Genomic DNA, 567,325 nt, shown 5'->3' on the forward strand with positions numbered 1-567,325 from the left:
CCATCTAAACAGAGCCTATCTCTATTCACCTACATGTTAAAAATGCCCACCTTCACAGCAAAGATATAAGATTTTACAGCTCAACACAAAAACTATTTGTCATTTGTCATCCCTGGATTTGTAATGTCAGATCCTGGGGCAAACTTTCGACTTGGTGTAGGAGTACTGGTACCTGGGCGTCCACATCGACAAAAGGCCGAAGTGGAAGGTGAACAGAGATGAACAGAGAGGCTGTATGAAAGAAGGAGATAAGTAGATAAGTGCACACTGTGCAGGAAAATGAGGGGAGGTTTTGTATCAGTCTGTTATGACAAGATCAGTGTACTTTGGTATGGTCTGCTGGGTGAGCAGTATCAGACTGAATAAACTGATCAGAACGGCTGACTCTGTGATTGGCTGCGATCTTATCTTATCTTATTTGAGTTACTGACCTGGACTTGTTGACTGTGAAATTGTTGGTTTTTATAGCTGTAATAAGCCATATAATCCATGCTTTCTGATAGAAACATATTAAGCTTTGAATGCTAACTGGCATAAACCTGATGACATCATTAGGACATCATCATCTTCATCAGTTTGTCACCCTTGAGAAAGCAACAACCCAAAAGATGACTTGTATTCAGACTGTATTCAGCAGCGTGCACGAGCTGAGGGAGATGACCAGTTTGATGGAGTGACCCCTGTTTCTCAGCATCGCACCACCTCTGCATCTTAATAGCAGCTTCATGATGCTTTCGGGGAATAATAATAAAAAAACGTTCATCCATCGTCGCCAAAACATCACAGATTGATTTAATTCAGATGTTGACTTTGTCGGGAGCTCAAATAATTACAATCAAATTGGAAAAAAGACACAATGCTGGCTGAAGTACGACAGTGGTGATGACTAATTGCATCGGTGTGGCATAAGTAATGCCCCAGAAATGAACTGGCTGATTTATAATAACCATCAGGACCTCAGAAATGTGCACATGTATCTCCTACAACTCTCATGTCACTAATCTGCCCCCTTAAAGAGACACAGCTGCTGATACTCTTTCAAGGTTTGGTGACATTTTCATTGATCCTCGTGTTGAGCTCTGGTTAAATTGCCCCCTGGTGTTTATTACAGTGGAGCAAAACATCTGTACAAATGAATGGTTTGGGCTGGCGCGATCTCAGCTCAGGCACAGCTGTCAGGAGGTCCTGCGTTCATGGCCAGTCCTTAAATAATGCATGGCCACCCTCTGGTGGCCACAGCAGATATCGCTGTGCCCTGTGTCGAGTTTGGTGCGCTCTCACACACGAGCCTTTTATTATTGCTGTGCATTACGTCGGGTAGAGTAATTTAATCGGAGCCCAATGTGAACCACAAACAATGTACAATGTGTTATTTTTCCAACAGCACGCGCAAGATTGATGATGAATAAACCACACTCTTATAAAGAGGTGACAAAAATGCATGTGTCTCCACAGTTTCACTTTTGTGGACCTGCTTTTGTTGCCATGAATATTACATTGAGAATCAAATTATGGGTACAGGCTTTGTGAATGATTGATATAATGCAACAGCATGCAGTAAAAATGACTAGTGGATGTTTTATTCATGAGGGGTTAGATAAACAATAAAATCCTGGCAGAAACATGAACACCCACACGGCAAATAGATTCATGAGACTAGCAAACACATTAGATTGTTGTATAATCGTTCTTTTCTTTCTTAGCCTTATCACTTGAAAATGTATAAATTTCCCTAGTTTGAATGTAATTTGAATTCTGGTGTCAGCAGCAGAGAGCAGAATATCCCTCTCCGCTTTGAAGATTTCGACTTCAGAGAGAAGCATTTTTTGAGCACATCTCATCAGGCTTTATGGAATTTAGATAAGTGAGTTTGCATTCATGTTGGACCTCTTTCCCTCTTTCCCCCGATCTCTGAATTGGACACTTTCATTTGCGCCAGTGTCTTTCACTGCCTCCAAACCATGACAAACAGATGCATTAGCTCCCTAATTGCTGAGTATTACCAATGAGATGCCTTATGAGTTACCAGGGTTGCCTCCTAGAAATGAAAGCCCTGGCCAATTTGCATGGGAGGTAATTGAATCGCCTGCAGCGAGAGAAAAGAGAGGACGTGCTACGCATTACAGCCCAATTGGCTTCTCTGAGTGTGTGGCGTGAAAAGCTATTTTCAAGCGCTGAATGCCAAGGGTTTGCTCTCTCATTCATGTAGAGTCCACTTCTCGCAGCCTTTCCCATCCACTCCAGCTCCAGTTTCTCCAGGCCCGGCTGATGGCTGTTGAAAAGGTAGTGGAGGGGGGGCTCAGGGGCCCTTGTATTTATGGGGAAATGACCAATCCCTACTTTGTGTGGAAACCCTGAGAGCCTTCACTGAGGAAGAGAGAATAAGGTGGATGTGGAATTTGGAATTAACTGTAGCTTTACAATTGTCTCTGAAAAATGCCCTGGGACAGCCGTGAGATGTACATGTCATACATTATCTACATGTGCAAATTGAATGAGGCGAGGATTCATCTTCAGACTCAGACACATTTGTATTTCCCCCGTTAATGTGACAATCACACACCGGCATCCCACCAAAGTCCTATCTTTTTTATTGAGATTTTGATTCTTCTTATTTCTTGCTGCAGCAGTTGATATTTTGCTGCTTATTTGCATGTTTGGCACCCCTTTGTCTCATCCTACCACTATGATCATTTGTATTTTCATACTAATGCCACGGTCTTGTCCCACAGCAGGCAACATATGAAAAACATATCATAACACTTTTTTTTTTTAAAGAAAAAAAGAAAGAAAAACGGCAAATTGGGTTACCAAAAAATGATTAACTTCCTCTTGCAGAGCAGGTGGCAGTGTGCACCTCGGACCAATTTTACACTCATCTGCACACCTACAGCCAAATTATGATCACCAATTACACCAACAGTTTCTTCCGCCGTTAATGTGGCAGCTACATTACTCTGCCGCACATATAAACAATCCAATGAATGTATTTCAAACCTGATTATAGACTTTTCCTGACCCGTTCACTTTCCTAACAATACGATCAAGCAGATACTTATAAAAGAGGACCTTTTGTTTTATGGGAGCTGGAGTCATGAAGTCCTGCTATCTGAATATTAATTTTAGCTGAGTGCCTGGACTTCCTGTTTTTTATACACACATAAGACTGTGAAACTAAATTCAACATCTTTGCCCGAATAAAACATACAAAAAAAAGACACGAAAAATAATTGCCGGCTATCATCATAAGGGATTATTCTCCCCATTAATCAGAGACTCGCCTTGTTGATGAGATGTCATTAAAGGGGACCTATCATCGGCTTCTTTATTTTGTCTCCTATATCCTTTAAGATGATTCAGTCTCATTTTAAACATGAGAAAGGTTTCAATTAAAATATTGTGTGTATGTTTAATGCCTTTAGATTAAAAAGTCAAGCTTTCCAATGACTTTTTTCTACTCTTGTGCTGCCTCATCAGCTTCACATTATGTTTTTCTGTCAATCTGGTCAATTTGGGAAATGTGTGCTTTTGGAAGGAGGGGGCTTCGAGACTCAAATTTGGAGCTAGACAGAGAACGATGTGGCTGCACTAAGCCCCAGTGTTATATAAATAAGGACTATTTTAAAGTCATGCAGAGCTGGCCTAATCGAGCCCAAGAAAGCCCTCCCTTAATATCCAGAAGTGTACTGCTTAATTCCCGTCAGCTCACTGTGACGTTTTCAAACTTCACCTTTTCTACAAGCAGCAGGTCAGAATTTCTATGCTATTCACTTCGCAGCAACAAGAAAGCATCCGCTATTGTTATTGCGTTATTTAAAAAGGAATAAAAAGGCAAATATAAAAATAATTTCAGGTAATTTAATTTTCTGTTGATCAACCAACAGTTTAATTAACTGATTATTTCAAGTCAAAAAGTATAACTTGAGCTTTTTAATGTTTTACATTTCTGATACTGAATGTCAGCGACAGAGAAACCCTCACTGGCAGGTTAGCAAAGAGTTAAAATGCAGGTGAAGGTCTGAGTACACACACATGTTCATATTTTTGACCGGGGCCACTTTTCAGCATATTGACTGGAAGACATCAAAATCGTCTTATTACAATACAGCATAAAATGAAACAGCATTACAGCCAATAGTGTTTTACAACATCCAGTCACCATTTGGGTAAAGTCCATGGTATATATTCTTATCTGAAAATATAGAACACTGTAAAAATATGGTTGCAAGCCTATAGCAGCCATATTCAATATACAGTTCAATTCACTTCAGCTGAGTTCAATTGTATTTATATAGCATCAAATCACAATAACAGTTGCTTCAGGGTGCTTTATATTATAAGGTAAAGACCCTACAATAATACAACGAAAATCCTTAACAATAAGACCACCAAGTACTTGGCGACAGTGGGAAGATGAAACTCCCTTTAAACAGGAAGACCCCTCCAGCAAAACCAGTCTCAGACATTGGCAGCCATTGCCGTGACCAATTAGGAGTCCAATACCATTTTTATACTATCGTGCATGTTATTGTGTATTGTGCTATTGCTACTGTGGTGGAAACCTTAATAACCCAAGTATCAGTCAACTTTGAAAATGACATGACTTTAAATATCTGTGTTATGGGTAACGTGGAATATGTACTCACCGAACACCTTTCAGTACAGTTGAGAATAGTGCTTCACCACCGTTCCATACAGCCTCGATAATAACTCCCAATAACTTACAATGTCTACAGAAAAAGACATTGTAAGTAACTGAACTCCTCTGGTAAAGTATGTGAATGATGGTATGGTGGAGATAAAAGGGATTTAGAACTACATAATTGCCAAGTTTATTAATACTCATCATGACTTTGTCCGCTGCCTTTGTATTGCTATCAAAATGTACCCATAATTATCACAAAATAAGTATTTCATAAAAATACAAGCCCGTACCGTAAGGCTTTGGGGGTGATCTGGAATGCCAGATTCCAAAGCATTGTGGGAAGCCTTCCCCGAACAGGACAGGCTTCAACAACGACAGATTCAAACACATACACACACGTCCAGTTACTTCTGACAACATGCTTCCCCGTTAGCTCTCAGCGTTGGCATATAGATGTGTCTATGATGATGAATAGACAACACCAAATCAAATAAATGAAGTCTATTATCAAGATGGCTTCAGAGTAGTGAAAGTGATGTGACACTTAGGATAATATTAATTTCCTGCCCTCTGTGCATCACCCTGACTCCTGTCAGCAGGACAGACAACAGCAGAGTATCCTTCTCCTCTCCATTTGCTCTCTCTGCATCTCTTTTGTGACTGGAGCACTGAAAAGGGAAACACACACCTCTCTTATTTATTTCTAGCTAGTCGTGGAAGTGCAATCGGCCTCGTTCAAGATTGACAATTTTATGCTGTCAAATTAAAAGAACCCTCTGAATTAGAGAGATAATTGCATGCAATCTCCCTTTAATGGGGCTGTCAGTGATTACTGGCTGCCTCAACCAGCCCTATCAGTGGCAGGGGAGGGGAGTGTGCTGAAATGAAATGTCAATCATATTAGCATAAATGAGTAAATTAGTGCAAGTGGCTCATTGTCAGAGCAAATCAGGCCTGATGTGCCACCCTTCGACCCACAGTGGGGACTGACACTGTGAGGAAGGGAGGATGAGGAGGACGAAAAAACAGAGCCGGCAGGGAGGGAGGGGTAAGACAGACAAAGAAATTACATGTGAGCACATGGTGCTGACAGCTTATGAGATGTACAATTATTATCTTCAACTGGTGAAGCACATTGTTGTGGCAAAGAGCAGTCGGCAATGATTCCTCTTCATCTGCTCTCATGTCCATCTATTTAGGGCCGCATGTGCAGCCACCTGCAGATGAAACTCCGGCCTTATAGGCTGGATAATCATGACACAAGAGGAAGAAATTTAAGGAAGTTCTGAGTCAGGCTTTTAAGTGCACTTCCTCAACATTTGCTTAAGAGCTCTTCCCTTGTTTTTTCTCAAAGAGGGTTTCTCAAACACTTACGTCTTACGTTTCAATCACATTGTAAACACGAATAAAAGAAGGGCTTTCCTCAGCCCATATGTAGCTTTTATTAAGGCCTGGAACAAGGACTTATTTAAAATGTGCTTAGATGAGTCACCTCAAGTACAGATTCTACGTCTTATTTTCTCACTTCTGTTTTTGAGACAAGGCGAAAGCGGAAGGTAAAAGTCAGAAGTGTTCACACTAACTTGGAAGGTGTTCGTGTATGTTTTAAATAGGCTTTAAAGATGCATTCAGCAGATAATGGGCAGGCTTAGACTAGTAGGTCGGTTGCATACTTTAGCATTGGGCATTATCCTTTTTTTTTTTTTTTTTTTTTTTTGCCTGTCCCTTTTGGCTCTTTTGCCATCAGAATTGTTGTCTAAAGGCAAAGAAAGATGCCCAACGGATTTACTTTACCAAATTGACCATCCCAGCCTTGCCATAATGGTCCATTTGATTCACCTTTTATTGTTTATTTTATTTTCACTTGCTGAATACGGGACAGACTTGACTGGGGGAAAGAAGGGGAGAAAGAAAGAGGGAAAGAGAAACAGCTGAGAAGAGGGACGGGGGAGAAGGGCAAAAGACAAAAACCAACAGAATGAGCAGGAAAAAAAAAGAAGAAGAAAAAAAATGCATCTATCGATCACCTGGATCACCTGCTGAGAAAGAAAAAAGAAAACAAGCAGAAGAGAACAAGAGTAATAGAATAAACAACATCACAATGATATATGGGAATATGACAGTAAATACTAAATATTAAACATTATTGTGCAGCACGTAAGATCAACATAACACAGTGTGCTTTGAGGTAGAAGCCAAAAAGGGTGTAGTTTGTGGGTGTGATCACCCGTGTGTACACCTGTGAGCATGGACGCGCTTGTTTTTTTTCAAAAGGTTCCTTCATGTAATGATCTGCTAGAGGGTGTGGGGGGGCCACAGCCCCGTCCTCCAGGGCATGAAGCAGGTATGGAGGAGATCAAAACTCCAGACATCCAGAGGCCCCCAGAACACAAGAGACCAAGGAAGACCAACAGAGGGGCAGCCGCGCCACTGTCCCAGAAAGAGCTGAGGAGAGTCCCAGATGAGGGCTCACTCAGCAGCCGCGGAGCAGAAGCCAGGGGGGGTTGCAGTGACGCGCCCGTGAGCTCCGCCGGCAGCCAGCCGTGCCTGAGTGACCGAGCCCCAGGCCGAGAGGCCGGGGGCACCCCACCTCCGAAGTGGCCCGAGCGAGCCCCAGGCTCCAGGCCCCGATAAGCGGCCGCCAAGGAGTGAGCCGGTGTGTACCTGGACGCCCATCCCCGGACACAAAGAACCACCAACGCACCGATGTCTGAGGGAGTCTGCCACTGGCAGGGGAAGTGGTGGGCATTGGGCATTATCCTGATGTAGCAGTATCCACACGCTACTTCACATGTTGCAGAACAGAGGGACCCTTCCTCGTTCCTCAAAACATCACTTATTAGAGTGATGGTTTAAATATAAAATCAAGCACACGTCCAGCATTTTGTAACTAGGAACAGTTCTTTAATTCAGTTCATTCCTTTGTCCCATCTTAATATTTCTCTCTTAACAGCCAGTCTCAGATATGCCTTCTTTTCAAATGTAATGCTACTTTGAAGATCAGCATCCTGGAGTTGCAGTTTTCAGCGCTGACAGTGAGTTGGTTGCTTTGTTGTTACCATTTAATAAAGCAGCCGTTCCTCAGACTGCAGACTCTGATGTACTCGCGCCTTCGCTCACTTTGGACTCCCACTTTTCTGTTTCCCACTGTTCTGGTTAGAGCCAGTTTGCACTCTTCAGTTAAGGGAATAGTTCACACTGCACCACACAGTGGAACATTTCTTACAACAACAATGCAATGGCTCCAAACACAACCAGTCAACTTTATCGCTTCAGCAGTGTAACATTAAACGCAGCCTTTAAACGAATACATTTGCATTAGCTGCAACAGGCCATAGGAACCCAGGAGTGATGGTTGCTGAAAATGGGTTTCTACTAAGAAGTCTGATTAAAATCCATTCCATTTATCATTATTTATAGCAACTTCATTTTAAATACATTTCCATCTCCTTTCCTTTCAAAAACAAGGATATTTGTAGTTGACCCCAAACATGCATTAGATTATCATGCGTGTTTCTGTGTGTATGTGTGTGAGAGTGACACCTTACACATTACAGGCAGTCAGCTAATCCACTGAAAGTGTATAATGCTGATGGGTGCCACTTAAGGAATCAGATTTGGGATTTACTGAAGAGCATTTCTGCAAAGGAAAAGACTTTTGTTTTAGCACTTTTATTAAATCGAAGCTCTCAGAAGAGGCAGATTAAATATCCGCTTCTTTCAAACTGTTGCCTAAGCTTTTTTGTTATGGCCCAGGTTCACATAACCACAAAGGCGGTTATGCTCTCGAGCCTCGGGACCCAACAGACATTAGAAAACTATTTGAAATGCTATGTGTTAGCATCATCTGCCTTAACTGTGAAGTCAGTGCAGTCCCCCTTTAGGAAGTGTTTTTTTCTCCTTTTGTTCAGAACAAAGTTTGACAAAACAAAAAAATTTAGTAAATCTAAGAAGCGTTTGGGCTTTGGGTTTGGTTAACAAAATATCTACACCCTCCAACTCTTTGTCTATGTGTGTGTGTCTCTCACACACACTCAGACGTTCAGACACGCTCAGCTCTTTCCTCTACGATTTCCCACAGGCAGCGGGGACCGAGTGTAAATCAAGGCAAAATTCCTCCAGTTCGACAATTCATTTGTCCACAGGCTTGTTAGGCAGGAAGAAGGAGGAGAGGGAACGCGTGTCAATAAATCATCTGACGCCTGGCTATATTTATGCCCACAGCAATGAGTTTAACAAGGAGAGCAGTCCTTGAAGCAATATCCTAAGTGGCACTTCATCCCTGTCTCCTTCTTCTACACCCTCCTCCCTCTATTACCCACCCCTCCACCACCGCCACCACTTCCTCCTCCTCATCCCTCAGGAGGCTTCTGATTGTGAAGTGGCAGAAGATGCTTCAGTTGGAAGCGCGCAGACGGAGAAGAAAAAGACGGGCCTAGACACCCGCCCGCTGTCTCTCAGCTAAAATTATCCCGCGAGCCGCAGAGATTTTGAGAACTTCATTTCCTTGTTCATAATTAAACTCCTCAACCTTAATCTGACCCAGTCATTCTCCTGCTGGAGCCGAGCTGGGGCTTCCTGCAGCGCTCACTGAGCCCTTCTTATTACAGGGATCAGAATTCATCCCCCACTTCAGCTGCCAAGTGTGGGTCACCCTATTCAATTATTTTTTGCCATTCATGGCATGTGAGATGATAGATACTGGACTTCCATGCTAGCATTTACATGCTGGTGAAGCGAGCACGAGGGTTCAGGAAAGGTAACTAAATCTCCACTGTGCACAATATCACTGCACAATGACGCTCACTACAGAAAGCCCTTTAAACGCAGCCCTTTCCATGTCATTGCCTGCACTGCACACAGACTACCAGCAGGTGGCAGTCCTGAACCAGCTCTCTCTCTTGCATGTCCTCCCTGCTTCTTTCCCACACTCTCCCACCCACTGCTGCTTTAATTACTGGCATAAAAGAGGGAGCTGTTTGTCCTGTTGGCTCCTCGTGGACTATCAGCATTGCTCAGACTAAGAGAGACGCTCTTCTTGTTTTGCTGTCAAAGCAGTTTCCAAAATTAAGAGTAGCCTGGCTGAATAATTAAAAAAAGAGGAACAATCAACACTAAAAATAGCAGCTGACCCTACCTTCTCTGACCCTCTGTGTCATTTAATCTCCTTCAAAGAGAGATGATTATGAAGAATGAAAGAGCACAAGGGAATCAAACACATCTCCTGTTGTTAATTTTACCATGAAACCAAAAGGTGCCACGATCAACATGCGGAGTCGGCCGCTGCCACAGCTACACCTTATGACCTACATGAGCATGAGACAACATCGAAGACTAGGAGAGAGCATGTAGGTTATCAGACACTTTGACCAGCTGTGACAGAGCGATAGCCTGGAAGTGCGTCTGACACCGTGGCAGTATTAGTAGATTTGTCAGTGTCAGACCCTGGTCTCTTAGCATCGGTTTAATATCATAGAGATCCATCTGAGTTAACCCCTCTGCTGTGTGGGAAGGAAAACAGCAGCAGCAGCAGCAGCCATGATGTTCAGCTTCTCCCACATTGTCTTCGCTCCCTTTTGATTTACCCAGACCCAGAAGTGTGGCCTTGTGCCGGGCAACATGATTTGAACCAGGGTGGAGAATGGGATACAAGCTCAACTCCATTCATGAAGCTCCCTCATCGAGGGGGTCGCAGCGGTGAGCCTCTGACCTCTCCTTTCTCAATGGGTATTGTGTGGGCCCGTGGATCGGAGGGTAAAACAATCCATATAGGTTTAACAGGCATGAAGCAGAAAGGATAAAGCCTTGTAGACACTGGAAAGAGAGGCCGTCGCAGAAGCCAAAGGGCCCTGCCCTCGGCATGCTGCGGGTCAAGGGCAGCAGGGGAGTCTTGCAGGGTTAAAGGTCACCGACATGCTCACCTGACTCGTGCTATTATCTCATCCCTTTGAATTTGTTGCCTTTCATATTTGATTCCATTTCACTTTTATGCAGTCAGTAGCAATGAACGGCTGCATTCAGTGTGCAGCAGCCCAGGCGAGGGGATTAGCATGCTATGACCTGCTTTGCAATCAACACAAAAAATAACCTTTCCTTTGTTTTATATTCATCTCTTTCTTTTTTGCACCTTTCACAGTTTCGTGTATGATCCCACATTATATGCCCAACAAGACAGCAGCAGTGCTCCCAGTCTGTATCCACCCCACAACCCGCTGTGGTCACCGTGCTCTTTAATTTAACCTACTTTTGTTTTTTTTTAGTTGCTCTGATCTAAAAAATAAATAAATAAATGCATTTTTAAAAATCAATCTGCAGTTGAATTCCAGGATTAGGACCTGTGCGTCAAATTAATTCAGTTTTACCAGGCTATGGAACAGATGGCTGTTTCATTCAGGACTCGGGGTAGTTTTGTTGCCTGGCAATCTCGAGCCAAACCAAATCAAAGACCATAAACTGTCACTTAGGGGCAAGTGGAGTCTGGTCCTGCACGCGGTCTGACTGCGAAAGCATCAGTCATCATTCGACCACATCGGGCTACTTGCAGAACCTGGTCAGAAATTAATTGATAGTTGAGATGCAAAGCCGATAAAGGGAGCTGCTCCTTTTGGCTAGCTGTGGAGAGGAGGGGTAAAAACTCAAATTCAGGGTCTCACCTCAGCAAAACTAGCTGTGAAACCTGGTGTTATGGGGAGTGTTAAGGGACAGCACAAAAGGCACCATATTTGAATGGCACAGATGTACTTTTATAGTCCCCACAGGAACATAGCAGCTAAAGTTTTGGGTTTTTTTTATTCTAGACAGCCTGCCTATGATATTCACGGCTGAGATAACAACAATGATCCAAAATGAAATGCTTTAAATACCAAATAGCTCCAGTTTAAGGTTTAATGTCAGCTGAAGGACATGTTGACTGTATGATAACTGGAATACTTTCTTACATTTAAAACTATAATACAACAAGTGCAGTAATTACAGGAGTTTGTCCACTTGCTCACACCGTTGATGAAGTTTTTCTTCAAACACACTTCTGGACGTTGAAGCTATTCTCGCTTGTGTGGTGGACAATGCGAGCTGAATAAGCTGTTACTCGGGCAGATATGGCGAATAAATTTATATTTCTCGACAGTTATGTGTGAGTCATTATTTTCTTATGTGATTACTGTGTTCATTGCACCCAGCAAACTTGATGTGTGCTCTATAATAGAATATGAACTCCAACGTGAGTGCTGCGGGCCTGCTTGTTTTATAGGGCTTTTCTACTCGCTCCCTCTCGCCGCTCTCTCTCTGTGTCTCTCTGCCTCTCTCGCTCATTGAGTCAAGGCGGGAGTTTACAGGAACAGCAGGCAAGCAGGCAGGGCCTTGTCACACGGCGGAACAACACAGGAATGTATTGTATGCGTTAGAAAGACAGGACAGTGGGGCGAAATAGTGCGCCAAGTTTCCTAAACCTGTTCTGCGGGCGTTGAAACGCATTATATTGTCTATCCCGTGAACGGACGATTCAGAGAAACTATTGCACTTTGTTTTATGTGACGTACCGGGTAAAAACGCTGTCGTTTTGTGTTGTAAAACAAGAGTCACATACACGCACACACAAGTGAGCCGCGGAGGAATCGTTAAGGTTGCCAGTGAGTGCTGCGGCGCTGAAAGCACACACAGTAAATTGAGGCTCCGGCTTCCGGGAAAACACGGGCTGGATTTTGATTTTAATCTGTTCCAAAAAACTGTTTTTAAAAGTGGGAAAATGAAGAAGGGAAGTGTAATAATTTTTTACGTTGTCCTCCAAATATATTCCGCCAAAGTGTGACAGTGAAACGTGTCGTTTTCAGTGCTATTTTTGTCATTTTCAGTCGGTGCTAATGAGCTGCCTGCCTGTTGGAGGGAACGGTTGCTGTACTATGACCTCTATCTCGACTTGACAAGCTTCAGCTCAGTGTTGAGAGCACCAGAAACCTGGCTGCACAGGATGTAGAACTGGTTATTCTGGTGGTCGGTAAACTGGAACATCCTCGTGTGGAGAACAGCCTGGGTCAGATAGTAAAAATGCTCCACAGACATACAATTGAAGCTTTGGAGGGGTGTGGGGCTGCTGAATTTTCTGTACTATTAAATATTCAGGGCAGACATGTTTAGATGTGGTGGGAAAGTTAGCAAAAACCTACCTTCCATGTAGCCTATAAACGTAAAGGCGAGTTTGTCATACTATAGTTTGTAAACAATTATAATGAATGGAAATGAATTTAAGAGAATATCTGTTTGACTAAAGTCAAAGTAGCAGTAACGTTATACTGTCATGCCAGACTGTTGTAGAAAAACACTAATATATATCCATACAGTGTATTTATTATTGTAGATAGATGAAAGTGATACAAACAGTATGGTTCTTAAAAATGATTTTCTTGTCACTCCAAGTTATTTGTTAAGAAGTTTATATGCATGCACTGTCCACGCCATCAAAACAGCCCGTTTTTTAAAGAGCATGTTGAAGGCCAGGTCTGTGTGACCACAGACATGTTTAGATCTCCACTATCTAGACGGCGGCCCTCATCCTGTGCAATCTCTTCAGTCTGTCTGCCCTGGAATGCCGCCACTGACAGCAATTCTTCCCTGGGACAACAGGGAATTATTTGGAAAGGGTGACAAAATCAACACACCGTCTGCCGATTATCCCCCTGCTATTCTGGGTCCTTTGGCTTGGCTGTGTGCTCAGAGCATCAAAGGGCCGTCGGTCTAAAGGGAGGCGAAGCGCGGTTTAATCAAACATTTGGGGGTGCCTCTGTTTTCAGTGTCATGTGCCACCATTTCAAAGAAATTAAATACTAAGAAAAACAATCGGGAGAAATCACCCCCTTTGGAGCAAAAAGACTTCAAGCCCATGCACATGTGAATCTCCATTTGGGTGCATTGGGTCTTCGTGCAACCGAGATCATCGTTGGGCCAACTTCAAACAGTTCCTTATCGTCTGTTTCTGTGACACGAACCGCAATCATTTTTTAAACCCACATCTTTGCATTAATATTTCAGGTCACTGATGGGCGGCCAATTATCGAGTGCCACAAAGACAGAGCGTGCTACATGATGTTTGATTAAGGAACTAGAGGAAACATTGTCGCGAGAGACGCTTCTCTTTGGATTTGGACTCCATCACCTGGTGCGTATGCCCCTGCTTGGCCTGATAATACCCTTTCTCTACCCAGGCCCTTTCTTGATTGTCACGTCTGGTTGACACAAAGTGCTGCCACACGGATGGGGGTTCACCCCTCCCTTGAAAGCCCAGCTGTCAGTGGTTACATAATAGCTGAGCCTTGTTGGGCTGGCCGGATGGCTTTGTGTGCTTGTCACTGAATGTGATTGTGGGTAAGATTAAGCGGCGGGTGAGAAGCCACAGTTAAGGGGTTCCTACCTGGTCTCCTGCAGAGATGACAAGAAGAAGCAGAATCAGAGGTTTTGGAGAGTGCTTTAATGTGGCTCTGCGAGAATTGCATCCTCTTTTCACACCACACATTGTGTTGATGAACAGCGCTTCTCGCTTACATCCTTGATGTTTTATGTATTGCCTAAGTAAAGACCTCAGAGGGGAAAGCTCAGCTGCATGGGGGGCCGATGAACTGAGCATCCAGGGGTGATATATTTAAACAAATGGCATTAACCAAATGCTTTTTTTTCCTTTTTTTAAACATGGGTCTAAAGCTGTAAAAAAAAAAAATCCTCCACACAGATTCAAAAACCAAACGCTCTGATGAATTTTTTTTAGCCCGCGGCCACAATCAATAAGTGCTTATGAAATATCATATAATGAATTCACCTAAAAGGGAAAAAAGGCACTTTAGAAATCACAGACCAAGACCAGGACATGCGTGTGATTCCAGTAAACATGATTTAATAATAACTCTGTTATTGAGCTTGAAACCATAAAATTCACGGGAAGTGGGTGGGGGTTGCTAATTTATTGTAGAGAAACCTGATTTCCCCTGGGCCTATTGCATTATAGCACTCTTTACCCAAGGAACGGGCAGGAACTGCTTCAGCTGGGGTACCCTCTTGCCCTGAGAGTGGATGGTCACAGTGATTCCTATCAGATCAAATCTCTCCTAAAACACCTCCAAGTCCTCAATCCAAAGGCTAATGACTTGGTCTGCTGGAAGATACTCTGCTCCCTTCTCCTCTTCCTCTCCGTCTCCCTCCTCCTGCCATTCCAGACCAGCTTTTTCCTCTCTCCCCTGCTTATAACAGAGAGCCAAGCCTTACATTAAATCTGTGTTTCTGCATAACCGGCCTTGTATGTGTTTTTTTTTTCTCCTCAGTCTGCTCGGCCCTCTGCTGTCTCCCTCTCTCCTCTTTCTCTTGCAGTGGAAATAGCGCAAACCAAGCCAGTGCCTCACTATCAGCGCTTTTCTGCACAACCTGAATTCTTCCAGCACAACAGCAAATAAACAGCCATGCAAAAAGGGGGTGGGGGCTCTGAGTACAGCACGACAGTGCCATTTAAAACTGTGGCTATGGAAACCCCTCTGTCTTTTCTCCTAATATATGTTTATGTTGCTGGGTTTGATTGACAGATAAAGGCACACTGGGGGAAGAGCCTCCTTTAAAATGCATTGTCTTCAGCACCTCCTCCCTCTCTTTCTTTTTTTTTAATTTTCTCTTAAAATAGGCCTCTCTGGCAGGTTAAAATGAGGCAGAATAAATTACTTTAGCTGTGTTTTGCCCTTCTCTTTCTACTGTCTTGATTTCTACAGTTGCAGGACAAAAATCGCTCTCCTCTGTGCCTGAAATTTAACATTGCTGTTGTCCCTGACTGTGTTCCTAGAGCTCCTTTTTTATTGTAACAGTCTCAGCTAGGATTGCGTATGTGGCGCCTGCTGCTATCAAACAAGGGATATCAAAATCTCTTGGAGAGGCATCAGGCCAAATCCTCGAGTAGGAAGGTTCAGGGTAAAGATGCTGTTACGCTGGGTTTATAATTGAAGAGATATTAGTTCTCCTTGTTGGTTTTTCATTTGCAGTAATGACTAAAGCGAATAAATGGCACTTGTTATTAAGAGGCACTTCTTTTTTCACGGCACAGTAACTCTGTAAAAGTTATTTATTAACTTGTTTAAATCCAAACCAAATACTGTGCTGTATGCTAAAGGAGCATACAGTCATACATTTGCACCTGTGCTGCTATTGATCCATATTCCTCCACCTCTTGTGTCATGCCAAGAGCTTTTTAATGAATCACTTTCCGTTTGTAATGCTTCTGTAACCTAATGCTAAGTTGTGTTTGGGCCAGTTGTCTGGAGGAGACAAACCATACTACAGAGACACATGCCAAACAAAACCCTTGGTTGGCACTATGATGTGGGCATCATGCCTTTGCCAGCCTTCACTCTGTAGGGCCTGTGCCAGCCTTTTATAAATGCCCTATTTGGCAAGAGCTGTGCCCAGCAGTGTCTCTTAAGGTTCTGGTTCAAATACCCTCTTCAAATGTGAACCCAATCCAAATCCTAAATGATCCAAATGATGCGTTCCAAATTGTAAGCTCTCATATCACATTCAGAGGAAATCGTGGATTATGTTTTATCAACTCCACTGGCAACAGATGGAGAAAATCTGGAAAGTCATATGCACAGCCTCATTTTACTTTATTGTCACACACTATAGTACATTTTGTTCGTTAATCTCAGCATCCTTGTCCCTTTGCCATGTGCGGAGAATAGGAATGGAGCTGCAACATATCAGCGTTCACGGTGGGTTTTCCAGGTATTCAGAGGTGAGGTGCGTCAAACCACAATTGCTGCAAAAGAGCAATTACAGTTGAATGTTCTCTTTCATCAGCATTTCAATGCAAAGATTTGAAATCTGACCCTCAAGCCAGTACCACCTCTATCTTCATCCACCTTCCTGCAGGCCAACAATCAGTACCAAAGAATAGTTTCTGCCCTCAGAAGCCTTGTTGTCCCCTATCTCAACACCTCCCCGCAGAGTCAAGATAAAGTTTTGTTTTCACAGTTGACTAGTGGGTGGGTGGTGCTGGATTCCCCTCACCCCCCCCCACATACACACTGGCTCCAAAAGGTCATTCTTGACGTGTGCCATGGGGGCATGCTCGCTGTTATCCCACATGCCGCCTTGCAAATGTAGTGTTTCATGTGACAAAGTTTGTCCCCAACTTTTCCTCCTGTTTCAGTGACTCTGACACTCACATTCGTTCCCTTCTTCCTTCCAGTTTTACTTCATCCTTGTCCTTTGTGAGTAAGAATGATCGCGCCTGAAACAGCACAAACATCAGCCCCCATAAGAGGGAAGAGTTCAGGCACAACGAAAGGCGCATCTGTAAACAATGGGTAAAAGACTGGGACAAGAAAATGATTCAGCTGGAAACAGCTGAAATATATCCAATTTCAGAATATGAGAAGATTGGTCTCTTGAGCATCTTCAAGAGCCCAGGGATTGAATAACATCAGCCATTTTTCAATATAATATCTTGTATCAACATACTAATATTATGTGCTGAAAATGGTTTCTCCATAAAAATAGACTCCATTTTCCGTGCTGGATAAGTACAGCAGCTCGCAATTCTTTATTTCATTTTTCACACCATCCATTCATTCATGTCCAATTCATCTTCTCAGCCTGCCACAGTTCATATTGATGCATGCTCAGGGCTGTTTTGTAACAGGTAGCTTAATCACACCAGTCTTCAACGTGTCAGTTTTGTCCATCTCTCTGCTAGCCCACTCTGCTTTTCATTAAGTCTGCATTACAGTCTGCTATTTCACCTCCAAACAAACACAGGTCCCCTGACTGCCACCGCTGATTGGAAACTTGTAGCTCCTGAATCCCTAATTCAAACAATCATATTTGGTTCAATTAAACTTTTAAATATTCATTCATTCTTTCATGAATATACTGCATGAGTGGAATCTAAAGTCCAGTCTGTCGTGTGCACGTGGAAAGGAGAGCAGCGACATCAACATCAAAGTATTTTTTGAAATGAATGAAATCTTTTACAAGCGTTATTTTATTAAAGTATTTTTAAGGCGATACAATGCTTTTTTCTATTGTTTTGGTGTTTTAGATTTATTTTCACACATTTAATTGTTTGCTGTTTTAAAATGAATCATTGCTTGAAAGGAAAATATTTCTTTAATTATTTTATAAATCGATGAACTCCTTTTTCAGTCTCACAATGCCAGATTTCTGGATGATCTTACTGTCTGAAAGTCTTTGTCGCTCCATTGAGACAAATATGAAGTGAGGGACTTTGTGTGATTATAAAGTCATTCAGGTCAAAGCAACAGCCAGCCTCTGACAGCGAAAAGTTTGAAATGACATACATTTGGAGAAAAGGAAGTGAACAAAAAACCTAGGAAAACGGTTAAAGTACAAGAAGCCCTCTGACAGCACAAACCTCCTCCAAGGCAGCTCAGTATTTACTTTTAAATACTTTGTTCTTTTTAAATGTACTTTAAGAAGTTTGTAGTGCAGGAAAAACAAGCACAAAGTGCATAATTTTGTTATTTGCCCTGCTGAAACCCATTACATAGCTAGTATAATTATTGGTTTTATTTATATGGATACAGTACACGTGTAGCATTCATGCAATTACTTAATACATTTGTTTAAATGTTTTTTACAAGTAATAAATATTTAAAAAATCATAAAAAAAATTGAAGTTTTTTTTTAATTCTAAAAAAACAGGATTCTTATTCAGGAAAAAATTGTATTTAAATGGTTATATCCTGTTACTGTAATGCACATAACAGTCATAATAAAATAATTATATATCATTCCCCATACATGGTGTCAATACAAACAATGGCAGTAAGGAAAATAAGGAAAATAGTTCTATTTTAGCTCTATATAGTATTATTATCACTTTGACCTTCAGATCAATCTATTGACCTTAAAGGAGAGGTCAAAGGTCAGATGTGACATGATATTTTAAATCCTACTTTCTATGTTGAAAATAAGCAATACACTTGTAAGAATCAGATTCTAATTTATAATGCTTCTATATTGATGTTAAAAGTGAGTTTTTCCTTCCCACTGTTGCCAAAGTGCTTGCTCACAAGGGGTCATATGATTGTTGGGTTTTTCTCTGCATGTATTATTGTAGGGTCTACATTTCAATATAAAGTGTCGTTGTGATTTGGCGCTGTATAAATAAAATTGAATTGAATTGAATTATTTAATTTTCTAAAAAATTAATAATTAAGTTAACTTTTAAGACCTTGGGAAATGTAAGCCAAATTTGAATGGATCCTTAAACAGCTATCATATGGTCAAAAAGAGTAATTCAATTCACTTTTATTTATGTAGCGCCGAATCACAACAAGAGTCGAATCAAGTCGCTTTATATTGTAAGGTAGACCCTACAATAATATATACAGAGAAAAACCCAACAATCATGTGACCCGCTGTGAGCAAGCACTTTGGCGACAGTGGGAAGGAAAAACTCCCTTTTAACAGGAAGAAACCTCCAGCAGAACCAGGCTCAGGGAGGGGCGGGGCTATCTGCTCCGACCGGTTGGGGTGAGAGAAGGAAGACAGGATAAAAGACATGCTGTGGAAGAGAGACAGAGATTAATAAGAAGTATGATTCAATGCACACATGCACGTAAATGCTATTTTATAATTTAGATTTTTCAAATTTTCCAATTTATTTAACACAGCTGTTGAGTGCTTGGCTTCTGTAAATTAGTGTAAAAACCAACCATCCGGTGTTGTCTTTTGATATACATATTGAAAAAATAGATTATGAATATGAATTTGTTGGCAGAGTCTTCAAAGATGACTATTAATATTAATGAATATTAGCCAAAAAATTCACAGTAGTTGGCAAGTACAAAATAATATGATGTATTAAATGCTATGACGTCTCAAACTTTGTATTTAAACATGTTTTTGTAAAGCTAAGTCAAGACTTAGGTATACATGAATCTGAAAAATTTAGCAGCCAAATCAGTTAACATATAAGTGTTGCACTTACCCTCATATAAATCTTTTGAGTTTATCTTAAATTGAGGAAATATAACATTATGCACCAATAAGCCATCTTGAGACTGGAGTCCAAGAGCACAGAGAACAGGAGGGTCCAGAATAAAGGACCCTCCTTTAAAAACATAACAGAATTTAACAACATAACAGACCTCATGATATTTGTGCAAGTTTACCTCTGGCAGAGTACAAACTGTTCCACGAAGAAGAAACTTTATTACGCAGTTACAGTGTGGTGTTGTTATGAGAGAGCTAATTGTCTCTTTATTGATTAGGAAACTAGCTTAATTGGTTAGCAAGCTAGATCAGATAGCATGTTCCTACACTTCAAAAACTTTGATAATAAGTTACTTGAAGGGAGAAAGAAACTGCATTGCAATGAAAAGAGAATTAAGTCTTTTGTACAGGAAACTTTTTTTTTTCAAATCAGGAATTCACTCAATGTTTAAGTTTGCTTTTAAAAGATTTTTTTAAAATTTACTTTAAAATGAATGTGGTGTTGCTTTTGTTGCAGTGCTTTTTGAAGGCTTCTTTATTTCATATTTAGTGGTAAATCTGATGGTAAATTCCACATACATTGAATGTTACACATTGAATTAGCAGGGGGATGATATATATATATATATATATTAGGGGTGCAACGATATTCGTATCGATATTGAACCGTTCGATACAGTGCTTTCGGTTCGGTACGCATATGTATCGAACAATACAAAATTTGTAATTTATTTTATCAACTTTCCTTCTGACGATGCTGTCTGTGTTGAGCGCTCAGTGAATCTGCGTTCGACTACGCCGCCTAGGCTCGACAGTGCAGCCTAGGCGGAGTAGTCGAACGCAGATTCACTGAGCGCTCAACACAGACAGCATCGTCAGAAGGAAGAGCGCAGGGCAAGCTAGCGAGACAGAAGTTAAGCTCTCCTTTTAACATGGACCTCCCCCACCCTCATTCAGATCTGGCGTTTGGAATTATTTTGGTTTTCATGTGACGTATGACCCTGAAGGTAAGCGAGTCATGGACTAAAGTAAAACAGTATGTTGGATGTGCCACGCAATGCTCAATTACATGGGTGGGAACTAGTGTGTTAGCGCAGTTAGCTCGTTAACGTGTTGGCCGTCTAGCCCCATGCACGGGGCGATTGGCAGTAGCTCGTTAATGGAGATTTGTCGTGTTGTGGCGTTAAGGTCATTTCAACGAGATTAACCTGAAAGCACTAGTGGGAACACAACGAATATGACTGTACATTTACGCTGACATCATCCTAGTGCAAAGACAAGTGGAAGCAGAAAAAAAACAAGCAAGCATGCTACTAACTTTAGCCGAGTCATTTAGACAGCTGTTAGCACATGATTCTTCTTATATGTTTAATATGCTGCTGAGAATATAGCCCAGAAGAAGCGGATAGTATAGCTTTTATTTTGGAAAGAGACATTTCTCTGTAATAAACTCTCTTTTACAAAGATGAGTGATTCCTCAATCAGATACAGGGCTTGCAATATCGCTAGCCCGACGTCCCGGGGCTAGCGATTTTTTCAGTCGGTTTACCAAAATCTATCTCTGCCCTGCCCGTCGGGCTATTGTAGGAAGGAAAAATATATGTCAATGCTTTTGCATTCTTTCAGAAATGTAGCTGGGTAATTATGTCATTGGCATCGGTGAGCCACTGTCAATATGTGACATATTGCAATCGCGTTTGAATTTGCGCTTGTTTTTTTGCTTTCACTTTGCAATCGCGCGAACTGTGTATAGAGAGCGACAGCACTGATCTGTGAGTGATGATAATTTGTGCACCAATTCCTCTGACATCGTCTTATTAATTGTTAGCTTACTATGCAAACATGACAAGTGAAATCTCACGCAGCAAGCTTAAACATGTGAGAGGTTGATCGCGCAGAGAATCGCTGAGCTTATGTGAGTGAGCGTGTAAAAGCAGCAGGATATATATTTGACTACGATGACCTGGATGACTGAGAACCTTCACAGACAGATATATATTTTAGTTCTGCTTAGCCAAATAAGACAGGTCAGGGTGAAGAAGTGACAGCCAAAGAAAAGCTTACCACAAAACGGAGAAGTTATGACAAATCAGACTATAAGGCAAAAAGAAAGTGCAGCTTTATGGTTTCATGGACAAAAGAATTTCTGTGGCTGCGATATGACGAGCTAAATAACCAGGGCTGCACATAAGTGGTCCGCAGGTGCGCATTCGCTGTCAAAATAAAAAAACACGCACAAGGGTTAGGGTTAAATTTAAAAACTGTACTTTTGAGTTAAAATATATATTTATAATTTTAATAAATGACAAATTAAAAAGGCATGAACATTTTTTTTGTATCGAAAAAATATCGAACCGTGACACCAAAGTATCGAACCGAACCGAACCGTGAATTTTGTGTATCGTTGCACCCCTAATATATATATATATATATATATATATATATATATATATATACACATACACACACACATATATATATATATATATATACATACACACACACACACACACACACACACACACACATACAGGGAGTGCAGAATTATTAGGCAAGTTGTATTTTTGAGGAAGAATTTTATTATTGAACAACAACCATGTTCTCAATGAACCCAAAAAACTCATTAATATCAAAGCTGAATGTTTTTGGAAGTAGTTTTTAGTTTGTTTTTAGTTTTAGCTATTTTAGGGGGATATCTGTGTGTGCAGGTGACTATTACTGTGCATAATTATTAGGCAACTTAACAAAAAACAAATATATACCCATTTCAATTATTTATTTTTACCAGTGAAACCAATATAACATCTCCACATTCACAAATATACATTTCTGACATTCAAAAACAAAACAAAAACAAATCAGCGACCAATATAGCCACCTTTCTTTGCAAGGACACTCAAAAGCCTGCCATCCATGGATTCTGTCAGTGTTTTGATCTGTTCACCATCAACATTGCGTGCAGCAGCAACCACAGCCTCCCAGACACTGTTCAGAGAGGTGTACTGTTTTCCCTCCTTGTAAATCTCACATTTGATGATGGACCACAGGTTCTCAATGGGGTTCAGATCAGGTGAACAAGGAGGCCATGTCATTAGTTTTTCTTCTTTTATACCCTTTCTTGCCAGCCACGCTGTGGAGTACTTGGACGTGTGTGATGGAGCATTGTCCTGCATGAAAATCATGTTTTTCTTGAAGGATGCAGACTTCTTCCTGTACCACTGCTTGAAGAAGGTGTCTTCCAGAAACTGGCAGTAGGACTGGGAGTTGAGCTTGACTCCATCCTCAACCCGAAAAGGCCCCACAAGCTCATCTTTGATGATACCAGCCCAAACCAGTACTCCACCTCCACCTTGCTGCCGTCTGAGTCGGACTGGAGCTCTCTGCCCTTTACCAATCCAGCCACGGGCCCATCCATCTGGCCCATCAAGACTCACTCTCATTTCATCAGTCCATAAAACCTTAGAAAAATCAGTCTTGAGATATTTCTTGGCCCAGTCTTGACGTTTCAGCTTGTGTGTCTTGTTCAGTGGTGGTCGTCTTTCAGCCTTTCTTACCTTGGCCATGTCTCTGAGTATTGCACACCTTGTGCTTTTGGGCACTCCAGTGATGTTGCAGCTCTGAAATATGGCCAAACTGGTGGCAAGTGGCATCTTGGCAGCTGCACGCTTGACTTTTCTCAGTTCATGGGCAGTTATTTTGCACCTTGGTTTTTCCACACGCTTCTTGCGACCCTGTTGACTATTTTGAATGAAACGCTTGATTGTTCGATGATCACGCTTCAGAAGCTTTGCAATTTTGAGACTGCTGCATCCCTCTGCAAGATATCTCACTATTTTTGACTTTTCTGAGCCCGTCAAGTCCTTCTTTTGACCCATTTTGCCAAAGGAAAGGACGTTGCCTAATAATTATGCACACCTGATATAGGGTGTTGATGTCATTAGACCACACCCCTTCTCATTACAGAGATGCACATCACCTAATATGCTTAATTGGTAGCAGGCTTTCGAGCCTATACAGCTTGGAGTAAGACAACATGCATGGAGAGGATGATGTGGACAAAATACTCATTTGCCTAATAATTCTGCACTCCCTGTATATATACATACATATATACCATTTTGCAAATTTAATCAAAGCAAAATAACTGGTTTGCAATACATCAATTAATACTAGTAACAAAACTTTGAATACCAAACTTCTGTCTGACTTTCCAAACTGTTTCTCTGACTCTAGAAGCTTCGAGGAAATTTTTCCACTAGAAAATTTCAAATTCATTCCAATAAAACTGACATTTTACAATAAGGCGCATGCAGCTTTTACAAGAAACTCAGCGGGGTGTGTTCAGATCTGACGCTGTAAAATTTAGATACGGTCGGACAAAAGTCGTGCATGTCTTAAAGTCGCTGTAGGTAAATTATAGACTGAATACTCAGAAATTCACTCTGTGAATTAAAAAAAACCAAACTGATAACATATCCACTGCATAATGGTTCTCAGAAAAAAGGTGGATATGAAAGCATAGAACAAAAATTGCTGTGAATGATTTCTGTAACTAGCTAAGACTAGCAAGTACAGAGACTTTGGCTGGCATGTCTGACCATAGAGACTTCTACAGGAGTCATAAACAGGTTAATACTTAGAAGCTAGAATATAAACTTATTAAAAATAACAAGAAGCTTTAATTTTTTTGGAGGAATCCAGGTTTTGTAATCCCCTATAGAAGCCTGTGGTGGTCTTATTCTTCCCATATATTTGGCTCCTGCTTCATAGCTGAGAGACTGAAAAGATGCTGTGTGTGATTTACGGGGACCTGTGAATCACACACAGCATTGTTTTTCAGTCAATGAGAAGCTCACACGCTGGGCTCTCTGACCCACAATGGAGCAGTTCCTACTATGCTCACAGTGATGAGTTTCCTTACTACAGAGATGATTCCCCTGACGGTTTCTTTTCATCCCTGCTGAAAAGAGAGCGAGTACTTCTCTGTCCTTGCAGGGTGGACACCGTAATTTTGAGTGCTCTTAACCTTGCCTGGCTTTGTTGAGATCGGGAGTCTTTCCTTTGCTTCTCTTGAACACACTGCGAGAAAATGGAGTGTTTAGAATTCAGCGCCGGTGCCTGTGTGGATTTTATGAATTTGGGGACTTGGGAAAAAAATGCCCCCTAGCAAATTATCACCCCACACACAAAAAAGGTGGATGAAAGTGCTCCGGTGTAACCTGAATATGTCCTATCGGCTTTGATTTGAAAGCCTGTCATGGGGCATAGAAGTCCCCTAGTCTATTTTCACCTAAGGAACAGAGAGAGGATTTCAGTGCTTAGGAGAAAATAATACAAGGACTGATTGAATGTGTGCTCTGCAGTTCAGGGTGAGCTGTGGCCACTAGCAAAAAGTTTGATTCCATTTGATCAAATCAGGTAAGAACAATGGCTGAAAGATTAACTTGAAACATGACCTCATAAGGTTGCAGAATAATTCCCAAAGTGCTTTTTTAATATCCGTTAATCTATCAAAGCAGTATGTTGGGATTAAATGTATACTGTGGCTCCTGACTGTGAAGGCCGGGCCAACATATGTGGTTTGCTTTGTCTTAAAGCCAATATAAAAACTGTTGTCCACATTTATTAAAGAATTGTGCAGGAAACTGTGCAGGTCACCTACTGGACATTTCTTACTCCAGCACTGTTTACGAAACAGTGGGTGTATGTTTGCCAGGTGTACATTTAAACAGCAGGTTCCACACACAAACTGTCTGGGAACAAGCCGGATGCCAATTGCACTTCGCAAAGTGGCACTTCCTTCCTCTACACACTCCAGACTATGCGTTGAACTGCTGCCTGGCAACCATCTGGAAGGGACCCAACTGTTTTGATTGTGTGTGGCCGGGACAGCGCGGGTGTGGGATTGACACTCGTGTTGGGTGCAAGTGTGCGTAAATGATGGACTCTTGACAGCCATAAATTCTCAGCGTGTACAGTATTGTCAGGTACGTGTTGTGTGTGGCTATTGTACACGTGGGTGTGCACCATGCATGTGCGCCTGAATTCAACTCCGGTCTTGTTAGGGAATTCCACACCACATTATTGGGTTGTCTTGGTGATTGTATGGCTTCATTCCCAGACTGGATCCCAAGGGATTAAAAGAAAAGCAAAACTCCTGAATGATCAGTCACCAGTTAACTCAGCTAGAGTGACACTTTTACAGTCCAGTGCTGAAATTATGTGAACAAAGTTGCTCTATTAAAAATGCATATTTAAGAATATCAAAGGCCTACATAACTGAACAGAAATGGAATATTTTTGGCTTTGTTGAGTTTGTAAAACATTTATGGCCCCAGCCAGTCCAGTGAAATGACTGTGTTGTATTGAAAAACCAGATATGACAATATGAATAACGAACACCCAGCAAATTTTTGCGGCTCTAAATGCAGCTGCTGTTTTCTTTCTTTTTCCCTTCTTATGATCAACCCCTGATAAGAAAACAAAAAAGGGGGGGCTGGATGAAGTCCAAGCTGCTGTCCTGGTGACGGCCAGGGAAGCCATGGCACCAGGGCGGAAGGTGATGCATCAAGCTCATCCTTGCAGGGAGGCGGTGGCGAAGCACAAGTAAACACTCTTAAATCATCGTCCTGGGACACATGAGGGGAGAGTGGGGGGTGGTGGGGATGTAGCGAGGAGAGCGGAATGCCACATGACCCCCCCTCCAATCCCTTCTGGCTCTCCCTGAGCAGGCATTATCAATGGTCAGAGCAAAGACACAAATCGCAGTCTAGGTGAAACAGCTTGCAGGCCTTCATTGCTTTTTCATCTTTGGTAAAATAATTGTAAATTTGACAAAAGACACAGGGATCAAAACTGTGTAGGTAGTATGAATCTTTTCCTGCGTGTGCCAAGCCAGATTATGACAGCGAATTAGCGAGTAGTAAGTTTTCATGGTAACACTTTTTCAACAAGTCATCTGTGGGAGGCAACAGTTATAGTACAGCGACTGTATACGAGCAGCAGTATCAATTACTGTAGGTGGCTGTTGTCAGATTCAGCTCCAGCACTTCATAGAAAGAAACTCTGCTTTCGAAGTTTCATCCTGTCCCTATTAATTCGGTGCTAAAGGAGGTCCTCGTGCCTGCTGCCGCTGAGCTTGTCCGAACAGGCAGCGTGGCATTTTAAAGAAAACCATATCCTTGTAAAACAAGAATCACATAAATAAATGCATGGCACTCTCTGCTGCACAGGAGGTCTTTAGCATCATGTTGTTGCTCTCCCACAGAGATTTAACATACCATATGATCTCAGGGCTTTTAAGTCACTTTGCAGCCACACAGGCGGCTGAAAAAACAGATAAATATTTTTCAAGGTGAACCCAGATAAATGGAGCACATTTTGAAACCTCTTCTAAAATAGAACTGAGAACATGCAGCATAGAAAGCAGATTGCAGTGCGCTTTAAAATATATATATGAAATATATATATATGATATATATATATGAAAGAGAGAAGAGAGACTTATAATAAACAGCAAGTTTATGCTAAAAAGAAAAAGAAGCTCCCTACCCCCCTCCTCCCTTACAGCCTTCTATCTGCGCTCTCTGCTAACACACACACACAGCACACACACTCCTCCCTTAGCCTATATAAGCAGACAGCAGCTGAGCTGACCCCCTCCACCCTGCATTCTCTCCTTTATTAAACATACAAAAGCTGTCTTTGCAGCTTTGAAATACATGTGGATATGTTTGTTGATTTCTTAGCAAAACTTCAGGAAGAAAACATGGTCTACTTCTGCACAGATAGTGTGAGCAATATGAGCAGAAAGCCCCGCATTGTAGAGAGAAAGGGCTGAGCAGAGCAGGGCGCTGCTGCTTCCCATCCCCCACATTCACATAGCAAAGTTCTGCTGCTTTTGCAAGCGGCAGTGCTGCCTTCACGTGCTCCACGTGAACGCTGCGAATGCACAGTGTCGCAGCGTTCAGGCGCTACAGCTCGGAAGTGAACGTTATTTTTTCACAGCCTTTTCACTTAAAGTCGTGAGCATCTCGTGTTATTCGATTATATGAAAACGAAAATACTGTGTTGTCAGGCTTGTCTGGTTTTTACATTCAAAGCAAAAAGCACGTGCAATGCGGTTAAGTACGTTATTTACGTTAATGTGCGCTATGTTACTTAAAGTATAGAAGGAAGGTGTAGTTTCGTGTGAAACAGTGAAAAACATAAAATGTTGAGTTTCCTCAATTTTGGTTATTACTTGTAGTTGTCTGTAGAGTAAACCAATATTTTTTTTTCTTTTAGCTTGTGACCTGTACGTACGCCTTTGCTTTAAAATCTTTGCTTTGCTGTTTTTTTTTTTTTTTTTTTTTTTAAATCTAATGAATTCGACACTTGTTTCCTGTAAAGTAGCTAATGTCACCTTAGGCCTATTAGAACAGAATCTAAAGTGCTCCTTTCACTCCCCTGACATTTTTGTTATATTTATAAAGGAGATTTGGCACTCTGACCGCACTCTAGACAACCTTAGCTTATGGCAATTAAGATGTTAAAACATTTTATACTCTCTTTCATATTTACTTAATTTTTCACTCCCTATAAGTCTTTAATATTAGACTAGGTGACGTTGATTAGGAAAATTCCGACAGCACTTGAAAGCAGCACGAGGGCTGATGCTGCTGCTAGGAGAGCGCGAGGCAGGCAGGCAGAGAACACGAAGAAAAAGGGGGTGGGGAGAGAGAGAGAGTGGTGGAGAGACTTAGGGTGTCTGTTCCTGTTAATTGTATAGGGCTACTTCATGCTTTCTCCAAATATGTCCTGTCCACTGTGTGCTGGAGTGAGCCTCGACTCCTACATGATATGTTCAAATATTCAGCGGCCCTGTCACTTTTCCCACCATCGCTGTTTCTCATTTTCTATCTCCACTTCCTGGTCTGAGACTGGCTCAGTCCATCCCCCATTCTTCTTCCTTTTCTGCTCCCTCTCTCTCTCTCGCGCGCGCTCTCAAACACACACATGCGCCACAAACATGCACAGGTTGTAATTTCATGCTTTCCTCCACTTTCCTCCGCTTGTGCTGTTGTAGACACATGGAAGCAGTCACTTCCACCCATTAGCACACTCTTATAGAAGATGACATTGTAGCCTATTTTGTTCCACCCCTTTCACCAGCTGATAGAAACCCACAAATGAATGTAACAGAAGCGCTCACAGCTTAAGCACGAACTGCACAGTTGTGGCTGAAATAAAAACAATAGTATGGCAAAAGAAGGGACGGCAGAAGTGTTTTGATAACACAAAACAGTCAGTATTTAGCAGTGAGATATATAAGGAAAGACCATGAGCACCAAGCACGTGGCTATTTGAAAGATATTTGAAGTAAAAATAAAATGTGGGAAATTCTGGTTATTTGTAACGACAAACAGAGCTATTCAACATCTACTTTGTAAAGTTACGTGTATCGTAGCAGGTAGTATCCCCAGTATAAAAGCATACAACTAAAATCGTGTTTTATTTACTAGGATTATATTATGTATTATATTATAACGCATATTGATTAATTCCTATTTAAAATGAAAGACAGCACAGAGAATTAGTGTAACTTATTTTCTAAATAAACATCTCTCCAGGAGACATTAGCTTTTTATTCATTTGCGTCATTTAATTACCCTCTGTACGGCTGGCACTTTATGCTAACAAACACCGCTTCTCGAATACGTCGACGGTTTTATGTATGCGCTCAGTTCAAAGCGTATTAGACCTTCAATAACGGCTCTCCTTGTGTATAAACAACAGGGAACAAGCAGTCCGAATCCAGTTGCTGTAGATTCCGCTCCGGGTTTTTATTTTCTCGCGACATGTCGGTAAGATGGCTGTATCTCGCGGAGCCTCGTGCTGGTTTGGTTGATTTCTAGCTCGCGCTCTCGTTCTGTAACAGAAGGCCCCCCTCCAACACACACACACTCACTTGTGTCGGTTAAATTCACTTCCCTGGCTCTGTATTTATACATTTTTTCTTTCACAAACTTTCCCCTCTCTGTTTTAACTTTAAACGGAGTCGCGGTGGATTACCGGATACCGGTCCGGGCGGAGGGAAAAGGGGGGAATGAACCGGGACAACGGGTACGTTGTTATAAATATACTTGTATTTATATTCAATGGTTATTCGAAGTTTGATTGTGTGTGAGTCGCCGTGCTGAGAGAGAGGCAGAGAAAGAGTGGGGGAGAGAGAGAGAGGGATATCATGGCCGCTCAGGTCGCTAGCGTCGCCACTCTCAACACTAGCCCGCCATCCGAACTAAAAAAGCCGGATCGGGACACACAGGAGGAGTCGGTACCGGGAGAGAAACAGCATGAAAATAAGGAACCGGGACCTGACGGCGGATCTCCTGGGCAGAAGGAGCTGCAGGACGGGACCGATGCTGGAAATGCTGGGGGAGGAGGGGATCCTGACATGAAGAACGGCAACGGGAATTTACCCAGGGTAAATAATAATAGCAGTAATCAGAATGATACAGGCGGGCCCGAAGGGAATAACCATCCCGGGATGGGACACCACCACCCGGGCCCCTTTCCTCCACCTCCTTACGGTTACAACCAGCACTACACCCGGGCCCCTTTTCATCAACATGGCGGACAACAAAGCCCTGGCATGGCAGCTGCATCGGGGCCGGGCATGATGGACTCTTACCCCCCTAATTCACACGAACACGGCTACCCCAACCATTACAACAACTACAGCCCGTTCCAGAACAGGACTTCTTACCAGGGCCCGGGATACGGGGCCATGAATTCCCCGCGTAACAACCAGCCTCCGGCTGGGGGGCAGCCAGGCAAGCAACAGCCAGCAGGAGGAACCACAGCTATGGCTGCCTCTTATAATAATCAGAGATATAACATGGGAAACCAACAACCTACGTCTACGCCAACTTTAAATCAGCTTTTGACATCCCCCAGCCCTACCAGGAGCTACCCGAATTATCCCCAAGGAGACTATAACAATCAGGAGGGGGGCAACAAGGGACCAGGGGATATGGGCAGCAGTCAGTATGGTGGGGTCCATCCGGCTTGGCAACAAAGGACCCACCATCCGCCTCCCATGAGCCCGGGAAACACTGGACAACCTCCAAACAGAAATCAGGTAAACTTCACTCACTGCACTGACACACTTTGGCTGACTTAAAGTCTCTCAGTCGCTGAGAAAAAGCACTGTAGAGTTGAATATTGCATTGGACCAGCCATTGTCTATGTAGCAAGAGCTCTAAAATGGCTGCCTCTCTCTCTCTCCCAATACCACCCCTGCAATAGTGTTTAGACAGAGAAAGAAGCCGCATATTCCGTCAGAAACAACTTTCCGAGACGTGGGTATCGGTGTGTGTCCCTGCTTGGTACAGGGCAAGAGTTAGACTAAGTAGAACAAGAGTTAGCGGGGAGAAAGTGTGTGCGTGTGTGCAGGGAGATGAGGTGATATTTGTTCGCGGTATTGCTCTAGCCTCGCTGTCAGTGCTGTAACCGCTGTCATTTCTGCGAGAATCCGCAGCGAGTCCGGTTATTTTCGGTGCCGAGCTCCCTCCGGTGCTATCAAAAGTTGTGTCAGTGGCTGTCGAGGCGATAAACAAGATGCAAATGACAGCGATAGCCGTTAAATAATATTTGCATAATCATTAAGAAAAAGAGCGCTGTGTCTGTTAAAAAGCCGCTGCAGGCCGGAGTAGAGATGTGTCTCAGAGTCGGGAGAATGGCAACAATTCCATCCCGATAAAGTGTTTACTCGGATCAAAGTGTGATTGTGACCGCGATTGATTGTCTCGACTTGAGGGTTTTCATTCATTGCGGGATCGGTTCGACTCGGTTCGCTGTCTTTTTTTCTCTGCCTCTTTCCTCCATGTGCCGCCTGTAAACACGGCCCCGGCGCTCGGAGTTGGCAAAGTGCAGATTGCCTTTGCTTTGGGATTTGAATTATGGAGGTAAAATCCTGCTGTCAGAGCCAGGAGACAGTTGGTCTTAGGTTGACATGCGAGCCGAGATCTGATTGGCTCCCCCATCCCTCTGCTCTCGGCCATTTATAATTGCATCTAATGGAAGGCTGCAGAAAAACAGCCCCCTCTGCCCAGTGTTCCTCCACTGCGTAAAGAAAACATAGTCCCTGCCTCTCTTTTTTGATTTTTTTTGTTGTATTTATTATCATTTTGAGCGATTTTGAATGCAGCTATATGGTCGTGTAATTAAAAAGAATTGTAAAAACATATTTATTATTCTAGTGATATCAACAGAAATCTAAAACCCAAAGACTACTTATTTATCTGTAAATGCTAACCTATGATTTGGTTGCATTTTATTTGTGAAATCATTTTGAGAATACAGTTTGCTCAGTTCCTCCCACTGCAGTAATTTGCATGATGATGTAGTGATGTGGAGTCACCGTTGTTTTTATTTGTGTGATTAACCTGGCACGTGCTCAGTCACTGCTTTGCTGTTATTGACCTGGCATGTAAAGTTTGGGGGGGTTTTTTCTTCATTTTTTTCCCATTTTTGCTTGTGGGGGGAGGGGGGTACACAGCGTGCACTGCTCCTTCAAGTCAACTGACTCCAGAACAGCAGAGAGAGTAGGTGTGGTCATATAGCCCCTCTCCTACAACTGTGTTCTGTGCTGTTTCCAGATCAGGAGTTGAGGAGACTGGTGTGGCCCTGAAAGTCTTGTGGCCACGTGATGGAGCCTGCCTGGCTGCAGTTGTGTTTACAAGCAAGCAAGGTGTCAGCCAAGTGTCACAGCTTTTTTTTTTTCTTCTTCTTCTTCCCGGCAGGTAGCCTAATTTACTTCCACAGGCAGAGTATGTCAACAGTGCTTACCTACATCTTTCTCTTAAGAGATAACGGCCCCTTGTGTAGTGTTTTATGCTACAGTTATGTGTCATAGGCAATGTAGGTAGGTAGAGTTGGATGCATTTGAGAATATTTTGTGGGTTTTGGCTTAATTAATTAAACATATATAGGCCACAGAAGGATGCTTTATCTGTGTACATACAGGATTGCGGGAGGCATAAAATTAAACTCTTTATTTGACATTTGCTTAAAAACAACATTTTTATATCTCTTCTGTATTCTCATTTACTTTCAGTGTCCGTTTTCTCAAAACATTTTGCACGTGGCTTTTGTAAATGAAACGTGATAGATGGGCTGTTTGTTTTTATTTCCCACCAAAAGATGTTTCATCAGACTTTTCATCCAGAGAGGTGAACCCACCACTTGTTGCTTTAAACTTTTAAGGCGACAGCTTTTCACACATTTTGATTGCCACTTTCGCTGCATCCACAACAAGTTAAATTGCCTGCACTTAGAGCCGGATGGTGCACAGTTGTAGAGTGGCTGCAGAAGTGCTCGGTTCAGTGTGTTTTAGAACAAACACCCAGATATTCCGCAGCAATTGGACACGGGCCGTGTTTGCTTATCGCCATCGCTTTATACAAAAAAACCCCCACATATTCCAGGACGGATGAGGGGTGTCGCGCTGAGTGCGCCCATCTTTCTCCTGAGGGCCCCTCGCTGCTGTTTCCAGGAAAGTTAGGATGCTCCTTTTTACTTTCAGTTTGTCACCTCCAGCATGTGGAATAGTGTCTGTGCCCAGGGACGGCATTAAATTTAGGCAAACTGGGAATTGCTGCTGTCAGGGTGGATGAGTTCAATTTGAGCAGGGTCCAGCCTTTATTGCTGTAGAGTTGCCATATTTACATCACTTGCTTAAATATTGGATGTCGGCAGTTAGATATATGCAGATTACGTTCCTGACATTGCATATATATTAAATAGCGCACATCTGAATCCTATCTCTTTTTATTTCTTTTCAGTTGAATATATTTTAGAAAACCTTGCACATTTTTCTAAGTGTCAGTGTGTCTAAATGGCATTTCTTTCATTTCTAAACTGAGCATTCATCAGGTTTGCGTAGTACTCAGGGTGTCAGATTGAGAGTTATGAACTTCAAATAACCCTTTTTTATATTTTCTATAATATCTGATTGTGTCAAAGAAATGCCCTGCCACCTTTCTTGGAATTTGTTGCTATGTTTGTGGTCGGTGATAGATTGTTAGCACAACATCTTTAACAGATTCAAATGATATTTGTGGGGGAGCTTTAATTAATTATTAAATACGCTATAGAAGGTGCTCAGCTGTAAATATTTTAATTGCCAAGTACCTTGTTATTGCAGTGTTTCCCACACATAGACTATACTTGGGCAAGCTGCCCAAATGTAGGGTGCCCTAGTGCATCTTTTTATTACTTTATCCATTCTTTTTAATGTTAGTGACTAGAGTCACCCTTGGGTAGGGTGGTTAGGTGCCTGCTGTGCTGGTCCTCGATGTCGGTCCGCTGTTTGCAGTGTCACATCCTGTAGTTTGACAGAACTCCACAGTCTTAAACCACACCAGCTGTAGTTCTTGTTTTGCTCTATAGAACCACCATAAGCTAGAGGGCAACTCTAACCAGACCCTGGAGTTCGTGGAGAACTGGTTCATGTTCCACCATGCTTAGCCCACTAAGCCAGCATCAGTAGATCTTCCTTTGCAATCTGCAGTTGAGGGAAACACTGCCTGATATGCTCAGCTGCCTCTCCAGTAAGTCTCAGTGGTCCTTGTTCTGCTCTGGAGGTGTGTTGAATGCTGGACAGTCACTTTAGTGTGAACCTGTGATGCAGGTGCCTCTACTGCACTAATTTGACAGGTAAATAGCAGTGACCTTAGCAAACTGTCCAGCCAGGAAATGGTACTGGTCAGTGCTTGTTGGTTAGCAGTAGGTGAACTTTCAAAATGAGATACTATGATGTGCCTCTACAGCTAAGTGTATGTGAAATGCTGCAATTAATTCCCAGTGGGTGTCAAACTCTAAGGCTACGTTCACACTGCAGGCGAAAGCGCATCAAATCCGACTTTTTTGACCCTATGCGACCCATATCCGATCATGGTATGACAGTGTGAACAGCACAAATCCGATATTTTCAAATCTGATCTGGGTTACTTTCGTATGTGTTACTGAATCAGATACATATCTGATGTTTTAGAAAGCGACTGCTGTTTGAACGGTCATGTCGCATTAAATCCATCTTTTACGTCACTGACACAAGACAGATGCCAATTATCAGCGCCGGAGAAGACATTGTGAACGCTTCCTGGCCATCCAGTGAAACTGTTGGGAAGACAACGTTGGAGAAACGTGAACATTTTATTTGTACTGTATAATCTGCAGACTCTGACAGAAATCTGCAACTATCCTTTGAAGCACCGCTCCTCTCAAAACAGCAATAAGGATAATTATTAGGCCATATGTAAATAACAAAATAACTTTATAACTTAAAGCAAAATTTGGAAACGTAAAGTCCGAAACAAGTCTTTATATTAAGGGCCATCAGTCAAACAATACTGTTTGGTCTGGATCTAAACGGAGCGCGTTGTGTGTGACGTCTTCTTTTGCGCATGCGGGCCGCTTTGAGGGTTCACACTAGAGCGCGTTTGCTGTCACATTTTATTTGTAGTGTCAACAAGCAGACAAAAAAATCATATTTGATCAAAAAATTGGAATTGAGCATTTAAGACCTGCAGTGTGAAAATGGGTTTAAAAAAATACTGCACATGGATTGCTAAGTGTTCTTTGGTAGCAGTCACCCCCAGTGAAAGCAGTGAATTATCATTAAAATGTGCAAACAGAAGTTATGATGAGCTAAAATTTGTTAATAGAATGATTTAGCTTGAGAATGCATTAGCTTTGTTTGTGTTTATGTCCTTTTAGCCTTGTATTTTCTCAATTTCTTCCACAGGAAGACTGATGTCTAATCCAATACTTTTCCTTCATTGGATTTAAATCCGTGGATGCTTTTCCAATGGGCTAATGAGCCTTCAGAGCAATTCCTTGCAAAAGAATTCAAGGTTTTGCTGGAAAGCTGGAGGATAATTGAACATTTTTTGGTTGTTAAGCAAATGTAAAGGTAGCAATGACTGTATTTTAGCAGAAGGCAAAAGGGCTTTGACAAACTATCATTAGTGTAACTGAATTGAGCAGACTCACAGTAACTTTAACTCTACAAGAGTTTGTCTTGATGTCAGTGGTCCAGGTGCAGAGAACACATTACCTTAATGGATATGATCTAAGACATGGTGTGTGGAGGACAGGACCTTTCACTAAGGGCAAATAAACACGTGTGGGACCCAGACTGTTTTCAAATCATAGCAAAGATATGTCACATGAGGCCACTGCTACATGCTTGTTATGTTTAGTCAGGGAGATTGTATGTTTGATGTCTGACTGCAGAGTTTGATGTGGCAGTCAGTAGACCAAAGTTCAGGTCAGTTTTTCACAGGCTACCCTCGGCTGAAGTGCTGCCGACTACATTTCAGCAGAGTTTATTAAAGGCTTCAGCTCTTCTGTCATTAGCAGTGGCACGATCAGCCTTTTAATTGGTGGCTCTGGTAATAATTCAGCAGCTGTTGTTTTTTTTTTTTTGTTGTTGTTGTTGTGTTTTTCAACAAGCCACTCACCTGCCTTGGGCCACCTGCTCAAGATGAGTTAATGCGTTAATTGAATGGTGGATAAGGGCTCATATTATGGGTTTCCATAACACCTTGCACACAAACAAATACTCTGAAGTGGATTGTAGTGGGGTTTTTTTTTTTTTTGCTTCTTTGTTTGGAATGGTGTAACGCCAGGTGTGTCCCCCACCTCCCACCACCACCATCACCAGAGATGTTCAAAAAGTTTCCCTTTTGCACGGATAAGGCCACAATTACACATTTATTAGTTTATTTAATTAACCAATAATGACAAAGCACAATAAACAAAGTTGTAGATTAACTTGGATTTATTGTTATTATTATTTTTGTAGGTACTGTTTGAGAGCGTGGGAATTTGTAATGACATTGTTTGCTGCTGAGAAAATTCTAATTTGCATTTGGTTTGAGTTATTTTTTTAGTTTATTTTTTCCACTTAAAAATCGAATTAGAAAATAAGTGAAGATAAGAGAATATTTCCATAGCGTCAGTGACTAGTTTAATTTCAGTCTTTGCCAGCTTTTTTGGGTCCAGCCTCTTGAATCTGTGCAAAATTATCTCTCCTAAAATTAAGCGTGCATAGTTGCCTCAGTTTAGTCATTGACAGGAGTACCACTACTGAGATACAGACTGTTTATACACATCACTGTATAGCACACTATCTACCGTTATTCAGTCACTTGAGAGCCTAATGCTGGTCTTTGACAGCTGGGCCAGCAGTTTCTGTTTTGTTCCTGTTCACTAAACACAACTCCCAGTTCTAAGAAAACACACAGCGCAACTTCCCACTACGGTTTGGACCCCTGTTTAATAGGGCTTGGTGCCGTGGAGAAGAGGAACACTGAGCATTCGAAAAGGAAGTTCACTCTCGGCTCTTTAGTCTGCTCTGCTGAGTAATGATTCTCCACAGGCCTCATGGACAGCATGCTGCCTCCTGGCAACTGTATTTGTGTGTATGTGTGTGTGAGAGAGACTGAATAGTGTGTGTGTGTGTGTGTGTGTGTGTGTGTGTATGAGGGAGAAACGGTGTCAGTGATACCCGGGGGAAGGGGTGGTGGTGGTGTTTTGTGAATGATCTTCGTCTGCCCCTGACAGCTGTGTGTATTTCTGTGTAAAGTGCAGCAGTTACGTGGTTGTTGTGTGTTTGTGTGTCTGCCACTGCCTCAGGATCCTCTGACCTGCTCTTACTCCACGTGTCACCAGCCATCCGTCTTTCTTTACTAACATCGCTCTTTTTTTTTTTTTTTTTTTTTCTTCTCTCAGCCACAGCACACAGCTGTGTGGTCCAGCTCAGTGTATTTTTGTTGTTCTTTTTTTTGTTTTTCCTCAGCTTCTTGCTGTTCCACCGGCATCTCCCAAACTTTATTGATTTCAAGTTGTCTCTAAAACAGTTTGTGTTGGGAGTCTTTGGTTTAATGACTCAAAAGGTTAATACAGACACTGTCATGGTGGAAATGACTCGATCTGAATAATTGTATCCTCTTTGTTGCAATTGAAAATACATTGGGAAAAACAAGCTCCTCGTGGACAAATGTCAGGCTTGGGCTATTGCATCAGGGCATGCTGGAATGTAAAGGTAATTCATTTCTTTTGACATTTACCTTCTAAAAATGCTTCGGATTAGCATAGTAATATCCTTCTGTGGGCCTGTGTGGGACTACAGACTTCATTTACATGACGTATGGTGTGTGTGTTTTTATGGAATAAAGTGGTTAACCTTTAAATGGGTGCAGTTGTTGATACTCTGTGGTAGAGAATGATGCTTCCTCCCAGCTTTCATGCAGCTTTCACCTTTGATCTCCGCAAAGGGGGGGAAAAGCCAATGGCTCATCTATAAAGCAGGGGGAAAAGGAATATAAGGGCACAAGATGCTGCTGATCTTTCTACCTTCATTTCCTTTGTGGAACTCGGCCGTGATGTGAGCTGGAGGTGTAATTGTGCCCGCTGGTCATTACCTCGCTTTCTGTTTTGCCTAATGTGATATTCACAGGGTGTTTTTCTTTTTTGTTGTTTGTTTGTTTTTTTCGTTGCTGTCAATAAAAGCAAAGCTGTGGAAATGACAATTCCTGTGAAAGCCCCATGTTTGAGGGGAAAAAATTCTGTTAGTAATTGATAGAAAATAAATGTGTAACAGTGAGGTAATAAAAAGCTACAACATCAGAAGCAAATGAGAAAAAAAGATTTTCTGCCTTTAACAGATTAGTTAGAAAGTAGTATTAACTGTTCTAATTAATGATCATTTATCTTTTTTTCAACGAATACAGTTGGTTGAACTTTTCAGATGTTAGTACAGTCATTTTCTTTTTTTATTGTGTGACCTGCACTTTCTAATTTTGTGTGAGTCTGACTTTCAGTCTTGCTACAAAGCATATTTTGTTATATGGAAAATTCAGTTTATAGTAAAATTAAAACAACAACAACAGTAATTTGTTAACTTTTATAGGTTAGTGAACCTTGATCGCTCTGACAAAGATCAATATACTGTAAAGTAGTGTTGGAAAAGAACTCGTTAGCAAACCTCCAGAATTCTAGGTAGCACTGGGTGTTTCTTTCTCACTCTGTCTTTGTGCACTTCAAAAAATGCATACTAAGATTAATCTATCTTTGACCACAATAAGATCTGAAATAACTCCCAATGAAGGAAAGGAGATCTGATCTGAGTCTTTGGTGAAAACAAGCAAACAAACAGAGGGCATATTGCTCATTCTCAAATCAATAACTGATCATAGGGAGTATATGTTGCAGACTGTGTAACTGCTTTGTAATTGTAATGTCTAGGTATGTTTTCAGAGAGTCACTGCTGGATACTTTGACATGCACACAATACTGCTAGATAAAGTATTTTTTTTTAAGCAACTGGTTCCACATTTCTGTTTTTTCACATTCTTAGTCTTTCATGTTAACAACTACAATTTTTGGGTTTTGGACTATGACAAAGCGGCTATGTTTGACAGTTTTTTAAGAGTTTATAGATGAAAAGATGAAGTGTCTGATAGAGGAAATAACTGATTAGTTGGCAGCCTTGAAGTGAATCCCCTCTGGACTGTCGGTGAGATAAAACTTAAATGTCACTTTTGTGTCTGGAAATGTAAGAGGCAAGCTTTACTGCTCTTTGACACAAGAGATTATAAAGTAATCTACTTAACAGTTTAATTGACAGTGCACATAATCAGTAGCAACAACCTTAGCAGTGACTGACATCAGAACAGTTCTTAGTGCTGGAGTCTGACTTAGACTCTGTTTAAAGTTCAAAATGATGCTATTAAAAGTAAGGTACTTGTTGTTGCTTGACATAAAATAAATATCATACACTTTTACAATAAAAACAGGCCACGTTCCAGTTCAGTATCACAGTTGGTTCCTGTACCAGGTATCAGCACCCTGTTTGGTTGATGGTTTGTTGAGCACATGGATGAGCAACCAGTGCTCAGTAGGTGCAAAGTTGCACAGGGACAAGCAGAAGAAGCAGTTTACTAGCGGTGTTGTTTCTGCCTTGTGTAGCGGGTGATTGGGGATTGTATGTTGACAGAGTGTCTGACGTCAGCATCAGAGTTGTGACTCTAACCATGAGGCAGCCAGTGACCCAGCCAGGTCCTTAAGTGGCTTCGCCTCATTCAGCAGCCAGGGTATTTTTGGCATACTAGTGAGTGACACACTTATCGTAATGGGTCGTCCAGGGTTCCAATGGTCAGCCTGAATAAGCATCCTTCTCGGCAGTGCCTGCTGAGCCTCGGCAACGTGATGTAACCGATCGCTGTCTTGCCTCCAATGCTGACAGAGCATTGGAGGAGTTGCTGTGCCTGCTAACCCATCGAGTGGCTTATCTCTGAGCAGGAGAGAAGAGCAGAGACCACTTTTTCTTCCATGAGCGTTCCTGTTAAAGTGTTGGTGTGACCAGAGTGCTAGTGCCACTCTTGAACTGTACTCAACAAGCCACACAGGTGTGCTTTACAGGATGAGTGTCCACTGTAACTACATTTTAACAATATTCTAAGGGCTGCTGTGTAATTGTTAATGTGTCATTAAGTTTCAAATTGTTTCACAGGTTATAATTGAAGAAATGTTTTGGCTATGTTTCACAGTCAAGGTGGGCTTAGTGTAGTTTAAATTAGTTCAGTATTCTGCTTTTTTGAAACCTGATTTGGAAGTAAAAATGCATTTTCAAAATGCCTTTTGTTCTGTTTAACAGTGTGTTGATAAGGTCTTCAACAAAGGTGCAATATACATGTATTACTTTCTATTACGCCACTGTTGCATGTTGAACATCTGGTTTGCTGCCTGCTGTTTCTCACCACATGCTGCACTCTTTCCACTGGCTTGCTCTCAGCCCTGCTGATCTCCCATCCAAACTCTCCTCACCTTGTCTCACTCCTGGGACACAGCCGCTGTCACCTGGAAATATATGTTTGGCCTGACAGTTTGACAGCTGGGAGTCACAGCCAGTGTTCACTCTCTTGTACCACCAAACCTTAACATTGCACTGACAGGTCAGGGAGTTTTCCTACGCTTTTTTTGTACTGGGTGGTAACAGAAAGATTTTCTGATCTACCTAATTGGAGAGCCACACACACTGAGTCTATCAGTACAGTGTGGGAACCAGTTAGCACCTCATAGCTATGTTGTTAATCATCAGTAAACAGTCGCTCACATGTGCCAGTCGCCACAGTGATGTTGGTACTGATGAGTTGAGTTTCTTATTTTTAAAGTTATGGTCAAGTAACATTTTGGTCAACTGTGCAGAATCATGGTTCTGTATAGTTCTAACTACCTTTGGTCATGCAATGGTTAGTGAAGTCCTACTATGGAAAGCTCAGCTTATTCACTGTCATGGTTTTAGTTCTTTGAAAGCAGTCGCAGCAGAATGGCAGACACACATTGGCTATTGTCTTTTAACGGACACGTCGTTAGCATGTTTTGTTTAGTCTTGAACTTAATGAATTGATGCTTTTTTTTTTTGCTTTTTTTTTTTTGTAACAGGATAAGTGCAGTCACAGGAAACCCAGTGCCAAGTTTGGGCTTTAACGTAACACCCCAGCTGTATTCATTTAACAGAAACCTGATTAAGCTCCTGTATTTAACACATATTAGCTTCAAATTTCATGGTGTATTAACATATATGTTCTAGCATAAAAATGTCTAATAATTGTTATAGCAACAGATCATATTTCTGCAATCTAACCACAAACCACTTTGAGACAGGAGAACTGGAAGTAATTATTCAAAACTTTTCAACATTAATAAAACTGCTGACAACCTTGCTGTAGTTTTCACCTGCCTTCTCTACACATACTGTCAGAAAGCCAGGTGTTTCAGATTCCCCTATCTTTAATAGCACATGACTAGGGTTTAAGTGGTGCCTACTGGTTCTTTAACTTTATGAACTCATCATTTGACAGTCACACCATATTCACAGGTTTTCTTGATAATTTCGCTTGGAAATATGTCAAATTATACCTGTTTTTAAACCATATCTCTTGAGCTTTTCTTTCCATCTCGAGTGTGGATGTTTAAATCGGATATGAACAAACTTCCCTTCAAAATGCGTGGATAGACACAAACCACTTGTACTGTTGTTATTATGTCTGGAATTTCTCCTTATTTCTCAAACTGTCACAGAAGATGGCTTCCTCTCCCTGAGCTTGGTTCTGCCAGTTGTCTCTTCCTGTTAAACAGGAGTTCTTCCTCCCCACCATTGCCATGCTTGCTCATAGGGGACATCTATCCATACCTCGCTTCATCTTGATCTCGGGAGAAGTAGTTTGAAAAAATAAATTTGAGGTTGAGTTGTTACCAGATCTCCCATTTTTTTGTTGGAAGATTGAGTTGTCTAAGCTCATGATCTGGTGGGATGATGAGCAATTTAGTTGTTATTATCTGAGTATTTGTTCCCCAAATGCAATTGAAAGTTCAAAAGCTACAAAGTAGAGCTCCAGCTAAGTTGTTTTTGTCAAACTACATTGCCATTAACTGAGCCAGCAGCATGTGCAGACACTGCTGTCTGTGCTGCCGCCACGGTTTATTTCTCCCTGTGTGATTGTTAAATGTCAGAGTAAAGTGGAAGCTAAAGAAAGAACTGACTAGTCTTTAAGGTTTTACAAATGTTCTGCTATCAAAACTTATTTTAACAGACCCAGGAATACCTGTAATATATGCGACATCTACCTATGGTTGCTTGTCATTGGAAATAAAAGTGCCCAGAAATGCAAAGGGTCCCTTTTAAGCAGCAGTGCTTTCCTTTATACCTTTTAACCCAACCCTAATTCATGCAAGAGCAGCGCCTTGTTTTTTCCTCTAGCTCCTACTTTTCTGTTGTCGCCTCTGTTGTTCTTCTAAGCTTTAAATAGCCCTGGAAAAGCTTCACTTCTTCCTTCATCTCGCAGAGATGTGAAAGCAGATTTTGTCATCCGAGTGCACGAGTTCCCTTCTTCCTCTCCTCCCAGAACAGCTTTTGAGTTCTTTGGAACAGCTGGGTGAACATCTGGGTGTGTAGGGTGCTGTTCCCTCTGCTCAGTACGGATGATAGCACCAGCAGGCGCCGGCTGCCGCCCCCTCTACCCAGCCCAATCCTCGTGCTTGCTTTTATTCAGAGTCATGCAGCGGTCAGCACCAAGTAGAGGTTGATGCATTTGGAAAGCTAAGACTTAATTGTTTAATTGAGAATGTGCCCCCCTTCTTAGCTTGCTTACTGTAGCTTACAGGTATAGATTTTTCCACAACTATTTGGACACATTGGTAGGCTTTGCTTAAGCTTTCCTTAAGCTCTTCTGAACAAGCACTCTCAATTGTTTACTACGCTGGAGTTGGGACTTTGCTGTGTTTGGCGCTCGGTTCAGTTACTATAATGATCGCACAGTTTTTAACACCCCTGGGAAAATTTTAAAACTTGTCTTTTAATTCGATTTAAATAATGTTATGAATTATTAAGGTAATAAGAATTTTAAATAAGGTTTCCCAAAATGTAATTAGCCCTTAGTCCCATTTGGATATCAGTATCTAACATTACAGCCTGGGGCAGGTCTTGGTCATCATTTATTTAAATGAATCAGTATGATTGGTCATTGCTGTAGTGCAACTTTTTTTTTTTTTTTTTTTTTTTTTTTTTTTTTTTTTTTTTTTTTGGCATAAAGCTTCTGATGCGTTTTTATATTACTTGAAAAAATGTCTGTACTGTGCTGATGTGAGACCTGAGTTCTGGTTTCAGGATGTTGCGTTTCCTGATATGTCACGTTGAAGAATATGAATGTTTTTTGTTGTTTTGGTTTTATAAGAAGGACTTTCTTTATACTAATCACTATAGCGTTAGTTTAATAAATGCTAATTGATGTCAAAACATGGACAACATCAAGATCAGTTCATATCACGGTCTAATGTAATTAGGACACATATAAAGAGTAGGAATGGAAATGGGTTAAAATTACAGCTAGCTAAATTATATTCCAAATAATCTTTAGGTGGAAAGTTTTTTTAAATCCAGCTCTCCAAGTTTGGTGCTATTTTGTCACTGTCTTGTATCATTTAACAAAAAAAATCTGTTTTAAGTCTAATCTTAAAAGTGCACAGTGTCTGTCTCCTAAATCTAAACTGGGAGCTGGTTCCACAGAGGAGGGGCCTGAAAGCTGAAGGCTCTGCCTCCCATTCTACTTTTAAGGAACCACAAATAAGCCAACAGTCTGAGAGTGAAGTGCTCTATTGGGATGATTTACAGTGACTTTAAATTTGCTTCCGAATGTAACAGGGAGCCAATGAATGCAGTCAAGGACAGCTACAAGCAGCTTAGCCAGCGACAGGATTGCTTACGTGTAACAGTTTTGTACTCTGGGAGCGATGAAGGCTAGAAATTTTAAAACAAGTCATCAAATTTATTTGGATGTGAGTTAATGAAATATACGGTTTAGGTATATTTTATGATGATTTTGGTTTTTCCCTTGCATAAAAGATAGGATGACTTCCACCAAAATCAAAAACCATACATGTTCCAGATGGGGGAATAGTTAATTTAAGTATTATTTCCACATTGAAGACACCCATAAACATATGAGTAGGTGAATTGAGAATAAAATAATCCCTACAGGTGTAAATGGATAAAAATCTAATAATACTGTATTTTTTGGACCGTAAGGCGCACCGGATTATAAGGCATTAAACAAAACAAAACAGTCAGATAAGTCAAACCTTTCTCAACTCATTCCTCTTGCTTCCTCCACTTCTATACCATTGATTCATTAATGTTGAATTCTCTGGTAGCGGCTCTATAAACACTGGAACAACAGTATATGTTGTTCCAGTGTTTTTCTAATTTTTGCTTTGTAACTTTGCACTGTCCACTTTCTGCTGTAGCAAAACAAATTTCTCACGTGTGGGACTAATAAAATGTTTTCTTATCTTACATTAATGACTAATCTCATATTGTGGCTGGATTACCTCAGTTGTTCTCCCCTACTGAAGTTTGGTCCATTTACAGCAATTTTCCATGCGATTGCATTTGTCAAAATAAAACATCGGGAACTTTTATCAAGTGGAAAAAAGTTAGCGTTCATTCTCCAGGTTCACTGTGTTACGCTTTGTTATGCTAACATAGCTGTGTCGCTAGCGATCACTAGCACAGCATTATATACCATCTAGTCCAACTTCAGTAACCCTACAAACGTCACTATTGTGTGTAGTTTTCTGTCTTCATTCATGTTGGAAGTGATAGCAGAGCTGTACATTTTATTTTTTTCCAGAAATCTCTCAGTCAGAACATGATATATCATGTTTAGATAACTAGCAAAACAAGCGAGCTAACTTCCTGCTTGCTTCTAACTCCGTTAAATTAAATAAATTCTGTTTTCATGGATGCCTGGATGTTAAACTTAATTGTTACACCTGGTAAAGCAGCAACACTGATCATTTTATTAAAGATGAAAGAATTTACACAGTGTTCGTTTGACTTTGGGACCTGACGCGGACGAAGTTTTGAACCCAGATTACTATGAGTCGCGAGGCTCCTGACTATGGTAGCCATAATGCTCAGACAATCGATCAAGTGGTGCGGCTTCGTAGCTTAGCAAAGTCCTACTAAAACATTTTTTGACAGATTTTTGAGCGCTGTGTACCACATAAAATCGAGGTCAGTAAACACAGCCAGAATTCATAGATAAGGCGCACCAGATTATAAGGTGCACTGCCGATTGTTGAAGATTTTAAGTGCGCCTTATAGTGCGGAAAATATGGTAGATGTAACGGCAATTTTTGCTGCTATACCATTTAAATAAATAAAGACAAGAGGTTTAATATTCAGCCTAGGTTCTTGATCCTCTGTCTGCTGTATGTGAGTTTAAAGGGAAGTGTTACCAGCATGACTCCTTGCACAGCTGTAAAAATGTCACTAGAGAAAGTGGATGAGGAACACCGTCACTTACTGTGGAGGAAAGTGCTTAACCCTTCACTTGTACAGCGACAGTGTTCGGAGCTTAAACAGTGAAGTCGGGTCACACTGGGCAGCTCCCACTGTGAACGTGAGTGCCGGCATTAACGTGGGGTCAGTTTTCGCTGCGCAGGTTCACCTGACGGACCCTTAGAAACAAATCTTAGCCTCTGACTTGACATTGGTGATAAAGAGCAGGATATCCTCTCTCTTTATGGATGTGACTTGTATGACGTAGCCACCGTCTGAGAGGGGCCGTAGCCAGCATGTGTTGTTGCTGTAGTGTGTTTGCATGTCCAAGGGCTTTAACACTGAACAGTAGTGTGTGTGTGTGTGTTTGTGTGTGCCGAGTCAAGGCCATGTGGCTGTGTGGCGGATTAAATTAGCAGCAGTCCCCCCCCTCGGTCCATCTGCTCTGCTTGGCCCCATAGACTCCAGCTTTGCACTCAAGCTTTGCCCCACCCACTTCACCCTCCCCAGTGCCTGACAAATCCCTTTCCCCAACCCCATGTGACACGCGCTTTTGACTAGTTGCTATATCCACCAGCAGCCCCTGTTATCATGACACAATATACTCCATGCAACCTCTTCTGCCAAGAGTGCTCTGGCTTCCCTCTATGCAGATTAGCCATGTGCTAATTGTAGTTATTTTTTTATTTTTTATTTTTTTATGGAACAGAGGGGAAAAAAAGGAGGGGAAGCGTTTCCTTCAGAATTGATTAGATGACTGAGCAGAAAAAGGAAAGAGTACCGTGTTGTGGCTTGAGACGTAATCCAGCACGCATAGTTAAGGCTTCTGTGTGAGGAAGGTTTGTTGTAAACCTTTAAGTCACGGCGAGTCAAGAACGATGTGCCAGGAGTTTAGTGAGATTCTGCCTGCAAACAAACACCTCAGAGACTTGAACTGATTCTGATGAGTCGGTTTGTAATACATTTTGATGAGTGCATTTATACTGATATCCTTGGTTTTAGTGTAAATTTTATTGATTTAAATCTGTTATATATTATTCATGAGGAAATGTAGTTCTAATCATTTTTGCAATGCCAAATTATTTCCATAGAATACTGGTTACTGGCATATTTTCATCTTTCGCATGATAAGATGCCAGTAACCTTTCTAAAGGTGTAAAAAAACAAAAAAAACAAAAGAAAAATCAACCTGACAGGAAAAAGTGGTTGCTGCAACACTTTGTCACATACCTTTTGATCTGTGTTTGTCAGGGAATTCCCCTACATAACAGAACTTCTTTTTTTTCCCCCCCAAGTCACATTACTTTTATAATGCCATACTAAAAATTTAATACCCACTGAAAATGAATGTTAACTTATTTTACACTCTGATTTATGGCTAAATGCCGAGGACAATGACGGGCACACCACCTCGCCGGTTATATAACAAGCAGTCTATTTCATGAGAATAGAATGTCATAGAATATTTTATTTGTAATTGGAATGAGTTATTTTCAGATACCATGTTTTTTCTTTGTTGTCTGATTTGCTCTTTTATGTTATTTATGTGTGGCTAAGGTAAACCACTGGCATTCACAGGGTCATGGTAAATGTTAAAAATTAACGGACATCTATTATGATCCTTTTCTAAACCTTATTTTTATATTTGGATTCTATCATAATAGCTTTGCATGATTCACAGATCAAAATAATTCTTCATTTATCTCGTGCTGAGCCTCGCTACTGCTCCTCTGTCTGAAATGAGTCTCTGTTTAACTTCTTATTTGCTGCCCCTCATAATCTTGCTACAGAAGATGTGTGACATGACCATATAAGGGATATGCTCTCTGATTCTCAGTGGCACCACACAGATCCTACAGGAGAAAATATATATATGTATGTATGTATGTATATGTATGTATGTGTTTATATATGTATGTGTGTGTGTGTGTGTGTGTGTGTGTGTGTGTGTGTATATGTATATGTATGTATGTGTGTTGTGTATGTAAATGACACTAAATGGGGAAAGCAGATTATAAAAGAGAGTTATAATGTGACCAAGCTAATTTAGTGCTATTGTTACCCAGGAGTATATATTTCTAAAGGTTGCTAGCATCTCGTAGGGTTAGCCATCAAGCAAGAGAGTGCTACCTGTTAATTTTGGGGGGGGTTTGTAAGTCGAACAATAAATATAACAGTTTCTCTGAGGTCTTTTTTTTTCTTTCTCCCAAATGCTGTGTTTTAATGTTCAGTGTAATTTGTTTGGTTGTGTCATGCTAACATGCTAGAAGCCCTTTCAAGGTAACACCAAAAAGCAAATGTTAAAATTGGTGAGAGCTCTGCATAGTCTGTTGAATTTAATATTGGATGCATCTTTGTTGTATATGAAAGTAAACTGGAACTTAATGTCATTTTTTTCAGTCAAAACATAACATTTGAATTCTCTGCTGTACACTGTGGGGATTTTAACGGACAAAGTCAATTGGTTAGTCAAGAAAGGGGAAATAGTTCAAAGTGTTAAATGCTGTTCTAAAATGGACTCAAATGTTTATCATTCACAGAGTGGCCTTTGTTGAAAAACTGGAATTGAGAATCTAGCTTTTAATACTGTATGCTGTAAGAAAGTAGTTTTATAAATTCCATGAGATGGACCATATTTTGCCAGTAAGTGGCAGGTTTCTCTGCGAGACCTTTATTGTGGCCATTTGTCTTTCAAAGCACTTGGATTCAAAGCACTTGCACTCAGCTCGGTAGTGTTGCGTGCCTTATCGTCTTTCCGCTGTGTCCATCTTGACCTCACCACTAAAACCACTGACATTCTCCTGTGATACATCAGAAACGATTCTCTTTCTGTCCTTCGCCTTGAAAATTCAACCACCAACCAAGCCCATACTGTTAAAGATATGGCTGTTTGACCTTGAAATCCATTGTCCTTTTAAATAGATCAGAAACTAACAAATGATATGTATAGATCTCCTCTATTGGAATTTTTCCCTCAACCTTGTACTGCTAATCTTTGCTAACATAATTCTACTTTTATTCTTTTTTTTTTTTTTTTTTTTTTTTTTTTTGGTTTTGATAAAATTCTCAACTTGAGGAGCAGCAGCAGTGCTAATTCTGTAAGCAAGAGAACGATAAACAGACTCTTGTATAGCATTCACAGGCCTCTGTCTACAAGATGCAGTAGACTCTTTAGTTGGGTTAAAGCAGACATTCGCGCACCTACAAAGGCCTCTACAAAAGCTCTCTGGGAATTTGAAGGATGTGTAATGGTATGTCCGATGTGAACAACTTAAGCAATGCAAGGAAAATACTGGTAAACAGATCAATGAAGTGCGGAGCAGTAGGCCGGCCACAGCTATCTCCCAGCCTGCAGAGTACAGATGTGTTAACATGATCGAATGAGGCAGAGAGGTAAAACAAACACCCTGCGTTCCTCATCTTTATGCTGAGCTGTAAACCATATGCATTTAAACCCATCGAGCCAAAACATGAATGTGATAAGATTATATTGAGCGCGGTTTTCGACACATCCTACCCATATTGTGTGGTCATGATGGCGATTCATTGGATTTTTGGAGTTTGGCTTCAGCTACTTTAATTATCCAAACAGGTTATTGAATGCTAATTGACTGACTACATTGCAGATCAAATTTGTCACATTGCCAGTTGTGTGATAGCAGATTTATAATTTATGGGTGGTTTTTTTTTGGGGGGGGGGGGTGATTTAACGCATATGAAGGCCAAAGCCCGCAAAATAGGGCTCAAGGTAGTAGTTATTTTTTATGCTTTACTGATTTCTAAAAAGGTCAGTGACTTTGATCCAGTGACTTTGCAGTTAATTATTACAATAGTTACGTTACGTAGAAACAAAGTTTATAAATCTGTTAATGCCGTGCTGCTCATTGTGGCAAGTCATAATCACAAATTATTGCGGTCAGGAATGTCATCGACGATTAAAAACAGTTGCTCAATTCAAGCTTTTGAAACATCATGCATTTATTGAACTTTTTTTTTAAGAGTGGATTTCCATGAACTCATGAAGCCGTGTAGAGACAACTGCTTGTCCCCACAATCTAGAGTCTACACCGTGGAAGGTCTGCGGGTGTATCAGAGAAAATAAATACATTTATACTGGCTGTATACTGGGATAACTGGTCCACGTAAAGTGGAAAAACGGCAAAACAAGAGCATTATTGATTCAACGAATACGACAAATTAATTTTTCTTCTAAATGATGTTTTCATAATCTTTAGAAGCACAAATTGTGCTAACACAATTCAATGGAGTGCAGTCTACCTGTTTCTTCTGCTTTTTCACCTCATTTTCCTACAGAAAAGATTTAGAATGTTTAATAGTTATGACTCAAAAAATAAGAAAATGAAGCCTAATTTTAAATACGTTAACACACTTGTGAACAGTGCACGCTCACCTTCACTATCTCCTGACCTGATCAAAGCACCCCTATCTGCATCTGTGGAGTGGGTGATAACTGAGACATGAGAGGGAGAAGAGTGGTTGTTTCGGGAGCCGTTACTATGCACGTTCCACTCCGGGCTGGAAACCCCGATTGTAGTCAAGTCGTACTTGCGAGCTCTCTCCCCACTGAGCTGGGTGCCGAGCTGTCATGGTTCTTAATGGAAAAGCCAGTTTGTTCGCTCGTTTAGAAATATTCTCACTGCTGGCAAAAGTATCGACCGAAATTGGTGAGGGGAAGAAAGGTTGATTGTTTTATGGCCCAGTCATCGCTGGGAGATTTTTGTCTAAATGAGAAATAGATTTTACCTTTAGTGTGCCGGCTTTTGTAGTTTGTTTGCATGCTAGTCATTTTTCATGTGGATTGGAGGACATTACCAGTGATTCAGGCCTCGGTGGCACACTTTACAGATGACTCAGGAGGCTCTGTCTAACTGCTTAAGCAGCTCATTAGAAAAGAGCTATAGGATATTTCTGTCCAGTGAAAGAAACCGCTCCAGTTTTTTTTTTTTTTTTTTTTTCTCCTCTTGGCTCCTCATTGCCATAATTGGACAAAAGAAACTTTTGGAAATGTGTAAAAAAACAGCATCAATGTGGTGTCTTCTTCACTGCTTTCTACCAGTCATATTTAAGCTGTGTAGAGTGATGTTTGGACTCCTATCTTGGCATGACCGGGGAGGGGGGGCAGCAGGCATGGTGTCCTTTCTTCGAGTCTGGGGTTAAAAGTGCATTAGAGGTCACAGTGGAGCCTGTTACCTCTACCCCTGGTGCGGTCGGTAATGACCCAAGGGAGTGCAAGATACCCCATCCCACCTCCCACTGTTCCCACCTACTCCTTCCCTGCACAGACATCCAACACAACACACAAACACACACTCTTGTGAACCTGGAGGAGCTCAGGAGAGTTTGGCCTGGGGGAGGCTAGAGGGAAAATCTGGAGTGGAATATGTTATCTTGGATAATGTCGGTTGACCACGCTGACAGCTTGTTGATCCACCCCTTCTCCACACACCCCCCACCACCACCTCCAACAGCTACAGTCTTCTGCAACACACACACATATTTTCACACACTCGCAAACACACAAGCCTCCTACTGAGTCACCCCCTACCCCGACCTCCCCCTCTTTCATTGCAGCACTGTCATTCATAGAGTGCCAAAGCCTGCTGCTTTATTAAAGCCCAGGAAGAGCAAGCCCTGGCCCGGGTTCAAACAGCAGTGCAGCTGGGACCTGTTACATTTTCGGCAGACTGCCCTCTCCGTCTCACTGGCTATAAATAGCCCCAGTGGTTGTCTCCCTTAACCGAGGAAAAGAGGTTTTTGGGGGAGGAAAAACACACCCGTACGCACACGCGCGCGCAGGCACACACACACACACTCACACTTGCACACAGATTAATAACCGTGGGAAGCAATGAAACCTTTGTGTCTGCTGCCCGAGGTCAGCAGGCCAGGAGGTGTTGCTACTTCAAAGACCCCGTTGTGGTTTGTACTTTCAGACGCCGCTGCGGTGGGTTTGATGGGAACATGCACAGGCTGTCAGAAGTGTGATGTGTTGATGGCATCAGACCATGGCAAACGAGCAGAAAACTTGTTGTGAATTGCTATTTGTTTATTTTTCCACTTGATGACCATATAATAATGCTGCAGTGGAATCCCATTTTATTAAATTTTTTAGAAATATTGGATATACTTTTTTTTTTCTTTCTCATGACGGGGGAGTGTTGTGTCGGAAGGGATCCCACCATGTGTTATGTACACACAAACACACTGTCACCGCCTTTATGGCATAGACATTTTATGACACTGGTTCCAGCTGTTGACAGATGAAGCTACCTCATTGTAAACCACCACCAACCCAGAATATGCCATCTGACTCCGTAACATTCCCTGTTTTTACCATGTGAATCTCTACGAGTCCAGGATGCCCTAGGTCATTCCCCACATCCACCACCCCACCCTTTATCCTTACACAGCTTCCAGCTGAGAGGTGGGCACAGCTCCAGCCACCGCAGACACTTCCACTTCCTTAAGCTTATTTTCATAGAAACCTTTACCAACGTCTCTGCCGTAACAGTATCCACCCACTGGCACAATGATCTCCTGGGCCGGGAAACGCTCCTGGCGGATGTAGTGGGCTTATTCATTCATTCATGGCCAATTTTTTTTCCCTTTCTATTTGGAAAGTAAATCCACTACAGTTTTTTTCCCTCCCTTCTGCTTTTTGTTCTATATTTGCTTGATTACACTGTGGCTGGTTTATGAGATGATGCTCATAGGACACACTGCAGTGGAGTCATGCTGAGTAATGCCTTCTCAAGACAACTCACTAAAAAAGGTTCTAAAATAACTCTAGCTAAATTTGACCTGGACCGCATTTTCTCATCCTTTTCTGTCACTTCACTGTGCTCAGAACAAGATCCCTTTATTTCTATCACTATAGAGCTTGTTAGGAGGTATGACTGAACCCTCTAATAGGGACTCTAGACATGCCATTACCATCAGCACTAAAATCACAATAATTGTGTGGATCACACAGTTATTTCTAAAGTCAGCTTCACCATACAGCTTTAATGTCAGAATTGTCATTCCAGCAATCTATTTCGTCAGTTCATGGATGTATCACATATTCTCTTTGTATCTTCTCCAGCCTCCAGGCCCAATGGACCAGGTAGGGAAGATGCGCAGCCAACCATATGGAGGACCCAACCCCTTCTCACAGCAGCAGCAAGGACCTCCCACAGGGCCTGGACCCCAACAGGCAGGCTCTTACCCAGGGCAGGGCTATGGCCCTCCGGGCCCTCAGAGGTACCCTATTGGGATGCAGAGCCGACCACCCGGAACCATGAGTGGCATGCAATACGGACAACAGGTCAGTAATGATTAACTTGGCTCTCTATTTGTACAGTTTTAATTGAAACCTTACACAACCAATATTTGCTGTTAAGACATTTCTGTGCAGATTATTTTTGAAATATCTGGTGACTTAGGCTAAATTCTTTTCATCAATTGTGCTAGTAAATTTAGCAGATTGTCCACTAAGTAGGTGATGAGATGTTTTTGTACATTTTGGTTTACTGCACCAATTTAAAAGTCCTTAAAAAGAAATGTAAAATAATTTGAATAAGAAATATGACAAGAAAAATATTTGTGAGGTGATATGTAGCAGTCGAGTTTAAAAAAAGCAGCACTGTGCAGTCAGAATTTATTCCACAAATTTGTACTATCTAGTGAGAAGAAGACATGAACTAGGATAAAAAACTACAGCATGGTTTGAGAGGAGAGCCTGTAGTATCGATAGGGTAACACTCTTCTGCCATACTGCCAGAGTAATAGAGCATTGGAACAACTATGTCATTACTAGAAAGTCTAATCCAGGTCAAAACAACTCTTCGTTAGCAGAAGATATTTAGGAAATGTCATGTATCCAGGTACAATGACTTAAAGGAATTGAAAGCCATTAAGGCATGACCCTGTTCTGGCTGTCATAGGGAAGATTGTGTGTGTGTGTGTGTGTGTGTGTGTGTGTGTGTGTGTGTGTGTGTGTGTGTGTGTGTGTGTGTGTGTGTGTGTGTCGATTACCGTCGATGTCATATCTGACAGTTAGCTTAGCATAACAATTGTAATTAAACAAAAAGCTAAAGATCTGAAAGACTTACAGTGTGGCCCTGTGTCTGTTTTTTTTAACTAGATATATCTTGTAAACTAGAGAGGATAAAGTGCATTAACATATAACCAAATAACGTTCACCTGCTCTGCTAGACATCAAAGAAATATCAGCATTGTCACCTTGAGTGTCTCTTACCTTGCATACTTAAACAGGACTTTAAATAATAAGTTATTAGGGTGGATGAAAGCCCCAACCAAAATTCTGCCTCTTCTGTCACACCAACCCTTTGCGCGCCTTCCTCAACTACATCCACGAACCTCCTCTGAAGAGTCCAACCAAACTGTGTTTCTGTATCTTTTTCACTTGAATCCCAAAAGGCTCTGAAGAAAGAGGAGGGGTGAAAAAAAACTCTTTACAGGGATAGACACAAAAGAGAGCAGCCCATCAGTTTCCCACTGTCTGATTTATTTTCATGCTTGAAAGCCAAAGATGGGGGGGAAATCCAAGCTGTGTCGACAGGCACAGTGGGCAGCACCTTCTGACAGCGTTGTCCAATTGAAAACGGCAAACATCCAGTTTGCTATAGCTACTTACTCATAGCTAGGAATAAGCCCCTTCTTGAACTCTCTCAGCCAGGCAGTTCATCTTAACAGAGAAATGCATGCAGGGAATCCCGTAGAGTGAAGCCTTTTTCTTGTGCGTCCGCTGCCTGTGGTCTTGTGCCCATTGTGTGGTGTGATTATCTCATACTGGCCTGCCTGGTGTTTGACCATGGACTCGATAAGTGCCCTGCAGAGAAGAAAACGGCTTCCCCGCCTTTGTCAGACAGATACAATACAGCCACTTCATGTTGTTTTAAATGTGAGGCCATTCTTTACTATCTTGTATTTTCTTATAGTTCTTGAGTAGCTGAGAACCCCCTCACCCCCCTTCAGTCCCCTTGCGAAGAAGAAAAACCCCCACACATGGCTCCCCCCCCTTCTTCTTTTCTTATTACAGTGTTTCCTCACAAGGTCAGCGCTTTCTCCTTCCATGTTCCTTGAGGGTAATGAAACAAAAACACTGGTATTGAAAGGCATTCCGCGAGCAGGTTCGGGCAGAATATGAAAAGGCTCATATTGAAGTTCAAGGAGATGAAGTCAAAACTCAATTTTTATTTTCATGCCAGTAATTTAAAGCAATACACGGCTGAATTCCGACACTTGGATGCTTTTTCTTATGTGCTTTGACTGATCAGTTTATAGTGAGGAACACACCACTCAAACTGAGGGGTGGGGGGGCAGTTTGTCTTTTCTGTTTAATCTGTGAGGAAGATGAAGAGATGCTCTGATTACTCTGTGGAGAATGAATGGTAAAAAAATGAAAAGGGGAAAAAAACTAAAGAGGTGACTTTGAATATTGAGTTATTTTTATATATTTCTGCAGATCCCATCAGTACACATGCTGTATTCAGGTAGTGACTGATATTCCACAGAGGGGCTCCGGATAGTAAAACTGTGCCTGGTTGTGTCTGCTCGCACTTTCAGATCAAGCATCGGTAGTCTTCCCCTTTGAAGATAAACTACTGTTGATAACTGATATCCTATTTTCTAGATGTCAGCATATGGACAACAGGGCCCAGGAGGCTATGGACAGCAAAGTCAGGGCTACTATGGTCAGCATGGCCCTGCGCCTCACCCTGGACAGCAGCAACCTCCATACTCTGGCCAACCCCAGGGAACCTCTGGACCTTCATACCCCCAACAGGGCCATCCTTCACAGACTCCAGGCCAACACGGGCAGCCAGGACCCCCATACCAACAATCTCAAGGTCCCCACGGCCCTCCTCAGAGTCAACCTCCGTATAGCCAGCCCCAGCAGTCTCAGCCAGGACAGCCACCCTATGTATCTCCCCAGCAACAGCAGAGTCAACAACAGCAGCAGCAGCAGCAGGGACCTGGTCCGCAAAGTCAGCAGGGCTCTCAGGGCCAGCCTGGGTACCCGCAACCCTCTGGTCCAGGGCAGCCACCACAGCAGCAAACCCCACAACAACAAGGGCCCCCACAACAACAACAACCACCACAACAACAACAGCAGCAGCAGCAGCAGCAGCAACAACAACAACAACCAGGAGGTCCACCTCCTCAAGCCCAACAGCCTCCAGGTCATGGCCAGCAGGGCCAGCCATCACCATATTCTCAGACTCCCCCGCTGCAACAGCAGCAGCAACAACAACAACAGCAGCAGCAGCAGCAACCACAACAACAACAGCAGCAGCAGCAGCAGTCACCTTATCAGAGGTTCCCACCTCCTCCACAGGTAATCCTTACACAAAACTCTATTAGAACACTTTAGCTGTAATTTGATGTGATGTGCTGTGTCAGGGGCAACTGTGTTTCCATTAGCAGGAGATTCCTGCGCTGACACATGCTCTTGACTTTACTGTACTTAATCAGTGCTGTAATGATGTCCGTGCCGATCTAACAGTGGCACTGCAAACTGCCTGCTTCCCAGGAAATGCCTTCACTTGATAACTTTCAATAGTCGGTTGAAAAGAACATTGCACGCTCAGCTTTCCATAGCAAAAACACATGGAAGAAGTGAGATGCTGCTCTACAAGGGTTAAACAGGGAAACAGCCATGAGAGCTTTTGAATAAACCTTTGGTGTGGCCCACTCAGAGCTGCTTTGTTGGTAATTAAGCTTTAATTACTTAGTTAATTAAACAGGCTCCTGTCTGTTAAATGGATAGTATGAACAACAGGAAATGGACCGCACACAAGACCGTTGACAGAACGGGGCAGTTTTTAGTAGTTTCTTGTAAAAAATAAATAAAAAAATATGATAAGTTGAAGCACAAGCTGTAGAATAAGCAGTGAGTTTTCCCCATGCCATGTGAGCCCTGTGGCAACACAAACATGACGTACAGTAAATATTCAAATCACAGTCGGTCACGGCTCTCTACATTTATCCAGCCCAGTGGAGATCTGTTATTTGTATCAGTGTGACAGTGGTTATATTAGCTGTGCACTGCAAAAAGGGAACAAGCAGTAATAAATGCTCGACTCTGAGATTTTATTTTTATTTTTTTTACATTGTGTCCGTTTTGTCTCTTGTCTTCGTTCTTCCAATCAGGAACTCTCCCAGGATTCCTTCAGCTCACAGTCCAGCGCTCCTCCATCTAACCAGCCAAACAAGAGCAGTCAAGAAGACAGCATGCAGGCGCGGCCATCCAGTCTGCCGGTGAGGCTTCTGTCTTCGCTTTTAACTTCTGAATTTTGTAGCAGGTTTCATCGCCAGAATTCCACAGACCACATTCACAGACGCCCTTGATGAATATCCCACAGAAGCAACATTTAAGCTAACATTTATAAACCATTTGTAATCGTAATCGCATAGTCAGCCCAACCTGTAGGACAGCACTGATATAATTAGTGATGTTAGTCAGACTTGATTGAATTCAGAATCTATAGCCATATGTGGTAGAGGAAAATCACCCAGCTCTAAATGTCATTATGGCTGCCTCTGTGAACATGTTATAATATTTTTCCTTTATTATTTCGATAGAGTGGAGTGGAGATTGACAGGAAATGTGGGGATAGAACAGGGGAATGACATGCAGCAAAGTTCTGGCTGGGTGTTGATCCGGGAACTAGGCTGCTTTAGCCGATTTGGTAAGCGCCTAAAACCCCTCGACCATGGGTTCACCCCTTAAATGAGATTTAAGCAAATCCCATCCTGGTGTTTCTTACTCTGTACCCATTTCTCCTGCTTGAAACTCAGACTAAAATTGAACTTATTTCTCAAAACAGTTGATGTTTACTAGGCTTTGCTCTGTGATTCAGTTTGAGTTACTTCATAGGTGAATTTGTATAGTGTCACTCAGAGTGAAGCAAACGTGCAAATGTGGAGTAAATGTTGGCTTTTGGATTCCACCGTGCAATCGATTGTGCTTGTGAATCCAATGGTTTGGTAGTCAATCTATTCAGAGCAATGTGATGGAAATGTTATACATGATCACAACTCTGTGGGTATCATGTGCTTTAGTAGAAAAAGGCCCAATATTTTGTTCTGCAGATGTTAGTGGAGTAATAGCTTTGTTGCTAAATTCACAGTATCTTGAGAAATTTCTCCCTCCTAGATGGAATATTTGAAACCAAGTATCTCCCACCCTCTACCTAACTTCCCCCAACATGTCGTGGCAGATCGTTGTCCCTCTCCTGGAGCCTGGTTCTGCTAGAGGTTTCTTCCTCTTAAAAGGAAGATTTTCCTTCCCACTGTCGCCAAGTGCTTGCTCATAGGCGGTTATCTGATTGTTGGGGGTTTCTCTCTGTTATTCTAGGTTTTACTCTACAATATAAAGTGTTTTGAGGCGATTGTTGTTGTGATTTGGCGCTGTAGAAATAAAGTTGAATTCAGTAGTATCTGGATATCAGTGACAACAGCACAAGAATTTTTGAAGGAGAGGTAAAGAGCGCTATAATGTTAATTTAGACCCCAACCCTTCCCACAAGAAGCTGATAGCACGAGCAAGCGAAGTCACGGTTTCCATTTGGTCTTAAAGAGCAAAGAAATCAGAAAGTGGGGAAAAATAGTTCTGCCTGGATAAGGATTGTTGAAAGTGAAGCAAATCTCGCATCTGATAGCCCTCTGGCTAAGATAAAGGTGAGAGAACCCCCCAACCCCACACACACACACTCACCCTCCACCAGCCCTCCACCCCATGCTCCGTGTTAAAGAGGTGTCTCGCTGTAACACGTTGCAGTTTCCATGGCAGTGTTTATAGGTCAGACTGCAGATCTAACCTCATTCTGGGCCTCAGGGAAGGAGAGTGAGAAATGAGATCATTAATAAGAAAGAATGAAAGTGAGGGAGCAGAGTTTGGAGGGGTGGGAGGGGGGGAGATGTGTGGGACTGAGGGAGTGCAAGCAAATAACTTCAAATAGTGTGAGTGATTGGTTGGAGTGGAAGATGCTGAAAGAGGGAGGGATGAGAGGCAGCGCTGTCTACGCCAGTAGGGGATGCCCTCAGGATGTGTTTCCCTCCTCTTTTATTTATTTCCCTTATTTATTTATACACCTCTCTGTGGACCTGGCCATTGGTCAGGAAGGCTAGGCCAGGGCTATTTTTATTTATTTCTTTATTATTATTATTTTTACTTTCTATCTTCTCAGGGATTCCCCATCAGTGTTGTCTGATTGGCCGACAGAGCCATTAATCTGGTTATGGCAGTGGTAAACAGATCTCCTCCTCCCGTTCTTTTTCCTCCTCATCCCTGCGGCACCAAAGTGTGTGCAGATGAGACCATGCTAACTCAGAGTATAACCCTGCCAGCCTGAGTCCGAGCAGCTGGGGTGACACCTGCAGGTGTTAGAAGTAGATGTGCATCGATGATACCTGTTGTACAAGGTGCTGAAGTTATTCTGTAACCTCTGCCAAACTATAAAAGCGGCAGAAAATATCACCAACAAGTCAGAAATGCTGAGAAAAGGATTTGTGACAATGAAACTCTACAATAAAGAGTGGTGTAAAAACTCCAATGCTTTGTGCGATAGAACTGAAATATGTGTAAAGACTGCTCTCAGTAAGAAAAAAAATAGTACTTAGCCCGGTCCTTTCCCCGAACTCAAAATAAATGGATGTGTTGTTAAAAAAAGAGCCACACATTCATTACAGCCTGCATCACAATTCTGCTGTCGTTAACAGGACACCTACTTATACAGACAGTGGTCCTTACTAGGGCTGGACGATATGGGCTAAAATTCATATCGCATATAATTTGAAGCATGTGCGGTAACGATATATATTGCGATATATTCTTTTCTTCTGTATAACGTATTTTCCACACTATAAGGCACACTTAGAATCCTTTAATTTTCTCAAAAATCGAGAGTGTGCCTTATGTATGAATTCTGGTTGTGCTTACTGACCTCGAACCGATTTTGGCGCGCAGAAATCTGTTAAAAAATGTTTTAGTACAACTTTGGTAAGCCGCACTGCTTGATGGATTGTCAGAGCATTACGGCTGCCGTAGTGAGGAGCTTCGCGGAGTAATCTGGGTCCAAAACTCCGTCCCTTCATGTCCCAAAGTCAAACGAACACTAAGAGTTAAAAACGGTCTAAATTCTTTCATCTGTAATTAAATCATCAGCGTTGCTGCTTTATCGGGTGTAACAATTAAGTTTTACATCCATGCATCCATGAAAACAGAAGTTATTTAATTTAACGGAGTTAGAAGTTAACAGGAAGTTAGCTCGCTAGTTTACACCTAAACATTTCATGCCAAGTTCTGACAGTGACGCTGGAGGATGAACGCCAACTTTTTTTCCCACTCGATAAAAGTTAACGTGAGGGATTCTGGTGGTTAGGGACAAATGCAATCGCATAGCAGGATGCTATACACGGGCCAAACTTCAGTCAGGAGAACAACTGAGATTATTCGTCCACAATACAAGGTTAGTTATTAATATACTGCAACAACATGGGAATAGAGCAGCTGCGAGAGAATTCAACATTAATGAATCAATGTTACGGAAGTGGAGGAAGCGCAGTTTTTGGCTTTCCCCATATTTCAAAAGTGCTTCATCTCTTTGCTATGACTGTCGCACGCCATAATTTGCAGATGATAATGGTTTTAGCCGCTGCGATGGTTTCAACCAAAACAGGCGCAGCTTGATGACATCATCAACATGCGCTATCGCGATAGAGCGATATAGTCAAAATCTCTATCGTTGGCCAAATTTATATAGTTTCTATCGTATATCGTTTATATCGCCCACCCCTAGTCCTTACTACTAGCTAGTTGAGGTAGGCAGCTCGAGCTATGCTGTGTCACACACATAACATGGCACTCTCTACTTATACCATATAACAAACACAGCACAAATTGGCGGTCTGTTTAATTTTTATGTCGCTGCCCTGCATCACTATCCATCCCTTCTAACACCTCAACGTCCACCGACAGGCTCTAAAAATTATCACTCCAGTTTTTGTGCATGATTTCTGGGGACCTGTGAGGTCAGAGCCCAAAAACCAAAGTCTAACTGCTCTGCCGTAATAAAATCATTTCAAACGTGAGGTCACTGCAGTAAAGAAAACAAGATGCATACTTGTATAAAAAAAATCAAATGATAATAACATTTGTGACCAAGGAATACAAATATCAAAAAGAATGAATGTAGTTATAGTAACTCGCTAACTTGAGCCGTTTTCGGGCTTGAATGTGAAGTTGCCCTTTGTCCCGTGTTGAACACACCAGGAGACAGTCAACCTCGGATTTGTTGTCACCACTGGAAACCTCTGTTTGGTTTAAGTGGGAATTGGCCTGGATGGGTACCTATTGCATGTGCTCACTTTGACATTGTTAGGAAGCAAGCCAGGTTTGGAAGTAATAGGTGTAATATCTGATCTGATTATTGTTGAATTTTTCTATTTTAACATGCAGTTCCCCCAAATAACCGAGAGAAAGATTTACAGCTGCAGTCATGCAGTCATAAAAAGAAAAGATCATTTAAGGGGTCTTGGTCAGACTTGTTGGGGTTCATATGTGTTGGTTTGACCACATATGAAACCAAGGTTGTATAAATCAAATGTATAGAAATGTTTTTTTGTGTGTGTGTTGTCCACACACAAATTCTTCCTTGTATTCTAGCCCAATAAATGTGGAGGTTTTATGTGGTATGATTATTTTTATTTTACACTTATTAGTGGATTGATGAGTGTAATAGATACAAATTTTCCTGTTCTTGTCTCAAAATAAGTAACTGGTACTAAATTGTGTTTGTACTTCTCTCGTTTAGGAAGCGTTTGCTAATCTAATCTTAAATAACTAATTAGCCTTACGCCAAGCAAAGGAGCGTATTTAAGTGCATCTGTCAGAAAGAAAGGTACAGGTTTATTTTGAAGGGGGAAAAAAAAAGTATGTTTATTTTGTAAGAACCTGCAGTAATTTGTATAGACTCATTTCTTTTAATCTGCCTGAGATCTTGTTTGAATCCCGATCCAACAGCGACTGAGGGGTAAATGCCATTTAGCTACTTTAGTAGCATTCGTGCAGAGCCAGCCAGACATCACCTCATCGAGAGCACAGATGGGTCTGTTTGAGGCAGGTGCTTAAAAACCCAGCGTCTGTTAGGCCGCTGCTGAGGTGGGAATAAAGGTGTACAGAAGGCTCAGTGCCTGCTGGAAGGCGCAGGTAGGAGAGCAACAGTCGGTTTGAGAACAGGGCTGCGGATAAGAAGTGGAAGAGAGAGAGATTAAAACATAGAGAGACACACACACACATGTGCGGTCAGAGTGGAACTAGCTGAGCAGGTTCAACTGGATCCTGGTTTGTTTTCACTCTGGCTCCAGGAGACACATGCACAGTTTAACTGTTGAGTATTTACCTCGCTGTTCATTTGATCAGTTCTGAGGAATCCTTTTTTATGTTTTTACCGTTTGGTTATCTAACTGAAGCTTGTCTTGGGGGGGGTGAAATACAGCAGCAAAGTAGTAGTCTTTGTGGTCTTCGAATATACATCTGGCCTTATAACACTTGTGGCATTTCAAGGAAAGGAAATGAATTAAGAGATAAGAAGTAGGGGAGAAAAAAAGGGTTTGTGTTCTTTTTTTCGATCAAATACTTCACATTATTGACTGTTTGTAATGAATAACCATAGTTCATGATTAAAGGGGGGACTCTGCCATTTTTTTTTTTTTTAAAACACATGAATGACTTAGCTCTTCTTGAGGAGCTATTTAATTTCCCCTCTGGCAGCTCCTCAACGAGTTTGATGTCTGTGCTAATGTCACACGTCTGGGACACACCTTTAATGTTGACGTGTGATGCTGGTCAGATTTTTGGGGTGTCTGTGTGTGTTGTAGTAGTAGCCCTGCAGACGTGAATACTCGGGAACTCGTTCATCGAGGGCCCAGCAGAAGTAAAGCAGGCGTCTTTCATACTCCTTAGATGTGACACTTCCTCTCTGTGTCAAACCGTGGAAAGGGGAATAACTAGCAGGTCACCACCAAGCCCCGTCACTCCCACCCACCTCTCTTCTAGTCTTTTTTTCCCTTCTTTTTCTTTAAAATCCCCTTCTTGTCCTTTCCCAAGTCTTTTGTACACCCTTTCTCCACTGTGGGGCTAATCCCACTCAGGACCGCCCACTGCTTGTGGTGCTCCTCTTTTCTGATGTGTCTGAATGTGCTCTAGACTTAAGAGGAAGGTCACATGTTGGTCATACACTTGCACTCGAGTTTGTTTTTTCTCTCCTCTGTCCTGGTCCTCTGGTTTCTCTTCTCACAATAAGAGTCTTTACCGTTAGGAGAATGTATTTCCCTAATTATGCAGATTCTTGAGCCTTATGTGTGAAATCATTGATGCATTTCTGCTATTTGTGTTCTCAAGTTCCTGTTTTTTGTTGTTTTGGTTGGACAGCCATCCACTGAAGATCCTAGTTTTCCCCACCTTTAAACGTATCACTGCTTATCTTGAGTCCCGCCTTTGCGTGAATCCACTCTTATCCAGAGCTCAGGGACCACCCACACCAACAGTCGTTCCCCCCCCCCTTAATGACCTTTAATGTTATGTGCCAAGCCTTCTGATCTGGAACCGAGGGATCTTCCAGCCTTGCTGATCAACTCCGAGTCCCCCCCTCCCCCTCCCTTCCCTTCCCCTCCCTTCCTTCTGCCTCCAATCCCCATTCCCTCCTCAGCCCAACCCAGCTCTGCTCTCATGCGGCAGCTAAGCTTGTTTTTGCGACATAGCTCTGGAGCAATCAGCCTGACAAGGCCGGCCCACTTTTTTTTTCTCTCTGTCTCTCTCTCTCTCTTTTTTCTCCTACCCAGCCCAACCCCCTCAGCGCCTTTTTCATTATTACACTCTGTTTTTGTGCAGCATTTCTTTATTTCTGTTTGAAATATATTTCTATATGAATATATTTCTCCCCCTCTCTCTCTGACTCGTTCCTCTTTCTGTCTAAATTCTCGTTTTCTCTTTCCCTCGCCTGCGCCCTCCTCCCCCTCTCTTTCCTTCCTCGTTCGCTCTCTTCTCTCAGTAAATCAGCTTTCATAACGCTGTGCAGCGCAGCCTTGTTTTGCGAGGTTCTGACAGTATTCAGAGTCCTGGGCCAGTTTCCTGTTGCTATTCTGGGGGCCTTGCTTCCTGTGTGGACATGTCTTATTCAGATTCCAGGGTGCCTCCCCCCATTCTCCCAGCTCGTCTGTTTCTTTCTCCTTCTTTTCTTTAGATGATTTTTAATGAATGTATTTGAGGAAATTCAGTCTGTTGACAAAGTGTCTTGTTTTGCATTTACTTCACTGAATTGTTTCTCCACCTGCAAAAAAAACAACCTAAAAACTTAACAAAAAAGCCCTGACACACACACACGCACACACAGAGTGCATCAAGCACTCTCCCTTCTGCGCTCTCTGCACACTCACTCACTCTCACACTCGCGTGCACACTCTCCCATGCCCCTCCCCTCTGCCTCCATTTTTGCTGGGCTGAGCTAGTTTTGCAGCACAAAGACTGTGGCTGACTGCAGCACTGTATGTCCCTGGCTTTCTCTGGCGCTCGCTGGAACAAGCTGCTGAGCACGGACTGATGAAAAGAGGCTGACAATGAATTTAACTCTCGCTCTGCGAAATATCCCTTTTCATATTACATATGATTTTTTTCCCTCCTATCCCCAGTTAATTCACTGCTGGTGTCCGTTGCTTTAGTAGCGCCCTCTAGACACACTGTGTGACAGTAAGAGGGAGGGGCGTTGCTGGTCTGGAAAGCAGGCAGACTGGCTGTAGAGGTCTGGAGCCTCCCCACCCTTCTAGCTCCCCCACCTCACCCCGAGGCCCCTCCAGCCCCCTCAGCCCTGCGCATCCCATCACCCCTCACCTCGGGCTGGGCAGCTGCCTGCCTCACTCGGGCATCTGTGCGCTGCCCTGGGACTCCCTGCTACTATTGTGATCTCCACAAAAGGCCCCCCACGCACACACCATCTCCCCATTATTCACAGCAATCAGACCCCTCCAACCACCCCCTCCCTCCTCCTCCTCCTTTCCACCGCCTCCCTTCATCTACTCTGTGGTAGCTCCACACAGGCTGCTGCAGTGTTTGTGTGCATTGCACACCTCCTTTTTTTCCTGTTACCCCCACAGTGAAGCTCAATTAGGCAAATGTGGAGCGTTTAAAAAAGACCTCCCTACTTATTGATTAAGATTCATAGTTGGCCTAGATTTTTTTTTTGACTGCAAGCCTGTATCACACAGCAAAGTAAAAGCTGAACAGCACTGATCAGTGTCAGAAGGATTAGATTTTCGTATATCGTGGCATCCTCCCTTTTTTTTGTTTTTGCTGGTTCACTCTTTCATCTTCTACTTTCTGTTCCATGTTATTATCCTACCCACGCTGCTGATAAAGTAGCAGTGTAATGTTGATCTCTCGGGAGTTTGAGCTTGCTCATCTGTGGAGGTAGTAGACATTGTGTCTGAGATATCTGTCCCCAGCAGGGTGCTGTGAGCGTTGTGACACCCTGCTGTTGTTGTCACTATCCACCTTTGTTATTTACCTTGGGGAGATGAAATTGCACAAATGCGATTTGTTAATTTCAAACACTAACTGGGGTTCGAGTCATCTGCTCGGTGGCATATATATTATGGTAAGGGTGCATGGCGCACCTATAGGGTGCTTTGGCTGTGCCTGGAGTTTCTCGTCTGTCTGTGCTGTGTGTGTGTGTGAAACCCTGTAATGGCTGCTGCTGCTGCTGTTTGAGGCAGGGGCCTGCCTTGCTTCTCCTCCTTTCTCCAGTTCTTCCCTCATAGTGGGATGGGAGTGCCCCCTTATGGTTGAGCTCAGCCCTGCAAATCTTGAGCTGGGGCTGGAGCAGCCTCTCCCCAGGTCTTTGGTTGACTTCCCATCAGCCCTTGGTATGTGGACACAGTCCCCAGATACAGGTGGAGGCTCTGGGGTGGCGGCTGACATGTCGGCAACGCCCACACATCTGTCTTCTTTTCAGCAACCCGCTGGCATTTCATGGTAATGTAGCATTGACTGGTGGTTTGACAGAACAAATATCTTAAATTGTACTTTGTCTAAGGACTGTGTGTCATTGGTGAATGATGAAGACAAGCGCTCTGATCATAGGCGAGAGATAATGTGCTTTTGGGCTCAGTAAGTCAAGTCAGCACATTCAGATTCTGAGCTGAGAGAAAGAGAAGAGAAACTGCGCTGAGGAAAAAAAAAATTCACTTGATCTTAAGCTTGAAAGGGAAGCGATGACTTTTCCCATGACCCCATTCTGATATCAAAAGCCTACTTTGTCCTGAACAAGTGGTAAATGCGCAGCGCTGGAGTGCTCTGCTGACGAGGTCGTTGGCATATAAACATAAACATCTCCAGAATGAGATGGCAAAAAAAAGACAAAGTTTGAGCGTGCCCTGTCCGCTTTGTGCTTCCGTGTTGTCTCCCAGGCCTCCCCAACAAATGTAATTAAAGGAGCTGGAGGGATATTGGGGGGTGTGGGTGTGGGGGGGTGAACAGGGCTTTGGTGCGTCTGCGTTTCCTGTAACAATGACGGGCTTCTTCTTTTGTAGTAGCTGACTGCACCGTGACCCTGCCAGGCACGCAGGGAGGCCGTCGACAGAGACATGCAGACCTAGGAATGGCAGCAACAGGGGGGAGGGACTGTGTCGGCTCTAACGTGTCAACCACGTGGATCACAGTAACCATGGCAGCCCTTGACATGCAGCCAGCTTCCCCCTCTTCCTCTTCCATCCCTTTCTTCTTACTCTCTTCACTTTGCCACAGCGGATGTGTCGACTCTGAGCGAGCTGGGTTTGTTTTGTTTTGTTCTTGCTGTATATATTGTGTTCAGCATCTGGAGGCCTGAGAACGAGGAAGCTTGCCAGCCCAGGCAGCGGGTGAGACTCTGAGGTCTGAGGATGACAGAATGAAGCGGGTCAGGGAAAGTGTGTGACTCAAAGATGAACTTTGGCACCCCCCTCCCTTCTCTTCTTCCTCCTCTTCCTCCTCACCACCACCACCAGATGTAGTTACACCACTGACCAGGGTTACATGTTCCAGATACGTGTCATTAACTCCGAGCCACTACGCTGCTTCTTCCACTTTCTGCTTCTCATAACCTACCAAAGAAAAAAAAGAGGGAGAAAAAAGGCTGGCTTGGCAGACTAATGGCTCTGGTCGAGCTTGATTGATTCAGTGAAGTAATCTGCAAATGGAATACATTAGGACGGCAGAGAGCAGAGCAGATGACTCAGAGACAGCACGGGCGAGAGAGATGTGGAGAATGTAAGAATTGTGGGAGCAGCGAAGATTTTCAGCATTTGTGAACAAGAAGTGCGTTAGAAGAAGGAGACGAAGAAGAATAAAATTCTGGAAAGTTTGTATCGTTTTTAAAATGAATTTAAAACGAATTCATCGTTCGAAACGCTGCTTTTTAGCCTTTGAAAGCTCCCGAAGTCTGTTCTGCACTTCTCAGCTCTGAAGTTCCATGTTAGGCAGTGCTGGGAAAAAGCACAAAATGGCTGCCACAGAGAGGCTTTCTACAGAAAGAGCTGCAGCTTCTCTGCTGCTCTCTCTGCAACACGGCTCACCGGTCCTCCCCTTTCTCCCCCTGCACATAGAGAAATGGCTCGTTTCTGTATTTTCATATTGTCAGTTGTCATATTTGCCATTGATAATGCTGCTGTGACCTTCCTTCAAGCTCCCCCCCCTCCACACACACAGAGTCACACACCCCACCTGTGCTCACACGCTACTCCAACTTAACCACGCCACCTCTCAACTCCTCCTCATGCCTGATCTATGTCCTCTCTCCTCCTCTTCATCATTTGCCTTAAATAATGAGCGCGTTGAATAGCAGAGCCTCAGCAGCATCAGTATCACCAGCATCCACCACCCCTCCCCCTCCGTCCTCTCCTCGCTGTCCGGCTTGTGCAGTCAGCAGAACAGGCTGGTGCTGTGCAGTATTGAGCTGGGAAAAATCAATGACTGCAGAGTGGGAGTAGGTAGGAGCTTGTGTGTGTGTGTGTGTGTACAATTCTTCTGCCTATCCAAGCTGAGGATTCAGAGCTGTCAGATATTTACAGAATGTTAAAGAGCTCAGTCTGTACGCTGCATACGTGCCACTGTAGCAGTGCACACAGGCTGCACAAACGGAGCTTTTGCCGGCGTCATCGGGCCATTAAGGGATATTTTAAATTTTGCGGTTTTCATGCCGTACCATGCAGCGTTGTCACAAAAACACATTTGTTTGTTTTTTTTGTTTACGTTCCTGTTTTTCTCAGATGTTATGTCACTTTAAAGTCCTGCTGATTTATTCTGGTCCCAGTCTGGACCTGTTAGCACCAACCAGCTTCTTTTTGTTTCTTACAGATATTCTGTAATCTGGAGGAAAATAAAAATGGAAGACTGCTCTCACAACCTTATTCCAGCTAACTCAATCCCAGCTTTTTGCTGGACACATGATGCACACTTCAGTGTACCAATTAGCCATGCACGCCACACGGTGGACTTTAAAGTGTGGCAGGAATGACGACCGCTAACAGTCCGTCTCAGAGTTAGGAGTTCAATTTTAGCACCAGAACAATGCAAACGTGGTTATTTAAAAAGATTCTCTTGAGCTTTAATCAATGCTGTTTGGAAATGGTTGTTGGAACCCAAACACAGCCAAAGATCGTTGAAATCCTGGTATTGCGTGATAATATGGTGGTCCATCCTAACCCATCTAATCTTGATTGGTGTAAAGTGATAGTTGCTTTAATGGCATGATTCTTGTCTCTGTGTGTAGCTGGTGGTCATCAACCTCTAGGCTCCAAGACGACAACATAAATGTGTGTTTCATGCGTAACTAGTTTGGAGTTACATCACTGCCAACCTTTGATTAAAAGTAAATCTGTCAACTGAAAATAGGCTTAATAAAAAAAGGCAGGAACTCCACTACACAAACTACACACAAACGAAACTACACAAACTATAATAATCAGACAGTTTACCTCAATCCCCAAATCTTAATATGGTTTAAAAGCCCCTGTGAGGCGGTACTACCAAGAATGACGACTGATATACTCGATTGATCTTGTTCTGCTTTTACACCCCCATGGATCTCTAGAAGTACCCCACATCCACGATCATATGTTAAATCCTTTTTTCTGTCTCATGATGACAGTTTGTTCTTGAGTGTGCATCCTCCTGCTGAGGTGTGTCTCCTCAGCTGAACCCACTAACTGAATCCTTTCCTCTTTGGTCTGTGTTGAGGAAGCCGTGGTTTAGAACTTGTTTTGTGGCTGAGATTTGACTCTGAGCAGCAGCTTCTGAGTCTCTGTGAGTACCAACTACAGAGGTGGTCATCGTGGCATCTGGCCAGTCGGAGCCCTTCAGATGGAGCCCTCTGTCAGATGACCAGTCTTGTGATCTCTTGGTTGGGAACAGGAGAAGGAGGGGGTGGGTGTAGGTCAGCTGACGATGCTGGCTGCTGGAAAAAGGGTTCCTGCTATGGTTGTTTGAGCAAAGAATGTCACGCTGTTCGGTTCCCTGTTCTTGATTCCAAAGCACGAAGACCTAATGATGTGCCTCTAACCCACTTTTGCATTTGAGAACATTAATTGGGCGTCAGCCAGGGAAACACTTTGGAGTGCGATACTCCCTTCCTGCTGCGTTTCACGTGGTTTTGTTGGTGCCGTATTTCCAGTGTGGGTCAGAGAGGCCTGGGTTTGTGCAGTCGCCGGAGCAGGAGAGGAAGAGCCGGAGGGAGGGAGGGCCGAAGGAACGGGGTGAGGGTGGATTGGAGGGGGAGGGAAGGGTGGATTCTGAATCAGCGTCGTCCTCCTGTCACTCCCTCTGGGGTTCCTCCATCAGGTCACATCCCAAAAATAGCAACGGGCGCCGTTTCAAGTGCAAAACCGCCGGCTTCGGGGCTGCAGCCAGCCTGCGAGTGTGAGATTTCTATGGGAATAGTTGGCCACAATCCAATGAGTGCTGCTTTATTTTTCTCTCCCACCCCCTCCTTCTCCTCCTCCTCCTCCTCCTCCTCACTCCCTCCCATTTTTTTCCCTTCCTCCGATGTGACTGGCAGATGAGCTTGCATTTCTGAGTGAGCACATGGTCTCCACGTGAGTGGCCAGTGTGTAAACATTCACCTTCCCACAAACATAATCATTGCCGGCTGCCTTCCTACCTTCCTGCCCGCCCGTCTTTGTGTCGCAGCCAGCGAGGCTCAATAACAACACCACATGGCACCAGAGCCCGTGCCCAGCACCAATTATTTCAACTGCCTCCCGAGATGACTCGCTTCAAATGTTTTTTTTTTTTTCCCCCCACTTTCTCTTTGCAAGTCAAACTCAGTTCTCCTTGCCAGCACGGATCATTATCAGCATTATGGGAGTGATGTGTGGAGTATTTTTAAAAAGGTGGGAAAAGAAGTCATTGTACCCAAATGTATTATTGAACTGTAATAGGGCTGGCAGCCTTCTATGAGAGAGTAACATACACACCCCGGTGAGGGCAAAGATTGCTGTAATGCATCAGTGCCCATTTGGATTTCCACTCACTTGATTTGACTTCTCTTGACTTTGACATGACACTGAAAATAAAACAGTCTCACCCTCCTCATGCAGGTCAGGAGGAGAAAAGCCTGAATATATTCATCGTTTCTTATTCATTTCTCCCAAATGTGATTCCCAGAATGCAGCCGCTTTCTTTTTCTAGGTTTTATACATTTTTAGAGCCTCATTTACATCCCAGTGCACACACACACCCTTACCTTTGATATCAAGTATCAGTTCTTCCACTTAATTTCTCTCTTCCCATCATAAGCTGAGCCTCCACAAAGAGTGGCAGAGATTTTTTTTGTTTTGTCTGATGAAACCTTGAACAGTTTGCTTGTTCTGTATCTGCAGCCCATATGCTCATCAGTTACTTTTAAAGGCAACTTGTTGGACAATGCGTCTTTTTGCCGCAGCCCCGATGCCATGATCATGGTTGTATCACAAAGAAGAGAATAACTCCATAACTCTGGTGGATTTCTGCTTCATTTGTTACCAGAACCATATCTGAACATTTCATCCTTGATTAGACTAGCATGCCTTACTACAGCAATTGTAATGATATGATATCTATCCCGGTGTACCTACTGACTGCACTTCACTGCATATCGAGTTGATATTGCTAATTGCTTGGTAATTTCCCTTCATAGCTACACGTTTAGCTAACGGCTAGCCATTACAGCTTGAGAACTGTAGCACTGGCCCTTTTCTCCTCGTCTGTGGGCCTCGCCACTGTTCTGGAGCTGCTTATCTGCTTGGTGGTTCTTCATGTTAAGGAGAACTCATCAGCAGCTGAGTCATCATCGCTTCACAAAATGATGCAAATGCTTCCACAAGCTGTAGGAACTGATACTTTATGGAAAAGCGAGAGCGAAATGTGTTGACTTGTTATCAGTAACAAGTTGGTGATGTGAATTGTAAAAATAAATTTGTTAAGCCACTTGTTACAGTGTAAACGAACGAATGCGGTGTCATCGCCGACTCATGTTCTGTTGCTCTTCTCCTTCAAGGATTTATCCGGCTCCATCGACGACCTTCCCACTGGTACAGAAGGCGCTTTGAGCCCAGGTGTCAGCACCTCGGGCGTGTCCAGCAGCCAGGGCGAGCAGAGCAACCCGGCCCAGTCACCCTTCTCCCCGCATACTTCGCCTCACCTTCCGGGCATACGTGGACCCTCGCCGTCACCTGTGGGTTCCCCAGCTAGCGTCACCCCTTCTCGCACCGGCCCCCTGTCCCCCGCTGCTGTGCCAGGTAAACGCACAATACCGTTAATACTGTTGTTTCAGACCTACAGCAGCACACAGCTAAAACATTATTCTGTTTCTACTCTGCTTTAATACAGTTGTTTTAGGTCTTCAGGTCTTTAAGTTCACACGTTTTGAAATGGTCTTTGAAATCTGAAATTCAGCTGCGAAAGACTACGTAGGGGGATTTTATGGCAAGGAAAAATGTGAAAATTAAAACCAAGTTTGTTCTAGAAGAATAATACATAGCATTATGTGGGTGTCAGTAGAGAACAGGATAAAGTACAAATGCAGAATATTTACAGGAAAATCACCATAAATATGATGTCCTGAAACAACTGAGCAGTTATTTATTTTCACTTGCCAAAGACTGCTAAATGTAAAAATGGACCTGCTCGATACGGCTAACCAACAACAATAATTTCAATGTCTTTGTAGTCAGCTATTCATCGTATCCAGCAGAAATCCTGTCTGACATATGTAATAAAAAACAGACAGATTTAGAGTTTTAATTCAAAACTCGATGCGGATCACATTTGTAATTTATGAAGCGATTTGCAAGATATGGAACTTTAGGTTTCTCCTAACATGATGCTAGTAAACCATTCGCTGACGGAGAGACGGAGGTTACAGTGCCACCCTCTGCTCATTGTGGAGAGACTTGCCACAGTTTATTAGCTTGAATGTGACTGGGTCACACTCATTTTATGGCCAGTATTTCAAAGTTTAAGAGCAAGAACTGATTGTAAATAAAGGAGACAAATTTCCGCGGTTCCCACGGTAATTTCAGACCCATGTCATCGCTGTCCCGCAGGTAATCAGATGCCTCCTCGGCCGCCCAGCGTCCAGTCAGACAGCATCATGCACTCATCCATGAGCCAGGACAGAGGTGAGTGTGTTGGAAATGTTTGCAAACAGAAACCTTTAAAGAGTATCTCCTCGTGTGCTCAGTGGCCAGCAGTGTGTGCGCCGCATTCTCAGCAGCTTTTAGGTGTGATTGTTTGCACTTGTATGCATTCCTCCCATCTGCAAGCACTCCCCCAGGCTGTGCTTCTAAATAAGAATGTGCTCTACTTGCCAGGTCAAATGAGAGCAGGCAGACACACTGTACTGTGTTGTGTTTGTGAGGAAGTGAAGAGCTTGAGCCATAATGTGTTGTGCAAATGTATGCTAAAGCAGATGTAGCGTGGAGTTTTGTTTTTGTCGTTTTTTGTTTATTTTCTTGGTTTTTTTAACATTAAGTGTTTAACATAAGATACAATCGGCATCTAATTATTACCACTTAATATTGGTTGCTGAATTAATCAAACTTTGATATGTGTGTGTGTAAAAAAAAAAAAAAAAAAAAAAAAAACAAAACTAACAGTGTTGCTTAATGTTCCCTGTCTTTTCTCCAGTGTACATGCGCAATCCTCAGATGCCTCCTTACGGGTCCCCTGGACAGCCTGGCTCGGCCTTATCTCCACGCCAGTCTTCAGGAGTCCAGATCCATGGTGGGATGGGTCCTTATCCTCAGAACAATACCATGGGAAACTACGTCCCTCAGGGGGGCCAGTACGGCCCGCCAGGTGAGACATGAGGCTGTGAGTGTTGGGTGGTGTTGCTTTGAGGGCCTTCTGTACAGCAGGAAAAATAAGAGTGCAGTGTCTCCGCTCTGTCATATCAAGCAGACTTTTTTTCTTTTTTTAATACTCAAAATATTATGAATGAGTTTACAGTGGTTGTCCTGTGACCATCACAGTTTCATAGATAGCCCAGATTTTTTTTTCTAAGAGGCTTTGAAGTTTCCTCTCACTTCTTACATTCATGAAATTATATCAGTGCACTTTGAAGTCTCAGATGGTTTCTGTGGGCTTTGAAGAAGTTCTGCTATGAGTCATAGCAGAGAAAGGCGGGAGCCAGATAAAGCCCGCTTCATCAGGCTGCTTGTTCTGACAAGCTGAGGTAAATTTAGAGCCGGACTGGTGAAACTCTTTATCCCGTCAGTGAGAAGTGACTAGATGAGATCTGTTTTAGGCTGAAACACAGCAGGAGGGCATGAAACTCTAAATGTTGATCTGTAACACTTTCAGGTTATCCCAGGCAGCCCGGCTACACAGGGATGCCCAACGCCAATTACCCCAGTGGCCCCGGCATGGGTGGCTCCATGAACCCCATTCCCGGTCAGGGCAGCGGGGCTCCGTATGGAAGCATGCCACCGGGCAGGATAGGTCCTGGGCAGATGGGCACTCGGCCTTACGGTCCTGCCATGGCCTCCAATATGGGCGGCATGCCTCCTCAGGTGGGGTCCGGCATGTGTCCCCCTCCGGTCATGACGAGGAAGGATGGTGGTCCTTCCATGCACCACGGACCAACAAACTCTATACACAACAGGTGGGTGCTCCTGGCTGCATCAGTGACATCTGTGTGAGCCTGTGACTGTTGAGGGTCATTGAATGTATAGCTTTAAGGAGATTTTCTCATCACTTTGCTGTGTGTGTGTGTGTGTGTGTGTGTGTGTGTGTGTGTGTGTGTGTGTGTGTGTGTGTGTGTGTGTGTGTGTGTGTGTGTGTCTCCTTGGTTTGCCTCACACACAAGCCAGTCTGTTACATGTTTTAGTGCTTGAGTGGTGGCAGTAGCCCAAACGCTTATCTATCACAGAAGAGGAGATGGTCCCTGCAATCACTGAATCACATCCTTCCTAAGCAGGGATGCCTGTTGAGCCTACAGAGCAGCTCTTGTGGGCTTGGCAAATGGTACCCTGTGACTTAAATTAATGTTTCCTACAAATGAAACTGAACTCTGTGAAGGAAAAGACATAATTCAGTCAGGCAAAGTCTGTATTTGCAGTGGATCCTTTCAGGGATTACTTCTGACTAATTATTAGTTGATTAAATAGGTGAAAATAATTAGATTAGTCAACTACTGTAGAATCGCTGAGAAAAAAGTTAAAATTAGCACAATAATCAGAAGAATACTTTCTGGACTCAACGTTTTGATGCTTATGTTTTGTTTTTTAAAAGGAAACACGACCATATTTGGACAAGGCCCTAAGGTTGCGTCTATGAAATGTTTTTTTCTTCTTATTTTTGTACTCTTTGCTCAAATTAAGGTAGAAAAATAGAATGCTAGAATTGCATTCACCAAAAACTGCTGCACAGACATATTGGATGGGCTGGGTAGTACGATTAAGTTGACAGCAAACCATATTATTTGTCAGAAAATTCCATTAAAATTTATCCAAAAGGGAGCAACAGCACAAACACCGTGAGGAAGTCCAGTTCAGAGACTCGAATTAGCAGCGCTGAGACGTAGCTCACCTCCAGCCGCCTGTGTCAGCGCATCTGTCAGTCATAGCGGCCATAAAAGTCTCTGAATGTTTAAGTTAGAAATAACAGTCAGTCACTGTGGACTTGTTCTACAGGAAAATATTTATAGAAGCCAAAGCCACATTTTTTTGTATCAGGCTGTGAACACGCTTTTTGAAACATCTGAGTCTGTGGAGACTGACTTTCTTTTGGAGCCAGGTTCAAGTGACCATTGTAGAAACAGCACTAATTTCACTCTGACACAGCCTCGAGATAGTACCATTCATTATCTGGAATAAAATTCTGCAGAACTGCACTGACTCACAGGGATTTCATCTACCTTACCTCCCCAGCTTGCTTGTTTACAACTTCCTGTCACAAAGAGTGGGACTGTGTGCCCTGGCAGTGGCAAGTTGCTGCTTGCCGTCTTAGAAACAACATGTTAACTCGGTTTGACATTAGAAAAATAGAAATAAGTAGTTTAACTGACCAGTATTTCTAGTTTCTGCTACAGGGGTGGCAACTTTTAATCATCCTGTTGTTTCTTTGTGGTTATTGTTTTTTAGCATTTCTTCTAATCAAGCATTCTTTTCTGTAGGCCACCCAGCTATCCTAACATGTCCCAGGGCATGATGGGAGCAGGCTCTCCGTATGGCCCAGGCATGAACAGCATGCACAGTATGATAAACCAAGGTGGGCCAGGGCCGTATCCAATGGCAGGAGCAAACATAGCCAACAATAGCCCTGGTGAGTACAAGTGAAACTATAGCCCTGATCAGGTGATTGGAGTACAGCTGCAGGCCTGAGGGTTGTGTCTATAAAACAGTTTTATAGACTGGTAATCGTTTTATTTTTATACCCTTCTGTCATTGCCCCCGTTCTCCCAGGAATGGCTCCAAGTTCAGAGTTTGGCATGGACAAAATGAATCCTGCTCCGAAGATGAACAACAAAGTGGACGGGACTCCCAAGCCAGAATCCAAGAAGGTACACATTCAAAGTCCAGCTTTTTCCCCCCGCCCTCCTTTTTTCTCGTTCTTACGATTTTCTTCCGTCACCCGTCCAACAGAAGTCGAGCTCTTCCACCATCACCAATGAGAAAATAACCCGTCTGTACGAGCTTGGCCCGGAGCCAGAGAGGAAAATTTGGGTGGACCGATACTTGGCCTTTGCTGAGGAGAAAGCCATGGGCATGAACAATCTTCCCGCTGTGGGCCGTAAGCCCCTCGATCTCTTCAGGCTCTACATATCCGTCAAAGAGATCGGCGGCCTCACCCAGGTACACCTGGACTTCCACCTGAATTTGATGTGAATCCTTCAGATCAGAAGGACGATCGTCGGTAATTTAAAAAAATAAATAAAAAATTTCGTATACAGCTTTCTGAACCACCTCCTTCCTCTCTCGCCCACCAGGTGAACAAGAACAAGAAGTGGAGGGAGCTGGCTACCAACCTGAACGTGGGCACGTCGAGCAGCGCAGCCAGCTCGCTCAAAAAACAGTACATCCAGTGTTTGTACGCCTTTGAGTGCAAAATGGAGCGCGGCGAGGACCCTCCCCCAGACTTCTTCAACACGGACACCAAAAAGAACCAGCCCAAAATCCAGCCTCCCAGCCCAGGTGAGCGCTGCTTCTCCGCTTCACTGTCACGCAGTTTACTGCCTCCTTAGATTTAAAATGCAATGAATGAAGCTTATTTCAGATTTCCCTTTCTCCCTTGGGCGCAGTTTGGATTAAGTACAATTCATAACATCATCTCTGCTCTATTTGCCTCACATCAGCTGTCTATAAACTAGTCTATTTTATTATATCCCATTAATTGCCGTTTTTAAAGCCATTCATAGAGCATTGTTTGTCATCTCATGTAGGAGCAGCCACCCTCCATAAATCGCTGCTCCCCTATATCGTAGGAGTTATAAATGACGGCGGCGTAGCTGTAAGTCCTTTGGACGGTTCCACAAACACATGCCTTGGGGGAATAGTCCTTGGCATTTGCACAGGACATGACGAAAGACTTGTCCTTTCCGACTTCCCCACTTTGATTTTTGTGGCAACGGTGATGACAGCAGAATGCTAAATGTTTCAATGAACTGGGTAAAAGTCAGCGGATGAACTGGCGCTCATTCATACCAGTTGTTAAGGGTGAGGAGGTTGCAGCCAGGAAGGGTCATTGCTTGTTGCATGAGATGCTGTTTATTTTGGAGGGGACTCCTTGTTTATAGCTGCCAGGAGCAACCACACCGGGAGCAACCACATGCTGCTTCAGTCTGGCTGAGACCCAGGCTGTCAGACACGGGGCACTGAGTCAGCGCCGGGGTGTTGTTACAGGAGACATCAGGGTGCTTGTCAGCTGGCATCAGCCCTCTAGTTAGTACGAAAGAAGGGCAGGGGAGGGTTTTGGGGGTGGTGGAGGAAGTAATGGCAGGAGAAAGGCAGGAGGTGATTTGGCGATAGCGATGCTCCGTCAGTGGCGTGTCCTCGCTGCCTGGTGCCTGGCCCTGGGCTACAGCAGCACGGCAACACTCCCTGGAGATTAGTGCTGAGCCAGAAATGATGAATGGGGGAAGAGGGTTTTGTGTGTGTGTGTGTGTGTGTGTACTGTGTGTGTGTGTGTGTGTGTGTGTGTGTGTGTGTGTGTGTGTGTAAAAGTCACACGATTCTCTCTCTGACTCTATTTCTATCATGCCCTCCCTCCCTTCATCTTTAGTAGAGGGAAATCCCTGCCCAGAGGGAGGAGGGGGTGAGGGAGGGTGAGCCAATGAATGTTGTGTGCATGCGTGAGAGCTCGAGAGGCAAGAGGGTGATGTGAGAAAATGTGAATAACTGTGACCTGCCAGTGACCCGGGTGTTGTGTGTGTTTGTGTGTGTGTGCCAGTTTAATGAATGGGAACCTGTGACTCATCAGACTGGCTTGCTAATAGTGAGAAGTCCTGAGCTGAAGTTAAGGATGATTGCTAGTATGTCACACACACAACACAAACAAAATATCAGTCACACACACACACACACACACACATTCACACATAGCTGGCTGTCTCCTGTCTCTACAGCCCAGGCAGTAATCTGTCACAGTGAGGGTTTACATCACTGTTTCCTGGTGGTTCCTGGAGCCCAGCGGTGTTTGAGGAGGGGGCAGGCATCCTGTGATGAGCAGGAAGATTCAAGATTTTTTGCTGGCTATGCACTCAAAAGCCAGTCAGCTCGACACAAACTGTGCAGCGCTCAGGAATTTCTTAATGGGATTTAGGATTGCCAAAAGCAGCATGTGCTCTAAAAGCCCCCAGCAGTGTTCTGCCTAACCCGCCTCACTATCAACTATCAGCTCTTGCCTTTATTCCTCGAGTGAAGAGGAGGAGGAGGAGAAAGGGATGTTCTTTGAATTCTCTGGAATCTCTGAGTGTTACAAACCAGAGCACTTGACTCTTTTTCTTTTGTTTGTTTTTTCTCCCACTTAGTCATTGTGTGTATCCTTGTGTTTTGCAGCTGGTTCTGGATCCCTGCAAGGACCCCAAACCCCTCAGTCCACCACTAGTTCAATGGCAGAGGGGGGAGACCTGAAGCCCCCCACACCAGCCTCCACCCCACACACGCAAATGCCCCCAATGCCTGGCGTAAGGTACGATTCAAAAACCAGCGTCGTGCTTCTGTGGCGTTCGTAATAAAATCTCCACCTGTGGTGAAATTGGATCAGAGAAGCAAGAACTGGAATACGAAAAACGGCAAAATATGCTTTAAAATTATCACTGATGGGGTTCTGTTCACATGTACACACAAACACCAGACTAGTCAACTGGAATATGAAAGGATTATAGTTATAAAGTATGAACTTTGGGCTTAGAAGACTACAGTATAAACTGTCTTCTGTGTCTTGTTAGAGGGACAGACAGAAAACATTCAAAAAAAGAAATTAACAAGAAAACTTAGAAAAGTCTTAATTACTATGAATTTTTCACATTCCACATTTTGCTAAAAAGCCATCTGTTTTCCTACAGGAGTAGTGTTAATCTACAGGATCCCTTTGCTGATGGCGGAGACCCGGCGTTTCCCAGGAGGAACGCCATGACTCCCAACTCTCAGGGCTATCAGCCTGGGATAGGCACCCCGGAGATGATGGGTCGGATGGGTCCCTACGAGTCCAACAAGGACCCTTTTGGAGGCATGAGGAAAGGTGAGCACCGTCCATGTAACCAAACCCCAGATTCTGTAAGGGTTCGTTCATAGCCATAACTAATATTATGTTTATTTATTTTTAGCAGGGGAACAGTTCATGCCACCCGGCCCCAACAGTGGAATGGGGGAACAGTATAACAGAGGTCCACCAGGCCCAATGGCCAACATGCCAATGAGCCAGAGGCAACAGTACCCGTATGGATATGAACGAAGGTAAATGTACTATAGTTGTAAATAAGATAAGATGATTGTGATCTGACCTGTGCCATTTCAGTGTCCTTTTCTCTTTCCAACTAAATCAAATCACTTCATGATTATTGCTCGTTGCTTTTATAGACAAGAGCCAGGCATGGGCCCTGATGTCAACATGGGACCGGGAGCTCCTCAGCCCAACATGATGCCTTCTGGAGCTGACACTGGGATGTACTCGCCTAGCCGTCCTCCACCACAGCAACGGTCTGTACCATTCAGGGCAGAGACTATTCTGTATAAAGATTAAACGGAGAGACATGGTTGCATGTCAGCATTTTGTCAGTAAGATCATTGATAGATTTAAAGATATTTACAGAGTTTCTTATTGTAACTGAATCATTTACTGAAATGAAGAAATATAGTAATCTGAGTGTGTATTTTTAGGCATGAGTCCTATACAAATCAGTTCCCTGGCCAAGGAGCTCCCCCTGGTGGGCCTTACCCAAATCAGCAGCCAGGAATGTATCCACAGCAGCAGCCAGTAAGAACAGTTTGTCCAGCATTTGCAGTACTCCTATTATTACTTGGGTTTCTCTTTTCAGTGTTCATGTAATGTACTGTGTTCTGTTCCAGCTGAACAGAAGTATGAGCTGTTGCTAAAATTATTGTGCTCAGTTGAGGATTGTAATGCTTAATTTTGTGTGCTGACAGAACTACAAACGTCCTGTGGATGGTGGGTATTGTCCTCCTGCCAAGCGCCATGAGGGAGAAATGTACAACGTTCCTTACAGTGGGCAGCAACAGCCAGGACCCCAGTCCTCGGGGCCCCAGGGCCAGCAGGACATGTATAATCAGTATAATGCATACCCTGGAGGGGAGCGCCGACCGCCAGGCCCACAGAACCAGTTCCCCTTCCCCTTCGGACGGGATCGAGGGCCGTCATCTGCAGGCCCCAATTCCCAGTCTCCGATGCCTCCCCAAATGATGGCAAGTCCCATGCCTTCAGGCCCCGATGGTTCCCAGGGCCCAATGTGGCAGGGCCGCAATGAGATGGGCTACCCCAACTATCCCAACCGACAGGGACCCCCTGTGTCGGGCCAGGGTCCCGGCTACCACGGCATGAACCGCTCAGAAGATATGATGCCATCAGATCAGCGCATGAACCACGAGGGACAGTGGCCTGGCCATGCCAACCAGCGACAGCCTCCGTTTGTCCCCGCAGGCTCCGGACCACCCATGACCAGATCCCTGCCCTCCACCTACTCGGCTTCCCAAAACCACATTCCTCAGGTGTCGAGCCCAGCATCCATGCCCCGATCCATGGAAAGCAGAACGTCGCCCAGCAAATCCCCCTATATGCATCCTGGAATTAAGGTGCAGAAAGCTGGACCTCCAGTTCCCGCGTCCCACATTGGCCAGGCTCCCGTGCAGCAACCCATGATCCGGCGAGATGTGGCCTTCCCTCCTGGCTCTGTGGAAGCTACCCAACCCCACCTGAAACCCCGCAGGCGGCTCACCATGAAAGACATTGGTATAAAATGTGATTTGCCTGATAACTTGTAACATTACACATGTAATAAACAATATGCTTATGTCTACCTGACCTGGATTGACCATTTGATATTTCTCAGTTTGCGTTAAGACAGCTTTCAGATACGAATTGCATATTCACACTAAGTGACACAAGTATGTAGTATGTATTGCATGTAGTATGGAGTTAAAGTCCCAAGATTAGTAAACCTTTACATGTTATTTAAAGCTGCAGTGACCGATCATGGTTACTTTTAGTTATTCATTCTGTTTCTATTTTCAAAGGCACTCCTGAGGCTTGGAGGGTAATGATGTCATTAAAGTCTGGCTTATTAGCTGAGAGCACCTGGGCCTTGGACACCATTAACATTCTGCTGTATGATGACAATAGCATTTCTACTTTTAACCTTTGCCAGGTAGGTTGCACACATCCACAACCTGTTAGCATTTGTTTCTGTCAACATTTCAGAATGACTTGTCAAATGTAGTGACCACCTTCTTTGCTTTCACAGCTACCTGGATTTCTGGAGCTGGTAGTGGAGTACTTCAGACGCTGTCTCATTGAGATCTTTGGCATCCTTAAGGAGTATGAAGTAGGAGACCCTGGCCAGCGCACCCTAATAGACCCCAATGCAGCTGAGGACTCTGATGATGAAATTCCCATGCCTGAGGGCGAGGACATGAACTCGGACGAGGAGGACGAAGAGGATGAGGAGGTAGAGGAAACAAAGACCAATCCTGACACTTCTTCACTGGTCCAGATAAAGGAGGAGGAGGAAGAAGAGGAGAACTCCCACAAAGATAAGTCTTCAGAGGATGAGGAAGATGAGAAGGAAAGGGAGTCTTCTATCAAGGAAGCCAATACCTCTACCTCAGGGTTCTCCCACGACCCCAGTATACACTCGGAAAAGCCCAAACAGGCTAGCAAGTTTGATAAACTCCCCATCAAGGTGGTGCGGAAGAAGAATCCCTTCCGGCTAAACCGCTTGTCCAAGCTTGGGCAGCGGCAGAGCTTTGACAGCGGCCTGATACACTGGAGCGTGGGTGGTGGTGACACTACTGAGCACATCCAGACCCACTTTGAGAGCCGGATGGAGCTTCTCAAGCAGCGAAAACAAACAACAGCAGCCGCTGACAACCGCAAGAAGGTCAAGGTGAATGGGACAGCGGCAGCAGCAGAAAACCCAGAGAAGCCTAAATCCAGTGGTGACGATAAGGTTCGGCAGCAGCAGCCCCAGTTTTCTGAACCTCACAAGTCTCCAACAAAGACTACTACGCCTCCTCTTCCCATTGGCGCACCAGTCACTGCCACCATTGACGATGTACTATCCGCTCGCCCGGGGTCGGTCACGGAGGAAGTAGTTCGTGGAGGTGCCGAGGAGCAGAAGGAGAACGGCAAGTATTTGTTCAGCATCAACCCCGATCTCCAGAGCCGCCGCAACATCAAGATCCTGGAGGATGAACCTCACAGCAAGGATGAAACGCCACTTAGCACTCTATCAGACTGGCAGGACTCGCTAGCTCGGCGCTGCATCTGCGTCTCCAACATTGTGAGGAGCCTCTCCTTCGTTCCTGGCAATGACCTGGAGATGTCCAAACACCCTGGCCTCCTGTTGCTGTTGGGCCGCCTGGTGCTGCTCCACCACAGGCACCCTGAACGCAAACAGGCGCCTGTTACCTACGAGAAGGACGAGGAAGACGAAGGCGTGAGCTGCGAGAGAGACGAGTGGTGGTGGGACTGCCTTGAGGTGTTAAGGGAGAACTGCCTGGTCACTCTGGCAAACATCTCCGGCCAGCTGGACCTTTCTATCTACCCAGAGAGCATATGCCTGCCTCTCCTTGATGGCCTGCTCCACTGGGCTGTGTGCCCTTCAGCAGAGGCCTTGGATCCCTTTCCCACGCTGGGGCCCCACGGCTCCCTTTCACCCCAGAGACTGGTCCTCGAGACCCTCAGCAAGCTCAGCATCCAGGACAACAACGTCGACCTCATTCTGGCCACTCCGCCATTCAGCCGCTTGGAGAAGCTCTACGGCTCGCTCGTGCGACTCGTCGGCGAGCGCAAGGTGGCCGTCTGCCGTGAAATGGCAGTGATCCTGCTAGCTAACCTAGCCCAGGGTGACAGCCTTGCAGCGCGAGCGATCGCTGTGCAGAAAGGCAGCGTGGGCAACCTACTGGGCTTCCTGGAGGACAGCCTAGCGGCTACGCAGTACCAGCAGAGCCAGAGCTCCCTGCTACAAATGCAGGGTGGACCCCAGTTTGAGCCTACTAGTGTGGACATGATGCGGCGGGCAGCGCGGGCTTTGCACGCCCTGGCTAAGGTGGAAGAAAACCACTCTGAATTCACTTTGTACGAGTCGCGGCTACTGGACATCTCAATGTCCCCACTTATGAACTCTCTGGTGTCCCAAGTAATCTGTGATGTACTGTTTCTGATCGGCCAGTCATGACAGCCGTGGAGAGGTTTCAGCTCTGCCTCTTTCTATTCCCCCTAAACCACCTTTTTGTGTGTGCGCGTGCGTGCGTGTCTGTTAGTTGCGCGTGAGTGACAAAAGCAAAACTTTTTTTTTTAGTTTTTGTTTTTTTTTTAATTTATGCAAAATCAACTCGGATTCCACTGTCTTTCTTACCCCTGCTTCTCTCTATAAGGAAGGAATATCATGAAGTAGCTGTTGATTTCAAACATCTGAAACTGAAAGAAACTGGCAAAGAAGAACAGACTGGGACCCAGGCATAGGACAGAGTGTGCTGCTGCCCTGTAGAAAGGACTTTTTTGTTTTTGTTTTTGTTTTTTTTTTATTGAAAAAAAAATCTCCAGAAAGAGAAAAAAAAAAAAAGAAAAAACTGTAACCAAAGTTGCTGTCTCGTTTACAGTGAGTTTGGGGGATACACGTGTTCGCTTTCTCCCTCGGGGGAGGTGGGTCGTCAGGGGAAAGAGGGCACAGACTAAACAATATTATGGTTCATGTTTGGAGGCTACATAGACTCATGGACTGTGGTGTGGTATAATTGCTGTAACTTTGGATGCTATATACTCAGCCCCACAGGAACCACATTATTGGCTGTGAACAGATGTCTGTCATGGGAGGCCTGTGCAGTAGATTGTAGGACTTTTTTCTGTACTGTACACCTTAAAAACTGTAAACATACTGTAATAATACTGTTTCACACTGAGATCCGCTGGCTTGGCAGCAAACTGTAGTTTTTAAAACCAGTTTTAGTTAAATGTCGAGAGAGAAAAACGGCTTTCCCCCCAAAGTACGGTGAACCTACAACACCCCGACCTCTTCTCTTTGTCCCTTGATTGTATGACTTGACCCTTATATTCAAAAGTCACCTCTTTAGGACTGGTCCTCAACTCTAGATGCAGTCCAAGCTGCAGTGTATATATGATGTTGTACATTACACTTTCTCTTTCTCGACTTCTGTTGCTCTTCACCGTTTTTAATCTTTGACGAGTTTCCCTGCATCGAGAACGCCATGTGATTACTTGACGCCCGCCCTCTCCGTTACTTCAGCGCCTCACCCCGCTCGTATCACGCTGTGTGAGCGTGGGGACGGGGGTCGTTAAGCTGCTGTCAGATCCAGCGCCACCCCCTCCTCTCAGTAAACACAACTTCAACTTTCTGTTCGTCTGGGTGTAGAGAATATTAACACAAATCGGTTCCATTCGAGCTCCTTCATAAACGACAAACTAGACCTTGATGAAGAAACTGTTTTTATTTTATTTTTTTTTTCAGTGATGCGGATTCTGCATATTTGTATTTCAGATGATGTAGCTAAAAACTTGATGTAAATTCCTCTTTTTTCCTTTTTTTTGGCTTAATGAATATCATTTATTCAGTATGAAATCTTTATACTATATGTTCCACGTGTTAAGAATAAATGTACATTAAATCTTCGTAAGACATTTGCTGTGGATTTATTTATTATTCTTCTTGACATGGTTGAGGCCGCAGTGAATAAAGCCCTGAATTTTTTATTTGGCTCGCATTTCACTCGCGCTGAGACAATCTGATACGACTAAAGCAGCTCAGAGCGCTTGTGTTTTGCTGACGCTTTTGATATTTACACACGGATGCGGAGACACGACACATCTCATCTCTGTGCAGTATGCTGCTTATTGAATGCACAGCCATGTTTTCCCATCCCTGTATTGATTGACATCTCACCCCCATGTTACAAGGCTGTCCTTGTCCCTGGGTCGCACATGCTGATATTTACATATATATTTACATTACTTGGGGAACAGCCAGAGCGCTTCGATACATACAGATAAGCTAGGAGCTGACATTTACTGCGAGAAAAGCTGACTTTTTTTTCCCCTCCAGAATATCATCTGATGTTTTGACAAAAGTTGAATTCAGTTTGGAGACGGCAGAGCACCTGGTTTAATGTGTGATGGGGGGGCACCCCTACTTATTTAGCTACAGCCGACAGGATAATGAAGTTTTAAAGTATTTCCATTCTTGTCCTCAACGGAGAGACAAAATAGCATCCATAAAAACAAAACAGTCGGCCTGAGCTAAATGTGGCACCAAGTACGTTTTCAAAGCCTGCTGCCGCTTCTTGATGTTGTTTTACTTTAGTCGTATTTATTCAGCAAGTCTCACTGAGATCAAGACGCAGGAAAAAAGTAAAGTCCTGGCTTGCTTTAGTGTGTGACTTTAGTGGAATGCTTCAAGGCAATGGATCTAAAATAACCCCAAGTGCTATAGATAAGTCCCAGAGATCACCCACAAACTCAGATCATAATAAAAGGAGAGATATACATAAAGTGCAGCTTAAACGGCTCTAAAGGCTCACCAACCAATTTAGTATTGTACGTCTCGCTCCCTACCACTTGAACATTTGAGTTGACAAACGTTAACATGTTTTTTTCTTATTTTAAAATAATGAAACTGTACTTTGAGCTCAGAGACTGTGACTGAAATTGCACAGAAATCATTTGTTTGCTGATATATGTTGAGCTGTTTCAAATGTTTGATTTCAAATAATGTTGTTTTACATAGTTGCTCCATTTTTGCTCACTTGCATCTTGTAGTGCTAGCTAGATGGCTACATGCTGAAGTTCTGCAAGAAGAGCACTGACTGTTGTGTACATGAATACATGGCAGACATAAGAATGGGGGCCGGCTTAATGGTAAGTGGAACTGTGGGACGATTTGCAGGACAAGTATCTCCTGGTATCACCTGAAAGCAACGCCAGGCTGTAGCACACACAAAATCAGCTCCCTTTATACTAATATGTTTTATTTGCCTAATTTGATTTAATTGATTATTGATCGAAGATGGCAGGTCACTGTTCTCGATGGTTACCATTAACCCCCGCATGGGATTATAGTGTTTCCCACAGAAGTAGACAGCATTTGTGGGAGTAGCAGGAGGAGGCAACATGCAAAGTTTGATGGTGTGCTTCATCCTTGGTGAGCTTGATCTACACATTTGGACCTACTTTTACTGCTCAAAGGGAATCACCTGATGGTTTTAGTCCTCTCTCTAATACTAGAGTCTTTACTTACAATATAAACAATCAAAATTCAATGAAAGAGGTGCTCATCATTTTTATATATTCAAGTGCATAGTGTGGAAGATGTCATAGGGCTTTGAGGAAATCGGATGTAAAGCACAATATTTATGAGCGTTTTAAGTTGTAAATCAGTCAGATTTGACACAAACACGACAGGAAGGTTAATTTTGTCCCACTGTAATCTCTTCAAGTCATTTGTCAGTAATGGCACAACAGCAGAGGTCTTTATAGAGTCCTTGTAGGGCGGTATCATGCTCATACTGCAACTCACCAGTGAATTATTTATGGCTGTAGAAGTCAGTTACATCTCTGTAACGGCTCGTTTTGACAGTGACCAGTTACTGTACACATTGATTGGGGTTATTTTAGGTAACTTTGAATAATCTTTGATCAACACCAAAGAGAAACTAAAGCCTAAGCAGTAATTTATAATAGAGAGATGATGTTTGTTTTAAGGCGAAGTGGTTGAGTCTGTGCCGAACAACAGACCTCGACTTATGGAGCCAGTTATGAACTCTTCTTCTCTGTCAGCATCTCAGTAGATCCCTACTAAGGAGAGCCATTAAAACAACCCCCAGTTCATCTACGAACCTACTCAGCGCCATTCATACCGCCACCTGAAGCCAGCTGAGGCCTAAAGACATCTGTCATGGATTTCTTTTTTTTCAAAGAGCCATGACAAACACTCTTGACAGCCAGTAGTAAACACATGCTGCCAGAAATTTTCCAGGTCTCTAAAGAGATTCTCGAGCCGTTATAATCACATCAACAAAGCGCTTAACAAATCTCCCAAAGCCCCGTCCCACTCATCCAGAGAGTCTTCCAATGTACAGTAGTGCTGGCAGCACTGATTCCAGAGCATGTTGTGCTGAGCTGCGTACACACTGGAAACGATTCACTCGTCGTGCATCGCTTTGAAGCTGCCAGCCGGTCGCTTGCAGACATTCCAGGCTCCCGTGACCTTGTAATGTATTTACTAGCAGGTTATACATGTCAATCACGGGTCGTCTTCACTCTCATTGACTTCAGTCACTAACCTGAAAGTTTATTGCCTCACCAGCAGTTATTTCACATGCAATTGCATGAAGTTGCCAAATATCTTTCACCTTCTATGGTCTCTGGTCACCACGTTACTTCCAGTGTGGACTCGTCCCCTTTCTTTCCCTTCCTTACAAAACAGATTTTAGATGAGTAAGTACTTTTTGATTGCCAACATCTGCAGTTGTTAAAGCAGTAGATGATCATATGCAGCATGTAGAAGGTTGGAGCAGGTTTATGATGCTTTATATGCATCAAATGAGGAATCGTGTCTTTCATTTTATTTAACATTTACACTCAGTATTTAATTTGTATGAACTTTTTCCTATAAGTCAGCCGGCTCCTCTCTCTGCTCTAAAGACATGGTGCCCTCATCTGGTCACAACGTCAAATTACAACGTGTATCTGCATAACTGCTGTAAAAGTATGTTTTACCCCCCTCACACCAGTTTGACAGCTGGTGGGAGCAACTCTAACACACTCACTTCTTGTATTGGGCCAACCTTTATTTCTTTATACTTCCAAGGAGCCAGACTTTGTTATCATTTTTTTTTTTTTTAAAGCTCTCAGGTTTTTCAGTGGATATTGGCTACTTTTGAACAAATTTCCACTCCTTGTACTTGTACATTTTCAGAAAATGCTTCTTCTGTTTTTTTTTTTGTTTTTTTTTGTGTGAAGTCACTTAACAAACACCAAAGAAACTCAAGGGATGTCTACTAAATCTTTAGTTATTGTGTTCCTAACAGCCTAACACAAAACAATCTGTTGAACAGCATCTGAAAAGTCATGCTCTTAAGATCTAAGAAAAGATATCCAGCAATGACCTGACACAGGATTTGGCATCTGGCTGTTCAGTTCTACTGTTGATCAAAGCCTCATCTGAGATGCTTTCAGTGGATCAGTGGCTGTCAAGAAGCCACTCTTTAGGAAGGGAAATGGGGAGAAAAGACTGAGGTATTCAAAACTACACAAAAACCGGACTGAAATGAAATGGCAACAGGTGGTATGGAGAGCTGAAAATATTATTTTTGTTTTATTTGTCATCATTATATATGCAGGATGTCAGGAGAGAGGTACAAGGCACAAGAGTATCTACAGTCATCTGTAAAACATGAATAAATCTGTCTTATGTCAATATACTCTACCGCTACTATTAGCCTGAATGTAAAAATCCTATTACACTTTTTTTAGGATAGAAGTATGACTTTGTAATAATGTAACAATTTAAAGAAAGAAGAAACTCTGGATTAAACTAAAAAAAAAAAAGGAGGGGAAAAAAACAAGGAAACGATAAGTAATAAATTATTAATAAACGTCACAACACTGACAAGGAATGGCGACAGCTGGATGCTAGCAAACATCTGTATTTAGCGAAACAACAGGTTACTCTGGCAAACCAAAAAAAGTACGACCAAGAATAACCTTCATACATTAGAACATAAATATATAATGTTCTTAAAAGCACAAACTACACAAATAAGAATAAAAAAGGCTGACTCCGTCACACCTGCTCCAGAAATGTCTGATAATTAGGTCAACAACGTCACTGCACGATTCAACCGCAAGGGGGCAAACTAGGCTTTTCTGATGAGGGCGCTCTCCCTCAAATAAACAATGATACATCATATGCACGTGTGTGTGTGTGTGTGTGTGTGTGTGTGTGTGTGTGTGTGTGTGTGTGTGTGTGTGTGTGTGTGTGTGTGTGTGTGTGTGTGTGTGTTCCGGTCATTTACTGTCCCTCAGGTTGGGGTATGTTGATACATAGTGAGCAGCCAGACATGAGCCACCTTCTTCTCCCAGGAGTTTTGTTTAGCTCACTGGAGTTTGGACTTAAAGAGTTTGGTTTGTGGCATCTTGCATAAAAGGAAAGCCAGAGGTTGGAGAGGACAACCTTAATGTAGACATTACATATGAACCTTATTTAGTTAAATGATTTTCATATTGTCATTGTCCCTTTAATCAGAGTGAATTCAGGAGGGAGAACGTAAAGCAGGCCATTATCCCCTTATGATAGTTTGCTTTGTAGCTCAGTGTACATGGGTGAATATGGATGCACAAAAAGTGCAGTTGTTTACTGTGGAGCACTAAGGAACATGGAAGGTTATCAACAGCTCATATGTATATTTTTTGTTATATTAAGTATAATTGATATGAATGATCCCACAGTTCTGTTGTAATAACTTCAAACTATATATGTGCCCTTGTCAAGACGATGGGTCAGATTGGGAATCAAAAGGGGAAGAGGAGGATAGAGAGGAGCCTCATCCTAAGTACTTTGGCTTATATCCTTTTTGTTCATCTAAAAGGACCTGAAAGTATCAGTGAGCTGAACATGCATTTGGTGATGCATAAATAGTAAAGTGACTGTTCTACTTCAGCACTAAAAGCACAACATGTTTCATTCATAAAAGCTTTTATTCTCCATCCAAGTGCTTTCTATGTGACATTCACAATAACAAATGCACCAGGAATTACTCAGGGTTATTTGTATATAAGGCACCAAATCTCAAACTAGAGGTTTATTTGCAAGGTTCAGTGTTGATGACAAGCAGTCGACCATGAACTGTAAGTATAGGAAAACAACGTCCTCAGAGGCTTGATTTTGGAAAAGTATCTTCACTTCTGCTCCTTTATGATGAAATGTTTCAGTCCACAAAAAAAAAAAATAAAAAAAAAAAAAAAAAAAATCCACCCACGATGTGTATAGATTCAATTTCATGTTGCCATTTTGCCAAAAAAACCCAAAAACAAGGTTTTGCGAAACAAAACATGATCACTTTGTGTACAATTATCAAGTGTTCAGGGAGTTACAAGTGTTTTTCCTTTGTTAGTGCAGGATTGTTGTTTCTGTGATAGCACTCAGGCTAGCTGCAGAGCTGATGCATTTGTCTGCAGGTCAGAGTGACCTGCTGGGGGTAACAAACAAGGACACACACAGAGGATTGTCACAATACATGCCAGGACAGACCAAGGAATAGAAATCTACTCCTTGTTAGAAGGGTGCTCTTGTGGACCCAATAGATCCACAGCGGGTCTTCTGGTGCACTTTTTGGGGTCCTTTTAACTCCGTGCCATCAGGAACTGTTTTACAGCGATTTTAATATTTTCCCTCTAGAAATCCAACTACTGACATAGTCTGAACAATACGTTCAAATTAAAACTCAGAGGAAAGTGAGTTTGCCGAGAAATTATTGGAGTGTCCCCTTACAACACGACCACAGCTGAACCATGACTCAGCAGCTTGAGCCATCTGTCTAAACAGATTTCAGCCAAGACTTAAAAAGAAAAGTCTCCAGAAAGTAAATAGCCCAGTCTCCCGTCCCCCACAGGAAGCAATTGAGATGTTTCAACTGATCTGACTCAGGACATCATTTTGTAGGCAGGGCGTTTACGCACAGCTCTTAACTGCGTCACGTTTTCTTTAATCTGGGCAGAGCAAGGTGCAAGTCATCCAGGCTAATACATACAATGACACAAGTGTTTACAATAACTGGACTCTGTCGCCACTGTATTGTGTCAGAAATGCCCTGTAAGCACTTCCTTCTACAATTTAAAATAAAAAATAAAACCCACACACTTTTGAGAGGTACATTATGCTGCTGCACAGTGCATTGCTGATACTTCTCAGCTGCTTTAGAGAACGCAACTTTTCATAACAGTCGTTTGGAAATAAGAGTAAGATTGTTCTCTGAAGTGGATCTTTGCATCAGGAGCAACCCCCCCCCAAAGAGTAGTTTAGCATCACATCATTTACTCACTAGAGGGCACCAAGTCTACATCCATAGACACACAAGCGTTGGCTTTTAATAGTACCTCACAACTGGGAGATGAAGTCAAGACAGAAGACAAGATTTCAGTTTAATAATTTATTTAAGAAAACGTTCAGCTATGTCTTCTTGCTGCACCTGTTGGTAGGAGAGACACTTTAGATACCAGCCAGATATAAACAGAACAAAGTAATGAGATACTCACCTTCTAGTATCTTGGACGTAGCTTGATTGTCATCCATTTGACATGCGGATGCTCAGATTTTCTTGGGTTGAGATATTCCATCTGCCGTGGGGGAGGTGTGGTAGTTTGTGGCACCTGCTCGACCTCTTTGTCACCAAGCCGTCTGATAGCATAGCCTCCAAAGTGTTCAGGGACCTCATAGATCCTGGTGTTACTTCCATAGGCAGGCAGACTATGAACTTCCTGGGCTGGATTCCTGATTCCCCATGGTGCTTGAAGAGGGTTGTTACTGGTGGGCCTCCGCTCTGCGAAGGTGTAGCTGGGTTTGTAGCTCACCATCATGTTTGAAGTGGAAGACGGCATGTAGCCTACTTGGGTGTTCCCAGTATTTGCAGGAAGCCATGAGTTTCCGTATGATTTCCTAAAGCCATGGACGGGGAAGTCTCTAGCAATACTTAAAGGTTCAGATTTATGTTGAGTGACCCGTTTTGCAGGAGCGCTTGCTGATGTTTGCCCCCGTACAGCTGCACTGGCAGGTTTCTGTGCTACAGAATGCTGAGAGGCTGGTTTAAACAAGGAGCTTCGTGTAAGAGTTTGAAGAGATGCGGCGCTGCTGGAGCCAGCCTTACTAGTTTGGGGTGCACCACGCTGAAATGGCCAAGTCATTTCCTTGTTGCTATCAGGAAGGCTGTTCTGGTTTTGACCGAGTCCATTCAGCGAGTTCCCACTTGCAACAGAAAGGCTAAAAGAGGAGCGGTTTGGCACCTCCTGAGCATTAACGCCCTTCACATTTGTGTACCAGTTAGGTTTTGTCACCAAGCTGCTCTGCACTAACCTTACCAAGCTTTGGGCTGGTTCTGAAACAGTCTGTTTATAGCTGCTAGCAGAAAGCCCTTCACTATAGCCTCTGTTAACTGTAGTCCCTGTGCTGAGGCTACTGCTGTGAGCTACTCGTGGAGAAATGAAGGCCTGTCTGATTTGGTCCTGGGAATAGCTGCCATCTAGTCTTCTTAGTCTACCATCTTGCTGTGAAAAGCCAACATATCCGTTACCGTTGTGCATCTGGGGGCTATATGCTGAGAAAGAAATAGAGTGTAAGCCCACTGTGGTAATCAATCACAGCACTAAAATAACTTAAACATATAAATTCCCCACTTACTTCGTGTAGCCCATGAACAGCACACATGCTCTGCTTGAACTAAGAAAATCAGCAATATCCTGCTCAGAAGCAAAACATCAAGGTCAGGAGAAATGGGACAACAACAAGGTTAAGAATAGCTGCAAAGTAGAGCCGTACCCCAAACCAGCTCCACAAGCCCTTCCAGATTTCCAAAGCATGCTGCCTTACTCAAAGCAACAGTACCACAAACACTCTGAAGCTGCTCACTCTGCATGTGTGTGCCGCAAAGAGGTGACATTTCTTGCAACCTGTATCCAATCACAGGCTAATGAGCAGATTGTTTACAGCTGCTGTTGTGCTGCTGTCAGGCTGAATGCTGGAGATTGTTCCAGAAAGCAGGTCTGACAAAGTCTCATCCTGAAGTCAGAGTCGATTAACTCATTTTTTGGTTACAGATGATCAGTTAGCTCAGTCGACTGTAACTTTGTTCACACAGAGTTACGTGTGTAGGGGTAGTGGAAAAAACCCCATCATCATCACCATGGCAACTGGGAAAATATAAAACCGAGCCTTGAGTTTATAAATCATTTTGGGGCTTTTTTTCACCTTTATTAGAGAATTTTTGTAAAGATGAGACAGGAAAGTGGAGAAGATGTGCAGCGAAGGGACTCAGAGGGGTCAGAACCAAACCTGGGCTGTTATATTGAGACTCATGCCTTCTGGTCATCTGCTCAACCACTAAGTTAAATCAGCATCCCACAGAGCCTTAGGTTTATTTGGAGGAATAAGGAACATGAGTGTCAGTGTGAATTATAACATTTTTCTCAAATAAATAAATAAATAAAAATGGAGGGGAGCACTTTCCTTTCGCATCATCTGCTCAGTCATCCTAGCTTGAATCTTTTATTAATAGACCAAACTGGAAATCCATCAAATCTTCACATTTATTTTTCTTGTAAATCTCAATATATTTTTTATTATGCTTTAACCTGAAATAGAGAAAATGCAAATGAAACCAACTGAATGTAGCACTATGGATCAAACAGATACATATAGAGCAGCTCAATTTATATAGCTCCTCATATCTAGAAGTTTACTTACATACAGCATCAAATCACAACATCAGTCAATGAAGGTGCTTTATAAAGTAAGATGAAGACCCTACAATATTACAACAGTGGAAAGGAAAAACTCTCTTTTAACAGGAAAGAACGTTTTACAGAACGAGGCTCAGGGAGGGGAAGCCACCTGCTCCTGATGGGAGAAAGAAGGATGAAAGGCATACTGTGGAAGAGAGCCATCCATCCCGTCAGGGTCATGGGGTGTTGGAGCCTATCCCAGCTGCCATAGGGCGAGCAGCAGGGTACAGCCTGGACTCATCACCAATCTGACACTGGGCTAACGCAGAGAGACAGATAACCATTGACATCTATGGGCGATTTAGAATCACCAGTTAACATGACCCCGCTAACTGCAGATCTTTGGACTGCAGGAGGCAGCCGGAGAGAACCTCAGAAAGGCCCGAGCCAGGACCTCCTTCCTATAAGGCAATAGTACTAAGCACCACATCACCATGATGCCCAAAAGAGTGTCAGAGATTAATCATCAGCAATAATGATTAAATGCAGCACAGTGAGTGAAGAAGAAATACTCATCATAGGATTTTCAATCAGCCTCTAGGCCCAGGCTCCTCCAGCAAGGCACCAACAAGTAAACTGACACTGACTTCAACGGGCCATCACAAGGTAACACCAATCTCAACATTTTCAAAAAGGCAAACCCAGGAGTTGAAGAGGAAATCGCTTAATTTCATGTCTGATGAACTGAGCAAAGTGGCTAAACAACAGGGTATGCTACATGACCTAATGGATGAGATAAAACAACTAAAAAACTTGATAAACGAGAAGGACAAGAAAATAGATAACTTGGAACGGCAAATCGAGGACCTTGAACAATACACAAGAATGGATGACTTAGTGATAAGTGGACTGGAGACACAACACCGAACCTAAGCCAGAGTAACAGCTGGCGGAGGTAAAGACGGTGAAGATGCCCCAGTAGAGGAGCTGCATCACATCATTTACTCACTTGAACAGCAAGTGATAAAATTCCTTCAAACGAAGAATGTAAGTATTCAGAACCATCATATCGCCGCATGCCACACGCTCCCCAGAAAAGACAGTAAAACAAAGCCATCAATTATTCTTCAGTTTGTGAGTCGCAAAACAAAGATTGAGTTACTGAAACAGGGAAAGAAGCTAAAAGGGACTGGTGTGTATTTAAATGAACATTTAACGAAAAAGACTGCTGAAATTGCAAAACGCAGCCTGAAACAAAATAAGATACAAGCGACATGGACGAGGAACTGCAAAGTAAGGATAAGACTAAATGGCACTCCCGAAGAAGCGAAAGTTGTGATGATAAGAGAACTCAAAGACTTAGAGCAATATAAATAATCAGGAATCTGCTATGGAATCTATTGGAAAAGTGACGATTGGATAATGAACAATGGGTATGGAAAGTGTTTCTGGCCTTATGGCTCAAAAAAACAACAACAAAAAAAAACACATAAATGACAAGTTTGGACACAGATTATAGGTTTCCATTCAGAGATATTGAAGAGGAAGACATTGATTATGAAAAGGACTGTCAATGTGGTTATTTTGCCACACGCTGAGAAAACGAACTTCAAAACATTTAACTATGCAGAGCACAACATGCATGACCCTGAAAGTAACATTGACCCAGATAACCACTTCTACAATAACAACAATAGTACTTGTGAGTACTATACAGATGACCAATTCAATGTGAATATTAAAATGGCAAATGCATTGTCGGTCATACATTTCAATAGTAGAAGCCTGTATAAAAATTTTCTAAAATTACAGAATGTTTAAGTAAAAAAAGTTTAATATAATTGCAATATCAGAAACATGGCTCGATAATGAGAAAGTTAGTGAAATGGGACTGGAAGGATACCAATTATTTACAATGAACAGGGTGAATAAAAAAGGAGGTGGTGTTGCTTTGTATATAGATAAAGTTTTGAAATGTAGTCTGATTGAATGTATGTCAAGCACCATAGATAACGTATTGGAATGTGTTACTATTGAAATCCATGTTGAAAAAGCTAGCAGTATAATTATAAGTTGCATCTATAGGACACCAGGATCATGCCTTTCAATGAAAAACTTGCTGCTATGTTTAGCAACCTAAATGACAAAAAAAAATGGTAAATGGCCTGCATTTGTATAGCGCTTTACTAGTACCTAAGGACCCCAAAGCGCTTTACACAACCAGTCATCCACACACTGGTGATGGCAAGCTACATTGTAGCCACAGCCGCCCTGGGGCGCACTGACAGAGGCGAGGCTGCCAGACACTGGCGCCACCGGGCCCTCTGAACACCACCAGTAGGCAACGGGTGAAGTGTCTTGCCCAAGGACACAACAACCAAGACTGTCCAAGCCGGGGCTCGAACCGGCAACCTTCCGATTACAAGGCGAACTCCCAACTCTTGAGCCACGATCGCCCCCAGTGCAAATAATTTGTGGTGATTTTTTGCTAAACCCAAATGGACATCAGAAAACAACAGATTTCATCAATACAATGTATAGTAACTCCCTTTTCCCTGTAATTATAAAACCAAATAACAATTGATACAGCTACATTGATAGATAATATATTCACAAATAAAATTGACCGTGAAATAGTAGGTGGACTTCTTATAACTGATATAAGCGATCATCGTCCTGTTTTTGCAATTTTTCAAAATTGTTTTGGGATTAAAACTAAACAAAAGAATCAAACATTTGACATGATACGACATAGAACAACAAGAGCCATTGCTGCCCTCCAGGTGGACTTAAAGGAACACAATTGGAATGAGGTTTTTGCAAATGAAGATTCAAATAGTGCGTATGATGCATTCCTATCAACTGTAATTTCACTATATGAAAAACATTGTCCTTTAATGAAAATCACTAGAAAGCATCACAGATCAAATAACCCATGGATCACAAAGGGGATAGAAGATGCATGTAAAAAGAAAAATAATCTATATAACAGATTCGTAAAACAGAGGACAAAAGATGCTGAAATAACGTACAAGTTATACAAAAATAGATTAGTAAATATTATAAGAACAAGTAAGAAAGAATATTACCACAAATTATTGGAGCAAAGTAGAAGTAACACACAAGAAACATGGAGGATATTAAACAGTATAATCAAGAAGGGCTCAAAAAATAAGAATTATCCAGATTATTTTAAAAAAGATAAAGATATTGTGATTGATAAAACTAAAGACATTGCAAATGAATTTAATGATTTCTTTGTAAATGTTGGCTTTAATTTAGCAAAAGAAATTCCAGAGTCAAGAAATAATAACGACCTAAATAAACGTATTACTCAGAATGTGTCCTCCATGTTTATTGGTGCTGCAACTCATAGAGAAATAATTAACATTGTGAAGGCATTTAAAAATAAAAAGTCCACTGACTGTTTTGGTATTGACATGATATTAACCAATCAAACTATATAGAACCAACTAACATTTTGTTTATTAATCTGAATACCCTGAAATTTTATGATTTAGTTGAATATAAAATGGCACAGATAATGTATAAAGCACGAAATAACTTGCTTTGCCCCAGTACTCAGAAGCTGTTCAAAGTCAGAGAGAGTCAATATGACTTAAGGGGAACAGATTTCTTTAAAAAAACAAGATGAGGACAAATATAAAGCAGAGATGTGTTTCTGTTAGAGGAGTTACCCTGTGGAATAGTTATGACAGTGATTTAAAAAGGTGTAGTTCATTTTCCTTGTTTAAAAACATGTTTAAAAATAGAGTATTAGAAAAATATATATATCAAGAATGAAAAGAGCAAAAATTATAATACTGAAACTCTTGGTTGTTTTGCTTTGATGTTGTTACTTATCTAAGGTGGAAAGTTTTTTTTGTTTGTTTTTGTTTTTGTTTGTTTTTTGTTTTGTTTTTTGCTTTGCTTTGTTTTATGCTTTGCTTCGAGCCCTGTGTACAGGAGCTGCATGCTAAATGATCTTTTGTTAAGAGGGTGGGGGTAATAAGCAAATGCTTCAGCCAATACTTTTTGATTAGCCTTGTCTCGTGCTTTCTTGCTTTGTGGTAGATCTTTATTCTGTATTCACTGAGATATTTGAATGCTAATCAATAAAATCAAATCAAAAAACAAACAAACAAACAAAAACAGCTGTCAGAGAGCGAAGTGCTAAATTGGGATGATAAGGTACTTTGAGGTCTTTAAAATAAGATATTTTATATATTGACATTTGATATAAAATAATAGATATATTAAATGTATATGAGACCTATTAAGTAAACTAATATTGGAAGGGCATCCAGAAAAATTTGCACCAAGCCAAACATAAACACCTTCACATGCTGGTTCAGGTTCCCGTGCAGCATGATGGGAGCAATCAGAGAGAAACTCCGAGTTTGTTTAAGAAACAGCTGCTAGTGAGCAGGTCCGGTTACCCTTTAACTGATAAGTGATGGATTTTCTTTCTAGAACAAAAGACCCAAAGTTTCCTTTGTGCTGGGGGTTAACAAACTAACTAACCGACTGACTAATTTTCTGCAAACAGTAACATTTAACTTACCTGCTCTACTAGGCAGAGAATTCACCTCTCCGTGTCGAGCTTGACCTTGACAACCATCATATAAGTCTTGTTGGCCTTGTTAACATTATTAACGATGCCTCCTCTACCCCCTGACGCTGAAAAGACCCAGGCGGCGGTAATGATGCGGTCGACTATAACCGTGACAAACGACACATGAAGATCAATGTGCTTCCACCTTCTGTTTGCAGGTTATAAATCAGGCGCTGCAATACCAGCACCACAATCTCCATATCAGAGATTTCAGCTTCATTTGAATTCTGCTTCTTTTTTATTTGTGACTGCACAGAGTGATAAGCAGAATGCATGTTAGATTTGCATGTGAGTGCGATATCATCAGCGTCCTCTGTTTTTCTGACTGATCTGTGACCATGTGGGAGGCTCCGCAGGAAAATGACCTTTTATACTGTGAGTGTAGGACACACACACGCTAAGGACACACTCCCTGGTAGTCTGACAGGTGTGAATCTTCATCCCTGACTGTGCTTAGTCAATAGTGATGACAATTCCCTGCAAAGACAAACGAATCAGTCACTTTGTCCTGCTGTCCATCACGTGCTTCATCAAACACTTCTTAAAGACTAGCTTTAGTCAAATTTAGAGTCCCTTTTTTCATCTTTTAGGGACTTGAGTGTCCAATATTCTCTATGAGTCACAGCAGTGATAGCAAATTTCCTTGTCTCCACTCTAGGAAAGAGTGACACCTCGCATGCGATGACCAGATGAGTGTGGTGGCTTAGATCAAAGACACAATTTCCTGTCAGAGGAAATAGCCCAGAAGAATTTTTTTCAGGAGCAGTTTCCTCTTTTCTGAATTCTTTCCATTTATGCCTATCAACATTCATATGAAAGTCCTCCGCTGGAATCCTTCCCCGATGACAAAGGTGTTATGATGACACAGAAGGAATGCTTTAAAAAGAAACCTACGCGTGACATTAATCAAACTGTAAATGAGAGCTATGCTTCAACGTAGGTGACTCTTCTCTCCTTGGGGATGGTCACTCTTGCTCAAAATTCTGCCGGCATCGGGTCTCACACTCTTATATTTCCTGCCTTAATGCCGATTTCTACAGAGCAGGGTGTTGTAGCAAATGAAAGGCATTGTTCGGTCTCCGCAGACCCCTGACCTGTAGATGATTGGCACACAGACTCATTTTAGAAGCCTCTCTCCTGTAAAGGTTACACTGTGTAAGGTTTCACTTTGCTCATGAGCTCCGTGCTGGCTAAGACAGATTAATATCTGCGTGTGCAGGACCACAAAAAGGGGGTGTGGTGGAGGAGAAGGCAAGCACAGCATCCGTATCTAATTTATGTGCAGAGCTATGCAGGATATGGGGACTTTTGTCAGAAGGGTCAAACCATGCAACGCCTGCTGAATCAGAAACTTTTGTTAAAAACAAAGATAAAGATACTCAAAAGTGAACTGTGTGTTTCTCTGAACTGTGCATTGCTCTTGTGTGGATGCTCCACTGAGCATTTGTAGTAGCAGGACAGTGTATGTGAGATTAAATCCAATTAAAATGTATTCATGTTATTTAGGAAAAAAGTAGATTTTTTGTATTATGTTCTTTATAAAACTAGAGCTTCATGGCGTTGAGGAATAATAAATTATGGACTGCTGCAGGGGGAGTCTATCCCAGCTGTCATGGGGTAAAAGGCAGGGTACACTAAAATGGACAGGTCACCAGTCTGTCGCACTGTCACAGACAGCCGTTAACACCTATGATCTATTTAAAATCATCACTTACCCCAAACTGCATATATTTAGACTGCCAGAAAAAAGTGGAGAAAGAAAGGGAGAGCATGCAGAGCCAGTGGATTGCTGTTGAGTGACGGTGCTAACCAGCGTTCTTCCAAAATCATGCTAATATTTTCCCTTTAAAAGACACTGCATGTTTGTATGGTGCCAGTTTTTCCATTTAGAACCTACCCACCCAGCAAAAACCCAGCATAAAGACGACTTTCCCTGACTTTAAACTACAGTATGATCTAGTGAAAAAGGAAACATAAAAGCCTCCTGCTTAGGTCATTTAAAAGACGCACCTTTATGTCTAAATCTGGCTAAAAGGTGAAAGGGCATATCTCCTCAACATCTCACCCACAGCCAACTATGGCACATAGATGCCTCTCCCTGATTCTGCTGGAGGTTTTTTCCTGTTAAAAGGGAGTTTTTTCTTCCCACTGTCACCAGGCGCTTAAGTGCTTAATCACAGGCGATCATCATCACCTTACAGTATCAAGTGCTTTCAGGCAACTGGGAACTAAATGTAATACCTCTGCAAACTCCTCAACTAGAGTCAACTTTAGAAACTGTGTTTTATATTTTTTTATATTGGAAAAAAAAAACCCACGTAAAAAATAAAAACAAAGCCACAATGAAATTATTGAAACAACAGCCAGTTATGATTGCCTAAATTTTACACTTAATTTAACACATTTGTAATCCTGATGTGCCACTCTGACACCTCTTAACTCTCTAAAGAACAGAAGGTTGCGCTGTACGTTATTGGTACATGGCTGAAGTCACCTTTCTCTTTTCAGCCAAATTAAACATAAAAAGGAAATCCTTTGAAAGTTTGGCCAGATTTAGCCTTGAAAACAATGTTCACAGACATCTACTGTATACATTAGGGGGTATGGAGCCGTGAGCATTAGATGAATATGTGTGGACATATTTTAAACTTTTAAATCCATCTTTAAATCTGGCTCTTGTCAAAGTTCGACTTCATTCTGCAGTTTTTTTGCTTTATAATATGTTCGTGTGATCTTTTTTTTATTGCTTCTAGTTGTATTTTGAAATAATCTGCATTTCTGCCTTTGGTTGGTTTTACTTTTTGTCTTCGTCAGGGTTCCCTCCAGTTTTCACACCAACTATCCAGTTACTCCTCTGTAGCTGCACCACCTGCTGCTTTCTTTAATTTTTCCTGATTGTCTCGTCTCTATTCGAGCATTTCAGCCGTCAACCTGTCCTCCATTTGTTTTGGTCTTTTTGTTGTTTTTTTTTAGTTTCCTTGTATGTTATTGGTTTTCGGTATATGACCTCTTGGACTGTTTTCTGGAGTTCTGCCTGACGTTACCCTAAGTTGTTTGCCAAAACCCACTGACTATCCGTTTTATTGGCATCTAGCTCATATCTAGTCTTGGAAGTTTGGGAGCAGTGAGTAAATTCTCTAAGTGGTAACTCTATCATCCTAACAGAGCTAACCAAGCTAACAGTATAGCTTTCTGAGACATAGCTTCTGGAGCCTCATAAAGCCCAGAACCTCTTGGGCTAAACATAAATAGCCCACTTTGAGACCAATCAAATGTCTTTCTTATTAATGTATGACTGTAGGAATTGCACAGCTTGGGCTAAAAGTGGTCTGACATTAAGAAGCAAATGAAAATGACTACATGTTAAAGTTGGGCCTAGTTTTCAGGGTTACAGTAGGGTACAAGGTAAGATTCATGGTCAATAAGTCATTTAATAAGTAAAACATCTATCGTGTGAGCTATCAACACATTAAATGGCATATCTTCACACTGTTTCATATAAGGCTGAAAGTAACCACCCGTTCTGTGTCAAGCAGCAAGGCTGTGGGACAGAAAGCCTCAATAATGAGCAGAAATATGTCAAAAAGCACCATACAGTAAGGAATCTGCAGAGGTTTCCATTTAAATCCATTGATAATGTAAAAATATTAATTCGAGCAGGTTCTAGTGTGTGTAACAGTCTGCACTTTTTAATTTACACTTGGTTTAATCAAACTTAAATCCTTTTTGGAGAGACTGACTGTACATCTAACACCTGAGACTGATACTACAGGCAGGATGTCACACGCAGTGCAGTAACAGGATGTTCTCATCCAAAGTGACCCGTATCAAACTCCTTCATGTAGCAAGATGATGTAAAGTCAGAGAGACAGACAGTCAGCAGATGGTGTCTTCACTCCGGAAGAATCTACCCTTTGGCCTCCGAACCGATTCTCTCCTCCTGACCAATCAGGTGCTTCAGATCCCTGTGGGGTGCATAGGGCCACCTCCAGCTCGGGCATCTGGTCAAGCATTTGAAATAATGAAGGCAATAATAATGAGCTTAAAACTCCTCCCTCTGGGAGGGCGAGAGGTCAAACTACCTATGGAGAGTTCACACCTAACACATTCCAGGAACTTAAGGATTCGTCATCATCGGAGCGGCTGCACTCCCTCCCCTCGCTGCTTCCATAACACTTCCAAGTTATCACAACTTTGCCCATATTTTTGTTTTGTTTTGGTCATCAGTTTTAACCAGAAGCATCAGTGAGATGTGGGAAGAGATCTCTAAAGCACTGCATCCAAACCCGCAGCATAAATCATGAAATCATACAAACGTGGAGGCTTGTTATTATGGCTGACTGGGATGGATGCTCAAAGACAAGAGAAAAAAAGGTGCCGTAAATCCACAACTGTCCCGCAAATCTGTTATTTCTAGTTCATGTATATTTGCATCCAGGCTGAAAAATGCAAAAAAAAACAAAAAAACAACACACGTTGGTTAAGACTGAGCCGATGCAGACATTAGAAACCTCAGACTTGGTTTGTAGCGGTGGTTTTGGCCAGCTGACACACGGAGTGTCCCAGATTCAGTCCTCTTTCTGTTTTGGTCTCCACCAACTCCTCAGCAGTTTAGGCGGCTCTTCAGCTGCTTTGTCGTGTAACTAAAAAGTCTCCTGTTATGAGGAACAACTTTCATATTGCACATGCACACTCTTGACACGTTGCTCCTGTGAAACTAATGATAACTGCAGCTTTACTTCTCAGTTTAAATGGCTTTTCCCATCACTTCCTGTAGCTGGAACCTGGAAGAAAAGTCATAGCCAGCAATAAATTAAGCCACTGCTCACAATACTGTGTTCAAATGACTCCACTCTCCAGCCAGACTATCGTATTTGCCCTGCCTGCTGCTCATTTCCAGCCCGGCTCATTGATGCATGAAGCAGATGATGAAGTAGCACAGGAGTTGTGAGTATCTTGTCCTTTTTTAAAAATGGGTCAAGGCCATTTATAATCACCAAGAAACGGCAGCCATACTCTATTTTTGCGAACTGGCCAGAGGAGAGAGTTCTTAATGAAGTATAGCTCGAGTCCTTCGTTTGGTGCGCTGAATCAGTCGCATGGCTCGATTATGTTTGGTGATCATCTTTACGCCGTGTTGAGCTCCCTTGAGAATCTTAAATCAGAGACATAAAAAGAGTTGAACTCTCTTCTCTTTAAACTCGAGTACCTGAAAAAAGCCTCGGCTTTGGGGTTTCATCAAGACTTTGAGTAGACACAGATGAGTGGGACACAGATGAAAACAGATCACTTTAACTGAGATCTGCCCAGCCTTATCCTCCTACAACGACCACATCAACGCTAAACAAAACTTGTGACGAGCCACAATCGAGGGACTGGTCCACGGCCAGCTGGAACACAGCAGAGCCCACAACAAGGCTTTAGGACACTCTGCTCTCAGGGTAGAGGCCCAGAAAAGGGGACGGGGAGGGGGATAAGTCACAGGGGATAGGGTGGGGGTATAAGGCCTGGCAGACCAGTGCTTTTTCTTCTTTTAAAATCGTAGTCAATTTGGAGATCAATAGAGATGCGATTATGATGACTTCAGAGGGCAGCTGCATTGTTGCTGTGGAATGTTTTACATAAGCGTTGCGTTCATACAAAACTCTGTTGAGAAGCATTTGTTTCTCATTTATCACGGGTCTGGGGACTCGTTGTGGTTATGCACCAAGAGGGTTTTGTTTGAATTTCAAGAGCATGAAGAATCCCATTGCGACATGCGGAAACACACATATACACACACACACACACACACACTCGGTTTTACACAAAGCGGGGACAGAGGGAGTGTGCAATCAAGCACAAATCGAATCCATTTGTGGAGTTTAATAAGTTCAAACTGAAATTTCAGTCCTCGTCGCTTGTTTTGTGTCAGAAAATTGAAGCTGCGGTGATACTGCCGCTTATTGCGGTCTCTCCTTCAACACCTGCTTGGATTGTTGATGGTATATATCTGATATATATCTTTGCAAAGCGAAATACAAACTATTAATTTGCACCATTAATTTGTTTGAGGAAAGACCAAACATACACATCTTTTGTTTTTTGCAGATACTATGATGGCAGTGTGTATGCCTACGCACCATTCTAAATGTGCAGTTAGCTCCAGGCCTTGTAAAATGATAAATGGGAGGCCAGTTGGTTTTAATGGGCACTTGGGCCACTTGTACCAACTCCTCCTTCCTTGCATCCTCTGGCAAACACAATTAGCCTCATTGATCAAGTGAGCAGCAGAACAATGGGTAAGTACCCCACTGGAGTTTTTAGTCTCCACCTTCACTGAGCAGACTTGTTAGAGATGATGGATAGGCAACATCTGAGAAGCTGGGCCAATGACTTCGCTGACCTCACGCCACAATCAAGATAGCTGTTATAGTAAAAGTCTAGCAAGACTAAGGTTTGGCGCACCACATTGGATCTGAAGCAGAGTGTTTGTACAGTTCAGTTATACCAAATGTAAATAATGACATGATCCCCATGATGGGAGAGACAGCTGTACTTGTCATACTATGCTAGTGGAGGAAAGTGGGAGTGGGGGGAGGTGGAAATGCCACTTTGTCTCTGTCATCACGCTGCTGACTGTTGTGGGTTTATTTTTTTATGTTTTTTTTTTTTTAACATGTTCAATTCCTCGCAGATGTGGCGATCGCTTTCAAGGCATATTCTCTATCACGGCCATTAAAGCCCAGTGTAATGGCGCCAAGATGTTCCCCGAGACAGCAGGCGTATAAAATCTAAAGCCTGCTGCGCTCCAGAGGAATAAGTGAGAAAGAAATCCTTTGAATATGTATTTTGCGCGAACCACACGCTGCACGGGAACATAAAGCTGTTACACTTTTTAAAACTGCTTCCTCAAAAGAAACCTAAAAAAACAGCCTGTGGGAACGCAAGCAATGGTGAGCAATACTGAAACAGAGACATGATCTTTTAATCAGATACGTGCGGCAGTCTGAGGGAGAGGAGTAATTGGAGTAGTTTTCTCCCCTGTTTTTAACAAGCCTCTGTTTAGCACAGGGAGTAATGGAGAGCGCCTGGATGGGTCTGTAAGTTCCTCTCTTTCCTTGGATTCCTGCTGAGGCAGTCTCCCACAGCCCAAGCACACCATACATTTCTCAGACAGGCAGACTCATAAAAAGACAAAAAGGCACTGCTTCAAATCCACACTTTAATGAGTGAAAACGGAAGTAATGACATGCAGGGAATCATTCTTCTTCTCTCTGTCTTGCAAATTGACACCAATGACCCGTGGCCGGCTTAATGCCCCGGTTGTGACACGTTGCGTAATGCCAAATGAAAACTTTTCCCGGGATTTTCCCCCCAGGAGGAGATTATTAGGAATGATGACACTTGAACAATAGCTGGATCAGAGCGCTCGACTTTGTCATCGTGAGTGAATCCTATTACGTGACAGCATAATGGCCGTCTGTGAAAACAGAAACAGAATGAGTGTCAACAAGGCGTCTTTTCAGCGCTGAGAAACAAAGCTCATTTGAGGCGTCTCGCCACCCGAGCCGTCCCTTTGTGCGCGGCGTACGAGCCTCAATTGTTTTCTCATCGCCGAGTAAATGCCCGGCTTAATGTGGTGCCGCAGCTCGGGAGAAATGATACCTCCGGACATTAACAGTACGTTCATTTCTGCTGTTTGCATAATGCACAAGGTTACATTTGGGCTAAATGACAGCACGGACATGTACAACTTTCTAATGCTTTGTCATTCCACATGCAGTGAACTGGTTCCAGGTTATAAACGCTTCTGGCTATCAGGAGAGTATGGAGAACATCTTGATGGGATGAAGATGCTACTTTGGCATCAAACAAAGGCAAGGCTGTTTCACTTAACTACAGGCCTCCTTTGCACCACAGACAGCTAGAAATGTGGGTAATAAACAAACTGATGAATGGCAGCTTGCCATCCGCTCTGTGTGTGTTTGTCTGAATTTGGAGCCTCAAAAGGCCTGAGAGAATCGCTTTTGTCTTCTATGAAGACGACAATGGCTGAAATAAATATGCTGTAAGGATACATTTTGATTTATTTAGCCATGCTGGATTGACATGCATGTACATTTATGTTTAATTTCTAACCCCCCACCGCATCATCAGCAGTCCACCTAAGTGTCAGGGGTAGGGTTTGAGCCCAGGGTTTGTGGGGGTTTTGGTAAAGTAACCGTAAACCTACCCCTGACCCTAGATGGTTACCGGTGACCTTCTGGATGTTAAAGAGGTGAACGAAGAATTATTGGAAAAACAACTTCCCCTAAAAGACACTTCTCTCGAAATGAAAAACTAAAAGCTAAGAACATATTCTTCTTCCTTTTCACAAGACTTAATGCCCTTAACTGGTCAGAGCAAACTGCTGAATGAAACAATGTAGCTGGTGTTTCAGAATCATCTGTATCTTATCATCGGAAAGAGAGAGAAAAAATCCCTTAAACAGAAAAATGTGGAGAGCCAGACCTCTCTTTCAAAGAGCCTCCAGAGCAGCCTGTTGTCTTTAAGGAAGGAGAGAGGGAGGGAGACTGCTTTCAGCGGCCCCGGGCCCGGGGACTGGTTCTCATCATTTTGACAATAAAACTCAAGGAACTGACACAAAGCGACATTTCATTGAAAAAAATAGCAGAAGGGGGGCCGGAAGAGTTCCGCTGGTCTGCGCTGGATTGTCCACCCCTCCCTCTTATCCGACTGCCAAAGAGGAGCGGAGCGGTGATATTTTTTTTATTATTATTATTTTTAAGGAGAGCGTTTGGAAAAGCTTTCTGGTGGTTTAATTCCCCTCCAGCACCCTGGGAGGGAGGAGGTGGGGGTAAAATGGTTTAAAGATGAATGAGTGATTGTGCTTTAAATTCCCAGAGGTTTGTTTTAATAGTGTCGAGTTTGTATGGCAGCGTTTTGTTGCTTCTTTTCAAACAGCTAAATACTGAATGACTGTGCCATGTGGAAAACAATACCTGACTTTAGGCACTTGCTGTTACTTTTGTGGAGTACATAAAGAGCAGGCGCAGATATAAGAAAAGTCAGCCGGCATAGTCTTTTTGGAACAATCGTGCCCACTCGGGACAGCAAAGGAATAGCGATAGCCGATAACAGTGCATGCTTCAGTCACCATGGCTCAAAGGCTCTGAACATGTTGCTTTGTATATATTTACACATCTGTACATTTTATACACTTTTCTACTTATATATATGTGTGGGGGTGAGAAAGTCTGTCTCATCAGAAAATACAGCAAAATGTCCTCTCACACATCAGCGCTGTTGGAGACCTGTGATAACCTGGGGTCAGAGTCCATTTCAAAGCGGTAATGGTAGCCTTCCCACACCTCCCTGCAGGCGTCTCGCATGTCATAGATGCGCTTCTTGATGCCTTTGCGGTTGAGGTAGAGTACAAAGAGGAAGATGAGGCCGATAAAGCCCAGGACTATACCCAAGAAGACATAAGAGGTCTGCAGAGCGAGATCTGCGGCAGCATCTCTCTCGTGGCATCCCAGAGTCATCGTCCCCACGGCAAGCAAGGACGTGTTTCTCATGCTGGCCGGGAAGACGCACGCGAGGCTCTCGACGTCTCTGATGCGATTCTGTGACCTGTTGAGCCACTGAGCAAAAGGTTCAATTCCACATGTGCACGTGAACGGGTTCTCTCCCAGCAGGAGAGCAGCTCTGGGCAGGGAGTCCAGCTCTTGGAGGCCCTCTTCTGACAGAGTCTTGAGGGCATTGAGCGTCAGGTCGAGCACCTCCAGCTGCTCTAAACCCGAAAGGGTGGAGTTGTGGATGGCCACCAGGGAGTTGTTGGAAAGCCGGAGCATCCGCAAGCTGCTCAGGTAGGAGAAAATGCGCGGGGGCAAAAAGATGAGACTGTTGTCCGACAGGTCCAGTGCTCTCAGGGTCTCCAGGGAGCTCCAGTGGAAAGCCGTGCTCAAGCTGGTCACTGCAGAGTGGTTGTAGAGGGCTCGGCTCAGGTTGAGCTCCCGCAGAGACTGGTTCAGGACGGCAAAGGCCTCGGGATGAATAACAGCCAGCTGGTTGTTGCTCAGATCCAGAGAGCGAAGCCTGTGCAGTCCTTTGAAGGTGAGGGATTCCACCTCAGAAATTCTGGATTTGAAGATGACACATCATTAGCAATCACCATCAAGACTGAGAGAATGAAAGCACATTTACCTCGAATCAAACCTGAAAGAAAACTGAACGTGGTCATTTGAACACAGTCTACTACTATGCACACGGGTAACAGAACTTAAACCAATGGATCGGTGCAGTTCAAGAATAATGGGGGCCATGTGAAGAATGAGAAAACAGAGGTTTGTCACAGTTTCAGTCCTTCGGAGCTTTGCATTAGCACAATAACAAAGAGCCCCAGAGCTCAGGGAGAGTTTCTTACCTGTTATTGCTCAGAGATAGGTTGGTAACATTCTCCAACCCTTTGAAAGACTCCGGACCGATCCGGCTGATCTGATTCCCCGTTATAAACAGATTCCTCGTGTATCCCGGGATCCCAGCCGGGATACTCTGCAGGTCTTTGGAGACACACTTCACGGTGTGAGCCGCCTCTGAGCACTCGCAGCGAGGAGGGCAAGAAGCGTATACGGAGGCGAGGAGCGCGCAGAAAACAATGCCCTGCGTCAAATCCAGCATGTTGGAAAGGAAAACAAAAAAGTGTCCGGTTAGAGAGCGGCGGCAAGAAACAGCGACAAAGAATACACGCACACGGGGAAAAACGATCAGCTCCACCGAAACATCATGATCACGAGCTGTCCCGGCCGGGAATGCGCCTTTAACTTTGGATCTCTGCAGAAAGTGTGGCCGGGAGGCTGGCTCTGATTTCCATGAGAACAAAAGTGAGGGTCGTGCAGATCAGAGGGGGTGTTTGATCCTTCGGGGCGTTGCTTCTGCTCCAGCAATGAAGTTAAAAGGACCATCGAGGAGTGTAGTGATCTGCGGGGAGGGGCTTCTCTCCGCCCGGATCTACGAGATCTTCCCCTCAGCCCTGAGCAGAGAGCGCAGGCATGAAGGATGGATGAGGAGAAGAAAGTGGCCGGGATTTCAGCGCTCGCTCTCTCTCTCTCCTTTTTTCTGCACTCAAATATAAATGTGAATGTAATGAATTCTGGACTTTAACAGTTTTATTTCAGAACAAAGAACAGGCAAACATACTCGTCATTCCCAGCTCCCCAGGTGGTGTGCGCTAAATGTGGGGGAGGAGTGTTTGGGGGCCAACCTTCAGCCTTTGATCCCCCCTTTTCTTTAACACCACGATGATCTACTAGATAATGAGACTTTTGGCCACTTGGCAGCTGAGTATGAGAGCTGCGAGGACTTCCTCTTCTTTATAAATTTATTCCGACAACTTCCAATGACTACTACCTGAATGACTTCCGAGAGTATTTAAAGACGAGCAAGGCTCTCGCATATCATGACTCAGTCTTAAAACATCATCCCTCCTGCTGACAGCCCTGATGAAACACAGCAGTCACGACTGAATGATGCGAATTCAAGCGAGAGAAAAGCAGAGCCAAAAATCTATAATAACTTTTATACGCATTAAGGCTGGAAGTCGGACACATTCAGAGTTCGCATCTGTATGGTCTGCAGCACAGAAGATATGTTGGGATTAGAGAAACAAAGGAGGGTTTTTGACATTGCAGACTGGTATAAGTATACGTGGATGGTGGCACTAATAATAGCATCCCAACTGTCTTTTGTGAGCGGTCTGAATCGCTGTGGCCACAGGTCTCCGCATTCCAGGACCCGGCTCCTGGATACAACAAGGCACCGCAGGAGGCAACATCTAAAACCATTCACATCATCCCCACTCAGTGTGGCATTCCCGCACATGGCCGCCCTTAAATAGGCCCAAAGTACTGCTGATCTTCACAATCTCTCTTTCAGAAATATACCTTCATATTTATGTGTTACAGGCGGCAATGTTGTGAGGCATGCCGGCTGCTCTCAAAAGGACCGTTCATGCCTCCACTGCCTTTTATGCCTCAAAGCGCTCTAAATGAGCTGCTACATTAAGGACAGGTTTCACATTCAAAGACACCGTTTGCCGTCCGTTTTCTGACATTTAGCGCAATTACAGAACACCAAAGGGATTTTCACTTTACTCTTTGTTTCTACTGGGATTTTCCACAGACAGGTCCACCAAGTCTGCACCTTAAATGTCACTGCAGTTTAGGCATAATGAGCACATTTCCACGTTTTCTTTAAAGCCATGCTCCTTCTTGGACACAGCAGTGTAGTCTGCTCAGCTCAGTCATTTAAAAGAAATAGTTGACATCTTAGGGCATACATATGCATTTTTAAAGGGCTACTGACCTATTCTACCACTGCAAATAAATGTCATTTTATGATGCAAAAAGCACCTTTCATTTAAATTTATCTCCACAAAAGGCCTCATGTAGGTTACAACTACACGTCTCATGTCCAAGTTTGCTGCGTTAATTGTCTTATTGATCATATTAGCCTTTTGCACTAGTTAAATGGTTCTGGTCTTTGCATGCTCACTCAGGTTATTCATCAGAATTATTTTTCTCTAAGAAATAAGAGCCAAACTAGCAGAGATATAATTCACTGCTGCTGCCTCTTCAGTGCCGGCGAGGCATCAGTTTCCCAGACTTGGTGGCACAAGTGTTCCCGTTGCTCAGTCCTGCGCTGGTGTCTCCTTCTCTTTTCACTCCAGTTACAGGCAGTTTGTTCTGTTCTGTCAAAGGGAGCAATACACACATTTGAAATCAACCATTTAAGACACATGAAACTCTCCCCTCAGAACAAAACAAATACTTTACCAGATTTGATTTTTTTTTAACTTTGAGCTCCCAGAGCTGACAATCCAGATCCCAGCTAGTTAAAGTACTCGCTCTTTGATCATCATAGCAGTTTTTCAGCTATGCAAATTAATAACCAAAAAATAATCTAATCATCTACAAAATATTAGAAAATAGTGTGTTATGCCTACACTGATACTTAAAGGAATCACTGATGATTTTTAATCAATTTTCATGTTACAATAGTCTTAAAAAGCAGCTTCCCTTTTCTCCCTGTGGGTGTTGTTACATCTCACCTGGTTGAGAAGGCAACTCATTTATACTAAAGGCTACTACAGATGGCTGGGTGCGATTCTACCCTAGAACTTTTTCCTTGTATCTTTAAAGTATTACTAAATAAAATGTTTTTATATTTTATAGAGAGCTGCCAATCTAGTTGGGATCCAGATTGGCCATTTCAAACACACAAACAGGCAGGTCTGGTACAATCTAATATTTTATTTATTTTCACTCAATTTTACCAGTGAATACAGACATTTTAAAGAGATTAAGGGAAAGACTGAGTAATAAATATAGAAATCAATTACTAGGCAGTTTGCTGCAATGATATGCAGCTGATTATTAATCGAGAAGCGATAGCTATGAGCCAACCACGAACATCCCTCTCCAACAGTTTCACTCTCGCATGCATGCAATACACACAAGTGCATGCTCTCTCTAATGTGCAGAACACGCACAAACACACACACTCATCCAGGCACAGGTCTGCCTCACTGCCAAGCAGACATTACAAGTACAGTAAAGAGGGCCATTCAAATCTGAAGAGTGATCAAGTTAGCAAAGTATATAAAGAGCACCTGATGTACAGTCTGATGTGTAAGTATTTACAGGCAACATGGGTGAAACACAGAACTAGAGGCCACAGAAATTCTGCTTCCAACAGGAGCCTGAAAATGGTGTTAGCCCTGGAGTTACTACAGAAAACCCCTTTAAGCTCACACTTAAATGACATCTACTTTGGATTATTGCAGGATGTTGGTCGGTATACATCAAAGCTTTGCGAAACAGTGCTGACATTTCACAATGACCTTCCAATCTGATCTGCAGAGGTGAAAAACAGCAGGAGCGAGCGACGCTGGTCAGGCGCCGAGGTGGAAACGGGGGATTTTCAACAGGGGTCGGTGAGCGTGAAAAAACCTGAGGATCCTGGCTACCTGCTGCTTCTGGCAGCACCGCAGACAAAGAGAGGGCTCAACACTTTTTTCCCTGTTTGATTGCAAACAATGAGGGGATTTGAAGCTGTTCACGACAGCCATGGCAACGGATTTTGAGTGCCAACCATCATGTGCATTTCTTTTTTAGAAGGAGGAGTCATAAATGACCATAAAGCTGAAAATGCAAAGAGAGGTCGTTTCGAGGCACTGACTCTGGCTTTTTCTCGTAAAAGTCGAACGCAGCAAAGGGACAACAAAACGAAATCGCAGCAGGTTTCATACCTCTGACATCAGCTGGCTTTTCATCAACACCTTTAGAGTCACAGACAAACTGTTCCACTACTGAGAGACTAAGATATGGAAGGACACAGTCTGTGCTGGTCACACAAAAAGGCTTCTCTAATTTTCTACCACAGCCATATTCATTGAGGTTGCTACAATTGTTGCACTGATAGATAACAGTATCATGAGGTGATATGTGTAATGCATGTCCAACAGATCTGAGAAAATATTTCCCTTTTGAAGATGCAAACTCTTTGATATCCTACAGAGTAAGAAAATGCACAAAAACACAAACTGCTTTTGTGTATTTAGGTAGACGTTGCAGTGCTGTGGAAGAGCTACGTTAGGTCAAGCATGAGATGCAATAGATTCCTGCAGAAAGGCAGCTAACTGAACTAACATGTTGGTGCGCCCCGCTATAAATTTGGCATCCTGGAAGCACTGAATCATGGGATTACAATCCCAATCCGAGTAAAATCTGAAAGCAAGGCATGGATGTGTTTCCCCTCAAAGAGTTCAACAATGTAGGTACTTCTTTTCAACTGTTTACTGTTACACTTTGCAGGCGGCAATGGCTTAAAACCGCCAGTCACACTTTTAATATTCAGAATCCAATAAATGCTTTTGTGTAGTCCTAGTCATTGCAGGTGATTATAAATGGACTTCCATCACTGGGACATTCTAGCATCCACACGGCAGTAAAGCCAGTGATCATGCTCGAGCCAGCAATCAGGCATGTCCTGGACAATCCTGTCCATCAATCTTCTCTCAGCGGTGAGGAGTCTTTGTTACTGGTTTCCCCTCTCCTGTGTTGTTCAAAAGGTCAGCGCCACCTCTGACCCACGAGGGGGTTTCCACCATGTCCCTAGACTTGCTCCCAGGTCACCGGAGGTTGAGGGCCAGGGACACTGTAAGGACGATGCCCATGAGCATCAGAAAAGGCAGCCAGGTCTTCAGAAAGCCTGCACAGCTGGAGAGAGATGACAGGAAAACCAAGGTGAGGAAACAAGCATGCGGTGATGTACACAAATACAAATCGCGGGAATGAGCTCTTATTTTTTTATGAGCCCCCTCCCATCCCAACCACAGCCCTTATAATGACCAGCAGAAGACAAGGGACATGGCATCTTCAACCTTGTTCTTCCTGTAGCTATGGCAACAATCAGTGTAGATGATATACACATCTCTTTTTTTTTTTGTTTAACCCTGCTGAGAGGCAAAACAAGCAGCTGGTGTGGAAAGCTAAAAAACTAAGAGAAAAATACGTTAATTAGAGCACAGACATCGCACACACTGGTGTCTGGACTTTTGGGATAAACAAGAAAAATGGAAAGTAACTGATGCCAGCCTCACAAGACATCTCTAAATGTTCTAGAAAGCAAGGGTTGCATGTATGCTGTGTCGGAGCAAAGTAGCAAATGTTCAGTTGATCACAGGGACGTTTAACGACATTGTATACACACTGTTATTAACCTCTGTCTCTCTTCCACAGCATGTCTTCTATCCTGTCTTCCTTCTCTCGCCCCAACCAGTCGCGGAAGACGGCCCCTCTCCCTGAGCCTGGTTCTGCAGGAGGTTTCTTCCTGTTAACAGGGAGTTTTTCCTTCCCACTGTTGTCAGAGTGCTTGCTCACAGGGGGTCATATGATTGTTGGGTTTTTCTCTGTATGTTTTATTGTAGGGTCTACCTTACATATACAGTCCCTTGAAGCGACTGTTGTTCTGATTTGGCGCTATATAAATAAAATTCAACTCTTAATCGACTTGAGAGGAAAGAAGGTCGATGATGTTAGCGATGCTTATGTTAAGCCACACTCAGCAAACTTAAAGTGTGTGTGTGTGTTTGTGCGCGCGCGCACACTAGTATATATAGCACAAAGGGCTACACGTTTCTGTGGCATCTGTGTTAAGACTAGCGGAATAGCATGATTTTTTTTTCTTGAATTTAATCGACTAGTAAAGCAGTCACAAGAAATATCCTTAGATTAAATAAGACTAAATATTGAGGCTGCTTTGCATAAGTAAGTAAGAGTGATTAAGTTATACTAAACAACCCTTTAAAATTTTAACGATCAAGCAGGTAGTCAGAGCACATTTTCAATTAAGAATAATTTAAAAAAAAAAAAAAAAAAAAAACTGAGTGACTGCAACAACTTCAGAGGTCTCACTTCCCGATACTTTCTGACAATTACTGCAGTTCTGCTGGGATGTGTAGTTTTTTTTATTGTCATGCTATAATTTAAAGACATTCCAGTAATGTCCTATATACACTCTTATTATTTCCCAAGAATCAGGTCTCTCTCTCTTGTCCTGAGACACAACAGGTTCAAGGCATACCTGTGAAATTATGTCCGAACCCCTGGGATTCCACAGAGAAACCTCATTCACGGGCTTCAGCCCTACTTCTTAGGCAGGCTTTGAAGAGAGCAGCTGTTGAGTACAGGGCTTGCACTGTATCACCTCCTTCTAAGGTAGACAGCCTTCAGATATCTCGAGAATAAGGATGGTAGTCACTAATACTATGTGCATTCCTCTGAAAGTAGTTCACTTCATTGCTCCCCGGAAGATGAATTTTTTTTTAAAGGATACCGTTAGTCTGTTCATGCTTATCTGGAGCAAATGAAACATCGAGTAAAACATCACTAGATCATCGTAACTGAGGTTAGATTTTGATAGAAAATTCATGTGATTAATAATTGTGTTTGTTTTTTTAGCAACAGTCTACAGCCTCTACATGGGTTTGTAAGCTTCCCCTGAAATCTTTATACTTCGCCAGGAAAACAGGAAACCGGTGAAGTGATTTATTGAACCATAGAAACATGCACGGAAATAGAGTCCATAAAGCAAAATAAAAAGTTTGTGTACAATTCTAACAAGCTTGGGAAAAAAAAAAAAAAAAAAAAAATCAATCTTTGGTATGACAAAGTGAAGCTTTTGATCAAAATCATTGATCGGGCATGAGCTGGGGACTGGCTGCTGTTAGTTAGGATTACTCCAATTTCTCTCCCTTCTCTGCTCTCTGTTTCACTGTATGTGCATCTCATCCCAAAGAAAATATAGAGCACATAAGAGAAAAACAGAGCTTGTTGGCATAGCAAACCGGAAATGCCTCCAGACTGATCTTAGTTTTTCTTCATGCACTGTTACGTTTGGTTCCAGTAAGCCAGGGAATTGCTGCTGACGTGTGGTGCAGTACACGCAGAACAATGCAGAATTGAAAGGAATGGATCCACTATCCAGCCTAGCTATTTGAATTCAGTACTGAAACAATATCAGATATACACCAGAGTACGTCATCAATAATTTCCTGTTGCAATGTTTGCCCACTAAAAACTCCACATCAACTGTTTTTCTATCTTTGTCAGTCTCTCAGACACGCTGAGCTTTTCTTACCTCACATGCTTTCCGTGGATGAGAGCGAGGAGGCAGAGGTTGATCATGTTCCACGAGGTGCTGTTTTCATATCGCATCAGATTCAGAGCCATTGCGACATGCGAGTGGCAGTTATCACAGCATAGGTTGTGCTTTGGAGAAGACAACATTATCAAGAATCATTCCCACTATTTCTTCACTTCACAGTTGAGGCAAAGTCATTCACACAACACCACATATTTACCATCCTGTGTTTATACTCCTCTGAAGCGTCATGCACGGCTGTGTCCCAGGCATTGGAGCCGCTGGCGTAAACCTTGCTTACATCAAGCATCCAGTATCTGGATTTAAGGAGGAAAACAAACTTTATTGTTGTATATGACAGATGTAAAGAGACAAAAATAAAAAATACGATATTTATTTACTTACTTTGTTGGTTGTCCAAAAGCCATGTTGTCCTCCTGCAAAAGATGAAATATTTCTTTAAGTTATCTGTGCTCACTGAAAGCTGTTTTATGTTGTTTGGGGTTTTTCTTTTGGGTGGGGGGTTACATCAAAGCACTAAACAAAGACACCACCATTAGGGCAAAACTTGTTCAGCTATGTAAGGTTGAATAAGAGACATTTTCAGCACCCTAATAGCCGGAATATGTAGTTTAGCATCAATTTAGGAAATGGGTCTAACATCCTGTTTGTTAGGATTCACTATTGTGTTTGCTTGTTTGTGTATACAAGTCAAAATGGATCCAAGCTGCAAGCTCTCTGTACTCTTTCTTCTATTACAAGGAATAGTGTGCCTTCAATTCCCATAAAAGAAAATGACATTTCAGAATAAACAAATCTGAATGTTCCCAAAAAAAAAAACAAAAAAAACAAACAAAAAAAAAAAAAACCCCACAAAGAATCTGTTAAACGATAGTCTGACAACACAAAAGTGCAGCAAAACAAAGCTCTCTTTAGGAATTTCTACAGCTGCAAAGACAGAATGTTTTCTGACACACAAGGCAAACATCGCTATTTTTGCCACAGCACAGCATAATCCAGCGGTGGCACTGCAAATGTATGAAATTGCTCATGAGATTACTGGGAGAGTACTTTGTAGCACTAAAACCACACTTAATTAATGACTGCCTACACTACTGTGAAACGGTCTTACTGGTCCTACTGGAAAACCTAGATGCCCCACATTAAAACACAATAGCGCTGTGCCTTCATTTGCTCATACTGCAGTGTATATAAGTAGATGTACAGCCATCTATTCATTTCTATTTTATATTGTGTGTCAGAAGTGAGAAATACTGGATTTAAAGGCAACAGGTCTCAAGGCACAGCATGTCCGATTTTTATTGGACCCTTTGTTAAAACTAATAGTGAGCTCTTTACGCTCATATCTATCAGGGCATTTTACCATAGTAAATCTAGCATAAAAGGCTAAAGGATTGCTTGGTGAATGCTGCAGAACTTCAGTCAGTACTCACTGAAACAAAGTAAGGCCCAGCAAAGTCCCGGATGACTCCAGTGGAAGTACAGATACCCATGTGACCAATGAAGGGAAACAGCCATCTGAGAGAAACAATAACAAACAAACAAACAAACAAACAAACATGCAAAGTTACCATCACTACATTGAAGTACTATTTAAGAGGGCCTGACTGCAAACGTTGAGATTAGACAAGCCAATACAAACACACACACTTTTGATTAGTGTATTATTTATTAGTAATATCACTGAAAATAAAGGCGATAGTATGAGTTTTAAAGCAACTGCGTTGTGATATTCAAAGTTTTAGTAAGATATACTTTCGCAGAACTATAACACTGATGACCCAAAATCCTCAACGGCTGACTTTAAGCATATCATTTAATAGCTGGCATGTTTACCATTTTGTTTGCTTCGTATCGGTGATCCAATTATCTGCATATTTATATTTATACGTACAAACATCTTCAGTTTAAACCGTGCTCATTAAATGTAACCGTTCTTCGTGCACAGCTGTAACTTAGACATTTGTTAGCAGCGAAGATAATCTAATATAAATCGTTTTGGAAGAAGGGCAGCAACAGGAAGGTACTGTGCGTCTGCTAGCTAGCTAAGCTACTGCTGTCACCTCGTGCGATTTCTGGAGCATTTAGCCAAAAAGCGATAACTCACGATAACACGGGGATAGGTGTCCACACTATACAGTAAGGATAGCGACTGGCCTCCGGGTTAATTTTCTCCGAAGCTATGTGGTAATTCTTCATGCTCTCTTTTTCAACATCCGCCATCACCAGCTGTGGACTATGAACTTCATTTGTCCCACCGCGTCAAGCTACCCGGATACTCAGCGGAAAACAAATCTTACTGTCAAAATAAAACACTACATCTACTTTTAGTTTGGCAAAAATCGTAAAGACGGCATCAGTATCAACAGATATGCTAAATTCACCGACATTATCGCCACATCTGAGAAAAATAGAGACAGAATAAAAGCGCAAAGCACTTTTGTAAAAGTTACATCGTTTACTTTGAAAGGTTCAACAAGAAGCGCCTTCTCTTATTTGATGAGACTTCACTATTCTGGCTTTACTATCCTGTTGGATTTGTGACAGCAGTTGTTTCCGGGATACTTGTATGCCTATGAGGAATCAGTCACCAGTGGGATACGTGTGTGTTTGCACACAAAGTAAGGAAAGTTGTGTTTGGTCGATTATTTATTCTAACAATGCTTCTTGGCAATCTTAATCTTATGCTGATGGAAAGTCGGTTTATTTCCCATTAAATGGTTCCACATTTGTAAGGAAAATGCATTTTTGTGAGTATGTGTATTATATCCATAAAAATAAAATAAAATTAAAACAAAATTTAAAAACAAAAAATCCCCCACACAAACTGGGATCACTAACTTTTCTGAAAAATGTACAACCGAAGAAACGGGTATCGAGGAAATGTTTCTGTTTTTATTCCATTATTATTTCCTTTATTGAAAAAAAACAAACATTTATTCCTTTTATTTTTTCACCATTTTCAAAGTGGATACAGCCCATAACTGCTTTACTCAAGAAAAGCTCCCTGAGTTGTACTTACAGTTTTTAACACTCATCTGAGAGCAGGGTGTGGGCAAGAGGTGCTGAAAGGAGGAAAAAGAGGTGGTCGTCAGGGAAACCAAGATAATAAGAGCCGAAGAAGATAAGAACGTGTGCGCGCATGTGAAAACCTATAATATTAAGGTTATAAAAACATGAAAAGGCTTAATTTTACACTTAACACAAGCTAATTATTTAAACCAACACAATGGGAAATGGTACAGCTAGCTCCCATGGTCCCTGTTTCTTATTCTTACGCCCCTCTGCAGCCCCTAATCTCCTCAGTGTGTTCAGCTGTTGCTAATTGGCCACACCTAGTCAGGTGTGGATAAAAGCATACCTGAGGCAAGGCAAGTTTATTTGTATAGCACAATTCAACAACAAGGTGATTCAAAGTGCTTTACAGAGACATTAGAAACAAAAACAAATAAAAAAGCATGATTTAAAATTGATTAAAACAAGCAAACAAACAAACTAATTAACAAACAAACAAAACAGTATATAAAATCAAAACAGATAAAATCAGAACAATAGATAAAATCAGCCTGAGGCAGGCTTTCAGGGTAGGCTCGCTAGCCCTTGCCTTGGTAGTACCAGCTATTTTAGCCAATTTGCAACGCATTTTAAGATAGAACCTCTTCTCACCTAAATTCTGGTGTCTGTCTCCTTATTTATGTTGCGGCTTTTGAGCCGGGTCGTAACACTCATGAAAATGCCATAAAATGTCAACACAAGAAACAGGTAGATGTGTGGACACGTTTTGCATTTGATGTCAAGAAAAGTAAGATGCTTTGAAAACTGTGTGGATGACTCTCACTAGTAAAAACACGCCAAACTGTTACACCTACACTGTTAGTCAACTGAAACACTATAATCTTATGCTATTTAACTGAGTAAAACTATAAGAACTTAGATGCCTAAATTATGACTGAAACTAAAAGCTGCTTTAGTCAAAACACTCAAATTAAATCTAAGTTTTCCATCTCAAATTAATTGATCCTGTGGAATGAGTTTGATCTATTATACAGTGTGTGGCTGTGGATAAATATTTAGAAACATCCTTCAAAAGCAGTAATAGCCAAACCTTCCGCTTAGAGGAGAGATATGATAGGGCAGAAACAAGACGATGATGATGACACCACTCCATTTGAAGGGGGCAGAGAAAACATTTTTGTGAGACTTACAGATTTTCACTCATCCTTCCATGACCTTTTGGGCATATTTGTACCTGCTCTGTGTATCTAAATTACTTTGTAACTTTGGGGAACAAATACATTCACTCAGACTCTTTAAGACTTTGCCAACAAAACTTCCCAGTTTTGAGTCAAATAGGTCCGTTGTTATCATCCAAATTCAATCTCGCCACAAAGGCTTTAATGGAACTTCTATCCTGTTTATTGCAAAGGCCTTTATTTGTTTCCATGCCAGCGCACAGAAACCCTCCAGCACTGTGGAGGTGGAGGGCTCCAGCTATTGAAGGAGTTATCTATGGCAGTGGTGGAAATGGAAACAAAGATGAACCCAAGGGATCCACCAGGGCTCTCTGTACTCTATACTGGGTCCCATTAGATGTGACAGGTGATAAATTGTGCGAAGGGCAAAAACAAACTACTCAGCAAAAGCAGGCAGACGTTGATAAAGGAAGGCACACTGGGCTCATCATTGGGGAGCTGAGGGAATTCTCCGGCAAAATGCCACCTCGATTTCTGGCTGAGCCATCCAACCCAATTAGGCCTGGAGACGGGCTGCTTTAGGGACTGTAACTCGGTGACACAGTATTCTTTTCAGTCATAGGTTTGGAAAGTAAAATGTCAAGCATCCGATAGTTTCCAGTTCAGCTCCCCGGACAGTGGTTACACATCCAAGAAATGACAAGAGGGTCTAATTACACACTTTTAGAAACATATTTAGTTATGAATTCTTCTGAAAGGATGTGTAAAAAAAAAAAAAAGGAAAGGAGGTTAAAATGTGTCCTTTTTATTGGCTAAAAAGGGCGTAACTAGAGAGAGGAAAACACTCCTTGCTTTCGCTTTGCAGCAACACAGGGCTTTCCCTCATTGTTACTTTACAGTCACAAAAGCGGAAGTGCTGGTCAGACACACACGCACACAAACCTACTTCTTACAATCAATCAGTCCATTCATTGAGTGTAATTTGCTGAAGTGGGGATATTGATATCTTTTTTGATATTATATGAAGGCTCACATTTTTAGGTCTGTTTGTTTTGGGGGCTAAAGTCCCAAATATCTTTGCTCGCTGCACACAGTATGTAGCACTTAGTTTGTTGTGATATGAATGACTGACTGAAGAATCGCTGGTACAACAGAGCTTAAAGTACAATGATGAGGGGGTTTACTTTTAAAAAGACTTTGATATGAGCTGAGTATGAGGTCAAATGCATTGTAGTTGTATGCAAATCTTTCCTAAATCACAATTTCAAATCAAATCAAATCAAATCAAATCAAATCATTTTTATTGTCACATCACATGTGCAGGCACACTGGCACAGCACATGCGAGTGAAATTCTTGTGTGCGAGCCCCACAAGCAACAGAGATGTGCAAACACAACAACACAAACGAGCAAAACGAGCAAAATACAAGAATGGCCGACCTGAAACTAATAAATATATGTACAATATATAATAGTGTATGCATTTCTGGATGTGTATACTAAATATTTTCTTGTGTGTGTGTGTGTGTGTGTGTGTGTGTATACACATTTTTACAAATTAAATAGTAAAAAAATAAATAAATAAAATAATAATAATAATAATAATAAAATATATAAAATATACAGAGTTGAATATGTGCAAAACAAGTGGCATTTATATACAGTGTGGAGTGCATAATGTTGAAGTTCCAGTAGTGAAGCTGAGGTGTCTATGACGTGTTCAGCAGTCTGATGGCCTGATGGAAAAAGCTGTCTCTCAGTCTGCTGGTTCGGGACCGGATGCTGCAGAACCTCCTTCCTGATGGAAGTAGTCTGAACAGTTTATGGCTGGGGTGACTGGAGTCCTTGATGATCCTCAATTTACACTGGATTAAATTAATCCACACTTCACTAAACACACTGCATCTTACTGCAGGCTTACTTAATAAGACCAGACTGGTAATGATGTTCAGGAGAAGGAGCAAATCCAAATGGCCTGGTGGAGGAGTACAAGTATCTGACGCTCCACAGCACTTTCTCACTTTCAGTACCGCTGCCATAAGGACACAAGCAGGAAATCTTCCATACCTCATGCAATCATGCTCTACAGTGCAACATATGTGAATAGCAGACTCCTCTGTTCTTCTGACAGTGACATCTGATTTTTTCAAAACTAAATCAAGTAACTCACTTAAAATTCAGCTTTTGTTTTTTGTTTTATTTTATCATTATTTTTATTATTATAATTATTAGTGCATACCCATAATATAGTACAGTTCAGCTGTAAAATAAAAATTATTGTAATGGTTTCATAAGGTGCTATTGTTGCATAAATGTAAATAAATACATAAAATTGTTGCCAAATGACATCATACTATCTGCTATAGGTAAGAGCCTGAGACCAACCTGTGTGCCTAGTTTTGTTGCTTAAATCCTGATTGTGCAGCAGGAATTGTTGGACAATGAAACAAACACACAGATTATTATAGGAAGATTATGGGGTGTCATATTAACAGTTATTAACAGCTACAAGACTACACAGCTACACACACACACACACACACACATATATATATATATATACATATATACATACACACACACACACACACATATATATATATATATATATATATATATATATATATATATATATATATATATATATATATATATATATATATATATATATATATATATATATATATATATATATATATATATATCAGCTGGTGCTTGCAAGGTTTGTATTAATTTGAGTTTACATTTTTGTCCACTAGATGTCACACTATTCTAGTTTTACAGGAGTCTACTTTTTCTTAGTACATTATTAGGAATGCACTTCTGCTTTTGACTCTTTTCAAATTTAGTTCATATTCTCCTTTATAGTCCAAATCTATGTCTTCACTATGTCCGATATGCCTTTGAAAATGTTAGAATCAGCTTTAGTGTAGCAATGCAACAACTTTTCTCCACCCTTACAAATGATTTTTAATAAAATAAAAGTAGCAAGTATCAATATAACAAAATAAACTCCAATGTAACAGCATCAAAAACAGACAATGTCAACGTTAACTGAGAGAATGTTAGAGCGTGGGGGGGGGAAAAGTAGAAACAGGGAGTATGTATTACTAAACGAGTGTGGTTAACAACAGGAAGTGTGCAAATACTTCTGTGAGAGATAAACAGTGAGAAGGAGGGAGTGGCAAACATTGTAGTCTTTACAATTTTTTTTTATCAGCACACTTAGGTCCATATTTAAAACTGTGAAGAGGAACAGGGTTACTGCTGATGTGTCTGTAACACTAAAAGACACTCTGCTTGCTCAAGTAAATGTAGATGAAGTTACACACACATGTTATGGATGTTATGTGAAAGATTAGAGCATGAGTACAAATTTACAGTTCAAATACTGCTCAAGAAAACACATTTTTAATGGAATTAGAGACAGATTCTTTCTCTCTAACTAGAAAAAGTTGCATTTCCTGCAAAAGTGCACTGTGAATGCTGTGCAGTGGAATCTGAAAACAGCAGAAGAAGGAGAACTATCTGCTGAAAACACTGTGTACAAGCTGAACTCTATGCAGAAATCTGCTTTATTTGAAAGACTAGACTGAAGAGTGTCAAGAAAGCAGGGAAGATGTGCAGCAAATGTTACATGTTGGGTTTGAACCTTTGCCACCGGATCTTACGGCAGCCATTCATCCCACTGAGCCAAACCAGCTCTGGTCTCAAATAACGATATGATGAGAGAAAAAATGTGCACTGTGCAGAAGAAGCTAAATTGTGCTGAAAAGAGGTGAAAAAGCTGAAAATTGTGCTGAAAAGAGCAGAAGTGACTGAAAATTTTGCTGAAAAGGGGTGAAAAAGCTAAAATTTGTGTTAAAAAGAGTAAAAACAGTTAAACTGTTAACTGAAATAAATGTTGCCATAAGGGGGATTCGAACCTTACTCTTCTGCTCTGAGAACTGCTGCTCATCTCACTGAGCTAAAGTATTGCTCACCCCGGAAAGCTAAACTGGTGATCACACTGATAATGTGGTCCCATTCAGCAAAATAGGCCCAAAAATGGCATAAAAAGCTTAATATCTGAAAAAGTATAAAGGTTATGAGCACCAAAAGTTATAGCATACATCGGGAGAAGGAGCAGAACAGTTTAAAGTTTGAATGGTGAAAATCGGCTGAAAACTGAGGGAGTAGTTAACCAGCAAAGGTCTGAGCAACTAGAATAACTAGAAAAAGTTCCATTTCCTGCGAAAATGCAGTGTGAATGCCGTGTAGTGGAATCTGAAAACAGCAGAAGAAGGAGAGCTTTCTGTTGAAAACAGGTGTAGAAGGTAAACTCTGCTTTATTTAAAAGACTACACTGAAGAGCGTCAAGAAAGCAGATTACATGCAGGCAGGGAAGATGTGCAGCATCGGTCCCATGTAGTACTCGAACCCTTGCCACCAGATCTCACAGCAGCTGCGCATCCCACTGCACCAAACCAGTTCTGATCCAAAAGAAAGATATGATGAGAGTAAAAAAAGGGGAACTGTGCAGAAGAAGCTGAATTGTGCTGAAAAGAGGTGAAAAGGCTGAAAATTGTGCTGATAAGAGCAGAAGAGGATTAAAATTGTGCTAAGAAGAGTTGAAAAAGCTAAAAATTGTACTGAAAAGGGGTGAATCAGCAGACTTTCTACTGTATAAGGGGGAAAGAAGCTGAAGTTTGTGCTAAAACAGCTTAAGAAGCTGGAATTTGTGCTGAAAAGTAGTGAAAAACTGAAAATTTTGCTAAAAAGAGGTGAAAAAGCTGAAATTTGTGTGGAAAAGAGTTTAAACAGTTGAAGTGTTAACTGAAGAAAATGTTACCATAAGCAGGATTTGAAACCAGGCCTCCTGGTCTGAGAACAGCTGCTGATCTCACTGAGCTAAAGCATGCCACAATTAACTGGTGGCTCTGTGAACGTGTGTGTGGCGCGGGCGTGGTTTGGTGGCCCGACCACCACCAGTAGGCAACGGGTCTTGCCCAAGGACACAACAACCGAGCCTGTCGGAGCCAGGGCTCGAACCAGCAACCTTCCGATTACAAGACGAACGCCCAACTCTTGAGCCACGATCACCCTGTTTAAGGCTCTGATATCTATTCTGTATGACTTAAAGCAGTTATGACATGGTAGGATTTTCTCACCCAATACAGGAACATTTAATGTATCAGTCTACTCTTTATTCTGTCAGAAATAGTTATCAGAGCTTGTACACTTTCTTTTTACACATATACGTAAGCATTGAGCCAAATTTAGTAATGCCAACATATTAAAAGAACAATATTTGTCTCTTATGTCTCAGCTATCTTTTACGGTGTGGTCTGCTGGGGCGGCAACATCTCTGCCGGGGACAGGAAGAGACTGAACAGGCTGATTCGAAGGGCCAGCTCTGTTGTAGGATGCCCTCTGGACCCAGTGGAGGTGGTGAGTGACAGGAGAATGTTTGAATGGTTAAGCTTTCATCCCTGTTGGACAACATCTCCCACTCCATGCAGGAGAATCTGACAGCACTGAGCAGCTCCTTCAGTGGCAGGCTGCGGCACCCACGGAGAGGTTTCGCAGGTCTTTCCTCCCCACTGCTGTCAGACTCTACAACAAAGACTTTTGCAGCTGATCAAACCCACACATGTGCAATAAGACTGCTATAAGTGCAATTCTTTTTCTGACAAAGTTGTACTTTTGTATTTTCTTACTCAGCTGTATATAGCATTTGTATTCTATTTTGTTCTATTGTATATATTATTCTATTTCATTATTTTGTTATAGTTTTATCTTATCTTATCTTATTGTATATAGTATTTTATTTTATTTTATTCCATTCCAGTGTTTTCTAATTTCTGCTACATAACTTTGCACTTTTGCTGTAACGAAACAAATTTCCCACCTGTGGGACTAATAAAGGTCATCTTATCTTATCTTATATATAATACATCTATATATACACTGTCAAAGATACTGGTCTTTGAGTGAAGATTTAAGTTGATAGGAAATATAAATAACTTCAACTTGAATCTTTACTGAAGCTCAGTATTTGTCACAGAGTTCATGTTCACTGCTGTAATAACTAATAATGATATAATTGATTAAATATAATAATAACTTTAATATTGGCCAATAAAAAATGTACTACTATATTGGAACATAGTGAAGACCAATTATTTAAGAGAATAAAGAGAGGTTAGTTTATTTTGGAGACAAGCTCCACTTATTAAGAAAATTTTAAAAAGGCAGGAACGCTCTTTAGAGGTTTGTGGGTGGCTCTTAAAAGAGCCGTTGTGGGGAAGTCACTGGGACTTCAAATAGGCTATTCTTTTGGCTGCCAAGACACTGCTCCCTCCGCTGAGAAGTGGGCCATGAACTTCTCCCTCACCGGGACAACCTCTCTGGAGAAGATGTTGGCTGCTACACGACCCAGGCTTTGCAACGGCCAGAATTAAACCAGGTCTAAATAAAACAAAAACAAAAAAGGTCTTTATAAGATAGACCTTTGAGTTAAGGCTGGGCGATATGGCCTAAAATCCATATCACTGTATAATTTGAAGCATGTGCGGTAACGATATATATCGCAATACATTCTTTTTTCTGTATAATGTATTTTGCACACTATAAGGCACACTTACAATCCTTTAATTTTCTCAAACATCGACAGTGTACTTTATGTATAAATTCTGGGTGTGCTTACTGACGTCGAACCGATTTTATGTGGTACACGGCGCGCAGAAATCTGTCAAAAATGTTTTAGTACGACTTTGGTAAACTATGAAGGCGCACCACTTGATGGATTATTGGAGCATTACGGCTGCCGTAGTCAGGAGCCTCGCGGAGTAATCTGGGTCCTAAACTCCTTAACATCAGGTCCCAAAGTCAAACGAACACTGCGGCATCACTGAGAATTAAAACTGTCTAAATTCTTTCATCTTTAATAAAATGATCGGCGTTGCTGCTTTACCAGGTGTAAAAATTAAAATTAACATCCAGACATCCACGAAATCAGAACTTATTAAATTCAACGGAGTTAGAAGTTAGCAGGAAGTTAGCTCGCTAGTTTCCACCTAAACAGATATACCATGTTCTGACAGATTTCTGTGTGAATGTGTGTGTGAATGGGTGGACGACTGGATGCGTAAAGCGCTATACAAATACAGGCCATTTACCATTTTTGAAAAAATTGAAAACGTACAGCTCTGCTAATGATGTGCTACGTGACCACTAGCAAAACAGCTACGTTAGCATAACATTAGCACAGTGAAGCTGAAGGATGAACGCTAACTTCTTACCACTCGATAAAAGTTAACGTGAGGAGTTCTGGTGGTTAGGGACAAATGCAGTTGCATGGCAGAATGCTATAAACAGACCAAACTTCAGTCAGGAGAGCAACTGAGATGATCCATCCGCAATATGAGGTTAGTGATTAATATACTGCAACAACATGGGAATAGAGCAGCTGCGAGAGAATTCAGCACTAATCAATCAATGGTAGGGAAGTGGAGGAAGCACATTTTTTGCTGCAATGCTTTCGACCAAAACAGGCGCAGCTTGATTACATCATCAACATGCGCTAGAGCGGTATAGTCTAAAATCTCCACCATTGGCCAAATTTATATCGTTTCTACCCTATTCCGTTTATACCGCCCACCCCTAATACAGAGTATACAAAAGGGATAAATAGAATAAATTGGAATAAGAATACGAATACAAAGGAACAGGGGTTATGCTAAAAATCCAGTATTATTCCAATATTAATCCTAAATCTAAACATGCAGATATGACCTTCATGTTTGGCTCACTCCCAAAAGCAGCACCTTTATAATAGATCTGAGAGTAAAGTATAATTGGTACAAAATGTCTTCTTTAAAAGGCACTTCAGAATTTGAGTTTATCTCCTCTGTCTTGTTTCAAAACCTTCCATTCTAAGAAATTCAGAGAAAACTTTTTTTTTTATTGCAATACAATGTACAGGTCCTGTGGTGATAATACAATATTATAAAGGCAACGCATGCAATGAAAATGCGTTCCTATATCGTGCTTTCGAGGTCTCAGTGGCATAATTCATCACTGTATGCTCCAAAGGTAAAACTGTGTGTTGTGAAATATTTATTCACACTTGTAGTCTGCAGAGGTTATGTCTGACCAATAATTCAGACAAAATAATTACAAAGATCTGTTAGTTTATACTTAAACCACAAAGGAGCTCATTTCAGTATTCAGGTCAAAGACTCTTGGTTATAGAAAACTTTAGCAATTTTCTTTAGTAGCTGAATTGAATTCAAAACAAATATCACACATAATGGCCTTCGCTCAGTGTTTTACAGTGTTTCAACCACTTTTTTTTAACAGTACACAACATCATTAAATCTCACAGTTTACAAAAAGACTTGTAAAACCTGCTCATTTTCTTGCCAAAGATTTTATAAGAAAATAGATATCTCGAAGCCATAAAACCAGGGCGTATATTAATATAGGGTGTGTCCTTTTATTTTTATTTTCCTCATAGTTTCCAGAGAAATTTGTTTTAGGATGAACTTTGTTTTTTCTGACAAAGTGTGTTAATCGAATTTTTTTAATGTGAGAACTTTTTTTGGTCAAAATGACTACAATAATAAAACACGTTTGTACAAGCCTCACTGTTCAAATCATACTTAAGTGGTGTGGTCATAGCTTGAATGCCAGGTTATGTAATCGTGTCTGTGTAAACGCTAAATCTCCGGAGCAAAGTCAATGATAACGAATGTTCCAGAAAAATCACCCCGAGGCAGTCTAACCACCTTCCTCTGCCCTTCCCTCAAACAAATGAACTGATTTAGCATTTGTCCGGGACTTTTGAGACTGAATTAAATGTCTGGAAAGGTCTCTTGTGATTCAAATTTATTTTCTAATGTCCTCCCAAATGTAGAGTAAGACATATTTCCTAATAAGCTCATGAGAAAACAGCTTCTAAAAATATTTATCTATAACATATTCTTGTGCACGTGGGTCAGGCTTAAGGCAACGCACTTCGGAGACTTTCTTTCGGTACTTCGTTTTAATGTTTTTAGAAAACCACCTTCTTCCTCAAAATCCATCCGGTGTCAGAAAAATAAGAGCACGACTCACCTTCCGGTATACATTTTCCAAAATAAAACTGTAACGACATTAAGTTTAACAACCATCCCAGACAATTAAGAATCTCGAATGCAACGAAAAGATAGGGGTAGAATAGCTTCCAATGAGTTTTTTAAATTTTATAATACAGAAAAAGCAAATCGTCGTATTTCTAGCAATTATTATTAGATTTGACTTGTATATATCAGTAGTTTTTTTTTTTACAGTACTTAATTTTTAGAGCACATGTTTTATACTTTGGGAAGTACCCCTGATATGCCTCTTTGTAACTAAAACAAAGTCATTCTCCTGCTCAAGAGACTAGCTTTAATGCGTGAAAACTGGAAAGGTGTTGAAGACAGTGTGTTGGTTTTACATTCATTAGGGGTATTTAGCACTTGGACTCTATAAGGTTCAGTTGTTAGTTCAGTGTTGGGGGTGTTTGGGGAGGGATGAAATTTTATTATGTATGTATTTATTTATTTGCAACGGAAACAAAACTATACTGCTAACAGGAATAACAACGACGTACGACTGAAAAATAACGCTTTTAATTGGGTGGGGTAAAAGACTAAACTTCCGGCCGCATTTCCAGCGCCTCGACGGTCTTCAGAAGAGCGATTCAATCTGTTGAACGTACTGTCGGCAGGCGGAGGAGGAAGGAGCGGTCGTTTTACCGACGGACATCGACAAAACTCAGGCTGGCAGGTGAGACATCATCCATTTATGACTTCATAGGTAGCTGAACACTAAACAGACCGCTAATGTTACGGACACATTAAGTCGAATAAGTCTCCTTTTTACCTTTAAAGAACTGTTTTGGGATGTTTTCTCCCCAAGACTCTGCAGGTAGCACACACACGATTATCTGGTAAATCGACACAACTTTAGCGAAGGAAGTTTGATATTCAACAGGCTGTAGCATGCTTTTAAAAATGGGAAGGGGGGGCTTATGTAGGCAGTAAACTGGTGTGAGGTGCTGCGTTTTTTCTCGATGTCGCGTTCTTATTCTACAATAGCCTGCCACTGCAAATTAATATACAAAACTTAAAAAAAAATCCTTCCTTTGCTGAAATACAGACCGGAAGAGGAGGCTGGAGAACCGAGCTCAGGACCGGTTCTAGCCTGCTACAGTTAAGTGAGGGCGGCCAGTTACAAAGAATAGACGCAACTTGGGCCAGACATTAACATAAACAGCTGATTAGTTACCCACGGGTTGCAGGTTTGAGTCTTTTCTCTGAGGTCTGGTCACATGATTTCTGTCAAAAGTCACCACAACAAAATTCACCTGCCAATCCAGCAGGACAGCAGAGTAGCACCTTGGTCACACACTGCACCCCAGCAGTGTACTGAGTGAGATAAGGGGATCTTTAACCTTTCATCATCTTTCCATTGGTTCCCCTCTTGAAGCCCATTGCAACTTTTGCTTCTTCTAGATAGGACTTGTGGACCAAATGTTTTATTTGTTGCATCATCTTGGCTCAAGCTGAAATAACCTGAAAGAGAGGATAAAGCACACAGCTGCAAACGAAAGGGGCGCACTTTGTTTGTAACACAAGGGGGGGAAAGCTGACGGGTTTATATGACAAATTTTGTTGATACTTCCGAGGTACAGCAGTCTCTGCAGGAATCAAGAGCTGTAAGAGCCGCACAGTTCATCCAAACATAGAGACACAAACTCTCTCTAAACCCATACAACAAAAGCTGCTATGGGCTCAAAATGTGGTCATAAATATTTTGTACTTGTAAAAAAGATTTGTGTGTGTGTGGTAAAAAAGATTTGTGTGTGTAAAAAAAAGATTTGTGTGTGTGTGTGTGTAAAAAAAAAAAAAAAAAAAAAAAAAAAAAAAAAAAAAGATTTGTGTGTGTGCGTAAAAAAGATTTGTGTGTGTGGACTTAGAAAAAAAAAAACCTGCAAGTTACAAGTACGACTTTTGACCCTATTTTTCTTCCTTTCATCTGATTGGTCAATGTCATGTCAATTACAAATGTAACAATCCAATCAGAGAACAGATGGGTTTGGCTGTCGGAGGGGCGCTTTTTTTTTTTTTTTAACTGCAGGTCTTTGAAGGGAATAAATGCCCTTTTACATGCCAACCCAGCGTTTTCCTTCATGACCACGAAGGAAAACAGTCTGTGGTCGTCCGAGTTTGGTGATTTTTGTGTCACAGGTCTACGTGTTTAGTACAGGGACTTCCACAGCCTTTTCAACAGCACTGCGGACCGCGGGGTGGGGGCGGGCAGTGTTTTGGAAATGACAGTCTTCATTACAAAGTTTTCTTCGTTATGAATTGGCATACATGTTTTTATTGAACATTTGAGGAACCAGCAAAAAAAACAGAAACTCTTGTAGAGGACATAAAGTCAGAGATAGAAAAGACAAGGAGCAGGTGCATCTAGTACAGGTAGAGCTGCTGCAAAAACCCACAGAGCTCAGCAGCCAGCAACAAATTCTGGATCCTTTGCTTTTAGTTAGCAGTTAGCATTAGCAGCACATCCTGCGTCTGATGTGAAAGGACCTTTATGCTGCGCACTGTGACTCACAGCAATGGTCCCGGGTCAGCCCTGATGTTGTGTTAAACTAATCCTAAAGTAATAATGGTATTTCTAACCACTGATATACCACAACTTTTTCCTTTCAACAGCTACTGAAAGTTAGGGGACCTAGCTGCTATCGGATATTTATATAGAGATCCTCCAGCTTCAAACTGTATCACCCTTCAAGGACCTGCAGTTCAAAAAAGCGCCCCTCCGACAGCCAAACCCATCTGTTCTCTGATTGGATTGGTCAATGTCATGTCAATCACAAATGTAACAATCAGATGAAAGGAAGAAAAATAAGGTCAAAATTCGCACTTGTAACTTGCAGGGGTTTTTTTTCTAAGTCCACACAAATCTTTTTTACGCACACACAAATCTTTTTTACGCACACACAAATCTTTTTTACGCACACACAAATCTTTTTTACGCACACACAAATCTTTTTTTACGCACACACAAATTCTTTTTACACACACACAAATCTTTTTTACACATACAAAATATTTATGACCACATTTTGAGCCCATAAGCTGCCTCATTCTTCTTGGTGTGTCAAAATGCTTTACTGTGAGTACTCTTTAAAACAGGTCCCTCGCAGTAACAGCAAGATAATCACTTGAGAGCAAAATAACTGCTCTAATTGAAAACTTAGTAATACACATGCACAAGCACACATGAAGTGGCGGCTTCTCTCAGAGCTCTGCAGCCAATCATTAAAGATGTAAATAAGGAAAAATGTTTTTGGAGGGGAGTGGGGTAATGACTAAAACACCTCAGCGTAGATATATTGTCTTGTTACGCGCATTAGCTTAAGGTGGGAAGAGAAAGAGCATTAGGACATAGCTTAACAACACAAAACTGCTCCTATAGGTAGAGTGGAACTACTCTACCTGTCAGTGACTCTATATGACATCTGCATGAGGTAAAGCAGGCTCTATGTTTGAGTGTTTCTACAAGCATCAGGACTGTCTATTACCTTAAAAGTGTAGTGGTTATAGATTTGCCTAACATGTGTAAACAAATCACTGGGAGCAATGTTCCCTCTAAGCTGCGCACGTGCGCAATTGCGCACTGCTGGCACAGTCTCTGTGCAAAGAAAATCTGCGTTGCGCACAAAAAAAATCTAACCTGAATTGAAATTAAAATTAATACTTCAACAATTCTGTTTTGCAGTGTTAGTCAGTCAGTGACTGGCTGCTCCCGTATGTGATTAGAACGATGCCACCTATCCCATAGTCCAGCCAATAATGCGATTCACATTCGTATATACGCAGCCAATCGACATTGTTGACAGGCTATGACAGCGTCCTTATGTGCCGACACCAGTGTTTTAGCTGCCAAAGCGGCGTGGCTGATGTGGAGTGAAGCCACGTTAATGACAACGTGTACAACCATTGGAGATGTGAGCAGGACAGACGGAACAATTGACGGGAAAAGTGTGGACTTTATACCAGTTTTTAAATTGTGTTGAAAGGCCACGAAAACCAGAGTTGTGATAAAAAAGATGAATGTTTGGTTTTCTTCCTGAATACTATCATTGTTTATATTTACTGCGGGAAGAAACGGTAAAAACGGCATTTTATAAGGAAAAAAAGCTCGAAAGCCTGTGAGCAAAAACAAACCCCACCCCCCTCTGCCTTTCTTATTGGTCCAAAAAAGTACCATGTCGACCAATCAAAAAATGATATGGCAATGTGGCATCTAGTTGTTAAGAAACGGGGGGAAGTTTTAGGAGTGACAGCGGTGTTTTGAGATGTGAGAGATTTGAGACGTTTAGCGCAAATCTTGTGTAGTTAGTGTGTAGTGTAGTCAATAGTTTTGCTGTGTGTGTCAGAACAATGAGGCAACAGTGATACATCTCCTGCTGTCAGGCCTGCAGGTATCAGGCTGTTCTCCTTTATCTCATAGTGGACAGAAATTATTTTTTGGAGTGGCACAAATAATTTGTGTGGCATCAAATTTGATGCAGAACAGCTGATTGTTCTGTAAATAGTTTGAAATGTTTATTTAAAAAAACGCCTTGGCTGCATTTTTAGGTAAACAGCTGCAAAAAACGTTGTTGTTTGCATAACTCGGTTACTTTTTTGAAGAAGTAACTATATAATTAATTGCCCAACATTGGTCATTAAATACTGTATTTTGCAGACAGAGTTACAGACTCTCTCCCAGACCACATACTCATAATACAAGTCAGAGATAAAAGGAAAAAAGAAAGTTGTGTTTTCGAAATTGGAGTTAAAGTTATTTTTACTTCCAATAGTCTTAACATGTCAACCCTATATATATATATATTAGGGGTGCAACGATATTCGTATCGATATTGAACCGTTCGATACAGTGCTTTCGGTTCGGTACGCATATGTATCGAACAATACAACATTTTTAATTTATTTTATCAATTTTCCTTCTGACCATGCTGTCTGTGTTGAGCGCTCAGTGAATCTGTGTTCGACTACTCCGCCTAGGCTGCACTGTCGAGCGCAGATCCACTGAGCGCTCAACACAGACAGCATAGTCAGAAGGAAGAGCGCAGGGCAAGCTAGCGAGACAGAAGTTAAGCTCTACTTGCAACATTCAGATCTGGCGTTTGGAATTATTTTGGTTTTCATGTGACGTATGACCCTGAAGGTAAGCGAGTCATGGACTAAAGTAAAACAGTATGTTGGATGTGCCATGCAATGCTCAATTACATGGGTGTGAACTAGTGTGTTAGCGCAGTTAGCTCGTTAACGTGTTTGCCGTCTAGCCCCATGCACGGAGCGATCGGCGGTAGCTCGTTAACGGAGATTTGCCGTGTTGTGGCGTTAAGGTCATTTCAACGAGATTAATCTGAAAGCACTAGTGGGAACACAACGAATATGACTGCACATTTACGCCGACATCATCCTAGTGCAAAGACAAGTGGAAGCAGACAAAAAAAAGCAAGCATGCTACTAACTTTAGCCGAGTCAGTTAGACAGCTGTTAGCACATGATTCTCCTTATGCTGCTGAGAATATAGCCCAGAAGAAGCGGATAGTATAGCTTTTATTTTGGAAAGAGCCATTTCTCTGTAATAAACTCTCTTTTCCAAAGATGAGTGATTCCTCAATCAGATACAGGGCTTGCAATATCGCTAGCCCGACGTCCCGGAGCTAGCGATTTTTTTCAGTCGGGCTACCAAAATCTATCTCTTCCCTGCCCGTCGGGCTATTGTAGGAAGGAAAAATATATGTCAATGCTTTTGCATTCTTTCAGAAATGTAGCTGGGTAATTATGTCATTGGCATCGGTGAGCCACTGTCAATATGTGACATATTGAAGTCGCGTTTGAATTTGCGCTTGTTTTTTTGCTTTCACTTTGCAATCGTGCGAACTGTGTATAGAGAGCGACAGCACTGATCTGTGAGTGATGATAATTTGTGCACCAATTCCTCTGACATAGTCTTATTAATCGTTAGCTTACTATGCAAACATGACAAGTGAAATCTCCCGCAGCAAGCTTAAACATGTGAGAGGTTGATCACGCAGAGAATCGCTGAGCTTATGTGAGTGAGCTGTAAAAGCATTTCAGTTCTGCTGAGCCAAATAAGACAGGTCAGGGTGAAGAAGTGACAGCCAAAGAAAAGCTTACCACAAAACGGAAAAGTTATGACAAATCAGACTATAAGGCAAAAAGAAAGTGCAGCTTTATGGTTTCATGGACAAAATAATTTCTGTGGCTGCAATATGATGAGCTAAATAACCAGGGCTGCACATAAGTGGTCCGCAGGTGCGCATTCGCTGTCAAAATAAAAAACACGCACAAGGGTTAGGGTTAAATTTAAAAACTGTACTTTTGAGTTAAAATATATATTTATAATTTTAATAAATGACAAATTAAAAATGCATGAACATTTTTTTGTATCGAAAAAATATCGAACCGTGACACCAAAGTATCGAACCGAACCGTGAATTTTGTGTATCGTTGCACCCCTAATAAATATATATATATATATATATATATATATATTAGGGGTGCAACGATACTCGTATCGATATTGAACCATTCGATCCAGCACTTTCTGTTCGGTACGCATATGTATCGAACAATACAAAGGTTTTCATTTATTTTATCAACTTTTCTTCTGACGATGCTGTCTGTGTTGAGCGCTCAGTGGATCTGCGCTCGACAGTGCAGCCTAGGCGGAGTAGTCGAGCGCAGATCCACTGAGCGCAGCGCAAGCTAGCAAGACAGAAGCTAAGCTCGTTGCAACATGGCAAATTGAACCTCCCCCACCCTCATTCAGATCTGGCCTTTGGAACTATTTTGGTCTTCATGTGAAGTATGACCCTGAAGGTAAGCGCGTCATGGACAAAAGTAAAACAGCATGTTGGATGTGCCACGCAGTGCTGAATTGCATGGGTGGGAACTACTGCGTTAGCGCAGTTTGCTCGTTAACGTGTTGACGCCGTCCAGCCCTACGCACGGGGATGGTAGCTCGTTAACGGCGTTAACGTGATTTCAGATTAACGCTGACAGCACTAGTGGGAACACAACGAATATGACTGCACATTTACTCCGACAGCATCCTAGTGCAAAGACAAGTGGAAGCAGACAAAAACAACAAGCACGCATGCTACAAACTTTACCCGAGTCATTTAGACAGCCGTTAGCACATGATTCTCCTTATGGGCACCTGATATGTTTAATATGCTGCTGAGAATATAGCCCAGAAGAAGCGTATAGTATAGCTTTTATTTTGGAAAGAGCCATTTCTCTGTAATAAACTCTCTTTTCCAAAGATGAGTGATTCCTCAATCAGATAGATTTATTATTTTATCCCTTTGTTGTTTCAGCAACATTAAATTTAAAAACTGTATGTTTGAGTTAAAATATATATTTATAATTTTAATAAATGACAAATTAAAAAAGCATGAACATTTTTTTGTATCGAAAAAAATATCGAACTGTGACACCAAAGTATCGAACCGAACCGAACCGTGAATTTTGTGTATCGTTGCACCCCTAACATACATACATACATACATACATACATACAGGGTTATTTTAAAATACTTTACATCAGAAGAACTGCCTAACTGTGCTTTCTGCTTTGAATCCAGAAAAGATCTATTCAAACAATCCCTGGAATCATCCCAACAGCCTGCTTTGCCAATGTGTATCACTGTTGTTGGAGCATAATGAAATGGTTGAGAATAAAACAAATTTGTGGGTTTTAACTCTTAAAAACCTATCTGCAGGAACTACCCAGTGTGCATCAGCCAGCTACTGACAATCATGGCAACCACTGTGATGGAGAGCATCGGCCGAGTGTTCATCAGCCTGCAGCAGATCCGGCAGTTTCCCCAGTTGCTGACTGACGCTGCACCCTCCATGCCCGGCACCGTCAGAGACACCGAGGTTCCCTCCTACTTCCGGGAACGCTACGTCTGCACCGGCTATCGTCCGCTCAACCAAAACTGGCGCTACTACTTCCTGTCCTTGTTTCAGCGCCACAATGAAACCTTAAACATTTGGACTCACCTGGTGGCATTTTTAGTGTTGCTGATTAAATTGTGCCAGCTTACTGAGACTGTGGACTTTATCAGTGACCGTCATTCGTGGCCCCTGCTCATCCTCGTCCTGTCCTCTTTGACCTACTCTGCATTCAGTGTTGTAGCTCACTTACTGGGAGGAAAGTCTGACCTTGCTCATTATTGCTTCTACTTTCTGGACTACGTAGGGGTAGCGCAGTATCAGTACGGCAGCGCTGTAGTCCACTTTTACTATGCTGTTGATGAAAGCGTCCATGGACTGGTGAGTGGTATCTTCATGCCCACCGCCGCAATCCTCAGCTGCCTTTCATGTTTGGGATGCTGCTACGGCAAATACTGCAACCACAGCCTACCAACGTGGGTGCGTAAGGTGTGCCAGGTGGTGCCTTCAGCACTCGCCTATTCCTGGGACATCAGTCCAGTGGCCAAGAGACTGTTCTTCTGGTCCAGCAGTGATCCAGCTATCATCTACCACTTTGGCCAGGTGGCGTTCTTCCTCAGCTGTGCCTTCTTCTTCACCTGCCCTCTGCTGGAGCGCTGTTTCCCCGGGCGGTGTGATTTTGTGGGACAGAGTCATCAAATCTTCCACGTTTTCTTATCTTGCTGCACCCTGTGTCAGATCCACGCCTCCTACCTGGACTTTGTGGGCCGCAGGAAGTTGTACTCAAGTCTGCACGGAAGTGGTGATGCTGTTCTATTTGTGGGGCTGTATGTGGTCACTTTGATTATGTGTGTTGGAATTGCTGCTTTAATGTTGAGGAAAGTGAAACAAGTGCTGGACTTCAAATTAAAGTCCAAATAATCATACAAGCCTTCCTTTAGTGTCACTCCTTTCATAGAAAGGGAACTGATTATTTTTGCAGCATAATAAATAAATAGGTAGCAAATTGCAAGAGGGATAAATAGTAATATTAGAATTTTTATATTCTTATGGATTATTTCTGAATAACACAGAATTTTCATGTATTAACAAAGCCTGGTGCTTTATTTAAAAGAGTACAATTCTGTAAGTTTAGGAAGATCATTAAAAGTAAAAAATGATTGCCTACATGTTATTCTGTCAATTTACAGTAGTGTTATTTAAACAGATGATATGTACTTTGTTAAATTGTCACGTGGTAAGGATATTTTTGTAGCAATGTCTGGAGAGGATCTTGTGCAATGTGCAAGTAATTATTTTGCAAATTGCAAATTCAGGTGCAAATAATGTGCAAAATAACCCCCCCCCCCCCCCCCCCACCCCCAAAACATCCTGAATTGGATAAACAAAAGAAACTGGATATATGGATAGAGGGATGGATTTACGTTGGTTTTTAACAATGTAACTATAGGTATTATTTAAAGGTGATTACTGATCACAGCTAAAATCTGCATTTCTTTAAGATAAAAAGTCTGCTACATAATTCCTGTTCAAACACTACAGTAAAACTAAGTCATATTATAATATAGTGTTGCCAGAGAGCTGCAGTATTTCAAACCTTCACTTTGTGCCTTGGTAGGCATTTTCTTCAGTTGCCTTGAAGGCTGAGTTTTCCTTAAAGGTTACTCCATCAAATAATAGCACAGTGTGCGGAGTCTTCGAAGGAGAGCGTTGGGTTTCTGCATGTAGGCTTTAAAGCTCTGAGGACACACTGGAATGTTGATGTCGACTGCCAGTCTAAGATTTAAACCTCATTTTTTGTTGCTGTGCCACCACAAGTTTCAGCATCGTAGCACTTTGGAATATGTACTTAATGTATTTAAGAGAGCTAGATCTTTTTTTGTATGAGGGATTTAATATATAATGAAAATCGTTTTCAGTTCAGTTTTGTTTTTTCCTTTTGTTTTTGTACCCTTGTATTCTTCAGGTATATACCTTTACTGTAACCACTACTGGCAGTGATTAAGCGTGCCTTTAGAATGTAAAAGAAATGATTATGAATGTCACATAAGTGCAAAGCAAGGGAGGTTTTTGCTGGTGTTTGTGGGAGATGACAATGCTACTGACCAAGAGGTAAACTAGTGGGATTAGTCAAACAAGCATCTCTGGAGGCAGAAATAATCTTGTTTTGTTATGTATGTAACAATGTGAAATGTCTTTCATGTATTAAACCCTTTCTCTATTCATTGTGTGAATTTGTAACAATACTTGCACAACCACAGAAGCCATAACGGTGCTTTTTTTTTTTTTTTAATGAGGGTGTTAGGTAATGTGCTGCTCAGCTCCAGGGTCGTAGTAATCTTGCCACAGCTTAAAGTATTAACAATGAGCAATACAAAATGAGGGTACCTGTTGGTATTGCTGCTAGAAACAAAGAGGATAAGTATAATGTCATATACTTGCATTTATATAATGCTTTTGTAATTTTATTGGTCACTCAGTCATATTTCTTGTTATATTGTAAATTAGCCTGGATCAAACATCATCGTAGCTCATATGTCAGACGCGGCAGACATTTTCAGTGCCCAGAGATGTGTAGTTGTTGCAAAGCGTTTTTCATGACATGAGCAACAAACCCAAAACTCACCAAGTGAACTCATAATAACCAAAAATTAAAATCACGTGAGTTAGGCAACACAGTTTACCTCTTTACCTTATGTAAACCAGCTTGTGACTGACTGACTATGTATAGGCCTGTCAGTTCACATTCAGTTAGTCTAGCCAGTACTAACAGCTTAAGGCAGCAACTCTAATAGTCAACATGAACACACAGGATCTGATAAAGCTCACCGTTCCCACCACTTGCTTGTTTACACAGCTAAATGGCTCCATATAAGACCAATACTCAATAAATGATTCCATAATCCTGAAAACAAACTAAAGAAAGTGTTCCTACAGAAAAACAAGAAAGGCTCCTCTTGGTTATCTCAGTGACATGACATTGCCAGTACTATAAAAGTCATAGAAAATATGCACAAAATAATATGCTTTGGTGTATGAAATTAATATTTCTGAGACAAATGATGAGTAAGAAAGCATGTAATAAACTCAATAGTCCACCATGTCCTTTTCACGTTTTGGAGAGACAAAGTTACAGTAAGCTGCAGTAACAGCAGTGGGAAACATTTTATTTCAAGCCCTTGATTTATGTCCCGTGTACACACTTTTCTGGATTTACGTGTAAATGACCTTTAAATTTGGTAAATATTTTTTACGTTTGTTTGAAAGGCACTTCGGTTTTATTTTGAAATCCATGCTTTTATTGTGAAACAGGAAACTGGCACAAAACCGTTAGAGGGCTGTTAGTAACGTTTCTTTTAGGATATGGTAAATAGTGTGCCTTAAAGTGAAAAATATGTACGTTTACTTTGCCAATTAGTACCTGGCTGACAGTGGCACAAGGTTTGTTAATGTTTCCTTTAACGGAATAAGTTACATGCAATCAAAATGTCGTTTAATAGAGTTTATGTTGTTAACCTTGACCTTGACCTTTATGTGTAGTTGTAAGTTAGTGAGGTGATATAATGAATTGAGTGATGTAAATTTGATGTATATGCTATATGTGAGCAGGAGAAATTTGTTTCCTTTGATGTTATGGTATTAATATTGCTGGTTTTGTTTTGCTCCTAGCTCTTACGGTGTCTTCACTGAATGTTTCAATAAAAACATTTCCAATAAAACCTCTGTGAAGCATCAGTATAAGAGACCATCATTCAGCCAGGGATGCTACAGTAAGAGCTTCAGCCTCACGAGTTTCACCTGACTGCCAAAGTCTATGATGAAAGAAGAGGGATTCATTGTGATGGTCTAAATGTGACACTCGCTCAAAATGGAAGCATCTCAGATATTAACTGCAGAAGCAGAAGGCTCAGATCAAATAAAAGACATCTGTCAAGCAAGCAAGGATGAGGAACTTCGCAGATCTGATCGCCCAAGAAATCCCACGGAGAAGATGCTTACATTTCAGAGAGAGGAGGCATACAAAAGGGAGAAGCAGCTCATGCACCTTTATGATCAATGGAAGATCCAGGCACGTAAGGCAAGAAATCAGCTAAAGCTAGACATTCCAGAAAGTGAAATCACAGCTCTCATTGATATCTTAGAGAAATGCATGAATGATATTACGGACATTTATGTACAAATCAGAGATCACCTCACACCATCCAGTGAAACGAGACGTCGTGTTGATGCATGTGAGGCCGTAACAAAGGACATTATTAAAATTGCATATGAAAGAATATCAGGCATAGACGAAGACTATGATAGTGAAGCAGTCAAAGAACGCCTTCGTGAGCTCCTTAACAGAGACTATGCTCACTCCATATATGGATCCACAGTTTCACCTCCAAGTCAACGCACTATAGACTCCATTGTCGCAGTAAAAAGAGCAGATGCTGCAGCAGAATTAGCAGCAAAGGAAGCAGAATATGAGTTGTTATTGGCGGAAGGAAAACAAAAATAAAGGATCCAGCTCTTAGTAGAGCAACAGAAAAGGGATCTTGAAGCTCAAAAACATGAACTAGAAAGACTAAGGGATGAAAAGGATATAAGAGCAGCACGAGCAAGATTGTCAATTTACAACCAAGACGTAATGCAGGAGGGCAGCTTGTGCTCTGCTAACAGCAAACTAAGGAACCAGGAACATATGCACCCACATCAAGCTGTGTCTCTGGCTCCAGTTCAGCATCTCATAAGATTTCCAGCTTCATCTCCACAGACAGATGTGTCCCACTTAGCTCAAGCAGTACAAGACAGCATAGCCATGAACAGACTTCCAATCCCAGAGCCACCTGTATTCACCGGCGACCCAATCCAGTTCATTGAATGGAAATCTTCGTTCATATCCCTCATAGATAAAAGGAACATATGTTCAGCTGACAAACTGCATTACTTGAGAAGATATGTGGGAGGTCCTGCACGAAAGACACTTGATGGTATCTTTTACAGGGAGGATGATGAAGCGTATAAGGATGCATGGGATCGCCTTAATAGCAGGTACGGTCAACCATTTGTCTTGCAGAGAGCTTTCAGAGAAAAACTAGCTAGCTGGCCAAAGATCCACTCAAAGGATGCAGAACAACTCAGAGCATTCGCCGACTTCCTACATGCATGTCAGCAAGCCATGCCTCATATTAAAGGGCTGGACATTCTGAATGACTGTGAAGAGAACCAAAAGCTGGTCCAAAAGTTACCTGAGTGGGCAGCTTCAAGGTGGAACCGCAAGGTGACCCAGTTTATGAAGGACAGACAGGAATTTCCAGCCTTTCAGGACTTTGTCAACTTCATGTCATTAGAAGCAGAGATTGCCTGTAACCCAGTAACTTCCCTCCATGCATTACGTTTATCAGACTTACCTGCAGAGAAACATCATCTGAAAGAAAGGAAAAATAAATCTACTGTTCTCCATACACAGACACTTACAGAGAATGAGAAGAATGTACCATCCAAGACAAGCTTAAAGCCCCCTTGTACATTCTGTCATGATAACAAACACCGCCTACATAGTTGTCCAGAGTTTAAAGGAACACCTCTGGAAGAGAAAAGAAAGTATGTAAGGGAAAACAAACTCTGCTATGGTTGTCTGAAACCAGGCCATAATGTTAAAGACTGCCGCCACAGACACTTATGTGATATCTGTAAGGGACGACACCCAACTTGCCTTCATGACGACAAATATTCCAACATGAATGCTGTGTTAGCCCCTAATCAGAATACAGACGAAGCAGTTACGACATTGTCTCTCAATACAGAGACTGAGCACACATCTACGACTACATCCATGATTTTGCCAGTCTGGGTTTCCTCTTCCAACAACCCAGGAATAGAAAGGCTTGTCTATGCTCTGCTTGACACCCAGAGTGACACTGTGTTTATTGATGAAGATGTTAGTCATAGCTTGACAACCAAGACCTATCCTGTAAGGCTAAAGCTAACCACCATGATCGGAAAGGACACAGTAACACACAGGGAAAGAGTCTCAGGTCTCAGAGTGCGTGGCTATACCTCCACAAATCTCATTGATCTCCCTCCTGACTATACCAAAGCCTGCATACCAGTGAATCGAAGGCACATTCCTACCAGTGAAATGGCGAGGCATTGGAATCATCTCAAAGCAATAGCAGATGACATTCCGCCACATTTAGACTGTGAAGTTGGTCTTCTAATAGGCTATAACTGCTCACAGGCACTTGCACCAAGACAGGTCATCCTAGGAAGAGATAATGAACCTTATGCAGTCCGTACAGACCTAGGATGGAGCATCATTGGCTGCTCACCACCTCACCTTGAATCTCCTCCTGTTGCCAACATATGCCATAGAGTAACTGTCAAAGAGCTTCCTCCAGTGATGCCATCCAATGCCATTAAAGTACTTGAGTCTGACTTTAAGGACATCAGCAAGGACAGCAGAACAGTGTCTCAAGATGACATCCTCTTCCTGAATATGCTAAAGGAAAGCATTTCCATGAACGCCCATGGTCACTATGAGATGCCTCTCCCTTTTAAAGAGAGACCCTACCTTCCCAACAACAAGCAGTTAGCTATCATCCGGCTCAACCATCTCAAACGAAAGCTGCTGAACAACAAGAACTACAAGACTCACTATGAAATGTTTTTGAATGAGGTAATTAAAAACAATGATGCTGAAGAAGTTCTCTGTGAAGAGAAGGAAGGTGAAACATGGTATATTCCACACCACGGAGTTTATCATTCCAAAAAACCAGAGAAGCTCTGAGTGGTTTTTGATTGCTCGGCTAAGTACAAGGGAACTTGCCTAAATGATCATCTCCTGTCGAGCCCAGATTTGACAAATACTCTAACTGGTGTTCTTATCAGATTTAGACAGAACCTTTTTACTTGGATGTGTGACATCGAAAGGATGTTTCATCAGTTTCATGTGCGTGAAGCGGATAGAGACTACCTACATTTCCTGTGGTGGAAGGATGGAAACTTCAGTGTGGAGTGGCAGGAATTCCGTATGAAAGTTCACCTTTTCGGTGCTGCATCTTCACCGGGATGTGCCAACTATGGGTTGAAACATCTCGCTAAGGAGAACAAGAGCCTGTTTCCTCTGGGCTCCCAGTTCATTATGAGGGACTTCTATGTGGGTGATGGTGTCACAAGCATAGCAGATGTAGATGAGGCTATTCAGCTTGCAAAAGAAGCCCAAAGGCTCTGTGCTATGGGTGGTCTGCGACTACACAAATTTGTGTGTAACAATGCGAAAGTGCTTGAGAGTATAGCACCATCTGAGCGTGCCACTGAAGTAAAGGCTCTTGATCTTGCCTTTAGTGATTCATCGCTGGAAAGAGCCTTAGGAATCCACTGGCACATTGTGTCAGACAGTTTCAGGTTTCATGCCCGTTTGAAGGACCAACCAGAAACCAGGCGTGGTATTCTATCCACTGTTGCCTCCTTTTATGACCCACTTGGGCTTATTGCTCCTTTCCTGCTATCTGGGAAAAAGGTGCTTCAAGAAATGTGTAGGCATGGTACAGGTTGGGATGACCCACTCATCAGTAAACTGCAACCAGTCTGGAGATCCTGGATGAGTGATCTGGCAAATTTGGATAAAATCACCATACCCCGATGCTATGTACCAGCTGACTTTGGAAAGGTCACAAAGAGAGAGCTACATCACTTCTCTGATGCAAGCACGTATGGTTATGGCCAGTGCTCATATTTGAGACATGTGAATGGAAATGGAACTGTTCATTGTGCTCTGATTATGGCAAAGTCCAGAGTTGCTCCAATCAAAGCTGTGACCATCCCCAGGTTAGAACTGACTGCTGCTGTTGTATCAGTTGTGGCAAGCAATACTCTAAAGGAAGAACTGGGAATTTCAGGGATTGATGAATACTTCTGGACAGACTCCAAGGTTGTACTGGGGTACATTAAAAATGAGGCACGTCACTTCCACACATTTGTATCAAACAGGATTCAGAAAATACATTTCAGTACAACTCCTCAGCAGTGGCAATATGTTTCTACTGACAAGAATCCTGCAGACCTTGCATCGAGAGGTTCTAGTGCAAGAAAGCTTCTGACATTAAACTGGTTTACTGGACCCAAGTTCTTATGGGAGAAAGAGGTATTACCAGAGGTAGAGGTAATCCCAGAAATCCCAGTTGGGGGCCCTGAAGTTAAAAGGGTTCAAGCACTAAATTTGGAGTCTGCAGAACAAGTGACTCTTTCAGACCGCTTGTCAAAGGTTTCTTCATGGTGTAAGGTCAAACAAGCTGTTGTGCGACTTGTGTGCCGAGCCAAGAGTGACAAGTCAACAAGTCACAGCACAGTTCAGGAGCGAGAGGATGTACAGCGCATCATTATAAGAGATTTACAGAGACGAGTGTATCCAGATGAGATCCAGCTACTTAGTAATGGCTTACAACTTTCACGCCAGAGTAAACTGTTTCGATTGGATGCCTTTCTTGACAAAGATGAAATCCTCAAAGCGGGAGAAAGACTGAAAAATGCATCTCTCCCTGCCTCTCAGAAACATCCAATGATCATTCCAAAAGACCACCACATAACGAGGATGATAATAGCTCATCATCATGAAAAGGTTAAACACCAAGGAAGGGGTATAACCATCAACGAGATCAGATCAAATGGATACTGGATCCCAGGAATGAACAGAGCTGTTGCATCTTATGTGCATCAGTGTGTCAAATGCAGGAAACTCAGGGGATCAGTGGAGGAGCAGCGAATGGCAGACCTGCCATCTGAGCGGGTGGATCCATCTCCACCTTTCACTTATTGCGGAATGGACTGTTTTGGGCCATTTTTTACAAAGCAAGGGCGTAAGGTGAATAAATGTTATGGTCCGCTTTTCACATGCCTTTGTTGTAGAACAATTCACATTGAAATGGTAAATGATATGTCAGCAGATGCCTTCATTAATGGCCTCCGATGTTTTGTTTCCATAAGAGGAGCAGTACGACAAATAAGATGTGACCAAGGAAGCAATTTTGTTGGAGCTAAGAATGAAATGTATAATGCGCTGAAACAGATGGATGTCAATCATCTGACTGCATTCTTGGCTGAGAGGCAGTGCGACTTCATTATGAATGCTCCCCATTCAAGCCATGTTGGAGGTGTCTGGGAGAGACAGATCAGAACAGTAAGAAATGTACTTCGGTCCACTCTTTCACTCTCACCTGGAAGATTAGATGATGCCTGTTTGAGGACATTGTTTTACGAAGCAATGTCTATTGTGAACAGCCGTAGTACACCCCTAAGTGAAAATGTCCAAATTGTGCCCAATTAGCCATTTCTCTTCCTGGTGTCATGTGACTCATTAGTGTTACAAGATCTCAGGTACAAATTGGGAGAAGGTGTGTTGAATTTGGTGTTATTTCTCTCATACTGGTCACTGGAAGTCTAACATGGCACATCATGGCAAAGATTTCTCTGAGGATCTGAAAAAAAAGAAGAATTTTTACTCTCTATAAAGATGGCCTAGGCTATAAGAAGACTGGCAACACCCTGAAACTGAGCTGTAGCATGGGGGCCAAGACCATACACCAGTTTAACAGGACAGGTACCACTCAGAACAAACCTCGCCACGGTCGACCAAAGACGTTGAGTGCACATGCTCAGCATCATATCCAGGGGGTGTCTTTTATAAATGGATGTATGAGTGCTGCCAGCATTGCTGCAGAGGTTGAAGGCGTAGAGGGTCAGTCTGTTAGTGCTCATACGCTGCATCAAATTGGGCTCATCTCGGACGGGGATGAGTCTGCCTACAGGAGGGAGGTTGAACGTCTGGTGTCTTGGTGCAGCCACAACAACCTGGTGCTGAATGCCCAGAAGACAGTGGAGATTATTGTGGACTTCAGGAAGCACACAGTTCCACTCCCCCCCATCATCCTGACTGACACCCCCATCACCTCTGTGGACTCATTCCGCTTCCTGGGTACCACCATCACTCAGGACCTGAAGTGGGAGCCCACCATCACCTCCGTCATCAAGAAAGCCCAGCAGAGGATGTACTTCCTGAGGCAGCTGAAGAAATTCAACCTGCCAACACGGACGACGATGCAATTCTACACTGCAATCATCGAGTCCATCCTCACCTCCTCCATCACCGTGTGGTACGCTGGAGCCACTATCAGGGACAAACAGAGACTGCAGCGTGTTGTGCGCTCTGCTGAGAAGGTGATTGGCTGTAGACTCCCATCTCTGCAGGACCTGTACACCTCCAGGACACTGCGGCGTGCAGCTCGGATCTCAGCTGACCCTTCTCACCCTGGATACAGTCTGTTTGACCTGCTCCCCTCAGGCAGGAGGCTCCGGTCCATTCACACCAGAACCTCTCGCCATAAGAACAGTTTCTTCCCCTCTGCTGTTGGACACATGAACAATAAACGTACGACTGTTCCCACCACTAACACATGACCCTACGCTGTGTTCACTGCATCATTCCATGTTCTGGCACTGATCACCACCTGCACTCATGTATATATCTTTCTACGTAGCACTTTTAATTCTTATTCTCATGTATATATCTCATGTATATCTCATGCATATATCTTTCTACGTAGCACTTTTAATTCTTATTCTTACTTTTATTTTTTCATGTCTATTTAAGCGCAATTTATGACAGTATGTTTGCACTGAAGCACCGCAGCAATTTCCTAATGTTGTAAACCTGCTCAACATTTGGCAATAAAACCCATTCTGATTCTGATTCTGATTCTGATTCTTTCATCCCAGAAGGAATCCTCTTCTAAAGATAATGCACAAGAAAGCCTACAAACAGTTTGCTGAAGACAAGCAGACTAAGGACATGGATTACCTGTGGTCTGATGAGACCAAGACAAACGTATTTGGTTCAGATGGTTCTCAAGGTTGTGTGGCGGCAACCAGGTGAGGAGTACAAACACAATTATGTCTTGCCTACAGTCAAGCCTGGTGGTGAGATGTCATTGTTTGGGACTGCATGACTGCTGATGGCACTGGGGAGTAGAGCTGGGCGATATGGCCTAAAATCCATATCACGGTATAATTTGAAGCATGTGCGGTAACGATATATATCGTGATATATTCTTTTCTTGTGTATAACGTATTTTACACACTATAAGGCAACTTACAATCCTTTAATTTTCTCAAAAATCGACAGTGTGCCTTATGTATGAATTCTAACCTCGAACCGATTTTATGTAGTACACGGCACATAGAAATCTGTCAAAAAATGTTTTAGTACGACTTTGGTAAGCTATGATGGCGCATGGCTTGATGGATTGCTGGAGCATTACGGCTGCCGTAGCCAGGAGCCTCACGCAATGTTGCCAACTCCTCAGTAAGGAAAATCACTATTGGCTGACCGTAAAGTCGCTTGAAGTCGCTAAATGACGCCATCGCCTAATTTGCATAATAGGTCATACTAATGTAATTGTAATCAGAATCAGAAAGGGTTTTATTGCCAAATGTTGAGCAGGTTTACAACATTAGGAAATTGCTGCGGTACTTGGTGCAAACATACTGTCATATAACGCTTAAATAGACATAAAAATAAGAATTAAAAGTGCTAAGTAGATAGATAGATATATACATGAGTGCAGGTGGTGATCAGTGCCAAACATGGAATGATGCAGTGAACACAGCGTAGGGTCATGTGTTAGTGGTGGGAACAGTCATATGGTTATTGTTCATGAGTCCAATGTGGTGAACACAAATGTGCTACCACATTTTGGTAAATTTTATTATTTTTAAGAAAAACATATGCCAGCAATTAAGACAATTATTATTTTACATTCATTACGTGTATTCGATAACAATTGAGGAGAGTAAAAGTGAGAAATAATAAGCGGAACTGTTGACACTGTAGTCGTTCGCCCGCGGTTGCCTAGAGCAACTTCCTGTCCTCTCAGACGCAATTCGGGAAAAGATACGAGTGCTCCTGTGATTCTTTCTCTGAGACTCTACCTTTATTTTTACAGGTCAGTATCGTCTTAAAAATACAGTGTATGAGGGTTTTGTGCCTCGTTCTACTTCGGTGTTTACTGAGAGTTATGTTGACACCGCCGATGTAACCTTAAGTGGGGTTTAGTTGAAAGTTACTGAAGCGCGGCACAGCAGCGGTGGTAGTGTAGTTAACAGTGTAAACTGGAGAAATGTAATGACCATAGATACATATATTTGCCAAATGCCTTTTATTTACCTTTTACAGTTATTGAGCATATCTGACAAGTGAAAGCACTGGATGTAAATTATATTTGTTGATCGGAAATAAGAGACGCAATTCGGGAAAAGATACAAGTGCTCCTGTGATTCTTTCTCTGAGACTCTACCTTTATTTTTACAGATTTGTATTCTTTTTGTTATTGTGGTCTTCACATCTGGGACCCGTAACACCAACAGCAGAGGGGAAGAAACTGTTCTTATGGCGAGAGGTTCTGGTGCGAATGGACCGGAGCCTCCTGCCTGAGGGGAGCAGCTCAAACAGACTGTGTCCAGGGTGAGAAGGGTCAGCTGAGATCCGAGCTGCACGCCGCAGTGTCCTGGAGGTGTACAGGTCCTGCAGAGATGGGAGTCTGCAGCCAATCACCTTCTCAGCAGAGCGCACAACACGCTGCAGTCTCTGTTTGTCCCTGATAGTGGCTCCAGCGTACCACACGGTGATGGAGGAGGTGAGGATGGACTCGATGATTGCAGTGTAGAATTGTATCATCATCCATGTTGGCAGGGTGAATTTCTTCAGCTGCCTCAGGAAGTACATCCTCTGCTGGGCTTTCTTAATGACGGAGGTGATGGTGGGCTCCCACTTCAGGTCCTGGGTGATGGTGGTACCCAGGAAGCGGAATGATGAGGGGTGATGTCAGGATGATGGGGGAGAGTGGGGCTGTGTGCTTCCTGAAGTACACAATAATCTCCACTGTCTTCTGCCCATTCAGCACCAGGTTGTTGTGGCTGCACCAGGACACCAGACGTTCAACCTCCCTCCTGTAGGCAGACTCATCCCCTTCCGAGATGAGCCCAATAACGGTGGTGTCATCTGCAAACTTGATTAGCTTGACAGACTGGTGGGTGGAGGTGCAGCAGTTGGTGCACAGGGAGAAGAGCAGAGGAGAAAGAACACAGCCCTGAGGGGAGCCGGTGCTGATGGTCCGGGAGTCCGAGACATTCTTTCCCAGCCTCACATGCTGCTTCCTGTCCGTCAGGAAGTCAGTGATCCACCGGCAGATGGGATCAGGCACATTCATCTGGGAAAGCTTGCCTCGGAGATGGTCTGGAAGGATGGTGTTGATGGCAGAGCTGAAGTCCACAAACAGGATCCTGGCGTAGGTTCCTGGGGAGTCCAGATGCTACAGGATGAAGTGTAGAGCCATGTTGATAGTGTCGTCTACAGACCTGTAACCTACGTTGTTGGAGAGAGAAATAACATCGTGGAAGAGAAAGTGAGTAAAATGTCCTAAATGCATTTCGAATTTATTTAGAACTACAAATTAAATTTCTTTTAGGAATTATTGTTTTTTTAATGTCACAATTCCAACCCTGCTTCTTTATCCGGGCTTGGACCAGCAAACGTGACCTGAAATTGGCACTCTGGTGAAATTAATTTGTGTGTGTGGGTGTGTGTTTATTAGTAGTTTTAAACCTTGTGATCCACAAAAATGCATAACAGTAATCTATTTATACTGCCCACCCCTAATTCAAACCTCTTGCCAAGTTTGGTGCCACTGGTTTACTGTGAGCAACTCCCAGCCTAAAACGCTAAAAACAATAAAACCCTAACCTTACTTACTCTAAAATCTCTACCGTTGGCCAAATTTATATCGTTTCTACCCTATTCCGTTTATACCGCCCACCCCTAATACAGAGTATACAAAAGGGATAAATAGAATAAATTGGAATAAGAATACGAATACAAAGGAACAGGGGTTATGCTAAAAATCCAGTATTATTCCAATATTAATCCTAAATCTAAACATGCAGATATGACCTTCATGTTTGACTCACTCCCAAAAGCAGCACCTTTATGATAGATCTGAGAGTAAAGTATAATTGGTACAAAATGTCTTCTTTAAAAGGCACTTCAGAATTTGAGTTTATCTCCTCTGTCTTGTTTCAAAACCTTCCATTCTAAGAAATTCAGAGAAAACTTTTTTTTTTTATTGCAATACAATGTACAGGTCCTGTGGTGATAATACAATATTATAAAGGCAACACATACAATGAAAATGCGTTCCTATATCGTGCTTTCGAGGTCTCAGTGGCATAATTCATCACTGTATGCTCCAAAGGTAAAACTATGTGTTGTGAAATATTTATTCACACTATACAGCTTGTAGTCTGCAGAGGTTATGTCTGACCAATAATTCAGACAAAATAATTACAAAGATCTGTTAGTTTATACTTAGACCACAAAGGAGCTCATTTCAGTATTCAGGTCAAAAGAGTAAAGAGTAAACTTTTTTTAAAGTAAGTACTGAATATTATATCACTTATTTATGCGCAAATGTTTAATAAAGAAGAACGTTAAAACATTACTGTTGGCCACATACCGGCAAAGTTAAGTGCCATTAGCAATTTTAGTACTAACTGGGTTTTAAAGCCTTACTTTAAAATATACGCCGTTCAATACTTGACATTAATCTTACAGAAAATGTGATACTTTTATGGATAATTAAAGTCAGTCATATATCCACAAACACAACAAGCTGAAAGTCAGTGAATGCTGCCAAATATCACGGCACAAGCAGGATCCACTGCACTGTTAATGTTAGCTATGTTATATTGCTGCCTCTGTTCGGTGGTGTCGAGCCAAACGGGCTTTAATGTGTGTTTGAACGAGCTGACGGTTCACTCGTTAAGCTAAAAGAAAGATGTTTTAATCACAGGAGTTACACATGTGTCCACTGGGAACTCTTCTTGTTGAGCACTCGTAATAACACAAACACTAAATCCTCCTTCTCTTGTGCTGTTTTGTAGCAGTGTCTACACCTGAGACACCTGTCTGTCTGTCCTGCACTCTCTCTCTCTCTTTTTCTTTCTCTCTGATTGTGTAATAAAAGTATGAACATGTATTTATAAGTTACACTTGTGCTTGAATCCTGCAGCTTATCACACATTTGATTTCCATGTGTGACAACTGCAAGTGTCCAGAGTGAGGACAGACTGAGGGACCCACTGCTGCACATCACCTGTGAGGCTTTGCACCCCTGATGATCCACCAGGACAAACTCAGCAGTGTGTGAGGAAGAGGAGGAGGAAGAGCCAGCAGCAGCTGACAGATGGAGAGGATAGACAGACTGTTCCCTGTTTGTGAAGGACTGCTAGGAAAGTTTAAAATAACTAATTGCCTGTCCTGAATCAGTCTCATTAGGTAATGTTCAAAATATTTTATCATTCCAGTGTTTTCAGTGTGGGAGAAAGTACTCAGGGCCTTCAAGTTACACACTATGAAAGGCAGAAACAAGTTTAATATTCAGAAACCTAAAGTACAAACCGGATTGCAACAAAGTTGGGACACTAAACAAATTGTGAATAAAAACTGAATGCAACGACGTGGAGATGGCAAATGTCAATATTTTATTCAGAATAGAACGTAAATCACAGAACAAAAGTTGAAACTGAGAAAATTTATCATTCTAAGGGGAAAATATGGTGATACAAAATGTCATGGTGTCAACAAATCCCAAAAAAGTTGGGACAAGGCCATTTTCACCACTGTGTGGCATCTCCTTCTTCTTACAACACTCAACAGATGTCTGGGGACCAAGGAGACCAGTTTCTCAAGTTTAGAAATAGGAATGCTCTCCCATTCTTGTCTAATACAGGCCTCTAACTGTTCAATCATCTTGGGCCTTCTTTGTCGCACCTTCCTCTTTATGATGCGCCAAATGTTCTCTATAGGTGAAAGATCTGGACTGCAGACTGGCCATTTCAGTACCCGGATCCTTCTCCTACGCAGCCATGATGTTGTGATTGATGCAGAATGTGGTCTGGCATTATCTTGTTGAAAAATACAGGGTCTTCCCTGAAAGAGATGACGTCTGGATGGGAGCATATGTTGTTCTAGAACCTGAATATATTTTTCTGCATTGATGGTGCCTTTCCAGACATGCAAGCTGCCCATGCCACACGCACTCATGCAACCCCATACCATCAGAGATGCAGGCTTCTGAACTGAGCGTTGATAACAACTTGGGTTGTCCTTGTCCTCTTTGGTCCGGATGACATGGCATCCCACATTTCCAAAAAGAACTTTGAATCGTGACTCGTCTGACCACAGAACAGTCTTCCATTTTGCCACACTCCATTTTAAATGATCCCTGGCCCAGTGAAAACGCCTGAGCTTGTGGATCTTGCTTAGAAATGGCTTCTTCTTAGGAAGAGGGATTCGGAAATATTCGACCGGAGAAAGCCGTGGCTGAATTGTTGAAGGAAGCGCTCGCCCTCGACTATACGCCGACGCTCGATCGGGCGCATAGGAGCCTGCAGCCGAGGCCAAAGGATGGAGATGCCCCGAGACCGATAATCGTCAAGTTCCACTATTTTCAGGAGAAAGTGGATGTTCTTCGAAAGGCCATGGGGGCAGGTCCCATTACCCGTAATGGGAAGCGTTTCTACATCTACCCAGATTACTCGGCCACCGTTAGAAAGAAGAGATCGGCCTTTACCGAGGTGAGAAGATTGCTTCGCCGGTGTACGGGAGTGAAATATGGTCTCCTGTATCCAGCTACATTGAAAATCACGACCCCGGCTGGCGAACAGATGTCTTTCGAAGACCCGATCAAGGCAAGGCACTACGTCGAGACCAATCTGCGCCCACGGGAGACGGAGGGAGAGTGACAGTTAATTCACGGACCACAACAGGTATCACACGCTGCGTGCTACCATTGAGGTAGTCTGCACAGGCTGTGCATTGACTGGTGAACGTCGCCACGCTACGGTTGGATGCCCTTTATGATTGGACAAGGTATAGCTATAAGATGTTGAGGATTTCTGTGGATGTCATGTGGCCTGGGGAATATTTTATTTCAGAATATCTTCGGTATCCTCATTGGTCCTAGTTCCAGCCCGACACCATAACCCCAACAGTGCTTTTATTTTGCTTTTTGATGTATTCTGATTAATTAATCCCCTTTTTCTTATCACCAGTGTCATTATTTTTATTGGGTTTTACCCCTTTCTTGTGGGATTGTTTTCCAACCGTGAGTGTTCAGAGCCGTACCGGCCTGTAAGTGGATGGGTGCCGACATGCATGCGGCAATAATGATGCTGAGTCAAGGGTCTTGTTATACTTTGTTCTGTCTTTGCTGAGTTCATGTAAGAGTTTAAGCTAGTGTAAACGTGTTATATGCCTAGGAGAGAGAGGAGTGTTTTCAGGGCAGTCTCAGGTTTGTGGAAGACCAGCCCAGGGGTCCAGGATGGTGAGAGGTTTGTCTATGTTTATCTGTTTGTTTTTGTTAGTTTTGCTTTGGGTTTATCTGTGGTTTATGTTGTGACTCATACAGGTACTGAAACACTGAGATATAACCAACGTGCAGGACCAGTCTATTATAGATTATGGCACTATGACTCTGGATAATGTGAATAATCAACAGAAATCGGTCTCATTCATTAGCTGGAACGTCAAAGGGCTGAATAATTTGGTTAAAAGAAGCAAGGTATTTAGTCATTTGAAATCGCTCAAACCTGACGTGATGTTTCTACAGGAGACACACTTAAATACTAACTCCCAAAAAAGATTAGGCTGTAAGTGGATTGGACAAATATATCATTCACGTTTTAACTACAAAGCCAGGGGAACAGCAATCTTAATTAGGAAGGGGGTTCCATTTGAACACTCTGCAGTGATATCAGATCCTAATGGCAGATATGTTGTTGTAGTGGGCAAGCTGTTTAACACACCACTAATACTGGCTAATATTTATGGACCCAACTGGGACAACGCACAGTTCTTTCTTAATTTTTTTTCGACTCTCCCAGACCTTGTCTCCTATAAACTAATTCTAGGTGGAGACTTTAATTGTGTCCTTTCTCCCCAGCTGGACCGATCAAGCGTAAGGTCGAGCAACACCCTCTCGTCAGCAGCAGTGGCTATCAATTCCCTACTTCGTTCTTACGGCTTATCAGACCCTTGGCGTGCAACAAACCCAACTACGAAGCAATTTTCCTTTTTTTCCCCTGTACATCATAGTTACTCCAGGATTGATTACTTCATTGTCGATAACCAGCTACTTCCCTTCATTTCCAGCACCAAATACCACAGTATAGTGTTGTCAGATCATAGCCCTGTGCAGATGGGTCTGGTTTTTCCAGGTAATGTAGCGCCCCAACGAACGTGGCGGCTAGACCCCCTATTACTTTTATGTGAACGCTTTAAAACGTTTCTCAGCAATCAGATTGACTTCTTTCTAGAAATTAATGACACTCAGGATGTGTCGAGGGGAGTCTTGTGGGAGTCTATGAAAGCCTATATTAGGGGCCAAGTTATTTCTTATGTGGCACACAGAGACAAGGAGCGCTCTAAACAACTTAAAGAACTGGCTGACAAGATTGCGGATATGGATAGGCGTTACGCTCTTTCACCTACGCCAGATCTTTTTAAGGAGAAGTTACTGTTGCAAACTGAATTTGACACGCTTATGACATGGAGAGCCGAAAGAAATATTTTTAAATCCAGGCAGGTATATTATGAGCATGGAGATAAAGCGGGGAGGCTTCTTGCACTTCAGCTCAAACAGCGGTCAGCTGAACGCGTGATTTCGGGTATTGAAATAGGTGCTGATTCGATATCTCACGACCCCCGAGTCATTAATGACCAGTTCAAATATTTCTACTCTACCCTATATCAATCAGAGGTGGGCAGTAATTCATCCGAGATCTACTCGTTTCTTGACTCGCTGGATCTTCCCAAGCTCTCTCTGGACGCTCAGTCGCCTTTGGAACAGCCGTTGTCGATTGAAGAGATAACGAACGCTATTAAATTATCTCAGACTGGAAGGGCGCCAGGTCCGGACGGTTTCCCCATGGAGTTTTACAAGGAATTCTCTTCGAAGCTCACACCTATTTTAGAATCAGTTTATGCTGAATCTTTTGCTACTGGCAATCTGCCGCAGACGCTTACCCAGGCCACGATCTCAGTCTTACTAAAGAAAGATAAAGATCCTGTACAGTGTAGCTCATACAGGCCAATAAGTCTTTTGTGCTGTGACTATAAGATTTTAACCAAAACTCTTGCACTACGGTTGGACCCTGTTATTTCCACCATTATTAATGAGGACCAAACGGGCTTCATTCCCGGACGGCAGTCATTTTTTAATGTGAGACGACTGTTTAATGTGGTATTCTCCCCCCATTCGACAATACAACCGGAAGTTATTCTGAGCCTTGACGCTGAAAAGGCGTTTGATAGAATCGAATGGTCCTACCTTTTCACAGTTCTGGAGAAATTCGGCATGGGACCTACTTTTTGTAGATGGATTAAAGTCCTATATTCAACGCCTATGGCTGCAGTCAGGACAAATGGTCTGATTTCGGAATATTTTTCGCTCTACAGGGGGACGAGGCAGGGCTGTTGCCTGTCACCCTTCCTGTTTGACATTGCGATCGAACCGCTGGCAATTGCTATCAGATCTGATGAGAGGATTAAAGGTATATCCAGGGGTGAGGTAACTCATAAAACTCTGCTTTATGCTGATGATCTCCTTTTGCAGATATCAGACCCAATTGGGAGTATGCCCCACCTTTTCCGCTGGCTGCGGGAGTTCAGCAACATATCGGGGTATAAGGTTAATTTATCAAAATCTTTACTGTTTCCATTGAACAATCTGGCAAAACAGACCACTTATGACGATTTGCCTTTTAAAATTGAAAATGACAAATTCACATATTTGGGACTGGAAATAGCTGGCTCGATTAAGACTATTTTCCAGTATAACTACAGGTCTATTCTGGACAGTACTAAATCTGATCTGGATAGGTGGTCAAAACTTCCACTTTCGCTGGCAGGACGGATAAATGTGGTGAAGATGACTGTAATGCCCAGGTTTCTTTATCTATTCCAAATGATCCCCATCTTTCTCCCCAAATCCTATTTTGCCCAGCTGGATCGCTTTGTCTCTTTGTTCATATGGAACAAAAAACCTGCACGCATAAGGAGAGCAAGCCTGGAGAGAGCTAAAGCTGATGGTGGTTTGGGCTTACCTAATTTCTTATTCTATTATTGGGCTGCTAACATTGTCAAGCTGACATATTGGGTAACCATGTTTGCGGATGGGGAGGGTCCAGTCTGGGCAGATATGGAACTGAGAGCTACACTCCCAATCTCCCCGATTTCGATCTTAACTGCCCCTCTCCCACTGAATGTCAAAGCATCTGGACTGAACTCCAATTTGGTGGTTCAAAATTCAATTAAGATCTGGGGTCAATTCAGGAAACATTTTAACTTGACAAATACTTGTGGCTTTTCTCCGATAATGTTTAACCATCTTTTTACACCATCTCAAATAGATCATTCATTTGCAATCTGGCACAGAAACGGTCTGGTTTTCTTTCAAGATCTCTTCACTGAGGATGGCTTTGTCTCATTTAAATATTTGTGTGAAGACCATAACTTACCAAAGTCTCACTACTTCAGATACCTTCAGGCTCGGAGTTTTGCCTCTAAATTTCTCCCAGGGTACCCGTCTCTGCCCTCTAAGGACCTACTGTATCTAGTTCTTAATGTGAGTCAGCCCACTAAAAGAGCAATATCGAAGATTTATGCATTGATTCTTGAAAGCTGCCCTCATACATGGGACAAACCTAAGGCGGCGTGGGAAGGGGAGGTTGGAGAACTCATGTCAGAAGACATCTGGAAGAAAGCCATACAGCGTATACATACGTCTTCTCTCTGTATTAGACATGGCCTGATTCAATTTAAGGTCGTCCACAGGCTCCATTACTCTAATGACAGACTGTCTAAACTGTACCCTGATGTTGCACCGAATTGTCCTAGATGTGATTACTCTCCTGTTTCTTTGGGGCACATGTTTTGGTCATGTCCCTCTCTGTATGGTTTCTGGGCATCAATTTTTCAATCACTGTCAGCTATATCGGGTGAAACACTGCGGCCCGACTCTTTGATAGCTATCTTCGGTGTACCGCGGGAAGAGCTGAGACTCTCTCCCCTCCACAAAAACGCAATAGCCTTTGCCTCGTTGCATGCCCGCCGTCTGATACTGCTGAGCTGGAAGGCGTCGAACCCTCCTTCCTACATCCATTGGATTAGAGAGGTGATGTTGGGATTAGCTCTGGAAAAAATTAGGTATACCATGCGCGGCTTGGAGAGTAAATATGACAAAACCTGGTCACGATTCATAACTCATGTCAAGAGTCTGTCTTTTGCCTGATTTATTGTTCTTTACTTGTTGGTAATTTATGCTCTTGCTCTCTTCTCGGCCTGCTGTCCACAGTCTCCTCAATGCCCGTACTTTGACTGTTGGGATTTCTTTATTCCCTTTTTCTTCTTTGTTTCTTCTCTCATGTGCCGGGGTCCGGCTGTTGGTGCTATAATGACTGTCACAGATTGGTTTGAGTGTTTCTCCCCCTTTTTTTTTTTTTTTTTTTGTGTTGTGTGTATTGTGCTTCCTGGTTGTGGGGATGCCACCTGGATGGGGGTGGGGGGTAGGGTTCGCAACTTTTGTAAGAAATTCTGGACTGTTTTGTTGGAAAACTATAAATAAAGTTGTAAAAAAAAAAAAAAAAAAAGAAATGGCTTCTTCTTTGCACTGTAGAGTTTCAGCTGGCAACGGCAGATGGCACGGTGGATTGTGTTCACTGACAATGGTTTCTGGAAGTATTCCTGAGCCCATTCTGTGATTTCCTTTACAGTAGCATTCCTGTTTGTGGTGCAGTGTCGTTTAAGGGCCCAGAGATCACGGGCATCCAGTAAGGGTCAAGGGTGTAAACCCATACTGGATGCCCGTGCATCCAGTATGGGTTTACGCCCTTGACCCTTACGCACAGAGATTGTTCCAGATTCTCTGAATCTTCGGATGATGTTATGCACAGTTGATGTTGATAACTGCAAAGTCTTTGCAATTTTTCGCCGGGTAACACCTTTCTGATATTGCTCCACTATCTTTCTGCGCAACATTGTGGGAATTGGTGATCCTCTACCCATCTTGGCTTCTGAGAGACACTGCCACTCTGAGAAGCTCTTTTTATACCCAATCATGTTGCCAATTAACCTAATCAGTGTTAATTGGTCTTCCAGCTCTTCGTTATGCTCAAATTTACTTTTTCCAGCCTGTTATTGCTACTTGTCCCAACTTTTTTGGGATTTGTTGACACCGTGTAATTTTGAATCAACATATTTTTCCTTTGAAATGATACATTTTCTCGGATTAAACTTTTGATCTGTCATCTACGTTCTATTCTGAATAAAATATTGACATTTGCCGTCTCCACACCATTGCATTCAGTTTTTATTCACAATTTGTTTAGTGTCCCAACTTTGTTGCAATCCGGTTTGTATGTATCAGCAGCAGAATGGACCTAAAAATAAATGTACTTCTGCCCAGTTTGACCCATTTAGCAGAAGCCAGCCTGTTTAAGGCTCTGATATCTATTCTGTATGACTTAAAGCAGTTATGACATGGTCTGATTTTCTCACCCAATAAAGGAATATTTAATATATCAGTCTACTCTTCATTTTATCAGAAACAGTTATCACAGCTTGTACATTTTCTTTTTATAAATGTATGTAAGCAATGAGCCAAATTTAGTAATGCCAACATACTGAAGGAACAACATTTGTCTCTTATATATGATGCACCTATATATGCACTGTCAAAGATACTTGTCTTTGAGTGAAGATTTAAGGTGATAAGACATATAAATAACTGCAACTTGAATCTGTACTGAGGCTCAGTATTTGACACAGAGTTCATGTTCACTGCTGTAATAGCTAATAATGATTAATATAATAACTATAATATTGGCCATATTATATTTACATTACCAAAGTGATATGACTTTAGTCTCATGAACAACATTAGCTAATTGTTATTTACTAACTAATCTTAAATGACTGTTCAGTACAGAAATGAAGCCCAAAAATCATGTTTTACTGTCCTGTGGTCTCAGCCTCAGATACTTATCAAATCACACAAAGCTCTTGTAGAAACAAACAAACAAATGAACAAAATATGTTCTCCTTCATTTCTGTCAAACAAAATTGTATGACACGTTTCCAGCGGTTAGTATCATGGTTGCTAGGCAACCTGGGAAGCGCGACGGAGACTAGACCGTCCCATTTCACAAGCCTCTCACTTCCGCACGCACCGTACGTAGTGCGCGTACTTCAAGCGTGCCGACCCTGCCACAGCCTGAGAACCATCACAGACAACAGAGTCGGGGGCGGGGCTTAAGCTCGGACAGATCAAAGGCCTTTGCAACGTCACAACAAAGGTGCTTCGAAGGAGCTTCCAAATAGCATAAATAGAGCCTTGGCGACACTCTACACCATAGTGATGGGATTTCCGGCTCTTTTTAGAGATCCGGCTCTTTCGGTTCGGCTCACTAAAAAGAGCCGGCTCTTTCGGCTCCGAACCGGCTCTTCAGGTTGTTTTGTTGCTTTAATTAATTTATTATTAACAATAATATAAAATTATGCACAAAAGGAATTACTAACGTAAAAACAAGTGGTTTTATTTATATATGTTTATATATAAATATATGCGGTGGCCCCTAGAGACAAAACACGTACAAACTCCAAAACACATTTCTAGCATGAACTGAACTTCCAAAGCAGAGCTACTAGATCACTTAAATTACACAATTGAAAGCATGTGTGTATTGTTTGTGTATTTATACACAGGCACTCATATATATTCAAATAATTTAAAAAAAAGTTCATTTGCCTGTTATTACCACACACCAAATCCGGTCGTTGGTACTTGCTGGCTTGTGTAGCCACAAGATAACAAAGGCTCAACACTGCGCCCAGCATCCTGTAGCACTTCTGTTGTCTTTTGTACGTGTTTTGAGTTTTTATGTGCTTCTGAGTTTTTATATGCTTCTGAGTTTTTACGTGCTTCGGAGTTTGTACGTGTTTTTACGTGTTTTGGAGTTTTTACGTGTTTTGGAGTTTGTACATGCTTCAGAGTTCGTACGTGATTTGAAGTTTGTATGTGCTTTGTCTCTAGGGGCCACCGTAAATATACTTTTATTTATTCACTCCACATAAAATGTAATAAATAAATCATCTAATACAAAAATCAACTATTCACATTTCAAGTTTTAACTATTTAAATTTTCAGCTTTTTCCTTTTACAAATTTAAAGTGAAAAGAACACAAAACACTGCAAACTACAACACAATTAAATATAAATTATAATATGAAAACAAACAGAAGATGCACATTCTCTGTCATATGGACCTGCATGAATAAACTTTCTGAATCCTTTATCATCTGCAACCGAAAATAGTTGTGGATGATTACTATACCTTTCTAATGTTGTTGTCCCTGCCTCTTTCTCTCTCTCTGGCTCTGTTCCTGTGCTACTGAGTGTAACTACCGCCCCTCCCCCCCTCTGCCCAGCGTAAAGCACAAGGCTCGCGTGCAGAGTGAAGCGGAAAAAAAGTGCGAGAGAGAGGCTGAGAGAAAAAAAAAAAAAAAAAAAAACCCACGTGACGGCTCGCGATAAGGAGCCGGCTCGCGTCGTTCACGTCAAAGACCCGGCTCTAAGAGCCATTTCGTTCGCGAACGACCCATCACTACTCTACACCAGTGAACTCCAAAGTCGGTCCGTCTAAAGTATCGCTGAGTCTAAAATACTGCTGAAAGTCAACCTTTATTAAATATGTCTCACGTTTATGCTAGAGCTAACGATCACGTTTCCCGTGCAAAGGTTCGCACAACTGAAGAGTTGCGGGCTGAAAAAGAAGCCACAAAAAAAGAGAAAAACCGCGTCAGGTTTGCAACGCTCCCGTCACTCCACGGGAGTGGCTGGGAGCACACAATCCGACCAAAGACGGAGAGAGTGCTGGACGAACGAAGGGTAAGTCGGGAGTGGGGTGAGGCTGGCAGTACTGATCGGGTTGGTTTGTTCCGTTATCAGCAACGGAGCAGCTCAGAACAAACAGCACCTAAAACGGAATGCCTGTTTGTTAATAAATCAAATAGGGTTGTGTCTGTAGCTAAAGACTCACCAGCTAAGAATTTACTGCCACCCCCCCCTCCTCTTCCCGTTAAACCACAAAAAACACAGCGTGCCCCCATTATTAAAAAGCAACACAAGGATGTTGCACCTTGGGCACCACGCTTAGAGCGGTGGGACATAAATACGAATAAAAATTTACTCCCACCCCCCCCTCCTCTTCCGGTTAAACCACAAAATCCACAGCGTGCTCCCATTATTAAAAAGCAACACAAGGATGTTGCACCTTGGGCACCACGCTTAGAGCGGTGGGACATAAATACGAATAAAAATTTACTTCCACCCCCCCCTCCTCTTCCGGTTAAACCACAAAAACCACAGTGTGCCCCCATTATTAAAAAGCAACACAAGGATGTTGCACCTTGGGCACCACGCTTAGAGCGGTGGGACATAAATACGAATAAAAATTTACTTCCACCCCCCCCTCCTCTTCCGGTTAAACCACAAAAACCACAGTGTGCCCCCATTATTAAAAAGCAACACAAGGATGTTGCACCTTGGGCACCACGCTTAGAGCGGTGGGACATAAATGCGAATAAAAATTTACTCCCACCCCCCCCTCCTCTTCCGGTTAAACCACAAAATCCACAGCGTGCCCCCATTATTAAAAAGCAACACAAGGATGTTGCACCTTGGGCACCACGCTTAGAGCGGTGGGACATAAATACAAATAAAAATTTACTTCCACCCCCCCCTCCTCTTCCGGTTAAACCACAAAAACCACAGCGTGCCCCCATTATTAAAAAGCAACACAAGGATGTTGCACCTTGGGCACCACGCTTAGAGCGGTGGGACATAAATGCGAATAAAAATTTACTTCCACCCCCCCCTCCTCTTCCGGTTAAACCACAGAAAACACTGCGTGCCCCCATTATTAAAAAACAACACAAGGATGTGGCACCTTGGGCACCACGCTTATTAGAGACATGGAAATAGAAATATTAACAGCAGTAAAATACAAATAACACCCCCCCCCCCAACCGGTAGCAGCAGATAGCCGCCCCTCCCTGAGCCTGGATCTGCTGGAGGTTTCTTCCTGTTCAAAGGGAGTTTTTCCTTCCCACTGTCGCCATGTGCTTGCTCATAGGGGATCATTTGATTGTTGGGGTTTTATATTCACAACTGTTGTTGTGAAAATATTCACAACAACAGTTATATTGCAAAGTCTTCACCATCCATCAGCCATTACAATACAAATAATAAAAATCTTGAAATACATAAAAATGTTGATGTTTGATTTTGTTTACTTTAGTTTTGTTTACTACTACGTGTCTGATAGTGATTGTCTGAGTAGATAAAACAGTGGTCCTGTACCACCAACATCATTATGGAGATGTGTGAGAATGACTGGGAGTCAGACTGGAGGACTACTGTGAAATCAGAAAAAGCAGAGTGGGGAGGTACTTCCTGTACATTGCTTCTCCAGCTGTGTAAATTACATTTTTCTCAGCAGCAACAGCTTTGGGGTTAGGAGAATACCAGGACCAGTCAGTGCACAATGACCAATTCATCAGCTGCATAACAGCAGCTGGAGCCTCACAGCTGGAGTGCACTGTACTGAGTGAAACATTTTCACACTTCACAAGAAATAAGGACAGAAAACTTTCACCTCATCATTCCCCAAACAAAAGGGTTTCATTTCCAGGTGCCAGGAGGACTAAGATGCCACTAAAGGCAGAATAAAAGCAGCATGCATATGGCCCTTTTCCATTAGTACCTTCTAGGGGTGGGTTTTAATAATCGATTTTTCGATTAAAATCAATTCTAGCTTGCATAACATGATATTGATTCATTAAAATCCTGAATTGACTTTTAAATATAAATTCATTTTGCTCAAAATGCCAGAATATCAGGTTAAACCTTACAAAATTTCGACAACCACCCAACAGCTAAAACAGTAAATGAGAGCTGGTGCACGGATTCTGCACAAAGACGTTTCCTTGCTATCTGGGTAAACACTAGTGATGGGATTTCCGGCTCTTTTTAGAGAACCGGCTCTTTCGGTTCGGCTCACTAAAAAGAGCCGGCTCTTTCGACTCCGAACTGGCTCTTCGGGTTGTTTTGTCGCTGTAATTAATTTATTATTAACATTAATATAAAATTATGCACAAAAGGAATTACTAATGTAAAAAAAAAAAAGTGGTTTTATTTATATATGTTTATATATAAATATATGCAGTGGCCCCTAGAGACAAAACACGTACAAACTCCAAAACACATTTCTAGCATGAACTGAACTTCCAAAACAGAGCTACCTAGATCACTTAAATTACACAATTGAAAGCAGGAAAGCATATGTGTATTGTTTGTGTATTTATACACAAGCTTTCATATATAGTCAAATAATGAAAAAATAAATAAATGTTCATTTACCTGTTATTACCACACACCAAATCCAGTCATTGGTACTTGCTGGCTTGTGTAGCCCCTAGCATCCTGGAGCATTTCTGTTGTGTTTTGTATGTGTTTTGAGTTTTTATGTGCTTCTCAGTTTGTATGTGCTTTGGAGTTTGTACGTGTTTTTACGTGCTTTGGCGTTTGTACGTGTTTTTGGGTTTTTACGTGCTTTGGAGTTTGTACGTGATTTTACGTGTTTTTGAGCTTTTTTGTGTTTTGGAGTTTGTACGTGCTTCAGGGTTTGTATGTGCTTCAGGGTTCGTACATGATTTGAAGTTTGTATGTGCTTTGTCTGTAGGGGCCACCATAAATATACTTTTATTTATTCACTCAACATAAAATGTAATAAATAAATCATATAATACTATATAACTATTTAAATTTTCAGCTTTTTCCTTTTACAAATTTAAAGTGAAACAACATAAAACATGGCAAACCACAACACAATTAAATCTAAATTATAATATGAAAACAAAAAGAACATGCATATTCTCTGTTATATGGACCTGCATGAATAAACTTTCTGAATCCTTTGTTATCCGCAACTGAAAATAGTTGTGGATGGTTACTATTTTTTTTTTTTATTGATTAGCATTCAAATATCTCAATGAATACAGAACAAATATGTACCACAAAGCAAGAAAGCATGAGACAAGGCTAATCAAAAGGTATTGGCTGAAGCATTTGCTTATTACGCCAACCCTTTTAACAAAACATCTTTTTGCATGCAGCTCCTGTACACAGGGCTCGAAGCAAAGAAAAAGCAAAGCAAAAACAAACAAACAAACAAACAAAAACAAAAAAAGTTTCCACCTTAGATAAGTAACTACATCAAAGCAAAACAACCAAGAGTTTCAGTATTATTATTTTTGCTCTTTTCATTCTTGATTTATATATTTTTCTAATACTCTATTTTTAAACACGTTTTTAAACAACTGAGTACTGGGGCAAAGCAAGTTATTTTGTGCTTTATACATTATCTGTGCCATTTTATATTCAACTAAATCATAGAAATTTCAGGGTATTCAAGTTAATAAACAAAATGTTAGTTGGTTCTATATAGTTTGATTGATTTATAATTATTATAGCTCTTTTTTGTAACTTGAAAATAGGAAGAGTATTTGTTTTATATGCATTACCCCATATCTCCAGACAGTAAGTCATATATGGAAGCAACAGAGTACAATAAAGTGTGTATAATGATTTTTTATTCAGGACATGCTTTGTTTTATAGAGAATAGCAATGGTTTTTGACATTTTTGTTTTCACATGGTTTATATGAGACTTCCAACTCAGCTTATCATCAATTATCACTCCAAGAAATTTATTTTCATTCACTCTTTCAATTTCAATTCCATAAACCCTGATTTTAGATACATTTTTCATTTGTCTAGTGCCAAAAATAATCTATTTTGTTTTCTTTATATTTAATGAAAACTTATTTACATCAAACCAGTTTTTTAATATATTTAACTCCTTTTCAGAAGCTGTTCTAGGTTTTTACCTGAGCAATACGGAGTGGTGTCATCAGCAAACAATACACATTTTAACAGTTTGGAAACACTACATATGTCATTTATATATAATATGAATAATTTAGGGCCCAGCACAGAGCCCTGAGGAACACCACAAGTTACCTTCAGCTGATTAGATTTTACATTATTGATTTCGACAAATCTATATTAAAATCACCACAAATTATTTGCACTTTTTTATCATTTAGGTTGCTAAACATAGCAGCAAGTTTTTCATTGAATGTCTCAAGGCATGAACCTGGTGTCCTATAGATGCAACTTATAATTATATTGCTAGCTTTTTCAACATGGATTTCAATAGTAACACATTCCAATACGTCATCTATGGTGCTTGACATACATTCAATCAGACTACATTTAAAAACTTTATCTATACACAAAGCAACACCACCTCCTTTTTTATTCACCCTGTTCATTGTAAATAATTGGTATCCTTCCAGTCCCATTTCACTAACTTTCTCATTATCGAGCCATGTTTCTGATATTGCAATTATATTAAACTTTTTTAACTTACTTAAACATTCTGTAATTTTAGAAATTTTTTATACAGGCTTCTACTATTGAAATGTATGACCGACAATGCATTTGCCATTTTAATATTCATATTGAATTGGTCATCTGTATAGTACTCACAAGTACTATTGTTGTTATTGCAGAAGTGGTTATCTGGGTCAATGTTACTTTCAGGGTCATGCATGTTGTGCTCCGCATAATTAAACGTTTTGAAATTCGTTTTCTCAGTGTGTGTGGCAAAATAACCACATTGACAGTCCTTTTCATAATCAAATTCTTCCTCTTCAATATCCCTGAATGGAAATACCTATACCTTTCTAATGTGACCTTGTTGGCCCTGGCTCTCTTTCTCTGTCTCTCCCTCCCGCTCTGTTCCTGTGCTACTGAGTGTAACTACCGCCCATCCCCCTCTTCCCAGCTTAAAGGACAAGGCTTGCATGCTGAGTGAAGCAAAAAAAAAGTGCGAGAGAGAGAGAGGGTGAGAGAAAGAAGAAGAAAAACAAAACACGGCTTGCAATAAGGAGCCGGCTCCCTGTCGTTCATGTCAAAGACCCGGCTCTTAGCGTCCGACCCATCACTAGTAAACACAACAAAGCGCGGACCCGGCGCATCAGAATCAGTGAGATGTCTGCTTTCTCACCCGACCTCACGTAAATGGACATGCTGTCGGGACTGAAAGCCGACAGCTCACTGATTCTGATGTGTCGGCGGCTCCGCTCTTTGTGTTTGTCTTTTTTCCGCTAGATTCTGAAGCTGCAGGTTTGATCTCTCTCCAAACAACATTGACTGAACCAGCAGCAAAAGAAGATCCAAACTAGCTTCACGTTTAGCTTCACATAAACATCGTCATGAATTCCCTCTTACTTTTGCTGTTTTGCTTCCACCACGATAAAAATCACACTTCATGCAGAGCTCTCCGTCTCTCTCTCTCTCAGGAATAGATTCCCATAAAAAAATATTTTAAAAAATCTGTTTTCTGCTTTATTCGCTTGCTTATTACCCACCAGGCTACCATTCATATTATAATTTATATTTAATTGTGTTGTGGTTTGCAGTGTTTTGTGTTGTTTCACTTTAAATTTGTAAAAGGAAAAAGCTGAAAATTTAAATAGTTAAAAGTTGAAATGTGAATAGTTGGTTTTTGTATTATATGATTTATTACATTTTATGTGGAGTGAATAAATAAAAGTATATTTACGGTGGCCCCTAGAGAAAAAGCACGTACAAACTTCCAATCACGTACAAACTCTGAAGCACGTACAAACTCCAAAACACGTAAAAACTCCAAAACATGTAAAAACACGTACAAACTCCAAAGCACGTACAAAAGACAACAGAAGTGCTCCAGGATGCTAGGGGCAGTGTTGAGCTTTCCTTACCTAGTGGCTACACAAGCCAGCAAGTACCAATGACCGGATTTGGTGTGTGGCAGTAACAAGTAAATGAACTTTTTTTTTTTTTTTAATTATTTGACTATATATGAATGCTTGTGTATAAATACACCAACAATACACATATGCTTTCATGCTTTCAATTGTGTAATTGAAGTGATCTAGGTAGCTCTGTTTTGGAAGTTCAGTTCATGCTAGAAATGTGTTTTGGAGTTTGTACGTGTTTTGTCTCTAGGGGCCACTGCATATATTTATATATAAACATATATAAATAAAACCACTTTTTTTATGTTAGTAATTCCTTTTGTGCATAATTTTATATTAATGTTAATAATAAATTAATTACAGCAACAAAACAACCTGAAGAGCCGGAAATCCCATCACTAGAAACAATGCAGATGGAGTGAAAGAGAATACTTTAAACACAATCAAAAAACTTGCTAGTTAAAAAAAAGCTAATTACAGTTAATTTGCACAACAACTGTTCATCATGTAGAAAAGTGATCTTTTCCCCTGCTGTCACCACTGCTGCTGCGTGCCATACAAACAGACTTTTACCTTGTTAGGAACAAAATAAAACTACTGCTGTCTGTACAACAAGTATCACATCAAATGTGTAATACAGCGGTCCCCAATCCCCGGGCCTCGGACCGGTACCGGTCCGTTAGTCGTTTGGTACCGGGCCGCGAGAGTTGAGGCTCAGGTGTGAAATGTATAGTTTTCAGGGTTTTTATCGGTTTTCTGCGTTATTTTGTTATCGTTTTTATCGTTTACTCGGCTTTCCTTGGTCTTTTCACGTGTGTTATGAATAAATTTTCTTTTTTTCGGTACCGGTACTAGTTTTATTTTGTTGTATTTATCCACGACACCTTAAAGGCCGGTCCATGAAAATATTGTCGGGCATAAACCGGTCCGTGGCGCAAAAAAGGTTGGAGACCGCTGGTGTAATAGACATGGCATTTCACCGCTTGTAGAGGCAAAGCATGAAAAGCACGCGGTGGACAAGCGTGTCTATTACACAATTTGTCGTGATATCAAGTTGGGCCTTTAGAAAGAAAGAAAGGAGATTTAATACACAGACCCAACGATGTCTAACTTTTTTTTCAAAAAACTATTTCTATTTTTTCTTTTTTTCCTATATGGTGCAAATTAGGGCTGGGCTATATCATACCGTTCATGGTAATACTGGTGTAATTTTGGGCAACCATAGAAAAATGAAATATCGCGATAGAATATGGGTAAAACGTACATGCGCAGTGCCTATGTTTACATACCCACATGGCAGCGACGCAGAATGAGAAGAGCGAAAGTGGATCGTTAAATGAAACCGATGAACCAGAATTGGTTTGTAAAAATGATGCAACTTCAGTGGTGTGGAACTGGTTTAGCTTTCGTCCGTCAGATACACAACAAAGCACTATTTTTGGTAGAGCATGCTAGCGGGCCATCATTATTACCGTGTTGTTTGGAAAATACGTCACACTTAAAATCAATCCTTTGATTTTTCTGAAAATCGTTAGCGCCCCTTATAATCCTGTGTGCCTTATGTATGAATTCTGGTTGTGTTTACTGACCTCGAAACGATTTTATGTCGTACACGGCGCTCGAAAATCTGTAAAATGTTTTAGTACGACTTTGCTAAGCTACGAAGCCGCACCGCTTGATGGATTGTCGGAGCATTACGGCTATCGTAGGCAGGCGCCTCGCGGAGTGATACGTACTGCGCTTCCACATAATATTACCGTGTTGTGTGTGTGTATAACCTCTTTTTAAGTTTTGTGGATATTATACATGGTTATGCTGAGGATATGTCAGCCAATTTCCACTGGAAATGCCTTTTGGTTAAACTGTCAGCAAGTAATTTGCACTACAAATTTTTATATAACTTTAATGCACATAAAAAACAGCTGCTTGTTGAAGTGAAAATACATTGATGGGGTTTTTTGCACTAATAAAGTTGTGGAGTTGTAAAGTATTTTGTCTAGTGTCAATTATATCGTCAGTTATATCGTTATCGCAAATTTTCAAATGCATATCGTGATAAATATTTTTGGTCATATCGCCCTGCTCTAGTGCAAATGAAATCAGCAATTAAGGAGTCCTAATTTATTTATGCATTTTCAGTGTTACACAGATAACCATTAATAAAGCTTTTGTCTGTCTTTCGTCAGCGGAAATACAAACAATTATTCAAGGGAAATATTCTGATTGCCAGCAACTAGGGAACTTCTGGATCTGGTTATTTTTGCTCTGACATTTTTCTTGAATGTTTGTGAATAAGATCTCTTTACTTTGGTCCACTTTCATTGTGTTGTTTATCTTGTGCAGAGGGACTGTAACAGTTTGCCGAGGCAAACTGCTTGGAGTGTGAAGAGTGGACCCAGGTGCAGACATTCTAAAACTCAAACTTAACTGATGATGAGCTGTTTATTAAGGCAGACAGAACGGTACAAAATAAAAGGGCAAAAACATTGCAAACTAAGCAATAACCTAAACTGGATAAACTAGAAAGGAAGCACAAACTATGAAAACCCTGGCAAACAGAAAAAGAAACAAAACTCTAAACATGGCAATGATGATGAGCATGTATATATATATATATATATATATATATATATATATATATATATATATATATATATGAAAACCTGAACGCAGGACTTGACATGGGAACAACACAGACGATCCGACAAAGACTGAATGAGAATGCACAGACTAAATACACAGGAGGCTAATGAGAGAAGTGGGAACACATGACAGCTGACACACATGAACATAACAACGTCACAGTGGAAAAGTAAAACTAAACACGATGAACACAGGAACACCAGACCTCTTCAAAATAAAACAGGAAACATAAGACGTAGACATGACAACCTGAACTAGACAACGTAAGACACAGACATGAAACCCATGAAGGGCAAGGGAGACTTAACATGGGTGGAAGACACAAGGGGAATCTAATAACAAAGAACTAAAACAATCTAGGCATGACAAAAAAATGAACTTAGAAAACCTGAAAGGCTTAAACATAAACTAAAACTCAAAACGCTGGGTCAAAAGACCCAGGATCATGACAGAGACAGACTATATGCAATATGTGATCATCTAACTGTCACTAGTTTCTGCTGCTATGAGATGATCCGGTTTGTGATAGTTAATAGTGTGGTACAGCAGCTGATCATAATGTGTAAAAGACTGTCTTCTCACTGTTTTTTGGAGCACCTATGTGTACATGCATATCCTCTAATCTAAAACAGATGCCAAACCTGACTGCTTGTTTTCCAAGGATGTCTCAGTGGTTAATTGGTCTCCTTAGCAACCCTTTACACAATGTTCCTCCTGGCAGGGCATCATCTGTTATTTACATACTGGTTGGAAATGCTTAGCAGTGAGATGCTGTACATATGTATTGATAATTAGCTCAGACAAGTAGCACAAATGAAATCTGTCTGCTAATTGTACCTTAGATAAACAACGCAGGCCTGTAACTGAGAGAGGACTGAGTACATGTAAGGGATTCAGTGCCAAACACTGAAGCATGTTGGTTCTTACTTCACCTAGAGGGGTGAAGAGACTTGGGTGTGAATGGGAATAATGAAGCTCCCAAACTAGCTGAATGGGAGGGTTTGGCATCGATATCTTGAGTCAGCTACAGCTGAAAGTGTCCTTCTCATAAGAGTCGTATCTGTCGTGATGAGCTTTCTTATTGGATCAGGAATGAGATGACTGACTGAGATTATCACTTTTCTGAGACGATGCTGTAATATCCCTTCAAAGCTGATTGAGCTGCTTTAAACCTAAAGGCTTCTTTTTACCCACATTGGTCTAAAGCCAGCTTTAGGGCATGACTGGGTAGCTAATGCAAACTGTTTCTCCAGTGTGGGAACTGCAATTCACTCTAGAGCTGCAGGCATTGAATGTGCCGGCTTTTGAGCCAATGACAGAGTTAAGATGAAAAAATAAAAACTTTCTGTCTGACAAATGCTTTGGAGCAGCCAAGTAGCTGGTTAAACCCCTTGCAGTTTCTTTCAGTACTTAGTGGAAGGCAGGGAATTCAGGGTTCAGTCTGTGAAATCGAACACACCGTTCTCTCCCATTTTAATCAGTAATGGGGTAACTTGTGTTCAGTTCATGCTCAGATTTGTTTCCTGTTTTCAGCATCCTCAAGTTTGAAGTCCAAACTTCTTTTTAGAATAAGAAGTCTGTTCCTGTATCCTATTGTTGGTTTGGCTGGTTGGTTTCTGAGTGTTATGTTATGACTAACAAAATACAATGTAACAGCTCTCTACTATTCACTTTACTTCTATTCAGTTTAAATTATATTGTCCCAGTTCACAACAAGGTAAAGGCTACAAAACCCCAACAATCACACAGTAGCCTTTGAGCACACACTTTGGGACTGCCTTTGTTCATGTTATGTTTGTTAAAATTAATGTAGTACTCAGGGGCATTACTCTTCTGACTTCTATGAATTCTTTTGCTAATAGACATATTTGTTTTACTTAAGGTGCAGTGTTTTAATGTGCCTATATTACCGTGATCAGCGAAAAGGAGAGGGTTTGTGTTGGGACTTTTAATTGGTTTGCAGCTGACAATGTTATACAAATTTTTCAAACTGTGAAAATGATAGATGTTGTTACAACCCGGCTCAAAAGCCGCAACATAAAAACAGAGATGAATAACAGAGTGTTAGTGTGAAGAGGCTTTATCTTAAAATGGCATAGCAGGTTGGCTCAAATGGCTGGTACCACCAAGGCAAAGACTAGTGAGCTCTCTGGATGCTTGCCTCAGGTATGCTTTTATCCACACCTGACTAGGTGTGGCCAATTAGCACCAGCTGAACACACTGAGCAGATTAGAGGCTGCAGAGGGACGTAACAGATGTACATTTGTTCTTTCCTACTATTCTAACTGTTTGAAAATAGATCTTCTCTTGAGCTTCATGTGCTCCTGGTACTTCAGTTAGGTTTATGATGTCATCTTCAGTGATAAAATAATAAAATGATGGCAGAACCTGCGATTTGTTACTGGTCAAACCTTTAAAGTAAGTGATAAAACTGATGAAAACAGTTTGCATCAGTCAGCTACTGACAATCACTGCAACCATGTTCATCAGCCTGTAGCAGATCTGGCAGGCTCCCTGTTTGCTGACTGAAACTGCATCCTCCATTCCTGACACTGAGGTTTCCTTCTACTTCTGTTAAAAAATTAAAAAAAAAAATCACTAAACTTAACTAAAAGTGAATAAAACTAATGGTCAGTGGCTTTGATTTCTGTATCTCAATGGTTGTGCTGCCCCCTCAAATGTCAGTACCGGGATGTGAGTGTGGTATACTTGAGCTGCTCAGGTATAATCTTTCTAAATATCCTTGAAGGAATCACTGGGTTTGATGCACTTTTTTTTCTTTATTTTAGAAGTCTTTGTTGTTGTTGTCAAATTAATGTAATTTCATGTATATGGTTTGGAGTAGAACCTATGATGATTTAGACCTCATGGGGTGAACCCAACACAGAGGAAAATTACATCAGGATACACGTCACGCTGAACATGAAATGCTGATTGTCATCTGTATGTTCAGAATTCAAAATGAAATTTGTGTCAGACCTCCCTACCTACATATTATATTGCCAAAATCAATCGCTCGTCTGCCTTCACACACATATGAACGTAAGTGACATCCTATTGTTAATCAATAGGTTTAAAATGATGTCGGCCCACCCTTTACAGCTATAGCAGCTTCAACTCTTTGGGGAAGAGTTGAAGCGGCAAACCACAAAGATTAGAAGTGTGTTTTTGGGGAATTTGTGATCATTATTCCAGAAGTCTTGGCATGTAGTCTCCGCTCTAATTCATCCCAAAGGTGCTGGGTTGAGGCCAGGACTCTGTGCAGGCCTGTCAAGTTTTTCTACACCAAGCCTGCTTATCGATATCTTTATGGACCTTGTTTTGTGCATTTGTGTATTTGAACAGGAAGGGGCCATCCCCAAAATGTTCCCACAAAGTGTGGAGCATGAAACTGTCTTGGCCCCTCAGTTCCCTTCAATGGAACTAATGGGCCAAGTCCAGAAAGACAACCCCACGCCATAATCCCCCCTCCACCAAACTTTAACCTTTATAACATTCTCCTGGCAAAACCAGACTCATCAATCAGATTGCCTGACAGAGTGGCGTGATTCATCAGTCCAGAGAACATGTCTCCACTGCTCTAGAGTCCAGTGGCAGCATGCTTTACACAACTGCATCGCTTTGCATTATGATTGGTGATGCAATGCATGGACACAACTGCATGGCCATTTAAACCCAGTCACTTCCACTTTGCTATAATACCACTAATACCACTGTGTAATATTTAGTGGTGAGGAAATTTCACAACTGCACCTGTTGCACTGGTGGCATCCTATGGCAGTACCATGCAGACCCATTCTTTCACAAATGTTTGTAGAAGCAGGCTGCATGTCTAAGTGCTTGATTTCATATACATGTGGTCATTGAAGTGATTGAAATTTGTACCCTTTCCTCCTTTGTTCTGTCTTCCAAACTGTGTTGACTTTTATTATATTTAATTCCTCCTCTAGTCCCATGTAGATCTTTGCTGGTAAGAGTTTGATGTTCAGTTTTATTGCAAAGGTTATGACATACTGCATATGTAGATCTTTGTGCAGCATTAAATACTTTTTATTGCTTGTGAATATTAAAAGTATTTAATCATCATTCATTAATATATCATCTCTGTCTTTTATCGCTCACAGACAGATCTCGCTGTAGACCAAAAATATCTTTCTGCTGCCCCCAAGTGTTCATGAAAGTACAATTCTCTGAATTAACAGATTTGCAGAAAGGCTTTTATTATTTCTCCAATGAGCATGTTTCCTTCCTCTGGTGTAAACCTGGGAGATAATATTGTTCCTCTGGTACAACTTTTTGTACAACAACATATACCAATAAACAAAATGTGCACACAATAATGAATAGTGGGGTTATTTTGCTTTGCACCAATTCCAGCAAATATTGACCCTCCTAGCTGTAGTTAGTGCAGAAGACATAAAAGTGCAGACAAATGTAATGTAACTACTTTTTTGCATTAATTCCAGCAGAAATGTTCTTGGCTCTTCTGCACAGCTCAGTTACTTGTCTAAAACCCTAAATCAGCTAAATAATGGGACTATTGGACCCTTTCCCACATTCCTGCTTTCTGTCTAACACTAGCCACCCTGATTCAGCTGTGCTAGTTACATTTTTTTTTACATATTACTTAATAAGGCTCAAAATACCCATTAAACCAAATCATGCAATAATATACAGAAGACTTGCCACTTTCTGAGTGTGGTGTTATTAAACAGAAATGTAAACAAAAGACTTCATAATTCAGGGAAAACAAACAACCTTTCAGTTAGCCCCTCACCAAGAGGTCATGTTAAACCTAGGCAACATTTGTTTGATATTCTTGTAACACTCACGTATTCCCCTTTCATATTCCAGCAAGTTTTACTGTTGTTAAATGTTATTTCAGCTGTTCTGTCCAGTAACCATCTTTATTTTCAGCAGGGCTGCATCCATTTATGGGTGCATTTTCAACCCACACGTTTCTTTTGAGACATGTGCTGTGTCACTTCATGTAATTTGTTTCCTCCATGTTGAAAGTTAATAAATATGAAGACAAATAGTAAATGGGCCTAAATATGAAAGAATATATGCTTTAAGTAAATATAATATTGTTTATGTGGTTTTCCAGTCTTTTTATTTGCTTTATTGTTGATATGTCCACAGACCTTCCAGGTTTTTTCACGCCAACTGGCTAAAAGTTCCCATCCTGTGGTGCCTTTTAAATATTAGAACCAGCCGGTGTGTTACAGCATCTCAAAGGATTAAAAATGCAACCCAGTCTCACATAAAGTGGGATACCTTTTTAAAAAAAAAAATCATTTACCTTATGTTTTTATTTTGTTGTACTAATGTAAGGTGACTTTGAGGGTCTTTAAAGGTGCCTATAAATAAAATTTATTATTACTATTATTACTACCTGGTCATCATACTCACCAAGGCTCTAAACTTAACTTAGGCTGTATAAAAAAGATGCATGTATCCACTGGAACATCACTAATTGGTTTGCTGACTACCATTTAGAAGTTTTAAAGCTAGCTAACTTATTAGTAAAGCAATTAACAATAATATTAACTATTAAGATAGCAAAATAGAGCCTTAAAAGAACACGGACTCCTTAATGACTTCTACTACAAACAAATACTGAACAAGACTGCAAATATTTATGCTGTAGAATCAAACATTTTATCATGGAAGTCCAATAGGATTTACTTGCTCTTAGAGGTGGCTGGTTTTTAGACATATCTGTTTTAAAAAATCACTCTCTGTCATGGTCTGGGTGGTTTTCCTTTTTTTTTTTTGCCTGTCCCGTTTGGCTCTTTTGCCATCAGAATTGTTGTCTAAAGGCAAAGAAAGATGCCCAACGGATTTACTTTACCAAATTGACCATCCCAGCCTTGCCATAATGGTCCATTTGATTCACCTTTTATTGTTTATTTTATTTTCACTTACTGAATATGGGACAGACTTGACTGGGGGAAAGAAGGGGAGAAAGAAAAAGGGAAAGAGAAACAGCTGAGAAGAGGGACGGGGGAGAAGGGCAAAAGACAAAAACCAACAGAATGAGCAGAAAAAGAAAAAAAATAAGAAAAAAAAAGAGAAAAAAAAATGCATATATCAATCACCTGGGTCACCTGCTGAGAAAGAAAAAAGAAAACAAGCAGAAGAGAACAAGAGTAATAGAATAAACAACATCACAATGATATATGGGAATATGACAGTAAATACTAAATATTAAACATTATTGTGCAGCACATAAGATCAACAGAACACAGTGTGCTTTGAGGTAGGAGCCAAAAAGGGTGTAGTTTGTGGGTGTGATCACCCGTGTGTACACCTGTGAGCATGGACGCGCTTGTTTTTTGTTTTTTAAAAGGTTCCTTCATGTAACGATCTGCTAGAGGGTGTGGAGGAGCCACAGCCCCGTCCTCCAGGGCATGAAGCAGGTATGGAGGAGATCAAAACTCCAGACATCCAGAGGCCCCCAGAACACAAGAGACCAAGGAAGACCAACAGAGGGGCAGCCGCGCCACTGTCCCAGAAAGAGCTGAGGAGAGTCCCAGATGAGGGCTCACTCAGCAGCCGCGGAGCAGAAGCCAGGGGGAGTTGCAGTGACGCACCCGTGAGCTCCGCCGGCAGCCAGCCGTGCCTGAGTGACCGAGCCCCAGGCCGAGAGGCCGGGGGCACCCCACCTTCGAAGTGGCCCGAGCAAGCCCCAGGCTCCAGGCCCCGATAAGCGGCCCCCAAGGAGTGAGCCGGTGTGTACCTGGACGCCCATCCCCGGACACAAAGAACCACCAACGCACCGATGTCTGAGGGAGTCCGCCACTGGCAGGGGAAGTGGTGGTAGGGGGAGATAGGCCTCCATACCTTGGAGGGCCTAAGATGTCCCCAGAGAGGTGGCGCCTGACACCCAACGTGACATATAGACATATAGTCTGGGTGGTTTTCCACAGCATCGGCTCCTCCCCACTGGGTGGAGTCTTTGTTGTTCCTCACCTGATGGCAGTCATACCAGCAGTATTTATGACCTGCACACTCAACTGGTCTTTGCCAGATTATCTGCCAACTTTAGTCAGTTCTCGGCCTCACGTCTGTTCCTTGGTGACTCATCGTGTATATTAACCTTATTTCCTCTGTTTTCTCGTCAGCATCTGAAACCCACCTACCAAGCTCTCCTGGATACAAGTTTGCAGCCGCCGGTAATCTCTCCCTTTTTTCGAACTGCCAGTCTCTCCTGCCTGCCTCCCTGCATTGCACGCAGCACCCACCTGGACCTCTCCTGCCTCCCTCCTCCACGCAACCCCCACCTGCAAGCTTGTAAGACAGCTCAGTGTATTATTCTCAGATTCACTGGCAGCTCTCTGTAGGATTCCCCTGACTGCTCTCTCCTCTGTTTCAGTGCCCTGCCCAGTCCTTGCACCCAGTTATCCCTGCCATCTAGGTATAGTCATAGTATTTTCTCTCGCCTCAGACGTCTAGTTTATGTTCCTTAATTCTAGTCTGAAATTTCTGTTAGCCTCTGAGCATTGTAAATAAAGACTCTTTTCGTTACACCGCACCTCTGGCCTCCGGGTTTGAAACTGCACTTGAGTCCATCCCATTTCCACGGGCCACTGTGCCATGACACTCTCTTGTTTTTCTGGCAGTTTCATTTCAATGAAGAGAGGCAGAATATGAACCAAAAATCCATAAAAGCACATTGCATTTCTTTTTTTATTTTTATTTTTTTTGCCTGTCCCGTTTGGCTCTTTTGCCATTAGAATTATTGTCTAAAGGTGAAGAATGATGCCCAAGAAGATCTCTTGATCTCCAAGGATCTTGGTGAGAAGGTGAAAACGGTTTGTGCAAGGTACTTTGCAACTCCACCCGCTGGATTTGTAAGAAGGAAATGTATGGCTAAAGAAGCACATTATGATCATGGAGTTGCCAGTCTCCAGACCTCAGTCCTCTAGAAAATCTATGGAGGGAGCTGAAGTTTTGAGTCGCCAAGCAGCAGCAGCAAAGAAACCTAAAGGATTTACAGAGTTTAAAGAGAATCCTCTTTTGCAGACCAAAATGTTCAAATAGAAATGAAAATAGAACAAAATACATAATCCCATAATTTGAGATTAAAAGTTATGAGTATTCTACAGGGTGAGTAGAATACTATGGGTACCAGGTCCGAGCATTCCTAGACGAACAGTTTCCTGGAAAGTGGATTGGTCGCCGTGGGCGAGTTGAATGGCCTCCAAGGTCTCCCGATCTGACCCCCTTAGACTTTTATCTTTGGGGTCATCTGAAGGCAATTGTCTATGGTGTGAAGATACGAGATGTGCAGCACCTGAAACTACGGATACTGGATGCCTGCGGTGTTGCTATCAGTGTGTGAAGAGCGGGAGAAGAGGGTTGCATTGACAATCCAACACAATGGGCAGCACATTGAACACATTTTATAAGTGGTCAGAAACTTGTAAATAATTCATGAAAGAATAAAGTTACGTTGAAACCAAGCACACCATTGTTTTTCTTGTGACATTACCAATAAGTTTGATGTGTCACATGGCCCTCTTCCTATAGGGCTTTAGAGCGTGATGTCACGGAATGTGATCTCCCAACATGACAGTAGGCCAAACGAAGCACACGGAAGCGTCAGCTATGGTTCGTATGTACTGTGTTGTTGGTTGCAACGTTAGATCACACAATAGGGCAGGCAAGAAGCTGGAAAATGGGCTCTCTTTTCATCGTTTACCCTCCTGGAGGCAACGGGAGGGATCTCATGTATCTGATATTACTAAACGAAGACGTCAGGCTTGGATTGCAGCGGTCAGACTCGGACCGGCACCCAAGGCGAGTGCAACGAAAGCGAAAAAGAGCACCCATCAGAGGTAACCCCCGCCCTGAACCAAACGAATCACAGACCGGTACCGGTCCGTGGCCCGGGGGTTGCAGACTGCTGGTTTACACCATGCTTGGAGCCCATAGCTTGTGAGCAGTGGTGCTACAACAATGCTAACATGTGCACAAGATATTTGGTATAACATGACTGGTACTTAAAAGAGTGGCTTCCAGTGCCTTTGCAAAACACTGGTTTGAACTTGCTTCAATATCCTTAATGCAGCTGCTCTTCTGCACTACTACAACAACAACTTGATGCATGCTCAATCTTCAGGCAAGGAAATCGCAGAAATTTGATTCTGTTTATCTGGACATAGCGATTTCAGTTCTCTCGTGTATCTCCTACTGAAATCTCTTCATCCTGATGAACAGAATCAACTTTCTGGGCCTACTTACAGAAGTGTGGACCAGCAAATCCAACAGCAGAAGAGCCAAACAATCTAGACGTACAAGATACTTTGGCATTGTGCCACTTTAAGACAATGACTGGCTATGAAAAGTCTGTTTGGGAATGCATCATCGTTCCCCCACATAAGCTGGAAGAGGTAGCTGGGGAAAGAGAGATCTGGGTTCCTCTGCTTAGGCTGCTGCCCTCATGACCCTGACCTGGATAAGCAGAAGGATGGATGGTCTTTGCAAAATAAGTTTGTCCTTTTCTTCGTTTCTTCGTGTCCAGCCTCACATACAATTCAGTATAAGCCTTTTCCGTTTTACTTTGTCACCACTCACTTGCCATGTCTCCCAGTACTCCTGCCTACTTTCTTCATCTCCCTGACTATTCCACTTTTTCTTTGCTGACCTCTTCCTTTGAACACTTTGCTATATTTCCTTATTCCACAACCAGGTCTACCTGTCTGCTTTCCTTTGTCCAGAAAACACACTTTCTTGGATACACCTTCCCTGGCAGCTTCCCTCACCCAGTCATTTGGTAACTTTTCCCTACCACGCAGAGCCTGTCTCAACTTCTTCCTGAACTCCACCCAACATTCTTCCTTCTTCTTCCTACCTTCACGTGCTGCTTCTTGATTTCTTGAGTCATGCAACAGCAGCAAGCAATACCTCCTGGCTACATTTTCCTCCTCCTTTCCTAATCCTTTCAGATTCTGTATAAGATATAGCCTACCTTTGTGCACCTTGCTACACTCTTTGTTCCCCCTCCTTCTCGAAATATGTGTTCACCACAACAATTTCCATCCCCCCCCCCCCCAAAAAAAAAAAAAAAAAAAAATCCAGTACCATTTGGCTCTCTTATTGCTTTGATCTGTATCTTCATGCTGGAAGCAAGTATCAAACTGCCTTTACTTTCTCTGGCAACTGATTGTTTGGAATTCTGCAAAAGGTGGATAAAATGTAAGAGAAAAATTAAGAAAGACAGGGTCTTAAGAGGAAAAAATTAATAAAGTGAGATGAAGAAGGGGAAAGGGTACAAGAAGGAGGTGTGTAAGACTGAGTGAAAGAAGGTAGCAGCTTAGAGTGAATTAAATATATAACCCTATATGTAGGGCTGACAGGAGTTGATGCCTCACGCCACACTGAAACATGAATAAAGTCATGTGCTGTCTCTTTAAACTATGCACAGCGGACCACAGGATAGAGGAAGAGTAGAATCAAGTCTGCCCAAGAATAAAAAACCATTTCCTGTCTATGTTCTCAACATTAAACATGTCAAAAGAGCTGCCAGTGATTGCCAGCGCAGATCTATGAAGCAAATAATAATGTAACTAATAACAGTGTTTAGAAATATAATTAATCACTGATTAACCTACCAAACCATTTTTTTTCTCAGTCAAACAAGGGCCGTTGATGCCTTCAGACTGCTTTTTCTCTGATCAAACATTCAAAACCTTCATAATAATTGCTACTAGTTCTGTTTCTGTTACTATTGTATTCATAGTCATGTCGCTGTATCAAGAATGTTGCAATTTGTGATTTCAGAGTCCACATATACAACCTGTCTTAAACGTGTTTCCCACTTTTTAAGTTACATATGACTTTATGTTTTACTTGAAGTCGAAATGTCTTTTATTTTGAAAAGCGGACCTCGCCGGACGTCCTTCCAGGTTTAACAGCTACCTTGATACCAGCGGGAGAAAGCTACTTGCAAGCAGATACACAAAGAGAGAGTGGAAGGATCTGCAGCTATGGGAATCAAACTGTACTACACCACTGTTACTGCCTCGAGGACGGTGAGTCAAGCAGCCATAATTGACAACATGTACTGTTATATTTATGCTTTTAGCTCCGGTGGCAGCAGCTAACAGTCCAACAGACACACCCAGCACCCTATCAGTAGTAAGCTTCCTCCTGACTAACAGTGCAGCGGGCCTATGCCTAACTCACTGCCCCTTTATTGCATTATTGAAACGTCAGAGTTATTAGTGTGAAAGCTCGATAATCATTAAAGTTATCATTGGGAATTCAATTTAAACTTAAACGACCCGTAAAGACAAAGCAGGTTGCCTTATTCCACCTAGCTTCCCTTGCCTTAGTTGGAGAAAGGTGTTTTTATGAAGCAGCTTAGCTAGCAGGTTTTTGCGTATAATTCTCCTTAAAGCGCTTACTTATTCTAATCAGTGAAATTCTCATAGTGTTATTGTGGTGCATGAGGAGTGGTTCATTGTAGCGAACACAAGTATCCGTTTCCTGTACAGAGAGAAGCGCACCAAACTACATTTAAAAATCTGGCAGCTGCTTGGTCTCGCTAATTTAAACCATAACGCTAAGGCCTGATATAAACAGAGTGTATCTAATACGTCAGCATGAATCTGATTTACTAAACGGCACATGTTTCGAAGGAATTTGGATTTTTATAAGCGGCACACCCAATCCTCTATCTTCTTGTTCCAGTTATTCTAGATCGACAGTTAGCCCGTAGGGAATCGGTAATAAAATACAAATGTTCTTTAAATGAGAGCTAGCTGGTATTTCACATGTATGCCGAAGTAACTAGTAGAAAGTCTAACGTTAATGCATCAAACCACTTTATGTTGTCATGTGTGTATTTGATGTATGGTCAGTGCAGCAAATTCTTGGATTTTGTAATAGAGTTTGGTTCATAATTTTCCACAGAATATATAAAGAAGGACTAAATGGAACAAGGTGATGTTCAGACTATCTGCAGAAGTGTACAAACTGACATTGTACAACCTTTTTTTTTTCTTCTTTTTTTTTAAACAATCATTTTGCAGGACTTTTTTTTTTCTTTTTGAAGTTAGCTTGTACAGTGGAGTGGGACAAACATCTGGTATCTATTAGCTGTGAGGAAATGCACAGTGAAAAGGTTGTAACAGGCGTTCATTTTTAACTCTTGCATGTGCAGCATTGCTTCTAGCTACCTTCGTGGTGGCTGCGGTGTGCTACACCCGTCACTGTAGCATTTTTTTTTTAACCTAACTTATTTAAAAAAAAAAATGATGATGCAACATCGTAGTTATTTAATACTTGTCTATGTTTCACTTTTGCTTTTTTATATTAAGACTAATGCAATTCCTCAAAACATCTTATTATAATTTAACTGCAATGGCATAAGTGTACAAAACATTTCTAGAATCACCTCAGTAGCTCAGACCTACATTATTATGTCAGTGTTTCCAGTCAGCTGCAGCACACATGAAACTTCTCATAATTCAGAGGTGCTTCCTAAAATTTTATGGAACAAATACGAGCAATTCCCCTTTTTTCTCAGTTTAAGGAAATGAGACTGGGCTGTCTGTGTGTTGCCAGTTAGTGCTGTTTTTAGGTGTGGTCACCCCCCCCCCCCCCCCCACACACACACACACACACACACACACACACACACACTTCCTGAGTCACCCACAAGATAGCAGACTGTCTACTACATCTATTAATCATCACATTTGTGTAACATATGCAACATAAAGCTGCAGCTTTTTACTGGCAGAGCATCAAAAATGCCTTAAATCATATTCTTTTCTATTATAGTGTTGTTTCTTTTTCTTTTTTTTTTCTTTAAAAAAAAGAAGAAAAAAGGGTCATGTTTTTTTCCCTTTTGGGAAAATAGCATTACCAGGTGTATCTGAACAGTCCTTTAGAGAATTTCAGCCTTCATCTGCCTCTTGTTTTATCACACACTGACTAAAACACTTATCAGCTTCACAGCTATCATGATTTTGCTCTGCTAAGCTCTTGGAAATGTAGTCGGTGAAGAGTAGATTGGAAACTGTGGTGTCACATGTCACTGTCTGCAAATTAAACACAGATAAATGAGTTGTCTGCTTCCTGTTAATTGTATTTGGGTTGATTAAGATCCTAAAACCCTTGTTTTGGCCTTTTTGGGGGGGGCTTTATTTAATGCTAGGTGAAGTCTCAACAGGCAGAAGTGATACGAATCCTTGAAAGCAAAAGCATCCAGTACGAGCTCATCGACATCTCTGTGGGCGGGGAGCTCCGTGATGAAATGAGGAGCAAAGTGGGGGACCCGACGGCAGTCCCTCCCCAGCTTTTCAACGAACACCAGTACTGTGGGGTAAGGAAAACACACACACACGCACACACACACACACAGACTCTTTGCTTATTCATACAGTGAAGTGCTGGTGCTGTCAACACAGTAATTGTTTGTCACAAGTTAAAAATATGAAACCACGTTTTTGAAACTGAAATCTCAAATCTACTCCAGCATCCTGACACTTCACTCTCAAAGCCCTGTAAGCTGCCTGTGACAACTGAACATGTGTGAACACTTTTCAAAGTAAACTCCACCTGCAGGATGATTTAATCACGTGGTTGTTAAATGCATGTGTCAGTTGTTAGTTAGCTGTCGCAGTCAAATAGCTAAATGCCTTCAAGGAGGTTTGTTGAAGAGCATTTTTGGGTTTTATTTTATTTTTCTCTCTTGAAAATTTGATATCAAAATTCCACAGTCACTGCTTCTCTGCTAAGTTGTGCCAGTATTAAACTGGTTAATCATTATACGCCAAGGATATGTGTGTGCAAAACTGAATTAGCATAAAAAGATGCCTACGTTGGTGCTGCAGCAGTGGTTTCAAAATCTCTGTATTTCTATTTGAGATTTTTCTTGGTTACATTCAGAATCTGATGTTGCTTCTGTGCTGACAGCAGCTCCCACTCTCTGCAAAAGGACCTGCAAACTCAGTCACCTTTAATGGCCACATTAGGGAGAAGTTTGATTTTCAAAACTTCAGCAGAAAGTCCTCTTTAATTCTCAACATAACGTAAATGGATCCAACAATAACTATAGAGGATAAAAAGGAACACGGTGGAGACGATACAAGAACTCTGTTACTTAATAACACGTAATAAACGATGCATTTAAAATATAAAAACTTTTGAATATATTTCAACAAAAAGTCTTGTGTTCTGACGTTCATTGTCATCCTCACAAATATCACATCAGGATGCAGGCGTACAGACACACACTCACATATTCTCACCGATAACGCAACGCTGAACTCATTGAAACAGTTGTTTTCCTTAACGGAGGTCAAGTTGTACAAAGTGAACAATACGTTTACACGAGGCTCATGTGCTCTGCTTTTGATTTATCAGAGTGCTGCGTTACTTCCAGCAGTTGTGGGATTGTGCTGCTGCTGGTTTGTTGTTTTGTGTACTTATTAACACTGTTGGCATTTTCTTCCTCTCGACAGAACTATGAAATGTTTTCCGAGGCAGTGGAAGCGGATACAGTGGAACAGTTTCTGAAACTGGCGTGAGGATGACGGAGTACCTTAACCCCATTTCCCCACCCGCCCCGTGTCCTATCAGAGTCCTGTTGTCCAGTCTCTCTGTCTCTCTCTCTCTCTCACTCTGCACCACTAGCAGTGACCACCCACTTTCAATGCCATAATGAAAAATGCCAAATATCATGAATACTACTAATCAGCAAAGACACATTCCCTGTAATGCACCATTACGCTTGAAATCAGTCTTACTCTCTTTTTATGTCCTTTTTTTCTCTCGATTTGATTCCTCTCAGATCTTATTTTATCCATCTGACAGGCTAGTGTTAGTGCTCCTGGTCCATTAGGAATCAATGGGCTGTCTGAATATGCGGTAATTAGGTCGACTAATCTTGGCTGTGGCCAACTGATCGCCGGAGATTAAACTAATCCACTGGATGACAACATTTAACCCAGAATCTTCCTGATGTGGCAGGCAGACCAAGCACACCATCATCCATCAGTCTTAACTACTTTTTGGCATCTTATTCTGTAGCCTTCAGGTTCCCATGTTGCACATTACACCACACTGTTTGCACTTCATGTGGATGCAAATGTACAGCTAAGTAGCAAGGACTGTGAAGTCCCTCAATCCAATTAATTCAGAATTAGAGCAGCTAAAAGACAGATTTTAGGTGAAGCTGGTTTTTGAGAATTTTGGTCCATTGGTCTCCTTATGTAGGATGGGAGCTGACCTACTTAAAGGAACGGTGCCACCAGAAATCAAGTGTGTGTTCTTCACAATATTACAAATAAAAGCTAAAAATAATTAGCTTGTGTGCAATGCGTTAAAGCTACCGTCAAGTTTTTCTGTACCCAAAAATACATCGTTCTGTAAGTCTAATGCAACGACTTATACAAAGACAACTATTGATAACATTTTAAATGGTCCATTGTTTACATACATGTTTGCTAGCTTGTAAGCTTGTTTTTTGTCTGTCTGCACATGGCACTCTACTGCCACTAATGTCTGTTGGCGGGATTGTGTATGACAGTGTCCATCAGCACAGTGTAAACCAAAGGCAGTAGAATTGGTGGACATAGCTGCTGTGGTTTGTGAAAGTCTTTTATGAAGCCTCGAGATGAGTGAGCTCATGGCTTTACTGCAGTATTATTCCACAGAATTACATTTTACTTCCCTAAACCAAGAAAAATAAAACACTGTGGGACGCCATCAAAGTAAACCTGCACGCTGCATTAAAAAAAGCAATGTCTTTGGATTCTGGTCAAAAAACTATTTAAAAAAAAAAAAAAAAAAAAAGGTTGATATCTTAACTGAACACCAAAGTATTACATATATATTTATGATTTATCTCCAATGGGCCAAACTTACTAAAAACTGGTTTACGCCTTAAAAAAAAAATTCAGTGGTCATACATTTCAATAAGCAGCTGCTTACGTTTTGCATCCAATAGAGTGGGATGAATGTGGGATGTCTTTATGTTGCATTTGATGCCAATCTGTAATACATTTTAGCTGGTGGATGCTCACTGCAGTGTTAGCACTTACCTGCCATCTTCTACATTTTTCCGTAGTGTTCCTGTTGAACTTGAAAGCTTCATTTCTGGCACTGAGGGCTGCTCTGTGTTCATCAACACGGGGCAGAAAGATGCAAAAGAAATTAGAAGAGAGTTAGAAAAAAACAAACAAGAGATCTGAGTGATCTGGCTTTCAACCGCGTATCTTCTCATTCCACCGTCTATTTCATCTTACGGTTTCATCTGAATAACCTGGCATGAAGATGCAGTAATGTGACTATGCACTGAAACCCTGCCTCATTCTGAACACAGATGTAAAGGTGCAAGCAAACATGTTTGTACCGACCTGAATTAGTCTTACCAGGCTTAGGGAACACTCACCACATGGGAAAAATGAAGGCTTCACTTATCTGTGCTTTTTATGCATTCATGTTATTACGCTAATTATCATTAGTTTACTTATATTGATCATTCCATTTCTTTTTTTTTTTTTCCCTGTTTAACTGAGAACAGCCCAGTTTCCCTGTCTCACTCATAGCACCCGTCAGTCCCCCTCGCTGTCATACTCGTATTGTTACGGTTTGGGATCACCAATGATGACGGCCTTCACACACAATGTTTGTGCACTGTTTTGTAAGTTGATGGTTGTGGATGTTTGCCTGTTATTGATGTATAATCACTATGAATCATGGTTCAGACATTCCACGTCTCTCTCTGAGCTCCTGCTTTGCTTTTGGACCAATTCCCCTTGGCCAAAAAAAAAGAAGAAAATAGGGAATAAAATGCTGTTGTCTTCCAAGAAGATTGTGAAAAGTGATTTATGGGTTAAAAAAAATAAATGAATAAAATGGAGTTGAATCTACCTGTCTGGACTATTCTTATACACATCCCTATACGTATTATCTGTTTGAGTGAAAGAAGGTCTAGACTAGAGAAGACTAGAGGCAACTCCTAAAGGGAGAAGAGGAAGAAGGAGAAATTGGTAACATTAAAATTCACATTGAAGTTGGTATGTAGTATGATGTCGCTTGAGTGCAATGGCTCATTTGCCAAAAGGCCAAAGAACTGATTGAAGACTTAGGAGGGCCAGGAAACCTATGACCCTTCTTTCAATCCAGGGGCTCGATGTGTACATTCTGGAGGACTATAAATACCCTGGAGTTCACGCTGATAATAAAATGGACTGGGTTAAAAACGCCACTGCCCTCTACAGGAAGTCGTTTCTCTTTTCTAAGGCGGCTGAGATCTTTCAGCATCTATCAGACAATGATCAGGATTTTTTATGAGTTTGTTGTGGCCAGTGCCATCCTCTATGCTGTTGCATGCTGGGGCAGCAGGTTGAGGGTCGCGGATGCCAACAGACTCAATAAACTGGCCCACAAGGTCACATGGTAAAGTGCTAGCATGACATGAACATTATCCATATTGGCATTGGGGGTGGTTTTTAATAATAAAAATTCAGAGTATAATTTCTTCATATCTTCATTGCGGCTCACATTTCTGTATTGTTCAACTTCTCAAAATCTGAAACGTGAAAACTAGTTAGTTCATTGTAAACTATCACGTTACAGTAAGCTAGCAAAAGTGGCAAAAGATCTACTGTATAAAAATAACTATTGAATGAACTGATGTTCGTATTTCCTTAAGATATTGTCTTAGAACAGCTAGAGAGTTTATTTTGAAAACCGACACCGGAAGTTTCGCTGTTAATTTGTTGTCGCTAAGTACTGAGCCAAAGAAGGAAGCTCAAACATTTGACAGGTAGCTGCTAAGGTAACGTGAATATTCGTTATTTGAAATGTATTAATGGCACTTCTGTAAAAGAAAATTAATTTGACTAAACTTATATGCGCATTACTCAGTGCTGTTTTTGTATGACCTTTGTAAGCAACACATTCATAGATTAGCTAGCTAAGCTAAGCTAGCTGAAAGCAGTGTGTTGACAGAATGTAGTTAAACGGGAGCCACAAACTTATAGAGACATATTAGCTTATGAAAAGCTCATTAAACCGGGACTTCTGTTTTATCTGATATCTTGTTTTCCTCTCTCTCTTTTCCTGCTAATTGTATCAGCTGACACATGTTAGCTCCAACTGCTTGGTGTTTGTTTCTATCACAGGTGTTAGCAGGTGTTAATATTGCTTTTGGGCAGAAGTGCATCCTTATTGTCATCGTTTCGTGCTATGGATGAGTCGCTTTACACAGCAGAGACACTAAGCAGGACTTTATCATTTAAACTCAGCAGATTTGTGTTGTTCTCCTAACCCTTGATAAAACGGCTTTCATGAGAAACTTATTTAAAACCTGTTTACGATCTGCATAGATTTGTGTTACAGTTTAATTAATAAAATACATCCTTTAGTTTGTCACTTTAACCTCCTAAGACCCGAACTCTTCCACAGCATGCATTTTTAATTTCTCTTTGATATTTGGGCTGATTGGGACCCGATGAATGTAAAAACAAAGAATTACCAGATTTATTTTTTTACCTGATTTTTGTTTCTAAGAAAATTGACAGCCACATATGAGGATATTCGTTTAAAATTTCGATGGAACAGTAGCAGTATAATGAGAGGACAATTGAGGATTTTGGTCTAAATAACCCAAAATGTGATGTCCACATATGTGGACGCCAGGTCCTAGGAGGTTAAGAGGCATGGCTTTCTATTTTTTTTTTTGTAACTAGATATTTTTACTGTCAGAAATCCAATTACAAAACCAAAACAAAACACCACACACTTTTCTTCAACTGCAGATATATACGTATAGGTTCATAGTGTGTTGGACAAGGACACATTTTTGGAAGTTGCTGTCAAACTATGGCCTTGCTAAGTCTAAGTGCTTGTTATAAACTCTCTCTGTTTCCATTCATGAAAACAGATACCCACTCCAGCTTGTTCTTGACTTGTTTAGATCATCTGAATTTGTTTTTCTTAACCATGGAAATATTTATGTCATCATCTGCAATATAGACAATTGGCTATTTTATTTATATAGCAAATTTCATTATACATAAACTCAATTTGCTTCACAAAGAAGGTAAAATAAACAAATGGTACTATACACAGACACACACATACACAGCTATTGAGTGCAAGTCTTTGTGAACAGAACAGTTTTGAGTATTTTAAAATGTTTGCACACATGTAATTGATCTCAGGTCAGCAGGCAGCTTGTCCCAAAGAAGAGGACCACAGTAACTGGAGGCTAAAACAACTGAGAGCTTTGTGGACTTTTGAACTTCACAAGTTTATGAAGGATTTTAAAGGTAATTCTATATTGCACTTAAAGCCAATGAATCCTTTAGTTGTCTTTTGGTGTCTTTTAGACTTTTAGTGTTGCTTTGCTGGCTTAGCAACACTGGTTTCTTTTTTTAAGAACTGCTGTGCCAGTTTGTGGTACAAAAAACCTTTTGCTGTATCTTGATAGTTTTATTTTATTTCAGCATGAAGGACAACTGTGAAACATATTCCATTTTACTTGTTCTTCCAAACTTTGTGTCACACCTTGAATAATACACACCTTGTTTCTTGTTGCTGTGTGTGGAGCAACCCTGTCCATGTCTCTCTCAATCTCTCTTTTTTTCTTCTTAACATAAAAAGACTTTCAGCAGCAGCTTCTCTCTTCATCACAAGCTGTTTTGTGGCATCTCGGCTCTCTTCTTTCCCTCATCTTCTTTAAAGATGATTAGCGACAAACCCCCTCCCCTCTTTTTTTGCTAGCATTTCCCAAATTGCTGTTCAGTATTGTAATATTGGAAATGTGCATTTATTAGTGATAGAACCAGTTAATGTTTCAGTTTGAAACATTAACTGGTTATTGTTGCCACTGTAAATTGAATTAAGATCATCTCTTTTAAATGCTTTTGTTTTTCGGTCTTATGCAGTCACATGTAAAGATGAGCGTCCCAGACTACATGCAGTGTGCTGAGGACCACCAGACAGTACTTGTGGTGGTCCAGCCGGTTGGCATCGTTCCCGAGGATCAGTTCTTCAAGATCTACAAGCGCATTGCCAGCGTGAGCCAGGTGAACATCAGGGACTCCCAGCGCATCCTCATTCGCTACCGCCACCACTACCTGCCTGAAAACAACGAGTGGGGTGACTTCCAGACACACCGCAAAGTGGTGGGCCTCATCTCCATCACGACATGTGCCACGTCCAAGGAGTGGCCCCAGACGGCCGAGCGCTTCCACGGCCAGAAGGAAGTGTACAGCTCCACGCTGTATGACTCGCGGTTACTGGTATTTGGGCTGAGTGGGGAAATTACCGAGCAGCAGCGCACGGACGTGGCCTTCTATCCCAGCTTTGAAGAGTGCTCTGATGTGGAGAAGAGAGTGGAGGACTTTGTGGAGTCCATATATATTGTCCTGGAGTCCAAGCGGCTTGACCGTGCCACAGATAAATCCGGTGACAAGATCCCCCTGCTCTGCGTGCCCTTTGAGAAGAAGGACTTTGTGGGTTTAGACACGGACAGCAGGTGAGTCGTTCTGTCATCGCAGTCACATTATTTTGCAGGTCGGTGGTGTTGTCTGTGTCAGGTTGCTTCTAACATGTCAGCCTCACCTGGTCAGAAATTGTCAAAAATCTGTCTTTTGATTTTTGCTGTGTTCATGTTTGTTTGTTTACCTTGCTTTATTTGTCTTTCTTCTTTTTTTTTCTTTCATACTGTCCTGTGAGTTTATTATTGGGTGCAAAAAGGTGAGACATTAGACTCATTAGTTAATCCACATCTATCCCATCAGCTTTAGCTTTGCCTAAAAGAGCACTGCTGCTGTTCATTTGATGATGACTCCAAACCAAACTCATCACTCCTGCGCATTGTTCAGTCTATGGACCAACTGGGTGGAAATGGCTTAGTTGACATTATTGGCTTTGAATAACTGAATAATCAGAATTAAAGTAAGAGCACTTTGAATAAATAGTCTTTAAATGCAAGATAGTTCCTTCTTCCACAGGGAAAAAAATGAATCCTGAATGTACAGAAGTACTAATTAGCAGCACAACATTTTTGTTAATTTCACCAGTTACACACAGATTAATTCTACTTTCACAGTTGATTCTAAGAGAAGTTAAATAACCATGTTTCTAAGTATTTTCCCATTTACAAGAAATCCTAATTACTCCCATTATACCTGTCCTCCTGGCTCTGTGTGTAAACAAAATGAAGGACATCCATTCTTTTCTTCTAATGAGTTACTGTTATTGATGACAGACTACCTAATTCAAAGTATGACTTTAGTGCCAAGCAGCAGCAGCAGCGTTGCAGTGCAAGAGTTGTGACACATGAGAAGTCAAATTTAAGCACAAAAGTAACCTAGGTGGTGTTTTTCCTAGGAAATGTTAAAAGTAGAACCATAGATGGTATAAAAAGTGTACATAGCTGTTGTGACATCTCCAGGTGGTTTGCGATCTGTTATTTTGAAGCCTCCAGGTGAGCATTTCCACCAATTCCATCTTGGTTTAAAAAAACTTGAATATTACTAGAAAAGCTGTTTACTTTTTTCCAAAAATCCTTTTTTTGTTTTTGGCTGGAATCGGGGTACTTCACTGATAATGAATTACACCAGTTATTGTACAGGCAGAACTCTATAGACATTACAAGTTACAGCTCTTTGTTTAATGTGTTTAAGCCCGAAGTCTGAAGAGTAGCTAGTTCAAGTTCATTGATAATGTTGAAACACAGGCATAGGTTGATTTAATACGTTTTACAATTATGTCTCAACCCCAAAATATAAATATATCTAATGCAGTCCAGTTGCTCATACAAACTTCTGATGGAGGACACTGATGTTATTAAAACAATTTATTTGTCAGTGAGATCATTTTTTGTTTTTAGGCTTTGCAAAAAACATTCTTATTTAACAATCAGCCATCTTCATACTTGCAAATGGGATGGGCAAGCATTAAAAACAAACAGGGTTCAAACTATTGAAGTCTGAATTCATGGGTCATGGATTGCACTAGACTGTACAAGTTTAACCAACAGGGTAGCCACAGTGTTTATGTATCCATGAAATTCATAGATATAAAATCAATAATGAATGAAAGTAAATGAGAAAAAAAAGTCCTTGTTGTGTCGGCGTAATGAAACATAGACGAGACTTTATTTGCAAGACCTGTGTAGTTTGATCCTAATTACAGTGAAAATGGCAAAACCTTTTTAACAAAAGATCCAATTAAAACCTATTAAATTTAAGAGTATTAAAATTCATAATGGGAAACTTTATTTCAATTGTACTTTGACACATCCTTCAATTATGTTGCTGATTTTGGCCTCATTAAAATACTCTCAAAATTACATTTACAATTATTTCAAAGTGTACTGATTAATGCCCTTTTCTTGTAATTATGATGAAGTACAGAATTCTTTCTGGTGAAACGCTTGAAAATCTTTCAGAAATGGTAGAATGATATCTGCTGATCAAAACCAAGCTTGTAGTGTGTGTTGTCTCAAAGTTTATACAATGTGCTTGTATTTATAGATGAATTGAATGATTGCTCACCTTAAGATTGTTTCATCATTTGCAGCTGTATCTCTTTACAGATACAGCTGCAAAATTGATTAAAGCACTGGCTGCTATCAGCATCTTACGAGAGTCACTTGATGGAAATTGCTCAGCACAGTCTTAAAAACAGTATTTTCTTGTGATGCAAAAACAAATGAACTAATCCAGGATCATCCATGTTTACTGCTATCAGCATAGCAGCAAACTGAAGGATATTTTACGTCAGAAGCTGGAGTGTCTCATCAGTTTCCTGATGTTTAAAAACAAGTGATAAAGAGGTGTGTAAGAACAATCTACCGTTACCATATCCTAAATGATTAAATATGTTGCTATTTTATATTATTTTAAAAAGTAATGGTAATATACAGTAGTATTAGTAAGTATAACTGATGATCAGATTTAGTTGATAAGCAAATACTGGAACATGTTTGGAACATACTGGAACATGGCAAGCGTGTCACACTGAACCGATACTAAACTCTAATCTGCTTGTGATCCACAAATAGATTTACCTCTGCCTGTTCTTTCTCCCAGGATGTCTGTGCCACAAACTCCCTTTTATTGCTTCTGGGAGGGTATGTCAGACACAGCAAGGAGCTGAGAAAATAAACTAGAAACATGGAGGATTTTTTTTTTCTTTTTCTTTTTTGTCAGTTTGGTAAAATTTGTCAACATAACCTGACTGATGGGATTTTGGTGCATTTGCTTACTGAGATTTGGAATGTCTACATGTGTGTGAGTGAACTGCCTTCACAAAAGTGCTGTTTTTATTGTAATACCTCTTGTAGACATCTGAAACCTATGCCGTGCAAAGATAAAAAAAAAAAAAAAACAAGAAAGAACTTCATATTATAATGATTACAAAGGCGAAAACTAACAAAAACTAAACTAATATGAAACATTATCAATCCAGAAATCTAAACTGAAACAGGCAAACCCACCTTGCAAACTAACTGAATAGAAGGCAAAAACTCAAATTTAATATATAAGTAAAAACAAATGCAAAACATTAAAAAGTCTATTTCTTTATTGGTATTTAATGCTTGTACTTTTGGGGTTTTATAAATGCATTTTTAGATGGTAAATACCAGGGTAGTAATTTTATGTTAATATTGTACATTTGCGTGTGAGTGTGTATGTGTGAAAACCATTAGCTGAATATTGGTTACGGCTGATATCAGCAGTATTGACCTGTGTCCTTGTATCTGCAAATACTATGATATTTATGACATTTTATCACTGATTTTTAACTATTGTTTACGTCATAAGTGATAATATATATTATAAACAAGATTTCTTTGTTTCCCAGGCTTAAAATCTGAAATAAATGGATACAAAATATAATGCAAAATATAAAAAAAATGTACCAAATAGTTATTTTAAAAAAAAGGTGCTTTTAATACTGAAACATGAAGACACTGATGAAGGAGGAGCTGATAGTTTGGTCTCCTAAGCATTACATGTCATTGCTGCTGAAGTTCATCCCAGCTTTAGAGAGCATTTGGGAATAAGAAGGTGCTGTTTTGTGATCTGTCTGGCTGAATGGCACAGATCAGATCTCATCTCTTTATTCATGAGATCATGTGCTACATTCCAGCCTGGCACAGCAGCTCCTAAGACACGAATCAGATGAAAGTTTCCATAACTGCAGATCTAGTTTGATATGTTGTGTTTTTTTTTTTTTTTTTTTTTTGTTTTTTTTTTTTATTACTAAGCAGTCTAGTTTCCTACCAGAAATAATTATCAGAGAGAAAACTGTTCACAAGCAGCCTGCTGAGCATTTGTATGAATATTTAAACTGCCCAAATGTGTGACACAGTTCTCCCAGAATAGCTGTTCCTGTAGATTTTTATATCCCTGCTTCTAGATGACACTCCTAAGAGAATTCTGCCCATGAATTCACTTCACCTGCTGATCCCTCATATTGTTTTCATACGACCTCCTGTTTTTCAGACGTCTCAAATGTCTTGCACAAGGCAGCTAAGTTCCCTGTGTGTCCTGGTAAAGTTGTTACCTCCTGTGTGTTCTTGTGCAAGGCTAAAGGCCAAGGGGTGGTAGGACAGCTCATACTCTGTCCTTGTCTTGTTGCTCTCTTTTGTTTTTGCTCTCCCTCCTAATATATCCTCATTGTAGAAGACTCCCCACCCTCTGCTGACATAGGAAATTACAACAGCATAAGTCAGAGTTGTTTTTTGTATTCAAACAAATCAATTGCCAAAAATCGAAACATTTATTCCAGATTGAATTGACACACTTGATCCACCCTGCTGTTGTCTGAAGAAGTTTTTTTTCCTTCCTCTTTCTACTCGTTTCCCCCCAGGCATTATAAGAAACGATGTCAGGGACGGATGAGGAAGCACGTTGGGGACTTGTGTCTCCAGGCAGGCATGCTGCAGGACGCGCTGGTCCACTACCACATGGCTGTGGAGCTGCTCAGGGGAGTTAATGACTTCCTCTGGCTAGGTGGTAAGTTTGGGAGGAAGCAGACTTAATACTACAGTTGTTGACGAGAGTAAATACTATAGCCTTTGCTCGCCTTACATGCAGATCTCAAAACTTTGAAGCAAATGATCATTAGTGCAAACTGATCTGAGTGGTGTGTTGTTTTTTTTTGTTTTTTTGTTTTTTTTTTTTTTTTTTTTGTTTGTTTTTTTGTCTGCAGCTGCACTGGAGGGTTTATGCTCAGCCTCTGTCATATTCCACTACCCTGGAGGCACAGCGGGGAAGATGATGGGGCGCAAACAGAGTATCTCCCAGCCACTAGATGCAGGGAAACGCCACAGAGCAGGTGAGCACATCGCTCTGTAACCGTGCTGTCAAGCGGTGGCCTTGATGACTGTTTTCTATGTGTGAGTTGTAACTGAGTGAGAATATCTCTACTGATCAGCAGCGCAAACACTGCTAAGCTTTGCTTGCTCAAGAAAGCTGCTTACTTTGTGTGCAGAGTACCTCCTCAAACCTCCAAAGCTTTTCTCACCTAACCTGATGACTGCTAATTTACAGTTAACATCATTTATTCTGCCTGCCCTGTTATTAACTTGCTTTTAACTTGCTCTAATTTTAACACAGCTTTGTGTATACCTTAAGTTAACTGAATCTGTAGAGCGTCTGCTAAACACAAAGACTATTAAAACGCATTTGTCTGAATGAATCTGAGGATGTGTGGATTTAGGATTGGAATATGATTTATTTTTTTTCCCCCTAACAATTAATTTTCAGATAGTTTTAAGTATTTATAAACAGCAATAGGCTGTACAACAACAACATTAAACGAATGATCAAATTAAAATAACTAAAAAAGGGAATTTCAGTGACAGTAAAAATGTAACAGCAAACAAATTAAAGCTAAATGTTCAGTAAAAAGGAATTCAGCTATGCACTAGGGCTGCACAGTTTTATTGAATTTGAATCTTGAACACGATTTTAGCTCTTAACAATTAAATAATTGTGATTGAGTACTACTAAAAATGTATGCTCCGCAAACAGAACGTAAAGCAAAATGGAATCGGAGAGCTCCCTAAATGAGCGTCTGAGTATATGCCTGCCTGTTCCCTGCACTGTGCAGCTAGAAGTTTCCTGATTGTTGACTGGATGAGTAACACTGAATTAAAGACAAATGCACAAGAAAGTTCAAATATCTGGCACAGCAGAAGGCAAAGAGCTTGTCCTGCGAAGCAGAATATCATCTATTTGGCAATACTTCGTATTATTTAGTTCAAGTGATGTTAATCAAGAAGTATCTTAGTGTTTGTGCCACAACTAACTTACTCAAACACCTGAAAACACTTTACAAACTGCATGAAACCATTTCCAGAAACGGAGAGGGGTCTCATGTCGCTATGAGTTTTAGTCCCGTCCGTCTGAAAATATCTTTTAAATAAAAGGAATGTAATGCAATGTAAATGGCCTGTATTTGTATAGTGCTTTACTTAGTCCCTAAGGACCCCACAAAGTGCTTTACACACCCAGTCATCCACCCATTCACACACACATTCACACACTGGTGATGGCAAGCTACATTGTAGCCACAGCCGCCCTGGGGTGCACTGACAGAGGCGAGGCTGCCGGGCACTGGCGCCACCGGGCCCTCTGACCACCACCAGTAAGTGAAGTGTCTTGCCCTAAGGACACAATGACCAAGACTGTCTGAGCCGGGGCTCGAACTGGCAACCTTCCGATTACAAGGCGAACTCCCAACTCTTGAGCCACGATCGGCCGTAAGAATGAAAGTCGTACCCCGCGCTGATTTAATTTTGTGTTAAGTTTGGTGATGATTTTTTTTCTATGTATGTGTTAGGTTGATAAGGTGGAATACATTTATTTTGACGCAAATAATTTCACACTACATTGGCGTTAATATGTTTTGTTTTTGGCAATAAAATGATTGATTAATCCTGAGAAATCATCAAAATGTCAATGTTGTAAGTAATCGTGATTATCATTTTGAGCATAAGCGTGCGGCCCTGATATGTACAGTATGGCCCAGAATTATTCTAGGTTTTGTACTACTTAAATATTTTGTTTTCCGAATTTGTCAAAAGTAGAGTTCTTCTTTTCAGTTTTATTCAGATATATTTCTTCATTTTTTGAAGATGATCAGTTTGGGTTTATTAGTTTCATTAATAATAAGTTGAAGTTTGTTTTATTTTTATAGCACATTTCATTACAGCAGCAGCGTTGACCAAAGTTCTGTACAGAACTACAAAATAACTAGTACCAAATAACTTATAATATTAGCATCAAATAACTCTCACACTGTATTAAAAGCCAGTGAATACAGTTTGTTTGTTTAACAAACAGTTTGTTTATTGTGATGAGGAGAATGAAATGAAATGAGATTTTGAGCAGGTGTTGCGCTTCAAATGCAGCACTTTATGAAGGCATTATACTGCCTCCCTCCCTCAGTTACTTTTGCACCAGTGCCTCCTCATGTTTGCAGATTTTACACATTTGGCCTAATTCACAAAGAGTAAAATATACTATTTGTTTATTACTTTGTTAAGTTGTGTAAGTACACGACTTTTTTTAGTACCGTTGCACATGCTCTGTTTCGCACATGGTTTTAATGAAGTTTAATCAACCTCCATATAGTTACAACCACTTTGTATTACATATTATAAGTACTACTATGCATAAAATGTAACATGTATGGCGCTCTTATGTAGTTTAATATAGAGTTAAAATATTACTATAGTGTGTATAGCGGTGTAGTATATCAATGAGCCAGAGTGGCAGCAGCTGCAGCAGTGTAAATGTTTGGAAGCTTAACACAAAGCTTTATTCACCACACCTTATTGAGCTCAAAATTGTTTGTCATCACTTAATAGCATGTTGATTGGCAGATGAATGAGCAGTGTCAATAATACAGCTACATGCTCAGAGTGTTTCATGGCAAACCAGCAGCAGCCATTTTTGCAAATTGTTGGGACTAACACTGCTAACATTGCTCCCTGCGTCATGGAGTGAATCTGCATTCTCTCTCTCTGTCTGTAGGGGCTCAGGAGGTTCTCATTGATCCAGGTATGGAATGTATAACCAACTTAGCTCTTCTGGACAACAATTTGCCTGCTTGCTTGTGATCACACGCGCCCTCGTTTGCATCTGTTTTTATATCACTCTTCATCCTTCACCGTCACCACCTTGATTTATATAGTTTGTTTCACAAATCACCCGATGTACTTCTCCCTCCTGTGACAGATGTTCTCCTCTGTTGGTTTGGTTTCACCATTTTTTTTTCTTTTTTTTTTCTTTCTCCTCACAGCCTCACTTTCATTCACCAGATCTTTAAATGACCTCTCTCAGTTGCTTCCATTCCTTATTTATTGACCCATTAATGATACCAGCTTACATCTTACTCTTGATTACGAAAGAAAAATAATTGAAACCTATCAAAATGATTTAAAGCAATTGCTTACTAGAATATTTCTCTTTGAAGACTGTTGTTGCTCCAGCGGGGGGCAGTCAAACACCAGTCGTGCAGACTTCCTGCTTATTAAACGCTCACTGTTGCTGAATCTGTCACTATATTAGCAAATATATTCTATCATATTTTGTGTATATTTGTATCTTCGCTAACTAAAAAATTACACAGTGTGTTGCACTGTACAATCATTGCCCCTTCATGATGCAAATGTCATTTGGTCAGCATCACATCGTATACATTGTGACAGCATCACAGTCACACACACACAGGTCAGTGTGTATTCTAATCAGATTTGGCTTAGAGAGGCCGTCTGCACTTTCATTTAAAGACTAACAGGTAAGTTTACCTGTGGCTGTGTTTATATCTTATTGTTAATTTTACCCCTTCATGTTTTAGTTCTTTTAAATCGGAAAAATGGGATAAACACATTTGGTTCATCACCCTGTGGGTTTTCAACAATATTTCAATCCATTACTGTAACGTGGTCTGTGTTATGTGATATATTTGAAAGTATTTGTGTTGACGGGGTGTCCAGTACTGTTCCTTCAAAGAGTTTTCTCTTCTTCCTTTGTTCACTCTGTTTCTCCTTCCTTTCCTTTAGTAGCAGACCAGAGTGATGCACTGTCTTCTCTGTTTCTTTCCTGTACCAATCTTATGCTGTCCTGTTTTGACTGTAGGAGCCCTCACAACCAACGGCATTAGTGCGGACACCAGCACTGAGATTGGACGAGCAAAGAACTGCCTGAGTCCTGAGGACATTATCGAGAAGTACAAAGAGGCCATCTCCTACTATGGAAAGGTACTGCCCGAAGTGTACACGGCTGTTAAACCAGGTCCCAACCAGTGTGGTTGTTGTTGGGTTGGCTTGAGGATAATAGATTATTTTGCTTGATTTTTAGTTGGATCTTAAACATGAACTATTTTAAAATTGCTGTACAGATGATTACAGTAAAGCTTAATTGTCATTCAAAATTTCCCAATGAATTCCTTAACAATATATTCAAACACTAACAGGCAGGCTGTACATTTTCAATAAGAGTCTTCAGGGGACTAAACAAGGACAAGATGAGCTTCTTTCTAGCTGCTCCTTTTTTTTTTTTTGTAAGCAGTTGCCACAGCTGATGGATCTGCAAATTTTTGTTTGGCACTGATCTTTATGCTGGACGCTCTTATTGATGCAACCCTCACAGGAATTTGTGTCTCCTTCTGCTCTCAGACCAGAGCACAGAAGCCCTGTGACAGTGATTAGTCCCATGCAAATCAGCATTTCTGTGATATCTGCCATTCTGTTGGATACTTCCGGAGGCTTCATGCAATTGATTCTGAAAGTCTGGAGAACATTTTGGGCCACATGTTGTTTCCCAGCATGGAGGACGATGAGATTGACAGCACACATGGCGGCTTTTAGTGAGGAACGTAGAGGAACAGTTAATATATGACAGCCTATATTTAGTAACATAAGGTCAGTGTCATGCAACCAGGCACTTTTCCATCAATAGCTCATATAATCCTGTGATTTTCCACTGTACTTTTACAGTACTGCTAAGAATGATGTAATATTAGATTGTTGATATGTGGTTTTAACATCTTAAACTCGATGAACCCTACAGAAATGCCTACAGAATAGAGGAAAATTAGATTCCTAGCAGAGAGCCACAGATGCAGTAGGGAGGTCCTAAAGAGAGATTTTTAGCTATTGAAACAGCAAGACAAAGTACTAATGGCAGCCTTGTTCTTTAGATCAAAACACCCTCTGCAGATTAAGAGCATTTATTCTCCTTTAATTATACATGATAAGCAGCAGGTCCTGCCTGGGGCTGCACTTGTTCTCCAAAGGTGCTTTAGTTTATCTTTATTGAGGCTGTTCTCTTGATATTAGACTCGGTAAAAATGAGATGAGTGACCATCTAGAGGTTTGTGCTAAGAAGCAGCGTTGGACACTTGGCAAGATAACCTCATGTTTTATCCTGTGGTTTCACTGTATCAAACTACTTTGTCATGGTGCATTGTCATATGAGGATGAGTAAGGGGTCAGTGCATGCAAAACCACCACCTACTGCCTGATCACTTCTCTAACTAAAACTTTTGTCTCCCCTCTGTTTTTTGTTTTTTTTTTTCTTGTTGACTGCAGACATTTCTAAAGTTATTTCTTTGTTCTAGAGTTATAAAGCAACGTAATCCTAAAACAGAGAGCACTAAAGCCTTGTGCATGTTGATTTTATATGAAATTTGCAAGTCAGCCTGCAACTGCTTTGAATTCTGTTGTTTATCTGTTGTGTACTCTCTCTCAGCCAGTTTTAATGCCATCAGGCCTGCAGTGGAAAGAATAGGGCAAAAACTCTCTTAGGTGCTGAAAGAATACATCTAACAGCTCGCTCATTTAATTAGTTATTATAGCAGGAGCTCCCAGTGCTGTAATGATTGGTTATTTACACTGATAAGTCCATTAGATTATGTGGTCAGCATATTTTTGCCAGATTTCCCTCCTGGTTTTATAGTTACTAGTATTTACATTATCTGATGCAGTTAATACTACAGCTACATACAGCGCTTTCCTGACAGTGCTGCTTGGCTGTAGTAGCTGTCATGTTGATGGTGTATATTACGAGTTTAACCTCATATTTTTCCTATCCTGTAGTTCTGTTATTGTTTGTGAAATGATCTGCTCTGTTGCCAGTAGACCAGTGCTTGTTTGTGATTGGTTACATGCTGCAAAACCTCAGTCTTAATTATGTGGTTAACCCTGGTTTAACTTACAGAGTTGATAAGCACCTTCTTGTGAATAGTGGTTAAGTGAAGGGTAATTGAAGCCAGATTAAAAAAGATATGCTGAGTATCCCGATCTTGCTTCGTAGTACAAGCCGCAGAGCTTCAGGTTAATGGGTTGTGTTTTTGACTTGAATAGGGAATCAGATTAGAGAAAATAAAGGGTATTTTTCAAATACAGCCATTCAGTCTTTAGACTAATGCTCACACAAAACCAAAAGCGCTGGTAAGCAGAAACGTAAGCGTCGTAAACTGTGTAGTAATATTTATTGATTTCAGCAGGGGGCAGTATTTTATTTTGTTTGAGTTGTTAAGGACTTGTGCATGCTGACAGCAGCTGTTTGTTATTATTGCTATACTGAAGCTGCATGGGGGCAAGCATGGGGGCATGTGTAGATAGTAGGACTAGAAGCTTATTAGTCAGCAATAATGCACTCCTGCACACAGAAAAGTTATTGTACAGGTTCCATTTATAGTACAATGTACTTGGACCCAGTACAAAGTCACCAAGAATACTATTAAAGTATCTTTAATGCTTAGGGGAAGCCGAATAGGCTCATTATGCTTCCAAACTATTCAGAAGCAATCCTGCTCTTTATCTTCATTATTATAATTGCCTCTTTGCACTGACCTTCTTTCAGCCCTTTTACCTGTAACTAGTTCATTCAGAATTAAATTACATCTCAACACAGAGCCATTCAGATATTAATTGAATTTTAATAAGGAGACAATGAGGGTGGAAGTGGAAGGAAGTTGAGGGACGGTGAGGTTTGAGAAGAGAAGAAAAGAGGGGGGAAAAGGGGGCAAACTAGCAGCAACTGCTCAGCTTTTTCAGCAGAAACTGAGTAATGGTTGGGAATTCCTGAACGTAGAACAATAGGAGATCCAAGTTATCACTCTGGTCCATCTTCCCACATCCGCGTTGACTGATGAATACGGTCATATGTTAATGAGAGAACATTCTCCCTGATTATGTGGTGGGTTGTAAAACTCAAGGCGACTCTGATCGACTGTTCATTATTCATTAACACCGAGCCTCCTCCTGCCCCTTACTCCTCCTCTTATCTTTCGCAGTACAAGAACGCAGGTGTCATCGAGCTGGAGGCCTGTGTGAAAGCAGTCAGGGTGCTGGCTATTCAGAAGAGGGCCAGAGAGGCTTCAGATTTCCTGCAGAATGCCGTTTACATCAACCTGGGACAGGTACGCCATCTGACCGGGAAATAAAAGCTTTCCCAGCTGCACGGGATGATTAATATGACCACTGGCTCTGTGGTGGACAGTTAAATCACAGGACCTTTAGCAAAAAGACACTCTAAAATGGGCCTTGCTTGCACCATATTGTGCCCTCGGAGTATGTATTGCTTTTTTGGTCTTAGCTCTTTATCATTAGATTAATACATTTATTTTTGTGTCTGAATTTTTTGCTCACACGACTTTGAGTCAGTGAAGTTCTTCCAGGACACCTACGAGTACACTGATTCAGTTTTTTGTTCTCCTGTTGTGTGAAAATGCTTCAGTTTTTCTGTTTTTTTTTGTTTTTTTTTTGTTGTTTTTTTTTTGGGTTGTCATTGAAATTTTCCTCCTGTGTCATTGTTATTATTGTTCAGTGTGATGAAAGTGTTCTTAACAATTTTTATTTAGCGTCAAACTTCCAAAACCATTTAATGGAACAACTTTTTAAATGACGTGATTTTCTTTTCATTTGGTTGATGTTGGAAAGACATGTTAAAGTCACAGTGTGTAAAATCTCACCACTAGATGTCAGTAGATTGCAGTCAACTTTATCTAGTGTTCATATCCCTCCCATTTCTAGAGCACAATCCTAGCTACGGTGGCCCCTGTAGGACAATCACATTTTGGTCAGTCAGGAGGGATTAAAAATGTCAAATTTAGATGGCTCACATCTGTTATGAATTACAGCTGGCGTATTTGTGTATAGAAACATTTTTATTCACAAAAATCTCCAAAAGTGGATTCTGTTCATCTGACGTAGCGTTTTGTGGGAGAAATCTTTTGGCACTTATCCAAGTGACTTCTTCAGTCTCAGATGACTGCAGGTTTCCCCAATCTTATAAACAGGTTGTTGATCAATGGTCATGAGAATTTGTATAATTAAGATTAAGGAACTGATCTCCCAGCCCATTGTTCCTTCAGTGGGCTGGTTTCAGTCATTATGCAAATGTACTGTTTCTAAGGTTGGGGAAACCTGCAGTCAGCAGAGACTGAAGAAGTCACTTGGATGAGTGACGAAACGTTTCTCCCACAAAACGCTACGTCCAGATGAACAGAATCAACTTTTGGAGATTTACTTTCCTGGATGATTGAGAATGCATCAGGATATTCACAAAAATGTTTTAACATGTTTAAAAAAAATCTCAACACTAAGTGGTAAATCTTGAATAAAAAACCTGATATCTGTCAATTAAATAATAAATTTTTACCCCAGACTCGCTTCAAAAACTGCAGCACAGTTCTTCCATAGTGAGTGTAGGCTGTCAGTCACCTGTCGGTATGCTGGGTGTTCACGTCTATTTAATCTAGAGGAGGGTGTAAAACTGAAAGGAGTGATAGGAGTCGAGGAGTCAGTGAAGCTTACTTCCGTCTGGAAGTGATACTGAGGTGAGTTGTTGAGGATAACCTGAACTCTTCTGTGGTTAAGCACTGCTGCCTTTGCAGCCATTAGCTGGTGTTAGTAAACCTTCTTTGAAGTGGATCTAAAATTGCTTGACTTGGATGCTTGGCAAATAAACAATGTGATGAGTATAGTCAATGTGTTGATCATTTTTAGGACGCTTGCACCGTAACGTTAGCTGTCAAAATGTTATCTTATAGCCAGCTGCTGTGGTTTAGCCGCTTGTTGTCAGCTTTCTAGAGACAGAACGATTTCATGAGTAGTTTCTTGACAATACGTAATTGTGACAATATCAGGAATAAATAGGGATCTTATATGCATGTTTTTGTCAGATAGATGACCTCAGATCAGGAGATGAGCTGACGAAAATATACGGGTAACAAATAGTGTAAAAGAGCTGATTATGAGCTTTAAATTAAGTAACTTATAAGACAACAGACACTTTGCCTGTTTATTAATAAATCAAACCATGACATTAATCTTAAAAAACATCTGTACAGCTGCAGGACTCTCTAGATCCAATACAAACATAGATCTAAGAGCAGTGTCATTGAGATAGTAAGTTCATGACTGTAAACAATTTGTAACCAAATTTAGTTGTCCAGGAATGTCTCCCCCCCCCCCCCCCCCCCTTTTTTTTTTTTTCTTCCAATGAGCTGGGCAGACAGCATTTCACTTTTAACTAAATCTCAGCGTTTTAATGTCAGGCAAAGTCGTCTTTTCATCATCTTTCATCAATGGGTTTGGAATATTAATGCTGCCCTCTTGGTACATTAGAAGACACTGATAAAAAGATGCCCCAACAGAAATCTGTGTTTGATAAATTATATATCTACCTGACCTGTGATTGGCTTACAAAGTGGCCGTGATGTCACAAGAACACTTTTAAACAAGGTGATCTCACCATAATTTACCTCCCTCGTGCCTCTGAATATCAAAGCATGCACATGTATTGATTGATAAGATGAGGTGATTTTAAAAAGTGAATTTTCCAGTGCAGGAAGACATAATGGTGTTTCTCCCTTCCACAGCTGTCGGAGGAAGAGAAGATCCAGCGCTACAGTATCCTGTCTGAGCTCTATGAATTGATTGGATTCCATCGAAAATCAGCTTTTTTCAAGCGTGTCGCTGCCATGCAGTGTGTAGCTCCCACCATCCCAGAGCCTGGCTGGAGGGCCTGCTACAAGCTGCTGTTGGAGACGTTACCTGGGTACAGCCTGTCACTCGATCCTAAAGACTTCAGCAAAGGTAGGCTTGGTCACATGGTGGCTGAATAATATGTGGGCATAACAATTCACATTGTTTGTTTCAAGAACAAACAAACAAAAACCTACGGGCCATTCTTGTCCAGTCTCCAAACACATCTCTAACTACTTACCTCATATTATGGATGCAGCTATTTTTAATTATTCATCTTGCTACTGAAAAAAAGAAAATGGTAAACAATAACAGTAATGAGAGTGAGACTTAAGGTGTTTTTATGCTTACTTGCTGGGTGTCCTGCACTGATTTTGACATTGCGTCATGTGGCATGTGACACAGTAATTCCACAGCACCCCTCGATTGTAACCCGAAAGCTCATTTATTCACTCCCTGCAATAACGCATTTACTGTGGTGCTAAATTCAGTCCAGTTCTATTCTGTTTCATAAAAATAGCAGTTTTACTGTGGAGGCTCTAAACATGCGGAGGGAGGACTCACTGAAGAGTTACATGATGGAGCCAGTGCTCTGACACTGTGCTCACAGCCATCCACCTTTGCCAATTATGCACTCATTCTGATAAACTCTTCCCCTCTCATTACAAATAAATTAACACTCCTAACAGCACTGTCATGACCACATCAGGTGCAAAATAAAACAGGCTTTTAACAGTGTTGATTTTAGCACAGTAGCAGTAAATTGATCGGATTTAAATCGTAAATCATGGTGGTGTGATTCATCTTCTTTCCAGTTTTGGACTCTTAATTCCTATAAATAACATATGAAATAAGGCAAGCTGCAAAAATACTTTTGTCCATGTCTTTCAATTGCAAGCTGACACTGCTTCTCTGTAGTAAATACAGATTTTTAACACCTAAAGAGGATTTTGAGTTGGTGTGCACTGTAAATCTTGCTCCTAGTGAGCGACGGGGTTCCACGTTTAATGCCTCCTGTACACTCTGTCCTGGCAGCACCCTCTCCTAAACCAGACAGAAGATCTCCAGGAGTGAGAAGTGTGTCTGAAGTGTTAGGTGCTCCATGGGAGGAAGGGTAACGGGGAGTTGATGTTTGTGAACGGCTATAGTTAGATTTAGTTTTTCTTTTTTAAGGGTTGCAAGGCTGAAGTGCTGATTTTATATCAGTGAAAAGGAGTAATTCTCTGTGAATCAGTCTTCTCAAACTCTGAATTCTGTGCCCTCTCACAGGATTCACAGTGTGTGATTAACAACAGTGTCAACATATTTAATGGATTAAGCTGATGAAGAGCCTTCATTTCATTACCAGCTTTGCTGTCTTTTCACAAGCACTCTTTCAGGGTGTTCTGCATTCGAACCAACACTTTGTTCAAAGAGAGTCATGGGTGACACCTGACCTGAGCTCTTGTAGACTACTCTGTACGGCCTCCCCTGATAAACCTTGTACTCTTGCAGACACTTGACCCTTGCATGCTACAGCCTCTCAGTAGCAAGCACCGTCCATTCAAAAGAAAACCGCGCACAGAAACGTTCAGGGACATCGGTATTCTTGTTGTGATTGGTATTCAAGAGTTGTGGCGAGAGCGGATTTTGCTCTGATAAGCCTTTAATCTTGGGCCTTTTTTCCTTTGTAAATGCACAAACAAGCTGCATCTTTTAGGTCAAATGCTTGTCCTTTGAGCTGCAGTAGACAGCATTGGACAGAAGTCCATGATAACATTTCAGCAAATTGTAATTAAAGTGGTCTGGAGGAGAGCTGGACTCGATCTGCACTTCATCTGTATTCTTCTGTGTCTAGCCCATGACAAGGGACTTTGACCAAAGCGGCTGTCTTCAGACCCAATCAGGCGAGCACTATAGAGTTGCATGAGGAGGGGAAAAAAGGATTCTATGTAGAGGCAAATTTCACAGTGAAATGGGTGGACCAAAGCACTCGCACCACAATAGAACAGTTACAATCCACATTTCACTAAGTGTCTGGTTTAATAAGCTTTCAGTTAAAGAATTAAAAAGGTGGTTTTGGCACACATTTCTCCTACAGAGCTGTCAGACATTTGTGACTTGGAAATGTTTTGCTGAGAACAGGTTTGCTTGCTATTTTTCATTCCTCCTTCTTTTAGACTCATAAACTTACTACATAATCTTGATTTTCAAATACCTCATTTTTATCTTCATATTTAAAAAAGTTCCAAGTAGTTTCAATACAGTATGTTATGTTTAAATACAGTATTTAACCCTTTAAGACCTACCATAGAACCAAGTCCGACAGAGCTTATATTATATTTGTACATGCTGTAGTGCCATTTTTGGGAGCATTTCAAGTTGATATACATCAATACAACCATTATAGCCCAGATTTTAATAATATGTATTCATTAAGTGCATAGTAATTACATAAATTGCAAAAAGAGCAATAAACTACAAAAAAATTTAAAATCGTTTTTGTTTTTTTGACATATATTTCTAGTTAGAGAAATTTAAGAGGCTTATCCTTCAAAACTGTAAATACAAAAAAGTTGCACAAAATAGTTTCCCACCACAGGAAATTTATTTTGAGTGTCTTCATAGTTTTATTTTTGAAATACACCAATTTTTATCTACTGCAGGAAAAACGAAAATAAATATTATAGTGCAAATTTGCAAAAAAACCCCAGCATATGCATCAAAATAAACTATTTCCAGCAGTGCAATACGAGTCCTAAGCATCCTAGAAACGACACAGAAAGGCATAAAGTCAAACATTATGCCTTTTAAAAACACCAGTATAGGCTCATAAGGTCCTGATGGTAAAAAAAACTACATTTCTGCAAAATGACGTCACTTCCGGTTTCGGGCAGGTCATGGCGGACATGCGATAGTTCGCGCTGATGGACTAGGAAGTGTTACGAACAGCTGATCGAATCAGCAAAGCGTGTTTCTGGAATATTATGTTTTTGTTGCTGCAAGTGCTTTTTATGCAGTTTTTGCAAAGCTATATGTGGAAGGAAACTGTGACCTAGGACAAGCTGATGGCACAAGATGTAAGTACAACTCCTCCGGTTTCATAAAATTATTGTGCTACCTTATGTGTTTGCAGTGCTACCGGGATTTAAAAATAGTTACGCAAAACGGAGCGTGCCCGCTCAGACCGGCTTTAAAGGGTTAATGCAACATAAAATAATACACATTGATGCCTAGAGCGCTTCCTGCAGGTGGTGGCCCTACAGGAGGGTGGTCCCATGTCCTTTTTTGGGGCTGTGCCCCACCGGGCTCCATGGACTAAGGGTACCCACCCTGGGCCTTGGTCCAGGGTGAACCCTGTCCCAGGGAGGTTGAACTGTTCCCTTGATCTTTTACTCATAGTGGTTTTCTGAATTACTCTTTGTCTGGTCCCTCACCCAGGACTAAAGCCCCCTGACAACATAGCTCCTGTGATTCCTGGGACACACAAACCTTTCCACCACGATAAGGTAGCGATTTGCGGGGAGCCTTCAAAAATGAGCTTTTTAAAAATAACTTGTGCCAGTCATTTTGGAGAACTTGCCCCAATTCTTTTGTGGATTTAGACTTTTTCAGTTCTGTCAATTCTGTCACTGCATGTAATCCCACACTGACTCCATGATGTTAAGATCCAAGCTCTGTGGGGGCCATACCATCTGTTGGTGCAGAATCAATCTGGGACAGATCAGACACCTCCTCGATGATGCTGCATGATGAATTTAAACATCTGAAGTGGTTAAAACCCTTGCCAGAGTCCTGTCTGTACAATCTAGCTATTCTCTCTCTCCTCCCTTTCTTTGATCACATATCAGATATAAAGTTTACTGTTTGGCTTTTGTTAGAGGTAAAAGTAGATGGTTTCTTTGGGGGTAGAGCAAATCATTGAAAAATAAAACACAAACAGAAAACATGAGAACAATCCCTATTTCATTATTCTAACTCACTAATACAGGTAGAACTGCAGCGCATATCTTGGGAGTCAATTAAAATGTATAAATAATAGCATTATTCTATAAGGGCACTTCACTTAAAATATAATCATTTTACACAGTTCAGCATATAAGCTTCCTAAACAAGTCTTGGAGAAGAACAGTAGATAAAATCCACTGTATTCAAAAACTACTATATAACAGTGTACATAGTGATACAGTGATATGATGATACTTCATCACTGGGAATTTTAAAAAAAAAAAAAAAAAAAAAAAAAGAGTAATACATTGATTTGCAAAACCTTGTCTTGCATCCTGGATCTGAGTGTTTTCACATCTTTGCTTTTTCAAACCACACATATAACAATCAAGGGGCAGTTGTCACTTTGAAATGGTCCCTTTGGACATTAATGGGTTCTATAATTAGGAAAATAAACACCATTTTTCATGACTGAGACCCAAAACTCATTTACTTAGTATTTAAACTGAGGCCACTGACAAGGAGGGCTGAAGGCTGGTTGCCAGTAGATGTTAATACCAATGGACTTACAATTGGATGAGTCGCCCCCTGCTGGCCAGTGTAAACAATCAAAATGTTTTTGTTTCAGAGCTAGATAATTTTTGTAGTTTTGCCTCGGTACACCATCACAGTATATTGTAAATCAAACAATCAATATGTGATTGACGTGCAGACTTGGAGCTTTAATTTAATTAGTGTTATAAAAAATATCAACTGTTAAAAGATAAACAGTTGATAAACAGTTTCATGGCCAGGTGATGCCTTCTGCCGTGTTATTTCATGACAAATGAAGCAGGCATAACAGCTGAAGTTGATTCAAAGGCTTGAATTTGTATTTTATAACTTTTCACTGTAATTTTAATACAATTTGAAAATATGAGGCCCAAAGGGATGTTGGTGCAAGTGAGGGAGCGATCATTAGGCTGAAAAAACCACCAGAGGGGGAAAGAATGAATGAGAGAGAAAAGATTTTATGTACTGCTCAGCTTGGCAACAACAAAAAGCAAGAAAGGCTAAAAAAGAAGTGCATGATGACATAAACATTTCTGTGGTAAACAAAAACAAATTCATAACAACTTGCCAACTCAAGAACATTCTACAACAAGCTGCAAACCAGTGGTTACACAGATTATTATTAATAACGTTGTCAGAAAACATCTAAAAGAGCTATCGTAGTTCAAATTATGGAGGGCACTTTATGTTTTATACAAAGTCTATGGTAGTGTGCAGCTGCCTACTGTAACATTTAAGATTAATTTATTGATCGTGATGCAGCATGGGCTTCTAATGATATTATTGACGTAATCCTTTTATACAATGAATAAATACATGCAACAAATGTAGTAGGACATGGATATCTATAATTTGTTTTAAGTATCGAACTAATACTAAAGTAGTAAGTACTAAAACTTTTGGGAGTAGTGAAGTGTATTAGAACTTTTTGGATTAGCCCTATCACGCTGCAGGCTATATTATTTATCAGATAATTTCATCAAAGACGGTTTCATCAAAATCCTCCTAAAACCACCGATAGCACAAACACGGTGGAAAGGGCAAGTTCAGCAATTCTGATCATTTTTGTGTCCCACTGGTTGCTGCCTGGTAACTAAAAGTGGCATTGCTTAAAATGTAACATGCAATAATTTGGCTATTCATAATATAACATAAGTGTCTTCGTTAGTATGTTTGATTACGCTCTGGCCTCGCATAACTTTGAGTAGATATCACCACCTCAAGACGATTTGCCACTGCTGCAATGGCTGACAGCTGAACACACAGATTGGATGCCGGATTTGTTGAAGTACCGTTACATATTCTAGCTCTACTCTCCCAGCTGACGTACCAATTCCCACAAGGCTGATGGGAAAGTAGGAAATTATGGAAGTAAGCCTTTTAGCAGAAGGGATCAGATGAGAGTTTATAAGGCAATACAGTAGAGTTGCAAGTTCAAAAAAGAAAGAAAATGGGGATCAATAGTGCATTGCAATAAGGCTGCTGTGCCCAGAGACACAGTGGAGCAAATGGTTTTGTAAGTGGTTCATATGCCCTTTCTCACCACGCCTTTCTGCTGGCAGTAATGGGGACACTGCATTTTTCTGTCATCTTTTGTCCTCTTGCTGCTCTGTTGTCATTCTGTTGAATGAATTTTTGGAGTTCTCTCTGTTTGTAATAATTTGGATGCTTATAATTGAGGAGAACAATGGCTCTATGTGCCATCTCATCGCCCTACACAGTAGATCTGAGGCAGCTTGAGGGTACAGTGCCTTTTGAGTCAGGTTTACTGCATGACAGTGTGACTGCTTGGCCGTGGCACCACACTCATTATCTTGGTGGTGTGTTAATTGGATTGCCAGACACCTCCAGTTCAGCACTGAAAATACCACAAATGAACACGTTTTTCGTGTTTGAGCGAGAGCGACATGCTCAGAAAATCCGAAGTGTCCTTTGGATTACTGTCCTCCAGATAAGCGCCGTTTTTTGGCAGACAGGTGGAAGTCAGCTATTTTTAGACTGCTTAGTGGGTGCAGTTTTCATGACAGAAAAAAATCCCTTATGAAGGAATGGCATTTGCAGTTTTTTCAGATGGCAGAAGAAGTCAGGATGAATAACAGCCGTGGTAGAAAAATGCTGATAAGTAAAAAGCGTCATGGGCACGATTTGATGTTACTGGAAGTGGTATTTAAGCCGAGGAAACATCAGAGTGTTTACCAAATATCCTCCTTCCTTCCCTCTGGCCCCCACAGCCTCTCCAGTGCATCTACCCTCTAGTTTTTCTTTCCCACTCAGTGAGTCAACAGTAGACAGCTGGGAGTGGAGCAGGGCATCTCGTGGGGGGCTGAGGGCCTTATGTAACTGTTGGTGTCAAGATAGAATGCTATTAAGATGTCTTGTGGTGCTCTGCAGAAACAAAACACCGGCAGCTAAGTTAGCAAGCCAAAGTTTACACATGAATACTTTGAATTGATGGCCTCAGCGAATTAGTTTAAGCTAATTTTGTGCTTGTACAAGACGTTTGTGATCAGATCAGAGTTGGAGGAATTTGGCTCAAAATGAGTGCTAATTACTAATTATTCCAGACATCTCAGTAGGTCAGCGTGACCATCTGTTCATCATGTATCTCGACAACTGACTAATCTGCTTGAAACTTGGCAGGTGTATTTCTGGGACGCGAGGAAGTGTAACGCTGAGTTAAAGTTTGTTTGGATGATTGGTTGTCAGATGTTGGTGTAGTTGTTCTTGTGCTTCCCCAGTTGCTGACTGACTGGTAGATGCTCCACTGTACATATACACACAGGCATGTTTTTCTCTGTCTTTCTGATTGTTACCCAAAACGAGCCTTTACAGGTTTATGAAAAAAGAACTTGAAAAAAAAAAGAACTTAAAGAACTTTAAAAAAATATTTCTAACAATATTCATTGAATATTTCTTGCTTTTTGGTCTTTTGTTTCCTGTGACTTTGAATTTTTCTTGAAGTGAATAACCCTGATTATCTCTTCATCATGGCACCTGTTAGCAGGTGGAAAAATATGAGGGGGAAAATTAAGATTTAATGCGTTAGAAACAAAAAACATGTGCATTGTCCAAAGACATGCATGTTAGGTTAATAGGTGATTCTAAAGTGGCCCCAAGTCTGAATGTGGTTTTTCTGTCTTTATGTGTTCACCCTTTGATAGACTGCCGACCAGTCCAGGGTGTACTGTCCTCCTGGTATACTCCTCCATCCAAACCACAATCCCGAGTTGGACAACGGGAGAAAATGAATTGATTGAGTTATAGCCAGTGAAATCCCTAATTTCAACAGGAATATGATAACAAGATATGTTTGATATTATTCCAACAAAATGATTCAGTGTTATGACCTAACTCTAGCTGACTTTATGACATTTACCTTTTGTGTTTTAAAGCTGATCATCCAAAGATTGAGAAACAGCTTTTATTGAGTAACGGGGAGAGATCTTATAGAATATGTTTACAAAGAGCTTATACAGACAGGGTGGGAAATGTGTTAAAAGATAAAGATTAACGAATTAGCATCAGCATAATAAAACTCAACACCGTGCTGGCAGATATCAGCATAAAGATCTCAATACAATTTGAAAACAATATGGGAGATGATAATGTGAATGTTTGACATGGGACAACAAAGATTTAGCTGATCTGCGTCAGGCAGAATATGTCTCTGATGCATGTGGACTAATCTGATTTGATATCTGCATAACATTAGATGTCAGCAATGAGCTTTGTCAGCTTTGTAAATCTGACTTTTATTTTGTCATCTCTCTCCCTCTCCCCCAGGTACCCACAGAGGCTGGGCTGCTGTACAGATGCGCCTCCTGCATGAGCTGGTTTACGCCTCCCGTCGCATGGGCAACCCGGCCCTGTCTGTGCGCCACCTGTCCTTCCTGCTGCAGACCATGCTGGATTTCCTGTCTGATCAAGGTCAGCTCACAAAACACAGTCAGGAGGAAACTTGAAATTGAGCAGAACAAACTAATGTTTCATTGCAGTATTGAAAACCTGTGTGGTGCTTTTCAGCTTCATGCCCTGCCTTTAAAAAATAAAATAAAAAAAAAAAAAAAAATCTAGATGCAGCCAACCTGTCCCCTGGTGATTGCAGCGTTATACCACGAGTTTTAATAGTATGTGATACACAAAGCCAGCTTTTTCTTGGCGGAAATGCAACATTGTGCTCTGACCAGAAATCATGCGGCAGCAGCCAGGAGATGAAGCTGTGCAAGCCAGACTCTTCACTGGCTACACAAAAGAGGCCAGCGTAATCCCTGGTTGGCTACTATGAGAATTGATGGTGGGAGGGAGAATAAGGGAGATGAGGTGGGAACAAGATGAAGCAGACTCACAGTATAAAATATTAAATGTTAGCAAAGGGACTTCTGCAGCTCTGCCTAGGGTGTTGCTGGGACAAGCCTTCTTAGAAACGGCTCTGCTGGAAAAAAAATGTCAGTCTACAGCTTTACACACATCAAAGGGCAGAAAAGCCGTGTGATGTAATTACTACTTTGTTGTTGTATCACAAGAAGTGAGCGGGTATTTTCTCCCTGAAGAAAGTGACCTTGTAAGCCGAGTTCTTCAGCAGTGCTTTCTGCTGCACTAAAATACCATTTCATATTTACTTTGTAACTTTTTGGGCTCAGAGCGCTGTCGGGTGGAGTTTTGGTGCCCTCCCTTTGATTGCCTTTACTCCCGTCAGCAGTGTGATATTAAAAGTACCAGGAAGAAGCGAGGTCTTGTGAAATAAGTCCCATTTGATGTGTGCACATATGTCATAATAGGACAGCAGTTTACAATGTTCTCACTCCAAGTTTGATTCCTGAGCACATGTTTGGTGCATCATCATCATTAAAGTCACTAAACTGTACTTTTAAATGTAGTGAAACTGGACAGAGTGATAAATTAAACCAATTAGGTTCATTCAAAGTTATAAAAGCATCTCTGTCTCCCCTGTCCAAACTTCTAAAACAGCCAGTAAAAAGCTTTACTTTATTTTTCAGTAGTGTGATGTCTTTCTTCTGTTGCCGTGTCTTCTCATGACAAACATGTTGGCATATGTATCAAGAAAGACATGGCACCCATTTCACACATCCTGCCTTTACAAGGGCAAGCAATACCAAGTGTGAAGCATCCAGCTGTATACTATGGAGCTGGCATTGCCCTCAGCTGCTATTGTGTACGCTGCCTGCTTTATGTATTTATTTATTGGATGGGAAGCTTTGACAGTTTAATAAGTGTTATACTGTCTCTCCCTTTTGAAATGAAGTGAAAACTTGTTCTCCTGTGTTTGACTGGTTCAGCTGTTTAGCTAGCAGAGCTGCTAATGCTTTAGCATCTTTTTTGCCATGGCATTTAAAAAAAAACTGAGGCAACGTGGAAAACAGTTTGCTGGTCAGCAAAAGCTTGTCATTTGTGTTCGCTTAAACCAAAAATTCATTAATGTACAGTACTGTGAAAGTTCCCAGTTCCCCAATGTTAATAGACTGGGGATGTTTGTTTTTCCATTTATATGTAACTCACATAGGTGTTCGTATAGGGCTGTTCGATATAACGATATATATCAGATGATGATATAAAAACACATGAAAGAGTATGCAGAGTGTTTACGGATGAGAAGCAAAAAAGAGCCGCCAGGTGCTAAAAAATAAACCTTAGACTCAAACGTTAGAACAGGCTTTTCCCTGCAGCACGCTGTGTAATAAATACTCACAAAGAAAACGGCGGCCGTTGCAACCTATGTCTAAAAATGTGTAGTTTCAGGCATCGGTTAAAACACTCGACTCCAGGTACACGACGCCCAGCTGGACACACTTCTGCTAGCCGAGATTCACAGAATTTACAGAAAATGTTAAATTTTTGTGATTTATATCGTTATCGGGACAATGGATGTTTTATATCGGGATATGTGATTTTGGTCATATCGCACAGCTCTAGGTTCATAACGTTAAAAAGATCTGAGAACCTTTAGATTATGGCTGCTGTTTCTTGGGACGGAGAGTTTGTAGTAAGAAATTCCCTCACTACTTAGTTGTCTCTTCGTAATTTGCAGTAAAGAGCCCTCTATTCTGAATCATGTCTTTAAATCGGTGTGTTGTTTTTAAGTGCAAACGTGTAGAGCAAAGGACACTATTGTTGTCACTGAGTTCACTTACTTGTTATTTCTTTTGATTGATTAAGAAGTTTAAATATGGGCATGCACTTGTACTTCCATTATGTGCCTAATTTGACATGTTATTTCATTTTACCCAACTGGCAGTCTGATGAACAACAATGTGATAATTGCGTTGAATGTTAGGCATTACTGGTGCTTGGTGGCACTGGTGTTTGTATAGCTTCCTAACTGTGTGGCATCCAGGACTTTGGAAAATCTGAAAGAGGGTTTTTGGGTAAGTCTTATTACTATTTCAAGAGATTGGGTGAATCACGATGAACAATGATGCAATGTTTTCCTTGTTAAATTTCAGTGACCAGTGAAATTGCCTTGGCAAAAATGCTTCATATCAGTTCCTGAACTGGTGCATTGATATTCTTTTCTTGAGTTTTCAGACTTGCATCATTAATTCAAAGGGCAGATTGACATTCAGATGTGATTGCCTGCATCAGATTCTCTGAACACGTGTTCTGTTACAGTCATCCTGAAGTTTGTTTTGAGAATTTAAATTGAATTAGCCAGCTGTATTCACATGCATAATTAACACCCAGAACACTGAAGTGGGTGCATGGGTACAGCAGTAACTGTTTATATTTAGGCATAAACTTTACTACTTGTATATCATTATCAAGTTTAGTAAGTCAATAATAGTTATGTTTCTAAGGTTGTTCAGTGCATGCAAGGATCTTTGACAAATGGAACTTGCTGTGAATTACAAATACACTAAACTACAAAAATAACTGAAGTGAGGCGACTGATGCAACACACCAACTGTCCTGTCTTCTTGAGTTTATAAACAGGAGTTGTCTGAAAGGAGCAGCAACAGTGATTTTTTTCATTTTATTCATACTGCTGCATAGTGACAAAAATGTGTATTTGTTTAGTACCGTTTGATTTGTTCTTTGGTGCTGTATTTGCTCCATATATCACCTTGGGTTTGGAGAATAGGACTGATATTATTTGTCAACTATCACGATTTGCTTTAATAGTTGTAGTGTAGTTAATCTTTAAATAGTGGACTTATGCATGTAGCATGGCTTATTATGGATGTGTAACAGCAAAGTGCTGTTACAGGAAGTGATAGTGAACTAGAATGAGAAAGTTACCGTGATTCCAACTGGGGACATGCAGCATTTTCAGGATGTTGGGTCAAACAAAAGCATACTTCTAGGTTACAGCATGCAAACTAGGTGTTTCCCGTGGATTTCATTTAGTACTTTTCTTTTGGCTGTTAGTGATCAACTGCAAGACGTTGTGACGACCATTTTTACGACAGAGATTTCCTGTTGGAAGGCTGATTCATGAAGGTTTGCAAATAATTGCTGTCTAATTTAGAAATACAGGCATATCACCAACACATTGCAATCAATCTGCAGTACGGTACTTAATTACTCCCAGGAAAAAGTAATTTGTTAATACTTAATTTTCATGTTACTCTGTAAAATAACCTGAAACGCATTGCCTCATAATTACCGGATAAGAATATAGACCTGAGGCTACAGTCTCACACACCAACAGAAATCCCTATCCTAATAATGATACACCTGCTTAAACGTAAGCAACACATTTATGCCATTTACATTTGTGTGTGGTTACTTCAAGCCATTGGCTTGACCAGTATCTTGATAATTACAGTGTCTGTGTTGCTAATGTATGCCATTCAGAATTCTCTTTATTGTTATTTTTACTTAGTCATATTGAAGTAGACGTATATACATTTTGTTGGGCACCACTTGTTTTTCTGGATAGCCATTGAGTCTATGGGTGCTGGCTTAGATCTGTGCTATCAGCGTTTCTTTTTTAACTTTGTTGGTATCTTGTAAATAAGCAGAGAGGAAGTGTTTCTTTGTCAGCTAAAATGGTTTACTATGCATACACAGTTTTGTAAACTAAAGCAGAAGTAAGTTTAATATGGCTTACCTTATATAGTATGTACTTATAAAGTTGTATAGTGAGTTATTCTAGAGAAATTGTCGCTTTAAAAAAATTGTAGTGTTATTTTTTAAGATTCTTGTTTAACTTATGCTATTTTTGTAACTGCTGGCATTTTGTTAGCAATACAGACACAAAAATCTAAATTATTCCTAAAACTGTTGACACATGTGTCTGTTGCTTCCCAACAGTTTTCATTGCACTATATAATTTAATAAGTCTCTCTCTGAATATAATTCTTTTGTCTGCGCGATCATTAAAGTTACTTGAAGCTCTAGTCTCACTGCTTCCTTGTAGTGCCTATAAATAATAATAATAATAAAAAAAAGAATGTCTTACAGCAAATACAGAAAACACCTGGGTGGCTTTAATTAAACGGATCTGTTTTTATTGCGTCATCTTTTTTAATTGGCTAACACTATTATTCAGTCTGGCATCAACTTATTGTTAGCATTGTTTCTCAAAACATAAACAAGACAAATGACTGATTTAACAGTGAGTCTGTTGCTCACTGTATGATAAGTGAGATTTCTGTCAGTGCCCATCTGACTGTTCAGATGGATTTTTCATCCATCCATCCAGGGTTGGGTCACGGGGGCAGGAGTCTAAGCAGAGAAGCCCAGACCTCCCTCTCCCCGGCCACCTCTTCTAGCTTGTCTAGCTTCTACCAAGGCAACAACAGGCTAGCTGAGATATAATCCTGCCAGTGAGACATGCCTGGAACACGTCACTCAGGAGGCTCCCATTTTTAAAAAAAAAAAAAAAAAAAAGCTGGAAAAGTAGGTGGTAGTAAAAGGAAACAGCGGGAGGAACATTTTGCAACTAAACGGGTTGGTTTTGGATTAAGAACATAATTGGATATAAGGAGACCATCCCAGAGTTTTTCATTATAGATAGAGATGGGTAGAGGTTCACCAGTTTACAAATTGTTGAACAGTCTCAAAATAATGTTTCTCAAAATAAAATTGCTAAAACTTTGATTATCCCATTATCTACTGTACACAACATCACCAGAAAATTCTGAAAATATGGTGAAGTCTCTCCAAGAAACAAGGCCATATTGAATATGTGTGATCTTTTACCCCCTAGGTGGCAGCGCATTCAAAACGGGTATTACTGTCATGGAAATCACTGCATGGGTTCAGAAACACTAAATCAGAAAGTGTCTGAGAAGACAGTTTGATGTGATATTCAAAAGTGCAGGTTAAAGCTCTGTCATGCAAAGAAGTCACATGTGAACATGATCCAGCTATCTACTTTGAGCCAATGTGGAAAACTGTTCTGTGATCAGGCGAACTGAAATCTGAAATTCCTTTTTTGAAAATGTGAATGCCATGTCATCTGGACTAAAGAGTTAAGGGACCATCCGTATTAATGATGACTCAACAGCCTGCATCTTCAATGAAATAGGGGTGCATTGGTGCCTATGGAATTGGTAGCTCTTATATCTGGGGATGTGTCGTCAGTGCTGAATGGAAAGTGCTGATTCCTGATTGCTTATTTATTTATTTTTGCATATTTCTCAAACATTTCAAATCATCAACAAATTTTAATATACAGGAAGATAAAATGCAAATTTTAAATGAAGATTTCAATTATTAATGACTGTAAGCTATCCAAGTCATTGACAGCTGCTATTCTGGAAAGCCAGTGAACCACAGTGATTATCTGCAAATTGAGAACATTTCGAACAGTGGTGAACTTTCCCAAAAGTGGCTGATCTACCAGAATTACTCCAAGAGCACATGAATGAGTCATCCAGGAGGTCACAAAAGAAGCCTGAACAACATCTCCAGAACTGCAGGCCTCACTTGCCTAATCCATGCTTTTCTAGGTTCTCCATTGGGTCATAGTAGTAGTCAGACTCCATGCCACTGATTGGCTGATAAGTAGCGTCAGTTGATGAGTCATTGAGTGTCGTTTACGAAAATTAAAACCGCAATTTTTGAAATCCGGCGATTATATTTGAATCGGGGAAATTTTTTATGGAATGCCAGGACTGACATAATGAATTAATTAAATACACCATTAAATATTATCTATTAGAGCACTTCACTCTCGCACTGCAGGCCTACTTGTTGTTCCTAGAGTATAAGTAGAATGGGAGACAGAGCCTTCAGTTTTCAGGCCCCTCTTCTGTGGAATCCAGTTTGGATTCAGGAGACAGACACTATCTCTACTTTTAAGATTAGGCTTAAAACTTTCCTTTTTGCTAAAGCATATAGTTAGGGCTGGACCAGGTGACCCTGAATCCTCCCTTAGTTATGCTGCAATAGACGTAGGCTGCCGGGGATTCCCATGATGCATTGAGTTTTTCCTTTCCAGTCACCTTTCTCACTCACTATGTGTTAATAGACCTCTCTGCATTGAATCATATCTGTTATTAACCTCTGTCTCTCTTCCACAGCATGTCTTTTATCCTGTCTTCCTTCTCTCACCCCAACTGGTCACAGCAGATGGCCCCGCCCCTCCCTGAGCCTGGTTCTGCCGGAGGTTTCTTCCTGTTAAAAGGGAGTTTTTCCTTCCCACCGTCGCCAAAGTGCTTGCTCATAGGGGGTCATATGATTGTTGGGTTTTTCTCTGTATCTATGAAGCGCCTTGAGGCGACTTTTGTTGTGATTTGGCGCTATATAAGTAAAACTGAACTGAATTGAATAATTAATTAAAATTGGAAATAGTTAATTGAATAAATATTTACGCTCATTAATTAATTAGTGACACATTTAATTAAATATTTAATGATGTATTTATTTAATTTATTTTGGCACTATTGCCCCCTTCATGTCTCGCTTTGAAATCATTTTATCTGTCAGCGTCACCATCAAACTAAGGGGGCGGAGGTTACGCTGCCACTGCAGCTTCTCTAACATTTGATTGGTTGCCGTGCAAAGTAAGTCAATACAGGTTGATCCTAGAATAATCTATTGCTTGTATGGACTTGGGGCAGCCAGGTATCCCAGAATGCATTTCAAATCACAGGCAGCAATGGTGGTGGTATAAAGTTTTAAAATACCCTGTTTTTCTGTCACTTTTAATAGTGTTTTAGCTGCAATTGTAGTGCCTAATCTTCACACGTCTGGTCAGGTTGTCAACATAGAACATGTTTGCAAAAGTACTCAGATTCTTTTCAGAGATGTCACTAGCGCTGCTAACAGTCAGCATGCAGAGCTCACAGCCCCAGTGTTCCATCTTAACAGTTTTTTTTCTCTTTTTTTTTTCAGTTGTTTGTTTGTTTGTTTTTATTCCACTCTCCGTGTTCCACATGTTGCATTCGCAGATTCTCATTTTCACTGAACGATCGTCTCTTTCCGCCTGGTCTTGTGTCTCTGTGCTATGGTAACATAAAGAATGAGCTGATATATTTCTCAGGACACCAGCGATCAGGTCAACAGGCCCTCAGTTTACCTGCATGCATCCTCCTCCTCACCCGTCAGCTGTTTAACACCTGCTGCTAATTCAGGAAACATGCCCATGTTACCTGGTGATAGTCACAGTCGCAGCTGGTGCTCAATATGACGCAATGTCTTCACATTTTTCTGCACAAGATAAGTAAATATAGTATTTTTCCCAAGTGCAGGGCTGCTGGAGCTTGTTTCCCAACAGAGCCCTTTATAGGCGAACCAGCTTTATCAGCGACTGATGTCCAATCACCGGCACACAGCTTTGAAACATCACCTGAGTTTTAGCTCTCAGTGGTTAAACACTGGACTTGATTCGCTTAGGTTTTGTCTGTCGGGTTATTTTTACTTCACTGTTTTATTTACAACTGAGAAAATTGGTTTGGCTGAGGTGAAAGTTACGTTTCATAACTGCATAGGTTTACTGAAGTTTAATGGCTCACTGGCACATGTGTTAGACTGAACCATTCACTTTTCCTTATCTGGTGTGTTTTGGATTTTTTTTTATCAGTGAATTTTGAGATTTTAGACAGGGGAGGGGGGGTTGGGAATGAGTTTTTTAGCATTAGCTGGTGAGTCTTTAGCTACAGAAAAAAGCCTGTTTGTTTTTGTTAATTGTTGGCAGCTGAACTTGTTACGTTTTAGGTGTTGTTTGTTCTGAGCTGCTGCGTTGCTGACAAAGGAACACACGAACCCGACCAGTGCAAGTTTGCAGGAGTGGTTCTTTTGGCTTTGGTCGAAAGTCATCTGAACCTTCCTTTTCTAAAACCACACTATGTTTTTTTTTTTTTTTTTTTTTTTGCCTCTGTTCTGTCTAAAACTGGGATCTTTTTACCAGCGGCTTTGAGAAGTTCCAGCTCCATATCGCGACGACGGCGTTCGTTCTCGGTGGCCTGACGTCGTTGCTTTAACAAATACTGCGTTTCAATTTCTTTCAAGTTTAGCCAAAGCGTGTTTTTCTTTGACTGTCTCGTTATTATATTGGCAAAGTGCAATGCATTTGTCACACCTTTTTTGCGCCTCTTCCATATGCTTTGCCAAAAATATCACGTCAGCCTTCTTGCCAGCCTTACCCCATTCCCTGACTTTCCCTTTGTTCATCCTGCATTATCTCTTTCTTTAGCCTGATTGCGTCCTCCCAGTTGTTGTGGAGTGACTTAAACCTGGCTTTTCTTCAGCCTCCTTTCTTTGTTCGTGTTCAAGGTGTTCCACTAACGTTTTTTTCTCCTTTTGCTCCTTTAACGTGATTTGTTTTTTAACTTCTTTAAGGTTATTTTTCCTTCTAATTTGCTCTCTTTGCTCATGAAGAACCACGTATGCTTCAAGGGTTCTTAGATTAGCGTTGTGCTGATTATTTTGAATTAATATGTCGGATATATTCATTCCCTCGCTAATTTTTAGTTCTTTTTCTTTTCGAGCTCTCAGTTTTTTAAGCTCTGTGAATACCTTGTTTGGCATTTGAACTGAGGACGTTTGGAGGGCCTTGTTGAAGTTTGGACCATCGTGATCATTAGCTCTAGCATAAATGTGAGACATATTTAATAAAGGTTGACTTTCACTGGTATTTTAGACTTTCAGCGGTATTTTAGACGGAACAACTTTGGAGCTCACTTGTGTAGAAAGTATAGCGTCGCTGAGGCTCTATTTAGGCCTTTGAGCTGAGCCTAAGCCCCGCCCCCTGTGCTGTTAATAGGTGGTGGGCGTGGAAAGGATTTTGGCCTGATGCGCCAAAAATTAGTTTGTTTCTTTATTCAACTTTTGAACAGTGATACTCTGTCAGTACACATTCAGTAAATGCAAATTATTTACATGGCAGTGCACTTCAGGCATAAATCTAGACCCCTAGATAAAACATTATGGGTCATTCCCACGACCCACAGCTTTACTGTGTTCCAGCAAAGTATCCAATAGCAGTGACAACTCCTCCAAAGTAGCAGGTGGGATTTTTCTTTTTTGAGGACTGCTCCTTTTACCTTTCAATACGGAGGGTCTGTTTATGTTTTGATCAAGAGCCTTTATTTGGGCAGCTGAAGAGGAGAGGTCTATCTTATGGGCAACCTCTGGCTGTATCTTGGTCATATTACACAGCAAAACCCAGTATGCAGGTTCATCTGTAACAGTCCTTGTGCCTCGGATCCGCACTGTTGCTTCTACATTAAACAGAAGAGCAGCGACATGGCTGCAGGTCTCCACGACTCCGGCCATACAGGTGCAGTGGGCGGCTTCAACCTTTCCCGTGATGCTCACAGTGACCCATGGCTGCAATGCTGGTTCATTCAGTCTTCAGAAAATGAACCTAAAGTATGTAATGCAAGGATGTAATCACTTTCAAGATGGAGAAAGCATAAAGTGACAATTATGAATCACTTAATATGATAAGGAGATTCTCCAGGTCATTACTCAATGTATAAAACTAAAATAAAATGTATTTTTAGTGACACCGGATAAAAACATGGAAGCAAGATGTATAATTAGAATTACTTAAAATAAATATGAATAAATTATTGCAATTTCTTTAACCATAAAGAATAACTAAATCCTTCAGGACAATGTCACATGAATGCACTGAACTCACTATGTTATCCACCTAACAGAGCCTCCACACGTTCTCACTGTAATTTCCCCCTCATGACTGAATTTATGTTTGCACTAATTTGAATGTTTGGGGGAAAATCAAACTCATTTCACTCGCAGTACTCGAGCTGACTTACCTTTGTTTGAATGACGACTTGTACGCGCTGACTCCACAGACAAGGTATGAAAATATCTCAGGCTACGTCAATAGCGGTTGGTCTTCAGGGTTTCTACTCCATGGCCATATTTCATACAGGTCCACATTTCCAATGCACGCTATTTCTGCAAGTACCGCCGCTTCGCCTCTGGACACAATTGGTCTCCATACAGGGTGGGACATTTATATGGATATACCGTAAGAAAATGGGAATAGTTGGTGATATTAAAGTCCTGTTTGTGACACATTAGTATATGTGAGGGGGCAAACTCCTCAAGATGGGTGGTGACCACGGTGGCCATTTAGAAGTCGGCCATCTTGGATACAACTTTTGTTTTTTCAATAGGAAGAGGGCCATGTGACACATCAAACTTATTGGTAATGTCACAAGAAAAACAATGGTGTGCTTGGTTTCAACGTAACTTTATTCTTTCATGAGTTATTTACAAGTTTCTGACCACTTATAAAATGTGTTCAATGTGCTGCCCACTGTGTTGGATTGTCAATGCAACCCTCTTCTCCCTCTCTTCACACACTGATAGCAACACCGCAGGAGAAATGCCAGCACAGGCGTCCAGTATCCGTAGTTTCAGGTGCTGCACATCTCGTATCTTCACTAGAGATGGCAAGATACCACTTTTTTTTATGTCCGATACCGATATCATAAATTTGGATATCGGATAATGGACTTCTATACATTTTACATCAGATTAAAACTTTGGGTGTAAGATTCAGATAATTATTTAATAAAAGCTAGACATTTTAAATGAGAATAAGAAAGAAAAGTATGTCTTTGTGCCCCTTGTTCCCTGTTAATGCCCTATCGGCCCCCCTGGCTATACTTTGCTAGATCCGCCCCTGCACAGTTACCAGCCGTCAGCTATGTAGAAAAGGATCCTGGTGTAGAAAGTAGGGGTGCAACAATACACAAAATTCATGGTTCGGTTCGATATTTTTTTTCGATACAAAAGAAAATGTTCATGCCTTTTTAATCTGTCATTTATTAAAATTATAAATATATATTTTAACTCAAAAGTACAGTTTTTAAATTTAATGTTGCTGAAACAAAGTAATAAAAAAAAAAAATCTGATCGAGAAATCACTCATCTTTGGAAAAGAGAGTTTATTACAGAGAAATGGCTCTTTCCAAAATAAAAGCTATACTATACGCTTCTTCTGGGCTATATTCTCAGCAGCATATTAAACATATCAGGTCCCCATGAGGAGAATCATGTGCTAACGGCTGTCTAAATGACTCGGGTAAAGTTTGTAGCATGCGTGCTTGTTGTGTTTGTCTGCTTCCACTTGTCTTTGCACTAGGATGATGTCGGAGTAAATGTGCAGTCACATTCGTTGTGTTCCCACTAGTGCTTACCTTCAGAGTCATGCTTCACATGAAGACCAAGAAAGTTCCAAAGGCCAGATCTGAATGAGGGTGGGGGAGGTTCAATTTGCCATGTTGCAAGGAGAGCTTAACTTCTGTCTTGCTAGCTTGCCCTGTGCACTCAGTGAATCTGCGTTCGACTACTCCGCCTAGGCTGCACTGTTGAGCGCAGATCCACTGAGCGCTCAACACAGACAGCATCGTCAGAAGAAAAGTTGATAAAATAAATTAAAAATTTTGTATTGTTCGATACATATGCGTACCGAACCGAAAGCACTGTATCGAACGGTTCAATATCGATACAAGTATCGTTGCACCCATAGTAGAAAGTAATATTAAATAAATTCTAACAACAGATTATCAAGGTTAAACGTGCTGCTGTTGTTCAGCCGCTGGTTTCCTTTCTGGTGCAAAGTGGGCCAAAAACAAAGAAGAGAGACGGACTCGCGACAGAAAAGCTGATCAGCTGATCATTAAGCAGTTTCATGATTGAAGTAGCAGCAGGAGAGGGAGAGGGAGAGAGAGAAAGAAGAGGCAGTCGCTCCATATATCTGTTGTTAAGCTTAACGCGGGAATGCTTTACAAACATTCAGAGATGAACTTACACACTTGCTTTATTTCTCTCTGGGATCACTTCCTCGGAGATGAAATGCCGGTTTGGTAGCGAGGCTGCAAATACACACAGCCGCTCTATCACGTGAGCACACTGCTCCGACGTACTATGGTTATGGGCTGAGTTACACCATGTCGCATGTTTTGTGAGGTGCTTTTTTGATATTTAATGGATCGGATTACGTTTTTTATTTCTCTCCGATATCCGATCCAGTAATTTACGTCAGTATTGGACCGATACGTAATATCGGATCGGTCCATCTCTAATCTTCACACCATAGAAAATTGCCTTCAGATGACCCCAAAGATAAAAGTCTAAGGGGTCAGATTGGGAGACCTTGGGGGCCATTCAACTGGCCCACGACGACCAATCCACTTTCCAGGAAACTGTTCATCTAGGAATACTCGGACCTGGCACCCATAATGTGGTGGTGCACCATCTTGCTGGAAAAACCCAGGGAACGTGCCAGCTTCAGTGCAGAAAGAGGGAAACACATCATCATGTAGCAATTTCAAATATCCAGTGGCCTTGAGGTTTCCATTGATGAAGAATGGACCCACTATCGTTGTACCCCATATACCACAGCAAACCATCACTTTTGTTGTTCCAACAGTCTTGGAGGGACCCATCCAATGTGGGTTAGTGTCAGACCTATAGCGGTGGTTTTGTTTGCTAACTTCACCATTCGCATAAAAGTTTGCCTCATCACTGAACAAAATCTTCTGCGTGAACTGAGGGTCCCGTTCCAATTTTTCGTAAGGTGTCTTGCGTTGAAATCTGCTGCAATGACCCGGTTACTGCGTTCGCCAGATATCAACACAATTTTGATCCGCTCCTCACGTGTTAACCTCTTCGACATGTCAATGGCTGTGAACAAAGAGAAACTTGTAAATAACTCATGAAAGAATAAAGTTACGTTGAAACCAAGCACACCATTGTTTTTCTTGTGACATTACCAATACGTTTGATGTGTCACATGGCCCTCTTCCTATTGAGAGGAAAAAAAAACAAAAAAAAGTTTTATCCAAGATGGCCGACTTCTAAATGGCCACCATGGTCACCACCCATCTTGAGGAGTTTGCCCCCTCACATATACTAATGTGCCACAAACAGGACTTTAATATCACCAACTATTCCCATTTTCTTACGGTGTATCCATATAAATGGCCCACCCTGTACAGTCCATTCTCTTTTGAGCTGCTTTTAAGCATCTTTCTTGTAGTCGTCGTTCCAACACGGGAACCTGTTTTGATTTGTGGACCTGGAAAATAGCGTCGCACTCCCACAATACATTGCGGCGTGACGTCAACTCCAAAGCCCTGTTAGCATTTCTATTCAGTCTACAGCTTGTATAAAATGTTTTTCTATCTATAAGTTATCTTTAATTTTTTAATTTATACACCTTTAATAAAGTCTGTAATATAGTCTGTTTGAAATGTGATGTTAACAAATTTATTGCAATCAGCATTGTTGTGATACTTAGGTTAAATTCTATTTAATGACATATTTAACACAAAGTTAGTTGCTAGTAAAAGGATAAACACTCAGAGCTGATACTAGTCTCTTCTGGTTGTTAAGTTCACCAATGTTAATTATTGATGTAAGCAAAAGACAATTTGTTGCTAGATGCGGTAACATTATTCATTAATGTATTATTATATATAATTATTGTCTGCTCCACTCTCCCTCTTTCTTCTTCCTTTTTTCACTCTGATCATAACTGGTCTTTTCATTAAGTGGCTCCTTTTGCTTTCATTTGGTTTGGTTAACCAGAATGATGCACACCACTTACAACAATCCTGCTGTCATTGCAAACTTTGAACTACCGCTGTGCCAACAAGCAAAGTTTGTCCCTACACTACCTGGGTACTTCAAGAAAGGTGTCTGTCTTGCTTGCTGGCTAGCAGAGTCTACGAACATGACCATCTGCCATTACAAAAAGCCTGTCAAAGAACCTCCCCTTACATACTCCTAATCCTCCTAAAGGCACACAGATGTGTATAAAATATTTCCAAGTCTTCCCTTAGTGGACACACTTGTAAGAAGTACATCCTGTGGCTGGGTGAGCAGGTGTTGATGGTACAAATTATAAACTATAATTTTTCTTTAAGACTGGGGTTGTTAGTGCTGAGAGGGAATAACTCAGAAGTCAGTAATGATGCCATTTAATTTATGTTGGACACAAAGATGAGTCCCCTACACTGGTGCTCACATCATGTTTGTAATTGTTACTTTCTTGTCCTTGACAGAGTTATGTTTAGTTTGCTTTAGGGGCATGGATTTTTTTTTCACTGTGATGCGCTCTTACATTTATAGAGAAGAAAGAAGTCACCCAGAGTCTGGAGAACTACACCTCCAAGTGTCCTGGTGGAATGGAGGTTATCACCCTTCCTGATGGCTTGAAGCTACCTCCAGTGCCCTTCACAAAGCTCCCTATTGTTCGGTAAGGTGGCAGTCTAGTTAATGTTACTCCAGCGTGGCTCGATTTCTTTCTTTAAAAAAAAAAAAAAAAAAAGTAAGATGTTGCCTCTCCAGTGCACATTTTGTCACAACAAAATAAGTGAAATGGATCCACATTGGTTTATGCTTTCTGTCTGGAGAGACTGCTGTCCCTTGAACTTTTTGTTATACTTTGATCAAGTGATCCCTTCACTTTATGGTTTGATGGTCAGACGCTTGAGAGATGAGTTACAATGTTTTAAATTAATGTTAATTATTGCCACACTGCATGCAATAAAATTAGATTAGTTTAGCCTTTGTCTCCCCTGACAGAAATTTGTCTTGGACAAATGAGTGGGACATCGCACATAAAATGGCATAACATTAAATTCACACACACATTTATAATTTTCACCTTTTGTCATTGAAAAGTTTAACTGATAATTGATGATTTACCACATACTCTTCAAATATGTGCTTCATGGGGAGACAAATGGCGCAGACCAATTGTCTTTCCAGTCATTTAATCAAATTTTGAGTTGTCCTATAAATTAGTAACATAATGCTTTTATCCACATCATAAGCCCTAAGCTTTCTTTAAAAAAAGTTATTCAAGCACTGACTGATTCGTTAACAAGCATACTTCATATGGTGTAACTGACAGTCATTGAAGTGAAGGAAACTTTGGCGAATGTCTAAATACTTAACTGTTGTCACTTCAATTTTTTCTCCACTAATTCAAAGCAGACGGTGAGTTCCTGTAGGTATCAGATTGAAGCTAATTTCATTGGTTTTAGTTTCTGCACCACCACTGCACTGTCCCTTTCCTTATTTTATTTTTTTATTGTTTTTATAAATAACTTAAGATTCAGATATTTCTGATTCCTGCAATTGTTTGTGTATAATGTAAGGAGTGGAGTACACACTTTCTTCAAGTTCCTGTACTTTTTTTGTTTTGCTGAACTTGTAACTTTTAACAAAGAATAGTACCATAATTCTCTCTAACAGTGGGCTCTAATAAATATGAATGTTCATCACAAACACTTTGAAATACCATATATGACATAAGCAGTTGTAAATAACTTTATTTAAAAGGTTGCCTAGATATTGGGCGACCGTGGTTCAGGAGGTTGGGAAGCTCATCTTGTAACCGGAAGGTTGCCGGTTCAATCCCCAGCTCGGTCTGTCTTGGTCGTTGTGTCCTTGGGTAAGACACTTCACCTACCGCCCACTGGTGATGGCCAGAGGGGCCTAGTTTCTGTCAGTCTGCCCCAGGGCAGCTGTGGCTACAACTGTAGCTTTGCTCCACCAGTGTGTGAATGTGAGAGTGAATGAATAGTGGAATTTTAAAGCACGTTGAGGGTGTTGAAAGCGTTATATAAATGCAATCTGTTATTATTATTATTGTTATTATTATTATTATTATTATATTGCTGCCATGTCAAATGATCATTAAGGAACTTTAAACCTTGAATACTTGCGGAAAAATACGGTAACCCATGCCACTGTGTCTTCGTCGATAGATCTGTGAAGCTCCTTAATCTGCCCGTCAGTCTGCGGCCCCATAAAGTGAAAGGCCTGCTGGGACAGAATATATCCAATGCTAGCCCTTTCATCTACTCACCAATCATCATGCACAACAGAGGAGAGGAGCGTTGTAAGAAAATAGGTAAGTCCAATTATGATTTTAGTGAAGATGCCACCGTGTTGGGTCATAGTTGAAGTGTCCAAACCTGGTTTCAATCCACATAGACTCCCATAGATGTTTCCAGTCTGGTACAAAAGCTGTGAAATGGTGGGGACTGGTAACCCTCAAAGTGAGGGGCAGGGCTGTTTTGATTGGCAGTTATGCTGACATAAGCTGCTGTCGCTGTTTGTGGTGCCTTTTGGAACATTTGAATGGAATTATCAGACAAATAATCTAGCTTTTAAGTCTTAGTCAGTTCCTGATCCAAAATCTTCTTCTGTTCCCAAAATCAAAACTGTGGCATCACTGAGAGTTAAAAATGGCCTTAATTCTTTCATCTGGAATAAAATGATCAGTGAGTCTGCTCTTTCAGATGTTGTAATAAAGTTTAACATCCGGGGATCCATGAACAACAGGAGTTATGAAGTTTAATGGAGTTAGAAGTCAGCCCTCCTTGCTTTCTTTGCAGCCATTGGATAAATATCGGACATTGCAGAAACTGAAAATGTCTGTAGTGTTGATGTTTAGAAATCAGAGCTATTAAAAAGGTGCCCGAGGAACAGAAATCTTGTCCTATAGTCCCCATATAAAGTGGGACACCTGGTCAGTCTAGTCACAAATGGCTCGTTTCAGTCCTGAATGCCACCTGCACTGTAAGATTTGATGACCTGCCTCCTAACTTTGCCACATGAAGCTTCCTGTTGTTTGGATTGTTTGAAGTTTCATTTACAAAAATGTTACCAAAGGGGGAAAACAGGAATTTTACACTGCGGAGCTTCAAGTGCTGCTGTTGAAATTAGCAAACAAAAGCTAATTTAGGGGAGACAGTAGGCGTATTAGAGGATTACTTATTGTTCAAAGCATTTTCAAAACAATTAGAAAGATTAATTTTACACCACCTTATGGCATGAGAAAAGAGAGCTGTTGGACAAAGTTAACCATTCTAAACCAGTGCAGTCAGTGTAAAAGGCAGTAAGTTGTGGGTCAGCAGGTTACTGAGATAATAAATTAGAAAAATATTGGTTTTTTAATGTGACAATGCAAATGATAATTGTGATGCTGTCTCTGGATGACAGTCTGTATTGTTTAAGCTGAGACTGAGATCTTTCAACATGCTGCAGTGCTGTGTTGGCTAACTTTACATCAGTCTCCAAACTTAGCAGTTGTCTATTTCATTTGAGTTCTCCACACTTCTCGAAGGACATTCAGGATGTTGTGTGTTTTGTGACTTGAGAACGCCACGATGCAGGATTTTCAAATTGATACCGTAAGTGTATGTAGTTAAAATGTCAGACGAGTTTAAATCTCCGTGGCCTTGACCTAAAGGTCAGAAGTCAGCTTGAGAAGAAGGTGATGTTGGATTTTGAAATTGACACTACAGGTGTTTGTACTAGGAGGCTGAGGGCTGCTGGCAATTGCAGGTATTTTTAGAAATTGTTCCTTCAAATTACAAACTTGGCAAAACAAGACATCAACCTGTCTGGATTTTTGACGTTTGATAATAGGAGGTTCATCTTAGAAGCTGAAAACACAAGTTGTCATATAAAACCACAGATCCTTTTCAAGGACAATGGCACATAGCAAAAGGATTAAATTCGATTAAATTCTCTCATTTACAGTGTCAAAAAAAACTGCTTTAAAAATGTTTCTCATCTGGGGGAATTAATGACTATTAACACTTTTAAACAGGCCCAGAAACTAAGCTTTGGTCCAGTCTTTGGTTCTAATTTCATATGCTGACCATATATAATTTAGTATAAAAGATGAATGCTGCTGATTGTTAAATACAGTATTTCACAGTGGGGTGCAGTAACAGCCCCTAACATCTTATCTCTAAAATGTTTATTAAAAAAATATTCTAACGGGACATGAGAGACAGTTTAACAAACACTGGAATGTTTGACTTTTGTTTACTCAAGTAAAAGTGAAAATGTACAGACTCTGAAATGCAGCTCTTTGAAGGACATTGCTACCATTTTTTTTCTTTCAAAGCTAACTGAATCTTGTTGCTATATTAATATAGTAATAAAATAAATGAGAAAACATGGGAATACATAGTGTTATTTTTTTTATTTTGCGTTAACACCTTAATAGAATCATGAGCAAAGTCGAGGGTTAAATTGAGATGGGGCAACAGGTGAGGCAACCCTAAAATCGGTTGTAGTGGCTATGTGTGGGGAAAAGAATCACAATCTGGTCTTTAAGTGATGACGTGATAAACCCTGCTTCCAGGCCCAAACTACTCTGCGTTTAATAAGGCTGTTGTTATTTTTAACATGTTTTTATGATTTGCATCTTCTGTTTAGTCAGTGATCACTGCTGGCCTCTCTGTTTTTATTACCGCTAATCATTTTAAAACTCAGTTTTTAAAACCTTAGGATGTAACTACAGCCCAGCCCATGCAGCAGTATATTAATGACTAACTTGACTGACCTTGTATTGTGGATGGATTATCTCAGTTGTTCTCCTGACTGAAGTTTGGTCCACTTACAGTATCCTGTCCCGCGATTCCATTTGTCCCTAACCATCGGGAACTGTCACGTTAACTTTTACAGAGTGGAAAAAAGTTAGCGTTCATCCTCCCTTCACTGTGTTTATGTTATGCTAACATAGCTGTGTCGCTAGCGGTCACGTAGCACATCATTATATACCAACTAGCCCAACTTCAGTAACCCTACAAACGTCACTGCTGTTTACTTTCCTGTCTTCATTTATGTTGGAAGTGATAGCAGAGCTGTGCGTTTAAAATTTTCAGAGTCTCTCAGTCAGTACATGGCATATCATGTTTAGGTGGAATCTAGCGAGCTAACTTCTTGCTAACTTGTAACTCTGTTAAATTGAATAAATTCTGTTTTCATGGATGCCTGGATGTTAAACTTAATTGCTACACCTGGTAAAGCAGCAACGCTGATCATTTTATTAAAGATGAAAGAATTTAGACAGTTTTTCAACTCCCAGTAATGCTGCAGTGATCGTTTGACTTATGGACCTGCAGCGTAGTTTGGGCCCAGACATAGTTAATGACATCAGACTTCAGGACTGGATATTTTCTGCTGTGAGCTCCAGCAGATTTTCTTTGTGGACAGGCTTTGATCAGCCAGCCTCTGTTGGTGATGCTGTTGCTTTGAATTAATTGTGTGAATAAACTGAAGTATCATTTCTGCTACACTTGACATAACCCAACTATGACCGTGAACACAAAGTCCTTTACTGTAAATTCCCCACAGTATGACAAGCTAACGTACTTATTCCACGCTAAAGTGGCTTGTATTTTCCTGCAACCTTTGTATAAGACAAAGTTGGTATACCTCAGTTTGTTTTGCAGGACAACATTAAAGCAACACAACTTCACGACATATACAGATCCAATATCTGATTTTAAAAAAACGAGGACATTTAGTGACAGCTTTAAATTTCCAGTTTGTCAAATGCCACTGAGCAGCATTTACCTTAAAATTTAACCTTTCTTGTCTTTCCTACATCTTCCTCCACCTCTGGCTGAAGTTAGCTCACACTCTTCTCTCCCTGGGAAATGCAGGACACAAACATTTTGTTTGCTAATATTTTTTTGAGCTGTTAAGAGATGTTGTATTTGACATTACCTGCCAATTTAAAACAAAACAAACAAAAAAACATTACCCCCTTTATCCTCACTCCTCTTCTGTAACGCTGGTTAGATGCTAAAGTACCGTGACCAGAATTTATGGACATCTGCACCAAAAAAATGCTTTTTAGAGTAATTCTGGCCCAGCTTTGCCCTGAGTATAGTAGTATTAATGATGCATAAATTATGTTTTTTCTCTTTCATCTCTTTGTGCATGATAAGCTGATGATAGACACATCAATAGGATTGTGTCTTATGCATACTTGCCAACCTTGAGACCTCAGAATTAGGGAGACATTCAAAGGGGGGGTATACATATACAAACAACTTGAATTTTACAGTAATTATTTATTTAAAGTAAGTTAAATGTCACCATTATAGCTGTCCCCCAATTATTTAATCTAATCTAATAACTTTAATCTCAGCCACAGTGATTTACTCAGGAACTAATAAACTGAAAAACGTCAAACAATAACATTTTTAGGTTATCTAAGTGACTTATCATGTTTAACCTGAGTAGCGAAAGACCGCGGGGGTTTGAAAAGGATGTGCCGGGAGTTCGCTGTTCTCGTCGGCTCAGCTACATTTGAAGTTTACACACCCACATTCTCGCCTGAAAATATGCTAAAAGTTTATTTTGCGACCCAGAAAGAGTAATAAGAGTAATATTAAAATGAAATAAAACTTTCCCTCAAGTAAATCTGTTTTGAAAATGTAATGAGTAAAAAGCACAAATGTGTTTAAAAATGTAGGGAGTAAAAGTAGAAAGTTGACAAAAATAAATACTTAAGAAAAGTACAGATGCCTAAAAACTCTACTTCAGTACAGTAATATGAAGTATTTGTACTTCATTATAAGCAGCTGAGGTGGGAAGTAAAAAGAGTTTTGAAAGAGATGAAGTCTTTGTAGATATGTGCTGAATATCAATGGTCACTTGAGGAGCTAAGACTGAAGCAACACAAATAAGATGGAAGCAATCCACTTTTTTTTCCCCCTGTTTTCTGAGGTGTATTTCACACTTAATTGGCTGGCTATGAGAGTATGCCTGTGAGCCAGACCTGAGGTTGTGTGGGACTTTCCAGACATTCATATTATAGATATCTTTCTTTTGACTAGCTTAATTTCCCAGGGTGCATGGCTGCAGTTTGCCTTCCATAAATCCCTTTTCCTGCCAGGGTCTGAGGTAGGATTTTAAGGCCCTCTTTTGCAAGTCTATTTACAGCAAAGGGCTCTCCAAATGGACTAGAATGTGTTACATTTCAAAATGGAGATGGGACTACTGCAGCAGTATTTCAATACGTTTAACCCCCCTCCCCCAATACTTCAAATATCTTATTCAGGAATCATGGATACTTTTCTCTCAAAGTTGAAGAAATGTTTTCTGTCAGGTTCTCAGTGCCTGATGAATTTCTCTGATCATTTCCTGACTGTTTGGTACTTTGAAAATCTTTTTCAGAAACCATAATGCGAGCACACCTTTTACCCTGCCCTTTAAAAACCCTTTTCTCTGGAATCTTTTTAATTAAGTTCTAGTATAATTTGATCTCAATATCACTGCTGGTAAAAAAACAGCAGTGATCACAAATTTATTAAGCTCATCACAACAGCTTAATAAATTTCTTTCTGTGAACTAACAATGACCCATTTAAAAAAAAAAAGAAAGAAAAAGAAATCCATCAAGCCTTAAAGAGCGCATGCATCAATTCAAATTACTGTGGATTTTGTGCCACACAATCTGTATTCATAACATGGCCCACAGTGTGTTTACTGTTGTGTGTTACACAGCTGTAGCGGTTTCTCAAAAGAGTCTTTAACAGGTCCACTCTGATAACATTAACACACAAGGATTTCTTTTCTTGTTTCTTTCAAATACTGTAGTCTAGTCAAAGCTGCTGTTATCTCAGAGACACTTGTGTATGTTGCAGCAACGGGAAGACGGCTCTCACTCATAAATCATCATAACTTGGCAAATTATTGTGGTCAATGCTAAACATATCCAGTTAATGTTGGACCTGACAGGTACCCATTCCAGCCGTGCCGCGTCCTGCGACCTGTTTGTCATTCGTATTTGTGCCATATGGATTCATGTCAAAATATACTAGCAAGTCAGATTTAATTTATTCATAATATTGATTTGAAAAAAATGACCTAAATTTCCTCTGACATTAGCCCATCTGCAACATCATTGTCCATTATTACCTCCACCAACGACTTAATGATTTATTGGTTGACTGATTGGTTGCTGACAAAAAGCCTTGTAACTTTAAAACTATGATTCCTAGTGTGGTGCATGTTGTCAGAATATAGAAAGTACTCTAAAAACACTTGGATTTGATGTTTACCTCTGACCTCTCCTTTAAAGTCTACTTTAAAGTCAATAGACTAATAAAAAGGTCAAAATTATAATAATGCTACATGCTGTTTCTTACTGCTATTGTTTATATAACATTGAGGTATATAGAGGAATGCTATATGGGGATTCTAAATATGACATTATAGTTTGCATTGAAATTTAATGTCATATTTGACCTCTCACCTGATTTTTACATTTCACAACTGCCTTTCTTTCAACTTGACCTCAGAATTAAAGTATCATCAAGAGAACGGGCTGCCTAGTTAATTAGAAATTCTGTAGTGTAATATTATATAATAAACTCAAGTTATTGAGTTTAGTGCTTCATGTTAAGTATTGTAAACATCATTTTCACAATGATGGCTTCATAATAGCCATTCAGTTGATGCTTATAGCTGTGCCACACAGTACAAGCATTACCAAAGCTTTTGAAACATTACCAGGGCTCGCAAAATCGCTAGCCCGACATCCCGGAGCTAGCGATATCTCCGGTCGGGCGACCAAAATCTATATCAGCCCCGCCCGTCAGGCTATATGATAACCCAACGGGCGGGGCTGAGATAGATTTTGGTCGCCCGACCGGAGATATCGCTAGCTCCGGGACGTTGGGCTAGCGATTTTGCGAGCCCTGATTACTTGCAGCTTAAGTAACCATCAGAATGATGTTGATAACTCACAAACCAGTAAGTAAACAGAATTCATTGCTTTTAGAAATGGAAACCTATGAATTAAAGTTTATACTGTCAATATTTGCAAAATTGTAGTTTATCAAACTCGCTATCATTATGTTTGAAAATATAGAAGTGTGGTTGGAGCATCACTGGTCACTCAGAAGGTCAAGGGAAGAACAGGAAATCTGTGCCGCTTTGACGACCCCAGGAATCAAATTTACAGCCTTTTTAGAGTCACTCTGGGTCCTTGTACACTTAAAGGTGTGTGTTACAAGCTCAACAAGAGGATCTGCTCTTCTGCTCTGTCCTGTTTCTTGTCTATTGGAATGTGTCAGTGCGTAGCTGTTGCCCATTTGTCATGGTTAGTGTGACCGATTGTCAGCCTCTTACAGGTTTTCTCCCCCTTTTACTGAGAGGTCATGGAAAGTAGTTGAACCATTAGATCCAAGCAAATGCGTACAAGCTAGTTTTAGGCACAGATTGCTTACTGTTGGGGAATCACAGGTTTTAACAGCATATGAAAAGAAAACAAGTTCCTTTTGTAATCTGTCATCTAATCAAAAAAGTGATATACGTTTTGTGTGGCATTGTATACGTCATCACTGCTTAGCTGAAAAATCCAGGAAGTTTTTCTTTAATTAACTTCCTGTTTGGTAATGAAGGAAAAAGATGCAACAAACTGATTGAACAGCTGAAAACGTATATCAAGCAGGAATGGAAAAGTCTTGGTTGTTTTTTTGTTTTTTTAAACAGTGATTGTTGCCTTTGATCATGAATGGCGTCATAGTGTTATGGTGGACTTTACCATTAATTGCACCTGGGTTTTAATACCACTAAAATCTAATGTTTTTATGTCCATCTTTCTCTAGATTTCCAGTGGGTTCAAGGGGATGTTTGTGAAGTGCAGCTCATGGTCTACAACCCAATGCCTTATGAACTGCGTGTAGAAAACATGGTAGGTCGATTTATGACTCTTAACCTTAACAAGTGCACCATAATCATGGTAAATATCAAAGCACAGAAAGTAGTTGCTATAGTAATAAGTTCTTAATAATACTGGTTTTCAGTTATTCTTGTTTGCTTAGTTATCCTACCTTAAAATCTTTATTTTTTCTGACAGTGAGTTTGGGAATGATTGCATTTGATTGTGAGAGCTCTTCTTCCTCCAGTGAGAGATCCATCTCGTGATGCTTGTATTGCTTTATTCACCATCCTTTCAGAGGTCGACCGTTCCCTTTCCTTTTCTGTACTGAGAGGAAAAAATATTTTAAAGTGGACATGAAACACATATCATATATAAAGGCTAATTTACACTATAGAGCCATACTCTCTAAAACGTACACATATTTAACGCTGCCTGTGAAGCTGCATTTAAGAACTCAGTGCTCAAGGTTTTAACCAACCAGCACAGTCAACCTGCCAATTATTGTGTTTATTGGCTGGTTGATGCTAATAGTGCTTAAACTGATGTAAGTCTAACTTTAGGCACTTATTTCTTAAATGCAGCTTCACAGGCAGCGTTAAATATGTGTCAGTTTTAGAGAGCAACACACCATGATGTCTTTATACAGACGTCTAGTGTTTCATTTCTACTTTAAAAGAGACCATTTTAACCATTTTAATATTTAATAGTCAATGTATCTCCAGCTCATGCATAGATCTCTACGGCTTCAACATCCATTTCTAACTTACAAACGTTGTCACTCTTGCTTTTTTTCATGCACACATGTTAAGCCACTTTATCAAGTCAAGGGGTGGAAAACATTTCCCAATAAATTGCTTTTCTTCCTGCTCATTGCTGTCTCTGTTTATGAATGCAGTGATGTGGGACCTCCTTGAAATGCAAAGCAATCCTAAGGCTCGAAAAAAGGCCAGCAGGGGAAAGCCTTGCTTTATGCTGTTAGATAGCAGTGGCATACAGGAGTGTACACAATGCATTACATGTCAAAAGTGATGTTGCTTTAATTATTTGGAAAGTCGAGAACAAATTACCGTGAAAGTTTTGTGACAGAGCGTAAGCAGTGACAGTGGACTCCTAATTGCGGAGGCCATCTCAGAGCTGGTGCCAAACAGACTTGGACAAGTCTTGCTGGTTGATTTAGCCATGCTGCATCAACACATAATGGCACATGCTGTTACAGGAGACGCAGACAACCTGCAGTTTGGAACATCTGGTAACTCAAGGAATAGTCACAGTCCACTTGTCCCTGAATTTGCATTTCTATGTGTAACAAGCCAGATATTTGTCTGAGAAATATCATTTCTCTACACCGACTTTTAAGATATACCATACTGTTGACTTTCTGAAAAAAACTAAACTAAATCAGCATCTTTAAGTCTGTGTAGGCTTTTAATAATGACAGAAGGTGACTGGACTCTTCAAGCTATTTGAAGGCATTTCACCTTTCATCCAAGAGGCTTCTTCAGTTCATTCTTTAAAAACTTTAAAGTTAGAGATCATTAACATTTGGTGGCTGAACTACAACATTTCTTGTTGCCCCCAGTTTTATATAATATTTCACAGTAAATGCAAAGTTGTGTGCATTTGTAAAAAAAAAAAAAAAAATGAAAAAAATGATTATTATCACAATAATAATCATTTTGTCTTTCTGCTGATTCCAGGAGGAATCCATATTCAAATATCTGGAAAGACAGCATCACTCTGGAATATGAGAAAACATTATACACATTTATGTTATCATCCAACAGATGATTCTTAAACCCTCAAACCTCCTCAGTGAAGTATAATGATGGTATATCAAAGATAAACTGGAAGAACAAAGGAGAAAAAAAAGTCACAGTTTCAGTCAGAATTTGTGGGTTAAATTGTGTGCTTAGAGTCAAACAAGCACAATAATTTTAATAGCACGAGTGTTTTTGTACACACTAAGTACTATGTATTGTGTTTGAACTGACCACTCAGTGTTCACTTTATGGTGTGCTATTGTGCGTTGGTTATTTTGTAGTGCTGTTTGAAATCTGAACTGTATATTTCATCCTAGTTGTTATTATAGATTTATGTCATGAACCAAGCAGCCAGGAACACACAGGCACAAATGTAATCTTTGAAAAAAATGGGTTTTATTATACCCCAAAAATGACAAGATGATTACAAAAATTCAAAATAACAAAAATAAACTTTTTAAGAACCAAGTGGTCCCATAAAAGAGGTTAACTTAACAGAACGCTACTCAAAAGTCACTTAACAAAAACATAACTCAACAAACTGACCTGCCCAAATGAGAAACAGCTCCAGTTATATAGCAAATGAACAAACCGCTATATACACCACAGGTGAAAACTAGAGAGATAACAGCTAACCATCATTCAAGAAGAACCCCATTCCCCCTACATGATCACAATAGATGGTTCAGTCCACCCTCAGCCTCCACTTTCAGCCAAACCAGGAAGGACTGGAATAGAGATCGGGTAACTCAGAAAGAGCAGAAATATAATTAATATAACATATACCTATATAAAATAACAAACAATGCAAAGCAAAGTCTATGCCACCATTTGGACTATAGCTTAGTGCTGTGATGCATTACAGGTAAACTCAAAATATCAAATTAGTTAACTTATGATCACAGAAGCTTTAGAGCATAATGTAAACATAAGACAAAAAGATCAAATGAATATTATCTAAGTATTTCAATTGTGTGGTTGCATGCAGCCATCACAATTTATATCGTGGTCCCTGTTAGTGGGTGGGATATATTCAAGTTAAACTAAAACTTTTGTCCTCAGAGGGTTGTGTTGAATGCAGAAAAATGGGCAGTGGTCAGTGTCTATCAAAAGTGGTCCAAGAAAGAAACAGAGATAAACCAGACACAGATCATGGGCAGCAAATGCAAATGGGCAGCGAAGGCAGGCCCATGTACTCCGAGCCAACAGACGAGCTGCTGTAGCTTTAGCTAAGCAACACACTATGAGACAAACTGCACATAAACAGTTTGTGTGTTTGCTGATATTTTTGAGCTCAGAAACTCTGCATTTGAAATTACCTGCCGCAAACTACTGTTGCATAATGATACCTGGCTAAATTCATTGTTTTAACACTGTTTAGTTTTCGGTTTATTTATAGAAGTGTCAAAAATGTCTTGTAAGTGCTTATTTTACTTTTTCAATAAATGGTTAAGCAGCTGTGTTGAGCCATTAGGTCTAATATGAAATATTAGGTAAACACAGTTGTTACTAATCATATTAATTAGGGTTCTGCATTAATGTGATTGGTAACACCTGTGTTTACCTACCCTATAATGTCAAAAAGCTGTGCAAAGCCCAAGGGAAGAGGTTTAAGATGCTACTATGCCAGTATGTTGCAAGGTGAATTTGTCACACAGACAAGGTCAGATATGCCACCATCTCCTCCCCACCTACAGGTAAACTGATCAGTTCACAGATGGAGACTGAAGCTTTCACATCTCCATGGCAGCTGGGAACCTTAGGTGGTGTTGTAGAGTCACGCTGGTAGACAGACAGAATGACGTAAGCTGCCAAGAGCGCCCCTGTAACCCAGACAAAGTGACTGCCGGTACACTAGAACAACCATTTATCCACTGTACGAAACCAGCTCTCTGAAACACACAAACACACAGGGTCACTTTTCCTTCTTCTCTCATCAAGGTGACCCTTTAGTTTGGCAAGGCAGCCTCTCCTTCTGAGTCACCACACGACTTCAGCGCTAACACACAGCTTTGCTTTGTGCTTTATCGATTTTCTGTTAAAGTGGTGCTTTTTACTACAACCGCCAGCTTTTCATTTTCAGAGGGGTCACCATCAGATGCTTCTTTCATACTTTCAACAAACAAGTTTGGGTATCTGTTTGCTTTCTGTTAAAATGACTCTTTGATTTTTATTTTCTCTTTCATTTACTCAGGTCAGCCCAGATAGTTATAATAAATATGGACTAATCATTTTCTTCAGTCATGGCGGGAAAAAAAAAAAAAGCAAATTTAATAGAAATGTCTGCTGTCTGGCTTTTGTTATAAAACGTTTGTTGTTGCCAAAGTAATCACAAATAATATTCAAGCTATAGTGACATGAGACAAATCAAAGGGATAAGTGCATTCTGTTAGTAAAACTCAAACAGTGCTGCTCACTTTGCTTCACCTGGTTTCTTATTGTTAATGAAACAAGCTAATGAACCTTTTAAAGGCAGAAAACAGATCAGCTGTTTTGAGTAGCTTATCACTGATGCTTCTGCTATTAAAAAAAAAAAGCTTATAATGTCATGAAGTGAAAGCAGTAAGCGCTTAAATCACAGCGGTGGCACCTCAGAGCCTCAGCTCTTAGGCAGCCTTCTCTCTAGTGAGGTAGTGTCTGCTTTTAGGGATTGATGCAGTCATTACGTCACCTCAGTCTGCCTTGTTAAACAAGGCTGAGTGTACTGGGAATGTAAATAGTTACTCAAGGGGACATGATTAAGCATTTATAAGAAAACTTGAAAGCCACAGATTTACTGACTAGAATTGAAACTTAGAGGATTTTTTTCTTCCACTACAGCCAAGTGGGCACAAGCTGGGATTTTTCCCTTCAGACTCCTACAGACAGTTAATTTCACATCCTGTTGTGATCACCACCAGGTAGTACAGGCTGCTGAGATTGCTAATAAGTGCCAAAAAGTTACGTGATTTGTTTGCCTTGTTTGCTAGCAAAATTATCCCAATAGAAATTTAATTTGATAAAAAAAATTAATAAAAGTGGGGAAACAAATTAAGGGTTCTTTACAATCACAAGATCTTTTAAAAACATGTAAAATTGAAAATGAAATGGGAATAATTTGAAAGGATTTTCTTTGTTTTCAAGAAAACATCATGAACTAATTCAGATCAGACATGTTTTCCAATGCATTAAGGATAAAGACAGAATAATCTTCTAATCCTGACAGCAGTATTGATGGGGTATGTCGCCATCGAGACATTTGATCAAAGAAATTTGAGTCACAGATCCATTACTTCATAGTGTTACCAAATGAGATAAGAACTTATCCTAAACGTTGGCATATTACTGTGTTACACCAGCCAAAACTTGGAAAACATCTTAATGCAGTAGAATAAATAAAATATCACAAAACAAAATACCTTGGAAGGTTTTACAAAATGTTATAAAAAGTCTTGAGGTGGTAAAACGTTTCTGTATCTGTCCTTGTGGAAGTGGAGCTCAAACAGAAGTGTTCAGCTGGATGCCCAGTATGCGGTGCAGACTGGTAAGGGGTCAGAATCCAACAATTATCCATAGCCATTCATCACAGTCATTTGGACGACCTTTGTATCAGCTGATGGTGTAATTCAAAAAGTGTGTTGCTCCAAATCAAAGAAGTCACTTGGTTGAGTGACGAAACGTTTCTCCCACTGAAAACGCTTCGTCCAGATCAACAGAATCAACTTTTGGAGACGTTGCCCCAAACTGCATTCACACAGCAACAGTGCTGATGAATTACCTCGGCTAATAACATTCAAGCAGCTAACGGGGCTAATGTTCAGGCCATTTGTTATTCAGTTGTGTGTTAAGGCTTAACCCCCCCCCCCCCCCCCAATTAGATTAGTCTAATTCCCCACATTCTTCTTATTGCTTAGATCAATGTCTGTCCCCCAGAACAGTCATGAAGTTACTCTCTTTACTGTGGCAGTAAGTGTGTAGTAGGTTTTTCACTGAATCTCTCAAATAAGGATTTTAGTATCTAGCCTGATTTAATTGATGTTCCATGATACATGTATTCTTTTTCTAGTGCAATTACATTTAGTACCTGGTGGTAGATGTCACTATGGACTACAATGTTGAGTGATGACTCGTTTTTAGTGTTTTTCAAGTCATTTCAGTTCACTTCAGGTCAACAATATAGCAAGAAATCACAATGACAGCTGCATAAAGGTGCTTTATATTTTAAGGTAAAGACCCTGCAGTATAGGGGAGAAAAACCAACAATCAGTGGAGCCCCTTTGTGCAAACACTTTGCGATGGTGGGCAGGAAAAACTCCCCTTCATAGGAATAATTCTCTAGCAGAACCAGGCTCAGAGAGATGCATTTGGTGTGAGAGGTTCGGGGTTTTGGGGAAAGAGAAAACAACCAACGAGAGCATAAGGAGACAGAACAAAACACTAATGATATGCTGCAGCATATACACTGATCAGGTATAATATTATGACAACCTGACTAATATTGTATCGGTCCCTTTTTTGCTGCCTAAACAGCCCTGACCTGTTGAGGACTCTGCTAGACTCCTGAAGCAGTGCTGAAGGTGTAATGTGGTATCTGACACCAAGATATTAACTTTAGATCCTTTAAGTCCTGCAAGTTATGAGATGGGGGCACCATGGAGCGGACTTGTTTGTCCAGCACATCCCACAGATTCTGGATTGGAATGAGACACAGAGAATTTGGAGATCAATGCCTAAAACCCATTGTTGTGCTCCTCAGATGATTTATGAACAGTTTTTGTTTTGTGGTAGGGCGCATTATCCTGCTAAAAACACACCACTGTCATCAGGAAACACTGTTTCCATGAAAGGGTGTGAATGGTCTGCAACGATACTTGGGTAGATGGTACGTGGCAGTTTGGGTGGTGGATAGAGATCAGCATGGGCACCCTGACCGGTCTGCAGCTGTGCAACAAACTCTGATGCTCTGTGTATTCTGACTCCTTTCTATCAGAGTCAACAAACTTTTTTTTAGCAGTTTCAGCTACAGCAGCTCATCAGTTAGATTGGACCACTGAGGTCAATCAGCCTTCGCTGTGCATCAGCGAGGCTTGCCTGCCCATGACCCTGTCACTGGTTCACCACTGTTTCTTTCTTGTCCTCTAGGACCCAGAAGTAAGCCTGCAGCCTGAAAGTGATATGCGTTTTTGGACAATATGAATACTATACTTAGAAAGTCTTTAAGATTTGATTGAGCCTGATGTTTTTGAAGACTTTGAATGTGAGGAGAAGGATTTTAAACTCAGTTTTGGATTTAATTGGGTCAGTGGAGAGAAGCTAATGTGGGAAAAATATGGTCTCTCTTCCTAGTCCTTGATGGTACTCCCACTGTAGTGAGTGGAGAGATTTAGAACAGCCTCATAATGAATTACAATGGACCAGTTTAGAAGTGATGAATTCATGAAGTGGTTTCTCAGCATCATTCTGAGACAGAATTGATCTAATTTTAAAAGTAGTGAGATGTTTTGTGAGAGAGATTTTCAATTTTTTTAATATGGGTTTTTTTTTTGGGACTTTTCAATTGCTTTCTTTCACATATAAGACCCAATTAATTTCTACAAGATTTTCACCTTTTATAAGGTCTTAATGTTAACGTTACCTTCAGCAATTTATCATAATTTATTTTTTGACCTGTCACACTTCAAAATAATCATTTTGACATCTATGGCTTAGCTGTAGGTGTAATAAACCAGAAATATTATCTGAGCTATTCTTCACATCACCAACATTTTACAGTTGATTTCAATTTAGTTCAGACACTTTGATTTAACGGTTCAAAGTTACCCTTTGGACGGCCAGTGCAAGATTTTGTAATGCATAAAAAACACTTGAACAGAATCTGCTGCTCTCTATAATATCTGGATTTGGCCAGCTGAATTTGAAACCTTTTTGATCCCCCTTCCTTCTGTGTTGTCATCAGTAGGACTTATTTTCATTCACCTCTCAGGCATACATGGCTCAAATGGTTATTTCCCGCAGAGAATGATTTTCTTCCATGGAAATGGCCATCTCATTCCGCCAGAAATTTAATCTTCAGGACATCGTGGATAGATTAAGATGATGGATCATTTGAAATGTTTTGAGAGATACTTCACACTGAATTGGTGTTGGAAAATTGATCTGCTGCACCTCACTCTGCTTTTTCAAAAGGAAAACAAATGAGGAACCGTGTTGGGCCAAAAGATGAGAGACTGGTTTTGCAGTCAGTTTTCCTTGGTTTTGGCACGGTGGCTTTTGCCGAGTGTGATTTCTGCATTACATCCTGGTCATTCCTACTCCTTTTGTGTGTTGCATTCAGGGTTTGCTGACCTCTGGAGTAGAATTTGAATCTCTGCCTGCAGCGCTGTCTCTGCCTGCCGAGTCTGGCCTGTACCCTGTTACTCTGGTTGGCGTCCCACGTACAGCCGGGAACATTACTGTCAACGGTCAGTGTGGCTGAAAAGATTTTTTCATTACTTGGATTGTTGCACATAATAATTAGCTGGAAAGATTAGCTTGTGTTTTTGCACACACTTTTGAGTCAGACTCCTTTTTAAAGGTCAGTGGTTCACCATTCCACTCCAGTAATTTCATCCACTAAAGATTCTATTTTCTATTTGAACCCAGGTTACCACACGTCAGTGTTTGGTGTAACCAGTGATTGCCTGCTGGATGGCCTGCCTGGTGTGAAGACTAGCGGCTGTTTAGTGGAGGTCATTCCCGCTCTTCCTCGCCTCCAGCTCCAGACGTCACTGCCACGGTCAGGAACTCTCTGCACGCTGTCTTTGCTATGACACTAATTGTTCACTAACAGTCAGTGTAGGAAAGATCTGACTGTGTTGCTATGCTGATAATGTCACAGGTCTCAGTAGGCCAGGGGTAAACACTGGGTAAGCCTTGCTTTGCCAAATTGGGTGACGAAAGGTTTATATGTGGTTCACAACACCTGTTTAACAAAGATAACACTTCAACACTAATTACATTAGCTGGCAGCCAAATTAGCTAGACTGGGTTACATATATTTAATACAACATTTTGATGCCCACAGCAAAAGGCTAAAGTATTTCATAACTACTTGGTAAATTATTTAACCACTGAAAATCATGTTATGCTTTGTGGTTTCTCTCTACTAGCGTTGGCCTTTTGGCCTCATTTTTATCTTTAGTAAAGTAAATTGAAGTGTTAGACTGCGTCAACAGGCAAGAACATTTTCCCATAAAAACATAGGAAGGGCAAAGAGTCTTGCTTTGTTCACCCGTGATTGATGTGAACACCCTCAAACACCTTTAAAGCTTAAAGTCAGCACTTTAGCTTCATGGTCATTGTTTCATTGCACATCCATTGTGCTGAGGTACAGAGCCAAAACAATGACAAATGTGCGACTGTTGTACCACTCACAGACTCCTCTCTACTCATAGTTTTTACGCCCAAAAGTAAGAAAAGTTAACATTTTGAGTAGTGTGTTTTTGGCCAACGTGATGCAGTTTGCCCTCGAGTGCATGTGCAGGTTTCAGGTTTACACCATTATGTAAAAGTTGCCTGTGTTAGTATTTGTGTTTATTTCATGAAATGTTTGTGTTCAAGTATAGCTATGAAAAAGGGATCTCTTTGTGGCTGAGTGGTCTTAAGGTCATACCAATTACAAACCAAAGTTATATCATAGCAAGCATATTGGGATCCTGTGGTGAGAACAGAAACACTTCAAAGAAATCAACAGTGTAAAGCTTATTTTAAACCCGGGGCCCTATTTCAGGAAACCGGTTTAGAAAACTCAGAGTGAAAAACGACACTCAGGGTTGAGTAACCCCGAACTGTCCAACTCGGAATATTCGGTTTCAGAAAGGCTGATAACAAGTAGTTCAGTCAACGCGGAGTTGCTTTAACCCCAAGTTAAGCGCGCGCACGAGGATACATAAAGCCCTGATTAGTGGAGCACAGATTAAGCGAGTCACCATGGAGACGGAGGGAAAGAAGGCGCGGTCAATGTATTTTACAGCGCTTGAGGCCGAAATTCTGATGGCAGCATATGCCGATAACATGCAAATTTTGCAGAAAAAAGTAACACAGCCTCGGCTGCAAAAGAAAGGGAGCATGCATGGCAAAACATAGCCGACAGAGTCAATGCGTGAGTGTTAATGTAAACATTGATCTAGGGATTTCCACCCATTTAACACGTTATTTATTATATTTTATTTTATTTTTTATTTCATACATTTTATTTTGTGATGTGATGTGAGCGCAGGTGCAACCCAACAGGCCCCAAATGTTCCTGGCAGCAAGTAAAAATGAAATATAAAAATATAGTCCAAACAGGTGAGGTGTAATTGTATTATGAGCCATAGTGCTTGGTCTGTTTGTCCGATGTAAATCAATTGCAGTTAGAGGCTACATTAATTTCCCCTCTGTAAGCACTTATTGAAATTATCTGAGCACATTACAAGTACATATTTGCTTACTCTGTATGCTCAAATGTGACCCGTCATAGCCAACAGAAAAAAAAGCGGAGGCCCGAAAAACAGGTGGGGGTCCTCCACCACCACCACTCACAGAGGCTGAGCAGTTGGCTTCCACATTTGTGATAATGTTGGCAGCATCACATATGATCTTCACAGTGCAGAGAACACAAAGCAGCATCCATTACTATAATGAAATAATTTGTTAGTTTGAAATGCTACAGGGAACTATGTACCTGTACATTAATGCTGTGGAAAGACTTCCTGTTCACATAGTCTCCTTCATTTACTGAAGGAGCAATGATTGGAATGTGAGTGCCATCTATACAGCCAATCACGCCTGGGAACCGTGAGAAGAAATGTAAAATTTAAGTAGTAGTTCAAGTATCACCACATTATGGATTAAGTTTTGTTCATCCTGCTACCTGCAATTTTGTGCCATCCCTCTTTGATAAATCTTGTGGGTCTATGACCGGGGAACACCACAAACGAGTACAGGAGACGTTTCAGTGCAACTGTAACATTCCTGACTGCCCGACAGACGGTAGCCTTGGAAACGTGCTCAGCGTCACCAATATTATACAGAAAGCTCCCGTTTGCAAAAAACCGAAGTGCAATACAAATAATATGTACAGAACTGAGAGGATGTCCGCGATGTGTCACATGAGCAATATTAGGCCTGAGGATGTTATTCAAATAAATTATAGATTGTGCTGAAAAACGGTAACGTTCACACAGGAACTCATCAGGAAATGATAAAATGTCCAAACACGCTCTGATCACTCTCTCCCGGCGAAGAGCTCTGCGGAGAATTTTCTTTTAAACCCAGGTCATGAACCACATTATAGCCCAAGATTGTGTGTTATTTGAGAAATGAAAGTAGAAGTCACGTGGTAAGATTTCTACCAGTAAATAGCAGGTAATGCACGCCGTCTGGACTTTTGTAAATCATTCTGACAGGAAAGCTGCTTTAAAATTCACTATTTAGGTCATGCCTGTGTAAGTACAGCACTCATCAGCTTTTGATGTGGAAAATCTTTTTATTCTCTAATGCTGGAATATAGTTCGTGTGTCTACTCGAACAGAAGTGTAATATTTGGCTCTAGTGTGTGGTGTTCTCACAGGATGCACAGGTAGACCTTGAGTTTTGACTTCAAAGCTCAGAGAGTCTCTACAGGGTGCCTCACAGACTTTTTTTGCCTACAGCACTAAACGGCAGTATCTAAGGCTCCACTTTTCACATTTATACCATTTGAATTCTAAACATTAACTCAAAATTTGTAGTTTTAATATTTTAGAACATTGAAATTCTAGTTTGGAGACTGAATCTTTTGCTGGCATGCCCCATGTCATTAAAAATAATATTTCTGAGTCCAAATGTGGCAGGAGTGGGTTAGTGTTGTTGCCTGCAAGAAGGTCCTGAGTTCAGTTCCCACCATCTGGCCTCAGGGTCTTTCTGTGTGGGGTTTGCATGTTCTCCCCAGGTGCTTTGGCCTCCTCCCACTACAGGCATGTATTTAGTGGGGTTAGGTGATAATTCTAAATTGCCCACAGGTATGAATGCGACTGCAAATAGTTGTCTGTCCCTGTGTTAGCCAGGGTGTACCCCTCCTGCCCTAAGGCAGCTGGAATAGGCTCCAGCCCCCCCCCGTGACCCTGAATTGGATAAGCAGAAGAGAATGGATGGATGCTCATTCAGTGCAAATGAATGCTGAAGCATCACTGAAAAGGCTCCAAGTTAATCTTACAGCTTCAATAAAATGATCGGTGTGGTTGTTCTCAGACATGCTACAATAAAGTTTAAAGTTCAGGCTTCCATGAAAATGAAGATTTATGAGGTTTAGAAAGGTCAGATGTTGGCTGTAAGTTAGCTAGTTAATTTGACATCTAAAGATCATATACCATTTCCAGCAAGATAGAGCACTGCTTTAACTTTGGTTGTAAATTAAGATGTAAAGCTAAATAGCAGCAGTGTTTGAAAGCTTAGTGAAATAGGACTAGTTGAAATAATTATCTATGTCGTGGCTAGCTGCTAGGCTAACATAATATATGAGGAGACACACACACCTTCACCTATCCTGAGAAGCAGCACCTTAAACTCTCTTTTGAATAAAATGGGGGGTGGCTCAAGACTTCTACATACCACATGATGCATATATGATTGTATTTCAAGGCTATTCACCTAATCTGTGATTAGTTATAATGGCCATGTGTTTCTCTGAACCTACCTACAGGTCAGCCTACACACCTCACCCCATGTCCAAAGAAGAGCTGTCTAGCTCCGTGTCTGTCCAGCTGTTCAACGGAGAGACGCAGCAGTTGACCATCACCTTAGAGAACATTGGATCTGAGGACATAGAGACTTTGGAGCTCACTTCTAAGATTGTCAGCACCAAAGGTAAGCACCCTCAGCAAGATGAGCCAAGTCTGTTTATTATACCTTTTTGTTCAATTTTCTAGCTCTCGATTTAGATTTACAACCGAAATTGTGAAAGTTCAAAACACAGTAGGATTGCAGAAGAAAATGTGGATTGGAAAAAAAAATGTGCTAAAACAATCAGAGTGCCTTGAGTGTCTTATCTGTGTTGTAGTTGCAATAGGCTTTGATGGACTTTACTGCCCACTTAATTTTTGCTCCAGCCTCTTGCAGCCCGCTTGTCCACAGTGCTGCAGGGGTCGCTACCTTGTTGTATGTGCATGGGGACCTTTCATGCTCTTGTGGCTTTCCAGTCTGTGTTCTGTCTCTTTGTTCAACACCTGCTCAGGCCGTCTGATCTCTGCAGTCCCCCTCACTCTGTTTCTCTGTCACTCGCTGGCTTTTGTTCTCCTTTAATTGTCTGTGTGGAAAAAGGAGGCAATTTATTTATTCTTTTGAAAAACAAAGTTATCTGGCACTTCAGTGTTGAAGTAACTTTTATTTTACTTAACTGTCGATGGTATATTTTAGTATCTGTGCAGCTGCAAATGTAAAGTCTCCTGCTGTTACTTTTTTGTTTAAATCAGAGTGGAACCAGCTGTCATTAACTCTACAATGGGTGTCCTTTAAACAGCTTTGCTTTAACATTGTCAAGCTTTTGCTTTAGTAAGTCACCTGTTAAGGTGCCTGGGTCGTCGACCCAGTGTTTCGTGTTTTTGGTTCTTTGATTTTGTTTGTTTCTTTATATTCTAGCTTTCTTTGTCTTACGGGTTATTGGATTATTTTAATTGTAGGTTCTCTGTGTGGGTTTTGTTTGTTTGTCTTCTGGTTTTCTGTCTGTGATCCATAGTTGCTGTCTCCCATGTCTGCTGTATCCCCATGTCAAGTCTGTCTCTGTGTTATGTTTCCTGTTTTACTTTGAAGCTCCATGTCTTATGTTAATGTGTCTGGTTTTGCTTCCTTTGTCTCGTTAGTAGGGCTGGGTATCGTCACTGATTTCTAGAATCGATTCGATTCCGATTCACAAGGTCCTGAATCGATTCGATCCACGATTCAATTCGATTTGAATCTGGGAAATTTTGCCTCAGACAGTCAGAAATATTATAATTCAGATCAATACATTTACATATTTTTGTATCTATAAAAAGGAAGCTGACACTTTCCAGACTTTATCAAAGGTGTGAGCATCACAGCAGATGCTTTTGTGTCAAAGTAGCTGAAGATAAAACACAGAAAAACATGAAGGTGATTTTCCTGGCCTAGAATTTATAAAAATATTCTGCAGTAGATCACAAACAAAAGAAAACCATTAATCAACTCAAGAACATTACCTCTGAAGTTACAGCGGTTTTATTAGAGACACGGCTAAGCGTTTTGCATTTTGCATAATTTTAAAAAGTTTAAATTTGTTCAGTATTGAACGGCAGAAATTAGGTTTTCTTTTCGGAAGTAAGTAAAAGGAAAAAAAAAACCATCGGCCGACAGCGCTGTAAATAACTGTAGTCTTGTGCGTAACAAGCAAGCGAATAATGCAGAAAACAGATTTCGGGGATAGACGGGAAACTGTTCTTGAAGTATACAGAGAGAGAGAGAGAGAGAGAGAGAGAGGGAGAGAGAGAGAGAGAGAGGGAATTCATGACGATGTTTATGTGAAGCGTAGTTTGGATCTTCTTTTGCTGCTGGTTCGGTCAATATTGTTTGGAGAGAGATAAAACTAACAGATTTAGAATCAGCGCAAAAAGGGCGTAAACACAAAGCGCGGACCCGCCGAAACATCAGAATCAGCGAGCTGTTGGTTTTCAGCCCCGACCGTGTCCGTGCCGTCGGGTGAGAAAGGCGACATCTCACTGATTCTGATCTGCTGGTCCGCGCTTTGTGTTTACGTCTTTGTGCAGAAGCCGTGTACCTGCTCTCATTTAAAAGCGAGTCATCAGTGATTTTTGTTATTCTTTCAGCAAGAAAGAATATATGCTAGCTGTTAAAGTTGGATAAACCCGTAGTAAACAAAATGTGAAAATAAATCAAAACATGTTTAGTATTTTAGATTCTTCAAAATAGCCACCCTTTGAGATTTCCTTTGTTGCACACTATTGGTATTCTCTTAATGAGCTTCATGAGGTAGTCACCTGAAATGGTTTTCCAACAGTCTTGGAGTTCCCACAGATGTTGAGCACTTGTTGATCACCTCCTCCATGCACGGCGGGGACCATGCACGCAGTCTCCTCTGAACAGTTGTAGAGATGTGTCTGAACTGGAACTCTGTGTGGCATCTATTTGGGCTCTGATCCGAGGTGCTGTTTATGTGAGATTTCCTTGACCTTCAGTGCTTAAAGTCGTTTCTCTTTACTTAGCTGATTGGTTTTTGCCATAATATGAATTCTAACAGATGTTAAATAGGGCTGCCAGCTGTGTATCAACCTGACTTCTGCACAACACACCTGATGGTCCCAAACCCATTTATAAAGCAATAAATTGCACAAAGCAAAGGGTGGCTACTTTGAGGAATCTAAAATGCAAGACATATTTAGAGTTATTCATCAAATTTTTTCTTTGCTACATAATTCCAGAGATTTTGCTTTATGTTATCCGATGTCTTCAGTATATAGCTACAATGTAGAAAGTAGCAAAAATAAAGAAAAAACATTAAATGAGAAGGTCCAAACTTTTGACTGGTAATGTGTATATACATATACTGTGTGTGTGTGCGTGTTTGTTTTAAGCTATACAAGTTCAAAATCTGACTCAAAATTCCATCTCCAGGTGACAGTGTTGGGAAGGTTTTCTCTGTAGTAAACAAAACATGAAAGCCAGTGTGTGTCCTGAGAATTTGGTGGTGCAGTGGCTACCACTGTTCAGGTCCGCTGGTTGGCTGGGTCCTTTCTGTGGCTTTTGGTGCGTCCTCCCACAATACAAAGGCAGGCTTTTTTTTTTTTGTTAACTGGTGATTCTAAATGTGGCACATTGGTTTAGAAAACACCTTGGTACGTAGTGAAATGCTTATCACATATTATTGTAAAGTAACTGCCATTAAGTCTAAATACTGGCAAATTTTTATTGGACAAAACGTAAAAATAATGATGCCGGTTATTGTGGGTTATTTCCAAGTGCTTCGTTTTCTGACACTGAACCACTGCATTAGCATTAATAGCTGGAAGCATTCCAGTTTATGAGAAACCAGTGTCACTTGACCATATTTAAAATCATTATTGATTTCTTTACTCGGAGCTGTCTCCATTGGTAAAATGCTACTCCAGTTATTCTTGCTGTAAACTATTTTAATTTATAACGAGTACCCTAAATTATTCAACACTACCAAGAGCAAAACTTATCATAGCTTTTAAAATATTGCTTCTATTACTTGCTCCTGTGTCGCTATGTAAATTCAATTTTACATTTTTCTTTTTTCAGATGCAGACAGAAGTCTGTTGACATTTTCACTTGTTAATTCTGACAAAAACACCTTTCTTCCCCACATACTAAAGTAGATCCTGCCAAGAAAATACCTTTGTATATCCTCAGTTTAGCCTCAGAAATACAGACATTTAAAATGAAGGAAAGATTTCTTGAAGCTTTTTTTTTTTTTTTATTTATTTATTTTTTTAAAACACTCTGACTCCCTGTGGTATCAGTGGGAGTTTAATCACGCAGCGATGAGTGAAGGAGGAGAAGCTGGGAGCAGTTTCCTTTTATCTGAAACTGATCTGACTTTTCTGAAATGGCTTCAAAATTCTGTGATGACAGGCTCCATGCCTCCTCTGCCCAAGGGTTAACACTCATGAGGTCAGTCTAGTCTGACTTTTCTTGGTCTTTCACATATGTTGAAGACTCTATTGTGTAGAGATGGCACAAGCCTTTGGTGTCCAGTCCTGATGTAGAATTTATAACTCAGCGACAGCAGGATGAGAGAGGTGCTGCGCTTTACTCTTGCCTTCTATACAAAAGCGCTGCCCAGTTTTTGATTTAAGATAGATAGTAATTTGCTGGTCAATGGTAAATGGTACAAGACTTACAAGATTTGCACACAGTAATCCACTGATGTCTACCTCTTAGAAGCTTGTTGCATCTCACACATCCAAGCTCCGTGCTGGCTGGACTCCAAGGAACAACGTAGTCTCTCTAGTTAACAAAGCATTCTCTTTGAAATAAAACTGTGGTACCGTTTTGTTTGTTTTATGCTGCAAATATAGCGTTGCCTCCCAGGGAATGTTATTTTCAGAGTTGGATGAAGAAGTGATAAATATTCTGGGTCCAAATTTGAAACATCCAGCGCCTCAATAATATCAAAGACACAGATGAAATATCATTACTCTACCCAAGGATTTGAGCAGTATCATTAAATCCGACAACCAGTCTTTTTTTTTTTTTTTTTGTTTTAATATGCTGAGTGTTATTATCTTATACAATTCTTCAGAGCTACAGTGTTTAAGACCTTATGTGAAAAAGGTCCAACTATAAAAAAGGTTTTTGTTTTAAGTATTTAAACTTCTTAATTGTCCAAAGAAGATACAGCAGAAAGCTCTTCTCTTCTCCTCCTTTGTTGTTCAAATTCCTTGTGAATGAAATCTTCTGTTCTTCTTTTGTTTTTAAGTCTTTGCTGTTTTATCTTTATCCAGCCCTTTCAAGTCCTTCCTCTTCTTTGAATGCTTATCTTCTCCAATTTCAGTTCTGCTTATTCCTCTGATTCAAACTGATTCTCTTTTTCGTTTCCTTTAAATTTTTGTCTGCTAAGGACCAGTATTCGTAGTCAGACCAACAACAGTAGCACTTATCCATTGAGCCCCCCTGAAAGTGTAGTTATGGTATAACTTATTTAGTGCTTTTAGGTCATCATTAGTCACAAGTGCCTTTTTCCTGTCTTATTTTTTTCTTTGCCTGTTTTATTCTCTGATTCTCAACAATAGGACTTATAAATCTTTCTGACATATCAGTATCCCCAATTTTTAGAGTCAATATCAGTGAACCATCAAATGCATGAAAATGCACATGAAAGCAGGGCTTTTTTTGTTACCATCTGGAAATAAAAGTTTCTTTCTAGGCGTCCTTTTTAAATGCATTAAAGATATGGTCACTTTAATTCACAGATATGGTCGCTTTGTTTAATACTGGCTGTGATCAACACATTACTCTTAACGCTGGAAATAGGGCTGTGCATCAAATCTCACACTCTGTACATTAAAAGGCAAGCTACCATCCAATTTCCGCTGCCTACCGTGGTCCAGGTCACAGGGGCAGCAGTCTAACCAGAGATGCCCAGACCTCCCTCTCTGCAGTTATCTCCACCTCTTCTCGGTGGACACTGAGGCATTCCTAAGCGACCTCACGGACATGTCTTCAGCATGTCCTGGGTCTGCTCTGGTCCCACGGGCTAAGACTGTTAGATACGCCTCACCTATGAGGCGCCCAGGAGGCATCATCGTCTGATTCCTGAACTGCCTCTACTTTAGTCTTGAACTGGGTCTCAAACTTGAAGATTTTTCACCACAGCTGCTTGTTATTCTGCTGCCAACCACTCCAGTGCAAGCCGTAGGTGATGGCTTGGTAGACTAACAGAACCACGTCATCTGCAAGAAGCAGAGACAAAATCCTGAGTCCACCGTACTTGACGATCTCCACGTGGCTCGAACACTTGAGCAACACTTGAACAGATGATAAAGAACTGGTGAAGTCCAACACTCTCCAGGAATGAGTTTAACTTGTTTTGAGAAATGTGAACCAAGTATTTTGGATGCATTCCAGCACATTCTCCAAGTCCACAAAATACCAACATACTGGTTGGGCAAACTTCCACACACCTCAAGCCATCATGCTCCGTGGAGTAGACAGCAGTGGACCCAAATGCAGACAAACGAAACATGGAAATGGAACTTGATTTTAACAAAAAGTGTGCCTTTTATTCGGGCCAAAAACACAACGTTAACCAAACATGAAATCCAACTAAATGAGAAACTAATCACAAAAACCTAAACTGGGAAAACTAATAATATGCCCCATCACACCTTCAGATCGCCAAAGGCATTGAAGTGACCCAGTAGAACAGTGGAGTTCCTAGGTGCACATAATATTACATTGTTGTTTGACTTCTCCTGGTTAGACATTTCTTTCATGCTAACTTTCCAGCTAACTTTTGTATGTTCTGCTTTGTAACATCTACTGTACGCAACAAGTTCCAGGTAATATACATCATAATTGCGTGATGCATGAGTAAGCACATGCCAAAGCCCTCTCATTCTTTGATCTAATTGTGACACAATGACCACAATCCAGATTGCATTCCTATTTCCATGGGTGCAGTGTTGCAGGCTTTGTTACAGTACAAAGAAAGAAACCCTGTAACCAATAAAGTATCACATCTGAGCTGTGAGACCTTTGAAGGCCATTTTAATGTCAGATCGGCTTCCGTCTGGAGTGTGTCACAGAACATCTTTAAAAAAAAAAATTCAATTTAGGTTTTGCTTTGCTCCTCAAGGCTGTCTGTGATGATACTGCCTGTTGAAACGGTTTAAATGGTCTTATTGAATAATGCACTCAGGATGCACTGTTACTAGGAACAATTTTTGAATAGAAGTTACAAACAGGAAACATTTTTACAGTAGTAGTAGTTTAATTTGGATATTTGTCCAGTGTTCTGCTTTAGGTCTGTGGTAGTTGGTGCATTTGAAGTGAGTACTACTGAGTCTAGAAGCACTATTGAGTTTTTATGGATTTTCTTTCTACCAATCTACACAGTATTATAGTATTGTATTGGTTGTTCTTAGAGCTGCAGTAGCTGAGAAGGGAGAGAGCTGGTACAAAAATGACTCAAATGCATGAATTCATTTGATCTGTTTTGGTCAAATTGTAATAAACTTCTGTTTGTTCAGATAAGTTTCATCTTTTGTTTTAACGAGTGTTTTCTGAAGCCTATCGTGGCTAAGAGTGAGTTGAGACTGTCTAAAGTCCAAGTGAAATTAAACATTTGCTATGCTCATTCATCTTTGGAGTAATAATAAAATACCGAATACTGTTTTTGTACAGCCGTGAACTCTTGTATAAACCAGATGCATCAGCATTGTGCCATAGGCAGGAGGTCACGCTGACAAGCAGCCTGTCAGCTGCGGTCAATCAACCACAGACACTGAAAGGAAAAGAAACTGTGCACTAAGCAACAAGAGGATTTGGGCAGAGCAACAAAGAGATGTCGTCTTTGTGTCTCAAGTTTGTCAGAGTCGCTGAATCTAATCTGTTTTGGAACATACAGTAGATGCCTTGATAAATAATGTATTCCTACATTCTTAGAAAATAAAGTACATTACGTTACAAATTTAGCCTTTAAAAAAGGTCCAAACTTGAGATCAAGGATTTTATATATTTTTATTACGAGTCATACATACACTTGTAAAATGGACTGGTGTTTCAATAGCACTGCTCTAGTGTTAAAAACGGCTCAAAGCTGTATCTGTTTTTACATCTGAACCTGCAAATGCAGCCAACTTAGGCAGTGCTGATTCCTGCATTACTTATGTGCTTCTCATTTAACCCAAACAAATAAGGAAACGGGAAGGCTTTAAAAACGAATTATCAAATTTAATTTTTTAAACATTTTGTGAAATTTAAATTCTCGCCTCATATTGCATCTTTAAATCTTGAATAAGTTGCGTAAAAATTAGTAGATATATACATTTATCTATCTATAGCCAAAAAAGGTACACTTGGTCATCTTAAGGTGTAATAATTAACTCAAGTGGCACATTTGTGTAGATTGTAGGGACAGAAGCTCTGAATTAAGATGTTGAGTTTATATTTGCGGGTAATGTTACATTTGGAATGCTGTACTTGTAGGTAGTTGTTCAAATTTTATTCTAGATGTAGATGATTTTCATGTATTGGAGTAGAGAGAATTCATATATTGAATAACAATCTCCCGCTGTTATTTGATGGAGCCTTTTTGTTAAAGCTTTCTAGTCAGAAAATGACTGTTAGGCCAAAACAAACATGCTGCCTCAGAGGAAGAACAGCCTGGTGGGCTGCATGATACAACCTTACCCCCTAATTGGATTGCAGTGCAGTTGATCATCCACTTCTTTTCTGTGTAACTTCATCTTCTTTGTTGCTGTCACTTGTGAAACCCCTGCAGCTTCAAGTAGTGTGGCTTAAATAAGGCAAGCCCTAGAAGAAATAACCACATTTTAGCGACTATGTATTTTTAGTCTGGTTGGGTAAGATTTCTACTAATGTCCCACTATTTAATAATGAGGAATTGTACACTTCAACTTGTATTATTTAACAGTTTAGCAGTCAACTCAGATGTTTTCACATGTAATTTATTTGCATCCTTGTTTTTAAATGTGCAGTGTGTAAAATCTCAGATGGTAGAATCCAGAGAAATCTCTGCATACAAATTTAATGTGACGATGGACTGTAAAGGACAGGGAACTGGTCTCCCTTATTCCCCAGTCACTGTAAGTGGTTTAACCCTTTAGTCTTCTAGTCAGGGATCCTTAAGCAACGTGCAGAACTCCAGATTGCCCCGATGCATATGTTGCAGAAAAAGTAAGAGTAATAAGCTGTGAGAATGTTTGCTGAGTAAAAGCTGGAAAAGAGGTATGAAGAATATGTTCCTTTAGCATCCTCTTCGGTATCACCGCAAAGTCCAAAATCTAGCTTCTGTGAAGGTCCTGTTGCTGTGAAAAATAGAATATACAGGTTCGGGGATAGCTTATCCTGACATCCAGGCAGGGGGAGGCCTTGCTTATATGTGCAAGACACTCAGAAACCACATAGAAGTAATATACTAGCATAGATGCTGCTGGTCTGGTCCCTGAACCTTTCAGGAGCTGAAATTCTTTCCTAAACTGGGAAAATTTTGGCTGTTAAAACTACAACTTTTGATCCTCTCAGTTCCCAAACACTTACTGTGTGGATTGTAAAAAGAAGAGATGATGCAACACATGCTGCTTTCTCAGAGAAAGACTTTACGTACAGATAGTTCAGCAAAAAACTTGCACATTTCATTTATTGTACATGTTATCATTGAGTAATTCTAAGAAACAAGGACGCTCAGGTGACAGACAATGTAGAAGAGAGGGGCAGAGTCCAAATTGGCTTTCTTCTTTTTTTTTTCTGCGATGCAGTGAAGAGATGATGCTTTTGCAGTGTGTATAACTGACACTGCAGCCTTATCCCATCTTCTTTTATACCAAAATACTGTTTTGTTTTATATATTTTGTTATCTAGGCTTTCAGAAAGCTTCAGCTATAGTTTCTGTAGAGTTACGCAACAGTTTTCAAAAAAATTGTTTTGTTTTTCCCCCCATCAGCCGATTAAAACAAATTGGTTTACCCCCAGATTTACAAACCTTAGGCTCTGGAACAGAAAATCTCCTCTGTGATTCCTAAACATGGTCTGGAGACTAAAGCAGGAACAATGGATATCATAATGCAGAGAATGTCTTCAAGAAAGTCAAGCGCTCACTTTAAACATAAACTTGTCATAAACAGAAAATACTCTTGAAGCATCAAAACATTTTTTGAGCATCTTTATTTTACCTTGTTCTCTTGGAGTGCCGGGACCCTTTTTGATAACTATTGTAAACAGATCATTTCTTCATACTGCTGCTGTCTATGTTAGAGGCGATCACCTTATAAAAAGGGTTTGGGTTACTTTAAAATGTGCATGTCAGGGTTGGGTAGAGGTGCCTTTCATATCAGATCATAGCAAAACATTTTGATTGTGACAAAACGTAACTCTAAATAACTGACCACTTTGATAATTGTACCCTCTCCGTGTGTCTGTGTAAGGAAAACAGGTGCAGATGGAAATATATGCAAGAAACAAGTGTATAGTTTTATACATGTCTGCAAAACAGCATGGTATCTGTACACCGATCAGGCATAAAACTACGAACACATGCCTAATATTGTGTTGTTCCTGCTTTTGCTGCCAAAACAGGAAAAGTGAGATCAACTTTTTCAGCACTTACAGTAGCTCATCTGTTAGATCGGACCATACAGACCAGCCTTCAATACCCACATGCATCAGTGAGCCTTTGCCACTTACGACTCTGTCACTGGTTCATTACTGGTCCTTTCTTATAACACCTAGTGACCACAGCAAACCAAAACCACCCTACGAGAGCTGCTGTGAACCAGTCTTCTAGCAACACAACTTGGGCTTTTTCAAACTTAGGTCAAATCCTTACGCTTCTAACACATAAACTTTGATGATAAAATACACTCGTATAAGGATTGTGATTTACCTCTTATTAGAAAAGAACATCTTTAGTTAGTATGTTCTTCAAATCCATTTGAAAAACAAAACAACCATCAAGTAAGCATCAGTACCGCCAACCGGTGCTGCTAATGATGTTAATGTTAACTGTTTTTTTTTTTCTTTACATTTCAAACACAGTTTTTGCAGTAATGGGTATAAAACCTCAAAGATGATCAATGATTTACAGCACTCATGTTAAAGCTGTGTGTTAGTTTTAGATGAGTTGAAGCAGACATCTTAAAAAGATTTGGCTGGTAAAAATTTCACAAAACATTCTTCCGCTTGACTTAAAGTTGGTGTAAATTCGGATTGAGCTGGAGTAAAAATGGAGCAATAAACACCAAAACATGTCGTTTTGGTGGCGGATGGAAGCATTCAATGTGTTGTTTTTTTTTTTTTTCCTGGATTGAACAGACAGCATCATTCATCACAATCATGAAAGTAAATGCCATGTTTTCACCATCTTTATCATTCATTTAAGGTTACGTTGTGTCTCTTAACATAATTTTCTTTGAGCTTTTTCTTCTTCAGCGACTTAACGAGGCCCACCTGGAAGAATTAATGGCACCAGCTGTTCAGCGGAAAATGTGTTGATTTGCATGTTTTCTTTGCTAATTTTTTTTGTGCTACATTTAGATGGAAAACTAATCACTACTTTAACATTGCACACTAAGATTGAGTGAGAATGTGTCAGGTGCACAAATTCTCATTGCATATTTTGTGTCTGGCCTCCTGTGGAGTTGAGTGTCGTCAGGTTTCATGCATTGATAAACTTGTGGTACTTCATATTTTTCTCCCTAGGCGTTGTTCAGTCATACATATACTCAGCATTATGATATCACGCCTGGGCTGCATGTCTGATTCAGTCTGGGGACAGAGGCTGTGGTAGTGTAGCACCATGTGGACAAAACTAGTCTTTCCTGATCATCGTGTTACTTGTTCCCACCTGTGCCTCCTTTGTCATAAACTGGTAGTGGCTTTAGACAGGTCACAGCTGAGAGAGCCTCTCTCTCCATTCTCTCTGGGAGCTGAATGAATAAAAGATGAGCACAGTCACAATAGGAAGACATCTGTGGCAAAACAAACAAAACATTACTCTTTCTGCCGCAGCGCGCACACAGCCATCTTGGAATATGAGACCGCGCCATTTTCCCAGAAATAAATATATATTCATACGACTGTATAGATAACAAAGGTAGCAATTTATTGTATTAGTTTTAAATAAGCATAGACATAAACTGAATCGTTTCTTAATAGCAGAAAATAAACTGGTGTCAGACCTTTCGTTCATCACTGTAACTTCATTGCTGCGCTTTAGATATAAACCTCGCTTCAGTCGTCTTTCAGAAACACTTCTGTACAAATTCATGTCTCAGGAGGATGAAATACTTTTGTCTGCACAGCCCGTAACATGAAAGGTAAACGGGATTATTAATGCTCCAGTGACTGTGTTACCAGGAGCAGACTGTCGGCTGCCTCTGCGTTTCTTTGTCATTTGACTCCATCAGGATGACTCCCTTCGGAGTACTAGGGGCACCTAACACATGTTCTGGTTTTGATGGGGCCAGTGCAGCTAATCACAGTCACTCAAGACAATGCTTGCAATTTCACAAGAATTATTATTATTATTATTATTATTTTTAAAACAGAAGCTGCGTCAAACTATACAGAGCATATAAGGAGGACAGGAAACAGCTGTCATTTTCCTACTTTCTGCTGTAGTCACATTAGCAAACACAGTGGTTGGAGACCAGTGCACGAACAAAATGTTTGTGGTGGTCTGTCAATGACTTGCACAATGGTTGCTTTTAAGCCAAGGATCTTTCACATTCAGTTGGTATTTTCAAATAAACATAATAAGATGGAGTTAATCTGCTCTTTGTGGTTGAATGAGGTCAAGTTAGCAATTTCATGCAAACTGTTTGTGATGATACGGTGATTAACTGTGATGAATTGGAGAAAGTTGAAAATCTGTTGCCGTCTACTTACATTCGGTGTCCAGTCAGAACCTCACAGATGTGAAATTCCTCGACTCACTTTCATATTTGAATACGACTAGAATACAGTCAGTTATCAACTGGTTGAGTTGTAAAGAGACACAGGCTCATCGGCGTAGACTGACTCAGACTGACCGCAATGTGTTGTGTAAATTGGAAAGCAATTACATGAAAACCTCTGGGCAACCTCTGGGCAGCCTGAGAGGGCTTGCAGGCAGAGTTGGGCCGCAATTGTTTGAAGACAGGTTGCCTCCCATCACCTTGTAATCAAAGTTAGTTACTGCAACAACTATAATTCTTGACACTTGTTGCTTTAGCTCTCAAAAATGTACATTTACACAGAGAAGGGTGAACGCAGGTGATCAAATCTGATTAAACAGGACTGCGTTTTGTCCTGTGAGGTTATTTAAGTGTATTGGTGATGGTTCATTAAAAAAAAGATCTGGTCATCAACAAAGGAGAGCTCCATAGCAGAATCAGCCAGAACAGTGGCTCAGAGAAACACAGCTCTTGAATCTACAGACAGACTTGATCATGAGAAATGTGTCTGACTACTGATTTTATTAAGCTAGAGATTTGTAATCTTAATTTGAAATGATTGGTTTTTCAGAAGAATTATGCAAATTGAGCATTAGCTTGATGTTTGTTTTAAAATTGAAAATGATATTCATAAATCTCTTTAAAATTCGAATGTAGAGCGCATCTTTAACCCAACACAGCTGAGCAATACAACTTTCACAGTGGTGTTATTGATTACATGGCTTTTAAAATTAGCTCTGCTTTGCACTGGTGGCCTGTACTCTCGCCCTATTGCAGCTCAGACAGGCCTCATTTCTGCTGCTATTCTTGTGACTTGTAATCAAAGAGTGTGATGACATCATCCACAATCATAGCTGTTTACCTGTAGAAATGTGAGGCCTGATGTTGCATATTTAAATAAATAGCTTCCCCCTTTCCCCTTTCATTTACTTCATCTCATTGCCCCCCTCTCCTTTAATTCACTGCAAAAAGCTCTGAGTTTATGAATATTTAAAGGGGAGTGTTATTCACAAAATCTTTATTTAATGCTGCCTCTGTTCACATCCTCTTAGAGGGTTTTTACATGCTTTGCTTATGAATCAAGCAGGGAATTGTAAACCGTTGTTCTTGCAGCGAGCTTGCATATCACTTTATTCTGTGAGTGCGTGTTAAACCCAGCCTGCTTGCTGTTCCTCCAATACCTCAGAGCAGGAGAGGCTCACCTGCACAGACAGAACACATGCTTTTATTCAGGTGATGTATCATTCATTTGGCACTTCTGTCTGAAGTGGATGCAGCTGAGCCATTTTTCGCAGGTAGCAGGGGTTTGTGGCATAAATTAGAGCATCAGGTATAGTGACGGGCACCGAGAGACTGGTGGGTAAAAGATCCATCGGCGGCTTTGTTGCTCTTGAAAGCTTACTGCAGAAGAAATGTGATAGTAACACCTTGTATGGTGCAGCCTGAGGCAGGTAAATCAGATGCCCCTCAGATGCTGTTTCTTTCCATTTTCTTGAACAAAACACACACACACACCAACAAGTGCTCTGGTAAGCACACATTTGCGCAAGCTGCATTCAAATGGCTCCATGCGCGTCTCTGTTTACTTTGACCAAATACTTTTGCATCCACGTCTTGCCACCTTGTATCCCAATGGGAAATTCCTTGGCATTTGTTTTCCGATATTTCTTTGTTTCACCGATCCTTTATGTTTGTTTTGTGTGTTTGCAGAAAAAGTGTTTGGGGAATTTCTGAGCTGGGAGTTAGATGAGGCATTGTCTCACCTGCCTCTAAAGCCGGGCCAGTCTGTGACACTGACTGTCAACATCAAAGTCAAGCTCGACTTCTCTGGCCAGGAAAACCTGCTGCAGGACCTCAACGATGGTGAGCCCTCTCATAATTCAGCACTAAAGATGAAAAATGCAGTTGACTGTTTCCTGTTTACTATAAGGTTACAATCTATAGGTGTAAATAATCATCAAGGTTTACAGGTTAGTACTTATTTATCAATATTTAGGTACTACAACATTAGAGATTTTAACATTTCAACCTTCTGATCAAACTTGAACGTGCTGCTGTTGTTGTTTAGCGCAACATCCGCTGGTTTTCTGTTTCTGGCGCAAAGTGGGAGATAAACAAGAGGGACGATCAGCTGATCATTGATCAGTTTCATGACTGAAGTAGCAACAGGAGAGGGAGAGAGAATGAGGAGAGAAGAGGCAGCAAAGACACAGAATAACTCCAGCTTTGTGTCTTTTTTATTCTCGCTGAATTCCGGGACGAATCGCGTTCCTTTTCCCCTCAATACGGATGTATTGTAATTGGTCCAGCCCAGAGTTGATTATTACCAGTTGGCTAATCCACCACCTTTCATTGTTTATACCATTACAAAAACAAACAAACAACCATAAAAATGAAAAATCACCACTGGCCCGCCGGGTAAATGCCCAATGGCCAGTCCAGGTATTCGGTCAGCTGGTGGGTAACAGGCATCTCCGAAAACGTTAGAGCACTTATGCAAATATGTGATGTCTTGATGAATCGAGCAGATATTAGAAGTTTACACAGCACCATTCTCGCATGAAAATATCTTAAAAGTTTATTTTGTGACCCAGAAAGAGTAATATTTCAAACTCCGCCACTCTTTGTTCCTCCGCCACTGCCTCGTTTGAGTTTTGGACGAAATGGATTCTGGGATATTGCATTTCGTCATTTCGAGCTGATTGGAGACGAAAACAGCCAATCAGATTTTTTTTGCATCCAAGTCTGTGATTGGCTGGTTTTGTGGCACAAATATAACGGTGTACAGAACGAGTTGAGCGCGCACGGGCTGAAATGTTGAGAGCACGAGCGACACATTGCGAGCGAGCGCAAGTGCAAAAACTGAGCGAGAGGGGCTGCTATTGTGTGTGTGGATAATAGCAAACACTGAAATACATTTTTTGCACGCAGCAATGAATTTTGTTCACTCAAATTCAGCTTTTCTTCGCTCAAAATAAATTTCTCCTCAAAATGCAACACTTGCACCTGCAAATTTTTTTTACGTGCGCTCAGAATAGTGGCACAAAAATAACGCCATATTCAGGCTGCTAACAACAGGCCAAACCATGGTCTCACACTCCCACCTACTGGTACAAAAATGGAGCGTCCGCTACAAATATCCCAGGGTAGTTACCAAGTTTCCTGTTAAAATTACTGTAGTTATTTAGGGCACTCCCAAATGGAAATATCACTTACATTGAAAGTAGAATTACTTAAATTAATTCACATAACAGTGATCACATATTAGTGGGTATCACACACTAGTGTGGCAGCACTAGTGTATCTTTAACTTTATCATTAAAAATGATCCAAAATGCTGCGGAGCTGTTGGGCTATTTAAAAAAAAAAAACAAAAACCAGAACCCCGGCCCAAAAACTGCACAGTTAGTGGTAATTAGTGGTTCTTATTTTGTGCTTTTCTACCACTCAAAGCACAGCATGCGTCATTCACCCATTCAAGTGCTTCTTTATATGTCCAAGTGCTTTCTGTTCACATTTGCACTGTGATGAATGCATCAGGAGACACTCTGGGTTCAGCCTCTTGCCAGAGATTGAACTCGCAACCCTCCGATTAGTAGATGACCTGCTCTGCCTTTTGAACCGCAGCCACCTATACAGTGGAGTCCAATAAAAATAAAAGAATCAGATCGTAATTGAGCTTTATAAACCCCAGTCTCAGTCTGGCTAAATTTTCAGGTCTGTATATCTCTGCTTGCGTACCGTAACATATTTATAAGCTCACCATGAATATTTTTAAAAAAAGGCTTCGTTAGTAATAAGACATGGATTAGTGCTCTCACCTCACAGGAAAAAAGGTTCCTGGCTCGAGCATGCAGGTCAGCTGAGGCCTTTCTGTGTGGGATTGTGTCTTTGTAAGTTTCCTCAGGTGCCCCGCTTTTCTCAGTGCAGAAACATACATATTGGTTCAGCTAATGATTGTAAAATGACTCTGAATTGCTTAATGACAGCTGGGAAAAGCTCTAGCCCCCTGTCACAGTAAGTTGCATAGTCATTTAAGAAAATGGATGGTTTCTGTAATAATGTCAAGTCTCTTGATTGAAACTTCTCTACCGATGGTTACTTTTGCATTTGTCTTTCAGTGGAGTGGTGTTGAAACAATAGACGGAACAGTAGCTGACAGAAATTTTGAATAATTGTTGGTGTTTTTAAAAAAAAATGATGGCTTTACCTTTTCAAATTCAGGAGCTTTCCTCTTTTCTGTCATTGCACAAGTACATTTAGCCTATTTCCTTCCATTTTTATAGACAAAGCAATCGCTGAACTAAACTGGTGATCAGTAAGATGATCATTTTGAGGGCTAGCCCTGCAATGGAAAATAGTAAAGTCATCTTTGAACTATCCGTCTCAAATTATGTACATATTGATTGCTGATGAGTGTTCATGTGCTGCTGTACAGAGGAGTGTTCTTGTTCCAGGCATTCTGCCTGCCTTATTTAAGATTCTGCGGTAATAGGATCGAGGTCTCAAGGTCTCCACACCTCCATTTCCCTCCTAGCTTTTAGTTTCCTCGCTTGGATTTCCTCTCTTCTAATTCTTATTTCTGCTTAAAAAAATAGTCCGACCTTCTCCCCTACCTCGAAGCTCATTCATTGTGTTCCTCCTCGTAGCCTCTCATAGTTCATGCCCAGCCTTCTTTCTTTCCTGTCTCATTCCCAAGCTCTCTTCACACTGTTGAACCTCTTTACTACAGCCTCTATGGGCTGATGAATATTAATGAGCGATCAATACGGACCTGCTCGTGCAGCACAGAGTATTTTTCTTGGTGTCTTTGCGTGTACTTGCACGTGAATTCAAATGACAGGGAAAGTAAACGCATACAATGCTGCATGTTTATCTCAGCTCCAGTGCCAACTCGCCTCATGAGGTCATTTAAGCGACACTGCTTTAATGTTTTAATTAGCTGAGCAATAATTGAGGCCCTGAAATAAGGAGATAAGACTTGTTTTCTGCTATAAAAAGCAGTTATTATAGTGACACTATGGGATGCCGTTTTTATTAAACACATTTGATGCTATGTAATGGAGTCACATTAATAACGCTGTGTTAACATGCTGATGAACTTGCTTTGCAGAAAGATTTAGTTTTTTCTGTCTGTGCTCTGTGGAGGATTGTGAAGGTTTACAGATTATGGAAGTTCTGCCATCTTTGCTAATTAAACTGTAAAACCTTGATTATCTTTAGCACAACTGCTACATTCAGCAGCAGTTTAATTGTATCGCTTAGCCAACGCATATGGTGACACATACATTTTAATTCTGCCATGTATGGACAAGTCCTTATTTTATCAGAGGCAACTTGGCCCAAGTATCTTGCCCAGAGGGAATAAGATACTTGGCTGTTCATGCAGTTGTTTTGTGGTGTATGAAACAGATGCATATTACCTCTCTAAAGGAAACGTTTGAGTGGAACATTATTGACGATGATATTGATCGGCACAGGCTTTCTTATTTCTTTTCAACGTTTTTCTGTCCCCAAGCAATGGTTTAAATACCATTTGTGGCAAATCATTGAGCAATAATCTACCCTTTTGTTATGATTTGGCATTTCAAGATGACATGAATTAGTGTCTAAGAAATACAATCCACAAAAAACGGCACTGCTCATATAAACAATGTGTTGATCTGCAAAGACCAAAAACAATGCTGAATTGCTGAAATATGCGATTTTCTACATGGCAGCACTCTTTTTAACAACATTGAAAAAATGTGCCAGAAAACCATTGAGCCATTTTCTGTTTTGGTGTTTTCCACGAGGTCTTCAAGATCAACTTATTGATTTATTGGTTGAAAACTGACAAAAATCATTGTTACTCTAACTTAAAAGCTACGATTCTTACAGATGTGGTGTGTATTGTAAATAAATGTAATGTTTAAAAATATAAAATATCATGTTACATTTGACCCCTGACCTCTGCTTGAAGGTCAACAGACTGATCTGAAGGTTATTAGTGTTAAGTGTTAATGATACTATACAGATCTGTTTAAAACCGTTTTTACTGCCATTGTTTGTATTATAGGGAATTATATATGTGCATTCCTAATATCACATTACTTCGGACTGACCTCTTCTTCATGTCACATTTAACCTCTACTCTTACTTTTACATTTCATATCTACCTTTCAAGATGACCCTAAATGTCATACTCTCTTTGTGAAACGAACGAACAGGGATGATTAGTATTCAGTATGTTGTGAAGGGCCCTGGTTCAGTATTTCAAAAGACACGTTTGTCCTCTTGTAAAAGTTAGATGATAGGGTCTTTTACACTTTGGGTAGACAGCCACTTTTCTAGCTAAGCTAATGTAAATGTGTTGTAGTTTTTATTAAAAAGGAGTACCCATATTTTGTAGCAGTTTCTTAAATGTTTAGCCAGCTAAACAAAATCTAATCTGAAGAAATGCATGTGACCAACTCTTCACGTATCCTGTGTCAAAAGCAATTATAACAACAAATAAAATTTTAATAAGATTTTTTAAAAAATGAAAGCAAAAAGATGCCCATTGTTACCGATCCATTTAATTGAAATTTCTCTGTGTTATAAATATTCATTGTCCTTGGTAGCACAAGTAGGTCAACACAATCAGTCCTGAATGAATATAGTTGTTAAAAACTGCAATAACAAAATCTGAAGATGGCTGTGAGCATGTGGATGAATACGAATGTGGACACATGGAAACTTTCCTTTACTTTGCCCACATGAAATATGAAAACAAACTCGGTGTGTGGTCAGAGATTTGGTGTGCACACTACTTGTGTGTTGTTACTTAATGCAACTGTACACAATTATGTGCAGTAATTCACCACGGTGCAGAGAAAGTCGGCCTGCTAGCTTAACTGTCCACGTGGCACTCAGTGTGTAGTGTTTGAGCTGAGACCAGTGGGTTAAATTATGCCACGGGAAACAGAGGCAACATTCAAAACAGGTTGACCCTCAATGATTTATCCTCAGACAGGCTTATCTCTCATTCTGTGTCCAGCTCAAAACCACGAAATCATAACACAGGATCAAATGGAAGTGATGTCATCACTCAGGAGTAATGGGCCTTGACTTACAGTGCTTTATTGTGTTAAATGGTGTGGGCGTCGTATCTAATGACAGTGTCAGTGTCTACATTAATGCTGCGGCTGTCTTTGAAGACAGCACCTTGTACCGTAGTCAGTGTCTGCAACTGTCAGAGAAAGAGACGCCAGAGACTCATCACTGCAGGCTGGAAGAATTTTTTTTTTTTTTTTAATCTTGCATGTCCTCAGTCGACATCTCTGAGCGTATGCACTGCTGTCCTACTGATGTAGCTAGTGTCAGATTACCTAACTTTTAACTTAGACCTCCAGGCTGAGCTCTTAAGAAGACCTTTTTTTAAAGTATTAACCTGTGACATTTTGATGTTAGATTTCAAATGTACTCTCGTTGTCAAATCATACAGCACAGCTGCTATTCAATCTACACTTTCCTTTCCATGGAAGCTGTTCATATTTTTGCTGTTGTGAACAGCTCGAGTATGTGGATTTTTTTTTTTTTTTTTTTTTGGAGAAAATCTTTGTTTCAAAAACTTTGTTTTTACTTCCAAGGTACAGACTAAATCAGTCTGTAGTGCTCACTATCAGAAAAGAATTAGTTAAAATACACTGATCGAAAAATGTAAAAGAAACGCTTTGAAATCACATCAGGGAAAAAAAAATAATAATGCTGGACATCTATACTCGTATGGACAAGGTAATACGTTAGGAATATAAGGATGCCATTTGGTGCAAATGGAAATGCTCAGCCTACAGAGAACTGAATTTAAAGACACCTTGAAACATAATGTCCCAGAGGTGTTGTATTTTTACTTATTTTTGGTGAGGTGAGCTTGGTATTGATTCAATCATCCTCCAGGAGCTGCCTGCAGACTCGCACCATATGAGGCCAGGCAGTGTCGTGCATCATGAAGTACCTAGGACCCACTGCACCAGTGTAGGCTCTTCTAATTCTAGTACAGTGGTTTGCAAAAGTATTTGGCCCCCTTGAACTTTTCCACATTTTGTCACATTACAGCCACAAACATGAATCAATTTTATTGGAGATACCAGTCCTGGTGATTGGTGAAGGTCCTCTATGATCCTGTCCAGCTCTCCTGAAGTAACCGGCTGTCTCTTAGAATCTTCTTTATGCTCTTGAGACTGTGCTGGCATATAGAGCCAACCTTCTGACAGTGGCATATATTGATGTGTCGTCCTGGAAGAGTTGAACTACCTGTGCAGCCTCTGTAGGGCACAGGTATTACCGCATGCTACCAGTAGTGACACTGATCCTAGCCAAAATCAAAGCTAGTGAGGGGGTAAAAGTTGTCAGAGAAGATGAGGGAAAACTCTCAGTGGCCTTCACCTGTAAATCCATTTCTGTTTTGGGGGGTTGTCTCATAGTTGCCCCTCTAGTGCACCTGCCCTTAATTTCATTAATACCAAAGCGGCTGAAAAGGATTAGCAATCCCCTCTGCTGCTTAGCTGACCAATATCCAAGAGGTTTTATTGAGTTGGTATTATGCTATGAATCAATTCCTGATATAAATCTTATGTAGGTTTCCATATAACTCTCATCTTGGGCAATACATATCATTGATGAATCAAAGCAGCATTTACAAACATTTGCAACCTGCTTTCTCTCATTGCTAGAGGTGGCTTTTAAAAAATATTGTAAAGCTGTAAAAGCATCTCCCTTCAAAAAGATGTGGAAATCCACCTTAATCCTTCAGTTTAGCTACAAGAGTAATCAATCTTTGGGAAAGGTGTCTCACAGCAGCTGAATTTACTCTGAAATAATACAAACAAACAAAGTTGGACATTGGTCTCTGTCTCATGAAATCATGAGGGAGGAGAAAGAAACAACTCCACTCTTTTCAGCTCATATACTATCAAATCCTAGTGACTGTGATCGCTAATCACTTCACGCATTCCCTGATCTTTGTCACTTTGACACTTAAATTTCTAACTAAAATTAGTTTTTTAGTTTAAATGTGGAGGCATTTATATGCTTTATAAAAATAAATCAACCCAAATGAGGTAATACATAGTTAAAAAATTCACAGGCATCATCGGCAAGTTAACTTAATGTACACAAAGAGCCAAGAAAAGGGGATGTTTTGCTCCCAGATCTGCTCCTGTGTTTGAAACGCTCCCCAGATGTCCTACTCGGATCAGCTGCAGATGCTTATTTACGATATAGATATGTATCAAAGTATCAAAGCGGAGACCCAAGTGGAATTTAATTTTGTGGAAGAGAGAGAAGTCGCAACAAGACAAATCTAGTGAGTGAAGATTGTGATGTTTTTAGCGTGCTGTACGCTTTTAACTGACTTTATACGTGTGTCTCACTGTCCTCCTTAGCCCGTAAGCCTGGTTTAGAAACTAGCAACTAGGCTGCTAACAAAAACTAGCTGTAGCCTGAATCCTTATACTTACTGCCCTTCACTGACTTCCGCTGAAATTTAGGATTCATTCTAAAGTTTTATTAATAACATGTAAAGCCTTACATGGCCCAGCTTCTGTTGCTGTAGCAGAGCTATGAGACTTGATCCCAGCAGTTGGCCTCTCTTGTCGTCTGATCGGGGTCTTCAGTTGTTCGACGCGCCTGTGTTAAAACCAGAGAACCATTCTTTAGAGGCTGTAGCTCCTAAACTTTGGAACAGTCTTCCTCAGTCTGTCAGGTTGGTCGAATCATTTTGTTTTAAATAACAGCTCAAAACTAATTTTATAGGTTAGGCTTTCTTTAATCTCTCTTTTCCATTTTAAATTTTGGTCTTTGTTCTTCTCATAGTGTACAGAGGTGTACATATGAAGGGATGAAAGTAAAACTGTATGTCAAACTATGCATGTTTGACTGTGTGTTTGTATGTTTGGACATGCACACTTATTTTTGATGTGCAGTTTTATGTCAGACTGCTATGTATGCTAATACTATGCTACTATGTCTAAATTTGATAAATATGGAAACAGCTCTGATCGCTAGCTGTTTTCCCTCACATGTTAACTGACATCATTAAAAAAATTCAAATCTTTTTTTTAACTCATAGAAACATACCAGATAAAATCTAAAAAATCCTCTTAACATTAATGAATAAAAAAAACTAAAAGATGCCACAAATACCCTGTTTGCTAATGTCACTGTTTAAAAAGTCCAATCACTGCCTTATCAACTACAATCCCCTAATCTTATGCACAAATTACCAACACAAAAAAATAATTTTTTTTCCACAACTTATCACTGATTGTATTTTCTTTTACTGATCCATCCATGCAATTGGAAAACTTTAAATGTTCAAAACTTTTAATGTTTTTATATCTTATGAACCCCCATTAAAAATAGAATTAGTTGCAGATATAATACTTGGCTCTGTTCACAAGTCTTCATTGCCATCAACAGCAGAGATAAAGCACAAGAACGATCCAAGGTCTCTCCCTGAAGATTTCTCTAGGCGACAAAGAAATGTCTGCACTAGCCTGATTACGAAAGCTAAATCAAATTATCATCTAGTGACAGTCATCTAGTCTTACTTCCACTAAATTCTACAAGACTGTGTCAACTTTTTAAATTAATCAAGGTCCCACCTTCCACCTCAGATCAAGGAGAGATCAGGTTGTGGGTTTGATGATCCTGAAAGACTCCATAGCTGAAGCTTTGAATGACCATTTCTTCCCTTGTGGTCTTTCTATTTAACAGGAATATGTGTTCATTCTACTATATATAATTACCATATTGGTTCTGCAGAGGGATGCCTCAATGCCTCACCCCTTTCTTGACTATTTTTTTTTGTTGTAAAGTCATAAGTCCTAAGCCTTAAACTATGTGCTCTAAACTAAGTGTTTTGCATATTTGCCACATTTACATGTCTCAGATCATTAAACAGATTTTAATATTAGACAAAGATAATCTTAGGGAATACAGAATACAGTTTTTAAACGATAACGTCATTTTGCGATAACTGCTAATCAGTCTTTTACATCACTGGAGGAATTTTTGCCCACTCTTCTTTTCAGAAGTGTTTTAATTCAGCCACATTGCAGACTTTTTGAACAGGCGTAGCTTGTTTAAGCGCATGTGCAAGGATCACAATCAGATTTTAGTTCAGACTTTGACTAGACTTCTCCAGACTTAAACAATCAGAGGTGGACTTGCTGTTGTGTATATCAAATAATTGTCCTGCTGTAAAACTTAAGTGCGCTTGAGCTTCAGGGCATCAACTGACAGCTCGACTTTCTTCTTTCATTGTCACATGTGTTTAGTCTGGACATCACTATGAAGAGAACTGGGCTCTGGACCTGTCGTTTCTGGTATTCTCTGGAAAATGTCAAACAAAATCCAGGATGTAGGGCTGTGAGTTTAGATGCATCTAAAAGATGTCAGGCCCTCATGCCACCCTCATCTGCATGTTTCTGATAGTTTGGTCAGGAACTAGCCTGCTGGAGATTATTGTAATCCTTATATGTCCTCTACACCTTTGAGATAGGGACTGGGCTGGGAGGCTTGGAACACCTTACTATTTCATGTTTAGATGTGCCATCCTGCATGACCTTTGCACCCTGAACAGCCTGCATGTATCATCACATGCTAACAGTAGTGACAAGAACATAATAAAAAGTAAAACTAGAGAAAAATCAGTCAGGAGAGATGAAGAGAGAACAATGGTCTGGGGCTGCTGTCAGCAAATCCACTTCCTTTTTTCTGGGGGTTGTCTTGCTCTTACTTCTGCTGTTCCCATGTGGTCACTTTCATTTTTTACTAAAGCAGGTCAAATGGATTCACAGTGGTTTTTACGTCTTGCACAGATTGATATCCCTACAGTTTAATTAACTTTGTTATGCTGTGATGTTTTTATTATCTTAGATTTTGAGCAGCATATAAAAACAAGTTTATCAGCTGCATTGAAAAATATGCCACAGTAGTTTGAATTTCATGAATTGTGATGTCCAGAAAAGACAACTATGCTGAAATACACAATATGTGACAGAACTCTTTTAAACACAGTGATCAACACTGCAGGTGTTCATCTTTAACAGTTAGTTTATATTGAATGAGGATCGGGTCCAGCAGTGCTTGACTTGCATTTTCCATTATCTTGATGGTTCTTCCTCTGAACGACCAATTGAAAAAGATTCTAATGTAACGGTCATATTTTCAAAATCTGTTAGATATACTTGTCTTGTAGGAAAAAGCCTCGTAAAGGTGAGTGCAGCTGACCTATCATCACTGCATTTCATGGACGTCTAGATCTCTGCTAATAATGTTCCATTTATTTCAGAAATGACACTCCCAATCTTTGCCCCTCTATTTAAACACTGGCAGCAAGGCCGCCTGTGATAAAAATGCTGAGTTCACCTGAATTTCCCTGAGGCCGTTAGGCAACGAGACAGATGCTGATTGGAAGGTGGGTGAAAAAGGAGGTGATGATTGTGAGGGGTGCCATCGTTAATCACAACACTCATTACTCACACGGTCCCACTTTACCACAGGACACGGCGAGTCATGTGTGTCTCCTGAAAGAGACTGTGTATCATAAAGCTGGATTCGACTAATAAAGTCCTACAAGCGTCACTTTTGGTTCATGTCCTTCCCCGGCACTCCGAGTTTATGCCTGCATGTACATCTAACCTATTAAAAAGCAGGATATAGCAAATGAGTAAATAGGAGGAGACTGTGTCAGCCAACCAGTCAGCTTTGAATCTTTAGCAAAACATTTAGTCAGCGTTTCTATGTCCAGATGAATCCACTGTTTGGGTTTTTTAGTAAGATGGCTTAACTGTTAATGCCAGTTGACAATGTGATGATTTTTTTTTTGGGGGACACATTTTGGTTAATTATATTCATATACATAACAATTGTTCTGCTTTATTTGTAGGATATTTTAACCACAAGGAACTTGTTTCGTTTCAGACTGGGATCGTCATGTATTCAGATATTTAAAGTTGAGCAGTAGAGCCAGAATGATTTTTGATTTTTTATTCTTTTCCTAAAATTAGGTATTTGCCAATCTGTCCAGCTGACACAGCTGATAAATACATTTAAAAACAAAAAAAAGTTGATTTAAAAAAACAAAACAAAACAAAAAAAAAAACAGGAGTAACACTTTTCAGCCATGTTAAGGTTGTTTTGTTTTTTTGTTTTTTTGCGCCTGTCCCGTTTGGCTCTTTTGCCATCAGAATTATTGTCTAAAGGCAAAGAAAGATGCCCAACGGATTTAATTTACCAAATGGACCATCCCAGCCTTGCCGTAATGGTCTATTTGATTCACCTTTTATTGTTAATTTTATTTTATTTTCACTTGCTAAATACGGGACAGACTTGACTGGGGAAAAGAAAGGGGAGAAAGAAAGAGGGAAAGAAAAACAGTGGAGAAGAGGGATGGTGATAAAGGGCAAAAAAACAACAAAATAAGCAGACAAAAAATACAAATATCAATCACCTGGATCACCTGTTGAGAAAGAAAAAAGAGAAAACAAGCAGAAGAAAAAAAAAAAAGAGCAACATAATAAACAACATCACCATTATCTATTTGAATATAACAGTAAATACTAAATATTAAACATTATTGTGCAGCACGTAAGATCGACAGCGCACAGTGTGCTTTGAGGTAGCAGCCAAAAAGGGTGTAGTTTGTGTGTGTGAGCACCCGTGTGTACACCTGTGAGCATGAACGCGCTTGTATTAAAAGGTTCCTTCATGTAATGATCTGCTAGAGGGTGTGGGGAGCCACAGCCCCGTCCTCCAGGGCATGAAGCAGCTGTGGAGGAGATCATGTTAAGGTTGTTGACATGGCTTAGTGTGTCCACCAGAGGACAGTCTGCAAATTCCCTGTTTGCAACACAGCTCCTACAACCAGTTGAGCCAAGCAAATTCGGGGAGAGCGTAAGTGAGTGCATAACTACAAATAACAAATATAACTGCATGTCTTTGGACTGTGGGAGGAAGCCGGAGTACCCATGCAAACTCCACACAGAAAGTCCCCGGCCTGATGGTGGAATTGAACTCAGGACCTTCTTGCTGCGCGGCAACAGTGCTAACCACCGTGCTAACCATTGTATTAACATTAAGAGGCAACTAGGTTTGTTGCTTTCATTTACAAAAGCACCATTTTTGGTGGGCGAGTATTGAGTTACTTATTTCTGGTGGTATTTTTTACCAGCTATTAAATTGCTGGTATTGTGAAATCTCTGCTTAGTAGTTCAGCTAATATCCATCTGATATCACTTATGGTTGTTAATTACAGCAAGATAAATCATTAATTTCTTTGTTAATGCAGTAGTAGCCTTGTATCTGAGTCCTGCAGAATATGCAGTATTGGCTCTAATAACTGCAGGAGACAGTTGGTTCTGCTTTTTTCTTCAGGATTATATGATAATTAGTTTTTCTTCAGTAATATAAAATACAATTACTCACACATAAGTTGCATTTCACCTGACATTTATTACATGAACATGATATTAGACCCACCTCAAACATATTATTGTGGTAATGTGGCAACGCAGTGAAAACAGCGCGACTGTATCTTTGCACGGTAATAAGGTGCAACTTTCTTGTTTGGCTGGAAAAAAGCTCCTCATTCAGCACAAAACTGCAGAAAGAAGCAATTACCTACCAGCTGTTAAACACAGTCGAGCAAAAAGAGATTTTTCTCCAGATTCAAGTTATTATTTGTCTTTCATTTGCCAGGTGGTCAGAAAAAAGAGACTCCAAATGAATAACAGTGAAACTGTTAGATGTGTAAATAAGCAGCTTGTTTGCAATAAAACTCGATGATAAAAGTTGATGATAAAGTAAATCAGTGTTGTGTTCTCAACTTGTTTCTGTTGCCCCCAGGTGGCCCCAGAAGTCTGTTATTGTAGGTGTACCTAAATGAAGCCTCTGGTTAGATCAAAGTCCCCTTTATCTGCAGCAGGTGGGCAGAGGATAATTAATTAGTTTGAGAATTTTCTCAAAAAGTGCCTGGGTCCTTACTAACACGTTCCGAATCGAGAATCAGGCCTTTATTTAAAATAGACTGCAGTTGGAGACGAAAGAGCCCGAAGCACTGTGTGTTTGAACAAACTGTTCTTATTTATTTCATCAAAAAAATATGCAAGAAGGAAATCTGTGTGTGTTCTTTCTACCGTTTATGAATTCTTGCTATTTTTACTAAGATTTTTTCTCATCTGCTCACAATTGTTACGGCTATATTCATTTGTTTTTCCTGCCAAGTTGTTAGTCGTAAATGCAACATATCCATGTTTATTGGTTGTTGTTGTATTTTTAGCATAATCCAAATTTTCACTTAAATGAATTCTAGCAGCACAGTAGTGTAATCCTTTAGTACAAGCAAGTCCCTTTGACAGAAGTCCTCTTCCATGTGGTTCTATTGAACTGTTTTCTATGTAGCTATTTTAGAGTTGGACAGTTTGTGAATATGTCCATCATGAACCCAATAGCCCAAGCTGCTGCAAAGGCCGGTAATTTCCCTTCTCTAGGGGGAAATTGCAGGGCTTTTTATCCTGCTGACGTCGGAGAGTGACATGATTCCTTTGACGTCAGAGCTTAAGCTGTGGGCGTCATTTTTGTGTATTGTTTCAGTGAGTTCAAAGCGCAGCAGCCCCTCTGGTGGTGCCTAACAGCTGCTGATTGTGCAGCTGCTTCTGTGTCCATGCTGCTTCTCTCAGGTCATGGACATAAAATCATTCATTCATATCCTCATGCACAAAATAGTACCATAAACCCAGTGATCTCAGATTTTCTGTTATTTAAAAGTTTGAAAATCAGATAGGCCATAGAGCAATTGTGATGCAATAGATGAACTATGTTTGCTATCTAATAAGAAAAATGATAACAGCAGGCTGAGATAAAGTCCACTGATATTTTGTATCATTGGGTAAACCTCTGCTGTGTATAGACATGATTTTATGTCAGTGACAGCAGAGAAATTGTTAGATCTCTCAGTGTAATGCAATATATGCTGACAGCACTACACACTAGAACTTACAGAATGAACATAAAGGTTAATCAAGACCTTTCGGAACAGCATAACTATAAAGGTTCATCACTGTGTGTTAGTTTCAGGGTACCCACTAATTTCGTCTGACCCCAAGTCGTGCTCATGCTAATTGTTGCTGTCCTGATTAAGTTGGTTATCTTTGAGCATGTGTGCAAGTTACAGTAACTGATGCAGAAATATGTATTACTAATATTTAGCTGTGTGCTGGCAGTTATTAGAGGTGTACCAACTTAGCCTATAAAATAACCCATGCAGAGTATTGATGGGGGCTCAGGTTTCGCCCATTGGCTTTTTGGAGGGACCACCAGGAGCCAATTAACAGCAAGACAGGGAAGTGAGAGTCCAGTAGTGAGGAAGCAGCACACATACATTAGGACCTTTCTCCCTTTTATAGAACATGTAAGTTGCCTAAATGAAATAATAAGAAAAAGAGAATGAAGAAATGTGAGAGATTTAGATAAAGATTTCGTCTGAATACGTCTGAAACAGAGTCCCCCTTTATAATTATGTTGTGTGTCATATAGTCGTAGTCATATAGTTGACAGATTGGAATTAGGCCTCACTTACAGGACCACATACAGAACATAATCATGCTAACAGATTAGACCAGGGCTGTTTTCACACCTGGTGTGTTTGGTCCGTTGGTGATCGCCAACCTCGATCCAGACCAACTATCAGGCTCACGTTGCAAGATTGAGCTAAAACGCTTCTGTGGTCGTGTATGTTTTGTATTGTATTCTGGGATGCGGCAAGGTACTATACAGTGGGGCAAAAAAGTATTTAGTCAGCCACCGATTGTGCAAGTTCCCCCACCTAAAATGATGACAGAGGTCAGTAATTTGCACCAGAGGTACACTTCAACTGTGAGAGACAGAATGTGAAAAAAAAATCCATGAATCCACATGGTAGGATTTGTAAAGAATTTATTCGTAAATCAGGGTGGAAAATAAGTATTTGGTCAATAACAAAAATACAACTCAATACTTTGTAACATAACCTTTGTTGGCAATAACAGAGGTCAAACGTTTACTATAGGTCTTTACCAGGTTTGCACACACAGTAGCTGGTATTTTGGCCCATTCCTCCATGCAGATCTTCTCGAGAGCAGTGATGTTTTGGGGCTGTTGCCGAGCAACACGGACTTTCAACTCCCGCCACAGATTTTCTATGGGGTTGAGGTCTGGAGACTGGCTAGGCCACTCCAGGACTTTCAAATGCTTCTTACGGAGCCACTCCTTTGTTGCCCGGGCGGTGTGTTTTGGATCATTGTCATGTTGGAAGACCCAGCCTCGTTTCATCTTCAAAGTTTTCACTGATGGAAGGAGGTTTTGGCTCAAAATCTCACGATACATGGCCCCATTCATTCTGTCCTTAACACGGATCAGTTGTCCTGTCCCCTTGGCAGAAAAACAGCCCCATAGCATGATGTTTCCACCCCCATGCTTCACAGTAGGTATGGTGTTCTTGGGATGCAACTCAGTATTCTTCTTCCTCCAAACACGACGAGTTGAGTTTATACCAAAAAGTTCTACTTTGGTTTCATCTGACCACATGACATTCTCCCAATCCTCTGCTGTATCATCCATGTGCTCTCTGGCAAACTTCAGACGGGCCTGGACATGCACTGGCTTCAGCAGCGGAACACGTCTGGCACTGCGGGATTTGATTCCCTGCCGTTGTAGTGTGTTACTGATGGTGACCTTTGTTACTTTGGTCCCAGCTCTCTGCAGGTCATTCACCAGGTCCCCCCGTGTGGTTCTGGGATCTTTGCTCACCGTTCTCATGATCATTTTGACCCCACGGGATGAGATCTTGCGTGGAGCCCCAGATCGAGGGAGATTATCAGTGGTCTTGTATGTCTTCCATTTTCTGATGATTGCTCCCACAGTTGATTTTTTTCACACCAAGCTGCTTGCCTATTGTAGATTCACTCTTCCCAGTCTGGTGCAGGTCTACAATACTTTTCCTGGTGTCCTTCAAAAGCTCTTTGGTCTTGGCCATGGCGGAGTTTGGAGTCTGACTGTTTGAGGCTGTGGACAGGTGTCTTTTATACAGATGATGAGTTCAAACAGGTGCCATTCATACAGGTAACGAGTGGGGGACAGAAAAGCTTCTTACAGAAGACGTTACAGGTCTGTGAGAGCCAGAGATTTTCCTTGTTTGAGGTGACCAAATACTTATTTTCCACCCTAATTTACGAATAAATTCTTTACAAATCCTACCATGTGAATTCATGGATTTTTTTTTTCACATTCTGTCTCTCACAGTTGAAGTGTACCTCTGGTGCAAATTACTGACCTCTGTCATCATTTTAAGTGGGGGAACTTGCACAATCGGTGGCTGACTAAATACTTTTTTGCCCCACTGTATATGTGCAAGAGTCTGTAAAATATAGTTACTACTACTAGTTAGCAATACATTTTATGATATCAGTTCACATTTGAGGAAATTCACACATAGTTTGGTACCAATTCTTTTAACATTTTAGCTGCACTTCTTTCTTTTGGGTCTTAATTAAAGACTAGCCTCTAAACTGTCTCTGTACTAAGTGTTGCTCCTCATGGTTTTAGCTTCTGCTGAAATTGTAGACCTGCCATGCTGAGTGAATTGTCTGTCAAAAGTTTAAAAACACTAAACAGTTGTTTTGGTTTGCATCAGATCTAATTTAGGTCTTTCTGAGCTTTCTAAGCACTACCCCATGAAGGAACCTCAGGAGTGACGACGATATTTTATAATGATACCCAACAGTTGTAGAAATACTCGAACCACAAATGATGCAAATGCTCTGCCAACCTCAATTTAATGATTTCTTGTTTTTTTTCTGACTGTGTTTTGCTGTGCTTTGTCAACAGATGGAATCAGTGTGACGGGCTTACCAATCTCCAGTCCCCTCCGCCAAGTCCTCAAACCCAGGGCTGAAACCAAGCCCGTCGGCAGCGAGTCCAGCAAGGCTGAGTACAGCCACATTAAGGTGACTAAATAAAAGCCTCTCTGAAGTGCGTGGGGAAGAAAGGAAACCTTTGCTCAGTTCAAAATGCAAACAGTCTGTTTCTTGTGCTTTCTGGCTTGTTGTATAGTTTAGTGAAAATCCATTTTCATCCTTGTCCAATCTCACTGCACCTTTTCTCAAATGATAAGTGTCTCTGGCTAGTTTCTTTACTTTCTTACTTTGCCTCTGTCTCTCTTCCTGTTCACACCAATAGCTCTGTATACTGTGTGTGCATGGTTTTGCACAATTTACTGTCAATTAGACTTTCTTGTAAATGTCTGTGGAAGCAGTGTGTTTATGTGGATGGTAATACATCTTGGCTCCTGATGCACTCTGCTCATTGAATCTGAGCTGTAGACACGAGGAGAACATCTTGGGTTTTTGTACAAAAATAGCAAGAGTGAACAGGAGAATAAATTAGACTAGGTAATAAAGAGTGGTGGAAAGGAAACCGGCAGAATGAGAATGCACAGGATCAGCAGGGGATGTAGTTTCACTGAGGACTTGTGGGTATCTGAAGGCTAGAAATGGGCGGTCTGACTGAGTCTAGTTGCTGAGGGTTCACCTGTAGCACAGCAGACACCTGCAAGTGTGGAGACTGCATTGTGTTGCCTTTGAAAGTCACAATGCCACAATACCTGTGAAAGCTTTGTCCTGTATGAATCATCCAGAGAGAAAACATATTTTGTTTGATGTTCAGATGTGCTACCAAACACATGTTTCCATTGAAAAGTTTGATAGGATGATGACTAATTGTTGGGAGGGGGGGAAAAAAAGAAAAACCTTTTTTCATAGTCTAAGCCTTGGTGAACTTAGAAGCTTCTGCAAGGACTTGTCTAGCACTTACATTATCTTATAAAGGGAAAAAATGACTGGGCCAAATGATCGTAGATGAACAAAAAGTGGATATTGTGCTTTATACTATATTTCTTTAACTTAATGTAAAGATTTGGTTATACTGCATAATGCAAAACTGCTTATTATATTTTTTTTGTGTGTTTTGTGTGATTAATGGCCATCTAAACAGAAAAAAACTTACAACAAAATGTAAAATTTCTTTTTTATTAAGTATATACAATTATTAATAGTTGAAGCTCATATCATACATGGCCAAGAATTTAAGAAAATGAGGTTGGTGTATGTATAAATAATTCCTGTTAACCAGCGTTCAGGCTTCAGCCTGCTCTAAACCCTTGGTTTCAATTTTTGGTGAGAGAAGAAATTCCTAATATATTCACCTCAGATGCAAAGCTTTAGCTATGAGCAAAGAGGCCCCACCCACCTGTTGTTCGAGCTGGCATGAAGGGAGGGGAAAGGAAAGTAAACAGCTTTTTTCAGACAGGGGATGAACTGAGGGACTGCACCAGTGCCCAGGATGAGATGCATGAGGATTATTTGGGATCATGCAGAGTAACTCCAGCAGAGACAAAGAACAAAAATATGGAGCTGGAATTTAAATGACAGGATATATTTGTGTTTTGAGCCTTTTTGTTTATGGTTTGGATAATCTGCAGTGCAAGGTCAAAAGCAGCTGCAATATTAGTTTGTTCAGTGAGAACATCATTTTATCAAAATTCTATTTTAATTTTCTGTACTTCCTAGACAGAGTTATATGTATTCTCAATGACGCTAGGCCAACTGCCATTGATTGTATCTTGTTGGATCGGATGCATGAAGATTTTTTTTATTCTTTTCTTCATTCTGTACTATCTCTTTCTCATTTTGCATAACACTTTTTCTGGTAAAACTCTTTTTGGATTTGCTGGATAAGTTGTTAAATATCCACTGCCCAGCCATTGTTTAAGATGGGCTGGACATTTTAATCAGTGGTTAGGCTTATTAGAGGCAGAGTTTGATTCTGGGTTTAAAAGCAGAATATGGCGCACGAACCTCCATAAAAAGACAATTACAAAGAGACTCTGGTCGTGCTAGAGTTCTGCCTTAGAGCAGGTTGTAAGGACGTGAGCTTTTTCTTTTCTTTCTTGTAGATGTATTGTTGGACATGCAGTAGACACCAGAGTGATTCATTTCACTGTGTGCACAATAGATGCCTATGCCTGCATGCTATAGCAAATTTATTCTGGGTTTGCAGCTGTATGACTCATTGTTGTTATAGGGTGTATTGTTTTCAGCACTTTGACTCAAACCTACAGGACCCAGCACACTTTTAATGCATTTTGACGTACAAGGGAGGAACAGGTATGGCATTGTTCAACATCCCAGCAAATAAGTTGGGTTGAGTGGATTCTATCATTCTTGGATGACTGTACACAGAATATTAATAACTGTGATTTTTCTAACAAGCTGTGTGTTCGTATGTCTTGAAAGCTTTCAGTCAAAATCGGGTGTGGACCATGTATGGACTGCTTAAGAGGCACCGTTGCTGTAAAAGTGGACAATCCAGAGTCTGTTTCACGCATTTCCACCAAAATAAAACAATAAGAGTGCCAGCATCAGTACAACACCACAACAATCCGTCACCCAAAGTTGGACCCACCGACTTCTTTGGCTTTGGAAGGGGTTAGCACAAATACTTTCCCTAGGAAGTTACCCCAGCTTCTGCTACAAACGTTATATAATAATGAGCTCTGAAACATGCAGAAATGTGGGTGGGTTCCTTATTGACAGAAACAGAATTTGCTCGTACCGACTCCACGTTGATCAAAACGAAGCAGCTGATTTGTTTTCAAGTGCACTCTGCTAAAGTTCATTGGCTTTAAAGCTTTAATGGCAAACCACAAGATTTTATGAGAGCAGCTTTGTTGTTTTAGTATTAGTACACAAGCTAACATAGTAATAAATCTGTTTGATTGTAAGGAGCAGTCAAGCCCAGTTGGTTTATTTTGAGTAAAAAGGAAAAAGATTGCTTAAGCCATTAGATCAGTAGTGGTGACCATCAGGTAAATGTATTCCTTTAATATACAGATCTATATTGACATGTACGCTGTTTGTGTTTTTATAGTCTTTCATATCACTGACCTCGTTATGACACCAGAGAGAGGGGACATAAAAGGTTCATGTGCTGCACGGCTTACTGTCAGTCAAAAGAATTTGATTTCACCCCTTGACACAGGATGATAGGGGACGCCATCCCTAAAACAGGCACTCTGTATGACGTCACCAATGTAAATGCTAAGTAGACTCAAATAAAAATCAAAGCAGAAACAGGAGGATATATGTGTAAAAGCACCCATAGAGGTCAAGTTTGGCGTGTAACATCTCAGACTTTCTTGACGGACATTGAAATTTAAACATGCTTTACCCAACTTTAATACCCCGTAGCATCAACACGGAACAGCAATTACATACATTACATAACATACATTACATAGGACAAAGGCTCACAGTACAAGACAGATTCCAGCATAAAGGTAGGCAACAAAGGATGATGTGGCTTCAGGAAGTAGAGTGAACAAGCAACCCAACTAGCTGCTGCTGCATTGGGTTGGCAAGAAATTTGTTTGCGTGAGTAGATATGCTCATGTTTGTGAGACAAAACCCAGTTTTATCCAGCGAAGCCTCTACCAACTGGAATTTGATCAGCGTCGAGGGGACAAGAACGGCCAACATCAGAAGGACATTGAATTCATTATTGATTTTGGGGGTCACATCTGACCCTGAGCTGCTCTGTTATTGGCTAACAGTTATTTAACATTAGCTCACCTGCTAACCTGGATAAACTATATAAGGTTGGTCTTTTTTTCAAATTCATTTAAAAACTTAAATTCCAATCTTGCCATAACCATATTCATAGTAAAGCCAAGCTATACTCTAGCTTGGTAACGACGACTCATTTGAACCTCATTAAATTTTGCCCTTTTTTAACATTTGCATTGACAGCAGGCATTTACTGATTTTAACCATTATGCAGTTGCACAGATATTGCAGAGAGCCGAATTTGGCGCTGAGCACAATAATTGCTGTTATTAAATCCAATCTGTGGTTTTATGGGATTGTCCAATATTGATATTTTTGCGACATGGTTGTTTCTGGGAAGCAATTTATGCGTGAATGCCAGCAGCGCTTTCTTCCATATGTCTTCTCTCGTCCATTCGTCTTCTCTTTCTATATTGGTAAGACATTGTAGCAACCCACATTAATTCACAAACCCAGTGAAGAAGAAGTGTTTACATCGTAGAAACTTTAAACATTGCTATTGTAACGAGATGGCTTTCTAACCATTTGATCATCCTTTATGAACTCTCTCCATGTTTTAGTGCCTTTTAGCATACAGCTACTGTTATATGAATACTGTTAATTTGTCATTGTGTGTGCGTGTGATTGGATGAGAGAGAATTTGTATTAGCTGATAATAACGGTTTTTGGCCGGGGGATGGATGGACAGATGCACCGGAAATTGAAACCCTTCTAGCCAAACTGGCTTGGCACTACAGTGCCCTGTTCTCTGTGTATCTCCGTCTTTGCTGGGCCAGTGAAGTGTGAATTTGTTTCTAACACCTATACCAAATTTGTCTACTATTAACTGACAGGCATATGCTTCTACACGCTTTCTTCAATAAATCATATTCCTTCATGTTTTGTAAATATGGTCAATGTGTTATCTGGCACTGTTGTGTTTCTTGGCATGAATATTTGCAGACTATGAGTAAGTGCAATCAATCATGACTGATCTGTATTCAGCACAGGAGGAGTCCACATGTTTATCTCACTGACCTTCCATCGCTCAATCTTAACACCTGTTTTTCAATGCTTCTACCAAACTGCAAATGCCTGTGGGCTTGAAAATGTGTGTGTGCTGTCAGGGTGGAATGGATCCACAGTAGGTGAAGGAGACGTGGCTGCTCGGATGTGCCGTTTTTCCCGATTATCTTCAAATCTTCAGGCACTCATCTCCTGCGAGAGCGAGGGCATGTCCTTAACTGGGTTTCCTTGACACTGTCAATTACTTTACTCACCTCGTCACCATAGCTTTATGCTTCAGTCTGTCCTCAGTGGGAGTCCATCACCTCGTGAAGCTCAGTTCTATTTGATTGTGGTGCCAGAACCTTGGTCGTGGACACAAACATCTGATGTGCTTGTCTCTGTTGAAAACATGAAACTTACTTGGAGTGGGAGCAGCTGCAGAGTTTTTTGTGTGGATTCTAGTGTAGGGTGACCTGAGTAACAGTAATCCCACTTTTGTGATTGTGCATGACTCACTATAACACCGGCTGGTGTGCAGTCCAGTTCATTCACTTAGCCCTCCTGTGAACCTTTCTTTGGCGCTCGCTCGATGTCATCAGGGGCATTTCGAGGGGAAGCTGTGCTACAGAAATAGGCCGGCCCCTCAGACACGTTCGACCATTATCTTCAAAACGCCAAATGTCCGGCATGCTGTGAGACTGCATCCAGTGCAATTTTGCTCTCCTGTTCATAATGCCACATTATTGGAGTATAGAGATTGAGGTTAGAGTGTAGATGTATGTGCTCCTCTGAGGGAAACGTTCTAGGACAGAGAAAGCTTTTACTGGGCTTCCTTGTGCCAGAATCAAGGGTCTTAGAGTGCACAATTTTCTATGCGACTTGCACCTCCTAACCCAGCCAAATATGAAATGAAATGGTCTCATTGCAGGTGGTTATTTTGAAGACATTTCTGCAGTAATGTCTCTGATAGGGGCTCCCAAAGTGGATTTGATGCTCAGAGCCTTTTCTATTCTCTGCTTATACTTTATGTATAATTGTGTCTGTTCAACAATTTCACTGTTGGTTTATAAAGTAAACCTCATCCCTGATCTGTAGCTTCCTGAGGTCTTCCTGAGTAGCTTCACAGCATTGCATGGCAGTAATAATGTGAAGGCATCATTCTGATTATCAGTTGAATCAACACCTCTAAAACACTTCAAACAAAATATTAAAACCTTAAAATACTAACATTTTGTTCCTTCTAAAGAATGACTTCGTTGTCCAGCTACAAGCAAGTCGTTTTCACCAGCTTTCAGTGGAATTGTCCACACATTCAGGACCCTCAGGTGGCTTCGGTGAATTAAGAGACTTCAGCAGAAATGATCCGAACCAAAGAAACTCGGTCTAGGCCTAAAACCTGCTCTATTTGTCAGATTTCTTTAGCTGTGCCTTAGTCTTCCACTGAGTGAAAATGATAACAGCCTGTAGCCTATAGATTTGCACTTGGATAATGTTTTTGTGAAAGAATAATAACATCTGTCAGGCTGGAATTGTTTGTGACTTCCTCAGCATGCTAATGCAATAGCCAGCAATCTGTCTGCACAGCTATCTGCTGTTTCTGTGTATTGAGTCTCTTTGGATCTGAAGTCTTTTCTTTCTGCTTTTTGATCATTTCAATTAAAAAAAACTATTCATTATTGGTTAGTTTTAACTTCATCATGGTGTTCTCAGCTCATATAGGACTTAAAGTCCACAAAGACACTCAACAGCAGTTGTGTAAAAACACTACGGTGTCAAAGATTGTGGCTACATAATCACAGACAGTGACAGAAGAGTGCAAATGACAGCTTAAGTTTAGAAAAATCAGTTTAGCAGTTCAGACTAAAAAAACAAACAAGGGAAAAGAAGTTAAATGGTCTGAAACATTGTTACAAACATTCACTCATGCATATATTCAAAACATTGGAAATTTTAGATTTTTGAATAGGATGTAAATGGAAACCAGACAACACATGACACACATTTCACACACGTGCCCGAGCCGATGGGTTCAAATGGGGTTCAGCTCATGTGAATATTTAGTTAAAATATCCTCAAACTAGTAATACTGTGTGAGGTTGTGGTTATAAACATAAATCTAGATGATTCTGTATCCGTTAATGTAGAAACACTCGTTAGTTCTTATGAGTTTAGGAGCTAAATTTTCAAAATCTCTTCAGGAAGCATCGACTCAGCAAACTTCAAAAACCTTTCCAGGATTTATTCTTTTTTTGTTACCTTTTGAACCTCATAACACACCATTACTATGTCATAACTTGAGCAAGGTTTTATTTATTTTCAGATTGTCGGTAAGTCCCAGACACACATATATTCCAAGACATTCATCTTAAACATCCTGGCAACAAGGAAAATTGAATCGTGCTTGAGAAAAGCTAATGTAAGCACTTTTGAAACAGTAGACGAGTGTGCCTATGGCTGTGTGCAGTGAGAAAGAACTATGCCTTTGGAAAAGAAATGCTGTCCAACACACACACACACACACAGTTGGGTGAGTGTTGGGGGTGGGCGGGCAGAGCTTCTTCAGGCCTAATCAAATCCAGTAGAGACAGTCAGAGTCGGCTTGCTGCCTGCCAACCAACCTGCCTGCTATTTTTAGAAGCCCAGCCCTGCCGATGGCAGTTCAGCTCTCTCCACATATACAGATCCCGGCTCGTGATAGAGATATTTATAACTGCCACAGTTGTCTGCCCAAGTGTGAAACTCCAGCTGAACAACTGAATGATTTTCTCCTCTGTGGCGCAGGATTAAAAATGTTCTTTCTTATCTCTCCCCTTTGGCTTATCCACAACCAACTTTATGTTCAGTTGTGTAGCGCTTTGGGTTGAGATTTTTGAAGACTGTGTGAATTTAGCTATAGGATGCTGTGCCTATGGAAGAAATTAAGCATTTAAAGCTGATTGCAGGTTTGTGTCAGGCCATTTTCCGCCAGATGTGGCATTTTCTCACTCTTTTTTTTTTTTTTTTTTTTTTTTTTTTTTTTGTGCTTTGTTTTAGCAATGGGTGTCTAAGAGTGACAGCTGATGCATTTATGCGTGTCACCCCAACCTGTGCTTACCTTAGAACTCCGTCCCCTCATGCTAAACTAAGCTCCTTGCATATAGCTTCTTTTTTTTCCTGCTGTTTTTAGTTATGTGACAACCCCAAGATTTTTAGACTCTGAAACTGGTCATGACGCTGGGAATCAAATCTGAAATGACTGTTAAATGTTTCCAAAGACTTCTGAAAAATATGTGTTTGTTGTTTCAACCCACTGTTAGTTGCATCAGCTATGTAGTTTGCCAGTGCAAATAGCATTTTGTCTTTCTAAAAGACTGAACTCTGTCGTGTCTGATTTGATCATTCCATATCACACCATAAAATTTTAGAAATCCACTGTGAGACAAAGTAGAAGCCTTCACTTTGTTAGAATTTAGGTTGTGTTTTTCAGTTAACATGACATTAACAGTTGGGCGCCTTCCATTTATTTAGTTAAAATGTTGGATAGTAGTTAAGTCAGATGAACTGATATGGCAACTGTTCAAGACTAGACACTGTCTGTGAGCAACTGCTAGCAATGCAGAGACTATAGCATTGTGACAGTGGAAATTAGTTATTAGATTATCATCATGTTTTTTTCCCCAATCTAACCACTTATTGTTAGTTATTATTGCTGCCATAGACGTCATACTACAATGACCCTGAAGTTATAGATGAATCCACGTCAGATAGCATGCAAATTTATCTAAATGGCACTCACCAGTGTATTGAAAATGAATGAACGGGATGTTTAGTGTTGGCCAAGCAATGGCATCTCACCAAGAAATCTAAAAGTGCAGCACAAAGTGAACATTATTATCTCATCTTTACCTGAAGGAGCTTTTTCAAGATGAGCACAATTCATACAATTCAGCACAGTTAATAACAAGTTTTCTTTCCGGGCTATCCATTACTACCGGTCTTTATCCAAAACGCTAGTTATTGACGTCTATAGAAAATTGCACGTCTTAGCAGAGAATGTGAGTTGACGCTGCAGTGTCACTCCCATGAGAAGAGTAATGTTAGTCGTTCCAAATATTGACTTTAAGCTCATTAGAATTGTACAGATTCTGCTTTTTTTGCTTCATATACTGTATGTTCGTGTGTGTTTGCACGATTCAATAAATCACTGCACCTATTTCCCCACCTTTTTTTTTGTTTTTTTCCAAGGTGGGGCTCGAGGCTTTTTGCCCAGTACAGTAACTAATGCTTATTACAAAAGCTGAAAAATGAAGTACTGTGTTTTTCACTTCCAGGGCTCCACACTGGTGTAATAACAGAAAGCTTTGATATCAAAGCTCACTTTGGTTGTAAACAAGTCAATAGCGTTGTACGAGTTTTATTCAGCCTAATCCACAGAGACACAGGATAAAAGCAATAATTCAGTCAACCTATGATTAGACTTCCTGTGTACCCAGACATCTTGGCTTTGGCCTCTGTATCATGGTGGATAGTATCAGTCTCTGAAGGCTGAACTGAACTTTACTGCGACAAAGAGAAAAGATTTTGTAGACTTTTGCGAGCATGCTGTTGATGTCCATGATCATCATCTGTGTTTATGCAAAATGTTCAAAGTGAACAGTTCTCAGGTGTTGGTTAGATTTCTAACTGTGGTGTTCTTGAGAGTTGAGGGAATGTAAAATAATGGAGACTAACCAAAAGGCATAATCATCATGAGCTGTAAGTAGACAGAAAACCCGCTCACTGCGCAGTGCCATTGGATTTGTTCCTACAAGCCATTTATTTCCCTGTGCTTTATTTACCTGTTGGCACTACACAATCGTCACTGATTGTGGTTTGAAATCCTGCCTGTGAACCACAGCTGTGCCCATAGCACCTTTACTTTCCCTACTTTATCAGCATATGGCTGCCTGTTGTCTCCGGGCTGCAGCAGGTACATCGCTCGTGCCTCAGTGCGAGTTGACGTGAGGAAACATGAGCGGGGAGAAATGGGAAAATAGATGGTGTTAAGGCTGGGGGATGTGTCACCAAGATGTAGTGTGGAAGCCTCCAGAGATTTCTAGATTTCTTATTATATTTTATTTTGCCTCTGTTTTGCTCTTTGCTACAAAAATGTAAGCAAGACATGCTATAGACTCTTTCATGCTCCAGGTAGCGGTTTGATGAGCTCAGGTGTATAATTTACTGCATTTCCTTCTATATAAAATACAAACAAAACAGAACTACAGTTGAGTGTGAGCCTTGTTTTTTACCCCCTTTTGGTTGTTTGCCTTACACGTAGCTTTTTCTTTTTCTTTAAAGGTTAGTGAATGCATCACTCATTAAGTTAAACCTCTGAGCTTTACCCAAGTGAGAATCGTTTATATTTGAGCAAACTGTGAAAGGGAGAACTTGATTTCCTCTGAGAGTCATCAAGCCTGTCGCTTCAGAGGAAATCTTTAGAGCCTAGTTGCAACATGCAAAGGGAGCACCCATTTCTAATAGCAGAAACATGAGTCGTCTTATTCAGTATTGGCTCTTTCATCCTGGCTGTGCTCGTATATTAATGCACAGGGAAGACTAGTCGGTGTCATTCATCTTTTCCCTGATGGCCTGTCACGGCTACGTTAGTGCTAACGCTGTGATTTGGGACCTCCTGTCTCTAACTGATGGCCAGATGATCTGGTCCATTAAGACATGTTCCCCAGGGACATCTGAGTTTTGTATTCTTCTTTCTAATTACTACTCATGTAAAATGCACAACTCTGTCTGAGCTCCCAGGCAGCTTTTTATTAGCTAAGCAACAGTTGGTCGACTGGCTTGTCCCCATAGGTCTTTGGATTTCAGAAAGATTTCTTTAGTGGTATTTTTGTCTTCTATCTTTTAATAAACCGAACCTAAACATAAATATATGTCATATTTAAAATGATGGTGAAGAAATAGAATGGTAAAAATATTTCTCAAATCTGAAGTCAAATTTGTGTAAAGAAGATTAACCTTTAGGCCAAATTGGTTCTACATAAAAACCAGGGAGGTTTAAATGGAACCTGTTACACTCCAACACTCCACTTTGGCAATTTGTTAGTTCCAGTCATACCAGAAGTATATAATGAATAGAATATTTAACAGACCAGAATGTGACGTGAAAGCTACAGTTGTAAGAGTTTTCTTTTACTGCACTTTATGGACTCCTGTGAAAATACACCCATGATTTAAAAGCTTATAGAATCACGTGTAGCCACAAACCTCTCTCTCACACGATCTTTGTTACAACGTTGCTTCAGTTCATTGAGGTTTGTGAACATTTGTTTATGCACAGTTCGTTTAACTTTCCACTACAGCATTTCAGTTGTGTTGACTTTGGCTGAATCCTCTTCTTGATCAACACTTCAATGTTTGTTTGTTTTTTTTTTTTTTCTGTGCTTGGCATCATCTTCCTGTTGCGTTTCCCAATTTTAGCCAAGCTTTAGCTTGACATTGACTCCAGAATAATTTGATATATGGAGTAGTTCAGGTCCTTTAAGGTCCTGTGGCTTAAAAAAACAACCCAGATCATTACCTACCTATTTTCTGCTGTGCTCATGATCAATCTTCTGCTGCATTTAGCTGTTGGTCAGATGGTCTCACATCTGACTCTAGAATATTTTGCTATACTGATGTGTTCATGGTCATCTCAATGATCGGTGCCCAAGTCCTCTAGTGGCAAAACAAGCCTGAATCAACACACGAAACACAGCAGCTGTTTACATTGTACAGACAAAAAAAAATAAAAAATCAAAGCACCTCATCTAGCACCTAGCACTACTGATGTGTGTTACACATCAGTGAAATGTATGAAAGTACCTTGACGTAAACTTTATGGATGTTAGAGTGGTGGATAAAAGCGGTGCATGAGCAGCATAGATCTGAGCAAGGTGTTTGCTGTCTAACCCATGTCATCCAACCCAACTTCTGAAAAAAAGTGACAGCCCAATTAAATATGGAAACATTTACTTTTAAGTTAATGTTTTAATTGGCAGGTTATGAATTAGAAATGACCTCCTACAGCAAGGAGGAGTAACAGGCCCAAAAATATCAAAGACAGCACAACCCGCTGTGATCAAGTAAATGAAGCTCAGTGAAAAACCGCCCCAAGAAGGTCACGGTAAAGTTTTGTTTATTAGCTTGGTGTTCATGTGTTCATTTGTGAGTGTGAAATTGTTGGTATATGCAAGCCTAGGGGGTGAAATTAGTAGAGAATCAAGCGTTTCATCATGCTTGCTGGACTTGAATCCATGTGTGAAATCCAGTGAGGCAGGCCAAGCGTGGCTCCATATGCTGCTCGTGGTCAATGACTGAACCGGTGTCAATCAGATCACCTTTGGATGCACCAAAGTCACCCTCAACAGGATGTTTGTGTAGCAACTGTGCTTCTGACAGGTCTTTGTTGGCGAGTTATTTGTTTATATTTAGTGTGTGTGTGCATCAGCATGCAGTTTATAATTTGCTCTCAGCTCTTCAAAGCAGGTTTCACATCTTTGTGGTCGACTGCTGCTGATAACTTATAAGAACAGCAGTGGGGGTCCAAGGTGTGATGAGAGGCTTCTTCTCGTAGTCTCTCCAGCTGGTAAATGGTGTGACACCTGTACTGGACCACAGGGTTACATAAAGGAGCAGGCGTTTGGTGTCTGAGGCACCCGTGGGTCGTCTGTTTACCTCTGATCACACATGAACAGAGGCAACACTGCGTGTGTGCAGTAGCCAGCCTGCATCTCATACAGATGCAACTCTGTCCCTGAGAAAATGCAGTGCTGCTGTTCATCCTCTTTCCTTTCCTTACATGACTCACAACCTATAATCAGATTGAACAGTATGTAAGCGAATTAGTCAACACTCCGACAACAAATCAAATTACTCTGGATGAAATGGTTCTTTTATCATCCACAGGAAGTACTTACACTCATGAAGCAGAAACACCTGGGTTTGCATTGTATGAGTAAGTGCCCAAATAATATTGACAATAGCTACGGATTAGTTTACTGTTTAAATTTAAGACCCTGTGTGTAGAATTCACAGGCAACAGTTGGCCACAATAATAATAGCGATTACAAGAATCATTATAAAGTTGTAACTACTTTTTATGAAACTTGGTAAATGATTATTATATATATATATATATGAAACATAGATGGTTCTGTTTGAGTAACTGAAGCATGTGAAAAATCTTAAACGTAATGACTTGATTAAAGATTATTCATCTAAGAGTGTATACAGAAGTGGCACAGCAGCATTGTTCCATTGTTACAGCTCCATTTTTGGAGGACCATGATGACCCTGGTGTTGTAGCCAGTCAGGGAGCTGTGATTTTAAATATTTGCACAAGCGGTACGCAGGCGTTTCCCTGGTAACCGGGTGTTGTTGGGTGAGGATGCAGAGAGAGAGAGAGAGAGAGAGCGGATTTGTGAGCAGGGACAGTCCTGAAGGGTTTCAGCGAGCTCAAGAGGAGAGAGAAGCTTTAATTGGCTTCTGATTTTCATGAGACTGTGTGGACTGCATGTCCCTCCTGAGGATGTCACTACCTCAGCACTCATGTAGATTTTGCACTGCAGAAACTGAAACGGTGTAGCATAATGTATCCCAACCAGGCCAGTGTGTCTGGTGCTGTTTTCATAGCAAATCTGCAATGTCTGTGTGTGGTTTAACATGCAAATCACTCAAATTAGAAACTGTCATGCATCACAAATCTGCTAAATATGGTGAATGTGGTTCTGAATGGCAAGATTGCACAATTTGAAAGAATTATTTTATTAATAATTCTACCTCTGATAGACATTTTATGTATTTATTTATTATTATTTTTGTGTTTATATGCTGGGAAATATTTAATGAAAGTTTAAAACAAAATTGGTGTGTCATCTGAATGTTGCTGGTAAAGTAATTAGATCACCCCCAAGAGTTTGGAATAATTACCCAACAGTATCCACAGAAGACTCTTTTGCTACATGAGAGAGTTTGCAGTTTGACACTGTTTGCAGGCACAACACTGTTAGAGGTAGCATTTGCCAGAATAAAGGCAGTTCAGGGTGGGATTTGATCCCAAAAATCCAATTATCCCTCCATGAATCATTTTTATGTCTTAAAAAAAAAAAAAGTGGGGTAGTGCAGAGCAGAGATGGGCAGTAACGTGTTATTTGTAACGCGTTACTGTAATCCGATTACTTTTTTCAAGTAACGAGTAAAGTAAGGGATTACTATTGCAAAAACGGTAATTAGATTACCGTTACTGTCCCGTAGGAACGCTGCATTACTAAAACCGTGATTATTATTATTATTATTATTATATTTTTTTTTTGCGAGAATGTCTCATGACAGTGACGTAGGCAAGTGCAACGTTCATGACAACAGCTGTGTGCAGATCAACAATGGATAATATATCGAGTGTGAGAGAGAGTATGAGCGTGCAGCGTTTAAAGCGTGGAAGTACTGACCTTACTTTAAGTTTGATTCCATAAAAAGTGACAAAAACATTAGTGTCCGTTGTGCGTGGGAAGAAAAATTCTTTTTACAGCGAAAAAAACCCCTAAACTTCCAAGCAAGCACCGAGTGTGCTACGACGTAATCGGAAACTCACAGAGAAACTCGCGGATTCTTCCACTGACCGCTGCAGCACACCTGCACCAGGGTAAACCTCCGCCTACCCTACTCCTGCTTTACAGGTGAAAATAGAGCGACAGGACCGCTGAGTCTTTGATTTTTATTTATTTTCTGCTGTGTTTTACTTGCATCTATTTGAAAGAGTGAGTGTAAACACAAAGAATATATATATTTTATGCGCTGGAATGTGCAGAAAATAGGTTTAAATATTAAACAAATTTCTTGCAGTCAGAGAATGTTGCATATAATTACATTTTTGCTTGATGCATAAAGTTAAAAGATTAAAACTGATAAAACAAGTTTTAAAAAGAGACTTTTCCATTTGATTACATTTTGTATGATGGATTATGCAGAAAAAGTAGAATTGGGCTGAAAGATCTATCACTTTATCACCTCTTCAGGTTGTAAATCGTGTTTTTAAAAAGTAACTAAGTAACTAAGTAATTAATTACTATTGAAAATAAGTAATCAGTAAAGTAATAGGATTACTTTTTTGGGGAAGTAATCAGTAATTAGTTACTGATTACTTTTTTCAAGTAACTTGACCAACACTGGTGCAGAGTGAAACTGCAACGCAGGCACTCATTGTATTTTCAGTCATGAGCAATGAGACATGCCTACAGACGGCCTCTTACGAGGTGGTTTCCACTGGACCTGACTGTTTTTCCAGTAGCTAATGCTTAATGGTGTTTTTCCTCATTCAGTCATCACTAAAAAAATTAATTAAGCTGTTTTTAAAAAAAAAAAAAAGGGTAATGTAATGTCTCTGTTAGCGGGGATTATATTCTGTTGGAGATGGACATCTGCAGACTCCATAAGTCTTTACTGTTATACTTTTCCCAAGTTTGCTTGAAATCCACCTCATCAAAGCATGTGTTTTTGGTCTGCAGGAGGATAGAGAGTCATTTCTAGTGTTATGCAATTAGGATGGCATGGCGGGAGTAAAAAAAACATTCGGAAAGGGTGTATGGGAATTATGTCAGATAAATACCAGACAGAAATAAAGATATTAATTGTGGATAGACCTCCTGCCACCCGTAACAATGTGTGGGCCACAATGAAGAATAAAATTCAGTGGTGAGGTAATAGAGCTAACAAACTGCTGTTCGGTTTTAGGCTGCTGAGTTGTGAAAATGGAGAATAAGTTCACATTTGTAAATGAAATGTGAAATTGTAGGCGACTGTAAGGGATGTAAGGTATCCTTCTTTTTTTTTTCCAGAACTTGTATTGTATGTATCTATTATTATCCCTTATTTATATTTATTGCATATTATATCAACATTTAATATGCAGAGTTATGTTTACGATGATGTATTATGGAGTAATGGGGAAGCCGGCCCCAATAATTTCAACAGATGGTTGCAACAAAGTTTTAGCATGGGCAGTGACACCTCAGACCCCCCTTTATTCAGACCCCTGGAAGAACACAGGCACGATCAGCATCACACCAGCAGTGTAAATCTGATTAGCGAAAATATAAACTAAACTATAGAAACTATAAATATAAAAGACATGAAAGCAGGATATTAAAAGCAATAGGAGTTAAATGAGCTCCTGATATAGAATTATTGTGGTACGTTTAATGTATAATAATTTGATTACAACTTAATATCCACTTGATGGCAGTTATGTCATTGTAAAGATGATTATTAACATCACTACGGGCTTATGTTGCTGCTTTTCCCCCCTCTCACTGCATGTCACAGTGACAATCATATTACCGGAATGATGCAGCTGCCGGAGGGAATTTATGTCATACGGTGCTCTTCACATTTTGTGGCACTGTTTCCGCTCTCCTCCACTTCCTATAATAACTTGAGCTTGACATCTCGTAACCCCCCTCATCGCAGATTCCTCATAGTTGGGAAGGCTGCTCACCCACTGTTTAAAATGTCTCCCATCCTAATTGCCACATCAGAAGCAAACCCCAACTGTGAGGGGGTGCAGAGCGTGACATTATAAACACCGCGGGCAGAAATGTCAGGACCATCATTAAATGGATCTGCTCTGGACTCTTCCGCATAGGCTGGCGAGGTTTTTCGGCAGGTTTCGGAGCCGGTGAGGTGATTATACCATGCTATGGCAACTTGTGTGCCCCCGGGTCATCTTTCTTACCAAAAAGTACAGGTGAATAAATAAAACCTTCCATATTTTCCCTGTCAGCAATGCTAGCTATTTATGTCTCCATGCAGCGTGTTTGTTACCGAGTAGTTTTAGATGCCCTGTCCCCCATCGGCTGTCAAATCAACAGACTGGTTCACAGCGCCCTCTCTCCTCATCGTCTAGCGATTATTACAAAGTCATTACACCACTAGGCCAATAAAAACATATTCACTCTTATCAGTCCTCCTGCCCTCCCCTGAATCTGTTGCCAACAAGCTCAGCAGAAACATCTTAATGTCAAACTGTGTCAAGGCCATAAATTGTTTGACAGTGCCTTTGCAAGCATAAAATTCAGACAGCACAGTAATCTCACATTCTCCTATTGTTGCCAACATGTTGCGTCAAGTTTGACGCCATCATACGCTGTCTTCAGTAATGAAGAAGAGCACTCAGCATCAGTTTCCAAGTGTCTGCAGGGCATTTGGCAACTTACTCCTGTCCGATATTTGATCTGGATTTCACTTCAGCTGTTTAACTCTTCACTATTTCTCTGTAAGTTGTTCGCCCTCGGGTGCCCAGCTGATTGGCTCAGTGATTGACACCCAGGAACACACATGAGACGCAGTCCTAGCATCTTTCCAAATGAACATACTGCATCTGAATGCCCTCAGGCGATTTCTCAGTGTCCCGCTGAAGTCGAGGCCAGCAGGCAACTTAAACTGCTCGCTTCCCTGCCACTAGGCAGATGCAACCGAAGCAGGGGTCAAGCCTCATTTTAAGGACAATTAGACACGGAGGCTACAATTTCATCTCATTGTTAAAGTACGCCGTGACCCTCTGTCAACCCTGTGTTCAGCCACCTGCCCCAGATATGATGGAAAATCTGAAAATAAAAGATGACTTGGATTCCAGATAATAAAAACAAGAACAAGATCAAGTAAAAAGTAAATGTTTTCAAACAATAATAATCTTTGATTTATGCCATTTCTAGGTTTGTAGGTCTAGGTCTGTGGACATAATGTGGTGAAAGTCTCTTTCTGTGTGCTTGTGTCTGCAGTTACTGCCATTAAATTAGTGTTAGGTTGTTTAATCTAACATTGTTTTAAAAAAAGGAAATAGACTGTGGAAGACAAACATTCATTCTTTTTGAAGCATTTGTTTTTATTAAACTTTACCCAGTATGCCTGAGATAAATGAACAAAGACCTCCATATAATATACAGTGGGATGCAAAAGTTTGGGCAACCTTGTTAATAGTCATTATTTTCCTGTATAAATCGTTGATTGTTACAATAAAAAATGTCAGTTAAATATATCATATAGGAGACACACACAGTGATATTTGAGAAGTGAAATTAAGTTTATTGGATTTACAGAAAGTGTGCAATAATTGACATCTGAAAATAACGATATAACTGACGATATAATTGACACTAGACAAAACACTTTACAACTCCACAACTTTATTAGTGCAAACTCCCCCAAAACCCATCAATGTATTTTCACCTAAACAAGCAGCTGTTTTTTATGTGCATTAAAGTTATATAAAAATTTAACAGTGCAAATGCAAATTCCTTGCTGACAGTTTAACCAAAAGGCATTTCCAGTGGAAATTGGCTGACATATCCTCAGCATAACCATGTATAATATCCACAAAACTTAAAAAGAGGTTATACACACACAACACGGTAATATTATGTTGAAGCACAGTACGTATCACTTCGCGAGGCTCCTGCCTACGGTAGCCGTAATGCTCCAACAATCCATCAAGCGGTGCGGGTTCGTAGCTTAGCAAAGTCGTACTAAAACATTTTACAGATTTTCGAGCGCCGTGTACGACATAAAATCGTTTCGAGGTCAGTAAACACAACCAGAATTCATACATAAGGCACACGGGATTATAAGAGGCACTGTCGATTTTCAGAAAAATCAAAGGATTGATTTTAAGTGTGCCGTATTTTCCAAACAACACGGTAATAACGACGGCCCACTAGCATGCGCTACCAAAAATAGTGCTTTGTGTATCTGACAGACGAAAGCTAAACCAGTTCCACACCACTGAAGTTGCAGCATTTTTACAAACCAATTCTGGTTCATTTGTTTCACTTTCGCCCTTCTTATTCTCCGTCGCTGCCATGCTTTTTCCGCCATGTACGTATGAAAACAAAGGGACTGCGCATGCGCGTTTTACCCATATTCTATCGCCATATTTCATTTTCTTATCATTGCTGAACATTATACCGGTATTACCGTGAACGGTATGATATGGCCCAGCCCTACCCTAACTTATACGGTGAGGTGTAGTATAGAAGCTTCACAAGGGACTGTGCTGTCTCCAGTCCTGTTCACCTTGTATGTCTCAAATTTTGAGTACAACTTAAACTTAGAGTACAAATTTATAGAAATAATCGGATGATTCTGTAGTAATTTTATGTATAATTGATGAGCAGGAGAGGAATGCAGAGCATAGGTGTATGACCTGGTCGTGTCGTCTTGAGAGAAATCATTTGGTTCTGATTTAGGGCTGGGCGATATGACCCAAAATTCATATCTCGATATTTTTTAGCTGGATGGCGATATAAGATAAATATCTCGATATTTTTTTAAAGCCATCAAGTAAGACCAAAAAGAGAGTTCTTAGTCAAAGCTGTGTCCCAGATGTCACACGGGCACTTTTATTAACATACAGCGTAGATGTACATGAAAAAAACTACTCAAAAATAAATTACGAGCATTTATTAAATAATAATGCTCCATAAATAAAAGAAAACTATGTTGTTTTTGTGCATAACAAAGAGCTCACAATTGTGCAGTCAAAATGTAAACTAACAGACGCTGAGCATAATAACAAAGACAGATTTCACAGCTGCTCTGTTCCCAACTTCTACTGTGTGACTGACAGCCTGGAGTTTGAAATCGTCTTTGTAACAGTGTCTCTTAACAGGTGTCATTTATGGTCCTTATACACACACAATACGGTAATATTACGTTGAAGCACAATACGTATCACTCCGCCAGCCTCCGGACTACGGTAGCCGTAATGCTCCAACAATCCATCAAGCAGTGCAGCTCCGTAGCTTACCAAAGTCGAACTAAAACATTTTTTGACAGATTGCTGAGCGCCGTGTTCCACATAAAATCGGTTTGCGGTCATCAAGCAGAACCAGAATTCATACATAAGGCGCGCTGTCAACTTTTGAGAAAATGAAAGGATTTTAGGCTGTGCATGGCGTTAGCGTGGTTAGCTCGTTAGCGTGGATTGCTCGTTAACGCGTTGACGCCGTCCAGCCCCACGCACGGGGCGATGCGCAGTAACTCGTTAACGGAGACTTGCCGTGTCCATCTTGTCGCTGCCTGCAGGTGAAGCTATGGGGGAGGAGGGGGAGTTGTGTTCAGTGAAGGAGAGGCGAGGTTGAGTAATGTTGCGTAGAGACAAAAGTGGACGAAAGAGAGGCAAACTTGCGGCTCCACAAGTATAATTATAGCATAACATAGACTATATCGATATAAAGGATATTGTCACATCTTATATCTCGTATAAAAATATATCGATATTTTTAAAAAACTCGATATATCGCCCAGCCCTATTCTGATTGTAAATCATTCAGAGACATGGTGATTGACCTTTGAGGGATGAGGGAGAGTTTCATGGCTCCCATACCTGGGCGTCTGCTTCCACAACACACTGAACTGGGAAACCATTGCAGAGGTTGTCTGTGAAGGTTCTCAGTCATCCAGGTCTTCGTAGTCTAAGGAGTTTGGAAAGAAAAGCGTCTGGACTTCATTAAGTTTCCTTGAAGACGTTTCACCTCTCATCCGAGAAGCTTCTTCAGTTCTAAGAACAATTGGTGGAGAGCCCCGGATTTTAAGCCCTATGCGAGTGTCCCCAAGAGGGTCATGGACGCCCTGTTGATTCTCTGCCTAATCACACAAGCCAAGGTGTGAAAACGGGTGTGGGTCACAATCAGCCAGAGTTTCGGGTGAACCCATTGCGAAACCTAGCCCCCACCCTGTCATGTGATTTACTGATGTCAAATGGCCGAGGATGTGAGTGGGCGTTAAGGCGTCTGGGAAGGGATCTGTAAACTGGATTATAGATGGCAGACAGTTTGTGAAGTAAACCACCGCCTCTGTTCAAAGTTGGTCGTTCACAGTGTCCATAGATGGCCTCTTTAACTCCTCTTTCAAACCATCTGTCCTCTCTGTCCAAAATGTGAACATTGGCATCCTCGAAAGAGTGACCTTTGTCCTTCAGATGCAGATGGACAGCTGAGTCATTGCAAAAGTTGTGTCAAGCAATGCATTTTCTGCTCAAACAGAAGAAAAAGTGAAAAAAAACAACACATTAGTTACAGAATTCTTTGCATTTTCGACTGTTGATTGTTCTTCAAAACATTAGAGACTTCAAAAATTGATGTTATTTTTATTTCATTGACTATACGTGTGCCTTCAGTGGTAATTACATAGTGTGCTTGACTATGCTGTCAAGGAACTGCGTTGGTATTGAATCCACACTGCTTAAATTGATATTGATTTCCTGAGTCAGACAGCCTATAAGTGAATTTTCCAAAATGTTGAAGTCCTCTAAGAAACACCAAAGCATTGCCTTTGTGCCAACAAACAGCAGTCAATAAACCTCGTAAGTTTGTGCATTTTTGAGAGTCCCCATTTCTGCCTACCTGTCACTGTGATGCTGCTTCTTAGTATTCCTGTCAGGAGACGTGTGGCCATGCCATAATCTTCTCAGCACGATGCGTCAGGGTCTTTATCTCCATTCCAGTGCATTCAAAAAGCCTTCAGTTATTTGTCTTGTCTTCTCCTTTTTTGTTAATCCATTATGTGTAGGAGTGCGTGTGCACATCCATTGTCGAACAGATGCTGCATTTTGTGTTGATGAACACAGAGGATGGTCTTATGGGGTTTTGTTGTGACACAACACAGCAATGTGGCGTGATGGCATTCAAGGTAAAAGCCAATCTGCCATCCGTGTCCCGTCTGCAGTGAGTAAGTGTTTTTAAAAAGATTTTAAAAAAGGCCAATGAAGACACAAGACAATGGTGGTTTTCTGTAGTACATTTATATTAGTTTAGACCAGCTTAATGGTGATATTATTATCAAGCATGTAGAAAAACATCAATACAGGCATAAAAATGTGTAGGAATGGTTGCAAATTGGTTTATAAAAATGTAAACGGTCTTTTTGTGTCATTGCTGGCATAAGGTTTGCAAAGATGTTGGTGCAAAGAAAACACCCTGTTTTCTTCTCTGTCTGGATATGGAAGTTTATTTTTTGGCAAGATTCACCATTTTTGGTCCCTTTTTATATTAAGCTGTTGAACAGTAGTTAGTAGGTTGTGCAGAGGTAAGCATTGTCCTGTGTCCACTGACCTGTGTGGATTATTTACCACCAAGTCACAGGTGCAGAGTGAGCAATTATAAATGGCTTAGCACAAGCTAGATAGCAATAATATTAACTGCCAGCTGTTATCCTGAATCATTTCTGTCATTTGGTTCCTTGCACTCTCACCAAGGTTTGAAGCGAATAATCAGCAAAAACCATCTTCAAGGTCTTTTATGTTCTTCAGCTCTTCTTAGAGTTAAGATCTTTGGGTTTAGTGTGGAGCCGTTTTTACACATTACTGTACTATTATTCCGATGGTAATCCGAGAGGCCTTTTTTATTTTTCACATATCTCATTGTGTGCTTGTCTTTGAGAATTACGTCCTTTGATAGTGTTTTATTTTGCAGAGACTGAGACTCTGAGACGCATCTTTCAGACATGATAACTAAAGTCTGGATAAAAGCAATCAAATATCAAATATTCAAGCCTTTACTCAAAATATAGTTTGCAAGTTCTCTATTTGTAGAGTTAATTCAATTATTTTAAAATATGTAAGAGAACTGATTCATTTTTATGAGATACGTTAACCAAATGTATTGTTTGTTTGTTTGTTTGTTTGTTTGTTTGTTTGTTTGTTTGTTTGTTTGTTTTAAACTATTCACACTAACCCAATTCTGAAAGACTTTGGGCACTATGTAAGATGTAAATAGAAATAAAATGCAATCATCAACCCACATTTTATTCACAACAGAAAACGTATCAAATGTTTAAAATAGAAAATATTACTGCTTTAATAAAATATGAGCTCATTTTGAATTAGGTGTGAGTAACAAAAGGTTGGAAAAGTAAGTGGTACTAAAAAAAAAACAGCTGGAGAAACATTTTGTAGCTCATTAGGTCAACTGGGAGCCGGTCAGTAACATGTCTAAGATCCTCTTTTTACACCTGAGAGTTTCTCAGAAGTACAGCTGGATGAAAATTCATTAATCTGTAAAAAACTGTTTGCAAATTGTGACCAATTTCAGTGTAATGTTCCTCTACATAAATGTAATGTCTGTAAATCTCTGTGGGCAATGAATAAGGCTGGAAACCAATGTTGGATATATGTGATCTTCAGGCCATTAGGCAGTGCTGCATTAAAAATGGCCACAATTCTGTCATGGGAAGCACATCGAATAAAACAAACAAAAGTCTGCATGTATGGGGATATGTATATATATTGCCTATGGATATATAGTTTACACATCTGGAAAGACACCATCGGTACACAGTTCTTCGAGCATTCCAGCCCTCTTATATTTCAGCAAGACAATACTGAACTGTATACTGCATCTAGCACAACAGCATGACTTTGTAGTAGTAGAAGAGTAGGTAGTAAGCTGGCCTGCCTACAGTCCAGACCTTTCACCAGTTGAACACATTTAAAGCGTCAAGAAACAAAAAGTATGTGAAAGATCAGCCAGAACTGTTGGAACAGTCAGAATGGGACGACTTTCCTCTCCACTCCAGCAAGCTGGTGTCCTCAGTTTCCAGGTGTTTATAGACTTTTTTGAGAGACACCAATTTGTTTTGAGACACGTTGCTGTTTTTGCACAGCTGAAAAGTTGAACTCAAGTGCAGTAAAACTGACTAGAACTAAACTGAATTTATTTGGTTGCTTATTGTGGCTAATCTTAGCAGTTACACATATGCTAGTGTGGTGATCATTGCAGATTCGGTTTAGTGTCACTTTTAATATTTGTCACTGTTATTTCAGTTCTGTCAGTATTCCTGCTTTATCCTATTTCACAAAAGGCTGATAACCATTCACTAGAATAAATTAACTGTAGCTCTTTTAATTTATTTCCTCTTGCTTTGCTTTTTTTATGTTTTTGCTGGTCACAAACTACGAGACTTTAACTTGGATGGATCTCCCCCCCCCCCCCCCCCCCCCCCCACACACACACACACACACCAAATACAACCTCTAGTTATAGGTGATGGTGAACACTTTGATAAAGTCATTGCTCAAATCTGGGCATTCTCACTGATCATGATGTTTCTATGCATCTGTGCAGCGAGGCATTGTGTTGTGCTATTAAAGCAGTGTGTTGTTACTGGCATGCTCCTAGCACAGCCAGCTCATTACAGAAGGACATATTTTTAGCATGGTGTGATTGGCGTTTAGTCCTAAGAGGGCCAAAGGCAGAGCGAGAATTGAATGAACGAGGAGCTCAGGGGCTGGCCCTGGACTGAAGAGAGAATCAGAGTACACAATCGCTGTTTGATAGTGTCGCTGAGACAATCGCCGATCCTCGAGAGGATCATGTTGAAGTTATTAGTACCACATAGGCAGCCACAAGATGACACTTACGTAACATAGCAACGGGTCGGCTTGGAGGAAAAATGAGTTGCATATCTTTTTATGTCTCACTGTTAGAAATACTCACTATAAACAAATATGTTGCAATACACTGTAGAGATATGAAGCATCGGTTGTTTGTTTGAATGAAGCATTTTGTGTCCCAGTGCAATGTTATGGCTGTTTGATGTGTTTAAAATAATTTTGACAACAGACGAGTTCTGCTGCAGAGCAAAGCTTTAGATAACGGTGTTAGGAGGATAAAGTTGTTCTTTGTTGGAGGAAAACAAGTGAGAGAAAATGTGGACTTATCCTGGAAACTGTCTACAACCGGTTTCTCTACTCAAGGAAGCAGAGGGAATTTAGTCAATCAATTTAAATGAGATTTATATCAACATGCTGTTCCTTTCATTCTGCTGCCAGCACAGCGTGAGTCTGTCTCTTCTTGGAACTGTAAGACAGCTGTTCTTCGTCCAGATCCAAAGCAGACTGGCTCCACCGCTTCACTTTCACAGTAGTAGTAGAGGACGAAAGTATTCAGAGGATATCAGAGTTTTCATTTGCAGCCTTTGTTTTATTTTGCTTGGGTCACAAGATTGGACTTAAAATTAAGCATTCTGATGCTGTTGATATGATACTAAGACCAGGGGTTTAACAGCACATTATTCTAGCTGTTTGGTATTTGAGTACACTGATCTGCCACTAACAGATGGATGACTTTCAGTGAAGTGTAAAGTTTTTTTTTTTGTCTTTTTTTCTCTTCTTGTTCTTCCAAATTAGTGCCAGAAACACAGTTTCAGGTCATGTGTCATTTAAGACAGTTTTGGCTTGCATGCATTATTTTAAATCTACATCAATGCATTTATGTACAGCCCAGTAATAAATCATAGGCTTCAGCTGTATTACTTACATACTGTTTCCGTACCTTGTCTAGTATAGTTATTTATTTGTAATTTAAAAGTTAGTGACTTTTGTTACATTTTGTCAAACCATCACTGTTTTTGAGACTCATTGGGTGATGTGATGTATGACCAACATTCCAGGATCCCGCCTCTGTCAGTGCGCCCCAGGGCAGCTGTGGCTACAATGTAGCTTGTGTGAATGTGTGTGTGAATGGGTGGATGACTGGTTTAAAGCGCTATACAAATACAGGCCATTTACCATTTACCACTGTACCATGTGTTTTTATAAGTCCAAAGACTTCACACTATACTTTTACTGTCCATGTCTTATTCTGTCAGTCCCCCCATAAACTAGTTATTTTTTATGTATAAAGATGTAATGTTCATTACTGTGAAGAGGATATTGTGACAGACAGTTTTGAAAATAGGAGTCAGGTAACTGCTGCTTAAAAATAACAAAGTTGTGCATTTGCTTTAAGATCAAACATCTCAAAGTTGATGCACATATCTTAATGCAGTAGCTGTGATTCCATTTGAATGAGTTCACTAATGAACAACGCATCACTGCAATTTGCCCCCTTATATTATCCACCACTCCATTTAACATTTTCTTACTTTTTCAGGTAATTTAACTCATTTTTAATTAGCCTGAACTACTTGACAGATTAAGCAAACACAACTTATTACTGTAATCATGTCAATTTTTACGTCTGCTTCAGCATGTGTGTATGTAAAGCATAAGACAGCGTCATTAGAGCTCTCTCTGGCTGATTGTGGCGTTACACATGCAGTCAGACTGTACTAAATATGATTTTTTTTAAATGCAAGAGGAAGGTGAATAAAAGACCAACCAGCACCTGTTTGTCAGTTTTAGTTAGTGTCGAGTCCTAAGTGAGCATGTCTGGAAAGCATTAGCATTAGCAAAGCTGAAACGTATGTTTGTTTGTTGAGTTGCTTAGGTCTTGTTTCATTGACCTTCATGTTGGTCAATGAAATCATCTGGTTGTAGTAATGTAATGTAGATTACACTGTTGCAGTGTGGGAAAGATTATGTTACAATTAAATAAGACAAAATAGATGAATTCGCTTAGAAATATCTACTCATTTTGAAATGTCTGGTTAAGCTGGATGAAAATCAACTCGTATCAGCTTCATGATATTTAGGTTTACTAACTTCTGTGAATCTGGATAATTTGGGGGTGTTTAACATTGTTAATGTTCTGTTGAACATGTAAGGTTACAAAGCTTAATACTAAGGCACACCTTAGTACACTCTTCCTTATTCCTTCCTAAAAACTGATGGAGTCCCATATGTTTAATGTTTAATCCACAGTGGGGTTCTCCCCTTGGTGGTGGTCCTGAGAGCAATTGATCTACCCAATAATAATAATAATAATAATAATAATAATAATAATAATAATGATGATGATGATGTCAGTCTTTAAGGGTCACATGAGCCAAGGTGTAAGTCCTTTGTGAAACACTGCCCCCCACCCTGCCATCATGTGAGTCATTAAGGTTACAAGGGTCAAGTTGTCATTTTGGGTTCAGTCGCAAGGGAAGGCATCTCAAGACGGCATCATCGGTGGCTGAGAGCTTCTGTCACAGGCAACATAACGGGACAAGACTGAGCTGCACATCTGCACCCAAAAGAGAAAGGATACTCTTTTAAGCATGCTAATGGTTTCATCCTAAGGGGAAGATGAATAGCTTTCATGGGAATCCATGGCACCATGGAGGGCATTATAATGTATAAGGAAGAGTGTAGGTTTGTAGAACATGAAAATATACCAGGACGTGAAATAAAGCCAGAACCGTACCAGATAAGTGTAAGTTTGGAATTAAGCTGTCAAATATATAATAATAATAATAATTCTCTATAATGTTGTTATCTCTCATTGCTCAGTGGGCTCTGCTTTGTTCATTAGGTTGTAATAGGTCAGCCGTCTAGCCAGCAGGCTCCAAATCATTCCATTTTGGCTCTCAGCCTCCACAAAAGTGGACAAAGAGCGAAAATAATCAAGGAATCAGTGATTTTTTTTTTTTTTTTTTTCTCTAGAAAGGCGCAGCCAGTTCCTCCATCAGCAATTTTCAGAGAGATGATATATGCTGCATAAGAAAAAAAAAGCAGGACCATGGATGATCCTTTTACCCTGTTTCAGCCCCATTGCCTGAGTCAGCTAGTGCTCGCTCACCATAAACTGCCACTTTTAATTTCCCCACGCTTCGCCCACTTGGCTGCTTATCCTGTGGCCCTTCCTCTCTCCCCAGCACAGAGTACCTTTGAGTAATTCTGTGTGTCCAATCTCCACCACCCTCCCCCCATTATAGTGGCACACAGCCAGAAAATCCACGCTTTTTCACCCACACTCAACACCTTCTCCTCTCAGTTTTAGGATGTGACATGTTGTTCATGAATCATCTGTTTTGGAGTAACTTTGCAACACCTGTGCCTGCTTGTTTTAGTTTGTTTTGATCTACATTTTTTCCCCTCGTCTGTTCTTTTGCAGACTTTGGAGGCGGTGCTGAACTTCAAGTACTCGGGGGGAGCAGGCAAAGTTGAAGGCTACTACAGGGAGCTGTCTTTGGGTGTCCATGTTGATGTGGAACCTTCAGTGTTTTTCACCCGAGTCAGCACCCTCCCTGCTACCAGGTAACTATTAAAAATTGTATAGCCTTTCTGTTTTTTATGTTTATTTTACTGTAAAAATCACAATTTTTACATAAAGAAGTTTATCTAAAGAGTGAATGTGGGGTCTGCAGAGACTGGTGGGCTAGTTTGGTGAACAACAGGATAATAATGAGAAGATAACTATTTATTTTTATTGTACTGACATACGTAGTACAAACTGTCCCACATTGCCTCAAAAGCGCAACAAAACACAACACAACACGGTAAACTTTAAAGTGGATATGAAGTGCACAAAAAGGTATGAATAATAAATTACAGAATGAATGAATGGTCATAAATAGTATCGTAAATAATCATAATTTCTAAATCTTTCGCTGGCCTATTAACAGAGATGGGCAGTAGCGTTACTGTAATCCGATTACTTTTTTCAAGTAACGAGTAAAGTAAGGGATTACTATTGCAAAAACGGTAATTCGATTACCGTTACTTTCCCGTAGGAACGCTGCGTTACTGCGTTACTAAAACCGTGATTTCTTTTTTTTTTTTTTTTTTTTTTTTTTTTTTTTTTTTTTTTTTTTGCGAGAATGTGTCATGACAGTGACGTAAGCGAGTGCGACGTTCGTGACAACAGCTGTCTGCAGATCAACAGTGGATCATATATCGAGTGCAGGAGAGAGTATGAGCGTGCAGCGTTTAAAACGTGGAAGTACTGACCTTACTTTGAGTTTGATTCCATAAAAAGTGACAAAAACAGTGTCCGTTGTGCGTGGGAAGAAGTTAAGTCTGAGTTCAATGGTTCTTCCTCAATTTTTGATCTTGTGACTTTCAACTTCCATGCAGCTTTTATATCTTACCGGGCTATTCGTGTAACCTCATCATTCAAACAGATAAAATAACAATACTAACTCAACGTTAGCGACTGCAGTAGCAGACAAGCAATGAATAATAACCTATCACAGAGCTTCCCTTGTCACAGCAACTGTTGATAAATCTCATTTTTAAAGCTTCATTTTGCGTCATACACAGTTTTCTCTCTTGATTTGGGGAGCAGATACTGACATTCTCTTTAACCACTGCAGCAGCAGCCCTGCTATGACACTATTGTTAACCAAACCCGAGGACATAGAGATGATATTTTCACAGATGGGTCAGATAGGAGCAGACGTGAAGGCACACTGGATGGATATTCATGGCCTCACATATCCTCACCCTTCCTCACCTACTTTTATTCCCTGGTCTGTCTCGCTTCACTTTACTATTTTAGTTCCCCCAACTGTCGTGAAAAAACTCCAAGCAAGGGAGACGGATCATAGCAGAGTAATGGCCACTTGAGGTGAATCATTAGCAGTAATAATATCTGCAGTTTAAGCCATCAATCTTGGCACTGTGCTGATAGATGTGCTGCACTGACTGTTATACCATCACCCTGTCATCACAGCCCCCTCTCCCTTATCTCTATAGCACCCTTAGCTCTCTCAGCCTCACAGCTCTATTATACAGTATCTATTGGTTATCAACTAGATCTGAAAATATTTGAAATGTGCTGAAATTGAAAGGTTTAGAAATGTTTCAGTAGACTGAGTCTTAAAAACTCCTCTAAAGTGAACTAACCTTTTTCTTTCTTCTTATGGAGAAAATTTATTATGGCTCAATTCCACATTTACTGACTCAGTGGGCTTTATATCTTCGGTCCCTGGCCCTCACCAACCCAAAAGCAAGGTGCTCAAAAACCGCAGTGCATATTAACGTGCAAGAAGTCTCCTCACCCACAGACAGACTGTACTGTTGACATAATGTGTGAATATTTGGCCTTTTTCCATGTTTGCATGGAGAGTCTCGTGCAGAGCGTGCTGTATTTTATATCTGAGTTGCTTAAGGTAAATTTAGGATTGGGATTTTTAAATATATAATAAAGATATTCATAAAACGTCTTTAGCACAATACCTTGAAAACTTGGCTAGTACCAAAAACTAGCATTAAACACTTTGTCAGATTTTTCTTACTCACTGAGTGATCAGAACATTGAAATTATTCGATGTGGTTAGGATAGTTGCTTTTAAAAGTGTTCATTTATTGGAATAAGAGGGGAGATGTTCAGAATGAGTGTGTCCCAAAACTGACTCTGTCTTTACCTTTAGCTCTTTCTCATTCTGAATGTTTAAAGCCGAGCTTTGGGTATTTCTGATTTTTATGGTGGAATTACTTGTAATAAGATCGTCTCTTCAGCCATCAGATTTTCTTTTTAGAGAATGATCATCCTCAACCTGCAGGACCTACACTGTCGTCAGCAAATTATATCAGAAACATAATGATTCTCCTTCAGCTGCCTGTCGTTGCTCTGAATTGCAGTGCTATTTTCAAAGAGAAATGTGCACAAACCCTGTGCTAATGCTCTATGACTTTTGTTACTACATCACTTCCTCATTGCCCTGCATGCCTGCTCAGCAGAATGATGCTCTTTCATTGAGTACTGCATATTGTTAACTTTACTCAAAGAAATATGGTTAATAGAATTAGACCAGCCGCACCTGCAGGCCTAATTACTGCCAGACCTGTTAAATCAAATCACTTAAATAGAACCTATCTGACCAAGTGAAGTCATCCAAAGATCATTAAAAGCAACACATCATGCAAAAGTTAAAGAAACTCAAGAACAAGTGAGAAAGTATTGACATATATCAGTTTGGAAAGGGTTAAAAAGCCATTTCCAAGGATTTGGATTTGAAACGGTGGTAAGCGTGGCATCCATTGGAAAGTTAAAAGTAAAATCTGTTACTGACCAGAAAGAATACAAAGAGTAGTAAGAGGAAATCCCAAAAAGTTGATTCCATTCATCTGGATGTGAACAGAAACGTTTCGTCACTCATCCCAGGGACTTCTTGAGACTCGAGAGGATGAGGAAGAAAATCAAGGTTACATCATGTGTAAAAACTAACACAGGATTTCATAAAGAGAACATCATGCAACAGTCAAACATGGGGGAGGTAGTGTTGCTTTGTTGCTTCAGGACCTGGACCACAATTGAAGGTACCATGAATTCTGCTACCAGAAAATCCTGCAGGAGAATATCCAGCTATTAGTTCATGTCCTGAAACTCGGGCTCGTGTTGGTATATGGATATAAGTTTAATTCCTACGTTTTTCTGTATTTTACTTATTCGCATACTATAGATGAAAATTAGTCTATGTGGCTAAATCTGACATATTTACATGATGTATTTAGGTGTGAATGTCGATTAACTTGAGTTGTCCTTATAAATAAACAAACTTGGATTATGCAGCAGACGACGATCGGAAACACACGACCAAGTCACCCTCTGAATGGCAAAAAAGCAGAATGAAGGTTTTGGAGTGGCCTAGTCAAAGTCCCGACTTAAATCTAATTGAGATGCTTCCTCCACAGCGATGTGAAAGAGTCATTGCCGGTAATTTCAAATGCTTGATTGCAGTTCTTGCCGCCAAGGGTGGCACAACCAGTTATTAGGTTTTAGGAGGCAATTACTTTTTCAGACAGGGCCAGATAGGTTTGGATAACTTTTTTCCTTTAATAAATGAAATGATCGTTTAAAAAGCGCATTTTGTATTTAGTCGGGTTAGCTTTGTCTTCTATTAAAATGTTTCGATGATGATCTGAAATATGTAATTAATATAAAAAGAAAAAAATCAAGATAAGTGCTCTTTTTCACAGCTCAGCAAACTAGTTGTTAGATAGAAGTCGGTGCCGCCAACTTTCCTTTCTTACTGTGTTAATAACATGCAGCACCAAACATAGGGGGCACCTGTGTTTGAAACGACCTTTGACCATCCACTGATGCATCACTGTTACCATTTAACACTCACAGAGTAAATAATAGCACGTCTGGACCTTCTAAGACTACCTCTACAAGGCTCACAGATGAGGGATTCAGACACATGGGGCTCACAGTGTAATAACATTTATTCAAAAACCCATTGTCTGCTTACCCATGCAGAGTCCACACACATTCATTTTGTTTGAATTTCCCCTGTTGAAGAGTCAGCGTTACTTGTTCTGATAAGCACTATTGAATTTTTAAAAAAAGAGAAGTTGAGAGAATTTGGAAGTGGTGGTACGAAACTGCTCAATAATACAGCAGCTTATCCTTACGATCTGTTTCTCCCTCTCCTCCCCTTCCTGTCTCTCTACTTATCTGTTCCTCTTTATGTCTCTTAAAAAAAGAAAGAAAACCAGGAGAAATCCTCCTTATTTGTGTAGTAGTAGAGCAGCTGCTTGCATCAGTGTTTAGTCTCCACCGTTCTCCTCATCCAGTCTATTCCTTTTCATCATCATCTTCTTTTTTACTTACTTTACTTTTTTTTTTTTAAAAAAGTAAAGGTTTTTCTTTTTTTCCTGTTTTTTTTCTTCTTTCTGCCCTCCAATGAATTCACTATTGGGGAAACACTGGTATTTAATGATTAGTGGATGTAAACAATATCAACAGATAAAACAGTACAGTGTTGCTTATTATTTCTCTTTTGAACTAATAAAACAGTTAACTCAGGCCATGTTCTGTATCAAGTTACATGTGAAGCAGACTTAAAAGGGAACCATCACATAGTTCACATGACCACAGTTTGTACCAATGCTGATATAGTAAATATGAAAATTGTATTTCAGAACCAGTATGGGGGGGAAAAGCTAAAACTAGTTAAATTTGTGTTATTAATGACCAAGTAGTCACCTTCATATGGCTGTGTAATTAATTAATTAAACTAAAGGTAGCGCTTCGTATTTGTCAGGTATAGTATATAGTTCCTTCCTGGCATCACTGTTAAATTCAGAATAAAACAAGACTTTTGTTTAGCTGGTAAATTGCTGTATGGTAAAGCTTTTGATTTTGTGGTTGTAGAATTCAACTAGTGCACCACTGCTGCATCTCTCTGCATGACTGTCTGTTATCTAAGTGTTGTTTTCTAATAAATGCATGACATTTTGTAAAAGAATCATCTCACCTGCTCCCAACAAGTGGGTGGCTTTGAGTATGGTTAATCCAGAATTGTGTGTTGCTGGATTGCTAGTGACATCAACTCATGAATGTGTCCTAGAGATGACTCGCAATGATCCACAGGTGCAGACAAAGAAGAATAAATACAGCTTTACAAAGATAAATCTGCTCATTACTCCATACAGTTGTGATTCTTTCTCCTGTCTCTGTCCTTCACTGTTACTGTCCAGTGAGGCATGTTTTGTCACCTAGCTAGCTAACTGGCTCCCTCATCAGTGTTGGGTAATGTTTCCATCACGGCTAATAAGATAGCTGCCACCGTCTGCTGTTCACCTTTTACTGTCCTCCTTTGACTCCCTGCTTGCCTTTTTCACTGCTCACACTTTCAACAGCATGTCACCACCTGATATGTACAGTAATATTAGTGTTATAACAGCAGACCAGCAGATTACGCTAACGAGTTACATTCTGCTGTGACCTCTGCATCTCATTTACCACTCTACTCTTGTTGAAGAACTTTAACTCGTCTGTCTCTGTGTCTCTTTTTCTGAGTTATGCTGTTCTCAATGCAAATGCTTAGCTTCCAGAACAAATGCACAGCATTTTAAATATGCTTATATCAAGTAAGGAACACAATGTGAATAAAGTGAAAAGTAAAATTAAATAAGTTTATGTCAAAATAAAATAGTGGCTTGCACATTAGGCAAATGTGCAAAAGGTCATATCTCCTTATGCATAGCCATACGCTTTAGTGACCTTTTATGAATTAGGGAGAAGCTTTTTTTTTGTCTCCTTCTTCTTCAAAATAAGATTAGGGGACAAAATCTGGCCGCCAACAAACTGATTTAACCTTTAGGCTTCTTATGAGCAAAGAGAATGTGAGAAATTTCACAATTTGTTTAAAACTGAGTGTTGCTGAGTGTAGTCTAGTCAGGCTTGTTTCTTGTCAGCTCTGGCTGAAAAATGGAATATTTTACTAAATCATATCAAGATCAAATACCTTGAAGTAAGCCAAATGAACGAGTACATGCTGTGCTTGACAACATCATCTGTCTACGATGTGAAAGCGTAAAACTTAATCACCCTAAATTAGTGGTTATCAAAACCTTCTCCTGGCAGGAGCTCCCTTAAGAAAATGAAAGCTGGACCCTCCCAAGACGATCACCCACCCGTCTTTTTTTTTTTTTTTTTCAAATCAGTCTTTAATGAAAAAATGACCAGGTTCAATAAGCGTTTGGGCATTTTCCAAACATAAATTGCATTCACTCAACTTTATACTTTGTCCTGATTCTCCTCTCCCCATACACCTCAACCCCCCATGGCCGGCCCCACTGCAGTGGTTCTGTGCCTAAAATAACACGACGTGATTTCCATCTCCTTTTGTTTCTCGTTCGGTAGCAGAGCGATTGTTAATCTGTTTTAGGTGCTTTGGCGTTAATGAAATTAACAGCAGGTGCACTAGTGGGGGAACAATGAGACAACCCACGTGGAGGCCCCTGATGTCCCCCTCCACCCCTCATCTTTTCTGACAGTTTCTTCGCTAGTTTTGTGTTTTTCTGCGGTCAGTGTCACTACTGGTACCATGAGGCAATACCTGGACCCCACAGACCGGTATCTGCTCCTTCGTGCAAGCAGGAACAGGATGAGCACTGCCAGGATCATATCAATAGAGGGATACACAGATCTCAACAGGCTGGGCAACAGCGCCCCGCGTGTTATTGGGTATCGGGATGAAGTCCTTGGACCCACTGTAAGATCCTGCGGTGGTGCAGTGGGTCCTTGGTTCCTCCCGGTGGAACCGAGGACCACCAGGCCTCATGTGGTAAGAGTATGCAGGTAGTTCCTGGAAGAACTGACTGGAACCACGGTTGCCTGACCTAAATCCAATAGAATAGATCTGGAAAGAATTCCAAAAGGACACTATCTGAGGATTATCCTGACATTGTCAGGCACGTGGGGGTCATACAAACTACTGAGTACCATTTAGAGTTGCTGGACTTCTCATGGACTAGCCTGCTGCCTCATTTTTTCACTTTGGGTGTCTGGGAATTCTGTAGGTCGATCATTTTAGTTTCTTTCCTGACACAGTCCATATCGGTGTTTCCAGCATGACTTTTCCCCCCCTCTGCTGAGATCTGATGTCTTTTCTGTGTGTGTGTTTTTGTTTTGTTTTTTTGTTTTTTAATTTCTGGGAGCAGTGTCTATATATAGTATTTACTTTTTACTGATATAAAATACGCTTTTATTGACATTGTAAACCCTTTTTCAATTGGTTATCTGACAACCAGATAACCAATCTCCCTATTCTCAGTAAGCCTCCCAACATACCCACCACCATGCCTGCAGTTTATATTTTTTATAGTCTAAGTTAAATGCCAGTTTGAGTTTTCTCTATTCTACCGATCACATCTTATTTGACATTTTACTCATAATGTTTATGACACAATTAAGTAGCGTTTTGTTCTTTTGGGCCTCTTCAGAGTGAGTTGACAGATCTCTTAAAGAATGTGATGAATAGGCAGGATGTGTGAAATGCTCAGTGATCCATACTTTACAGGAACCTGTTAAAATCCTATTCACTTAGCACTGTGTTGTCCTGGAAAAATGCTTTGCTGTTGAGGAGGAAAATTTTATGGATGTGCATTCTGTTAATCATGCATAGTTCAGGCTACGTCACATCAGGGAAAACGGTCGTTGGAAACCACTGCATGAGCAAAGTAATTGTGACAATGTGCCTTTGAAATCTTCAAACTTCAAACTGGCTTTGGTGCGTCAAGCTAGCTGTAAGACAGGGATAAAACTGCAGTAGGATGGAGTCAGTCTATCAATTTTAGTTTAACTGGATCAAGTTGGCCCTTACATGCAGTCTGTTTGTGATAATACCACAATTGCCTGTGATAAATCTCAATTCTGTTGTGGTATGAACCAGGGGCAGACTTGCCAGCGGTGGCGTGCACAGAAACCACACATCAGGCTGAGAATGGGTACCCATCTAAGTGGGGGAAATTCATCATTTAGAAATTATAAACAGATGCAGCTTGTTCACTTCATTAATGACCGGCATAAACAGCATAAATTTGTGGCTCAAAAATAAGGGATCAAGTAATGTACTAAACAAATAATAGAACAGTTCAGGTTTTACGCATGTGTTGCTCTCTTAAAACAATGTGATAGCAAATGAGACGATACTGAAGATGGATAAATATGTGTTAATAAGTCTTCTGTTAGAAATTGTTGGGGACTGAGTGTGTGTGGAGCGCAGGATTTTAGCAGATTTTACTACAAACTGTTCCTCTGCATAAATCTGAATTCTGAGTGTAACAGCTGCCACGTACGATGTGTAAAAGAACACGAAACATTATTTAGCGTCAGGTCACGAGGCACCCGAGTGAAAAACCTCTCACATTCTCTTGTATGACTGAGGCCTCACTGAGAATATGGAGATCAGCCTCCACTGCTGGCAGATATCACAACTTTCTGGTAAACAGTAGGGCTGTGAAAAAGTTTTGACATCAGCCTTCACTGGGTATCATGTCGAAATTTTAATGTGAAAATTATTTTGGAGTGAATGAAAAATGTCAAGGAGAGGTAAAGTAAAACTCGGAGAGATAAAATCTATTTCCATGTGGAGATACTGTTAAAAAATTAAAATACGAGTATATCTCTAAAACTGAGAACATCGTGAAAAAGTTAAGTTTCATATTTCTTTTCAGCCTTTTTGTTTCCATTTTGATGATTATGATTTGTATCTTATGAAAATCTAAAATCCATTGTCTCAAAATTTTAGAATATTTGCTAGGACCAATCAAAAAAGGGGTTAAACCCCCTTAGTTGGGCCTCTTTCACCACGAGTTACTGCAACAAGCAGCAGGACATGGAAGCAGTCGGTTTATGGCACAGCTGGGGTGTTATTGCAATCCCAGTTGCTTTAATAGTGGGCTTAATTTCAATACAGTTGTATTTATATAGTGCCACACGACAGAAGTTGCTTCAAGTGCTTTATATTGTAAGTCCCTACAATATTAGAGAGAAAACCCCAACAATCAGACGACCCGCTCTGAACAAGTAGTTGGCGACAGTGGGAAGGAAAAACTAACCTTTAAGAGGAAGAAGCCTCCGGCAGAGCCAGGTTCATGGTGGGGCAGCCATGACAGGACAGAAAACACGTGGAAAAGTTCATTGTGCACATAAGAAATAGTGTCTAAAATCTTTTCTCTATGCCAAATGCCAATCGCAACACTGAGTGCATGGACGAGTCAGAGGGTGATGGGAGGAAGACGGGACAAAAGACAAAGATTCAGTTTGTCCTACCAGATTGTTCCTTTGCCATCAACGCCTTTTTTTTAATGTGCTTCTATGCTGTACTCTGTGAACATCCAGCCTTTTCAGCGTCTTACCCTCCTTGAGGAGGAGGCAGGCTGTGATGACTGTCATCTGGACAGCTTTCAAATCAACAGCCTTTCTTTTGATTGTGGCTGCATGTGCTTAATTAGCACCAAGTACAAAAAAAAGACCTTTTTCATGATATTCTAATTCTTCTTTAGTGTTTTCTGTTGACTGTTTTTTTGGCAAAGGATTGTTTGGGCTTTGATTTTAATTCTTTATGGACATTGTCCAAATGCTGACAAGACATTTAGTGTATAACACATATTCATTGTGTGTTTAATAATCTCAGTGGTTAAATGTGGACATAAACATGGAGTCAGCTGTCCCTTATTGGTGGCTGCTGTAGCTAAAAATACCCCTTCAGTCGCCATTACATTTAGTGTGCAGGGAGTATGTCACGTTTTTGTGTCAGACTAGGCCTGCAAAATCAGCACGTATTGATTGCAATTTGCAGAACTGACTGAGGTGTGGGCCCAGCTCTCACGATCTTTGCGTTTTTGGTTCTCGCAGTGTTATTTTTACCACCCTGCTATCTTGCCTCAACAATGTCCCCAATCACATCAAAATGACAAACACTTTGATTGAATAGTTTTTTTAAAAAGTCGACCCATTATACTTTTTCTCATTTTTTGACACGTATAGTCATATTAAACATGGGTAAAACTTCAAATAACAAAGTCAGATACAAAGTAATCCCTGTGGGTTAAAAGGTCAGGCTTCAGACTGAGCTTTTTCTAACCACTCTGTCTCAGACTCTCCTTTTTTCCCCCCCATTTGTCTTTCTGTGTGATGTCAGTTGGGGGATTTTCTTTATGACTTTCACGGCTCTGGGAGGGAGATCACCTCGTGTGTTGTTCAAACCTTTTTGTGAGGGGAAACTAATCAGAGGAAAGTTGTCTTTAAGGGAAGTAGCAGCACCGAGGCCCATAAATAAAGATTATTTTGAACTGAGAGTCATGCAAAACTACTCTAGTGCAGTCCGAGGATAAAAATATGCAGTTGCAAAGTAGGATGTGTCCACAGAAAATGGTACACATTAACTATATATTATATACTGTCGTTTAACTATATTTGTTTGCTTTACAAAGCCAGCATGACCTAGCTTTGAACTGAGGTTCATGCAAAGTCAAATATTTTAAAGCATTTCCAGCAGAGTCCAAGAACACAAGAAAAACAGAGCATAAAACAACAGTTGTTGTCCTTTTTGTACCTACAGAGTTTGCATAGTCTTGCTTTTTGTGGTCGTGGTTTCAAAGAAATATGTGGCAGACTGGGAGAATTACTCTTCTGCAACAGGGTCCTCTTCAAATGAGCAGAATACTGACCTCGTGGTTCATTTGTTAGTGTTGTGGGGTTCTCGGGAATAGGCAGTGACAGTCATTAACTCACTGTACTCTGTTCTTTGGCACAGCACCAGGTGCACTGAAAATGATCTGCTGTTTTTGCAGGTGTCATCACATATGCATGGAAATCTGTTGGTAGTAGGATGAAACGAATCCCTGCCACCTTCAAAACTTTAGGGTGTTGCTCCACAACTAAAGCAAGCAATCTATAGTTGTGAGTTATATTAAATGTATGTAAGGCAGCAGTACTGCTGTTTCATTAGTGAATGATTTTCTTTGTACACCACGAACAAAGAAGCAGGTTGGATGTGCGTTCACTTTGAAACGCTGGGGATAATTTTGCTCCCTTTCCGCCTCTCTCTGCTTTCAAAGAGGAATGTAAAAATTCACTGACTGAAATGGAGACAAATAGTTTGAAACCCTATTGGCGGATTTGAATTATTTATTCAGCTTAGATCTCTGTGCCCAGCGTAGTAGCTCAGAATACTTATCAAAATGATTCAGTGTTATGACTCAGTTCCCACTAGTTCAAAAGCATGATCTTTAGCTTTCGTCTACAGACGTTCGGCAGTTGTTGCGGCGACAGATCTTGAATGAAGTCGTCCAACCGCTGCGCAGAATCATTTCATCCTTTAGTCTTTTAACGCCTACAAAAATGTGTGACTTCACATCATGTGCGCCTCCATTGCCGTCTGTTCTGTCACTCTACCTGGTGCTTAGCACATGAGCAATGAGGCTTGCGTTCTTAACTCGATGCCTGATTGATCTCCTTCGCTGAACAGGATGGCTGATAAATCAGCACCTCCCCCTTTCTGCCTGTTAATCACATCTGACAACGAAGACAACTAGACAATTAAAGGAACCGGGATAGGCCTTAAAAATATGCTCCTTTAATTGCCACGTCAGTTTATTAGGGACTAGGGAAAGCTCGACTAAAGCCTCCATTAACCGTGAGATTTAAGAGGCAAAGAGCTTGATGGGAGGAGGGTGAATGTGAGGGATGATGGAACAATGGACTTCACAAAATTTTACAACACTGGTGTCAGTTCTGTCGTTCCTAGTTATAGTTTCTGTGTTCACTGTTTGAACACAGTTTGTTTGTTTACAAAGTAAAATGTCGGCAATGAATTGTAGGTCCTAACTGTAATTTTTTTACAGGTTTGACTCATTTATCATGGTTTATCGTGATCAACCAATAATGTGGTAAATATTGATTTTAAAGCAAATATCTTAAGCTTCTACATATAATTTACCCAGAAAGTTTGGCCACTTTCTATAATACCGTAAAGCCGTGAAGTTCTGTCACATTGTTGCTGTACGTCTATAAACTGCTTGTTTATGTAACCATATACTCGCTGCACTGGTCAGTGTGCTTCTGTTTTGCGACAGTCCTTCCTTTTATCTGTCATTATGGAGGGAAAAAAAAATAACACCTACTTAGGGGTTAAAATTAACTCTTTGAAAATCCAGCATCATCTCTCCTGACTTGATCTAAATCACAAATTGGCCCTCTTATGATCTGCATGAGAAAAGCAGGCGCGGTATTATGTGGAGATGACCTGCTCCAGCTAGACCTGTGGGCCTGATGAAAGCACCGCCACCTTTGATGTTGTGACAAGGAGTGATGAGTACTTCACACCGTGTCTTCTCTTGATGTCGTGCTTTTGGTCAGCCCATGTATGTTGGCCTGTATTTTTAGAAGGTAATTTAATTTAGAAAATAATGAACTCCTATATGAATAAGCAAACCGTTGTATGCACAGGTTACAGACAGACTGCAGCACACAGATGATGAGCTTTAAGTTTAGCATTTGTGAGTGTGAATTATGTAAACCTGTGCAAAATGGAAAAAAGCAAGACTTTATTTATGCAGCATATCTCATTCTAGGTGCAGCTTAAACTACCACACACACACGAGCAACAGAACTATGTAGATAATGCAAAACTAAGTCAATTCATTTATAAGCACATTTAAAAACAAATCTACAAAAAATAAAACAACAGGAGTAATGAAAAATAATACAGATGACAGATGAGGAGAAAATGAGGAGAGCAATTGAACAACTGACATACTAAGAGTACCTCCTTCACTTTGAATATAGAATAAAGATACAAAAACCATCAGTAGACCACAAACAACACAGGAAGGAAATGGTATTGTATTAGATATACAAGCATTATGCAGAAGTAGATAATATATACCAAGTATTGATTTATAAATAGCTGGACATGTATAACTCGGGATTATTAGGTAATATTATACTACCGTATATTTCTAACTAACTGGGCAGCTCATGCTCTTTCTCGTGACAGTAGTTTCTTTTGATACTCTCGTTTTGGGTTCAGCTTGAAAGAAAGAAAAAAGGTAATAGAGAAATCAGATTTCAAACGTGTGCCATGATATTTAGATGCAAACTATAATATAAGTTGATTTTTCGATGTTTCTGTGAGGATGGCATTATAGTAGAGTTTTTCCAGCACCCTCCTGGGACCTCTTCCTAACATTTGCAGCGTTTCTTAAATGCTAAAACTGCTGACGGCAGCATGGTGCAGAATATACAGTCACTTCTTGTTTCTGTGTCCACAGCACTCGCCATTGTCATCTACTGCTCGACATCTTCAACCCAACAGAGCACGAACTCACTGTCAGGGCCAAGAACAATCAGGACCTGGTTCTCCACGCCAGCGAATGCCAGAGGTGAGTGGAAGGTTTGACTTTTACAAACATACAGATATTTTCAGTGAGTCAAAACAAAACAATTTCTCAAGTTTATTTGGCTCTTTTCTTTCACCTGAGGCATTCAGGCAATATTTTAGGTCTTTCAGAGCTGGTTCACTTCACTGTTAGTTACTGCCTAGAGCAAAAATCAAAGTTATGAATTGACGTCCTGCCTTCCAGCTACTTGACAAGTAGAACTCTGCAGGGCGAGTGTTTAAATGTTAATATAGGTGTTTGTTTTTCTTCTTTCTTATAGCTGCTGTATTTGCTTATGGCCATGATCTGTGGGTATGAACATGTCTTTAATGGATTTGTTCAGCTATTTGTGAGTTGTTATATATAAACACACTGACTTGTAGGTGTAATTACAAAATATTGTTGCGCTACGCCTGGACTTCTGATTCTGATATAAACCTGAGAAAGTCTTGGATGTACCATTAAGTCGTCTGTATATTATGATGTATGTGGCTCAGTTACAACCTGCCTCGGTTATGCCAGAAAGTATGAGACATGTGTAGGTAATAACGTCAATCGATGATTGCTTTGAGTGTTTATTTGTTATTGAACTGCATAGCTTATCCTTAAATATAGGAAAGGTAAAGCAGAACTTGACATGTGCATTTTCCCTCGGAAAGCTCTTTTATTTAATGTAGTGGTGCTGTGTTTTATTTATTTTACAATGGGGGCACACTTTGAGTTTAAGTGGGCCGAACTAGTAACAATTTCCTTTCTTTCAGTGTAAATAGCATTTAAATCCTTATTTTCTCAATATAAGAAAAAGAAATGTAATTTCAACAGCACGTCTTACTTTTACTACACGATGAAGAAATGTTTCTTTGTTTAATGAAAGAAATCTGGGACTCGATTGCACGAAACATATGTGTGAAACTACAGAAAAGGTGCTTGGGAGCTCATTGCCCAGACTGTCCTTTAATTTTACTCTGGACACACTTTTTTTAAAGACATTTCTATTGTAGAGAGTGAATAAGCAAACTAAACAGGAAGACTTTTTAGTGGAAGTTTCAGTAGAAGGACAAGCAGTAAAATTAAGAAAAAGTTAAAAGTTCAACATGTTTTAGCCCCCCCCCATCCCGGCCTTATGTTTGAAAACCCCATCCTGAAAGCTGAGATATTGTTCTGGGTTCTTTTGCGACCTCCTGGATGAGTCATTAGTACGATCTTGGATTAATTTTGTAATTGGTACTCCTGGGAAGGTTGACTACATTTTCAGTTGTGGATAAAGCCTCTCATCGTGACACACTGGAGTCCCAAAGCCTTAGAAATGGCGCTATAACCTTTTCCAGACTCATAGATGTCAACCACTTTGTTTCTCTTTCATATCTGTTCCTGAGTTTCTTTTGTGCCACAATGTTTCTTTTTGACATCTTTTAGGTTACTTTACTTTGTCTGACAGGTTCTGTTTAAGCGATTTCTTCATTCAACACATGTAGCAGTAATCAGGCCTATGTGTGCCAAATGAAATTTAACTTGGCTTTCCAAAAAAATTATACGTTTTGTATTTACTCAGGTTATTATCATCTAACATTAAAATGTTTTTGATCATCTAAAACATACAAGTGTGACAAATATGTAAAAAAAGGTTCATCAGAAAGGGGGAGGTGCTTTTTCACAGTAGTCTAATATGACTTTCTAGTTGAGGTGAAATTCTGTGTATTTGAAACAGACGGCTACAGAATTGCAATTTTCACCAGTTCAGAAAAATGTTATTTTACCCTGTTCAGTCACAAACTTATAGCAGACTGACTGTGTTATTGCCATTTTATCACCATCTTGACAGATCAAAGCCTCTTTAAGGATGGCAACCGACTACGGGTGGCCACAGACCCGCTCCCTGTCTTTGAAACAACCATTTCAAAGGCAACAAGCTTGAAGTTCTTGCAATGGTCACAGTAATTATGACCATCCAGTGGTCCCAGCCACTGTTCATATTAAAAGGTGTTTTTTTTGCTGCTGTTGTTTTGTTTCCTTGACAATGTTGAGACATACAGCGAAGAGCTCTGTGGCTCTCTTGGTGTAGAAGATCGCTTTGATTCCTTAAGCATAGATAAGTGTTTCTTCCCTCTGTAATATGGTTCGATTAATTTAAAGTGTAACAAAGTACAATATAAATGCACACAAATCTACTAAGTCAGAGAATAATTGTAATTTCCTACTTCCATCCCCACCCATACCACTCAGACATGCCAGCACATGTGCACATAAATCATCAGCGTCTCCTGCAGCTTACCTCGGCCTCACTCGCTTGTGTGTCTGTCTCTCTCAGCTTGTCATTTCACTGGAAAGTGGCAAATTATGATTCCTGTCGGCACTCTCTCTCCAGTGCAATCTTTGGTCATGAGCGGAGGTACACCGTTTGGTGACTCATAGGCCCTTCTCTACAGGGGTGGGATGTTATTTTCTGAGACGAATTAGGGGGTGGAAAGGGATCTTTTCAGACACAGCCAAACAGCTCAGCAATCGGCTCTTCAAATAATCTTTCCTGGTTAGAAATGACTAGTTAAGTTCAACAATTTTGGGCTATTATTGTCTAAAAGGAGATAACTTCAAATTTCTAAAAGGAAAAAGAAAATTACATTTTTATAATACCAGCAGTGTAGTGGGTTTTCATTGTAACACTGATGGGTACTGTTTTCATAGGGCTGTGTGCAGTCCAGCTAACGATCAAGTTTACCCAAAGATTCAGTTGTTTAAAGAACCACTTTTACCAGCAATAAGTTCAAGTAATTATTTTCTGTGTGATAATCCATCACATCATTGTGGAGGCATTTTAGCCCACACTTCTTTACAACATTGCTTCAGTTCATTGAGGTTTGAGGGTGTTTATCTGCAAGTCCACACAGCATTTTAATCAATTGAGGTTTGGACTTTGACCGGCGCGTTGCAGCAACTTGATCCTTTCCTTTTTCAATCATTCTGTTGTAGATTTGCTGCTGTGCTTAGATCCTTGTTCTGTTGCATGATACCGGAGTTCATGGTCAGCTCAGTCACAGTAAGGTGCCCGTGTCCTAAGGCTGCAAAACAAGCCCAAATCACCACCCCGCTACCACCATCCGTAGTTGGTATGAAGTGTCTGTGCTGATGTGCTGTTTGGTTTTATCCGAAGGGCATTGCAAAAAAAGGAAAAAAAAAAAAAGCTTTCCCCTGGTAAGACTTCCAAACAAGCCTTTGCTGTCATTTATGACCACAGGAGGATCTGTTTCGTTACATTTACGTCTCAATTTAAAGGCTTTCCCAATAGTTATTTTCATCATTCTTTCTTCTTTAAAGACCAATGTTTGAACTTTGTTGGCTCTCCAGGTGCTCCAATTACTATACAGACCCAAAACAATTATTTTACATTTGCCTATAGGTGTTGATGTCAGGGGTTTTCTGCAAGTAATTGTTAACTTGAATAATGCCATATTTTGAATACATGTATTTAATTGAAAATGCAATTTTACCCTTTTCAGTCTCTTGGAAGAGATTTCTGTTCCAAACTTCCATGCTGGTTTTCCATTTACCACCCTCTGTGGAACAAAAAATGTAGAACTTACATGTTAGACTGAAATTATTATACTTATAAAAGATGCATGCATCCATACACCAATGATTGATTTGACCCTGGTCCCCTCAGATAGTGTAGTTATCTTTGAAAATATGGTAAATGGTAAATGGCCTGTATTTATATAGCGCTTTACTAGTCCCTAAGGACCCCAAAGCGCTTTACATATCCAGTCATCCACCCATTCACGCACACATTCACACACTGGTGATGGCAAGCTACATTGTAGCCACAGCCACCCTGGGGCGCACTGACAGAGGCGAGGCTGCCGGACACTGGCGCCACCGGGCCCTCTGACCACCACCAGTAGGCAACGGGTGAAGTGTCTTGCCCAAGGACACAACAACCAAGACTGTCCAAGCCGGGGCTCGAACCGGCAACCTTCTGATTACAAGGCGAACTCCCAACTCTTGAGCCACGATCGCCCCAAATAAGCAACTAAAACCTCAGAGCGGTTGTGTGAAGCACCAAATGTGTGTGCTCGGTGGTTATTCATAACTACTTGTAACTGAGACAATGTAAAAGAGAAACATGGCACACAAAGAATCCACAACTGAACGCTGACAATTCTCTACAGTTGTTCCATCCTTGCTTTCAAAAAGCCAGTCAACAAGTTAAGGAGAATCCTGACAGGTCCGCTTTGAGTACAGCGAACTATACAACCCAAACTTGGTGGGTGGAAAAGTTTAAACCAGAAATATAACTATTATTGAATTAAGGTTTGTGATGCTGATTTTCTCGTATCAGTCTTTGTTTTACTGTATTTTCTTCTGCTGTTTAAAGTCAGGCTATCTGTTGCTGCTATGTAATTTCTTTAGTTGCTGAACTCACTTTCTTCCATCACAGATGCAATCATAAAACCAAAGATATGACCTTAAATGGAAGTCAAATGCTCTGTAACTGCTTTAAAACACTGCCTCTTTAGAATCTGACAGTGAATCACTGAGGCAAACAAGTATCAAGTAGCAGCAAATGTTGATGCTAAATAGACTGGTATGTAGTGCTTTTCTACTCTGCCGGAGCACTTAAAGCGCTTTATACACCAGCCCCATTTACCCAAGCACTTTTTCATGCTTTCCGTCGAACATTCACGTGTCGATGTATGTATAGACTTGCACGTCTTTTCCTCCTTTGAATGGCATTCCATTTAAAGACAGCTATCGCCTTAGGCCCCACCAATCAGCATATCCGTCCCATAGATATTTCTCTTGAGGCCTGATATTTGAATTCATCAGGGAATCAGTTCAGAAGCAGCCTACTGATTCTTTCACAGCATGCACTTATTTCCAGGCAGAGAATAGCCTCCCCAGCATCACTCACCCCCTATTCCTTGTTTGGAAAATGCCTTTCTCACATACCCAGAGCATGCTTAATGCAGAGTGGGGTAGAATTTTGCATGCGGTGAGAAACAGGGCCACTGTGCTGAACCATATTGTGACCGTCTTTCCAACTCCATCCTCTGTCAACATCAGATGGCCCTGTCATTTCATATTTCTGTCCCGTTCTATGATGAATGAGGTGTCAGGCACAAGATGTTTTCTGGAGTCTTCATCCAGGACTGCTGAAGCTAATGCTTCAATCCGACGTTTGCAGAAATGACTCTGTCAGTCATCCGTATTTTCCTGCTATGATTTTTAATTGTTTACAATGAGCCTTTTCAAAGCTACGCAAATAAAAAGTCATGAAAACCCCGCCTTGAGTGAAGAGGAGAAATGCAGTTTTTAGACTTTTCTAGACACTGAGCTTTTTCCATATTCATACACATTTCTGCATTTTCAGATACATGACATCCGATAACTTAGTTTCTGTCACAGGAAAACACAGAGCTTATCGGTGTTGGAGAAGTTCAGTTTGTGACATGTGTAATCTCTTCCTGTGAGGGTGAGAGACTGAGTGCTCCTTTCATCTTCTCACATCATTCACAGACGTGTCTTACAAGGTCTTCATCCTCTTCATGGTCTTCTTTAATGGCAAATGGGAGAAAAGTGAAGTACCTCACACTGCGAATGCTCACTTTGATGTTTGGGAGCCTGAAAAGGTTCCAAAACACTGACGCGATCTCACCACAGTGATATCCAAACCATTATTTCCTCCCATTTCGGCTTTTAACAGAGAAGAACAGAGGAACGATAGTGTGTCCTTTCTTCTTTTGTGCCTAGATTTTGCAGATTTTCCTGGCGTAATATGCTCTTTCTCAAAACTATTCAAAGTGTGAGATTTTACAGGATCGTGCTGAAAATGGAATGCTGCTCTGGAATACAGTGAAATGCAAATTTCAAGCTCCGTTACTGCTACTGAAATGCAGACCTATACGTTGGTATTTGAGACTGAATTTCTAACTTGTAAGAATTGAAGGATACTGAAAATTATCATTGACCTTTTCCAATTGATTTTATTTGTTTTTTCTTGTCTTTTTAGTCTGTAAAACTATGAGCAAATTCTCAGCTGTCAGCAGTTAAAGGTGCTAAACAATCAAGATCCAAACATAGGTCAGGTCTGTCACTTTCAAACTTCAGTGTCACTCTGCACCAGTAGTTGTCGTCCTCTTTTTCAAACGAACTTATTCTCCAGAGGGTAAACGGCGACTTTAAGAACCGATGCTGCTGTAGACACACTCGAACATATTTCAGTGTTTCAAGGCTCTTGCCTCACTCTCACTTTCACTGAGTTATGTTGCTAAGCTGAATTGTGGATATGTTGCTTTTGATATCATTGAAGATTTGAGAGGTTTGGAAGTACCTCTGGCAAATTATGAAAAGCTCCATAGAAAGTGAGATGCTTGTACAGCTTGTTGGTGAGTCCTACATAGTTAGGATAGCTAGTCCTGCAATTGGCACAAGCCTCTGTAAAGCTAGCTAAACTGCACAGTTCTAGTTGGTGACTGTGAAATTTTAATGGAAGGACATTTTAATTGACACATCTGTTTTCTTTTTCCTTTTTTTAAATGTAGGTGTCCTTTTGTAGTTTGCTAGCACATACTGTAAACTCACAAAGCAGCTATCTAATAACATAAGCAGGTATAACGCTAAAAATCTGTTCATTTTTGCACATTATTCATCTTCTGTGGTGTCAGTGTGGATAATTTTGATGGAATAAATTATTAAATGTGATTAATGGATTTGTCATTGCAAAATATAACGCAAAAGCAGTTTGTAAACTTTTAAATTCTCAGAAATTATGGCCATTTGAATAATGGCACTGTAAAATGTAGCTTTCATTCTTTAGTATTTTTCACCGTTTATTTTAATTATGGATTTGATGAACTAATGAATTCATCCTGTGATTACTGCATGGTAGCTAATCCCCCCAAAATGACGACACACTAACGGTCACTGCTCTGCATAAACGACATGTAAATTAGCACTATGCCCTTCACTTACTCTGTAGTCTTTGAGGAGGAAAATGAGAGATCCTCTGTGCTGTCAGGTGGATACAACATTTCTTAGATTCTATAGAGCAAATTATGAGATGAAGCAAATTGTTGTTAATATGAATAGAAAATAAGAAATACTGTCCAACATGTCACACTGAAAAGTCATTTTCATTTCCAAGATGAGTTCTTAAGCACTGTAATTACGTGGGTTTTATTGCAAGTCAGTCAGTTTGTTTGGTGACTGATTGTTTTGTGTAGGATGAGTTTGATGCACGTGTTGGAGCAGTATCTAATTATTGGAAATGGAGAACGGAAGCCCTGAGGCTTCTGTCTGTAGCTGTCATCTGGATGAATGGTAACCCATTGGAGAATGGAGGTCCATGACCATCTCTTTTTCGTGTGATTCTTCTTACCTCATCGTCAATATCTTCCAGATTTTCTTAATAGTTTTCATTCCACAGTTTAGGCCACTGTGCCCAAATCTTACACTAATTGGAAGGTGGGTTTGAGTTTACAAATCAAAGGTTCAAATATTAGGAAAAATGCTGGATATTAAAAGCTGCACTATGCGTGTCAAGTTTCCCTTCAAGCCTTTACCTTTGTGTACATCTTGATTGTTTCTCTTGGACATTGGCACCAAGATCCAAATTTCATGTTATGGATCATCAATGGTAATGAGTGGTGGGTCTGCATTTTTCAGCAGAAGACTCCAGAGTATCCACACTTGAGGCAGCATGAGCTCAACAGTAAATCCACAATCATTGTCTTTTTGTCCTTGTACATTTATGTGCAAGTGTGTACTGTAATCAGCCCCGACAGTGTGTCTGAAAGAGGACATTCAAGGAAACAATCAAGTGTACTCTTGAGTTTTCTCTTTACTCACTAGTCTTTCATGTTTCACGTTTAACACACTGACAAACTGTTGGGCATTAAAGTGCAAGTGGTTACAGCAGTGCAGAGGTGCAAAAGGAGATGGACTTAAAGGGAAATCAGCCAACTTTAAATCAGATACATTTAAGATTATTACGGTTCTTATTTATGTATTTATTTAAATATTTTAAGAGCAGCCTTGGGACTTCATGCCTTCCGTCCATGTCTTAGAGCGAGAGGCAGGGTACACCGTGGATAGGTTGCCAGTCTGTCGCAGGGCTAACACAGAGACAGAAAACCATTCACACCTATGGGCAAATTAGACTTTCCAATTAACCTATCCCCACTAAGCTGCATGTCTTTGGACGGTGGGAGGAAGCCGGAGTACCCGGAGAGAACCCACGCAAACACGGGGAGAACATGCAAACTCCACACAGAAAGACTCCGGCCTCATGGTGGAATGAAACTGAGGACCTTCTTGCTGTGAGGCACCATGCTGATTTCAGTAAACTCAAACACACACGCACACGTTTGCCTCAACGCGTTCCTCTAGTGCTATGTTAGTTTTTGTTTCTATTTAATTTTAAGAAATCAAAATTTCTTCTGGCTCCACAGTAATTTTTGTTAGAATGACTTATTTTTGGAATCACACAGAAAAATCATCTGCAGAAAAATGTTTAATATTTCCTCCTCATAAAACGCCTCAGTTTTTGTACTGCTCAGCTCTGATCATTATCTGCAATCAGTATACGGTCATGTTGTTGGGTTTTGTTATTGTTGTCTTATGGGAGAGTAGTATTCACATCAGTCAGTGGATATTTTTAAAATCAGCATCATTTCTGAGGGCTGAGTAGTTTGCGTGCTCCGAGCCTTGAAAGTCATCTGGTGTTTCTTTCCTTGCCAGCAGCAGGTTGCTCTCGGACCTTCCAACACCCACTCTGCATCAGCAGACAGCTGCGTCTCCTTGGAGATTTAAATAGGCCTTTGGGGGGTTTACATCTTATTACAGAATCAACCTCCTGGCGCTAACTAGTTCCCACTGCCGTCCACCATTATCAGTGCTGAGGCAGCTCCGTAATAGCTGTAGTCGATCGTGTGGCTAGCATTCACTGCAGCACTTTCTCATTTCTTGCCATCTCCTCCCCATTCGCTGTGCCTTTTGGCTCTGCTGGATCGGTGCGCACAAGGGCAGACACGCCTCATTGCATGAGCTTTTTAAACAAAGCTTGTTTCCATGGTGACCACCTTTCCCCCTTCTTGTGCTACTTTTATGGCAGTAGAGCACATAATACATCTGCAGTCAGTTATCCCATCCCCAGCAGTCCTAGCTCAGTTTTTATATCATAATTTTTTTCTTTTCTTTTTTAGAAAAGCATTTAGAAAATACGCATACTCATTATCTTTCACATCTATTAAAAGCACCTTATATCTGCTAAGGACAGAGCATAAGAACATGTGACCACTGACACGTATATTTGCTCCACAACCTGTTGTCTTTTTCTTTTTTTTTGTCATCGTCTACAGAGATTTTCTTTTTTCCTCCTCTCACGTTTTCCTGAAACGATACGTTCCCTAGGGGGCGTTTTAGCTCTGTTGCTGTCTGCGGATGCTTAAGCTGTTGGAACACAGAGATCTCTTTTTACATGTTGTTATATACAGCGCTGCTAGAACCACTCCATCTATCAGCCTCTCGTAGTTGTTTCACAGTCATTTTTCATCTTTTATTTGGTTATTAAAATGAGCTCTGCTATTCATACAGGCAGACATGGCGGTTATATGACTCGCATACGGTTTCTTCTCCAGTAACTTAATTAACCTTGATGTGACATTTAAGCCCTGCGCCCTCAAGGGATTATCCAGTTCTCTTACAGTAACACTTGTAATGTATTATTATTTGCAAACTGCAGCATCCTTGGTTCAACTCCAACTGAGGGATTAAATTGCACGTCATTCTCTTCTTTGCACTCACATGCCCTGTTGCCTCTCTTCACTGCGCTGTCTAATAATGGCAAAATGCCTTCACCCAGCCCCCAAAAAAGCTGCTGGCGTTTAACAGCTGAAACAGAAATAGAAAACACTGTCAAGCCCTGTAATAGCACACGAATCCTCACTTTTAATGACAGCCAGCGCATTAGGATATTGTCTGCACAGAGGCATTCTTCACTGCCTATCCACATCCAGTAATTGGCTGTAAGGATTCCTCTTTGCTGGAGCTCAGCATATATCGAACGAGACGCTAATGGATGGAGCATCACCGCCTCTGCAGCTGCTGCAAACAAAGGGTTACAAAGAGTCAGCCGCAGTCTAAAAATAGACTGTTGCTCTCGCCTGCCTCTGCACAGGCCTCTGTGGATTTCACTCTTAAGCTTTTGCACGTGAGCTAAAAATAACCCTCTTTGTGAAAACATACACACACTTGCTCTCGGTACGCTCGTCGCTCTCTGCTTCTCCCCAGTGACAGAACACAATCGCGCACTGTTAAAGAAATATGCAAAAAGGCTCGGGAGAAATTGTCGATTGCAAACGATTTGCTTTTCTCTAACACGCCGTGGAGGACGTGTTTGAAATTGTACACACTCCTCACAGCAGGATCACAGCCTGTCACTCGAGAGGACATGCATGCGTAGCGCTGCAACCACAAGAACTACACAAAATATCTCCAGCAAACACGCTAAATAGCTTTAATACCAACGCAATAGTTACTGACGGGAAGCAATTACAGAAAATTTTATGACGCTTCAGCATCGCCACTGCTGTCATTGGAATCATTTTTTAAAGTTTAATCTGTTGGTAGTGTTTGTTTTTGAAGACTTGAATCTCTTGCACCGCTGAGGTGTTTGAAGCAGAGAGGCGTGCGTTCGCAGAGCTTACAGCTGAAATGATTCGTTTCTTCACATTGGTCAGATGAAAGCAGTCCCATATGCTTTAATGTGATTATCGTCTACGTTTGGTCTGAGGCAACACAGCATTTAATTAGGAAGGGGTCATTTTTCTGTGACCGTCTCATCCTAAGCTGGTGTCATTACTGCCATTAAAAAGGGCTTCACTGACACAGCTTATTGCAGGATGCTGATAATTAGGAATAAAGTGTTAGAAGTCACACCCAGTGGACAAGATGGTATTTAGTAAAACAAGGCCTGTTTGCGTTTAGAGCTTTTTCATGTCTAACACAGCACACATGTACATTTATGGAACAGCTGTAGCTCTCTGCATGAAAAATGTAAACCAGTCGATGCTTTTGTGAGTGAATCTTGTTTTTGTTTCTTGGGGGGGGTGTTGAACAGCATCTTCCAAGGGTTGTGAAATTGCTTTTGCCGTTTGCTGTTCAAATAAGAATAAGTCTGAAACTACTGCTCATATTTATTTCTGAAAATAAAACAACAGTAGCACATCTGTTGGTCGGTTATCGTTTACACTGAAATGGACATTAACTACTTACATTCAGTCTCAGAGATCCAGAATCTCAGAGATGTAAGGCAGAAACTTCCACCACATATCGTGTCATAGTTGCTGCAGGACTGCAAACAAATGCAACCAGTTGGCAATCAGCTGAGTTTAGTTGCCTGTTGCAGAAAAGTTGTGCTTCTTTGCGTGGGTTGACTGAGACTGATTGCAGTGTGTTGGCAAAATGTCGGCATTTACTAATTATAAGGCAATTATTTACAAGCTGTCTGAGAGTGATTGCAGTCAGTCTGAGTGGGACAGTAATTGTTTGGAGGTTTGGAGACAAGTTGCCTCCCACCAGGCAGCCTATGCAATCAGCTCTGATTGAAGGTGGTTGCTTAGAGGTTGAGAGTGCACCGCTGCTGCACTTTGTTGCAGCAACTATGTGCAGTTGGTCAATGAATGTGGAAAAAAGACATCATGTACACATGGATGGGCAACCAACTTTTTTTTTTTTTTCATTTTTGTTAGCCGCAATGTTTGCATCCTTTTTTTTTTTTTTTTTTTTTTTTTGTAGTGTAACTGAGACATTATATGGATGGAGTGCTGGAGGCCTCATTTACCAGCTTGGTTAGAAGGCTGTACATAAACTTCATGGCTGCCAAGTATATATCATATATCAAATATCAGAATTTCACTCACCAAAATTAAAGCTTCACAGCTGCTTCTTTATCATAACACAAATTAATCATACAAGTAAACATAAAAGACCAATCATTAGCCAACAATTTAATTTGTTATTTAAAAATTTAGTTTAGCAGTGGTTAGCAATTAGCAATTTAGTTTAATTTAGCAGTGGGTGATCTGTTTTTAGTCTGGTTTTACGCCAGAAGGTCCCCTAACCCAGTTAATAAACTCTTTGAATCAGTACTGAGGTGTCCATAAATATCTGATATCGGTCAGCCCGGCAGAGACTGATCGATATCAGATTTATATCCAGCCAGTTTCCTCAAGAGCTCGTGTTTACAGACGGACAAGCTAGTTGTGAAGACAGAAGCTGCAATCTTTGACTAACCTTAAAACCAACACCACGTGGAGGACTGAACTCAAATCCCAGCTTCAGCTTTCTCAGCCCTGTCCTTTGTGTTCCCAACCTTTCATCCCTGCTCGAGCAAAGCGATGAAAAACGTTCTGGACTAAAATACACACTGCTCCTGCGTCAAAGCTAGGCACTATTTTTTTCCTTTTTACAAATACAGCGTATGACACAAGTACCTGCTTCTATGAATCTCTTTTATCAGATGCAGATTTCTTTGACAAAATTGGTTATTTGTTTTATTACAGTCGGTAAGCACAGCACCATGAAGATAAAGTGTAATCAGTAGGGTCTGTTTAAACCCTGACTGCTCAGCGAAGCCACAAAAAATAGCGCAGAACATGACTGTACCCTTATGTTCTGTGCTTTAAACATGCTGTGATACACCTCTGCCTTGCCTCTGCTGTCACTGGGAGTCAAGCTCATTGTTAGTCATCATAATACTGAATAGATGCAGGCTAGAAAACAAAAACAAAAAAAAATATTTGCACCTTATAAAAATACCAGTGCCAAAGGCCTGCTCCCAGACACATGATAGCAAAAGACCTCTGTATTTGCAGGTATTTGTCGTGGCCATGAATACAATTGCTTATTTCTGTGGCTCTGGCTTCCATAAGCACATGGCCTTTGAACATTTGTTTGAGTGGCCAATTCACAGCTCCCCCTTTGACACACAGGAATGTGGGTGAAATCAGTCCGTACATCCATCTAATCTCACATCTCCACGTTTTTCAGCCTTGGGAAATAAACACCAAGCTGTCTGTTATTGAAGGAGGGGAGCAGGGAGGTGAAATGGACTGGGAATTAGGAGTAGAGATGTTCCACGGTGGCCACAGCTCAGCACGCAGTTTGTTATTAAAAGCTTTGTAATAGGCTAGATTAATCTCTAGATATGGTGTAATCTTTGAAAGACTCCACAATCAAATCACTGGAAGAAGATGGTGGGAGTGGGAGTAGGAGAGCTTTCTTTGTTAATGCTCTCCTGCTTTAGGAAAACACCATTTTGGGTCTGGTTAGGTGGTGGATGTAGCCTTGGCTCCACATTTAATTGCTGTGCAGTGGCCCTGCTTACAATGGATTTCAGTTTTTCTCTTTTTTAAAGACAGGGTTATCCAGAATGCAGTTAACCCAGGTTTAAAATGTATTTGAGCAGGTTAGTCATTGTCTTCTATGCTTTATAATACTGTTTTGAAATCTAATTAATATCCCTCTGAGACCCAGCTTATTCAGTATTTTCTCTCTAGTGGACAAAAAGTTGAGAGATGCTGTTTTCCCCTCAGTTCTCAGGAGGACATTGTTTTGATAGATTTATTCGCCTGTATTTTGACTATTTACACCTAATGGGCAGTCTGTATTTTACATACAATAACATTTAAACCTGATCAATATTAAAAACCATGTGACTCTTTAAATGATAAAGCAATACCTGATTTGATATTTGTTAGTATCTTTTTTCCTGTAATCGGTCAGTAGTGAGATGCCAGCAGCTTTGACATAATGGCACTATTTGGTGTCCAAGCCGTGAGAATGATTAGCGGATATGATTATTTATAATATCATGGCATCGGTAGACGAACTTTGATTCACTTTTGTTTTACATGTTTAAAGTGTTGCTGAAAATGTTGGCATAACTGAAGCTGTGCTCTATAGAGTTTTGATTTATTTAATTCTTTATTAAAACCAAGTCAGAAGTAAGTGATTTGAGAATTTTTGTGACTTTTTGAGCTCAAACTGGAAGCTCCACAGAGCAGATCAGTTTGTTCTGGTGTTTCTACTTAGACAATGAATACAGTCTGATAATCTGAGATATGTAATGTTGGTAATGCAAACATGTAAATCCTACAGTTTTAATGGTTATAATACAAAGGTGTGCACTGAAAGCACTTAAGCAGTTGTTTCAGTTTGTTTAGCATGTGGAGCCAAAGACTGAAGAAAACCTGCTGCTTCTTCTTGGTTTGTGGTCATATAAACATGATTATATCTGCAGTGAACAAACACTATTGAATCTCAAGTGAAGTTTCAAATGTCAAAGTTTTGCTCTAAACAATCGCTCACTGACCAAATGTTACCCACCGCATGAGACAAGTGTTGTCATGACTGCCACTAGACAAAAATTACATATGTTGAAGGCCAACAAAGGATGTTTGAAAAATGCACTTTTTAACCCGAGTTTTGCAGAAGTGCAGCAGACGTCAGTGGACGTGATGAATATGAAAACCACACTTTCTTCACTGTTGTAATTGCTAAACGTTTATTTTGTATTTCCCTTAAAATGCATTTCTTTCCGTATTACCATTTGAAGTGTAGATTTGGATGTGACCATCTGTCTCTTGGTAATTACATGAAGAAAACCAGTCCCAGACTCTGCCAGTCTGCGCCCTCCAATTTATCAACCATTTTCATTGTGCTACACAGTATTTATAGACTTAGTGTGTCATGTGCGCTTTTGAAGATGACTAAATAAAACACAGTGCCCATTTGAAGGTGGGACTTCAGTCAGTGACATAAGCCTAGTGCCACTAATCTTCAAAGGCGGGTGTATTTGTGGTGCAGCAAAGAGCAGCTTTCCTTATTGTCTTGGTTTTGAAGTCGTAATTGTTATTTAATTTGTGTTGTGCTTTGTTGTAAAGGCTGTGGAATAATAATTGCATTGCTTTTTCTCCTCCACCTTAATTTGATGCATGTGTGTTTCTGGACACACCCAGAAACACACACGGTAGAGACCAATACCGGCTTGAGCTGATTTAATTTTGGTAAAAATCAGGTTGAGCTTAAGGTCACACCAAATGTGACAATCAGTAAAATTTAGTTTTAACTGTAATGTCTTCACAATAATATACTAGGTACTGAATTCCTTGGGAGACGTGAGTACCTAGGTTGGCTAAGCATTTGACCTTTACCCTCATTCTTAGCTCACAAGGTCAAAGTTGATCTTGAAAAAAAAATCATCATATGAAAGGGCATGGAAGGAGCTTTACAACACACTCTTTATTTTTTCAGTACAACGGCTTATGACTAAAGCGCCAATATTTATCTCCAAAGGTTCAGTAAAAATAAAATTCTACTAACTTACCCTTCCTGTCGTGATCAGGTCAGATCTCCCCGATTTACAACTTAAAACACTCATAAATATTGTGTTTTACATCTGATTGCCTCAGGGCCTTATGACATCCTCCACACTATGAACTTGAACATATAAAAGTGAAGATCACCTCTTTTATTAAATTTTGAGTGTTTTAATCAACCTCTGTGGCGTTCCCCTAACGACCCCCTTTGGTGATGAAAAATGTTTGTTATCGTAATTTAAGAGCTGTTAAAACAGACCAGTCAATTTTTAACGGGAACAATAAAGTAAGGGCGGTGGGGGTGCACAAAACTGGAGGCTTAATAAGTTATCATTTGAGTTGTCGGTGATGATGATATAGTGAAAGACAACACAAGAAACTAGTTCACAGGACACAGCCACTGTGCTCTATGAAGCAGAATCCAGAGGTGAACCAGTCAGTGGATAAAGAGCTCGACTGTGGATTTCTTATCAATAAAAAAGCAAAGCAAAGGTGGCCTCGTCGTTACTATACTTTTTATGTTCAATTCAATTCAATTTTATTTATATAGCGCCAAATCACAACAAAAGTCGCCTCAAGGCGCTTCATAGATACAGAGAAAAACCCAACAATCATATGACCCCCTATGAGCAAGCACTTTGGCGACGGTGGGAAGGAAAAACTCCCTTTTAACAGGAAGAAACCTCCAGCAGAACCAGGCTCAGGGAGGGGCGGGGCCATCTGCTGCGACCGGTTGGGGTGAGAGAAGGAAGACAGGATAAAGACATGCTGTGGAAGAGAGACAGAGATTAATAACAGATATGATTCAATGCAGAGAGGTCTATTAACACATACTGAGTGAGAAAGGTGACTGGAAAGGAAAAATTCAATGCATCATGGGAATCCCCCGGCAGCCTACGTCTATTGCAGCATAACTAAGGGAGGATTCAGGGTCACCTGGTCCAGCCCTAACTATATGCTTTAGCAAAAAGGAAAGTTTTAAGCCTAATCTTGAAAGTAGAGATAGTGTCTGTCTCCCGAATCCAAACTGGAAGCTGGTTCCACAGAAGAGGGGCCTGAAAGCTGAAGGCTCTCCCTCCCATTCTACTTTTAAATACTCTAGGAACAACAAGTAGGCCTGCAGAGCGAGAGCGAAGCGCTCTAATAGGGTGATATGGTACTACAAGGTCATTAAGATAAGATGGGGCCTGATTATTTAAGACCTTGTATGTGAGGAGCAGGATTTTGAATTCAATTCTGGATTTAACAGGAAGCCAATGAAGGGAAGCCAAAACAGGAGAAATCTGCTCTCTCTTTCTAGTCCCTGTCAGGACTCTTGCTGCAGCATTTTGGATTAGCTGAAGGCTTTTCAGTGAGTTTTTTGGACATCCTGATAATAATGAATTACAGTCGTCCAGCCTGGAAGTAATAAATGCATGAACTAGTTTTTCAGCGTCACTCTGAGACAGGATATTTCTAATTTTAGAGATGTTGCGCAAATGGAAGAACGCAGTCTTACATATTGATTCCTGTCAGAGCAGTGGTTCAACCTTAAGGCTTAGAAACAAACTGTGAGGGAGACACGACTTTTATCAAAACTGTTTTTGCAAGTTCATTCAAATCACAGCAACCGTTGTCTCAAGGCACTCAAGGCCAGGTCTCTCTTGAAAATGACATCTTTTACCTGGATAAATAAAGGACTAATATTTACTTTATATTAAAACCACAACAATCAAATGGCCCCATATGAACTAGCACTTGGCGACAGTGGAAAGGAAAACTGTCAGAACCAGGCTCAGGGAGGGACAGCTCTCTGCTATGATTGGTTGGGGGTAAGCAGGAAGTTTAAGTTAGCCTCCATGCTACCTGATGGATGTTTGGTTGATTTGCAGGTGACTAGAGAACTAAAAGTCATCGTTTCGTTTCTCAAAGTAGAGAGTGATAGACTAATAAAAGCAGGAAGAAAGACTGCTAATGATTTCATTTTTGTTCTGAACTTTCTATGTGAGGTAGAGTCTGTTGGCGTCTGCCTCACAGGTTTACAGCAAAACATCATCATGCCACCAGTAAGACAGGCCTAAGAAATGTCTTGTCTGCTGTTAAGTGCTGCTGTAGAATTTCTTTTTCTTGTTTCAGATTGCAAAAGGAATTTAATAGTTTTGTAATAAGCCGAAGGATTACCTAGTTTCACTGGCTGCATGCATAAAACCCTTTAAAATGCATTCAATTGTATTGTGGTAAAAGTTGCAATTAGTGGCTGCACGGTTTAGCAACACTCTAAAACAGGCAATTTTAACCAAACATCTGCATATTACAACATCTAGCAGATGAGGAACATCATCCACAAAAGTGCAGTCATGTCTCTATCAGCACTTGACAGAAACACATGTTTGTAGCTGCTAGCTGCTGATTGAACTTCTTTTAGCTGTGCTTGCTCAATGGATGATGGCAAGCAAGTGGGACTCCCTCTCACACGTCATTCCATTTGTTTGTAATTAATAGACCTTAGAGACAAGTAACAAGCTCCTCAAAAGATGCTTGTTATTCTTTTTCATATCTTCTGTCATATGCGGTTATAATTTTGGCTTCATTTTAAACAAGGACACATTTTTAGGCTGATGTGTGTAGAAGTAACTCCTCTAAGCCAGAATCTCTGGCGTTAAACTGCTCTAAACAACCAAAATGTCTCTGCATGATGTCATTGAGTATTCCATGACCTGTTGGCATGTGGTTGCTGGTTGTCACTGGATGAAATTGGTTGCAGAAATGTGCCTTCCATACAAACTACAGGTGACTGTGGCAAGCTGCTTGTGACCAAAACAACTGCGATGAGGTTTTTGGTGCAGCAGTGAATGGTTACCAGGGAGCCGCTGATTGGTGTCTTGGCTCACATGACTGTCAATAACCACTCATTATCAGTCAGGCAATGTTCATTTTTCCCTAGCGACCACTGGTTGCCTTGCAGTCACCAACCAGTCTCTAGGTTTGTGTGACTGAGGCAAACAGGGTCTGGCTGTGAGCACATAAGCCCCCACTCATGTGTGATTCAAACCATATGTCTTTGGGGGCTATCTAAGGTCCTTTATGCTAAGGTTAGCATAAAGGAAGGAAGTGAGCTGAAATAGTTTTCCTAAGACAGTGAATTTGACAAAGTATAATATACTTGTTGAATGAAGCATAATGTAAAGAAGAATTATTTTGAACTTAATCGTACAATGCTACTAAAAATGAACTGGAAAAGCATAAAAACTTCCTTTTAAAATTGTTATCTATCTACATGGTTTTCTGAGGACGAATCATAAGTGAGAGAAAATGCAACACATAGCTGGTGTAAGCCTTATGCTAGGTTTCAAAGCCCTTCATTGCGATTGTTCTTGCCTGCCTTATAAAAATCCCTGATGATTGTGTGTTAGTATCGGTGTGCTAGGATACATGTAATTCACTCTGAATTCTACAGAAATGTATGCAGGCAGGGAAAGAATGGATCCAATGGATCTAGTCCTCTTTGAATAGAAGTCCTGAATAATGTAGAGGTAATTACAAGTGGTCTTGTATGTCATTTTCTTCTTCTTCTTTTTCCCACACGTGCAGGAAAGGTCTGTCTAGTTTGTTCCAAGTACAGTCTGAATCCTGGATGTGACATTTGAGGTAACCTCGGGCAAAGATGAGCCTGACTTTTGTTAATAAATAACTTAGAAACACCCACAGTATAGACGAGGAAACTTGCACCTGAGGGTGTTTGCTCAGACTAGATAAATAATTCAGCACTGGCCAAACCACACAAAGGCAGGTTGCATTGGCTGCCATCATGCTGAGGTGTATGCAAGGTTTTCTGCTGAGATCTGTTGCGGGATAATGAGAAAATGTGTCCTGTAATTTGATGAAGTATATAGTTAATATTGGATAATCACAATTTTAAATGTTTGAATGTAGTTACAGCTAGTTACAGTATGAACTATATCTAAGAAAAAGTAACATTGACCCTGAACACATCAATTTTTTAGTTACTCCATGGACTTGAATTGAAGTCTCCTCTGCTCAGTTAGTCCTCCTCTTCTTCTTTCTCTTTCTGTCTTCTTCTTTCAGCTGTTCCCTCTAGGGGGCACAACACCGAATCATCTGCCGTCATCCTCCTTCACTACATCCATGTGTATGTGAATGTTGGATAAAATGCACCTATGCGTATGAATGGGTGAATGTTGCATAGAGCACTTCAGCTACAGTAGAAAAGAGCAACATAAGAACCAGTCCATTCCATCCATTTACCGTACCAGTCCTGCACCAGCCTTGCATATTTCTCTCCCACTCCTGACTTAAATCCTTTACACACCAGACACATAAAATACATGCATATATTTTGTGTGCTAAATATATTTTTCAACTCACCCATTCTTAATGGAGCTACTCACACTGGTATACTGCTGTGTTTGGCAAGAAGTGCTCTTGTAGTTCAAGTACTACTGTATACAGTAGTATACAATGACATACAAATGGTAAATGGTATTTGTATAGCGCTTTTTACTAGTCCCCCCTAGGGACCCCAAAGCGCTTTACACACCCAGTCATCCACCCATTCACACACACATTCACACACTGGTGGAGGCAGCTACAGTTGTAGCCACAGCTGCCCTGGGGCAGACTTACAGAAGCGAGGCTGCCATATCGCGCCATCGGCCCTTCTGGCCAACACCAGTAGGCGGTAGGTGAAGTGTCTTGCCCAAGGACACAACAGCCGAGACTGTCCGAGCCGGGGCTCGAACCGGCAACCTTCCGATTACAAGGCAAACTTCCAACTCTTGAGCCACGATCGCCCACGTGTAGTAAATAGTACAATTTTACCTCCGTACAGCTAGATGTTGCTACAAGTTGGCTCCCTGAAATGATTTCATGGCCTCCTCAGATCTGGTCCCACATCTGCTAACAGCTCAAACTGCCCCACTGACATCCTGAAATATCATACCATATATATTAAAGCAACCATGATACAGCTTCATCTCCTGGGTCAAACTATGAAATTCTCCCTGGTCCTGAATTCTTGTGAGAGTTGGATTAACGCAGAATCCCTGTTGCTTCCTTTTCTTGTTTAGAAACATCAGATCCAGCTCATCATTGCTTGATTCTGGCATTGTTATTTTCACAGTGCGTTTTTAGAATTTGCTACAAAAACACAACATGTTCAGTGTGCGTATGCATTTCATGACAAGTTTGGATCTGGAAATTCTGATTTGTGTCACTTTTCGTAAAACTTGTGTAATGGCCACCTGCTTTACCGCAGTTCTTCTCTTTCCACCTCTCATGGAAATATGGTCTCTGTTTTTAGTCCCGGTCAGTAATCTTGCTGAAGGCTTTCCAGGGAGCTTTTAGAACAACCTGATAATAACTGAGTACAATAGTCCATCTTAGAAGTAATAACTGTATGAATTAGCTTTTCAGCATCCTTCTGAGACAGGATATTTCTAATTTTAGTGATATTGTGCAAATGAATGAAGGTAGTCCTCCATATTTGTTTAACGCGGACACAGAAAAACGAATACTGGTCAGAATGACTCCAAGACTTCTCATACTGTTACTGTACTCTGCTAACACTGAGGTCTCTCAGTAGTTTTGTTGTATACAAATATATGTATATAAAAATCCAATAATAAATTCTCTCAAGAACCTGCTAAATATTGATGTTTTATATTTTTGTTGTTTTATTTTTTATTTTAACTTTTAATATTTGGTCATTTCCAAAGCTTAACAGTAGCTCAAATATCAGCTGTGAGCAATTTGAACTCAATAAAAATTCATGTCATTCATGCTTTTTTAACTTGGTTTCAAAGTTTTAAATGACAGTTATGTAAGGGTTATTTCCAGAGTCATAAACCTTTTCCTTTTGGTGGGTGAAAAATTACATAAGTACGAGTGTACATCTAAGTGCTTCTCCCATTTCCTGTTCCAGGATGGCCATCCAGGTGGACAAGTTTGACTTTGAGAGTCTGCCACAGCCGGACCAAGAAAGTATTCGCTTCAGTAACCCCAAACAGCTGGAGGAGGAGCGACAGCACGCCCAAGGCTGTCAGATCAACAGCAAGCTGGGCATCTGTTGGAGCATTATATCCTTTCAGTGGTTACATGTACTATAAAAGCATCTTTAGGGGAATTGGCCTAAAGTGAACTACAAAGACCATAGACGTAGTTGGTAAATACTTTGAAATACGCTCTACCAGTTGCAGCTAATAATCCCCTACAGTCGTGGCCATAATCACGGTCAAACAGATTTTGTCAGCATTCCTTTAACTGTTGTTGTTTGTTGATATCAGTTCGATCAGTGTTAGAGCACATCTGGACCCTTCATCTGGAGGCCTTCTGGCCAGTAGGCAACATTTTTTGCCCGCATTAGCAGATGGGGACGCTTATGGCAGAGCGCTTGCTACTCTGACACTGTGAAGTGATATATTAGTAAGTGGGAATATAAATGTGAAATTAAATTTGTGAATTGTGAAATGAGACACTTTGCCAGAGCTCTTAGTCTGCGGTCCATTAAAGATAGTGACATTTTATTAGCATACCTACTCTGCGAGATTTAATTAGAAAAGTTTCCATTTGTAGTTTTTCAAAATGTGTGAGTATAGCATGTGGATAAAACACAAGCGGGAATGGTTGGCAGTGATCTGATTGTGCCTAACATTGTTTCATGAAACCACCATCCAGAGTGCTTATCCAGCTGTTAAGTGATGACGGCCTGTTTACAGCGTCCTGCCATGCGATTGCGTTTGTCCCTAACCATCCTGAACCCTCAAGTTAACTTCATTGAGCAGAAAAAAGTTGGCGTTCATCAGCTTCACTGTGTTTATATTATGCTAAACACAGCTCTGTAGCTAGCACATCATTATATTCCTGCTAGTCAAACTTCAGTAACCCTACAAACATCACTGCTGTTTAGTTTTCTGTCTTTATTTATGTTGGAAGTGATAGCAGAACTGTATGTTTTAATTTTTCAATAATCCCTCAGTCAGAACCTGAACTGTCATAGATGGAAACTAGCGAGCTAACTCCCTGCTAACTTCTAACTCTGTTAAAAATCATAAATTCTGTTTTCATGGATGACTGGATGTTAAAGTTAAATGTTACACCTGGTAGAGCAGCAACACTGATCATTTTATTACCTATGAAAGAATTTGGACAGTTTGTAACTGTCAGTGATGCTGCAGTGTTCGTTTGACTTTGGGACCTGAAGCGGAGTTTGGACCTGGAAACGGTTAATGACGTCAGACTTAAAGACCAGATAGGAGTGTGTTAGGAGGGGTTAAAGTTTTGGCTCATGTGTTTTGTATCTGTTGTCGTTCTCCATGTTGAAGATGTTTTTGATTTAGCAGATATAGACTATCCCCAAGTCAGGGGTTCTATTCTATATTAAATTCTCTATGTGGAAAAATGGAGTTTTATCGAAAGGTAGAAAACCTTTTTGAGCTGTTTGCCAACAGACGGCTATTTGGACAACTGCTCATCTTTTGCTACCTTGGTACTTGATTTCCTGATTCTTAGATGTTCTGCTCAAAGACGATCCAAATGCAGATGTTCTTTGGGAAGACTGTTCTAATAAAAGAAAATTTTAGTCCAGAACTTAGTAGTGAGACTACACATATTAGAAACATGGAAAACTGGGGTGGTGAAAGAAGCATAAAAAAAATAACTAAAGCTGCTCAGGTAGCTTAACAGTGTTGAGGAGCGCACACAAACTAAATAAACAAGGAGGAATGGGTGAAATGAGCCAGGGCTGGTTAGAAAAGCACAAAAGTGGGAACCCAAAGCAAATAAACCAAAGGCAGTGAAGGAAAATCATATTTTCAAAATACAGCATAAAACAGTACAATGAATAAGGCTTAAGAACTTTGCAAACAAAAGCTGACGCGATTACGCCTTATACTATCTGTATTTTAATTAACCTGCATTAGTCCACATAACACTTTCCACATCCAGACTTGAGTGTCTGGTATGTTGTGCTACATTGACACAAGTGAAAACAATAGCTGGAGCCCCGAAATTACTTCTACTGTCTGCAAAGAACTTAAAATTTTTGCTTCAAAGACACAGGTCTGTGTAATTTAACTGTGATGAGGTTTCAGAAATTGCAAATCTACATGCACAGAAATTTCTGTAAACTATTTAAATTCAGAATCCAGCCAGGACTTCAATTCCGTTCAATGCAGTTTTATTAATATAGCACAAAATTATAACAATGGCCACTTTATATCTTAAAGCAAACCCCCTACAGTGTCCTTTGCTTACAGCTAAGACATCTTCAGTTCTTTTCTGCTGCCACGATAGGGAAGCAGAGCTTGAGAGAAGTATATAGTCAGTCAGTCTGGATTTATCTTTAGTGCCTTATATCAGCTCATCACTCAGTAGTTGGCAGTACTATGCACGTATCTAAGAGCTACTGATTGTTAGTGAGCATGGTAACCAGTTAATGGGGAATCCAGTCTGGGAGCTGAAAATGCTGTTTTCCATGTGTGTATGTATTTTGTTTTGTTTTTTCATGAGGGCGTAAACACTTCTGTCACCATATGCATTGGTTTATCTCCCAGCACTTTGGCGGCTTGTAGGCAGGAATGAAGAAAGAAAGCGACGTATGAATATATTCCCAACAGCATTCCCTTTACTGCAACAAAAAAAACCCTAAAGCAGACTGTTTGAACATATGTTACTGTTGTTGTTTCTTTTTTTGTTTTTAAGTGTGAATAGTATCATGTATGATATATTAGTCAGGATGGTGTCAACAGGAGATTGACCTATAAGAACAAGCCAAAGAAAAGGATTTAGAGGCTTTGCAGTATTGATCTAATTGGAAATGAGCTACACCCGGGCTGTCAAGTGAGAAATTGAACTAGAAATTAAAAATGTGACATTTTACCCTTTTAACCTTCATTATGGGTGGCTTGTGTTTGAAAATGGCTCATTAGGGTACAATAGAACTGGTATAGAGTCTGTTACTAATTCAGTGCAAGCGACTCAACTGGCTATGCGACAGATGCCACATTATATCATCAGGTCAAACCTTGATGCTATCATTTTCTGCACACTGAAACACATCCTTGTTGATAATGACTCAGCTGCTAAACTTGTCAGAATAGCACAATGTAAATTCTGCTTCAGGGTAGATTTTCCTTTTTACAATATGAAAAATAGAGAACTATAAAATCTGATTACACTGCATGTCACACTTAGATACAATTATTTGGCCTTGAGCAACTAACAGTCACTTTCATTTGTAATTTATGAGCTTGTTGATGGTGTTTGGTACTGATTCATAGAGGGTGATTCTGCCACACGCAGTACAGATGCCATGAGAAGTGGAAGAGATAAAAAGCAAATGCTATGTGTATGTCTTCCCCCTGAGGAGGTCATAGCCAAGTCCATGAGTCATCTCTCAATGCACAGTGTGGAAGTTCCCCTCTCAATAGCGAGCTTAAAAAGCTCTGGATATGTAGTCATTAGTTATGATTATATCAATAATTACTATCAATTAATATCAACATACAATCTGACTAAAATGCATGTAAAAAAATAAAAAGTACATATATATAAGGTATGCAAAAAAGTTCAGAGGTTCATAAAAGTCAAACATTTAATCTGATTGAAACTTAGTTGATTTTCCATTTAAGATAATCTTGAATGTCCGCATGGATTACAACACTGCTGCTTTTTTTTTTTTTTTGGATCACTCCCTGAAAGTCTCCCTCTGACATTTGCACTGTGCACTTTGATGTTTTGCTGTGGACCCCAACTTTTGTGACATCTGCTTAAAACTGACCTCAAATTGTGTGAAGGATCAAAAATGACTAAGCAGTTTTCAGTTGAAGGGCCCATAGTTTCCAATCAGGAATGCAGAGCAGGAGCATGCTCGTCATTTTATTCGGCATTCACCAGGTTCTGCTCCGTAAACGGAGTGAGAATGTCAATGTGGATTTTTGTCCCGAGTCACCTTAGTTATAACATTCAGTAGAAATCACATGAATTATGTTGCGTCCCAGCATTGTGCTGTATCAGAGGGTAGGAGCAAAGTGCAAGAGGGTTTTTTGCTTCTTCTGTAAAATGATTTATTAATAGCAGAATAGCTAAAAATGGCCCAGAGGTGCATGGAATGATGATTTTAAATGGGAAATTATCAGATAAGCCTTAAAAATTCATTATTGACCTGTTCTCTGAACTTTTGATTAAACTTGATGTACGCATACAGTTATTTGAAAAAGTATAATTTCACATGTTCTGTATTTTTGGTCGCTACTATATCTTAAATTCTTGAAATATTTATTAACTCAACATAGTTTGAAGTTCAAAACTTGGTTAAAAAGAATGCCAATATTCATGTTGACTTGAAATATACATCTTGTACCAGAGCAATTTAGGACTAGTTTTAAATTGTGATAAATCACCTTCACTGCACAGCTGAACTGCTTAGGCAGGCTGTTTGTATAATTCATCAGTCAAAGCTCAGCTCTGAAGGTCTCCCGGACTGTCTGGGCTTATCCAATAAGAAGCTACTTAAAAGCAGAACAATACAGATTCACAAATTAACAGCTGAAAAGTCACTCTTTCAGCTCAAAGTAGGATGAACCAATTTTCCAAGCAACACTCTGGAATCCTTTTTATTTCAACTGCATAATAGAAATGTTAAATTGTTTAGAACTATCCAAATTAATCTGGGTAATAAATAGAAAAGTACCAAACCGTGAATGGCTATTGACAATAAGTATAGACAGCTGACACGTATATTAATCATTCGCACAAGCGCCGGCTTTCTCTGAAATGGCCTGTTGAATGTGATGTTTAGTGCCCACAAATATACTGAATATAAAATATCAAAGGTGAATTTGGAAGTCACTCCGGATACGAGTTCTGAAATACGCTGCTCAGAAGAATTCAAGGAACACAGATCTCTACGGCGGGGGAAAAAAATTCTAAAAATCTGTGCTGATATGGACTGGGTAATGTTTTAGGAATGAAAGGATGCCACAGCATTAATGGAAATGAAAATTATCAATCTCCAGAGGGTTTGATTGAGAGATACCCTGAGTGCTCCAAATGAGATGACAGGTGTCCCTGGGGATATCCTCCCAGCTATAGACCAGGGCATCACTGAGCTCCTGGATAGTCTGAGACACAACCTGACAGCATTGGATGGACCAAAGAAAATGCCCGAGATGGCATGGTATTAATTCCTTCATCCACTTAGAAGTGCCTGCAGACTCTTGCACATGAGGCCAGCATTGATGATCACCAGGACCAACCCAGGACCCACTGCATTAGCATACGGTCTGACAGTTGGTTCAAGGATTTCATGGCAGTCGGGCTGCTGCCTGTGGTGGTGTCTGTGTCCCTCCATGGATATGCTTCCCCAGACCACCACTGACCCACCACCAAAGCAGTCTTGCTGAACGATGTTACAGGCTGTATAACGTTCTCCACAGCTTCTCCAGACCCTTTCAAATCCATCACATGTGCTCAGAGTGAAGCTGCTCTTAGCTGTGAAAAGCACAGCACAAATGCCAATCAGGCTCCACAGTGCTGGGCAGTGAGTTTGGTCTGAGACATTCACACCAGTGGTCTCCTGGAAGTCATTTTGTAGGGTTCTGGCAGTTACTCTTGGCACAAAGGAGCAGATGCCGGTCGTCCCAATGGGTTAAGAACCTTCCACAATCCTCTCCAGTTCTCCTAGACTAACTGCCTGTCTCCTTGATCTCCTTTAGTCTCTTCAAACTGTGCTGCGAGACACAGCAAACCTTCTGGTAATGGCGCATATTGGTGTTCCATCCCTGAGGAGTTGGACTGTGCACCTGTGCAACCTCTATAATGTCCAAGTATCACCTCATGCAACCAGTAGTGACACTGACCGTAGTCAAATAGAAAAGTTAGTGAACAAACAGTCAGAAAAGATGTCGGTGGCTTCCTACTCTAAAATCAGTCCTCTTTGGGGATCATCTCATTGTTGCCCCCCAGTGCACCTGTTTTTAATTTCATTAACACCAAAGAAGCTGAAACTGATTAACAACCCCCTCTGCGACTCAACTGACCAGATCAATATAATATAAGTTAATTTAATACCGGCTTATTTCACAGTTGGTCGTATGACTAGAATAGAATAGAATTAGAATAGAATTCAACTTTATTGTCATTGCACATGTCACAAGTACAAGGCAATGAAAGGCAGTTTGCATCCATCCAGAAAGTGCTTTAGCAATAATATAGATATGTTACAAAAATCATAGGTATGTTACAATGTACACGGTATGAAGGTATGTTACGAATATGCTGTAACTATAAGTATGTACAGGCTGTAGTGAGTGTACAAGCTATGTACAGGCTATGAACAGGATATAGATATGAAAACTTTACGGAAATATGAACTATACAAGTTATAAACAGTTGTAGAACTAGTTGTAGAACATACTGTGCATGTTCAGTCCATGAGTTTAATGTGGGTCAGATGTCAGGAGCCTGACAGCTGTGGGGAAGAAGTTGTTCCAGTACCTGGTGGTCTTAGTCCAGAGGCTCCTGTAGCGCCTCCCAGAGGGCAGGAGGGTGAAGAGTCCATCTGCTGGGTGACTGGGGTCTTTGATGATTTTCCCAGCCCTTTTCAGACACCGCTTCCTGTAGATGTCATTTATGGCAGGAAGTGGTGCTCCGACGATGCGCTGGGCAGTTTTCACGACCCTCTGCAACGCCTTCCGGTCCGAGGCAGAGCAGCTCCCGTACCAGACTGTTATACAGTTGGTCAGGATGCTCTCGATGGTGCAGCGATAGAAGTTCACCAGGATGTCTGAGGACAGGTGGTTCTTCCTCAGGAAGAAGAGGCACTGGTGAGCCTTCTTGACCAACTTGGAGCAGTTGGTTGTCCAGATGAGATCCTCGTGTATGTGGATTCCTACATACACATATACACTTATTCTGTTCACTTCACCCAGTATCCACTTAAAATCTGTATTCAGAACATGACATCCTTCCTGCAAGTTGGATGAGTGTAGCGAAAGTTTACGCTCTCTTTACAATAGAGTGCTGTTACAGAGACTACTCTTTGTGCATTAATCATGCCCATATTATATAATATATCTATTTCAAAGCTTATATGAGGGTCCACTGAGAATTTCCAAAAAAAGTCAAGCATGGCTCAGGATACTGATCATTATACTACTGTATCATCCCTGTTGTACACCTGAAAACAGACCATATCTGCTAGCAGCTCGTGTTACCCAACAATTCCAGCAAAGCCTTGAAATAGAAATTCTACATGGCTTTGAGTGATCAAAGCTGCAACACTGACACTTTACCGTTATTCTCTGGAATACAGATGATGTGACGTGATTCATCGTGACTCAGACAATTCAACAGAAAGGTAGCCGCACCTTTCCACACAGTATGCTTTGTCCATAGATGCCTTCACTCTCTCTTTCTCTTACCCTCTTCATGCATTCTGCACTTTCTCTCAAAGGTTAATAGACACAGGTTTGGTGCTCTAGGCGCTGCTCGTCTCACCCATTATTCCAAATGTCAGCTGTGTAAATGATCAGCGGCGTCCTTGTCATCACATATTATCTGGGTAATTGCCCTCTGATAACCGTATTTGTTTTGATGCAGTATTCATACATTGATAGCCTTCCCTGTGCTGTGATTGTTATAAAAACATGCTCCCCGTTCACCTTTGACTTCTAGATGAATGCAAAACATAAACATAACATGATGGATCTGTCTTCAGTGCTGTTACCAGCAAATAATGTCTGTTTTTTGACAGCTTTGGTAGTTATTCGAGGATGTTTGTGTAATATCAGCCGCGTGCATCCATCCACATATTTAGTGTATCTACAGAAGCAGCTGTGTTGGCTCTTTAATAATATAGTGGGGAAGTTTAAGCAGTTTTGGTCAATGAGCAAACCGCTGATCTACATAGGTTTGTACTGTAATCCAAATGACTAACAGATCCACTCAGCTGCTGCTTGGGTTTCTTCGGTATATACGATCTAAACTGAAGTAAGATCATTTTCCTGCATTTTAATCAGACTTTCCTCTCTACAGTAGTAAATCTGTTACACACTTGTGGGAACAAAAGGTACACAAAAGGACTACAGTATTGGCCTATAATTACCATTAAGAGCATTTTAAAAGGGGATTCGTCATTGTTGAAAGCCTCAGAGGGTTGTGGGTTTGTGTTAAAACGTCCACTAAATTGCTCATTTCCCCATGATTGACTTTGCAGTTTATTCGACATTAAAGATAACTAGAAGCTGGCAGAAAGAATCTGAATGGGAGAAAAATAAAAATTCATATAAGGAAAAATAAGAAAGGACGAGAGAAATGAAAGCGTGTGGCCTCGTGCTCTGAACTTAAAGTGTTAGTATAGGGAGCAGGCAAATGGCCTGTCAGAGTACTACTGTGGAAATATTGTATGTAGACAGAAAAACTGTCACAGAGAGGCACTCAGTGTTGAGTGTTGGCATAGAGAAAAGATTTCAAACACTGTATTTCTTACGTGCACAATGAACTTTTCTACATGTCTTATGTCCCCTCATGGCTGCCCCGCCATGAACCTGGTTCTGCTAGAGGTTTCTTCCTGTTAGAAGGGAGTTTTTCCTCCCCACTGTCGCCACGTATTTCCTCATAGGGGGGCCATCTGATTCTGAGGTTTTTCGTCCCGTTATTGTAGGATCTTTTGTGATTTCGCACTAGATAATTAAAACTGAATTTAATTTAATTAAAAAAGTGCTTTAGACCCCATCAACCTTTCTCGTGTTCATATCTAGGACTCAGTGTTTGTTTTCATTAATGTTTTTCCCCACTTACATGGATTCTTTGTGTCACCTAACACAAATAAATTAATCATTCATAATTTTCACGCAGATGTGTTATCGGTGCTTCAGACTTATTTCAGAAAACCAAATCTCCTTAGAAAACCCAAGACCCAAGCTGCAGACATTACAAATATCCTGCATTCAATTTCTCTAGAGCAGGGGTGTCAAACTCCAGGCCTCGAGGGCCGGTGTCCCCTTTAGGTTTTAGATCTCACCCTGGGTCAACACACCTGAATCAAATGACTAAATCATTACCAGGCCTCAGGAGAACTTCAAGACATGTTGAGGGGGTAATTTAGCCATTTAAATCAGCTGTGTTGGATCAAGGACACAACCTGCAGGACACCGACCCTCGAGGCCTGGACTTCGACACCTGACCTCTAGAGCAGGGCTGCCCAATCCCAGTCCAACACAGCTGAATCAAATGGTTTGATTACCTCTTCAGCATGCCATCATGTTTGGCAAAGGCCTGATAACAAGCCATTCATTTGATTCGGGTGTGTGGGAACAAGGATGCATCTAAAAGCTGCAGGACGGTAGCTCTCGAGGACCGGGATTGGGCACCCCTGCTCTAGAGCATCTCATTTTGTTACACCCACAATTTTGGAATGTTAGCAACAAGCAAGATATAAACAAATTAAAATCATGGTTCAGCCCAGGTTGGTATTTTCCAAAAGCTGACATGTTATTCCTTACATAAGTCAGCCATCATTGCTAATCAGACTACCAGCTTCACACTTTTTTCTATTGTTATCAATGAAAGTGGCTACAGAGAGACGTGAGAGCAGACACTCTGCAAACACTCCTCTTACGTGTAACCACAGGCTAATGTTTGTTTCCACTTTTGTGCGGAAGATATAAAGCTTAATTTAAATGGTTGTGACTTGCTGTAATCTATCAGAATTGTCTTGTGTTTATAGCTTTTTCGCCATCTAATCAAAACTCCAATGATAAAATTAAATTAATGATGTTATAGATTATTATTTTCCTAAGTGTCCATGCACTTGCCTCGTATGAAACCCTGCTTCTTTTAATGTTCTTTATACAAATGAATCATTCTTGAAAACTCATGAAACTTTACACGTGTCAGAAACTATTGAAAAAGTGCATATTTTATGGGTCATGGACATGGATGGTTTATATGGGTTCTAGTATTGTTGTTAAAGTATTCAGTATGCACATGTACCACCACAAGACTTAGTTGGAGCCATTCTCTAAACCTAACAGGAAGCCTGCTATTTTGATTTTATCAAGCACTTTTATTGCATTTTTTTCAATTTCCAGGTTTATACTTAAACTTTTATATAATTATTTACAGGCACATGATACTCAGTTTGTCTTATCTAAATAGCCTTTAACATTGAGTTAGACGTGCTGCCAAAAGGGAGTCAGTCTTATTACACAAGCATTAGCTGATTTTCACATGTGCTCTTTGACATATGGTATACAGCAGGCACTGAGTGGAAACGGGAAGTGATATCCATTTGTTTGTGCGAAATCCTGCAACATTCCACGTCTGAAGACATACAAGCATACACTGACAAGCACAGAAGTTCAAGGGCCTGTTCATTCCTTTAATTTAATTACATTAGAGTATCTTTGACGTTTCTTCGGCTTCGTTCCTGCCTCAGAATAGCTTTCTGTTAGTTATTGTTGTTATGTTTAGAGTGTGATGTATTTTTATTTAATACCAGGTTTTTCCATGTGTAAATATAGAGCAGTGACTCCCGTGCTGATTAATTCCTGAAACTCTCCAAAGCTTTTCCATGCTGCTGTCCTTAACCACGTCCACCCATCTCTGCGTCGCTGTGGAGAAGCCAGCGTTGAGGGAGTCCTCAATCAGCTGGTCCTGGAGCACCTGCAGCTTGCTCCTTTGCAGTGGGGTGAGTCTCTTTTGTGTGCATCCTTGCATTTGTCTTCCTGCGAGATTAATGGTTGTGCTCACACGCCACACCCACAGTTGAATGTTTGTGAACTCGAGCTACTGGAAATGTGCAACATTATGACTAAAGCTCTACGTGGATTTTATTTTACGTCTTTGAGCATGTTTGTCTTCCAGTTACGGTTATTTTGGTGGTTCCACGACCATCTCTCACTTGTCAGTTAGTGCTTAAACCTCCAGAACTGGTCTCAAGTCATGTTTTTTATTTGCATTTATAATGGGCCACAAGCTATTTTGGAGAAGTGTAGACAGCAGCTTGGGAAATGTGTGAATCACCGGGGACTCACAGAATTTGTAGGAGCACTTTTCAGTCTCACCATCTGTGATCATCCTCTAAAATCACTTTTGATTTACTGCCGGTGTTTGTTTTCTGAGATTCCTGGCCTCTCTTCGGGCCCTGCCAGCATTTTGATTAGTCAGCTGGGGCTGTCCTCCTTTTGCAAAGAGAAAGCAATCTGCGAAATGAAGCGACACAGCAGATCAAGCATGGAAATGTAAGAATCTGTTGAGACAGAAATGGAGGAATCAGGAGCAACATTCGCTGGATGTTTTGGCATTTGACATGCACTTTCTTCAAATACTTTCCAGAGAAAAGCTGATGTTCTGTTTCATGTGTGCATTCTTATTGCAGACATAACTGTTAATCCCTCATGTCTTCATTTCTGCAAAAGTAGTTATGCAGCTCAGACCCGGGCCTTTGCGAGGATTGCTTGTTGTGAGCCAGATAATTTGCCTCAGCCCATTAGGATGCCTTTATCAGGGTTGCCAAGGCTATCACAGGCTCAATTATGGGTATAGTTCAACGATTTCCCCAATGTCTAAAATCATTAGTCCAGTTGGATGCTTGAAATGTCTTTGCTCTCCAAGCCTCACACTAGTAAAATAGCTGTAGGTGAATGCATCTTTAATTTCAAACATTCTGATTACACTTGTGTTTAATTCCCACAGCGTCTGTGGAGAACGGTTTTGTTTGCCTTGCTGTATTGTCACTATACAAAGGTAACTCGTTCCTGACGTGATAGATGACCAAAGAGCCTAAATGAAGCTCAACGCTTAAGTAACGTATTATGTTAATGCTGTTAATATAGAATCATTCCAGAATTTCAGTCTAATAATTTTACTCTTTTTTTTCTTTCTCTCTTTTGGTTTGTGTGACACACTCTTATGTTTTCTAAGATTGATGCAGAAGCTGCTGCAGATATAATTTCACTGTCTGTTAGAAATGGCATGCATAGATTATTACAGCGCTGATGTGAAATGGCTGCATGAGATTTGTGCTGTTTGGAAATCAAATTATTTTCTGCTCCTTAATAGTCCTGATGAGTGCATAAAGAATACACGTTACATCCCAGCATATGTCTCTGAACCATCAGCATGTAATTTTAGCAAATTTAAAGGGTGTTAGCTGTCAATGATAAACATCTCAAAGTGCTTAAGTGTGCCAAAGGAGTCATTTACTTCCCAGTGCCACCCCAGGTCTGTTTTATGGCATTTTCCAGTCATGTGGAACAGTGTTTTTCCCCCCTCATTCGTATCACACTCTACAGTAAAACAGTTTGTGTCATTCATATCAGATTCTAGGATTTCCACTTGGCCTCGCTCAAGATGGCAGGCTTCATCTTTGCTTTAACCTTCATTTGTGGATGGCATAGCAAACTGTGTTCACAGGCATGAGTGGAAATGTTCCCGAGCCCATGCTGTAAATTCTGTGACAGAATCATTCCTGCTTTCAGCGCAGTGCTGTTTGAAATGTCGTAGAGATCCAGCACAGATTTTTTTAGGCCTTGGCCTTTGTGCACAGAGATTTCTCCAGACTCCTGGAGTCTTTTGATGATTTTATATGAAGAGAAGATTTAAAGTATTCACTTTTTTATATTCTGGAATGTTTAGACATTGGTGTTTTTGCAGATTGGTGAACCTCTGTCGATATTTACTTTTGAACTCAGGTTCTTTTTATATCCAGTCATCATTGATCTGTTACCAATTTATTCAAGTATTTGCAAAATGTCTGTCTCTGTCTTTGAGACGTCTTACTGCTATCAAATTGAAAATGAGCTGATATTAAACCTATGTTTTAAAAAAATAAAAATAGAAATAGTAACATGTCTCAGTTTAGATTCAGTGTGATTTCTATTGTGGAAAAATAAGGGTTTATGAGATTTGAAAATCATTCTGCCTTTTACATTTTATACAGCATCATAGTTTTGGGAAAATATCTTTTTCCCTTGGCCAAGATCTGCTTCGATAAAAGATGAATAATTACTGCAGGGCGATGCAGATGGGATGTTGAGCCGGGGCAGAGTGTGTGGCTGGACGCGTGGAGAGCCGGGTGGGTTGCTGGCTGCGCAAGAGTAGCAGAGGAAGTGTAGCTGAACCGAGCAGAGAGTCCAGAGTAAATAAATAAAGAGTGACATCCGGAGCAGAGCCTTAGGCCTGGGGAGAGCAATGTGAGCGCTGGATGACAGGGAGGCTGCAGGTCTGATGAACCGGAGGCAAATTAAATTCAGTCGTTTTACTTTTGCGATACTTAGTTCAATAAAACGTTTTTGTCGTAGCAAACTGTCTGTTTCACAGTGCATGCTTTATCTTAGTGTAACTAGTACCACGTTATCCAAAATTTTTCCATAATGATGTTCTTCTACAATAATTCATTTTATTTTCTGATGTGTAGTGACAAATGTTCAATCATTTGCAAAACTAAATTGTAATCTTAAAACCTTATATTGCACTGATAATAAAAAAATAGATGCTTATTCAATAAAGGACTTGTTTGTTGTTCCTGCTGCTGTTGCAGGACGGGGTCAGATGCCCCCAGTGCTCTCAGGCCTGTGGAAAGTCGTCACGTTCAAACTGGATATGAACTCTATTCACCTTACTGTAACCATCTGTTACAGCTGGTGTCCTATTAGTATATCATTAAAACCACTCATCCACAGTTTAGTTAGCATACCTACTCATTTAATGCTGTTGATTGTTCTACTTCTAACAGTGGAGTCCACAGTCTATCATTTTCATTTTCAATCAACACTTCAAACACATCCAACTTTTTTATTCATGATTCTAGCTGGCTGTTTGCACTGCTTATGCATTACCTAACAGCTGCTAGTCTTACTTTCTATTAATAATTTACAAATTTGTATTGATAATTTAATGTTTTCAACTACTTATTCATACTTTTTTTTCTCTTGAACTCTTCAGGTCGACTTAATTCTTAAAGTAAATTCTGTTTGTTTGTTTTTCATGTTATTTTTCAGGTACTCTGTCCACCCATCCTCCAGGCAGCGCAGGGCTGTAGTACTAAGTCGAGCTTAACATGTAACCACATTACATCCACTCAGCTGGTGTCAGAAATTTGTCATGTGTCACTAACTGTATGTCATCATAGCTGTTTATAGTGAAACACAATATATTAAAAACTTAAACTGTGTAAATGCTTTTTAGTTACACGTTCTTGGCCTTAAGCTGGAGAAACAGGCATCTCTGCCTGTGCTTAACCAATTATGTGGCATGAGAAACTTGATCGTCTATGATTTGCTTCTATAGAAACCCTATGAATATTTAATCACACAGGTTCAAGAGAACTTGGAAAGTGCCAGAATCAGTTTTATGGCTTTGTGTTTGTTAATAGTCTCATTACTATTATTGATTGGAGAGCAAACAGAGGCCATTAGTAAATGATTCTACCTCAGGGCAGAATCAGCCCCACAGTCCCATCGGCAGACTTGCAATAAAGTGAGATCATATATGATCAAATTCACTGCGTTATCACAAATATGAAAGTCTTTTTTTTAAATTAGTAAAACATCGTTTTGTTAGTGCTGAATTTCATTTTGCTGAGGTTCAGAAAAATGGTTTTAATTCACTGAGTGGGCGAGAAATTAAAGCGGATTACTTTTGTGTTTCTGTGGTAAACCTTTGCTGACAACAAAACATCAAGTGAAAAGACATTATGCAATGAACACTAGATTAGAGAGCTGCGCTCGTTTATACTGTTCTGTCTGCCCTAAAATATAGTACGTGGAAAGAGTCGACAACTTTTACATCATCTCCACAAGTTTGATTTCACAGAAGCTATAATTCCTAACCTGCTGCTGTTGGGTTTTTATTTGTTTAAGAGAAGTATGAATATAGTGCTGTGACTTCAGTATACCAGACGTATTTACAATATAATTTAAGGCCATGTTGTTACAGATGAGGAAAAACCTTTATGACAGATTATATCATAGCTTATTCCTAGAATAGCTGCACTTGGCGCTATATGAGTCTGGATTGATACGTTTCTCTTTGCCTGAGTTTGAGCCCTAATTAAAAAAAAAAAAGTCCTCTGACTTTCGCTGCTCTTCATAGTCCTGTAATTTTCAGCTCCAGCAGTCCGCCAGTCTGTTACAGATCCTGAAAAGCAAGTCTAAACTATATATGTTGACCGTGGATTTGGAAGCACTGTTGAAATTGTGATACGGCTTCACAAACAGTCTAAATGTCAGCAGGGCAGTCTTGGAGATTCTCAGCTATTGTTTTTCACAAGGCTGCTGGCTGACTGGTTTAATTATCTGTGACAAAATTTTATTGCACTCCCAAAACCCATAAAGGAGTACTTGTCATCCTTAGAACTGGAGGGAGGACGTTTGACGGGAGGCTGTTAGATCACATTTTTCAGAGGAAAGATTTTACTCAGCACAAATCACACACCACTTTTTAAAATCTCCTTTCTAATACTGTGTATAATAGACAGGACATAGCTGAGCTGAGAAAGCAGGGAATTGAATTTGGTGCTGCCAAAACGGACAAGAAGTTTACGTGAACGTGCCCAGATTTTCAACAAAAATGACTTCAGAGAATGATTTTGTCTCATTGCTGACCAAAAGCTTATCAAAATTCTTTCATAGTAGTTAAAAAAAATACTGTGGCGTTTTCTTTTAAATGAACAAAGTCACACTTGCATATAAAAACAGTATGTGAATTCGTGCTGTGCTGCATTTTAAACATGTAGGATTTTTCCCGAACATAAACGTGTTCAGAGAGGGTCCGGAGGACGTGTGACCCTAAACTGGAAAAGCAGAAGAAAATTCACGGATGGATGAATACAAATGTTCATATTTACTGAAAGTAGAAGCATTTGAACAGTTTAACACGCCCGTAGTGACTTTAACACGAAACCAACCCGCCACACAGGCCCTTCATAGTTACACAGCCGGCCATTCTGTAAAGCCTCATTGATTATAGCATCTCAGCTGTCAGTTTGATTAAAGGTAAAGTGGTGCAACTTGTGATGGGAGTCAGCTTAATGGAGTGTTGTTAAATAAACACTGACCTGGCCAATCAAGATAAGATACCTTTATTAGTCATGTGCAGACTGTTCTCAAACTGATCTCCCTGTTGGAGCTCAGTCTGGGGGGAGTTATGTTTTTTTCTCCTTATCTTTCCTCATGTTGTGCAGTTTCCATTGTTATACCTCTCTGACCTGTCTTCCCCATGTGATGTTTTGGTGTAATGCATGTATGGTCGGAGGGTAAGATGGCGCCGCCATTGCGTGCAATAGGTCAGCAGCCTTAACATGAAATTTCCCCTTGTGGGACTAATAAAGGTATCTTATCAAGACGGAGCTGTGTGAGGCTGTGACACCAGCTGGGTGGATGATGATACTGTACACAGAGGGGGCAGCAGGTTTATATCAGACAAGAAGGACCCTGACATGTGTAGGATGGGACTGATAGTTTAATTGATCTGTAAGCAATCATCTCTGTACTTTGTAAATGAGAGCACATGTTATACACACACGTGTCAAGTCAGTTGCAAAAGCTATTTACTGTTATCCTATTCCTGGATAAAAATCTGACTCCATAATTTTGAAGTTGAATTATGTAGTTATAGACAGTTGATGATTTTCAGCATTCGGTGTGTTGAGCGTTGTTACTGTGCAGCGACGTGGAAAACTCTGAGCCTGAGCGCGGACTTTGTACCCGTTCCTCCCCCCACCTCACTACGCCACCAGGAAACCATTTCAGTGGAATACAAATGCAGCCATGAATGGAAAGACAAATGTTTAGTCTAGCAGAGGGATGGAAAGCGAATGGTGGAGGCCACGCTGTAAAAAGCGAAGAAATAATTTAATAAGACAGCACTTCTGAAACGACTCACACTCCTTTTTTCTCCCCCCAGTACCCTCCGCATCCACAGAAAGACATTTGGAGCAGTCACAGGCGGTGGCTTTTCAACACACACAGGGGAGGGGGGGGGTGGGGTGGGGGGCATGCCTCATGGAATAATGTGGCTTTAAGCGATTGTCAGAAGCTCATCTGCCGTAAGTGCTGCAGGTTTGACAAATGATGCTGCCAAACAGCCCAGACTCACCTAACGCTGAAGTCCTGTTGCAGTGACGATGATTAGAGGAGCTGACCTGAGAGAGAGGAAAGAGGCGAATGCATGCATGACTAAAATGAAAGAGAAGTGCTCTGACTGCACCTGTAGCTGCTAATATGTCGCATCTGTGAGCACATCAATTTCAGGCTCCTCTGCGGTTTTCAGCACAGCAGTTATGGGGCCGGTGGGAGATGGCAGAAAGCCTTCTTCAGTCTGTGACAAGTTCCTAGAAATGCAAACACATCTACTGGGTGTTGGGCACATCTCTGTTTTTATTTCAGATATAACTGAACCTCGTGTGCAAACTTGTGCACCATGATTAGGTTTAGATCTAGTTAAACATCTGCCCTTCTTTTATGTTTATGTAATATATATTAATATGTAAATGCTTATAATAAACACGGCTAAAGTTTCAAAAAGCGAGCTAATCATAAGTCATCTGTATGAACCAGAAGCTCAAATTTCAGACTGCTCTAATTTTTTTCCCAGTCTGGCTGTGGATGATGCCATTGACAGCAGATCTCCCTATATGGTTATCTCAGGCACACAGCTCCAGCTGTGACCACAGACAACCACACTACCTGCTTTTTAAACTTTCAATTCCTGGGGGGCAGTGAATTAGGAGAAAGTTGGTTTGGAGGTAAAGTGAGGAGAGATAAAAGAGCCTGTTTCTGACAATGAATGAACTGAGGGGCTGCACTAAGATGAAGTATAAGAAAAATAAGGATTATTTTGAACTGTCACTCATTGGAAAGCTATTCTAGTTAAATCTTTTAAATGTGTTTGCTTGAAAGGCAAACGTTTTGCTTGTTTGTAACCTAATACGCAAGAAAACAGAAATTTCGTGTAAATGATAAATATTTTAATAATAATACGACTTTACATTATTTAACTGAAGACTTTCCCCAAAGTGGCCCACTATGCAGCATCTATCCATCCTCTTCCACTTATCCAATTCAGGGTCACAGGGGGGCTGGAGCTCCCAGTTACCATAGCTACGCAGGGCTAACACACAAAGACAGACAACCATTCAAACTCATATTCACACATATTACCTGGTAGAATCACCAGTTAAGCAATACACAAGCCCAAAACTAAATATATCAAAATGTTATATTTTTGTATCTCCTTGAATGGATTTTCGATCTACCAGTGCAGGTCAAATAAAGAAAGTGGTAACAGTAAAACGGCACAGACGCGATCACATTTGGTGGACAAAAAGTCCTACGACAGAGTACCTTGAGAAGTTGTCTCTTGACATAGGCACAAATTTTGAAATGTGGTGGCACGGTGCTGTAGTGGTTAGCACTGTTACCGCACTGGCTGCAACCACTCTGTGTGGATTTTCCACATTCTCCCCGAGCTTTCCCCTGGGCTTCCTCCAGCTATTTTGGCATCCTCCCACAGTCCACCTGTTAGATTAATGGGTAATTCAAAATAAGCCATTAATGTGAGGTAGTTTAAGTGTTTGAGGTGTGTGGAATAAAGTGCTGTATGATTGTGACATTGCTATATAAAAACAAGCACGTTACCTTTTCACCTACAAGCACAGACACCCACAACATAACTAAATAATCTAAAATAAATCCAGCCATCCATTCTCTTCCGCTTGTACTGATCAGGGTCACTATCTCAGCTTCCATACTGTGAAGGCATGGAATATCAACAGTATGTAAAGGTTAAATGACTCAGTCTTACATGAACATGCCCTGTTCTGCATCTAATACTCATACAGTTATTTGATTAACTGATTCAGGGATACTTCCACCTTTTTTTCCGCTATCACAGGCTGTTTAGTGTTTACAAGTTAGCAATATGCTTACTTGCTTTACTTACTGCTGTCAGAAATGTATAAAGCATTTTGTGCTCTATATTAAGCTACATCAAATCTTGACTGCATTAGTACTTACTAGCATGAAGTCATGTTTGTCTCTGGTTGTTTTTATTCTGTTACATTTTACTTAAAATTGCTAGAATCCAAAGTTGAATGAAGGGCAGCAGCGCTAGACGGCTTCACAAATCATAATCAGCCTGTTGCATTCTGGCTAACACACACACACACACACACACACACACACACACACACACACACACACACACACACACACACACACACACACACACACACACTGTTTTGAGCATGCAAAAAGAATACATGGAATAAAAGCTTAGTGCTTCGATTTTAATTCTAATAATTAATTTTAATTGACTCAGCAAATGGTTTATTACAGTCACACAACTGAAAAGACTAGAAAAAGTATTCAATGTGAAACAGAGGAATTAATCACATACTCACATGGGTGTTCCTCCCTTCAAAGTTTAGTATTTTTTACTTGATGAATAAGTTAATCAGTTAAACTGCCGTACAAATTAGCATCAATTACTGTTTTTGGACAAACAAGCGTGTAATGAATGTACCGTGTTGGTCTTTAGCCTGATGTGTTTTGCGTTTAGAAAATCATTAAAAGTTATAATTACATGAAATAATCGAGAATAAAGACTTGTTGGAGGAATTTGTATTTGTAGTTGTTTAGAGCTGTTCAGTTGTTGGATTGGTGGTTTGATACCTGGTTCCTTGGTCCATATGTTAAAGTGTCCTTTGGCAGGATGCAATACTGAACCCCAGCTGCCTCTGATGCATTCATCAGAGTGTGAGTTCTTAAAGGTACACAGTAAAGCTCTGTATTAATGTGCCTATGAATGAATGGGTATGGCTTACTGGAAAAACTTTTCAAAAATGAGATTTTAATCTGTAAACCTTCAGGAAAATCTACTCTTATTCTTCTATATCTGCTAGGACATAAACACAAACACACACCTTACCAGCCTCCATCTACTGGAGTGCAAGTAGCCTTAAATTTGCTGCAGGTGTGGCCCATTTAGCTGACTGATGGGTGCTGTGAGGAGGACTGAGTTGGCAGAGCCTGATTTATCTGCTTGTTTCTTTTTTAGCTCTGTCAGTCAGCCATCCTAAAGATCTCCAATTGAAGCCAGAGAGAGATATGGGACCATTCACACTTCTTTTGCAAGTCCCCTGGCTAGTCTGCGTGATTTACACAGGCAGCCCTGACTCAGATGGACTAAGATGGATGTGTGGATGGAAACAAAGAGAGTCATATTTGCAGTGGAGGGGAAATCACGGGGTAGCTTAACAGGAAAGGCTTCAACTGATTCTTCTTCCCGGTTAGCCTGAGCAAGGGGATCTGACAGGAAGAGTCAGTTGCTTTTCAGCTCATCATTTAACCCATTATGAACGTGAATAATGATTTCTGCGCATTGTGTCATGTGGGATTACCATAACACAACACTGAGTAACAAAGCATTGTTAATACATTTTTACCACATTAGGAGGAGGCATGAAAGGATCATTTGTTCTACTTTGGCTGAAATCACCAGTCTTATCCTATCACCCTGGTAGCTTTAATGTGGAAATGAGAGCAAAGCGTAAACCAGCCCACTCTGCGATTCCCTATCTAGCCTTTCCTTTTTCTCTCCGGCCCTGTATGGATCCACAGTTAGCACATTTAACGGGCTTGGAGCGTCTGTTTATGGGGTATTTATCATGGCTACAGAACAATCCGGGCTGTCAGTGCGTCAGTTTGGGTGAGCTGTGGAAATAAATCAAAACTCCCCCGGCTTGCCACAGATAGCACACGACACACTCGCCCATTCATTTAGACTGCTGGGATGGGAGGAAAGAGTAGGAGAAATAAAAGTTTAGTAAAATTATATAGATGCAGCTAAAGTAAAGGTTTGAATTGAAGTTGTGGAGATCAATTTGGGGAGGTGTCCAGAAAAAATGTGCTCCATTTGAGCTCATTATTTGTGTTGTATAATTGTAACTATCCAGTGTTTCTTCAGCATCAGCTTAGTTCTCACTGTTTTCCAAATGTATTTTCGGCCTAAACCTATTTCTCTTTCCCAGTCTGATATCAAATAAAACCACCTCCCTTATTGATTTCTTTAGAGGAAACAAGAGTATCCCCAACGGCTGTCTTTTCATTCCTCAAAGACAGATTACCTGACATTTCTAAATGCAACCAAGTCCAACCAATGTTCCTACACTTATTTCTGCTAAAAGGAGGAACGTTGTAGCACAGTTACTAAACTTTCCTCCATAAACCTTTAACTGTGGGAAATACTAACAAACATCTGATTGTGTGTCTTTAATGGAGACATACTTTTACTTGGGTCAATACAGAGTTAGTTAACTTTGATTTCGGGCAGTTTCTTTCACAAACTAGATAGCAGCTTATCTTGTAGCCAGTGCTTGACTGCAGACCTTTTTCTGCTCGCTTGTGATGCTGAACCAAGGTGCTCGGTGTATCGAAAATAATGTGTAGCTTGAAATAGACACACTGATAAGCCTGGAGAGTTGAAATCATTTTCATGAGAATAAGAGGATGGATGGATGGAAGTTAAGAACTACTTTAAAGTTAAAAGTACAATGTGTAAAAGCTCTACACTCGTACCCCTCCAAATTCACGTGCGTATTGTAATCCAAGCTACTGTGGCTACTGCGGGGCAAACAAACAGTAGCCTTTCATCTGTAATGAGTGTAGGCTGTCAGTCCACTGTTTACCTCAGCTGTCAATACGTGTCCTCGTCTATTTCCCCTGGTTGGCTGTAAAACCTGGAAAGGAGTCTTCTGTCTGATGACAGCAATACTGAGATGAGCTGCAGAGGATATCCTGGGCTTTTTTTTTTTTTTTTTTTTTTTGTCCCATTTGGATCTTTAGCCATCAGAATTGTTGTCTTAAGGCCAAGAAAGATGCCAAGTGGATCATCATGGCCTTGCCATATTGGTCCATTTGATTGACCTTTATTATAATTATGTATTTATTTTATTTTATTTTCGGTTGCTACAAACGGGACAGACATGACTGGGGGATAGGACAGGGAGAAAGACCTGTTGTGCAGCACGCAAGATAGACAGCGCACAATGTGCTTTGAGGCAGCAGCCAAGAAAGGTGTAGTCCGCGTCTGTGTACACCTGTGTGGATCAGCACGCTTGTATTCCAAAGGTTTCTCCATGTAACGATCTGCTAGGGAGTGTGGGGAGCCACAGCCCCGTCCCCCAGGGCATGAAGCAGGTATGGAGGAGATCCAGGCCCCAGACATCCAGAGGCCCCAGAGTACTGAGGACCCGAGGAGGACCACCAAAGGGGGGGAACCGTGCCACCCTCCTGGGAAGAGCTGAGTAGAGCCCCAAACGAGAGGTCACCCAGCAGCTACGGAGCAGAGGTCAGAGGGGGTTGCAGTGGCGTGCCCGCGGGCTCTGCCGGCAGCCAGCTGTGCCAGAGAGGACCGAGCTTCAGGCCCAGAGGCTTGAGGGCACCCCACCCCCCAGAAGGGGCCCAGCTGGGCCACAGGCGCCAGGCCCCGCCAATCAGCCACCAGGAGTGAGCCGGTACATACATGAGCGCCCAGCCCCAGTCGACAAGAACCACCAACACACCAACGTCTGAGGGCATCAGCCAGGGAGTGTGGTGAGGGGAGATAGGCCTCCGTACTTTGGAGGGCCTGAGATGTACCCAGAGAGGTTGAGTCTAAGACCCAACCTGACATATAGACACAGACGAACAGGCGCACGTGGACACAAACGTGCATTCCCACCCCCATATACACAACCAAATACTCGGCACTCACCCAACATGTAGACAGACACAAATAGACACTGCACAGACAGTCAGACTCCCCAAACATACTCTATATCCCAGGTCCAGGTACCCCCGCCCCCAGAGGGGCAAGCAGCACCTAAACCCAGGAGATGTAACCCTTCTCTCTGGGGTGGAGGCAAGCGGACCACCTCCTTATCTGCAGTAGCAGGGAGGCCCCGCATCCCAGACCATATCCTGGGCTTTTCTATTACTAAGCACTGGTGTTTTTGCTGCTGTTAGTCTTTAAAGCGAATCTGTCATTATTGGACTGGGATACTCAGCAAATACACTCTATGTACAGTCTCTATTTTTAGAGACTCTTACTCTGTTTTCTTTTCTTTTTAGGACATTTGAGCCTAACATTAGCTGGCAGAATGAATGCTTGTTTAGCTTGTTTGTTGTTAGGTGTCCAGAGATGGGAGGGTCGCAATACTGGGAATAAATACGCATGTGTATGGACATTTTCACTTGTTAGAGCCCTGACTTCAGTTCAGGAGTTGAGGCTTACGGTGAGGAGGAAGAAGATGATGAGGTGAAAATCAGGAGGAGAGAGAGCAGTGATGGAGGAAGCAAAAGACATTAGGTGAATATGATAATGAAAAAATAGACATGTACAGATATTAAATGGTAATATATAGTTTGAAAGAGCCATTTGTGATCTTTAAATTAAGAGTAGCTTATAAGGTGTATGTATGTGGCTCATAAAACATGATTAGGTGGAACCACGATGCCCATCTTGTATTCAAGAGGAACATGGCAGCTTCCACAAACCGGCACTTGCTCTTATGTATTTGAAATGGATTATTTTAAGTTTATGCAAACACATCAATCTATTTGAAAATTACACTCTAGTCAGTGTGTGTTTAAGAGTACAACACTTTTCAATTAAATAACCTTTAAAAAAGTCTTGATTGCACCTTGAAAGATCGTAAAATCAATTAGATTCATATTAAAAGGTAAATTTATCCAGTTTAAAATCAATCGTAACTATTCAGTTACTGTTTGATTTAAAGGTTGGATCATTTAATTATTATTGTTGGAGGTTCCATTGTCTTAGGGCAGAAATACCGGGGTAACTCGCATATCTCACGGAGGAATAAACCATACACACGTTGTTTAGAGTTTTACATCAGAGGGACACACCTTCCTCTGCGTCAGCATTTATTGCACACACACTTCCGTATTTATACCTTTCAGGTTAAGAGCACATACATATATGACAGGGCAACACCCCCACTTGCTCTTAACACTATACATTACACATTTACATGATATACATATTTACATGATATTCACATATCAACATTTTATGTTCCAAACAAAATATGCGTAAATTCATCTATTTTCACTTTACTTACAGCCTTAGTCATGATGTCTGCTACCATGTCTTCTGTTGCACAATATTTAACTTGTACTTCCTTCTCAGTTATAGCAGACCTAATAAAGTGATACTTGATATCGATGTGTTTACATCTTTGACGGTTTATAGGATTTTTGGACAATGCAATTGCACCTTGATTGTCTGCAAGAATGGTAACTGGTGAATATTGCCTTTTAATGTCCATGCCATTAAGTAGCTGTGAGAGGTATAAGCTTTCTTGTACTGTGGCGGCCATCGCCATGTACTCTGCCTCGCACGTTGACAAAGCTACTGTAGTTTGCTTCCTGGTTTTCCAGCAGATCACTGGCCCATTTTTGGATAGTACAAAACAATAACCCGTTGTACTTCTCCTGTCACTCAAGTCTGTGGCCCAATCTGCATCGCTGTATGCTATAAGATTTAGGTTTCCTTCTATCCTTTTATAGCACAGCTCTTTGTTTAGTGTCCCCTTAAGGTAACGTAATACATGTTTTGCTGCTGTCCAATGATGCTCTTTTGGCTCAGACAGGAATTGTGACAGTTTGCTCACTATCCAACTCAAATCTGGTCTTGTACATGTCATTAAGTAAATTAAACTGCCCACTAATTCTCTATATTTTCCTGAATCAACTGATTCACCATGTGCACCAAAATCATTTTTGAGTTCACAAGGAGTAGAACGTGGCTTACAGTCAGACATTTTGAACTTTTCCAGGATTTTTGTGATGTACCGTGTCTGATTTAGTCTTATCTCATGGTTCTCTTGTATACAGTCAATACCCAAGAAATGTTTGAGCTCACCAAGATCCTTCATTTTAAATTTCTCATCCAACATTTGTTTCACGTTTCTGATAGTGTCTTCATCGTTGGCAGCTATGATTACATCATCAACCCAGATGATAAGAATCACTGTCTCACTCGCTCTCTGTCTGGAATATACACAATGGTCTACAGGATTTTGTTTGTAACCTTTTTCACATAAATGGTCATGTAACATCTTATTCCAGTTCCTGCCAGATTGTTTCAAACCATATAGTGATTTATTTAGTTTACAGACCAGTTTTTCACCTGTGTCTGATTTTACTTCAAAACCTTCTGGTTGCTGCATATACACCTCACAATCAATTGGGGCGTGCAAATAAGCAGTCTTCACGTCCATTTGATGGAGTTTAAAGTTGTGCTGTACTGCTAATTGCATCAGCGTACGCACTGACGTCATATCTGCAGTCGGCGAAAAGGTTTCTTTGTAATCAATGCCTTGGACTTGGCTATAGCCTTTAGCAACATATCTTGCTTTAAATGTTTTAGTCTGATTTGGGTTCTCTTTTATCACATACACCCATCTCCCCCCCACTGCATTTTTACCTTCTGGCAGCGTGGTTAAAGTAAACGTATTATTGTCTTTCAAGGATCTCATTTCATCTTTCATAGCATCTGACCAACACTTAGAGTTCGATGACTGCATAGCTTCTTCAAAAGTCTTTGGTATGTCGTACATCACCCTGTAACAGTAATCTACAGTCAGTGATGTTTGGTCGTCTTCTGCAGTTTGGACATAGTCTTTCAGGTAATCTGGCCTTCTCCTGTTTCGTTTGGGATATCGTTCAGACTCTGTTCTATCACTCTGTTTGTCTGAGTTTTGTGCATCATTTATGCCATTGTCCTGAATATCACTTTCAGGTTCCAGGATCATACTTTCATCTGATCTCTGGTCATTCCCTGTTTTGTCCTTTCTAGTGGGGTACTTCAAGATGTCCCCTGGAGTCAAATCATCATCTCCATTGTCATCAACCTGAGTGGTCTGGGTTTGGTGCTCAACCACACTTTTAGTGAGGAACTTGACCAACCTATGTCTAAGAACTCGTCCTGTTTTAGGGTAGTAGATTAGATACGACGGACTGTTTTTATCGTAACCCACAAAAACTCCTTCGTCACATCTCGCGTCTAACTTTTTTTTGTTGTGCCCGTAACCGTAGCAAACTGATCCAAAAATCCCCATCCTCGACATGTCTGGCTTCTTTCCTGTCAGCATGTAATAAGGGGTTTGCTTTGTGCGTCTGTTGTAACACCTATTACGAATTACTGCGGCAGTCATAACAGCATAAGTCCATAATCTTTTTGGCAGGTTACTTTCGATCAACATACACCGTGCCATTTCAAAAAGTGTTTGCCATTGTCTCTCGCTGTCTTGTAGATAGACCTCCACATCTCCCCTCTTCAGTGCGACCCCACTCGTCCTGGTCCCGTCAGCTAATTCCATGAAGTGTCTTCCAGGTGTGAATGTCTCATCAAAACTCTTAAATCTCTGAATGTCCGTAATAATGTGAGAAGTGGCCCCTGTATCAACCATTAGGCCTCTCTGTTTCAGCCCTTGATTTCCACAGTCTTTAGCTTTGAACGCGAAACTATGATCTTCTGCATCGGTTACGTGTTTAGCAGTAATCTTCTTTCGTCGGCGACAGTCGCTGTCCTTATGCGTTGAGCTTTTACAGTAACCGCACCACTGCTTCACTTTTTGTTCTTTCCTTTCGGTCTTTGTGTAACACTCACGTGCTATATGACCCTCTTTTCCACAATTGTAACATATGATTTCTGCATTGTCTCTCTCTTTCTTCCAGTTATTTGCCTTCATCACATTGTCTTCAGAACATGTGATCTTTTCGGTGCTCTCGTAGCTTCTTAATTTAGCTTTGAATTCACTAAATGTCATTGCTTTGTCACTGTGGGTTACATGTATGGCAAACGGCTTGAAAGATTCAGGCAACCCTTTTAGCACCATTGCAATAAGCAGTCCATCACTTAATGTCTCTTCTGCATTCCTCAGAGCTGTAATGGCAGTCTCAGCCCTTATCATATAGTCTGTGACACTCTCACTGGGCGTTTTCTGTAGCGACGTTAGCTCCATGTACAGGCTAATCACGCGTGGTGTCCCCTTACCGGCGTAGTGCTCTCTCAGAATTTCCAACACTTTCCGTCCGTCATCCTTGGCATCTCTCATCACGAGTGAAAGACTTCTATCATCCAATACTTGGATTAACTCTGCATAAGCTACTTCATTCTTTTCATCCAAGTCCTTGTCTTCTTCCTCCGACTCGCCGGGCTCGTTCAGAATGGCAGCCTTTAGCCCAAGTAGCCGCAGGTATCCCAGGAACTTTGTTTCCCACAATTCGTAGTTTCTCTCGTCTCCGTCGAAGCATAGACGGTTCCACCGGCTTCCCACATCCCTTCTGGGCCCATAACCTGTTGGAGGTTCCATTGTCTTAGGGCAGAAATACCGGGGTAACTCGCATATCTCACGGAGGAATAAACCATACACACGTTGTTTAGAGTTTTACATCAGAGGGACACACCTTCCTCTGCGTCAGCATTCATTGCACACACACTTCCGTATTTATACCTTTCAGGTTAAGAGCACATACATATATGACAGGGCAACAATTATTATAGTTGATTTTGTTCTTATTATTATTTTTACTTTAGTTGTGTGTCTGTAAGGAAAAGCATACAAGTCATTTACACCTAAGTCTGTCCAGTTAGGAATCATCATTTTCACTTGTTTTGGTGCAAATCAAAGTGACAACAATCAGCAGAGAGAAACTACGGGTATCTATATAATTTATATCATAAATACCATCTGAAGTATTTTAATCACTGTGGCACCGAGTCATCTCTTCCGTGCATGAGCCATGTTTGCACATTGAGCACCCTGGATAATAAAGACTTTAGTTTGATGGTCGCTTTGAATGTTATGTATAGAGCACGTGTGTGTTTGTCAGTAAAATTAGAGAGGAATAAACTATGAGATGATTGCATATAATAAGCAGTTTATATATATATATATATATATATATAGGGTATTAATTGCATTGACTGATCTATACTAACAATCTCACAATATGTCTTTTTCTTATTTAAAGGCATTGAATATGTTAATAATCTGATATGCAATTCTGTCTCGATATATATCGAGAAACTGTTTCGCCTGCTTCTTGGTGATGTGGCCGCCTCGGACTCGGAGTTTGCTGGGTTCGAGCTGGGCCCAGTGCACAAGCATTTTTGTCTTTAAACATAATTCTTGGACATGTGCCCAGCCCGCCGTTCTTTTTGGCGACGGTGGTAGACGACATAGCCTGTCAGTGAGAGAGAAGTCGCTCTACTGCATCATCTGTCACTATCGATCCTCCTCATTGATGCTCTGATGCCACAGAGATGTAATCAGATCTTTTCTCACATGAATGGAGTAGCTTTGCTTTTTTTCCCTCCTGATTTCAGTCTGTGGATGCCTCAGATCTGTTTCAAAAATTAAATGAATAATGGAAAGTATAGAAATTTGTCTGATGTTTGTATCATTTGACCTTCATCATGTGAACTATATAAGGCTTAGCTAACTGGGATGTGGACAGGCAATTGTATTTTTCTGCTGCAGCTGCGCATCAAAATAAGTCAAGTTTTTAATGATTGTTTATGATTCAGAGGGCAGTGCAGTGGTTAGCACTGTCACTCAGCCATCAGTCAGCTGGGGTTTGCATGTTCTCCCTGTGATTGGATGGGATCTCTCTGGGTATCTTAGTCTTCTTCACACAGTTCTAAGACATTTATTTATTATATTTGTTTATTTTAAATTAGCTGGAGGCGTGAGCGTGAATAAGTGTTAATTTAATTTGATACCAGTACCTCATTCCTTCTGTGTTTGCTTTGTCTGCTATTGCTGAAAGGATCTCAAGTCCCACCGCTGCCAGTTTATACCTTCTGCTCTCACACAGTATGGATTTTCCTTTCCTTGGATAAGGCTGCTAGGAAGCAGTTCATCTATCATGTTTCATTGAGGCTCATCAGATGTTGGTCAGGGATCCACAGGAACAGCAGCGCTGTGGATCCGTGTAACTGAAACTTTTTAGAATATAATGGACTGATCCAGCTCACACCACTGACAGGTTTCTGGCCCTGACACGTACCGGCCGTGGCTGTAACCGAACACCTGTTGAGAACCGCTGAGCATAGTGTTATCCTGTCATTGCCCTCTGACCTGGAATGCAAACTGTATCTTCCAGAGCAAGCAGTGTGTGTGCACAGAGCTTGCAGCTTGCAAAAATGATGTGCCTGGGTGACAGCATATTATGAGGAGACTTGGAGGGCTGTACAACATCACTGCAGCACCCTACTTTGCTCGGAAAGCACAGGTAGTCCATTTTTGTAAACAATTGAAAAGATCGTAGCATCACATAATCTCACTTGCCCTTTCTTTTAATTTGCCCTTTAAAACTCTTTTCTTCGGTCTCATACACCCCTACATACAAATCCAAAACACTTTGACACTGAGTTGAAACGCTAATGTTGCTACCTCTGATAATGCCGCTGCTATGGCTGGTTAATGTTTGCTAAGATAAATGCTTTGTAGCACACGAGATCAATTAAAAAGGTATTGCAGACTACGTGATTAATCATTCTGAAAGACGGACAAGAGTGTTGCCTTTCCACATAACTGCTATCATTGGCTGTTGGCCTAATTGTCACTAATTAATAGCTTTCATAGCTGTCAGGAAGGACACATCAAGACAATTCACAATAGAATGTTAATAAAGTCTAAATGTCCCAGTAGGAAGCAGCTAATTGATACAAACATCTGAACAGCTTAGTGTTTGATTCAAATTGAACTGACCCCATTAAAAATGATTAACTAAGGCAGCTGAGTCACGTTAAGGCATCTGCTTCCAAAATCAGTTAGAATTTGGAGCTGACCAACACTTATTTAAAGCAAGTGTTTTGAATTCTGGTCAGCAGTTATTCCCCCCCCCCCCCCCCCCCGGGGATCTGTATCAATCCCTCACAGATGACAGAGTAAATATATGTTTATTAGATGGAAATATTTGACAATCTTGTAATGTTTCAGTACTAGCCCGCATACTTCAGATGTTTACCAAAGGATGCACTACCCTAGAGAGCAGTGATGTGGAAATTCACGAGTAAAGACTAGCTTTCTAAATTTTACCAGAATTTAAATTTCATGTCAGTGTGGTAGCAGCAAACCCATGATTTGGCTTTAAGAAGTGCCATCTCAGATCTCATCATATGTTCTGAATGGGATGTGACACCTTGGTCACAGATCCATTACATGGCCTTTCTCTGAATATCAGAGAGTGCTGACTGAAAGGGGTAATTACAGTGAAGTCTAGGAGAAATAACTGGGTTGTAGACATCGGTGAAATGACCAGCAAAGGCTCATGTCTAGCTCCTGTTACAGTGGGAGCATCTACCACCTCTCCACTCCGGTTGTGGAGTTGCAGTTGCTCTAAATGTGTTCACTGGGTCACTAAGACATACATGAGGGGGAAAGATAGATGGAACAGTTTAATGGGCATACAGAGGCAAAGATTCAGTTTAGGGCAGTTAAATGTCTCTTTTGTTAATGCAGTAGAATTTAGACTAGAATTGCGGCGAGTTGTCTTGGTCCACTGTTGTTTAATCAGATCGATCCATCCATTTTCTCGGCTGCTTATTGAATGAGGGTCTCGGTTGGGCCGGTGGCTGTATCGGCTCCACAGGCTAAGCTGCACCATGGACAGCCAGTCTATCACAGGGCTGCTCTAATGTGATTCTTTGTTTTACTATTCTGGCTGCTATATGGGCATTCTCTGAATATTGACTGTAGATGTGTAACAGCACTGTTTGCAAAGTCCCAAAACATCATTCCGAGCGATCAGCTTAGCTTTTGAACGCAGACGTCAGGAACATTACGTTGTATTCAAAAAGCTAACAGTCGAGACCATATATCCATCAGGAAAGCATTAATTAGACTAGATTTCTATTCAGGTGGACTTTAAATGAACTAATTGTCCCAGAAAGAGTTAAAGAAAGAGGGATTATTGGTGTAGTAATCAGAGGTTTGAGTACCACGCAGAATGTTATTACTTTGTAACTGACCTTTGAACACAGTCTGACCAACACACACATACACACTGTGTTTTTAAAGGCTGAATCTCTTTATGTCATCCTTTTATCCAGCTGGGGTGGCCTTTTGTTCTCCTCTGTCATCAGGACTTGGTATTGTTCTACCCACCTGGTATTTAAAGGCAGCCACAGCCTTGTAATTAGTTCCAGAGATCCCATTTACTAGTCTATTTCCAATAGTGACTTTGTCTGCAAACATAATGCCAAAGTCTTATTCATGGATCACAAAAAGAAGCAACAAATACATGTAACAGGTAACTGGTCTTTTTAGTGTTTTGCAGATTATGGAGCAGGATGGAGTTTCTTTGTTCTCCCCAAAGAAACATGAGCATTTAGACTGTTTCAGAATTTAAAGGTTATCTAGTCACACTGCCAGCATTGTTGTAGGGTATTTGTAGGATTTTTGGTTTGCTTTCGCAGCTCAAAAAATATCTAATACAGTAACTTACACCCCAGAGAGCTCTAAGGTTTCGCACATCTATGCCTGCTAGCTGAGTTACCTGAATCAGCTGCACTGGATTGGACTGGGTGATGGTGAGTTTTTAGATTGCCCGTGAGTCATACTAACACTCCTCCATTCGGTTTTGTTCTTTTCAACATAAACTGCACCATTTGTCTTTTTTTATTTTATAATGGAAAGCAAATTAAAGCCCATATTATATGTTAAGCATGCATTGTTCACTTGAGGCATCAGCAAGAGCTAATGTTTCTTTTTGTATAGAAGCCTGTCTGCATAATCTTGAGTGCTGTTTTCCAGTATGAGATTGTTACAGAGGAAGAAAGTAGTCTGTTTTTAACTATTCAAAATATAGACAATACTTCAAAATAAAAAAACTTGTTTATTTGCATAAGTATATTGCACATCAGAGCCCTTCTTCCATTCCCTGTTGCTGAAAACTAGGTGAGTGTATGTTTCGTGACCCCTTTGTGAGTGGTTGCTGGGTGACATAGAGCTCCTTGTATTTGCTTTGGTCACGAGCAGGTTACTGTGCTCATACATGGTTTGCATGAAAGATGACACATGTCTGCAAACATTTGCCAACTAACCACCGACTGTAACTAAAACTTGGAAAAAGTGTCAAACAAACCAGAAAAGTAACAGTTGTCCCTGCTGAAATCAGTACATGTCAAAAGTCGCAGCTTTTACTTTGAAGGCGAAAGGTCTCCTTCAGTAAGTCGGCGTCTTCCAAGTAACGTATGGTGAACGGAAAAATATGCTAGAGGAAAAAAGGAATCACAAAGATGTTGTTGGTATAGCTCCTCTTTAAGGAAGATTTCTACCTACTGCCAGCTGTGTCCAGCAACCACTCGACAGCCAGTTGGGGAACACATGATTTTCCCTAGAAACCTGATGTTGGCAAGGGGTCACTGACCAATCACTACGTCTGTGTGACTGGGGCTTTAGCAGTTATATTCACAGTGACTGCCAGCAGTCGTTTGCAACTGTCTGGGAATACTAATTTTTTCCTAGCAACAAGCGGTTGCCAGGGGGTTGCTGACCGGTCTCTTAGATTCTGTGACTGACGCCTTAACTAAATGTAACAATGGCAATGATTGGACTAATTACTCTTTCTGCCATTTTTGATTTAAGACTTCTTAATGTCCGTGAGACTAATGCATAATTTAGTATGGCTAACGATCCTCTCGCCTTTCCCTTCGCCCCAACCTGTCAGAGTAGGTGTCTGCACCTCCTTTAGCTTCGTTCTTCTCTAGAGCTCTTCGTGCTTTTGCCTGTTGCTGGTGGATCGCCTGATCTTTGGAGCTCTTTTTTTTGTAAGGTCTTTACCTTTCTTTTTAAACTTTCTTAAAAAGTCTGCCGTTTAACGTTGTGCTATATAAATAAAATTGAATTGCTATGCTAACAATGTAAACCAAATGTAATGTTGATGATTGTTACCGTCATAGACGCTCTGGGGGATTATCAAAACCCTCTATTTTCAGTCATTTGATTGAGACCATTCCAGCAGCGCATCAGGGGTGCAGAGATGATTGGCAAGGAAGTTTTAAACCCAGCTCAACCTCTGACATCATCTGGTAACGTGCAGTTTTTGCAGGACACGTCCATGCAAGAACACAGTCCAGAGGGATTACATTTTTCAAAGCACGCTGGCACTGTGATCCTCTCTTCTGAGTCGTAAAATACTGCGAGAGCTTGTTAGGACAGACTGTGCCGGTTTTTGGGGGGGTTTGGTGGGTGAGAAGCCTTAAAATTCAAGGATCTGTTGAATTTCCTGCCTTTTTTTCTTTTTTTTCTTTTTTTCTTTTTTTTTCTTTTTTTTTTTTTTTGAATGAATGCCTGCAGATGTTGGGATATTTCACAGATAAGTGAACTGTCTAAACTGAGCATTTGAGTGCACTAGATAAGCGTGTGTGCATGTACAATATGTGTCTGTGTGTCGATGGATGGGCGGGAGGGAGGGAGCCTGCCGCCTCATCCATTTATCCATTTCTCTCTCCCCACGGGGCCAGTGTTGTGCTAAATAACGGCGTATGCTCACAAAGGTTAAGCAGTGAGTCAGAACCAGTGATGACAGGTTGACCAGAGAGTCTCAGCCAGGCTGCCATGGAGCTTTGTGCAGCAGATGCGACAACCACACACACACACACACATACAATGTCATTCTCTCAGCTCACTGGGCTTTATTGAATTGTTGTGCTCTGCTTCAGTCCATGTTCTGTAACCATAAATCTTTTCTGTGTTACTTCTCCAGCATACAGACGTCGACTTTGAGATATTAAAGATGGGTTATTCTTTCTGTTTGAAATCACTTTGTTGGCATGTAATGCTGCTGACCAACATAATGCACCAAACATAAGAACTTTTAGTTTGTGAACTGAGAGGATTCGGTTAGTGGATGTAAACAGAACTGCAGGCACTCTATACTTTTTTACTTTTTTTCAATATTGGCCAGGAAAATGTCCCTTTTAAACACCCTAATAGCCTCCTGCAAGAGTATTTACTAATTGGTAATAAACTTCTATTTAGAGCGCTGCTTTTGGAGTTTTGCCCTCGCTTTTCTCACTATAAGCTAGTGAGAAAAGCACATCTGTGTCACATCTCTCTTCAAATGAGCCAGTCAGCCAAATGTGTTCCAACCACACCCACACAGTTCTAATTGAGCACATTAGCTACATTTCCAACTTCCTAATTCTTAATAATTAACAGGCGACCAAATTGCTTGAATAAAATATTTGTTCTGTTTTAAATTTGGACTCTGCTTTCTTATGTGCTACCCTAAGCTGCACATGGAACGTGCCTTTCTGTCGCTGAAATTGAGACACGTACAGTACTGCAGGGAATTCATGGGCATTCTTTGGAGTGAAACTGGTTCTTAAATGACTTAAATGGTCACAAAGGGGAAAGCTGAAAAGGGATTGCTGTAGAAGAAAAGTTTTCTTGGTCTGAACCGGAGCAGTGCTAATTATAGATTTGCAAATCCAGTTTAAAAGCAAAAAAAAAATTGAGATTTTAGGAGGCCGTGCTATGAAAAGAAGGAATATGAATGCTGGATTTAAGCTTGGCATTTAAGAGATTTTTCCCAAGCTTTCATGGATTTAAATTGCAAATCTTTCAGTCAGTATTGATTAGAAATCCTCATGAGAATCAGTAGCAAATCGCAGACGTAACACATCCTGGAGCTGTTTACATCTTTTGAACGCACATCTTTTGTTGTGGCTAATCTGTTTCCCAGACACTGCATAGTGTGTTTAAGCCCTTTATATTTTCATTGCATTAAGTTCAGTGTATGCACAACAGCATATACTTGTATCTAAAGAGATTTAGTGTTGTTATAGAGGCATCAGACCTGGGTTGCACAGAGAGAAAGAAGATGAGATGCAGCCAAAGTGGAGCAGATTAATTGATTTTGTCACTGATGAATGCATGCAACCCTTGGAAGCCTTTTGTGAGGAGGTACCTCTCGCTGCTTTCACAGATTTTTTTTTTTTCCCTGATAAATTTCCTAGCATGATACTCCTTTTATTCCCTAAGAGCTTTTCTAAAAGAACACCTGAAACCTTGAATACATGTCCACCCGCTTCTTTCTGTTTCGATAAGCAATTCCCCAGAAACGGGAGATATGAAATTGTAATTCTGAAGGAGACAAATGGTATGTGGCGCTGCTCTGAATTATAAATGAAAGCAGAAGGGCCTTAGTTCTGCCTTCTTGCCCGAGCGTGATTCAGACAGTCTGGCGTGAGCAGGACGCGGTCACATAACAGGTGGAGACGCACACATGTATAAAGTCAATCTGAGACCCACACGTTCCATATTTGACAATCGGCCAGTACCAGGCCCAAACTTTGCTAATACTGGATCTTATTTTGTGCTTAGCCTACATCACACACCATGGGTAAAAAAAATGCCAAATCACTGTTCAGTTGCATTGTGTGTGATGCAGGTTTTTCCAAGCAAGACGAATGTACAGGCTGAGTGAGTTAATGTAGATGCATTTTACATCAGTGTTGGTCTTGTTTCTGCCCTGTGGGAATTTAGTGCTAATCAGTGTTGTAGGAGGAATCGACTCTATCGATCCTGACCCTAACCTAAAGCTGTCAGGACACAACGATGTTAAGCAGGCCTTTAGGGAGCGATTCTGGATCTTCAGCGGAAGTTCTCGTCTTCTAGTTTTGGTCAGTCAGCAATAGTTTGATTCAATATTCCTACCATTGCTAATTTTGAAAAGGAAAAATACAAAAACTAGCAGGGCAGTTGTGGCTCAGGTTCTAGAGTAGGTTGTTTGGTAATTGCAGAGTGGGTGGTAGAGTCAGGGTGGTTCCTTTTATTCACCGTGACTCTAAAGTGTCCTTGGGCAGGATCCTCACCTGAGTGTGTGGTAAATTTTGGGTGCTGCTTTGAGAGGCAGCAGGATGTCCTGGTCTGCTGGTCTAAGTACAGTACAAATGTGCTGTTGCCACGTGTGGTTCATTCATATGCACTTTACTGTTACAGCTGACCTCATTAAACATGTTAAGTGATCATTTTAACCACTGTTGGCTTCAACTCTGAATAAAAGTTTAATATTTTGTACATCCCACAAGTACAACTTAGAAATAGTTCAGTTATGTTTGGCTATAGTTTAGAGGCTGGAGGCTGCTGCCTGGGCATGTGTTAGAGCTTCCCTTCTTTAGTGAACTGGCCAGTGAAAGACATTTTAATGTCATCCTGACCTGTGTGGCTGTTTACTGGATGTCCTCTGCCCATCTGCCAGTTTGAGTTAGTCTCTGCTCTAACTGCTCGTATGGCACTTTGAAGTGGAAGCCATGGAAACAAGTTGCGTCATGGTACTGAGAAAATAAATCAGATTTTGTCGGCAGTTCCAGGCGGTATTCAAATTAAAAGAGCGCAATCAAGGGGTCACATACTATGCATTCACTTATCTATATCTATATTTAACCGAATGATTACAACCCTCAGCATTGCCAGTACCCATTAATATAATTTCAAAAAAAAAAAAAAAACAGGTCTTAATATGTCACACATTTCCCAGAAATCTGCTATAGATCTTCAATTTGGAGATGGAGTCTTTAAGATTTGGTAATAAGTTAAATTTTGTCATTTGCTCTTGATGGTTTAATGTCACGTACTCAACATGTTGTCACATGCTACACGCCTTACTTTAACCTACAAAACCCACATCCACCTCTGTCGTAGTTTCAAGAATAACGTGGTTTAATAATCCACCTTCCTACGTTCAAAAGTGGTACATAACCTCACGACGCCGAGTCAAATACGATCCTAAAAGGTTATATCACAGTTGGAAAAACTCCTCCTCTGCTTGAATGGTCATATTAACTCATCAAACATCACTGTTTGATCTGCAGTGGCTGTATAGTGACTTGCAACAAATAAAGAAGATTTATAATATAGATACAGAGTAAACCTCAAACAAATATTTTATAGCAGCAATATGACTAAATATAAAATAAACAACAACTTTCAGCACCAAAAAAAAATCAAATCCTGTATTGGTGCTATAACCTACCTACTTCTAAGATTAAATCTATAAGAAATGCAATCTTCACCACTGTAAAGACTTACTGTAGGTACAGTAGCTGCACACTTTGTTATACACTAGCAGAACCCCTGAACTGTGAAACTCATAAATCAGTGTATGCGTGTTATAATGTAATAAATATACTGAAATGACCAGGTATGCATTTTTGTCTAAGTTCCTGTTCATTTTTAAGGAAACCTGAAATGTATTCATATGTTTTCCTCGTTCTCTGTCGTGACTTCACGGGGTCATTATTGCATTATACTCCTGTTTAATGTAACACTGAAATTTTAATGGTGCGTTATATTTAGTTGGAGCCATATTTTACCAATTTGCATATTTTAGCAGCAACAGCTGTGGAATCTCCCGTCCTCCTTGGGGCTCGCCTACAGCATCTGTCTCATAAGCAGGTAAAATGAAGTCATGAAATGATACAGAAGTCTAAACTGTGCAGAAGAAATATGTATAGGAAGTTAGTTTTTTTAAGTAAGATAGACTTCAGTCATGTCATAAATATAGCCCGCAGACATATGTCCACACTAGCAGACTAACTGTGAGTCAGTTAACCTCTGAGATCAATCTGGGATTTAATTCTGCACTTACACCCAGGCTACTGGCAGGCCTGAGCTGTACAACTGTTCTTGCCAGTGAAAATGTTGTTATTCATTAGACTTATAATGGTAATATTTTTTAAATAATTTTTTTATTGCCTGTAGCTGTTCACTAAATTGTTAGTTTAGTTTGTTAATTTTACAAACTAAATGAATCCTTTTCATCATCTTTGCCAAAACTTTTTTTGGAACTAATTAAACTGAGTCACTTGGTTTCACTTAGTCAATTTATCCTGATTTGTTTTTTCATCAGTAGCACATTATGTATCCGTATTCATTGCACAATCTGATGTTTTATCTGTTATGTTTAAGTGGCGGCCTTACGTGCAAGCCGGCAAGGCTCACTCAAGATACGATTGGTTTGGAAGGCAAGCCAATCATAACATGTTATGTGATAGTCCACGTAGTATATGCGTCCCTGTCAGTATAACACTACTCAGATAGGCACACGCTGATCCTTTCACTCCCAGACACTCCTGCCTCTCTGTGCTTGCACACACGGACCAATTCCCCGTGTCTCTGAAGTTTGACAGGCTGTCTAACATCTCCAACATCACCTAAAGAATTAATGCAGATATCTTTAGGCTGTGCAGGGATTGGTAAGAACACAGAAGATTAGCATGTCATGCATAAATAAAAAGCTAATGTTTTGGAGCTATGAAGTCCACTGAAATGTCTCGGTCCTCACGAGAACGTAATCTGAGACTGATGATCTTGATTTAATTATACAGATTTGTATCACCCAAATTGAATTATTTATTTTAATTTTGATATCCGTGTCACTTCACGAAGCTTTTGTTAAGTCTGGATTAAACCTCGTCTGTGTGTCGTCATGAATTACTGGGAGCTCAGCCAGGGGATTGTTAGTTTAAAACTATGCTTAGATGCAACCTAGCTGATTTCTTGCTGTGCATTTTAAACATCAGATGGAATTATTCACCCATTTTTCGAGAGTGCTTGGGAAAAACACATGAATAATGCAACAGCACTCAGTGGCTGTGGTGGGCCTTAATGAGATTTTTGGGAAGGTTGTGCTTACTGAGTCATCCTGGGCGAGAGGAGAGACGGGGAAGGGAAGAGTGAAGGTGAGCTAGAGAGAAGCGTTTCAGGTAGTAGCTTTAAATCTTAGTTTTAGTTCAACTCATGGCTGGAGCTAAATGTAATTATGGTCTCAATTACGGGTACTGGGGGCCGTAGCATGGGTCGTCTGTTATTATCCTTACTCACCCGCAGTGGCCTCTCAAAAAAAATGAAAGCTATAGCCCTATTAAAGCTACTGTAGGTCTACTCAAAAATACAGTAATAGGCAGATTTATGTGCTTGAAAAGGGTAAAAGCTTCATGATGGGTGACAGTCTGACCACTGAAGTGATGCGAACTGACAAAGTCTTGTTACAAACTTTTCTGTTGTGAAGTTCAAATGCATTATTCTTGTTGAATGCAGTATTTCTGGAAACTTTCTGAAAATAACAGCTGGTCGTGTGTGCTGTTGTAAAGTATTTAGTTAAAACAATCTTTAAACAAAATGTAAAAGAAATCATAATTTCTAAATCTTTGGTTGTAGTTCATTTTCATTTTTCTCTGTTTCTTATGCTTTAGATCAGGGGTGTCAAACTCAACACAGTGGGCCAAAATTCAAAACTGGAGCAAAGTCGCGGGCTAACGTTAATATTTATTGAAATATATTTATTCCTCCAGATATAAGAAAGAATCTTTTCTTATGGACTCAAACACGTTTTGCTGAAAAACTGAATATGGAACAAGCAAAGCTTAATACTAAACAATATATATATTAGCTGTATAATACCAGTAGGCCAGCTCTGATAGTAATTTGGTATGGCTTCGCGGGCCAAATGTAATTAGGCTGCGGGCCAAATTTGGCCCGCGGGCCAGAGTTTGACACCTATGCTTTAGATGCAAATTGCATAAAAAAAAAAAATAAATTTGGGGACAAAATTCCCAACTAGAAAAATGGGAATTGATTAGCGATACAGTACTGCACAAACGTTTTGACCACCTCATTTCTTGTGTGGGTACAGCTGTGTATTGAAGCTTAAATGGGAATAAAGTATAAAAGCCAATAACAGAGTTTGTGCACTTCTAATGAGATTTGGTAGGACCACACTTAAAAAAGCTGGAACTCTCGAAGCAAGCTTTCTTGTCATGTCTGTAAGTAATCTTCAGGAATAGTTCTCCAGGCTTCGTTCTCTGTCGAGATGATGCCCGACTGGTTGAATAATGCTGAGGTACGGCAGGTGGTGAGCTCCCACCTGGGTTCGTTCATGAGTCTTTCAATTTCTGACAAAATCCCCAACAGGCTGCAGTGTAGCCCCAAACCATCACATAGTCTCCACCGTGTTTTGCAGATGACTGTAGATACTCACTGTTGTACCTCTCTCCTGACTTTCTCTATACATACTGACAAGTGTTTGAACCAAAATTTTCTCATTTGGATCCATCACTCCATAAGACCTGAACAGTCTAGTCCAGATTTTACCCTTAAAATGTCTTGTTGACAGCCATCCTCCCACTGGGAGCCTTTCTGAGGAGGCCTTTAGTAAACAGTAGATGGATCACTTGAAGGGTCAGATTAATTTCCTCTCGGGTCCTTTGTGAGGTCTTTGCAGGATTGTTTTTGATTTTTTTTAAGGACATGACTTTGACATACTGTTCATCTGCTGTGGATACTTTTTTTATGCCTGCCACCTCATTTATCCTCCACTTGTCCAGTTTCGTCAAATAAGAACACACCGTACAGCATGTTGAAATGGTTGGGAATCACCTTGTTGGTGCAAAAAAAAAAAAAAGCCTATTAAACTTTGTTATTTTTGTGAGTTTAACCAAGGAAATGGGACAGAGTTACACAAAAGCCCGTCTACGTGGAAGTAAAATACAAAAGTGATAGCTGACTCAATCAGCTTTATGAAAAGCCTTACAGATTGTGCTCATCGTTTGGTGGTGCACATGTCTAAATTGTAAATTAAGTGATTAGAAATCATAGGTTAGTGCTCCAGACACTGCATGTTGTTGTGTTCACATCGTTTTTTGTTTTTTTTTGCTTTTGTTTTTTTGCAGACAGTTGAGCCTAAGGCCTATTCTGTACAAAACATTAAGGCATTTACTCGTGGTATTGTTTTTGCTATAAAGATTATGTTGCAATAATTATAATAATGCAGTAATGAATGATTATAATTATGCAGAGGCCCTATATTGTAGTAGTTTATAGATTCGCCTAACAAGTAAAAGCTAGTTCAGTCCCAGGAGGAAACACAAATTCCTTTGGGGTTGCGTCTCAAAAGACACCCGACATATAAATTTGCCAAATCAAACATGCAGAGCTACTCACTGTGGTGACCTCTTGGGAGTAGGGGAGCAGCCAAAAGTAGCTTTTCATTGCAATATAATTGTATGCAAATTAGTCTATTGTCCAAGACTGTGCATTTAGATTACACCAAATACTGTACAAATAAGAGTTCACAGGCTAAAACTGCACTACAGCCTGCTACTGCACTGTGATTGCCCTGAACCTTTCGCCCCTGCCTGTTCTGATGATTTGGAGGAAGAGACCTTTTCACCTGCAAACACAGCAGCGTTATTACGCATCGGCTTGCCAAAAAACGATGTTTTCGTCTTCTCTCCACATCCCATCAACAGGCAGCTGGCCAATACTAGGTGCAGGTTCTTATTATATGCTAATTGAGCTCATTTCTATTTATGCTGTAGCTCCAGCAAATAAGTAAACTGGGTGTAGCAAGGGAAGGTGTAGTTTTAATCCAAAGCAAATGGTTAGGAGGGCATGGATTTTTGATTTGGCCCAAGCTGGGACTGCACACATAACTGATCAACTACGCTGCTCCAGGGCTGCAGAGAGACTAACAAAAAAGTTTGTTTGTGAGGCCACCACCGCAGTACTATATATTGTAGCAGTAAATCCTAATAATGTCACAGGTGTCTTAACACTGCAGAAATATCACCCCTGGAGAAGGAGAAAGGGAATTAATGGCTACAAAAGCGCTAAATACTGTTGGTTTTTATCAAGCACTCATAACCCATTTCATTTTAGAGGGAAATATCTACTGCTATAATTATTAATGGATTTGGTTATTAAGATTTTATATGCAAGGGTCAATCTAAAGTCAACTTAAGCATGAGTAGTCAAAAGTAAGCAACTGTTTACTTACACATGCAAATCTTAAATCTTTTTTATAATAGTTAATGAGCCTGCAGATTAGCATTATTCCATTATTTGAAAGACACAATATCTCAAATGAACATTGCTCACAAGATATTTAATCCATTTTAAGGAAAATGGATGTTATTTGATCCATTGAGTTCTGTACAGTAGTTTTCCAACTTACCACTGGTCAGTAGACTGACGTAGCTGAGAACAGCCCTCTACATCTGCAGGTTCTACATGGAATATTTGTATTTTCACTGATATATAGTACTGATGTGGTAGTGTATTAGTGTCATAGTATCTTCTCTCAAAAATCTTTTGTCATCAGGTTTTTCTTCAGTCTCTTCGTGCTTGATGTCAGACTGTTGAGATGTAGAATGATAATGTGAGATAACATTGATTAACAGAAATCAAGATGCAGAGTACATGGCACACTTGAAAATGTGGTGTGCTGAAGTACTTTAACATGTAGTATGTTTTTTGGCTGGAGGCGCACAGCACACCTGGCGCTCAAATGGAAACATGGTGGAATTTGGCAAAAACACCTGCCAAACTTTCATTATCACTGGGTGTGCTAAGGGCTAGTGATAGTCAGTGTTTTCTCTCGTACTCATCCCACCATGACATATTGCTACTTTAATAATTAGGCAGAGAGGTCCAGAGGAGCTTCTTCCAAATGTAAGATAATGTTTGTTTTGACTTCACCCTCTATGAAATTCAACCAACGCAGGGTTCTGTTTCCATCATCCTCATAATTTTCTCTCCATGGTTGTGGGGTATCTTTGAAGTTTGGGCTGTACAGGATTTACCAATGCAGCCTGATTAATCTGGTGTACATACTGACATACTGACAATATGTGTCGCTCAGAGTAGAGACTGCAGAAGGCTCGCCTCCCCAGCTGTCTGGAAATTCAGTTGAAGTCTTGAAGCTTTAAGCTGCCGGATAGATGCTTTAAATAAAATAACAAACATATCTGTGCGCTTCCTTCTATGGAGTATTGTCACAGAATAAAATGAGGGTTTTTTTGTAAATATGTTGTTATCTCAGTGGCTCAAAAGGCCTAAAGCTTTAAAATGAGTCAGAACACAGTGTTGTCATCATTTTTGCTTAAATTTGGTAGACAGAAAGTACGAAAAATGCTCAGAGGTTTATCAGTGATGCTTAAATTCACTTTCCATTAAGAGTGAGTTTGCTATCAGGTTGCACTTGAATTGGTTTAAGATGGCAATTACATACAATCGGCTGGTGATATTATTGCAATTAACTGTAATAAATCATCAAAAATCATAACTCTGTTGCTGTCTGTATAAGGATGAATTCACATTGGCTGGACTCTTAAGTAGTTAGAGTGTCATAGATTAAAACATACACACAAATTGCTCTGGCAATAGTAACGTAGTTATTCCAAAATGACAAAGGGAATGTAACCAGAACACAACTAGTTGGCAACCAGCTGGATCGAGTCTCCTATTGTAAGGAGACGTGTCACAGATAAGTCGAGATCATCAGCACAGACTGACTCAGGTTAATTGCAACATATTGGCTGTCTGCATTTATAATTTAGACGGCATTTATTTGCAAACCTATGCCAATGTGTTTGAGAGTCAGAGTCTGTCAGCTGTTTGGAGACGAGGTGCCTCCCACAGCTTCAACACGGCCTGAACTCTGATAGGCAAGTTTTCTTGTCATTTAAGTAGTCTTTGGATGTTTAATGTCTTTTCTTCCATTCTCTGTCAAGAAGATGCCACAGTCCTTCAGTTGTTGAATCAATCTGCTAATAGTGTTGAGACCTGAGCTGTGATTGGGCCACTTAGTGTTCCATTGTAGGTTTTCCTATGCAGGTACTTTATTGCCATTTGGGATTACTGTCTTGCTGAAAAATTTCGTTATTAATCAGCTGCTTTCCAATGTGGTACTGCATTTGGGATCAAAATCTGATGGCACTATTCATCAATTTTTACAAGCTCACCAACATCACTGGCTGAAAAGCAGCCCCAAACTATGACTAACTATGGATAATTATAATAATACATTTTATTTGAGGGCGCCTTTCTAGAACCCAAGGTCACCTTACAAAGAGAAAAAGAAATCAATAAAATAGTAGATTAAAATAGATTCTAATAAAATGTTTCTCTCGGGTTCTGTGTCAGGTTTTTGCTTTTGTTAAAGATAGGACTTTGAGATTCTGTTAATCAAATCTTTGATAATTTTTGTATGACTTTTTGTGTCGCTCGTCACTTTGTTCATTCTGCAGTTTTTAACAGGTACTGCACACCCATGCAAACATATGCCAAGTTTCCCTACAATTCATCCCCACAATAAAAGTTTGTTAGTTGCCAACTTCTCTGTTACACACAGACACATCACTGGTTCATCCCTTGGATTCATCGGTCAGTGTTAGGGGCCTAACAAACAAAAACAATGTTCTTCAAGGACTGGACTGAAAATTAGTGAAAAAGCAGATTTTCCTTAAAAATATTCAAAGAAAAAATTTCAGAAAGATCTTCTGGAGAGTTATTGTTCAAGACCATTTTATGAAGTCTGGCTCCTTGGTAGCAAAATATAAACAAATAGGTGGTTGCTGAAGACTTTTGCGCACATGAAGGACTCAGGAGTCAGATCTACAGTAATGTGCCTGTAGCGCTGGTTGTCTGAGGTCTGAAGTCTTTGCCGTATTTAATGTTTAGGTTTTACCCAGTTTACTATTTTACCTCAGTCTCAACTAATAGCTCTGGGACAATGGGGCATCTCAAGCATCAAAACACAAATGTTGGGTGGCATGCTATCAATGCCCCAGCATTTCACTGACTTAACTGTGTGAAAGGGAAAAACAAGACTTGACTGGTATCCAACATCATTATCACCTCTCCTCAAATCCTTTTCTAGCTCATTCAGTGAAGTTCATCCATTGATTTATTCATTCATCCATTTATTTATCCATCTATTTATCCTTCCATTCTTTTTCAAAGATTTTATTTTTCTCCTTATAAACAAAAGAGCTCATCCTTCTCATACCTGTGTAGTTCCTGGGTACATTTTATTCCTTGATCTGGGTTTAGATGGGCTCAAAACACAGTTTTAAAAGAATAAACAAGGGGTGATGCCAGCAAGCATTATGGTGAAATAACTACAATTTGTTAGAATAGCATTGTTCCTCATTTCATTTTTTAAATCCAGACCTAAATAAATTATATATATTATTATATATATTTATAGATATGTGTAACCTGTGATTTTCATTTTAAGTATAAGCTGTATGCATTACAAATACTTATTGTGCACCAGAGTTTAATTCAAACAGATAATAGGCACACACATTATTCTATACACATTTAATTTCCCAGACATCTTATAATAGTTGCTAACTTTTGGAAAATCATCTAAAAAAAAAAAAAAAAAAAAAATTCAAACATTTGCTACGACAAAAATTCCTAGTAAATAAATACATGTCACAATAAACATGTAAATGAGTCAAATAAAATAAGACTGAGACTCATTATTACAGCCTGAAGCTGAGAAGATTCGGTCACTCTCCTATCCTAGCAGCACTCTTGCCATGTTGTGGAAATTCTGATGAGAATTATTCAAGAGTTGCATATATTGGAAAGTGTAAATACATGTATTGTTAGAAATTAGTTGATGTGAGTGAGAAGAAAGATGAACAAATGGACTTGAAGTTCTAATCTCTGAGACTTTTTTATACTTCCTCCTTTGCTTACTCTCCAGATAAAGGGAAACGGTATGACTCTATTGGAAGTAGAAGATGGGGCATTGTGCTCTGCCTAGAATTTTTTCATTCTTCGCCTAAAACGTGACCAAAACAAAATCCATTGCATCTCATGCTTTAATTAATATAAGACTGTGACAGCTGGAAGAAAATTAACTGATTCTTTCGCTGATAGTAGCATATTTGTTTACTTCCCACTGTGGCCCCATTGATGTATTGATCTTTTAATAAATAAAATAAATTTAGTCCTCCATCCGAAACAATGTATTTGAAAATATCAATAATTTGACATGGATCTGCACAGTATTTCTGTGGCTCAAGTGGGTGGCCTGTGAGGTCGTATCCACTTTGCACACTATTGATTTATCAGCGTTTGATAAAAGTCATGAGAAGAGGAAATTTTTTTTAAGTAGAAAAAGGATTCTTGTAAGTGTGAAGGTTCATGTGAAAGGTCGCCAGCATAAACCTTCATGAGCTAAGACCTATGACTAGTGCTTCTGTTGCCTCAACATCAGCTGGGATGTGTCACGTATATTATTATTATTTTTCTTTCTGCTGGTTCTGAGTGTTTTTTCTGGAGTGCCCTGCAGTATCTCATCTACTTTTTGATAGTACTTCTATATATTCAAGGTTTATGAGTCAGAATTAGTGCTGCCATTGGAAATGTGTAGTCTGTGCTGCATATATTTTCCGTGTTTGTCTGCAATCACTGCATACTATGATTGTATGGGAGGTAAAGAGGGAATAAGATGTGGCTACACGTACCCAGAGCTGTTGTACCTTCAGAGCACTCGGAGGTCTACAGGGAGGCCAGCGAAGGGAAAGCAATGAAAGTATGGCAGGATGATTAATTTTTTACCATGTATGGAGAACCAGTTTAACGAATGACTGTGGTCGGGCTTGCATAGTAATTCACATCACCATTTGAGGCAAAGGTGTTATGTCATCCATGATCCACTGAACCCTAATCTAATACTATAATAAGGAAATGATCCATTTAAATATGTTCCGCATCAGATGTGCGTGGTTGTGAATATAGGAAGGTGTGATTTAGATCATTTTATAGGGAAAGTAATTGCAGCGGATATGGATGCGGACTTAACCTGCAGTTACAAGGTAAAGGACCAATAACTGGTAGATAAAATACAGTAAATTTCACTGCGATACTTTAATACCCGTAGGTGCTGGATGCTGGAAGTCAGCTGTATTAACACATGTAGATAATGTGCCCCAGAAGTTTTGACATGACTCTGTTGTTTCCTTTGCTTCAGCACGGGTGAAGTTTTATTTGACTTCATTACACTAAAAGGTTTTTAGAACGTTTTTGTCCTTTGACGAAGACAATTAGAAACCCCGGTGGGAAAGTGTCCAAAGAAGAGGCTTCAAGTTGTACTTTTAATGCGTTTGTCATTGCAAGTTTTCATGTTTTGCTTATTTTTCAGTTTGTTGATTAAAAATCTAAGAGGGTGGTGGGATTAAAAACCTATCATTTAAACTTATTAATTAAAATGTTAAGATGCATTTGGATGTGCAAAACTGAACCCTGTTGGTGTTTCTCTTAATTGCAATGACATCTCTCATGTTTAAGCCTTCGAATGCAAACCAAAAAGTCATTGAGATGTTTACAAGGACAACTAGAAGCTGAATCGTCATTGTTCAATATCAGCCATCAGTACGTATGACCCCATACCATCTCCATGTGTCTGTTCTAGTGTCCCAGTGCCAGCAGCAGTGCTGAGATCCGTGTGTGGCTGAAGTGTTGCCACTCAGATTTACTGGCACATCTCCCTGCCTATTGTTAACAGTGGTATGCCACTTTTTTCAGTGATGTCTTCTTGACTGCTGTTGTGATGCTGATGTTCTGCTGGCACTTGGCTGCTATGTTTACATATTATGCAGTTGTCATGCTGCTTTCATGTGCCACTTGCCAGTTGTCGCAAGTGTTCGTGCCAGAAAGAACTGGCATATGTAACCAACAGAGGGGCGCTTTTGATGGACGACTCTAATTAGCTCATGAATCATTTTGCTATATGCTGTCCTCTTACCTAATGCCACCCTGAAGGGATCAACTGTTGTATTTACTCAGTGTTGCCTTTAACGTTGCACTTCAGAATCGTAGTATTTCTGGCAAGGGAGGTTTGAAATTCCATGAGCAGGAAGAATGGTCCCTGTTACAGTCTCATACAGGATTCAGGGTACCTGCTTTGTGAAACAGTGTAAGGATATAGAGGATATGGGGCAGCTTCACTACTGGAGGACTCAGAGGATTTTAAAATGAGTAGGGAAAATGTTAACTGGCACAGTGTGTGCTACTTGAATAAAGTGGCGTTCTGACATAAGCAGCCTTGCCTTAAGGGACCTTGCTGAGCAGTAAACATATTAGTCTTGTAAGACAACTAAAAGTGGCTTTTGTTAAGATACCAGCCACTGCAGTGATGAAGTCCATGACATTTAAGAGGCTCTGGAAAGGTGGATTACTTCTCAGAATACAAAAACTATATTTCATTACACCATGTTATTTTAGATTACAAACAGTGATTGTAATAGTGAAAACATGGTTATGAATAAATAGAATAAACTCTGACCCACATTATCAAATGCTAGTTTTGCCTCACTAGGACACATGAGCAGTGGACACAAGGGAATGAATCACTCATCACCATCAACAGAGGTTACTGCTACTGAGAGACTGTTTGACTGGCATTGATCATATCCACCATTTAACAGCCAGCATCTCCAAAGTATTTTAATCAATAACCTTAATCTGACATGTAGAAGAATCTGAGACGTATTTGAATTACAGTGAATGCGTTACGTCACGGGTATGAATCTGACAGTAAGCAGAACCACCAGTTTTTGCCAGTTTTCCGGCGTAGTTTGCAGAAATATGGCCTGCAATGAACTTCCACCTCCTCTGTTTTTGCCTTCAAACACTGATCCATGTCTTCTGTTTGAGCTAAATATTTCATGTTCTGACTCATCAGTCCAAAGCACCTGCTGGCATTATTCAGTGCTCCGGTTTTTTATGCGTAGGGGAGCCTGTTGGCTTTTTTCTCCACTTTGAAGGGGTGACTTTATTCTACTTAAAGTCTTCCAAAAACGCTGCTCATGACCAGACTGTATAGATGGGTTTACCAAGGTCCCACTGATTCCTGATGGTTCTTAGCTGATGGCACTACTGGACATCTTCCAACTTTAAAGCAAAGTTATTTTGAGAAGTCTTTCTCCCTGGCCAGCTGCTGAGTTTCCGGTCCTTAACCTTGCCTGTAGCTTTGTGCTTCTGCAGAAGAATTTGGACAGCACATCTAGAAATGTCTCCCCTGAAGAAAAATGATTGATGTAGGATGATCACCTTGTGTCTTGCTGCAGCGACTCGAGGCTGGCTCGAAACGCAAGTCAGTTCCCGTAAAGTGTTGAGAAAAAGTGCTTGCCCATTCCTGATGTGTTATTTTTTGCATGTTTGTCACACTTAACATGTTTTAGATTATCAAACAAACTTTAATGTCAGACAAATATAAGAAGAGGAAATACGAAATGCGGTTTTTAAATGGCGATTTCATTATTAAGGGGAAAAAAGCCATCCAAACCTACCTGGCCTTATGTGAAACTCAAATGGAGAAAGAACAAATATTTTTGCCTTTATATATCTGCACACTTTATAGATGCCGATTAGGTGCGTTAGCTATCAGCTCCACCCTCATATCCAAGTATTCATGACTTGTATAAACAACATGTCAGCGCCTAATACACTACTGTTGAGTATAATGGATCCATCATCATCAAATTGATCATTAACAATGGTTATGTGAATGGACTGGCAATTAATATACTGCTTTTCTACTCTGAGCACTCAAAACGCTTTCTACTACTAGCCCTATTTACCAATTCACCTACATATTCACCTCAAGCATTTTTTCTATTCTTAAGCACTTTGTCTAACATTCACCCACACACTCACACTCCATCAGATGCACCAGGGACAACTCGGGGTTTGGTGTCTTGCCCACTGACACACTGGCATACTAGAAGTATCCCCAGCAACACTGAGACCGGGGAATCGACCTACTGACTTTTCGATTGGTAGAAATCCTGCCAGTAACTAAAGTGTCTGCTGATAAGGAACTAAATGGTAATAGTTGTATTTTAATATAAAGTGCGACTCATTAATTTTATTCACTTGCACTGTTAACATCATCAGTTATATGTTACTAAGCTCCTGACGTAGCTCTTATAAATATCTCACTTGTGCAGAGATGTTCATGAAATTGTTTGCAAACCGCGGGTTCGTATCAGTAGTAGCTTTTTGTTTCATGTGCTGCATTGTGCCTACTAAATAAATATAAAAATAACTTGGTTTATTTCCAATCTGTGTATATCTTTGCGAGTGAGAGTTGCTGCTCATAGATATAAAATAGAATTAAGTTCTACTTATTTTTAGAAAGCAGAAAAGAAAATTAAGACATGGCAGGAAATCTTCATTCCACTCGAGAATCACTGTACGGTAATCGATACAGCTCTCAAATCTGAGTTACCCAGAGAGTTGGATCTATTGCCATGTAGCTCTCCTAAAGAAAACAAATAAACCGAATTTCCAGTACAAACTCCCCCCGCAGATCTTTATATCCTCAGTGCAAACTAATCAGAAGTGCAGCCACATATTTTTGCTCCAGGGTATGTAAAAATGAAGCAGCTCGACTTTTTTTTGTTTTTTAATTTTTGCCCAAGTTTGATGTTCATGCTGGAAACAAATGCTCTCAGACCACCCGTGATTCTTTTAAATGGCAGGTAGAAAACCGAACCGAACAAGTCAGCAGCTTGCCATCATCTCCTACTGTCACATTGCAGCTTGTGCTATGTTGAGAATCACACTACAAGGGTGCTAATGATGATGGCGATCGCAGCCAGAGGCAAGTGCAGCTATTCTTAGAAGCAGCACTTTTTATTTAGGAGGAGAGAAGCGTGTCGTCGTCTGCGGCATCTCGCCCGTTCTTTTTTCCTCACTTCATTAATCTGTTCATTTATTCAGTGGACTCCTCTTAATCTCATTCCTGTCTCACTCATTCATCATACCGGGATGGGTTGCCTTCTTCATTTTCTCTCTCTGTGCAGCTGAGCAGCAGTCCCAGATCTCAGTTGTCACAGTGATGAAAATAATAACTCATTGAAGTGGAAACCATGCATTGAAATACCAATTTATAGAATTGCTCACATGCCTGCAATAGTGGCAGATTTTGAAGAAGGCTGTAAGGATCCAGGATGTAAGAAATATACTGCACACCTTTTCCATCCATCAATCCTTCTTCTGCTACTTATCTATTCATAGCATTTTTTCGGTCACTACCCAGAGCTCATGGAAATAGGTGATCTAGCTTCCTATCTGTGACCTCACCTTGTCCCAAAATGTTTATTTTGGGACTCGTGTGTTATCTTTGCAGAATGATAAAGGTGTGTAGACTGGCCCAGAGAAGCTACAAGGGTCAGTCCACCTGTGGACCTGCCACTCACTGCTGGACATGACTCTGACCGGCCTGACACTGCAACCCCCAGCTTCCAAAACTGGCTTCTAAGCCTACTTTTTTTTTTTTTTTTTTAAACAAGATTTCTCCAGCAAGACGTGCAGATGCTTTGGTCGTGGGAAAGTTGGTCAATTATGTGTCTCAAAAGTAAAAAAAAAAAATTAACATTATTATTTATTTTAAGTTGGATTCAAGGCCGTGATGAATATGAAGTAAAATTTTCCTGCCAGGCCTGTTTTGGTTTGATCTCCACGTTTCTATGAAAAAGTTACATTTTGTGTCTTTATCCTTCAGTAACAGATTAAAATATTAGGGACTAGATTTAATAATGGTCTTGTGTTTCTTTTTTTAGAGTGACCTCCACATTTTGAAACAGCAGTTGGGCCAAAGTGAACAATAGCCTGCATCTTTTCTCTGCAGTGCACAATATCAGAGTGATACTGTATTGTTTTAGAGCTCTTACCTGCTATATGGAAATAGATGCCAAATTGCAACAATTAACGGGGCTCAGACAGATCTTAAGTGTGTTGCTAACATTTACAAACATGGCACGTCAGCAGTAACACACAAATGGGGATCTGTTGGTGTCGTTTTTAATGTTCTGTCTGCACATTACAGTCGGCTGTATGACACAAATTTCAGGTTTTTGTAATACCGCAGCTCTTGTCTGGAAGAATCTTGTGCTCCTTCTCAGCCATGACATTTTTGACAGTCCCCAGCAATTTCTAACACAAAAATCTTCTACTTGAGATAAAAACTGTTTCAGATGCCTCTCATTTATCTGAGCTGTCATGCTGTTTCCAGAAAACACACATATGCTTATAATAACCTGTTTTATTTTTGGTTTGGAGATTACAGACTCCCTCATCAGCTCTGCTAGTTTTGACCTGCTATTTTGCTTTGTTCTTGGTAGAGTGCTGCTACTGATTGAAATGAACTAGCCACATCTTGTTTACAAATTAGTATGTTGCTAGCATATCGCTCACAGAAGTCTCCATCGACATAGTAAATCTGGTCCTAGGAATCCTCTCACGTTTGTTCCAACTCTTTGGAGAGGACTTATGGACAAGTCATTAGGTTTGATACTTGTTGCTTCTTGAACCAAAGATAAGAAAAACACAGCTACAATGTCTTTGATGAAGTTGTTTGGAAACCTCTTCACGTTGTTTTCACCTAGAAAGCAATAGACGGTGATATTCTGATGGAGGTTTCTTCCTGTTAAAAGGCAGTTTTTCCTTTCCCACCGTCACTAGGTGCTTGCTCAAACAGGGTTTCTCTGTTTTATTGTTGGGTCTTTATCTTACAACGTGAAGCACTTTGAAACGACTGTTGTTGTGATTTGGCGCTATTCAAATAAAATCAAATACAATTGATCCAAGATAGAGAAGTATTACACGGCAACTACTTTCTAGCTTTTTTTATTTTTAGTATGGTAATTTTCCCTTTGATATTTCTTAATTGTTTTCATTGTATTGGTGCAGGGATATGAAAAGCCACCAGTCAGCTGTCTCCAGCAGATAAAAGTCTCAGAGTCAGTCTTTCATCTCTAATTGTATCTGACATTACTGGTAACAAAGAGAATATATTTAAAGAGAAAGCATTGTAGTGGTCTTTAACGGACCTCTGCTCTGGAAGCACCAATGCCATTTGTAGTGCAGACATGTAAGACTTTCAGGGACAGAGCAAGCGCATGAGCTACTACTGAGAGCTGCTGCTGTAGCTACTGGAGGGGCCGGCATCATGGTGCTTTCAACTGAATCCAAACTTCCAGATAATTTGCTTAGCTAAGCCAAGGGGCGCAAATGGATGCAGAATATCTGAGGCAACCCTCAGAGCCCCATTGACAAATGTGATCTTGGCTCTGATGTCAGCCCTCACTGGGATTCAGCTGACATGCTGTCAGAGAGTTGTCCTTTTGCCTTTTGTTCTCCTCTGTCATGCATGCTCATGGTGTAAAGCTGCACGGGCAAACCCCAGAAACAGTCATGTAGGTCTTTACAAGCGCTCTGTCACCAGTGCTCTCATTGTTTACTCCCACTCTCAGCTTATCTGATTGACACGCAGAAAGGGAGAAGAGCCGGACTGACTTGGGTTGTATATGATTATAGTGCTTAATGCTGCATCTTTGAATTGTTTTTGCTGCCAACTATGCTCTTGTTTTATCCTCCCACACAGTTACAGGGTACTTACCTTTGTCTTTCTAACAGTTGTTTCATATGTAATCACATTCACCAGCTTGTTCTCATTCAGTAGATTACAGTTGATCTACAAAAAGGTCTTTTGGCTTTCAAGTGGCTTTTTATTGCAATGAATATTAATATAGATATAAGCTATTTTCACTGTGGTTATGTCTGTGATGTCTATCTGCAAGTCAGACTAGCTCGTTTCGCCAGCTTTATGTAGCATGCAAGTCGGCTGGAGGTTTTAAGTAATTTTGCTTCATAATAATTACTACTGGTACTTGTGGAGTTCTTATTCCTTCATCCCTCAATCCTTAAAAAAATCCTGCATCACTTGGAAGATTTACGCTTACAGCCCAGAGAGTTCTGCACTGTAGTAATGGTTTGCATCAGGAACAGTGATTTTGTTAGCCTCATAAAGTTATATCCTCACCCCAAACATTGGATAACTACTAAAGCCATTGCAAATCTACTATTGAATATTAAGTTAGACGTAAATTTTAGTCTCCTTTGTAGTAATAGACCATCACCTGCTAACCAGTGCAGGCAAATATCTTTGTGTGAGAAGAGAAAACCACAGCAGGAATCTTCACTGAGAATTGGGATTCTTCTTATCTTCTTACCCAGCAGAACATGGGCTGTATGGTAGTTTTTTCTTTCTTTGTCTGCACTGACACCCCTCTGCTCTGCTTCAACATATCAGTGCCAAATACAGGAATGGTGTCGTTGGGCTACCACTGAAGAAGAGATACAGATGAAATATACATGCACAAGTATTTTCCTTACTTAATATGCTGTAAGGGAATTGATGTACAGTATTCACACAAGCACCAATAATATTCAGCCTAATGAAAGTTATTTTGATCATTTCTAACTCGCACTAGAGTCATTTGAGCATTGAATCCACAAATAATGTATCATATTTGAGATGAGTGCGGTTTTTGTTTTTCCTTAAAAAACCTAAAAATAAAGTTCATATGTGCAAACGTATATTTCTTCTTTGATTTAGAATGACTGACACAATGTTAGAGTTGTGTCAGTGCCAGTGAAGTTCAAAGGTTGTTCAGAGCTGCACCGACTCTATTAAGTTACAGTTTTTCTCAAAGACCTCAGCCTGGACCACTTAAAGTGTCAGCGTTTCTTTGTGTCTTTCCAGACTCGATTTATTATTACAAAAATCTATAAATCATTCATTTTGGTAACTTGGTGCCCTCCTTTTATTATTTTATTAATTTAGAAGTCTGAGCTTTCTGTGAAGCAGCACTTACAGTGTGTGTTGGGTTGAATCGAGGGGCGTGTGAGTAAAATGGGCTCAAAAAAAGACTTGTTTTCAATAATCATGAGTCTAACTTTAAGTGAATTTTCAGTTTCATAAAATGTTTATTTAAAGTTTGAATAACGACCACTGACCACTTTATTCCGGTTCCCAACCCTGTGTAACAGTGGACATTTACATGTTTTGATTAAGAATCCTGGACTCATTAAACAAGTGAGCATCTGCACACACACTTTAATTTTGCAATAACAATTCTCTGCTTCAAATTAGCCAAATAAAATACTGAAGTGTTTTTGATTAGTGTTCTTTATCAACAGGTTGTGCCTGGTGCTCTGATCTTGGTCCTCATCAGTGACACAGCCTCTCCTCTACCCCTTAATTATACCAAACACACACAAACCTGCTCTGCCTAATTAGACCTTGGATGAGAGCCACAGAGGTTTTGCTCATGCCTTCTTGTATAATTGCATCTGATATTCACTCCTTAACAAGATTTTGCTAACCTTCTATTGACATTTAGACAATAAAGTTCTGATGGGGGGACGGGAGCAGCCGAGCTCAGCTGGCCTGTTAAACCTCCTCGAGCTCAAGCATCTTGAGTTACCGTCCACTCGCTCTTCACTGGAGTACGAGTCAACCTTCTGCATTTACTCTTCAGATGCTTTATCACTGCCAGAAATTATCAGACAAAGTCCTTTGATTTTTCTGTGAGATCATGTAATAAATTGGAAGAATATTATTCATAAGTCTGTCACTTCTTTTGATCAGTTTGGTAATAAGAAAAAATGACAAGAGGGGATTGCAATAGTCAGCTAGCTCGAGCCACAAGTCTCCTTCTACACTGCAAACCTGGAACTGACCACATCCTGTTTGTGTACAAAGAGACAACAGGCAAAAGAGATTAACATTTTTAAAATTTATTTATTTAAAGCAAAGTAAACTGCTTTTTTAAATTAAATTAGTTTGGTTGCTGAGGTGGATTCATACTGTTGTGTGTTGCTCATGTATTTGTGACTTTACATCGACTGCCACTTTATGCTTTTTCACAATAATTATACAAGAAGCACTCAGAGGGCCCAGCTCACTCTGTGCAGTGTTTACTTTTAAGGGAATTTGTATTTAAACATTATATAAAAGTAGGTAATGGATAATAGGTACTGATGTGTAAATAACTGGACATGAATAACTTATCATATTATATTACAGTATGTTTCAAACTAAGTTGCTCTTTCTTTCTCCTGACAGTACTTTCTTTAAAGATGTAGCGTATTTTGGGTCAGCTTGAAAGAAAGGCAGATTTGAAGTGTAACAGTGAGGTCAGAGGTCAAATATCACACCATTTTTATGGTTAGATTTTTGTTGTTGTTGTTGTTGGCTGCTGTTTCTTTATTAGGAACAGACTTTTTCATATTTGACCAAAATCACATTCTTGACAGTAGAAAACAGCTAAATGTTGTACTTCAGTATAGTTGTAATGCACTTAGTGGATACACACTTTTGGCAGCTCCCTTATTTCCCATGAGGACACCATAGCGGGTTGATCTGCGTGCTTGATTTGGCAGACTTTGCAGCAGAAGTAAAATAAGAAACTAGAGAAAACATACGAATGAGCTTCTGTCACAAACCATAAAAATTGAGTATAATAAGCTTTATGAATGTCACTTTTATTCCAGAGCCATTGAATTGGATTGCATTCAATTGTACAGGTGTTCAGCAATAGCCATAACAAGCCCCCATTTGCTGCAACAGCCATTTGGTCCGTGAACAGATGGCAAATAAATAGCCAGATGTTGTATGGTACTTGACAGTAGAAGAAGATTTATAGCTTCTGTTTTGTGAGCTGTGAGACCTTGTGGCGGTGCAATTTTGAATTTATCCAAGACAACGATCTACAGAGGCCTCTGTCGAAGTGTTAACATCAAGGACGCGAGGGTGTGCTGCACCACTGTATAATGCATGTTCGTTTTAATCCTGGGATTTATTCATTTCTCATCAGTCTTTCATCATCCAGCCAAGGGCAGCACATGGAATTTTGACCGGACTCGGTGGCGATATGACTATTTTTCACTTAAATTAGCTTTGATAGACAGCTGTGCCAACACAGGCAGCTGTCTGCTTGGCCCTTTTGTTGCTGTTGGCTCTTTTTCCATTTTTAATGGAGTCATTTGACAAATGACATGGATTATGGTTGTGTGGTACAGACCATCCAATTAGTCAGTCACTTAGCACTAATTTGTGTGTATGTATATGCAACACCCCTTTAGTTTATGAATGTAGGTAGCATTAGCTGATAACATGGTTGGTCCTGGCATAAAACTATGGTGGCGGTCGGTTTGCTAAAGTTTGGATCCAAAGACCAGAAATCAATAGAAATCGATTTATGATGTCACAGTGGCTAAGAGCATTTTTCATACACAGTGAGCAGATGGTGTCACCAAGTAATACTTAGCTTTTGGTATCTTCTTTGTATCCTGGCCGACATCACCCACGACATGGAAAACTAGCACATAGAAAAGTATTAACAGAAATATAAATGCATAAATAAAGTATCGCTGGAATAATGCAGAGCAATATTGCTATCAAAGTCTAGGTTTATTTTTTCAAAGTCTTTATTTTCACAGTTAAAATTTTAAAGCTTTTCATTACTAATTACTGAAAGCTTAAAGACTCACTGCTTATCATTATGGTGCCTGCAGGGGTCCATTCAAGGTGCAGTAAGATTTTACAATTCCCTGTTTTATTTCTGACTCATTTTTAATGGTCTTTTTTGTTTTAAACAAACTGCTTTCAGATTACTGAAATCTCTTTTTTCTGTGATCTGCAAGTATCTAATCACAGCGCCGCGTGTCTTATTCTGAAACTCTCATGAATCGAAAGATGTCTAATACACCCCTGGCTCTCTCTCGATGGCCTTTGTGATGGCCTGTGAAGGTGGTTTACTTCACTCGTCTACTATAGAGATAATTGATAGCCCCCAGTACTCATTACTTTTTCCTATATTCAAATCTGAGTAAATGCATAAGATTTGCCAGCGTAACTAACCTGTCTTAATACCTTGGAATTGACTGCTTTATTACTTAACAGTGGCATTTAACATAAAGCAATAATAACTTGACTTCTTTATTTCTTTTTTGTTGGCCTTGGCAAAATCAGGTGTTGGGGAAGTAATGTGTGTTAATTTTTCAACAGGCATGGTGCATTGTTGGATGTGTGCAGTACAAACCTTTTATCTAAGTGAGCACTTTGCACCAGAGCTGTTTGAGAATAAAATCTAATTATATTTGCTCGGTCTAGTTGGTCACCTCAAGCTACTTTTCCTATCCTTAAATCTTTTTATAATGCATAAACACTCAGGTTTTACATAAAGAAAATAATCAGGAAATGTAACAACGCAGGGATCATATTTACAGAGAAGATACAGCTAATGGAAAGTAAAATGAATGATCACAATGAGCAAGCCACCAGTGCTAATGAAGGAAGACTGATAGGAAATGCTGAGAGGGAGGAAGGGGCTGCAAGGTGGAGGATACAAATTAATGTGAAAGAGTGGGAAGAAGGAATCAACTTTGACTTGTGGAGATGGATACGGCGAGCACGTCCCACATCACTTAATGAGGGGGAATGATGGAGTTGAGAAGTGACAGAGGGGGAGATGGAGATGGAGTGCAGTCAGTGGAAGAGTTTGGAGGATGAATAGTTTCGCATGCTGACAGTGATCTGGGAGAGGGGTAGTCTAGACTGATGGAGCAACTGCATTCAGGTACCTGCTTCAGGAAGTTGATTGGTGGAGGTTGGTTTAGTGATGTAATGCTGTCCAGTGAGGTTTAACTTAGTCTAGAAACTTAGTGTTGGCTAATTCTGCTCGACCGTCTTTAGATTGTTGGAAAAATTTCACGTTCTTTTTTTCATTTATCACGTTGAGTAAACTTCACTCAATCGGTTTATCATTACATGCCAAAGATGACGATAATAATGATCCTAGTACTTGTTTCGTTGGTTTGAACAAGAGGTACAAAAAATATATTCTCCATGGCTAGTTTCCAACTTTGTTGATGTGTGCATGCAGTGTGTAAACTAATTAGAAAGGCATATTGGTCACGATACCATCTTTTATTAACTAGCTGTGCATGTTGTTTTATTTTAGTTTAGTTTATTTTTTAAGAATTTTTCCTGTTGTAATTTTCCTCCTTAGTGCAATGTAAAAATTTAAGTTGATTACATTTTGACATTTTTTTCCTACCAGCTGGCAGAAAAAGAAAATGTGATCTCTATAACACATTTCTTTCATGAAAACTACCAAACTTTGTTTGTTTTAGGGGGGTTTGTCCAGGTAACTCATTTTTATTGTATTATGGCTTAAATTATATATGAGAGCTGCTTTAGTATGAATAACAGGTGGGAACCTGAGAAGTAAGCAGACCATTTTTTCCCATAAGATGTTTTCTTTTCTAATTTTTTTTCAGGAGTCAAAATTTGAGTTCAATTTAATATTACAGAGAATTTTAGATGCACCTTGCTAGCCATGCTAGTTAGCCTGGTATGCGTACTGTTCATATATAATCTATGAAAAATACCAGTTGTCATTATGTATGGCTGAAAAAGTGCTTCTATTGCTATTCGGGCCTTTTATAATGCCTTAAAATATACATGCAAGATAATTAACGCTAGATGAAGGACGCTTTACCGGTGACAGAAGAGGACTACTTTCTAGTCTTAATATTCCATGATTGTGATTTTATAATTTCTTCAACAGAATGGAAACCAAAACGAGTTTTTTTTAAAGTTTATTTTCTAGTCCTGTGGATGCATGCTGGCAATAACATCCTAGAAACTTACACTTGCAATCATTTTAAAATTCTTCAAAAAATTATGCACTTTCCATAGTCTGAAGTCATGCAGTGATAAAAGTAACAGTCCCCTATTATAAGATCTACATCCTCTTCAGCTTTAGTCACACATGATGTTGATAAGCATTGTTTGCATGCCGGCTCGCAGTCTCACATCTGAAATTAAGTGCATTCATCTCCACTGTGCTGAGAAGGGTGGTAATTAAAATGTGTTGGAATACAGTGCAGTCATTACAAGACCTGCAATGAAGCATCACTAACAGATCTCAACAGAGACGAGGGCTTTGGCCAAACTCAAACTTTAAACCCAGTACTTTTCCATGTTTGAGGCTGTTTTGATTAGAAAATAAGAATCTCTGCAGGTTGGAGTTTGTTTATAATGCGGATGGTAGTGCAAGTTTTGAATGAGAAGATTTGCAGTTTCATTTACTGTATCGGTCCTTGTTGAATCGTTGATGTCCCTGCAGGTGACTGAACTAACTTTTCTAAGACATTGATTGCCACACATTCTGTGGAGGAAATAATAACCTTGCAGGTAGCTCTGCTGTCTATAGTGATTTCCCCCCAGCGAGGTACTGACAGCTCATTACCTCAGAATTCCTTCTTCACACTGATAATTCACCCAGAAAGCCATGCATGTCACCCCTTGGTTTCTTTCCCTTTGATGAGTGTGCTTCATTTATGTGAATGAGAAGACTTAATTTTGCTTTTCAGTTATTTTTACTGAGACAGCTGAACGTCAGGTCATACCAGCATTTTTACAGCAGACAGTCCACAGGAAATACCAGACTTTATAGATCATCTCGATGAGATAAAGTTAATCAATCCAGTTTAAACATTTATGTAGATTCCTGCTTAGTCGATCTTAAACATCTTAAACATGGCAGCACTGACCAATCTTAAGTTAACAGTAATGACCATAAATGAAATGGAAAGTCAAAAATTGAGCGATGATGCAGATTATTTGCACTTGGTTCTTGCACACCTCTCGTCCCTGTGATAGTGGCAGAGATAACAGTGTAAGGCTGGAGTCGGGTTCAGCATCTCAGAAGAGACGTACAACAGGTTTCAGGTTAAGGTCGCGCCGTTGCTACTTGCACACAGGTTTGAGCAATAACACTGATTTTATTGGATGTGAGAGTTTAGTAGTGTATAGTCTCAAATTTTATATAACTGTTAAAATGTAACACAGTGAACTTAACAGGGGAATGATATAATGGAATGTGATGTACAGTAAACTGTGACAAGGTGAAGTAGTAAGCATAGTTTTGTGTGTGTGTTTCTGTACATCCACAGGAAAACACATCTCCTGTACAAACGTGATGTTTTCTTTCTTTGGTAGTTTCTTAAAGCTTACATGGATTGCATGTACCCTCGGGTTTAATTCGTCCATGACATAATTGCTACATTAAAGTACTGTACCCCACAGTGTTTCTGTTTGGAACATTATCTGCTCAAGAAACAAAAAAGCAGCAAGAGGGACATCATGCAGCAGCAGATTGTGTGTGGGTGAACAGGCAGGGATGTTTTTGTGCACCCCCCCTCCTTATTTTTTAAAATAAATACATAAGAAAACAACCTTCCCTTTACTGTCAGCCCTTTGGTTCTTGCCTGGGAAATCCTCTTCAGTCACTGCTGCATCTGCGTCATCAGGAGCAATTTTTACCACTTTCAACCTCCCACATGATGGCAAGCTTGAAAAACAAAGCGAGGCACTATGGGAAACAGAGGTGCTTCCCCTGCCTTCTTTTTAAACCTTGTCTGTCATCTTGAAGCAGCTTGAAGGATATTTTATTTTCATTGTGCCTTTCTAGTGTAATCTGTACTAAATGTCCAGAGAATTGCTTTTAAACCTTAGTTTTTAACTCAGATCCTTTTTATTCCTTACCACCATAACACGTTTTACAGTGCAAGTCCGTAAAATTAGAATCTTACATGCTTTCAAGGGATATCCTTATTTCCAAGGTCATTCTCATGAAAGCTCTCCGTGTCAGTGGGGTTTTCACCTTATTAAACGAAGATCGGCGTGGATGTCGACGAAACAGCGGTGCGGGTTTCTTTTCTGAGCTGGTTTTAATTGGCTGTAAGGTTGGGACAGGAATTCCACCACGGTGCCCGAAGGTATCTCCAAGAAGAAAAAGTGGATTCATTTGCATAATTAGGGTTGGAACATATTAAGAGGAGAGGCACAGTAGAGTAATGAGCCAAGAAAATGAGAGTAAGAGTGCAGAGCGGCATATGACACCAGCCATGTTTAGATCTGAACGCAGCGAATCTCTCAGGGGAGGCTCGCTAATGACTTTGATTTGTCTGGAGATGAATCAAAACAGTTGCTGCCTCCGCCTTCTCCCACTCCCCAACTCTGAATCTGTCCTCCTCAAACAAACACCTCCACCTCCTGTTGATATTGTTGTTCCAGTGTACAGGGTAGAATTGGCTCAGCGAGCGATTGTACAGCAGCCTTGTTTGGTTTTCCAGTTTTGGAGATTATGCTTGTGGAAGAATAGGCAGATACTTTATGGTGCTGAACGTCCCCTGCAATTACATATGCCACGCCATCCCAGTTAGCAAATATTTGATGGTGCAGAGACTATGAACCTTATTGTCATGCAATACAGTTCTCACATTTATCATGTTTCAGTTTGCAGTTGTGCTCGTCTGTGTTTGCAGACATCACTGAATTGTTAATTCATGGCCAAAGCACCCAGTGTACCTTTTTTTAATTTTTTTTTCCCCAAATCTGTGATGCTACTATGCTTGCATTGGTTGCAGTTATCAAATTATCATACCCTTTTTTTTAGGTTAGTTAAATATTCTATCACTATATCATCATCATGTGTTATAGCACTCCCTGAAGAGTGCTTGTCAGGCCAGTTGTGATATTTATTAACCCAAATGAGCCTCCACACATCCCAGGGATATCTGTTCTTACAACAGTGAGCAAGATGACATCCAGTTACAATAATACAGTCAAGAAGAAGCAAGAAACCAGAGTTGACAAAAGCTAAAAGCTGCAATATATTGCCAAAAGTATTCGCTCCTCTGCCTTCACACGCATATGAATTTGAGTGGCATCCTATTCTTAATCCTTCCAAAGCCGACTCTTTGCAGCTATAGCAGCTTCACCTCTCCTGGAAAAGCTTTCTACAAGCTTCAGGAGTGTGTTTATGTGAGGTTTTAACCACAGACACATTTGTGAGGTCTGACACTGATGTTGGGGAAGAAGGCCTGGTTGTTTCCTACTATTACGTGTGTTTATGCAAAGCTAAGCAGCTGCTGACTGTAGCCTCTGATTTAACACTTGTAAAACTACCCTGTGCATGAAGAGAATGTGGATGTTTTGTTTATAATCCACAGGGTTAGCTATCTACCCAACCCCCAAAACAACAAATCGGTCATCTAAGTCAGCAAATCGGCAACCAATCTCCATGGTCTCTTTATTGACAGTACACAGATGAGTCACTTTATGGATTGTGACAGTGGGCAGAATGAATAAGAGCAGGACTTTGTAATTGAATTTTTTGTTTGTTTCTCTGCATCTAAGCTGTTGGATCTTATAGATGTCAGAGTAATTTGTTTTAAAGCAGATAATGAGAATTTTCTTGTTTTTGGAAATCGCTTGAGAACAGGAAACATTAAGACTTTTATGAATAATAGTTGATGATTGAAAGTCATCTGGTAAATTTATAATCCGTCGTGCTGTATGGTCACTGATAGAGAGAAAAGCCGTTCTGGTTGTGTTAAAATCAGTGTTTTGGATTTTCAGATTTATTGCAGCAGCTGCTTTTTCCTGTTTCACACTCAAGCTATCGATGTCTGCTGGGGGAAGATGGCCCCAATTACTTCTTGTCTATATGTGATTAACAGAGATTTGCCTTTAAAGTCTAAGTGCAAGGATCTGTTCAACACTTATCTTCTGTCCAGCTCACCTCAGACATGGACCAGTAGCTTCAGGCGTGCTCCTGATTGTGCTCCAAACCACATTGGACACATGGAATATGAATTTACATTTACATTTCTAATAGTTTGAGTAACGCAGAATGGTCGAAGACGCCTCGAGATAATTTATCATGACCGGTGTTGTTTTGCATGTATTGCAGTCACATAAGTGTTGTCTCAATCAGGCGAGTGCATCTCTGAGCTGTTAACATGATTGGCCTTAATTAATTCAGAGTTTTCTGATATCAGTCCCAAATGTAGTCTGCAATCAAGTGGTTTTTTTTTGCCTAATTGAGGCCAAGTGCCACACTAAATTACTTTATGGAAAATTGAAAAATTGGATCATGGCAGTTTTATTGCTGTTTGGTTACAGGTGGATATGTGAGAGGGGAAGAAGACAGGAAAGAAAGCCAAAGCCCAAAGCTCATATCCTGCTAGTGTGTACTGATGCTTCCTGGGAAGATATTCAGAGGGGAGGAATAAGAGTTCAAAAAGTAATATCACGCTGTAGCACAATAAGTCCTCAAAGTTAAAGCTGCAGAAGGCTAGATAAAAATGTGTACAGCCAAATAGTTTCAGTGTAGGCCTACAGGGTGTTCTCCTTTGCTGCTCAGGTGCAGCGGCTGTGGTTCATACTAAAAATGTTGTTACAACTATTTAATAGGTTACTGCTAACTTTAGCAATCATAGTCCTTTGGGAATGACTTTTAATGACTCCAGTGCTTTCTGACACTTTTTCTAGTGTCACAGTGATGTTGAGTTGGGGTTTTTTTCAGTGTACCTGGCATATAGGGTTGTTCCAAGCTTCTTGGAAAACTTTTGTGGATTTCGGTTTTCTCCATATTGTCTCTCTCAGTTGGTCCTTGTTTTGAATCTGTGGGGAGATTGCATATTCTTCCAATGTCTGTGTAGGTTGTCTCTGGGTTTTCTGGCTTCCCCTCACAGTCCTGAGATGTGAGTGGGGTTGGGTGGTTTTAAAGTGGTGATTCTGCCCAGGGTGTACCTGCCTCTCGCCCTATGGCTGCTGGCAGTAGCGGTTTTTGATACGGGCGGTTGCCCGGGGCGGCATCGTGGTGGGGGCGGCATCACGAGCATCGGCAAAAAAAAAAAAAAAATTGCTCATACTCATGCTGCCCCGACATCAGCCAGCACATATTGGGAATGGCATAGGCACCGATCGGTTTTCTATCGCCCATTTGCTGGGAGTAAGGGCGCCCTCCGTTTGCGAGCTGCGGCTGCTGCTTGCGGCGCAGGGAGGAGAGGGCGGGGCGGCGGGGGATTCACTGGTGGCTGGAGCGTCATCAATAAACCAACTCGCAAAATAAAAACAAAACAACAAACACGAAAACACCAGACATTATGATACAGACTTATAATTTGCACCGATGTGTTTTCGACATTCTATACACGAAAAGTGAGCGCGAGAGCCCTCGGTGCGCCTGCTCGCTGCTGAAGTCAAAATAAACTTTATTGTCATCTCCGCTACATACAGTACAGAATATAGAGAATAAGAAAATAAATTTCATTCATAATGTTGTAAATTATGTATTCATGATTTGAACCCTGGGTTGTGTGAAATCTCAGAAAAGCCAGAGGGAGTGCTCGTCCAGGGCGCCAAACAGGCTAGGACCGCCACTGGCTGCTGGAATGGGCTCTAGCAGCTCCATGACCCTGAATTGGATACACAAACAAAGATGGATGGATACATATCAGTCACAGTTTTTCCTCAGTTTAAGAATAAACTATCGTTCATGATAGTGTTCTCTTTAGCACACTGCATGTGTTTTTGTGTTTTACTCCAGAAGCACAGGCGTGGTTTATTTCTATATAACTCAGAGCAGGAAAAATCATTTATCATAAAGTTGAACCTTAATTTCCTGTGGAAAAAAAATGGTAACATATGTATTTGACTAATAATTCTTCATAGTGTAAACAAAGTTATTTTTTTGCCAAGATTTTCTCTCTTAGGTGCTGAAAAGATGACGTTGTAGTAGGAGTGCTGCTTCCTTTCTACACACGTTAGACCAGTATTGCTGTTGGGGTAGCTAATAATTGCCCCCAGCCTGGTATGTCTACTATAAATATGAAGGATGATGTGATTCGGAGTCTTTGACAATGAGGTTGCTGAATGGGTAGTTGACAAAAAATGTACAAATAAGCAGTTTACTTTATCCTCAACTTATAGGCTGTATTGGGATTTGGACAGAGTGCGTTTATCTCTTAAAGCTCCAGACTACACAAGCATTTTCATAACCAATTCTCAGCATATGATAAAACCACAACTGGAAAAATTATATACAAGCATCTGCACTGGGAAAAAACCAGCAGTTAAAAAAAGAGTCCACCCCTGCAGAGCTAATGGGCTGCATCATTTCAACCAGGCATTTAAGAGAATTATAAGTTGTTTGGATCCCATCTAAATGCTGCTACATGGGTACATAAATTGACATAAAAACCTACACATTTAAAAATATTTTCCACAGTCTATCAAGGGGCTGACATCAACATGCGGAAGCTGAATTTCTCTCAAACCAATTGTGGACTTCTATTTTATTTTCCTCCTCAAAATTACAAATGCCGTTTGAGGCCTTCCAGAGTATTATAGTATGTATGGAATTCATATAAAGACATTTGTGGCTCCAGAGGAAACTGCATGAAGTGTGTATGATCAGCTGGAACTGAAGTCAGTTCGTGTGCAGTGAGAAAAATGTGAGCTTACTCAAATCTCTGTAGCTGATTGTGATCTGAGCCTCGGAGCTGTCGCCTACATTAAAGTATTTGCATAACACCCGATTCTGTATGTTGAGCAAATTATACCAAGTTTTCTAAACATCCATCGTGGGTCTGAGAATATTATTAAAGGTCAAGTGTAAAGGATCAATGATAATATAGTGTATATTTCCATTTTACAGTTACATTTTTTGGGGAAAAATAGATATTGTTTCTATACTTTAGTGGATGCTTGTCAATCAGCCTATTAACAGTGACAGTGATCTGTTTTGAACACACAAACACAAAGATGTTAGGCAACAGATCCTTTAAGTCCTGCAAGTCATGCGGTGAATCGGCCTTATTTGACCAGCACATCCCACAGCTGCTCGATTGGATTGAGTTCTGGGGAATTTGGAGGTCAAATCAATGCAAAGTCATTGTTTAGCTCCTCGAACCATTTCTGAACCGTTGTTGCTTTGTAGCAATAGGCCTGCTGAATAGGCCGCATCCATCAGGGAACACTGTTTCAATGAAAGGCTGTGCATGGTGTGACATAATGCTTAGGTAGATGGTACGTGTCAAAGTAACATCCACATGGATGGCAGGACCAGAGGTTTCCCAGCAGAACATTGCCCAAAGCATCACACTGCCACCGGCTTTCTTTCTTCTATTGCTCTGTGGGCCAGTTCTGATGTTCACGTGCCCATTGTTGGTGCTTTCAGCAGTGGACACACTGACTGTGTGTGTCTGTGCAGCCATGCACAACAAACTCTGATGCTCTGTGTGTTCTGCCACGTTTCTATCACTTGGACTTTTCTTGGACTCCTTTGATAGATACTGACCACTGCAGGGACAGTCTGTCCTTTGTCAAACTTACTCAAATCCTTAAACTTGGCCCATTTTTCCAGCTTATAAAACGTCAACTTTCACTTCCTCCCTAATTCATACAGGTGCCACGGTGAAGAAATAAACAGTGTTATTTACTTCACCTGTTGGTGGTATATGTACACTGTGCACTTGTTCAGAATAGTGTTAGCTAAACTTATACCCACACACTCTTGTTACAGTTTATGAACTCTCTCTATAAACTGCTAGAGAATCCTCTGAGGAATCCCACAGCTGTCCAGTTCTAATTTCAGTTTTTCCTCAGTGTCTGGATGTGCTGTGGAGGTCACAAAAGGGGGCTGTGGGTTGTTTCATCATTCTGCTTTATCCACAGTTAGGTCTGGCAGGAAGTCAAGACTTTTTTTGCAGGTCATCCCAGTATGGGGCCACTAAAGTGTAATGGCACACAGCCATCTCACTATTGCTCTCCCACACTATTGATCTGTTTTATTTCGAGACGCTGCTGTATAGCAAAGATACTAGAGCTAAAGCGTTATTTTCTCTTATCACACTCACAGTTTAGTGGAAACAAAATTGTTGAGGAAAAAATCCAAGTATTTGGTAAAGTGTGAACCATGTGCTTAAGGCGGGCTGCGTTATATCATGCCTCGGTTGTTTCAATGCAGGCAGGAAGGTAAATGAAATTAGAAAGCAATGGAAAACAAACAGAATGAAAATATTGAAGGTTACCACTTTATTTATATATTTTTTACATGTTAGGATCACTGGTGGGAGCATGTTAGTCGATGGTGCTGTTTGGATGGGGTCTTTACATTGTGAGGACTTTGGGTGACATCTGCCTTGTGTTGACACTGCAGGCTTTGGCACCTTAAAACCAGATTTTAGCTGAAATGAAACATTTGAAGAGCCATGAGCCAGTCTAGTCACATTGTTGGCCTAGTTTTGTTTTAATATTCATTCATGGCATTTCTGTATTCTCTCTTATACAAGAGAGCCTCTCACATCTAATGTGATACTTTTATGAAGCACTAAAGAGCACGCTCTTATTTCCACTCGTATTCTGACGTGTAGCAATAGGTGGAATTGTTAAATGTCTCAAAAGGTTTGAATGATCATCTTAACCTGTGCATCCCCCTTTTGAGTGCAGCTGAAAGTGAAGAATAAGGATGCAAAACAATGGCAACCTTGGGTGCTGCTCTGCACACAGTGAGCCAGCAGAGTACAGCAATATTGTTGAAGAGGAAAACACAGAGATTGAATCAAGGGCGAAAAGGGAGAGAAGTATTATTTTGGTAAACATAAGTCACGTAGCCACCAGTCGGGAATTAAAGCGAACGCTTTGGATGAGTAATGCTGCTGCTGCCGTGGTCGTGGTGCTCAGCGATGAGTGCGTACAGGCTGGAAGCAGCCCTCGGTAAGGTGTCCCGAGTGGAGACGAGCCAATATTTTTCTACCAAGCTCATAAACTGCAACATAACCCCCAATCTTTCTGCTACAGGCTGCTGCTGCGGAGTTGAGCAAGTCTGCTTGTTTAGGGTGAAGCTTCTTAAATATGCTTCTGTTAACTGTTAATAATTACATACAGTGTTGGGTTTTGAGGAGAGGGGACAGATGGACAGCGATTACTCAGACCTTTTAGAAACATGTTGCAATGAGAGCAAATTTATAGCCGAGTAAATTTGCCTTCGCAAACTTATTAGACTGCATATGTTGCCACAGGACGGCCCGAAATCAGCAGACTTGTAGATGTACTGGCCTCCTGCTCCAACATGATTAACATGGAAGTGTTTTATGTCACCTGAAGTAAGCGGGTTCCTATCATCTTTTCGTTGTAGCAGATGGAATATTTGATGGAAAGACGAGAGATATCAAACGAGCCGTTGTTATGGGGATAATTCTAAAAGGGGCAGATGGCTTTGGGGAATATCACAGGCTGGTGGGTTATTTTTAGACTTACTGCAGCACACCTCAACCTTTCAAAGCACATCCTCCGCCTCCGTTGGAGCATTCATCAATGACCCTGCCTTGCTAGCGGCCGCTGGCCGGGATGAGCTGTTAAACTCTGCTGACCTGGTCATCTGGGCCAGAGCACAACTCTTTGTTAATGTTAATCCTGCTGGATAAATCACTGTCGGTGTAGTAAGCCTCACCAGTAAGCCTGGTTTTACTTCACACGAGGTCTTTTGGTCGTGAGCAGGTCAGAGAAATCACTGTTGATTGTTCTTGATTTTAGCGATTTGTAGTGTACTATTTATTATTCCGATATGGAGTTAGCTTTAATAATTACTAGCATTACTGTAAGCCTCTTCTCTTGACGCCATTGCTTTTCTTGCACCACAAAGGCATGCACGCTCATTGTCGACATATCGCTGATGTAATCAGTTTTCTGCGGCGTTAACTCTCCGTGTTTAACGAGCATTTCCTACACGAAGTGTGATGAACGTGACATCTGTATTTGTTTGGCTCTAACTCATCCTCTTCTCGCTGTTGCTGCACAGTATTTGAGAGTGAATCTTAATGAGCTGTATTGACACCCGCGGTGACGCACGTTATAGTCTAGTAAACACTGGCAAATCACCCGGTGTCGGTCGTCATCCTTATCTTCACCTGCGCTCCTACTTCAAGGGTGACAGAGACACTGCGAGGGGCGGAGAGGCTTGTTTAATCCGAGTTGTGTTTTGATCGGTGGCTTTCATACTCGCAGGAGAAAGTGTCGTCTCTCTCTCTCTGTTTCCTTCCTGGTTGCTGTGGCGACGCCTGCTGCAGCGCTTCACTTCTGCCAACTCCAGCAGCATCTGGGCAGAAGTGTGTGTGAGTGCGTTACACATATTATGTAACAAGTTAGCACAGGCACCAAATTAATAAACGGATCAATTTCTCTCGTTCCTTGGAGTTTATTAATGAGCCTGTCACAACCCAACAAATCAATACATTAAAAATGAGCTGAGTTCTCTCCCAAGTCAGTTCTTAGAAAACACACACATCCCCTGTGCTGCACCTGTTGCTCCTGCAGCACTTGTTGGAGCAGCATTTGGATATTTAATCCTCCTTCATGCTGACTTTTACCTAATCTGTGTTTTGTGGCATCTTTTGCTTGCGTAATTCCCTCAGCTGGCCAAACTGCTCTATGGCTCATTTACCACCTCATTTTCTTTGCTGCTACCCAACCCTCGTCCTCCTGCCTGGTCTGACGTGAAGTTCAGATGAGGATATTTATTTCACATTTTTTCTAGGATCTGAGAGCTAAGCAATAGTTTGGTTTATCGCTTTCCAGCCACAGATCATTGTAATTGAAGTTTTATTAGAAACAAAAACAGGATTTGTGGAAGCACAAGCACGACCTTACTATTTAAAGAGACGATAATGAACATTTTTCTGCTTAACAGGGAACAGGCAGTTTTTTAAAGGGTTAAAAATAACAGTTACTGAAAGTTGTCCAAAACTTGTAAACTTTGGGTTTCATATTAAATCAGCGTTTTAAGTTTCTCACTTTGAAATATCAGAGATGAGACCTTAAGCTAACATTAGCTGAAGAAGCTGCAGTGTAGAGCTACGACTATACGCATCAACAAATCACATCTCCTCTTAAGCTTTGGTAAATAATTTCAGACACAATCATAAATCTTAGTGATAACAAAAGGTATCACTTAAAGTGTACTTGGCGTAGACTTTTCCTGGAAAATTTGAAGCTGTGCATATAGATTTGATTGAATGACTGTGTAGATACACAAAAAAACTCAACTTTAATCAGATTTTCATTACAAACGTGTTCTCCTTAACTTGTTCAGGATTATTTTTTTCCCGTTTAAAGCCTGTGAGATGAAACTCATGCTTATTCAGCCTTCATAAAACCTCGACGCAGAACTTAACAGAGGGCTTTGGAGATAAACTGCGCACCGTGGTTCTCTCAGTTCTGCACAACAACAAGAAGAACACGGCAGATGCTTTTCAAAAGCTGGAGGGACTCGTAGACGTTTACAGATGCGCCTAGTGAGCCATAGGCAGTCAGAGACCTTGATCTCTCCCGTCTTGGCTGGCTTTTACTTTGCTCGTATGTGCTAATTTACCAATTTGATGAAATCCTTTTTATATAATCATAGGTAATTGCATCTATTTCTAACTCTTGTGGAATTTTCCTCTTAGCAGTGGCCCTCTTTTTCTTCCCACTTGTTGTTTTTCTGCGTTGGTTATCTAAGTCAGAAGATTGCCTCTGTGCTGATATGCAATCGAGGATGGCGGAGTAGAGAAACTGCAGCAAGTGTTCAGGCTGTGGGTGTGTGTGTGACAGAGCTGCGCGTGTGTGGGAGTTCATCAGCTCATTACAGACTAACCATCCTCTTTTGTTCGCTTTTAATGTGAAAGAATTTGTTTCCAGTTTTAGAGTCAATGTAGGCTACCTATAATTTGCACATCTCCTAGCAACAAGACTTTGAACAAACTAAATATAACTACTTGCAAAGGTGTCACTATAGGCTGAGCGCTTCTGGCTATGAAAGAGTTATGTTTTGTGCGTGTGTTTATGGATGGGTGTGTGCACGCACATCACCAGAGGTCTTCCAGTAAGAGCAAAAGTCCGTAATTTTCCAAATGCTCTTCACAACAGCGTGAGGTGATTACAGTGTTGGAATAACAGCAAGCAAGTCAAGTAGATCTCTGCTGTACAGTGTAGGAAAACTTGATCATGTGCACGTCCACATGGCTAAACCTACTTAGTTTTGACACAATGTAATAAGTATTTGCAGGAAGAGGCCTGTATAGAGACAATGAGCGGATCACAGAGCTGCAGTTTCTGCTAAGTGAGTTCGTGTACTGGAAAAGGCAAAGTAGTTTGACTACCGGGAAATGCATTATTTATACATGCACATAGCTATCAAATTAATCTTGGTGGGACAGTGCATGTAATGGGGGTTAAATGCACGCAGAACACATTGCAGTTGGAGCTCAGTTGCTTGAGCGGCCACAAAATGATCCGGGTTTAGAGCAGGAATGGATCACTGTGCTGTTAAAGAAGTCAACACTTTCTTTTCTAAAGAAAGAAATCTCTGCATCGTCTGGCCCAGCCATCAGCTTCACATTTGAGTACTTTCTCAACTTGTTCCTTCATAAGTATTTACGTACTTATTCATGCCTGGTTTGTTTTTGTTTTTTTTTAAAAATCTGCTGCTGTGAATAAAAACAATAAGTACTCGAAACAAAACAAACTTATTTTTATTCTAGACTACAAAGGTACAAAAAGTGTGGAAGAAGCCTCGAGCTAAATTTAGTAAGAACTGGAAAATCTACAATATTGCAAAAAATAAACAAAGACAGTTGATGATATTATCTTCATAATCCAGCCTTACTCTCAGGGCTATATTAAAGTTAAATAATAATAATAATAATATAATCATAATGGGATTTTTAATTGATTGCATTGAGATCTTGGACGTCCACTTTAAGCTCTTAAGACCCGAAGTCTTTCATGGCATGCATTTTTAATTTCTCTTGGTTATTTGGGCTGATTGGGACCTTTATTAATGCAAAAACAAAGAATTATGTAATTTATTTTAACCTGATATGCATTTTAACTACAAAAATACTTTTCTTTGCAGGATATTGCACTGTTATGTGGCTTGTTTATTCCAATCCTGGTCCAATATCAGCAGAGTAGCGCAGCATTTTTCAGTATAATCATTACAACATATGACAATCTTGCCCACTTACAGCTTTCTTTCTTTTTATTTTGCCAAATTTTTGTACTTAAAATTATAAAATTTCAATTTTTCTTTTTTTTTTTTTTTCAATAACAAGAGTTTCACATTGTATGTTGAGTCCAAATGTTAAAGACGGGTGAAGCAAAACATGACGAGCAAGGGCTGGAACTAAACCAGAGAGGGAGAAGTGTATACTGAGGTCATAGATCCGAGGAGGACGATGTTGTTTCTACAAAATGACTTCTTGTTGCTACCAGAGGAGCTGCACCCTGCTGGCCACTCGAAAAAAATGCAAGCTTCAGCCAGTTAAAGTTAGCTTTACTTTTTAGATCCAGAAACTTCTCTATATGCATCCTATGAAGTCTAGACAGACGCTGAACACAAATAATAAAAAGAAGGAGAAGAAAAGCTCTCGTAGCCCCTCAGTGTGTGGTAGTCTGTGTTGAGTGAAGTGTGTTCTTTAATACAGACGTGAGTCTCAATGTCACCCTCCTGTAGCTCCAGCCTCCCTGGGGCTCTCTCTCACTGGCTGTGACAGCACAGCCTCAGCTGCCCACACCCGTCCTCGTTCCCCCGCCTTCCTGCTGGATCTTAATACTTCCCCACTTGCCACCACCCCTCACTGTACACAACAGATCGGGGCACCAGCGGCAGCGAGCTCAGCTCTTTCATCTGCCTGTCACACAGACTGAGCCGCTCTGACTCAGTGTTTATCACAGCCGCAGGTGTGACACTAGAAAGTATATGACAAGTGGTTTTCACGTGTGCGTGCGTGTGTGTGTGTGTGCGTGCACTGCTGTTACTCTCAGAGGAGTCATTACTCAGGTGATCTTTTCGGGAGCCCCTGAACTCCCACGTTTGAAGTCGATCTTCTTCTTAGCCTGCCTGGAGCGTGTAGGCGCTCAGTTCACTGAGCTCATTGTTCAAAACAAATCGTTGTGTCTCCCCCTGCACCTTAGCCAAATAGGGAACACATCAGGACTCAGTGGCCAACCTTTAGAGGAACTGCACTCAGTCAGTGTGGATTTATTTCTTTTGCGGTTGTGACAGTGTGTGTGTGTGTGTGTGTTGGGTGGTTGTTATATTACTACAATGAACCCTTGCTAGATTTGAATGTTGTTTTTTTTATTCTTTCTCTCTTGTCCTGCCCATACTGATCCTTTCTGTCCTCCTCGTTCTGTTTTGTTTCAAGATGTGTTGGTGAATAAGAAACCGTGTGACTGCGATGTCATCGCCGACTGTAAAGTGGGGGATGCTGTGAACCTGGAAGTAAAACTGACCAATCGCAGCAAGAATTCAGTGGGGCCCCTGGCTCTGAACGTGGTGCCATATCAGGACTATCAGAATGGAGTCCAGAACTACGATCTGGAGGACGGAGTCACCTTCATCGGCTCCAACACCTTCTACATTGATACGGTCGGTCAGAGCCACAGTTCTATATTCATGTTGTTTCCCAGCAAAGACCTGAGATATGCAAATACAAATCTATTCTTAATGGTGATAGGTCGTTGCAGCAGAGGTCACATATACTCAGTTGTAACACAGTCACATCACAGGAGTTTAAGCTGATATTGTAATGGGCTCAGTAATTCCTAACTAAGGTAATTGCATTTTTTTAAGCTCATAATTTCTGGAAAGAGGCATAGTTTAGTCTTCTTAGTTTAGTTTTCCATATATGCTGCACATCTGGGAACGGCAGAGACAGACGTGACTTTTGTTTTGATCGATTGCACAAGTCACTGTCAGTTACTTTAAATAGAATTGAGTGGCTAAGTAGACGCAGAGGAAAACACACTGGAAAGTCTAAAGGTTCTACTTTTCTTAGCAAAACAACCCTAACGCCTCAAAAGACGGCATGGTCCTTTTACTCTCATCGTAAAAAATTCTATTGGCTCTGAAGAGATCCTCAGAGTCAGTATTTGTATATAACCGCTTCTCATTTCTGATGTTAAACAAGCTGCAGGCTGTTGAACAGGATTCGTCTGGTGCCAGAACAAAGAGTTTTAAAAGCACATGAAAGAATACTTGAATTCTTCGCTTTCATGAATGTGCAGAACTGCTTAATTCTGGCAGTCGTTCTCAGCTGAACGAGAACTTGTCTGCTCTTCATCATCAAAGCCAGTCATGCAGCTGAACGTGCATTAGGAAATGACAGCGAGGTGACCACTAACAGTTTTTACTGCTGTGTCTCTTTTCTGTCGCCAGGTTAAACCCAACGAAAGTACTGTATGTGAGGGTGCCCTGCTTTTCCTTTACGCCGGAGATTTCTACCTTAGTATCAAATTCCAGGACGACAGCGCTGGACGAGAGCTTCCTTTGGCCTGGTTCACTCTGCCCAGCGTCCACATCAGAGCACTCGACACTCCACCACAGGCCGGGGCCTGAGGACTTCAAGGTCATAGACCTGACCAAGAGATCGGGCGTTTTGTTGCTGTTATATGTAAATACAGTAGCATTATAATGAATTGACATGTGAATATCATTTTGGTAAATGTTTCTGCATTTGTATAGTTAACACAACCTGTGTGCTTGGGGTGAATAAAAACAAAACATACAATCTGCAAATTTGCGCGGGGTAATGTCAGGTGAAATGAAATTCTCCATCCTTTCTGAGCGCAGCCATTTAGTGCAATCAAAGCAGGGAGACAAAGTAAATCGGCTCGTTTCCTGGTTAAGACAGCACAGCAATTCACACTGTTAACAATGTTGATCACTGAGGAAGCAAGCTAGCTAGCCTCAGATACAGGAAGTCATCTTATTAGCTGTGCAGCAGCATCTGATTTTGTGTAGCCCTGATTTGTCAGACTGTGGATTGCTCTGTATTACACATACTGTGTGGTTGGTTGTCAGTTGTAAGTCAAGTTGTAAGTGTGCTCATGTTTTCATATTGTCTGAAAAATCAAGCTGGTTTGTTAAGTGGGTGCATGCGAACCAAAGTTAGCCTGCTATATGAGAAGAAGGTGACCTTGAACAAAAGTTTAAGTTAAGAATGGTTTTGATTTTCTCACCTCATATACTGGCTGGTTAGAAGCAGCCTGCTGGATAAGCCACAGAAAGGTAGCGCAAGACTCAACAAGGACGTGCAAAACGATGCTAGTGCTTTTTTAGTTATTATTACTACAGTGCCAAATTCTGGGTTTAGCCAAGAGTGAACACTGAAACTGTTTCCACTGCTGTATGGACTTACCTCAGCCTGTATCAGTACACTGAATTATGGATTTGAGTCTCTTAGATTAGGCCTGTTGTGTGTGACTTATGATAGCTGTAAATATATGTTAAAAGAAGACGGCTATTGTTCATTTGGGCATCATTAAAGTTTTCATTTGTCTATCCAAGCCATTAAATATTCGTGCTTCATTTATCGTGCCCACTGAAGTGACCTTTACTATAACCGCTTTTTGCGGACGCTCGATTCTGACATTTACATTCTTCAAAATCCATAAACTGCAATTAGAGAGAAAAATATTACAGAGTAATAATCATTTTAAATGTTGAATTAATGCTGGAACAGCCAAACACCGTGTTGTTGACCGGTGATAGATTGCAGGCTGTTTGTGCACTTTGAGTTATACACAGTATATTTATAGCCTGTGATTGAGTAGCAGCTACACTGACACTCACCACAGTGTACACATCTGTTTTAATGCTCATTGATGCACTGGGAGTTACCCAGTGCACCCACAGCACTGCTAATAGAGTCCATTTGAAATCTGTTTTCCAGTAACAGTTGAATTTCTGCAACCTTTCAGGTTACTACAGGTCCCAGCGGAGTCTGAAAAGAAGGCTAATAACAAGCTCTCCCACCACCTGACACTGAAACTGTACCATGAAAGAGTTTGTATTCATATAAAGTTGTAGACGGTAAAAATGCAGGTTTTATAGATGTATTTCAATGGACTTCGTTTTGTTTTAGTGCTGTGATGTTTTCTCCTGCATACAATGCAAACAGTTCCAAACTCATGCCCCCTGTACTGATGAGTTTATCTATGCATTTATTTGTTAGACTATTAATAGATTCTGCACATGAGCGCCTATCAGCTCAATGTGGAACTCATTTAAAAATGAAGTGTAGCTCTGGGTGGGTCCTCCTGCATTCATATGGTAAAAACATATTTTCTCTTAAACACAGTTGTTGATATCAAAGTGTGCACTCTGAGCTTCTGGCCGACAGACGGTGCAGTACACTCTCACTGTCAAATGTGCTGGACCTGAAAATCAACCTAAATAACAAAGCAAAGGTAGCAATTAAACGTATCCTACTGACTTTAAGTAATTTGATTACATGTCAATCTTTTCCTTAATAATTATTTGAATAACTAATAATACTTATTTAGCTTAAAATAGCGTAATTCCCCATGTAATTAAATGGAATTTCAGTGTATTGTATTTGAAGTGACAATGTAAGTATATTTACTAATACTTGGACAGTAGAATAAGAAGGTAACAGCTCAGGTTTTTAAAACAATCATACTGTAAATAAATACAAGCAGTGCATAAGTAATTTTTCAGTACTTTTTGGGACAGAGGCTGTATTATGGAGTGTCTTAACCTTGGCTTTGTTGCATCTTTATTTTCCTACATTGTTATTTAATATTCATTATATTGATATGTGTGACGGGTTTTGTGTTATTCAGTTGTCCTTTGTGTACTTATGGTGTAAGATGGGGAAAAATAGTTTTTCTGTTAAATTATCAGGAAATCATGCGCTAGTTGCATTTACTTAGAGTATAATTTTTTGTTTCCTTTAAAAACTTGACTTTTTATGTCCTTATTCTAGCGTATCTACCTTTCGATATATTCAGATAAATATAATTACACTGTAATTTCAAATAAAGTGGGATGACATCCTTAGTCACAGACTGTATTATAAAGTGTTAATAAATTTGACACTGTTTCAGTTGCGTTTTACTCCAAATGATTGCGTCCTGTCTATGGAGGCAAAGAATCGTGTTTTGGTTTGTATGCCTAGTATTGGAGCACAGATTCCACTAATTCACCGTGGATGCCTTACAGGGCCCAGAAGAAGAGCTGAAAATGAAAAGCAGAAAACTGGAGCATTAAGAAGCAAGTGAACCTTCTGTGTGCTTCAGACTGGCTGAGAAACACGGCACGTGTTAGAAAGTATGAATTTTATCCTCATCGGTCAAACCAAACACTTGTCTTACAAACGCCACATGTTTGTTAGCAAAGTTCCCTCAGAGCTACTGAAGACGTTTGACAAGCATTTTCACAGACCTGCTGTGGCTTACAGCTTTCTAATTGGTTGTTGGCCAATTAGAAAGCTGTAAGGGAGGAGGATGAGAGCTAAAACCGTAATGACGGACACGCCTGGGTCTCATCTCGTTTTGGCCATTGTTGACTAAATATTTCATCAAAACCTTTACAGGACATTTCATGCGTCGTACTGTCCATCAACATCTTCAGAACTCCAAATGAGGGAATTTCTTTTTAAGGTGGCACACAGGCAGTCCTTATGGAAACAGTGTCTGGATTTAAAAACAAGCACTTCAAACACATTTTATTGAAGGTGTTTTATTAATATATATATTTTAATCTCATCTTTGTCCCAAACAGTATACTGACCAGCCCAGGAGTGAGACCACCCAGAACAGACTTCAGCATCATGCCTTTGAGTTTAAATGAGGTTTCTTATCAAACATCAGCACTGAATTATTAGCCCCCAAGCTTCATTAACTTGCAGCAAACCTGTAATTCTGATTGTAATCAGCCTAACAATCATCCATCAATCTGATGCACTTCCTCTCTGCCTGAAATTAGATTGTTTCAAACGTGAGGAAAGTCTTTAGTTTCAGAAAAAACGAGAGTCGTAGTGTCTGTATGAAAACGGTGATGAAAATGACTCTGCAAGAAGCCAGAGTTCAATTAAATCTCCTCTCTTTCAGTACTGACTGCTAAGTCATGTCCATTCACATATATCGGCAGCCTCGATATGCAAATGATCTCGGGAGTGAAATGGTGGTGGGGGGATTAAGGTGTGTGCTGAAGAAAGACAAGTGTGCAGGAAAAATGTTACTATATATATATATATATATATATATATATATATCAAAAATAGCTAACCTGAACTCGGTGTGGATGAGTGCTGCTGCGTATGTAGTTAAAGTCCCGACAGCATGAAAATGTTAAACTTTCCATGTATTCGCATTTATAACAGCAAATTGGGTTTGTGAGGTTTCTTCCTGTTAAAAGGGAGTTTTTCCTTCCCACTGTTGCCAAACTGCTTGCTCATGGAGGGTCATATGATTGTTGGGATTTTGTCTGTATGTATTATTGTTGGGTCTACCTTACAATATAAAGCACCTTGAGGTGACTGTCGTAATTTAGTGCTGTATAAATTAAAATTGAGTTGAATTGAAAAAGTGGACAAGCTGACTTACAAATAAGAAGACAACACTTTGTCTAATTAGATGAGTAAAAAACTCTTAAAATGCACGACAGACTAGATCAGAGGTCTTGAACTCCAGGCCTCGAGGGCCGGTGTCCTGCAGGTTTTAGATCTCACCCTGGGTCAAAACAACACCTGAATCAAATGATTAGTTCATTACCAGGCTTCTGGAGAACTTCAAGACATGTTGAGGAGGTCATTTAGCCAGTTAAATCAGCTGTGATGGATAAAGGACACATCTAAAACCTGCAGGACACCGGCCCTTGAGGACTGGAGTTGCCTGTCCCTGGACTAGATGTTTGTCTCTAACCCTTCCAGCTCAGCTTTTTTAAAATTCTCATATCTTATCTGCCACAGCCACTGTTGTCATAAACCACAGCTATAGACTCAAGACCGTAAAAGACGGACGGCGTTACTGCAACATCATCAGTGACATCAGTAGTACAATCCGTATGTGAAGACTTGAGTTGAGTTTTCCTCGTCAATACCTCGATCTTTTGAAATCCCAGACAACAAATAAAGTGTAAATCTAAGAAGCCGAGGCAGCCTGCGTGCTCGCGTGGTAGCGACTTGTCAGTCACAAAGTCAGTAATGGAAACCATAATTCACAACATAAAGGAGTGGGGACAAGCTTAAGACTGTAAGGCCATCAGGTTACAGAAGTCAAAGATCAACGGACCCAAGTGTGTCACACTAGAGTAAAAACAGCACGGCATCATTCTCCTCCCTGGTGGTTGCCAGTGATTGCAGGGACTTTGTTTTCTCCATAGAGCAGCGGTCTCGAACTCCAGGCCTCGAGGGCTGGTGTCCTGCAGGTTTTAGATGTGTCCTTGATCCATCACAACTGATTTAAATGGCTAAATGACTTCCTCAACATGTCTTGAAGTTCTCCAGGGGCCTGGTAATGAACTAATCATTTGATTCAGGTGTGTTGACCCAGGGTGACATCTAAAACCTGCAGGACACCGGCCCTCGAGGCCTGGAGTTCGAGACCCCTGCCATAGAGGCTGTTGTTGCAAAGCGGTTGTACAGGTCACCTGGTGGGAGGCAACCGGTCTCCAAAATTTGGTCTGACTCGAACAGACTGCATTCAATTTCAGATTGTTTTACAAATAATTGCAGCTCATCTGTAATGTGTCACTTTGCAGCAGTTATTTTATGCTTATATTCCAACATAAAGTTGGCCGTTTTGTACAACCAGGAGTCACTACATCTATGGTTCTCTGCCTAGCATCTGTCTTTTATATGGCATTGTTATAGATATGGGACTATTTTCCGTCGTCGTGCCTCTTCCAGATCAGGCTTCTCATGTTCATCATGTTGTCTGATAATAGCTTAAGAAGACTGCAACATAGTTTCCCAGAGTATTAAATCAAATCAATCCTTCTATTAGTTACATTCCTGTAATGTAACAAAATAGGTCTGATGAAGTACTTTAACTTGAATGCCACAGAAAATATGTAATTTAAGTTTCAAAACAAGGAGACAGCGTTACACTAGCACTCCTTTACTAGAACAAACCCACACAGAGACATTTGTGCATCAGCAGATCATTTTTCTCAGTTTCCATTGCACTGTTGGCTGGTCTTGGTTTCTCAGTAGGTGAAGAAAGTTGTTTATTTTCTTTTTTTTTTTAAATACACATGTAAACACACAAAAAAAGACCTAATAAAAATAATTCTGTTGCTCATCTGAAGAACTTGATGGCACCAGGACCCTAAAAAGAGAAATAAAAGGTTAATGTACTTTATTCAGTGCTCTTAGCTGTGCAGCATTACATAAACAGTAACATTTTGTCAACTAGCACAAACCAGTTAGTTGACATTAATGTATCTCCTGTTTGTGGCTGGTATTTCCAACTGGGTTGGGGTTAACCAATCAGAGTACTCGGCTGTCAGTCAGTTAATCCATCTGGGTTGAATTTCCAACTTCTCTCACTCATCACTGTGGACATTTTCTGTCATATGTCTTTTCTGTCAGCTCAGATCATATGCAGAGAAATTCTTCCCGCGTGCAGCCTTCAGAAATATGTTTCAGTGTCTGTGCAGCCATGATGAGAAGAGCAATCGCACAGTGAATTCTGTGTCATTACCATGGAGACTAATCTGAGAAGTTGCCATTATTAAACTTTCCTCTCGGAGCATCTCCAGAAATGCATTAACAGTTCTGTAGGTGGGCTGAGACTTGAGCTATGAGCTAAATATAGAGCAACTACAGATCCAGACGCTGCTGATTAGTGGAGCTGTTTAGACTCTTAAATGGCTGCATTTATGAACCGCTGGTCGATGGCTTGGTTTATGAACACATTCGGCTTCTTACCTGCGTCAAGATGAGTCTTAGGTCAAGTTTGCTGGTTTTCCTTCAGAATCTCAAATTAGGAGGAAAGAAAATCCCTTTAAATGCTTTATAGAAGAGGAAATGACATAAATAAATTTAAAAATGCATAAAAAAATAACTCAAGTTTATAAAAAGCTTTTGCATTTGACAAAGAGTTTGGTATCATCCACGTCAATTTCTTGCATTTCTGGTTTTAAAAAATGGGATGTTAAACATGAACAGTAACAGTTAAAGAGCATGAATCATACGTGTTTCAGGGCTATCGTGGATGTTCAGTTTTCATTCGCACTCCACCGTCACCCTATTCTCATGCTGTGGGTTGCTTTCTAATTAGGAGTATATGGTTTCCACTTCCATCCCTGTGTTTTTCTCATCTTACTGCAGATTTATCCCCATATGTTTCTAACCAGGGTCAGTTTTTGGCAGAGGCCGGCTAAGTTCGTCTCAGGCACCACCAGATGGTGGGTGCTGTGGAGAAGGAAGAAATATTTTGCCAGCGCTCCTGATATTCTCTTAAAGATTTACTCACAATGTAGTAAACAGCTCGTACTGAGAGGAGACTACACAGATGTTAGGACAGGGGTGGGCAGTTCACTTTTTTACAGGGCATGCCAACAAGCTGATCTCAGTTCCACTCAATATTAACTTGATTTTTTTTTTTTTAAATAAACTGTTACTGGTGAGAGTAGATGTAAGTGAAAATTGGAGGATGAAAATGTGAAATACAGGGAGTGCAGAATTATTAGGCAAATGAGTATTTTGTCCACATCATCCTCTTCATGCATGTTGTCTTACTCCAAGCTGTATAGGCTCGTAAGCCTACTACCAATTAAGCATATTAGGTGATGTGCATCTCTGTAATGAGAAGGGGTGTGGTCTAATGACATCAACACCCTATATCAGGTGTGCATAATTATTAGGCAACGTCCTTTCCTTTGGCAAAATGGGTCAAAAGAAGGACTTGACAGGCTCAGAAAAGTCAAAAATAGTGAGATATCTTGCAGAGGGATGCAGCAGTCTCAAAATTGCAAAGCTTCTGAAGCGTGATCATCGAACAATCAAGCGTTTCATCCAAAATAGTCAACAGGGTCGCAAGAAGCGTGTGGAAAAACCAAGGCGCAAAATAACTGCCCATGAACTGAGAAAAGTCAAGCGTGCAGCTGCCAAGATGCCACTTGCCACCAGTTTGGCCATATTTCAGAGCTGCAACATCACTGGAGTGCCCAAAAGCACAAGGTGTGCAATACTCAGAGACATGGCCAAGGTAAGAAAGGCTGAAAGACGACCACCACTGAACAAGACACACAAGCTGAAACGTCAAGACTGGGCCAAGAAATATCTCAAGACTGATTTTTCTAAGGTTTTATGGACTGATGAAATGAGAGTGAGTCTTGATGGGCCAGATGGATGGGCCCGTGGCTGGATTGGTAAAGGGCAGAGAGCTCCAGTCCGACTCAGACGCCAGCAAGGTGGAGGTGGAGTACTGGTTTGTGCTGGTATCATCAAAGATGAGCTTGTGGGGCCTTTTCGGGTTGAGGATGGAGTCAAGCTCAACTCCCAGTCCTACTGCCAGTTTCTGGAAGACACCTTCTTCAAGCAGTGGTACAGGAAGAAGTCTGCATCCTTCAAGAAAAACATGATTTTCATGCAGGACAATGCTCCATCACACGCGTCCAAGTACTCCACAGCGTGGCTGGCAAGAAAGGGTATAAAAGAAGAAAAACTAATGACATGGCCTCCTTGTTCACCTGATCTGAACCCCATTGAGAACCTGTGGTCCATCATCAAATGTGAGATTTACAAGGAGGGAAAACAGTACACCTCTCTGAACAGTGTCTGGGAGGCTGTGGTTGCTGCTGCACGCAATGTTGATGGTGAACAGATCAAAACACTGACCGAATCCATGGATGGCAGGCTTTTGAGTGTCCTTGCAAAGAAAGGTGGCTATATTGGTCACTGATTTGTTTTTGTTTTGTTTTTGAATGTCAGAAATGTATATTTGTGACTGTGGAGATGTTATATTGGTTTCACTGGTAAAAATAAATAATTGAAATGGGTATATATTTGTTTTTTGTTAAGTTGCCTAATAATTATGCACAGTAATAGTCACCTGCACACACAGATATCCCCCTAAAATAGCTAAAACTAAAAACAAACTAAAAACTACTTCCACAAACATTCAGCTTTGATATTAATGAGTTTTTTGGGTTCATTGAGAACATGGTTGTTGTTCAATAATAAAATTATTCCTCAAAAATACAACTTGCCTAATAATTCTGCACTCCCTGTACGCAGCAAAAATGCCAGGATTTGATCACTATTTCATAAACATTCCCAAAACCAGTTGTCAACAAAACATGTTTTTGCAAAATTCAAAGAACTTTTAACTTTATACAGTGTGCTATTGATACACTGCATATAGTTTAATTACTTTATCTTCAGTTTTTCAGTTATCTTATTTAAGTGAGAGAAAGCTTGAACAAGTCAATTAAATTCAGTGTCTACGGTGAAAATGCTTTGTGGTAGCCTATGTCACCATATTCACCATTATGCTTCTCCAAAAGTGCAACAAACTGTCTGCAATCTTGCCCTGAACCAGTTACAATATGGACAGTTGACTCACCTTGCAGCCCCTGGTATAAATTACAAATCACGAATAAAAGATGTATTAATTTATTTCATTTTTTATGTCCACCATTTTTACCTTTCAGATTTGGACAGCTGTTGGTTCCATAACCTTCCTTTTTGTCCCAATTGTAGGTCACGCCTCTTCAAACATGCACTTATCTCTGCAAACGAATCACTAGTTATTCCATATATGAGACATCATAACTGGGCTGTGTTGCTCTTCAGCTACTGGGGTGGCTGCAGGAGGAGCTAGAGCAGGTCATCTACTAATTGGAAGGTTGGTTGTTCAGTCTCTGCATGTGTTATGTGAACTGCAAACTCACATCTCTAATTAACGCTGGTTCGTACGTTAAAATAAATGTATAAACATGAAAGCAACAAAACTCTGCTGTAATTTACCACAAAATTCATCTCCGCCACCGGCCCCCCAACTGGGTCCATAAACTGCTCCACCACCTAGCTCTGTGGCTTGGTCGACCTTTTCCAATTTTTCCCCTTAATTTGCTCCCTGTATTCATTTTGCTTTTCAGTCCCTCCCTCTTGATGTTTCCACCCCACCGGGGCCTGAGTGGACCCAGGTGGGTGTCAGTCTGTTACATTCGTGAGCTTTTGGTTTATTTTACCTTCCTTGTGGTCCCTTGATCCGGTTGTCAGTTCTATTACCCTCCCTCAGTTTGGCCTTTCAGTGGACTTGATGATTGTGTCTTATTTTACCTACCTTCTGGTTTCTGTTCATTCAGCTGTCTTGAGCCTGCATTTGGATCCTAATCCTGTACCACTCCAGGACCTTCTTCACTAAACCACTCAGTAATGACCTGGCTAAGGAATGAGTAAAGGTCACAATTAATCTGTAGAATCTCATTTATTTTTCATTGTTTTAAGGTGGAATGTTTTAATATAAGAAAGGGGAACCATAATTTCTGATTCTGTTTGGTGCCATTTTTGTTGCTTTACCCGGGTTTATTTCATTTCTTAGGCACATGGACTCTGGCAGACGTGGTGTTCATATCTATTATAGCTACTGTATGTGTTGTGACAGCATAGAAATCGTTGTATTGGTGTGATGGCTGCACTTACAGCCACACAGTGGTAATATCCACCATGTTAGTGTAGAGACTTATACATAACATTGCATTCAGATTTGTCTGTCTTTAAATATAGGAATTAATTTACAGGACAATAAATAACTGGTTTTGGTTTAGAATTAATTCACATATCCACATAACACTGCATTCTAAAATAAGTGCACATTTTAGTTTACACTGTTATGTATGATTAATCTTTTGTTTTCTGAGTTACCTTAGTTGCAGCTGTTCCAGTCCCTTGATTAAGGAGCCAAGAGGTGGAAAAGGGGCGGAGCGAGCTTTAAAGGAAGACTGCAAATTGGTTCATGCCATAACTCGGGACCATGGGGGGGGAATTGGAGTTCATTATGTTTGGTTTAGTTAGGTTTTGTGTGTTTTACCCCTTCTCCTGTTTTTTGTGGGCTGATCAGCCACTATTTAAGTTTCCCCTTTGTCTGGTAAGTTAGGTCAGTTTATTTGAGTTATCAGTTGTGTTGTCAACTTTGAGTAGAGGTCTGTTATTTTGACTTCTTTTATGGGCCCAAGATTTTGATTCTTTTTGCATGATTTAACCAATTATGTTTTTGGGTTAAATAAAAAAAATCATTTTTTTTGGACTTTAACCTGTGCCTGAGTTTCCTTCGCTGCTCGGTCCATCACAAGTGGTGTCAGAAGTGGGATACCAGCTGAAGGCACAGGATTTTTTTTTTTTCTTTTTCCCCCTCTTCACTTATCAAGCCATGCACAGAATGGGAAGGAGTGGCAAAGGAGCAAAAGGAGATTGTCAAAACCAGCCAGTTGGAGTGGCAGAGCAAGTGAAAGAAGGAAAGGAACATGGAGCCTCTGGAGGGGTGGATAGCACTGAGAGCCAAGGTAAGGAGCTGACAATGTCAGAACTGATTTCCATCCTTTGTTCTCATATGGGTCAGCAGGAGGCCCAGGAAGCAAGAAGAAGGGAGGAGTTTACCCGCCAGGAACAGCGCTTTAGAGCACTGCTACATCAGTTTCAGCTGTTGCAGGTAGAAGTGCAAGCTCGTACCTCTCCGGTCCCTGAACCTCAAATGGAGGAACATGAACAACCAGAGGTAGGGCTTTTTGAAGAGGAGGAAAGAGTTATATGAGAAGTGGGTAAAGCCAAAAGAAAAGACTGTGCATGAGGTTGGTGAAATATTCATTTTAGAACAATACTTGAGAATGCTGTCTCCTGAGCCATGGAGCCACACAGCATGGAAAATGAGATGTTTCAAAATCTGTCCTTCACTACCAGAAAGCAGGGGTGAGTAAACCTCCAAAGAGCCAGTCTGTCAATATGCCGTCAAGACCCCCACCCAAGACTGTGATTTGTTATTTGTGTGGGATGGAGGGCCACACAAAACCGATGTGCCCAAAGAATTCTACAAAAATAACTCAGATGTGTTTTGTGCCCCGACAAAGTGTGGAGCCTAAAGTGGAGTTTGAGAATGGGTTCAAAATGACATTGGTTGAGGTTGATGGGAAACCATTAAAGGCCCTTGTTGACTCAGGAAGTACTCAGACTCTTGTGCACAGAGACTTCGTTCCCGCAAATAAAGTTAATAATGTGGAGAGAATCCCTGTTTGCTGCATTCATGGGGATGACAGGTCATATCCAACAGCAGATCTGTACATCAAAGTACAAGGACAAACGTATATTCTAAATATTGGTGTTGCAGACAATCTGCCATTTCCAGTAGTGCTGGGTCGAGATCTGCCTGTGTTTGACTTGCTGAATCCTAGTCATACATGCAATGTTGCAGTAACAAGAGCTCAAGCTAAGAAGAAAGGAGTCCCTACACCCACTCCGTGCCTTGCCCTTCTATGATGCAGACATAGAGACTGCACCCGGGAAGTTTCGTAAGTCACGTAGACAGAGAAGGCAAGAGAAGTTTCTACATACTGCTGTTCGATCAGCTCCTAGCACAGAGCCTGAGTTACCTTTGGGTTTTAAAATCCCTGTTAATATTATTGAAATGCAACATGACGATTCATCTCTAACATCTCTGTTCCAGAAAGCTGCAGAGAGGAACCAAGGAACCAAGCAAGATTTGAAGAGCAAGGGGGAGTTTCTGCTGAAAGATGGCATTCTGTATCGTCAGCAGGGTTCAGCATTACAGTTGGTGGTTCCTAGAGCAGTCCAGAAGGTGGTGCTCTCCTTGGGGCACTCCATTCCATGGGCTGGCCACTTGGGAAAGCACAAAACCATGGCCCGTATTAGAAAATATTTTCATTGGCCTGCAGTGCGCTCGGATGTGACACTGTTCTGTAAAAGCTGCCCTCAGTGCCAGAAGTCTTCTCTTAATCCCTCTCCAGAGCTCCTCTCCAGTCTCTACCAATTATCAGCCCTCCATTTGAACGGCTAGGAATGGACGTTGTTGGTCCTCTAGAAAGAAGCAAAGCAGGCAACCGTTACATGCTGGTTGTGACAGATTACGCTACAAAATATCCAGAGGTCTTTCCTTTGAGATCAATAAAAGCCAAAGCAGTCGCCTTCTGTCTGATACAGTTCTTCTCAAGGGTTGGTTTTCCTCGTGAGATTCTTACTGACCGTGGCACTAACTTTATGTCCACTTTGCTGAAGCAGATAGAATAATCCTTTAATTGTCCCACAAGGGGAAATTTGGTTGTAACACATATACATACAAACAGGACACAGAAAAGAAACATACACAACTTTTCTTACATATTTACATTAAGGACAATGGTTACGATATACAGAGAGTACTGTACAGTTATTAAATAAAATAAAAATAACTACAGATAAGAGGCAAACCAGGTTGTAGTGCGAATCGGTTAATTAAGTTATTGCAGTTATAGCGCAGATGTAAACATCTGTCTGTTGGGAGCAGTTCTGATTGTACAGTCTGACAGCTGCAGGGAGGAAGGACCTGCGGAAACGCTCCTTCGTGCATCGAGGATGCAGCAGTCTGTCACTGAAGGAGCTCTGCAGTTCAGCAACATTTACATGCATGGGGTGGGAGACTGTCCATCAGAGATGTTATTTTGGCCAGAGTCCTTCTGTCTCCCACCACCTGCACTGGGTCCAGGGTGCATCCCAGAACAGAGCCTTCCTGATGAGTTTATCCAACCTCTTCCTCTCAGCTGCCGATAAACCGCTGCTCCAACATACAACACTGTAAAAAAATGACAGATGCCACCACAGAGTCATAGGTCTTTAGAAGCGCTCCCTGTACTCCAAATGGCCTCAGCAGGTAGAGTCTGCTCTGACCCTTCCTGTAAAGAGCATCAGTGTTGTGGCTGCAGTCCAGTTTATTATTCAGGTGAACACCCAGGTACCTGTAAGAGTCGACTATCTCAATGTCCACTCCCTGGATGTTCACCGGTGTCAGTGTGGTGGGTCTGCGTCTCCGGAAGTCCACCACCAACTCCTTGGTTTTCCCGGCGTTGATCAGCAGGTGGTTCTGCTGTCACCAGTCAAAGTCCAGAGTCCACTGTCTGTGCTCTGAGTCGTCCTCACCTGTGACCTCACCAGGTGTACCAGCTCCTTGGGATTAAGAGCCTGAGGACAACGCCATACCACCCTCAGACAGATGACCTAACAGAGCGCTTCAATCAGACCCTGAAACACATGTTATGCAAATGTGTCAATGAAACTGGTACAGACTGGGATCAGTGGCTGCCCTACCTCCTCTTTGCATATAGAGAAGTACCCCAGGCTTCTACAGGTTTTTCACCTTTCGAACTATTGTATGGCCATGAGGTACGAGGCCCCTTGTCTCTTCTGAGGGAGACTTGGAAGGGTGACCAAGAAAGATCACAGGCTGTCAATGTTGTCTCTTATGTTGTCCAGACGGGAACGGTTGGAGATGACGGAGCTGGCCCAAGCCCAGCAGAAGCACAGCAGCACCAGAAGGCCTGGTACGACCAGTCAGTGGTCCTGGTGCCAAAGAAGGATGGCAGTATCTGTTTCTGCATAGACTTCAGGTACCTGAATGCAATATCAGTTTGATGTCCAACTCCCCGCATTGATGACATGGTTGAGCGCCTTGGGAAGGTCAGATCCCTGACAACAATAGACCTCTGCAAGGGTTATTGGCAGGTACCACTGACCGAGCGCTCAAAAGAGCTGACTGCTTTCCGGATCCCGTGGGGCTTGTTCCGGTTTAGAGTCATGCCCTTTGGACTACATGGTGCCCCAGCAACATTCCAGAGACTGATGGACCAGGTACTGTCTGACATGTCTGATTTTGCTGCAGCCTACCTTGATGACATCGTGATTTTCAGTTTTACCTGGGAAGAACACCTGCAACATCTGGGGAAGGTATTGGGACGTCTTCAGTCTGCAGGGTTGACTGTTAATCCAGCTAAGTGTGCCATTGCCAAGGCTGAAACTGAGTACCTTGGGTTTGTGATTGGAAATGGAGTAATAAAACCTCAAGGCGATAAGGTCACCGCCATAGAAAGCTGTCCCTTGCCAGAGACCAGAAAACAGCTGAGATCGTTTTTGGGTATGGCAGGATTCTATCATCGGTTTATCCCTCATTTCCCTGCCAGGGCAGCTCTTCTGACGGATCTGACTGGTGCCCGAAGTCCCAATAAGATCACCTGGACAGAGGAGGCTAAGATGGCTTTTCAGGACCTACGACAATCTGAGTAAGAGCCCAGTCTTGCACAGCCCTGATTTTGAGAGACATTTCATTCTTCAGACTGATGCCTCAGAGAGAGGATTGGGAGCTGTTCTGTTACAGGGACCGCCTGGAGACCGTCATCCAGTGGCCTTCATCAGCCGCAAGCTGTTTCCGAGGGAAGTGCGATACTCAACCATCGAGGAGGAGGGACTTGCCATCAAATGGGCCCTGCACTCCTTTAAGTGTTATCTTCTCGGACGGGAGTTCATACTGGAAACGGACCACAAGGCTTTTCAATGGATAGAGAGAATGAAGGACACAAATGGAAGGATCACGCGATGGTACCTTGCAATCCAGCCATTCCGGTTCACCATCAACCACATCCCCGACAAGGATAACTGCACTGCAGACTCTCTCTGGCTGTCCCAGGGAGAGATCTGAAGAGGAGGCGTGTGTGATGGCTGCCCTTACAGCCACACAGTGATTATTTTCTGTTATTTTGACCTCTTTTATGGGCCCAAGATTTTGATTCTTTTTGCATGATTTAACAATTATGTTTTTGGGTTAAATGGGGGAAAAAATAAATAAAATAAAATAAATAAATCTTTTTTTTGGACTTTAACCTGTGCCTAAGTTTCCTTCGCTGCTCGGTCCATCACAAGTGGCATGTAATGAAACAGCAGTGACTCAAATGAACCCTTGCTGGTCAGCTTTCTCTTTAGTCCTACTCTCCAGTAATTGTGTGCAAAATGCTTCTGCTGTTTTATTTAATGACTCTGTGTCCTTCAACATGACTGACACAAGGTCAGGATCATAGATTGTGGAAAAGAAAAATACCGTCTCTGGACAGCTCTACTTTTTCTTCCTTTCAAGTCAGACTGAAGGCAGATTGCAGTGACTCACACCACATCTTTTTAGAAACTTAGCAGCCTACTGCCAGGAGACATGGCTGCAACACAAAGGTCTGATATGCCAAAATGTATACGTTTTCACATCCAGGTCATAATTGTTATTCATGTCGTATTCGTGTTTTTTATGATATCACATTTGGACCTTTAATCTGTACAGGACTGCTCTCGTAACCTTTAGGCTCAGCACAAAGAAGCGTGCCTCTAAATGTCTGAACTGAAATGTTTTGTTGTCTGATGCATGGAGACAAATGCAGCTGTCAGAATCACAAGTCTGTTCCTACTGCTGCACGGGATTAACTGCCTTGCTCAAGATCACCTTTTAAATCTGTAGTGGAATGATACTGTATTTCACAAAAGTGCTTTCTTATTTGTGTATTTTAGGTCTCAGGTCCAATAAAGCTGTGGGCTCCGACTAACCTTTGACCCCCATTTCTCCTACTTTATTTTATTTTTTTGTCTGTGTGCTATGATAATTAAATAAGTGAACTGTTAAGGAAGAAACACACATTAAATAACTAATGAACTAACAAACTAGATAAATAGAAATATTCGTTTTTATATTGTTTTCATTTGAGCAATTATTTCAATAATAACATAATTGTGTTTTTCATTGAAACGGTTGTTAAAATTCTATTTTTGTAGAGTTGGGATGAGCAAGGAAATTTCCCTTTAAAGTAAGACAACATGGATTATGTTATGTCCTTGTTTGCAGAAGAACACTGTTACTGGCAAAGTGGAAAAACAAAGAAAACAAAACTGAAGATTTCAGGGGAGAAAACATTACACTTTTCATTTTACATTTTCACAAATCTGCATGTGTGTTTTTTTTTTTTTCTTAATTTATATTTCAGTAGCTCATTTATAGTTTCCACAGATTATTATTGTAGAGACTTTACAGGACAATTTAAAGCACCTTGAGGTGACTGTGATTTAGTGCTATACAGATAAAACTGAACACAGCTCTGTGTTGGTGAAATTCTTGGCTTGACTCAAACTTTACTGCTCTGCTGGTACTCACGATAAACCAAGAAACACTGTTCTGTGGTATGACTCCGGGGTTCTACATAAGCAAGGAACATCATGTAGATGGCGTCTTCTAATTCGACTTATGTGCCAGACTTTGTAGAAATCCCGTAGTTTTTCTTTTTAAGAGAAGTTCTGGGTACTTCATGAGAGAGGTGAGGTCAATATGAGGTGTGAGTGCAATCCGATCTTTTAGGCACATAAGTCTGATTCCGAGTCCGTCTGAGTCCGCATGCACGCACAGGATTCAGCACGCATGGTCTGTCTGCGTTTACCCTCCACTGTTGTGTGGAATGTGTAAAACGTGGACACTGTGGATCAAACTCAGACAAACTGCAGTGTGAATGTTTCGGATTGAAGTTCAGAAAAAACTAGAACCTCTTACTTGCTGCCTGTGCTGAATATCATCACTGCTGTTAATCAGATTACTGTAATTGCTGCGGGACAGTCTCCCGCTGCTGCCATGTGGGAACCCAGTCTCGATTTTCTGTTTAAAATGCACTCGAATGCCTCCTTGTTGCATGTCACGTGTTTCTGTGCCTGTTTAAAGTATGTGTACAAAAACCCGTGTCTGTATGGTGCAGAGCAGTGCGCTTTCCGTCCGTCTGTCCTCAGCACCATGGAGAGCGCGTTAACATGCGCAGCTGAGTCCGGTCCGGAGAGCTGATTCCCGCTGCTGCCAGAATGTGGAGGGAAAGAAAAAGCTTTATTGTGAACATTAAAGTGAACTCTCTCGGTCCATATAATGAGTAGGAGTGGTCACTGTGGAAGGGGTCGTTGGTAATGGAGAGCACAGGAGGGTGGGAGGGGGCTCTATCTGTTGCACACCGGGCTGATTTTCCTGCGGAGAGAAAGCGTCCAAGAGTGGGCAGACTGAGAGCTGAATCGTGACACTTGGAAAAAGAGAAAAACGCTGAGAAAAGGAGGAGCGACGCCCACCGAGCAGCGTCTGGAGTGAGTGGTGACATCAAACGTGGAGCCTTCAAAATACAAGCAGCTCGTGACACGCACGGTGAACTGAGAAACCCCGACACGAGGAGTAAAAACACACATGTGGGTTTTTCTTTCTTTTTTTTCGTCCCAAATCAAAGTGATGAGCATACAGATCGGGAGAGGAGCTTTGGAGCGCGGTGTGCGCAACAGAGCATGAGTGCCACTGCGGACACGGAGTGCGCTGTGAGCAGCTGTGTTTATTCCACGGGTAAAGTGTCTTTTTCCTGCAGCTCCAGCTGCTAAACACATTTACCTTTGAAGGAAACTTTTCGTTCCGATGGAAACTGTTTTGATAGTTATTAGGATTTTTTTTTTCATTCCTAAAACAACAACAAGTGTTGAGCTGAGGCGCGGATGAAGCAACAGATACGGAGCCGTGAATCTTTCATGTGCATTGTGTGAGTAACAACTCCAAACTCTCCGCCACTCTCCTTATCCGTGACCCTCCCATCTTAGGGACGACTCAGCACATTTGTGATGAGGATGTCCGCCGCTTGCGAGGAAGATCTGAGGGTTCCGCGGACAGTAAATTGATTTTTTCTCTGTCTTCCTCTCTCTCCCGTGTGTGGAGAATGGCAGCTAAAAATATCCCGGAGATGTTAGGATGAACAGGTTGTTGTTGTTTAGCTGAAACTTAAAGACCCGCGGGAAGATGCTCGGCTGTAGGACATTTTAATTCTCCTCACAGACAAAGTTCGACTGGAGCAGGAAAGAAAAAGAAAGGATCCGTCAGTGCTGATTTCTGTGGTTCATTCCGACCTACGTAGAGAACAGAGAGCAACAGACGAGCTTGGAAGCAGCTTGTTGATGGCACTGCGCACCGGGAGGACTTGGTTTGGGCAGGTCTTGCGCAGGGTCTCTCGGCTGCAAGGCTCCTGGTCCAGGCGCTCGAGCAGTCTCTTGTGTCTCTCCACTAACCAGGAGCAGGATTTGGGCTTCTGCCACCGGGATCACAACAAGGCGGGGGGCTCCAACTCCGGCGTTCACCGGAGCGCACCTTTCCGCGCCTCCGCCTCCGCCTCCAGGCGCTGTCTACACGGCTATCCCCACGCTTGCTGCGTCTTCCCGGAGAATCCGAGGGGACATGAGCCCCTCGGTCGCCGGTTCCTGTTGGCCATGAAGCGGCAAAACGTGCGGACCCTGTCCCTGATCATTTGCACGTTTACATACCTGCTCGTCGGGGCCGCTGTCTTTGACGCCCTGGAGTCCGACTTCGAGATGCGTGAAAAAGAGCAGCTGGAAGCCGAGGAGAAGCGTCTCCAGGGGAAATATAACATCAGCGAGGATGATTACCGCAAACTGGAGAGCATCATCATGGAGGCTGAGCCCCACAGAGCCGGGGTGCAGTGGAAATTCGCAGGGTCATTTTACTTTGCCATCACGGTGATAACCACCATAGGTAAGCCTAAACTCTAACATGTGTATAAATCTTTACAGGCTCACTGTGATCTTTGACGAGGACAGTTACATTTTTAGGGCGATAGAGCGGGCTGTCAGCAACAATTAGGGGAGAGCAGGAACATATTTACAGCACACGTCTGTAGGTAAAGTTTTAAGCAACATGTTGCAGCACTCGCTCCCTGCTCCAAAGGGAACTGCGCGGTGAGAATGGAGCTTTGTGTGTCATCAGCCTCGTGAGATTTAAGCTCCTGAACATCACCTGTAGGTTAAATTACGCGGAAGAATGACGTAGCGTGATGTGCTCGAGTGCACTGTGGAAACACATAATTTCTTTTCGTGCAGCTGCACAATTTGAACTTTTAACGATGCGTCACCAGGAAAGTCTGACAGAGCAGATCGAGCTCAGGCTGTGAGACACCCCGAGACTGATCCTGAGAGGCCGGAGAGACAAAGCTGTGGCTGGAAGAAGAGCAGCGGGCGGTGTGCTGGTGCTGAAAGAGACAGTTCCTCTGAGTGCAGCCGCAGGCAGGACGAGAGTTCAGCAACTGAAACCTGACGTCACTCCAAGAGATCCTGCTCAGATCCTGCTTTTAAAAAGAAACTGTGTGTTTTGTCCCTGTGGTTATATTTACATTAGGTTTAATGGTTTTCCACAAGAACAAAAAAAGGACAGTGAACACTTTGCTCCAACTTGGTTACAAATAAAGACAGCTGCAGGGCCCGCCTGTGGGCACAAACCATCCCACTTTCCTTCCATTCCTTGCATTTATTTTTATGAGTCTCCTAAAATGCAACATACATCACATCAGTCTGACGCCCCTGGCTCTGACGCATGTGCGTCATAAAGGTTTATTTCAAGCTGGGAAGGAGGGGTAAACCGAGTTTGTCTTTGTTTACGCTCCACCGTCGGAGTGCATTTTAGTAATGCATTTCAGTAATCATACTAACCATAATGTCAGATTGAAGCGACTTGTAATTAATTGCATTAATTGAAATGAACTCAGCAAAATAATAAAATAGAACAAATCCGACCTTTTAATCAGCCCAGATTGGGATTGTAAAAAGTCCGAAACTCGAAAACGAACTTCTTTTTACGCAGAGGTCACAGAGACTCGACATGGTGTTATTCAAGATGATTTTCTTATGGGGAGGAGGACTAATGCACTAGGCTCATAGCTGGCCAGGCAACACGGCGCAGTGAAGGTGGATCTACTTTTGTTTCCAGGCTACAACGAGAGCCATTGTAATATTCACGTCGGGTGAAGTGGCCACATTTACTGCAGCTCTGTGGGAGACAGCGCTCTTTATGCGTTATCATACTCTTAAGTTCCAACAGTTTAGAGGACAGCCCAACTTTTCTTTCTCTTTTTCCCCCTTTGCAACATGTGAAGGTCTGACCTTTAGTTGACTTCCTGGTGTGACGCGTTAAACTGAGGAAGAGGATGGGATTAGACACACAATTGTTTTGAGTCCACTTGTGCAGGATGGGAATTATATTATTGTATCAGCCTGCAGAAAAGAAAGAGACGAGAAAAGAACACTGTCCAAAAAGTTATTGATTACAAGAGCTTCATTTCATTTTAGAAATGCACCACAAAGATAAAGCTGACACAGTCAGGCCGTTCTGCAAAATGTCGTTAAAATCAGCATTGACTTATAATTGCGGTGCTCTAATGTAAAACACCAGGCGAACAGAGCATTCAGCGGGACTTCAGTTTGATTATTCATTTAAAGGTACATTTAAAAAAAGAAGGATACAGGTAAATGTTCCTCTTTTAGACCCCCCCCCCCTCCCACCACCTTTTTTATTTTAAAGGATTAGTTTAGCGTTAGTCTTGTGATGGTTTTGTTGTTTTCACCACGATAAACCACAAAACAACAATAAACTGACCCCACTAACAAGTACTGTATGTGTACTTCACACCTGCCATATATTACTCATTTTTGAATTGGAACGCTTCTTTAAATCAGATTGGATTTATTTGCACTTCAGATGACATATGTAAATATTCTATTCTATTCTATTCTATTCTAAATTCATGCAGTACTGTGCAAAAGCTTTTTCATATTTTACAGTTCTACTTTCAAGGGGTCAGACTTTCTTGAATCTTTCTGAAAGTGCTCTTGAGATTAAGTCCTCCAGCCTTTCTGAAGGTCTTTCAAAGTGTTTCTTTTGATTATAAGATGAACACAAGAGACAACTTAGCAAAGTACATAACGTGCTCCTGTTTCTTTTGTTGAATCTATAGAAAATGCCAAAGATCACTCAGTTTAAATGGAATACAAAAGTACTTTTGCACCAGAAACTGGAGAAGTGAAGGGCAAAAGAAGAAGCATCAGACCTAAAAATTATCTACAGCAGATGAACAGTGTTTGAAAGTCACGCCCTTAAGAAGCAGAAAAACTAAATGAAAGAGCTGACACAGAACCTGACACATACATCTGGTCCTCCAGTTCATCTACTGTGAACTGGTGGCTGTCAAAAACCCAGGAAGGGCAACAGGGAGAAAAGGGTGATGTCTGCCAAATTACATAAGAACCAAACAGAAAATCAGCTGCAACAGGTCACATGGACTGATGAATCCTAATTTGACGTTCATGATTCAAACCCTCATCAGTATGTAAGCAGGAGTTCACGTACAACAGTGACTTTAAGCATGACAATCATCCCAAACTGCACTACCGGTGTAAAAGAACACCTGGACAGTAAAACACAGGGGAACAGTGTGGATTGGATTGACCTCCACAGAGGATCCACCTCAACATTATTCAAGCACTGTGGGTTTTCTTGAAAGAAAAACAAAAGACAGTCGACATCCAAAGAAGAGCTTTGAAAGTCATTCAAGAGGCCTGGAGAATTATTCTTGAAGGCTACTTAAAGAAATTACAGGAAAACTTGGCTGAGAGAGTCGAGGCAGCGTTGAAGAATAAAGATGACCGACTTTCAAGTGCAAGTGAGAATTGCACATTTGCTGTTTTTGTTTTATCTACTGTATCTACATTTATGTTTGCTATAACTCACTGCACCAATTTCCCATTTTTATAGTAAAATATTTTTAAAAATGTAGGTGGAACCAAGACTTTTTTCACAGTACTGCATAATATATATAAATGATTAACATAACTAATATGATATAGTGTATTTACTGGCATGGTACCCTGATATTTACCTTTTTTTTTTAAAAAATTTGTGTTAAATTAATGAAGGTAATTAAAATTTGTTTCCAGGATTTCTAAGGGTCATATATCTGATCTCTCTGTGCCACAGAGCTCCTTTCTGGGGTTGCCATGTTAGTGCTTGTTTTTGTGTCAAATATGTCTCAATGCAGAGTTAAAAACGGTCCAAAAACAAATGCACAAACCCATCTGATTTACTGAAAACCACCAAACAGCTGTCTCAAGACATCATTTTTTATGTTAGAAATTAGTCATCCACCCAATGATTGAATGCTCCTAAAATGTACATCTGACCTGAAAGCAAACGACTCTGTGCTTTAGAGCACAAGCCTGCAAGATCACCAAACTTTGCTTTTTCATCAAGCAAGAGAGTTCTTCTTCTTCTCTGAGAAAAAACAAAACAAAAAACAATGATGAAGCACAGACTGGACAAAATGGACAAAGACAGTTTTCATTAGATGAAACCGTCACCTGGTCATAGCGAAGTTCAGTGAGTTTGATATGTTCAATACTCTCAATGATATTACAGTAGGTTTTAGTCAGATGGCATTTATTTTCTTGGTGCCTTGGGGACACTGTACAACTGGAAAGTCAAGGCAATCACAGAAAAGTGTCTTGATGTGAGTTTGATATCTTTTTTGGTGATTTTCCAGCCACTTCAGACTTCATAAGGTTTCATCTGACACTCCAAGTAGGTTAAATCTTACTTGTGGGTTGTATTTGACCCAGCCGTTTGTGCCTTTAGGCAGTGGAGCTTTGATTTTTCTTTTCTCTCTCTGATTTGATGAGTTCGCTCAATGATTGGATGGCACGCTCAAAAATAACATTCATCTGACAGTGGGAACTTTAATTCTTACACTCCTACCTGTTCTCAGAAATAATGAAACCCGTTTTGTTTTTCCAGTCATTATTTCAGCCGCTAAAAGTGGAAGTAGTTTTGTGTGAAATGAAACTGCTGCAAAGATAAGGGACCAATTTGGGCTGTGTCAACTATGAGCTGTTTGTGGAAGCTAATTAAATTCAGTGTGAACACGAGGGACTATACAAGTGAGGTACAAAGATCTCTATTAAGATATGTGGTACTACACGTTGTTTTTCTTGGTTATGTACATATACAGGGGTATAAAACACACACTATACACCGAATATCACATGACCGTATCGACAAGACAGGTTACCATCTTACTGTAAAACCTGCCAGCATTCAGCCAAGTACATTCATCATTGGCTCACTATAAATCTTTAAAGATCTTTCTATTAATATCGATGCATACCCCATGAGTCCAACTGCATCACATACTCATTGGTGATAAAGTAAAAGAATCACCCATAAAGTGAAGTGAATAAATATTATATAAAATTATATACTGTATTTACTACATAAATCCCAAAATAATGTAGTAATTTAATTTAGTTTTTTTTTTTAAAGAAAAATCTTGTTTTAAAGGAAAATAATTACTTCAGTATTGATCATCATTTAGAAAAAGTGTTTTGGTTAACATGAGCGAACAAACAAGCTGTGGGAGGGCCACTGCAAAGAAACCAAAGCAATTAACCTTCTCACTTTGTTTGGATTTTATATTAAAAATAAATTCCTGAGATAAATTGAGATAAATTGCCAATTCCCAGGTTACTGAACCTTTCATAAAATGAAAAAGAGGGAAATTGATTGTATAAGTTTTAATTTGTATCATTTTTTCATTTTTTTTGTCTCAAACAACAAAAACATATAAGCCTGTTAGGATAGATGCTGTAGAGGTCTAAAAACTCAGGTATCAAATATGATATACTTGGAGTTATAGGGTCAAAACTGAATAGATACAGTTTTTAATAGAGTTAACACTGGAAATGATTCTTTTCTATGTATGACCAGTGTGAATACAGTTCAGTTCAAATGCTACTGAAAATTCTTTACTGTAACAGCAGCAGTGGTAACAGGAGTTGGAGATAGTAGTTGTGGTAATAACAGGGAGAGCTGCAGGATGAAAAACCCCGAATGTCAGGGCTGCACTTTAAATTAAGGATGTATACTTAATATACTTACAGATGATTTTTTTTAAAAATCTGGTCTATCATCTACATCTGGAAGCCTCACCTGGGCGTGCCTTAGGCCCAGGAAAAGTTATAGTGCAAGTCGTGATCAGAAGCTAATTTTTATTACCATCATACTCCTGATCATGAGAGAAAAGGCCAGAGGCCTGAAACTGGAGCCCAGCTGAGATGATGTTAGCGCAGGTCTCAGCCTTAGTATGTATAAAGGCCCTGAGATGACTTTTGTCGTGATTTGCAGGTTTATAAATAAAACTGAATTGACTTGACTGTCAGAGCAGCTGTCTTGAGGGGCCCATCTCGGCTGCCAGGATGAAGCTGTAAGCACTCTGCACAGCACCCCTCGATTCAGACCGGCCTGCAAGTTCACTCTATTTATTTCTCATGATTAATTGCTCCAAATGTGATGACAGCATGTGGCGAGCGCGAAGTGTTCTCGCCGAAACTCTGCTCAGAGGGAGAAGAGCAACAACAGCGTGCTATGGTGAGCTTATACACCTGCCTCATGTTGCCAGGAGACTAAAGACAGCTTAAAAGGTGAAAGTCATCTCTGCCAAATGTCTGGAAATATCAACATTTGTCTATACAGTGGATATGAACAGTTCAGGGTATGACTGAAAACTGTCACCAGTTATATTTTTGGACAGTGACTCAAACTGTAACAAAATTCTTGTCAATATTAATGTGCCACATATGGTGTAATTATTCACTGTGTCCTGTTATGATGTGCCAAAACATTATCAAAGTGTTCCATGACACCCAGTCTAATAAAGGTTTATCAGTGTGAGCACCACTTTAAACCCTAATTACATTTCAAACAAAAACATAATGCTTTATAATCGAATATAAAATAAGGTCCTATACCTCAAATTAAAGATTTTTCAATCTCCTCTTTTACAGTTTGAACCATCAAAACTACAATTCATATTACATAAACAATATCAGCCAAATGTAAGAGAAAATAATGACGAAATCAGAGTAACATATTAGCAATTAGCATGACAGCAGATGATTAGCATGAGTTAATCAAATTTGATTAGCACGAGCTAATCAAAGACGAGCATCTAGAGCAATGAGTCTTTTAGCTTTATCCTACATTATAGTCAGAGATCAGCATGATAAACAAATAAAGCTATTCCTCCTTTAAGTTGATTTTAAAAAAATAAATTGAGCTAGTAGAACGAGCATGCTAGCAGAAATTTCCACATCCAACGATGCTTTAGCTTAAATCTATAATTAGCAAACCTAAATGCATGTATAAAAACTAAACAGATGAAACAGTAATAATTAATGTGGTGGCTCATCTGGGATAGATTTTTATTCCTTCTTTAGATTATTTAACTGCTTTTATTTGTATAAAATGGCTAACAGGAAGAGTAGACTCATAACCTTTATTAGTTAGCATAACACACAGCTTCTGTAAAAGCTCTATGTTGTGCTCTAGGTGTTTAGGCCTGCCAGGGCTACACAGTATAGTAGTACCCTGCGCTACAGACAAGTTTAGCTATGAAAAAACCTCCAGCGGCTTCATGGACTAGCTGCGCTCAAACACTGCTGTCTAGTGTCGAGCAGGAAGTCAGTGTTTACAGGTTTGTGGGTTTTTCCCCAGTGCTAACCCTTTTCACCTTAAATACAGTTTTGTGTAGCACCAGTAACTTACAAATGTTGACCGTTGCAGCTGAGAAGTACTCTGTAGTAACACGTTATTATCGTTATTGTCCACAGAGATACAAGGCTAGAGGAAACCTAAGGTGAATAACTTAACATGATTCAATAGTGAAACTGTGAAAGCCTATTTTCAGAAAAGTAAAGTGAAATGCTTTTATTTTGTAGTGCTCCATAAGTGAGTGGTGTCCTCGTAGATAAATTCATCACCCGTCCTTTCTAATGAAAGCTCTTTGTGAAGATGAGTCAGATGCTGTGTCTCTGTTGGAGCTATTGTGCCAGTCACAGTTTCCATTACACTGCAAAGCAACTGGCACTTCCAGCACACGTCTTCTTGCAGGCTTTGTGAACCTGTGCTCACTTACTGAGGCCGGTTTATGTAGCAGTCCACTCAGAGAGAGTACTTTATGAGGCCACCTGTTTAAAACAAGTCTTTATGGACTGTAAGGTTTTTATAATATCTATAAATGATCTAATGGTAGAAAAGTAGTGTGTAAATATTAACTGATTGTCAATATAAGTCATACTGTTTTTACTGAATAAGCTGAGGTGTTATTGGTCATGGTGTGTATGACTTATATAGATGGTATATGCTTGGGCGAGAAAGGCATATTACATGTGATTGACATGCAATATGCAGATGTGTTAGGATCCATTTACATAGAATGCACGTCCTCTGATTGGTGTGATACTGCAGTCGGGCTACAAGCTGCTAAAAACAGCTTTTTGCTCGTCATCCTCTGGTTTGATAATAAACACTGTAATCTTTACAGGAATTGTTAGGTAGAGTCCTGGCAAAGTGAAGCATGCAGACAGTGATTGTTGTGTGTTTGTGTGTGTGTGAGATGGGCTGGAGGGTCAGTCCAGTAAGAGCTAAATACAGATTCAGTTGTCCAACATGGACAATCTGTATGCACCTCAAGGACTGATAGGAGAGCTGGACATACAATGTATATTTTACATCACTGTTCAACTTTGCTTTTCTTGGCTGGCAGTGGTGCAGCAGTTACTGCACCTCATGCTGTGCAGGTAAAATAAACACAGAGTCTTATATGAATTTTCTTGATGCCGTTATGAGCTGGAAAACCACGACTTTCACATTACTCTGCATAGACACATAAATCAAGGACACCGGATTAGATGATTTCCTCTCTCAAGCAGTGCATGATGGAGTATACAGTGTATTTTAAATCCAGGTGATTTGCTCATTAATAATACAAGACACTGAGCAGCACATTTATAATGATTAATAGCACATTATGGTACAATTAAGGATATGAATAAAGGCTTAAATTAAAAATGCCATAGTGTTGGTTTTTTTTTACTGATTTGGCAAGACTTTAGTTGTCATCAATCCAAACAACTGACTAATTCATTTTTTAACCTAAAGCTCACTTCTCAGATCATTTAAGAAGCAATGGAATAAAAATAACCACATTTCTATTCTGTAAAAATGTACTAAATCTTCCCAGTCCTATAAGTAACCATTGTGACGTGTGTTAGTGGATATTTTTTAGACCTTTTTCCTGAACCACGAGGTTCAGCTCGGAGTTGGTTTCATCTTAAGAATTTTAACTAAAATGTGTCAACGACTGGCACAAAATATTGCACAGACAAATGATTACTGCCTGGGATCGGGTCTACTTTTTCCCCTGTAATTTTGTTTGAGAACACACACCTCAGACTCTGATATACAGGGTGGGCCATTTATATGGATACACCGTAATAACATGGGAATGGTTGGTGATATTAAAGTCCTGTTTGTGGCACATTAGTATATGTGAGGGGGCAAACTCCTCAAGATGGGTGGTGACCATGGTGGCCATTTAGAAGTCGGCCATCTTGGATACAACTTTTGTTTTTTCAATAGGAAGAGGGCCATGTGACACATCAAACTTATTGGTAATGTCACAAGAAAAACAATGGTGTGCTTGGTTTCAACCTAACTTTAATATACTGCTGCATGGGCTGGGCCGTAGTTACATTGTCAGGTCCTAAAAATGAGCTTTAAAATAAACAATGGTAATAAAAACCGAGAGAGGCCGACAGTGATCACTGCGTTTTTTAGGGGCTTGTTAAGATTAAACAGAACAAGATACAAAGCATTAAAACATGTTAGAAACACAACAGCCTTGATAAACGCAGAGTAGTTTGGACCCGGAAGCAGGATTCATACGTCATCGCTTAAAGACCGGATTAAACTGAGGTGATAAACTTGATAAACATTGGACTTGCTGCAACAAAAAAGTTGCAAAGAATAAAAAAACTAGATAATGGAGATGTTCAGAAACTCACATCATGTTTATTAGGTACACCTTGCTGGTTCCAGGTTGGACTCCTTTATGTCTTTATACCTGGCTTAAGTCTTTGGGCTCAGGTGCATGTGTGGATCTGATGGGTTGTTACAGACATCTGGTGAGAATTTCATGTCAATAGCACCTTTATAAATATATTTACTTAGAAAATTGGTGACATGTTCAATACTTATTTACACCCCCTCCAACCACACACACACAAACAAATGCTATGTGTTACTTCATCACCTGTAAAATGTTTAAAATGACTATCAGCGTTTCCCATGTCACCAATGTCACAACACGGGCACAGAATATTTAAATGTACGATGCTGAGTTCAATGAGACGATCCTCTCATATTTGTAAGAAATAATGTAGCATTTGCATTTGGAATGTGAAGTAACAATGTACAGATTTTTTTCTTTGATGTTTTTTTTTTTATAGTATTTTAATTGAAAAACACTGATCTAAAGAACGAGCAAGGCTTTTGCTACATGATTCTTCTGTTGTTATCCCCTTGGCTACAGCGTTACAGTACCTGGGTACATCCAGCAAGTTCTATCAATGATTAATGTCCTCTGAGGTTTTCTCACTTGATGCTTTTTTTCATCCCCAGTATGCATGATCAAAACAATGCTGTGAATTACAGCCAGTCTGTTTGGCAGCTGATAGCTGTAATTCCTCATTATGTTGGCAGAATTTATACTTGCTGCTCCTCTGAAAACAAGAAAGTTGTTAATATAGTGTCTGACTTCTCACTGAAAAATAACTTGAGCCGCTTACCCTAGCTGCACTTTGTAGCAAGTAGATTATTTTCACTTTGCTAGAGTGTCCTACTGGGAGCTTGATGGAGGTCTCCACGCAGATCGATGGGAATGTGTTTCTGTGGTGCTGATGCTCACTGTGGGAGTCACTCACTCCGGAGCCGGTTGGTCTGTTTTCAACGCTCAGAGGGTAAACTGTTTGCATGAGGTCCCTCTGTGCAGCCCAGTTTGGTCCTGTGACTTCATCCTAAAAATAAATAAATAGATAAATAAAAAAATATAAAGGAGTGTAACATGCCCAGTCTGCTTATTTGTAAGAAGTGCTTCTCAGCCTGTGATAACAGCAGAATTTTCTCAGTCGCTGAAGAGAGATTTTCTAATGTCTATCAAAATAACCTCAATGATGCACTAAAGATAAAAGTGAAGCTATCTGTGCTTTTGTCAAGCATGACTTGGTGCATGTCTGTGTAGGGGTCTTTCTGGTCCAATTGGATTCATTTCCACAATTGTATGATGAAATTTCATGGACGGTAAGGCTGTTTTGCTAAGGTGAGCAGAGCTAATAAGAAGGTGGTGTGTTTCCAGGTTAACAAACGTAACAAAAAGCTACATTTAGAGTCTGGATAGAGGTGGTTTAATCTACGTGTCTCCCAATTGTGAGTCAAGAATTTGAGATTCATATTTTGGACTTACCTAACACATTGTTTCCAGCAGTGACAAAGACTCAGAGATCTAAGGAGAGAAACTAAAGATCTGTGGTCACACCTGCAAAACCATTCCCTTTTGGAGGGGGGGGGGGTATATTGCAGTGTATCTGTAATATAGCAGTGCATCTGTTGTCCCTTTCCCTCATATCCAGAGCAGGTGAAATTGATTAAAAACCGGATGTTCCTGAAGTTTACTAATGCATGGTACCAGTGCAAACTGGTATCCTGATTGTGGATGGATGAAAAAAAAAAAAAAACCTAAGATAAATCACATAATTTACTCCTGATGCTACAGTATTGTAGTCTTATTTAAAAAACTATGCAAGATGCTGTTGTAATTGCTGACTTTGTGCTTTTAGTTCTTCCAAAGAGATATCTACCTCACAAGAGCAATAAGCTTGCGGCTGAGGTAAGCAACATCTAGCTACAGCAGCAGCAGAAGAAGCTATGAAACGTAGGTAGTCTGAGAAAAACAAGCAGAACAGATTCTATTTCAAGCTTCAGTGCCCTGTGCTGTTCTCTCTCCCCATTAAACCACTGATTTCATCCATCACAACACTGTCAGTGCATGTGGACAGCATTTTATAAGCATGTTCTCATTGTGTGAAGAGAGAAACCTAGATATATATATGTGTGTGTGTGTGTGTGTGTTCACATCCCCCAGGGAGGGAGCCCTGCTCTCACAGCCAGAGTCTCTCGGTGTTGCGATGACTGGTTGTTCCACTCCAGCACTGACGAAACAGAGCGCAGAGCGCCTCACTCAGACTCGAGTGTGGTTCGGTGAGCTGTTGCTTGATGAACCGTAGTGCCTCTTTGTTGCAGAGGGGCACTGAGTCCAGGTGGCGTCCTTCTTAGGCAGCTTACAAGAGGAGCCATGCTGAATGAAAATGGGAAAATGTAGCTGGTATATAAAGTTGAACAAACACGGCTTTTACTTTCTTCTCATATGTGTGGGGTTAATATGAAATTCCAGTTGTTTGTCAAAAATGACCAAAAACAATCAAACAAACCAAAAAATCCCACGTGTTTGCTCTTGTTACACCGGGATTAATAAATATGCGCAGGACCTTTTACCATCCTCACATAAGACTCCAGGATCGAATGCCAACTTCAATACATATATTACTTAACTTTTTATATAACATAACTAAACTGCAGTGGGGTTTGCTTATAAATTATACAAAATAATATCAATGCGGTATATTATGACTTTGAGGAGATGCATAACCACAGGTCAGTATTTCTTCAAGCATTAATTCTGGGTTATGTCACATACAGCAAGTTACAAAGACAAATCAAAGTTAAAGGTTTCAAGAGAGACCACACTGTATCATCTGTTGGCACAAGAACAAACTGTGGGACATTTAAATTGATGCTTCGTGCTGTTTAATATATGAGGAATGCCTCTCAATAGATAATCAGTACAACTTCAAAACTTGAAATACTTCTGCCTTCTGACTCATGAGCATCGTGGCTGTAAGCAGAAGTGAACATCAAAAATCTGATAGTTGTCTGGCAACAATTCAATTTAATCTATTTATACAGCGCCAATCACAACAACAGTCACCTCAAGGCACTTTATATTGTAAGGTAAATCCCACAATAATATTGTGGGATTTTCTCCCACAATTTTCTCTTTTTCAGACCATTCTCTGTAAACCCTAGAGATGCTTCTGTGGGGAAATCCCAGTAGATTGTTTCTGAAGTACCCAGTCCAGCCCATCTATTCAATTCAATTCAATTCAATTTTATTTATATAGCGCCAAATCACAACAAAAGTTGCCTCAAGGCGCTTCATAGATACAGAGAAAAACTCAACAATCATATGACCCCCTATGAGCAAGCACTTTGGTGAGAGTGGGAAGGAAAAACTCCCTTTTAACAGGAAGAAACCTCCGGCAGAACCAGGCTCAGGGAGGGACGGCCATCTGCCGTGAATGGCTGGGGAGAGAGAAGGACGACAGGATAACAGATTTGCTGTAGAAGAGAGCCAACACTCAGTGAGGTGACAGTGAGGCCTGAAGGAGCCCAGCATGTCTGGCCAGAAAACAGAGATTTGACACAATACAGGAAATATCTGCAACTGATAAACATTTTAGTAACTCAAAGCAACCACTTGTTTAAAAATTAATCTAAGAGTAAGCTGGTACTCACTGAAGAGCTTCTGTGTTTGCAGTCGTTGACCTGTCAGCATGCTGTAACATTACAATTAATTTTGTCTGTGCATTAATGTGCTCCCTGTCAATAAAATCTGGAGCTGACACATGGAGACAATCCCAAAAACTGAAAACTGGCACAAAAATGGCTACTTTTAGCTCTTTCCAAAAGCACGTGAATCCCCAAAGAACCCCAACTCAACAGCATCAAAAAGCAAATAACCGGTACATGCTTGGGCCTCTGTGGATACATCAGAACAAAGACGATGTGTTCTGGGGTTTTTTATGCTGCTATAGGTTTAATAAAACAAGGTGTTATTGTCTGTTTAAGCTGCAGGTTAACAGTTGTCTCCACCCAAATGATCACATTACCTGGCTTGTTGACTTGCTATCAATAACTAATCTAGGTTGCACTACACACTGTAACCAACACTTATAGTTTAATACAATGTTACAAGTTCTGTTCGACCTTCCAAGGTGTTTTTTTTTCCAACTTGAGCTGGTGTTCAAGTGAATTTGCAAGTCACATATGTTTATCTGATTTGTGATTCTACAACACAACAGGTCGCACGTTACTGCTGTCGCATTCTTCCTTCATGCTGAATGACCAGAGTGTTGTCGAACCCTTTGAAAATGATGAGCATTTCAGTAGCAACAAATGAGCGTGCACAGGAAATCTGTGGGATGGTCAGTAGGAGTTATCCAAAACGTTTTCTGTCCTAAAGTGTGTTACACTGAGAGGTTCCTGTGAACGTCATCACCTGAATCCAAGTCGTATTTCCCAGCAGTCTGGGATTAAAGTGGACTGTGCAACAAAGATCTGACATTTAGCTCACGTCATCCTTTGGCTGCTGGTTGCATTTTGATCCACTATGGCCGCCCCAGGCTGTGAGTCAGCATGGCATACTATACAGCTGCCAAACTGCTGGGTGTTCCTGCTTGCAGCTCAGACACAAAGAACGTTTACTTTTCATCTTATTGTTATGTCCCTGAAGTCTCTGACATGTAATTCCTATAAAGGGCCTGCGTATAACACTGCACAGGTATTTTATGTAATTTCTCAGCACATACATTGAGAGCGCCGATGACCAATGCTACTCCACCTGCTGTTAATTCTCTCCCGCTGGACCTTTACAGTCATCTTCACTATGCTGCTCTGCACTGTAATACACTCCCACACGGTCTTATCACAACCACTTTATTCCATCTGTAGAAAGAGTGGGAGTGTGTGGTCTCCCGTATGAGTTATTGCCACGGAACAGCAGCATGAAATCGGCGTTGGTGGCTTGCGCACAGTGTGTGGTCCGCTAGTGTTTTTGATACACGAGTAGTGCCTCTGATACTAAATGTGGGACCCCCAGAGGGTGAAATACAAATACAGTGTAAAAGCACAGTGACAGTAGAGTTACATAGGTTGGAAAAAACAAATAAAGCAGCGTGGCGTGGGCTCTAATTCTCACAGTATCGCCTGCATTATAAACCACAAACAGTGTGGGTGCATGTGAACTTATTTTGCTCTGAATTGTAGGACTAATAAGGTCATACTACTTTAATTTAACAATGAAAAGGAATTAACACGGTGCTGCACTGATTATGCAATGCACACTTTTAGAGAGCGCTGAAAAATTATGCATGCAGGTGGCCGGCTTTACAATCCAGTCAGCCGCATAAAGAAACGTGAGTGCGTCCCATAGAAACAGCTGGCATTTCAGGCAAATTTTCCATGAACACCTCATTGATAGAGCGCCTCTACGTAAATGTGGTACATTTGAGCAACATTATAAGGAAAATGGTGTCTTCTATCATTCCAAAAACATGTCAAACATGGCAAAACATGTAATGTTGTTTTGTGGAAAAATGGAGTTCACGCTTCTTGTGAGTGTTTGTCTCATACGCTGAAATATTCTCTCCTTATAAAACAGAACTGAATGAACTCTGTTTAAAATTCACATCACTTCAATATGCAATCTGGGCTCATGTTCATCCCTGCTCCAATTTTTCATACTTTGTATGAGTCACAGTTTTTTTGTTGTTTACCTTTTACCGGGCCTTGGTGCAGCCCCCTCAGGTCATCCTCCGTCTGAAACAAGCCATCTTAGCTCCTTTCTCTCTCGCTTTAAGCCTGCTTTTCCTAGATCAGAAAAAATGTGTGCATATTCTGACCTACATACAAATATAAACTCATGTAACTCATTGTCTTGTTCAAGAAACCAGTTTGAGGTGATTCAAGATTTGCGATACGCTGTGTTATCCAGCTGGAATCAGCCGTCAGACGATGTCTACACTGTCGGTATAAATGGATGAACATGAACAATGCTCAGTTTCTACTAAGGGGTCAAAGCGTGCCAGGAAAAGGTCTGCCATGGCATTACACCAGCACCATGCTTCCATATTATTTAAGCCAAATTCTGACCTTACCGACTGAATGTCACAGTAAGAATCGAGACTCATCAGAACGAGCAAAGATTTTCCAATCTTCTATTGTCCAATTTTTGATGGGGCCATGTGAACTGTGGTGTAAATTTCCTGTAGCTGAGAGGAGTGGCACCGGATGTGGTCTTCTGCTGCTGTAGGCCAAATGCTTTCAGGTTTGACACGTGCATTTAGAAATACTCTGTCTTTGATGTAATGAGTGGTAATTTCAGTTCCTGTTGCTTTCTTATCAGCTCAGAGCAGTCTGGCATCAGCAAGACATTTTCACCCGGAGAACTGCTCAGTGGATATTTTCTCTTTTTCAGACCATTCTCTGTAAACCCTAGAGATGCTTCTGTGGAGAAATCCCAGTAGATTGTTTCTGAAGTACCCAGTCCAGCCCATCTATTCAATTCAATTCAATTCAGTTTTATTTATATAGCGCCGAATCACAACAAAAGTTGCCTCAAGGCGCTTCATAGATACAGAGAAAAACCCAACAATCATATGACCCCCTATGAGCAAGCACTTTGGCGACAGTGGGAAGGAAAATCTCCCTTTTAACAGGAAGAAACCTCCGGCAGAACCAGGCTCAGGGAGGGGCGGGGCCATCTGCTGCGACCGGTTGGGGTGAGAGAAGAAAGACAGGATAAAGACATGCTGTGGAAGAGAGACAGAGATTAATAACAGATATGATTCAATGCAGAGAGGTCAGTTAACACATAGTGAATGAGAAAGGTGACTGGAAAGGAAAAACACAATGCATCATGGGAATCCCCCGGCAGCCTACGTCTATTGCAGCATAACTAAGGGAGGATTCAGGGTCACCTGGTCCAGCCCTAACTATATGCTTTAGCAAAAAGGAAAGTTTTAAGCCTAATCTTAAAAGTAAAGATAGTGTCTGTCTCCCGAATCCAAACTGGAAGCTGGTTCCACAGAAGAGGGGCCTGAAAACTGAAGGCTCTCCCTCCCATTCTACTTTTAAATACTCTAGGAACAACAAGTAGGCCTGCAGTGCGAGAGCGAAGTGCTCTAATAGGGTGATATGGTACTACAAGGTCATTACGATCTAGTCCAGCCTGGAAGTAATAAATGTGGCATCTGGTGCCAGGCAGGTCATTTTGACCATGTCTTACACACCTCGGTGCATTGAGTTGCCATGTGATTGACTGCTGTAGCAAAATAGGGACGAACATTCAAAAGCAAACATACGTTTTGATGAATACAATTTCAAATAGATAAAAGAAAATGAGACTTTATGTTGATGTATTAGAGGGGAAACGCCCCTTTTAATTAGACCAGTGCTCAAGCCTGAGATTCTACTTTTGGAGCTGTTCCTTGGTGAATTTGTTAGTGTGCGTAGGATGATTATCCTGTTGATTTTGTGACACGTGTCCCCACCTTATCGCCAAGAACCCTTTGATATAACACGGAACTGTTAGTAGAGTCAATGAATGCAAGCTGTCCTGTTCCTGAGGGAGAAAAGCAACGGCAACAGTAGCACCACAGCTCAAAATTGGTTTGACGTTTTTTCCTGGGAATTTGCATCACACCTGCAGACTTGTTACTCTGTCTCTTGTTTGTCTGTCTAGACTAGAGCATGCCATTCCTAGTTTCTTGATCTTGGCCCATATGTTCATTGTTCAACAGCTGTAATAATTACTTGCAGATATTCTAAGAAATTGTAAGATTACCGGAGACTTCTTTATTTTTATCTTTTTAAACAATCTTGAACAGTTTGCAGTTTGGCTTAATACATCATTGGGAATAAACACAACATAAAGATGATTTTTCTTCTTTTTAAAATCCATTTCCTGCTCACAGGCATCCATAAGTTCTTTTCTTTTGAAGGCCTTCTTTAAAGTCTTAACACGATGGTACCACACTTCAGTAGCAAAGGAAACACGAAGTCCTTGATGTCAGGGGTTTAAATAAGATAGAATCCATTTGGGGGTTCTACTCTCTGGGACCTGATCTGGAAATCTTGAATCTTTCTGTTGAATTTCAATTTCTGATGAATGTTTCAAATATGTAAGTACCTACAAAAGGCCTGATTAGCTTTAAGTTAAGTGCGCTGAAGTTAGATGCCATAAAAATCCTGGCAAATCGTGTGGTGTACCAGACAGAAGTGAAGGTGGAAAACAGCTAAGCCAGTTTTCAGTTTTCAGAGCCAAGAGTCGACAGGCTGACCATTAGTAAAGGCTGCCTGGGTGCTGCGGATCAACACTATCACAGACCTGCCGAGATGTGCGTCCTATGTCTCTGAATTGCAAAAACTAACTGAGATCTCAGTTTGAGATAACTTTCTAACTAGAGGAAGTCATGTTGATGAGACTTGAGAGAGGCAACAGCGGCCTACCCAGCCAAGTGGTGTCCATTTAGCTGGGGAGGTGATTTTATTCAGAAGAGTGTGAATGTCTGTTGCTTAGCAGTGCTCAATGACCATATTTCCCGATGCTGGGCAATGAGTGTCATTAGGTGCAGCCTAACAGGGGGATATACAGTGACACCTGGGACAGCTCAGAGTCCTGCCAGGAGCAGGCTGCAGGATGTGAATGCTACATGACGAATTTGTACTAATTCTGCACCGGGAGGATTGTGATGACCACGCTGCGCTGTGGCTGCTGCAGAATGCATTCAGCAAAATGTTCTCTACAGAGGTTTAATTGGCATTTTATAGGACGCACGGGGAGATTATGCTTTGAAGTTAATGGCAGTTTTCAACAGTGAGTAGAGCAGAGCTGATGCTGGTACTGTGCTCCAGGTTTCTTGTGATTCGTTTGTTCGCCTCATAGAACATAACATTACAATTAATCTCGCCTAAAGCACATTTCGAGTTTGTATCTGTATGAAATAGTGTGAGAGAAAGTCCCCTTTGTACATTTTAATTTGTTGGGGTCATTAACTCTAAAACATGTAATGAGAAAGTAAAGAGTGAGCTGAAGAAGCAGAGAAACAGAATAACCTTTTAATAATGAACTGAAAAAAATCTAAAAACGAATAAACGCAATAAAGGAAATGAAAAAGATGAGTGGGCAGTATACAGTAACCACTAATCAGCCCCGACTTGTCTGCATGTATAGCACACGTATTGTGTACTACAGGCACCCTTCTCTCTAAAACAAGCAGCAGATCCTTTGGGACCTGCAGACTGTGCCGTACATGGACTGTGTTATGTTTCCTGAGCCATTCTTGAGGAGTTTGTGATGTGGCAGGATGCACAGTCAAGCAAGGGGAGCCTGCTTCTCGTGTTACTATGGGAAAAACACAAGAAATAAATTACCACCAAAGCCTGTATATAAAAGATGGAAGTAGTCACCATGATGACAGGACTCTGCATTTTGAAGCATGAAAATTAAACATCATTTTGACATAAAACCACGTTTTAGTTGTCATCTAAAATCTTCAAGCTTGGTTAGCAAACTGCATTCAAAGATCCACGAGGGTGAAAACCTTTTTCGTTTGTCTTTATTTCTTTCGGTAACACTCTGAAAAGATCAAAAGCTTCATTTTCTTACCCCAGAGATTTCACCTTGATTACCACAGAAGAAATTATCCAATGAAAAGTTTTGTTTTACATTTTGCAGTAATGACTACCTCCTGATTTATTTGGGAGTATTATAGTTAGATTATTCGTTAATTGCTTATCAACATTCATTTTATAAATAAGTGAACAGATTGTATTGATGTGAAATTGTTGTTTCATAGCAACCAGTTACTCTTGTCTCATTAGTTTTCTTTCCAGCACGGTTAATTAACTAACTGGAAAAGTGATGTGAAAGCGATTGACTATTGGATTCACCATGAAGCTACGAACACAACTGGATACTTGTTGACAAACTAACTGTAGCAACATGTCTGCAGGAGGCGAAACATCCAAACAGTAAAAAACAAAAAAACAGCCAACAAACTAATAAACAAATAAAAAACATTTTGACGTCAATTCTGGATATCATCAAAGCATTTTTTTTAAATTCCAGAAAGTTGATTGGGTCCAGTTGGACACTGCACATGAACAGAATCAACAGTCTGGCATTTCTTTCCTGAATAAACGGTGAATGGACAGATTCTTATTTAGTACATTTCTATAAAGCACGCCTCATTCACACAAGCACTTTCTTCTATGCTTAAGTCCTTTCTATCTACCATTCACACGCACTCACACTCTCATGGATGCATCAGAGAGCAACTTGGGGTTCGTATCTTGCCCAAGGATATTTGGCAGTGGAGCAGCCAGGGAACAAACTACCAACCTTCTGATAAGTAGGTGACCTGCACTATCTTCTGAGCTACAGCTACCCCAGTATGCATCATAACATCTTTTTTAAATTTACCAACTAACACTATATTATATATAGATTTATATATCTATATATATAATCAATAACAATATTTCTATTTCCAGATATTACTAGATATTTTTGGTGATATCGAGAAAAAACATTACACAAAATTTTATGAGACTTTTTTTTTCTCTGATATTTTTATTAAATTGAAGCAACAGAGAAAAACAGATACACACAGAAATGTTAAACAACAAACACGTAGGTTTCACAATGATTGTTTGAGCTGAAATAATAGAATACAGATTAATGACACGCTCACATATCTTGTAGTTGCTTTTATCAGTGTACCCCCTACCCATACCACATTTATGAGACTTTTTTATTAATTTTCTTTTTTACATATGATCTACAGACTTTTTGAATATTTTCAGTATTAATTAATTCAGTATTAAATATAAAATTGGGTATTGGGCAAATGCGCTATCCAAATGCTTTGTTAATTTCTAAATATTCTTCCTTTAAGCATCTTCTAAATACTTAATAGTTCTTTCTAATTATTCCAGTATTACAGCCTTTACTAAAAAGCAGTGTTTTGTGACATAGGAATAACAACAAACTGTGCTGCAGGGGAGTGTAGAACCACAGTCTTCAGTGATGAAGCATTAAATCCATATGGCTCTTGCTGGTAATTGTCAGCTAAGAGCAAGAAAATCTCTCTTCACGGCACTAATTACTGGCTTTTACTTTACTGACAGTCCATCGACATTTTCCTTCACTGTTTATTGGTGAAATATTGGTGATGTTTCAGTATCTGTTACTGGAAATAGTTAATGCTTTTCATTGTCCCGTCACACTAATCTATAATGTAATTTAATAAGTTAATAGGATTTTCTGTAAGAAAATCATATTACTTATTAATCATTGATAGTGAGATGAAGTCACATAATATGTACAATATGATATGATCATAATAAAATGATCATCAATCTAGGTGAATTGTGGTTTATTCAAATCTATGTATTATTTTCGTAGGTTAAATATTATATTTTAATAACAAAATCTATTGTTCTTGTAAAGACCTAAAAACAGACAGCCTATGTCAGTGTTTTTTCTCAGTCAGCAAGCAGCTTCTACACCAAACACATAAAGGCTCCACACTCACTGCAGTACAGTGAACAAATAAACAGAGTTTCCTTAACACAGGGTTGTCCAGACATAACAGTATCAGCTTCACTGTTGTGTTATTATTGTGTTCTTGTGGCCACAGTCTGAAAAAGCATTTCAGCTGAAGAATTTCTTCACCCTCACCATCACCTATGCAATCTCAGGTAACCCTTAAAATGTTTCAAGTCAGCCTGTCTATGATTTGGTTGATTTTAGAGAGAGGTTAAAAGACACCTCAGTTAAATGCTTACATGTAAAAATTGTTCTGCAGTCAACAAAACAAGTTTTCTTTTTATTGAAGTGTTTTCAGAGTATGGTTTAAAAATAGCAGTCCAAGCTACTTTGCCTGAAAGCAGAACAGGTTTGGTTGCATGCAGGGAGCCATCCTAGGCGTCCAGTTTCTTAAGATTTTTCAATGCTAATCTTAATTGGCTCATACTTTTCTTTTTTTTACTCAGAACACCTGCTGTCTACCTGCTGTCTACCTGCGTCTATCCTCTCCCATATCTGTTTGTGTATTTTCTTTCTCTTCATCTGGTTTAACCCTCTGAGGTCATCATAAGTAACACACCTGACCCTACCCCACCTTACGTGTTTGTATATGTGTAAGAATATTTATTTTATGTCCCCTGATTACCAAATCGTTAGAGAACAATTTCATAAAGACAAAAATTATGTATTCGGATTAAGAGTTAGGTTTATCTCTTTGTGACCTATTTGTGCCATACATGTGCACTAGACTTGGTGTTTTCACTGCTGCAATTCTAGCCATACACATGTCTTTAGTGCATTTGTGATGGTCAATTTCCATTGAATCATTCCAGAGATGCTGGCAAAACAGTCAAGACCAATCAATTTTGAGAAAACATCTGCATTAATTATAAATTACCATGCTAGCTTAACTAGCATTTAAAAAAAATCACTGAAATTTGCAAAATTGTGCCTGAAAAAATGTAGCTACTGGAAGTCACTGAACAGAACTGCTCTGTTATGTTCATACTGTTTGTACGGTGCCTTTAGATCTAAATGTAACAAAAAACAGTATGCAATGACTGCAAATTCCACAAACCCATATTTCAATCACAAATGAACAGAGACAACATCAAATGTTTAAACTGAGACATTTCATGTAAAAATTTAAGCTCATTTAAAATTTTATAGCAGACATTTCAAAAGTTGGGAAGAAAAGATGGAAGTGGTGATACTAAAAAGAACATTTCAAAAAAAAAAGATTTCAGAGGAACATTTTGCAACTAATTAGGTTGACTGGCATCGGGTCAGTAACACTGGGTCTACAAACAGCATCTTAGAGAGGCAGACGTTCATCAATGTGCAAAAAACTGCACCTACAAATTGTGAAACAATTTCAGAATCATTTCCTTAATTTTAATGGATTTTTTGCCTTTTGTTGTTAGCTTAGTTATATATCACTTGAGGTTTATTAGTTCCCTTTCGTGTTCCCATTCTGTTCCTTCAGTCTTGTCTCTTTGTGTCTTTCACCTGTTTTCCTGTTCATCTGTGCATCTTTCCTTTTTTTCTTTTGGCAATCATTAGTCTCTGTGTGTTGAGTTTTACTTCCATGTCACTTGTCTGCAGCTGTGTTCCCCATTGGTTTCCACTTCCCTCGTTATCTTTTGTATATATTGTTGCAGTCTCCTCCATTGTTGAATGTCCCTTTAAGCAGTCTGTTTCCAAATATTGTATTCTTACATTTAATGATTTCTGGAAACCTTGGATTCCCAGGCATGTGTTTGTTTATTCTCTGGTTTTCTGGACTTTGTAATCACCTTGTGTTTAAAATTTTAAAGCCAGCTCCAGATTCACACGTCCTGCATCTGGGTCCACAAATTTACTAACACAGTGTAACACAGTAGCTACATCCATCATGTTGTATTGGCTCTAAAATTTATAACAATTGCATCTTAGTTGCTAAAATTTGTGTAAAATGTATCCAATCAATTCTTTTTAGTTTATGCATATCAATATATATAGTAAAAATATCCTGTGATATAGATATAATCACACGTTGTTATAGATAATACAGTCTTATATAACCTCTCTGTACTATAGACAGTAGTAGTTTGTGCACAGACAGACACAGACATGGGAGACTTGAAAGAGTGCATTTAAAAAAGAAGAAAATTTATGAAATACTGTTTCAGATGAGTTATGGAATCATGATTTGCCCCAAAGGTTTCAGAAGCATGAGTCACCTTTGTTAGTACTCATCTCTCTTGAGATGTTTTATCACTGAAATCACTCAGCACTGTGCTTAAAGCTGAAGATGGAAAAAAAAAAGCCCAAAGAAAGAGTGATGCAGCAATAACTATTTGATAAGATGTTGGGTGACTCATTGTTGATTAGTAGTTTTCAGGAGATAGGTTTTCCTCTGAGTCTACTTTCTGGAAGTATGTGTGTGTCTGGATGTCAAGAAGGTAAACAGAGAACTGTAGATGTGAATCTGAGTATAGGCAGCACCTCTTATTTATCTTAGATGCTTTGCTGTTAAAACCTATCACTGCGGTAATCAAGAAAATGACTTCTTACATGTAAGTGTATCAATATCAGAGGTCCACAATAAACACAGTAAGAATCATCTCCCTGATGAAGAAAGAAAGATTATATTAGAATTACTTATATCCAGAGATGCCGAGCTAATGTACTCTGTTTAAAGCAGGATTTACCGTGGACCGCAAACCTGTGACAGTTGGCATATTTTGCCTCAGCAGCAGTTCAGCTGGGACATTGCAAACAACACACAGAGAACAACAAATCACAACAAAGGAAACAGCAATAAATAATTCAGCCAGAACTTGAAATTGCACACCATAACTGATATTTTGTTTTGGTTTTTTTTTATCTGATTTTTTGACTTTTGTTAGTGTTAGCTCTGTGGTTGCTGGTTACATCCTGCAGGCTGCAGATCAATCTGAGCAACCTGCAACAGTATCAATGTGGCCAGATGGACAGATTGTGGCTGACCTGGAATAGATGGTACGGGCAAAATACTGTTGCAGGAAACGTCTGCATAGATATCAAGAAGAGGGCATATTAAAGGAAATTAATCAGACCCCATCAAACAGCATCCACTTAAAACAAGACCAGTGTTGGTAAACATTGTGCTTTTGCAGCAACGATTAAAAAGCAGTTCATGAACTAATGCATTTGTCTTATCTCGGCATGGAATGTTGTGTGGCCTTAAAGAATTGAGAAAACTGCCATTGAATTTGAAAGTTGTGAAATTGGAGAAATAGGAGAGTTGAGATATGGGGGAAAAAATTCAGCAAACACCTGGCACAGGACTTGATAGATAGTTCTGGCCCTTGAGTTCATCCATTTTACTGCAGGGGTGTTGAACTCCAGGCCTCGAGGGCCGGTGTCCTGCAGGTTTTAGATATCACCCTGGGTCACCCAGGCCTCTGGAGAACTACAAGACATGTTAAGGAGGTTATTTAAATCAGCTGTGTTGGATCAAGGACACATCTAAAACCTGTAGGACACCAGCCCTCGAGGCCTGGAGTTCGACACCTGTGATCTACTGCCGGTGGAGGGGTGGATATTAAGGAAGGGAAACAGGGGTAAAACAGTGCATTTTAAGTTTTTTACTTAAAATGCACTGTTCCAAATTATTACGCACAGAATTTCAAAAGATTTTATAGGTTGTAGAGAATTGAAAATTGTCATTTGTTGAAGTTGCAGCATTAGTAGATCAATTTCACTTTCAATCAAAAACATCTTAGCAGGTCAAGTTACATGTGAACATAGGACCCCTTATTTGATAGCAGTTTTACAATTCTTGCATCCATGGAACTTGTAAGTTTTTGGAAAGTTTCTGCTTGAATGTCTTTGCAGGATGTCAGAATAGCCTCCCAGAGCTGCTGTTTCGATGTGAACAGCCCCCCACCCTCATATTTCTTTCCTTGAGGATGCTCCAAAGGTTCTCAACAGGACAGAAGTCAGGGAAGAACGGGGACCACACCATGAGTTCCTCTCCTTTTATGCCGATAGCAGCCAATGATGCAGAGGTATTCCTTGTAGCATGAGATGGTGCATTGTCTTGCATGAAGATGGTTGTGTTGCAGAAGGCACGGTTCTTCTCTTTTTACCATAGAAGAAAGTGGTCAGTCAGAAACTCCACATACTTTGCAGAGGTCATTTTCACACCTTCAGGGACCCTAAAGGGGCCGACCAGCTCTCTCCCCGTGATTTCAGCCCAAAACATGACTCCACCACCTCCTTGCTGACGACGCAGCCTTGTTGGGACATGGTGGCCGTCCACCAACCATCCACCACTTCGTCCATCTGTACCATCCACGGTTGCACTGCACACATCAGTGAAGAAGACTGTTTGAAAATTAGTCTTCATGTAGTTTTGGGCCCACTGCAGCCGTTTCTGCTTGTGAGCATTTGTTAGGGGTGGCCAAATAGAAGGTTTATGCACAACTGCAAGTCTCTGGAGGATCCTACACCTTGATGTTCGCAGGGCTCCAGAGGCACCAGCAGCTTCAAATACGTGTTTGCTGCTTTGTAATGGCCTTTTAGCAGCTGCTCTCTTAATCTGATGTATTTGTCTGGCAGAAACCTTCCTCATTGTGCCTTTATCTGCACGAACTCATGTGAGCTCTGACTCAGCCACAAATCTCCTAACATTATGGTGATCACGCTTAAATTTTCGTGAAATATCTAAGGTTTTCATTACGTGTCCAAGGCATTCAACTATTGCACGCTTTTCCTTCCTATATTGCTTGAAAATGGTGGTCTGCTTAATAATGTGGAACATCCTTCTTTAGTAGTTTTTCCTTTAATTGGGCTCACCTGGCAAACTAGTGATCATAGGTGTCCGAGATTGATTTCAGTGATACATAGAGTCCTGAGACACAATTCCATCGATGGGTTTAATTGAAAAACAACTTATTAATCTTTATGACACTTAAACACAATTTGCATAATAATTTGGAACGCGGTGTAGTGAACATCTGCCGACATCTGTAAAACACTCTCTCATGATTTGTCACTGCATTTCAATCAGTAGTGTTTGCGATCTTGTAAAAATTGATGGAATTAGGAACAAACTATCTGGAAAATATCTTATACAATACAGAGTTTCAATCTTATGTTTGAACATTTCAGTAAATCACTGCATCAATTTCCCATTTTCCAAGCAAAATATAAAGAAATGAATGGTGCTCAATACTTTTGCACAGTACTTCCACTTTTCCTGTGTCTACTTTCTCATTACCATACTTGATGATCTCTAACCTTGTTCTTTTGGTATACACGTGTCTGTTGGCTTCTGTTCTTTCTCACCTCAGGGGGTTGTTTGTTGTGCTTATTGCTGAATCCTGCGCGGCTGCTCGGTTCCATCAGGCGACATGCTCATGAGGAGACTGTTTCACAAAAAAAAGTGTTTAACCATTCATGCAATGAATGGAGCTGCATCCTTTGTTGCTAGTGTCACGTAGAGAATTACAGTCTTCGCAGACATACAAAGACTTACTTATATGATGGATTACATACCCAGTTTGCATCTACCTTTAGCATTCAGGCTGCTATGCTTAAAGCTCACGCTCTCTCTTTTATATAGTATCTACCCCACCCCTAAGAAAATACTGAACTCAGAGCTAACAGAAGATTCAGGGACTACAAATGTGACTTAGTGTAAGTTGTGCAATAGACTGCTTACTGCTCTTAATTCAGCTAATTTCAGATTTTCATTTTGGCAAACACAAGGGGAATAACAATTCACATACAGAATTAATTTCTTTTTATTTATCAGTAAATACTGGTGCAGGCAGTGGAACAGTTTCTCTGACCTTGAGAACTTTTCCTGACAAGAAATGCTTCAGTGAGAATGCAGGCAATGTGAGGTTTTGATATGATGAAGTAACTGAAGTAATATCGCAGTCGACTGGTGCTCGAAATCCCTTATTGCAATCTATTTTTAATGAGGCGATTTCTAATGTTGCTTTTCCAAAAAGTCACATTTGTTTGGGGTGTTGTATTCATGTGTGTTACACATTATTCTCTCAGCAAACTGAGACACATTTACATGAGGGAATAATGGATTGTATTAGAAGCAGGGTGACAGAAAAATTCAAGGAATAATTACAGTACCGGTCAAGGTGGCTGGGCCATCAAAATATGACCAAGACAGAGTTCACTGTCACATTTATAGCAACAGCCCAAATGGATTCTTTAAACCAGGGGTGTCGAACTCCAGGCCTCGAGGGCCGGTGTCCTGCAGGTTTTAGATTTCACCCTGGGTCAGCACACCTAAATCAAATGATTAGTACATTACCAGGCCTCTGGAGAACTTCAAGACATGTTGAGGAGGTCATTTGGCCATTTAAATCAGCTGTGTTGGATCAAGGACACATCTAAAATCTGCAGGACAATCTGCCTGGAGTTCGACACCTGTGCTTTAAACAATGGCAACAATTGTCCCAAATTCATTTTTGTTCAAATTTGAGAACAAACTGGACAGAGATGGGATGGAAAGGAGTGGTTTTATTTGTGAATGTTAGCATGGATTTTCATTGGCGCTGAGAGTTTTAGGCAAACTGCAGACTGTCAGTCTCAAATAGTCCAATAATTTCTTTCTTTCTGCAATTCAGAGGGATATCTTTGGAAGACGGCCAAACTCTTTGACCTGGCTTATATTGGGGGGCTGGGGTCGTCCTCCTGTCAGCCAGATGACAGTTGTGCTCCATGGTTCTGAGAAGAGCTGCTTTGGTGTTTCCAGATATGGCAGCAACAGCAAAGATGGTTGCCTGTGACATTATTTATTTTTCTTGGATGGGAATAGTGTAGGCTAATAACCTACTGAGGTTTCAAAAGGTGATGTGATGGGACAAGGAAGTTAATGTTCTGTGAGGGTATTGAACCCAGGCTAAAGGGGAGCTCCAAGAGAGACGCAGTGCCGCCTTGAGCTCTTGATTAGCTCTTTCGGTCTACCATTGTGGGTGGTATGTGTGTTTGTGTATGGAGGACTGCGGCAAAGTGAGGGGGCATTTGAGGGGTCTTAGCATTTATGTATTGAACTGTGTTAAACATTTGGTGTAGGCTTTGGTGAGTGGGACATATTTTTTCAACCAGGGAAGCCAAAATCTGGTCATGTAGACCTAATAGAAGGAATGCGTCTGCAGGGTCCGGAGGCTGGCCAGATTATTCTGTCATATTTAAGTGTTATCTGGACCCAATAACATAGTCAGACTGCTGACTAGCGCTTTAAACCATTTATTGAACAGAAGAGAAGCTGGATCAAAAAACAGGTTAATGACTCAGGAGGGTGAGTTCATTATGGCAGTGGGGCAGGAGACGAGAGATAGACTCAATAGAGGCCAAGGTGGGTTTGAAAGTAATCCAAAGGGTAGCTCAAAAAAAGAGTGGCTCACTTGACATTTCTTGGAACTGCTGATTTGGAGGGGCTGTTGTCAGTGAGGTGGGTGTTGGAGGCAGAGTTGATGACTTGGTGGAGCGCGCAGGCAGGTCTGTAGCAGTTTTCTTGATTGGCAGTCAGTTTTAGAAAAAACAATTCAACTGCACAGATGACTCCGTGAAGAAAATATGAGTCAAAGTACAGCGGAGCTGAAATAGGAGATGATGCTAGAGCAGAAAAGGATTTAAATGAACAAAAAGCACGAACACTAAGAACACGGAAGGCCTAATTAATACTGTGCGATACTCTTATTGATATGATACCAAGTAAATACAGGGTCAGTATGGCTGATACTGATACTTTTAACTTATAAAGGCAGCTTATGTAGGGGAGAGCAGTGTGTACATACGAGATGACTCATCAGTTTGCTAATTCTGAATGCATTTTATGACCACTAAATCATTGTGATTTTTACTTTCCACAGTAATTAGTTAACACAACAAAGCACATTTTCAGCTTTTCATTTTGTTTTGGGGTTTCTTTAGACCTGGAGCGTGAATGTGTCTGTCTCTAAAACACTTTGGGTCAACTTCTGTTGATTAAATGTGCTATAGACTATAAATAAAATAGACGTGACAGTCAAGGCAAAGACATTTCATAGTGCATGTTTGAGGTACATTTTTTCATTCCTCTCATCCAAAAAAAAATTAACACAATTCCTTGAGCTACATCCTGAACTTATAAAAAAGTTAAAAAGTATCAAACCTATCTCACTAGTATCGACCTGATACCAACACCAGCGTTTGTATCGATGCTATCGATATTTAGCTCGATCCACCCGCCTCTATAAATTACCACTATATTGGTGACAACAATTTCGCAGAGGGCAGTAACGCACGGTCACTTCTTACATATCTGGAGGTGAAGACAGTGCAACACAGATGTGGAAGGAACTCCCAATAGAAAGCAGCTTCGCCTGCAGAGAGCCTGAAGGAACACCAGCCCACATCTCCACCTGTGAACAAGAGAGAGGGAGCAAAAGCGGGGAAACCCCCCAAAAAGAAAACACATGCCTGTCTGGACCATAACAAATAGATCTAAATGACTAAGTGAAATTTGGAAGGTGTCATTCACAAACAGGAACTTGTCTACTAGAGGTTGCTGTAATGTTCAAATAATGAAAAGGAATGGATTGAAATCTGGTAAATGGACTAGTTATTATATAGCGCTTTTTTACTCTACCTGAACACTCAAAGCGCTTTGAAATCTGGTCATTGGACAGATCATTTGAGTTTTGAGTATAGTGAAGTTAGTGTCATGTTCAAGTGTCTAAAGTGTACCAACAAAATATCCCCCACGCCATTACAGCACCACCACCAGCCTCACTGTTCATTCAGATTAGATTTAAGCATTTTTGTTTTTTTATGCCAAACTTGGTCCCTATGATCTGAATGTTGCAGCAGAAATTAAGACTCAGCAGACCATGCAATGTTTTTCTTCTTCTATGGTCCAATAATGGTTAGTTAATTAAATGGTAAATGGCCTGTATTTGTATAGCGCTTTCAGGACCCCAAAGCGCTTTACACATCCAGTCATCCACCCATTCACACATGGTGATGGCAAGCTATATTGTAGCCACAGCCTGGGGCGCACTGACAGAGGCGAGGCTGCCAAACACTGGCGCCACCGGGCCCTCTGACCACCACCAGTAGGCAACGGGTGAAGTGTCTTGCCCAAGGACACAATGAACGAGACTGTCCGAGCCAGGGCTCAAACCGGCAACCTTCCAATTACGAGGCGAACTTCCAAGTCTTGAGCCACAATCTTTGCCTAAGTTTCCCACTCTTAGTCATCAGCAGTGGCACCCAGTGGGCCTTTTGCAGCCGTAGCCTTGCCTGGTTCTAGGTTGGACATGTCGTGGTTGTAACAAGTGGTTATTTGAGTTTCTGTTGCTTTCCTCTCTCTATTCTTTTACCTCTGACACCAGCGGAGGATTTTCACCCAGAGAACTGCTGGTCACTGCTCACATTATTTTGGACCATTCTGTATGAATCCTAGATGGTTGTGTGGGAAGATCCCAGTAGATCAGCAGTTTCTGAAATATTCAGACCAACCCCTCTGGCATGAGAACCACTCACCATAGTCAGAGTCACTTAAATCACCTTTCTTCCTCATTGTGATTACTACAGCCATCAGAAGGTTCTGTGTAGAACTCTCAAATAAAAAAGAGGTCCAGCATAAACACCACCAGGAGGTTTCCATGTGACACGTCTTCTGCTACATAGCCTAAGACCCTGCTTCATATGATTTGAAGACGGTGGTCAAATGCTTTTAGGAAAGTTTTCTTTAGAGCTGATAGTAAATCTCCACCTTTGTAACTTCCAATTTCTTGAAATCCTTATCAGGACTTGAGAACAGGATGTTCTAAATGTTCCCTGCCTCGAAGTTTAACTTTCTGTAAGCCATGTAGCACCCTTGCTTGTCGTGATAGTTGATGTTAGCTGCTTTTTCTTTTCTTTTACATATAACATGATGCTTCATAAATTTGTTATGTACACTGGTCATTGCAAGAGGCAAAACAAGCACTGTTTTACAAAAAATATTGGTTCCTGACTTTAATGTGAATGTAATTTCAGTCTATATGTTTTCTGCTCTGTCATACTGCACTCACGGAAAGTTTCTGAATAAGAGCATTGGACAAAACACTTAAAATGTAAATGCGATCTTTCTACATGGCTGGCAGGCATCTCTGATATCAGTGGAATTGCCTCTTTGTCAGTGTACAATTCTACATTTGACATTTTTTTTCCTTAACAACAGAGTTAAGCTGACTCGCAGCTGAAAGACCATAACCATTATGGTACCATAACAAAGTGGAATTGTAGGGAGACTTGTGTTTCAAAAAGCACTGATAATGAAAGGTTCCCTGCCTGTAGCAGGTAACCATGGTGTTTCCACTTCCCAGACACATTAAGCTCTTGTTGGTGACGTGGTGGAGACTCAGGCAGAGAGCTGAACAAGGTGTTCTCACCTCTGCGCTCTCTGCTCTTCTTGACCTTCATTAAAATGCCATGGCCTGTAGCAATTAATGCCACCAGGGCACCTGAAATAATGTGAGGCAGATTAACCTCGGGATCAAATGACCAAAAGGCAGTTGGTTTAAGCAACTGCTTGACACTTGTAGAGTTACTATCCATCTTGTATGTGAATACTAACGAGGGACTACCTTGATAGTGTTATGAATTATGGATGATACATGTTATATAACCAGCTTTGTGTGAAAATGAAAGACAACCTATAGAGAAATAGCTGCTCATTCACAGCAGTCTCTTTGCATAGACAATCATATGATTAGAAAATAACTTTCTAGCTCTAATTATTGTTGTTTTTTGCCATTATAATTTATTCTCTCGTTCCAGTCAAAAATACATGCCCTCATTTCCAATGTGATGCAAAATCAGATTTCAAACTGTAACATATAAAATGTAGGTAGAGAATACAATAGAATAAAAATGAAACTGCTTTGTTGCACTGTTATGGTTTTGATTCATCAGCCTTGTTTACCGACGCAGCAGGTGGTCGTTTAACTTCCTAATATCCATCACGTAGCACATCTAGGGTGAAGTTTAGGTTTTGTTTTATGTTTTAAATGCTCACGTTTTCAGAAAGTTCATGTTATGAATAAAGTCTCTTACATTTTGGCATGCAGTTTTTCTGTTGAAAAATGTTCCTATTGGATGTTCCAAACAGGGAATATCTCCATTGAAAATGGCGGACATTACCAAACCCTGGCCCTAGCCGTACCTTTGATGAGTCAGCAGTGATCTGGTTTACGTGGAAGAGGATAAAGTAAAAAATGTCTGATAAACCAGAACAGCACTAACAAAGTTTGTAACTACTTTAGTTGTTGTACTATATGTACAATATGACATAATACATGGTTACATTGTAACCTTGGTTCTCTTGGAGAACTCCCTTATATTTTCTATACATAAATGATCAGAGATGGGCAGTAACGCGTTACAGTAACGCATACTTTTTTCAAGTAACGAGTAATGTAAGGGATTACTATGCAAAAAAGTAATTAGATTACTGTTACTTTCCTGTAAGTATGCTGCATTACTGCGTTACTAAACCGGCGTGATTTTGTGAGAGTGTCTCATGACAATGACGTAAGCACGTGCAACGCCCGTGGCAGCAACAGAAGTGTGCAGATCAACAATGGATAATATGGAGTGCAGGAGAGAGTATGACTGTGCAGCACTTAAAGCATGGATGTACTGACATTACTTTGAGTTTAAAAAAGTGACAAAAACATTAGTGTCCGCTGTAGACTCTGCGTGGGAAGAAAACTTCTTTCTACAGCGAAAAATTAAACCTAGCACGCTGCCACGGGAATGTGAAATTCACAGAGAAACCCCCGGATCCTCCCACTGACATGACCGCTGCTGTTCCGGGCAAAGCTCCACCCGCCCCACTCCTGCTAAACAGGTGACAAGAGATTTAAGAGCGACTTAGTGCCGCTGAATCTTTTATTTTATTTATTTTCTGCTGTGTTTTACTTGCATCTATTTGAAAGCGTGTAAACACAAAACATTATTTTATATGCTGGAATATGCAGAAAATAGGTTTAAATGTTAAACAAATTTCTTCAAGTCAAAGACAGTTATTAGAATTTAATGTTTGCTTAATGCAATGTGCATAAAGCTAAAAGATTAAAACTAATAAAACAATTTTTAAAAAGAGGCTTTCCATTTGATTCAATTTTAAATGATGGATTATGCAGAAAAAGTAGAGTTGGGATGACGGGTCTATTACTTTATGACAGGTTGTGTGTCATGTTTTTAAAAAGTAACTAAGTAACCGATTACTTTTGAAAAGAAGTAATCAGTAAAGTAACAGGATTACTTTTTTGGAGAAGTAATCAGTAATTAGTAACTAATTACTTTTTCAAGTAACTTGGCCAACACTGTAAATGATATGCCCTTTTACATATTGGAATATGTAAGAGATGTATAATGAGTATAATGAGTATAGAAAGAGCCTTAATGTGGTGCACACTGCTGTTAAACACTTGAATCTAAACTTTCCTATAGGTCTTCATGTGACTGTGAAGGCCATAATACATTTTAAAACTCCTCAAACGTTTCAGTGACCTCTTGGGATCTTTTAACTGATCAATTTCCAAGCAGCTGCCAGGGTTTAAGCATCACAGTTAAAATACAGTTTTGGGACTGTTGTCCTCTGTCAAAATGTTATTCTTTTTAAGTTATCCTAAGAATATTTTCTATAAACTTTAACTCTGATATTTTATTTTTTACCCATGAATATTTAATGCTCCTGACAAACACTTTCCAGATTTGTGTTATTTGAGGGATTATGTTTGACTCACGAGCAGATCAGAGACTGACAATTCTTTCAGGGTGTAGGTTGGTGGTTAATTCATTAAGCCAGTCTACGACTGTGGGATGGTCCCTTTTCTTCCCATACAGGAAGAATTGTAATAATAGAATGATATAATAATTGGATTTAGGCAGCCAGCTGTGTCAGTTTCGAGTTTAAGCAACAATGACTCACACTCACAGAGACCTATGGATTCACATTGTGGGTGTGGGCAGACATTCAAAAGAAGTCATAGTAAAGTGGATTGGATCCAAACAAAGGTTGAGTCATCCAAATTTATCACGAAAGCTGCTTTGGTATATTCAGAAGTGTGTAAAACATAAGAAGCAGTTTGGAGGTGAGTGTGCTGAGCAATAGGGGGTGTGATACATTTGTTCGCTTATAGATTGAATTTTGAGATTGTTTCAAAATACATTTACATTTTTTTAAAGGGTTATACGCAACTCTTTTGTGTATATATTTAATGCAGTGATATACATCTTTGTATCTGTCTCATATTTGTTGTGAAACTGAATGAAAATGAAAAACACTGTTTTGGTAGATGATTGAGTCATACTAACATACTCCCAATAATATGTTTTATTGTCATCTAGATCACTGCATATATTGGGATGATTTGTACCTTATGAAGATCAGACTACTTCTGTACCCTAATGCAGGGGTGCAAATATGCACCTTTGTAAGTTATGTACTGATGTCATTACTGATTTCTATTCATTCACACTAGGAAATGAGCTGGTATTTGTGTAGTGCTTTTCTAGACTCCTTGACCTTTTATATTAGTGCTAAACCTTAGTACTGCTATGCTGCTGATTTACATGACATTTACAGAATGCAACCTGTCAGAAAGCATTATATGCTTTTATTTAGCTTGAATAAACAGTAAAATTTGAAAAACATTTTTTTTGTTTTGGCTCCTGATATTGAACCTTAAAATCTAGAGGAAAGTGTGCAAATATGATTTAGTTATTAATGTTTTTTTCCTTATATAGCACTAACTTACTTCAACAGTCTCAGACGAAGATTTTATAGAGAGAAAACCAAACATCCTTATGAAGCAAGAGTAAAACAGTTGGCATTTTGTTAGCACATCCAATTCCAGGGGCAGAGAGAGGCAGACTTACATTACAGAGACACACAACGCTAACAGCATGCAGTTTTTAGAGTGTAAATATGCAGAGAGCATAGAAGAGAGATGCTGTGTGCATTGTGATGCCTATAGTGGCATAATTGAAGTGCTCTTCAGGGTCACCGGTCCTAACTTTAGGTTGTATCAAAAAGATAACTTAGAAAACCTTTTTTTTTAAAGACAGGCTGTGTGATTTCTAAACTCAAACTGAAGTTTTGAAGGTTACAGTGAGGAGATTAGGGCCAAATAGAACCTTTGAGTAGAAGGTTGTATTTTCAAGATCATGTATATTTTATATATTATTTGTCACCGATAATAGTCACTCATTTCAAATGTTTTAAACTGGTAAAAGGTTTGGGCTGGAGGCAGATTTGCTCTTGTAAAAGATGCAAAATGCAGTAATATGCAATGCCTTCTCTGAAAAACAATGTATACAATGAAATGTCAAGCGTAAGCAAAGATGTGGTTTCTGACACTTCATGTTATTTAGCACCAGGTTTGCTGTTTGACAAGCCAGTGTGATTTGATCAGCACTCTCAACAACTCCTTTAATTTCAGATAAAAAGCCACTTGAAATGTACACTAACACGCTGCCTCGATGCATACTGTGAAACATGGATGGAAATGCACCGTAGTGCCACGGCACTTGGTACACACATTAAAGTTCTGTATTATTTCTTTATTGTGGGAATTTTTAATTTGCTTGTTGCTTTATGGACCAGTATCTGCAAATCTAATTACATTTCCCCCCCATGAGAAAAGCGCTGTGGCGTTAATTAGCAAAACTGAACTAAGATGTCGAACAGTACACCTGCTGAACATCAGCACCCTGACAGCAAAGGCTCACAGAGACGATAGCATGGCTGGTGATTCGCAGACTAATTTCATCGTGGCTTGGTTGTAGAAAAAGGATGTAACATGAAAGCGCACTGATCTGCAGCTTTTACCTCCTCCCACTCCAGACGACACTGACGCGACTTTCAGGAGGCACTTTTGTGTCGTCGTGTTATCAAACTTCCCACTGAGGTTTGTTCAAACATTTCAAGACTGAGTCAACAGATGTGCAGTGATACAGAAAACGTGTTCATACTGAAATATTCTAGGAGAGACGCTAAGATCACACACAGAATACTGAGCTTCTTTGTTCTTCTTTTTACATGTTAGCAGATGTTCCTCGTGTACCCTGTTTATGGAAATGCTTTAAAATAGAAAGTGTGCTCCTGTTACTAAAGCGATGCAATCAGCTGCTACATAGGTTATTGCAACCCTGAAATTTTAAAACGTTTTAACGGATTCCTGTCTAGGAGATAATTTCTCAAAGATATTTTAATGAGTCATATCAAATCAACATTTTGCAAATATGCAGCATCTCACTGAATGGATTGTGAGTTCGTCTACGTTTCAGAGTCACTTTGTGCTCCAGGCTGATAAGGCCGGTGTGTTTTACAAACAAATCCCGCCTGCTGCAGCTCCAGTCTCGTCTTCCTCCCCTTGAGAAGTCCTGCAGAAACACAACCCTCCTTTTTCATAACACGTCTTAATGTTTAATATTAGCGTGACCGGGCTCCTGTCCTATGCTTTTATCATTCATTAAAGTACGATTCACTTTCTGCTGTGCTGCGCACAAACACATGCATTCACCTGTGCACACATGAGCACAAAGCACCTGTGCATGGCACAGGCTCAGCGTGGCAGAGCAAATATGTCTGTTCCCAAGACAACGAGAGATAATAGAGTCATTATAACAGGACAAACAGATTACACAGTGCAATGCTGTCACGGACTCCACACAGCCCATCAGCAACATCAAAGAAATACTTTAAGACAGTTGGATAGTTTATCCGACATTTCACAACTTTTTTTTTTCGAGCTTGGAAATGGTTTTCGTGTGTGTCAGGAGTTACGCAGCAGGGACAAACTGGAAAAATGATAAGCTTTCCTGGATGTATCGTCTTATCAGTCCAAGATAGACGGCACCCAAGTGGATATTATTTGATACAATAAATGTCAGAGATGATTACTTTTACAAGTTAATATCCACTCTGTAGGTCTGTAGGTCATCTCTCTGAATCCCTGTAAAGCCCTGTTAATCTTCTGTTTATTGCCTTGGAAATACAAGGACACTAATGAATGCTGGAGCAACGAGAGCTCCGACTGACAGGACATCACTGTGGATATGATTTTATTGCTTTTTGCTTTTTTTCCCTTTTAATATCATTAGTCTTATCACTAACAGGTCCACGTTTTTAATAGTACATTGCTTTCACCATCAGACTGACATTTAGGTGCTTATCTGTCCAGATTTAAATAATAAAAAAAGGAGAATCCACACGAGCCTTGTTGGCAGAAGTTGAACCAATACCTATCACACTTCAACAAGTCTGTGACAGGAAGCTCAAATGACTGAACAGAAGTAGTTTTTAGTTGGCATAATGTCTTCGAGTGCAGCCCATAATGCTGAAAGATCATCTGTGGACGACGTTTGTGGTAATATACATACTCTGTCGAGTTGTAATCAAATGAAAGCTGTCACTTCTTCACAGCTGCTGCTGTAATTCATTACGTCCTAATTACTCGCTGAGAACAAATTTAAGCAATAAGAATCAATATCAATTAATTTGCTAATTTTGAGCAAGATTGGAAAAAGACAGATGGCTGGGTATACAAATCTGTCCTGAGATGTAATTAGAGTTGCCTAAGACTTTTGAGATGCCACAGGCATGTTTTTGCTATATTTTCCACATGACATTAACCCTGAAAAATATTTTTTCTCCTGCAATAATTAGTAAATAATATATGTATATGTATATGTATATAATCACATGATTAAGCAGTTGCAGATCTGCATGATATATATTTGCATTAATACTATACCTGTGTCGAAATAAGTCTGCAGTAAAATTTATTTTCCTTTTTTTAAACGTATCTTTTTGTAGTCCATATTTAAAGTAATCACTGCTCATTGTTCAACAGATTCAGTCGGCTCATTTGCAGCAACACTTTATGCACACACTTCCAACTTCACGGAAAGAATTTTCAAATAAGCTGTGCTGCAATGCAAAACAAACACCTACGCTCAGTGTTTTTACCCAAGTTTCCTGCTTCTAGATTTTACTCAGGAAGCTCAAATCCTTTTAAAGACGGAAATTCGAAATACTGGACTTTTATTTAACTAACAATACTGCCCCCACTTCCGTTTCATTATTAATCCCATTTAAGTTGGGAGGGGGATTAAATCGATTTGACCTGTTAAAACAATTTAAGCTGTCATAAAGTGAGAGGCTGTTGTCTGTTTCCTGTGAGTTTCACAATAGTCAGTAACACACATTCTTAAAGTGAAATTTATTGTAAGCAGTACTTTATTTTGAAAGAAGAAGCATGGCTGGTCTGGGCTCTCTGCAGTAAGGTTATGTTTAGGTGTGGTCTGTTGTTGTGCTGCAACATTATAGTACATCCTGCTGCATATCGTGTGGGGAGCCAACACTTTTGCACTGTATGAGTTTGATTATCGGAGTTGAATCAGGCTCGGGGCGAATTGAAAAATCAAGATTAATGTATATATTATTTTGTTTAGTTATGGGAAAAGGGTTTGATTTTCCCCCGACTTTAGTTTACTCTCTCATTAATGAACAAGCAGCAGATCTCAGACGTCTCTGTGAAAAATTAGACAGCCACTTTAATGCCAGTGCTTGGCACCAGATATGATCTGTAATTGCTCTTTTGTCGCAGATACCGACAAAGCTGATGTGGATACTAATCCTCGCGTCGATTGCTATTACTTTTATTGTATCATCAAGAAGATCTATCACTGCTTCAAGCTGCTTAAGTCAAATGACACATACTGTAAGTGTGTCATGTAAGTGTAATCAGACAAGACGAATATGCAGGATTTCTGGTTTTAATCTCAAGCGGGGAAATTTGATGTGTATAACATATTAGTGGGTTGAGTGGTTATATATTATTTTAGATTATTTAAAGCAAACTTAAACCTGTGTAATCAAGTTTGTGTTTTGTTTTTTGTTGTAAGGCAGGAGCACTTGTGGCTGTGGAACAGATTGGCAAATATCTGCTTGTTTGCATGTTTGGATTTATTTACCGTTGCATTGTTTTGCTAGTATCCACATCGCTTTTTCTCACATTTTGGTCTTCATCTTCTTATTAATTATTTAATTTATTTATTTATTAATTTGTATGGCTCAGTGCTCCACTTTGCCAACCCACTTGCTGTGAAATTTTTTAGATTGTACCCAAAAAAGCCACATAAAAGAGCGGTTGAAGCTAGAGTATGCTAACAATAAAACCAAAATAATAAACTAAAAAAAAAACCCCAAAAGATACATAAATCCAATGAGAGCTATTGATTGGTTGAGAACCATAAATCAAACTAATCAGCTAGGTTAGCAAGGTGTTTTCATAAACTCACTGTATTAATAAATGCAATGCTAATTTTAGCTAGCAAAGATAGGCTAGGCTTAGAATAGGCTTAAAACATGCTAACGCTTGATAAAGCATAACTGAATAAATAATTAAAGAATGACATATTAAAAAATTTACCACCAGCAGTGGTCTTATCAATTGGCATTTGAAACCAAGAATATTTGCTGTGAACCTGTTTATTTCTGGTGTAAAAGTGATCATTTTGCCAGAGGGATCGGTTGTCATTAGCTCCCTTTTGGAGTTAGCCTCAGTTTGAAGAACTTCAACTTTCAGCACCATACTGGCTGTTTTGTATAGCATGGGAGGTTGCTGTTTAGTGATAATTTAATTCTAATTTCTTAAGTGCACTCGGCTCCTTTCATATTACGCGCAAAAATAATGACAGTGCAGTTTGGAAAAAAAAAAAAATTCAACCACTTAAACTCTGCCATAGGATAAGGCAACATTTGAAATCTTGCTTAATGCATTTCTTTAAAGTCCACTAATGAAACCTCAGGTCAGGAACACACATTGCATATGGAAATATAAATGCTTCGATTGCAAATCAGATTGATCCAGCCAAGTTTGCTTTCAGCCTTAGCTAAACACATGCCTGTGTGGGTGGACGGGCATATGGGAAAAGACAGAATCACAATTCAAATTCAAAACACAGAACATTAAATGTTTTTTTATGTATACGGTACACCAAAAATATTATGTCTCTGTTTGAAGGTCAGTTGTTGAAGCGATACACATGCCAACTGATGGTGGGTGTATCTTGGCTAGGACTTTGGTGTTTAATACTTGCAGCTAAAGGCTTTGCTAGAGGAGAGATAATCAATATGACGCTCTACAAGTTTCATTCATATTGCAATCTATGAAGTAACATTCAATTACAATTCATGCACTTAAAATCAATTACACTTCATTTAGAAACCCAGTTGAATATGGTGTATCAATCCTATTGTTTGCCCCACAGGTTGATTTCCAATAGTCTGTTTGTGTGTGAGTCAGCAGCTTGTGGTCTAAAGATAAAGTCTAATTAAGCTAAAAGCTTCACTGGCTCCCCCATGACTCTTTTCCAATCCTTCCTCCAAACTGTTTTACCTCGCCGGAAACTTCAGACTAATTGGACGTCCCTCCTGCCATAATCTTTGAGCCCAAATAAGATTAATGAGCAGACGCATTTCTGTGGCATGTGCCTATTCAATACCTCTTTTGGCACGGCTTGCAGACTCTTTAGAAGATTTCTTGCTTGGTCATGTTTGTCAACAAAAGCTGATCTGGGGCTTTTTGAGTATACAGTTACAGTAGCACTGGTGGCATCAAAACCAGCCCGGACTTGACGTCTTTCCGCATCACTAATTTCTGCTGTCTTTCTGCTCTCTTCTCAGGCTACGGGCACGCGGCGCCAGGGACCGATGCAGGAAAGGCCTTTTGCATGTTTTACGCCGTCCTGGGAATCCCTTTGACTCTCGTCATGTTTCAAAGCCTGGGCGAGAGGATGAACACTTTTGTCAAGTACCTTCTGAAACGCATCAAGAAGTGCTGCGGCATGCGCATCACTGATGTGTCCATGGAGAACATGGTGACGGTGGGATTTTTCTCCTGCATTGGCACGTTGTGCATCGGGGCCGCTGCATTCTCCCATTATGAGGACTGGAGCTTCTTCCAGTCTTACTATTATTGCTTCATCACATTAACAACTATTGGCTTTGGGGACTTTGTGGCCCTTCAAAAGAATCGGGCCCTCCAGAAGAAACCCCTTTATGTGGCCTTTAGCTTCATGTACATCCTGGTGGGCCTTACGGTCATCGGGGCCTTCCTCAATCTAGTGGTGCTCCGTTTCCTGACTATGAATAGTGAGGATGAGCGGCGGGATGCCGAGGAACGGGCCTCACTCGCCGGCAATCGGAACAGCATGATCATCCACATCCAAGATGAATCGCTGCACCGGGCACGGCGGCGACGGGAGCCATACCACGCAGAAGTGACTGATCTGCAGTCAGTGTGCTCCTGTATGCACTATCACTCGCATGACAGCCCTAGTCCGGGGATGGGAGGCCTGGGCTGTGCCTTTTCCCACAAGAACTCATTCAGCTCACAGCTGAACCCCAACCAGTACTTTCACTCGGTTTCCTATAGGATCGAGGAGATCTCGCCCAGCACCTTGAAAAACAGCTTCTTCCCTTCGCCCATCAGCTCGGTGTCTCCAGGCCTTCACAGCTTCACAGACAATCACCAGCTCATGAGGAGAAGGAAATCTATCTAGACCCCAACAACCACAGGACCATAAGTTTTATACACAAGGTCAAACATTTCCAATGCTGCTCCTTTACCAAATCTTATTTCAGCACTTTTTCCCTCCAGTTTGGTTGTATGTAATCGAAGTATTCTTGGGAAACTATTCAAGAACAGCAGGCGCGGACACAAGGGGATGCAAAGCATGAAGCATGGATGTCTATTTTTTCAAGAGATTGCTCCATTTAAGAACCAAACAACACAAACTGCAAGACTTTTCCTTATTACAGATTTACACTACAGAAATTGATATATTAACCTTTGGTTACATACCAAATGATGCACACTGGGGGAAATGCTATTTTTCAAAGGGAGTTGTTTCACCATAACTTGAAGCAGCATTTACCGTTATGTATGTTTCCATTGCCTCACTGCAGACAGAGAATTTAAAGTGACTTAAAGCATCAGGTATTGTTTTCTATAAGCAATCATGTATTTAAACGGATTCACAACACATCAAGCCAAAATACTGTTGCCAATATTAGCATGTGCATTAGCTGTCATTTAATAGTATGCCATGGTTTTTGTGACATTGTTTGCGTCTCTTTTCCAGAACATTTGTGTGAAAGGCATCTGTTTGTCTTTGATCAGAAAGGATCATGCTGCTGTTATTGATATTTCCTCCTGTTCTAGAAACATCAGATCTGGCCATAAAAGCTTTATTTTCACACACACACACAAAAATCAACCCTCAGTTCTTTTCCATTTAGACAGATTTTCCACTTTTGGGGTCTAACGTACCCAGAGTCTGATAATGATTTTTCCCTCCCGCTGACATTCATGCTAAATATGAGTTCAGTTAAAGTGCAGAGGCTTCTCTCTGCATTCATGATTTTGCGCAGATAATTAGCATTCAAATATGGTTAAAAATGTTTTTAAAGGCAGGTTTTTGTAGTAGGAGTTGCCTTAATGGATAACAATCCAGTGCAGCCACAAACTGTATAACAAATTGATGATTCAGTGCTTTGGCTTCCAGCCATTTGGAGGGCACACATAAAACTGATTCTAAAAAAATATTGCTCAATTTACTAAAGATGCAGCACAATTTCAGACTCTTAGTCCCTCGTATGGCTCAATACCCGGAAACAACTGACTCTTATGTTTTCCATAATGAAACCTATCTTTCATTTGACCTCGAATGGTGACTTTTTTTTTTTTACAAATTCTAACGCTAAAACATAAAAATAAAAGTTACCCCTAATAACATCACTCTGACATCAGCAGGGTTGTTTTTCTATACCTCGAAAAGCTTCATGAGCACCATAAGATCATAGACTCTAAATAGAAGATGGGAAAATTCACGATGACATCACCCTTTTTTTTTAATCAGACATCAGCAATGTGCAAAGTATACCTTGCTTTATCATTTGTTTTTCTCTAAATGAAACCACATTTGATAAAATAATGATCATGTTAAACTATTGAGATCCTAAGCTCAAGACAACCTTTACTGAGATCATAAATCAGCAGTAAGTTCATTTTTACGTGAACTTCACAGAGTCCTTTTTGCAACCAGAGGAGTCAGCACCCCCTGTCGATATTTGGAAGTAATGGCCAGCTTTTATTTTCAGTCTCTTAATGGCAAGTAAACTGGAGCATTATGGGAAATGTCGGTCACAACTATCAAGATGGGGGTCTATGAGTTAAGCTGAGAAAAGATCATTTATAGGATGTTTGAAAATCACAAATTAAGTCAGATTAATGAAGCTGGCATTACCGTGCCGTGATGTTGATGAGTGTAAGCGGACCCAGAGGGTGGAATTTTTGATAAGTGCAATTAAATTACTCCATCTGAATTTAGAAGCAGTGTATGTTTAATTACAGACACATATGAGCATGCTCCAAAGGCCTGCATAGTACATGATGCATGCCTGTAGCAGCTAACCCTGAGCGTGCTTCTGAAACCTGCACAAATGTAACCACGTAGGACTGAGAGCCCGAGTGCAAACAGTGACGGGGAGGCATGCAGATCTGAACTGACAACTCTTGAGATTTGGATACACTTTGGAGCCATTAGGGAAACACGGGGTGATAAACACACCAACAAGGGGGGAAAAGCTGAATAGTGAGAATGAATTAATAGGAGGGGACAGCTCAAGATTGTGAATAAGGCAAGCTTGATAACACCAGGATGATCCTTTCACTCTCAGCAAAATAACAGTAGAAGAAAATGGAGAGGGAGGATTCTTTTGTTGTCGAAAGGCTGATCTGAGGAAGTGCATGAACTTCAATGTAATGAATGGGCAGATCGATTTTTTCCATTATAACTATGTTAATTACAAACAATTAAGAATGATTTACCAAATAATGAACATTTCTTTTGATAAATCCCAGCAGTTATTTACCTCGCTTTATGACTTTTAATTCAAAAAAAGATTTAAATTTTCAATGAAACCCCCTTTTTCTTGATTTCCTGTAGGTGATGAATGCAATCCAAGAAGTCCAAGCGCACAGGCCAAACAAACCGATGTACATATCAAATTCTCATTTTGAAATTTTCAGAGAAATGCAACTTAGAAACATCATCTCCCTGACGCCTGTGTCTTGCCATGAGGCTAAGAAATACTTGATTAACTCTGGATGTTCATGTTGATTACCAGCCTGTTTTTAAGGTCCAATTCACATGTGTTTAAATTTCCATCATGTAAATTAGTCAGGATTGAAAATGCATTTTAACATGCAAATGTAAATTTAAGTGTATATTCTTTGTAAAGTATGGAGCAGGATGGCGAGAATTTTTTTTTAAGTTGCACAGGCCTGGGAGCCTTTTTATTCCCATAGCAGGTTATGTCATGTAAAAATCAATGAATACTTCTAGAAACCTGGTAAAACTTCTGCACTTTAACTTTCAAGTTAAAGCGTGACCTTCAGTATTCTCTGCAGCCTTGTGTTTAACAGGCTTTTATTAATTTCCTGGGTAGCTGAGCATGCCTCACAAGGTGAATGCCATTCTGTTTGGGCAAACGGTAAAAAGCTATGGATCCTATTCAGTCGTGACAAACATAGGCATGGAGTCTAAGAGAAGCCCTAAAAGCATTGTTTCATTATTGGAACTTTACTGGCTTTTAAACATTTTGTACAGCATATTTAGATAACAATCTTTGGAATAAAAAAAAAAGCCTTTTCATGGCTGAGATGCATATGTATTTTTACACATCAGCATATGTGCCTTGAAGAAACAGCAGTCAGTGTTTCTGTTAAAGTGGGCACATTTCAACAGCAGATCTGTTTGTACGTTACCAAATCTATTGTTAGACTATAGCAGTCTGGCTTCGGGCTAACAATAGAGCAGATGCGGTTACATAGAGACAGATTTCAGTCCTGATAAGTCGTATGATGATAAGGAAATCAACATCTGAACCCCACCACGCAGAGTCAGGCACTCACTCATTGACAAAGCAGACTGAATCACTTCCTAACTTTTAAAAGACACAATCATCTCATAATGGTTCAAAAGATTATTCTGGTGTATAGCAGCTTGGGTATCCTTCTCATAATGCTGGGTCGCTACTCCTCAGTAATAGTAACACTGTGCTTTCAGAGATAATTGCTGAGCTTTGCCACAACCTCCCACAATGAAGTCAGATGGTGCAAGAAACACAAGGAGTGTGATTATTTGACAGGTTTAAAGGATATAACATGGAAAGTTCAACATAACCCACAACAGGCCACAACAACAGAAAACTTATAGTATTAATTAAAAACACTACCCATAGCCAATGCTTCCCCTCAGCCTCCTAGAAGACACAACTGTGCTAGCAGTTTTCAGAATCCTACATCAGCTTACTATCAAGTTGTTGCATTCACAAGATTTTCAGAAAACTTGACGTCTGACTTTTGGGGTTAAGGTCACTGAGATTCAGATTCGGCTGAGATTTTTTTTTAGTAAATACACCTATGGCATCAATTTTTACCTCATTCACAAACTTAGGCGTTCACGCCATCTGCTCGCCCACACAGCAGGGTAATGACAATACCCCAAAAGCCTTTTACGGCTAAGGGGTAAATACTGACGCAAAGCTGACACAGCCTATTTTCGAAGCTGCATCAGCAATTTTTTGTGAACTTGAAAGAATCAGCTGACATTATCAACTTAAAACCATATTTAGCTATGTTTGGTAGCATGTGGGTACTTCAATTAGCTAATGCTGCAGCCACTCAGTGGTTAGAGATGGTGACATGACAAATTTATTGTGACTGCGTGCAACCAAGTCCGCGACCACTTGAAGTGAGATGCCATCTTTAAAGCGACCCTGATTTATCAGCAATAACATGGAGCTCTTGTTCTTGTTGCTATCAGTCTGCAATTGAATGGGGTCAAGCTGGTAACTACATACCAACATCTGTTTGTGATAATATGGAAATAAACTGATAAAATGATAAATTGTCATTTTACTGCAAAATACAAAATAGCCTTGTAACTGAAAGTGGCCCCCAGGCTAACACAGGTTAGGTAACCAGCTGGTTGCTGCAACTACTTTCAATTGATTGACAAACACAATCACAGAGTAACCACCTATTTTTCCTAGTCTCAATTAGGGTGGCCTCAATGAGGCGTCACTGAGCTATAAGAGGCAAGCTAAAACACACAAACCCCGTAGTCAATGTTGAGAGTCAGGAGCGTCAGTTTTAAGCTAACAGCTACTTAGTATCTTTGTACATTACCAATGAAAAAGGATATGTTGTGAGAAAGATTCTCCAGTAAACATGTTTAACATTACAGTTGGAGTCATGTATAGATCAATAGATCTACTGATCTATACAAAAGAACAATATTTACTCTTTCCCAAGATAAATATGCAGCTCCCAAGGTTTCTTGGATGTTATCACCTGCTAGTTAAGAACTTTGCTTGCTGTTTGATGCTTGGCAGATAGATTTCTAGCTAAAGAGCATTGAGACAAGAGCAGGGCCAGAAAATCAGCCATCCAAAATGCACAAACAAACTTAGCTTAGGGTGATGATGATTCATGATTCTTACTCCAAGTCCCCCGTTTTCTTTTTGTGGTTGTTGTTGTTTTCCCCCATTTTACTTAGTCATATAATCCCAATCAACCAAGGAAGCGGATGATGGAATTCCAGCTTAATGTCACAAAAATATATAAGGTCAGATAGTGAGACAGCTGTATGCGTCATTGATTTTGATCTCTTTGGGGGATTTGTTGATAATATGAAACCTTAATAAAGCTCAAGGTTATCTGAATGTACTTGAAGAGTACACTGAAGAGAAAACAACTGTTCTTTTTGGACTTTGTTGTTGAGACGTTTCAGTGCTTCCTCCTCTCACCTGTTACTCTGAGAATGCAGTACACCAGAATGATCGTTACCATTATCGAGATCTATCATTACCAGAACACTGATAGGGTTAACCAAATATCTACGCTCACTAAGTGATCAGTGGCATCTGCTTTGCTTCCACTTTCACAGTAAAACCTTTCCAAGCAGCATTTCTGGGGAATGTATCAGCCATAATGGATCATTTTATTTTTTTTTATTTTTGAATGGAAGAAGCAAACAAATTAACTCATTTAATCTTCATGAGCTGCAAGTCAGATCGTTTTTCATCCCCCTCCCACATGCGTTCATATTACTCTGATTTTTCAACCACCACGTCACATGTCACGCTGATGGTCCTCGACTGAATGTTACTCTGTAACAGATGCAGACGGCACGGAGAAACAGCCGCACACGCCATTGCTCTCACCAGACAAACACGGCTGCATATTGTCTTCTGCCACGTGGGGTCATACGATACGGAGGTGATTTGATTCCCGTTGGTCATTGGCTGCTGCTTCTTTTTACGGCATCCCGTATGTGGCCATGCTTGGCTTCCAGGTGTTCCTTACTGCATGTGGCAGTATGTGCAGGCCATTTCTCTGTCAACAGTGCCATGTTTATCTACGACAGGGACAAAGAGACACAAATTGCACTACTATCTGTGTAATAATAGAAAGTGTGTTCCATAACTTCTATTTGTGAAATATCCTTTGCAATAGGTTCTTCTGTAGGTCTGATGAACAAAAAAATACCATGTACCATATTCCTTACAGGAGATTATAGCCCATCTTGCTGGTAATCATGTGGTTTGAGGCCACTGACGTCCTCTGTTGCAATTTTGAAACTGATGTCTGTACAGTGCTCTCTGGTGTGGCTCTCTTTTCAACATTTAGAGAAGAGATCGTTGAGATTTGTTCAGAGTGCAATGAACATTTTACATAACATTTTACATTTGTATGTTTTCTTTTTTCTTTCTTTCCTTTTTTTTTGGTGAGTGTGTGTGCATGATTTGGTGTGGGTGACTCACTGGGTTTGAACAGCCTGGGTGAAGCCATAACACACTTGAATAAAAATGATGAGCCTCCTTCTGAAAGCCTCTGTCTTCTTGTAAGTGCTTAACATCTCCAACTTTGAAGTCATTTTACCAAAATCCAAGAAGAGTTTTTCATTTCGAGAACAAAATCCAGTCCGGGGAGTTTCATTGTTACATATTCATTAAACAGCTGCAGGCAAGTTTATCAAACTCATTTGTGATCAAATTTTCTCAAAATTTACAACATGTTGTTGATTTATCTTTTAAGAGAAAGTTTAGAGAAGGTTCTAAGCCGGAAGCAACTAAAACCCCCAAAGTATTTGGTTAAAAAAATTAAAAATTAAAACTATGAAGAGAGAGGTCTTAAGTACTTGGGTGGTCAGACAAGGATCAGAGCAAATCTCAGCTGCAGGAGAAAATAAATGATAATTGTATGCAAACCAAATCACCATGCCTGTGCTTAAAATATTTAAGTTTTACTTTATTTCCGTAAGTGTCCATGTTAAAGGGATTATATTAACCTATTGAGAAATATGCTCATTCAGTTTCTTCCTGATGAGATTATTGATATCACTTCCAGGACTGCTTAAAGCAGAATAATAGCTTAATTTATTATAAAAACTAAAACCATGGGGAAAAACTAGCCTTCCAAATTTGTGCATTTTAGAAAACAAATGAGTAGAAACAAAGATACTTAGCAAGAATATTTAAGGTTATGTGCTTTTTTATTGAGATTTAGAGGTGTTCCGGGGTCAGCTTTGCATAGAGCCTAACTGGCTATTTGACATTGTTTCCGGTTCCTATGACAAGAAAGCAAAAAAGGACACTGCAATGAAAAGATGATGGTGATTTCCATTCTTCAGTCATTCATGTTTGGTGGTATGGTTTTGCTTTAGGTTAGACACATGTGAGGGACCAAGCAGCAAAAGCATAGAGGACACAGGAAACATGTCTTCAGAAATGGGCTTTTAAAAAATTTTTTAACCCCCACAATAAGTTCAGAAAGACAAAGTTCAAAATATAATTAGTAGGCCCATAAAAGAGGTCAACTAAATACAACTCTAATAAAAAAATAACTTCCAGAAGCTTAAACAAACAAAGTAGACACAACTTAACTGGCAACCTAACCTAAACACAAAGACACAGGAGGGTCACCTTTGTAGTGGTTTGGCCAAACCATTTACACACAATAGGGGGAAACAAAAACAAACACCAATCCTAACTAAGCACAAAATAACATAACTAAATCTAAAACACCCCTGTTTCTAACAAGCACTTGGTTGGTCCGAAACAAACCAGGATAATATAACAGAAACATTTGTGATTACTGGCTAGTTTCTGTTGGCAGCCTAGATGCTGCATCCTGGACCAGTTAACAACCAAGAGAGGACTGAGAAATACAAAAGACAAGTATGTGTCTTGTCAAGACGAGAGAAAATTGAAGTGCGCACTCAAATTTCCAGTTTCAAAACTCAGACAGCAGTCAAAAATAACACCAAGATTCTTTATAGAGAACAAAAGCCTCAGTTTTATCAGAGTTGAGTTCGAGGAAATTTAAACACTTCCAATTAGTGATAGCATAAAAACATGAGCTGAGGTAGGAGAAGCTGTTGAGATGGTAGGAAATGGTAGGAAATTCCTTTAAAACTGTAAAGTATATCACCCAAAGACAACATATATATAGGAAACAGAATGGTGTCCAAGGACTGAGCCTTGAGGGACTCCACAAAGGAGAAGTCACATTTGTTTAAATATAAATTCTGAAATGTCTGTCAGATAAGTACGATGAAAACTATTTAAGAGCCAGAGACGCCTGGGACTTAACTTTTTAGTAAGTTTAGTCCTCTGCACATGACACAGTAATATGGTACAGCTTGTAAGCATTCAATTTTATGTTATGAAGGATTTCTGGTAGTCGCCACCTTCTTCTCTGTGAGTGGCTCATGTGGTGCAGCTGGATGTTTAGTAGGTGGGAGAATGAACAAACATCCCTTTTTATCCTCTTCCCACACCGTAGTAATTATACTGTCAGCCCTGAACGTCAGGCAACACAGAGGGCGACACAATAAGAACAGTGGCAGAGGGGCGTTGAGGCCTTCTCTTGGCGGTAAGCCTGTAATTTTGCATCTCAAATAATCATGTAAGCAGAGCCAAGTTGTTCTGCAGTGGTACCAACTCCACCACACCAATAATATGATGCAATAAGCAGGTGCTGACATTTCGTTTTTAGGGGAGGGATGCAAGAGAACAAGACAATGGAGAACAGGAGATTTTTAAAAAAGAATGATGATTGAGTCTGTCTGTACATTTGATGGTTCAACTAATCTCACACAAGTCTCATCCATTTAGGAAAAGTCTGCTTCTAAATACAGTGAATGAGGCTGATGTCGGAGCAATAGAGCTAAAATTTAAACCAAGCTGCAAAAGGAGGGTGATTACGATCTGCAAATATTCCTGCAGGCAGCACACAGCACATCATTGTCTTGTCTTGATTGTCTCAAGATATTTAGACTGAAAAAGAGAAGAATTACGTGTGAAGTGAAGAGAAATGGGATTAAAGTGTAATTCCAGTGAAGATTGATAATATAGCAGACATGTCTACACAGCACCTTCAGCGCCCCTTTCTTAAGGTAATGCAAAGGTTACAAATCATGCAGTAAATTTCATTTTCTTTTACATTTCCTTTTGTTTTTTGTAATCAGTGAAGTTAAATTGATATTTTTTTTGTGGGCGGGCTTTATTTAAATTATTACACTGGGTTTTAAACCACATACATTTACGCGATAGAATTAAACACATGACAACACCCATTCATTTTAATTCTGAATTTTGAAGCCTCAACGTTAGCATTTTGACCTCCCCACATGTTGCTTTATTGGAGTAAATGGGACAAATAATGGGACAAGGGGCTGGATTAGTATGTTAAATTGGGAGACAGCTAGCAGGCTTGATTAGCTAGCTATATCCATAAACTGTAGAGTGTTTGTTACACAGACACAAACTGCTTATTAGAGATGAGTTACAGATTAACACAATACCAGACTTTCACTCAGCAAAACTGAAACTAAAACTTGTTGGACAGTCTACAAGGGATTGCCACAGTGGGTCGCTCCACATGTTGGATTTAGGAGAATTTTACAAAGGATGCTTTTCTTGATAATTTCATTAAGAAGGGCTACAAAAATAAAGGTTGCTCGGTCCATTTCAGTGACTCTATGGAGTGAAGTGGAGGCAGCCTGAAGTGAACATCAGAGGAATTTCAGCTTTGGCCACATATCCACACCACAGCCAGCTGAATTCAGTTAACAAAAACATCTGTTCTTTGCCCACCTTATTTTTAATCCCACAATGTGTTGTGTGAACTGCAGATGATGTAATAGTATCACCAAAAGGAACCATCTTACATTAGTAAGTAAATGTGTGACTCTTCAAACCAGATGATCTGTCATACGTTCAGTCTGATATATATATCACCAAATAGCTTTATATGAATATAAAGCTGTTTGCTCCGCAGCATTATTAGTTTCTTATAACGACATAGGGGTAAGGTCAAAAGTCTGGAGAATTTTTTTTATGAAAATCTATTAATTGGGTGAGTTGCAAAGTGAATTGGAGCTATGATCACATCAGATAAATGTCCTAAGAAACTGACGAGGTTAGAAATAAGCATTTAAAAGTTTGCCTTCTTCAGAGGGTCTCCTTGCAGACTTTTAGCACTCTAGTTGTCAATGCAATGCGTCCCTTTTCACTGTTGACAATGAGACTGTGGCTTCATGGATACGTTGCCATATGTTAATGATGTTGCCAGTTGAGAACCTGTAAGGGATTCTTGCTTAGTTCTGTCTCCTACTTCTCTTTCTGCATTGGTTAAAGGCATTTAGCTTCTAAGAAGGGACTAGTATAAAGTAGTATCATAAAATTTTTATGTTTTAGGTCATGTCTGCTGAGTTATATCCTTTGTTTATTTTAAACAAATGAAGATGACTCTGTTTTTGTAATTGCTCACGCTCCGGACATTCAGCTAGCCTGACGACTTCTTTAATCAGCAGAACAGTTCTCAGCTGTGCTAACATAATTGTAAAAGGGTTTTTCTAATGATCGATCAGCCTTTTACCCTGATAAACTTGCATTAGGTAACACAATGTTCCACCGGATTTTCAGCAACCAAAAACTCCATGGCTGCTGTACATTTGTGCCAATATTCCATTAAAAATGATCAATGATTAAAGGAGACTGAATGCATCTGTATTTAACCGTTGAAGGCATTTCATTATGTTTTCATGTAAAAACATGAAAACATTAAAAGCAAGATCATTTCTTAGTGACCCCAAACAGTTTGTGACAGTGCATATGAGATGAAAACAAAATGAAATTAATAATTCAAGCAGAATCACCATTCAGGTGCTCAGTTTTTAGGAAACTTGGACAGACATTTTTACATTCCAGAGAGGTTCTGTGAATTTAGCCTGCGTCAGTGTCACCTTTATCTTCATGTAACGCGAGGCTGTGTGATGTTTAGCTCAATCGGTTACGAATTGTCACAGAACTCCCTGTTTGCTCCAGCTGTATGTATGCGGCATAATATTGTGAGTATTCAGAGATTTTCCAGATAGTAATGTGTTAAGGTTGGAATCTTAAAATGCAAAGCAGCTCTTTTATAATGTGTGCAAATGGAAACTTACTGTTATTTAGGAGGAAAACATGGTTTGTTTTATGATTATATTAATATTTGATAAGTTAGAATCAAATTTCTGCAGGTCTCTTGCAGCTCACAGCTGGCCCTCTTATGTATGCAACAGTGAGGTCACAGTACTCTTCAAAGGTTGTCTCTGGCACCATCTGGTGGTCAGTGAAAAATGAAAATAACTACTACTTTTCAGTCATAATTTGAGCAGAAAGGTGCTACTCATTTTTTATTAGCGTAAAATCCCGCTGGGGGGAATGAAAACAAACAAGAAGAACTCAGAGTGAGTGTGGACACTGGCTGCTAAGCTGGAGATCAGCAGAGATCACTTGTGCCTTATTGTGACCCTAATCTGTGTAATGACATTAAGGCTGCTAAAATCCATTGCAACTATAGTGGCACTGCCTTCACCCGAGTGGCACGGTCCAACGAAGCAGGGACAACAAGAACGCTCCTCTCTGCGAGATATGATTCAACAAAAGTTCAAGCAAGAGATGTTTGCTAAACCTGTGAGTATCCTTACACTGATTCTCATCAGTGACTTGTTATCTATGAGAAAGTCAACGTGCATGTGCAGATGTAGTCATGTTTTACAGTTATGTCTTAGATCACCTTCTAATAATGCATAAATAATAAGCAATGGCTTTACAGTAACTGTCCAGATGAAACAACGAAAAAAAACTTCCAAAAAACCAAAAATTTATTTATTCAAATTATGTGATCGGCAAAAAGTAGACCAATCAACTAAGTTTCATTTGATCAGATTTCATTAAATTGAACATTTTACATGGAAAAATTATATGTCATTGAATTAGTTAAAGTAAGCCTTTTTGTTTCTTTTGAGTGTAGTTGGTCGAGCAGGCACTATTTCCAGTATAATCTGTTGCTTCTCATTCTATGTTTCTTTAATTCATTAATAATTAAAAAAAAATCCCAAGCTAAGACGTGTGAACTGTACTAGCTTTTTTATTTCTGGTGTGCAGTAATAACCCAGCAGCATAAGCGTGTGATGTGAGTGTAATAAACTTTTAAACAGCCTTAGCTTAGGAATGAGGAACTTTTGAAGTTAAGAGTGAAAACAGAAAATATTTATCTTACTGGATGTGTTGAGAGACAGATTTGTCTGTTGCATTTATTTAATTTAGTTATATGTGCAGATATGATCAAAGTAAAGTCATCAACAGTTCTTCTGTCATATAAAGAGCAATTTTCCCTTCATGTGCTAAAAAAATATTTTAATAAGATTCACTGTACACAGTAAAACTGGATATAAAAAACTGGATAGATCTAAAGACGGAATCATTCCGTGTATCACAAACTTCCTGATTTTCCATCTGAATATTCATCTCACGGCCTTTTGTTGTTCTCCCAGCCTTCAGGCTTGTGGCCACTGTTCTAAAGGACACTGTGCAGCATTTGAAAAACAAATGTGTTAACATTTCATTACATTTCCATGCTGATCACAGTGACAGCACCATTAAGTGTATTTATGACCACAGCCAACGCTCACTGCAAAGTAGGGATCTGTATTGATGACTTTCTAAATTTAAAACAGCCAATGCTGTAAGTAAGCAAATAGTTCCTCAGTTTATTATAGATGTTCAAGTTGGCAGTTGTAAATATTAATCAGTCGTTAATAAATGGATCCAAATCCAGGTGTTCAGTTATTTTCCAGAATGGCTTGAGCCTAACAGTTCCTCGAAACAGCCATCCTAATGAGCTTTTAAGAGCTACAGAGATACCTGGCTCTCCCAGTTACTGCCCATATTAACATTAATGAGCATCCTAACATCCACCGAGACATCAGAGACCCGGTTGGAGTTAGAATGTGTTCCAGCCACATACCAAACAAACATATTTTGTGATTTTCTTCTTACAAAACAGCTGAAAATTCAGTTAAAAGAAGGGTATGGGTTAGCCTAACTCTAACAGGTCACTGCGGAAATGATTTATCATCCTTAGAGTAACGCAACTGCCATCAAACGTCTTCTTAAAAAGTTGTTTTTCAAAATTCTAACTGGTAGAAGTCACATTATTTTTTATTGTATGATTCATCTGAGTCAATAACGTGTCTTTTGTTCATGGTGTTTTGCAGCAAGAAGAAATGTTGACTATTCAAGCTAAAAATACCATGTTGCATCAGAATGGTCAAAATTTGAGACCAGCTGCTAAAAAGGGCCGCAACTCCAAGACACCGGGCCATGAAAGGGAGGCAGCCGGTCACCTTGTGACCTCCTTGCCTACCGAGGAAGGCTTGCCACAGCTGGACTTGTTAGCTCTCAAGTCTCCGAAGCCTGACGTAGAAAACCAGACTGAGATTCAATCCCTCAGACAACCCCTGAAACTTGCCCCGCTGGAGCTGCCAGAGAAGGTGAAGGAGGCTCAGAAGAAAAAGCTTAAGTTTATCCACCAAGAACCCAACCCAGCCTCTTGTAAGCTGGATGGGACCCATACGAGGAAGGCAAAATCATGTATGAGGCAAAGACTGGTAAAAGCAGAGGCATTTCCTTCTGCTTCCATTGCACCAGTCAAAGCCCAGCAGCAAAATCAATCAGCAAGGCCACAGCTGACGCGTGCCAACCCCATAGAGCAGAATGGACACAAGCATCTGGAGGATGTGGTGTGTCGAGGTACCCCAGCTCCTCTGTGCAGCAAACCTAACCCTCCCTCATTTTTCCCTCAAATTAAAGCTCAGGCTGCATGTGGCAGAGAGGCGGCGTGCCACATCCCTGGCAACTTCCAGGAGGAGACAGGTTGGAGGCGGCTAAGGCTGCCTAGAGCACAATGCCTAGAAGAGGATCAGTGCAATTCAAACACGTCAACACTAGGATTATCAGCAGATGAGCGCAAGCTGGTCCAAGGTGTCCAAGGCAAAGGGCAGCGGGGAGAGAGGCTTCTTCGAGGACAGCCACATGTTGGGAAAGGCATCAAACAGCTGCCTGCACCTGCAGCCTCCTGGGAGAATGGAAGTGCCAGGAAGAGCCACGAGGAGGATGGCAGTAAGCAAGCTGCACTCTGAACCGACAGTCAGCTGAAGGTGGAAGCAGAGAACAGGAACTTGATAGTCTGAAGCCAAGTGCTGCTAACTGCAGATTAATGAGGAAAAAAAGCCTTGATCGCAAAGCATAACAATGCAGTCCCTCTGGAATGTCTCTAATAAAATAGGATGATGTCATCATAAAGCACACACATGCAGAGGACTGGTATAGACCGGAATGTACTCCAACTGGAAACCTGATTTCTAGTATTTTAAGCAGGAATGTACAACATAATGATTACTCTTCGGCAGTGCTTATTTATTTATTTTTTATTAACTCAAATGTCTCCAGTGTGAAAATAGCTCCTTATGAAATCTCGGGGGTGTATTGTACATGCTGTTGGCACAAAGACCCGGATCAAGATTTTTTTGTGGCCCAAAAACAGAAAATGCAATGAAAAAAACCTGGTTTATGATCAGATGTGTAGATAGGTGCAGCGCATTTGTTTTGTTAAATTATCATTCTTTCTGATTTGTTAAAGCAATTCTGCTTTTCTAAGCAGAATTAATTCGACCTATAGGCAGCTACAGGAGTTTCTGAATGCCAGCTGAGTTTTTTGTTGTTGTTCGATCACACTCCTCCACCCTGGAAGTGCTTTAATGTGGCTTTTGGAAATGAGCCAGGCAGGTAACATTAGAGATGTAACTCACCCCAAAGTATGAACCCGTGATCTCACTGTCATTACTGCCATTATATACTGTCTGCTTTATTCATTAAATTATCTTTGGTAACTAAGTGCTATGTTTACTCTAGAAATAAAAAGGAGACTCTGGATCCAAAACTTCTTTCCACTGCCCCCAAGTGGTCAGAAACAGCAGTTACTGAAAGATTTACTGCAGTGAAAATCTGCTGCTTGGAGTCAGCGTCTTATAAACACCAAAGGAAAAGCTTCAAAAGCTTTTTCAGGGTTATAGTCTATGCCAACTGTGACCTCTGGCCAGGAATAAACAATAAAAGCCACTAAACAAGAAAAGTAAAACTTTTCAAGCCAAACCTGCAACAAAATCAATGATATAACTGTTTGCAGTGTTTTTGCACTCATTAAAAATCTGCATATGCAGTGCTGTCTCTTGTGGACCCCACTAATAAGAAAAAACAAAGCACAAACAACAACATGTTAGTATATTAAGAAGTTAACCTTTCTAATAAAGAACCTTCTACACATCACATCAGACTTTCTAGTAAAAGTCCTTGTTTCAGTGCGATCTTCAGCATGTTTTGGTTTCTTTCACTTCCGCAGCTATTACGTTTTATTGCTATTTCTCTTGTTTTATTGAACATCCATTGTGTTCTGTTTGTCTTTGCACCATTTTTCTATTTGCCAGTTTTTCTTAAGCTGCAGTGTGTTTGACCTCTGAGGGCAGTCTAAGTACAACACTACACAAGTCAACAATGACAAGAACTAATTTCACAGACTCTACTGAAGGGCGGCCCTCAAGAGTGATACCCTGGAACAGTAAGAAGTTTTATGGTACAGAAAGTAGCTGTCTTTGTCACTCAGGTTCAGTGGCAGATGCCATTGAGGTGTTTTGAAACCAGTGTGGCTCACAGACGGACTGAAAACGACTCTCAGCTCTCTGAAACTGTGACCCCTGTAAACACTGCTAGTGATTTTATAGCCCTAGTTGTGGGTTTCAGGTCATACTGATTAAATAATTAATTTCTGAAAGGGAGATTTGTCTCCAAAGCGCTTGCTGATGGGGCATCATGGAGATTATTCTGGTTTTCTCTGTTTTCTTTGTAATATTGTAGGATCTTTATCTTACTTAATGTAAAGCACACTGAGGTAACTGTTGTTGTTGGTGCTAAATAAATAAAATTTAATTGAACTGAATCGAATTATCCCCAGTATGCTAATCACAAGTTGTTAGCTGGAGAGCGTTCAGGTTCACAATCTGATTCAACATTTGTTTGGATTGTAAAACATGATCCATCTTTTATACCAGACCAGAAAACTGGAATAAACATAAGGACAAAACACATGATTTGTTCCTTCATACTTTTGAGTTCTTTTCCACCAATCATCTGACTAAAAACTCAGTTATTCAAGGACTGAGATGCTCTCTGTTCTGTCATCAAAAAATGTCTCTGAACAAGTCTCGACATCATGGAGGAGATTGCCATCTTTGAGAATGGACAGAGACGAGTCTGCACCAGGAAAAGCTCGGGCAAAAAGATGGGCTTTTCAAGGGAGTCATGAGAAATATACAGAGAGCTCATGTGAACCTCCTAGCTTCAAAAGATGAGGAGCTGAAGTCGAAGAGAGCTTGGGATATTCTATAAGTGAATCTAAACTGGAATGTGGGTAATTCAACAGAAAACATGCATAAAGTGCCAGAGAACTCCAATACTTTCATGATGACAGTAGGACAGCTGTGAGCTCTCACAGACGGGAAGATGTTACAAATCTGTGAATCATTGGAATTGGCCTGACATGTAACAGTGGTTACTGATGTCCACCTGATCTGGTCGACATAATTTCAGCACAACAGGTCTCTTCTCAAATGTACGGAAGATGATTAGGGCCACCAGAAGAAAAAGTGGGCACGTCTTTTTTTTCTTTTCCAGAATTCTGAGAAAAAAAAATCTGAATTCTGAGATTAAAGTCATAATAATAAATCCTGCCAGTTATTTTGAATCTTTTACCTAAATAAATAAGGAAAGAGCCATAACTTTATTTTCACTTCTCACTGGAAAACATGAGTGTGAATGGTTGTATATTTCTGTGTCTTAGCACTGCAATAGGATGGCAGCTTGTTCAGGGTGTGGCCTTTTTCGGACTTGCAAAGGATGGCACACTGTCTGGTCATCAGTTTTGTGCGATATTTTTCGATGGATGAAATTTGTCCAATGTGGCATAAACCAAGCTATGTTGTTCAGGTCAGCTGGTTTCTCACAGAAAAGACTCAAAACTTTTCTTTTTCCAAATAATTACACACATTTACAATAATTTGATTACACAGCAGTGGAGAGTAGACTTTATCAAAATGGTAAATGGCCTGTATTTGTATAGCGCTTTTCTAGTCCGTAAGGACCCCAAAGCGCTTTACACAACCTGTCATAATGCATTGAGTTTTTCCTTTCCAGTCACCTTTCTCACTCACTATATATTAACAGACCTCTCTGCATTGAATCATATCTGCTATTAACCTCTGTCTCTCTTCCACAGCATGTCTTTTATCCTGTCTTCCTTCTCTCACCCCAACCAGTCGCAGCAGATGGCCCCGCCCCTCCCTGAGCCTGGTTCTGCCGGAGGTTTCTTCCTGTTAAAAGGGAGTTTTTCCTTCCCACTGTCGCCAAAGTGCTTGCTCATAGGGGATCATATGATTGTTGGGTTTTTCTCTGTATCTATGAAGCGCCTTGAGGCGACTTTTGTTGTGATTTGGCGCTATATAAATAAAATTGAATTGAATAGGCCAAATGAACATGATACTTTCACTAAGATAAAATGGTAAAATATGTGAGAAATTCATTCTTAAAGATTGTCTGCTCGACCACTAACTCTCAGACAAAAACTGGATGCACATTGTGAGAGTAAGCCTGTATCAGTAAGCCTGGCTGTCGGTTGCATGACAGATGGCTTTCTCCAACACTACATGGTGCCTTCAGCCTCTCACTCACCAAACATGCTGGTCAACTCTTTAGCCCTCTCACACAAGGCGACAGACGGTTTCTCAGACTGACACCATCACTCATCGTGTGCATCTGCCCTGAATCGTCAGCCTACTTCATCCACTTCACACTGAGCCTATACATAGCCCGGCCTGTGCTCACTTGCCTCAGCTACAAAGACACTGTAAATAGGGCTCAGTGGAATGGCTAATGTTGTTGTCCATGACATTCAAATACTGACTTTGGAGCATTAAGGTGCCTTGACTGCGCCGCACAAGATTTGGCTGTATTCTAAGGTGGCGTAAAAGCATGTGGAGACAACTGCACGAAACATGACGTGTGGCATGACCACAGTGTTGTGTGGTCACTGTCGAGGAGCATGACCACGCATGATAAAGACATCACTGTACAGAGAAATGTGAATCACAGCAGTCTTCTACTACTGTAAATCAAAGCCTTTCTAAAACTTCAGAATAGTTGATGTGATTTCATATTTAATAAAAAAAAAAAACGAGAAGGAAACTTTTTATGTATTTAAAGGCTCATGGCCCAGCAGCAATAACTCTACAAGTGCCTGGAGCCCACACTGAATCACCGGTCTGTCAAATCAGAGCACAGGCACAGTTATCTATCAAATGGGATTGGATGGTTGGTAAAAAAAAATGTGTTTGGTCCAAGTGGCAGCCTCTAGGGCTGAAAAAATGAAACCAATGATAAATGAAAAAAAAAAACCAACAAAAAAACAAAACTGTAGTTCTTTCGTAGTCCTCTCGAGGCAGGCTCCAAAAGCGAGTCAATCCCTTCAAATGGCCATGTCAGCATGTCCAACTTAAGGAGTTTTCTGCTTCATAACAAGTGTACTGAGTGATTTTGTTGTTGTAACTCTTCCATTCTGATACTGGTGAGACTTAAAGTCATGATAGTGGTGGTGGACATTTTGATTGACAGGTATGCCAACAGAGAGAGGTAAGTGGACTGGTTCTTATATAGTACTCTATTTGAGCAGTGAAATCACTTTATTCAACATGCCTCTTTCACAGATGCACTTTTCCTAATGAATGCATCAGGAGCAATTCAGTATCTTGTCCGATGATACATTATCATGCAAACTAGAGCAGTCAGAGATCGAACCATCAACCTTCTCATTTGTACATGATCTGGTGACTTTTGGGAGCTTTGGGTGGTTGGAGACAAGTTCTGGATGCTGTACTGCCCGGGCCACTTCCGGCTGTTTGATTGTCGCTAAGTGGCTCGTATAAGACTGATAAGAAATGACGAGGTAAATAGTTATTGAGCGCTTAACACATTCATTAGACTGACCTAAATGAACAAAACTGGTAACTACCAAAAACATTTTTTATGTTTCTGTAAAGGTTAATCCAACACTACATGTAAAAACTCTTTAATCAAAAGGAATTTAATAAAGCTAAAATAGAAATATTGCTGATATCTACATTTTCAAATGTATCGTTTGAACAGAAAGAAACAGATTTTTTAAAATTATATACTAGTTCCATATGTTACAAAGTTACTTTTAGTGGTTGTATGCTGTGCTCAATTAATTTGAGGCTTCTCAGAGAAGTGTACTAGTGCTGGCTCAAATTTGGGTGTACAAACTTCAACTTATGTGATTGGCCTGATAAATAACAGTATAATGTTCAGTTTTAAAGAAGTCTCGACAGATTTCTGAAAATCTTTGTGTTTTCTTGTTTTTATGTCAAGTGGTTTAATACATTTGTTAATGTATTGTAATGTACAACTTTGACTGAGGTGAAATTTTAAAAGACAGTATAGCAAATGCTGGATCTGCCTTCCATTCTGTATCTGAAAGCTCTTTGCCTTTCTTCACACACAACTCACAGATTTCTGTTGTCAGGTCCATAACCTTTCTAAAACTTTGCAATGTGCTCTCCACAAATTAAGCACATGGCTTTACCTCTGACTTCAGTGAAGAAATACTTAAATGTTTTGTGAGAAGAAAGGCAAAGAGCTTTCAGATACAGAATGGAAGGCAGACCTTGCTGTTGCTGTACTGTCTTTTGAATTTTCACCTCAATCATTGACGTTAATCCATTTGTTCAAGCACAGATTAACCTTTTCTCACTAAAGAAGGAAAAAGAACTAAAGATGAAGTAACTTCAAGTGAAATTGCAATACCAAGTTGAATAAAGTTGAAAGTCTTTGAAAGTTTGTGAAAGCATACACATTTTATTCAGAACTGCTTTTGCGAATGTTGCTGTAATATGATAGAATGTTGGCATTTTTACCACAAATATTTTGTCTTCTCATTCCTTAATTGCAACATCTACTCTTACCAGTAACAGTTTATAAAGAGATAAAATTAATGTTGAGTAGAATTGATTTCAGCTTAGCGGTCCTGATTTCTGATGTGGCCCCTTGGGGAAATGAATTGCCCACACCTGCACTGTACTTTTATACACAGCCCATCCATCCAATTATCCATCCATTTTCTTCTGCTGATTCAAACATGAATAAATCTTTCATCCTATCTGAGGAAACTTGGGATGTCACAAAAAGGAAGCACTAAAACATCCCAAGGAAAGAAAAAAAAACCCATTAAAAACATTAAATTGGGAGAAAAAAACATGAGAAACCATAAAGTCAAGGAGACATATCAATTTGGATACAAGTATATATTTCATATGATAAAAATGTATATTAAATGAAATGTGTGCGGTCTGACATGAGTGTAAACCAAGAAAAACAGCATAACATATAGATCACAGAGCTTTACTATAAGCCAGTGCAAGGACAGCCATTCAACACAAAGCTGAAAGCACAAGTGTTCTGTAATCATTTCCCCAACTTAAATACAGCCTTTTTCTAAAAGTGTGTTGCTGGTAGAAGCCAATAAGGCCCAGCCCACCGCCAGCCCCAGGGCGGCTCCGTTGTGGCTATAACAGTGGCAACGGCTGGACAGTTGAGGTGGTTGCCAAGAAGCCATGCCTCTACTTTAAGGGCAACACCTCAGATGGGTGCAGCTACAGAGGACACAGAGAGAGAGAGAGGCAGAGAGGAAAAAAAGGACAAAAATATCCATAAAGTTGGCTCTATAATTGGCTGTGCCTCTTTGCCTTTTTTATGTGAGAGCACAGCCCAGTCAAGAACAGTAGAAGCTGCCTCGTCCCCAAGTGAAACCCTACACTTTCCCCCTTTGCAGTTCCCTCCCACCTTGTCCACTCATCCACAAGGTTGCTGAAGCTCACCTCACTTTTTAACAACACTCTGCACTGGATTGTCTCCCTGGATTATATTATAATCCCTTCGTGAGTTCTGATGCCTGCAGGGGTGACAGTTTGGATTATTATCAAGTGATAATGATGCTTTCCCAGTGCTGATTCAGGGTGTGAGCGCTGGAGGCAAAGACAGAAAGAGAGACACCTCCAGCGACACTGACTGAGTGACAGGCCAGGTAAGGGGGAAAAAAGTCATGAAGTCTTCCATGTATTACTGTGTATTCTGCTTCCTTAAAACGCCTCTGAAATGCTTTTTTATTCTTTAGCAGTTCTGAATTATTGGTTTTTTTTGTGTTTATGTGTTGCTCAGATCTGCTATCAGAAAACATACTTTTTTCCCCTCCTCTCCTTTGGTTGCACATAAAAAAAAAGGCCTTTCTCTGTTTTTTGCATTGCGGGAATGATAAACGTGGTGCTTCTGTTATAGACATCTACACTGCAGTCCCAGGTCAACCATCAAGAGACGAAGTGGAAACAGGCCTGGTGATACAGACGTGCTGTTTGTAAGGAAACTGGTCCCAGGTTGGGATGTTGATATCCTGTTTTTAGCTTCACGTCAGATACTGTAGCTACGTAAAACTGCAGATTAATTCAGCTCCACGTTTTATATAATAAGTGATGAAAGAAAGATAAATTATAATCTGTTTGACATACAGAGTAATGAAGATTAGGAGCTTGAAACTAAATGTCATTCAGCTGAGCAGCTGAGATTTTTTGTAGTTTTTTTTCATTGCTCTTTGGGCTGAATTTCTTAGATGTTAAATGCACACTAATTGGACCAATTACAGTAATTTAGCTAAAGTGCCTGTTTTATTCATTAATAGCAACATTGAAACCAAGTAGCAGAAATAGCCCAGTGGAGAATCAGATAAGGGCAATACCATACGCTAAAGAAGTTTGTACAACCCACAGTGAACTTTCTATGTCACAGACTACATAGAAGCTAAAGCACAGTCAACAGGCTGTCGAGTCCCACCACAATATTTCCTGGCTTTCTGTTTAGATCATTTTGTAATTTAAAATAATATATTCTTACATTTGCTGTAGTTACGTTTACTTAATGCTCTTTCATTATACTTCATTCTCCACTATAGTCCTAAAAAGTCTAGCTAATCCGAGTAAATGATTAGCTTGACATTTTGGACAACACCGGTTGTCAGGTTTTCATGCCAAGAACTGGATCAACAGATTGACAGCTTGGAGGTGACTAGCTCTGCCTAGCATAACAACTGGAAACAGATAGCCTAGCTTTATTTAGATGATACAAAATTTACCTACCTGCTCGAAGGATGTTACGGTTAACTTTCCTCCCATTCATTCCTTCATGAAAGTTGCCAAGGCCAGATCAGTTGGTGATCGCCTGGTCACTAGGAAAAAAGTGTATTCCCTAGCAGTTGATGAGTGGCTGCAGGAAGGTGCTTGGCATCACTAAGTGAAACTGGTTCAAAAGATTTATACAAGGTTGAACCGAAAACCTCATTGCAAGTTCGTTGGCTGCTGGCAGATTGCTAGGATCACTGTAGTTTGTATAGAAAATGCTGACCTGTCTGCAAATACTTGTGAAACTGTGACAAGTCTTACACAACCTGGCTACAGAGAATGTTTGCCTTCAAAGTAAAATTTCATTTGTAAGAAACAACTTTTATTTAGCAGCTGAATAGTCTTTGTTTACAGTTTGCATCACACTTTTTTGAAACTATCACTGAGTGGCAGTATGTGACTAAGGTCTACCTTATAACATAAGCAATCCTAATGTTTTAATGTGCTCAGTGAAGTCCAGCACCCACCACAGAGTGGGCATAGCCACTGTTTGCGTGCATCTTGAAGCCTCAACATTACCATTTTAACTGAGTTTTTTTTTTTTGCGTAACAAATTATTTTATTCAGAGATGTGACTGGACTGATAAGTTGCATGCATTTTAGGGCATTTACAGATGCAACACATAGATGCAGATGCCTGTTAATCAGTGCTACGTACAGTAACAAACTGATATTTACCCACATAAACTGAAGTTATTTCTTGGATTTGTGATGCAAAATCATCACAAGCAGCCAGAGGTTTGGTTCAGTTCAACAACCCCTGTAGTTTTTATGAAGGGACAAACTATCCAAAATGCCCAAAAGATGATGTTTTTTTTTGTTTGTTTTTTGTTTGAACCAAACATGTTAATTTCTTCACTGAAGTTGGGCATTTCAACATGGGACTCTATGTTGACTCACTGATGGCTACCTGATGGATCAACTAAAGTGTTTGACATTTTGGCTGAACTTTTCAACCCCAGAGATGTTTATTTGTTGCCAACACTTCTCCAGATTGTTGAGACACAAAACCTTCTAAAATAATGTGTTTTAAGCTTCTTTAAAAAAAAAAAAAAAATCAATATCAAGTTTTCTAATGACTGTTAGGAATGTAAAAGGTGAATTACCTGCTCCTTCCGTTATAGGAAAACTACACAGCACTGCTTTATTTCTGGAAGTTAAAAGTTACTATCCACCACCAAAAATGTATCTTTTTCTTTCTGGAAAACATACATTAAAAGCACAATTGAGTGAAAATATCCCAACAGTAAAAGATGGTTTATATTATTGCTTTCCAAGCTGTGCATTACTCAGACTTTCCTCAACTTCCCCCACAAACCCCCTGCAATGAGATCAGGATGAGCCTGTGTTATGGCTACAGTCAGCCACACATCAATCTTAATAGCAGGCAACACAACCACTTGTGTACAATAAGATCAAGAATAGTATTTTGTTTAAAAGACAGGCTCCTCTCAGTGCCACCCAGAGACAACAGCATAAAAATGATTCAAACAGAGGCAGACTGATGTCTTCTACAACATGATCAAACCTGTAAAAATGGCACTCTAGCAGTTAGATGTGTGTTTAAATGCATGTTTTAAAGAGTAAGAAATTACTTTGGTTAACTTTTGCAGTTTATCATCAGAAAACATCACAGACCTGACATTGTCCTTATGTGGTTGGAGTTGATATATATGCAGCAAATTCCAACACTCTTTACCAAGTCCAGTTTTTCTCTGGATGAAGTATTCACTGCTGCTATAAAACAAAAAAGTGTGTATTTTAGTCTTAGGTTTCAATTATCATGTCCTAAGAATGAAAGACATTTCCTTCCAGCTTTCATACCAAAGCGGAGACAGTAAAATACTGGACCATAGTGGAGATGAGATTTTTCTTTTTCTTTGACACATATAAGGTGTCTAATGCAGTTTAAAATGTAGCTATTGGAACGCTAACAATTGCCTTCTTTGTCCAATGATTGCCAAGACTTGTTTGTAAAGAAAATACCGTATTTTCTACACTTTAAGGCGCACTTAAAATCCTTTAATTTTCTCAAAAATCAATAGTGCGCCTTATAATCCGGTGCGCCTTGAATTCTGGTCGTGCTTACTGACCTCAAACCGATGAAGTACGTGGCACTCAAAAATCTGTTAAAAAATGTTTTAATATGACTTTGTGAAGATAAAAAGCCACACCGCTTGATGGATTGTCACAGCATTACGGCTACTGTAGTCAGGAGCCTCGCAGACTATTCCAAAACTCCGTCTGCTTCAAGTCACAAAGTCAAATCATCTTTAATAAAATGGTCAATATTGCTGCTTTACCAGGTGTAACAAAAAGTTTAACATCCAGGCATCCATTAAAACATAATATATCAAATTCTGACGGAGTTAGAAGTTAGCCGGAAGTTAGCTTGCTAGTTTCCACCTAAACAGGATATAGCATGTTCTGACTGAGAGATTTGTGAAAAAATTAAAACATACAGCTCTGCTATCACTTCCAACATAAATGAAGACAGAAAACTAAACAGCAGTGATGTCTGTAGGGTTACTGAAGTTAGGCTAGCTGGTATATAATAATGTGGTACGTGATCGCTAGCGACACAGCTATGTTAGCATAACAAACACAGTGAAGCTGGAGCATGAACGCTAACTTTTCTCCACTCGATAAAAGTTAACGTGAGAGTTCCCGATTGTTAGGGACAAATGCAATTGCATGGCCAAGATTCAGTCAGGAGAACAATTGAGATAATCCATCCACAATATGAGGTTAATTGTTAATATACTGCAACAACATGGGGATAGAGCAGCTGTGATAGAATTCAACATCAATGAATCAATGGTACGGAAGTGGAGGAAGCAAGTTGACTTATCTGACTGCTTTGTTTCACTTAATGCGCTTTATAATCTGGTGCGCCTTACGGCCCGAAAAATACGGTAAATCCCATTTTTTGATTGCATAGGTCTAGCGTTCAGAGGGATTTCTACCTGACCCATCTGGAGTTAGGGTAGATTTTGTTTTTTTGAGCTAGTGTCAATTGGCCACTTTTCAGAAACTATACATTTCACAGATCAATTCAAACACTTCTCAAATAGGCAAGATGCAATATAAATATAAATGCAATAAATAGAAATATATAAATATTTTTAATTAAATTGAATAGAATTGAACTGAATTATGATTTTATTTATCTCTCCACAGACTGAACAACTTGATGATTATAATAAGCTAAACAAAACAGACTGAAGCCAAGGCTGAGATGGAATTAAGACTGGGATTTAGGATCACCCTGGTCTTGGTCATCCTGGCCTTGACTCTTTCCAGTGAGAAGGTGGAAGCACAAAGAGCAGGTAAGACCATTAGGATTAGAATTTCTGTTGTAATAGCAGCCTTAGAACATTTACTGTATGTGTTAAAATCCTTGCTGCATCTGCCTTCTCTAGGTTGTAAAAACGTCCACTATGACTTGGCTTTTATCCTGGATACCTCATCCAGTGTTGGAAAGGAGAACTTTGAGAAGATTAGGCAATGGGTGTCTAACCTGGTGGAGTCTTTTGATGTAGCACCTGACAAGACAAGAGTAGCCGTGGTTCGCTACAGTGACAGACCAACCACTGAGTTCAACCTAGGGCAACACAAGACCCTGGAAGATGTGAAGCGAGCTGCAAGCAACATACGCTACCTGGGGGGAAATACAATGACTGGGGATGCTATCAACTACACAACCAGCAACATCTTCACAGTGCAGAATGGAGCGAGGCCGGTCGCCAGAGGCATTCAGAAGGTAGCCATTCTTCTCACAGATGGCCGAAGCCAGGATTATGTTTTGGAGCCGTCCAAGAAAGCTGCCAAAGCGGACATCAGGATGTTTGCTGTGGGCATAGGGGAGGCTCTGAAGGAGGAGCTGGAAGAGATTGCAGCGGAGCCAAAGAATGCCCATGTTTTCCATGTAACAGACTTCAATGCCATTGACAAGATCAGGGACAGGCTGAGGAGGAGGCTGTGTGAGAGTAAGTCAGCCATCGGGACCACTGCCAACAAAACACTCACACTGCATGCCGCATGGCTTCTTTTTAAAGTTAAACTTTGAACAGCCTGCCTCAGTTGCAATATACAGTTCATCAAACTGACTCTTATTTTAACCTTTTAACCACTGTGAAAAGAGGAAAGACCCTAACCACAAAACCCCACCCCGACCACACAGAGATGCACATGCACACTGAGCTATCCCGACTTCTTGTGACTGAATATGAAGCCGTTGCAAAAATTAGCTCATAAATGACAGTTTCCCGACCAAGACATATCTGTGGTACAGCTGCCTTTTCGACTGCTGCTATACTGCAGAGGCATTTAGCAGTAAAAAAAGCTTGTCTTAGTGTTAACCTCAATGCTTTCTCCACTGGTGTGTTGAGAAAATGTTTCAACATGGACACAAAACAGTTTACACTGCTAACTTAATCAGTTAAAATAGACTTAAAATATTCTATCTTAACAACTTTTTTAGCTTTGTAGCGAAGCAGGGACCCATCCGTTTGCTAGCATTTTTATGGGGATGATGGATGCTTCCCGCGCCAACGCTTAAAATTCCTGCCTAAAATTAGCCAGACTGGAAAGAAAGGGATGCCATGAGTCTTAACCACGAACAAGAAATACTAAAATGGAAATGACATGATTACATGGTTTGCTTAAGGATGAGCAATGACAAACCCTCAACTTTTATTTTAACCTGGTGCTAACCTGTCAGGCAAAAGCAGTGATTCCTGTCAAGAATGTGATGAGTAAGACTAAAATGCCTTCATTCTTTTTTGAGGGGGTATCATGTTACAAAGTTACATACCCCTTGTGCTTTAAAGGCAGCTTGTAGTTTTGTCTTAAAGCCAGTAACCTCTGACTCTTGACTCATAGGTTTTGAACGAGGCACCCGATAAGATTGTATTTTTAAATCATACTTTATCAACTTCAGCAAGCCAAAGGCTAAATTCAGTCAGGTAAAAAAAGTTTCAGTGTTTTCTTTCTATAATCTCTAAAATCACCACGGGTGAGCCTCCAAGTACATCAGTGGTCAGCAAAACTGGCTGCCTGAGCGATGTGAGTTATTTTCACCAAGAAAATTATAGCTCGAATGTTTCAAGTGGGTCAGCTACAGTGGCTCAAATGTCCATGTTAGATGTTTTCACCTTTTAATCTATAGTTTTAAAAATGGACACTATTTATTCTGTGCTACACTGATTCGACAGAGCATGTGTGGCCTCACCTAAGAACACAAAAACCCTAAGATTGCATATTTGACCTTACATGCCCGTTCTCCACATAACAGACAAGGGGCACCCAGATGGTGTTTAAAAATTCACAAGCTATAATAGTGACAGGAAACACAGCTAATAGCAAAAATGAATAATTTACCAGTTTATGGCTGAAAACAGATGCCACATGCAATGCATACATTTTTGATGATACTTCTGTATCAGAGATTCATTCCCAAAGGCAAGTTTTACACTGCTTCCACTTTAACTCACAGCCAGACCCGGAAATTATAGCCTTAGGGCCACAAATCTGAGGGTAGCTCAAGTATTTAGCATGCTCAAGTGTCATCACTGTCTTTAAAAAAAATGAGTGATGTGCTTATATATATTTTATAGAATGGTCATTTTTGGCTGAATTTGGCTTTATGAACAGTATAAGCCAAAGGTCCTATCTAACGTCTAAAAATTTTGTTTTTTAAATTAAGGCACAAGCAGACACAAGCAAAAAACAGTCTCCTCCAGCTTTGCTCCCAATGAAAAATGTCAAGCCCAAATTAAAAACAATGCACAAGAAACTGAAATAATTCCACTACTTGGGGCATGATAAAGTATTCAAGAGCTGACAGGCGCTCATAATCAGTGCTACAGGTTAAAAGCCTTGAAGATTTTTACAGCTGTGAATTGGAAAACAAATTGGATTTTTAGCAAATAATAGGGAATTTGGAGTGTCTCACTTGTCAGATAATATATGCAGGATAGCATTCAGGGTTAGACAAATCAATGACATAATAACAGGTTTCATGATATAGTGATTCCAAAGGGTAACACGATTTGGATTTGCTGCTGTTGACTGAAAGTTAACACAAGGGAGCCGATCAGGGTGAGTTTCAAAGAGTGGAGGATACAGATTTGTCTTGATAAAAATGCGGTTTAATTTCAGCAATCAACAGAGTGGAAAGTTTATCGTGGCACTTAGAGCAAAAGAACCACCATAAAAAGGCAAGTCTGCATGTCTAAGTTTACAACTATGCTAGCAGCTCTGAGGCGGTACAATGCATAGCATTGCATTATTTTGAGCCAAATGCTAATGTCAGTTTAAAATGAGCGTGATATTTCTGTTAACAGATTCTATGTACCCACTTGTGTGGTATATAATGTTTACAATGTTTTGCAATGATGGTCACACTAACAACTGCATTTTGTGAACATTTGCCTGTAAACAATCGTTTAATGCATAAAGCCTAAGAGCTACCACAACACATATGCAATATATGGTTAGTCTTCAATTATAAGTGCACTGCTAGCATGCTAGCAAGCATATGCACTATCACTGGTGCTGTTGACACATCCTCTGTCTACTTTTAAAATGTTTCATGGTTCCCCCTTATCATACTTAGCCTTGATCCTAGTCAGTGATGTTAAGAAATGCTCGTACAATCCACATAAAGAGGCCTCCATCACTGGTATTGTTAAATTCTTTTAGCATTACACTATCAGTGTAATGCTAAAATAAATTGAATGCAAAAAAATGAAGTTGATGTCAGTCAAGCTCTTTCTAGCTGGTATTGCATGGTAGCTCAAAATTTGTACTGTTCTGTGTTCAGAATTTAATCAGCTTTGGCAAGCTCTTCAACACCGAGAGCTGAAATGCAGCCTAAAATCATTACAGAGCCTCCTCCGTGTTTTACAGATAGCTGTAGATGCCCACTGTTGTAGGTGTCCTGACCTCCTTTCCTGACACCTGTACCTTACAACAATTTGAACTGAAGTGTAAAATTAGTTGTTATTAATATCAGCCCAACTCTTGTGTAATTTGACATACCTCATCCTTTTCTTCCTGTTTCCCTTACCTTAAGAATGGGTTCTTGGCAGCCACCCTTTCACTGAGACCACTTTGATGGGGCTTCAGTGAACAGTAGATGGAAGAACTAAAGGACCACACACATCTCCTGACGCTGTGTCATGTCTTTGCTGGATTTTTAATTTTGTGTTAAGGATTTCACTATAAGATGCTTTTAAGCTGTGTCGTTAGCCTTTTAGACTTCAAAATTTCCATCAAATAGTTCTTTGGGAATCACATTAATGGTGTGAAAGTAGTATTTTATGCTTGTTATACTGTGTCACATTTGGCTTTTTTTGTCTAGACACAGCACTACTTTAATGTTTGAATGATTCATAGGTGAGGGTTAGTTGGCTTAATTAACAAAAAGCAAACAAACAAACTCCTTTGAAAACAATAAAAAAAAGACTCAAAGACTGGACTAAAAATGAAAATTAGTAATAAAGCAACCGATGTATGATGGAAAACTTTCAAAGTCCTCCAGAAACTATGGCTCAAGACAGCTTTAAAAGTTCTTGGAATAAAAATATAAAGAATAAATGATGGTGGAGTGAGACTTTTGCACAGGACTGTATTTGAATATTTGCACTGATTCTTTTTGTTTTTTGAGTATTCGTATGTTCTGTGAATAGCCAGACATCCAGCTGCATACACTATAGTACAATGAGAAATAAAAAATCAACAATTAAAATGATAAAACAAATCAACATTAAGTTAACAGACGTTATTCCAGCACAATAAGAAATAGCCACCAGCTCTTCATGAACTTAAGTGAGCCCTGAATTCTGTACCTGAGTTGTTCTATTTTGAGGTGTGTCATTATGTCCTCCACCCAGCGTTTATGGGAAGGCAGTGAAGCCTTGTTGACATATTAACATTTGGCTGGGATAAAGTTTGCCGTGTTCACATTTCTTTAGTGTGTCAGCACGCTCACATGTGATTATTAGTGCGTGTGCTTTATGACACAGTTTAGTAAAAAACTAACAAATGAAAAACAAACGTAAACTCACGCGAACCAGCAAAATCAATATGAATGAGGGTTATCTGTATCCATGGATTAACCAGGAGTGAAGAGATCCTCAGAAACTGCCGGTCAAATTAAGCAAACGTTTACATATATGGAACTACACAGCACCCTTCACAGAAGCTGGCATCCTGACACAGAAAATGGCTCTCCTGCCAACCTGAAGGGTTTGCCTTTCTTGCTGTCATCACTGAGCTGCGCGTGTGTGGAAACACTGTCACCCCACCTACCATAAAAGCCATCTCAGTCTTCACTCGGCCATCCACACGCTTCCCATCCCCAGATATCAAACGGCAGAATGGGGGCTAGACTGTCTGCGCTGGTGCTCCCCTCATCGCAGATGTGTTTCAATGATCCGACTGCTTCCTTTAACAATATGCCACTTCACATCTCTTACGTCTGACCCCTCAGAACGTTTCCCGCTGATTGCTTCTTCTAATAAAACAGTAACATGTGATTCGATTTTGAACAGGAAGATACAGGGTTACCATATCTTTCTCCCCATGGTCCAATAAGAGCACGAGCGTGTCTAACTGAATTATTTTTGCTTTCTCCTCAGATGTCCTGTGTCCAAATATGAAGGTTCAACCTGATCGGTTTAAGCCCGGCAGCACCAGTTATGGTCTTGAAGAGGTTCCAGGTATGTGCAAACTGCTGCTTTCCTAACAGCAACATGCAGCACTTGCAATACGTGTCAACCACAAGGTCAGGTCTTTATTTCTGAAAGCATTTCCTACATTTTCCAAAAACATTTATTGCATGCTAAGAGTTTGTTCTCACACACAGTTTCTCTCTCTTTCCATGAGAATATAAAGTGAAGTGGTTTAATTCATGACCAGGAAGCTGCTGGCAGCTCTCTAAGTATACTTGTGAAAACAAAACACTTGTCTTTTTCAAAATCAGGTTTGAAAGTGGGCCAATTCAGAGCTTCACCTCATGGTTCGGCTCTCTTTACCAGTATGGTTGAGCTGCTGGTGTGTTGATCTCTTGCTCCAAGATACTTGAACTTACTTTTCTATCTAGGATAGACTCCTCAGCTTTATCTGAAGCGAGGTCACCATCCTTTTCTGGGAGATAACAGTTCTGAAGAGTTTATCCATTTCATCTGCATCAAACTCAAACCTTTCAGATGACCACTTGAGGCGCCACCACTTTATCTGTAGAAAGACGTGACCTCTCAGTACACTCAGTGTTTGTTATTGCAGCTTCACTATTGAAATCCAGGCTATGGAAGTCACAAACAAGAGTCAAGACAAGGCGCTGCTCTTTTTAAGATTAGCAGTGAAGCTGCTGTTTCACTAGCATGTAGCGCTCCATCATTAGATGTTTTTATTCCACACATTCCACGCTGCTGTGTTAAAGGTTCTTCTCTGAGGTCTTGAAAACCATTTACCCACCAGTTATAACAGTGTGTTCTGGGAAATCTCAGTTCCTGTCTGTGTCTCCCACCCACATCCATCACAGTAAGAGAAAAAACAGATGCACAGGCATGAGTGTTTGGACTCGTGCTAAGTCCAGGTTCAAGGAAAAAGAGATGTAAGAGCACCGAAAAGCTATGTTTTTAGAAATGTTCCCTCTTAACATACTTGGCTGGCACAGGGTCCTCTGTTGATTTATTCAGGAAAGACAGACTTTGATTTCTTAAAAAAAAAATTACTTAAAACCCGGACATCCTTCCATCTTTTTTGTATATCTTCTGGTCAGCATCACAACTCTACTGGACCTCACTGCGTACACCCCGAAGAGGCTGCTGAATGACAGCCAAAAACACGTTACTTCTTAAGGACAGTTTATCAAAACTGCATGTCCTTAGACATGTGGGAGGAAAACCACACAGACATAACATGGAAACTTGAAACAGAAAGACACCAGCTGGCAATGAATTCAAATATAACAACATTAATGAAATGAAATAAAAAAACAAAACCAAATATATCTGTTTTGGACAAAAAATAACTGGCTAAGTTTAGGACTTGTGTTTGTTGATGCAACATCTGCAAATCAAAGATGGATGACAATGATTACTATTTAACATAACAGCCCATTTTTTAAAATTCCCCTCTCGCTCATGTTGGGCCGTCTTTATCCTTCAAACTCGGGTCTTCTACAAGAGGCCTGTGAGCTCGAGGGTCATGTGCAGTATCTATATTTCCTTTTGCTTCCAAAACAGCTTTAAACCACTGATGGAATGCCTAAGTCAATTACTGAGAGACAGGGTCATTAGTGCTCCTTGATTTAATGTGATGAATAGGACTTTAAATAGTAGTAAAGTTGTAGATAATTGTCAACAACAGACTTTTAAAAGTTCCCAGATGTATTTTTTAGTTTAATAAAAAAGCAACAAACTAACAAAATTCAGATGAGATGAGGAACGTCTCATTAGCTAATAACTTGTGATTGACAATTAACATACACAGGATAATCCTAAATTTGAAACCGTCCAAAATATTAAATCTTTTAAAATTCAATTTGATTTCAAATTTCAATGAAATGAGTTACTGAACCTGTAAATTCATCAGGCAAGTGTTTGCAGATGTCCCAGCATGGAGCTGTTTTTCTGTAGCATCCATATAGATTGTCAGTCTGCTGGCATCCACAGCTCTCACATTCAGTGATTAAGTGCAACATCAATATGGAGTTGCACACTGAGCTATGATGTGAAGTCTACTTTTTAGACTACATTTATTTCCTGGTGAGAAAAACTATGGTTTAGCTGTTAACTATCCACTACTGGATGCACCAGCGAATGGCAGTGGCATGTAATTCCTGCCTGATTACTCTGTACTTTAACCACATAATCTTATAATCATCGGTTAATTTCTCACAATTATTTGAGAGATCTTCGGTGAAATATTACGAGCTAGTAAAACTGAACTTAAATACTTCAGTGCATATTTGTTTATTGTATTTCAGTTTTGCTAAATGAACAGTATTTCCCCTCATACTGTAGTCAGGTTTTAAGAGTATATATTGGACTAAAGTACAGAACCCTTTGAGAAAGCTTTATCCCTGATGTATCCTCTTAGAGTTGCTAAATAGTTACGCTGACTTTTTGACTGAAAGAGTGTTTTCATGATTAGACACAGCGTCACTTTCTGCTGTCAGGACACATTATCACATCCTCGTCACTGGGCGAGTGCTAATTATGTGGTTTGGCTTTTTCTCTCAGCCGCAAAAGAAATTAGAATAAACTTTTGATAAATCACTGAAAGCCACTGATGCTTTCTTAAGCAGATGTATCACTTTGTCAGATGCGCTAAGCACTCGTACTGGAATAAATCCTCTGACCAAAGATTTGTTTGTCAGATCTTGTTCCAGTGGAAAACTCTATGGGAAATACTTCTCTTGTACCCAGACTATAGAATACTGTGGAACAGGCCATGAATACACTCCACACTGCACTGATTTATATTTGCTTTACATTTAGTTACAGCTAAACACTATCATAATTTTAAATTCCATCATAATTACTCATGTTCTATACTTTAACTGTTCCCATAGTGTTGTCTGGAAGCAAAGGCAGCTCAATGAAAATGTTCAGTTTTTATTTCACTTTAGCACCAGTAGATACAGCACAGGGGTGCTTATTGATTTATTTTCTCTACCTTGAATGTAACACAGACAGTTGCGTCACAATCAGGTCTTTTCTACGAGCAAAAACCTGCTGTGGGCCCCACTTGGGGCGAAATGTTATCACACAGCGGTCTGAGGTCTGACGCTCCCTGACATGATAAAGCGGTCTGGGGATTTCCAAGCTGCAGTCGCTCTGTAAATGCAGCTAACTTTAAGATGTACAATGTCAAACTTGCTTGAGCAAAGTACTTTTTTTCAGTTTGCGGGTAAGCACACCGAGATTTTCTCTTCATACAGACACACGGTGTTTATCATTGCTACTCCTGCAGGTCCTTCTTATAATTACACAACAAATGCCTCTGTGCTGGTGCACAGGGAGTGCAGTTCTCTTTGCTAAATGTCAGGACTATTTGCCACTTATTATGATTTGACAGCCAAGAGACCTGCGGTTTGAATGAGACTTGTATTTATCATGGGCTGTCTAGTCAGACCCCCTCGGGGTACCGAGCACACACAAGAGGCTGCGGAGCATCTCCGTGGCTCCGCGCTCACTATCTACTGTACAAATGTTGCCATCTGCTCCCATCAAAAGAATGCTGTGTGTATGCGCTCGCCTTTCCCAGTCAGTGAACTCATCTGGCTTTTGCCGCAGATCACCCCAGTGGTCGTTTTTGGCTGTCCAAAATAACTTTTTGGGTTGATTATACGCTATCTGCTGCCAGTTCAAATTACAGCTTTGTGCTCAGATTTGGCCCCAAAGAGCCACAGAAACAGCATGGTGTGCACGATGCAAGCACAGTGACAGGGAGAATCGAGGCCAGTGTAACTCACAGCTGCGTGGCTTCCTCGAGCAACTGATAACCAGCAAACATCGCTCTTGTACAGCAAAGGTTTACGTTTTTACTTGTTAAGTTGTCAACTACTCAAAGTGTTTTCTTTCAGATAGCAAAGGAAGGTGAGCCCTTTTACATCACACGTATCTCAGGCAGCAGACTTTTTAAAAATAACCCAACTGAGACTGGGGGGGATTTTGCGAGTATCCCATCCCATGGTTTAAATAAGGCAAAAGTCTCAGGTATCAGAACACAGCAACAAATCCTTTTTGGATTTTTCTGCATGAACATGGTGAGAAAATTAAAGATGACTCACATTAAATGTCAGGCTTAAGAATGTGTGTGTGTTTGAAGCTGTGTTTTCCATTTACCTAATATACTGACGACTGAATCGCTCAATTCAATTTAATTAAATTTTATTTATATAGCGCCAAATCACAACAACAGTCGCCTCAAGGCGCTTTATATTGCACAGTAGATCGTACAATAACAAACAACAAGAAAGCTAAGGCAAAATTGATGACTCTTGTGTTTTAAGTGAGCAAAGAAACAGCACCATCTGGTGGCCAGTAAAGGTAACCTAACTAATAAAGGTGTTTCATAATCAAATGAATGAAAGACAATGAGAAATGTTTCCTTGTGTGTGCGTTTGAGCAAAGAGAAAGTCTCCACCCACTGCTGAGTGAATAAAATAATTGTTAACGGTGCATGTGAGGCACATTACTGACAGATAAAGCAGCTGTTGTGTGCGGCTGATGGCAGATCAGTTATATCTGTCATGAAGACTTTTGATTCTAACGTTATTTTTTGCTCTGTTGCTAATGACACAGGGGCAGGCTAAGTGTGCGCTTAACCACCTGCTTCCAAGCTATTTCCTATGACATCCACTGAGCTTTTCTGCCAGACTCTCGCATTACCACCTTAATGCTGTGGTTTCCTCTTTGAAAGATTAGTGCGCTGCTGTTATTATTCCCACTAGACGTCTCACACAGATTTTGCTGCATAACTAGGGCTGTGCAGGAAAATGTTGAGGCTGTTCTCATTCTGTTGACTCACTCGTGCCGCAGTCTGCTTTCTGGAGAGCTCAGACTACACAACGTAGGCTAACCACCAGCTTTCAGTGAGAGCTGCTGGACACACTGGCAGCATTAGTGCTGCACAAGCGCTTGTCTTACTGGCATCGCCATAGCTACAGCTACTTGTTTGTTGTACAAGGGAGTGTCCTCTCTAAACCACCTAACTATGGTCTGTGGTCACACCACTTCAAATCACACGCTGCAGAACAATGTACACACAGATGCGCTCTCTCAGACTCACACGAGGACCTTACCACCAGTGGAAACGAGCTTTTTTTCCCCACTCTGGCAACAAATCTAACAAATATTTAAATGGTCCAGAAAACATCTGTATTTTCCAGTTGTCTATTAATTCAGCAATTCTTCAAAAAGTCAAAAACACAGTCGATGCAGGGTGTGGTGGGACTGACCCAGTTAAACTTCAGTGTACCCCCTAGAAATCTGACAAAGCCATAACTCAACTTCATGACCGGGGAGCCTGGCATGATTTTTTTATGTGTGTGTGGAGTCCAAATAGGCTTTTTTACTGTGTTACTGCAGGATTTGACCTGATGGAGTATTTCAACGTGAGAGATATTCTGGGAACCAGAGATGAAGATGGACAAAGTTCATATGTTCGCCTTGGCACCATGCCTATAGTACAAAACACAGAGTAAGTGACCTGCCCATTATGCTTTAAACAGTTCAGCTTGTTTTTGAGCCCTGTCAATGCACATGAAAGTGGCAAAAATGAAGTCTCTGAAGTCTCCAAAAATTCATCCTTTTAAATCTCAGTTCTGGCTGAAAAGGAAATGTTTCCTGCACAACAATGAGGAGATTCAAAGCCAAACACAACTAAGACCAACTTGCAATACATTATGACACAATCTCATGTGAAACATCATTACCATGTAGCTATATTAATGACATCTTCTGTATATTAACCTTATGGAGTTAGAGTTTATATGTCGCTATCTGAACACAGCCAGATGAAATGTCAGGAAATGTGATAAACAACCACTAGCCATCTACTTAAGTACTAAAGACACCAATTTAGTCTTTTTTAGACTTATTCCTGACATCCTGAGATCCATAAAGCGATAAAGGGAAGTCATTTTGAAGGCTCAGAACTGGCCAACCAGGAGAACGTGGATGTCTTCTCCCCATTTGTCAAATGTTTTTGTCTCATTAAGTGTGTTTTCTGTCTGCACTGTTTTTTTTATATAGGACGCTACAGGAAAAATAAAATTAGCTAACTCTTAAAGCTAAAAATAAAGACACCTTAACTAGTATTCTGCTTTGATGGCGCAAATGTCTAAACTAAAGCACCAAAACACAGTTTATGGTGAAGTTTAAACCTTTTTTGTTACTTGTTACTTGGTGGCTAAGCTAGCCTTGTCAATTTTCAGTATTTATGCTAAGCTAACTGTCTGCTACTTGTAGCCATAGAGAGCCTAAAAAATAGGTTTGACTACAGTAACATCCCCCATTGACTTTTGAAGTTCCTTTTGAAGTGTCATGGTGCGCATTTTTACCACCGTGGTGTTTTGAAACAGAAGAACAAGCGCTGGATTTGTGAAAGAATGATTTTGGCTAAACAAGGTGTCAATCCCAAATTGTTAACCAGTGAGCATCCTGGCTAATCCTATTCTTTGAAAGGTTTTTCCAGTTTTCAAATTTTACAGAATTCTGAGCTTTTCCTTTATAAATATTAATTCAGATGTGAACAGTTTATTTTATTTTGCTGTTTCTATAAATACACAGGCAACAGTTTGAATATAAGAAGTCAGTGTAAAACTGCTAAGAAGAGCAGAAAGAGTAGCTACAAACACACTGGTTGCTAGGTAAAACACTGGGACTGTGTTTAACCTTATACATTAATATTTCAACTGCTGTACAGCCAATGCAACTGTTGGTTTACCACATCCACTAAAAAGAGAAAAATAAAGCAGTAATAATAATGTACTTTTATTCCACAGAGATGTGTTTCGTCAAGGGCTGCCAGACGAATATGCCTTTGTGACCACATTTAAATTCAGGAAAACCTCGAGGCGTGAAGACTGGTACCTCTGGCAGATTTTTGACAAATATGGAATTCCACAGGTGAGTGAGCCAAATGTAAATAGTGACAAATGTACCTGTCTCTGCATGTGGCCCAACTTGGAGAATTACATCATCGAATGGGCTCACCTCGCTGACTTCTCTTTTTCATTCCAATATTTTATTTATTTTTGTACATTCATTACTTCCCCCTATGGAAAACAAGCTCCTTTATGTTTCAGTTCACATCCCTGTGCTTCTGACCTGTCAGGTGTCCATCCGTCTGGACGGTGAGAACAAGGCAGTGGAGTACAACGCTGTGGGCCTTACAAAAGATGCTGTGAGGGCTGTGTTCAAAAACCCTGAAGTCGACAACCTGTTTGACCGCAACTGGCACAAGATTGCCCTCAGTGTGGAGTCCAAGTCTGTGTCTCTGTACTTGGATTGCAAGCACATCCAGACGCTGCTGATAGAAGACAGAGAGGACATTGATATCCAGGGGAAGACAGTGATTGGGAAAAGGCTGTATGACAGTGTGCCAATTGATGTGAGTCTTTACCTCCATTTTGGCAACAGTGTGATTCATGTCAGTCAAGGTTATTTTTCTGCAGTTGACCTGTTGTTAATCTGTGTACATACAGTTTGACCTCCAGAGAATGATGATTTACTGCGATTCCAAGCATGCCGAGCTGGAAACCTGCTGTGATCTACCTAATGGGCCTGTAAGTATTACAGGCCAACAGGCCCAGAGTCTGCGTCTTTGCAGCGAAAGCGAAACGCGTCTTTCAGATGCTGCTGCTAAGCCGTGGAGGTTCCTGGTTGCATAGAAATATACATCTACCACAAGATGGGATGCTTTGTGTTTAAAGGAAAGGTTACATCCAAATAATTAAGTTTGCATGAGTGAGTGCCCCCCCAGCTCAGTTGTAGCTTGAACAGCTAAGCTACTTTGAATAATCAGTGTAGCTTTGTTACTTTGTAACTCTGTACAATACAGCTTTTTCAAAGAGCTTTAGAGGAGCAGTTTGACACTCATACACATTTAAGATGAAGTGAAAAAAAATCCAGATATTTTCCACTTGCTCCTTTGAAATATGATGGAAACAGAAACAAGCAGTTACTTGCCAATGTGACTAATCAGACCTCCACACGGTGGTATTTATTAGCTGATTAATGGAGTTGACACATTACTTAAAATTGATTTTGTAATAATACACATTAGTGCCACAATCCTCAGAATAAAAACAGAAGTACAGTGGCTCTTTGCCTAACACAGATATATGCTATAACGCTAATGAACTGACCCAGGCACATCTACCACAGATTAAAATACTGATTGTCTTTGAATGGGTGGCTGTAGCTCAGGAGGTAGAGCAGGTCACCTACTGATCGGAAGGTCGGTGGTTCAATCCCTGGCTCCTCTAGTCTGCATGTCAAGTATCCTTGGGCAAGATACTAACCCTAACTTGCTCTCCGATGCATCCATCGGAGTATGAATGTCGTTAGAAAGCACTAAGTGTAGATAAAGTGCTTGTGAGAATGGGTGTGATTGGGTGAATGAGGTATGTTGTATAGAGTGCTTTGAGTACTCCGTGAGAGTAGAAAAGCGCTATATAAGAATCAGTCCATTTACCATTTGAAATCTCACCAGCTTACAACTAGTTAATTTTGCTAACTAGGTAATTAAGACACAACTAAACAGCCTATAGGATCTAGCTGAGTACACATAAGTGAATTGTCATGCTAATGTTTAATTCTTGGACTCCACTAGATTAGCTTTGCATGAATCACAATAGCTCAAAATAGTTCTTATTTATGTTGGTTGCTGGTGCAGCCCCTCAATTCATCCACTGCTTTTTCTCATTCATTTTTTTCCCACTTCCTTCTCATTGGTTAACCTTCGGAAACACAAGATTTAAACAGTGTGTGCTTGTGACTCTCTATGACATCATACAGAACCACTTTTGAAATGAAATGTTTCAGAGTTGAGCATCCTGAAGCGTCAGTTTTTAGATCACAGGGATGCCTGCAAACCTTCAAATAGCACTAATATAAACCCAGGAGTGGCACTGATCATCATCAGCTCGTCATAAAGGTATAGACCATATAGGTATCATTTCTTCTAAAGCAGGAGCTACTTTAAAAGTTAAAAGTGTGGGTCTGAATAGTTTTAGCCTTAATCAGAGATGCCTGTCTCTTCTATCACAGCATCATGATCCAGTTTTATCAAAATAAATTGCTTCATTTCAGTGCCCTAAGACGGTTGTGACAGAGGCTCCCCCTTACAAGATCCCCACGCCAACACCTACCAGTGCTGAGCAACAACGAGGCCCTCAAGTGAACTGCTCCTGCCCTGCTGGAGAAAAGGTAAAGCCCCGCTGATTTTACCACGCCTAATCCCTCTCTATTATTTCCACGGATGAGTGGGAATCCTTTCTTCAGTGGCTTTCAAAAGACGGCTGTGTTTTCATTTCTCACAGGGTCGCATGGGTGCACCCGGTGTTGCAGGTCCTAAGGGTGAAAAGGTCATCTACCACTGCCTTTCAGTTCTATAGTGTTTGTGATAAAGGATTACACTTTCATTATAGTTGTTCGGCTTTATTTTTATTGTGTGAACCTGCCTACTTTTTTCAGGGTGACACTGGCCCTAAGGGTGCTATCGGACCACCTGGACTCAAAGGAGAAAAAGGACAAAGTGTATGAAAACTTAAAAATGTCCACAGTCACATCTTTTTACTTTTAAGATAGCTTCAAACCTTTTGGAGTACAGTGAGGGAAATGATTACTATGCTGAATTTGTAAGAGAGCTCACTTTCAAAGAAGGAAAGAGTCATGATTTTTATGTAAACACATTACATAAATGTTATAAAATGATTTCACTGAGTAAAAATAAGCATTTGATCTCTAACCAAAACATAATTTAGTATTTGGTGGAGAAGTGTTGTTGGCAAGCAAGCATTAAGATGTTTCCTGTAGTTGGTCTCCAGGTTTGCACACATCTCAGGAGGGATTTGAACCCATTTCTCTTTACAGAAACTCTCAAAATCATTTAGGTTTCTTGGATACCACTTTGCAACTCAAATGTCCCTCCACAAATTTATAAAATTGAGGTCCGGAGAAGGTCTAAGCCACTCCGTGAGCTTAATGTGCTTCTTTCATGACCCATCTTCTGTATTCTGGCTGATGGAAGGAGGTTCTCATTCAAGATTTTACAGTACATTGTGCTGTGAAGTCTTCCTGTACAGTGCAGTGCAAAAGCATTATGTTGCCACTTGAGTGTTTGACATACTCAGCATTTCTCTTCCTTCAGTTGGGTCGAGTTGTTGCCAAAGAGTTTGAGTTTAGTTTTGTCTGACCACAGCGTTTTCTCCAGAACCTCCTTTTGAATCATTTAAATGTTACCAGTGACTGTTGTCCCAGCCACCGTCTGATCAATAACAAGCTCCTCATGTGTAGTTTTAGGCTGATCCACCACCTTTCTCATGATCATCCTCACCCCATCAGGTAAGATCTTACATAGAGCGTGACGGACAGCTCTGTGGTCTTGCCTGTGTTGGTGAAGAGGTTGGATTGGAAAAAACTGATTGCCACATGGGCACACAGACAAACTTTAGAGGATCAAATACTTATTTCAGCACAAAAATCCTTCATTTCTATGATCGGAGCAAATTTACAAATCCAATAATTATTTCCCCCACTGTAAATAAACTAGTCTTGGTCACGTCACATGCTATGCTTTCAAGCTTTCCTGCTTTTCTTTCAGCCTCGATAATAATTAATCCTTATTGGTTAATTATTTGCAGGGCAGTATAAACTCTGTCAAAGGTGGCAGAGGTGAGAAGGTAAGTAAACCTGTCCTTCACAACTCTGCATGAGCATCATCTTAACCCAGATACATGTTTGTCTGTGTATTGTGCATATTTTATATGCATGTAGACAAAATGTTCTAATCTGCTCCTTCAGATCTTTTTTATTCAAGTCTTTCTTGCTATCTCGCTTTTTGGCTTTGCCTTTTTTTCTATATGTTTTTTCCTGGGAGTGTCTAGGAACGTGCTCATACATCTCTTATTGTCAGAGTAACAGATGTATGAATTATAGGACAGGTTACCACAGAGGATATGTAGCAGGGAGCCAGTGCAGACGCCCACCCAGTCTGCACAAATCACAGCCTCTGTGCTGCCTTCCAGTGCCAGCCGGGAGTCCCACGGTGTAATTTATTCCCTGAAACAAACTTCTCGGTATTCACCTCTCACACTGCACTGAAAGGGACACTTAAAAATGCCCAAGAGATCTAAAAGACGAGAAGTGTTATCCTGATAGTTTTGAGAACACACCTGTAAATTCTTCTGGATAATACAGGTGCACTACAGGGGGGCAGTGCAGTCAGAGCGACAGCAAAAGTCATTTCATGATACATTTATTTGACTTTTCTACTTGTTATAGCTGAAAAAAGAAAAACTTGCAGGTTTGATAAAACGCGCATTAAATCGAACTTTAATGCGCCTTGCTGCTTTTTCTGTTTCTTACTGCGCAAGCATCTGTCTTGACTTTCTCCATGGGAAGGCTGCAATTTGCTGCTTTTCGAAACCTGATGCAAACACGTGACGTAAACTGACTTTAAGCTGCGGTTCAAAGTGGCTGAGCTGGTCATCGAGTCTCCCTGAGCACGTGGCGGGGGAGCGAAATCAAAACTGGTTTAATTGCTTCAAATCGCATCTTTAGAACAGGCAGCTCCCTGTGCAGCACTCTTCTTATGGATGTCTTTTTGCCATGGGGTGCAGCAGAACAGGAGTCCCTTTTGCTGATCTAAACGACGTGTGCTAATATGATATAAGCCTGAAATAATTAAAGGGCAACCTCCTGTGACTTGTAAAGTGGTTTATGAAGCAGAGGGAAGTCTTGCGGTGGGTGAGACCTCATGGTACCGTGTAATTTAACAGCCATTACTTTTTGCTCAGACGCGGGATTCCTTGGCACAGAAGATGACATCAGTGTACAAACCAAAAGTGTGATGCTCTGAGGACAATGGGAAGCCATTGTTCCTTGAGTCTTTGGTCGAATGTGCGACCAAACCATAGCGGGTCTTGGTGAAGCTGTAAGGATATTCTGGCTCCCGAACCTTTACTCAAAAGTGTTTTGTTTGTCTCGGTTTATGTGAGTCTTTGTGTTCTGTGTATAACTTTTAACTTTGTGTGTTACTGTGTGTGCAGTGATAATACATCTCCTGTTCTTTGTGTTTAATTGACTGTCCATCCATCGGGTACTAAACCATGTTCTGTGATACTGCTGGGTTGATTTTTTTGACAGCACGTCACCGCCGCCTGTCCCGGCCCCCCTGCATGCCTTACTGTGACTGAACTATAGACGTTAACGCTTGTTTTGTATTCACAGGGTGATAGAGGCAGCATAGGGTTGACAGGTCCTCCTGGACAAAAAGGAGAGCAGGTGTGAACCTGGAGACCTGGAGCTCTTTTGACTTTTATTTAGAGTTTTAAACGGCTCCAAACTGGTACTGATTGTGTGTTTTCAACCATCTCACAGGGAGTTGGTGGAATCCCAGGCATTGATGGTTTAACTGGAGACAAAGGCGACACAGTAAGAAGCAAACTTATACAGCTATAGCGTTACCTTTATTTTTATACCGTATATCAAAATTTACAGTATTAAATATATATGCATATTTAAAAAAAAAATAAAAAGATGTTTAGAAAAAGGCATTTACTGATTTTCTTTCATGAAATAACAGGTGTTCTTAATGGTGTATTTATATTTTATTCATCATTTCCAAGTGTCCAAACAAAACAGTTTTTGTTTGGACACTTGGAAATGATTTTTTTCACAGTATTTTTTCTCAATACTCATTATATCATCCCTTGTTTATTTTGCCAAACATATTTTCCAACTCTTCTTCCTGTTTTAACTTTATTGTATTTTATTTATCAGATTTTATGAGGATAAAATATAAAAACAAAAGCAGTTGTTTTTTTTATTTTATCCTCATAAAAGCTGATAGATAAATGTTTCACTATTTCTTTCCATTATATTTCAAAAGTAGATGAGGATTCTATGTGACAGTTTTCTGTTTTATTTTGAAATGTCTTATTGGCATGTATTTATAACACTATTTGGTAAAACTGTAACAATTATAAATTTTTCAAAGAAATCGTCTAACTTTCTGACCTTTGTTTTCTAATTCTTCTCAAAACGCAGACGTTGTGACTGTGCAAATGTTGTTGTTTTTTTCATAATCAGGGTGAAGCAGGACTGGCTGGTGATCCAGGGCTACCAGGTCCAGCTGGACTGAGGGTGGGTGAATGTGGTTTACCAGCTTTTAATCCATTCACGAGCGACTGCACGTGCACATGCAGTTTTGAAAAGGTCTTAAATAAATTTCAGGCCATATAAAAAAGGAAAAAAAACCTTAAGCTATTCTGGTTTTGGCATCAATCTCAGAGAGGCACTTGTTCTGTTAAGTGAGTGTACATAAGTTTTTTTGAACAATTTCCTCTCAAGCTGGCATTGATTTTTTGTGAAAAAGGGGGTAGCCAGTTTGGGTGACTTTCTCTTGGATGAAGCTGCAGCATCTGGTGAGGGAGTCAGGCAGATGGGAGTATGGGTGCGGGCTCAAGCTGGGCCACTGGCCTGTGACAGACTGCCCAAGACTGAAGCGAACGAGCATCACCACACAGCACAGGATATACGAGATTATTAAAAAAACAGTGAACACCTCCTAGGACTGGCTCAGTTCATAAATAAACATTTTTACTGCTGCTTCATAGCTTTACGAACTTTGAGGCTGGACTATATATTTTGTTATTATCAGGCTGCTCTACAGTGTTGGGAATACGTTACTCAATGAGAGCAAAGTATTGTGAATACTTTGGATTACTTAATATATTATCATGCTTTTTTACAACTACATGAATGTACTCTAATGTTGCTCACCATACCAATAGCAACTAGATTTTTAAATCTTAATATAAAATGAGTAACAGTAGGGTGGACATTAGGTAAGGCTGCACTTTTTGCAGCGATCTCATATAGAAAACTATTCAGCGTGTATATAAAACAGGTCCCTTCACTCTGAACCGTAGTAAAGGGACCTCTGGCTAATACGTTGGTTCCATGTCGGGCTCGTAGATGAAAACTAGCTTTACTTTGTTGTCTGGATCAACTTTGCTAGGGAGAGACAGAGAGAGGCTTTGAAAGGCTGCTCCAACAGAACTTATTCTGTCGGAGGAAAACACGAACACAGTGTACAGTCGAGTCTTAATAACTTACAACAGCTGCGTCCATGAGGCTACATTCTTTAGGGCTATGCCTGTAACACTCTGCCTATTGCCTTCATATTAAATTATTCTTTGAATAATAATTTTTAAAAATATTTCTTCACGTCATTATGCGGGCTGCAGGTAGAGGTGACATGGGCTGCGAAATTGAGACACGGGCATTAGAGCCTCATAATGTGTGTTTCGTTTGGGTTTCCACCGCTGTCGAATTACCAAAAATAGAGCGCGTAATCCATTTATTTCAAGAAAGAAGCTGTATTCTGAATACCACCTTTTTAAACAGTAATTGTAACAGAATACAGTTACTCGTATTTTGTATTTTACAGTACATGTATTCTGTTACTCCCCAACACTGCTGCTCTAAAAGTTCAGTGCACAACATCCAGTTTATCCAAGATGTCACAGTGAGAGAAATCATACTAGTTTCTGTTCATTGACTTCCTGTTAAGTCCAGTATTAGATTTAAAGGTCTTTACTTACATACAAAGTTCTGAATGAGGGTCCCTTAATAGCTCAAGGACCTCATAGTATCATATTATCCCAGCAGAGCACTTTGTCTGTGGGATTACGTGCAGTTCCCAGAGATCTCAAAAGTAAGCAGAGCTATCAGGCTCCTCTGTGGAACCAGCTTTCAGTTCAGGAGACAGACGCTCTGTCTTCTATTAAGATTTGGCTTCAAACCTTCCTTTCTGATAAAGCTTATCATTAGAGCTTTATCAAAAATGAAGGAAGAAGGTTTGACCCTGAACCATCTGTTCGTTATGGTAATATAGGCTCAGTTTGCCTGGGGACTCCAGTGTGCTGAGCACTTTATTATTTTTTATTGTTTGTTGTTTCTCAGGAAGAAACTTGTGCCTGAGGTTGCTTCCATTTAAATGGACTTCTTTCTTCCCACTGTCACTAATTGCTTCCTCATAGGAGATCATCTAATCATTGAGGTTCTCTCTCTAATTTTGCGAAGGTCTTTTAATGTTTGATCATGTCACAACATCAACAAAGTTGCTCATTGTAGATGGGTAGCTTGTGGACAGAAGGTCATAAGTCAACATTTAAGGGTTTCTTAGGATAATTTTTATCACTGACAGAAGCTATTTTTTATCTTTTGGAGTTTCAGCCGACCCCAGCGAACCTCGGTATGCTCGAGTCAGAAATAGCGATGCTTTGGTGGAAGTCAGTAACTTTTATTAATACAAGTATTTGTTTTGTTTATTTCACAGGGTCTTCAAGGGGATGCTGGAATTCCTGGTGCACCAGGGCCAAAAGGTGTCACTGTAAGTATAATCCGAATTAACTTCCACCAAATGATGGTCTGATTTGATGGCAGTTTATAGAAATATATTTCTATAAAAATAATTATGTTGCTTTGGTTTGTTATAGGGTGACTCGGGTACAAAAGGTGAAACGGGAACACCGGGAACCAGGGTAAGTCACGTATTAAAACCACTTCGGCTTAGGCTTATGGAGAGGTTGCATTGTAGCCACATGCTACAACAAACACAGTTTCAGAAACTAAAAGATTTTACCTTTCACATCTTTCAAAGTGTATTAAATGCACTTTAATGACAATTAAAGTTTTCCATTTGGGTAAACTAAAGTTGTGAAAATTCCATATAAAGAGGTAGACATGAACCTGACCAGGTTACCGGCAACCTGATAGAGTTTAAACAGTTGCTTCACTCTTCACTTATTCCTGCTTGGGGGCCTCCTGCTACAGCCACTAATCGTTTGGCCACACAGTTCCGCTGCAGCAGATACGAGCTACATCTTTAAAACAGTTGTTGCTGAAGGTCACGAGAGAGTTAGCTCATTTGCTTTCCCAGCATGTCCTGGGATTTGGGCCACGTTTCTAGGTTGAACCTGCGCAGAACACCAGCTCATACTGCAAATCCTGATAACGGGCTTAACTTTTCAGAAAGAGACTTTTCTTCTCAGAGGAACTGAGAACTGAGGGGCGTAATTGTGCAAACAGATGTGGTTTCCTTGATTTACTCTCCACACTTCCTGTCTGGAATTCTGTGGAGGCGTTACAGGATATAATGCACTTCATTCAGGCTCGCTGAAGCTTTGTTGATGTCTTAAGTTTCCTAGGAGCTGTTTGCCATCACACTGAATGTTATTTAGGCTTTTAATAATTCAGTGAAAGGTTATTTCCCTGAATCAACAGCTGTTTTCAACTATTTAATGCTGCTTTGTGTTGAGTTGTTTTTGTACTCAGTGTTTCTTGTTCAGAGGTCAGCTTCAACTTCAAGCTAAACGTCTTTAACGTGGTTCGAATAAAGAACTGTGCATCAAATCAGTCCACTGATCACTCTGCCGTATGTCATGGGGATGAGTAGCAGGTTCTAAGCACATATAGGCCCATTCAGACAAACTGATGCCCCTTTTAGAGCTGTCCATCAACTGTTCAGTCAGACAGTAAGCAATTTCCTGTTGCTGAAAAGTACTGGCAAAGTCCTTACCTCAGTGAAGCGATAAAGGGAATAGGTGGTTTGGAGGAGACACACAAGACTGATTTAAAGTTGTGCTTGCTGACTGAAAAAGCTGTTCTTTATTAAGCACGTCCGTACTAACCACGACTGTGGTTGGTCAGATTCAAACCAAAGCCACTATGTCGAGATATCTAGGAGGCCCAGAGGACATGTTAATAACAAGTCTTATACTTGGTGATGGTGGAGGAACCTGATGGTAGTGTAGACCTTTTATTGAAGGTCTTCCTTGATATTGTATATTGCAAGTGAAGAACTTTTTGTATAGGAAGTACTGGATGTAATTTATTATGCAAGTAAATTTGATATTATTAAGCAAAACACATTTTCATGTCTAAGTCAGCATTAACTTGTGTGAAACTGTCCCCAGTATTGTGGCATTTAGCTACAAGAGCTATTGTTCTTTTGTCCTATTATGATTTTATGCTATTATGTTTTTTGTTTCTTATTTCCTTCTTTATTCATTACTCGAAGGTTCTTTTATCTTGGGTTTTGAAGTTTGCCTACATTTTAAAAGAGAAAATGTAATTTTCCCATTTCAGGGTGAGCCAGGTCTTGATGGATTAACTGGAAAGCCTGGCTTTCCTGGGAAGGATGTAAGTGTTGATTTTTGATGGCGACATCAGTCGGTGACACATTTGGTCCGTCACCTTTGTATTAAAAGGTTTTTGTTGCTTATGTTTTTTTTTTCTTTTATTGATTAGGGTTTGAGAGGTCTGACTGGAGTACCTGGGCCCAACGGGGTTAAAGGTGACAAGGTACGCCCACCCACTTACCTTTATTGTATTTGGAACACTGTTCACCTGATTACAAGTTGATGATACTGTTGTGTAATGTTATTAAGTGCTGCTGATATGAGTTCTTTCAAAGACTTATCAAAAGCTTCCCAAGCTACTGTCTGCTCTCTCCAGACATTCCTCAGTCTCCTCTGTGCACCATCAAAGTCTGCCCCCTCATTTGTCTGAGAAACTAAAACGCAGTTCATTTGTCTGTCTGTAATTACCAACTTTGATGATTCCTCCAGTGGAACGCACATACCACACCCAGCTGCACACACACTAATGCACACACAAGCACAAAGAGCTGCCGTGGTTCTTTACCCACAAGTTTCACTTTCTTTTAGCCTGCAGTAAGCATCCGCACAGCTCATCTCATAAATTATGGTTGTCGCTGTGCCGTCATCATATCCTTTAAGGGACTTTGCCCTGAGAGCCTCTTGATTCTAATGATGGGTTTGTCCTTGTTGTGTGACCTATGTCACAGGGGGAGAGAGGTCTTCCCGGATTACCTGGGGATGCGGTAAGTGCCAAAAATACACCAAAGGTACATAAGAATTATACTCTTAAGGATTATAGGTTTGTGTCATGATGAAGATAGCAGGGTTACAGCAGCATGCGTTTAAACCTCACATGTTGCATTTTAACTATTTTTTAATGATTATTGCTAAAGACAGAGCAGATCATCAAAGAGTGATCGTCGTGTTTTTAACTGAAGTGTATAAAAAGACGGGAAGCGAGATCACTGTGTCTGTTAGTGAAGTGCAGGACTTTAGCTGAAACTTGACAACACTTGTTATTATATCTAAAAATATAGATTATTTCAGTTGATGGGTTAAAAACAGTTTTAACATCTCTTAATGGGATGAAGAAAATGAGCTTAATAATGACTAATGATGGATATATTGTTTTCTTTGAGAAAAGAAATTACATACACTGTGCAAACACTTTTTCATCACAGTAACTATCAATGAATTTCACAAATCCAAGTGAGGATGTCATTATTTATTCAGTGCTTTAATTTCAGGTACAAACAGAAGGTTTACGGGGTGAGAAGGTGAGCAGTTGTTTAACAGTTTCACTGAAAGCAGATTGTTACTGCAGCATGAAGATCCAGGCACCAATATAAAAATAACCCTCACAAAATATGCTGTTTATGAATAATTTGGTGTATTTGGTCTCTGGAAAATGTAGCTTTGTGCATGAAAAGTAAGTGAAATATGGCATTTTATGAAAATTGGAATTATAAAACTAACCAATATTGATATCAGTAAATGGAAATAATGGATTGAAGAGAATATATTAATTTGCTTAATCAAATGCATGATAAACTACCCAACCAAGGATCTCATGTCGGACTCGTGCCTTTATAAGTTTTAACGTTTAAGCTTGTATTGAAAAGTTTGATGATTAATTTCACTAATTTTTCACTATTACTGTAATAAAACTTGTTTGTTTGACCTGTTTCAGGGTGAGCCTGGACCACAAGGGCCTCCAGGTGCTGAAGGACATCCAGGGCCTCCTGTAAGGATCCTGATTTATTATTTCCTTTCTTCCGCTTTCCTCCTGTTTAACTTTTGATAGTTGCTGTTGTTTGAAAACCCACAATCAGATACAATGCTCAACAATTTATTAACATGCCAGTTTTGCGGTTTTAATTTTTGGTGATTTATTCCTCAGGGTCCTCCTGGTGAACAAGGTTTACCCGGTAACCCTGGAGAATTTGGCCAGAGGGTAAGAATCTCATTTTGTTGGGAGGGTGTCAGAATATCACCTTACTGTACCGGGGGAGGATCAGTTCACCTGATGATTGTTTTATCTTTGCATCATCTGACTTTCTGTTTCCAGCTCTAACCACAGGACACAGATAGAGCTGTGCCCCATGGTTAGATGTCATGTGAGGAGCAGCGTGTTTCTTTGTTCTTATTACATTGCCAAATTGTATTTTTGGTTTTATGTAACTCAGCAATTTTAAACTAAATTACAGTGGAACTCGGACACATTTTGTTTTTTCACCTTACTTTTGAATATGGCATTGACAGTTTTAGCAACTGAGTGAATACACGTACTTTAAACTCACAGGAAGTGTTTCAGCTTGAAAATGATATTCAGTTCAATTCATTTCAGTTCAAATCTAATTTTTTATGTAGCTCAAAATCACAACAAGTCGTGATGCATTGCTCAGGGGGGGCATCTGATTGTTGCTCTGTGTAGTTGTAGGGTCTTCACCGCGCCTTCAGGTGTCTGTTATGATTTGGTGCAAAATAAATCAAATTTAATTCAACTGAATCTGCTGCAACAGGTTGGGCGTGAGGGAGGGGAGACAACGACAAAAGGGGGGCAATGATGAGGCCTCAGAGGATTAACACCTTCAGGACACAGGCAGTCTATCTACGGTTTAGAGTAGGGGTTTGGATCTAGCTAATTCCTGTCAGGTCTAAATCGTCATCTGTGGTAACCTTAACTCTGTGCTGTCAGAACATGTAATTGTGTGGTTGTGTAAAATTCTTCCTCAGTGTCTTGGAAATCAGGGGACAAAAAATTCATCTTTAAGAAACTTGGCACAAATGCTGCTGTGACCTTGCACTTGCATGGCCTCATTCCAAATTCTTATCCCAAAGCTCCATTATGTGTATAAAAATACTGGTGGACCACTTTGCACTCCTAGTAGATGCATCTAATACATACAGAGAAAAACCCAACAATCATGTGACCTCCTATGAGCAAGCACTTTGACAACAGTAGGAAGGAAAAACTCCCTTTTAACAGGAAGAAACCTCCGGCAGAACCAGGCTCAGGGAGGGGCGGCCATCTGCCGCAACCAGTTGGGGTGAGAGAAGGAAAACAGGATAAAGACATGCTGTGGAAGAGAGACAGAGATTAATAACAAGTATGATTCAATGCAGAGAGGTCTATTAACACATAGTGAGTGAGAAAGGCGACTGAAGAAAAAACACTCAATGGGAATCCCCCGGCAGACTACACCTATTGCAGCATAACTAAGGGAGGATTCAAGGTCATCTGACTAAATGCTTTCAGAGGTCTAAGTCATCATCAGTCACGATCCCAATCCTAGCTTTAAACTCAAACCCCAGCCGGATATTTTGGAGAAAACCAAAAAACAAATTTTTTGCAAAACATACTGAGCAGAATAGCCTCCCTTTTCTTTGATTACTGCTTTGCACACTCTTGGCATTCTCTCGATGAGCTTCATGAGGTCATCACCTCAAATGGTTTTCCAACAGTCTTGAAGGAGTTCTCAGAGATGTTGAGCACTTGTTGGCCCTTTTGCCTTCATTCTGCCTCCATTTCATCCCAAACCATCTTGATTGGGTTTAGGTCAGGTGACTGTAGAGGCCAGGCCATCTGGCACAGCACTCCAGCACTCCCCTCCTTGCTCCAAATAGCCCTTACACAGCCTCAAGTGTGTATATGGCGTCATTGTCCTGTTGAAAAATAAATAATGGTCCGATTAAACGCAAACTGGATGGGATGCATGTCGCTGCAGGATGCTGTGGTAGCCATGCTGGGTCAGTGTGCCTTCAATTTTGTATAAATCCCAACAGTGTCACCAGCAAAGCATCCCCACACCATCACACCTCCTCCTCCATGCTTCACGGTGGGAACCATGCATGTAGAGACCATCCGTTCACCTTATCTGCTTCACACAAAGACACGACGGGTGGAACCAGAGATCTCAAACTGGGACTCATCACACCAAAGCGCAGATTTCCATTGATGCAAACAAATCTCTTCTGCTTGTTGCTTTTCCTTAATGGTTTCTTAGCAGCTATTTGAGCTTAAAGGCCTGATTCACACAGTCTCCTCTGTACAGTTCATGTAGAGATGTGACTGCTACTGGACCTTTGTGTGGCATTTATCTGGGCTCTAATCTAATCTGAGCCTAATTCTGAGGCTGGTGACTCAGATGAATTTATCCTAAACAGCAGAGGTGACTCTTGGGCTTCCTCTCCTGGATCAGTCCTCATGTGAGCCAGTTTCATCATAGCGCTCGATGGTTTTTGCGACTGCACTTGGGGACACATTCAGCGTTTTAGCAATTTTCCAGACAGACTGACCTTCAGTGCTTGAAGTAATGATGGACTGTCGTTTCTCTTTACTTAGCTGATTGGTTCTTGACATAATATGGATTTTAACAGTTGTCAAATAGGGCTGTCAGCTGTGTACCAACCTGACACAACACAACTGATGGTCCCAGCCCCATTAAGAAGACAAGATATTCCACAAATGAACCCTTACAAGCCACACCTGTGAGGTGAAAACCGTTTCAGGTGACTGCATCATGAAGCTCATTGAGAGAAGGTCATGGGTTTGCAGCGCTGTCAACAAAACAAAGGGTGGCTACTTTGAGGAATCTAAAATATAAGACATATTTAGAGTTACTTAATTATGTTTATATATTGCTTCAAATGTTTGATGTCTTCAATTTGTATATATAATGTAGGAAGTAGTAAAAATAAAGACAAATCATTAAACTAGAAGGTGCGTCCAAAGTTTGCACTTTACTATAAATCATATACAAATACACTGGTAGTGTACACATATATTCTGATAGAGTAAGGATAGGGTTAAGGTTATGAGCAATGATAAATCATGACCAATACTGCATCATTATGATATTCAGTAACATTCACAAATAAACAAACTAACAAACATAAAAAATCAGTAAAAAAAAATTTTATGTGATTAATATTACCCTTACCACATTTTGAGAATTTCTTAAAAAGAAATCATTTGCAAAGATTTCATGAGAAAAACTGTAACTTATATTTATTGGCTGTTTAGTCCCTAACCTATCGTGTTCCAGCTGGATTATTTTGATTTTCATATGGAATCAAGAAAGATGCTGTTTATTCTTCATGCTAGTCAGAGCCTATGCTGTAGCTTTTATCAGTGCTCTCTAACAACTCGTCCCATGTGTCTCGTATATTTCTTCCTCTCTCTTTCTCAACACTGGTTCTATTACACAGCAGTTTGTAATTAAAACAGACACAGTAGTTCTACATAATTTGTTCCTCCAAAACATTAACAAAGACATTGACCTCCTCTCCCCTCCCTTCTCTACTGGGAATAATGAACTTCTTATCAGTAGTATGTGACTTTGTCATTGCTCAGCTGGGTAACACAGTCAAGCCAAACCTTGTCAAAAGACAAACTCTCTACCTCCAAAATATTTATGCTTAAACAGCATTAATAAAACAGCCACACTGGGTTTATGTTTCAGAATATGTAGAAAACATCCCTCTATGTAGCCTTGTTTATTGTCATGATATCAGTGGAAGTCCTGCTGAAGTACTTTGCAGCTTCATGGGGTACTTTCCAAGAGAGTCATGCAGAAAAACAGACTGTGAGAAGTTTGACCTATTTTTTTTCTTCAGGTTTTGGATTGTTAAACCCACTCTGAAGATTCACAGGGAGACAGTCTGTGTGTGTGTGTGTGTGTGTGTGTGTGTGTGTGTGTGTGTGTGTGTGTGTGGAGGTGAGGGAGTTAAAGCTAGGCTCTGAGCTGTGATAATGGGTTGGCCTCCACTATTGCCAGTGCTAATAGAGTTGGCCATATGGTTGAGTAGGTATAGATTGAGCTGCTTTCACCTCCACTGCTGAAAAGCAGTCATCAGTTGTCTGGTTTCAGTGCTGCTGAGTCCTGTTTCTTCACCTTTATCCTTCTATGATCGCTGATTGAAGCCTGGAATGCTGACTGACTATCTTAAAGGACTGAAGAGGATTACGTCAACAAACTTATTAAGAAAAATCTGGCAGCATGTAGTTTTATGTGAAAGCAAGAGAAACAACAGCAATCATCACAAAAGGCTTTTTAAAAAAAAAAAAAAAAAAAGATTAAAACAGTAAAGTTTTGTGAAAAATTATTCTACATAGTGAGAATAATGATATTTCATTAATAAATCATGAAGTAAATGTGTGATTTAAGTATAATTTGACCATAGTTTTAATGGGAAAATGTGAGTTGCCCAAAAAACTAATGTTTCTCAGTTACACCATCGGTCTTCTTCCACTTATCATCATCAGGGTGTGTGGGGCCTGTTTTAGCTACGACAGGGCGATAGGCGTGGTACACCCTGGATGGTCACTAGTCTAACACATAAAGACAGAGAACCATTCACACTCACATTCACATCTATGATCAATTTGGAATCACCAATTAACAGAACCACACTAACTCCATGTCTTTGTGCTGTGGGAGGACGCCAGAGTATCCGGAAAGACTCTGACCAGATGGTGGAGTCAAACTCAGGCACTTCTTGCAGTGAGGCCACTGCGCCACCGTGCTGCCCTACACATAACAGCTAGAACCCATAACAATTTCACATCTTGGTTTTGTTAATACCTTCTAGACAGCGCTGGGGTCATTACCTATTAAAAGTAATGTATTACACATGTTACTTTTCTTAAAAGTAATGCTCTACGTTACTCATTTACTCCCAGAACAAGTAATTTGTTACAGTCCGTCTTGTTACTCCATAAAATAATCTTAAATAATTTTCTTTTATTGTTACATTCATTATTTCTTATTAAATGTAATGTCCATATCTCCTCTGTAGACCTATCCATCATTTTCTTACAAAGTGAAATCAGCTGACTGTATCCCAAAGTTTGTTTAAATTGTATTTTTTTCTTTCTGTATGCCTGGCATGCCGATAACTGAAAATCCTGTAGAATGCAGCTAATGACATAATTGTAACTGGAATGCAATTTCTGAATTTAGTACAGTAATGTGTTAAATTAATCAAATTGTTACATTGTTACATTTAACACGTTACTTTTTACACTTTTTTTACACCCAACATGACTATGAGATTTTACCTATCTACAGCGATATGGCCCAAAGTAAAGTCAGTTCAATTCAATTTTATTTATACAGCGCTAAATGACAACATCAAGGCGCTTTATATTGTAAGGTAGACACTACAATAATACATACAGAGGAAAAACCCAACAATCATACGACCCCCTATGAACAAGCACTTTGGCGACAGTGGGAAGGAAAAACTCCCTTTTAACAGGAAGAAACCTCCGGCAGAACCAGGCTCAGGGAGGGGCGGGGTCATCTGCCGCGACTGGTTGGGGAGAGAGAAGTGAAATGAAAGGCTGTCTACTGGATTAGTGTTGCTCAACCTTCCCACATAAAAGCAGATGGATACACTAATGTTTAAGGAACAGCTTCTCAACTTGTAAAATGAGACCATCAGAGGAGCATAGGCAGAGACGACATCATTGTCATCAGCAGCTTACTGAAGTTTAACCAAAATCTCTGATTTTTCCCTGTAATATTTACCAAGTTTATCATTTCTAGAAAGCGTCACAAATGAAAGAGGCTCAACTAAAATATTCCCAGTTTTATGGTCTGAAAGCTGTTTTCAAGATTGCTGTGTTTGAAGAATAGCTCAGAGTACTGCACTCTGAACTCCAAAGTTTCTAAACCCCTCAGTAGCAAATATAAGCTCACATTTCTCAGATGTTAGTAAGACAATTGTGTGCTAATTATTTTATTATTGTTACCATTTGTTCATGTCATTGTTCTATTTATACTGTTATCTTATAGGGAAGGAAAGGTGAAGGTGGACTCCCAGGGGTGGATGGCCTTCCTGGACCTGCTGTAAGAACAATTTGGATTTTGCAGCATGCATGAGAGATGTGCAGACCGAATGTATTTACCCATGTGTAAATTCTAGTAAAAATACAGCATTATTATAAAAACAAAGCTACAAAAAGTTGTAATAGTATAAAAGATGAACGTAGCTACGGTGATGGTGTGTGAAGCCCCATTCTGAAGCCCTGAGATGGGTCTGACAATACGTGTAAATTTCCCCCATTCTAAATAATCCTGCCAAAATGTTGCCTCATTTTGTACAATTTCAATTCCTACTCTATTTTCAACAATTGCAATAATGCAAATATGAAGTAGTGTCTATAAAAAAGTCTTGAGATTAGCATCATTTTGATTTGCTGGTGAGCCATCGCTCTCTGGTGGACAGGACTCGGTGCTGGATGAAATATGTCCATTGAGACTGCCGTACTAACCAAATCCTCTTTTTCAGCCACAGCTAGACATACAGTACATATTAACCCTACTTGTATTCATGGATGAGACCAGCCAGCATTACCTCGACCCTAACAGTTACATGTGAGCAGCATAGAGGCTCACAAAAAAGCAGCTTCCCACCAGGCTTTTCTTAAATGAGTCCCAAGTTTCTAGCTCATACAGTCTTTAAAAATAACATGGAAAACAAAAATCACAATATGTTGTCTGTATTTTAGGGATGGTGAAGCATCTTTTGTTTATGTTGCTTTGGAAAAACGTAATACTCATTTTAAGTTGCCATAGCATCATCCTCTATGTAGCTCTGTTTACATTGATGTGTTGTTTATGAACATCTTATGTCAGTGCTTCCTGTAATGCCCCGATGACCTCTCACGGAGAACTGAGGAGGAATAATTTGCTATTTAAATTATGTGGGCTGCTCAATATTTGTTGTGGTCCACAAAGCACAAAATTGCTGCAGTGCTCTCAAAGGTCTCTTCATTGTATGTTTTAATAGAGAGAAAATAAACAGGCTAAATTAAAACCAACAGGTTATACCAATTAATTTCTCAAATTGCTCCCTGTAGCCAAACAGACATGTCCCCTGTGTTCAAGCACTAGCCAAGGTTGAATTGGTGGTAAACTGTGCTGCAATACTCCCCTCTAGTGGCTGCTTGGCGCTAATGATTTGTACTTTGCCTTCTGGAAAACCATATGATTAAAATTTAAAATAAATTCAAATTTAGAGATTTAGAGAAAAGAAAACAAGGTCTTGGCACATTGCCCGATCTATTTCATTAAACACCTAAATAACTGTGTATATGATCAAGTCAACTTTTTCCAGACGTTTTAAAAATTATTTTTCAGGGTCCTCAGGGTCCACCTGGACCACCAGGAAACCAAGGAAACACTGGACCTCCTGTAAGTGACTGACATGTAGAAAGGAAAGTCTTTATTTTTGCTCATAAGATTTAGCAGTGAAGGAAGATTTGCTTCAAAACATGATGAGATGCCTTTGTGTTTTTTCTCTCACCGGAAGGGTCTGCCAGGTGAAATTGGATTTCCAGGCAAACAGGGAGAGGCTGGAAAACCTGTGAGTTAACCTTTTGAGGGCTTAAATAAAAACTTCATGCTGGTACTTATAATGCCAAGTGTTTGTTGGTAGTTCCTCTGTGTGTGTCGCCGAACGTCAGCATCTGGTGTCTGATTTTCAAAGGGTATTCCTGGTAAAGATGGCCTGGATGGTCTTCCTGGAAGTGACGGTGCCATGGTGAGTGAAACTTTTAGATTTGCCTACGATGAACAAACGTTAAAGGTGTGCTAATCAAAATGGTTACGGTTAGCTTATTGTTTGTTTCACAATTCCAAACGTTTCTATGTTTTGTTCCCTCTCACTCTGCAGATCAGCCTTGTTTCCAGCAGCAGATTAGACATTTACAGTTAGAAACTTTAGAAACTTGCTAACTGATAAAGCAAATAGCTAATGAGCAGTTTTTGGCATTCAAACTATTAAGTAAGGAAGTAAGTAAAACTTTATTTGTATATCACTTTGCCACAGTGGCAAAAGCTCTGTCTCCTTTGGTTCTCAGCCCTGTATGATGCATGACAAGTAGACCCTGATTACATGACCTAAGAGACCTGCTGGGGACATAGGGATGTAGAAGTTCAATGACGTAGGCAGGTGCTTGTCCATGAAGAGCTCTATAAGTCAGTACCAGAATCTTGAAATGGACTCTGAATTCAATGGGGAGCCAGTGCAGCTGTATGAGCAACAGTGTCACGTGTGATTACTTAGATGTTTCAGTCAGAAGTCTTGCTGCAGCGTTTTGAACAATCTGTAGACGCTCCAAAGAGTTTTTGTTTAAACATGTAAACAGAGAATTACAGCAGTCCAGTCGTGATGAAATGAAAGCATGAATGACAATCTCCAGTTCAGTGAGAGATACAATGGGGCTTAGTTTAGAAATGTTTCTTAAGTGATAAAAACAGGACCAAACCAGAGATTTGACGTGAACATCCAGAGTGAGAGCCAGGTCAAAAATGACCCCTAGGGTCCTGATAGACGATTTCACAAATGTTGCAAGGGGACCAAGAGCATTCATTATCTTAGGTACGTGTCTATCAGGGGCACATACAAGGACAGTCTTTCCTTCGTCAAGTTGGAGGAAGTTGTCAGCCATCCAAACGTTAATGGAATCTAAGCACTCATTCAAAATCTGTAGCTTAGAAACATCTTGGCTTAAAAGAAACTGGATATCGTCTGCGTAGACATGCTGAAGGGGAAGTAGATATGTTAAGAACAATAAAGAACAATAAACTCTGAGTCTATTTGTGAGGAATTTGTGAAAAAATAACAAATCTTGAGAGGTTTTATTTGGTAAATACTTGTGCCAACACAAAAAGCTTCCGAGAAATACCGATGTTGCTTTTTGTCCGCTAGAATTGAAAACTAGACAACTCTTTGCTAACATGTTAGTAATTTCATCTACGTAAGGCCAGACATGAATAATAGTCTTAATGTATGTTAGTCATATTTTTGTGGTGTTCTTCCACATAATCTCTGAAGAAAAAAAAACCTTTACATGTATTCACTGTGACCCCTTAATGTTGGTGAGTCTCTAAGCTACAAGCTAGCAACAAGGAAGGGTTTTGGTTCTCAGGCTTTTACCATTTTACCATTTCTTTCAGGTAATTATGAACCAAGTTTGAGTGTCAGCATAACTAAACCACAGAATATACTGGAAAAAAATCTTGGAGCATATATTCTTAACTGATATAAGTAAAGATAATTTGCCATTTAGCCTTCAGGATATATGCTATATTGACAAAAATATTAGCCCACACCTCAGGTGTTTCCAGTCCCATTGGCACAGGTGTATAAAGTCAAGCCATGCATGCAGTAATGGAGTCTGCCTTTGCAAACATTTGTGAAAGAATATATGGTTCTAAGGAGCTTGTTGAATTTGAGTACGATGCTGTAAGACGAGCCCACCATCGCTCAGCTGTAAGTGGTATTGCAAAGTGGAAGCATTTAGGGTCCACAGCTGGGTTCACCGAGTGCAGAGGTGTACAGTCGTCAACACTTTAAAAAGTCATTAACAGTTTGCTGACTGAAGTCCAAGCTCAAAACCACCGGCATTAACAACAGCACAAATATGTGCACTGAAAGCTTTGTGGCTGGGCTGCGATAGCTAAGCAGCTTTTGCAGGTGGTAACAGTCATACTGGCCTTTTGGACTTAAAAGTGACACAGCTAGTACCATGTGCACCATCTTTTGATGTCAGAATAGCTTTAATTCCTTGTGGCATATTTTGAAGAAGGCAGTGGATAGAAGGTAGATTTACACTTCCATGTTTTTATACCAAATTCTGACCCTACCATCCGAATGTCACGGCAGAAATTCAGACTCATTAGATCAGGTAACGTTTTCACAATCCTCTGTGATCTAGTTTGGTGAGCCTGTGTGAACTGTAGTTTCCTGTTCTTAGCTGACAGGACTGGTCTCCTGCTGCTTTAATCCTTCTGCACCAAAGGTTTGACATGTTGTGCGTTCAGAGATTCTCTTCTCTGATACCTTAGTTGTAATAATTGGTTATTTGAATTACATTTACAGCACTTTTTGTACATCTTTTTGTAAATGATCCTACTCAACATGTCTTTGAAACTGAATGTGTTATTTTTAATAACTGTACAGCACTCTAAATTTGCCCCATACACTCTTATTTATTGTTTTTTATGTTATATTCTTTACGTTTGTGTGAATCTGTATGCTCCACCTGGCTATCACTTTGCTCCTGGAACACATTTTCCCAGTGAAGGACCATAAAGGTTATTTCCATTCTATTCCATTAACTCAAAGCAATCTGACAACAAGAAGATATTTTAAACAAGACAACTGTTGCTCACTGGATATTTTTCTTTTTTAGACCATTCTTTGTAAACCATGCAGATGGTTGTGTGGGAAAATCCCAGTAGATCAGCAGTGTCTGAAATACTCCGACCAGCCCATCTGGCACCAATAACCAGGCCACGTTCACAGTTGCTTGAATCACCTTTCTTCCCCATTCTGATGCTCAGTTTAAACTTCAGCAGGTTGTCTTGACTACATGGCTTAATGCAGTGAGATGCTTCCAGGTTATTGGCTGGTTTGATATTTGCATTAACAAGCAGTTGAACGATGCTAACCAACCACACTCCATCCATAAATATATGGGTGTATTATTTAGCACATTCTGTTAATTAGCGCTAAGCTACAGGCTAATAAAATACTGTAATTTCTCTCACCACATCTGAAGCAAAAGCTTCTTGGATGGGCTGTATCATGTCATTTGCCAGATAATTACATTACATTGCAAACTCTCCAACAGCAGAAACACAGTGGAACTGAATTAGCAAAGATGAGGCCAGGCAGATAGCTACAAGCTACAGCTACGTGTGTTGGGACACTTATCAATTAAAGAAGCCATATTCATAAATTTAGTTAAATCTTACGTCTTTGCTGTGTCCGCATGGATGAGAAAAGATAAAATGACAAAGCAAAACAAATCCAAAATCACAAAATCTCAGAAAACAAGTCTATTCTTCTCTTTTTACCGTTGCTGCAAATCTCAGGGCTTTGGTACATTTGATTGGGAGATTCTTCACATCGAGTGAGACTCTATGCAGAGTTGTGTGTGTTGTGGCTGTTGGGCAACTTTGGAGGCGAGCTCCAGGCTGCTCATCCGAACTCTGCTTCCTCATAAAAGAAAAGTTGCACAGAAACCACAAGCAAACTTTAAAAAAAAATGTTTTGGTTGGTAAACAGTGGGCTCATTGGTGCCACGGGGCTGGTGATATGCCTGGAAAATGCTTTTGGCTGGGACGAGTTTTGCAAGTATGACATCTAAATTATAATCTTGTGTCTCTAAAGGGGCTCAGGGGCGAGCGTGGAGCAGATGGTTTTCCTGGCAAGCCTGGACCCAAGGTGACGTGATTAACCTTACCCAGAAATACACTGAGCTTGTGCTTGTTGTGTTATTTATTCAGAAAACCGCCATGTTAACAAGTGCGTTTTCTCTGCAGGGCGACGAAGGGCCTCCTGGACCAAGAGGACCTCCAGGGGAGAGAGTGAGCTCACAGTTGCCTTCGTTTTTGTTTATTTGGCATTTGGATTTTATGGGATACATTTTATTTTGGCATATTTTTTGAAATGTTTAATTTTTTTTCCAGGGGGAAGCTGGTGCTCCTGGACAGCTAGGTACTGCTGGAGCACGAGGTGACCGAGGCGTGCCGGTAAGCTTCTCAAAGCTTTCACAGTCATTCACAGCTATATCTCTGATTTATTTCTGCAAACAAGGGGCACTGTCCTTACCTCACTTTTGTACATTATGTAACCATTTCTATTAAAGTCAGCTCCAGTAAAATGAATGTCCCTAATTGGACTGGGTGACCTCCTGGGAACCCTTGGGGCCCGCTGGTTGTTCCCAGATGCCATTTTGAGACCGACTGACTTTCCAATTATAAAGTTCTTACTTCCCTGTATTAATATGCATTAATATGCCCTATGACAGCTGGGATAGGCTCCAGTGCCCTCCGCGACCCTGAAAAGGATAAGCGGAAGCGAATGGATGGATGGATGAATATCTGAGATCTGTTTTAAAAAATGAATATTTTGTTTTCCCATAGGGAGAGAGAGGACAGACAGGACCAGTTGGGCCAAAAGGTGAAAAAGGCGACAAGGTAAAAAACAAAAATCCGGAACCACTTTTATATTTTGGACACCTTAATAAAGTGAAGGAATAGGAGGAACGCTGCTGCATTTGTCTCACTAATGGTCGTCCTGCAGTATTAGCTGTAATAAGGTAATTAGCATCCAGACTCTGAACATATTGTCTCCTGCCTCAGGGTGAAGTGGGAGCTATGGGACCGCCGGGCATTCCGGGAAATGTGAGTAATATTTCTGCTGTTTGTGTGCGTGTTAACTGTAATAGAGTGCAGATGTGGTGAGATGTCACCTGCTTTCTTCTTCACAGGTTGCAAACGTCATTCCTGAGCCTGGTGAACCTGTGAGTACGCTTCTTCTATTTCACAAACTCCAGAATCAAATCCGTGAAGAATGGCTGTATTTTTGTTTCTTTCTTTCAATTTGCTTGATTTAAAAAAAATAAAAAAACATGTTTACATATATATATATATATACCACCGATCAGACAGAACATTCGACACCTGACAGGTGAGGCAGATAACACTGATTATCTCTTCATCGTGGCTGCTGTTAGTGGGTGGGATACATTAGGAACCAAGTGAACATTTTAGAAAAAGGAAAAATGGGCAAGTGTAAGGATTTGAGCGAGTGTGACGAGGGCCAGATTATGACGACTGTGTCAGAGCGTCTCCATAACTGCAGCTCTTGTGGGGTGTTCCTGGTCTGCAGTGGTCAGTGTCTATCAAATGTGGTTCAAGGAAGGAACAGTGGTGAACCATTGACAGGGCCATGGACTGTCCTGTTTGTTGCCACAAAGCAAAACTGGTTTAGGAATGGTTCCAGGAGCACAACAATGACTTTGAAGCATCGACTTGACCTTCAAATTCCCCAGAACTCAGTTCAGCCGAGCATCTGTTGGATGTCCTGGATAAATAAGGCTGATTCATGGAGACGCTACCTCACAACTTACACGACTTAAAGTATTTGTTGGTGACATCTTGGTAACAAATACCTCATCACACCTTCAGCACATGTTCAGGGGTCTAGTAGAGTCCATGCCTCAGCGAGGTCTGTTTTGGCAGAAAAAAGGGGGAAAGACACAACATTAGGCAGGTGGTCATAATGCCTGATCAGTATAAACACTGTTCTTACTCTTCTCATCTTCTGCATTTTTGCCATTTATTTCATTGTTTGTTTTTGCCTTAAGGGGAGACCTGGAGAGAAAGGAGAGAAAGGGGAACAAGGGAAACCAGGAGAGATGGTGAGTTTAGTTTTCACTTCCTCTTTTTACATAACCAAGCTTCAACCAGCAATACGCTCAGGATCCCACTAGGTGCCAGTAGAGATTTGATGTTGCTGCAGCGAGGATGTCCTGTTACAGTGAGAGAGCTCCCGAGACTTCCCTTAATTGGCTAAGTAAATTAAATATTTGACACTGTCATGCAGTGCCCTGAATCTCTGTTCTCTCTGCTTTGCTGATATATTGTATATTAGGTGCAGCAGAACAGAGTGCATTGGTATATTTAGCATTAAATAGGCAACATGAATTATGTGCTGGAATTAACAGACTCATATTCTTAAGGCAGCATATGACAGTAAGTCTTAAGTCTTCATCTAGGATCATCACTATTCTTCATTCGTTTTTAGAGTAGCCCTTTTAACGCTTTAAGAGAAATGTTTTAATATATTTTTAAATTAATGCATCTTCTCTGTAGGGTCCAAGAGGACTACCTGGTGAGCAAGGTTTTAAGGGACCACCTGGACTACCGGTACAAAGCTTGTTATCTCCTCACTCGTTTTAAGCTACAGTCATTCCGACCAGAATATCTCTGATTAGCTGCTTTGCTTCCAGGGGCCAAAGGGTGAGACTGGACTCACTGGAGAGACTGGGCGTGTTGGAGACCCAGTAAGTAGTTCCATCTAACAGGATTCACTTTTTAACACCAAGCGCTACGTTTTCTGTATGGTAGAGGATGACGATGACCTCTGTGTTTCTACCAGGGTCCACCTGGCATAGCTGGCCTTCAGGGTCCCCGTGGACTACCAGGAAGTGTGGTTAGTCTTTTCTTTCTGATCATTTATGTCTGTTGCAAGTGCTTCCAATGACTTTATACTACACATTATTAAATTAAGCTAAGAATTATCTTTATGTTTTAGGGCATACCGGGAATTATTGGGCCTCCAGGTCCAGCTGGACAAAGAGGAGACAAGGTCAGTCACTTATGTTTAAAATCCATGAGTGTGTTTGGTGGGTGTGATTTGACAGGATCAGGACTTTGCTGAGACTGGTATTGGCAGAGAAACAGACTGCTGAGAAAAAGAGTGACCTTGTATGTCCTCCATCATTGTTTCAGTTTGTGAATTCATTTGAATCCTGCTGCAGCAGCTACATGTAGGAGTAGCAATTCAGAGCTCTTTGTACTCTCTGCAGTTTTAATATGCAGGACAAGGTGTAGAATAATTATAAGACTGAGATTTAAAATAATAAATGATCATACATAGAATTGAATTTGACTTCTTTCAGAATCCAGAGCAACAGAAAAAAAAGTATCTGAGGCATCTGCTTTGCTGACTTGAGAGACAAAAGCAGAATCTTTTTATTCCATTATTTATTTTAGGGGGAACCTGGAAAACCAGGACAACAAGGTCTCGCAGGACCACATGGAGAGCCTGGTTTGACTGGACCTCCTGGACTACCAGGGAAGGGGAAAGATGGACAAAATGTAAGGCACAGCTATGTTATTTACTGAATGTTTACCATAGTTCATCCTACAAATATAATGATATTTAAAGTCATTTAATACAATATCATATTATAGGACAGTGCCACAATTATGATTAGAATAGATCAACTTGTCTGGATTTCAGCCCTTCTGCATCACATTAAGATTTTTTCATCTCCATCACCATGGCAGCTGTATCCATCTCTTATACTGTCAAAGGCTACACCATGGAGCCAGCTAACACAAGTTAGAAAGAGGACAAACAAAAACAAAAAACACCTAAAATTAGAGCACAGGCTCTTTGTAAGGGCTTTATTACATAGCATCCATAATATTTTTCCAATAATTCAAATGAAATGGTCAGAAGACACAAACACAGACAAGAGGTGTAGCCGACTGCTACTGGCTACACCCACCCGAGGACAAAATTAGCTCTAAAGACGTGCATGACCGGCTTGTAAACAAGTTTTCAAGGCTGAAGTTGGTATTTGAATGTTGGAGGCTGACTCACTTTTGCAGCCAACCTCAAGTGGCCTTTAGTAGAACTGCAGTTTTAAGGAATTTTGCATAGAATTTTTATTCATTTTTCCTATTTGTTATTCCTAAGCAGTTTACCTTCAGCTGCTTTAAAGTTTGGGAGAATTATCCTGGTAAACACTGCCAAACCATATTATTTTCTCTTTTTATTTGATTATTATTTGACACTTGGCAAATCTTATGAAGTCTATCTGCATTTTAACAACAGAAATGTATGTTTATCGAGGTTAGGATTACCTCTCCCGTGTGACTGTGCCTCAGAACAGTCTTTTGTATTTCCACATGTGTTCTGCTTGTAAACATCTCCTTGCCTGTTGAACCGCAGCGTAATATGAGCACTTGTATGAGGCAGAAAACAAGCCTGAGTAGGCACATTTTGTGCTGGAGCTCAACATGTGTCTTCATCATTTTTCACCGTGATCCAAACATGTGGCCGTCCTGCTGACGGGGCAGAGCAAACAGGAAGGACATTGTTAAGACATATAACATTAAAACAGCAGAGGGGCACAACGGATTTGCCTCACAGCAGTTTTCACTGCCCTTTTTTTTTCTTTTTACTTCTTTTACAGCTGCCAGGTGCGGCCCTGAGGCCTCGATACAGTCACGTGCATGAAGAATAGGAGCTCTTTGTGGACCATAAATGATTTATTCAAAGATGTTTAATTGCAGTATTTTGGTTAATAACCAATTTTATTTGTGGTATTACAGGGAGACCCGGGGCCACAGGGAATCCAAGGACCCCCAGGGCTGAAGGTAATGTCATTTCAGAAGTTTGTAAGAGTTTTCTAGGTCTCCTCAGCTGCTCCGGTTTATCGTGCACAGGTGCTCTTTTGTTGATGTGGAAAAACGTTCTTTTTTTTAGTTGTTGTTGCCCGAATGAGGAAAAAAACAATTCATCTTTGTAGAAAGCAACAAAAGCAATTCCCGTGTCCACTGCTCTGTGACCGTCGCTCTGATTATGACTGCCTCTTTGTTGTGAAGAGCTTGATGTGAAAGTTTCAGCACGCGTGAGGCTGGGAAGGGGCATTTGGTGGATTTATGGTGTCAAACTGCTCACCCTCATCACCGAGACGTTTTCTCTTCTGACTACAGAAATGTCAGCCTTAGATTGTATTTGTTTTATTCATTTTTTCCCCCAATCACTCAGAAAAAAACTGAGTTGTATTTCTGGGTTTGGCAATCATTGCTGAATGCAGTGCGCCAGAACCTTAGCTAAACATACTGGCAGCTGGAGGGTGAAATAAATTTAGCTTTTTCTTTTCGTCCCAGGGTCAACCAGGGTCAAGAGGAGAACCTGGGTTACCAGGGGACAGGGGTCCTGCAGGAGAAGGCAAAGTAGGACAAACGGTACGTACACCACGCCACAGTGATCCTTTTGACCTTCAGATCACTGGTAACCCGTCTAAGTTAGCGACAGAGTGTTGTTAATGCCCATCGTATTTTTGTTTAATTTTTTTTCTCTGCTTGCAAGCACCAAAGATAAACTCTAATGCCAAAATATGTAACACTTTACTGGAAATGTAACATCTCATCGTCTAGATCCTGAAGATTTACAATGTTGCTTTAACGTTAGCCACAAATTTCACCATGACTCTTGTTTACAGGGACCTCCAGGACAAACTGGACCATCTGGACCTGTGGTGAATATTTACTGAAGCATTTTTTAAATAACTCCATGCTATTATTGTATCGTCTTTAACATGCATTTCTGGGTTTAAGGGTTTGAGGGGTCCACCAGGTGTCGCTGGTCCTCAAGGCCCAGCAGGTCACAATGTAAGTCCAACACTGAAATATTTACTCATAAATAAGTTCATTTATGCTTCACTTGTCTTGACTTGTATAACTCTCTGCAGTGAACCACAGTTTTGGTGGATGCTGATGCATGCCTGTGATCTTCAGCTGATAGAAAATGTAATGTGTGGCTTTTTCTCCAAATGTAGGGTCTGCCAGGAAGGCCAGGAGAAAAGGGCTCACCAGGAGAGCCTGTAAGTACACACAGCGAGAGAACACCAGGCTACATCAGAGCTTCTGTTTCTCCAGCTGTTTGCTTAGTTTTAGTGCATGCATTAAATATAAAGCGGGATATGAGAACACTTTGTCCTGTCACTATCACTAGGATCATGTGAGTTATCAGAGCAGTTTTTGTTGGTCGCAGCTTTTTTTCATGAAAAGGTTCTAAAAAGGCCCAAGCTTAGCAGCTAAATATGTTTCTCAGACTTTAACATGAAACAAAATAGACAAAATGAGAGCAATATTGGAGAGAGACTAAATTACTACTCAGATTGCTGTTTGAGCATGCTCGGGAGTTTGGAAAACTACATGCAGTGTCCTTTGGGCTTTTCTATGGGGGTTTCAAAGTAAGTACAAAGCATCAGGCCTGTTGCTCGTCGGTCTAAAACCTTGGTTTGCATCCAGCTCTTGTTTGATGGCCACACGCTGACTGCAGTGACTGATTGTGGGGGTGTCAGCGAGCTTCCTCTGAAAGTTTTTCAGGTGTAGCTGTACAGCAAGGATGAGGGAACTTAGTCATTGAGGAGGGGCTCAGAGTAGTTTGGGTGGTTTGGGCATCTTATGTGTCCTCTCTGCCTTGACGTCACCTCAGTATCTTACCAGAAGACCTGGAGGCCATGACCTGGGCTCCTCTGCTTAGACTGCCACCCCCATGACCTGGACCCAAATAACTGTCAGGAAACAGATGCACGGCTGAATGGATGCTGCTTTGTGTTTCCTGAATGATCAGTTGCTAACATGTTCATCCTACCAACTTTATAAGGCTATATTTTATTCTTGTTAAAGAATAAATGGTCAGCTTCTGGCTGCAGCTCGGGGAAATGGGAATAAAACTCTGGAATCTAGTTTTAAAGTTGAGGTTGGAAATCTTGAGAGTCCACTAGAACGCAGCATTCATTTTGGAGCAAGATGTTTATATTCTATATATATGTGATACTTTTTTTGGACACAATTTTGGCTTGTGCACAGATCCCTTGATGTTACTTTGTTTCCATTAACTCATTTATTTTCTGTCTCCCAGGGAAAAGCCCCAGACTTTGACCCAAAGGTAAGAAGCCATTATTTGATATGATTTGATATGTGGATCATTTGATGACAGCGTGTCTGTGCCATCTTTAGGAGTTTTGCTCAGACTGCCCTGCAGGACCACCGGGACCACCTGGACTCCCAGGAATCCCAGGAGATAAAGGACAACAGGGACCTCCTGGGAAAAATGGAGAAGATGGATACCAAGTGGGTCAAAGTTATTAACATGTCATAATTAAAGTGAATGACCTCACTTCACTTCTCTTGCCTAAAGTCTATTATAATGTAAAAGCATGTATTTAAGCACATTTTATAAAGTGTGTGTTTGCTGCCCTGTGTGAGTCATGAGGTCTGAGCCTCGCCATCCGTCACCTGCTGTGACGGATGGCGAGGCTCTGTCTGCATCATTAGCTCGGCCTCCTCTGGGGGGTAGCGGTGAGCGATTAGCAACCAGCGACGGTGCTCGCCACTGTTGGCTCGGACAGAGACTGATGGTCTGCTGTGTGACTGCAGGGCCCGCCAGGACTAGCCGGACCTCCAGGGGCCCCCGGAGCCGATGGAGGAAAGGCATGTGTGCTCAATTACTGCCAAAATTATTAGCTGCTTCAATCAGTTTTTTTTTTAATTTTTTTTACATCATTCAGATGTTAGGGAGATATTTTTAACTTTATTTTCTCAAGCCTAAAGTTTTTCCAACCAAATGCTTTTCTCTTTTTGTCACCACAGGGTGTAAAAGGTGATCGAGGACCTGCTGGAAACCCCGGAGACAAAGGGGACAAGGTGTGTTTTTCCACTGTGACATTTCCAACCTTCCTCTCGCTGTGTTTGAAGAAACATCCAATGCAAAGTCTTCAGCTCGATTTTAATGACCATTATCTGTTTAATAGGGTCACCCGGGGCCTCCTGGTCATCCAGGTCCTCCTGGATTAATGGGTACACCTGTAAGTCGATGTTTCAGCCTTGTTTACACATTGTCAGAATACGTGAAAAGTGAATATTGACCTCCACTGACATCGTCTCTTCCTCTTCAGGGTAACGATGGGTTGCCTGGGCCTGCGGGCCCCCCAGGACCCCCTGGAGAAAAGGTCGGTTAGCACCCTGTGTACTTTCTGCTCAGAGAGCCCATTACCCATGTGTCATTATTGTACAACCCGCTTCCCTCTAGCGTGTAGGTCACCGTCCTGTGCCGTAATAATGGCTATTAATCATTTCTTTTTTGTTGGTGACCCGTTTTTGTGTTTGTTTTCACCAGGGCAAAGAGGGTCTCAAAGGAATCCAGGGACCACCAGGGCTTCCTGGCTTGATAGTAAGAAAAATCATGAGAACGTAAAGCATCATGAATATGCAGTTCCTGCTGGATGCTGTGATTATTTTAGGCAGCAATATAAAACCATAAGTGGGCCTTTGGGTCTTTGACGCTGCAGACCCTAAATAATTGTTTTCCTTTATCACAGGGGCAGCCTGGCAAAATGGGAAAAGATGGCAGACCAGGTGAACCAGGAGAACCTGTAAGTTGATGGAAATGACCCACAGAGCATAAAAAGTTTGAACACTAACTGGAAGATATTGTCTGTATTTATTTATACACATTTGCTCACTCAAGGTGTTTCCTTTCAGGGCAAACAAGGTGAAACTGGACCCCCAGGAAACTCAGGGCTCAGGGGACTCCCTGTAAGTAGCCAGCAGTAGATCTGATAGAAGAACCTGGTGATATGCAAATTGCTGTGACTGATTCGCTGCACCTTCTCTTTCTAACCAGGGCTTCAAAGGCCACAGAGGAGAACCTGGCGCTCCAGGAACTAAGGTTGGTTTGCTTTTAATGTATTTGAGCAGAGAGGTGCGCTGTTAAACAAGAATAATATGTTAGAGATATTACAGGAGAAAGAGACGGAGTTATAGGTCAGTGTTAATGAATGGTCAGGTACAAAGACTGAAATCATAATGATTAAAACGCAGCCAATGACCAAAGGAAAACTTCAAAATACCAGTTTAAAGACATCTGGGTTTTGAGAGCAACATATAGAGACATGATGGATAATTCTGAAGACATTTTTCATTTTCTCTATACCTGTTTATTATCTTTTACACTTAACTGAATAACTGACACATGAAACGTAAGGAATTTGATAACCACCGTTGCAATACTGTCGCCTACTGAGGCTTTAACATTTCTTTCAGCCAGTTACCACAAAGAAACGCTGGCTATCTTGTGCTTGCCTGGTAGTCTAACCCTCAGTTTAACTAAAACATAGCTATTTTTCCTTTTTCATGCAGTATCAGACTCCTAAAGCAAAGTAAAATAACCCACCGCATTACAGACTATATCAACTATTGTAATGCCACGACTAAAGAATACAAATACTGAGAGATTCCAGCAACAAGACGGGACACAGTTTCTCCTTTTACTTCACAAGGCCGCGCATAAACAGCTGACCTTAAAAATGCGAGCTAAAACCATTTTGAGATTCTGGCAGTGCAAAAAAGCAGAAAATCTGCACCAGTGCAGTTTTATTTATGTTTTGTGACAGCATTTTTTTTCCTGAAGAGGTGTGCAGTTTCCCAGACAGCGTGATGGGTCCTGAAACAACTACCCAAAATAATCTTGGTGTCTGTGCAGACTTGCTGCATTCATGTTACCCTCAAGAAAAACCAAGTAAAACATGCAAATATAATCAGTGACGGTGCGACAAAGGACAACAAATGTAGCCGCAAGTGTCGTCGTTGGTGGCTTTGAAAAGTGCCGCACCGTCACTTTCTCAACTGCTCACAAATGCATGCAGTGTGAAACCTGCGAGGAGTGTTACTTAGTCTCCGGCTCAACAGCCTTACTCACAGCAGGGGTGCAGGATATAGCACACAGCCACGTTCGCTGTTTAGCTCGCCGCACTGCACCGTCACCTCATATCTGACACCAGCCCAGAGGCTCACCTTTTTTTTTTTTAAACACCTGTTTTAATAGAGACTCATTGCACCTGCTGCTTTCTTCTGGATTCTGTCAAAGCCCCGTGACCAATAGCATGGCTCATTACAGACAAGTCTGAGTGAGTCACAGCGAGGCAGGCAGCCTCCTCGCCCTGCAGCCACTCTGCAGACAGCTTATTAGAGGAATTGTTGCCGTAGACACGAGACTTACCCTTCATTATCACTTCCATGTAAATTAAACTCAATCTTAAAATTGAAAGTTGATTTCACAAGTGCAGAATGTCTCAGCGTAGTCTGGAAGCATCATATAGATTCTTACAGGAAGCTCTCTGGTCTGCAGTGTTGTGTTATTCTTATAAGCAGCAAAGGTTACATTATGAGTCATCGTAATGTAACCTTCATATTCTCTCTTTGTTTAGTTGATGTTTTTTGTTATGTGGCACAGGGAGAAGATGGAAAGCCGGGATCACCTGGACGTGACGGTAAAGCTGGGAAAGAGGTACGTGGTGGGTTTTATCAAATTTCGCTTCCTTCCTTTCTACTTTAAGTGCTTAATGCATTTTTTAGAGAAGTACTCAGGCTAAGGTTGATCACGCAGCTGCCCTAAACTAACAGTAGTGGGAATTAGCAACCAGTATGTGCAGGTTTTTAACGTTAACATTATCGTTTATGAGTTTTCTAGAAATTTTCAAATGTACTGTTTTACAAAAAACCCCCAAAATATTATTATTATTTGACGAAACTGCCAATAATTTGCCAATTAATTTACTTGCATTCCTAAACTGAACATTTTTTAGTGAATGAATGTTATGCTTGATTAATTTCTGAGTGCTGACTCAAACTCGGGTGTAAAGATGTAAATTCAGTTACTCTCCTAATAAATAACTGTCACACAGCTGTGTGGCAGGTCGCGTGGGACACAGTTGCAGAAATCAGAGACAAAGAATAAACTAAAAGACAGTTGTATTGCCGTCCTAAAGCTCAATAATTCACAAACTCAAACAAAGAAGAAGCTGCGAAAACGTGGAACTCGAGGAAGACGCTGCGAGAGGAGAGGACGTGACAAAGGGTAGTGGAGGACAGAGACAGTAAATACACAGGAAGGTAATTAAGAAAGTGGAGACAGCTGAACAAGAACAAATCAGGAATAACAAGACGGGGGAAGCAAAACTGAACACAACACACAAGCATGAAAAGGAAAACATAGTGATTCCAGAAAAATCAAAACCCAGAGATCATGACAATAACAATATAACTCTTAGTTTTAAACACGTTTGACAGATTTCTTCTTGTTTTTATGACGCTCTAATTCATTTATTAAGCACTGTACATATATACAGAAAGGGGCACCACAAGGAAAAATGCAGCTTTTATTATATTCAGTTTTCAGCCCTTATGGCGCACTGAGGAACAGACAATACATTTAAAGGAAATAAATGTACACATGAAAAAACCCCAAATAAACCCTGATAATGCCTCGACTGCAGCTCTCTGATATCCCCCCTGCTGTAAACATTTGTCACCCCCTTCAAACTCCTCCAGCACGTTCTGTCTCAGTCGCTGAGCTCTTGACTGTGATCATTAATGTTGTCTGGAAGCAGATGTATTGATTGAGGGCATCCAGATAATAAAAAAGTTTCTTCCTGGCACACATCTTTAATCATGTCTTTTATAACGACTGCGGCCAAGTCGTGGCAGTGCCGTTTTTATCTTTTGACACTGTGTGAGAGTTGTTTTGGTTTTTTTGGGGGGGTTTTTCTCTCTTCGTCAAAGTGAAAACTCGCACATACACTCAGAAACTGCAGGATTGTTATGCCCCCATTTTTCTTGTGGCACGCTGTGCAGTAGCACTTCACAAAAACCTCTTTCACCAAGCTGATCCTCTGGCTGTGAGGCAATGAGACAGAATGTTCTCACAGCTCACGTCTCCTGAAGTAAGAATATATTTTTCACCTACAACAACAACAATTCCCATTTAACAGCCTCCTACAGGAGAGGCTGCGGTCCAGTAAGGCAATGCTACGTAAGGAGATCAAATTAGCCCTTTGCATGTTTCTTTCACTATTGAGCAACACAGTCAACTGAGTGCAGCTCAAACTGCCAGGTCACAAATGAATGACCTGATGCTACACGTGATGCTACTTGAATCTGGAAAGCATGCTCCAGTGTAAGAACTGGTGTTTACACCTGCGGGCGGTTCTTTGGCTACAACGTGGCGATGCAGCGTGGTTTTTCCCATCAAACGCAGGCTCTGCAGGCGGATGCTAAAAGAGGCTGAGGAAGCTTTTCTCTAAATGAATTCTGAGCTTGCTTTATTATAAACCGCTCTGCATAAATCAGAGGCCTGTAACGGCCGACTTGTCCAACAGGCAAGAAAACGGCAACAATATTTCTGTGAGCAGTAGATACTGTGGTATCCACACTGTATTTCAGAATCGGATTAATCTCCACTCTCTGCTCAGATTCAGGCAAATGCTGCACAAAGTAATTTTACAAAGCTTCGTAATGTATTGACCCGTACTGCTAAAGCAACACAAGAGTTTCTCAAAGTCAGTCACCTGATCTCAACCCAACAAAGCACGTTTTTCAGTTACTGAAGACCAAACTGAAGGCAAAAGACCCAGAAATGGGCAACAACTGAATGTGGCTGTAGTAAAGTCCTGGCAGAGCATCTCAAAAAACGAAATCCAGCGTTTGTTGATGTCCGTGTGTTATAGAGGAGCCAGTGACACCTTATAGAATGGACCTAAATCTCTGGCACTGTTCACCTTTGATTACTCACTTGCGCTGATATCAACTGCTTTAGCGACGTTGGGGACCAATCAGAGCTTTAAAAAAAAAAAATTGGTATAAACAGCTGTAAATTGTAAATGTTAAACAGCTGAAGAAAATAAAATACATACAGTATATAATACGAGCAATAAAAGAAATAAGTATCTTCATCTTTCCGCCAGTACACGTTTACTGTAGTGATGAAAAGATGCCGCTCACTCCAGAACGGAGGGTTTTGCTCTGATGCTAATATTTAGCATCTGGCCCCCATTTTGGCCTAAAGATGCGATAAAATTCATTCAGCCAGTTTGAATGCAGGGTACTAATGTTGTCTTCTTACAGGGTCTTCGGGGACCTCCAGGGCCAGAAGGACTTTTAGGCCCAAGAGGAGAGCCGGTGAGTCATTTTCAGTCACTGGCATGGCTGTCTGATGCAGAGAAGAGACAGCACGGTGTCACGCTGACAGATAGGGACATAAAGTGGCACTCAAGCTGTTTCTCTCACTGCCCTTCCTCATCAGTTTTTTTTCCATTTTTTCTTTTTTTTCTTCTTCTTGTTTTTTTAACTTGTATCCCAGGGCAAGCCGGGTGAACCGGGACCGTCAGGAAAATCAGGTCTCCCCGGAACACCGGTGAGTTTCCTCTTCCTGTTCTGCAAAATCTTTGCATTCAGTTTTACTGTTTTTTCACCTTTGATGTAAGAAGCACGTATCCCTAATTTAACTCTGTGACAAGCACCCAGAGAATGAATGAGCTGAAGCAGTACTTTCAGTGATAGCAGAACAGGCGTACATGAAACTGAAGGCAAGAGGAGACTTTTTGAAGAAATGAGCCGTCAGATTTTGATGGAACATCAATGTTGCTCTGACTGGGGAGGGAACATCACTTTCCCCTGAGTGAGGAGGGGAGTTGGCCGGGTTGCTGCTAGTTGGAGAAAAGAAACCCTCACAGTCAAGTGAATCAGGTGATCGTCATTTTCTAGAAGACTCATCTAGTAATTGTGTTTTGATGCGCACCCACAGAGACACGCCTAAGCTGAGTCTCTGGTGACAAAAGGTCTGAATTGTCTGATGATGCAGAATGCAACCAAGGTTATTGGAAGGTTTTGCACAGAGTGCCTGATATCAGGGGGAAAACAACTCTGGCTCACAAGGTTTCCTTCAGGGATGATTTTACAGTGAAAATGTGAGTGTGTGAGGATTTGGAGAAAAGCCAGCAGTGACAAAGCTATCGGTTAAAGAATTGGTTCACATTTACATTTTGAGTCTGTCAGGAAACAATATTCAAATGAGCACTTGAACGCTAAACAGGTTTCATTTGCTGTAATTATCAGTCCTGTTCAAACTGGCCATTAAATGATCCCTTTCTAAACTGCTTTGAACATAATTGACTGTAATCAGAATCTACATTCAGAGTTCACTTGAAGCAGTTGTGAGGGTTAAGCATCTTACCAAGTGGATATCGGAGTTAAATGAATTCCCTTTGCATATTTTCCTGAACTGTGTTTCCAGGCTCAGTTGCAGCAGAGACTCAGTCTAAGCTTGTCACAGAGTAGCTAAGTAACCTTTATTAGTTGTTTAAGCTTAAAACTTTCATTCTGATTTATCTTAAAAGTAGAGACAGTGTCCGTCATTCCAACCATGTGCAGTGGTGCAGTACACAGTAAAATGAGATGACATCCCTACACGACCATGGTGCTACATATGACATATAACAGACAACCAACACAGGACTGCATAAAGTGCAATGTGCAAAAATTGCAACCCTTCCCCCTCCAAAAAAAACAACAACAAAAAAACAAAGGCAGTGCAACACTACATAGAAGACAACGATGTGGACCCAAGACAGTGCAATAGAAATGTGCAAAAAGAACCTTGGTGTATGAAGGTGTGTGTGTATGAGATTGTGCAGCTAAGTGCTCAGTAGTGACAGTTTGGGAGCTGGTTCTGTGAAAGGGAGACCCTTCAGCTTTCAGGCCTGTCCTGGAAGAAGGGTCTGAAAGCTGAAGGCTCTCCATCCCATTCTGCTCTTAAATTCTCTAGGAACCAGAAGTAACGCAGGAGTCTGAGAGCAAAGTGCTCTATTAGGGTGATATGGCACTATGAGGTCTTAAAGATAAGATGGAGCCTGATTATTCAGGGCCTTGTATGTGACGAGAAATTTTTAATTTTAATTTATCACGGAGCCAATGAAGAGAAGCCAGTATGGGAGAAACATGCTCTCTCTTTCTAGTCCCTGTCAGTACTCTCGCTGCAGCATTTTGCATCAACTGAAGGCTTATCAGAGAGCTCTTAGGGTGAGCTGATAATAATGAATTACAATATTCCATCTTAGAAGTAATGAATACATGAACTAGTTTTCCAGCATCACTCAGACAGGATGTTTCTAATTTTAGAAATGTTGCACGAATGGAAGAAAGCAGTCCTGCATATTTGTTTGATATGTGCATCGAAGGACATATCCTGGCAAAAATGACCCCAAGATTCCTCACAGTGTTACTGGAGATAGATGTAGCCACCATGATGTCCCCCAGTAGTTTCTTGGTGATGGTTTTATTGCCATAAAATGAACAATACTTCTTGCTTTGTAAGAGAAGCCTTGTATGTAGAATCAGTCCCAGCATCTGCCCTTGTTGCTACAGTAACACTAGGAAGAGCAGATGTTGGAGACTGCACTACAACCAAAGTTAATGCAACAGTGTGCAAGTCACCTTCGATGTGGTTACTTAGAAGATGGCGACCAGTCTGCAACAACTCAGTTAGTTGCTGTGACCATTATTGTTAGTAAATCTTCACCAATCTGTCTGTGAGTGATTGCAGTCAATCCGAGTCAGAGCAAACCTCCGTGTGCCAAACCTATTCAAACTCCTTGTGACTGAAAGTCATTACGTAGAGGTTCAATGTGCAATGTGTTCCCAAAAGCGAAACCCAGCCACCAAATTTATGCACAAACACTAGCAAGCTAGTGTTAGCCAATAACCTCTGTTAACCTCTGTGCACTGAACCTCTGAACCTTATAGGCTGCAGACACACAGAGCCACTAATAGTCTGTGCAAAACACAATGAAAGTTCCTCAAAAGGCACCAACTACACAAAGATGTTTCAGAGTTCATTGAGTCAAATTAGCTGAAGTGAAGCCCAATGGACAACCATCAGCATCAGTCAGAGACCATTCCTCTAACTCTAAGGCAGCTTTGTAAGTCATATTTCACATAGAAGTACTCTGCCCTTTTTTATACGTGGGTTTTAAATACACTAAGTAGGACCTGAGAGCCCAAACAGGAGAGAGCATGCTGAGCGTGGTCAGAGGTGAAACGCTGGTGTTAAATTACTCTTTAATATCAGGTGTAATAGTAAATCATCATGATTGATATAAAACACCTCGCAGCAGTGACATTTTTAAATGCCGTATCATTAGTATGATAAACAAAACAAACTGTTTATTGTAAAGCAGTGTCACATTATTGGAAATGTCACAGCTAAACGTAGAGTTGGTAACGTCAGAGTACTGAGGAAAAGGCTGAAATATGCAGAGCGTTTGTTTAGTGATTCGTGCTGAAATCAAATCAGCTTATGTGTCGGTATCATGTGCAACGAGAATGTTAATAAGCTGTGGGAAGGACTAGCAGGACCTGTGCACCGACCTGTGGGCTGAAGGATGGTATCTTTGGAGGTGGACTAAATGTTGCTAACTGGAGGGCAGACGATATGCAGGAAGTTATCAGAGGAGTCGATGATATCAGTCAGCAGAGGAAGCAGATCAACAGGAGCAGCCCGGGGGAGGGAAGAGGGCAGCAACCAGAATGCAGAAAGGTTACAGAGGGAGATGGAGAGTGATTTCAGTGGATGGCGAAGGAGATGTTCAGAGGAAGAGTCAGATATCGACCAAAATGGTATCAGATGTCAGATTTACCACGCAAAGAAAAGGAAGGGGTGCAGTGAGTGGAGAGGAGCAGAGGTGATAGAGAAGCACATCAAAGATTTAAAATACAGCATTTTTTTAAAGAAAGTGTCGATAAAATGGGCATTAATACGTTTCTCCACTCTGTGGATGCATTAAGCAGCTTGTCTTTGAGCCCACGCGCTGGTTAGAAAATATGCATTTTAATGTTTTCAAGCCACAATATTTATGAAAATTTCATTCAGAGCTCTGCTGCATGCTGAGCAGGAAATGCAGCTAAATCTGCAGTAATGATGCAGCCCTGCTCATCTACAGTGTGCCATGTGACAAACATGTCTCTGCTGTCCTACAGGGTCTCAGGGGAGACAAGGGCGAGCCGGGCAATCCAGGATTACCAGGCTTCAGTGGACCTAAAGGCCCCTCGGTGACTGCAAGATTATTTATTTATATATTCATGTTTTGATGTAAAGATTAATCGCAGCTCGCAAATACGAGCAGCTGTGGGTAATAATAGCTTTTATTTTGATTTCCAGGGCCCGCCCGGTCCAATTGGCCCAGAAGGAAAACAGGTAAGACTTTCCAAAAGAGAACTGATGACGTATCATCTTTATATCCACACTAACATTTACTTGTCTGTGGTATTTTGTAGGGTGTGCCGGGCAGAGCTGGTGATCGCGGTATCAAAGGAGAGAAGGTGAGCAGCGCTAGGAGTGTAAACCAAATCAGTTTTGCTGACCACTTTCGACATATACACTTACACATTATAGCAGCGTGTGACAATTACTGATGTGCCACACGATTTTGAGTCAACCAGACAAAAATGCTAGAAATGAATTTATACGTTTCCCCCCAAAATCCTTTAAAGAAACTTAAAATAAAGAAATAAGGGGGAAACTAATGACTTTACTGTGCTGAGCACACTATAATCACATGGAAAACATGCCTGTGTGTGGGTGTGTATGAACTGTGGGGCTGTAAATGCAGGGCAAACCCACACTGCCCACACGTGGACCATAGCATTTTTGCCTTTTTATGTCCACATTGTCGGCTTGCTGATAAACAGCCCTATTGGCTCACCTGTTGGCTAACCCATACAGACCCTGCCGACATTTTACTCCACCACAGTTTTCTATGGGCAGTCTACAGTGAGGTTGCTCATAGAAAAGCCACACAGGGCTCTGTAAGGGCAAATTTGCTTTAAATGCCACACTTTAAAACAAATCTGACACAGACAGCAAGAACATTGGAGTGTGTTAAAGTGTGCGATAAGAGGATGGAGGCGTGGTGTCTGCACCATTTTATTAAACCAATGCAGGTGTCATGATACGTAGGTCTACATGCTGTTAGATCAAAACCACCAATTCGTGTGAAATGGCATTTGAGCTCTTATGTGCAGATATGAATAGAAGTGTGTTTTATTATTTTGTCTTGCTTTTGATGTGCCTTGGACACAAAAATTGATTCAGTTTGTAACAGAAGATCGTTCTCAGTGAACTGAGTGGTCAGAATCTAAAAGTAACAGCTACACTAAAAGCAGCACCGATCGTGTGAGGAAGTGATCTTAACGAAGAGATCAGACAAATCTGAATTAGTTTTGGGTATTTTTGTTTTTTTTAAATATGCACACTTCATGTATAATGTCAACCATCTTAAAAAACACTAACTTTTGCCCAGCTGCCTTGCTGGTTACTTTGGGATCATGTTCTTCGAGGCTAAACATTTACAAACATAGTGACAACTGTTCCAGGGAGATCCAGGTACAAAGGGAGATAAAGGGCAGTCAGGAGAGCCAGGTATGCCGGGAAACCCTGGTCCCCCTGGCAGGAAGGGCCACACGGGGATGATGGGCATGTCAGGACCACAAGGAGAAATCGGAGCCCCAGGGCCACAAGGACCTTCAGGAAACCCTGGCCTTCCAGGGCCCAGGGTGAGTCATAAACCCAGCTGAAATAGACTCTGAAAAAATATCGGCCCCTACAGCAGTATGCACAGCACCATCAGATGATAATTTTTCATTAGCATCTCTGCTTCTCCAGGGAGAGTCAGTGTCACTGGAACAGATGAGGCGGCTCATCCAGGAGGAGCTGGCAAAACAGCTGGATGGTGAGGCGTTCTTCTGGTACCCTTTGAGATATTTGTTCATTTGGGTTCAATGAGAATAACCTTGTTAGATATATTACGCTAACCTTTCTTTCTGCTTCCAGCCAAATTAGCTTATCTCATGGCTCAGATGCAGCCAGCACATGTGAAAAGCACAGCGGGCCGCCCCGGACCTCCGGGCCCTCCGGGTAAAGATGGCAGCTCTGGACGCCCTGGATCCCCTGGAGAACCTGGGATGCCCGGACAGAATGGAGGAGAAGGACCCAGGGGACCCATGGGCCCTAAGGGTAGGACAAGATTCAGAGAAATGTTTTTTGGTTTGGTTTGCTTATGATCATCGGATCATTGTTGTTTAGTTGTTTCCAAAACAAACACCCAAAATAAACCCAAAAGTATTGTGGTTCTCAACATTGTGATGAATTCCATAACATCTTTAAAGTTAGTGACAGGCATACTTTTAAATTTCTAAATAAAGCGCTTCTATAATACTGAATTAGCATTAAAATTAGCATTTTAGCATATTAGCATTCCAAACACATCCCTGACTAAATTACTCTAAATGACGACACTAGCATGTTTTAGTATTTCCTGCCTGACTTATCAGACCACACAAAATGTGTATCAACCAGCGACTTTATATAAAAGATGGACGGAGCTTCCAGTTGTGAGTGCACAGTGTAGATTTTGTTAACACCTACTGTGCCGCATAGTGGTTGGCCATCTTGCGTTTCCTCTCAGTTTCTATTGCAGTTTGTGCATAAAACATTTTTGTGCATACTATATTTTAACACATTTTAATCATATCAAAACAACAAATCAGGAATACAAAAATGTGGCCAATATTTTGTGATATTTTACATTTTTATCCCCAAACGAACTCAAACACTGGAGTTTATCGAGTGAGCGTAGGCTGTTAGATCGCTGTTTACATCTCAATCCCAGGTTTGGAGTTTCCACAACTATTTACCTTGGAGGAGTTTGTCAAACCTTGTGAAATATGAGTCGATGAGTCAGTGAAGCTCACTTCTGTCCGATGACATGATGCTGAGGTGAGCTCTTGAGGTGTTGTAGAAAATGTCTGTCAAAGCACTGCTGTTTTTACTGAAGCTTTCTTTGAAGTGGATCTACAGTTGACAGACGCTTGGTGAATAAACTCTCATATGGTGTAAAAGTGTGAGTTAGCTGGCGTAATGTTAGCTTATAACCAGATTAGCATCAGTCTCGGACATTGTCTCCTGCCCCATGCATGAAGCTGTTGGAGAACTGGTGCTCGTTCAGTGACACACTGCTGCATCATGGGTGCACAAAGGAGCATTGCTGCCTTCCTCCCAGCAGCTGTTAGACTTTTTAACCATCATTGCTCCCAACAAAAGCAATACGATGTTTATATTCTAGTTGTTTATATCACTGCTGCTATTTGCACATTTTTTTCTATTTTCTGTTTTTAATCATTTTTAAAATTAATACTTAATACTTAATTTAATTAATAATTAATTAAATTAATTAAACTTAATAACTGTACAGTTTTTGTCTCCAATGAGGGACAATAAAGGATATTTCTATTCTACTCTGTTGTATCCTGGCAGGTGTTTAGCCAGCTGGTGAGGTAGATGAAGAGGTGGTGGAGATATATAGTTTAAAACAGTTATTAGTAATATCTAGGTATTTAGAATGTCAGATAATAATTCCTTTGAGGTACACAGAGTTAGACCTGCTGTAACGTGGGTTGTATTCAGTGGTTGAGAGGAGGCTGCAGTCAAAAACTCCTGATGACACTGGTACTAGGAATTCCACAGTGCTTCTCCTTTAATAAACACACTCTTCACCAACCTTACAAGGCCCGGTTGAACGGCTGCAGTCTTGTCATACACGAAGCGAGCAGTGTTCATACAACCCGTAATATTACTTTGAGTTAGGGAGGTAAAGATATGAGGTCCATCTCAGTCTATACGTCCATGTGCAAGCACGTTTCTCCCACATCGTACAGAGGGCAGTGACACATACTAGTGACATCACTAAACATTAACTTGGGTTGTCTTAAAGAGACACAGTTGTGACTGTTACGCTGTTTCTACATTCTTCTCTGTAGAGCTTCTTTCAGTGTGTCAGAGGAGAAAGAAGTCAAACTCCTGCATGGGGCTAAACTACGAGACGATAACAGAACAAATGGGAATGAAATAAAAACTTAAAGTGAGAAATGGATGGATTATGTAGTGTGGGATTTTTAAAAAAAATCCTTTTTTGTGCTTGTTAAGTCACTGATGAGGTCCAGAGAGATTTCATGTCAGAGACTGAGAGAGAGTGGAACAGCGGTGGTTGAGTTGAGACTTCGTCCTGTCTGCGTTTGTGCGCCTCACACCAGCTGCTCCTTTAAACTTTCATCTTAGGGCTCCCTGAGACAAAAGTTGTGCATGCCGTCTTCACAGCAGCTGTTTCGACATGACATTATCAGGTAACCACAGGTGTAACACGAATTCTGACCCTGCTCCTTTTACACAAGCTAGTGTCCCTGTGGCCTTCATAGTGGCCTTCTTTCCTGCCTGTGACGGCGTAAACAGGACATAGTTAATCCGATCAATCCTGCCTGCGTTCACCCTGCTGTGACATGTCAAAATGTCTCCTGAGAAAGAGAAAAAAGAAAGAAGCTGACGGGTTTGTAGACGCTAAATGCCTGAATCACTGCGTGCATCCTGTTTAAAATTAATGGTATACAAGCCCGAGTGGATTTTTATTTTATCTACTGAGGTCATTGAAGTCATTCCATAGCCGATGCAGTACTCCCACAAACTAGCAGACTGGCTGTAATATAGAGTCAGTATGCTGTTTGATCCTGTGGGAGCTGATCAGCTTTTTTCATTCTTCAAAGCAGCTTTTTGTTTAGTTGTCAAACCAACATATCCATAAATTTAAACCTGGGAGCAGAGTCCCGTACGATGAAGCGAGTTCAGCATGCCCAGCATGCCCAGCGTGTCGTTCTGTTAGCTGATTCACAATTACAATCAGGAAAAAGGTCGCACGAAACTGGTGATCAACTTGTAACGCAGCAGCAAAATCATCTGACCAATCGTGAATATGGAAAGTGTGCTGGAAACAGAGTAGCTGATGTTTACAAAGTAAGATAAACCTGTAATATTAGGTGGAAAAAGAGTTAAATACACATCACAGACTTGAAAGTAACACAGCTGCTGCAGACAAAGCAGTGGTGAGAGTGTAGGAGGAAAAGAGCTGGAGTAGTTTAGATTTGAAAGCACTATATGAATCTGTGAGGGCCTTAAATGTTTTGGACAGTAAGACTGGAGAAGAGCTACTGTATTAATAAAGTTCATCTTATTTGAAGCCAGGAAAGAAAGTTGGCAAAATGCACGTTTAATTAAACTAAAGGTAAATGTGCGTAAGACAGCTCTGGTGGGATTTCAGTCTGAGAGGGAAGAAGAAATATCAGAAGAGAATTCAAACACAGGTTTAGACTTTGACTATATGTGACTAGGCAGAAAGCCGTGGTCACACAAATTAAAAATTTATATTCTCTTTTGGAAAACAATTCAATTCAATTTTATTTATACAGCACCAAATCACAACAACAGTCGTCTCAAGGTGCAGAGAGAAACCCCTCAATCATGTCAGAATCAGAGTCAGAATATGACCCCGCTGAGCAAGCACTTTGGCGACAGTGGGAAGGAAAAACTCCCTTTAAACAGGAAAAAACCTCCAGCAGAACCAGGCTCAGGGAGGGGCGGGGCTATCTGCTGCCACCGGTTGGAGGTGTTTATGATCTTGTTTAATGAAGTTATTTAGTCTGTGCAATGTCTGGAAACTGTGATAAATGTCTGTTCTAGTTTGTCGTCCTTAAATGTTTCCAGTCGTAACTTGCAGAGTTTTAGTGGTTTATTCTGACAGCAGTCCCCTCCTCTTTGATTTGCTTCATTTTCACCCCTTTGATGATGCAGGGATAATGAGAACATGATGTTCACTGCAGCACCCTACCTGCTTCACACAGCAGCAGCCTCTGACCATATTTCACGCTGGTTTAGACATCTAACGGCTGAAACTGAACAAATATGTAAATGTATGAGAATCTGTGATGAATTGAGCTGCTTAATGCAGGAGAGAACCACATCCTCGCCTTAAAACTGATAAACGTTGTTCATTCTGTTTCTGTTCCTGTGTATGTGTCAGGTGAGAAAGGAGCAACGGGAGAGAAGGGAGACCCCGGGATTGGTGAAAGAGGAGAGCCAGGTCCTGCTGGACCCATAGGTAAGGATTTTACATACTCTGACTCTTAGAAGAGCTGGTCCAGTTCTAATAAGTTTCCTTAATGCTCTACTTCCGGTTCCAGGCCCAGCAGGTATGCCTGGTTACGGCAAAGACGGAAGCCCGGGACAAGCCGGAGCCCAAGGAGAGCCAGGAAACCCCGGCCCCCACGGTCAGCCTGGACCTCCAGGCCCTGCTGGCCAGTGCGACCCAACCCAGTGTGCCTACTATGCCAGCCTGGCACAACGGCCCCACAACAAAAATGTGAAGGGGACTTAAAGAAGAAGAGCCAAGCAGAGTTGGGAGACCAGCTGTATTTATGAACTTAATCAAGAATCAAGAACTTTTTTTTTTTTTTGTTAACCTCAGTACAGACGGCTGAAGCCACAGGTGCTGCCGGTCAGATTCTATGTTTTGATTTTGGTACGACGCTCGGGATGGATGGGGATTAAGCAACGTGGGAGTTTCTTTCTGATCTAATATGGGATAAAGAGGGCAGCTAGTTTTTTTCCCTCACTTGCATGCTTCCTGTAAATATATAGGAAGATAACATGGATGGCACGGCCCGAACATCAGGAGTAAAGATCCTGCTATTCGATATTATATCATTTCATCAGTAATCATCTCAGTCAGGCGCTTTGCTGCTTGCCTCACACCGTTCTGCATCAGCCACCCTTCACAAGTTAGCATCAGGCAGCACGTGTCATTCACTGCTCACTAAGTCAGTGACTGACACAGTCGCAGTAATTACTCAGTGTCACTTTTCCGGCCATTGATTGGGAGAAAACGGTGGCAGACGGTGAGATGCAAACAGCAGCAGTGGGTTTTGTGTCGGTTCGAGTGATGAATCATTTGCATTTCATCCACAGCAGCATGTATGTTGTTATATCGCATTTGTTTTTGGTGGCACAGGGATGCAAAAACAAACGGAAAAATAAAATGCCTTTTAGAGAAATGCGCCTTTAAAATAGTGCAGTTTGTTTGGTTCATTTAGACAGGTAGGAAACAAGATTTTATTCTGGGAATAAACTGAAGGCGGCAGGAATGACCTCTTTGTCACAACCCACAAATTAGCATCTCTGCAATGTCATTTCATGCTTTGGTGAGATTTGAAGGATTTCATTCCAGAAGTCTTGTTTGTATTTGTGCATGTGACATTTAAGGGTGGATATCTAGGGTTTTTTGTATTTTTGTAAGGACTTCATTTAAGTTTGCTCTTTTGACCATGAATATATGCCATGTAATGATTTGTTCCAGAAGATAAGACAGCAAACAGTGTCGCTGTTAGATTTGTGCTTTCATGCTTAATGAAGCGGCTCCGGTCACTCTCTCTGAGCTACACATAGACCTGAACAGCAAACAGCTTTGAGGAGGTGGTGTAATTGCAGCCTTTGTTCACCTTTCTTGAAAAGCGGCCTATTTCACTCCGCTTTCCCTAAACCTGTCACTTCCTCTCTGTCTCTGTGATGCTTATTAAGTGCCTGTAGCTCTGGCCTGCTCTAAAACACACACTGTTCTTATTTGTACCCTGAAACCTGAAACTGGAGAGCCGATCTCTTGCATCTTGATGATCAGACTGTTGTGGTAACAGTTTGAACAATCCCTTTGTCTTATGTCCCTCACGGACCAATTAGAGTTCCTCCCAACCTCAGACACCTTGGTTATCTAGAACCAATTAAAAATAATGTTCATTTTAAAAGAACAAAGAAACTCCTTCAAATAAAGACGAATAAAAGCATCTGAATGTGAGCTTGACAGATCTTACAGTATGATCTAATGGCTGATTATACTTTGTCATTATCTCTGTCTCAGGTTACATAACACAAGATCATTTATGAAGAGAGTGAAGACTGTGCTTTGACAGCACTTAGGTTTGTGTGGTGAAGCTGACAGGAGTCAGCTTGACCAATATTTCTGAGGCTGTTCTAGAGGCCGTTTTCATAAACAGTTGAGTTAAAGTTAGTCTGTCAGTTTTGGAAAATGGAAATACATCATTGTCATATTGCAAATAGAAAAATGTTTGCTCCACAAGCAATCAAATATAGCTTCGCAAAATGTATCAGTGCCAGAGGGGCGTTCCTAGCCTTGAAAGCTAGCAAGCAGCCAGTGTAGCTAGCCACAGAGAGAGCACGTGTTAGACAAAGCTTCCAGTCTTTGTGGGGGAAAACTTGCACGTTCTTGAAAACTACCTGGCAGATGATTGGATGAACCATCTAGCACAGGCCTGTAGATGCAAACTGTAGATTATAGCCATGGTGATGCCAAGTTTGCAAAGCCTTTGTATCACTTTTAGAAATATAGCAGTGTCTTCTCAGTAACAGGGTAGGCGATTCCTTAAGGCACGCTCTGCTTTATCTTGGTTTCTTTCTATAATGCAAATTACAATATATATGTCATGTGTGCAGAAGGCTGTAAACCAGAGATTGAGACTGCACACTCATTATCAACATCTTAAAGGAGGTCATGAAGTGAGCAGTAAGGTCATTTTCCTCATAGACTTCCCTTACAACTGGACCTTTTTGCAGCCATACGCTGACAAAGAATCCATGTATAAGACACTTCCACACTGGCTTCACTTTCAGATGTGGAAGCAATGTTCATTTTGACTGGTGCAGCTACAAGCACAGAGTTTAAACCCTGGCATGATTGTGGATCCTTCAATCCAGAAGTCTGACATATTACCGTAGCTGTTGCATACGTCTGCAACATTAAACTAATTAAAAATGACGTATTTTGTTCATTAGTTCATGGTTCTGGCAGGATTAGATATTCAGCTAGCTTGAATTTAGCTTGCATTAATACCCCAAAATGAGTCATTCAAAACTGTAGACTAAATAGCTAACTTAGAAATGCTAAGCTAACCCTGTTCCTTATTTTTGTCTCAGCTTTTACTCCACCAGTGCCTTCAGAGCAGCTCTTATAGTTAAGAGCTTCGGTACATGACAGCAATTTCAAAAACATGCATTCTGTGTAGAATCAACATGGCTCTATGTGACCTGCACTTTCTACCATTTCCATATGTTCCCTATCCCATATTTGCCACTGAACGATTTGTAAATTGCAACAAACCACCTGTCTGGTGGTTTTGTAAATGGTCGTTACAGTTACATCAGCAGATGTTGCATCAGCGTTGGTGAGGGAGAGTATTTGTAATGCATAGAGGCTGTAACTTGTACTGTTATACTGGTAAATTAATCAGGATTTGATCAAATAGAATCATGTTGTAATGAATTAACTGCATTTTATTAACCCTTTCCCAAATTTTCCTGATAAATCGGTGCTAAGATATTTTAAAGTAGTAGCATATTGTAAGTATTCGAACCACACCTGTACTGTATAATAAAGACTGGAACAGATTCATTTTATAATTCAGACTTTTGCCTCGTCATTTGAAAAGCCAGTACTCGTGCTCTTTCACGTAATGCTGAAATACAAGCAGACCCATTCGGTTTCATTGAATGTTCATCTCTTTACAATGAAAATGTTTATGTTATTCATTCAAGAGCTCCAGCCCTGCTCTGTCACTAATGCATGATAATCAATTCCAAGACGGAGACATCCATCATGTTTTATGTCTAAACCTGATTATAGAAATCATGCTGCACTCTTCTCCTATACCAAGCTTCATGAACCTTGAGCATCC

The 567,325-nt window shown here is 40.6% G+C and overlaps 11 protein-coding genes and 5 long non-coding RNA genes across 25 annotated transcripts; 10 read left to right on the forward strand and 6 right to left on the reverse strand.

Moving 5' to 3' along the window:
- The first annotated feature begins 29,398 nt into the window (after positions 1–29,398).
- arid1ab (AT rich interactive domain 1Ab (SWI-like)) lies at positions 29,399–84,421 on the forward strand. Of its 2 annotated transcripts, none has more exons than XM_040021544.1 (20): positions 29,399–30,749; positions 52,627–52,848; positions 55,180–55,884; positions 56,700–56,807; positions 71,114–71,354; positions 72,162–72,236; positions 72,745–72,915; positions 73,420–73,720; positions 75,233–75,381; positions 75,522–75,619; positions 75,702–75,911; positions 76,046–76,250; positions 78,114–78,246; positions 78,623–78,798; positions 78,887–79,013; positions 79,137–79,256; positions 79,437–79,533; positions 79,704–80,523; positions 80,808–80,938; positions 81,035–84,421. In XM_040021544.1, exons 1-20 carry the CDS (start codon positions 29,853–29,855, stop codon positions 82,967–82,969), a joined length of 6,921 nt encoding a protein of 2,306 aa, XP_039877478.1. In that variant the 5' UTR covers positions 29,399–29,852; the 3' UTR covers positions 82,970–84,421. The 2 variants fall into 2 exon arrangements, with proteins under 2 accessions (XP_039877478.1, XP_039877477.1); XM_040021543.1 differs by having other exon boundaries at positions 29,401–30,749; positions 78,884–79,013.
- Positions 44,441–59,425, reverse strand: LOC120727290. Its single transcript, XR_005694478.1, has 2 exons — positions 59,302–59,425; positions 44,441–44,545 (listed from the first exon to the last, which is right to left on the reverse strand). It is a non-coding gene; the product is annotated as an uncharacterized LOC120727290 (long non-coding RNA).
- A 6,517-nt stretch (positions 84,422–90,938) lies between the features above and the next one.
- On the reverse strand, positions 90,939–92,468 carry LOC120727291. The gene is made up of 4 exons (XM_040021545.1): positions 92,336–92,468; positions 92,198–92,256; positions 91,060–92,114; positions 90,939–90,992 (listed from the first exon to the last, which is right to left on the reverse strand). The coding sequence occupies exons 1-3, from the start codon at positions 92,374–92,376 to the stop codon at positions 91,063–91,065; spliced, it is 1,152 nt and encodes a 383-aa protein (XP_039877479.1). The 5' UTR covers positions 92,377–92,468; the 3' UTR covers positions 90,939–90,992; positions 91,060–91,062.
- Positions 92,469–105,036: 12,568 nt separating this feature from the next.
- On the reverse strand, positions 105,037–108,855 carry tpbga (trophoblast glycoprotein a). Its single transcript, XM_040020855.1, has 2 exons — positions 108,261–108,855; positions 105,037–107,974 (listed from the first exon to the last, which is right to left on the reverse strand). Exons 1-2 carry the CDS (start codon positions 108,512–108,514, stop codon positions 107,125–107,127), a joined length of 1,104 nt encoding a protein of 367 aa, XP_039876789.1. The 5' UTR covers positions 108,515–108,855; the 3' UTR covers positions 105,037–107,124.
- A 2,269-nt stretch (positions 108,856–111,124) lies between these two features.
- On the reverse strand, positions 111,125–117,833 carry tmem222b (transmembrane protein 222b). Its single transcript, XM_040020856.1, has 6 exons — positions 117,666–117,833; positions 116,992–117,076; positions 115,943–115,974; positions 115,758–115,854; positions 115,535–115,665; positions 111,125–113,112 (listed from the first exon to the last, which is right to left on the reverse strand). Exons 1-6 carry the CDS (start codon positions 117,779–117,781, stop codon positions 113,025–113,027), a joined length of 549 nt encoding a protein of 182 aa, XP_039876790.1. The 5' UTR covers positions 117,782–117,833; the 3' UTR covers positions 111,125–113,024.
- Positions 113,030–115,022, forward strand: LOC120726870. The gene is made up of 2 exons (XR_005694390.1): positions 113,030–113,139; positions 113,635–115,022. It is a non-coding gene; the product is annotated as an uncharacterized LOC120726870 (long non-coding RNA).
- Positions 117,834–129,411: 11,578 nt separating the features above from the next.
- On the forward strand, positions 129,412–138,998 carry paqr7a (progestin and adipoQ receptor family member VII, a). Its single transcript, XM_040021490.1, has 2 exons — positions 129,412–129,546; positions 136,601–138,998. Exon 2 carries the CDS (start codon positions 136,638–136,640, stop codon positions 137,694–137,696), a length of 1,059 nt encoding a protein of 352 aa, XP_039877424.1. The 5' UTR covers positions 129,412–129,546; positions 136,601–136,637; the 3' UTR covers positions 137,697–138,998.
- Positions 138,999–139,113: 115 nt separating this feature from the next.
- Positions 139,114–143,547, forward strand: LOC120726520. The gene is made up of 2 exons (XM_040020149.1): positions 139,114–140,216; positions 140,445–143,547. The coding sequence occupies exon 2, from the start codon at positions 141,406–141,408 to the stop codon at positions 143,545–143,547; it is 2,142 nt and encodes a 713-aa protein (XP_039876083.1). The 5' UTR covers positions 139,114–140,216; positions 140,445–141,405.
- A 37,784-nt stretch (positions 143,548–181,331) lies between these two features.
- sh3bgrl3 (SH3 domain binding glutamate-rich protein like 3) lies at positions 181,332–187,328 on the forward strand. The gene is made up of 3 exons (XM_040021492.1): positions 181,332–181,475; positions 183,608–183,775; positions 184,917–187,328. Exons 1-3 carry the CDS (start codon positions 181,431–181,433, stop codon positions 184,980–184,982), a joined length of 279 nt encoding a protein of 92 aa, XP_039877426.1. The 5' UTR covers positions 181,332–181,430; the 3' UTR covers positions 184,983–187,328.
- A 794-nt stretch (positions 187,329–188,122) lies between these two features.
- On the forward strand, positions 188,123–421,568 carry trappc9 (trafficking protein particle complex subunit 9). 4 transcript variants are annotated; one of them, XM_040021480.1, is made up of 24 exons: positions 188,123–188,239; positions 189,627–189,734; positions 190,353–190,945; positions 195,295–195,440; positions 195,637–195,762; positions 198,468–198,494; positions 199,575–199,696; positions 202,738–202,863; positions 205,327–205,543; positions 213,695–213,838; positions 228,434–228,560; positions 230,080–230,225; positions 237,741–237,826; positions 245,870–245,996; positions 246,178–246,310; positions 250,238–250,401; positions 264,414–264,566; positions 281,592–281,710; positions 309,196–309,338; positions 322,596–322,706; positions 343,998–344,151; positions 354,674–354,764; positions 417,864–418,087; positions 418,877–421,568. In XM_040021480.1, exons 3-24 carry the CDS (start codon positions 190,365–190,367, stop codon positions 419,054–419,056), a joined length of 3,447 nt encoding a protein of 1,148 aa, XP_039877414.1. In that variant the 5' UTR covers positions 188,123–188,239; positions 189,627–189,734; positions 190,353–190,364; the 3' UTR covers positions 419,057–421,568. The 4 variants fall into 4 exon arrangements, with proteins under 4 accessions (XP_039877414.1, XP_039877416.1, XP_039877417.1 ...); XM_040021482.1 differs by lacking the exon at positions 198,468–198,494; XM_040021483.1 differs by lacking the exons at positions 417,864–418,087; positions 418,877–421,568 and adding an exon at positions 358,078–359,599.
- LOC120727268 lies at positions 228,222–247,197 on the reverse strand. Its single transcript, XR_005694473.1, has 4 exons — positions 247,187–247,197; positions 244,134–244,144; positions 244,073–244,082; positions 228,222–228,318 (listed from the first exon to the last, which is right to left on the reverse strand). It is a non-coding gene; the product is annotated as an uncharacterized LOC120727268 (long non-coding RNA).
- LOC120727267 lies at positions 322,713–327,694 on the forward strand. Its single transcript, XR_005694472.1, has 2 exons — positions 322,713–326,387; positions 326,725–327,694. It is a non-coding gene; the product is annotated as an uncharacterized LOC120727267 (long non-coding RNA).
- Positions 421,569–424,141: 2,573 nt separating the features above from the next.
- Positions 424,142–429,582, reverse strand: LOC120727266. The gene is made up of 5 exons (XR_005694471.1): positions 429,342–429,582; positions 428,761–428,861; positions 428,119–428,203; positions 425,397–425,445; positions 424,142–424,794 (listed from the first exon to the last, which is right to left on the reverse strand). It is a non-coding gene; the product is annotated as an uncharacterized LOC120727266 (long non-coding RNA).
- A 4,149-nt stretch (positions 429,583–433,731) lies between these two features.
- kcnk9 (potassium channel, subfamily K, member 9) lies at positions 433,732–487,209 on the forward strand. Its single transcript, XM_040021488.1, has 2 exons — positions 433,732–438,036; positions 478,434–487,209. Exons 1-2 carry the CDS (start codon positions 437,445–437,447, stop codon positions 479,309–479,311), a joined length of 1,470 nt encoding a protein of 489 aa, XP_039877422.1. The 5' UTR covers positions 433,732–437,444; the 3' UTR covers positions 479,312–487,209.
- A 3,198-nt stretch (positions 487,210–490,407) lies between these two features.
- On the forward strand, positions 490,408–496,165 carry LOC120727263. Its single transcript, XM_040021489.1, has 2 exons — positions 490,408–490,841; positions 492,428–496,165. Exons 1-2 carry the CDS (start codon positions 490,692–490,694, stop codon positions 493,349–493,351), a joined length of 1,074 nt encoding a protein of 357 aa, XP_039877423.1. The 5' UTR covers positions 490,408–490,691; the 3' UTR covers positions 493,352–496,165.
- Positions 496,166–499,936: 3,771 nt separating this feature from the next.
- Positions 499,937–565,406, forward strand: col22a1 (collagen, type XXII, alpha 1). Of its 6 annotated transcripts, none has more exons than XM_040021472.1 (66): positions 499,937–500,415; positions 500,667–500,761; positions 504,740–504,888; positions 504,982–505,548; positions 510,205–510,285; positions 515,668–515,779; positions 517,086–517,209; positions 517,418–517,693; positions 517,788–517,868; positions 519,397–519,513; positions 519,627–519,671; positions 519,781–519,843; positions 520,950–520,988; positions 522,538–522,591; positions 522,688–522,741; positions 523,399–523,452; positions 525,653–525,706; positions 525,813–525,857; positions 527,464–527,517; positions 527,626–527,679; positions 528,185–528,220; positions 528,725–528,754; positions 529,168–529,221; positions 529,378–529,431; positions 535,280–535,333; positions 536,627–536,680; positions 536,799–536,852; positions 536,976–537,029; positions 540,669–540,722; positions 540,821–540,865; positions 540,968–541,030; positions 541,424–541,477; positions 541,643–541,684; positions 541,771–541,803; positions 542,650–542,703; positions 543,158–543,211; positions 543,295–543,348; positions 543,444–543,497; positions 543,600–543,653; positions 544,061–544,165; positions 545,411–545,455; positions 545,972–546,049; positions 546,307–546,342; positions 546,422–546,475; positions 546,643–546,687; positions 547,734–547,760; positions 547,832–547,945; positions 548,252–548,305; positions 548,465–548,518; positions 548,626–548,679; positions 548,770–548,823; positions 548,991–549,044; positions 549,193–549,246; positions 549,356–549,409; positions 549,498–549,542; positions 551,106–551,159; positions 553,775–553,828; positions 554,010–554,063; positions 557,684–557,755; positions 557,865–557,900; positions 557,981–558,025; positions 559,079–559,258; positions 559,368–559,434; positions 559,536–559,718; positions 563,608–563,685; positions 563,768–565,406. In XM_040021472.1, exons 3-66 carry the CDS (start codon positions 504,798–504,800, stop codon positions 563,959–563,961), a joined length of 4,860 nt encoding a protein of 1,619 aa, XP_039877406.1. In that variant the 5' UTR covers positions 499,937–500,415; positions 500,667–500,761; positions 504,740–504,797; the 3' UTR covers positions 563,962–565,406. The 6 variants fall into 6 exon arrangements, with proteins under 6 accessions (XP_039877406.1, XP_039877407.1, XP_039877408.1 ...); XM_040021473.1 differs by having other exon boundaries at positions 500,667–500,742; XM_040021474.1 differs by lacking the exon at positions 500,667–500,761.
- Positions 565,407–567,325: the final 1,919 nt, after the last annotated feature.

The sequence above is a fragment of the Simochromis diagramma genome, unplaced genomic scaffold, assembly GCF_900408965.1.
Source record: "Simochromis diagramma unplaced genomic scaffold, fSimDia1.1 OVJJ01000753.1, whole genome shotgun sequence".
Taxonomy (NCBI): domain Eukaryota; kingdom Metazoa; phylum Chordata; class Actinopteri; order Cichliformes; family Cichlidae; genus Simochromis; species Simochromis diagramma.

Coding starts and splice junctions, on each gene's coding strand:
- LOC120727263 (XM_040021489.1), top strand. CDS start 490,692: ATGACATTAAGGCTGCTAAAATCCATTGCAACTATAGTGGCACTGCCT. Junction 490,842..492,427: donor AAGAGATGTTTGCTAAACCT/GTGAGTATCCTT, acceptor GGTGTTTTGCAG/CAAGAAGAAATGTTGACTAT.
- tmem222b (XM_040020856.1), bottom strand. CDS start 117,781: ATGGCGGATGTTGAAAAAGAGAGCATGAAGAATTACCACATAGCTTCG. Junction 115,855..115,942: donor GCTTTTGGACAACCAACAAA/GTAAGTAAATAA, acceptor CCTTAAATCCAG/ATACTGGATGCTTGATGTAA. Junction 115,666..115,757: donor AGGAGTATAAACACAGGATG/GTAAATATGTGG, acceptor TCTTCTCCAAAG/CACAACCTATGCTGTGATAA.
- arid1ab (XM_040021543.1), top strand. CDS start 29,853: ATGGCCGCTCAGGTCGCTAGCGTCGCCACTCTCAACACTAGCCCGCCA. Junction 52,849..55,179: donor GCATGCAATACGGACAACAG/GTCAGTAATGAT, acceptor CCTATTTTCTAG/ATGTCAGCATATGGACAACA. Junction 76,251..78,113: donor AATCCAGCCTCCCAGCCCAG/GTGAGCGCTGCT, acceptor TGTGTTTTGCAG/CTGGTTCTGGATCCCTGCAA.
- col22a1 (XM_040021472.1), top strand. CDS start 504,798: ATGGAATTAAGACTGGGATTTAGGATCACCCTGGTCTTGGTCATCCTG. Junction 548,824..548,990: donor CAGGACCCCCTGGAGAAAAG/GTCGGTTAGCAC, acceptor TGTTTTCACCAG/GGCAAAGAGGGTCTCAAAGG. Junction 558,026..559,078: donor GCGGTATCAAAGGAGAGAAG/GTGAGCAGCGCT, acceptor CAACTGTTCCAG/GGAGATCCAGGTACAAAGGG.
- sh3bgrl3 (XM_040021492.1), top strand. CDS start 181,431: ATGGGAATCAAACTGTACTACACCACTGTTACTGCCTCGAGGACG. Junction 181,476..183,607: donor CTGTTACTGCCTCGAGGACG/GTGAGTCAAGCA, acceptor ATTTAATGCTAG/GTGAAGTCTCAACAGGCAGA. Junction 183,776..184,916: donor ACGAACACCAGTACTGTGGG/GTAAGGAAAACA, acceptor TCCTCTCGACAG/AACTATGAAATGTTTTCCGA.
- tpbga (XM_040020855.1), bottom strand. CDS start 108,514: ATGCTGGATTTGACGCAGGGCATTGTTTTCTGCGCGCTCCTCGCCTCC. Junction 107,975..108,260: donor CTATCTCTGAGCAATAACAG/GTAAGAAACTCT, acceptor CTTCAAATCCAG/AATTTCTGAGGTGGAATCCC.
- trappc9 (XM_040021480.1), top strand. CDS start 190,365: ATGAGCGTCCCAGACTACATGCAGTGTGCTGAGGACCACCAGACAGTA. Junction 198,495..199,574: donor GGAGGTTCTCATTGATCCAG/GTATGGAATGTA, acceptor TTTTGACTGTAG/GAGCCCTCACAACCAACGGC. Junction 230,226..237,740: donor GGAGCGTTGTAAGAAAATAG/GTAAGTCCAATT, acceptor ATCTTTCTCTAG/ATTTCCAGTGGGTTCAAGGG.
- paqr7a (XM_040021490.1), top strand. CDS start 136,638: ATGGCAACCACTGTGATGGAGAGCATCGGCCGAGTGTTCATCAGCCTG.
- LOC120726520 (XM_040020149.1), top strand. CDS start 141,406: ATGCAGGAGGGCAGCTTGTGCTCTGCTAACAGCAAACTAAGGAACCAG.
- kcnk9 (XM_040021488.1), top strand. CDS start 437,445: ATGGCACTGCGCACCGGGAGGACTTGGTTTGGGCAGGTCTTGCGCAGG. Junction 438,037..478,433: donor CACGGTGATAACCACCATAG/GTAAGCCTAAAC, acceptor CTCTCTTCTCAG/GCTACGGGCACGCGGCGCCA.
- LOC120727291 (XM_040021545.1), bottom strand. CDS start 92,376: ATGCTTTGGAAATCTGGAAGGGCTTGTGGAGCTGGTTTGGG. Junction 92,257..92,335: donor GCTTGTGGAGCTGGTTTGGG/GTACGGCTCTAC, acceptor GCTTCTGAGCAG/GATATTGCTGATTTTCTTAG. Junction 92,115..92,197: donor CTGTTCATGGGCTACACGAA/GTAAGTGGGGAA, acceptor TTTCTTTCTCAG/CATATAGCCCCCAGATGCAC.